This window comes from Athene noctua, chromosome 5 (assembly GCF_965140245.1).
Source record: "Athene noctua chromosome 5, bAthNoc1.hap1.1, whole genome shotgun sequence".
Taxonomy (NCBI): domain Eukaryota; kingdom Metazoa; phylum Chordata; class Aves; order Strigiformes; family Strigidae; genus Athene; species Athene noctua.
The window spans coordinates 13678465-14255180 of NC_134041.1; the positions used below are offsets into that span (position 1 = coordinate 13678465).

At 37.7% G+C, this 576716-nt stretch overlaps 9 protein-coding genes across 47 annotated transcripts; 6 read left to right on the forward strand and 3 right to left on the reverse strand.

Annotated features, from left to right (window-relative positions):
• The first annotated feature begins 4363 nt into the window (after positions 1 to 4363).
• AK5 (adenylate kinase 5) lies at positions 4364 to 104129 on the forward strand. 2 transcript variants are annotated; one of them, XM_074906414.1, is made up of 15 exons: positions 4364 to 4852; positions 6718 to 6904; positions 7870 to 8037; positions 14172 to 14341; positions 14462 to 14575; positions 28270 to 28461; positions 54666 to 54756; positions 61232 to 61308; positions 74761 to 74803; positions 75912 to 75956; positions 85853 to 86016; positions 87046 to 87162; positions 90993 to 91181; positions 100979 to 101091; positions 101311 to 104129. In XM_074906414.1, exons 1-14 carry the CDS (start codon positions 4793 to 4795, stop codon positions 101045 to 101047), a joined length of 1686 nt encoding a protein of 561 aa, XP_074762515.1. In that variant the 5' UTR covers positions 4364 to 4792; the 3' UTR covers positions 101048 to 101091; positions 101311 to 104129. The 2 variants fall into 2 exon arrangements, with proteins under 2 accessions (XP_074762515.1, XP_074762514.1); XM_074906413.1 differs by having other exon boundaries at positions 4365 to 4852; positions 100979 to 104129.
• A 117-nt stretch (positions 104130 to 104246) lies between these two features.
• ZZZ3 (zinc finger ZZ-type containing 3) lies at positions 104247 to 165975 on the reverse strand. Of its 2 annotated transcripts, none has more exons than XM_074906411.1 (13): positions 165825 to 165975; positions 139293 to 139443; positions 135273 to 136834; positions 120086 to 120224; positions 118528 to 118675; positions 118331 to 118449; positions 117968 to 118039; positions 117686 to 117787; positions 116267 to 116362; positions 112257 to 112409; positions 108673 to 108807; positions 105948 to 106048; positions 104247 to 105587 (listed from the first exon to the last, which is right to left on the reverse strand). In XM_074906411.1, exons 3-13 carry the CDS (start codon positions 136781 to 136783, stop codon positions 105443 to 105445), a joined length of 2721 nt encoding a protein of 906 aa, XP_074762512.1. In that variant the 5' UTR covers positions 136784 to 136834; positions 139293 to 139443; positions 165825 to 165975; the 3' UTR covers positions 104247 to 105442. The 2 variants fall into 2 exon arrangements, with proteins under 2 accessions (XP_074762512.1, XP_074762513.1); XM_074906412.1 differs by lacking the exon at positions 165825 to 165975 and adding an exon at positions 165347 to 165422.
• Positions 165976 to 178258: 12283 nt separating this feature from the next.
• Positions 178259 to 223176, reverse strand: USP33 (ubiquitin specific peptidase 33). Of its 2 annotated transcripts, none has more exons than XM_074906415.1 (25): positions 222907 to 223176; positions 217837 to 217907; positions 217177 to 217314; positions 216110 to 216163; positions 213998 to 214060; positions 211123 to 211275; positions 208795 to 208894; positions 206221 to 206290; positions 204793 to 204906; positions 203976 to 204054; positions 201411 to 201828; positions 200864 to 201004; positions 197967 to 198079; positions 196485 to 196657; positions 196279 to 196373; positions 195675 to 195708; positions 194812 to 194857; positions 193902 to 194082; positions 192591 to 192717; positions 190535 to 190704; positions 189092 to 189173; positions 185594 to 185702; positions 183593 to 183695; positions 182750 to 182818; positions 178259 to 179462 (listed from the first exon to the last, which is right to left on the reverse strand). In XM_074906415.1, the coding sequence occupies exons 3-25, from the start codon at positions 217255 to 217257 to the stop codon at positions 179305 to 179307; spliced, it is 2733 nt and encodes a 910-aa protein (XP_074762516.1). In that variant the 5' UTR covers positions 217258 to 217314; positions 217837 to 217907; positions 222907 to 223176; the 3' UTR covers positions 178259 to 179304. The 2 variants fall into 2 exon arrangements, with proteins under 2 accessions (XP_074762516.1, XP_074762517.1); XM_074906416.1 differs by having other exon boundaries at positions 196279 to 196349; positions 222907 to 223175.
• Positions 223177 to 223343: 167 nt separating this feature from the next.
• On the forward strand, positions 223344 to 268203 carry MIGA1 (mitoguardin 1). Of its 3 annotated transcripts, none has more exons than XM_074906417.1 (16): positions 223344 to 223486; positions 224336 to 224506; positions 229126 to 229303; positions 229837 to 229973; positions 230194 to 230320; positions 230790 to 230926; positions 231648 to 231771; positions 249520 to 249620; positions 259831 to 259949; positions 260128 to 260200; positions 260531 to 260617; positions 260739 to 260837; positions 261169 to 261303; positions 262748 to 262801; positions 264467 to 264583; positions 264920 to 268203. In XM_074906417.1, exons 2-16 carry the CDS (start codon positions 224408 to 224410, stop codon positions 265136 to 265138), a joined length of 1806 nt encoding a protein of 601 aa, XP_074762518.1. In that variant the 5' UTR covers positions 223344 to 223486; positions 224336 to 224407; the 3' UTR covers positions 265139 to 268203. The 3 variants fall into 3 exon arrangements, with proteins under 3 accessions (XP_074762518.1, XP_074762520.1, XP_074762521.1); XM_074906419.1 differs by having other exon boundaries at positions 224336 to 224464; XM_074906420.1 differs by lacking the exon at positions 223344 to 223486 and having other exon boundaries at positions 224353 to 224422.
• Positions 268204 to 269502: 1299 nt separating this feature from the next.
• NEXN (nexilin F-actin binding protein) lies at positions 269503 to 293378 on the forward strand. 15 transcript variants are annotated; one of them, XM_074906431.1, is made up of 14 exons: positions 269503 to 269570; positions 277303 to 277384; positions 278535 to 278726; positions 278861 to 278942; positions 279028 to 279176; positions 280491 to 280532; positions 281667 to 281861; positions 281954 to 282124; positions 284440 to 284625; positions 288574 to 288774; positions 290157 to 290378; positions 291458 to 291643; positions 292090 to 292450; positions 292557 to 293378. In XM_074906431.1, the coding sequence occupies exons 2-14, from the start codon at positions 277358 to 277360 to the stop codon at positions 292568 to 292570; spliced, it is 2028 nt and encodes a 675-aa protein (XP_074762532.1). In that variant the 5' UTR covers positions 269503 to 269570; positions 277303 to 277357; the 3' UTR covers positions 292571 to 293378. The 15 variants fall into 15 exon arrangements, with proteins under 15 accessions (XP_074762532.1, XP_074762533.1, XP_074762535.1 ...); XM_074906432.1 differs by having other exon boundaries at positions 269516 to 269570; positions 277307 to 277384; XM_074906421.1 differs by lacking the exon at positions 269503 to 269570 and adding an exon at positions 269908 to 270125 and having other exon boundaries at positions 277307 to 277384.
• FUBP1 (far upstream element binding protein 1) lies at positions 282573 to 319903 on the reverse strand. 16 transcript variants are annotated; one of them, XR_012633674.1, is made up of 23 exons: positions 319692 to 319903; positions 318467 to 318557; positions 317415 to 317477; positions 316530 to 316568; positions 316146 to 316185; positions 315287 to 315336; positions 315127 to 315198; positions 314787 to 314844; positions 313228 to 313390; positions 313053 to 313151; positions 312868 to 312969; positions 312110 to 312212; positions 311925 to 312025; positions 311166 to 311307; positions 309824 to 309984; positions 308844 to 308998; positions 308677 to 308756; positions 305697 to 305825; positions 304962 to 305036; positions 298944 to 299089; positions 297300 to 297397; positions 296389 to 296436; positions 293877 to 295486 (listed from the first exon to the last, which is right to left on the reverse strand). XR_012633674.1 is itself a non-coding variant. In XM_074906438.1 (22 exons), the coding sequence occupies exons 1-22, from the start codon at positions 319803 to 319805 to the stop codon at positions 283897 to 283899; spliced, it is 2049 nt and encodes a 682-aa protein (XP_074762539.1). In that variant the 5' UTR covers positions 319806 to 319903; the 3' UTR covers positions 282573 to 283896. The 16 variants fall into 16 exon arrangements, 12 of the variants coding, with proteins under 12 accessions (XP_074762539.1, XP_074762543.1, XP_074762542.1 ...); XM_074906438.1 differs by lacking the exons at positions 293877 to 295486; positions 297300 to 297397 and adding an exon at positions 282573 to 283914; XR_012633675.1 differs by having other exon boundaries at positions 293877 to 296436; positions 297300 to 297392.
• A 281-nt stretch (positions 319904 to 320184) lies between these two features.
• Positions 320185 to 351511, forward strand: DNAJB4 (DnaJ heat shock protein family (Hsp40) member B4). Of its 3 annotated transcripts, none has more exons than XM_074906452.1 (4): positions 320185 to 320293; positions 340078 to 340363; positions 342847 to 343421; positions 345051 to 351511. In XM_074906452.1, the coding sequence occupies exons 2-4, from the start codon at positions 340153 to 340155 to the stop codon at positions 345282 to 345284; spliced, it is 1020 nt and encodes a 339-aa protein (XP_074762553.1). In that variant the 5' UTR covers positions 320185 to 320293; positions 340078 to 340152; the 3' UTR covers positions 345285 to 351511. The 3 variants fall into 3 exon arrangements, with proteins under 3 accessions (XP_074762553.1, XP_074762552.1, XP_074762554.1); XM_074906451.1 differs by having other exon boundaries at positions 320201 to 320329; XM_074906453.1 differs by lacking the exon at positions 320185 to 320293 and adding an exon at positions 339871 to 339971.
• Positions 351512 to 355740: 4229 nt separating this feature from the next.
• Positions 355741 to 449967, forward strand: GIPC2 (GIPC PDZ domain containing family member 2). Of its 2 annotated transcripts, XM_074908161.1 has the most exons (7): positions 355741 to 356033; positions 363856 to 364041; positions 367572 to 367752; positions 373567 to 373676; positions 374415 to 374496; positions 415386 to 415451; positions 449913 to 449967. In XM_074908161.1, the coding sequence occupies exons 1-6, from the start codon at positions 355788 to 355790 to the stop codon at positions 415421 to 415423; spliced, it is 843 nt and encodes a 280-aa protein (XP_074764262.1). In that variant the 5' UTR covers positions 355741 to 355787; the 3' UTR covers positions 415424 to 415451; positions 449913 to 449967. The 2 variants fall into 2 exon arrangements, with proteins under 2 accessions (XP_074764262.1, XP_074764261.1); XM_074908160.1 differs by lacking the exons at positions 415386 to 415451; positions 449913 to 449967 and adding an exon at positions 382798 to 384492.
• A 38764-nt stretch (positions 449968 to 488731) lies between these two features.
• Positions 488732 to 511334, forward strand: PTGFR (prostaglandin F receptor). 2 transcript variants are annotated; one of them, XM_074908163.1, is made up of 3 exons: positions 488732 to 488789; positions 490346 to 491193; positions 509143 to 511334. In XM_074908163.1, the coding sequence occupies exons 2-3, from the start codon at positions 490405 to 490407 to the stop codon at positions 509446 to 509448; spliced, it is 1095 nt and encodes a 364-aa protein (XP_074764264.1). In that variant the 5' UTR covers positions 488732 to 488789; positions 490346 to 490404; the 3' UTR covers positions 509449 to 511334. The 2 variants fall into 2 exon arrangements, with proteins under 2 accessions (XP_074764264.1, XP_074764265.1); XM_074908164.1 differs by having other exon boundaries at positions 490346 to 490872.
• Positions 511335 to 576716: the final 65382 nt, after the last annotated feature.

The window sequence follows — 576716 nt, forward strand, 5'->3', positions numbered from 1 at the left end:
AAGTGAATTTCTGGTTTGGTTCCATGGAAACTGTGTTTTGGCCATGTGCTGTGTAACAGTTTTTTTGATAACAGAACAAAACAAAACAAAAATCACTGGTACCACTGGCATATAACAAAGGGAATAACAATAACTAAATAATATATACTATATATATAATAATAATATAATAAATAAATAATATAACTAGGGAAGTGATAACGTACAAAGGGGACAGCTCATCGGTACTGAGCACACTGATTGCCTGGTAAATTTGCTGCAGGTAAATCTATGGAGTTATATAGCAAAGAATAAGGAGCAGATGTGGATCCTAGAGTGGAGGAATCTATGTGAGAAAACAGAGTGGAAAGCAGAGCTGCTGGGAGTCTGCTATAGATAACCAGCTGAAGGTAAATGAACCCCATTGCAACACCAGGGCCAGTGCACAAATTCAGTCCATCGGCATGAAAACAACAGAATGAGGCCTGTGAGGCTGTTACAGGCAGGCTGAATCACATCAGTACCTGGCACTGGCGTGACCATTTCTGGAACAGTGCGTCCTGTTTGATGCCTTTGCTGAAGATGCCTGTTAATAAATTGGAAAGAGTTCAGGGAAGGGTTACAAGAATAATTACACTGTAATTAGAAAATAAAAGCTACAGCTATTTAGTTTATCAAAACAAAGGTTGAAGACTGACTTGATCATAGCTTTTTAATTATTTTTTTTTTCTCAGCGGATTGAAATATGCATCCTCAGACTTATAAGTAGCACAATCTTACTTCTTCCCTACCAGGTTTTATTCATCTTGGTGTCCCCAAAAGTTACATAAAATGGCAGTTCTGGAACTCAGTGAAAATTAGATCCAGAGCTAAGATTTTTGTAGGTAGATTTTTCACTACCTTTCAATTAGTAATTTAATTCAGTTAAGTAATGTTTAGGTATCAGTAAAAAAGAAAAAGCAGTTTAGCAAAGTGGAAAAGAAAGGGAGGGGGGAAACAACTGTTTTTAAAAAAACTTTAACACCACGGTAGCAAAAGAGTTCAGAAACAGGTTTCTCATTAAAATGAAAAGATTGTTTTAGCACTCTTAGATTAATTTACACCATACTAGGCACAATAGGGAACTGCAAATAAGTTTTGCATTTACATTACAATGCAATTATTTCTAGATCAGAAGCATATAATTTAGCATATTCTATTTAAAAGGCTACACATAATTTTTTTAGTTACAGAGTCTACAAATTTAAATTGTCCACATATGTTGCACCAGCCTGTATAAGCACAATCCAAGGACATTGGTTCTGATTTAATAAAGACATCTAGCAGAGCAGTAGCTTATGTGAAAAATGCCAGCCACTAGTGCTTGAACAGGCACCAGACAGAAAATGAAAAGACTCTTACAAAATACTGGGAGATTCTAAAGTTATTTTTGAAAACATAGAACCTAATTAAGCTTTGACTGAAGGCTATGGGTGTTAGATAATTGGTTTAACCAAAAGGAGAAGACCCAGAACAGCATATTTCAGTTGATCCCATGCTAATTTCACGTTAGTTCAGCTTTGTGTAGTTAATGCAGGAACCAAGAAGACTGAGAACGGAATCAGCTTAATGATAGGATCCATAAGTAGTTTTGAAGATTAATTTCCAGAAGCGTTATCATTTTGATAGCAGAATTTTGTTCTTTCTACTGTAGCTTCTTCCCCTCCAGAAGAGGTAGGAAGCGGCAGAAGTATAACCAAAGTGATCCTTCAGCCTCACCCCAGTACCATGAAGAGGTGCCCATCCATACTTTCAGGAATGGGCAGTGCTTTGGAGTTCAAATCCATGTTCTCATTTCTGTGAACTTTTTTGCATCCTGTGTTATTTTCTAAGGCAGTAAGACCACTTCATTGTCATCTATGCTCTTGATCTGACACTGTTAAACGACAAAGATCTAACCTTCTAACAGCTGCCTTTACATTACCTATATACCTGAGATGACAAATAACTCAGCTCTGTATGCCCATTTAGTTAATATATTCTTAATCTTTTGCTGCTGATGTTCTTCGGAGCCTTTGAGAAGCATCCACCTGTGACCCTGTTTCAATATGGGGATTTTGCCAAAGGCAAATGCATAACAAATTACTTCTAGAAGGAGGTACCACATTATTAGATCAAAAAAAATCCTTTCCAGATACATTTCCCACATTCAGTCTGATGGATTTCCTAAACGGCCAAATTTTTTCTGAGGTGGTAATTTCTGCAACACAGAATTTGATTTTGTGCAACAAAAATCAGATTAGCTCAAATTTTTTTGACCAATAATTTAGATGTGCATAATGATAATAGTTTTATGGCAGAAGTCAGATTTTTTTTTTCTGTTAGCATTATCTAACTGAGCAAAATGCCTGTGAGCCTACAGTTAAAAACAAACATCTCAGGTGAGACTTTACCAAAAAAAATGTCAGATTCCTGAAGAAGATGCCATGGAAAGCATGTGAAAGGAAAGATTTTTCTATATCAATCCAGGACACTGGATGAGATACTAATTTACCCATAAGTGTTGAATATATAAAGATATATATGCTGAAAGCCTATAAATGGAATTTGTATGAGACAATGATAATACAGCTGATTTTTTTTTTTTTGTTTGTATAAACTAAAAAGAAAAACCCACAAAATGCCAAAACCACAGCTGTGTCTTCCTCAGTAGAATGGCATCTTCCATTAGCACTCCTTGGGACAGATCTTATTTTAAGAAAATGTCTATTTAATTCAATTCTGTCTTCCTCTTGTCAAGCTTCATTTAAGGTCTTTTAAAAGCAATTATATTTCCTATTTTTTGATTAGGACATTGAAGCCTACTCTATTTTTCACTCAATCCAAATTAAAAGACTGTGCTTTTCAATGAATTTACATTTGAAAGTATTAAAATCTTAGCAAGAGAAAGTAGGGTTAAAACCACATGCAGAGTTCATGGGAGGATGAGAAAGACTGCAGATGAATGCTGATTAAACTCTCCAGCAAAGGCTAAGGTCTTCCTTAAACATATGAAAAGTGCCAATTCAGTGACATTACTGCAGCTTCCCTAAGTGTACACCACTGGATTCATGGGAAATGGAGCTGGAAGGATCTTAAACTGTCTAATCCAAACTACTTTCCAGCGATACCTCAGCTGAAGTGGAGAACAGTCCATCCATTAGTCGACTGCTGTGAAGGGAAGTTAGTGGCTGCCCTTCAAGTGGAAGCTGCTGAGAGTAACTGGGTAACGTACAAAACCTTCCAGTCCTGTTTGTCAGTAGAAGATCATGGCACTGCTCCTGGGGCAGTGTTTAGCAGCTGGAGAATGAATGAGAACTGGAAGCCTCTCCAAAAGAAAGGAAAGTGTCTACATAAAAAGCTGGAGGCAGGGCAGAGGAAAAGGAGGGCAGCTTAACTGTAGAAGCAGCAAAACAAGGAACATGGCTGCAGCTGAGAGGGAGAAACTTGTAAAACTGATACTGACCCACAAATTACACACAAGGGAGAGAAGCTTCTTAAAAGACGCCTAAGAAGACCTATCCCATGTCTGAAAAATACTGAGATACAGAAAGCAGTTGCTCATGGTTGTTCATAAGCTTCCACTTATGTAACCTCTTTCAGTTGGGGTATGCATCAGTGAAACTACATGGGTGTTGTGCTTGGAAAGATAATCAACAAAATTAAAATCTAATTGGAACATCAGACTTGATATAGGACAATTAAGGGATGGAAATTATCTACTCTGACTTCCAGTATGCTATAGAATATCACAGAAGCTACCCCCTACCTAGCACTCCTCAGAACGCATCTAGAAAAATGTATCCTGTTTGGGGGACCCCAGTAATAGAGAGATGTTGATAAACTGGAGTGCGCTGAGTGGACATCCACGAAGATGGGCAGGGAGGAAAGCACTTGCCCTTGAGGAGAGTAGAGGGAACTGGGCTTGTTCAGCCTGTGGCAGGCTTAGAGGGGACATAATAGCAGCTCTCCAGTGCTCCCACGAAGATGGAGCCAGGCTCTGCACAATGGTGTGATGGTGGGCAAGCAGACAAATTAGGACAAGGGAGGCACTAACTGAATAGAAGAAAGCCCTCTCCCACCACGAGGCCAGCCAAGCGCAGGTTGCCCGGGGAGGCTATGCAGTCGCCATCCTTGGAGGTTTTGTGAGATGAGCCAAGAAAAAGCCCTGAACAACCTGCCCTTGCTCTGAGTGGGAGGTTGGTCCCGAGATGCGTTCAGGTCTGTCTCTGTGACCTGGGGATCACAGATCACGGGTGCTCACAGCCCACGGCGTATGGAACGCCTCGCCCTTCAAAACGGCGAAAAAAACGACGCCAAGGGCAGAGACCTCGGTATACCGGGAGGCTTCCACCACCTCAGCGCTCCACCCGCGCACAGCCCTCCCCGCGGCCCCGCCACGGCCCTCCCAGCCTGCGGGGCGCGCCTGAGGACGGGCAGAGCGGACGGCGCCTCCCGGGGAGCCGGGCTCGGCTCTCCCCCGGGGCACCCTGCCCGCGGCTCCCGGCCAGGCACAGCCCCGCCCCGCCCCGCCCGGGGGCTCGCCGCACGCACCCCCCGAAACTTTCCCCGGCAGCGTGCGCACGCTCGTCCTCCCCGCCGGGGACAGCGTGCTCTCGCTCCCTCCGTGCAGCGGGGACGGGGAGGCGGGCAGCCTGCCGCCTGCTCCTGCCTCCCTCCTCCCCCCCGCCCGCGGAAGCCTCGCCGAGGCTCCCGCATTGCACCGCCGTGCCGTGCGCGGGGCTCGGCGCTGCCCACCCGCGCCCCGCCGGCGCCCCCGTCCCCGGCTGGCGGTATGAGCGCCGGCGAGGCCAAGGAGTATCTGGCCCGCAGGGAGATCCCGCAGCTTTTCGAGGTAGGCGAGGCGGAGCGGGGCGGGGAGGGGGAGCGTTTTCCGCCCCGTCGGGGGCTGCTCCGCGCTGGGACCCCGCGGCGGGCAGCGGGCTGAAGGTGGCTGGAAGGACGGAGCGGGCAGAGGCTGCGGCCCGCGCACCTTGCGCGGGGAGCCGCGCCGCGGAGGGCTGGCCCCGGGCCGGGGGGTGCTGCCGGGCGACCGCGGCTGGCGGGGCCGCCCGGCAGCGGGCAGGGGTGGGGGCTGCCGGCCGCGGAGCCGGCGGTGGAGCCGCTGCCCACCTGCCGTGAGGCTCCGCGGGCGCGCAGGCGGCCGCGCCCCTCCGCGGCGCTGCGGACGGCCGCGCCTGCCCTCCTTCAGGCGGCTGGGAGGGAGCGAACTTGTGTGTCCGCAGGGCAGAGGACCCCCGGGGCCGCTCTGCCGAGGAATTCAGGCGGGGTTATCCTCCAGGTTTTCTCCAGGTTCTCATCGGTCTGGGAGAAGGAAAACCCCGCAACTGCTTAGTGAGGTTTTGTTTGGCTCCTACAACTTACCTGCTACTAATGGTTGATAATTACTTCTCTGTGCCGTGTGGATTTATTTTTTTTTTTTTTCTTGAATCAGGCATCCTGCCATCTATATAAAACACACACAGACGCGTATTTTCCCTGGTCTGTTCTGAAGCTAGTAATTTCTTGTGTATTTGAAAATTACAGGACATAGACCGTGCTAATGTTTTACTAACACGTTTAGAATGTGAATGGTCTAACAAGAGACGCAGGCAAAACTGTTTTTCTGTAGAGGCTCAAAGCTTGAGCTAGCAATTTTTAAAAATTGGTGCATATCTTCTGCAAAAATACGTGTCTAGTTGCTGTGATCCGTAAAGTAGTATAAGGGCACAGATGCATATCCTATTTGGATGTCCGTATATGATATCCTATGTTATAAATTCAAATGTGTGTAAATAACAATTATTGTATAAACTGTAAATAATAAATAACTGAGCAAATCCTGAATTGGCACTGTTTATTACTGATACCAGCTGTGATCCTCAAGTTTATTTGCACAAAAAATAGGAAAAGCACAAAGGAGTAGAAATTATCCTGAAAGACATTTATTGTTAAGAGAAGGTTGGATGCAGTTGTCTTGTGGAGAGGTGAGATGATGACTTATGTTCCACTTTGTCAAGGAAAATCAATTACTGTGCGTCAGAGGAGGGCCTGGCATTCCTTCTTCCACGCTCCCAATAATGCTCATAAGTACGATGGGTGCAGAATTAATACTGTAGGCAGGAGCTTTCTAATGGCTGGGAAATGCTGGTCAGTTAAATCTGCACGCACCTATGAACTTTGGGTTTGGGGTTTATTTCCGATATTGATCAAGGTGATCTTTTGAGTGTTTCTCACGATTTTTAAAAATCCTTTTTTCATTAGTAAGCGTTCATTCAGTAAGCGTTGACTCAGGAAAATGGATAAGATGCCTGTGGGTGCACTGGTCTTTAAAGAAAAGATACATTTTAGTGATCTAATAGGTGACTCAGAATATGTAGCTTTTGGGGCTAGCTAGCGCGTTGTTCTGCATGTATTTGCCAGTGGTAGTTCTCAGAAAAATGTGAGGAACTTTTTTTTACTATTTTCAGTTTTTATTACAGTGCAAACAGACAAAAAGACAAAGCCAGAAGCTTCCTGTTCTGAATCATTTTTGTGACATTGGCAAACCAAAATAATATGATTTTTGCAGGCCTCACTCTCACGCGTTGCCTTGAAGTGGAGGGTCTGAATATAAAAGGAATATGGGGTTTCTCTGTGTAAAGTAAAATTCAAAGTAAAAGTGCTTGTTTTTTCCTGCCATCTATCATTATAGTGTGTATTTCTGATCTTACATTGCAGAGTCTGTTGAATGGATTAATGTGTTACAAACCCGATGACCCAATTGAATATTTGGAAAGCTGTTTGCAGAAAGTGAAAGAGCTTGGAGGTTCAGAAAAAGTGAAATGGGACACTTTTGTCAGCCCAGAAAAGAAGACCCTGCCTCCACTCAATGGAGGACAATCCAGGAGGTCTTTTTTCAGGAATGGTAACGTATTAAGTATAAAAACGGTTGTCTTTCTTGTACTGTAGGTGGTTTTACATCCACTACTGAATTGTTTTAATACTTAAGTCAATAGCAGATCATGCCTCATTTGGATTTTCCTTAGCAAAGGACTCTAGGATTCTGTTTCCTTGTGTTTTGGCATTTGTTTTTCTCCTCGCATAATGGATGCTATGCAGGAGAAGAAGTTGTGATCATTTTGCAGCCTAATGATGGATGTTTGCTGTGTAAATGTTTAACACATTAGTGAAGAGATTTCTCATATCCTTCCTAAAACATTTGCAAAGATAGGGGTAAAGTTGACACAGCGCGCTTGGCTTATATTTTTAGTTGGTCCTTATGGATGACGTACATAGTAACTTCAATGCAGTTACACTTGTTTTTCTAGTTTATATTGGAGCTATATGCTAATTTACTAAATACAGTGTAAATAATAAGCTCTCAGAAAAAGGTACGTCTCATAAAATCTAAGCATATGTCATACCAATACCTGTAATTATTTTATTTGTAATGTTAACAAAGAGTAATTAGCTCTTCAGTTGCCATAGTTATTTTTCCTTGCCATCCAGCATTTCATGAAACTAATTAGCAAGAATACTATCTATGTCTCTGTGTACAACATGTATCACCAAAAGAGTTCTGTTTAACAGTACAACACAAGGCTTTTCTTCTCTGAGGCCAGTGCCAAACTCTGGGTGCTATGAGCAGCTTTTCACAGAAAAGCTGATGTGCTTGGAAAGAAACACCAAGGAAAACTGACTCCTGGTGGTTCCAATTCAATACATCAGCTAAATGGAGGCAAGGAATATATAACATTGTAAGAGCAAGCGCATTGTAAAATCAGGAGACATTTATACTTCATTTATTATACTTATTTAAATCTGTGTACATGATAGATTTTGAGTTTCTGTGTATTTCCACAATTCTCAGTTTATCTCACTATTTTACAGTGATGCCTGATAATTCTAACTTCCCATACCGACGGTATGACCGACTGCCTCCAATCCAACAGTTTTCAATAGAAAGCGACACTGACCTCTCTGAAACTGCTGAGCTAATTGAGGAGTACGATGTATTTGATCCTGCAAGACCTCGACCAAAAATTATCCTTGTCATAGGTATGAAGGCAGAGTCATTTTGACAGGATTTTATCTTTGTTACTTTGCCTTTTTATTTGTACTGCAAATACACTGAATGCTTATACGTATTTAAATACAGTTTTTCCATCTGCCATAGCAAGTGGTGCAGTCCAGTTAGAGTATATCAGAAAGTGCAATTGTTAGTGCTGAGCATATAGGATCCCAACTGTAAGTGTTTTAGGGGCTACAGTGAGCACCTGTGGTCGTGTTCTGTAGACTAGATGCCTGTTAGCAGCTGGAGAGCTCATGGTTTGCTTATGGAGCACATCTGCCGGTTTGATTTAATCTAAAATCCAGCTCATGCATTTCGAGACAGCTCCACTATGTGAACCGAAGTGCTCTTCCAAAGCATGCTCTGGATCTGAACTAAAACACTATTGTAGATGTACTCAAAGCTGCTCACAGAAAAAAGATATTTAAAAATATTGGATAAGCAAGCTCAAAGAGGTGATAGGTGACTATTGTTCTCTATATTTAGAACCTTGAAAACTGATCAGTACGTCCAGCTGGAGTAAGCGTACATGTTCACTAGTCCACTGAACTGTTAAATGAATCCCTGCATCTATTTGGCAAGTGAATCCTGTGCCAACCTCCGGGAGAGCGAGCAATCAGTTAGCATTACTTAATTGTGCTCTCTCCCCAAGTTCTCAGTTGTGTGCTGTTCAGTGTCCTTTCTAAGTAACTCATACTTTCCAGCTTCAGACAAGCATACTGTTTATTAAGAAATAGCTGCAGTTTAAGTCTAAATCAGTGTTTTATCCTGGTTCTGAATAGAAGTTCTTTGAACTGGTTTCCTTTTCACCTGGGATAGTTGTCTTTCGAAATTTTACTGCCAGGCCTAATTCTTTGGACAGTTTAAATAGTTACAGGACAGGTGCCAGGTGATGGAGAATCACATTTTTAGTCTATAAAGCCTTATTCATATTAAAGAGAGACATTGTTTCCATAACAGAATATATAGTATAGTAAAAGAGAATAGAAATGTCTTCTCTGTATTATAGAGTGGGATCTCCAAGAACAGCATGTCCTCTAGGCTTTGCATCCAGCAGTTCTTAGAAGTGTGATACTGGAATATATTGAAAACAGAAAACCATTAATTTTTCTAGATATTTGTGGTATGCCAGAAGAATTGCTTAGGCATTTGAATTTTCTTAATGTTTTGTTTCAAAATTAAAAATCTCAACATGCAAATCTCGCCATGCACCGTTGAACTATAAAGTTTGCATTAGATGGAGAAATAACACGTGCCTTTTCTTCATCTTAATTAAGTAGCTAGCCTTTCCTTTCATAAAGGAGAAAACTGGCTCATTTTCAGTGACCACAGAAGGCTCTTAATGCGTTGAAATCCATGTAGCTTTATTGCAGTAGAGTGATGAATGAAGGTTTGATCTAGGTGAGATAAAGAGAGATTGGCTTTCACCTCTGGAACTGAGTGCAGGTGTATTTGAAGTGAAATCCTTGAATGCCAGGATATGCTGGACAGACCATGGATTTTACAGAGCTTTTCACCCATTTATATAGGGAATATTGTAAACATTCCACAAAACCTATTTCAGTTTTTTTTTCCAACTGAGTTTCTCTGAATCTGTCTATTGTAGTGTGATCTGACACAAACTGACAATACTATATGTAACTTAGCAGCTATTGTCCAATTTTGTACAATCTCAAGAAAATTTCTCACAAATTCAACTTTCTATTGATATAGCACATAAAAACACATACTGGAAAGAACAAAAGAATAATATACTGAAGGAAAGAAAGAAAATGGAAAAAAGTGTATTGTTAATTTCAAGAGACAAATATCGTACACAATTTTTCAGTTTGCATATATTTCAGTTTGCATAAAATGCTGGCAAAAACTTCCATTAAGCATATTTATGTCTAACTAGTGACAACTAACCATACTGCCTAGCTCAGATAGTACTGGTCCCATTCATTGTCAGGGACCGAAATGAGTAGAAGCTAAAGACCTGTCTTCTGCTTTGCAAATTAGGTGAACTTTTCTTTAATAATACATTAGCCCAAGATCTTTTTAATGCTTCCATAAAGGTTTTTACAACTTCTTTGCTTTATGAAATCTATCATGCTTATAATGAACCAGGTAGCTCCAAGGCAAAAGAGAACTCGCTTATAAAGGTGAGGGTTTTGTTCTTTTTCCGTGTTTGCAGAAAAGTCTTCTGGTGAAGTGTAAAGCTATAAAGCTGCAAAGTGAGTATGTGACTGGATTTTAGAAAAATTGGTTGGAACCAGCCAGGATGGCAGACATGTGAATCACTGGAAAATTAAGTTTCTAAGGCATTATAACACTAGGAAACTAGATTGTGTTTAAAAATGTGCTTCCTAACATATTTTGACAAACACATTTTTACTGTTGATACTGCCTGAATACAAGGATCTTAAAAAATTAATTACGCGGTGTCATTAGACTCATAGTTCAGTATGATTTTAAACTGCATTTAACTAAAAATATTAGTTAATAATAAAATAATACATTTTCCTTTTATAATCAAACTTTAAAGGATAGATCAAAGATAGCGCTGTCAGCAGGGGGCTGGCCCATTGATTTGTTAAATCCAGTCCACAGCTAGCTTTTAAAATCAAAAGTCTGTTCAGAAATCTTATTGTTACGTGAATTTATTTTGAATTTGCAACAATATAAGCAAAATTGGAATTTTGAACTTCCATTGATGAACTGGATTAAAACAACTGCTTTAGTAAAACTTTTTGGGCATATAAATCTTCACTTGAAACTGGTTGCAAACATAATTTTAGATGTAACAAATGTTCCCTAGTCTAGACATCTTCTAAGAAATATGTAAAATAATCACGCATTTCTTGAATAATGTATAATCTCAGAATAAGTGAAAAGAATGAAAAACAAAAGTGATTTGATTTTCCTTTCTTGTGAACGGTTTGTCAGTATGATTTATCGAAGAGTCAGGAATGGATACATAGTTCAATAAATTACAATGATTTGCTGTGGGAAGTAATTTTGTCCTATCACTTTTCTCTTTATTACCTGAATGTTTCCCCTTAGACTGTAAATGGGTAATCTCATCTTGCTATAAAGGGATATTTTTAGATTGAGAAAACAAAATATATGAGAAGTTTGTGCACATTAAAGCAAATACTTTATTACTTTTTCCTGCTTACAATTCAAATTGAAAGAACAGAAGTGCCAAACTATTTTTTTTTTTTTTCTGCTTCTCTTTAATGGCAAAGCAAAGTTCTGCCTAGCAGGACTGTAAAGTCTGTCTACTTGGTTTCAAAAAGGTTTTTTTCAGCTATTTTACATTTTTACAGAGACTGATGTTTCTTGAAGTAACAGTTCTGTTTTTCTGGCATCTTTTGTGTCTGTGGTGGAATGTGGATACTGTTTTCCTTAGTGTCAGATTTTCTGTTTCTACATGTTACTTATATATGCTTTGTATCTTTATTGTTTCTGGGGTGCAACACAGTCTCTTTCAAACTTGTCCTGAGTCTCCAGGGAAATAAACTGAATTTCCTTCCTTGGAGGTTTTGTATCTGCAGGAATTAAGCAGAGCATTGGCTCCAGTGTGTTTTATAAACCCTTCACTTCGAAGCACAGTCACAACCTACTGCTCCTGTTTCCAGTAGCTAGGATTACTGTCAGTAAATAAAGCCACGTAAATTCATAGTAGAAAATGTTATACATGTGTATGAAAACACACACATATAAGATACAGTATTTATGTTATGCTCATTAGATTGCAATATGTGGCTTTATACATAGAGAGAGGGTTGCTTACGGAAATTTTTACACAGAGTTAATAGACATTCCAGTAACCAGTAATAATCCTATTCATTCATCTGGCAGAATCTGCTCCATACAAACTGGCAGCAATCACTGAACAATTAGCTGCACTTCCTTGTGCTGTTGTTTTCATCTATGTAAGAAAAAAGACACTGGGAATCAGTTACTCCAAACCTGCTATTCCAGATTACCAAGAGCCTGTAATAAACTAGAATTATCGTGTTTGAACACTTGTATCAGGTATGATTTTTGATACAGGAGCGAAACACAGCGTAATGTTTGGTGAAATGCATTTGTCGTGGGGAGGGCTGAGCGTGCCGTCGAAGGGAGGGGGAAGGGCCAAACCAGAACTGCTTTGTAGCTGCTTCAGTGGAGAAGGTGATTCCTAGTAGATCAGGTGCTTGCATATCTACAAAAGGGAAACATGTTTTATTCTAATGAAAATAATAGCTAAACTGCCTATGAAAGAAAGAGTTCAAGCTGAAAAACTAAACCCATTTGGATCACCTAGAAGATCTGAAATGGAAGAATAGCTGTAAAACCTAGCATAATCTGCCAAAAGAAGAGAGAAAGTGTGTGCCTTTTTAGGAAACAGCAAGCAAACTGAATGAGGGAAAAATATTTTTCAGTTGTAACCTGACTGTACAGAGATAAGATACAGTTTTTCTTCCATTGCTTTGCTTGTGTGTTTTATGAACATCCATAGCTGTATTGACTCACTGAATGTTATGGATAAATGCTTGTATTTGCATTTATCTTAACCTGTCTTGATGTAAGCATTATTTAAACTAATTGGATAATGATAAAGCCTTTCTCTCCCCAAAGGTATAACTAAACTGTGGGCAGGGTATAGGAACACCTTAACAATGCCCAAGTAGCCCTGTGCATTCCCTTCCAGTGGGTCCCAGTGTGAGTTACAAAGGCCAGGTGGAGAGTTACCATGACAGTTTCAGGGGTACAGGAGTTCCTAGTTCCTACTGGTGACACTGAAAGCTCCCTGACATGTAATATTGGGCACAGGTTTGGACATGGTTACGCAGAGAGTGTCATAACCTCATATAAAGAAGTACTCTAAAGCTTATCCTGCAGTCATATCTGTACTAATTACATAAATGCCTAAAAGCTATTTATGGGAATAGTACAGATAATCTACGAAAGAGTTGTATGATTATTAACAGGAAGCTCATTGTATTACTATTTACTTTCATTGCATTGCTGTATTTTTTAAAGTCCATAGAAAGCGTATACTGTCTTTTTAATAAATCTTAATTCTTTGTCTGTTGAAATAAAAGTCAGCGTTTTTACACACAATTCCCCAAAACATACCTAATTAATGTTGGGATTTAGTATCAAAACATTTGTTTTTGATTACTAATTACTACTTTTTAATTACAATTACTACTTTTCTATATGCAAACATTTATTTCTGTCAAAACAATTCCCTATTTTTCCATACCCAATTCCAGTTTTTCTTTTCTTCGTATCATGATGTGTCTTTTTAGTTCAGACACAGTCTGATTTATTTTTTTTTTTGTTGTTTTACGTGCATTCTTGTTTCTGCTGTCCAGCTGACCTTCACTTCAGCATTCCCTGCTCTGTAATGTAGCTGTTTTCTGTGATTTTTATACCTATTCTGCCTATGCTATATTGAAGGGTCTCTTTATTCTTCAAGTTGTCCAGCAAGCTGAACCTAACTAATTGTTTCTCTATCAGATCCTTCAAGCCTCAATACGAGAAGTATGTGTGGTTCAATAAAAGTCTTTGTACCAAATCGCTATGGAAACATCTCAGCTGATTAGTTAATATTTTTCTGTATTTTAAAATTAGAAAACCTCAGAAACTCATGCAAACGTATTTAGAAGCACATTTTATTTGTTCCATTTCATGACTAGTCCATTGATCTGACTGGCTTATTTAACCAAGTATGATTGTTTCTGACATGAATCTGCTTCAGACTATCTGACTCTATCTTTGGATTCACAGAGTTCAAGAAGGAACAGGTTCATTTGTCTGCTCCTCTACTACAAATCAAGAAAAATTCCTTTCCAGGAACAGGTTTAGAATGAAGTCAAGTCTAAAAGAGCGTGCTTATTTCTAAATCACAAGTAGATTTGGTTTTGGTATTGTTTTGTTGGGGTTTTTTTTACTTAATTTTACATACTGTTACCTTTATGATCAGGTAAATGAGACTTATTTCTAATGTCTAGTAACAAGTAACTAGCTGCAAGATTTACTCTATTAATGGTTGGAAAACTGGTGCTGATAGCAAAGATTTCACATGTGATTGGGTACTTCAGATGAAAGGTTAATTTGATGTTTTGCTTATAATTAACAATAGGTGGCCCAGGAAGTGGTAAAGGAACACAGAGTTTGAAAATAGCAGAACGTTATGGATTTAACTACATATCAGTTGGTGAACTGTTAAGGAAGAAGATCCACAGCACAAGCAGCAATAGAAAATGGAGTCTAATTGCCAAAATAATTACTACTGGAGAACTGGCCCCTCAGGTACAGCGTGTCCTGTGTTAGTGTTTACTTTTAAAGGATTTGTACATGATGTATTAATGTGCACCATCAAAAAAACCTCCCTTACAATATTAAATAAATAACTTCTTTTCTCTGTGAAAGGAAACAACCATAACTGAGATAAAGCAGAGATTAATGCAGATCCCTGATGAAGAGGGTATAGTGATTGATGGATTTCCCAGAGATGTTGCCCAGGCAATCTCCTTTGAGGACCAAGTAAGAGACTGTTTTTATTCTTAAAATAACTTACATATCTCTACAACAGTTAAGCTTCTTGAAACTGTCAGTCAGATTCCGAGAAAGACTAGATGTTATTTCTGACTGAGCACTGCTCTTTAAATCTTTGCAAGTACATAATTACAGGTTGACGAGAGGTTATTCTTTTGGTTTACGTTGTATTATGTCCCGCCTGAAAACAGAATATTTTATAAAAAGACAGTGTGATAATATAGCCAATATTCCAAGCCTCTTATATCAGTAATGAAAATCCTTTCAAGATAAAGAAGAAAATCAAATCTAACAATTAAATTTTTTTTATATCTTAGTGATTTAGAAAGGGGGAAGACATATTTCTATATTTATTTGTTCAATTTAATCTGTTTAACAGAAACATACTTAAACCAATGCATACCTTCACAATGCTTTTAATCTCAAGTTTGTTACAGTGCATTGAAGATACTGGAATAAAATAAGGGTTAAAATTGCCCACATTTTGCAAGTAATTTTGTAAACCAAAAAACCAAAAAATCTTTTTTTTAGAAATTTAGATAATTTTGGTTATTCTAAACTACAATTCTAAGGTTTAGTCAGCTAAAACTGTATTCCCGAGTGCTATTCACATGTTGTTTTCATGTGTGTATTTTAAACTAATCTAAAAATACCTAAATTCAGTGGAAAAACAGCATGTGTCATTTTCTGATCAGGCGCTGTTAGCATAACAGTTATGGTCACAAGTAAAGGTTGCAGTTGCAGTGCTGAAATTTTAGAGTGCCCTTCATGAAGAGCATCTCAAAGTCCTTCACAATTGCTGCTGTACTACCATTTTGGTACTTTGCATTCTAAGTAGCATTGCCAAGACAGAGTAACAAAAGAAAGCAGCTAATGAGGCATTTCATTAGTGTGCTTTTATAAGGTATTATTCTGGACAAAATTTAGAAGACCGAATTGAAAGGAAACAGGCAAAATAGTTATTACAGAAGATTGCCAATGACTGCCAGCTATATCTCCGTATAATTAACAAAAGAGACGATTGACTATTTTATAAATGAAACAGGAGAAATTGAGGCTTAATGGTAATTTCCTTGCCTCATTTTTTTGTCCAGTATATTGTGTGGCAGTGTGACTTGAGTGTGTTTCTTAGTTCTATAATTTTGTGCTGATGATGTGTCTGATGAAAGAATGGGGGATGTGAAACTTGTAGAACTGACAGGAGTTAAATTGTTTTGAGTTATCCTATGGTCAGATTCTCCTTCTACAAATGAAGACCAGTTAAACAACACTTCAACACCCATTAGTAATGCCACTAAGAAGTGGAGTCCAGGAGGTAAGAAAAAGGAGGTAGAAAAGGTGCAGGCAGTACTGTGTTGTAAACGCTATGTTTCATGTAAGTTTGCATCTAGAGGGACCTGCAGAGGTGGGCCCGTGCAAACCTGATGAAGTTCAGCAAGGCCAAGGGCAAGGTCCTGAACATGGGCTGAGGTGATCCTAAGCACAAATACAGGCTGAGCAATGAGTGGATTGAGAGCAGCCCTGATGAGAAGGACTTGGGGATATTAGTGGATGGAGAACTGACTGTGAGCCAGCAATGTGTGCTCACAGCCCAGAAAGCCAACCTCATCCTGGGCTGCATCAAGAGAAGTGTGACCAGCAGGTTGAGGGAGGGGATTCTCCCCCTCTGCTCCGTTCTCATGAGACCCCACCTGCAGTGCTGTGTCCAGCTCTGGGGCCCCAAACATAAGAAGGACACGACCTGCTTGAGTGGGTCCAGAGGAGGTCACAAAGATGATCATGGGGCTGGAGCATCTCCCCTGTGAGGACAGGCTGAGAGAGTTGGGGTTGTTCAGCCTGGAGAAGAGAAGGCTCTGGGGAGACCTTATAGCGGCCTTCTAGTACCTAAAGGGAGCTACGGAAAAGATGGGGAGGGACTCTTTATCAGGGAGTGTAGGGATAGGATGAAGGGTCATGGTTTTAAACTGAGAGAGGGTAGATTTAGATTAGATATAAGGAAGAAATTCTTTATTGTGCAGGCGGTGAGACACTGGATGAGGTTGCCCAGAGAAGCTGTGGCTGCCCCCTCCCTGGCAGTGTTCAAGGCCAGGTTGGACGGGGCTTTGGGCAACCTGGGCTAGTGGAAGGTGTCCCTGCCCATGGCAGGGGGGTTGGAACTAGGTGATCTTTAAGGTCCCTTCCTACCCAAACCATTCTAGGATTCTGTGAACATTCCCTTTGCACCATTCTAATATGCTTTTATATTATTTCCTCATTTCAATATTCCCCTCCACCAGCCTGGTTAGCTCTTGTTGACTACAGAAAACTACATGGAAAAAGGACTGATAGAACGACAGATGATAGAACTCCTAACTTTGGCTCCTTTTTTGGTATGTGCTATTGCCTCAAGGGTGCTGTAGATCGGTCTTTTATTTTTTTAGAGAAGAGAGGATGGATTTAGTAATTTTAGACCTGACTATATTCTCAGAGAGTTCCTTCATTTTCAGTCTAATGGGATTTGCTAAATCATATTCCTCAAGGCCTATTTCTGACTGAAAGATGGATGGCTATCTGAGCCTCTAAAAAAATCCCAGAGTACTTCACATAGGGCCACCTTTCAATCTTAGCTGTTCTAAAATAAATATTGAAAAGGAAAGAAGGAATCATAGAGCTTTTATAGGAGCATAGGAGAGAAAATTCGGTCTGTTTAGGCTCCCCCTTTTTCAACTTTCTTTGCAGCTGACCTCTTATGTGAGCATGTCTAAGGCCATGGAAATAAATGTACAAGGGATGTATATATTTCAACATACAACATCTGTTTAATCCAGTGGGATATATTCAGTGTTTTATCTTGGATTTGTATTTTAAAGAAATAAAATGTGCTTGTTGTTTCTTTAAAATTGTCAGTTTAGTAAGCCATAATGCTACACATGTGAGTACCAAGGTCTTATGGTGAGGAAAGGGGACTGTTAGCAGTTGTGGTACCCATCTTCCTTCACAGGGTGAGGCTGATAGTAATTTGTAGCATGTCAGGTTATTTACAGTAAATTTGCTAAGATTTTTAAGACACTCAGATATCCCTCAATGGGAAGTGCAGTTGACTTGTGGAGAATTTAATAATTAACTGTTGTGATAATTTGTGTAGGTCTGCAGTTGGAGATGCTACAGGTGTTTTCCACAGCTTAGAAAAGTTATAGTTTTCTTGCCAGCAGCGTGTAGAAGAACAGAACAGAATTGTTGTCATTAGCCAAAAATGACAAGATGAGAAATAATTAGCTGAAATTTCAGCAAATAAAGTTTTCATTAAATAGTAAGACATTTTATAATTAGAAGATCAATTAAGTGATGGAACATCCTCTGAAGAAAATGGTGAAGTCCCACAAAATGCAAATAGTCAAATCACATTATTTTTTAATACATATGCCTCGTTCTTACAAAGACATCCCCTGTAGAACACTCAGATCTGTTGATAAAAAGTTCTGAATGAGAACTAGTTCTTACTGTTACCATGAATTTTGTCATGGGTGAATACTTATTCTTACAGATGGTCCCTTTAAGACCACTGCATGCTTATGTACCTGAAAACAGCAGAAAAGGTTGTATGACACAAGCCGTTTTAAAGGTTAAATTTAGGGGAACTGCCAAACGATACATGAAGTAGGAGTTACTATTTATTTAACTCTTTTCCCTCATTCATGATCCCTTCACAGCTGTTAATGGTTTTGATTACAAGGGTTCTAAAATGCAATTGTGTGCTTTTGAACAGTGACTTTACATTATTATTTGTTCCATAAAGCAGCTAGAACACTTTGGGGTTTACAGTGTAAATTAAAATAATGATGGTAGGTTTGTCTAAGGGTAAATAGTGTATGCTGGCTGCCTTAGTTCTTTCAGCCATGTAGGATATAGAGTAGATGCCAGTGGGATGAATAGCAGAAGGGACAAGGATGACTGTTCATTTATCCTTCGTCATTTGAATATGTCGGGATGCGTGTTCATCTGTAATCCCATAGAAGCTTGACATAAGCAAAGAAGCATTCATTTTAAAAGTCATTTTCCACTGTATAGCCAGCCTTTCTCCTTTGCCATTGTTTACACAGACAGAGAAACAAACTCCAAAAACATATGTAGTAATAGCTAAAATAAATTGGGGGGGGAGAATGTGAAGGTCAAATAACTAAGCTGAATGGAAATAGAGGTGAATAATACAAGATATTGAGAGACTAGGTAAGGCTGGAACAGAGACTGAACAAGTGTGAGGAAAATAGGGGATCTATAAACAAAATAGGCTACAAAACCCTAGTAGTTCAATAAAGCATGTCTGGTCTTTATTGATTATAAGAAGTCTATATTGTCTATATACCCATATATTGTTCCTCTTTGTGAGGTATGATGCAGTGGAATCAAGAAAGTATCTACAGCCAATGTCACATAAAGGGGCAGGAAATCAAAACTTGACCTAGATGTGAGCTGGCCACAGTGGTCAGTGGAAGGTGGACCAGGACAGAGCCTATATGGTTTTTGGTCTAAGTCACATCACCTCCCCTTTCTCCACTAGCGCATGTTGTGGACAGTAGGTGATGAACAACTGAGAGGCAAGGCACAAAGGGCATAAAATGTGTCCTGCTCCCAAATACTAACATTATAATTCTCTGAATGCTGTTTACTGAACCTTTTTGTGTTTATTATTACATGGCCTTCACTAGAAAGAACTGTGCTGAGTTACTGTAAAGATAAGCTAATTTATATTGGAAATGATTTACCATATTAGTAGTGGAAAAGGAGAAGGTCAGCTCAGGTCCCTGGTTTCTCTTGCAAGCACATGTAAAATCTAACTGCTGTGTTTGCACACATCTTTAATGTAACACATTTATGCTAAAATAATTCCTTCGGTTTTATGGCTCAGCTGTTGCTGAGGCTTGACACTATTTAAACTTTCTTAATCTCATCATTTTGTGAAAAAATCAGATGGATACATAGACGTCTGAACTCCAGTTACAGTACTTGTCCTGCATAAAGTTCTAGTGTAGAAATACATACACAATGATAATGAATTATTTTTTAACTTTGCTTGTAATTGCTCTTGGTACTGCCAGAACATTTTTATCTCTTTGACTAATCCAGAAGCTGAACTTTTCTCTGGGAAAAAGTGTTATTTTTAGTAAACGAGTCAAAGCAAACCAACTCATGCTAACATTCCCAAACATAGGTATAGCTAAAAGATGACAATTTCTTCCTTATTACGTTGCCAGACTGATGTGGACAGTAAGTTCTCAACATGTTGCTAGGCAGGATTGTATGAAAACACATTGCATTTCCATGACTCAGGCACCTAAGATAAAGCAGTCATTTGCAGCAATCACAGTTTTTCTCTTTTAACTCAGATCTAGAAAGCGGAATTAACAAACACTGCTTCCAAGCAATAATCACAGAATTGTCTAGGTTGGAAAAGACCTTGAAGATCATCCAGTCCAACCATTAACCTAACACTGACAGTTCCCAACTACACCAGATCCCTCAGTGCTATGTCGGCCCGACTCTTAAACACCTCCAGGGATGGGGACACCACCATAATGTCAATCTAGAATAAGTGGACTAAAATGCTTTTTACATGTCTGAGGGATTTTACATTTGAATTAAAGCTTTTTTCCCTTTTCTCTTTCTCTTCTACTGAGTTTTGTTAATATGAGTTTTCAGCAGTGCTTGCCAGCCAGCAGCAACTCTGCCATTCTGGTCGTTTACACCAGCTTCATTTCTTAATGGTCAGCTACTCATTGCAGCCTGTGAGAACTCATAGCCATGAGAACTGCGGTTTTCTCGGAGTTTCGGTTTTCTTTGAACTCTTGTCTTAGTTGAAATAAGGTTTGTATTTTTCTCTTTCAAAACTGAATACATGACATATAAAATTCTCTCGCTGGAAGTCTTGGATTGCTGCCAGATCCTGATTCCCGTTTCATAATTCCGGAGAGCAGAGTCAGTACTGCCAACACGTTAGATAGGTGTACTTTTAATAAAGACCTGAAGTCATGTGACTATGAATCTCATCTCCCACTTTAAAACAAAGTTCCAAGCAGTTGTGGTTGTGGAAAAAAAATGAAAGCATGAAATTTAATGTCTTAAGAGCAAATAAAACTTATAAAACTTCCAGTTTATGTATTTGTTTTAAATATATGATGATTTCTGGACTTTGATCACTTTGAAATCCTTATGCATAGTAGCACAGATTTAATACTGATTTATTCAGCCTTTCAGTTTGTGCCTAGGCATAAAGCTATCCTGAACCACAGATTTCTAAGGTATCCATGATCTCTGCTGAGTGCAAATAGTAGAAAGGTGTTTAGATTCCAAGCACACATTTGAAAATGCCAAGGAGAAAATGGTTTATTTACCATTAATCTGTCAGCTTGAAATTCAGCAAGTCACCTCCAGTACCAGCATGCTCGAGCATGCTAAATATCTTCTTCTCCAGTAACACTGTAATGGAAATGCCTCTGACTAGTGTATTGAACTCAAATGACTTCTGAAGAAGAAACTGCACTTTGTCTTTCAGTGTAATCTCTCACATGGCGATAAGTTTTTACGTTTCCCAGGAGAAACAGTTCCTCACTTCAGTATTTTCCAGTTAATTTCAGCTACTGCTCTGGTTTGTTTTGGGTTTTTTTTCCCACTTTCAGTCGTTCATGCATAACGTTCGCTCCGATTTCAGTAATTCCTTCAACATTAGCCTTGATAGTTTCAATAGACTGAGTAGAGATGAAGTTTACATAAAATATATTAATTGTAAGTTTGTTAATAGTGAAATGAAACATGGAGCAGGTATTAGAATTAATGAAGATTCATTATGAATGTAATTTAATTCCTTGATAAAAGAGAAAGACTGTTTTTGTAGAAATTATCTTAAAACTATTTTTGTGTTATATGGCCTGGGTGACAAGACTATATTCGAAGAAGTAAAATCTTAATTTAAATAATAAACAGGGGCAGTAAATTTTATCTGATTCTTTGTTTGAAATGTCCTTAAGAATATTCGTAAGTGCACTACACCTACAAAGAATAACTAGTTCATCTTGGCTGTGATTTGAGTTAACTTTTTAACTGCCAAATATATTTCTTATGAAAATTACTATGGGAATTAATTGTGCTAAAGTAGAACAAACTATGGAGATGGCACAACATAGGATGCTGGGAAAAACTGACTCATCCTCACAGGCTAAGGACAGCAGTACTGTTCCTCCAAGTCCAATACTTAAACCTCCAAGCAGAAATCACAGAATCACAGAATCATCTAGGTTGGAAAGGACCTTGAAGATCATCTAGTCCAACTGTTAACCTAGCACTGACAGTTCCCAACTACACCAGATCCCTAAGCACTATTTCAACCCGACTCTTAAACACCCCCAGGGATATCTGATGATATCTGCAGTTCCTTAACATTTGACATAGGTGTTTGTGGCCAGCTGACCTATGGTGGTCCGACTGCCAAGCTCTTGCTCTGCAAAGAGCTTCTCATAGAAAACCTCCTCTGTCACCAGCCAAGAGTTGTGGGCTCCAGAAAACTAGGAAAATGAATGCAATCTTTCTTCGAATCTTAAGGGGAAAGGATCTGTTCATTGCAATAGGTTTTTGTTCTGGTAAAGGTATTTTTTCTGTATCATGGTCTATAGGTCTTCTTCATTTCATTCTCTCCTCATTTTCTATCTCCCTTCTCCCAAATCTCCACTTCATTGTTCCAGGCTGATGAGCCTCGGATACAGTCCTCTACTGGATCTATGTACCCAGTCGTCTGTATGAGGAGTGGGAGGGCTGGCATGTCAGGACTCTGCATCGCTGTGGTTCCTCTCATTCATTCTACGTTACTTTCTTAAAGCCAAGCCTGAGCAGGAAGCCTGTGGAATGGTTTTATCATTGTCTGTCTTCTCTCCTGGAAACCAGAGTGCTCTCATGGGCAAGGCAAGCAGTGGTTCAATTTTCTGCTGGTTAAGAGACCTTAGACCTCAGGTTTCCTATTTTTCTGGCCAAGGGCTCTTCTCTGCTAGCCAGACTAGCCAAAGGAGAACTCCTCATCCATTGCTGGTCCTTAACCCTCAGGATAGGACCTGATGTTCTGAATTCAGACTGGGTGGGGGTGCCTGCTGAGCACTTCTGAACCAGAGGTCTGCTTAGACCTTCCTTTGTAGATTAGTGTTTGCAAATAGGGATTCCTATTGACTAGCTGCCCTACACAGGTGAAAATCTGAATCAGTTCTCCCTAAAGACACCTGGCTTTCTCAATCAATTATTAGGAGACCTAATTATGTAGTCTGGGCAATTTGCTGGAAGCTTGTTTCTTGGTCAGTGTGAATATGGTTCAAAAGCAGTTACCAGAAAAAAATTCTACCAGCAGGATTTGTTCTTTGACAACATGATTCATGATTTTGCTTTTCTAAAACAAGAAAAAACTATGCAAACAGTCTAGTAACCCAGCAAGATGGAACTATAAAAAGAAAATCACTAATTACAAGGGAGAGCACCCATACAATGAACATAAACTAGCTTGTTAGTAACCTTGACCAATTAGGATAAAACACACTATTAAGTTAATGACAATTGTTCATGAGCTGTCAGTTAAGTTTCCTCAGGAGTGTCTAGTAGAACATACCAGGAATTAAGAAACAGAGCATTTTCGTCTTTTGCCTAATGAGGAATAATGAGAGTGTAATCATGTAATGTCTAGCAAACAACCACACTACTCTCACTAACAAGAGGAGATGTAGAAAATATTCCTAGAGAGAAGATAGCATCTTTCCCCTTACACTGCTTTATGTCAGTAAAACCACCAACTTGCATAGAATTACTCTCAATTTACTCCTTGTTCCAGTGTAGGAAGGAGATTCAGACCCAAAGAGAGTAGGATTTACTTACTAGTAAATACTATTCTAAAAAATGCGAGGATGTACCCACCAGTTTTATTCTGAGTTGATGCCATACGCTCTTTGTCTTATTTAAAATTCAGGAGGTTGTGAATAACACAGACACAGAAACCTGTCTGTTCCCATAGGCAAAGATTCTCCCTTCTGCTGAGTTCCAGTTAGTAAAGTAGTCAAATTCGCTTCCCTGAGCCTCACAGTCCTTCCTCACATGCATTTCTGGACACAAGTAATACCCTCTGCCTTTACCATAAGTTGAGTGTGTTACGGGAAATCAGCATTAAGGAATCCAGTTCTTCTGTCTGTGCTGGTTCTGTACACCTTTTCTACAACCTGAGTCTCAAAAACTATTCCCTAGTCATAAAACTCAAAAACTGTTAGTTCTGAATTTAAAAAATAGGTTTGTTTTCAAATGAGTCACAAACCCCCCTTATCCTTTGTTAGAAAAATTTTCACTTATCTTTACGTAGGAGAACTAGATATGTTTCTAGAGGAGATGTCCATATAATCCCACTAGCCTGTTAGATTCCAACTTAAAGTATTTATAAGCGAGTCTTGCAGGCAGGTGCAGTTGAGATAAGTGGAAGCAGAGTGGTTCATCAAAACAGGAATGAAATATCAATAGCATTTCAAGGGTTGAACCCTGAAGGTTGTAAATGCATGTAGGAGAAATATATTAAGTGCTATTAGGTCTGTATACCTATGGATATAGAAGAGGTGTTACCTTTTTGTGCATCTAAAACCAGGCAGAGGCTTGTGTTTAATGAATGCTTTTCAGCTACTTTCTGGTGATAGATGCGTATTCTGCAGGTAAAAGATGAATTCATAGAGGCATCCCATAATCAGAATCTGATTTGTATTCCTACCTCAAATATGCTTGATTTGCTTTTTTTTTCCACTTCAAAAAACATTTTAGACAATACTTCATTTGAAACTAGGCTTCCTGAACTAAAAATTTTAAACCGTTGTTTTCAATGACATTTTATTTCTGTGAGTGAAATGTATTTCAAATTACAAAAGCCAGTGTCAGAAAAAACAGGTTTAGTTCCTGGGATTCTGATACTGTCTTTTGTACTGTTGTTGTTACTAGTCAAAAAACTAAGAACCATAACAGTACTCAGCTCCTATAGAGAACATTCCATTTTAAAAATCAGTAGGAAATAATTAAAACCTAATTAATTAATTTTCCACAGTAATTACTGTGTTGTACCTAATTATTATCCTCATTTTATAATTAGGAAAAAAAGAAAATTAGGCCTAGGGAGTGCTTTCCCATTTTCTTAAAAAGGATCTGACCTCTAATGCCAGGGCAGTTTATGGGAACCAAGCAGACGAGAACCTGCGCACGTGATGGCGTCACGGTGGCATTCACATCCTTCCCTTGCTATGGGGCTGCACTTACTCAGCCATGGTTTCTTTAAAGAACTGAGATTGACTGTGGAAAGCTGTACTGTCATGTTTGTATGAAACAGAAGGAGACCTTCTGCCTGCCTCCTTCTTCTTTCTCCTTTAGGGCTAATTTCATGAGCAATCTATTTATTCTGTGTACCCTCTGTAAAATTTGATGCTATATGTGAAATTACGTGATACGCAAAAGCTGAAGTCCTACCCTTGAGGAAGTCTGCTGTGACTTCACAGAACTGCTAGTCCTGAAGGTGTTCGTGAGTGAGCGTTGAAAGTAAGAAAGCCAGCCACAGCTTGGAGCATCTAAAGATTTCTTACCATCTTTTTTCACTGTTATTAGGATGCACAGAAATGGAAATACTAAATAAGACTACTCACTCATATAAACTCCTTTTGTCCTTCACTTCACTAGATCCCTGATTTGCAATTATAATTTCTGAGTCCCTGTGTAATGTATGTTAAGAAGCTGCAGTCAGCTGGATATCCATATCGGGACTTCAGGTGTCTCTGCGCTGAGTCCGCTGCAACATGCATCAGCCATTCCCTTTCAGGAAATAGTATTCTGTGACCTAAAAGGCTTTGAAATTTTTCAGAATCTGTGTCATAATTTAGATTTCTTTACTACAGTGCGCTCTTTAAATTCCCAAATTCCTCATTATGCTTCTGCTACTAATGAAGCCATCTTTTAATGATGAAAACAGAGCTACTTTTAATAATGTGCATATCGCATGAAAGTCTAACACAGAAACTTACTTTCATAGTTTTTCATGTGAATAATTATGTGCCTTAAAGATATTATGTGGTAGTAAAATTAACTGTCATAATTAATTCATCCCATGAAAGGACAGAGTAACTCTGTCAATTATGTATTTAGAATAGTCTGAAAAGGGGAGGAAAGTTGACATTGTGGTACATGTGTTAGAGGTAGGAGAATGCTTCTCTCCCACAGTTACTTAAGAAAACATAGATTACAAGGTTAATTGTTTCAAAATCTAATAGATACTCATTAAAAATTACCAGAATTAGTACTTTTGGAGTTTGATTTACAGTTTTTGTCCTCATGTCTCCAATCATCTACAATGTACGTAAGAAAGAATTTTATTTTCTTTAGTACCCTATTTAATTTTCTGTAATGATAAAGAGGCCATCAACCTGTTTGCTGGTGCTGCTGTGCTTGCTGACTGTCCTTTATTGTTTGAAAATGGCTCTGGATTTTAGCTACTTTCTACTCCTCATCTCCATATCCCACTCTGTCAGTGACCTCCTTTGTGAAGGCTTATGACCATCGCCTCAGTTTCAAAAATTTGTTTCTTTTTGTTTCAAAAAAAATTTTGTTTCTTTTGCCTTCAGAAGAACTTTTTTTTTTTTTTTGCTCAGATGTCCAGGAGAAAAGGCCAGTCTGTACTTCAGGTTGTATTCCCTCAAATGACAGAAATGCAGCTAGACAGGATTTATTTTTTTTAAACTTGGTTATTAATTTTACAGATCATCCACCTGTGAAGTCTTGACTATTCAGTCTGGTATATGGTTGCCTTTAGGTAATTTAACATCCCTGGATAGAAGGACCTAGATGTAGAGATTATTCAGAAGCATATTTGGCTTGTTCTGTCCCTCAATAATGTGTAATGAACATAAAGGTATAATCAGTTCATTCTCTACCAAGTAGTAGTTAGAATACATGTAGATGTTTTGGTGATGCTTTTGTATAGCTTGAATTTGGCTATCAAATTTACATAGTAATCAAGCTGAACAAAGACAAAATTATTCTGTAGATAGGAAACATCATGAGAAAGTTGTTTATTTAGCATTATTGATCATCCACCATCATTTGTAACATAACTAGATGATGACATTTCTAGAATAGTGAGATTTTTTTTTTTGCTAATATTAGTTAAAAATGAAGTATGAGCTTTTTTGTTCAGGTAAATAAAGACAGCAGAAATGACTTTGTGCTTGTATGTGAGAACAAATAAACCCTTTCTAATCTGTAATTGGATAAAAACTTGCACTGTACAATAGGCTTTGGTTTTACCTCAAATCTTTCTTACAGAGAATTCTAATATGTTTAAAAGGCAACACTAAGCTAGTGAAAAAAAGGATTTTTAGGTGAATCTTTAAAAGAGGTAAATTTCTTTATAACAACCAGGTAGAGGAAAGAACAAAATTAGATCTTATTAATACGGTTAATGTACACTTGTAGCCTCATTTTTAAAATCCCGTGAATTCAGATGTCTGAGCTACTTTAGGATGAGAAGGAGCGGCCTCAGGTTTAGGAAAAATTTCTTCACAGAAGGGATTACCAAACATTGGAACAGCTGCCCAGGAAAGTGGTTGAGTCACCATCCCTGGAGGTAATTAAAAGACTGTAGATGTGGCACTTAGGGCCATGGTTTAGTGGTGGAAGTGGCAATGTTAGGTTTGTGGTTGGACCCGATGATCTTACAGGTCTTTTCCATCCTAAATGATTCTGTGATTCTGACTTCTGTTTTTTTCCACCACATCTACTAATAAGTGGTGACCTCCAAAGATTGCCTGTGAACATGTAGCAGCATTCCTAAGAAAGTGGGGCTATCATTGCTTTCTCTGCCTCACACACCAGAGGTATCTCTTCTATAACTGTTTGATAGCATGGGTAACCAAAATTATGAAGAACACTGAAAGCCATAAGGACTACTTGAATTTAACTAGGAAAGAGCCAAACTTCCAAGAAAATTTTTTCTTATTGCCATAAGGTTGTAGTTTCTGACCTTTAGTACGGGGATGGGTGCGACATAAAACAGTGTCACCACACACACCAAAAGGATAGGAGAAATTAAAATCCTCTTAGCTATCACACCCAACCTCTTGAAGAGTGCATTGAAGCTTGGGTGAGATACAGAGAAACAGAGAAAGTGTTACAAGAAACTGTGGATCTTGGAACAGATCTCTTTTCACCTGGTCCTAGGCATCAGTGAGCTTCATAGTGGCTGCTTGCTTTTAAATAACACCTTTAAGGCTTTTTAGATGGAAATGATACAATCAATTTTCTGAAGAAATGAGACGTTTATATTTTGGGTTTTTTTTTTCAATTTTAATTCTAGCTAGGGAAACCTGCTAATACAAATGATGAATGTAGTCTAAAGAGGGTTTCTGGGGTGAGGTAAACATTTTTCATTAAACTTTTTCCTTAACATTTCAGGTGAAACAAACTGACTAACATTCACATAAGACAAAAAAGCCCCTCCTTAAGCCTACAAATTTCCCTTAAAAAAACCCAGAAAATGAATGACTTCATCAGGTTCCAGCTTAGAAAAATGTAGTATATCTAAGTCTCACATAATAATGGAATTGATGAATCTTGTAGTGCTGGGTAGTCAACTTAATCACAAACTTCTCGAATTGCTCTTTCCGCAGATCTGTACCCCAGATTTGGTGGTGTTTCTAGCATGTTCCAGTCAAAGGCTGAAAGAAAGGTTACTGAAGCGTGCTGAACAACAAGGGAGACCTGATGATAACCTGAAAGCCACTCAAAGAAGACTAATGAATTTCAAGCAGAATGCCGTCCCATTGGTTAAATATTTCCAGGAAAAAGGGCTAATCATCACAGTAAGTCCTTTAGCATATGCCTCTGAAACCTTAATTGTTGTTGTGGTTATACTTGGCTTCTTGGTTGCTTTAAGATAAGCTCGATAAGTCAAATTATGTTTTAGGTATATGCCATGGTTAATGAAAGCAAGCTTTCAGTTTGCTGAGAGTATTTTCTGCAAAATGCAGTAACAAAGAGCAAATTTCTTGTGCATGTAGATGACATGGTAAGCACCATGTCAATTTATGCTGCAAGCTTAGATTGCTTCAACAACTAGTCGCAAACCCTTTGCACAGACATTACTTGCATGAACAAAGAGCTTGCTTTGAAACCCTGATTGGTATTCCAGTGCCAGCAATTTCATCCCTTGCAAATAGTCATGTACTTTTTGGATGACTGTATTGAAAGGGGAGGAGAGCAGAAAAACATTACATTCTAACAGAAAGTGTATCTTGAGTTGGATTAAATCAATACAGATTCTCCCAGGAATAAATATATCTGGCTGCTGACTGACTCCAGTAAATAAAAAGTCCTTAGATTATCTTATCATGGTTTAAATATGCCCTATAATGTGGTCTCCTACAAACATTAATGTTTCAGATAAGAATTTTCATGACAAGAAAATTGCAATGTAAATAGACTGCTTGGACACCAGTAAGAGTACTGATTCCTGCAATATCTGGGCCAAGAGGAGCTATAAACACAGAACATACCAAAAGCTGTGTTCATAAATGAAGCCAGGAGTACTTCATGAAAGTAATGCTAGCAAGTACTGCTGAAGTATATTAACTGCTTAATGATGACGAAGTCAATGAGCAGTTGACACCGGTTCAATTATTTACATGTTCTAAATTACAGACTGTGTAATAGCACACAGTGCTTGGTACCACATATGGTACCATGAGAGCACAGATGGCCTATTTTGTTTCTTTTGATAGCCTAAATAACCTAGGTGGTTCACAATGGTAAGTTCTCATCGCAGCAAATATGCTAAACTAATTCTATGTGCTGGTCAGATTCATGATGGGCCAAAGCATCCTTAATTGCAAAGTCATGTAGTGATCTTCGTAGCCTTAATAATGCACTTCAGCGTCTTTCTGAATTTCAAAATGAAAATCCCAGGAAATCATTACATTGTTTTCTCCAGAGAGTGTCTGTTCAGTTTGAGGATTTTGATTAACTCTGGAAAGATGAGAGGACTGGAATTCTTGGAAGTTGCTCTTTATTACTGAGGAAGTGTGTATTTTGTGACATTTCTATAGCCTTCACAAGTGGTCCTCCTATAGAAAGCATACTTAGCTTCTTCAGGGAGAACATGCCTTTGTAGATAAAGCATGTGGGGCATCTGGATAGAATTCCTTTTCTCTGATGAAACCTGTAAAACAGAAGATGTTTTTCCTGTTGATGTTTCATATTCTGCTTTTTAGCTCTGTTTCTTGAGAGTTCTAAAGATAATTTAACTTGCAAAGTTCACCTTAGATATGTTTTTGATGGATATGGAAATGGTAACATGGTTTGTGAACATTGTATTACTGTCCACTATATAGGACAAGGAAACAACATGGGTAGAAACTGCTGACTTGGCAACATGTCAAAGAAGACTTTAATATGAAAAAAATCTGTAATACTTGAATTTATACCTTAACTATATGGTATCTACTCAAAGTGTGTTAATATAATTTCACAGAGATCTAGAAATTACTCTAGATTTACATTAGTCTAGAAGTGAAGAGAATTAAGGGAAACTCTCTTGTTCACATGTCATTAGAGCTGCTGCAGTGCAGTTGCATTTCCCTTGTTGCAAAGCAAGGATGCGTTAGTAAAGCCAAGCCCTGAGAGTTAGATGCATGAGTAATTTCATGGCCAGTGGATAAAAGGATCCCTTTCTATAGATGATATAGAGAACATATATGGCAGACCTAATTTTCACAGCATTTCATTGCATATAAAATGAAATTTTTGCAGTTACCTAAGGCAGTTAAATTGGTGGGGGATAAATGAGAAAAAGGAGTAGCTGGGAAGAGAATAATCAAAAGAGATTAAGCGTGCATACTCCACTGAAAATTTCTACAAAAAGGCATTTTTTAAAACCACATGGTCTTGAAACTGAGGAAACATATGCTAAGTCCACATGGAAAACTACATACTATTACAGCATGTTGTAAATTTTAAAACAATGTTTTTATAAAATGGTTATTTTGTCACCATTTGTTCCTTTTCTTAGTGTTCAATTTATAGATCAGCATTATCTATAGTTTTGAGATTCTTCTGACAATGTAATTTCTTTTCACATGCTCATTTTGTGGAAATTCACGTGTCCAATAGGAAATCTAAGTATGTTTCTGCCAATTTCATGTCCTATTCCTTTAAGTAAACAGAAGTGGAGATAACAGATGTTTTCTTACACCACATGGCTTTGATTCCATTGTCTTCTTCACTGATGAGCTTTATTTTTTTGGTTTTGGAAAATAAATAAATCATACAATTTTTCATAGCCTTCTATCAGTGGGAAAGACAGAGTTTTCTTAGAAAGCCATAGGATCCAAGAATCATTGCTGCCTTCATCACCACCTTCTCCTGTTGGAAGCCTTGGATCTTCAACTTGCCTTTACTAGTATGTATCTGTATAATACGGATGTAATATTAACACTTCCACATACATTTGATGCACTTGTGTGTGCTACTTCCTTACAGAAGCAGGAAGCAAGAGAGAAAATTGCATTCATCCTGCTGATTATGATATTGAACCTGGAAGGCACTGAAATATTACACAGATGAGAGCAGTGTGAGAACTAGAACTGCATAAAATAGAATTACGCTACCCTAATTCCTAGCGGAGTGAATTCTTGCAGCAAAGTCAGGCAAGGTCAGTGTTGACCAGGAGGAAAAAGAAAAATTTACATTTTTCTTAAATCTCTACCTGCACCTTGTCACTGCTGTTAAAAGCTCTAAATCTCAGACATTTTTTCTACCTAGCATCAGAATTCTACTCAGGGAAAAGAAACAAACCCATTTGTCTTATGTACAGTTATAATTTTAGAATCAAAACTCAGATTTTAAACACCTACTTAAATGTGTTGTTCTTCATCGATAAACAGGCCAAAAGAGAAAAGAAAAATTCACTGAAATATAACTAAATATGGTTAATGAGCAGACATTTGATATAATTATATCTACTGTTAGACACTGTATGAGCAAGAAAATAAAAATCCAAATTCCCAAAGAATATTGCTTTTCCTGCTCTAACAGTTATTCCGTACTGGTTTTAACAAATTGTCATTAATAGAATTAAAAAACATGTTCTTCATTTCAGATCTTATTGGTTAGGTTGCTCAGGTGTAATTCTTTCCCTTCCATCTTTTTTTTTTTTTGTCTTTTGATCTTTGGTAATTTGATACAGTACATAGCTTGCACTTGTTTGCTGCTCTGTGTGCCTTGTGTTTTCAGTCTGTGCACGGTATCCCTGCTCCCAGTCTGATCCTGGTTTCTGTTTTCAAGGAAGAAAGTGAGGACCCCACCTACAGTACTTCTAAGAAACAGGAAGATGTAACTCTATCCTTTCTGAAAAACTCCTTCTTTACAATAATTAAGTCGGAATATCCAAGAGTTTGGATTATTGTTCAAATCAAACAGAATTGGAAACTTCGTTGTAATTAAAAAAGAGAAGTAAATATCTGATATTTTAATGGACACACAGTCTGTTTAAAATTCCTTTTAGCAATCTGTCAGTAGGTCTAACAAATCAAAACCTGACTTTACTTAAGTCCAATATGATTTCAGAAGGTATCGAGACAATATAATAGATATCACAATGTTGGACATGGAGTATATAAATAGATGTATATGCTGACATTTATTGTATCAGTAACTTTTAAAAAATCTTAGAACATTATGTATTGTTTATCTAGACAGTATCTAAGGCACAAATTACTGGGGGGTAAGGTGTTAGATTAAATTATAAAAGGGAGAAAATGTAAATGCCTAGATGATCTGCAAGTACTCTAATGTTTAGCAGAGGACCAGTTCTGAACGCAGTTTAATCCATTCCCATGTCCTTCCTGCCATCTAGCAATTATTTAGGTGAATATATTAGAATATTATTATATTTAGTCTCAGGTGCTGACATGATAATTGGTATGTGTACACAGCCATGCCCAATAAGCCAAGGCTACTACTGAGGTGTGGTCATGAGTAGAGAACTTCAAAATGAAAGAGTCTGTGTATAAAAACTTCTAGACAGTGCTCGCTGTTCAATTAAAAATACTTACGTGGTTCGTATCATTCACCTATGAGAATCATTGTTAGGTACTTTGTTCTTTTGTCTACAGTACTCCTAGAGATATAGTATGGTATCATTTCACTTTCTAACAGTGATTTATAAGGATTTACCTCTTTTTTTAATTAGATCATAATGAAAAAGTAAGGCAAAGAAAGAAAAAACCCCTAATCCCTATGTAAGTAATGTGCTTTAAGCTTTTAATGTGTTTGCTGTCCTGAAAGAGATCTAGCTTGCTCTGACAAAATGTGCTGTGAATTACAAATAATAAAAAATTAATCTTTGTCCCTACCCCCACCCCTGGCACCCCAGCCTAGATAAACTGTGTCTCAGGAAGAAAACTGGTTACCTGAAGGTCTAGTCTATCACATTTTTGTTGTCTGGTGAGACCTTGCTGTTAAAGAGAATTACTATTAAAGAGTTCCTTAAGAATCATCTGGAAAATTCAAGTGAAAACTGTTTTATTGTTTTGTTAATTTTAAGATACGTTTCTCTTTTGGATATTATACTGATGTTTCATTATTATTAGACCTGCTGCTATGAATGACCCAGCCCTTAAGAACTGTAGGATAAAGCTCAAGGAAATCACATTCATTGACCTTTGAGTAAATTACTACAGTGTAAAATTATTCTAAGTAGGAAAATTTTTCATTTACATCCCATCAGATGTAATTCATCCTACTGCAGAGAAGTTTAGAGAACACAACAGCATGGTAGACCATAATGAACAAGCTGTTGTATCATGATGTCCCTAACTCTAAGTCATAAACAAAATCTTCCACAGAAAGCAGCCTCTTTGCCTACAAGAAATGTGGTTTTTTTTTCTGCTCAACTGTCTTGGTTAAGTTGTTCTCAGTCATAGGGACAAGTGATATTCTGGAGAGAAAGCGATGAGAATTCAGAGGATAGTAGATGGTGCCCACACAGTGTAAAATACCAGAGTTGTACTTACTTTACTAATTCACAGAGGAATATGCAAGAAAAAATTATGGCTACTCATTTTTATAAAATGAAGCCCTTGTTGTCAATCAGCCATATTCTGTAAAGTAAAAATTTTGACCATGCTTTGGTTGTTGCTGCTATGTTTTTAACAGAGGAAAAAGTTACCAGAGGTGAGGATGGCAAGATAATATTCAGAATTTGTATCTCCAGATAATCTGTATTTCAGAAACTAGTTATTTGTATCAAACCAAAACTAGTTGTGGGAAGATGGTAGGACAGAGGAGGAGTTGGGTAGAGAGAAGAAACAATTAAACTGCAGGTCGCTGCTCTGCCTTGTTCAGATGAATTTTTTAAATCTTTGCTATTCCTACTATAGTGATACCCGTCACTCAGCTATTGGTTATTTTGAAAGGGGTCTCTAAATCTCCACTTTATCTGGACTGTAATCTGGTATATTAATAGATATTGGTATAGTCATTGGGGAGGAGATCAATGGGTTACAAAAATCTGTCACAGTTTTTAAAGCTGTTCTCAGAGATCTTAACTGTTCTTTGTAAAACATATCTGTGGTCTAGACAAAAAATTTACAGAGCTCATCGTTGTAGGAGTGGAGGTTTCTCTCACTGGAGACAGGATTAGGCAGTCTGCCTTATTTATAATAATTCTATGGTGTCAACCTTGTTATGTTAGTAAGTCTGTGTGTATTAAAAAAAGAGGCTGCTATTATTGAGACACAAATGCTAAACATTTGAAGAAGGTTCTGGACCTTATTTAAACAGCCAGAATGGGACAGCATCCTCTGGCATAAAATGCTGATTTCACTGATATGTTCATTATCTCACTTGTCCTTTTAGGGAATTTACCATGCCTATGCAAAATATTAAAATGACATTCAGATTAGTCAGAGAAGTAAAGAAAACCCAGAAAAAGCAGCTGAAGCTGGAAATGGATTTTGAGCACAAATTTAGAAGTTAAATAGTTGCTAGTGAGGGAAATAGCTTATGTAGCTGTCTGCCCTCATTAGCATCAAACAAGCCTAATGGCTGTCAACTGTCACAGAAAAATTCCCCACAGAACTGGGTTACATAAAATTTTCTCTTGATTTGGTTAAAAAAGGGGTTTTGCTATAGCATTGCACACTGACATGAACTTTAGCTACAGGCTGTGACATACCAATACACTGACAGAAATATCAGTTATAATCCATTTCTAAAGTTTAGTGCTATCATAGCAAACCGTTACACAAAGGCATGATCTGAACCTTCAGCCTGCTTCCAGGTCCTGATGGCAGCCACTGCCAGGCACCTCTCTCAAACCAGAATGCAGCTCCAAGAATCTTCACCCAGTGGTGGAACATGCATCTGGTTTGGCAGAATGCAGAATGACTAGCTGCTCTTGATTTTATGGTGGTGATACTTGCTCTCATCCATGCAGTTTCGTACTAAACAAGTCTTAAAAAGAAAAAAAAATATATATATCCCCCCCCCCCCCTTTCCCTGAAGTAATGCTAGGAATAGAGACTGTTAGCCACCACCTCCCCCGCACGCTCTCACTTCTCCACTGCAGGCTCAGGATCTCATTTACATGTCATCTGATGCCTTGGATCTTGCATTTTTGGCTGCAAAGTGATACAGACTTGTCAGGAATGGTTCACTCGAACTCAGCCTCGCTTGTATCTGAGCGTAGCCTTTCTCCCCATAAGTCATAGATGTGGGTTTGAACTTGCTTTGCTTTGTAGACAGTACTGAACTGACATCTCCCATGGATTGGCTCAGTGCCACCAATGTATTTTCAAATGCCTCTCAGTTGTTTTAAAAATACAGCAGACATGAGCACAGTCTTGTAGGATCATGTTAGATGTGCTTTTAACAAGACTTCTACCCCCCTGGCTCTTCAGGGGGCTTGTTTCTTGGTCATGACCAAGGGGGGGTGCAAAGAAGAACCCAGATAGATTTGAATGTCAGCTGGAGAAAAACTTCAGTGTTTCAGAAACTTTTCAAATCAAACGAGGCATGTAGGCAGCTGTTTGTAGGAACCTGGAGACCAGAGGTTTTGTTTGAGATTCAAGAGTCTTCTGTTTTGCTGCATGGTTCCTAAATCTTTATCTGGCTCCATGAATGTATATGCTTATATAATAATGAAAAAAATTACTGAGAAAATGAGATGTGGGATGGGAAGTAATTACTATTACTTTTCAGTTTTTCAGTTTTTGGTGATTCAAAGCAATGAAAGGTAAGTTGAAGCTTAGAACAGGTAACTAGATCTCAGCAGGCTCAGAAAGTGAGCTAGCTGTCATTGCAAATTAAAGGTCTCTGTGTCTCCTACGTTTGATAGATCTTTGGCAGAAAAACTGGGATATGAGAAAGAACCTGGACCTGTTTCCTGTAGAACTGCTGAACTAGAGAAAGTTTATACATACTCTCATCACTGCTAGGTTTTACACTGTGTCTCAACATTTTTTATGTGTTACTGCTTTGTGAGATATTTTGAAGAACTACAAAAGAAAGTATATAAATGAAATTTATGTAGAAATGTGTCTAAACAAACTGTTTGTAAATATATTCACATTTTATATGGGATAGATGAGTAATTTGTGCATATGTAGAAGTATGTGCACTATATACACACTTTCCAAGCCTCAAAATATTTTCAGCCTCTGATTATATGATTTATGTCAACAAGTTAAGTATATCAGAAATACTGATTTACTGCCAGAGAGTGACCAGTCTGCCAGAGATGACCAAGCTTGGAAACTTGCCATCTGTGTACATGCAAGCATACAGAGAAACCTTGAGGGTGGAAATTTTTTGCCGAGGTCAGTAGTAAAATTGGTGCAACACCATGTTCTTTTCTAACTTTGGAAGCATTATGATTTAAATAAATACCAGCTTTTTCTGCCCTGACCCCTGTACACCCAGTAGCTTGAATCAAGTAGACTTTGAAAAAATAAACAAGCTTTGACAATTGTGGCTATAGAATTAGCCATTGATGAGTGCATGGGACAAGATGATTTAGAACTCCAGAAAGAGAGGGAATGCTGTTTCTGACAGCCGTACTATCCCAGATTTTATCCATTTCTGGCACTGTGAAAGCTGATACATGTTTAAAATTAACAGAGGTTTTTTTACAGAACTGAAGCTAAAGCTGAGATAAGTAATTAAGCCAAGTTATCATGCAGAGAAATGAACTGTAAGAGATATTTAAAATAACATGCCCTACATATTCTTCAAGTTAATTTAAACAGTTCATTTCAAGGTAATTAAGCTGTGTCCTTTGGATGAATATTACCTTCTAATTTCCTTTTTATAGTTAAAGTGAGGCTTAAAGAAGATCAATTCTTCTTATTTAGAGGAGACATATTAAGAAACCAGCTTGGAAAAAATACCTCTTCTCTGGGAAGTCCTTTTGTATTGAGTATGGCATTCATAAGCAACCTTTCCTTTCCTAAACCACACATGATTTTGTGAACATCCAGCAGAAGAACTAAAACTGCATTTCAGCCATGCTTTGCTGTAAATGTTAAAATACCACTTTCTTACCAAAAGTTCCATTAGTGATTTCCAGCTCTGACTACCACTGGTGGATCTTTCCTGTGAAAGGTTTATAGTCAGTGACTTCCCAGTTTTACAGCAAAACCATTTTGCTGCCATTTGGTTGAAATATTTTGGATATCAACTCATGCAAGTTGCTACATCAGTAGAAATAGAATGGTCTTTCAGCTCTCACTCTCACAGTCCTATTAAAATGTTACTACATCTAGTGGCTCATGTCCTACAATTCTAGTATTTAACATCCTTATTTCCTGAATCTTATGTTCATATCATTAGCTGTTGTTAAATATTTCTACTTCCTTACACACATGGCAACTGAATGTTTGTTCTGATATCAACCATACTCAACTGAATCAAATGGGTGAAATGAGTCTGAGTGGACTGGCCTCTAGTCATGCAATCTAGTATCATCCTGTAATTATTTAAGCATTTGCTCCTGTTCTTCCTTTGCTGTATGAAAGAGAGGGGAGACATAAAAGATTACACTAAATTGATTCACATTTGTGGACACTCAGTTATTGTAATGTTGGAATCCATTTAAGTGTCAAAATGGAGAAGAGATGCTCAGACTGTCGACAGTAAGTCTGATGCAGTTAATCTTCTGGACCTGGTTCTGGCATTTTTTCTCCAGCCTTCTGGAGTCTTATTTCAGCATTTAGGCTCAACAAGACAGGGTTAAATGCAGCTACAGTGTTGGTGGAGAACTGAGAAAGCTGCATGGCTACTAATGTGTTGTGTGACTCAGGGAACACACCACACTACAGTACACAGTACTAAAATGAGAACTGTAAGCCTTCCCTTGGTACATCTTCCCCTTTGCAGAATATCCTTTTGAATGTTCCTGGTAGCTCTTTGGAGGATTTTTTCTAACACAACTAAAGAATATCTACCAAACAGTATTTTGAAGAACTGTATGAAATACTTCAGAATTAGGAAAGACAGCTATTGTGTTAATTCAGGACTTCACTGAAGTAATATATCCTTGTGTCTTAAATTCACTGATAATTACACATCAGGTAGCCACTAATATGGCTATTTTTTTTTCCTTGTAACTCTGGTACATCATTTAGTGTTAGCACAAACATCTCTGCACAGCGTAGCCTCGTATCACATAGACATAACCTAAAATTCTTGGCAAAGACTCTCTTGTGAATCCTCTGCAGTTCATCTTTATTATAACCAAGCATGTTTTCTTTATCCTCTTGCACAATTATCATTCTTCCTACTCCTAGGGTTAACATTTGTACCTTTCCATCTGATACAGGACTGCAGTTTGCTTCATTAATGGCCAGTGAATATAACTATCTGTTCATTTTGTTGTCACCATATCATGTTCTACAATAGTAGTCCACTTAAATAATAAAACGGGGAAAGAAACCTTACCAGACATGATTACAACACTGAAATCACAATTGCCATTATAATTTTCTGTGACGGGAGAACCGTGGTCTCCTTTCTCAATGGTCAATCTATTTTTATACCAACAACATGGTCATTCATGCCAGTCACAGTATAGCATATAGAGGACTTGATGTGTAAAATGTGGCATCTTTTCAGTGTAACTTGTTATGATCAGTTATTTATATATTTAGGATTGTTCATAAATATATTACTCCTTGATCCATTTTGTTAAAAATATAATTGCTAAAATTATGTTGGGTTTAGGCAAATCTTAACATTTTTTTCATTATGTCCTCCACTGGATTTCTCCTCCTGTCTTTTAAACATAATGTCAAATTGAAGCTTCACATTCACATTTCATTACCAGTACTTCAAAATTCTCTGCTCTGTCTAGCATGTCAGGTCTTGTCTTTTCTTGCATTCTACCATCCATTGTGTTTTGGTAATAATACAGTTTTTGTAATGCCAAGGTCATTTCCCTCGCCTACCACTGCAAGATGCCAATTAGGCAATTTAAAAATACACTTTTCACTAGTTTCCTACTGTTTCCTGCCTTCTGTGCTGTTTTGGTCTGCTCTACTGAAAAGAACAGACTTCTGTGTAAATGCAGAGTCCTTACTAAAAGGGAACCTAGAATGCGGGTGATACAGTTTTTAGTCAAGTTGCTTATAAAATTCTTCAGTCCTCAATACACTGAGAAAAATGGCAGTAATCCTCTTTGTATCTTCACCTATTGCAAGAATTTAACTATATAGATTCTACGTAATACAGATTCGCACAAACTCAAGGCAGCTCATTTCTGTTTCTTTTACAGGGACATTATTTCTTCTGTCCTTCAGGCTATGTATGTCACCTCAGTCTGCTGTAATAGCCATTAAAGGTTTTGTGGGTACTTTAGCTTTCATCTCTGACCTTGTTCATGGGGTGCAAGACACAAATGAGCTCAATTCCAGTACCATGAACAGATGGGACTTGAAGGAAGCTTTTCTTCATTTATGCAATCCATGTTCTCTCATATCTCTTGAACTTTAGAAAACGGGTCAGGAGCCATGTGAATTCTGAAATAAGTTTGGTTTTAAGAACTATTCATTACATCCTTGAACTACAGTCAGGAGACCACTGCTCAGAAAAATCACTAGATTTAGTGAGTGTAATACGCAGTAAACTAAACATATCTAGATATTTCATAGGTTAGGTTAGGACTTGTTAACAGAAATCATGTCCGTGTTTCTTTGGAAGATGTCTCTACTAAAACCCTTAGCTTAACAACCAGTTGTTAGAGAAAAACTTTCAACAGAATTTATTTGATAGCTTCTTGTTAAGGCTGCACAACAATTTATTATAACTCTATTCTGATAACATACCTTGTAATAAATTATTCTTTAAGTTAAAGGTTACAGTCGCTCTTTCACATTGAGCAAGTTCAGACAAAATTGCAAAATTCTTTTTTTCCCCATGAATTGCATAAGCATGGTGAACTTTGCTGATGAAAACAAAAAAAAAAAAGCCCTGAAAAAAGATTTACTAGAAAATGATTGACACTTGAGGCATGAAACAAGACCTGAATGTAACCTTTTTCAAGTGCATGATTTGGCTTAAGGATGAAAAAGGACAAATAGAAAAGTCTTAAGCAGGGATAGAAGCTTGTGATAATTTATTCACTAGAGTAGGGATGGAACGTAAGTATGTAGAGAGAGTCACTCTACCTCAGTGACTGTTGATGTATTTACAACAGTTGTACAGCTCAGAGAAGCAAACCTTTTGCAAATGAAATCACAGGCAAGTACCCAGAATTTTCATTACATGAGGTACAAGAGTGTTGAGGTCACATCAGGGAATCAGTTAAAAATTAGCTGGTGTGCAAAATCTTTTTTGCATGTATAAATAAGAGCCAGCATGTATAAATGGTCTCTCTGTAGACTCTTGCCTTCCCCACTGGAGGAAGGAGGACGTCAACAACATCCTAAGACCCAATGGAGGGCTTTTAATGGAAATGGGGTCTAGTTTGTTCAGTGTAGACTGGTCCATATGAACTTTTGTTTGTTGGGATATTTGTATTTAGTCAGCTCACCTACTCCCTTGGCATAATTTTAATACAGAGTAAGTTTTACAAATAATTAGAATCTGACTCTAAATTATTTTTCTTCTTTTATTACTCTCAAAACTAATAGAATCAAATAAGAGATGTTTGAAGTTTGGACAGTGACTTCCAAAAGTTTCTGGGAGCTAGAAGACTCGAGTTCAAGCTAAAAGGAAATTTTCCTTCCCTCCTTAGCAATAATGACTGTATGGAATTCAGTCACTGTTTCAACTTAAGATTTTGCAAAGTAGTTTTAAGAACTAGCATGTCTGAACTGTCTTGAAAACTCTGCAAATCTTGTCTTTGTTCTATAAATTATCACAAGTCTGAGTATTTGTATTTCCTGCACAATACATTGGTTGTGCTCAATGGAGAAGACTGTGTCCCTTAGCATGAGAAAAATAATCTATCTTTGATGTAATATTCCATAAGAGTTAGAAGATTTAATAAAATTTTTAATATGCACAAGGAAGGAATTGGAATTGTATTAATGATTAGTAGTTAGGATATGCTTGATGGGGCACACAAACTGAATTTGACTATCTGCGTAGTACAATGCCATACCTTGTATTACTTAAAAATGGGACAGGTAGCCAAAGCATGCCAGAAAACTGAGTTAAATATAACAGGTTCAGGCTTAAGATTATCTGAAATTATTTCTTCTTTAAAATTATTTTTACTGTCATATGAACCAAGTCATTGTATTCAGGATTAAAACAAAAAATTATAGAAAGAGAAAGGAATATTTTAAATAATTTGTGTTCTATCTTACTACAGCTTAAACCAAGTTAAAGGAGAACAGGAACCTAAAATCCTCCCCCAATTCCTTTTGTAAGAAAAAAAAATTGGGATGTATTCACGCTTTTTTTTCCCATTTTAAGTAATTTCACTGCAAAGGTAAAGAAATCTTCAGTTTCTTGAATGTCTTTTGTTTAAGTAGAATCTTAAACAGAAAAAAATGCAGTAAAAGATACCTTTAAGCCTCGTATCAAATGAACTGAAGCTAAACGTCACAAAACTTAATGATGAATTTGTTCTACCCGTATAAATTGCATCTTAACACTTCATTCATTTACTGAGTAAAAATAAAGTTGCTTATACTCATTCACATTGCAACTTTTCAGAGTATCATGACCAATAGAGATAATTTTAGAATTTGTCATATATATCTCATTTCTTACATGTTTGTGTCTTAGAAGCATGCAAGAGTACCCATTTACACAGAGCTGCTTTTAGCAGTGCTTCCATAAGCTTATACTGAAGTAATTTGCAGTTGCTAACATAAGCTTGCATTAATTCTTAGTCATAATTGTATAGCTGTTTCTTAACTGTTGAGAAGCAGAAAATACAATCAAATCAATGTTTTCTCCTAAAGCCTGTCCTGAATCCAAACCAAACCTGTTTTCCAGGGTCTGTAAGTGTGTCAGAGCCCATGCTATCCACTCTGTCTGTATAATGTGAATGGTTTTAATAATAATTTTATCAATAGTAAAATTTTAATAATACAGGCAAACAAATTGAACATCTGTTATATTAAGGTAAATAAAAAACAATGGATAATCCTTAAATTATAGCTAAATAGCTATTATTTCCAGCCACCACTTGAGTTCTAGTCAGTACTACGACAGTGGTGAAGGTGTACTACTTTTTTTCAACCTTATGTATACTTTGAGCTGACTTACATTACAAAAAGCAGACAATTTTTAAAAAACCCAAACCAATTAATTTTGTAATTTGCTGCCTATGTTTTGCCAGGATCCCAGTAGAAATTAGTATCGCTGTACAGCTGTAAGATTGAGATTATTCTGCTAAAATAATCAAGGGTTGAAACAATCAGAAAAAAACCCAAACAAACCATGCTGGCACCAGGCAGGAAATGGAAGGGTAGAATCTGCAGAGAAACCTACTTGTATGCCGTTCCACAAAGTGACATTGAAAACAGCCATGGTGTGAGAAGTGCCATGATGTAGTCTTATCCAAGAGAAAAATATAGCAACAATGATGGGAGCTGTGGTGGTGGAGAATAGCCAGAAGCTACTTTAATACAGAGAAAACCCCCAGTTTATAAAATAATTACTGTTTAGTAAGTGTAAACTAGTGGATTCTCCTTTATATTAGAAGTTCCAATTTTCTGTCTAAATTGAAGCAATGGCCAGTTATAGCAGTTTTTATAGAAAATGTTGTATAGATACTCCATATAGGTTGTTTGGCTTGTTTTTGCAATAAATTACTGATATCTCAACAATGTATTAACACTGTGGTGTTAGACCTCAAGTGTTAGAATATCAGGTATTCTGTAATTCAGTTAGCTCAGACAAACAGGTAGTGGACAGCCAAAGGTAAAGTCATGAAATCATATTAAAGATTATGGAGGCTTCACTTTGATCTTTCTGCTGCAACACACACTACTGTCACATTACATGCATTTCTTGACACTTCCTTCTCAGACTTCATTTTCCTAGTCAGAGTAGGTGAGCTACTCTAATTATCTGATTTTTGCTTTCTGTTTCCTTGGTCAATATACTGGGCATTCTCTGTACTACTTGTTGACAACACATCCCTTACATCCCTTGGACATTTCTCATGCTTTTTTTTTTTTTTTAATAAACCTATTACATTATTTAGTGCTTCCCTAAAATTATGTTTCATTTAATAGCTTCTGGGTAGAAATATTGTCAAAAGCTTTTGAAAGTTAAATAAATTATGTCAATCAGTTCCACTTCATCCACTTTTTTGTTATGATATCTAAAAAATGCTTTCATCCTACATAATCACATGGGATTTTGTCCTACATTTGTTTTCAAAAAATACATGCTAGATGTAAGAACGTCATATTCTGTGATGACTAAAGCAATAGTTTTTGTCAGTATCTTCTTAGCTTGCCAGCTTTCATTTATAAATCAAATAGTCTCCTTTGTGCTCTGAAACAACACGCTCCAGTAATTTAGACAGCTAAATGGAACTTTCTGGTACAGAAATTAAAATAGCAGTACTCTCACTTCTTGCTGCAGGAAACAAATTCGTGTCCTTCCTGAGGCAGCGAAATTGGAATTTGGTGTTAGGAATCCATCCTGAAATCAAACTGACATTTGCTGGATATTATCTTGAGTTTGGCATGAGTCATGCTTCTAGAGATAAATAATTCATTGAAATTTAGCACTGTTCAGCTCAAGATGATCAAGAAGGGCTTATTATTAAGGATTCCAATGCCATTTATGAGATTTATTGATATAGAAACCACCACTGGAAACACTGCTTATCCTGGGTCAGAATTAATGTAAATACACGGCAACTGTTTAGCTGGGAAGTAAAGTTTTTCTTCCAAGGAAAGTAGAAAAACTAATAATTTTCAAATGTCCTAGTACTTACAGTCTGAAATTCCACTTCAAAGAATTACAACTATTTCAGATGAAACCACCTATATTGCCGAGGTGTTAGACACCTACAAATGTTAAATTATTTACTGAATTAAATTTAGATTTAGCATATTAAAACCCCACAGCAGCTAATGTTTAAGCCTATGGTATACCCTATGCTTTTTCTTGCATCTGAGTCATTAGTTCTCGTGCTTAAGTAGCTAAATTTGCAGTTGAAATTAATGCAGCACTTCTCTTGTTGACTTTCAGTTGGTAGCATTCTTCCTTAGAAAAATGTGATGATACAAAGGCAAAAATCATATTTTTTGTACCAGTTGTTACAACATCATCTAATGGTAAAAGACCTACAATATTTTAGTATTTTTCATTCAGAATTTCTGCCACAAAAGCCAACAGGAGAAATGCTATTGATCTTGAAAGGGAAATATTAGGTGTATTTGGGAGCAGTGTCAATTCTTTTAATTGAAGCAAAGTGCAAACTATCACTGGAGGAAAATAATATTTATAGGAAGAAATGTCTTTTATTTCCGAGTTCTTCTAAAATTTGTTTTAGTTGCCTTATTTGAATCACAGTTGCTGCTTGTATGGACCTTTTCTGGGAAACCAGTGTTGCTATGTATTTATTTTGGATGCCTCTCTGCAATCTGTATGTACTGTGGGAGCTGATGCTAGAAAACGATTTCGTTTTGTTTTAAACAAAAGGGACAGTGACACAGGAGCTCCAGGAGCACATAAGCAGAGGAAAACACATGTTTTAAACTTCATTCAGGAAAAGTCTCTCTACACACAAACATACTGGTTAATGTCTTGTAGCTTTAGGGATCATTCCTTCTGAAAAGTACTGTTGCATTCAATATTAAAAATTAAAGGTATTGAGGAAAGCATTTATTTGAACATACTAGTAATCAGACCCGTTTCACTGAACTGGGTGCTCTGGGAATGGGAACATTCCAATACTCATCTCATGTGGTACTGGAGGAAGTAGGGGAGTTACATTGTAGAAACTGGCCCTTAACTGGTTTATTCCCAAAGAGTCTCTTGGTTTATATGAAATAGGATGAGCTCCCATGAACTTTTAAAGAACAAGGACACATCCAAGCCCTATCAGAAATCTTCCCAGATAAAGATGGAACAAAAACTACTGGAGGACAAGCATTATTGCTGTGGAATGAAAAAACAAAGGCATATGGGAAAGAGTTGGGTAATTCTAGACCTTCCTGTAATGTCACTGAGCTGTGTATAGCAAACTGAAAAATACAGCTGTTATTGGCTGAGTTTCATGCAACTTGTTTGTACTGCTCTGCCCTTTGTCTATGTTTCAAAACACTGAATTTTACATTAATGCTTCACGATTTGCAGCATCACTGTGAGCTCCAGTAATGTAAGAGGAAAGAAAAGATATTGCAACCTAAGACACAGAGGGCTGTTAAAGCTGTATGAAGATTTGGACAGCATCCAGTCATACCTGGCTGTAATCAGTAATGTCTTTCCCCTTCCTTTAGGGTTAGGTGCATTAAAGTAAAAATCAAATAATTTATTCTAGACCCAGTGGAGGTGAGAATAAGATGATCTCTCCCTCAGGCTGAATTTTTTCCTGGGTTCTACAGGAACAGAGTAACAAATAAATCATGGAGCATCTCCTAACTCAGACTGTAATTCAGTTTTCCATTCAGGCTCTTCAGTAGTGATCTGTCTTGATGCTTGACACCACTGTTCTCGTTCTTCGTAATACCATTTGCCTCTTTAAAGGCAATTTCCTTCAAAAAGTAAATGCATAGTGCAAATTACTCTAACAGTGGAATGCGTATTTTTTAAAATGAGAAAAAGTGTTTGTGCTTTCAAGGTAGAAAAGGTCTCTGTGCATTTGCTAAAGCATCTCTTTGTCTTTAATTAATCTTCAAAAATAATTAATATAGTTGACTTTGCTGTAGAGGCTGGTGGACAGATGTAATATGTGTCAGGGTGCAAGTTCTCAATCATTGACAAAGTGAATATGCTTAGAGAGTTGATATGTAGAGATGGTAGCTGTATTTATAGCTTGAAAAGTTACTTGACATCGACAAGTCAGATAAACCAAAACACACACATGCAAATCATGTCCCTTAAATACTATGTGAACTAATGCATATGCCACCTAATTCAGTTCTGATTCCTGACGACAACTTTAGAGACAAATAGAATATTTATTGTAGGAGTCATAGTAGTGTAGAGAAATGGCTGAAATATTTTGAATTGTTTATTACTATGTTAAATTGACTTCAGCTTAAAAAAGTTAGAGAGATACAAATACAGTGGAGGACCATGCCGACTGGAAGCTCAGAGCCCCTCTGAGGAAATGGAAAACATGATGCAAAAGTGATTTTAGAAATAAAACAGCAATATATTTGCTTTCCACGTAACAGTCACCAGCCATCCAGATGAATATCCTTATTGGGAAGAAAAAAACCAGTGAGTGCTCTTAAGTGTCTGCTCAGACAGAAAGGCTTTGCATCTTAGTGTTACGGAAAATATGTATGTTCCACCTGTGGCACCACTCTCACTCCATCAGCTTCCCTACCAAACAAGTAATTGCCTTCTGCCCCCCTGCTCCCATTCATTAATTTTCTACCTACCATGCCACCAAATTATTGGTTTCTCCCCTCACCCCCAATCAAATCTAGCTCTCCTTCAATTTGCCCATTTTCTGGTCTACAAGGGCCCATAATTGCATGGTGACTTTCCCATCAACTCTGAACACCACGTTGCCCAAGGCGCTCATTTTTAACAGCTGAAAACTGATGTAAGTCAGGGTGTTGCTCAACATGATCACAGCATAAAGATAGAACTTCTCCCTCTTTCTGCCTATCAAAAGCTATTATTCCACATAAACCTACAAAGACAGGCTATTACTTCTGCTTACTGTTAATTGTTTCTTCAGATAAGACATACCATTTACTTGGTGTCATACTGTTCCATATTACAAGTATGGATGCTGGTTTAACAGTTTTACTGTGAAAGGAATTAAACTGTCAAAACATTTCCACACTTGTGTGCCATAGCACTAAGTTCTTGAGTTTAGCATGAAATAACAGAAAATGACTTTAAGAACAAAAAAACCCCAAAGCCTCTCCTTTGTAGTAACTGCATTATTTATATACTGCCAAATTAATAGAAAAGGGAAGTGATTAGCAATCCAACTGCAAGTGTCCCAAGATATCCTTTTTTGTACTACCGTGGAAATGGGCCAGATTCTGGCATTTTTGCATTTCCTATCAGATGTAACAAAATCCCTAAATCTATTCCAGGTCCATCTCTTTGTTTCTAGATGAGCAGAGCAGGTTTGATCTGTCTGTGTGCATGGGTGTGAATGTTCATATTTTCACATTTTGTCGTATAAGGCAGTTAAATTAGCTGTTAAGTTTCCATTATAACCGTGTATTTTACTTTTTGAGGGTCATTTCAGTTCTCACTAATGTTACTGGAAGATGTTATTTGAATCTGATGGTTTAATTTTAATTATTTCTTATCATACTAGTTTTCTTCTGTGCACCTAATGTGTTCAAAAATTACGTAGTTAGTGGTTTCACATTGCACCTATTTTGAGTAAATGAATTTGGGACATAAAAAAGTTAGCAGCAGCCCCTACAGAACTGTCAGCTCCACTCAGGGCTGGTGAACATTCACCTTCATGCTTGTTTACAAGTAGCACTCATAGCAGTAGACACTTGCATGACAAGTGGAACTTGAGAAATTTTAGTGATAGAAGTATGGGGACTCTGCGGTAATTTATGAATCCTCTGTAGAACTCCTGAGGTAAAAAAAAAAAATAAGGTGTTAAGTGGTTTATTTTAGAAAACCCGCAGTATTTCTTAGGATTTTAATAATGGTGGTAAAATCTCCAATTCAGTTTTTTTTCTAAATTTCTGTCTTATACCAATTTATTACCACTGCTAACTGCATAATTTTTTATAAATCACTGGTGAGCTCTAATGTAATTTCAGTTGTAATTTTTTCTTTTGTGATACAGTATCATATAAACAGTCTGAGATTTCAGAGTATTTGATATAAAAGTAAGATAATATTAGAACTAGAGAATGGATTACAGAGAAATCTCTCTCCCCTATGTCCTCTCCCCTTCATTTTATGTTTGAAGGTTTTTTTGTTTGTGGGGTTTTTTTTGAAAGAGGATCGTTAAAAGTAGTTTATAATAGGGAAATATTCCCTGAGCTCCCAGTCTGCATATTCTAGCTCCATTCTTCTGTTCCTCTGCTTATTGTATTTCCTGTACAAGGCTTCAATTTTTTTCTTGTCCTCCCCTCCCAGTGGTTATAATCCTACCTTATATGTTTTACCTCACATATTTCTTTACTGTTTTCCCACGTTGCTGATTTTTTTTCTTTTGCATTTTCCACAGTTCTCTAGAAGTAACTGCACAAGTCAGTTAGCTTGTAATTACTAAGAAAAGCAAACTAGAAATGAAAAAATAAAGGGATTTCTGTGTGGGTGTCCGAAAATCATAAAGCTGCACCTACACATTCAAAGTGAGTGTCTCACTTCAACTTTTAGTATCACCAAGGGTAAAATAAAACTAGTCTTACTTGTTTTCAGTCCTTCAGGAGCAAACCCATGCCTAAACCAGTTTGAATAAAAATAGTGAGTTGTTCTTGTCACAGTTGTAGCTACTGTCACCTGAAAATCATTGTAACTTGCTTAATCTTATGAATCTCTTCATGTTACTATCTAAAGGATTGTCAACTTTTCAACCGAAAAATACCAACGCTTCAAGAAGAATGGTACAATCTGACTTCTAAACTAGGTATCTCTTAAAAGCATGGGATAACTGTGATACCAGAAGCCATGATTTCTTTTCTGTGGCTTACCATGCTTTTTTTTTTTTTTAATTTAAAAAGAAATTCTTCTGTTGCAGGTGGTAATATATGGATGATTTTTCCACTTCCTAAACAATTGTGTTTCACTTCCATGTATAGCTGGTTAATATAGATTATAAAGCCTGAAGTGACAGCTATGGCTATGTAGAGCAATTTTTAGATTGCAGACTTTCTTGAGTTAATTCCTTTTTGAATTTATTACTCTTTTTCTTTTTAGGAACAATCTTTAAAACATTCAAATCATAGGGAATCCACTGCCAATTATGATTAATTAAGCAGAAAATAAACTGGCAGCAGAATAAATTTTGCTGCTTGCTTCAGTTCTGAATTTGTCTCACTTGCATCTTACAAGTTTGTCTGCTGGGTATAACAACTTTTTCTAAAATTTCTCTTTCCTATGGAAAGGTACAGGGAACAAGCCTTTGATTTCAGCCCTAATTCTTCACTTATTAGACATGGTAGTCAAGTAATCATTCTCAGAGCCCATCTGGAATTCCCTCCAGTTCATCAGCTGTGGATATTAGCACTGCACTGAGCATCCAGGAGCTATCACCCCTGCGCCAAACACCGCAATGTTATCAGTTGGCTTACATTCAGCATTCCTGCTGATACATCTAATTAGACCCTCTGACTAAGCAGCACAACCAAACTCCTGTTCACTTAATTGTTCACTATAAATCTCCCTTCGGAAATTGCTTTATCTGCAAAAAAAAATCCCCTATCCTATTTATGACTGGAGGTCTGATAGCCTATTTTCCACAGCCAGAAATTAGTCAAACATCACAGAAGGGTCTGTACCTGAGGATGTGACTTAAAAGAACAACTCAAAGCAATTTTTTTCCTGACCAGCACTGACTGCAATGGTCAGAGGCTCAGCACACTGTACTCACTTCTGCTCTTGAAGACCAGTGACGAATAACTTCCTACTGAGACAAGACCAAGAGATCCAAAGAGCACATATGAATACCATCTTACTTGCAGCATGTGGGTCTGATAATCAGATTGCCTGTACCTTTGAAAGTACAGTATTTTGGGCATTTCTTCAAGTGACATGTTTCAGCGACAGAGAAAGCACTCAGACATCTATGAATTGCAGATATTGTTGAAGTTTTTGCCTGCAAAGAGAACAAATAGAGCATTCATCATCCAGTGCCCGTAATCCTGTTTGATTTTGAGGTGCGTGGGAATATTGCCATAGAGCAATTAGCCCAGTGTTGTTATTTTAATTTGGACATGGCTTATTTTGTTTTCACTGACATCCATCACGTTCTAAAATAGAGGACATTTTCATCCACTGTTGCAAATGCTGTTTAACACCATCTATTTGCTTGGGATTTATTTATGCTTTCTCCATTTCTAACTTTATTTCAAAAGTGCACAGACAAGAATTCCTTGTGAATCCGCTGCAACCAGATTTATTTCTAGTTTTCCTGTACTCCAATTTAAAAGGCTAATATGATCCCCTATTTTGAGGCTGTTATTTTGGACAAATCACCTGCAAAGAGCAGCAGTGTCACTGGGGTAAGTCTGTGGGAGGCGGTGCGAGGCTGAATGACTTCACTCTCACCCAAAATTATAATTAACTTCAGTTTTCTTAATGCTTGATAAAGATAAACTTGAGGAGAGAGCTGTGCACTTTTTTCTTTAACTCAATATGTGGTATTACCAAACATCCATTTATCATCATTGACCAGGGAAATTTGCAGTGTTCAACAACTTGGACAGTTTTTCTGTGAAGCTGTTGGCTAGGATTTGTTGGCTACTTATTCAGAAACACTAATGATTTTCTCCCTGAGAGCAGCAAGTATATCCTGCTTTCCATAGAACAATAATTTACAATGCAGAAGATCTAGATCATTTTTATATATAGCACTGTGCCAGCATCAAATCCTCCCATTCAACAATGTTCATGTGAAACTGGAATAAACTTTCCAGAAAATTCATTGTTACGCCAGTCATCATTGATTTAAAAAAATAATAAAATCAGTCTATACTGAGGTACATGACTTGTAATTTCTTTACTAAATCATAGTGTCAGAGCAAAGCAAAACTATCTGAAGCTCAAGTAAAAGAAATCTTGGAGACTTCAGGGATCTGTTTGTGGCCCTGCTTTAATCCTTGGGATGCGTTCCCCCAAATCAGGTGGGAGCAGCAGAGCGTGTGGTGTAACTACAGTATGTGAGTGTGGTAAATTCAAATCCTCCCAAGTGATGCTTATTATCTCTTCCTCCTGCAGAAACACCATTATTAACTGACAGGAGAAAGAAGGTAGAAAAACCCTCTCGTACTTTCTTTTGTCACAGGGAGATAAATCTTGGAAGCAGGACCACTCATAGAAGTGATGTGGAGATTGCTGCCCTGCAGCTTTCACATGTATATGTTGGGCAGGAAAAGGACTTACGGATTTTTACCAAGCGTAGCCCCCAAAAGTGCTTCAGAAAGGTCCGTGAAACCTTTCTTGGCTCAGAGATTTAGGCTGGTTTCTTAAAGAAATGTGATTCTCTTGCCCTCAGAGGTCCTCCCTCATCTTTTCCTGCCCCAACAAAACAGAGATGCCAAGTACAAAAAAAACCATTTAGTGCCTCATTAAGGGAAACACTGTAGAGTGAGTTCAGACCTCAGAAGCTACTGACTTCACAGGGAAGAAATACTTTGCTTCTTCCTAGATCACTGATAAAGATTATGTCAATTTGGATAACAATACAGTTAACCTGATCTATGTATTGCAGATGCTTTCAGTGGCATGTTTAATAAAATTATGTTTCTATAAAACATATGCCTTGACTATAATTAAATTGAGCCATCCATAAAGATACCAGTAGATAATTTAGTTGCAAAGAGCTATGTTTTGAAGCAAGTAGGCATTTGTTTTCAGTGGGGAAAGCAACCAATTGATTGAGACATGTTCTGCTAAAAGTACGAGTTTTACTGTTTGTTCCCTGTGAATAGGTTTCTTTGAGTACCTTTTATGTTTTATTCAAGCCTCCAATAATTACCAAAGGATTTAATTTAAAAATGTTTAGCAATTGAGTGAGGTACAGAACTCACATGGTTACTTTCAAAAATAATTTCTCTGTGAAAACTACCTTGCCTTCCTGTAGCTCAGGGTATTACAATTCTCATTCAGTGCGTGGAAAACTGAGTCTGTGTGCAAGCTTCAAATAATTGGTCTTCTTTGGGTGACAACATAGGCTTTCATTACAAAGCCCAGATTTTTCAGAGTACTGAAGCACAGCTGGTGTTCTTTGAATGGAGGAAGTTGATGTTTCAAATCCTTGGAACCTTCAGAACATTTTGAGATTGATCATGTGTTTTTTCATGGTAAACTGGATTATTCAGAGGAATGCTACTAATGAGAAAGTAAGCCTGTCATCTCTCCAAGTGTGGTGTGACCTACACAGTAACAATCAGACATGTCCTGGTTACAATTTACTGGTTTTTATGCATACACATACCCGCAAATATTATATGATATGTCCTCCCTAGCATATCTAATGAAGCGCGTACTTTTTTTGCTGAGAAGTGACAGAAGAAAAGCATATCCCCACACTTCCTTAGAGACACACATTCCAAAGCTGCTCTTTTTTCATGGATAATAAATTGTCCAACAGTAGTGCAACAGCTTCATTTAAGACCTGTTCTTCCACAAGCCTCAGTTTTGACACAAGTTAAAATGTAATCCTTCTAATAGATAAACACAAATTTCTGATTTATAAATAAAAAATAATGATTTGAGTTTTGGTTAACGCTGAATGGCAAAAGAACTCCTTAAGAATAGAAAAATTTCTGCCCAGACAGATGGACAATGGTGCTGCATCACAGAATGAATCTGAGTGGTCCTCAGGTCAGAGCCAGAAACTGCATTTCAAGAACCAGTGAGAAACCTCTGTGTATTGATAGTTATAGTAGGCTCGTCTGGGATGGAAATGAAGTCTAGAGCTGAGCTAAGCATAAAGCTAAATATTAAGACCTTAGAGAATTAAATCAGGACTAAATCAATTAGGATTTGAACACTCAGACAGGTGTTGAGAGTTGAGCTTGTTGGCAAGAAACTTTCTACAGTGGTTGCCTCTCTCTAGTATACTCTGGCCTTCCACAAGCTTCCATTTTCTATAGTTCACACAGACTCAGTTTGTAGAATCATTCTTTGTCTCTTTGATGTTCTTTCCCTATTTTTGAACAATTTCTGACATTTGCCACTCTAAATAATTATTTTAGGGATGATATTTCCCTCTGAGTTTTCCTTGAGGTGATAAAACAAAATTCCATAAGAAAGTGAATTTCATTACCAGCGACTGAACAGCTTAAGTAATATAGATAATGCATAAGTCATCATAAGGCATAATGAAGAGAGTGATACTGATTTTGCAGTGATGGGTATTAGACAAGGAATTCAGTATCTCTCTAAAATTAACTCACTGTCATGCTATAGTCTTGAGATAGATAGATATTCCAAAACAATTTCATCTCTATAAATGTTAGCTTCTGCAGCAATGTTCTAGTAGAGTTTCAACTTCTTTCTCCACGGCAAAAATAATAGGTAGGGAAAAGCCTTGAGACAGGCAGGTGTTGGCGAGACATCTGAAAAGGTGCTTAACAGTCTTGGAAGAAAGAGCCCACTGAAGTTCATGAGCTTGCAATCACTAGTGTATTGCTTTTTGCCCTGGGATTCATTCTGCATCTTAAAACATTACACTGAAGATACAGAATGATTGAAAATAGTGACTGTTATACAGAGTGGCATGCACTGAACGACAGCCATATGATGTGACCGTTGTTTGCTTGCTCCTGTAACTTGAGGTTACAGTATTTCCTTTTTCCATAGTAACATACCTGGCCTCAATTCAAGGAATAAGAAAAAGTCCAGAGCAACCGTAATAAAATGTCTCAGTCTTTTTCCAAAGGAGGCCTCAATAAGTGATGGTCTAAATGAATGAAGCTTGATAAACGTGATGAGATAAAACACAAAGGTACTGTCAAGCATGTCACCTGGCCATAAAACAAACCTGTCAGAGCTGAGAAAAAACTTGGGAGAATCAGTATCAGAATTCAGGCAAAAGATAGACTAAATGAAAAAAGTTTAAAATGTTAATAAAGTAATTATTTGAATTTTAAAGGACAGTGCTTTCCTGATTTTATTAATTTATGACTGAGCTAATACATTTTCTGCTAGTGCGAGAGCAAGGAAAGCTGCCTTTTCTATATAATAGGGGACTTTCAGAAAGCCCTTTTTCCTTAGAATTTTGCTCAACTACTTGAAGAAATTGTACACACATACGTGTCACAAAAATTGGTTTCAGACAATTCAGAAATTGCTGAAAAATTTTCACTTGCGAATTAAATGGCTAATGATGCTCATCTCTGAAAAGAAGTGACAATAAAGTAATCACATTTCTGCTGTCTATGCTGTTGTGGTTTTTTCCACCATCCAATAGTTGAAAAAGTAACATGCATTAGTAGTTTTACTTTCTGCTTTGAAACTTCATTCTCTGAGAGTAGGTCAATTTTACTGTAGCTTCTGTTTCTGACAAGCTATTAAAAATAGGAAAAGTCATTTACAAAATTAGTTTAGTTCTCAGTCAAAATTAAAATGATTCATACCTAAAGCAGTGGAAAGCACACAGAAAAATAGAAAGATTCCTATCAAGAAGGCTTGGGGTGAGAAATCATGTTACATGTTGATGTTCAGCCAAGCAGTAAGTGTGTCTTTTTTTTTTTTTTTTTTTTAGTTTGATGCAGACAGAGATGAAGAAGAAGTGTTCTTTGACATAAGTTCAGCAGTTGACAATAAACTATTTGCAAACAAAGAGGCCGCAGCAGGTGAGTTAATGTGAAATTTAGAGAACTACATTTTTTATACTGCCTTTGACGTTGGTGGGATGCCTTTCTCATATTCCTCAAGTATGGACATATGTACTGTAGCAAAGTCTTGACCAACCTCAAACATTTGCCCAAGAACAAGGGCAAAAAAATTGCTTTACAGTTGGAAACTTCATACAAACCACCTAACATCTTGTTTGTCTACAAGCACACCTTAAAATACTATGGCTAGTCCACTAAACAACTATATTATTAATACAAAAACTTTATAAGTTGATTGATTCTACTTGTCAACTGTCTGCTTCAGTTCCAGATGATACCTCAGTGTTCAACAGAAAACCAGTCCTATGAGATTAATGATCACAGTTCCTCCTTAATAATTGGTACTAATTCTGAAACTGTGTGTGAATATAAGTCAGGCATTTGGGGGATTTATTTATTTATATATTTATTATTTGTGCTTACTGAGGCTTGAATGTCTTCAAAGAAAAAGCCTTTGAGGGACAAAGAACTGGAAAAGAATTGAAGCTAAAAAAATTAAAGCACTGAAAATCCATAACATCTGTCAGAAATATTTTGCTTGAAAACAGGAAAATGTTCCTTGGTAACTTCACAACTTTTTTTTTTTACAGATGGCATCCCTGGCTGCCTTCCAAATAGACCATGAGGGTTATATAGGTAGATGAGGTCATAAATGTCTTGTGAAGCAGCACACAAAAAGAAAATTCTAGGTGAAATATTTTCCTGTAAAAGGTACTAGTTTTATTAAAACAAAGATTATATATATATATATATATATATATATAGTAGAGAAGATCGTGTATCTGATCTCTCCTCTGTTTTATGGAAAACTCATCTACCATCAATTGTCAGACAGCATAGCTTCAGTCATCTGGGGGCTGCCAAGGCAGAAGAAATTGATGAAGCACGGTGAAGTCTAGTAGTAGCTATACATCTATTATCTCTTTTTGACAAAGGGGATATTACTTTTTTCTACTAGCACGACATTTGCAAAGAGCAGTACTTCAGGGAGAAAGGTTAGGTCATATTTTGAAGATCTGAAAGGGAGTTCCCAAGCTAGCTAGCCTACAAACCCCACCCATAAGGCTATTTTGGTAATGTTCAAAATGAGATAAAGATGAATGATCAAGGTGTGAGGGGGGGGTGGGCGGTCTTTGGTGTCAGGGGTAGGGGGTTTGAGAATGATAAAAAGTGCATTAGCTAAAAAAGCAGGTTTCTAGTGGTCAGCCTCAAGGTAAGATGCACACAAGAATAAAGACTACTAGCTTTCTCTGTTAAGTTGTACTCTTACCTCTTTTGTGCTTAGCTGTATTCCTAGAGGCAAGAGATTGATTCCAAAACTAAAATGTTATTCCCACTGCATAGCATTGTATTGATAATTACCTGTGGATACCCTAATTAAATGAGCTAAGTACTGAATAGCAAGACGACAAAAGAAGTGACATAAAGGTGCTGACTGATTGACAAAAGCTGAACAATTTGCAGAAATTGGTTGCAGTTCTGGATGACTTCCAGTCAGTTCCTTAGAAGACTGATCTACTTAATAAATCCCTAACCAAAATAATTGGAGAGCTATGAGCTTTATCAGAAGCCATGCCACCATCATCTAATTGGTGCTTGAGTACCAATAATAGTAACGAGACTGAAAGTAGGGTTTCTAGAGATCCTGTGAGACCAGATATTTAATTTCTGGAGGTCACAATTCCAGCATTGCCTTGATCTCACTTTTTGTGTTTTAATCCTGTTAGTGATATTGCAGTATATTTTGGTTCCTGGTAGCAAACATAAACATAGTATTTCTAATATTTTCATGCCTTCATATCAATCTAATTCATATGTTACACCTGTAAAATGCAGTTGTAATCAGCTGTGTAGCAATATGTGCTTGAAGAAAACAACTGAGTATTTTTATAGATTAAAATACAGTTTTCTCACTGCCTTCTACGACGTATTAAGACTGTTGCCAAGAGCAACAACCTGTCATGAAGCTCAACAGTGTAAGGTTGCAATGAAATAAAAAAATTCTCTTCTAAGCATTTGTTTTGCCCAAATGCTTATGTATGCTATGCAACATGTATTGAGTTATTCAGCAGTGCTTCAGAGCATGTTCCGTAACATAAAAAGACATTTTTATTTTACTGATCTTAAACACGCTATTAAAAGAAGCACCATGTTTCACATGATAATCTGAGATTACTTTTATGACAGTCGGTGTTAAACGGTGCAAATACTATAGTTGTTAAAATATGAGTATAGGCATATTTGAGCCAGTGAACCATACTGAATAGAATTGCTACCAGGATTTGAAATAAGTAATGGCTTTAAGCAAGTGTTGGACATATATTAGCTGATTTGCCGAAACACAAATGGTCCAAGGAGCAGACTTAATTAACTCACATGATGGGGTATAGCTACCTTGTAATGGGAAGTTAAATCAACTACAGATCAGTACAATTTAGTTTTATTGTATAAATTATTTTAGTGAATTGTGGAAAAGCAATGCTTGACATTTACATTCATGAAAACACTTGCAGAGAAAGTGACATGCACCCAGGCTCAGAACACTGAAGGGTTTTATAGGACCAGAGACATTTACAGCCCTGATGCCCCTGGTTCTGCGGTGCATTTCTGTGGTAGGAATCATACACCTGCATGTAACAGCCATACCCTCTCAGCTTTCCATGACCAATCCTCTGCAATTCAGCTTAGGAGCAACAGAGAATATGTAAGATGCAGCATAAAATTTAAAAGTACAGCCTCATGGTGAAGGAAGTGGCTGAGCACAGCCCTGCACCCCTCTGTGCATTTTCCCCGACTGTCAGACCTGGCAGTGGTAGCTCTTGTACAAGGGTGTGCTGACAACTGCAACCACCCGTTAATTCAACTTGTCCCTCAGTGCTGTGTCATTGGATCCTCCTGGGTTCCTGGCAAGACAAATCTTTATGAATGATGCCTTTAGTGTCAAGATACAAAGCCTAGCGAAACCAGGAATGCATTCTAGCTGATCTGCTGTTCCTTTTTTCAGCAGCCTGCTCCCCGCCCCCCGAGAGCTGATTATTCAGTTGACGGGGATTTAATAAAAACTTCAACTGATTTATTTTTTAATTGTGCAGTACTGTACCTAATAAAATCCTCTCTGCTTTCTCCCTAAGGAAAACAGGGCACATGAAAATAACCAGGTTTCCCTTACCTCAACTTTATGCATGCACTGAAATAGAGGAAGCATATTTTAAGTCATGAGAGTACCTTTTTCTCCATGGCAGTAGAGTTTTGATGCATTTTCTTAATTTTTTTTTTTAAACTGTATTAATTTCAAAAGGGGAAGCTCAACAGTTTCTCAGATTGTTTGCAACAGGTTCCTACAAGCACACAAAGGGTCTAAGTTAATAAAGAGCTGAGATTATCTGGTGGAATGGAGCATCCTTTAGAAAGAAATTAGGACAGTTCAGACTGTAAAATCTTAGCCTAATAGTAAACAAGTATTAATTTTTTTTTATACCCTAGTTCTCAGTGTACCAACTTATCAAAAGATAAACAACATAACTTACTCAAAAAAGGCAATGAAACTTACTCATGATCAGTGGTTTTGTTGTCAGAACATGAGATGTGCAGCCTGCAGACCCATTGAAAGCAGCAGGGCATGTTTGCTTCCAAACGCTTTAACTAATCCTCCTCTTTTCCTTAAGCCAACATTTTGTGTTTGTCTTTTGATAGCTGAACATTGCCACAAGTTTTACATAAAATGTTTCATTGAAATTTGGGCTTAGAAAACCTGAGCTGAGTTTTGAATTATCCACTTTCTCACACTCTCCCCTTGGCTTTAGCCTGTCAGTAGCTTTGCTTACCACCAAGATTACTGACTCCCAGTACCTTGCTGCATGGCTGTCTGTTATGCTTCTGCTGCCACGTTTACTAGTGATTAGCTAGCAAGACTGTTCTCCTCCCCTAGAAGACCTGTTTTGGCAAGATTCGGTCCAAACTCAGCAAAATATGCTCCCTCCATCAACAACTAAGCTGGAGGATAGCAAACTACTCATGCTTATTCATACTGCACCAGAAATATCACAAGTACACTTGTATGTCCCCTCATTACTTTATCTTGTCCTGGGAGTAGTCATTTGTTTCAATTAGTTTCTGGTAGGTTTGTCTTTAGGCAATTTGAGAAAGGTAGAGAAGTCTGTATACTGTTCAGTGATAGATGGTTATGGGTTTTGTTAGTTTTCATGAAACCAAGAAAGACACATATTTTCAGTTTTCCTGACCTTCCTGGAACATACCCTAGAAAGGAGCTATGCTCCCCTAAGCAAACTGGTGCCCTAGTTCAAGAAAAAAGGCCATAAGATGCTTGACCATATTATAATAATATAACCATTATGGCTTTTATCACTTAAGATACATTATGCATGAATGTTCATTTTCAGCCTGACCTTTACATTCAAGTTTGCAGCACCATATTTCATATTAACGTTTCTAGTTAAGAATACATACTGCTCTTGGTAGTTAAGTGACAGTTAATCAAATAGTTGCATGCAAGCGCCTTTAAAAGTGATTGATGTGTCAAGGTAGGCCAATGCTGGTGACAACTAAGGCTCAGTTAAATTATATTACCAACAATGACACAGTGTTAAGAGTGAGATGTCAGCTGTGTAAAATAAATCAAAAAATTAGGATTGTCTCAGCAGTTATAAATCTGTTTGGTTGTGTATATCTTTTACAGACAGGTATTTTCAAAAGACCATAAAGTGTATATGCCAGAGAGCATGCTGCATATACACATGACATTCTACAGTAGCAAGAGTAGAATCCCTGATTTTTTTTTTTTATAGCAATCTGATAAAGTATACACAAACATTAGGGGGAGGGGGGAGAAAAAAAATACCCAGCAGATGGTAGACCCAGGTCTTTCCCTGGTATCTCTTACGTAGTCCAAAGAGTTGCATTGAAGATGAATTTAGCAGTAATTGTAATATGGATTGCAAACTAAGACATCCTGGAATCATCATCTCTACCAAGCAGTTATGGTTTTAGTCATCATGACATTCAGTTCCTCTCCTCTGTTCTTAGTGATGTTTAGCTCACCACGCACATACATTATTACTATGTAAACTTTAAAAGCAAACAAAAGCAGATAATACATAAATGCATCTGGCAGAAATTGAACTGCAAAATCTGTTGCTGATAGTGCTTGTTACAAAGAGCCACCCATACAAACATCTCTGATGGTGAGAAAACAACTCCAGGTCAGCAATAGTCTTAAAACTATGTATCCTCAATGCCAGTGCTTGCAGGAACATCACACCAGGTAGAGACACCTGTAACCCAGGAGGGAGGGAGTTATATTCTTCCTCATCAGTGATCTTGTCTGGCTGGGGACATGAGAGCACAAAACAGACCGCATCTCTTATACTTCCCCTGGTTTACCTGTTGCTCCCCACATGAAGACAGTGATTGGACTCACCTGTGGCTACTGGCTGGTTATATTGTTTAGATCTCTGTGTTATTACAGTGGTTTTGTTATTCTCGTATTACTAATGCTCTGAAAAATACTCCTGTAGTCAGATGCCTTTGACATTTTAACATATGTTGAATACATGCAGGATTTGGTTTAGGCCTGCATCATCTGGAGGGCACAGGACGCTATTTTCTTCCTCACTGCCCAGGAGTAAAATAATCTGAATGGGTTGATGATGTCAGAATATGATATCCATGCTGCACCCTTCCTCTGTTTATATAGAAAGGTGATTAGTGGTTTATCCTCCCATTCTGGTTTAGCAGTGATTACCCCCCCCCGCACAACTTGTTGAAATACCAAGCCCAGTTTCTGTTAGCCTGTACCTTCAGTTCAGCTGAAGCTAAACTGTAAAGCTCAGCCAGGTCAAGGCTTCTCAGCGACTGAATTTTGTCATCCCCAAGTGCAAGAGGCTGCATGGCTTGCTGATCCTGTCACAGGAAGATGATGGGGAGAAGGGGCAGAGCCACACCACCACCTTAGAAAGGGGTAGGGTAGGAATGGGACTGTTGCTGCTGGAAGTATGGCTGCTTTTGCTTCCCCATCAGCATCACTCCAGGATGCTTATCTGCTAATCCCCAGTTAGTCAGTATTTTTTTGCTTTCCTAAACATGGTTTGTATTCTCTCCTGAGTCAAGATCCCTGTTACATTTTTACAATTGCAAGTCATGGCATGCAAAACACCGTGCCCAATAAGTCTGCAGTCTAGCTGGAACAATTCACCTTTTAGTATAACCATTCCTTATTATTTTTTGTGGTAGTTTTTATGGATGCTTTCAAGGCTTTATTAGTGGCATACCATTCACCTGGGTACTCTAGGACATCTGAATGGTTCCTTGGATCACAGTTTTTGCATACATACTGACAACTGGAAATATTAGTGTTCCATCACAAAGTGAAAATTTCCAATTCATTTCCGAAGTCTAATTTTCTTTCCCGTTTTAGGGACAAATGAACTTGACTGCAGTCTGATAATGGATTCTGGAGATACTGTTTATACAGAATTTGACTTTGAAGACCAGGTAATTTTATGTATTTATGGTCTCTCTGTAGACGGTTTTCTAGTTTATGTACATACTGTGCTTTACAGTTTGTCTGAACAAGGTGGTGGAACTTTAAGGATACCTAAGCCAAAGTGCCATATAAGTAAATTTGTGATACACAGAGGTTGCTTTCTGGTTATGAGAAAAGAGTGATTATTACTGTGGTATTCAGTCCCTATCTTCCATTGCTATACATTGCTGAGTTTCCTCCACAAATTTTAAAATGCTGGCAAATGTGGCAAATAGAATTGTTGGAACGCGCTGTAAGTCTACTGTGTATTTAAGAAAGAGGAGTAAAACAGTTTTCAAAGAAGAGGGATGTAAGTACAAAAAAGTGTGAAATGTAACAAACCAAATCAAACATTCTCCCCTCAAAAAAGAAGAGTGTTTTTAAGAATAAACCAACAAATGCTTACAGTGTGTTGTAACAAGCTTTTCTACTGATCCCATTCTATCCACATCTAAAAACTAAATTTTGATAATGTTTTCCATGTACATAGGAAGAAAGGAGGCTAGAAAGGGTTTCCTCTAATCTTCACCTCAGCACTGGTAAGACTAACATCTGGAGCGCTGTGTCCAGTTCGAGGCTCACTGGTACAACGTATGGAGCTACTTAAGAGAGTCCAGTGAAGGGCCACTAAGGTGATTAAGGGACTGGGCCATCTCTTCTATGAGGAAAGGCTGAGAGAGCTGGGAGTATTCAACCTGGAAAAGGGCTCAGGGGTGAATCTCATCAGTGTCTACAGAAATCTGAAGGGGAGGGTTCAAAGATGGAGTCAGGGTCTTTTTAGTGGTGTCCAGTGACCAGACGAGGCAATGGGCACAAACTGAAACACAGGAGGTTCCGTGGCTTGAATACTGTGCTAAGGATAAGCGTTGTTATTCTTGTTACTGCACTGTGGACAAGCATTAAAAGAATGACTTAGAAAACCCAACATTTTAAAGCCATCTGCCTATCACATTGCTATACTTAAGGGTGGTGTTTTTGTATGTTTTGTTTTCTGCCTTTCACTTTTGCACAACTCTGCATTTTCTTCACAAATAGCACAAACACTTCTCTAGATTTGTAAGCAGCAGCTTGGCAAAGAATGTTATTTTGTGTTTCTGTTATCATTCAACTAAATGCAGTTGTGAATGTTCTCACCTCTTCCCTCATTATTCGCAGAAGATATCTTTTCTTGTGAAATTTTAAAGCTAGTGACAAAATCAGGACCAACAGAACTGAATTTTCATTCAGTGTCATCTGTTCATTCATTGGGTTTCTTTCACAGTACTCAATGCAACACTTTATCCTCACCTGCAACATGTTATATATTCCAGCCCTACTCATTTCTGTTAATTCATGATCCTTTTACTGTTCTTTTTAGCCAAGTTATTTCAGTTTGGCTCTTTTCAAGCAGACAGCTCACCTCTGTCTCCAAATCCCATTTTAAATCCCATTCTTTCATAAATATTACTTAAAACATTGTCTACCTCAGGAAACTCTCTTAAATTTCTCATCATCTGTGTCTTGACTGTACTACTTCTTTATTGCAGGGTTTAGGCCTTTATGCCTTACAAAGCAGAATGTATATTTAAATCATGTTTGGGTTATGTTGATGTTAAATTTTGCATTTTAGTGACATTCTAAATACGTTCTTTTGGCAGAATATGAACACTAAATAAATTATACTCTTGGTTCATAATGTTTGAAATGCTCTTCAAATAATAAGCACAAGTTTTATAGTTACAAAATAAAATTACCGGAAAAAATATATGAAAATGATAGTAATTTATAATTTCTAACTATATGGTTCACTGATGATATATTGCACAGTCCATATAAAAGCACTGACTGTAGTTTTGAATGAAGTTGCCTGTGGTTCTTATGTGAGACTAAACAGGACAACTATGATATGACCTGATTGTCAACAGCAAATATTCTTTCTGCTAGATGTGGTGGTTAGTTTTTCTCATTATTTTGCCAGACCAACACATTGCCATTCAGGCAAGGGTGCAATACTGCTATCAAACAGTGGAGAAATGAAGTAAAAACAGCGCTAAAAACCCTTCAGTCAAAAGAGAGATATATAAATATGAAGCAGGTGACACTGATTTCCCTTCAGCTGCAAGCTGATATCTTTATTAGCGACATTTTAAATAATGTATATATTTCTATTACTTATAAATATTTTATATATCCAGTTCATATGAGATGCCTTATACAAATATAAAGGAGAAAGCAATTGCAACCAAAAGCCACTACCATCTAAATTTTGAAAGGGTGCGAGCAAGTATTATATACAGAAGCAAAGAAGGGAATGGAGATTACCATAAAATCATAATACCATTTAGCTACCCAGTCAGAAAAACAAAATTAGAAATTACTCTCAGGAAAAAATGATCAATAACTAAACTCAGGAGTGAGAAACTGCTTGCATTCGAAACTTGAGCTCATTTTGACTGTGGCAGTGATTTAATACTCCAGTGATTTATCACATGGGGTTTATGAATTGCACAAAGCACCAACAACCTTTACTTACAGAATCTCAAGTGGAAAAGGAACGCGTGTCTGGATACAAATGTGTCATGCAGTGATGTTACTGCATAGGAAATCTGTCATGAGAATGTGGGGGATAAGAAGGCTGGTTTCTAAGCAACCTTACACAGCTGAGCTGCTAAAAATGGCTGAATTTTAGCAGAACATCTTAGTAGTCACTGAACAAGAGGAGTTGGGGGTTAGAGCAGAACACAACACATACTGAAGACAAAGCCACAGCTGGGGATGAGTATCACTTGGCACAACTGAAACGGACGTACACAGATACCTTTGCATTTTCTCAGTCTTGGAATGAGCCAGGAAAATCTCCAGTGTAAACTAAGCCAGCAAAGAAGTATCCGAGTTCTTCAGATGTACACTACTTCTTCCAGAATAACCTCTTACTGGCGGGCAGGACTAAGAAAAATGAGTGGTGTGGTTCCAACTGCTGATATAGTCATCAGCTCATCTAGGAGTGCTGCAAAATACAGCAAAGTGCTTCAGGAAACACTTGGTACCTGTTGTTGAAACAGTGCAAAGCAACACTAACGTAAGCTAAGATCTGAATTTTCTGGAGGAGTACACAGGAGAAATTGTATAAAAAATAACTCAGAAAAAGCTTTAGCTTTATACTGTACATTTTATATATGAATGTTCAGTTAAATTCATGTAACTAAATTAAAAGCAAGGTGATTGTTTCCTACTCGCTATGCATAGATGTTTCAAGAACTAGAGCACTTCTAATCACTAAGTCCTTACAGCACTGAAAGACAGGAGGGAAATACCTTCTTAAAAAAACCCCAGAAACAAACCCCAAAACCCCACCCTGTTTTCTCCAAATCACTACTAACTATTTTTCTTTTCTCAGATCTGTAGCTGTCAGATCCTGTATTACAGAAGGAATAATCTAGGCTTTTAGAATGACAGCCCAAAATTTATTCTTCCAAAAAATAAAAGCAGACAGTACCTCTCATTGGGAATGCCTTGTGGAAGAACCAGTCAAATTTTTGTGTGGTAGCAATCTCTACAGCCTTTTCTGGAGTAATGGATTACACTACTCATAACTTGATTGAAAAACATTAAAGCAGTAAACTGATAAGGTTCAGGTATTGTCACCCATGTTAAGACATCAGGAATATGTTTTGAGCCACTCATTTTTGGGTGCAACAGCATAGCTTCTAATGAGGGAAGACTTGTGCTTTATAGAAAATCCTCAATTTGCAGAACTCACTGTCGTGACTAGTGTCGGGTTTAGTAAGGATTGTCTTTTGCTGCTGGAATGTTCTTAGGTGTGATACAGGTTTTCACTGCTCACTGTTCATTTATACTTGTGATTCAATTTCTCAACTTTGCTGGAGAGGCTATCAATATAATGGCACTTGTTTCCAGGGATCAGACAAGTTTATCTTTAAGAACTGGATTTTTAATTAGAAACCTACCATTTGGCTTATTTCAAGTGCATTCAGGTCAAAAGGGAGTATTGAAAAATTGGCATCAGTGAATCCTATCAAAGACTTCCAGAAGAAAAAGTATCCAATTATTTTCTTGGGAGAAAAAGATTTTCAAGACAACCTTAGCTTAGTTAGTCTGAGGAATATTTAGACGACTTAGAGAAAAAGTTAAAACAAAGTCAGACAACTGTTAGAGTGAATACACTCCTGAACAAGTGCTTATAGAATTGATAACTGTAAAATTTGGGAAATACGAAAATCAAGTAATCTTCAAGTAAAAACCTTAAAAATATTCTTAGCATCTTCTAGTATTTGGGTCAGGGGAAATATATTTCACATTCACAAAACACGGACATGCATTTTTATGCCTCAGAGGAAGTTACCAGTCCATAACTGAGGCATTTCCATGTCCTTCCAGTGTCAGACTGCATTTACTTGTGCAATTAGGTAAATGCAATGGCACTTGCAAAGGATAGATTGCCTTCCCCCCCCCCCTCAAGTGTGTAAAAGACCTAGGAAAAGTAAATGTAAAAAAGTCTGGAAGATAATAAAAGGTTTTCTGTTCAGCAGTGACAGGCAATCTATTGAATTAAGAAAATTGCATAACCCAATCTTTGCTGCAAGTATAGAATGTTTTATAATTAGAAAATGTGACAGATCACTTGAAAAGCAACAAGCAAAACCAAAATGAAGTGGAGGAAAAAAGCCCTCAAAGAGACTTGCTCTCATTCTAAGGAGAGGAAACAAGCTCTTGATTAAAAGTTGTTGCCATGTAGTGACAATTCTTCTTACAGCTTGCTGTCATTTCCCACCCTGAGCACATATGAACCCAGGCTTTAGGGGAGCAGGAGGAAGGCTTTAGGTGAACTGATGAAAAACAGACTCCATTGCTACCGAGACTATAACAACATTTTCGGCCTGACTGATTATCATAGCTTGAATCTTAAATATTCAAGAGAGAAAATGAAAAGGCCCTGAAAGTTTTTTTCAGTGCAGGACACAAATAATCCTAAAACTGGGCAACAGCAGACTGAAAGCCTGATTTAACTAAAGCTCTGTGGATTAAATCAAAGATCGTTTTCCTTCATTTACTGTGTTTCATATAAGTTATCACTGTGTTTTGACTCCATTTTCTCTACATCAAAGATTCAATCCAGTAATTTATTTAACCCTTAAGACCCAGTACTCCAGTACATTATAATACGACAAAGAGCAAACTGCACATCTCCATTAGCAAGAGAAATTTTGATTTAGACTCCTAAAGCTACCTTTCAAAATCAGATAAACATTAATGAAATTATTTAAGGGATCACGTCTAGAATGTACTATATTAATTGTATGCTTTCTCTTTATTTGAGAACATAAGGAACTTCTGGTATAACAGTTTTATTCATATATGCTGTGCAGCTTTAATCGTTACAGGTCTTAGTCAAACAACGAAGAGTATCCAGAAGCCATTTGGGCTTTTAATGCTGAACAGTTCTGCGGTGTCCATTTCTCTTCCACTGATAGTCTGCGGTATCAATTTGAATTACAGATTCTGACTCTACAGGGAAATGGATTAAAACAGGAGTACGCCATAGAAAAGAAAATGGACTCTGGGAAACTCAGAGAATGACTGTAAAACTCTGTTCCCTCAACATTTGTTTTTATTAAAGAGCACAGAAAGGTGGAGTCCAATCTAGTTTAAGGATATCTGCAAAAAGAGATAATGAACAAGCATCCAAAGAGATGAAAGAGCTGGAGAGGCAGGCCTAACTACAGAGAAAAGATGTTTAATAGAAATGTACTGAAGTCAATGAACAATCTGTTCAGTTCAAGTTGCCATGGAAACTATCCTATTAAATGCTTAAAAAAAAAAATCAGTTCTAGAAACAAAGTACTATGGTTTGCCTGTTACAAAGTGCTCCCTTAATAAGCTCAAACCAATTGTATTTTGGTGCTTCTATATAATTTTGTAAGATTGAAGAATTATTTTTCTCTTTCAAAATCACCATTGTACACTGCAGTAAAGGCATGCAAAAGAAAGCCTACTGCTCTATTTTCCCCCATGCAAACCATAGTGAAATGGGAAAAAAAATTGCTAAAGACTCAGTCTGCATTTTTTTCTTTGGAATGCCAGAAACAGTTGTTTGCTTCTCCTTTCACAGACATTATTTTGATTTACTTTCTGGTGATACATATAGTAGGGCAGGCTGAACTGCCAATGTTAGTTGAAGTCTTTGCACCCCATTTCTTTTCTGATTTTGAACCAGAAATTGTTGCCGTACAGGGCGCAAGGATTTGGTTACAAGGATGGTGAGCTCATCTGAGTTACTGGAGATTTAAACAACAGTGACAGCATAATTCTTCAAGATGTGCTGCATTTATGCTTCACTGAATACTTTTGCAGTAATTTAGGAGGCTCTTCTCTGTGGCTTGTGGAAGGTGTCTGTAGAAAAAGTGTTACAATTTACAGTATCTCACCCTCATTTTTCTAGGCAATAGCACTAGGATAATGTACCTCCTTTCCTCACACCAGCTTGCCCTTCAGCTGGCAAACTGAGGACTTATCCTTTCATGCACAAAATATAACTTCACAGCTAAATTTATGAGTTCTGCATTTTACATGTCTACCTTTACAGCCCAGAGAAACAGCATAATTCTTGGGGAATATCAGGCATCTCACACAGTTGAGACAAATAGGATCCACATCAGAACATTTTATATTGAACCTAAAGCTGATAAAAAAAGGCAAAGGTGTATTTTAAATCCCTCCCCTGCCTCCCTGCCTCCTAGATTTAGATACCTTATTCAGAGCTATGGACCAGTTCTCTTTACATGGCCCAGCATACCTAAAGACAGCTACCAAAGCCCTTCCTTAAAAATATTTATAGCAACAATTCCTATATTTTAAAGCACTGAAGAAGAATCGGCTTTTTATAAAACATACTAATATTTCTTAATCACTGTCAAAGTAAATACTATAGATTTTCACACTAACACAGTAATTAAAACTGCAATGATTGCAAGGATGCTGTTTTGCTATATGGGATACAAACTGCCCTTTAAATAACTTATTTGTATTGTGTTGAAGCAGAAGAGTGGCTTCTCTGGGTACACTGGAAAAAAAATCCTCTATGTATTTTCAGGAAGCCATATGTTTCCTATTTGGTGTCTTTTTACTCTTTATGTATCCCGTGACTGTGCAGTCAACTTTAGTCAATCTGGGCTTAAATACCAGTCATAAGGAGTGAGCAGTGGCCTAGTTTTAGAATTCCTTCACAATAGTGCATCTCAGATCAGCTGTCTGTTTCTTCCTACAGTTAAATTCCTTCTTGATAAAGAAGTTCTTTATAAATACTGTAAAAGTTCCTTATTGAAAGTTATAAAACTACCTAATAAAACATAAATAAGTGTTTTAGTAAACCTAGAATATGCTTGGCCAAACATTAAGCAGAGGTGGTCTTTGAGATGTAAAATTTGAGCACAGCTGTCAACTTTTATTAGCAGCACATCATGAGATCTGAGACCACATGCTGGTCTTATTTGTACAACACCCTATTCTTGTCCTTCTCTGTGCCAAGATTGTTTTCTTTTTGGAAATTGAATTGAGACTGGCCTGCAGAAAAGCCTTTTTCATCTAAAGTTAAAAAACCCAAACAACCAATCACCCAAACAAAAAAAACAACCCACCGCACTGAAATCCAGGTCTCAGAAGGCAAAGGAACAGTTCAGGACAGAGGGACTCTGCATATAGTGCCAATGGTGTATGATTTGAGGGATCCATTCATTCAGGTTGTCATGAGCAGTCCAAGAAAAGGAGCTAAGCAGCTCTGAGTTTGTGGTTCAAATGCACTCGAGGTTCCCTGCTGCAGTAGCTTGATGCAACAAAAAGTCCCTGGGAGAATTTATACCAAATAGCATAAATACATAGAGAAGAATCATTTAAGGAGTGATGGTGATTTACTGAAAAGAAGAACAATAAAGGAAAAGCAGCAATAAGTTCTGGGAAGAATTTTGAAGGCACTGGGAACTTTCTGTAAATACAGATCTACTGAAAAGTAACAACACTGTATGTGACAAGTATTTTAAAATGAGCAATAGATAATAACTGTGCACAGACAATATGAGTGTCAAATGTCTTCAAAACTCAAAGATATTTAAAAATCAAGTCCCAGTTGTTCTCCAAGTTAGAAACAACGTTGTCCCCTCTAGTTCAGTCTTTTAAACCTAATATAAAAATTGCAGATGAAGCGTTTGGTTTACTAGAACGCTCTTAGGCTGCTCCGATCATGCAAAATGCTGTTACCCTGCTGGAAGGGGTGCTCTTATTGCATACCTTGGTTGGTAAGTTTGCCCTTAAAAGTTAGTTTCTTTCAAATTCTTTCCAGTTTTCCAGTGTCTGGAAATCAGTATGAAACTAAATAAATTTTGCTTTCATTTTCACACTTAATCATCACATGCATTTCTTGTCATTAAAAAAACCTACAGAAGTTACCAAAAACCCAACCTTCACACACTATAGCAAACAGACTGTGATTTTCCCCCTCTAAAGTACTGATAGGTATTATTCTATATGCTATAGAAGAACAAGAATGAAAAATCTGAAAAAAAAATCTTGCCTATCTTTAAAAGCTAGATAACTTGATCTTAGTTTACAAGTGTTAAAAATTAGTTAATCTCTACCTCTGTATAGATATAAATTTGTTTTATTTTCAGAACTGATAATTAGGTTCATTTTAAAAGAATCATGTCAGAAATTCTTGTCTTTGCTAGAAACCCAGAAGTAAAAGGGTATCACAGTGATCTAAAAATCTGTCAGCATTTTGTAGATGCTATTATAAACACTGATATTTTTTTTGCATTTTCCAGTTGTATGTACTCCCAACAAACAACGATCACCCAAAATAACATTAGTACTGTTCTCTCTTATTAATTACTGCTAGTCCTTTTTGACACAAATAACTCTTCTAGGAAAAAAAAAGCTTTGAAGTCTGAATGTATTTTATCTTAGTTACTTTTTTAATGTATTTTATCTTAGTTACTTATTTACTTTTATCTTATTTACTGTTTTATCTTATTCATTAGTTGTGGACCAGAGGAGGTCAGAGCACAGCCACCCCTGCTTTCCAGAGGCAGACTTTAACACTCAGCTTGCAGAAAGCAGCTCAGCCTCAAAAAGCGATTTGAATGATGAATTTAATAGCAAGCAACTGTATGGCTCATATGATCCATTCCCAAGGAACAATTGCCCATACATATGCTCATACCCAGCGTATCTCATAAAAACCAAACATTCACTTTTACAGGAAGAAAACATGAATTTAGAAGACGAATTCCACAGCTCAGCTCTGACTAGCCCCAGTTTCTTCCGATGCTTAACTTTGCCTATACAGAGCTTGCTCGTGGTCTTCACATTTTGCAAAATATATAATGACGCCACTTAGTGATAACTACATTTTTATAAACAGAGGCTGTATACATATAATCTGAAAGACTATCCTTTGTGATTAGGTGTATGCCTATTAAATCCAGCTGCAAAGACATGTCAAACTCCAGAACCACAGAAGTTGTGACAGACTGGACTGTGCTGAAGCAGACAAATTGTATACCCAGACAGTGCTCAACAGACATCTCATACTACTTTCTGATTCCTTAAACTATTCTTAATCAGGGAGAGCTAAAGCAGATTTTAAGGGTACTAGATGTAGAAGCATCATCTGCAAACATTTGAGATTTCATTTATTATTACTTTATTAAGGACTAGAATTTGAAGTAAATATACTATAGGCTAAAGATGTGAAAGTGGAAATCGAAGTCCTAAATCTAGTTTTGCTTCCATATGTAACTCTGTTTACATTGACAAGTCACCTAATATCTCTGCTAAAATGGAAATAATGCCCTTGCTTCTATTCCCAAAGGAAGTACAGGGAAGATTTATGTGGAACTGCAGTGTTCTTTGAAGAAATAAAATGCTACAGGAGTACATAAGTGTTTTGCATACCTAGCAACAAAGGGAAAATTATATAACTACAGTGTGCTGAGAAATTGGTAGATATATACCTACATTCCCAAAGGAATGCTGATGGGATCGCCATGATAAAACTACAGTCAGTTCTTGCCTGTACTTTCTACTGTATACATTATGTCATTCTGTATTACAGTTATGCTTGTCTATGCTGCTTTTTTTCTTACATATTAAGTTCGAGTCTCAATATTTTTAGGCAGAGAAACATGTAGTTTTTATTTTAGTAATTTGTGCCTTTGTGACATGTTCCTTTGTATATTTACATTCTCAAATTCAGTCTTGAAAATTGAGCATAATTTTAGGCAGCAATCATGCTGTATTTTAAAAGATGCTCTACTGCATCTTTTCTCCTTAATCCATGATTAGTTATCCTCTTCAGTAAATTTCTAGGAGGAACTCTTGTTATATCTGTTAGAAATCTGAATAAAATGTAGCAGTCACTTTTCACCACTATTTTCAGGAAACATTCATGTAACAACAAGGTGATAAGAGAACTTTTTTCCATGTTACAAAAACAAAACAAAACCAAACCAAAACCAAGGACTGGAGCAGAGGTTATTAATGGGTAACAGAAAAGTTTTTGCTTTTCATCAGGTAACAAACATTCACAACAGTTGTCATTAAATCCTATTGAAGAAAATGTCACATCCTTAAAAAAATATACTGCTTTCTTTAAAGTTATATGACTTAAGAGTCCTAGTTCTTTGCAGCAAAACTCAAAGATCTGGAGAATTCTGTATCATTTCCTTATTCTTTGCTGTGACTTACTGTCAGGTTTTTTTAATTATGGAAATTACTTCACAGCCTAGCATTCCTGATGCAGGAATACAACCTGTATTCCTGATGGCAATGTTTTGTAAAATACTATTAGCAATCTCTAGTAGTTGGTGGGACTTTTCCTTATGTGATCATTTGCTAAATCCAAGTTATTTTCCAAAGCACTTTGGTAACCTGCCATTCACCATTTAGAGACCTACTTGATAGAAAGACACAATCAGAAGTAGGTATTGTCAAACATAAGTATGAGGGGACTGGCATTAACCAGCATGCCAGTCTCTGCCGCTCTCTCAAGGCACTAGAAACCCTAGTCCCTTGAGCAAGTCTAGCTGCTCACCAAGATCAGCAAAAAACCTATTGCACTTTTGAGGAGATTGGGAGGAAAGGGGTGAAGGGAAATGGTTCTAAGTTGAATTGAAGTATGGAATAGTGAAAACTGTGTAGAAATACCTTGTCATCAAAGCCAAATTAATTGTAGCCCAACAGTTCTGATTTGTTCCTCCTGACTTCTTACAGCTCCTTTAGAGACTAGGCTTTCAGGACCTCTTTCCACCCCAGCTGGGTGCTGTTCAATTCTGTCTGAAAAAAATGTTTTTATGGAATAACTTATTCTCTGAAATACAGGGAAGCTTCTTTTTTCATGGAAGTTCAGCAGGGCTGTTTGTCGCACTTATCAAGCTGTGCGCTGAGTCGCCTTACAGAATCATGAAACAGAAACTTTGAAAAGAAAATATGGCCAAAAAAAGCGCAATTCACTTGAAAACAGTATTTCTGCACCTGAAAAGTGAGCAGTTACAGATCTAAGCAGAATTCATTATTTTGATGTTCCGGGTTCTGGTCAATGTCACTGTCACACTTCCTATTTACTTGCTTCTGAGTAGTGATTAGAATTCACTTTAATGGCTTTTGATAGCAGTTGTTCCTTGTGCAAACATGGCTTGTTGGTTAGCTAACATGTTGTTCTATTAAAGCAGATATGGTTGGTCAAATAAAAGCAGCTGATAGCTTATTTAACTTCAGTTCTGTGTCTAGTTTTTACATATCTTAGCTCTAAAAAATCAGAGCTGTTCCTGACTTAAATTGACCTTTATTATCAGCTGCTGCTCTGAGCATCCCACCAGGGTTACAGAGTCAGTTTTGTTCTGCAATTATAGGGGAGAACAAAGAGCAGTACTTGAAAGAAGTAATGCCTCTTTCATTTGATTGTAAACTTGTGTGATCTTGATTTTTAAAGAAACTTAACTCTAAACTCTGTGCCTAAAATTATTTTGATCCATAAACCTTCAAAGGCATGATAAGAAGTTGAATCTAAAACCAGGCCTTTTATATGTAATAAAACCTTTGCAGGGTAAAAGATTTTATTGTATTATTACATCAAAGAAAAAAGCACGTAGGCTTAATACTGTCACTTGAATTGTAGGAAAGAGATTAATGTCTTATTTAAAAAAAAATAAAATTCCTGAAGTACTCTCCTGCAAGCTTAGTGTGTCCAGTTGTTTTTTCTAATTTTGCCCCCCCTTTTTTTTTTTTTTAAGATGGCAGTTCTCCTGCTGCAGTGTAATAGGCTGAGAATTGCTGTGAATCAAAAAAAGAAAATGCTCTATGTAGCCAATGTAATGGTACTTCAGCCTAATGAAGAGTACTTCTGTTCCAGTGATAAGGGGGACACAAGGAGAATGCTGCAAGGGTCGTGCAAGAGCCTTGCAAATTACAGTGGCCAGTAGTTTACCAGTTCTATTCACCTTGCTATTTGTTTCGCTTCATCTATCCATGCAGCTATACAAATTTCGAACAGCGGCTATTTCTGACAGCATGCTGAGGCAGAACGTTAAGAGACTACAGCTTGATAACCCTGTGCTATTTTGAGAGGACTAGCATAGTGTATTCTGTGTTGATACTACACACCAGTGATGTAATATGAGCATGTTACTGTTGGTGCTATTATTGACATTTTATAGACTAAAGAACTGATGGTATGAGTATATTGACACTATATAACCCAGACTGTCCTGCATATATATAATTCTGATTTATAAGAACAATAAAGAATTCCCACTCTGACACTCTTGCTGGCCAGTATTTGTAATTCCTCATTGGTTGTACTATACCACACGTGACAAAATAATTCAAAATACCCAAGTATCAGGGAAGTATCAGGCCAAGTTCCGCATTTGCCTGGTGTAATCCCTCTTTGAGGTTCAGCAGCCTTTTTAACAACTTGTAGTTTGTGTTGCATTCTGAAGGTAAACACATTCAAGTTGTTTTAGACCAAAGACTAATTTAATCTTTATGCTGTGGCTCACTTCTAGAACTTACTCCAATATTGCCTTTCCACTACTAACAGCTTATCATACCATATTTAGTTTGGAAGCAATTCAGCACGCACATTGGTTTTAAATATCATGCTGTAATGGTGCAGTTGGACACTGAAAAAGCTGTTCCTTGCAAAAATAATATGGGCCAGTTAATCATCTCAAGTTATCTTGAGTTCTTCATGCTCATGTTCTATCAGTGCTACCAGCATTTCTGTGACATTGTTAACCATTTCTCAACATAGATTAAAAATCAAGAGGTTAAAACATAGAGAAGATGTTAAGATACACATAAGCAGATATAGGAAGAAATGCAAACTGTGCAGAATATCCATTTCAATTTGTCAATTACTTAATTCACAGGAGGAGGATCAGTCAAGCTTTTCTGGTTATGAGAGCACAGGAGGTGAGTCTTTTTTTCAGTGTCATTTTCCATTTAATTTTGAAATCTTTGATTTCCCCTTGTATGTAAATAGTTACTTAGAAGGTAAAGTGAATTCAGGTTTGTATTGTGAAAGTCATGCCTCAAATAATTTATTATCTTCATTCTGTTTGAATGCAAATTAAAGCTTACAAAAGATATTCTATGCTCTCTAAGCCAGTAGTTGAAAATTATGAGAAAATATTACTGTTAATCTGTGCATCAAATCTCATCGGTGTTTTCAGAAATCAGTGGTTACAAAAAGCTTGCTGGAAAGTCTGGGCTGCTAAGAGTCTAAGAGGAATGAAAGGATTAATCAAAACCTTTTATGGCTAATGGCGTTAGGTAATAAGAGATGTACACATCAATAAAAAAACCCAAAATTATGTGCGGTAAATTAATGTGTCTTGTAGGTGATTAAGTCAAAGCATAATAAAATTCCAGCAGGCTTAGATGATGCAAGGTTGCCTTCGGTACTGGTATAATCAGGCTAATGACTGGGACTCAGACTAGAAGGAACTGCTTTTTTAAAACATACAATTTCAGTAAAAGGCAAAGCTGTAGTACACAGAGTAGTTTTGGTGCTAAAGTGACAGTAATACCTGGATTTCTGTTAAGATTATTATTACTTGGCTGAATTTGAGGCTCAGGGGGAATTTAAGACTACATCTCAGTAGTGCACCAAATAAAATCTGAATGGGATGTGAACAATCTTCCATAGCAATTATAATGTAATAATGTAGTCAGGTAAAAATGCAATGGCTCAGGAGGCACATTATTACATCAAGACGCATCTGCTTCTCTTCTTTTCCCCCTCCCACCTCTTTCTCTTTTTTTTAAAAGAACTGATGTGTATGTGCAAAGTCTAATTTTCAGGTAAAATATTTTTATCATATCTGCAGTGAGAACTACGAAACTGGGAGATAAACAGGTTTGTGAATAATAGCTCCTTTTGGAATGCAGAGCATTATAGTAGAAAGTAAATCTAGTAAAATGAGATCACCTTGCATTAATATTACACAGTTCAGTGTAGAAAGTAGCTAAGATTAAAATTAGTAGCTCTTGAAAACTAAAGACTTTATTTTCATTTTAGACTTTTCAGAAGATCTGAAGAAATCAAACATAATTTTTGTTGTCGGTAAGTAGGATTCCTAATTTAGCTGCTACATTTGTAAATCTCCATGTTATTTAGTTTTGATTATATGATTTCTTTTAAAATTTAGCAGAACAGTTTGGTTAAGAGTATTTCCACTACAGTGGTGGTTTTAGTCTTTTGAAAGGGAGTTAGGATTCCATATCATGTTATTAACCTGGTCATGCTAACAACAGTTGTGTACAGCTCAGAGCAGGCATTATATTTAGGTGTGAACATATTCAAAATCACCTTAGCTCTTGTGTAGTTACTGTAGTGTTGCATGATCTCCCACAGCAAAGCTGCCTCACCAGCATTAGTTAAAATATTACCAGATTGGATTTATAATTCAGAATTTTAAGGTTTACAAAAAGGTTGAAATTGAGATTTAAAAAAAAATAAATGAAGTCTCTTCACCTCTTCATTTGTGAAACAACTTTTGTAAATACAGGTTGCAATTCTGCATGTGCAGTTAAAAAGTCAATGGATTAGTCACCATTCATGATACTTAGCATGCACTGAGGTTTTGAAGGTTCAAGGTTTACTTTATATTTGCTTTCTGGAAATCCACAGAGGAAAAGCACCATGTTAATGGCCAATATTATGTAAGTGTGACTAACATAATTAGCATAAACTTTGAACAGCCTTTTAGAACAAATTATAACCAGAAGATTTACAAGCTTCAGTTTAAAGTCAGTACTGGTAACTTGGAAAGAATAATTGGGTTTGTATCAAGCAGAGTTTTTCAGAACTGCTTTATGATACAGAGCAGGAACAACACATTTTCAGGTACCAAGTACCTAATGATAGATACTTTAACGTAAAATTACCCATGTTTGGGTAAGTCACTCTGTATTCTTTTTCTTAAAGGAAAAAAAAAATTACTTCTGAAATCAGGTATAAATGAGTGGAAGTTTCATTCAGAATTCAGGAGGCATCTAAAAATACCAGCAGGTTGAGGGAGGTGAACCTCCCTATTTAGCACTGGCAAGGCTGCATCTGGAGTACTGTGTCCAGTTTGGGCTCCCCAGTACAAGAAAGATAATGACTTACTGGAGTGAGTGCAGTGCAGGACCACAAAGATGTTTAAGGGACAGAAGGATCTTTCATATGAGGGGAGGCTGAAAGACCTGGGATTCTTCAGCCTGGAGAAGGCTCAGGGGATCTTACCAATATGTGTAAATACCTGATGGGAGGGAATGAAGATGAGGGAGCCAGAATCTTCTAAGTAGTGCCCAGTGACAGAACAAGAGAAAATGGGGACAACTTAAAATACATTAAATTCCATCTGAACACAAGAAAAAACTTTTTTACTACGAAGGTTGTCAAACACTGGAACAGGTTGCCCAGAGAGACTGTAGAGTCTCCTTTCCTAGAGATGCTCAACACCCAGCTGGACACAGTCCTGAACAACCCACTCTAGCTGACCCTGGTGTAACATTGTTGTTGGACTAGATAATCCCAAGAGGTTCCTTCCAACCTAAAGGATTTGGTGGAAAGATAGCATGTTTGTGTGTTGTACTTTTATCTCACCCTATTTTACACCAAATACAAGTTTAGTCAATTTATTGAAAGCCTATGGTGAATGTTATGTATTTGAAAAGTAAAATTAGGTTACTGAAGAGTTCGTTGGATACTTTGCTTAAGGGGAAGTAGCATAACAATTTTCAGTCTTTAAGAAAACTGTAATTTCATGCTTACTGAAGTATATCTTCCTGCTGCTTGCTACAGTGACAAATTTTCATTCTCTCTGCCTCGCATATCTTATTGGAAAATTATGTTTGGGCTTGTACAAACACAGATTTTTTTAAAAAAGTGAATACACTCAAGGAATTTTTCTTCTGAAATTGTCCATGGTAAGGCATAACTTTCATTTACCTCTAGACTGCTTTTTCTTTTGCAAAGAGAGGTTTTTAAATTTTTCATTTATTATTTTTTATAGACTGCCTACTAGACATCTTACAGCTTAAAACCAAAACCACACCTTTTCCCTATTTATGCCTACTCTTATATCCATCTCAGGCTTTCTAGTAAATGCTTTCTAGGAACAGAGGAAAATTCTGCTTAATCGAAAGTCTTAAGTTTTCTTTGGTGAAAATGTTCTAATGAAAAAGTTTGACTAAGTCCAATAATGAGTTACTTCTCAACAAATTACATAGAATAATTTATACTTTTCCCCAAAATACCCCCATCCGCACTCCCCATCCTCCCACTCCTGAAAAGCTTCTTGAATCTGATGTGAAGAGTGAGGGTATATTTTTTTCTGTGGGGTTCTTCTGGTTTGTTTGGGGGGTTTTTTTGTGACCAGCATGAGATCTTCGCAGTTGGCTGCAAAATCTTGATTTTACTCCATCTAAGTAGTGAGGGTAAATGGTATTTTCCAGAGAGACACATTTCTTGCTGGTGCTAGGTTGGAGCGGCCACAAACTCTTTTTCCTTATGGTCTTTTCAGGCAGGTAAGTCTGCTTGAGCCACTTGTTGACCCACATGCACCCCAGGTTTAACATTATACACACTAGCCAAATGCATACCATTTGCCTAGGCAGTAAGGCTGTCTCACATGTCAGTCGAACTGAATCTGATCACTGAATTGTGCAAGGACAAAAGAAAACTTTGAAGAAGCCTCACAGGAGCAGAACAAAACTGTGGCGGGGGAAGAAAAAAAAGCAGCACCACACATTCTCAGTGGCTAAGTATGCCGTTGCAGTGGACAGCACTAGAAACGTTCAGCCCATGCTACCTTGACTAGACAGAAAGCAGAGAAGTTGGGTTGGAGCATGCTGCTGTAGATACTTGAACAGGAAAAACTCTCTTGGGCTCAGGTGTCATTAGGAATGTTTATTCATTACATAAATGTATTTATGAGGAAATAAAAAGATGCTTATAAAGATATTTTAAAACTAGAGTTCTAAAGATGTGCATCTGAAGTAGTTTACAAACTAATTGAAATAAATACACCATCTGCCATACATGAGGAGATACTGTTTATAAAACAAAGGGAAAAAAAGCAGACAGTCCTCTCCCCCACTACTTTCCCTTGAAAATTGTCCAAAAAGGGAAAGAAAAAAAAAATCTAATTAGCAAAGATTTACATTAGAGCTAATGTAGGAATTAATTGGAATAACAGTCAACTTGGATTAATTAAACAACAATGTCAATGTTCTATCCAGACAGCAAAGTGGAGACGTAGAACCAGCAAGTCAAAAATATGGGAGATAAGAGCAGGTTAATAAAAGAGGCAAAACCAAGTTAAATTTGGCCTAAGAAGTTACAGAGAAAAATAAAAAATTAAACAGGTGCAAAGATAAATTTGGGGGATGTTCTAATACTCAAAACTTAGATAATTATTGCCAGTCACTATAAAAAAAAAAACACCCACAAAAAATCCCCACCAACCAAAAAAACCCCTTTTTAATCAGAGCAACACAAAAGTAAAATCTCAATCACAACGTATGATTTTATCATTCTTAACTAATGCAATACTCTGTATCACATCCAGAGAATTGTCATACATAACAAAGTTACTGGGAGCATTATTCCACCCTATCCTCTAAAACATAGCCACTCTTGGCTTTTGTTGAGGCTGAAACTGAAGCAGAAAGTTTTTGAGACCCTTTCTGCACTTTGGATCAGAGACAAACTCCCCACTTAATCTTAAATGTGGTGTTTAAAGTTTAGTCAGTGTAACCAATTTCCTCTGCAGAATCCTTGTCTTAGTCTGGCTGATGTACCAAAGCTGATAATGGTTTAAGCTTAATGTAAACAAGACCAGCTTTACAACTGACACTCTGAAGATATTATTACCACCTACACTTACAGATAAAACATTATCAGCTACAGACACTAGCTTCTTCTGCATACAAAAAACCCACCCCAAACTACATCACAAAACCCCAAACTCTTTATTTGTTCAAGGTATGTCAGACATTGAACGACTTGATCTAACTTTGAATTTAGCCCTGCTCTAAGTAGCGGGCTTTATCATACGAGATCCCTTTCAACTTCAATTATGCTGCAATACCTGTATTACATATTGCTCTTTCTACACTCAGATAGACCTAGGATGAGCAGTGCTGATATTAAAAAACCCAGTCAGTCCAAGCACTAACTCTAAAGCTGATCACAGAATCAGCTAGGTTGGAAAGGACCTTGAAGATAATCCAGTCCAACTGTTAACCTCGCACTGACAGTTCCCAACTACACCAGATCCCCCAGCGCTGTCAACCCAACTCTTAAACCCTCCAGGGATGGGGACTCCACCACCTCCCTGGGCAGCCCATTCCAACGCCTAACAACCCATTCTGTAATGAAATGCTTCCTGATATCCAGTCTAAACTTTCCCTGGTACAACTTGAGGCCATTCCCTCTTGTCCTGTCGCTTGTTCCTTGGTTAAAGAGACTCATCCCCAGCTCTCTGCACCCTCCTTTCAGGGAGCTGTAGAGGGCGATGAGGTCTCCCCTCAGCCTCCTCTTCTCCAGACTAAACCCCCCCAGTTCCCTCAGCCACTCCTCGTACGACCTGTGCTCCAGACCCTGCACCAGCTTCGTTGCCCTTCTCTGGACACGCTCGAGTCATTCAATGTCCTTTTTGTAGTGAGGGGCCCAAAACTGAACACAGGAATTGAGGGGCGGCCTCACCAGTGCCGAGTACAGGGGTGAGATCCCTTCCCTGTCCCTGCTGGCCACGCTATTGCTGACACAAGGCTGCTTTCTCTGACTTTCTATGAAATGAACTCCATGTTTTCTTTAAGAGGGACAAAAACTCAGTGATGTCCCAGAACATCACATCACTCTGCCAACACGTGTTCCAGGTTGTTTTCTGACTAAAATAATGTTTCAGGGAAAAAAAAAGCATTGAGGGTATTTTGTTGTTGTGTTTAAATAACAGCATCATTCCTATATGGTTTCACTCAGACTAAAGTCATATGGTGAGGTGCTACTGAGAAGCGTTCAAATGCCATATTCTGAAGCTAAGGCTTATTTTTAGATATATACATCATCCAAGTAGCATTGATAGGATTGCCAAATTGATCAGAGCCCCCAAAATCATAGCTTGAATATAAGAATAGCTTGACTGGGGTTATTTGGATTTCAGTTCTGACTTCTGAGGTTCCATTGTGCAGCTAAGTTTCACCTGCAAGCACTTTTCCATGATACAGGAATGATACTCATTATGAAAATAAGGTCTAGAAATTGAAACATATTAAAATGAATGGTGTGACTCTGTTGTAAATCCTGCTGCTGGCATTTTATGTAAATGCTCATGGTATTTTGGTGTATGATAAGATTTGGCAAGTTTAAAATAGAGACATCCCAGTCTGTCTGTATGACACTTCTGCTTTATTAATATTTCTGGCAGCAAAGCTGGTTCATGAACTGCTCATATTGCTTGTTCCTGTCCCTGCTCGCTCGCTGCGGCAGCCCTAGCTCCCTCTAGCATCATTAATTCATCTGCTTGTGATGATGTGCTCTAGGCCAGATGGGTACATTTGAATCACATGCCTAGGCTTGTGGTCTTTCATAGTCAGGGAGGGACAGGGGCATGAGGGAGAGCAGGTGTAAGAGACTCCATTTCTTAAACTAAGATCTTTCACTGATCTGAGTCAAGCTGCAGTTAAACATTCAGAAGTGCTGCTTGGGCAGCTGTCTTTTTTCCCACCCATGGAGGCCACCCCTTTTCTCATCTTTAAGCGCTCTGTGAAGCATTTCTGCAGTCAATAATTAAAGAGGGAAAGGTAAGCACCTAAGTCAGCAGTGCTGCCAGAAAGTTATTTACCAGAAGATCCCCTTACACAGTTTCACAGGCAGCTGGATCACTGTAATGGAGGGGTAGATGTGCTGAGGGAGTGCATAGACCTTTCAATCCAGCCTTGTCTACAGAAACACAATATACAGAACTGCATTTGATTTCTGTGCTCTGTTTAGTACCCTGGTTCCAGATGCTTTCAGATACTTGCTTCCTGTTCGTGTCAGGAAGCACAAAGGGACACACAAAGGATTCAGTTTCCAAGAATAATCTCACTAACTGATACAACATTCTTAATTTCTTAGTCTGCAATTTGTTATTAAGTTAATGAATGAGCTTTAGAGGAAGATGTACTGCACTTAGCAATACTAGCATAATACAAAAGCGTGCTAACATTGAAGAACTGCTGGTAGTTCAACATTCTCCTACAGGTTACAGCACACTCATAATTCCTGTGGCCATTTTCTAGGCTTTAACGCTTTACCTTCATGTCATACGTGAAAATCACAAGACAATACGATTAATCTCAACAGCAGGTTACTGTAAGTCTGTCACTGGTTAACACAATCTTTTTTTCCAAAATAAATGTAGGCAGAATAAACGATGACAGCATACAGAAAAAATGACAAATGTTCACAAAGAATCTTACGCCTTCACAACCAAAGTGGGGACATATTTTCCTCCTCTTCACAACTGAGCCATTGGGAAAACTTCACTACCTTTCTCAATGTCTCAAGTTTTTTCTGTTTGAAGAACAGCATAGCAAATTGCAGTGAAGGCTTCTTAACTGAAAATGTATTTGTGCTAGCTTTTGTTACCTTTTACGTGCAGCTGTTGTACCTTACAAACTTTGCCAAGTAGATTATTTCTCATTTTTTAAAGATCTTTTTAGAGTTCATAAATGAGACTCTAAAAGAAATAAATACAGGTTTTGCAACACTACAAATTTATAGTAAGCCTCATGACTACAGGGTTAATTTGTTGTTAAAAATGCTTACATAGCAGTCCTATAACTATATACCCTGAGCAGGAAGGAAGTATCTAATTAGTAAGGAAATGTACTTTCACATTTTTTCCCAGCTAAATGGCTCTTTTTCAGTCACATTAAATACTGGCCTTCAGAGGGAGACAAGACATTAACTAATACTTGAACTTCAGGCATGTAAATTAATACTGGCATAAATGCTGAGTATGTGTTTGGCCCTCAATGCTGAGTTTCCCAGAGTCGTTCAGCCTCCTCACAGATCAGGCCAAGCAAGAACTGCAGTCTCATTCATTTGTAAGAAACCACAGGACTTGATAAAGTGGGTCATATGCATTTGTCAAGCAGGAGGATGCTTTGCTACTCCATCAAGTGATACTAAATTAATAGCAGTGGCCAGAAAAATTACTGTTCTCAACACATAACTTATTTAATTATGTCTTTTCCTCTTTAAATTTTAATCTCAGCTTTGTTGGAACTCTTCTATGCGAAATAAACATGGTCAATTTTCATTAAAGTTTTGAAGGCACAGTAATTCTCATGGTGTATGCCCTCCATATTGCATCATTCTGACAGCGTTCTCTTTTAGAATACCAGCAGATGAAGGTATTATAGAAACACATCGACTTTTCTGATTATTTGTCTGCTAAACAACTAAAAATTATCCTTGTTATTTCTAAAAGGTTTTATTTAGCATATGAAGGGACATTATGAAATTTCTGTTTTGGCTCTAATTTCAGAAGAGAAAAAGTTATATAAGAAACAGAATAAAGTAATCTTTATAGCTGTTTTTTTTCTAATACTGTGTCTATACATCAAATAGGATGAAATTACTGCACTTCTAATATATTCAAGGCCAGGAGGCTGAATGTATAAACAAGCACGTGCACACACAAACTCACTCATCCAAAAAACCAAAACAGACCAGAAATAAAATTAATTGCCACTACAAATATTTAATGGTCTCATTATAGATAATTTGCCTATAATTTCTCTGCATCTATTTCTCTGTAGCCACTCTTATTTATTCCTTGTTTTCTTTCCATTGGTGCTTTTACAAAAGAAAAATGTTTTATTAAAGCAATAGAAAAACAACATGCAACCCACATTGGCAAGAAAATGAGACTGTGGCAAAGATATTTCTAGCTAAAATTGTAGCACAAGTGTGATTCTCACACCGTAGGCTGATAATTGTCTTTGTGAAGCTGAAATAAAAGACTGTGGGTTACAGTAGACAAAACCATTCCTTTAATGCTACTGCCTTATGACCCAATTTTTATTCTCAGCTACAGCACAGCAACTTTTCAGAAAGTTATATGCTCTGAGCAATTATTTCTTAAATTAAATTCAGAAGTTAAAAGAAAGTTCAAATCAGGAGGAGATGGTGTCAAATTCATTCTGTTGTGAACTTGTTATTCCAATATTTGCTCAGAAAGGTAAACAAAAAGAAAAATCACATTTTCTAGCATCTTAAATCCACATAATAGAGCTGTGTAAATCCCAACAATTGATAAATACAGAAGTCACATGCTTAAAAACCTTTATTGTAAAAAGGTTGGGTTTTTTATCTTGGCCTTGCCTCTTCTTTTGATTTTTCAACACTGTCTCCCTACAGGGGTGTAATTACCTCCTACTGCAGTAGATCTTCTCAACAGATCCATCAAAGACTGTGAAAATGCTGCTACACACCTTGAAATTTCTCCCCAAACCCTGATATTGTCAGAACAAACCTTTGCTTTCCTGGTTTCGCCCACCCCTGGCACCAACATGGCCCCTCAGCCCTCCCAGGGTGCTCACCTCAGCCCCGCCAGCAGCTCTAGGAGTCACAGCCATGGGAGCAGGATCCCTGAGAAGCAGCTTCCAGCAGTTTCTGTGGCCTGCCCACCTCTTCATCTGGGCTGGGGTGGCAGCTGCCCCTCAGCAAGGAGCTGAAGAGACACTTGGTGTTTCACATGGTCGGCCCTCAGGGTGAGGAAGGGAAAGCAGCCACCGCCACTGAGGAGGTGGGAGAGGGAACCTGCAGAGCAAGGAGGTGTCCAGAACCCCCAAGACAACCCCAGAAAAAGGGTGCTTGCCAGAGAGGCATCCAAGAGAGGCAGAGCTTTGGGACTCTGGAGGTGGCGGCAGCTCTCCTGTCAAAGGAGAGAGGGAAGCTTGAGGTGCCATTTCTGACAGGAGGACACCTGCAGCACTTGCCTGAGTTGCCATCTCTGTCTCCCCACAGACACTCAGGGAATGTGGGCACCCAGCCTCCAGCTGTGGTGAGCTGAGGGGCCAGCTGCCAGTGCCTTCTCTTCAGCCTGGGGAAAAAATCCCTTGAACAGCTTCACCCGAGCACCCTGTGGGCTGAAACTGCCCTTCACCCTTCTGGTTGTTTGACTCTCAGCCTGATTCAGAGGTGTTTTTCCAGCTGAGTACAGTTGTGGATGCAGAAGAGCGGGTGGTGACAAGGTCTCCCTGTGCCCTTTGTTGCTGAGCACTTTCCTCTTGCACTGCCCTGCAGCGCATGTGAAGAGCAAGGCAGTACCACAGCTGCAGGGAATAGCATGGCTGAGCCTGCCTCAGCGTTCAGCAGCTTCAACACCTGGCTCTCAGTTATCAGCAGGCATACCATCATGTGAGCTTTCCATCTCAAAGGGAAAGGGTGCAAGTACAGTGAAATTTTGTTCTTACATTTACCACAGTGCAGGAGGGTTTAGTTACTGGTACACCTACATGCATCCCACATAACAGAGGCAGGTTTCACTGTCTCTTTGCATTTCCCTTCTATTCCGTAAATAGGGGCAAAATATTTCCCTCGCAAGGATGCAGAGAACATTAGTTCGCTAATATTTGTTGCAGCTATCAAGCCGAATGTATACTGAAGGAACACCCTTCCCCACTGGCTGTCTGTTTTGTGTTTTTCCTTTACACAGTAGTGGTGTTTTAGGAACAGGTTCTCTTCTGCAAGAAATTTCACACTGTTGTGGCTCCTTCGACTTCAGTATGCATTTTTGAGTCAGTGGTGTAGTGTCTAAGAAGGGAAATTATAACTTTTTCTACTGTATAGAGTGTCTTTGCAAATAAAAAAAAAAAGCAGTCGCATCAATTTCCTCCCATTTTCTTGGTTGCTATAGTTTGAGAAAAGGTAGATACTTCTTCTTTTCTAATTCTAGATATTTTTCCCTCACAAAGGTGGGCCTGGCTCTGGCAAAGGTAGCCAATGTGAACAGTTAGCCAAGAAATACGGATTTACTCACCTGTCCACTGGTGACCTTCTCCAAAATGAGTTATTGTCGTTATCGGAGAGAAGTAAATTGATCAAAGACATCATGGAATGTGGTGAACCTGTGCCTGGCGTAAGCAATGGTTTTATTTGGGGTCCTAATGGTCAAACAAGGCAGTGGTAGGTAGATTGTGTAAAAGGGTGAAAATAATAGCCTAGAACTGATGATTCCCATTTAAGTAAAACCAATCTGCAGCTCGAGGGAGAAGTTTCCTCCTTACCAGATCTGTGGCACTTTTCCCTTTCTATGCCAGTATTTCTTTACATTTCAGACTCACATAGGCAACAAATTAGTCATGAAATCCAGTGAGACAGATGCTGTGTTATGCATTGCAAAGTGTAAGAATAAGTATGGGAAACAGAAACTTTATGTCCATTTTATAGCTTCACATTTCAGATTCAGAGCTGATCTTCCTGGCAGCTATTCTGATTTACAATACCTGCAGCAGTTCCCTGCAGATCTGGCTGACATCCCAGAGTAGCTGGACTAAAGTTTAATGGAGACTATGAAGACAGAGTTTGTTGTTCTCAGCTGGACTTGGCTTTTACATGGCAGGTCTGCAGCCCCAACTCTTGGCAGGTCTTCAGCAAGTGCAGCTAGATCGTAGGGTGTGTTTGTTAATGAAAAATACTGGGAAGTGCTGCTCAGGGGAAACTAAAAGCTGTGCGGAGGCTTGATTGTGATTGCTTTGTTCTTCGGTGTGTTTGGTCAGATGGTGTCTCTTATCACTTTCCATGTAATATAATTATATCAATGACATAGCAAAATGCAGTAGATTGGAAAATGCTGCAGCGGTACTCCAAAGTTTCACAGGTATTCACATTAATTTTGAAACTGTGAAATATTCCCAGCTATCTAGAGATCACTTCGGGAACTTCAGATAGGTTGCAACACTAGATTTGTGTAGCATAGCTGGTCCCAAGAGGAGAAAAAGTAGAGAATGCCCAGCTACCTGCAGGACAGGAAGAACACCTGCAATCACAGGACAGGACCTGCTTTTAGCAAAACTAGTTCTCAAGGGCATAGGACTAAAGTCAGTGTAACAAACAAAGGCATCAATCTTTCTTATTAAGCAAGTAACTCCCTTTCTTTCCAATGCAGGGTATTGTCCTAGAGCTACTGAAGGAAGCCATGGTTTCCAAGTTAGGGGACACAAAAGGATTCCTGATCGATGGGTATCCCCGGGAGCTGAAGGAAGCAGAAGAGTTTGAGAACAAGGTGACCATATAACTGTAATGCTGTTTTAACTCCTATTAAGATACGACTGTACTTCTCATGCTGCTTGCGTCCTCATCTTTAGCTGATTGCAATGGGGATGTGTAAGGAGCCAATTCAAGAGTGTTGTGCTGTTGATCACCGAAACTTTGGCACCCCATCGTTGTAGCAACTCCAGGTTTTGCCTTCACCTACACAGACTCTGTAATACCAGAAGTAAAGGCTGATTTTACCCAAATTTAATGTAAACCAGGAACAATTCACATTTAGTGGAATGGACCATTTTTAGAATCCATTTTCTAATTTTAGTGGATGGCTGCTGTATTCTCATGAAATCTCATCAAGCGCTATTTGATGTAGGTTCATGAAAACATGTACCTTTGCAGTTAATATCTCTTACTATTGAGCTGGCTCTGCTAAAGCTTGCTGCCAGTTAGAAACAGCAAAACACAGATTTAATTTTTGTGATGAGTAACAGGTGGTGTTGCCATGAAAAGAGCGTTTTGCAAGTGACTGCGTGGCAGTTCAGAGAGTTATTGATTTCCGCAGCATGTGCTAAGACCTACTGAGAAGTCTCAGCTGTACATTTCTCAATCTGCAGAAAATACTCCATATAATAAGGGCTATGAATGAATTTGCCAGGGTTTAGGAGAAAAGAAGTGGTGAACTAGGGGAAATAGTTAAGTATATATTCTATCATATTACACTCCACAAATGCCCTATACAAGTTTGAAAGGCAATAAAAACTTTAATGAATCATCTGTTTTTCTCCCTGAATCTTTAGCTGCTTTATTTAGTTGATTACCACAAAAGCCTAGCAAGATTTAGGCATCAGAAGATGGACAAAGTAGTGGGCAATGGGATTTGCTATAGAAGCCATTAACAGAAATGTTGATTTGTTAGTTCCTTTACTAAAGTGCAACAGACTATTAAGAAGACATTGGAGATTTGTTTCCTTTTGTGTGGAAGGAAGAACTATTTCAGCAGTGCTGCTTTTCTGGCAGGCATACATGTCCTGTCCTGTCCTGGTGTATGCTATGAAGTAGGACTTGGAGATTGGAGTGTCCTGGACTGAGGCATTGCCAAGCAAACAAGTCTTGATGCATACAGTGCAAAAGCAGAGCCCCTTTCAGTTCCTGTAAACTCTGCAGCAGCAAAAGATCCTGTAGTCCTGAGCTGCCTTCCACATTTGGAGTATGTGGAAGCTGATAATTTTGAATGTGCTGTCATCCCTGTTGTATCCATGTATCCACTTCAGTTTTTGCAGGATGAACTTAGCTGACTGTGAGCTACTTGGTAAGTCTGTGAAGTTTTTTTAAATGAGTCATTATTGAGATAATGCTTTGCAGTTCTTTCTAAAGGGTGGTGAGAAGTTCTTCCTACATTATAATTGAATGAAAAGAGGTGAACATCAGGGTTTATTAATTAATGTCAGCAAAGTGCAAATGAATAATGCTACGTATCTACATGATGTGTAAAAAGCATTATAATTGTTAACAAAGAGCTGTTCTGTTTAGAAGACATCAGGAATAGTGCTCATACTTGAAAGCTTGACAGCCCTCAATAGAATCAGCTATGTAAAACCAGCTTATTCTCCAGCCAGTTTTGCCCAATTCCTTTCTATTACATAATTGTACTTTTATCTAGCTGTAATTCTAAAGAAGCACATGTCTCTGTTCCCTCCTTGGTCTTTCTGCTATGTGAGAAGTAGAAAACAATATTAAATTGTAAGTTCCACTTCACCAGGTGGAAGATACCCAATAAGACAGAGTAAAGACCCAGTACACTAGGGTCGTTTGGCTTGCTGCAGCTGTGCTGGAATATCTGATAGGGGCATTACATTTACTTTCTGCAGTTTTTAAGTGACATTTCTGTAACATTTTGAATTCCAGAGAATAGCAACATTGAAACTTTAAAGGGAACCGTATATATTTTTCAAAAGCAAATCAGATCTGGTCTGTCAAACAGGATACTATTATCTGATTCTACCACTTAGTAGACTCCTTCATATCCTCATTGTAAGGTGATGATATGGCTATAACTGATGAAAGGAGTCATTCCTCGTTTATTCTGTTGCAATTTAGAACAGATCATAGAATTCCTCATGTGGAGCTTGGAGGAAATAACTTCTTACCATCCTAGTCTGATTATACAAAAGGACAATTGTTTAAATCATTGATTAAGCCCACATCTTTTTAAACTTTTCTATCTAAGTCTGTTAAAACTGCCTTGTTGGCTTTTTAATCCCCAAACCCAATACTGCTGCTTCTAATAGCATTAGTGTTTTCTGAGCTGAGTGGAAAAAATGGGTGGATGGATAAAAGCCTGTCATTGAACTGTCTGACATAATCCCTTTGCTTCAGCTGTCTCTTAGAAAGTCATTAAGGTAGTAGAAAGGTCAACCTAATCCAGACAACCTCAGTCAAATGCAGAAGGCTTAACATAAAATATTTACCTTTAGAATATTTCTTCCTTTAAGAGCTGTCAACAGAGGTAGCAATGGCAATTTTCATATATCAGTCCTTTAGACTTTCTTTGCTGTAGCCATGGTAAAAGAGTGAATTTCTAATGGTCACTAGTGTGAAGAACAGTTGTCTTTTCTCAGGACTTCTCACTCTTTCCTAAAAGGTGTTCTCCAGATCCTTTCTGGAAAGGTAAAGAATGAGAAAAAGCCCAAGAGCATCACTGAAGGATTTAATATATGGAAAAACTGGCACATTACTTTTCTCTGATCCTTTAACACCTTTATTTTACTTGATAGAGTGGAGTTTATCCCTTTAGACTCAGCCCAACAGTCATTGCTCAGATAAAACCTTGTGTCAGAGAGAGCTGTGCCTGAGCAGAGTGCATGACAGAGTGTATTGCAAGATTTATGCTAAATGACACACATATTTTTCAGCATCTTGGGGAAAGAACGATGGGGATTTTTGTTTAAAACTTCTGTCTCTCTTCTAAAGCATAAGGAACATTTTGCTCTTTCTTGCCAGTTCTTTTTCACCCATAAAGTGCTGCAATATCTACAGTCAAATGTAGATAGAGACAATTATTTACTATATTTTCCAAGGCCTGGGAATAAAAATAAATAAATCCATATTTATTTTCTTTATAGAAAAGGGCAGACTCTCCCTTATGACTAGTTTGGCACTAGTCAAAAAGCACTAAATGGTGGGTTTCTCATAGAATTTGGGAATTACCAACTTGAAAATAAATTGATCGCATCCTTCCTTTATACCACGTGTAGTAATGTTGTAGAGCTACACTGAAAATATTGACATAAAATAGTGTGTGATGTGAAGTAATTCACAGGATGTATTCCTGTGACTATGTCTAGTAAGAAGCATTTGATGGTGTTCCTGAGCCTGTTTGTTGCTATTCACTTCTGTTTCAAGTGGGCACACTTTAATTTTGACATTTCCTTCTATTGCCTTTTGAAATTCTAAGCTGTAGTTTACCACTCCCTGAATGAAAATTTACTTTTTACAGATTGAACAAAGCAAAAGCTAGAAAAATAACTGTAAAGCATGTCATGAGTCCAGTGCTGTTTGCATCAAGCTTTTGGCAGACAGTTGCAAATAATGAACAAACTGATGATCTTCAGTCCAAGTAGCTGGTATTTTTCAGATCGTATCTCTTTTTCTCTGTATGTGTAGAGCCCAATCGATGATCCTGAATATTGGGATTGTCTGTGCTGCATAGATTCTGCACAGACAAAGTAATCAGCTAATAAATTCCTTGATTACTCTTTTGGTAGCTTTTCTTTTTAAAATTTTCCAAACCAAATCAGTTTTACTGGGCCAGTGGTTTGAATACTTACTGTTTTTCTTTGTCTGTAGATTGGGGAACCAAAACTTGTGTTCTGCTTGGACTGCTCTGCAGAAACCATGAGCAGTCGCCTTCTGATGAGAAATCGGAGCAGTCAGCACTCTGATAATGCTGAAACCATCAGGGAAGGGATCGAAAGCTATTACCAAGCATCAAGACCTGTGATTGCATACTATGAAAGGAAGACACAGTTATGCAAGGTAAATTGCTTGACCTTTTTAATGAAATTATTGCTTTTTAGTTCCATTATATGAGCAATATTTAGAAAATACTGACACAACACCATTTATGAACTGTATTAGTTTCTGCACTTTACAGTTCCTATCTTACGCTTCCCTGGTTTGTTTGCAGCTTCTACAAACTTCTGAGTTCCACAGTACAATTTGAAAGAACAGAACCACAGGTTTATCCTGAGTCTGAGAACATATCCTGAATCACTACCTCATCTGTATAGAATCTCTTATTAAACGTTAATGCTGGAAAGCTTTTCTTTAAGTATTAGGATTTATTCCTCTATAAGGGCTTTCAGAATTAGGATGAAAGATTATGTTAATCCAAAAACCGTTAGTTAAATTTACAAAACTGACAGTATATATCCTGAAATAAAACAGATCTGCACACAGGAAGGATCTTTCTGCTGGAATAAATGGCATAGTTAGATGGATTTCAGTGAATTACCTCAGTTTGCACCTGCTCAGGAAGTGATATTTAAAGCATTCTTTTTATTCTCTAATCAATACTTTACAGAGAAGTAAGAAAAATTCTATCAATGCAGTTAACTGATGTATGTGTTGGCACATCTGTAAATCCATTTACATGGGTTGTTTATATTTCTTTTGATATATTTCTCTTCTCTGTCATGGCAAACTGTCCCTTATGTTCAGCTACAGGAAATATCTAGTCCTACTGATCCTTCTTGTCCTAAAAGGGAAATAATCCAATAATAGTTGCTGGAAATATTATGGGAGCTTTTTTCTAGAGGCTGTAACAAACATGAAAATCACATATCTCAAACCCGTCTCCTCTGCAAAGTTCCCAAAAGAGATACATGCAGATAATTTATGCACCCATGTCCTGACCTGAGAATAGATGTAGCCCTGAGAAAACTGATACTCAAAGGGAGAGTCCTGATTTGTGTCCTTTGCTAACCCCACAATAAGTGCACAGAAGGCAAACTCTAGAGTGGCTGAAAAAAAAATCCCCAATTACTTTTCTTATTTAAGCTTAAGAACGATTATCTGGTTTTATTTGTATTTTCTTTTAAAACCTACCTTGCCAACATTGCAATCTGCATCTAAGATGCATCTAACTAAGAATTCAGTACAATACACCAGCACAGTGTGATGCAGAGGGAAATGGAGCATTCTGTGTCTCTTAAGATCTTATTCCAGTGAGCTGTGCCTACCATGGTGTTTCCCTTTTTGAAGCATCAAGCAAGTGACAGCCCTGGGGAGAATTAAACTATACTAAATAATTTCACAAAGTTTTTGCGTTCATGGTCTACCTTATTTCACCTGACATGGAGTCTCCTTGCCCTTCCTTATGTTACCGTAAATTCAGTCACAAAAGAACCCTCAAAGGCTTAGTTTGAAGCTTTGGAAGGCAGACATTCTTTATTGCAGTGCTGGATGCACAGGGGATCATCCCACCTAATGTGCACACACTGAAACAAAAGTTCATCCTTTATATACCTTGAAGATATAAATATTCATACATTTTTCAAGAAGTCTCCACCTTGCTGCCTATCTATTACATTTACATAATGCTGGTGTTGCAAAACTACACTATGCATACACAGGGGTCTCGGGTGGTCATTTGGGGAGTTAGCCCCCTACTCCTTATTCCCTTTTATGGTCACAAGTCTTTTGAGGACAATTTCTTCTCCGTGGATATTTCCCAACTCTGTCATCTGGCCAAGACGCTGTTTCTTAGCCACCTTGTTTGAGCATTTCTGCCAGGATATATCTATTCTCAAAGTTAGGATATTTTCTCTGTATATTTTAATCACTCAGGCCTTGTTAAATACAAAGTTATACATTGTTTGGTATATTAATTTCTTAATATTTAAGGTATAATGGATCACTTTATTGTTACAGGCCTCAACTTGCAGGCACCAACTGCTTGCAGGCATCACTTAATACTTCTGTTGTGTTTCTGCTCCATCTCCTATGCAATCTATGCAATGGCAAAACATGCAGTCTTCCCTTGAAAGCTTATAGCTCATTAGCTCCTTAAGGGACTTGTCTAGTCTATGGATCAGAACTGGATGTGTGCTTTGCACTCTTTTATCACTAGTTTTGGGGGAAACTGACATTGTGTGTTTGCAGGTTAGAAAATATTCGTGCCTTGCTTGAACAGTGCTTACACTGTTTTTCTTACAATGTCTGTACATTGTACTTCCTTCTGACGAATGTAGGTGTTCAATGTACTTCCATCTTCTGGGTGGAACTATTGGGTATGAAAGGTCTGTAAAATCAGCTTTATAAACATTATCCTCTAAAATCTCCTTTTGAGGTTGAAAAATGCGTCCTATTTTTCCTAAACACAGGTTCTCTGTATTGAAATGTCTACCTCATCTGCTTTTTACTAAACTGATAAAATACACATCTACTGTCAAAGATGTGATTCCATTCTGGATTTAAGTAGGGAGATGCCCCCCCCCAACCCTTATGATGTAGACAAGTACATGTCCAGTTATTTTATTTATCAGCATTTAGAGAACGCTGCCAAAATACTCAGCAGAGGTAGGCTTTTAAAATTAATGCTCCCAAGGCTATCCTTGTCGCTCTCAGCCAGCCTCGGGTACAAGTCTGCAGCCCTGCTACCTGTACAGCAAGGAGCAGAACAAATGTAGTTTTCATACAAGAAGCATGTTAATGTTTTATTGTTCATGGGTGAGAGAAGTGATTTTTTTGACCAAGCGTTGTTGAACAGTTGTGGGAATCTATTTTAAAGTTTACTTCGCACCTACAGTGAAAGTCGAAAAGTAGGTCTGAACACTTCTTTGCACAGGGCAATTGACTTCAATAACTATTCTGATCCAGATATTCCCTATCAGTCCTGCAGTGGACAGTTCTGTAATAAAAAACATTTTGTTTTGGAAATACAACAAATACTGCGAAACAAAGTAATTAATTTTCTGGAAGGTATGTTTGTGTAGGAAATTTTTATAGTCAGATTTCCTGGATAAGTGACCTCAATGAGTTTAATCATACAGTCTGATGTGGTCAATGACACAGCCAAAACATAGTGCCTGGCATAGTGACATCCTTCCCGTGCCCAGTCCTGCTTTGTACAGGAGATTGGATTAGATGACCCATTGAGGTCCCTTCCAACCTGTATTATTATCCTGTAAATACACATCTTACGAACACATTATTTGGCTCAACAATTTGAAGAATAAAGACAAAGACAAAACAGGTTAAGACTTGGTCAACAGCTGTTTTGAAACAAAGAGAACTAGATAACACAAAATGTGTAACAGCTACATGGGAAATTAAGAGAAAATAGACATTTAGGTTTACAGTTTTAAAACTATTTCAGCGGTGAATGTGTTTAAGCTGCATGTGTTGAAGAAAGCAGAGTAAAGGGGAAATTTGCAATTCCTAGGATGCGGGGTTAGTTTCTTACTTATAGCAACCTATTTTACAGACTGTTAAGCATTGACATTAGCAGCCACTCTGATGTTATCTCAATGAATAAAGGAAATTCAGATGGAAAACAGAAAAACTTATTAGTGATACTTCCGACTGCATTTTTTTTCATGTGGGCTAGGCTAAAATAGTTGTTGGTTTTTGTTATTTGTAGTATCATATATATACACAGAAGACTGAGACTTTACCTAGAGGCAGTTTAACATGTTTAATTTTTCTTCCTGATTTTAATTATAACACCACATGTTTTCAGTTTTGGAAATCTGTTCATTCCTAAGTGGGTTTTATTACCCTCCAGCATTGACCAGTGCTGGTTGAAGATGTTAATGGTCCATTAAGATGCTGCCGCCTCTATAATTCTGCTTACTGAAAGAACTGTCTATGTGTTTCCTAATTCATTTTAGGCAAAGCCACCAAAGGTAGTAACTACAGACCAGAGGCTTTTGCACTCTTATTCTCAGTCAAAGCTGGTGGGATCCAATAGCTTCAGGGAAGTGATATCTTACCCAAAGGTGCTGTTTACAGATCCAGATCAGTCTGTGATCCCAGGATAAGCGATGGCCAAAGCATCTGAAGAGAAACTATTTAAGTGAGGAAGAGAAGGTTCTAAGTGATGAAGAGAAGGTTCTAAAAGAATCTTTAGTTGCCACCTTCTGGAAAGTTATTCCTGCCCAGGCTTGTTTTTTCAACAGAAGCAGCTCTTCACTGGAAGGCCCATGTGAACTTTATGTCCCTTGAGATTCCAGCCATGCACTTTCTTAAGAATTCAGAGGAGTGGATTTGGGAATTTAAGAGGAATATTAGAGTCTAAACCCCACCTGTCATGAAGATTGAGCAGTAACCTTTTCTAGGCAGCTTACTACAGTGGTGTGACTAAGCACCTCTAATAATTGTAGGTGAAACCGTGCTTAGTTGTATAAGTGATCATGTCTTGTAGAGTGTAGCAGTAGCACGCAGTCCCTGCCTTGCCACAGAAAAGAAAATCAGAATTGTTAAATAGACAACAAGGAAATAGGGTTGCCATGTTGGTATTATTTGATTTCTCCATTCTAAGTCTATGGCTGGGCAAAGTTTTTCACAAATTTGGAACCGCACATGGCAATGGTGGTATGTGTTTAACTTTTCCTATCAAGCCTAGAAGTTTTCAGTCCTGAAACAGGCAGATTAAATATGCAAAGTTAAATTCAGTCCTGGGCATAAGGCCAGCAAAAAGTCTGGTGTGGGAATTAGATGTTGGATGAGCTCTCAGTGGAGGAGGAACTGACCTGTCATGCCATATCAAGGTGTACTTGAGACTACATTGTCAAATTAACGTTCTTATTCTCTGGACTGGAACGAGTGTTACGTCATGGAGGGTAGGAGCCTAATAAACACAGTAGAGACAGAAAAACTCAAGTCTGACCTTGCTTCCTCTGCAGTCATTAGGAATTCTCTCTTTGCTTTACTTGCACAGAAGAGACAAAGGTGTATGGTTGTAACAGCATTCCCATTTTAATCAGTGAGAATTTTATGACCTTCTCTAAACCTCGAGTTACTGTGCGCAAATGCATTCATAAATAACTAATATGCTATTTGGAAATGGAACATTTTTCCATTCCACTGACTTCTAAACAAGAACAGTGACCTGATGAAGCTGCCAAAAGATCAGGACTCTGAAATTTCACTTTGACCAAGTAATCTGTCAGTGTTTCTGCTCAGCGGTGGAAGCATGAGGCATGCACAAAAGGTGGAGACTTTGGGTGCTGATGAAACATCTGTGAACCTGACAGGAATAAATAATAGTGATCTTTCCAGCCACCTGGCTGAGATGAAGAACTGCGATGTAACTCAGGGGATGTATTTACAAGGGAAGTTAAACTGACTGAAGAATGAAGGGCAAAGAATGACAGCGTCCTCCACTCACTTTCCTACTAAGGCATTGAGTTTCTAGAGTGTGTTCTGGAAGGTAAAGTAGGTGTAACAGTAAGTTAGAAATTTTCCAATTAATTTTTAAAAAATCGTGTTCTGGGGATATAGTTTAACATTCCGAATTTCTTTCACATTCAGATACAGAACACCCACCTGCCTCTAAGGACAGCAAGCGGGTGCTTTTTAACAAAGACCTCATACTGGAAATGCAACGACTGAAAGCGCTACTCACACAGCCAGCAGTTGCAAGCTGCCTGATTCTGTGGGAATCGGGTATTTCACATGAATGAAATGGAATGAAATGAAATGAAATGCGTTATGGTAGCTGTAGTAAGCAGGTAGATACTGTTGTTTTTAAATTTCTCAGTGATTTCCAAGGCACCTGGACAGAAAAGTGTATCTGAAAATTTAATAGACACCTACTTGTATATTAGCGTGGGGAAATGTAAATACCTTTGAATATATGGCCCTCTGACAATTAAGAAAGGGAGGAAAAAACCCGATTGTTTTTAATATCTGACTCATCCTTTAAAGCTTTTTTCAAGTGACAGAATGTAGGAGGGTAATAAGTAATAGAGAAGAGCAATACATTGATAGTCAAGCAAGACAAAACTGATCCTATCTAGGTGATATAAAGCACCTAGTAGGTGTCTTAAATATAAGTTCCCTATTCAAAGTCATCTGAGGAAAAGGGGCATGAGTATAAAAAATAAGGCAGGCAGTCCTGAGCAGAGGATTTTCAAGGATGTCCAAAACCCTTCACTATTTCAGATCACATGCCTTAGAAGCTAGCCTACAAAGTTCAACCAAAATGCATTTTTCTTCTTTTTCTTTTTCTTCTTTTTTCACAGTGTTCTACTGTTTCTTTCTAAAATCAGTTGAAATCACATGATGGGTAAGCAGTAGTTATTAGATTCTTATCACAAACATTTTCAATAACCATTATGAAAGAACAAGTGACTGTCCACCCTCTCACGATCTTCCACTTCTGAGATGTCTCATGCTGATCCCCCGTTAGAAGTGCCTCTGGGGAGGGACAAATGTGTGCTTTTCCCTTTAGAGAAGGGATAATCAATGGTAATAGTGATAGCAGGTATGTAATCTGCTTCTGTCTTTTGAAAGGTTGTCAGAGAATCATTAACCCTGGTAGGTAAGTAGGTGGGGAACAAAGGAACAAGTGTTTCTGTGTCACCACCCTTGGTGGCTTGTGACCCATTAGATGAGACTAGAAAGATACATCAGAATCAGTAGCAGGGGGATTATAGATAAAACACAGCAGTAAATTCATGCCAAATGTGAATAGGTATTGAGCCAGCATGTTTCCACCAGATTTCCAGGCAGCTTGATCCATTGTTCTGGGAACCAAGTACTACACTGTCTCAGAGAGGTTTCTAACACTCCTTTTGATGTCAAAGATACAAATGTTAGTGACAACTGACGTTCGATATGAAGCTTCTAACTAGTGAGTTTATTCCAGAGTCTCTGTCTGTCTTTCTGAAAATGGTGGTCCTCAGCCATCCTCTCTAGAGACAGTCACGTTTTTCTCAGTGGCAGTGTGCATTTAGGGTTCTAAATCCCCAAACCTACAACAAATGGAGATTTGATGACAGAAAATTTAGTTGGCTGATTTTAACGCCAAAAGGAGCAACATTTTACTATGGAGATGATTACTCCAGTCATTTTTCATGAGCTCATTAAATTTCTCTGTATTTGAAGTTACCTAAAGCCGTAGTGGCATTTCAAAGCTGCAAGTGCTATGAAAAACTGTATCTGGGTCTTGCTTTTATGAAAAGACAGTAGCCTTGAATAACCTTGGAAACAGTCCTCATTTATGGGGTTCGTTATAATCTGAGAAAGAGAAATACGCAGTTTTCTCTCCTGGAGCTGCAGAGAGTGTCACTGAATTACTGTGGTACTAGCTGTGAATTATTGTCACATTAAGTTAGTTTTGTGCCACGACTTGAAGTTAGTTTTATGAATTGGACCTTTGTCATTTAGGAGGCCAGCATGGGAAGCACTGGGGCTGTCATTAGTCACGCTCATCCATATTTTACTGTGACTGTTAGGAAGTCAGCGTTCCAGCCATTCATAAAGGGGCAGCAATTTCCATGCTCACAAACCTAATTCTTCATCATCACAAGTGCCTAGATCTAGACCCGAGTATCGGTGCCAGTTCTAGAAGAGGTTGCTGAAAAGCCAGTGGCAATCAGCTATGCTTATTAGGTTAGATTGGTTAGCCAGTGCAGAGGTATTTATGGAATAAAGTGATAATTAAAATACATATTAAGACAAGAGAGCTTTAAAATGGCCGTGGCCTTCACCCTGTGGGACATGTATTTCCTGGGGGATAGTCATGTTAAAATAGGTGTCTTGGCAGCTGAGACACACAAAACAAGCTGCTTTATAGCAGCTGAGATGCACGTTGCTAGCTTTATTGTAACTGTGGAAGGTAGGCATTTGGTCCAGAATCGTTCACCATTCCCCTTTTCTCTTTGCTACTACTAAGTAAACCCTCCTAAACCCTTTTGTTTCTGTGGCATATAAAACTTCTGAAAGACATGCAGCCCTTGTTTGGGAACGGACCTTTTTAAGGCACCACCTGCTGCTTCGCAAACTATTGCAGCACATGAGTGCTTCAGGATTACATAAATACAGCAGTGTCAGCAAACACCAAGATGACAGAGAGCACGGGAAGCAAGAGAACTGTGCTTCTGAGAGCTTCACAGGAGGGGAGAGGGTAGTTCCGCTCAGACTGTAAGCTACCCTGGCAGTGAGTCAAGGGCGCTGGGCTGGCTGCTTAAAGGTTGGCCGGGCTGGTTGTTTCCAGTGCTGGAACTGCTGTGTGTGGAGGTGGGCCGGCTGGATGTGCCAGCACTTCTGACAGGATGCAACAAGGGACCAAACGTGGCAACATCTGGAGACGCCACCAAGAGCGAAACCAAGCTGCGGAGCGTGAATGCGATCCCTTGCTGGATCTCTGCAAGGAGCAGCTGCTGACTCCCACACAAGACTTAGCACAGAGGGACGTAAATGTACATTGAGTGCAGTCAGACTGTACAGGAGCTGTCTGCAAGCCAGCACCATATCTGAGGAGAATTTCATGGCCTAATTCAAAAATACATTTTTTTGGAGTTTGAAACTCCTTTTATTCTCCTGCAAAGTAAAGAGGTGGCAGAAAGTATGATGGTCAGGAATGTCCTCAAACATTACAGTTGTCTGGCATCCTGGTCAGCAACTTGGAGATGAAAATGCAGCACAAAGTTCAGGAAAAGAGGCTTTAGCAACGTTGTCATGGGTCCATTTAAATGTGGGCAAACTCCAGTGGCATGCATGCATGAAAGACTAAGCATGGAGAAGCAGAGAGGAAGCTTGCTTTTGAGTAGAGAATCAAGGCTGTCACCAGGCATTTGAGAGGAACTGAATAATCATCGGATGCAGTCTGCGTGGTGTACACAGCCGTCATGAAAGCTTCCTCTGTCACTACTGTGAAGGCAAAGGACAGCTCTCCTTCCTCAGGGAATGACCTGCATTACACTCACTGCATGGGATGGACATGAAACTCATCACTCAGAAAAGCTCGGTGCTACATTATGTTTTCTAGGGAACACATTACTGGCTACAAACATCCTTCCTCTTTGCTAAAGTGCCGTGCTCTCTTCTTCAGCATAGGAGAATAAATTGGTCTTGTTTTTCTTGAAGTCCAGTTATGAAAAATAACTTGAACAGCTGGGACAACCTCTGGCCAGAACAGAATCTTTGGGGTGTTAAAGAAAAAAATTCTTCAATGAAAGTGAGTTCTTGTACAACAAAACCAGTGCCGCTATAAAACCTGTGTTGCCCAAAGGTTGTTGTAACACCAGAGCCAATCCACCAAGCTTGCACATACCAGTGCACAGAAACACACAACCTTGCTCAGTTACTGCTGTTTGAAGAGTTTTAGGTCAGTCTCGGCATTACATACCCTGACACTTCAGATGATAAGAAACAAATTAAGTCAGTGTTATTCATCTCATTAAAATGATATTAATGAGTTTGATATTAAAAATAATGAGTATGATATTAAAAGTTATTCTGTTAGGTTTCCTCTGGAGGGTATTACATGTTAAAATAGTTCATAAATATCTCTGGAAACTGTTCTGTATATCAAATGTGTAATTTTACTTTAAAACATGAGTACTTAGGAGAAAGAGCATAAGCTCCCTCCTTTGATTAATGTACTTTGCTCCAGATGATGGAGCCTACAGAACCTTCTCATATAAATCTGTGGAAACACAGTGAATAATTTGGTTTATGGAAGCTGCTCCTCTATGTTAGAATGCTTATAACATGAAACAGAACAACTTCTATTTTATATTGGACCAGTTTTTTGTACCAGTGTTTAGATTCTGATAAACCTTTGTAACAATCAAAACTAATGTTTTTTGCCTGTTTCACAGATTGATGCAGAAGGAACACAGGAGGATGTATTTCTGGAAGTCTGCAAGACAATTGACTCTTTTCTGTAAAAGGAAGAGGCAGCATTTTCTTTCTCAACAGAAACGCAGTAACGGTGTGTAGAGAGCCTCGCCTCACATGCACTTGACAGTCATGGTTAAAATGCTGTTCAAAGCAATACTGCTTTCTTGAGAGGTATCTGGAATTTGTGCATGTGGTATGTTATTTTAGATGCAATCTTTTTTCTCTGTTCTGACAATACACTCGATAGAAAGTGGTCTGTATGCTAACTCTAAGAACCGTATCTTGTTTATTGGTTGTTTGCTCTTCACAGGTTAAAGGCGACACAGTCAACAGCAGCTCTGGTTTGTATTTCATGATCTCACACATTTGATGGGAAATCAAACAGTGCCTGGCCAGCAGTGAGCTCTTCAACCACACCATTCACCATTTAGCTTAGTAACTTTAAGATTACTGTGTAAAAGTTCCCCACTGGTTATTATTTTATTTTAATTAACAATAGTAATTTTTGCAGTATCACTTACATTGTTCTTGGGCTTTAGTGACCAAAATCTGTTACATGCAGCTGCAAAGCAGCTGGGATTAGTGAAGTTAGAAGTTAAAACTTTTCACACGTCCCCAGAACACTATTACAAGAAGCAGAAAAATGAACTGAAGGAGAAGATACGGTTGAATGTTGTGGAAGTCTGTCAATCCATTATTGTGGAGCAGACACCGTTTTTGAGACAGCCTTGACTTCTGCTGGGAATTGTAGGATATTATAAATGATGACTTCCCAGTTTTGGGAGCTGAGGTGAAAATAATGATTGTATTGTATAGTTAAATGTGCAATCCATTAATTTTCCACATTAACAGCAGTTTTACTGTATTAATTAAAGGCTATGTATAAAGTTGACTGTAAGCCAGAATGTATGAAGATGTCTTTTAATCATACTTCAGAAGTATTTCAAATGCAAAATTCAGATCATCATCTGTTGGCTTGTACCGGCATTGCCAAAACTGGGGGGGGGGGGAGGGGGAAGAGAAGGAAAATGTCAAGGATTATTTGATTCATATTGCTTTCATCTCTAGTAAGCCATTATCCATAATATCTGCAGAAAAGTCTGTAAAAATCATACCGTATTTCTGTTAGGTTAACCAAAATATTGTGGAGTTTCTTTGGTATTCTGATAGCTAAGTAAAAGCTTGTTTGACATTCCTGTAATGTAATTGCATCCTCTTACTGGAACTACTGGATGAATTCACAGTTGAAGGTTGCATGATTGCTCTTACTGTCAAAGTTGTACTTTATGCGTCAGATTTGGATTTTTAAAATTACCTTTCTTGTAATGAAGACATAATAGAAATAAAACATGTACAATAAATGAGGAGTAATGACTTCTGTTACAGTATATGTGGGTTTAATCCTTTTTAAAGCACAGTACATGACTTGAAAATATAGCTTAAATCAGCATGCTTACAGAACATGTCCTTTTTCCATTCAGGGCAGATTCTTCTGTTTTCTTTTTCTTCCTTGGCATTTGCCCTATAAATGCTAATTCAGTTACCTTTAAGGGACTGTTTTAGTTATGTTCTTATCCTTCATATCCTGGCTGTTCCTTCTTTCCTGGGTCCTTTCATAGCCTATATTTTACCTCTGATGCTCTAGGAAGTGCTGTTCCAGCTCCAGCCCAGTGCCATTAAGTGACCAGTAACATCTGCAGTACAACAGCTTTAAGCAAGAGACTTTCAGAATGCAGCAGCTTGAGAAGGCAGGTTTTGCTAAACCAAGCCTTGAAGCACTAGCAGCTGTCTGGTGTGGTATTTTCCCCCCAAAGTTAAATATTCTGAAGTTACCATGAAGTTGCAAATTCATCTGGGTAGGTTTCATGGAGTATTTTTTATTACTCCTAATTACAATATAAGTTAAAAAGTACGGAGTATCATACTTGTGCAGGTGGGAACAAAGGCAACAATCAGCTGCTGATTTTTTTTTTAAATTACAAAAATTATTTAACATACAGTTTCAGTTTTTCTTTCTGCTTCTTCTGGTCTTTTCTGTGGAACAAAACAAAAAAAATTCCCATGCTTGATTCAGTGTATGTGCATTAGATATCACTTTGCGTATGTTCATAATGTATGCAAGAGAAAGAGCTGTATATGCATGCATATGGAAATATAATATTTATACATATTCAATAAAAAGAGGACTTATCCAAGACACTTCTTTCTTGGGTGATTCAGACTTGAGATTCTCCTTCTGCTTCCAAACACATTCAAATTATACCTTGGCTTTTTGTTCCTCCCAAGCTATCCTGAATCAATGACTGAATATTTTCACTAATGTATTTTTGTTATGTTCTTCCAAGAAGTTTTTCAGGATACCAACAGGAAACAAATATTACCACAGATTCTCTCCCTGATAATACACCTTCACCAACTCTAGCTTCCTACAAACAGCATGAATGATGTGGAAAGCACTTTTTTTATGGTCTTGGAGAGCCTCTCAGAGCAGTATCTTTTCCAATTAAAAACTAAAATACGCAATGTGAATTTTTGTGTTGTATTTTTTTAAGGTTTAATAAATTTATCTAAGTATACTAGATATGTGAGATGTTTACATATGAGACTTGCTCAGTGTTTTAATAACTGTACTGTATTACCTTCTAAATAGATTAAATGCTTTTTTTTTCCTGAAGCAAAAAATAACTACACCTAAAGTTATTGCAAAACTTAATACTGATCAGTTTATAATTAAAATCATTAGGTGCAGCCAGCCAATTACCCTTCTTATTGCCATCTTTTTAAGCCAATTAGTTTCTTTTCTAGCTAATTATCCCGAGTATTCAAGTTTCAAAGCAACTGGAAGTCTGTTACAGTTATAAAATAATCAAGTGTTTCTGAATCACAAGCTGTACATTTTCAATAGAAAATATATTAACTAAAATATGTCACAATAATTACAAAATTTCTCAGACAATGGTATACAGTGTACCAAGGCTACTAAAATCTGAATTTTCTGCAATCTGAGAAGAACAGTCTGTGAGTAAGATATGAGAAAACTAAAATGCTAATCCTGCAAAAGGCAAAGCATGTTTTAGTAGGCGCAGAGCACCATCAGTTCCCATTGAAATGAACAGCAGAGGAAGGCGCTGGGCATCTTGCAGGTCTGCATAGTGAATATCTGTATGACGTATTAAAATGTCCTTTTAATGTTTTCCATCTCAGTTAAAAAGGCAGAACTACACAGAAAGGAAGTCACAGCAAGCATTCTATATATAAACAGACTGTATCCACATAGTTTATTTCTCACAGTTCTCCTGACAATTGAACATTATTTAAGAACATACTGTATACACAGATAAGAAGAAACATACAAAATGTTTTAAATGATGCACAACAAAATCCAGCAGTATAAAAGAATGCATGTGAACCCTTGCTCACTGCTCAGGCTAAATTTAATCACTGTTTAAATAGTAATAAAAATACAATCTTTCATGGATCTTGTGCAGACTACAAAAGAGGAAAAATTATTACCATATATATGATTTATATTAGGCAGTTTTCTTTGATGAGTTGCACTAACAACTCCAAATACAGAGGCAGAAGGCTGTGTATTTTATTTTAAAGGAGTTAATGTTGAGTATTAGAGACTTTACACAGTTACTACCACTGGCACTTTTCACCATATTTTGTACACATCACATGATCATCTTATATAACATTACATTTAAAAAATATATCTGAGTGACAATTTTATAACATTCACACACCATGAGCTGGTTAAGGAAGCAATGCCACAGTTGCCCCCTGTAGTGCTTCACTGTTGGTAAATAGAGTTCCTTGTGGTTTAAAAAAAAATTTAAAAAAATTAAAGAAATTGAAAGTCAATGTGATTAAGCAGCTCCAATTTAATAAAGGCCTGTAACCAACCCTTGCTGAGACAGTATTTTTTAGAGTATGTCCTAGAAGCAAACACTGTCATTGGTTAAAACCTTGCCTAAAGAAGTCAGTTACTGTGCTGAAAACTATTTCACAACAAAACTGCAAGCTACTAAACTGTTTTTATATAAATACTTCATCTCCTCTGGATCTCATCATAACCAAGTTCTTCAAAGCCTTTGGAATTTACTCTATCTTTAATGTGTGCTCTCATTTCTGGCTCACCCTTTTGTATGTTTTGCTTTTGTGTTTAGATTCACCACCTAAAAATGACTAATGTGGTGAAAGAAAAGTCTCACAGTGAAACCTTCTGCACACTAGGAATGTTCAGCTGCTGTTCAGTGATCTAGAACCATGACAGCTCAAAGCTGTAGTTTGACAAGTACACCCAGGAAGCTGTCATGCTGTGAGCGACATTTCAGGGAAAGCAGAGTCTTTCCAAAATGTGCACAGAATTAACAATGGTGCCATTGTTATTTTTCAAAGAGGATAGTAAGCCCAAGATGGTAGATCTGCTTCCCATGTCATCTATTTGCTGGAAAGTAGTTTGGGTCAAGATAATTGTAACTGGTGCCCTGGGACATGCAGTAGTCTCTGTCTAAAAATGTCTCTGCTCTGTAAATAGGTTCTAACTGATGATCTTCCTTATGAATCTCTGTTTCATGCAGACTGCAAGGGAAAGAAAAAGATAACAGTTTAAAAGTCAAGTATTTTCCTTATTTTTAACTTTCAGAAACAGCGATCATATTAACAGATTCATACCAAATTTGATACCAATTAATTAATCATTTCCCCTGCTATTTAACAGTACCAAACCTATGTGTCCACTGTATTAAGAAGAAAAATTCTATACATCCAGAACACGCTTACAAAATAAGTCTCCTACAAATATACACTAAAGTATCTTCCACTTTAACCAGCACAGGATGCGTGTCCTATGCTGGAGCAGATTTCCAACACACACAGCAATTAAGCTACATAGAGATTCAAGCTAATTACAAGTAACAAGTAGAAGCGTATGCTGCTCACCAGTCAGAACAAGAATCACAGAAATCCAAGGACATTTCTTGGGGGCAGTCTTGGCAGTGCCACCGAACACCCTGGATAGGTTCAATTCCGCAGTTATCACACTGTGAAGCAGATGGAAGAGCACTGAAAAAACAGCAACTATAACCACTTACGTTACTAACGGTATATACCAATATCCCATATAGAAAGACAGATATGTAGGTTGATTACTGCTAGCCCACAGCTGAATTCTTCTCACCACAGACCATAATGTATTCATGGATAAAGAAGTCATAAAGGAGAGGCCCTCCAGAGCCCTGAGGATTGACAAATCTTTCCCTCACTTTGCTTCGTACTCCTCAAATGGTCCATGTTGACATTATCCTCCTGCCCAACAAAAGCATACCTAGTCCTGCCTGCAGTCACTGCTCATCCTCACGTGGCTACAAGAACTGCTGCGACACAAGCTACAGAAACATCACGTTCATGTATTAAGTCCAACCACGTGAAATGCCTAAATAGAGATCCACTTCCCATGGCAGAAGAAAGCAGTAAGACTAGAACAGTAGAGCTTGTTGGGAGGCTGTTGATGGGCTGCGGCTCAGGACATGACAGGTCAGACAGATGCACTTTCAAACTCAGGAAATACAGTAACAGATTATAGGTGGGCTGGAACTAAAAGCCACCTGGCTGGGAAGGAAGTGGGACAACAATTTCAGGGAAGTGAACAGAAGTCTAAAACTCAGGCTGAGCAAGACGACAAGAACTAATCCCATGACAGGAATCAGGGACAACACAACAGCAGGTAAGTACAATAAGAGTGTGGCATGAAGAGGAGGAAACAAAGTACAAAGAAAACATCAAGACTGGGTGAAAAATTGATGATGGTAGAGAAGGGGGGCAGAAGTGTAAAAAAAAGGAAACCTAGGAAATGGAGAACTTTCAAAAATGAGATAAGGAGAACTTTTCAAAAATCTAAACTGTGAAGAGTACTGCAGAGAAAAAATTGAAAAGGGAAAAAATGTGGGAAACAAGCCTATGCTCCCATAGCTCATCCTCCTTCAGAACCTCAAGTTCTCTCACAGCATCTGTGAAACCCACTCACACAGCAACACATTCCTGGCCACAACTAATCCACTGGAGGGTTACAAACACCTTACACCTTTGCAAACAGATTTGCCACAGCTGTATCCCTTCCTTCCACAGATGGCTTTCAGGGTTTGAGGGCTGGTGAGGAGGGACTAAGCATACTCAGAGCTGTTCTCTGAAAAGATCAAGTTCAAAATAACGCTAAATACTTAAAAATTATAAATTGGTTCCAGTTATCTCAATTTGAGAACCAAGATAGTAGAAACTCTTGACCTTAATTTCTGTGCTCCAGCTTCCCTCTCCCCTGTGAAACAGAAATAATACCATCCCTTTCATTTCCTAAGAAAAAAAGTATTTGCAAAGTGCTCTGATATTATAGCAATGAAAGCCATAAAAAGTCCAAAAGGGATTAAATAATTCAATATTCAAAGTACAGTTTGAATAATGTGTAGTAAATGAGGCTGAAGGCCATGCAGAACCAAAAGGGATCTGAATGGTTGCTTATTAGGTGAGCTCCGTCCAGCCCATGCACTGAGTGAGGCAGTACTCCTGAGAGAAAATAGTATATAATCATGTAATTTCATAGCTTACTATAATGCATAATAAAATCAAATTCATATTGCAAAGAAACTTTTAAACTTCAGATGCTTGACACTGCATAATGCTAATTTACTCTTTATTTTATGTAGAAAAAGCAACTAGTTTGTTACCTAGAAGTCTGGTCTGACTGTCTGATCAAAGTTTTAAGAAATTACTAACTTAAGAAAACAAACAAAAAACCACAAACCAAAAACACCATGCTAACTTTAAAAAAGTAGCAAAAAAGTGCCTTGGTGGTCTAACAACATACTAAGTCTGTCAATGTCAACTGTCAAGGCTGTCTTAATTTTCCAGTCATTTTGAACTGAACTTTAAAACTAACTATCTTTGCATTTACATAAATGGGTATTAGAAAATAAATTAGCCGCATAACACTAAACAAGGTGAAGAAACTGTTCCAACATAGCAACTAGTTACACAGAAAATGCCTTGCAAACCAGAAAATGTAATTGAGAAAATGCCTTTTATGTTGACTATTAATGGATGATACTGGGACAACACATTAGTTTAACTTAATGTTTATTTTCTTCATTTCATGTAACTATTGTTTTGTGTCCTTGCTTCAACTTCTGCAAGTTATTACTTAATAGGATTGTGAAGTTGCTACTAAACAAAAAAAATTATTAATCTATTACTGTGTTCTCATTCAAAACCTTTGTGCCTTCTTTGGCCCCAGGTGGAAGCCAAATGACTCCAAATTCATAAGCAGAGAACTATCATCAATGAACCACTGCCAAAACATAGTGTAGTGTCAAATGGAATTCTACAGGGATTTAACAAGTCTCTAGAGCTGTATTTTCATAATGTGAATGAGGAAAAGACTATGCTTATTAATTTTCATACAAGATCAGTACTCAGTAAAATCCGAACTATTGGAAAGAGTGAATTACTTGGGTTGTTTTCATTAAGGAAGATGAGGGAAAGCAGACACAGTGAACAAGAACTATGGAACCAAACTTGCTACATTAAACAAAGCCTTTTTAGGAAATCCAAACCATATTATCTTTGAAAACTTCTACAATCCACTGAGTAACAGAAAAAGATCTCTTAAATTCACCTTGAATCCCACATGCTGCACAAATCCACTCTCTGCATGCATCTGCTGGAGTTTCTGCTTCTTCAATTTTTTAAATTCTAACAGTTCTTTGTATTCAGGTAACTCTCGATATGTTATTGGAATACTCTCTTCATCCTGTTCATGGTTAAAAAAAGAAAGAGAGAGACATTCTTTACTTTAGGAATAGAATAACTACTAAGACATATTCCATACATCACAATGTATGATTAATAACCTTTGAGAAAATTCTGGCAATATATTCTAACTATAAAACATATTGGGAAATTGGTTTTAAAAACACAGCACAAAATGGCATACAGAGCTAACTTATATTTTATTTTCTATTATTTATACTTTACTATTTGCATTAAAACAAAAAACACATTAACCTACCAACAAGTTTCTTCTGGTGAAAAGCTTAGCTGTACTATAAAGCAGAAAGCAGTACCTAACTTTAATTCCTAGGTTTTGTCTCATTTTAGATGCCTAACTGCAATTTGCATATAATCCACTTGTCCATATGCTGTGACCAAAATGGCAGCTGCAGTAGAAGACTTAGCTTTTCTTTAAGGCAAACCTCATTTATTTTTGTTTTAAATACTTGGCAACTGCTATTCAAGTCAGTTTCCTCAAATTAGTTGATCTTTCTCTTTACTATTCTGTGGAATGGCATGGAATAATACTATTCTAAGGATAGTTACAATCACTGTTCTGAAGTAATACCAAAGCTGTGAAATTAATAAAAACAAATTACATCCAAAACCTTTTTACAGTTCTAAGAATTTTTGCACAAATGCAGATTTTTAAAAGGTCCATAAATCAAGACAGTACCAAGCTTCCACTAAATGTATTTTTTATTTGAAGACAGTGAATCTTAACAGTATGAACTTCTCACCTTTACCTGTAAGAATAAAAAGTAATGAGAAGCATCATTACATGACTGGTACAGTAGACGTTTCAGAGTTATCCAACTCCTTCATCCTTTTACTTCATGCTGTCTATTAATAGCTTAAGAAAATAGATTGCTATTTTTCCTAAATTATGAAAAAGTTTGTCTCCCTATATGCTGGTGCATACCACTTTAAGAGAGATTTAGAACAAATGTTTTTCCTCTTTTTAAAGAAACACACCATTTCTCGTTTTTCTCATCTGATTTTCTTCAACAAAAACTGAGGACCTCTATGTTATGAGAAGACAGAAGCTCTCATTCTAATTCAGATGCCTGTTTCAAGATGGCTATTTAACTGTAGCAGCTGTACTGGGTAGATGTCAGCTGTTTTCAAAGATGGCATGTCTTTACTGATACAGAGCAGTTTTCAGATCCTGTACTGATAGGAACATTCAGTTATGAAAAATAACTACAAGATAATATTCAAAATTATTGTAAGGTAGCATACATAATTTCAATTTCTTTTTATGAACCCATGAAGATTAATGAATCTGTATTATTTAGTAAGTTTAATAAAGCAATTGAGGGAAAGAGGCTTGTTTTTCAGTATTAAATTTCTAAAGGCCTTATCAATTATTTAACTGTAATTATGAATCTACATAAAGGACTACACTGCAAAAAGTCAAGGTTAAATGATTAAATTGTGGTGAAAAGCTACATTTTCTTAACATAAAAAAAAGGATTCACCTTCTGTGCAAATGTCAAAAAATTTTGTGCCTGGCACAAAATAACTGTATCTTGACTAAACTATTCTATAATAGCTCCCTCTGTGGACACTTCATTCTGGAACAGTAAGTAGTTGTGTTCTAGAATAATTAGACTACTCACAAAATGAAGTAATCATAACTGAAAAGTAAATTCACTCTGTTGGGAAAAACTCATTAATAGTAAAATTATTTTTCAGGAATGTTATGCCAGTCAAGTTGACTGATAATATCCAGGCAAAACCTTTAGTCTTTACAAGGGAAGAGCACCTCGTCCTTGCATTGTAAAGAAGTCAAAGAAACCTTTCCTATAATTTTCTTGCTACACTGAATCTCTTCACCAAAGAGCAAAGCATTCTTCTCCAAGACTGTGTCACTAAGACACCTGACTTTTAACATTTGAACAGAATCCTGTACATTCATTTTGAATATAGTTCATGATCTTTTTTTTTCTTCCAAATTGCTTCTATTTTGCACTGATAATGGGGATCTTCTTGGTAACTGAGCTCACCTGTGTCTTTCTACATTACTGCAAGCCAGAAATATATCCATCTGGAAATGATGCACTAGCGAAGAAAGAAAAGATTTAAGCCAAATTAAAAAAAAAAACCCAAAGAAACACCAAGGGAGGGGGCACAAGTCCACCATTATCACTGCAAAAATGTAAACCAGCAACTTCTATCCAAATTAATAAATCCCAGTTAATTTATGGTGCCCACGTTTATTAGTTAGGACACCATGGCAAAAGCAAAATGTTTCAGGAAAATATTCACATCAGTTAGAAAATATGTATGGAAAGAATATGGAAAAAATACAGAACAAAAGAATGTTTGCCCAAAACCAGTTCCACCATTGAGATAAATAACAGTAATCTGCATCTCTTCTAATACACATTTTTCTTTCCAGGCCTTTTAAGGCTTTTATTTTAATATGCAAAGTTATCAGGAATGTCTGTAGATGAACCAAAAGACCAGAGAGAGAATACAGAACATGAGTGAAGATGGGATTTAAGACTGTGTAATAGATGAGCAAATTTAGTAATTTAAGGAAGATTATGCAGTGCATATGAAAAAGTCAATAAAGAAAATGAATAGACATACTATGTGGCCTTAATACTTCTGTTATGTAACAAGCTTTTCACACACAAGATGTCACTAGGCCCACAAAAAAAAAAAAAAATTAACAAGTCAGGTTTTTCAGTCTAAGCACAGTAAAGCCACAGTGATTCACACCAGCTGTGAAACTTGTCCAGAATCCTAGCAGTAGGATACAGTCCTTCTATGATTCTATATGGGAGTGGGAAAGACATGTCTAAATTCTTCCAGTATTATTGCATATGATAAGATGTGATAATAAGTTAAGAAAGTGGAACACTGCTTGATGTAATAATACATTGGGTTAAGATGTCTACTACAATTTGACTCTAAAAAACACATAAATTTGCCTGTTGGACAACTCAGCCTGTTCATGCTTTAAAGTGGATTTTCAAAAAATCCATAATTAACTCAGCCAGTGAAGGAAGACAAAAGCAATAATGCCAACAGCATTCAAATTTTACCAGAGTTCTATGTAACTTTTCTAAAACACATCTTTAACCAGAATCATAACTATATAGTTTATATCATTTTCAAACTCATGTCATCACTTTTTTAAAATATGCAACTAAAACCGTTTTAATGCTTTTTCAAGAGAAAACTGTTTATTACTTCTCTTACATACGTACCATCCTGATCTGGTCAAAATTTTCTGCAATTAGAGGCCTTTATATTAATGATGGTTTATAATTCAAAATGGCTCATGAATCTTACCACAATTCAATTTACTTGATGATACTTATTTTATGGCAAAGATACTGTATTCTCATATTATTCATTAAACAAGGTTAAAATGACAGTAAGCAAGACATTCTCTGACTGATTTAAATGACATACCGATACTTCCTCTTCTGCTGCAGTATCCATATGGCTGTGAAAACTGGATCTGTCATCATCTTCATCCATATAAACTGGAGGTTCATGAGATGTCATGAAAGTTGAAGGTTTGAAAAGATGTTTATTTAAAGGATGCTGCCGTCTACTTGATGACTACAGTGAAAAAATGATATATTTTTAAAAACATTCCTTGGCTATTATTTAAGTAATCCTCACCAATAAAACCTTGGCCGAAATTTGCTCTTTTGCACTAAAGAGTCTATCATCTTTCCAATTATTTTTACTTAAATCTCTACATCAGTCTCATACAGTTGGGAGTTTTTCTCCCCTACAACAAATGAATCAGATGAACAGTGCAACACTTCTTTGGTAAGAATGTGTAAGAAAGAGCCCTTACAATAAAACCCCTACCACCTAAATAGATCAGACTGACAACAGAAGAACAGAAAACAAAGCTGTTACAATTTTGAGGACTGAGAACTGAAGTGCAGAGATACTAAAAGACTTCCAAGAGTCATGAATGGTGTGAGGCTAAATAAAGAAGTAGTTTTGCACCGGTCCAACATCCAAGAGACCAGTCCATGCTTCATGCTTATCAACTTCTTGTATTAATTTGTGCCTTAGAAAATTTAAGTCTAAGCTAATTGTCCAGATACCTTTCCTTGTCCAGAGAGAGAAAAGGCAATTCATTACAACGTAAGAGGTTTCTAAGAATTAGAAAGAATTGCTCTCTGAAGGTTCTTTTTCATTGCCACTGACTGGAAAAGGAACCTAAAAAATGTTAGATGAGATAAATTACTCCATTAGTATGTATCTAAAACCTTTCAACTTTAATGCTGTCTGAAGGTGTAGAATACGTGGCAGTTTTAAAATAGACTTACTTAAAGGCACTCAGCCCCTATTACTTATTCCCCATGGAAGAATATTAAATACCAAAAAGGAAGAATTTAGGGTGAATGAAACTGACTCAACTTTTTACTTAGCTACTTTCCAAACCAGCATTCTGACATCTTAAATGTCAAATATTACATTCCTCAATTTAAAGAAAACAGTGTGAATCAAAAACCAGAAGTATGAAAGTGGTTTTTCAAATAATCGTAAGAGACGATTGTCTTACGCTGTGTCTAGCTTCTGCCATACAGATAAAGCATAAGGAATATTTACATATATAGTTCATAATTGTTTCTTTTTATGCAAGACTTAATGCCAAAGATTCCTATATCGGTTACAAACCTGTAATAATATAACCATTTATTTCTAAAGAGGGATTCAATGTCTAAAGAGGGATCTAGCATTATTTTACAGTTGTGCACAGTTTAAAAAGTAAAGGCAAAGATCACAGAAATTATATGGAATGCAGCTATGCAGATAGAAGTATAACAAGAAGTGAGACTAGCTTCATTCAACCTTGAGGGAAGTCTGTAGTAATGATTAGAAGCTGGTACCTCAGATCTGCAGAACTACAGTGCACAAAATAAAAATGAACATTTTGATCTATGACTAATGTACTATCCACTGCACTGAATTTTTCCACCTTCTACCTTACGATCAATGACTTCCCATGTTTTGCTGCTTTTCTCATTTTCTTTAAGATTTCAACCCCCCAAAATACTTCCATTTATAAGGTTAGACAGTATTTCATCTTGAACTGACACAGTGATTTAAATTTTCTGTTAACAGAAAACAGATCCGCATTCAGTATTAGATCTGGAAACCAGGAAAGGAAAACTATGTCTACGCTTAAATAATAGCACTGCTGTGCATACAGTTATGACCTAGGAATTTAACTGAGGATTTCAATTCTCTTTTTAACATGATTCTACTTCTGGTGAAGAATGAATTAAAACAATACATAAAAGCATACCCTTAAAAAAATCGTTTTTCCTGTGGGAAATGTATCCATTAGATTAAGCTTAAAAGCAGGTGCACTAATGATATTATATAAGCATTACATTGAAAATGATAAGCCATAATTGAAGAACTGAATTCTAAGCAGTGTTAAATCTCTTATTCAGTTTTATTTTCACCAGTAGTAGATAATGGTTATACAGGAAAATAAACTGATGCATCCTGTTTCATTTCCTGTATTTCTTATCAGAAGAGACATTATGTCATATGAGGACACAGTAACTTCAACAAGATGTTCAAGAATGGAATAGGCTTCTCACCTCCCCAGTAACCATTTAAGAAAAGCATCCTGGGCAATCCCCATGGAGAAAGGCAGTTATCTTCTTGTGAAGCATCCCTTTTGACACAATCATTTACATTAAATATATCTATGCTTTTTATTCTCCCATTGATATGTGCTTTAGGTCAGCATCCAATTTTCATACTTCTATTGTTGGCAATAAAGCAGATACTGCAGTTTACAGCATATGTGCATGCTCAATATCAAAATGAGAACAAGTACAGCATAAGCACAACCCAGGCTTCCAATAATCCTTGCATCTCCTTTCTGCCACATGATGTTATCTCTGTTGGGAGACTTGGGAATAACTACAGCCTGGTACAGTGTTGTCAATCTGTACTCTAAGTAGACAGCTATATTAACAGACCGAGAACTCAATTCCCCCGCATATGCTATTTGTTTGATTTTTTTCATCTGCTGTATTTCTTATGTGGAACACAAATATAAAATGGAGACACTACCTTAATACAAACCAGGGCACGATGACCCTACTCCTATGACCTTGTAATAAGCACATCAATCATACTGTGAAAGCAGACTTAAGTATTAGATTTGTTCTACATAGGAGCTTAAGAAAAATCTGTAGGATGGTAGCATTACCACTGCAGCATGAGAATGTTAAGTACTTTATAACAAAGTACGCTTCACTCTTGGTTATACTGTGTACACAGAGCACTGTTCAAATTAGTGAAAAATACGGTTAAAAATGTCACACATACTGATTAAGTATTCTCACTAGTTATCAAATACAGTAATCTGCTGGTGGAAGCATTGATCACATTCTGTAGTAAGTCTTTCCAAATATATGAGAAAAAAAGAAAACACATGTGACTAAGGTCATTTAAAATGGTAAGGTGACAAAGAACTCAAAGCATTGTAATTTTCTGAATTTTCAACCCCACAGTATGGCAAACCGAGTTCTGACAGATGAATCTCGCCACAGTATTTGACGTAACAATGTTTCCAGCTGGTTTTTTTGGTTCTACTGCCAGAAAGCACTTTTCCAATAGACAAGGCGTCAGACAGAGTCATGTCTGCACCTTCCCTGCCTCTGTTTATAGAGCAGAATAGTAGACTAAAATACTGGTGAAAGTAAAATGGCATTACCATGATGGATGGCAAACTGGAAAGCCTCTGATAGGAGCACTTAACGTTTGCAGTAACTTTCTTTTGCGAATTAAGAAGATTTCTCAGAATTATATTCTTTTCTCATCCATTCCAAGATCAGGAAAAGCACCATATTTTAATGGTCATTTATATGATCATTCTATTTTAATCATCAGATATGTTGCAAATAATTAAACATGTCATTTCAGTTCTAAGCCTATGCTCGTGCTAGATCAATATGCTCAATTATAAATATTTTTCTATTTTTTTGTTAATTAGAAGATGACTGTACAATATGAATTATAAGGCTCCTTATCTTCTTCCAACCAGGCTCTCGTTATCCTCTTCTAGATCAACTACAGTAAACCTACAAATGAGGAGAAAGTATCCCAAGACCAATCATTCAACCCTGTTAGTTCAGCCTGCAATCTGACTGCTATGTTCTCTTTTCTGACTCTTCATGTCTCCAAGATTATCTGATAGAGATGCAACTAACAGATGTTGATGTGAAACTAACATTCAATTCAGTCTACAGCACTAGTGGCAAAAGAAAAATATTACTTTATTATAAAGTAAGAAATACATGCAAGGTAGAGCTAGTTAGTAAGAAAGCACTAATCAAGACTTAAATCTATTGAAAATATTAATGATTGAGACTCAATTTACACATATATGCAAACAGAAATACAGAATTTCTCCTGTAATATTGTCTCACCTTTTTGGAATATAAATATAAGTTTGGAGTTCTTCCTGGAACTGGAATACCAGCTTTAGTCAGTTTAATAAAATATTTTTGCACTCTACTGGCAACCTAGGAAAAACAACACGTAACCGTTAAATGTCAAATGAAATGTAACAGGCCTTCACTTCAAAGTTTTCTCAGCATTGCTACATTGGTTCAGGACAAGAAATATTCATTTTCTATTTTGCAACAACTACTCTAACCATTACCTATCTTGCAATGATGCACTGTAGTATTTCCAGACACTTCAAAGGCTTTCAGATAAAAACCACTACCATTGTTTAAATGTACACAGCAAATCTAGCAAAAATTGTGATAGAAAGGAAAAAATTTTAGTAGTCTGTGACCTGCTGAAGCTAAACTTACTCTTTCTTAATAATGACATATAAATTATGCATAGTTAGCATACAGAAAGTACTTATACATTTTATTTATGAAATAAGTAAGCACATGTTTTAATTTTTTTCAGGTATGGAGAACTATACCTATAAGTATACCTATGACCACAGATGATGTAATCTTGTATATTGAAATAATTAATTATACTTTTACCAGAAAGCACACAACTGAAATAGGAGAAAATACTGTAAACAGAACATCAGCATTTTTACTTCTGGTCAAAATGGAGAAATGGTGTCATTTTAGGGGAAAAATCCCAACAAGTCAGATGCAGAAATACTCAGTGTCTCCACATCTTTGCCCTTTTGTGGATCTCAGCCCCCGTATAGAACTAGTTCTTCTGTCTGTGAGTGTCTGCCCATTCTACAGTACTGAGGTGCAGGAAATTCAGCACTCCAGTCTGAGAACTGTTGGTGTTGCTATGCTTGCTATATAGAATTAAATGCAGGCTGTCAAAATCTAATTAGCAACTAGGTCTGGCAGCTTTATCACGGGCCCTGAGGCACACTTAAAATCCTATATTTGAGGTCAAGAATAACAGCTGTATTGTTATTAGTGAAATGCAAGTCCTGCTGTTACATTCTTAAGGAAAAGTGATAACTGAAAGCATACAGGATTTTATTTATTGATCCTTCAAAAAATAAATCTTCAACATCTACAAAAATCTTCTGTGAATCTTTATCAACTGCTAGGATGCAGTCACTACTACCACAGCATAAGCACTCAAACAGTGCCATCAAATTTCTTTTCTAGCAAAATTAATTTTATTGCTTTAATTATGAACATTATAGAAAACAAACCCTCTTTTTTAATCCCTCAGTTTATGAATTGGTTGGGTTTTTTTTTACAGAAAACCTCCTCAGATTAGAAAGAAATTACTTAAGTGTTGAAGGGAAACTTGCATACAATCTCTTATTAGTGCTTCCTAAAAAGCTTAAAATAAAAAAAAAAGTCAAGGAAAGGGATTACTTCACAATGTGTTTTACTTGTTACCTGCTTTGCTGTTCTATTTCCCAGTTCATCAGCTATCTTCTGCCACCGTCGGGACTCTACTTCCTCTGGTGGATACTTCAAAAGCAATTGCTCAAGTTTTTTCTAAATCAACAGGGGAAAAAAAATAAATCCATCTTTCCTAGTAGAGGTATGAGCTGTCAAAAGATAAGTATCTACATACATGTGACTTTGAACTTCTAAATGCTTTAAACATTATCACACAATTTGCTTTTGTTCTCATGTATCTTACCACAGCTACAAAATGGAAGAGTTTCCCATTACCTGTTCCTCTACAGTCCACAGCTGGTTAAAAGTTTCAGGTTTGGTCTCATCACAAAGTCGCCCTCTTATCATCTGCTCAAACATAGTACATAAAATGGAATACACGTTTAGAAAAAGTACAGTTAGGATTAGGATTTTTAATGTTTTTCCTACCTAAAATCAAACCAAAGAAATTCATGAAAATTTGAAGTAAAATTTGCCTAAACCAAAAATAAGTTCCCTGATTTCAGTACATGAATGACATGTCATCACCAACACTAACAGCTGAAGCAACAGTTAAGATTGTCCACATACCCATATTAATAAAGAAAAAACCCTCATTACTATTTTGTAAAATTTGATCTTTCCTTTTGTAAAAACTACCTGTGGGCGACTGTTTGTAGAACCTTCTGGACCATCACTTAAAGGCAAGACAGAGTACGAAACAGACTCTCCGTCCTTCTTGGGATCCAAAGGACTTTTTGGTCTTGCAGGTATACCTACTGTAAGCAAAAAAGGAATTATTAAACCTCCACACTGGTCACTTCTTTCTTGTAACATATGCCCACTTTTCCTTTTACCTTTGTCAAAAATCAGCTTCACTCTCCTACTGTTACGTTTTCGGTTTTTGAATTCTCTCTCAAAGTTTCCAAGGCTAGTGGTGTATTGGTCCCAGGCAATCTCAGGGAGCTGAACAACTCTCTGAGGATACGGAAGACCCATATCAACCTGAAAAAAAACAGGAATGAAAAGTGAAAAGCAGTATTTAATGCAATTACTGTATATCCAAACAAAAAAATCACAAATCCTAAAAAGTTATGAAAACCTGATACTGCTTTTTAGCTAACAGCAGAATTAAGTCAGAGTTTCTGAAGTGCCATGCAGCACACAGTCTTTTTAAGGTAAGATATCTTTCAAGAATAATACACAACAGTGCATTTAAAATATGCAGCGGCACGGTCAATGATGGCTTATTGAGTGTAAAACTTTAAAGCGTGTACTCTGCAGCTGAAATCAGGTGTTTCTGACTTCAATACTCTGTTACTGTCTATCTGTCTTATTTCATTTAAACATGCCGTTTCCCCAAGATCTGTACCCTTTCTTAACACAGGAAACTAAAAGATTCAGTTTTATCATCTGATAAACCTAAACGCCTCCCAAAGAGATCAAAGTATATTTTGCACTGATTTTGCTGTCCTCTACCTAGAACACAACTGTTACAAAGCTGGCCACTTCATTTAAAGGTCAACCTTAAGAGTATCATTCCCTTGGTTTGGAGACAAAATTACATCAGATACTTCCAACTATCGTTAGTATTTCCCTATACAAAGATTATTAAATGCAACACTATTGCATGCTGTTAATTCATCCGAAAATTTAATGGAAAGACAACAACTGAAACCAATGGGCTTACACCAGACCTCTCTCTAATCCGAGGTCTCTACAAACCCAGGAAAAGAGCACCATAAAATACCTACTTAATTCTTCACTGAAATACGTGTTCCTACCAGACTAGAAGGTCAAGTGTTTGCCACTGGTAGACGTGGCAGCAATAAAATATTCAAGCTTCAAACATTTTTTCAGTATGTCTGTTACTACAATTTTTTTTTTTAAGCTTGAAAAGAAAATGTTTCCTTATCAAAATTAATTCTCCTCCATTGACAGTATTCTAATGATGTTATCCAGAACTCAGGTGTATTTGCTAGTGTTCATTTTGGGTTTAGGCTATGAATTACAATTCCTGCTCTTTAAAAAGTACCCTACCAAATTCAGTCACAGCACAGAATTTTGTTTCTCTAGTGAATAAAGTTATGAATTCTTGATCTGATGCCTTACTATGAATTACTTTCAGCCACCTGTAGATTTCAGGTTGTCTTAAAATACAATTACAATGAGAAATTTAAAGATTACATTTCTACATACCAAAAAAAGGAAAGAAAGCATATCAAATAAAATCATTGAAGACCTATGTCTTACAGATTTAATAACAAAGGGCCAGTTTAGCTCAGCAGATAAAGGATTTTAAACGCATAATGTTCATACAAGTACATATATAATTATCTGATTTCTACAGACGATGAATTACTAGTTATTTTTTAAAAATTGCAAGTAACACTTAAGAAAAGCCCATTGAAATACCTTCTTCTGGAGTCTTTCCACAAATCCAATAGGATCTTTCAGTGCTTCTCTCTGGTGTCTGCCTAAACTTTCAAGGTCTTGAACTGCTTGAGTACGTTGAGCCTCGAGTACAGCAATCGTCTGTAACAGTCTCTGATAACTACAGAGACAAAGGAAGACATCTCACTAAATTTGTCTTTAAAAGTGGCCCCCCCAATCTAAACACTAGCCATGTTTATCTATTAGTATCTACCAGATTTCATAGCTTATCTGAAACAGTTCATAGGCATTTTTGCTGCATTATATATAAAAAAAAATGTATCATATCTAAGTAGTAGATGAATTTATATAAACCCATTAAAAAAAATTAATCCCCCCAGTGATTTCTTTTAAATGTAAATTCTATACTAGCTAAAACAGTATGGTATCAGGGACAACCTATTTGTATTCTCAATAGCTATGACCAACAAGTTTTGCTTACAAAGTTAAAAAACCAAACAAAATGACCTAATTTCTCTTCCACTTCAAAATGAGTTTCATTCTACCCCAATACAAATGATTCTACCACAGAACTTAAACATTTTGCTCAACCACTCACAAGGTGGACTGGAATGGCTTAGAAACTGTATCTAAATATTTCACAGAAGCCTCACCTCATAGCAGAATATGGGAATTGCTTATGAAATGTAACAATAAACCAAGGAATAAGTAATTTACAAAGCAAGTACATACAAAAGAGATTCCTCTAAGAATGCAGAAGTTGAATGAAAATTGTCGGCATTCCCTCAAACTTGCAGTCCCAGATTCACATACAATTTTGACTATTTAACAAATACATTTGAGAGTCACTGATGTGACTATCATGCCTGTACCCAATAATGTATACTTCCCAAACTGTTATCTATATAGCTAACTCAGAGTCAGGAAATCATACAATACTGTGACACAGCCTTTAAAAAAATGGGTAACTACTTTTAAAACCTTTATTAACTTTAAAGTTACAGCTGTCCACTTCAGTGTCTGAATCATGCAGTTACCCATGGTAGCTGTTGTTGCAAATTGTTATGTATCAACTTCACTTTTTTCATGAAAATATTTTCTGACATTTAATATTACAACTGTATCTTAGGTCAGCACAAAAGGCAACATAATGTATATTAAAATCAGGTAAGATCTATTCACTACCGCAGTATTTCAGAAAATTTTCTTTATATTCCCTTATTGCTAAAACAATGACAAGCCTAACACAATGAATTCCACATTTATTACAGAAAAAAATCCAGATGTTACTGAGCTAATATAAGTTTTTCAATTGACTTCACTGGTAATTGGATAAGGCTTTAAGTGGAGAAGTAAACAGCCTCAAGGCAAAATACAGCCTTTGTACCATCAAACATTTAAGTTTCTACCTAGACATTTAACTACTGCCTCCCCATGAAAAAGGGCAATTTTCCTTAGACTCAGATGTAATACTTGAAAACATAAAATACAGCCATACATTCTGAAGTTTGAAACTAAAATACTAAGCTTATTTAAAAACAGTAGGATACAATTCTGTTATGAATTTATTTCAATCCGTCTGCACATATTCAGGTTTATATGCAACCCAAGACCTAAAATACTTGTTAAATAGGCCATTGATACTGGAACAGTAGTGGAGTATTTTCACTAATGGAAATGCGCTCCAATTTCTTCTAAACAAAATAACTTTGCATATAGCAAGACAATTAATGGGGCTATTCTTGAAGAGGTGAAAAACGAACTTCAGAAAAAACTTACGAAAGTAGTGACAGCAAAATCAGAATTGGCCTGAGACAATATCGCAGTTCAGATTGTTACAGTAATCATCATATGTGGAATTAAGATCTTTACTTAGTTTTTACAAATAGCATCTGATTATTGCCAGCTTTGCACTGGGCAACGCCTGTCCACGCTCAGGTGGACTGACAGCACTTCTTATGCAGAAGTCTACCCTGCATGCTCCAGAGAAATGAAACATAGGCAGGCTGCTAACATGTTTGATGTAGATGCAGCTGTAACACCACAGAAGATCTTAATGACATCTGTGGAGAGGATTTAACCCAGACAACAGAAAGCCTTTTTCTATCAGCAGGTGCCAAAACTTCTACACAAGACTCTGGAGTTAACTCCACATCACAATAACAGAGGCTCAGTAGTGTGCACAAAAATTTGCATCTAAGATGATGTTTAGTAAATACCTGCCTTTATTTCCTGAGCCATTTTACCTCATTTATTCAAATGGTATTTAAGTGATTGCTTTTCCAAATGAAATTGAAAGCAAATACTAATCTTATTTAAAACATTTACATACATAGAAGAAAAAAGGTAACCAAATGTTGGAGATTTAGATGAAGTCCTAATTTAATGATGATTCACATATGTAAAGTGGGGGAAGAAACCATGTTAATGAGGTGGACTTACATAATTAAGTCTGAATGGAAAGAGAAAAAATTACATTTGGGGAAAAAGAAAAAACAAGGACATTAAACTCCAATTACTTCCCTTGTTAAAGCATTCATCTGACCTCACTAAAGTGATCACGGAATTGAAAAGAAATAGTTCAGAAATGATACCTCTGGTCTTCATGGAAATATGTTAAATATTACAAGCATGTCAGGATCATTCAAAAATATGTCATGCGATGTTGATCTGTGGCTATACAGCACTATTATAATGAAATAATTCATAAGAGAAAAAGGGAGTTTTGTGCAAACTGTTTAGACAAAAAGGTTTCTGGTACATTTTTTTGTACCTCTGCTAAAGAAATGTATTAGCTCGGAGGTATTTATTCTAACCTCCATATTCAGTTTTTATGAGTGAATATATTCTAAAGTCCAGGAAGAACGTTGCAATTTTATCAAGTGAGTATCAGAAGTATTGAACTGCACAAAAAAGTGCATTTTAGGGTCTTTCAGTGTAAAGAAAAAATTGAAAAAACTAATCCTGAAATACAGTTTGCATAGTCCATATTCAGGTACTTCCCATTTGCTGCAGTACTGCATTCTCTCCAAAACACTGCACGTTCTTTCAAATTTCTACATGACTTTATAACTAACTGTATTATAATATGTCTGCATATGTTCTTTCAAGTTTTGAACCACTGATATTTTCACAGGTTTGTACAAGACTTAGTTCTCTGGCCCTACATGAGTGTAACAAAGCCAAGTATTTCTCTGAAAAAGCAGTAAGCCAAGTAACAACACACACGTTGAGCACTTTCTCAAAGTCTCTGTTCTGGCTTCTTAGTCTCAAACAGTAACATAATACTTCTGCCTCATTAAGCAAAAGACAACTGTGCATAATTTCAAGGACTATTAAAAAAAGGAAAAAAGTGGCTAACCATTTTATCATCCCTCTTCCAATGTTTTTTGTAAATAAGCACAACAATCATGATTCAAACTACCTCCTGCAGTTGTGCTAACATTCTCCAAAACTGAAAAAGCCTTATGAAGGTAAAGAGAAAGTAACTGGAACCTCGCTCACTATGCTGCAAAACTGGCTCCATCCTTCAATGAGCCAATCAAAGAACAACCATCTCAAAATTATCCAGCTACAGTTACATAATTTTCTCTATAAGATCTGTGGGGAATTACCATGGGAAGTTCTCACATCCTCTGCCAAAACAAAACAAACTCCTACAACTAAAATTTGAGAAACTAAAATTTGAGAAACTCATAGTCAGTCATACCTCTTGCACTGACTGAAGTTACACTTTTCTCAGTTCTAACTACTAAATTGTTAGCACATACAAAACCCAAAGTAGTTTTCTTTTCAGGAAAATTTTCATTCTATAGGAAGTTTTTCCTTGTTTCTACAGTCCCAGTATTGCAATTTCTTGCAATTTCTTAAATCATCTTAATTGTCAGGAATCTTCCAGAAGAATACTTGAATAATTCAGTACAGTATGGAAACAGTTTCAGTATCTCTATGCTGAAAAACTTTCATTAATATGGATTTCTGAGGGGCCAATATTTAAAAAAGGAAAGCCACTTTTTAAAGATTGATACTGATCAGCAGGGATTCCTGCTGATTCAGTTCTTCTGCTGCAGTGATAACTATTCCACTCTTTTGGATTGCTCCATAAAATAATTATCACATAGCAGAGTTGTATTTCTGAAGTCCTGCCATAAGCAATTATTTATTACACTATTCATGAACCTTGTTCTAATAGTGATTAGGGACACAGCAGCCTCCTCTCTTGTCAGTGATAAAGTTTGAAAACTGCACAGCTAGTACCTTAATGAGACCCATTTCCGTTTTGATCCAGTTTTCTGATATCTACTTTCAAGATGCTTTTTTCCCACCTCAATCTTTCTGTCCTAACACTATTTACAACACTAAGTATACAGTTACATCACAGGTTTTATGTTCTTTGAATCAGGAACTAAGCACAAGCTTTAGAAAGTGATATAAGTATATACACACACACACACATATATATGGAGTCAATCTAACTTAAGAATAGCATGTTTCTTAAATTTGCTCTTATTTTTTTAGATTAACGACTTAACACTATCCTGTACAAAGAGGCCATGTCATTCAGCATTTTAAAATAAATTAATCTCAATATTACAGTAAGACTGATTCAGTCACAGAGGTTGGTCCCTCTGTGGTTTCTGAGGTTTCTTCTCCCTTCGAAAGAACAATGTACTGTACTTTGAACCTTAATGAGTGAAGTGCGAAACATACTACAAAATGAAGATTTTAATTTTTGGGTAGCTAATTTTATTCCATCCACTGATTTGAATAAGTGAAGCTTTTCAGTTAAATTCTGGTAAATAAATATGAAGCATCAGTTTTGTCCTGTTGAACAATGTAAAGAGCAGACATATAAGTGGCTGTTGGTAACATTAACCAAACACCACAAAAATGCCAAGCCTCCTCTAAAGATAAGCCCCCTACAAAGTCTTAATGCTCAAATATTTAGAAACACACGAGAAAATTTTCTGCCACTGGTCTTATCCATAAAAAAGAAGAATTTTCATCTAAGTGTCTTTATCCAAAGTACATTTACACACAAACTTGAAATTAACAAGAGGTATCTCAAAACAGTACTGGGCACTATTTGTTGGACTTTCCTTATCTAACATTCCAACATAATTATAATGCATTTTCTCACCTTTGAAGCAGTATCACTTCATCTCTCTCCTCAAATGAAAATAAATGGAAGGAGGCCCTTGCCAGTCAAAAAATTTAGTCCTTATATATTTTTCAAACTTACATAAACACCTCTGAAGTAATGATATAATGAAAATTTTCACATATATAAAAACTCATGCAACTTTGCCTCAAATTTTCACAGTATTCAATCTTACAGACACAGAGCTTAACATTTATTATTTGCTTTTAACATGAATCATATACACATCTAAAACACTTGCATTGCTATCACAATGACAATTTTTCTCCTTATTTAAATATTCATCATTGCTAGATCACTAATGCAACTCTATTCAGTATTTTGTAAAAGTTAGGAATACATAAAATAGTTTATAAAGCGAGCAGGTGACAGACGTGACACTGATTAACAATGGAAAACTAGAAAGAATTTATTTGCAATTTACGTAATAAAATCAACATAGAGAGTTCCCTGTAATTGTCTGGATGCTCACAGAAATTACTTGAAATAAGTTAATTTGTCAACTATACTTGCCTTACAATGATCATTTAGTACCTTGCAAAAACATGTACTTTAGTGCCTAATTAAAAAGAAACTTACCATCTCAACTGATAAAATGCTGTGTAGCTGGTGACCATCACTTTCTACTACCAAAACTAACTGCACATCTACAGTTCTATAGATTACAATATGATAAAAAGTATAGTACATCAATTTGGGGGATTAGAAGGTAAAAACCTGTGTACTATAATTTAATTTTGTATTTCAAATACTGATTATTTCTTGAGCAGGTAGGATTTAAGTGAAGGAGTATACACTTCTCATAACAAAATACGGCTAAGATATATGTAGGAAAAAAAATATCTACTTTATAAAAAAAAGCTGGTTTTTGTATTTCTAAGAGCTGTGACACAAAATCGGTATGTATCAGTAATCGTGAGGATTTGAGCAAGTCTTTGTTTTATTGCCATCTACTGGCACTCTAGCAAAGTACAGATTAAAACCTGCTCTCAAGTCATCACTCCGGATTTCGGTCTACTAACAGCAACTCAAAAAACCTCCCTTTATTAGATGCTAAGCTAAGAAAGTATTGGATAGTAAACATGCTACGATATAAGAGTGCAAATTGCTGTAGGAAAAGGGAAACATTAATTGCACTTAGAATTTCCAAGTCAATCCAAGGCAGCTGTAGTAAGACACTGGCTTCCTGGAGAAATCTTTAAAATCAGATCAAACACAATCTTCTCATTTAAAATTGGCGTTTTGTTTTGTTTGTGGTTTTGTTTCAGTTCATAAATACCAGATAATGCTTCCAGCTTTTAAGCTTGGCCTGAAATCTTTGCCAGTGTCATGATATAGTAATTTTGACACTGTAGAGTTTCTCTCAAAGTACTCTAATGTGCATCTGAGATTTTAAAAAAATCTGTTACTGCACTAGGGAAGAGCAGCCCTTTTTTGATTTCCCTTCAGAAACAGAAAAGAATTTAAGGGCATATATCAGCTCCTGTCAGGACTTACAAAACACCTCTGCCTGAAGAAAGCAGCATATGGTAGGATTTTACTTACCTAATGCTTAGATACTATGACCAAGGTAATCTACTTATAGCCAATTCTGCAACTCATTACGAAATTGTTTTCCATTCTAGCTTAACCTCTACAATAATTTACTGCACTTTATCCATATTTAATACTCATATTTCAGACCTTTGAAAAGACTTCTGAGATACTAATTAAACTGCATTTCCATTTTATACATGAAACAACTAAAGTATACATTAAGTGACTTCTCCAGTGAACAAAAATAGCTATTTCTGAATGCCTGCCTCAGGCTATAATACATAAATATTTTAAACAAAGCACAATTAAGCCAAAAAGTGGTGTTTTTTGTTTGTTTGTTTTTTAAAAGGACATCTTAAAAACCCAACAAATGCTAAACCAAAACAGAAAACCCTACTAGTCTTTTACATTGATGCAAGAGCCATTTTTCACTCTAATTTCACCTTCCTTCTAACTTTCACAGCTCCAGACTATATTTCAAGCATCTAAACAATATTTTATTTATGAACTTGTGATCTCCCTTTCTTTCCTAATTCCTTAACTGCCCCAGAAACAGAATGCCCACTCGTGTGTTTCTATAGGCTTCATTCTTGTCAAGAGCTGTCCACCACACTTCAACAGGATTTAATATTAGCATGCAAAAGCATCTTTATCAAATATCCACATTTCCAGCAAGTTTTCAAAATTTTTAGTAGCAATTACATCTCTGTGCCTCTAAACAAACATGTAACTTGCTTCAGTCCTGTCAACATGAAAGGTTAAATCATAATCCATCAATCCTCTCCCAGTTAACACATTTTAATATAGTCTTTTGATCTTCCTTTAACAGCACATTCTAAAGTATTTGCCTGCAGGACAGTGACATTTAGTAAGGAAGAAGATATAGGTCCCTGCCATTCTTCTATTTTCAAGGCCTGGAGTGACACGAGGAAACGGCAGTAAAATTGTTTTCCTCAGAAAGGGCACAGAAAGACTGACAGTACATCCCCAACTCTTTCTCCTCCCTTCTCATCATCTCTAATGAGAATGGTCCCAACTCCTTTACTGAGAGAAAATGCCACAAAGATACCTCCAAGTATCTCTACTTAGATATTCTTCTCTAAAAAGATGTTGGGTAAAGCAACCATTCAGAAGGAGCTTTCTTTCAGAAATACAGGGGCAACCCCTGTTACCATAAAACTGACCCAACTGTACAGAAATCCTGTGAACAGAAAAATCAGAGAAAGTTAGCAACACTGACTACTGGGCTCCTTTGACTCACTCTATGTTAGTTTATACAGGTTTTCATTAAAACCCAAGGAAGAAGCCACCTGATTATTCAGGTGTATATTCTTGCTGTAGGAGCAAATTAACATATTCCCTCAAGTATTCTGTTATAGTAATATCGAAGACTATAACTGAATTACAAGAACATGATATGCAGTTATGAGAAGCTGAATGTTCTAACAGCAATACAAAGAATTATTCAATCTTTTTTTGGCTAGAGAAGGGGAAGGTAAGTTAGAAATACAGCAGAAAAAATAGTAAAATGTTTATTTTCACATTAGTACTTACTATGATAATATAACATGGACACACAAAGTTGATCCTTAGCTTAGAAAGCATAAAACTTTCAAAAGCTATTATACAGAACAGCACATCTTCACCTTGGACCATGCCAAACAAAATAAAGACATGTAATAATGAAAAATTATTCCTACCAAGAACAAAAAGCAAAGTAAACCAAAATTAGGATATTTCCTCCTCTCAAAAAAGCATGTAATTACTTTCTAGTACCAAAGAAACATCTATCTTGATTAGAACTGATTGCTGAGACTAAAACAAGCATTAATACATAAAGCTCATGCAATTCCTTTCTAAAAGATACTGTCAGGGAGTTTTGTAGTTCATGATGCTGTGAAAAGTTCATGTAAGATAAGAACAAATACTTAAGGACTGGTAATGGTTTTATTTTGAGCTAGGTTAGTTAGAACTGAAGAGCAGAGATACCCGCACTCTCACAGCATGTGCCAGTCACTATGTCCTTCTTTTCTTGGTGGCATCATTATGCTTACTAATATATTAGTGAACTACTTGTATCTCCCTACCAAGCAGGTAATTCTGGTAATAAGATTTGTTCCCTGTCCCACCAGACATACTTTACATTGGTATAACTACACTTCACTACTACTGCTTTTGTTAAGCGTCCCCTGTGTGCATAGCCAAAAACACAGCCAGAGCACTACTCTCCACACAACTGTGTTGGCTGAATACATTACTTTTCTTGGTTTTTCTTCTTCTTTGTTTTTAATCTGGACCATGAACTTCCTATGGCTTTTTTTTTTTTCAACTGATATTTCCTACACTTCAAAATGATTTTTATTATTTACTAATACTTAATTTTCCCGTTTAGATGAATTTACTAACGAGGATCCTTAGAAATAATACGCATTTCCAAATGAATGGGTGGGAAAATAAGTTTCTACCTTTTTCTGTATTAAAGTAGTAAGTTTGCAATTATTATTATCATTGTTAAATTTGTGCATTTCTCCCCCATGATTTCTGATCCATGCTGATAAGTTGGAAAGGTAAGTTGAGTTCCTGTATGTTTTCTAGAAACAGGCAGCTTGGAAAGGGGAAGACACCCTAACTACTGTCTCCACAAGAGAAAGGCAAGCAGAATTGAACTGTTACTCTTCACATTCTCCAGACAATCCATGAGCACACATATCCACATGTACTACCAAGCCAGCCAGCAGGGAAGCAGCTCTGTGCTGGAGAGCTCACACTCTCTTCCAGGACAAGATGCTTCAACAGAGGACTCTTGGAGGTGAGAGCACAGGCAGAAAAAGAAAAGTAGGTATCAGGTAAATCAGGAGAGAAGAGAATTCCAGGAGCAAAGGACACAAATCCGAAAGAAATCAAGCTTCCTTTTCCACAGGATGCATTCTTTAAATGAGGATTTCACTACGTTTGACAGTGCTGTTCGCTAGGATTGTACTGCGGTTGACAGCAAGATAACTATGTTCAGAGAAAGAAAAACGAATTTGACAAATGTACTTGACATTTAATGGCTCTTAGAGTAAGACTATTACCAGACAGAAAAAAGCAGATGCAGCACATGCCCAAGGCATTCTCTCTTGAAAATTAAGAACTCTATTATTTAGTGTTTACTGAAGAGTTCATGTAATTAAAACCTTAATCTTTACTGCCACAATAATTTTGTTTCACTTAAAACTTTTCCATTGAGAAGTATTTACAGATAGAAATGATCTTATGAAACATGATAAAATAATAATGCTGGCAGTAAAAAATTCTCAAAATTCTCAAAATACTTATTTTAAGCTGGTGTAAAATATAACAAGGATTTCATTAATAAATGTGGTTGTATGTCCATTACACTATTATGTATGTTTTAGAAACACAATTATCTGCAGTACCAAACTGCAGTTGATCAGAAACTCATATTAGAAGTTCCTGATTTCCATTATATTTGTTTTGCAGATTAACTAATTGCAGCATTCAACTCCTAGAACAAATGAGAATTTTACTTAAAGTAGACTTAATTTTGTTACTTACTAAGAACACAGACCAATCTACTAGACAGTAGAAACTACTATTTGAAAAATTACCAATTTTCCATATCTTTAAGTTTTATATTAGTAGATAGTTTAAGAAAAATATCACTGTATACCACACCACTCCTGTGTGGAATAAAGGATTAATTAAAACAACTGTAATCTAATATATAAGGCATATATCCATTTTTTAAAAATTATTAACTTCTATTATTCTTGAACACTAAAAATGCATACTTTATCAATTCTTTTATGTTAATGATATATTCTGTAAAGTACTCAGAGGTTACATGCTTAGTTGCTGTCTCTAGCATTCTTGACCCCAATATGGATTAAAACTGCTACTACAAAAAGTAACTTAATTTACTTGATTTATACCATTCCCTTTATTTTATAAGGTAAAACAACATAACAATCAAAGCCTTCTCAGACTAAAATTGTATGTCTCATAGGAAAAACAAAGAGAAAGGTGTCCTTAAAAATAATACAGGAGAATAATTTGTTATACAGTATTAGCTACTCATAGCTACATGACACCAGTACAAAAGAATGTTAGATTATCTGACTTATCTGTACATTAAAATAAATCTATGCTGTGTGATAAATGTGACCTTAATTCTGAGACATATATCTGACTAAAAAGGGGATAAATTACAAAACTGATGTAGTATTTTTATTCTTACCCAATACATATGAAGATAGACATGGAGATTTTATCTTATATTAATGAAAAGCAGTTTAATTTTTAATACTAGTTGTCATCCAGTTAAGGAAAAAACATGGTGCAGGTAAAAATAGAAGTTCACCTTAGTGAAAAAGACTCCTACAGGATTATGTTGTTACAATTTAAGATTCTGTTTAAGGCAGTTCTCAAATAATTGGTATAACAAGGTACACCAGACCTGATTGTAACAAGTCAAGAGAAGATGAACTTTTATAAAGAACTGTTTTAATCTGATTCATTAGACAGAAACATTTGTGACTGAATAAATCTCTACCAAAGGTAATGCCACAGATGCTTCTTTTCTTTCTCACATTCATTTAATATTAAAAGTGCATCCAAAGACATTATGAATTGTCAATTATATATTACACCTGATTGTATGATCCTACACAGCCCTCTATCTTTCCAAGGTCTCTGCAACAACACAACTCATCGTAGGTAAGAATCCACAAGACTGGGTTTTCACAGATGTATCACAATATTTCATTTTAATGTCTTCACTTTAAATGTCAGTACAGCTATTATGATTTTAAATATTATAAAGTAATAAATGAAGCCAAAGATATATTAAAATATCTATTTGCTGAACAAATGTAAGGTCCTAACTTGCAGCTGGATGCCTACAGGCAAGTGCTCATATATAATTCTTATATTTCACTGAGCTTTCCTACAGGCCTAAGTGTTTCCTATAAAGTTAACCACAGTTTACAGGATCCTAAAAACACACTGTATAATGCATTATATGCACATCAAAACTCAATTCCTCAATTGCATTTTCATCTAGAACTCAGAGCTAAGTGTTAAACAAAAGTTTAACGTGCAACCTAGTACCTGCCAAACATCGCAAATCTCTGAAGACAGTAAGTAGAGAGGAAGAACAACACAAGAAAAAAGTGCACTAAATGAAACACTGGGCAAAGGGGAAAATGTACTGAGAATAAAATATTGCATGAGATAGAAAATTCAAGTAAGCTACTGCACTATAAGAAAGAATTAAACTATAAAATGGTACAACAAAGAGATATATGAGACACTCCTGAGGAAAGACATATGCAAAACACTAAGCACAGCATATAAAATTACACAGTGTAAGAAGATTTAAATTAACAAGTTCAGTTTTGATGAAAATCTCTAAAGAGAAAAAGCAAAGGTTTCTGAGCTAGAACAGAGAAGCGAATTTCTGAAATATGCACCAAACCATATTTTTGAGAGGAATTGTAATACACAAAAATTCAAATTGTGTAATAACAGAAAAATTAATATTAACAATACAATTATGCAACCCCCTAGATCAGTCTGTTAGTATCTACATGAATGTCTATGTTGCAATAAACCTTCTGTTTAGAGATCTTAGATCTGTCTTTGTAGGAAAGATCTATTTTATGAAAGAGGTTGTGGAATATCCATCATTTCAGCCTTCTCTCTGAATAATATTCTGTCATTTGCTTTCTGTGATGATTATTATATCATCCAGTTTTCCCAGAAATATGTGAACATGACAACATTCTAAAAGCATTAAAATTAATACAAAAATACCACAACATACATCTAGTTGTTTTTCTTACAGCAAGTCTTATCAACAGCTGTTGAAGATTTTGGTATATTCATATTTTATCAATGTTATAATTTTTTGGAGAGTGAAAATCAGCTGTATAAATGTCTCTGTCATCAAGCTATGTAATGTAAGAAGAAATAACATAAGTTTACAGACATATCAAATTGCTTCTACAATGCAGAAGAAAATAGCTTTTTTTCTTTTTCCACTGTGGAACATCCAAAGAATAATATAAATGCCTTCTTGGAGATATCTGCCTCCTCACCCTAGCCAAGATGCTAACATTTCTCTGAATTTGCTTTTAAAAGATAATAGAAATATAAACCAAAGAAAAAATCATCCACAAGTTTAATCACAAACTGATGAAGGACAGAAAAACAAAGCTGCCTATCGTTTGAAGATCTGATAAGGAGAAGACCAGCATACTGTGCTTAGCCAGAAATATCACAGGCAAAGTGAATAGCCTTTACCTGACAGTATGAGAACCCTGGATTTCTTCGCATCTGACTCATCAGGGAAAACATTTCTGCTAAAAACATTTTTTTTAGTTTAACACTTTAGAAAATAAGCGCCAAATGAGATTAAACAAGGGTATAATTAAGACACTATTCAAGACTTGTAACACATGAATTAGGTGTATCATCTCATGAGCTTTGGTATTTTTAAAATTTGAAAAAGGATGTAGTGCACCTTATTTGATTAACTCTTGAACTACAAAGTTCCAGTTAAAGGACAAATGCACTCAAATATCAAACCATAGACATAAGTTCTTTAGAAAGATCCTGTTACCATGAGGAACCACCAGAATACTACATTTATTTTCTTGCAAATATAAACAACAAGACTGCCTATAATTTTCCAATTATATCCACATTTTTTTAAAGGTAAAAAAAAAAAGGTCCAGCTAACACTACCTTCTGTAGCATGCTTCCCTTCTGAAAAGTAGAAATTATTCTTTCTTGAGCTAGAAGAGAATTCTAGCTTTTACCTTGCCACCAAATATCAGTGAAATATAAGATAGGATAAAAATAACAGCAATTTATTTTGGAATTCTGCATTCAGGCAGTAAGTTGCAATTTCAAAAGCTCCCCCAACAAGCTCTCACAATCAGGCCACCAATCTGAACAAGTTAGTTGTATCTTCAGAGCAATTGTATATATTCAGAAGCCAACACTAGGGCACGTTCCCAGAATTCTTCAAGAACAACTTACATCTGTGTTTAATTGTAAGAACAGAAAAACCTACGGTTATTTTTACAGCATTTATATTCAATTGCAGATTTTGATTTTGAAATACTGTGCATTTCGGACGCATTTAGTTTGAAAAGCAAAAATTGAGGCTACATCTAAAAATGTGATGTTATCTTTTCCTAATAAATACCAAAAAGATATATTGCTACTGAATCTTTGTACAAACATACCTACTGAAGTCACTCTACATACATATATGAAAAGATCTAAAAAAATGTCAAAACACAACAGTCCCATTTATAATTTAGGAAACAGCAATCTTCTATCTACCAGGAAAAGTGTCCATACACTTTGGGCTGATGGCTAAAGCTGCAGATATTTGAGCATTATTTTGAAATCATAGTTTGTCTGAACTATGCTCTAATTCACTGTTTTCTCTGATTAAAGTAATTTATTCATATCCAATACTGAACAAGATCTCATTATAAAAATAATGCAACCCTAATATGAAAAAACTCAGTCAAACTTCTGCTGGCTTAATCATCCGTGCTTTGTGCCCCATATTCATAATAATTGCACTGTGATCATTTACAGAAACTACTAGCAATGGTTTAACTCTTCATATGAAGCAACCTGAAGATCATCTCCACTTGGCCTTTCAGTACTCACAACAAAACGTAGAACATTTAATAAACAGCAAAACTCAGAAGTTGAAACAATGTTACAAAGACCGTGCAATAAAAACTCTGGCCCAATCTATCACCTGAAGACAAATTTTCTCCAGATAAACTTTCTCCACTGAAAAAATTGCCCTTTTCTTTCAAGAAACTCTTTCAGAGTTACCACAAATGTATGACTACCGCAGTTCTACTTACAGACATTCAGATGAGAAATATGAAAATAAGATAGTGCTCTTTTCTAACAATAATTAGAACATATATATTTACATTTAATGAACATAAACAGCAATGTAGATATAATTTACTCTGGAAAAAGTTCTCAAATTGCTGCATTTAATCAATTTATCTTAACTACAAAATGATACATCTTTCCCATGACACTCTCAAAATACGTATCCAAGCTTAAATTCTACAACAGAATGCTCGTTTCATAAGCTGTATGTGCCGTGCCTACTGGATATGCTGATAAGTAACTGAACTCTGATTAAAGGTTGTAATTCCTTTGGATTTGTTTTCAGCTATTTTTTTAGATAAAATAACAGATGTGGGTTTTTTTAAAAAAAACAAGTTCTGGCTAAAGAATTCACATTGCTAGAAATGTATAAACCACATTGCTGTACCATACTGCATATTAAATAGAGTTTAATTTTGTCTGAGGTAGAAACAAGGAAGAAAAATGAAGACTGAAGAGTATGAAAATTATAAAGCACTTAGATTTTTGTCAAAGTACTTTAAATACGTATTAATTCTTATATTTTTGGTAAGAAACAAAAGCAGAATTCATGGTTACCATAGTTACACATACTCTTTGTTGTGTTTCAATGCCACATGATCTGATTCAAAGTAATACACATCAGGCTCTTCCTCATCATCCTCTGCAGTGTGGATGTTGGCACTCTCTTTGGCAGATGGTACATATCCAGCAACAAGCCTAGCCTCAGAAAGTGGCTTTCTTAATCCATCACTCCCATGATCTCCCGTATTACAATTTCTCTCTTTTTCATTCTGTTTAATTTCTTCAGACTTTTTGGGAGATCCATTGATATTATTAATACCTACAGGTACATTCTTTTCAGTGGGACTAAGATTATTTTCATCAACCTGTCCGTTTTCTCTACAAGGAGAGTTATTTTTAGTAGGGCTACTTCTGGCAGGGGCAGCCCTCCGTGGTGAAGTTCTCAATGTATATCTGTGCTCTTGAAGTTCCGACATAGATGTCATTTGAGCCGAAACACAGTCCAGCACTGAAGAATGTGATTCAGGTTCACCTGAGATTGATGCACTGTCATGATGAGTATTCGGGTTGCTATTGGTGTTTTCAGCACACTGTTCCTTAGAGGCACTACTATCTCCTACAACATCTACCTCCTCCTCCGAATCCCTTAACAAAGATGACTGGATTTCAGAAAAGGACCTTGTAGCTGGCTCATATGCCTGACTAGCATGCTCCTCAGGCAAGCAGTCATTTATTATTTTGTGGTCCTCTAGCTTTACCTGTTCTTGGGAGTTTGTGCAAGGCACATAATGGTCTACAACACTGTCCTCCTTGCTGCTATTAAGCAACAACGAAGAATGGGCAAATGAGTTTCCATTTTCTGCTACTGTTTTGTCCTTGGGCATGCAGGAACCAGCACTGTTTTGCTTAGTGTTCCCATCAAGCTGACAGTCATCACAGTTAAGAGAATTTGAGTCTCTCTCACCAACTCCATTGACAGTCTGATAGCCCGCAATCTCGTCAACGATTGCAGAATTATTAAATCCTTCTGCACAGACATTCACCTTTTTAACTTCCCTTTTGTCACAATCATCCAATATAAGACATCGACAAGCTCGCTTAGTCCCTGTGGAGACTGCATCATTGTCCGACACTAAGCTTTTATGCTCCAATGACTCCTTCTCTGTTTTAGTAGGCAAGTCTTCTTCTGAACTGTTGGGTGCCTCTGAACGCAGACAGCGCTTAATTCTTTTCAAGACTGGTGAAACAGGTTCTGCTTGTTTTTTTTCACAATTTTCCACAGTTTGTTTATCAACATTATCTTTTTCTGAAGCAGACAGCCCTCTCTTTCTAGGGCTCACCCATGATTCCCGAGCACTCTGTTGTTTCAAATCAGTAGTTCTTCCACCGCTACTTCCCTTCTGAGTTTGCACAGACTCTGGCCTCTTCTTTGGTGACCTTGATCGTATTTGAGGATGGGGTGAAACTTCCTCCGGATGAGCAATACTACGGTTTCTTAATGTTCTACCACAAAAGTTTTCATCCAAACCGTTTAAACCCACTGTAGATCTTGTAACACGAGTAGATCGAGAAGCAGCCATACTATGGCAAGTCCCTAAAGTATGTTCATCATGATCCACTCATTGGGAAACCTAAAAAAAAAAACCCAGTAAACAAAACAATCAGAAAAAAATATTTAAAATACACCTACAGACACAACAAATCTGAAGAATATATTGTCAAAAGTGTATCTAATGTAAAATCAAATATGCCTATGCAATGTATTAGTATCACTTCTTTCTGTGGTATTCTTTTAGGGCATCAAAAAAGTTTTCCGTCTAAGCTACAAAGTAGCTGACTTGATATTTGCAGTTGTTCTGGCTTTAGTACTTGTGTGTAAATGCTGTTCATATTTATGCCTTATGTAAGGCTGGAATGTTCCAGTTAGGCTCCAGTTACTAAAATACACAACTTTTTATGTATTGTACATATGATACAATACACTGGTATTATTATTTAAGTTTGGCTGGTCAAATGAGAGGTATCAAATCACATTCATAATGTCCGAGTTTCCAGTTACATGGTTTCACATACTAAGAAGGAAACCATTAAAACTGTATTTGCTTGCTCACTTATTGCTTAAAATAAACCCAAATTGCTCATAAATAAGAAAACAGGATTGCAATTCTAATTTAACAGGAGATTAAAAATATAAATCACACCAGGCAAAAATTAGTTACAGTCATTAATAGTAAAAATTAAATAAGACAAAATGCCTGAATGAGAATCATAAAATCATCCAAGTTGGAAAGGACTTTGGGAGGCAGGCAATCTAGTCCAACCTCCTGCTCTAATGAACATCAAGACTAAATTCAGATTTAGTTACACAGGACACTGTCCAGCTGGGTCCTGAAAACCTCCAAGTGCAGATATTCTACAACTTCTCTAGGCAACCTGCTTAAATACCCAGCTGGGGCTGCCCCTATTTCTGCATCATTTACATCAACAAAAAGCCTGGCTCTGTCTTTTCAGTAATCTCTTCTGTGGTACTAGAAGGCTGTTTCCCAAGACTTCTTCATTTTTATACTTTTCATACAGTTGGGTGAGATGAATCATCACCTACATGGGATTTAAGTAAATTCAGACTCAAAGCTAAGTTTGAAACATCCAGTTTGAGAATGTCTGTAGTTCAGACTTCAGGTTGAAATGTAAGAGTACTCGCTTACTGAATCTCAAAATAACATTTTTAATAGAAATCAGTTCCATCTTATCCTTCTATTCCTTTCATCTTTAAACAGTCAGTGTGTCAAACTGCGCATCACCACAAACCTGTCATAATACCCATGATAATGAATAGATTCACATTTGTACGTAATGGCATACCTTCCCTTTTCCATCTACCCAGACTCCAGATTATACGAACCTGTTCAAGTGACATGTGATGTGAAGACTTAAAATTTTAAATATGGAATCAAATCTTTTACATGTTATTTAGAAAGGCTGAAAATGACAAATGGTGGAAAATTGTTTCAATAGGGTGTTTTCATCTTCAGCAAAGGAGAGGGGGGAAAAAAAAAAGGAGCATAAATTCTCACAAATGTACTATTTAGGTGTCAGATGGTCCTAGAGCAGAAGAGAGAGAATGGGACAAGACCAGTACACCTCTTAAGTAATACAATTCTATTTGACAGTTAACAGTAATTATGATATTGTCTGTTTAGGTATTCATAATACAAGTACTATTTCTTAACTAAAGTAATATATCCTAAAAGTACTGCTTGATATAGTTCTAGATACAACTGCATAAGAAAGCACATCATTTTATGTAACTGTGGTATAGCTCTAGATACAACTGTATGAGCCACAACATCATTCTGTGTAACAAAGAAAAGACAATTACAAAGTGGAAGTTTCAAATGTTCTCAAAAGTGTTGTGTTTGTGCTGCTACAACTCTCCTGCTTGTTAGCTATTCCCACTGCCTTACATGAATGACTGGAAAGGTGCACTGTTGGTATTCCTGGAGATAGAGGTAAGGAACTGCTATTGTACTAACTTCCATTCTATCCATTTAAAAGTAACAATGCAGGACAAAGTGTGAGGTGTCCAGTGAACTCTGTCTTAAAAGAAAATATAAATAATACAACAAACAGCAAATGAACAAACATCAGTAATTGAGTTGGAGAGAAAAAATACATGTAACTGTGTTGTCTGTAATGGCTGTTTATACCTATTTTCCACATGGATAAACTCGCCTGTATATTCTCCCCTTTTACACAGAAGCTCAATACCTTCTGAAATGCGATCTCATTTGGAGTTGAACCCAAACATGAAAAACAGGGTCATTTAGATATTCCATTTCACCTAGGTTGTTCTAATTAAGGCTAGCACACATTAAAGATGAGTAACTGACACTTCAAATGGATACCAATAAAATAAACAAAATTTCAATATACACTTGAGTGAGTAATTACTGCTGAACTCAACAGACATAAGAATTAATAAATCAGACAAATATTTACTGATTTGCTGGTACGTTACTTTCTAAAGAAATACACCATACACAAGTTAAAGTGCTAATATTTACTTAGTACAAAATGTAAAAAACTTACCATTGCAAAACTAGAAGAAATATGAACTTCTGACATTTCATACAGCAGCTCTTACTGTGCCACTCAAATAATATCAATCACCATTGCTGATATCCATGATGTAATCCAAATGCCTTTTTACTATGCCATCACATTAACAAGATTTTGAAAACTGTGGAGAAAGAGACAAAGACATCAATAAAACATCTAAATTGTTTCATTAAAAACTGAGAAGAATGCAACAGGACATATAAAGAGTAACAGGGTTTTTTAAGAAACAATTATTAATTTTACAAGTCTCCTACATAAAGAACGGTATGAAATTAGTATGAGAAATGTTAATTTAGGTTTTAAATGTATAATATCTTTCTTGGTTATTTTTAAGTGATTCACTGTATCACACTGAAGATATGCAAGCAAATAAATTCATAGCAGAGTCATGTGTTAGGGTGTTCAAACCTTAGAATCATAGAATACCATGCTGCAGGGGACCTCAAGGATCATCTGGTCCAACCTTTCTGGCAAAAGTACAGTTGAGACAAGATGCCCCAGCATCCTGTCCACCTGAATCTTGGAATTGTCCAGTATTGGGGAATCCACCACTTCCCTGTGGAGATTATTCCAGTGGTTGATTGTTCTCATTGTGAAAAATTTTCCTCTCGCGTCTAATTCAGATCTTTCCAGGAGTAACTTTACCTATGTCCCATCGTCTCTTCCATAAGACTCCTTGTAAAAAGGGAGTCTCCATGTGCTTTGTAGGCACCCTTTAAATACAGGAACATAGTGACAAGGTTTCCCCTTAGCCTTCTCTTCTTAAGGCTGAACAAACCCAATTGTCTCAGCCTTTGCTCATCTGGCAGGCTTCCCAGCCCCCTGAACATCTTTCTGGTCCTCCTCTGGACCCTCTCCAGCCTGTCCACATTTTTTTGTGTAGTGGGGACCAAAACTGAACACAATATTCCAGGTCTGGCCTGACAAGCACTGAGTGGGATAATGACTTCAAGATATTTGAAGTGACACAAGAAAAGATACTACTACAACTAATCAATTATGTAATGCACTGTCAAATATATTTTAGAATTAGATACATAGTGAAAAACAATTAGTTCTGTTATTTAATTTTAATCAACAGAGCAAAACTTACAATGGCTCCAAATCCCTGAATAATCTTCGTCTACACAATAGGAGTGAAATGCTTTCAAGAGTTCACATTAAACCTATTCTTCACCCAAGGAAAACAATTTGTTTACTGCCTTGTTTATAGTGGAGGTGAACCAATTTTATATTGAAAGACAGAAATAAATCTATGGATCCAAGCCACACAATGCCTTCAGTTGTCTTCAGAGTTTGGGCATCAGTGCCAATTCCCAACAGCTATTACTTGAAAAAACATACCAGGAATCGCATTTAATTTAAGAATATCTAGTACTAGGGAGGCACCAAAAATCACTACAGAATAACGATTACTGAATCTTTCTTCATATTCTGTTGACTTCACAAGTGTGAACTTATTTTCGTATTGACAATTCAGAAACTTCACAATGCAGAACACAAGCTGACGGGTTTTGCCACATTTTTCCTTATACACAGTTATTGTAGTTAGATTATGTATGTCCAAAGCCTTTGGAAATTGTCTTCTTCACTTTCAACCTACTTATGATTTCATACTGGTAAGAGCAGAAAACAAATTCCCCATTAAGTTGACAATTCAAAATATAAACTGAGCCAAATAGGAGAAGAGATTAATTATGTCTAGTTACAGTGACAATCAATAATGAAAAATGTTTCTACAATGATGTTACATAAAGTATCATAAATTCTATTATATGGATAACTAAATCAAATTAGACTTCAATTATTCTGTGGAATTTCTTAATTTAACAAACAGCAGAGAACTGTCATAACAGTAGACAAATAAAGAATGGAAAACAAGAAGGCAAGGAAAAACACTTGAAAATGCAAGAGGTAAATGACTGAAAGGAATTAGCAAAAAGGAACAGTTGCTAGTCAGCCACACCAGGAATGGAACCAGAAACAGTGAGAGATGAACTCCATAAAGAGCTCCAATATCAAGTGACTTCAGCCTGTGTCTGCCTGTCTGCCCCACCAGCAAGTTTCCTCTGTTTTAAATATTCTGGTACCGTCTCAGTTACTTAAACCTATATTGTTGGCTTTCCTATAGATCCCTTTCACTGACAGGAAAGACACATATGTAGACATCAAAAGTAAAGAGATTTTGACAGATTTTTCCAAAACTGAAACTACACGCCCCAACAAAAATCCCGTAACACAGTAACTTTGGTAAAATACAAAAATACAGAAGAAAGCCTGAAACAAAATATAACAGTGAGTCAATCAGAAGGAGGCCTAATGTCTATTTTTTTAAATTACTTTACCAGTCCATAAGTAAAAGAGCATTTGCACAAGTTGTTTCAAGAACAACTGAAATAGTAATATTGGTCTTTCCTCAGATTTGTACACTTTATTTCCCCTAATTTTATTTTCCAAAAGAGCCCTATTTTACACACAGCTGGAAAGACACAACCCCTGCTGTGCCTAGTCAGCTTTGGGGAAAGCAAGAGCATTTTAGAATGTGTACATATCACAAGAGGAAAAAACAAGGTTGGGGAAAAAATTCTGCCCTGGTCAGGAGGGTTATTTTTAAGAAAAGAAAGAAATGGCTGCACCTTAATTACTGCTTAAAAAATAGAAAACAACATTCACAAGAGCTTACTAAATGAACAATTAAATAATTTCTCCCAGAAGTTTCCTTGGAAAAATTGATTTAAAAAAAGACTATCCTTTTTTTACATTTCATAACCAATTAGAACAACTTTTTTCACCTAGAAGAACCACATCTTCCATGGCAGTGAAATTCAGTGGAAGAGTAATATAATGTTTTGGACACCACTCCTTTTAGAAGATATTTATGAGTTGGAATAAGAAGTGCAAGGGAAACTGCATATGCTTTAAGTCTAAGTCATTCTTCAGGGAACCACATCAACATTTAAGAAAGAGAATACTGCAATAAAGACCCAAAGCCTAAAGAGAAAGCATCAACTAAGAAACAACATGGTCCAGTCTGCAAACCCCACTAAAAATAATGAAGTTACAGGTGAAAGTAGAATGTAATGCAGACAGAGACAAAGCTTTTAAGTAAGAAAGGGAATCTGGATTTGTCTCTTGTGGGTGCATGAGAAGTCAGCGAGTAAGTGCTGATGCTGAAACCTTACAGGGAATGGCCATACATTAATCGGTATGAAACTTCTTTAGAATGAGACTGAAGTTCAGCTGCTTACAGAAATTGTCCGTACATCTTACATACAATCAAAAATCTGACAACAACATAGGATGGAGTTTCAGAGTATGCATTTTAGCACTTGAGAACTCTTAAAGTGTTACATAGCTTTAGGCGGACTCTACTGATACACACCACAGCCAGATAACTACACTTGAATTTTAATTTTTCTTAACCAGAAGTCTATTTAGCAAAGCTAGCAGATGTTGAACTATGTGTGTTATACGTGTGAACTATGTGTGTATATGTGAAAACTTCCAACAACAGAGAAAACAAATTTATATAGAGATGGAAACCAACAGTTAAAGACAGCAGGATGAGGAAACTCCTTCCTAAATACACAGATAACCAATTTCTTCACTGGGTTAGGCCGATGCTGGCTACCTGGGAAGCAAGTACAAGTTGATGGTTTATAGGAACCCCAAGAATTAAGAAACATGTACATAGATAAAAGTATGTTCAATATGGCCCTAAGCTAGAAAAGAAATAGTAAAGAGGTCAATATATATGAATACACTGGGCATATCACCAAACAGAATCTGAAAGCAGCAAAGCAACGGAAGCCTCCACTGCAACTGTGTGGCGGTGCCTTTTATATATATGGTACTTACAATGGATATATTAACATTACATACAACATTAAACAAACAAAATTATGTGGAAGGGAGAGGGGAGAACAGTCTTGCAACAGGAAAAAAATCTCCAATAGTTATTTGATGTCACTATTTTATGAAAATGGACAACAGCTACAGCCTTCCACAGTATTTCAGGCCTAGAAGACAGAATAGTTTGTTCATCACATCTAGAGTATAATGAATCATCATCTTATTGAAGAAAAATTATCTGTTCTCTTTCTGTTGTTCTGAGCCTCATCTAACAATCAGTTTCCATTCATGCTCAATGATAATACTGCATGGTGATAAAGATTAAAACTTTTTCCAGTGTTCAGATATTGCAACTGTGGACACCTGATAGCAGCACTCTCCAGTCCCGCACTGCAGAAAATTCCAAAATTACTTCAGAAACAGTATCCATTATTGGTGTAGTTACCATTTACAAGAGCAAATGTGACACATCTAATTGCTCCTTCCATTTCATTTTTATTCTGCTCTAAGATCCGTGGGACCTTGCCTGCCTCTGGCTGAAAGGAATATTGCAGAATGTTTTATTTCAGTCACATTGCTCTTTGACAGATCTTACTTCTGTCACCAGAACTTGAAAGTCCTTAATGTATATTCCTTTTTAAAAAATTTGTATTTTATTCTTTTAAAAAATCTGCGTCAGATTTTACATTATCTTTTTCAAACGATAACATTTCAGAAGAAACATCACTTTTAGACACATCTTTCTAATACTAAATAGCAGAACATTTTCTGGGAAAGAAAACAAATCAAAACATATCTGTATCAATGACAGTAATAGGGTGTGATTTCAGACTGTAAAACTGTGCATAAATTAGCTAGGTTGAAACAGCGTACACTCAGTTATTCTATACCTCATCCCAAACTATTTCTTTAATTTTGAAAACCTGCTTCCATTGACCTAAGGATTTTCTAGACTGCTATTACAATGGAGGTAATATAACTCTATTAAAATAACTGTGACTTTTGCATAAGAATATAGCAAAGTCCACCATATTTCTGAACCTATAATTGCTGTCTGTTTCTCTCAGAACCTCTCAGAAATCACCTGAGCCACTGGCCACTATTTACATTTTAGAAAACAGTAGTTTACTGGGAACTTACTACTGGTCTATCTCAGTGCAGATACAAAAGCAATGGCCAAAACTGGCTTTTCTCAAGCCTCTTTCTAAATTCCACTTCTCTTAAGTCAGAGTTGACAAAACCTGAGTCTGACCTGACCCTGTATCTGTAACTCAGTCTTCTACATTAAAGTGGTTTAACAAAGAAAAAGCATAACATTTATGATGAAACTCCTATTTGTCATTACCTTCTGTTATGAGCATGTAATAAATTTTTAACCCATTACTGCATCCGTAGACTAAGCATGCACACAAGCAATCTTTAATTGTTAGCAGGGCCCAGTATATGCTTCATGCTATGGCCCCTGGCAGGTGGGCACAAAATTACATCTTCTGGTTTTGCATTTTCCATGGAGAATTACACCAAAGGTATCTTGAATAAGCTTTTGTGTTCTGATTGCCTAGAGACATCCTGATCGTTACACCATTATCTTTCTTCTTATCAGCTATACACGACAGACCACATTATTGCAGTGACAAAAAAAAATTAGACTTTATACATTTTAAGCATACATAGTAGTGCTTAAGTGTGTATCTCAAAAGAATATGCATAGATGACAAATTAATAAATAAAATTGGTGTATCTGTGGTGTAAAATAGCAATTCCTAAATTCTCTGCAGAGCAGTAGCATGTTATTTACAACAGTATGGTTTTTGAAATTGAAAGTTTATTGTATAAAATGAAGACTGCAGAAGCTGTTAATGTAAACAGAATCTAATATATTACAACAGTATTTGCCAAAGACAAAAAAAAATAGCATCTCTGAACAGAAGAAAACCTGCACAGATATCAGTTTATCATGACTCTCGTTTATCTCCACATATAAATCATATCATTTCCTAGCAAAGTGGTATTACTAAATTAGGGATGAATTCCATTTAACAAATTATATTCACCAGTCTATCACATCTAGAGTATGCCAGCATCTCTTCCCACACATACAGATCTTAGCATAACTACATTAACAAGAAATTAGTTTTCTGGAGAAGGCACTATATTTTTCTGATTTTACATTACATCAAAATAAGCAATACTTTCAAATTATAAAAATAACTTCCACCAAATGATATTACAAAGACTTTATTTGAATTAATATGTAACAATAAGCAGCTTAAAGCTATAACAAAAGTTTAAATGCAATAAAAGTAAAAATAAATAAATGAGGCTTCATGGTCTGGAAATACATGGGAGATTTCAGCTATCTCTGACACAGTAAGATTATATTACATACAGTCAAAATACAGTTTGTCAGAATGGGACTACTTATATTTACTTTATCTTATATATAAGACAGCAAGATGAACTTTAGAATAGTAGGAAAAAATTATCATCAGGTTTTAAAAGCTATCAAACTAGCAAGGGACAAGCTTTACCAAAAACTAAAACTGGTGAAGCAATGGAACAGATAGTTCAATATGCTCATTTTCTTCCTTAAAATAGATGGGTTCACCAGGCCAGACAAAACTATTCTTACATAAAAGAGGAAAAAAAAATCTTTAGAAAGATTCCTCCTATAGAAAAAATTATTCTACCTCTTTCTGAGGGGGGGGGGGGAAGGTAACAGACAAGTAAGCAAGTAAGCTGAATCTGGTACTTAATAGAATGTGTGAAAACAAAAGCTTAACCTCCTCCTCTTCATCACTGCCTTACACTGACTCCTCTTTCTCTAAAACCACAAAATTAAGGAAAAGTTCAAACCAGCGAGTTTGACAATGACTAGCAATGTACATCTGTTCCTTTGTATCCCTTACAGTCAGCAGCAGGTTATCAAAACAGCTGACTGCACTGGTATTTCTCACTTCTGCGCTACCTACATGAGGAAATGTATCAGGAGGATGGGTACGATAGACACATCACACTCCCTTCCCACCCAAGATAAGGTAAGGAAAGCAGCTACATTAGCAAAAGGGATGGATGCTTACTGGAGAAGAGACAGACTGGAAATCCTGAAGAACTGCTAGAAGACGGAAAGATCACAACTGTGAAAGAGGGAAACAGGAACTGGGAGTAATTTGAAGCAGCAGACAGGCAGAATTTGGGACCACACCTAGTCACAACAACTCTATACACATCAATGCAGCACCCACCCAATTATCTGTCACAAATACTCTGTCAACACAAATATTTGTGGAACTATGCGACAAAATGAATCTACAACTAGGTCTGAGACAAAAACATCACCTCTTCTGTTTTTCTTTTCAGATGGGTCCAGCTGGATCTTTTTTTTTTTTTCCTGTGGGTCAGATTAAAGGACAGTGTGCTGCAGTACAAGAGTGTGGCCAGAACCAAAGGTGAAGATGTGAACTTTGTAAGATGGTACCACAGCCCTAAGAACAATTAACTACATTTCACACTTCAGCACACCACCTAGTACTGCTTCATCTTATTAGAAAAATGAAAAAAAGGATCAGTTACTGTGACATCATTTAATACAAACTGCATTTAGCAGGAATAAAGACAGTAGCCTTAACTAAACGTCCTTACTGAACTTACTAATCAGTCAATAAAGTAACTGTTGTCTAATAAAATTTAACTTACCAAGAAAACTAAAAACAGACTACACAAATTCCATGACCCACTTCAAAAAATCATGATTAAACTCACTTATCGGCCATCACTCTATATCCTTCTCTACCTACCTGCTCACTTCACTGTATCATCCTAGGTGAAAATCCCACTCTAAATTATGCTTTTTTCATGTGAAACCATTCAGCTGCTAAATAGCTCTGCTGTTATCCAAAGAACATCTCCTGTGCAGGATTACCAAAACATGTAACTAACATCTTTGAGATACATTAAATTACACAGGTTCTTGAAAAGCTCATTATAAAATTAATTACACTAACTTGATTACAGTAACCATTTATCAAAATGTTATTTGAGCAGAACACACTCCTATAGTATTTAATCTCTTAACCACAGCTAGAACATAGCTTTACACCAGTAAACAGGAAAAATATTATTTACTTCTTAATGAAGTTATTATTGCAATATGCAGAAAATATCAAGCATAAAAAGACATTTCTCCCACAGGTAGGCTGCAACTGTAAGGGGTCATCAAGTGCTTAATAACCCTGCTAACAGCTTACAGATGAAAAGGAAGTTGATAAAGAAAAACAGCACTCCTTTAGCTTCTTAAAAGCCCTAAAATAAACTTGTCTGTTCAATTTTGTAGAATACTACACTGGAAGTATCTACTCTGTCTGATTTAATTTCAGAACAGTGACTGCAAACATGCTACCCTATGATGTATACTGTAATGGGCATATTGTATGAAATACTGTATAGAATGTATTTTCATCCCAGATAATTTTCAGTCAAGGGCATGCATTTGAAATACACCAATTAATATACTTCTTTATATGCAAAATTACAGCATCAGCTACATAAGCTTCAGAAGACTATCATAATGACAAACATAGATGTACAAGATGGAGCAGTACTACATACACACAACCAGTAAGTATTATGCATGGGCTGTACTTAGAACTGCTGTTGGCACGGGTACTAAGTACCAAAAAAGAGAGTTTGGAAAATGGGAGCATGAGGCAGGCAATTGTTCCTGTAAAATATTTTGAGTGCTGTATCAGAATTAAAATGGTTTTGTTCTCAATTTTTCATCAAAATTTAAAATATCCCTCTGTCCATCCCCCCCCCCAAAAAACCCAAACCAAATAAAACTTAGAAGGAAGGATGTTTTTCCAGTTATCTCCATTTGTGTAAAATGTTTTAACCACCTGAAGATACTTTTGACTCAATCTAGGAGATAAGCATATTATTCTGTAAGCAGACTGGCAAAAGTGCTATCTCATGAGCTGACTTTTTGTAGTCCTAAATGCAACCCAGTTCCGACAGATATACCACCTCATCTCTAACATTTTGAAAAACTTCATGTTCGTCCCTCTGGCCACCTCCAAAACTCCAGGATGGTGTGGCCAATTCCCATCTACACGTGCACTGACTAGATTGCTAGCAAAGCATGTACAGCAGGCAACTGCTGGGCTCAAACTGCAATCCTTACAAAGGGACTCCAACTTTCATGAAATCTGCAAACTTTTTACACTTCTGAGATCTTCACTCTCAGTTAAATTTAGGAGGATTGCCAAATTGGCCAAGGGGTTGAAATGTTATATGGTAACGGTAAACAAACAGAGGGACACCTTTTTGCCTAAACTAAAGGGTTGACCTAAATTATGCCTTTAAATACTTAAAACACATTCTGGACCGACTAGGGGCAGGGAGGGAATCCAGAATTATCCTGGCATCTAAGAACAAAAGAAATGAAGCTTGTCACAGTTATACTGTGGCCCTGCTGTGTCTTCTGACCAGATGCATTTTCATGCTCCCAGAATTACAGGCATCCCTTGCCACATGAGCTGATACTGAATGTGTAATTGCAGCACCACTCACCATGTAACCAAACAGATGTGTTCTCACATGCTATGGGGCTCTAGAAAGTAATGGACTAGCTTATAAAACAAACTATGTTTTAACCTTGAATTTAAATACTGTAGTAGCCTGCTACCATAGAAACACAGAATCATTTAGGTTGGAAAAGACCCTTAAGATCATCAAGTCTAACCATAAATTACTTGCCTTTTTGATTGGCAGTTATTTTTAAAAGCCCTAACTCTTTTAAATGCTCATGTGGCTGTGTTATGACTGACTTTGATATATTAATAAAACTGTATAGCACAACTGACTTTGTTGTATGGAGTCATGTCTCTGGCAAACAGCCAGCAGAGAAACATCTATTTTCTGCAGAAAAGTCTGAGATACTACAGCTGTTGAAAACGTTTCACTGATACATCTCTATGCTAGAACCTTAACATTGTTGAAGTTCTCAAAATAAGTGATCTGTGGCAAAAAGACCGATCCCTACTTTTTGTTCCAGCCTTCCATACAAATACTGGTTATTTTCATTCTCTCTTTTTGCTGTTTGGTCTAATACACAGCTGGTATTAGACCAACTGGTAGCTACGTTTAGCCATACATGATAGTTTTCCCACTGCAGATAGTCTTTCAAAGCAGTTTTGAGCACATTCCTGCTCTGTGAGCTGGATGTCAGCATCATCTACACTTCCCAGGAGTACTTAAAGCAGACAGAAATTTTCTCTCAGTGCTTGGGCATCCTGACAAACCGCAGATATCAGCACTTACAAACAATTTATTCTTAGATTCTTTCCAAATTCTGCTTTGCAACTGACATGGGGCTTGTTAAGCAGAGAGGTTTCATATCCCTCTATAGCTTCACGTTCTCACTCTTTGTTCAGTCTGTATTTAAGTGTTCTGAGTAAGAAGACCATTATGCATATTTCAGTCTACTTGCCAGCTGAAACTTCAGGAATCCAAGTACTGAAGCTGTTTTAAGTGCATTAGCAACTACATTTTTTAAAAGCTCTTAAAGTAACAGTGACCAGCCACTTTCTGTTTTATTGCTGTCCTGCCTCCAGTCTCAAAAAACAAAACTTTCAGTACGAGGATTATCGCACACCTTTTCCTTTTAATTACATTATGCCTACTGGTAATAAAGGCCTTGATATTAAAAACCCCCAAACTTTACTGTAAAAGTGGTCCCAATTCAAGTAGTATATTACTTTTTCTAGTTGCTTCTGTCTATATCCAACTACTTCCAGATAGGATAACTGGCCAGAATTTCCTTGACTTAACAGTACAATGGTAGTCTATTTTCCTTTTTTATTTGAATATATACAATTCAAATAGGACTCTGTGTCATGTATAATTTTGTTTTGCTTGATTGCTATTTTGCTTTCTTCTCTTGCTCTGCCCAGGAAGTCTTTGTAGGCCAGTACACTCACTAATAAACAATACGCTGCATTTGATTTCCTTGGTTTTCCATGTTCTCCCTTGCCTATGCTTACAGTACTAACTGGAAATACAAAGAAAGTTCTGTTTGGCCTGCATTTACATTTAAAATCTCACCCTTCCAGTTGCTGCTTACTTTCTCAATATGAACATTTTTTTCATTTGAACACTTTGGCATAAAATGCCATTATCATCTTGCCAAAAAAAAAACCAAAAAAAACCCAAAAAAAAAACCCAGAAGAGGTTTTTTTTCTACCATAACTACAGGTCTTTGCTTTTCTTGTGATCATTGATAAATGATCTTTAGGCTCATTTCACATACATTTTTCATTTAGACACAGGCCTGATCATCAGTTTTGCAGTTTCTGCAGCTCCTTGCACAGACCAGCCTGATTCACACTTTCTTAATCTTTCAAAGTCACAAATGAATTACCTTGAAAGATTCAGCCAAACTTTTCACACAGTACAACTATGCATCAACTGTTTCTTCTCCAGGTATCTTATTAACTTGTTGAATATACGTATTTTATAGATTTAAAATGCGTTTTGAAGAATTTCTGAGATTTTACACTGCTACCCTAAACCTACCATTAACCTGTCAACACACTGCTGAAATACAATTACAGTTTACCCTCTGTATGTTTCTCTTTTTACCTCCTTTACTTAACTCTGCGATATAAGTAACACCCAGCTATTCTGCTTTGATTATTAATGTTCTTCAGGGTTATTCTGTTTTGCAATACTCAGTTTATGATTTCCTGTACTTACAGGAGACAATTCATTTTCAAAACTACGCTGTTTCAAACATAAAATGAAAGACTGCCTACAAAGTGAAAAGCTCATTCTGATTGTATTATCCCTCCTCACTCGCTGAATACTGTATCAAGCACTTTAAATGTTTCATGCTCCAGATACTGAGATGCTGCACATTTACAGAGCAAAAGGTACTTCCCTACTACCACCTAAGCACATCAATGTGTCACCTATGCACACATGCACGCAATTCCCTTTGTAAGTTAACTGTTCTCAAAACTTCTTTCTCATTAACTTTAACAGCAAATTAATTTTTTTAAACTAGATCAGACCTCTTTTCTCACACTGACAAAAGGTCTATTCAGTCAGTACTTTGTCTCCAACAGCAGCCATAAGCACATGGCTATGGAAGAGCTGCTGTATACAATACCTTCCCAGCTTCCAACTACTTTTAGCTCAAGGTCCTAAGTCTTATGTGATTTGTATTTACTAAACTTCAGTGGATTTCTCTTCCATTAATTTTCCCTGTCATCCCTTGAGCTTCCCACTGATGTGTTTGTAAAAGAGAATTGAAAATTTTCATTTTTACAAATGGGTATAAAGACCCATAGCCCAGCAAAAAGGAAAGGCTGCAAGGTTAGACACCCAATGCAACTCTCACAGCAACTTCTCAAAAGAGTTTTTACTCTTTCTCCTTACTGCTTTTAACTGTATTTTTTTTTTTACTGGCAGAATAAAAAAAACATCCATGGTACTATCAATGATGGAAAGCTACTGCATAAAGAAAGTATGCTTTTTTAATTACATCATAGATGTTTCAAACCGATACACTTGGTACTAGTAACCTAGGTATATGTTTGCAGTTTTATCTACCCTAATAAAACATACGAGACTTGAAGGTTTTAAATAGCATCTTGCCTTTTCTCATTTTAATTTTCTGAAACTGAAGTAATTTCTGACAGTTCTGACTTTCACCCTTTGTCTCAAGATGGTACAACTCATGACTACACTAGTATTTCACTGATTTTTATACTTCATCAGGTATTAATTCAGTAACAAGGCAAACTGCGAACACGTTTTAATACATAACAGCATTTAACCTTTTATGTAAAAATGTCTGGCTACAGTATCTAAAATTCTTAATAATATCTATTTCCAAAAATAAAAAGGGAGATGCTCATCCTACCATTCCTCACAATTACCCTGTAATAGCAGGTAAAAGGAATGAAGAAACATTAAAAGGCTATTCAAGTTTCAGGTTCAGCCACTAGAGAAATCCTCAAAGCACAAGAACAAAGGAAAAGAGAGCTACCATTTACCTTCATATTTTACCACAGATTCAGGCAACAGGAAGGAGCTGCCAGAAGCTGGGTCAGAGTGTGAATTATATAGTTTCCACACCTACCCTAAGCAAACATGAGCAGATTGCCGGAGTTCAGACAGTTTCCTAAATGGCTAACCCACCACAGCAGTACAAAATCTGCACTTCCAGTTAAGTTCTTGCTCTCCACAAGCATGGGTCTTGCCTCTGAAATGCACACCAGATTGTCCATGCTGTATCAAGTGACAACACATCAAAAAACTTCTAATTTGAAGATATGAGATAACTTAGCCATTTAGACTGAGGTTTATTTCCTATGGAGTTACATATTGACTTACACAAATAAATAGATTTTTTTCTGATTTTTTATCCCTCTGAAACATTTGGTTATAGAGATTTCATTACTCCAAATGCTTATTTCTTACAAAACCAAAAAATTTGACCAGTAGCTTTCCGAGTTTGCCACACATACAGTTTGGAATCTTTACAGTATGAATTTGAAAATAATACAAGCAGTTACAAAGTTAGACATTACATTAATTCACTCTGTCATATGCACACTTGCATTTATAAAGATATCAAGCAGAAGACTCTACACAGCTTTTTTTAATAGTAAATCACTTACTGTTTGCAAGTTATGTCCTAAGAAAAAGCCTTACTGACCCTTTCTAAGGCAGTTTTTTCAAACTGTTCTAAGGAATTTAACAGTGCTATGTCAAGCCAAGTGCTATGCTTATTGCTTCCTTAGGAATAACTCCTCTGAAGAGCTGACATCAAGTATTAAGTAAGGATTAACTTGACAAATGTAATTTACATGCATCCATAAAACTGCTTAACCTTCTTTAAAATATTATTTTAAAATAACCGATTATCAGCTCTCTTAGAGAACATCTAAAATTTGTATTAAAATATGAAATTATTCTTCCATGAACTGTATTATCCACAGCATAATGCTGTAGCCATAAAAGAAGAATACATACAGTAAGAATATAGCCCCTAAACAGCCTTTGCTGTATCTTGAATATACAAAGCCCTCATAACTCAATGATATATTATCTGTCCTAGGGCAGTAAGCAATTAAACACATTCTTTTCTTGATAACAGGAGAAAAAAAAGAATATTTACAACCTCCATACCTTTAAAAATTAGTTTGACTGTATCTAGAAACAAAAAAAAGGACTGAAATACAGTGACTATGTATGGCATGACAGACCTGAGAACATAACTTTGCTGTACACTCCCAGAATTAATGGATATTTTATTTGGCTTATCTCCTTGGTGTTCTGCATAGAGAAGCAATCCCAAACCTTTGATTATTCTTGTTGCCTTTTTCTGTACTAAGTCTAGCAGACAGATCAGTGAGGGATAATCATATTCAAAGCATGGTCTATGTGTGTCATGGATTTTTACCACAGAATAGTAATGTTTTATGTTATGACCCCTTTCTAATAATACTTAACACTATTTACTTTTTCTGACAGCTAGTGAAAACTGAGTTGATGTTTTTATAGAAATGTCTATCAGACACTCTCCTGAACAGTAATAGTTGATTTAAAGTCAGCATTGGTGGCTTTTTGCATAAAGTTATTTTATTCTTATACATTACTTCACATTTCTGAAAATTGGGTTTTGCTTCTATTTTATCACCCATCTGCTCAGTTCTGTGAGATTCTTCTACAACTCTGACTCAAGACAGTAGTGAAATCAAGAGTCTTCAGATTTGTATCATCTCTAAACTATTATCAGAGTAGAGGGGTTTTTTTCTGCCATCACTGAAACAATTTTATTAAAATATCACTACTCTAAATATTTGATTGAAATTAACTCTGAACATCTTCTAACATTTAAAACACCTGTCTATTTTGACTGAAAATCTCCCTCTTAAATCATGTGGCAGCTAAAGTGGGCACTACTTTTCTGGAATTCTGCATGCACACAGTTTGGATTATTGTTGCTCAGTTAAGGAAAACATTAAAAACTGTTTTTTATTCACTCTTAGTGATGAGAAAGAGCAACTCTACAATGTCCGTGTATTTAAACAGCCACTAAGGAAATAAAACTGTAAATCCATGTGTGAGCTAACAGAATCATAATTAATAGTACATTGTGCCAGTCCAGGAGTCTATGTTTAATGTTACACATTCATTGACAATGAAGGTTATGAAGATCCAATGGCAAACACCTTTTTAAGCAATTGAACACTCTTTCAGCAGTTGGCTTGATTTATGAAGTTTTCCACTGTTACCCCAAGGAGGTAACTCTCATGAGGATCTTGTCATTTTGCATCCTAATTACCACATTGCTCTTTTCTCTACCCCTGCTCCACTTATATCCATTTAGAGCATTATCCAAAGAGCATTTCCATAGTTTATTGCTTTGTCCAAGGCACGACTTTCCCCGTATCTTTCTAAAAGGGCAAAGCAAGCCACACCCATCTATTATCTTACTAACAGGGTTGATTCACACTCTGGTTAGCCTTCAATCATTCTCTCTTTAATTTTGCAACAAGACTTCCCAGGTGAGGTTTCATTTTACAGTTAAGTGATTTAATCTACAAAAAGGAGCAATCCCACTCCCTTGTAACTCTCGGGTGCATCATCCCGATTTTTCCCATGCATTTGCTTTAGTGTTCAATCCAACCTCACAATGAGCTGATTTAGAAAATACAAACCCCTACAAAAGAGCCATTATTTTCCTGCTGGTTTAGCTCCCTACACAGGCTTACTGTAATACTCAAATAAGTACAGGTGCCAGTGGAAAGCAGGGGTCACAACTATGTATTTTGGTGACAGATACCCACTGGATCAGGTTAGCTGTAATGCGAAGCCTTACTCTCAGGCTCTCGCTTATGCTCTGTAAGCATAAGAAGCACAGTTACTTGTTTTAATTTGGAACTCTAATCTTCTACGATGAGGATAAAAATATCTTATAACTCATGCACAAGAAATAATTCAACCATCTTACTGTTTGTTTCCATCTGCATTACCCAGTTAAAACCTATATTACACTAGAATTGTGAACTCCTTGGGGGAAACATTTTGCTTCTGCAAAACAGGGGTCATAGCACCATGTTTTACTTTATTTTCATTCTGGTTTACTGTTCACTCAAATATAAAACTGTTAAAATTCTACTGAAAATTTAACTGAAATCCAGTTGAAGCAAGTCTTCACTGACAGAATCTGAAGCACAAAAAAGGCATCAGAGAAAAAAAATAAGACTTTCTATATCCTTATTTATTACTGATTCAAACCCTTGGGCTCTCTTTGACATCTTCTCATTATGGAAAATATAGTCAGTGAAAGTCAAAAAGAAACAGTCGTCCAGATTTCAACAAAACTTAATTTCTAAGTATAAGAAAAGCAGACTTTTGTTTCAAAGTGTCCTGGGTTTGGCTGGGATAGAGTTAATGTTCACAAGAACCTGGGAGGGGGCATGGCCAGGATAGCTGACCTGAACTAGCCAGGGGGGACATTCCATACCATGTAACACCATGCTCAGTACATAACTGGGGGAGCTGACTGGGGGTAGGAGGGATCACAGTTGAGGCTAAGCATCAGGTTCTGGGTGGTGGGCAATTGCACTGCATCACTTACTTTATACATTATTTTATTAATATTATTATTACTACTTCTCTCCTTGTCCTACTAAACTGTCCTTATCTTAACAACGAGGTTTCACCCTTTTCTTCTGATTCTCCTCCCCATCCCACTGGGGGGTGGGGGTGTGCAGGAGGCATGAGCAAACGGCCACACAGTGCTCAGTTGCCAATTGGGCTTAAGCCATGACACAAAGCAGTAGCAAGAGCTAACCAACTAGGGAAGCTGTAACTATAGCCCAGGAGTGGTAAAGCACACATTTAAGGGAGGATAAGCAAACAGAACTTTTAAGGGAGGATATGCAAACAGATTCTAGCTCATGCCACTTCTGCAAATCAAGCCTACTGACAGAATATATAGGATGAGAAGAAACATCCACATGATTATTTGGTACAAGTCATATAACAAAACTACAGTGACACATGAATCAAAACTGAAAATGGTACCAAGAACACATTAAGCCTCTCCACAGCTCTCCTGTTTCTCATGGACAACTTCCTGACCTTTGTTTGGAGTGGTTTATTGGGGAGAATTTATTGGATCAAGTAAATACAGGCATAGAAAAATCTAACAAGAGTTTTTTTAAAAGGCAGCTGATCTAACTGCAACTAAAGTCAATTATGAGCTATACCTAAAAAGCAGGACACCAACAGTTTGATTACCAGAGTTACCTCTCAAGTAGAAAATCAATGAGACATGAGTCACACTGGACAGAATGACACTAACCGGCCTGCCTTTACCTCCATATACCTGCAGAAGATTCCCTCTCTACATTCAGAATTCTGATAAGAGAAAAAGACATAACCCTTCACTGCAGCACAGTAAGTTTGAATAAAATCAATTCTGGGCTGTAATTAACAAGGGATATTTTCAGATCATGAGTGACATAACTGAAATTCACAAATATTGAAAAGAAATGAATTACCTATGCTGTCGGTGTGGTGTTTTTCTGAGGGCTAGTCATAAAACAACAGCAACAAAAGGACTGTCTAGATACTAACATCAAGAAATCTGTTCCTTTACACTTACACGCCTGGATTATTTGAATGGTTCTGACAGCAAACTGTACTCCATAAAGCAATGCATTGGTTCAACAGCTAAGACCTCCAAATACCTGTCAAGAACCCCACTGAGGTAAGACTTAGGATCTAAAAAGGCTTAAAACGAACTGTAAAGTAAGAAAGGAAAACTGAAAAAGACAGATTTCACTTTGGGGTGGGGAGGAGTAGGAAGCTTTCTTTGCACTAGGACATCATACAAAGAGTAAATGTTTCTCGTTGGCCTTTTCAGCACTGGCTGTGAGATGGCACCTATGTGAAGAACCTTCCTGATCTGAAGTATCTTAGGAATCCTCTTAACAAAAGATCAGTGGATTCCCGACTATATGATCCAGAGAAATTCTCAGCTGATCACACTGAAATGAGGTAACTACACTTCATTTTGTCAGAAACCACTTCCTCACAGATGGATTTAAAACTATGCAAGCATATATGTGTTTTGCCAATTATCAGGCCTAGCATAAAGGACACAGCCAGCATAAAGATGAACCAATAACCAAGTTGTATTTGATGCAAAAGGGTCAGTACATGGGTGAGCGCTGGGGGTACAAACAAGTCATAATAATACATAATCGACACCAATCCCACTGACCCCAACAACGACACCGCATGACCAACAACGGGTGGAATAAATGGTGACATGCAGCCTCTCACAGAAGGGACAGGAGACAACCGAGTCAACAAGCCAAACACATAAGACCAGGGAAGCCACACACTGAATCTCTGCACAGCCCACGTTTACAAAAGCCAGACCTGACTGGAGCCCAGTCCCAGGGAGGCTGGAGAGCCTCCCCCAACAGGAAAATCTGCACAGGGCATCCACCTCGCACACAGACACTGCCCCTCCTGCAAGTGGTCCCAGCTTTTATCCCTCAGTGGGACACCTGACCCTTGTTTACTGAATGCAGACACCTGGGGCTCGTTTGCCCAATGGCTCTGTCTGCAAGGCCGGCTGCACCCTGGAGGGAAGCCTAAAGGCAAACTCACCCCCCCTTTGTGAAGGGCTGTGGGAATCACCCAATTGTCAACCTTAATTTGGGGCTTGGGGTTGAAACCCCAGCATTTCAATATGAAAAATAATTACACTACTGCAGCCTTCACAACAATACTGTGAATAATGTTTTTTTCAGCCTTGCTGCATTTTTTGCAATGCACTGCATACAGCAGAATTTCCAGAGACTGATGCAATAAACACCATGATTCTGCTAAAAATAGAAAACTAGTTAAAAAAAAATTGTAAGCTTTAGTGGCTTTTTATTTTGCCTGTTTTTCCTGGACAATTAAAAAAAAAAAAAAAAAAAAGTAAAGTTGCAGCAGAAGGGATTGAAAAGAACTAAGGACATCTGGTTAGGTTCCTTTTTACTGAAGCCGAGTTTTTCAGGAATCACCCAAAGAACAGCACTGGCAGTACAGCAAAGAACAGAAACACTGTCGGATATTTTCCAAGTGACAATTTAGAGTAGTTACTAACAAAAGCAATATAATCATGTATACCTAACCAATAAAACTCACTGCTACTTCGACTTTCAGAGACATGTACAGAGAAAGCGCAAGTAAATGAAAAGAAGGTAGTGGTGGAAAACATATACCAATATATTCTAACTTCAGAATGATTAATAAAATACAATTTTTAAAATTGCCAAAAGACTTTATACACTTGGAAACAGAAAGCAACCAAGCAAACAAACCCCAGCATCTGTTGTAATGCTAAGAGATTCCCACTCTTTCAGTCAGTCACTGCCTATACACTCCCTCAGTTCACTCTGCAAGCAATGCTTCTCCAACTCCAGATTAAAACAGCCTTTTTCAGACAGTTCTGTCTGACAATTTATTCTCAGTTACAGCTCTTCAGGTGGAGCTTAGGGAATAGGTGCATCTGTCTCTGTCTAAGACTTAAGCCTTTGTGCCCTTACTGCATGAGACACTGTGACCCCTTTATAATACTGTACAAAAAAGCCTCTGTACTGCAGTGAAACATAGAAGGAAAATCCCTGGAAGACTTAAAATATTTGAGGAAAAGAACAAATTCCTTTTCTGACATCACTCTAATGTAGTGAAGTGTTTCCATTCTTCCTTTATCAATTTTTAGAAATACGATTCTCATTAACAAGTTTGAGATCACATTTATTTAACTGAAAGTTAAATAAAAGTTTACTGAAATAAACTGTTAGAATTAACTTCCACCATGGAATGTAGACAGTTGACTTTGAATAGAAAAAGTCCAGAATAACTCAAAAGACAGTTTTGTTCAATTGCCCAGTAGTTTTAACCCTGAAAAGCTTTAACAAATCATTTGTGTCAAGGTTAGTTCTTCCAATTCAATAAAATATTTTTATATCACCTAAAACAATCTCAAAGGAGAAATTTTCTTTAAAACTAGTATATGTAGTAGAAAGGATACATTTCTATTCAGGTTGTTTCATATTGTGACTATTAGACAGTGATGGACATGAAAGAACGAAATCTGGTTTTAATTCATGAAACACAAACCAAGTCTAAGTAACATCATATTTATACAATAAACTCTTCAGGAACCTGAAGATACTTTATAAGTGATGATTCTCCCTCCTCAAAATACATCCACATAATACCTGTTCTCTCTATTTTACAGAAATAAGGTGAAATTGAATGATTTGTTCTGTTCCAGATCCTGAAATGCACCTGATTCCACGGCTCCACAGACTTAATTTTTTGAACTTTGTTTCTCTTTGATGAAGTCTTCTTAAAGACTTCAACTCTAGCTAAAGGTTAAGTCAACGATATTAAATCTACAATTAGTACTCTATTATTATTTCAATATTAAATTACATAAGGCTTTAATAAATGCTTTATAAAAGAGCCTTTAATTAATATATTTGATGATTATTTTTTTAAATGAATCTTACAAACTGCCATATCATTAATTTTTTTTAGCTCAACCATGAGGTTTGGGGGTTTTTGTAAATCATGACCAGCAAAATTACAAAAGTCATAAAAATGTGCAGAGATGTAATGTTGGCAAGTCATCCTACTTCCCGTGCCATGGACAGACCAACTATACTAACTAAAACACCTCTAAAAGGAGGTTATTTAACCTTTTCTAGAGCACTTTCAGCAATAGATATCCCATGATCTCCCTCAGATATTTATCCCTGTGATCATCTATCTACAGAGCAGTAAAGTTTTTCCTAACATCAAAATCTCCTTTCATGCTCTTTAGGACCATTATTTCTTATTCTACCTATAGAGGACAGTTTAGTAAATTCTTCTCTGTAGCAATCTTTACCATACTCAAAGCCTATTATTACCTCTCCCCATCGCTGCTATAGACTAAATAAGTGCAATTCTTCCAGTCCTTCCTCGAAGGTCATTATTGCAACTCTTCTCTAAACACCCTTCAGTTGATCCAAATCTGTTTGAAGTAGAGTAACACAAATGGAGACAGTACATCTTCTGTATCTAACACACAAAACCAATTCTGTCCATATATCCCAGTATGACTAGCTTTTTTATAGAACTCTTGTGATTGCTCTATGTTCATTTTGTCACACAGCTGCTTATTTGCAGCACTGTCACCCAGACAGTTGTTTCTTATGTTTAAGATTACTGTTGCTACCTAAATGTATTATTTTTTGTTTCTCTTTACTGAACTGCATCCCATATAGTTCAGGTCATTTATCCAATTTGTCAAGACCATTTCCCGCTCTAATGCTTGTATTCCCTCCCAGATTTGTACCGTCCAGACAGTTAGTAAATCTGCTTTGTTCTATCATCCAGGTCACAAAGTGAAAGACTAAACAGGATTAAATTCAGAAAATACACCTGCACAATTCTACTCAATGCATGCCTTCAATCTGAAGTATCCTTAAAGCATTTAATTAATAAGTAACTAACCAGCATGGTAAATCTTCTCTAACAGTATCTATTTTTGGTGTTTCTAGATTCTTTAGCCGTGGAGATAAAATTCCTAACTTCAACACTACTGTACAGGCAGAGTATCTTTCAAAAACAAATATACAGGGGAGGCTTTGCCACTCTCCTCCTCCTTTAATGTATTTGTATGTGGCACAGTAACCCAGTTGCATAGCTCCTCCAATTTTTAATTTGGGCTATATCCCTGTTTTTCTTTCCTACACTAGAGATACTAAAGAGACACTTCAATTCACAAAAAACCCCCACTACCTCTGAAAAATTCAGATCTTACGTACATATATATATGCCAATAAAACAAAAACAACAAAAAAAGCCCAGGGTGTTACCACTTATGTGCCAACAGGCAAACTCTCAAGAACACTCATTTCCTTTCTGACTTTTACATTTTCTACATAAGTGTTTTAAAGTTCAAATCGCTACATTTTAGGGACACAAATCAGGCATTTCTCATGGCAAAGCTGTAAGAGACTGACAAAACTGCTCTACTACTGACCTATTCTCTGAAAAGAAAGCTTTTACACTTCTTACCTCTGGTTTGTCTGGCACACGTGCACCACTAATCAAAACAAGTATTTGTGTTTACATATACTGTATTTAAATATGAACTAGTAAAAACATGTTTAAAGTTGTGGACAATCAAATTGCCTGTCTTGCCAACATTCATATTCCTATGTCCTACGATGATGTTTAATACACCGGAAAAATTGGGAGAGCAGCTAATGGCAATCTCATAGATAAAACATTGCTACAAGGAGAATCAACCGTTTTCTGAGGCAACGAGACACAAAGCAATCAGCCTAATGCAAAGCAAAAATATTTAAATTGAGTATCAGGTAAAACTTTAACCAAACAAAGGGGAACTTTGTCAGCAGAGGGAATGATCTCAGTACACCTCCAAAGGGCAGAGGATTGGCCTAGCTGACCTTTCTGTATTTCTACATTTAACTGAATTAATTATAAGCATTAAAGTAACTTTAAAGAACAGTTATTGTAAATTAAGCTACTAAGCTTTTACTCCAAAAATACAAAAAACCTCTTGTATGACAAACTGTATAAGAGAAAGTAGATGCAAACTGTTAAAACAATACCCAAATTTTGAACACAAACTGTGCAAATTATCAACCTACCATGCTACAAAACCAAGTATTTGATTACAAAGCTGCACTTAACCAGAGAATCTTTTTAAACCTTTCGTTTGAAAAACACTGTTCAGTAAGAGAACCCACTATTTAATGTTCAGCTCTGCATTTCTTAAGTGTGTTTTACAAGTTACTCAAACTGGAAGTTTTCACAAAACCAAAATAAACTCGCATGATGGTTCTTCTACAACCAAGGCAGTTTTTGAAGCAGAAATCATATTTACAATGTTCTTAAGACTAGAACAATATACCCTTAAGTGTTAGAGTGTAAGTTTACCAAAAGCAAGTTCTTATAATCAGTAGCCTCATTTCCAGCAAAGAACACTTAATTTGGAAACTAAAAATAAAAAAACAAACCCAAAAACCTTCCTCACTACAGAAGTGAGAAAGTTTCTCACTTTCTGCAACTTCACTCACGCCTACAGAGGTGGCAGAATTTTTCTTGTTCAAGGTTTTTAAGGACAAGTTCTACAAATATCTGTCTGGAATAATCTAAGTGCATTTAAACCAACCCTAAAGAAAGGGAGCAATAGGTCTTACAGTACTGCATTTCTATAACTGTGTGTGCAGTGTAAATATATGTATATAAGCAAGTGCTGAATGCTTGAAAAATAAGTTATCTCTTGCAAATATGATTCTTTATGACCAGAGAAACCTGTACCATCAGTTCCCACACAATGCAAAGACTTCCATTTTGGGGAAAACCAAGACAAAGCAAACCACAATAGTGGCTCGAAAGACAAATGTGAAAGACTAATTTAAAAAACAAGAAGAATCCCATAATTGGCAGTAGGGCAGACTGTAAAAACTTTTGTTCCAACTTCCTGAGTACTTTTAGAAACATGAAGAAAAATTTTCTTATTCCTTTCTCCAACAAGGTGGTAAAAGAGCAGAGTGAAACTCTTTCCACCTTGTATCAACCAGACAACTCCTACTGATCAGAAGTCAACTTAATCAAAGTATCTAGAATGATCTCGGAAGAACCAAAACTAAAAAAATTCTTTTAAGTCTCTTGGAAATACTGGGAGAGTAAAGCCTTCATTCCGAACGAGACTATGACAGCAGACTGGAATCTCACTACATAACTATGTTAGAAACACTGATAAGTATCAGAACAGTCACGTGCTGTTCAGCTGTAGAATAGAAGCCCAAATTTTGTGAAACAGAGATCTAGTTATTTCTGCACATTAGATCTGTAATAACGCTAAGCTCAAAAAATCCTATTTGATATTTCTCTTTTTCAAGAAGTGTTAAAAATTATGAGACAAAACATACGATTGAACTTCATTACTAAATAGGTTAGTAACTAAGCTATTTAATACAGCCTATCTCCTTAGTAAATACACACTTGATGCAATGCAAAGGAAAAATTGTTTCAGATTAACAGTGGCACAGCTGAGAATTGCAAGAACTACCTATACTGGACTAAATAACTAGACACATAAATTATCAGCAGTATTTCAATTTAAGGTCATAATTGCTGCTCCTTACTGACACACATGGTCATACTGTGTAGCAGTCCTTCACAAAAAGCCTTACTGTAAATTCAAGACATAGAATGGTTGTTTTTATGAAGCAACTATGACAGTGCTGGGGTTAATCTGCAACCACAGTTGTTCATGTTCTGAATGACTTGCTAGAAGTCACATGTTAAAGTAAATTACTAACTGCTAATCCCTTCTAAGGCAATGGGAACTTCATGAGTGACTTCAACTAGGTGAAAATTTCACCCAATACCTACTTGTTTGAACATTTTACCACATACTCTTTATTTTGAAAGAACTGCATTTTTCTCTCCTACTGTTTAACACACACCACCTTTTTTTTCCACTTCCGATTAAGTAAACGCTAATATTATTCATTCAAAAGACAATACCGTAAGATTAAAAGATACTTGAAAACAAATAAGATGACAGTAACTTGTCATCTTATTTTCTGACAAGCTATACTGGCTTCTGTAAAGAATCAAATTTTGCTAACCCCAAACCTACCAGTCCCTAAGTCAATCACCAGTCCTTGTAGCAGCTAGGAAGGGGGGAGAAGAATAATATCTAACCATCGGTTAGAAATACACCCAAAAAGCGTATTGTCAAAAGGTTGTACAATTTAATATTTATATGAAATATAGACTACACCTAGAGCTTCACGTTAAAAGCCTCCAGTAAATGATCACTATGTTATCGGTACAGTAATAGCGGCAGTATCAGTGGAAAACATGCAAATATATGTACAACCACTGAAGAGCTACTACAATTTGTTTAATAATAACCGCAAACATATTTCCAAAATAAAGCTTGCAACTTCAAAGCCCAAAGAACATATTCTTTTATAAAAAATTTAGTATCAGTTATGTGGCAGCCTAAAAACCAGGTTAGTAAAATGCAAAGTTATACTCCAGGTCTACAAAAACTGCCAGCTTTCCTGGATAATCAGGGATGGAAGACACCATAAGGAAGAAACAGAACCATATGCTCTCCCTTAAGAGAGATCAGGACTAGGAGACAAAGAGGATATTGTCGAGATGGGATGCTTGGATACTATTGAAATTATTTTTCCAAATACTAGAGAAAACAGAAACGTACAGCAGAAATTTGGGATATAATGGTTCATGTATCATAGCCCCAAGAGAGATCAGATTTGTGATGTTAAATCTCCCTCTTTTTGGACCTCTGCATCCTTAAAACATTAGCGTTTCTACAGGGTAGGAGCTGTTTGGGTTCAACAGCAGAAACCTAAACGAGTACAGAAGGAACAGCATGGGACAGGTGTGAAACGCAAGCCGAGACAGCAAAAACACCAGCAGGTGCTTGTCAGGGGCAAGGGTATGGCCCAAGACTGCACGCTGCTGGAGGAAGGGCCAAAGGACCTCTGGACGTTAACGCAGACTGGAAGCTGTGCGAGCAGCACTGGAGCCCTCAGAGGCGCAGCCAAGTTCGCGCTGTGGAGCTGGGCGCCCTGTCAAGCAGGTGATACGGCAGGACTGCGGGGAACAACCAAGGGGCACGCCGCCCACCCCGGGTCGGCGCCAGGAGCACAGCCCGCAAGCCCGGCACCTGCGGCGGGAGGGCCCCGGCCGCAAGGGCAGCGGCGGCTGCGAGGGGAGAGGCGCGGAGCAGGCGGCGGGACGGGGCGCGGGCCAGGGCGCTGCAGCCGGCGCTCCTCTGGAGAGCCAGGGGAGGGCGGGGGGGGCTGCCGCGGCGCGGCCCGGGCACTGCGAGGGGCAGGCGAGAGGTGATCTGAGGTGAGGCGGGGCAGGGCCGGGGCGGGGGGGAGGAGGGAGCGGAGCGGAGCCAGTCGCGCTTCCCCGGGGCGCCCAACCCCGCCCCGCTCCCCGTGTGGCCCGGGGCACGATGGCGGGGAGGAGGCTGGTCCCAGGGTCCCCGCCCCCCGGGCCCCCGTTACCATTACCCAGCACGCCCAGCGCTGCGCCGCCATCCCGCAGCCGGCCCGCTCCCGCAGGGACCGCGCGACCTCGCGAGATTTCCGCCCCCCGCCCCGCCCCGCCCCGCCCCGCGACCCGGCCCGGCCCCGCGCGCGCGCACGCGCACCGCCCGCGCTCAGCTCGGACCCAATATGGCGGCCGCGGCGCCGCGCACGTGCGTCCAGCCGCGCCGCGTCAGGGCGGGCGCGCGCACGGACACCCCCGCGCACACGTAACGCGGGGGGCGGGGAGGCGGGGCCGCCGCGCACGCGCGCGAGGGGCCGCTGCGGGCCAGCTGATTCGAACAGGGCGCGCGAGCCGCCACCTCCTCCCCGCACGCGCTGGTCACGTGGGGGCTTCCCCCCTCGCCTTCCCTCCTCCTCCTCCTTCCCCCTCCCCTCGCGGGTTCCGAACTCGGCACCATCCGGGTCCCCCCTTCCCCCGGGGCCGGGCCCGCGCCCTCACCTGCCGCCCGCTCCTCGGCGCGGCCGGCCCGCGCAGCCCCGTGCGCCGCTCGCTCCCTCCGTGCTGCCCGCACCAGGCGGCGGCGGCGGCGGCGGCAGCGGCTCCGCACAGCGCCTGCTCCCCTCGGCGCGGCGGCGGCTCCTTCCGCTTCCTTCCCCTCCCCCTCCAGCCGCTGCGGCGGGGACCCGCTCCCTGCAGCTCCGCCTGCTGGCAGAGGGCGGAGGCGGCCGGCCCGGCTGCCCGCCGCCAGCGGCCGGGGACGGCCCCGCTGCCCCCCCGGGCGGGGCTGGAGGTGGCGGGCGGGGGGGCCGGGCGGCGCCGCGCTCCGGCATGACCCGGGGGGGGGGGGGGCGGCCCTGCGAGGCGGCCGGGGGAGGGGACGCGCCCCCCCCCGCGCTGGGGCAGGTGTCTGGCCGGGCGCCCTGAGCCGCGGGGACGGCGCTCCGCGGGCCCGCCCCGGGCGGGCGGCCCAGGCGGGCGGAGGAAGGCGGCGGCGCGGCCCCGAGCGGCGCCCGCGGGTGCTCCCCGCCGCGCCGGCCAGCGCCGCGGCCGTCCCGCCCGCCGCCCCCTCCGGCGGGCTGCTCTGGCGCCGAGCCGCGGCGCAGCAGCCGGCCAGCGCCGGGTGACTTGCAGGTTTGCTGCGGTTGGGAAGGGGAAGGGGGAGCGCGGGTGCAGGGCAGCGCTGGCATTGCTGCCTCCCCGCCCGTACGAAACGGCGCCTGCCTCTGCAAGTCCCCGCGCCTGCCGCCACAGCCGCTTCTGCGCCCCAAAAGCGGAGCTGGTTCGTTCACGGCTCCTGAACAATTGCCAGCGCTCGCTCCTGGCGCGCTCGCTTCAAGCAGCGCCTCGGAACAGGCACCGTGGGGTAGTCCAGCCCTCTGGGTTATGACTAAAAATTAACCAATCGCGCTTTCAAATTTATCATTTTTGGTGCCGCCTGGTTCTCTGCCGACATGTATGCGATCACCAACAGTTACTATTTACTGCACGCAGCCTGCTGAAATAGATTATTTACCTCTACTACAGAGAGAGAGCAACTATGTTATCTGTCATCCTTGTAACCTCTCATTGTTTTTTTCCTGCTGTACCACAGTTATAATGCATTCGGAAGACCTTCATGTAGCCAAGAAACACAAAAGTCTTCTGTTAAAGGTTTAGGAAATTCTTCAGTTAAGAACAATTTACAACTTTTCCAAATTGCTAGAAAATCCTAAGCTAAAACATTTTCTGTAACAGAAGACAAAGTACTGAAGAATATATTCAATTGCTTTTAAAAGTAGTTACCGTATGGTAATTTAGCTGATTGATACTTTTGCAAAGAAAGCAGATTTAATAAAATCCTAATTGCCCAAATTGTGCATACAGACCCTTGTTCTGCAATGCCAGACTCTGCAGAAAAACCTCAGTAGCTTTTCCACTTTCCCAAGCAGTTCTTACTTTTCCCTGCGTCTTCCTGACTTGGAAGTCTTCTCCGGTGATCAGATTCAAAACAACTGAAATCCCACAAGAGAGGGAAGGAAATTTTTTTCTTGAATCTATGCCACTTTCTCATGCAGTCAGTTAAGTCTTCTGTCAGTGCCCGAAGCTGAAAGAAGAATGGTGCTTTTTCTGTTTATTGCAGGAGCACCTGTAAGCACTAAAATGTTGTGAGTTGCAATCCATTTAGAAATACGTTCACTTAGATAAACAGCTGCAGTGGCTGAAGATATTATTGCATTTCAGAAAAAGTGTTTAAGTAGAACCGAGGGTTCTTCTCAGCTGCTTCAGTGCAAAATCGATGGGGTTATTTTTTTTCCAATTCTCATGGCCGTTTAAAGGTGCAGCTGAGCAATAGCTGACATAATGTGAGGGCCTGCTGACACACAAGGTAGCACTCTTGCCCCATCTTCCCTGCCCCCCAGTCTTTCCTGCTGCCCATTCTGGTGCTCATCTATACACACAGTAAACCAGTCATACTTCCTAAACCACTAAGAAACTGTTCCTCTTTCTGGTGTGTTAGTTTTCAGCCAGAAAATATGCTGCATTGGCTCACCGTGGAGACCGTTGAGAGCCAGCATGCGAGATGGGGGCGAGGGAGTGTTGCCAGTAGAGGGGAGGAACAAGACAATCCTCTTTTGGCAGCTGTAACTTTTTGGCAACGGGATTAAACCTGTCAAACTGTATTGTCTAACCACACCCTACACCAGGATTTGCTTTGAATTCACAGAGAAGGACTTAAATATTATGTTCTGCCATCTTGCCTAAGAAGCAATAATGTCTGGTGATGGGATGATAACAAAGACCCAACTGTTGCGACTGGTGTGATGTTTCAGGTAATGGTTCCTACTAATGAAAGGGATACTCCCCAGGCTCCTACCCACCTCTGCATGCCCCCTGCTTTTCCCTGGATTTAATCCAGCCATTGTGTATCTACAGCATAGTCTGGCTCAGCTAGCCTTCCAGAGGAAAATTAACACTATGCAAAGAAGAAAAAAGCAGTCCATGTGTAGTAAACCTACTTCATCTCAGTCCTTACTAGAGACCTCCACCCAAGAGAATTTACATTTAAACCTGGAGAAACCTGCTTTGTTTGAAGCTGGCTGGGGCTCTACATCCACTCTGTTGTTCCCACAATTCAAAATCTTTAGTCATTCACTCATGCTATCCTGCAGCCCCTTCCCCACAGTATCCTAAAGCAGCTTTTAAATAATTCCTATGTATAAAGGAATATGGTCCAGCCTAGCAGCACCACACTGCTTTCTCCAATACATATTCATTTCCAGTCAGTCTCTCTTGCTCCTCATATATCCTACCCAAACCATATCACATTCCTAAGTCTTGTGGCTGCAGTTTTTTCTGTGCTACAGCATCTGTCTTGTACTAATAATTGGTAGTTGCATTTATTATGGGCAGCCTTGAGTATTACTCATAATAACAATTTCTCTAGCCTCATCACTGTTGGTAGCAAAAAACCCCACCCCAAACAACCCACTAGTCTGATGAAGGGAAAACAGTGTTAATGACAGCTTTTCAGCATGTTACAATGGGACAAGCTAAAAAAAAAAAAAGTCAGCCCCCCTCCCCCTAATCAGTACTTTCTATAAAATCAGCAGCTGAGATGCTTTATATCCCACCATGTCACTGAAACCTCAGCTAATGTTTGCGCACAAAGAACTGCCTAAGACCACACAGTCCAGCTTTGATGAAAGTTCACTCTTTACAACTCGGCACAATTGAGAAGTTGATCCTAAGGACACCTAGGTTAGTTCTGTGACAGCAACTCTGGTATCTTTACACCATGCCCCAAGAACAGCATTAGCCACCCAACACCACAGTTAAAACAGGGCTTATGTTCTTGGCTACAGCTCTGGATTTACCCTAGCTCTTAAAAAGGGCATGTAGGATGAGGAAGATTATAGCTGAATTCATGTCCTGAGTTCAGCTCAGGCTTATTTGTTCTGACTCAAGGGAGGTCACACTGGACTGGCTGTTATGTGGAATTACTTGGGTGGCTGCACAGTAAGCCCTGGACAAGAACACTCTTCTAAAGCCAGCTTCGGTTCAGTAGGGTCAACTTCCACAGTACAGTCCAAATCTAATAAACCTTCCTGGACTGGACACAAGTTGGCTCAGCACAACACTCTGAAGTATCTGCACTAATTACTTTAACGTCTTGATAATTCTGTTTGTAGGTACTTTACAGGTGGCATTTTGGATTTTGTAATTACATATTTCTAAAAGAAAAAAAAGCATTTGCATTCTTGAGAATTCCAACAATACATAGTTACAGAAAATAACTTATAAGTTAAAAAAGGGAAGTTTTTGTTGAGCTAAAAACCCCCAAACCACTTTTAACAGTGTTAAGACCATTTTCTGCTTAAATGTGCATCCTTACACAGAATCACTTCATATTTTGTTATAGGTCCTCTGGCTGCTCACCTCTGCCCACTGTATTCCATGGAGAGCCCTAAATTCTCTTGTTTTTTTTTTTTCCCCATTCATGCTACCATATGTAAAGAACAAATATGAGAAAGGCTAGATTTCCCTTAAGATCATCATCAAAACCAAAGCATTTTCAGTGGTTTTACCTGAAGCAAAATGCTTTAGATAAACAAAATTGGTTTGTGCCTAAACTTTAAAGAAGAAAATTCTGCCCGAAGGCATACTCTACTGACTCATTTAGGTGTGGCTTCAGTAGCCAGTTTACATCAGAGACTGTACAGGCTTTCAGCCACTTGTATTAAAATTTACACTATTACCAATTCAGTAACATAGTAACAAAATGCATGGCTTTAATAATATTTCCACTACTTCAAATACTAGTTGGACAAAGACTTTACGGTAGTTATGAAAGTCAACATTTTAAAAATAATAAAATTGACTAAAGTCACAATTGAAAAAAAGATACACAATTCTGGTAAATTGCACACGATTGCAAGTGGTCATCTGGTCTAAAACCTACTCCACTTCAGCCATAAATTCAGAATGCCTGTTTTTACAACACAGGGAAATCAAAATTGCAGCTCTTTGTGAAACAGAATGATCACCAGTCATTGATAAAGGATATGTACATCAGACAGTTTCAGAGTTTTACAAGCTACACAGACTACTGCAGAGTTGACACTGGTTACTGAAAGATGTCATATTTCATGTTGAAAAAGCAAGTTGCTAATTACAAAAGCTAAATGCATTTAGGAGGTTGTTAGTTCATTTCCATTTTATGCCTGTATATTTAAAGTAAGGGCAATCTAATCCAAATTGGTCTTAAAAGTTGAAGTTAAGAAAATATTATACTTATTTTCAATAATTTATTAGACTATATTCAGTACAATGTGTAACCACTTGCACATGAGGTATCCCCATTTAAATGGCTTTTTCTAATTTCAGTAGATATGAAATGAGAGCTAGACTGTAGCGCATTATTTTAAAAATATTCCAGATTGGAACTCATTAAACATAAAAGCAGTATACTAAGAAGGAAGCTCCTTGTTTTTCAGAATGTATTCTACTTCCTAGTTTTTAATACTCAAGGGTGAAATTTTATACTTCAAAACTGAAATATTGGTGTCTGAAATATTTCAATCAACTGTATTTTGTAATTTGCTTTATTTCAGGTATTTTGAACATATTATTCTAGTGTCTAAACTTTGACTCAGACTTCAAGAAAACAACTGTCCAGAGACTTCCAGGTCTGGGAGATTTCATGTATGTGAGACAGGGAAGTTTTGACTAAATGGGATTAGAATGGGAGCTGGACCTATATGGGCTGTACAGGTGTTTTTGCCTAAGGCTACTGAAAAACTGAAGTTCATATTGTTACCTTACTGGAATGTTCACATCAGCACTGTCTTTAAGAATTAGTCAGCTTACTCTAAGAGTTTTATCCTTTACAGATGTTACAAATTTGTATCCAAACAATCACTTTTATCTTCCCCTCTCCTTTAGAGACTTCCCTTTATTACATTTATGGAGCACTCTCAGGTATTAGTGGTTCTGCATTAATACTTTGAATTATGTACAAGCTACAGAAAGATGTGTGAGGTCATGGAATATCCCTATTACTGTTTTGACTATCTTGCATATTCCTTCAGGTCCCAGACCACAATAAAGGGCTCTATTGTTACTCAAACTGAACAGCATATAGTATGTTCAATGTAAACCAAAAAACCATAAAGTTTAAGTAAGATGTAGGTGTCTAAATCACAAAGAAAAAAAGACATGGCACATTTCTGCCTAGCCTTTAGGCAAGTTTTTCCAAACAGAAAAGTTTTTTAAAGACAAGCCTTGCTTGTGATTAGCTTGTGATCTCATACAGGATGTGAATGATTGAAGTTTTATTTAAACCTAATCGCCATCCCATCAGAGTAGCCACCAGCACCACTGGCAGTTTAAGGAGAGATCCCTGTTCAGGGCTCAAATCCAGAGTAGAGAGTAGGCATTTTTCAGATTTAGGTTAACAGTGTGACCAGGAAACTTAACATCTTCTGGAGGAAGCTTGCAGAGCAGAAACCCAGCAAGTACCTCCATTACCTATAACTTTTTCAGCATCTACAGGAAGATCCCAGGAAGACTAGCCTCTGCACTTGAGTGTGCAAAGTCAAGGTTACTCATAAAGTACAGATTGCTACTGGTCTACTTTAAGAGACAAATTACCTCCACTTACTCTGGTTGATTAGAAAGAGGATTAATTACACTACAAACAAGCTAAGAGAGAGTACATTTCTCTTACTAAAAATTATTTAGAAGATGAGACACCAAGGAAGAGTTCATAGCTAAATAAATGCCTTATTTCTTGCTTCTACAGTTAAATTGTAAAGTCAGTCTAAATATAAAAACCTCAGTACTGGACTAGGAATTTAATTGAAAAGCTTGTCTAACTGAATTAATAGCCACCAATCGATTAACATTTTCACATGCATGAGTGCATTTCTTTTGTTATAGCTGAAAATCTCAAAGTAATCTTACTTCTGGCCCTAAAGAGAAGGTGTGTGCATTGGTGGGAACAAACAAGCATTCACAGCATGAGCAAGTGCTGCATCTCTGTTCATTTGGGTTTGGCATTTTAACAGACACCCGGGGGAAGGGGAGGGGGGGGGGGGGGGGGGGGGGGGGAAAGCAGTGTATCACCATGGTAACCAGGACATCTTGTTTTAGCATGTACATTAAAAAACACACTGGACAGAACAAAATTAGTTGCATAGAAAAATATTCATTCTGGGCAAAACTATTCACAAACAATGAAAATTAAAAGGTCTTGGCACTGCCCTGTGAGACAAAGATAGCTATTTTACATTTTTGACAGCTGACAATTTATTTTGTGCAAAGTTTATTTCCTTACTTGTAAGAATCAAATGTTTCCTCTCCTCTGCCCTTTTTATTCTTCTCAAAGTACTTTAAGATTTACTTTCTCATGTGGTAAGTTATTCCAAAAATGGATCTCACTGATGTTCTTAAGGTATAATAAATTCTTTGTGAGTTCCATGTGAGAAAGGAGGAACATATCTGGAAATGATATCTTCTCAACTTCATTTATGTTATGAAAACTTTTTGTAGATGGTGACTGCTTTATTTTTGCACCTCCCATGCTGCTGAACAAATAACTAGTAAGAAAAATAAGTTATTTGAAATTCACTAGCATTGAACAAAGGTGTATCAAAACTGCATAAATAACCAGTGTATTCCTACTGTTCCAATTTTATTTTTTTACTGATGGTTCATTTTGTAATGGTATATGATCAATAAGTCAAGAGTCCAGTGTATTTCCTCGGGTCCACTCACTTTAACAACTAGAACCTGCATTTTACCCTGTTACCTAATCAACTCGAACAAGTCAGAAAATGAAATTTCTTGCTTATTCACCTTACAAACATCCTATTTGAGTGACCAAGTTCCTACTGCATTTTCTTAAGTACACACATATACCCATCTACAACCCTTATAAGGAAACATCATCAAGTTACCTGGCATGTAGCATCATTAACAACCCATAAAACCTATCACAGTGTCAGGTGCCTCAGCTGACACACAATTAGAAGACACAAGTTTTGTGATACAGTAAATAATAACCAGCTTTCTGTGAAAAACATGACTCTGCTATTGTAAGCAAACATAGAGAATATTAAATGTATTATAAACAGACGACATTTTATCTTGTTGTCTGGCAGTGTTCAAACTGGTTTTTATGGAGAAACAGCCTTGTCACCTTGTTAAATGGCTGAAAACTAGGCTGAAGCCATTCTTAAGTCACATGTTTTAAACAGCTATATATATTATATAATAAATATATTTAAGAAAACAAGTTATACTTTTCACTGTTAGAATAGCAGTTTTAAAATTTTTTACTGAACAGGCTATTTTCTAATCTGCTAAAATTTTGATGGCTAATATAAACAAAGTTTGTTTGCAACCAGGTAATTTCTGTGAAATAATGCTGAAAGTGATTTGTCTTTCTTTGTGACACTTCAGAAATCTAGAACTCTTATTTTGCTTCCTGCTACTAATTGTAAGCTCTGGATGGCTTAAGTATAGAGGGAAGCCAGAAAAGCCATCTGTTTGGAAGAATGAAAAAGCCTAGTTGTTTTACTCATTTCCTGGGCAAAATGAAGAGCTGAAAGGTTTTCAGTGAGAAAACTGCTTAGACTGCACTAAGCCAGATGTATATGGGGAATTCAAGAGGAATAAATGGAACAGATTTTTCTTAGTTCAGTATAAAATAGTTGTATAGCAAATATGAAGAAACCACTTGCCCCCTTAAGCAGATAATCTGTAGATTTTCCTGTAAATTTTCCAAATCTCAGGTTTGCTTTTCCAAATGAATTTACAGGATGAACAATTATTGGATAATCTATCAATCAAGGAAAAGAAAAAAAAATAATGTTAGCAGTATAATTATAAATAAATGTCTATAATACTAACTTGAAAGAAATTTCTTGGCTTTAGTCCTTTTAGGAAAACCTAGGACATCTTGTGTTAGAAAAAGACAATCACTATATTGAGAAGCAGGATTCTTAGATAATGCAATATAGCACAGCACATCAAATTACACCAGATTTCATAAGAAAAATTCAGGTCTAGATAGGCATATTTAATTTTTACTCCACAAATGAAAACTGCTTCATCCACGTAATATATTTTATAGCCAAGCATATTGCTAACACCTTATGCTGATATCCCACTGTCAGTGAGACATACCTCTAACTCAACAGATAAATGAAACAACCCTGCTCTGGGGCTCTCTTTACCAAGATACAGGACCATACAAATTTACAAAAGGCTCTAAATATAAATTTTCAGATGTCACTGAGTGTTGCACTCTGCTGGAAGGAATTATCATCTAGCCTCCAGAATAGGGACTAAAGCACTATTACTTGTTAGCTCCAATCTTCTGACATCTCTCTACTTGGATAGCTCTGTCAACAGAACACTAAGCATTCTCACATGACTATGTGATTTCCAAGCAAAGCTAAACAGACTTTCACATCAAATATGATATCATCAAGGAAAAGGAACAGTTTAATTAAATTAAAAAATCCTAAATAAATTAGCTTCCATTGACTCAGCTGCACACAGTAGGTTTGCAAATCACAGTACAATATCTAGACAGAGTTGTAAAATTCAAATGCAAGATCTCTTTACTACTGTCAGGGACATGTAGCAACAATGGATGTGGCCATTCTCCCTTAAATTCAGATTTGGCAGGTTTACAGTGTCTTGCCACAGAGCTTACAACACAGCAGTTTTTGTCAAATAGATATTAGAAGATACCTTAAAAACATATTTTTTCTGCATTCAGGCAGCTCAACAGCTGACAATGACAGCATTCAAGTAAAATATGCAGAGTTATCAAAATGGTTCCGAGTTTGTCTGATATTAATAAAAATAGCTATTGCCCTTTTTCATCTTATCTTGATACAGCTTTTGAACAGTGCATGAAGACTTTTAGCTTCCCTAGCAACCTTTCAGGCCATTACTGATGGGAAGACTGACAGCCATTACAGCAGTCAATTGAGTGTCATTTCTTTATTTGAAAAGAAAAAAACACCTTTATCAGATGTACCTAATCAAGATCACTACTCCAACATAGAACCAAAAATAATTACTGTAGTGCCTCCAGCCACAGTTCAGTTAAGAGACTGGAGAAATAGATTATGTGCATTTATATCTACCTCTATATATATCTATCCCTAGACACTGGACTAATTTAGATTATACTTGCAGAAACAGCTTTCTGGACTACTCAAGCTAAATAATGAATTTGCATCACAGAATTGAACTTCCTTCATTTCCTAATGTTCCAGCCACACAAAAGGAAGAAACTGGCCTTTAAGTCAGTAAAAGTATAACACGGGATAATTTTACAGCTAACAAGCAGGTCATTTGTATTTGCGTTATTAAACAGAGAGACTACTTAGCTCTCACCTCTGAAGCATACTATGAAAGTGCATTATTTTACTACTCAGTAATTCAATAGCTCTTCTGCTAATCTTTTTCCCTCCAGTTGTACTGTTCAGCTACATCACACAGTATCTGAAGCACTCTCCTCAATGGTGGGGGTTTAGATGAACAATTAGCTATACTACTAGCAAAAAAAAATCCTAAGTTTAGAGAAATCAACCTTTGAACTGGTAAGTTCCCCACACCACCCACAGTTTTCTCCAGATGAGAGGATTAAAGTTACCAGACTGAACAGCAGGCTTTTAACAGCTCAAATCTAGATTCCCAGGCCTAAAACAAGGGCTCCAATGGATTTTTTTCCTTCTTGAAATGACAGCTTCCCTGGCACCCAAACACATTGCTGTGTTTCCTCAACTAGAAACAAATGAACAAAGAATCCAAATAGTCTGGTGAAAGGCTTATGGAAAAAAATTATTTCCACAGTTCCTTCTTGAGATGCATTCTTTCTTTGCTGCGAATCAGACAGCTCTTCACAGTACAGGCTTCTCCTTTACCTACTCTCTAAATTGTTGCCTTCCCTCCAGCATACACAAACCATCCATCTGGAGTTCTCCCACACTCTTACTTAAAAAGGCTACTTCCATTTCTGTGGCATGAAATCTCTTGTAGAGCTCTCAAAGGGCTAAAAGCAAGACAGTCATCCCTTTGGAACACAAACACATCTATTTCATCTCTGCAAACTTAGCTTTTTTTCTTTTTTTTTTTTTTTTTTTAAGCATGACAAACAGTTGTAGTGTGAAGATGCCTTTTGCTGCAGTGACAGAAGCATTTCACAAACTCTGCTAGTTCAAAGCACCTCATTCCTGGTCTGTGTGCATCACAGTTTAAGATTATGTTTGACTATGGATGCCCAGGTTTCTAACAGGCTACCTAAGCCCAGCACAGGTCACCATTGCTAAAGCTGAGGCAAGTATCCCTATTCATCTAGGAAAAACTGTTCATTATTATCCAGCAGGTATTTCCATAGTGGAACTCTTGCACCTTCAGCATTCTTTTAAGCAACGGAACAACTTCATTTTCAACATCAAGTCTTGTTGCTCTTCTCTGAAATAACCTCTCCTCAACTTCTATTTTATCATCACATAGCATTCAAAATTGGTAACAGTACAGATGAGATCTTGCAACAAGCACAGCGCCAAGTAGAGCAGAATAATTACCTCCTGTGCCTCACATCTGATGCTTTTGTTACTATTACCCAGAACAGGTTTTGTTTTGGTATCCCTGGATTTTAACTCTTAGTCTGACCTGCTATAATACCCAGAACACTTAGCACAGAACTGCTTCATTCCCCTGACAAGCCGATGTCCCTAACACTCAATGCATTCTTCTCTTGCTAGTTTTACAGGGGCAGGGTGCTCCATCATCCAGATTATTAATGATAATACTGAATAAACTGGTAAATCTGATCACCATACAGTGCTTTAACCAAGAAAACATTTCTCAAGTTTCCAACTGAGAATATAATGTAGGAAAAATTACTCCTAAAGTATGCAGACCTATTTGTTGTTATTTAGCTTTAGTATGTTAGAGAACCTTACAAATGGCTTAAATGAGACAAAATCTTTGGGGAAAAAAAAAAAAACCAACCCACATAACAAAACAACCCCCCCCAGAAAAACAGTATAAATCCAGCTTAGTTTAATCACCCTAATATGAAAAAAAAAGGACAAACAATGGAGGTTGGAAGTTAGAACAGCCTTCCACAGGCCAAGGTCAGCATGTTACTATTGACTGTAAGAAATTATCAGTAAGACAAGTCTGTAGTAGTAACTAATGTATTTACCTTACATACAGAGATAACTTGATATTGACTTCAAGTTGCCTTATCTGCTAATATAAAATTGTCCAAATGCATTGTCAAATACTTAAAGTCTCTGCTCAGTGTTTCCTTACATTAACACCTATACACATGCAAGACTTCTCAGCTGCTGATGTCCCACAACCTCCCCTGGAATTTAAACTTACGTAAAAGTTCAGAAACAACAGGCTGGCCAGAGTTACCCGTGATACAGTTTAAAATTGAAAAATGTTTTCCATATGTACCAGCCACATAATTATTAGCTTCATATTGCTGTCCATTTACCTCTCTTACTCGCACTGCTGTGCTTTTAGCTCTAGTTCTTCTCAGGTAGGCTGAGGAAAATACTGGGATTTACATTCAGACAGAACTGACTCCTCCCACACAGCACATTAGCAAGTACTTATGGTTGGAGGACACTTTTTCTAGGGCTCTTATAGGTGGCTTTTTAACCAGAAGGGCTTTTAAGTGCTTTACAGAGTTCAAAACCAGTTTAATTTTATGCTAGATATAAAATTACCCAGAAGAATGTTATGTCAGCATTTTCTTACTTTGGAGCTAGAACTGTCAGCACCATTGCCTAAACATAAAGTGGTCAAGAAATACAGTTATATGGGTGTGAGAGCAGTACCAAAGCATTACCTCAGAAGTTTTTGTATTGATGTAATAAATGAAAAGCGTTTAAGAAAGCTTCCCCCCCCCCCCCCCCTTTCCACATTTTTATTTTTTTTTTTAAATGATCCAGGCTTGAATAGGGCTGCTTATTTGGTAACAGTATCAGGCAAAACCAAGAGCAAGTGCCATTCTGCATTCCAATATGAATCATTCAGTGAAGTTTTGCAATATATACATTTTATCCAGCTTCTGACATTATAGGTCATCATGCCAATGAAAATTTTTAACAATAAAATCCTTCAAATGGAACTGTTTATGAATGTAATTCAAGAGACCAGACAATTTAATTTCTGAAATTTATATCACTCATGTCCATAATCATTTTACATTTCACACTTCATGCTCTCAAACGTTACCCTAGAGAAGACTAAATCTTTTTGTCACATATACTATTAAAGACACTAGCCAGGTTTATAGAGTTACAGAAGACTATAATAAGATGTAAAATTTAGTAGGTAATAAGTTATGACATTTGCTGACTAAAACAATATTCAATCTACACTAATGTTTGATCCATTCAAATACAGTAAGTATTTGGATGTTATATACTACCCATTTCATATACTTACAGTGCAAAATAAGTGAGATTTTTTTCCTGAGAATTTAGGAAACGAAAATCCTTTTTCTTTATCGATTGCAATCCATTTAAAATATACTCCCCATATGCCTAGCCTTGTCAAGACTGTACAGTGAAGACAAGCAAAAGTTTGTAGATATCAGAAGCCCAATTCAGAATCAGAAGGGTTATTGAACATCTCTAAAATTTGTCCCCATTTTTCAAGTCTAAGGATATAACAGGATTTTGACCAAATATACCAAAAACTTCAGAAATTACTTCTTTTTTTCCATTGACCAAACACTCAAAATGTACAAACCACATGCCTTCCAAAACAGAGAAACAGCCTCTATTTAAACAAATTGTAATACATATTTCAACTTACTATTCTGTAGTTAATGTAATGCCCAGTGAGTTGTGCCTCCAACAGACATAAGAGAATAAAATTTTTAGGAATGTGTTTTGGGCATTTTGTAAGGAAAAGTGGATTCCTTACAAGTTCATCTTTTTCTCAATAGCTACAGACCATGGGTTTCTAATTCAATCTTCTCCTCTGTTTGCAAGATATCAGGTTCTACTGGAGGAACAGGTGGTCTGAGTATAATCTCTGGACCTCCACCATAGATTGACTGAAGAAAATTCCATGTTCCTTCAGATATTTGTCCAGAATCTGCACCTGAAAACATTTTTAAAATTTTAATTACTATTTAGAATAATTCTTTCATGATTTCTTTGAAGTCCATAACAAAGACAAAAAGAAGAATATAGATTCAAATTTAAAACTCTAAGCTGAATTTGTACTTTATCTAGCACCAACTGCCAAACCCAATGATATACTCTGTTACTTTTATACTTCTAGATCCTTACAACTACCTGCTTTAAATTATCCAGTAGTTAACAAACATCAAGCATAAAACACATGAAGCTTCTGCGATAAACACCTTATCTGATATTTATGAATCCAGCTGACAACTAGTAGCTTTTGGTACACAGGAAACAATGATTCATATTAATATAAGAACATGCAGTCCTGTCAAATACACAGTAAAGTTCAAGGACTCAAGATTCTTGTTTCACCAAAGAAATTAATATTGATTGGAAAGAATAAGAGAGAACCACAGTGAAAGTCTCAGAACGCCAGAGAGAAACCACTATTAAGACATTAACAGCCCCACTAATGCTCCTTGTATATAGCACTGATGGGTCTGCCTGACTTTTTAGTTCACAGATTACAATCTTTACTTATGGTTCCATTCCTTTGGCTAGATGTCCTTCTCGTGTCTCAAGTCCACATCCAACAATCATTTCTGATTTTCTGTAACCTTTTATAGTGGCAAAGGGCGAGGGACCATCGACACATCACCCCTTCTACACAAGGATCCTGTCTGATACAGTTGAAGTGACTTCTTTACACTAACCTAGGCAGAGAAGACAAATTTCGTACTCTACTAGAATAAATCCCCTCTTCTTTAAGCAACTCATGAAAAATCTGCCCCACAGCAAGTTTCCAATACCCTTATTAGATACTATTCTTCTCACACTACTGCCTATACTTTTCTGTCCTCACCACCTGCTTCAATAGGACTACTACTGTACTTGATGTATAAAAATTTTCCGAATAGGAAGGATACAAAGAGCTGCACATTTGTTTAGCTGCGCTAATTCAATCATGCAAAGCTTCATCTGGAAGTCATGAAACACATCCCAGTTTTTCCCACATGCCAGGACTAATGACATTATGCCTCAGTTTTACTCATTTAGGTCCAGGTTCTCAAAATAACATCTCCATCTCTGTAGGCCCAGGACTAGATGCTTATCCAGATTCCAGCTCTTCTAACAGTCAGGTTTAAGTGAACAGGCACAGTGAACAGGCACAGTGAACTAAGGCACTGGGATCAGGACACTGGATCACAGAAATATGTATTACTCTACCCTATTTAGTGGCGCTCTCACCTCTTCTCTCATGACTTAAAAGACAAATTTTCCACAGCCTATTTGTCTTCATTTTTATCCAAGTTCTAATTTGAATCAATATAGCTGAAGGTAAGTCAACAAGTGGCTAATTTGCTATCAATTATTGATTGTAAAATGATTTTTTTTTTCTGGCTACATGTCAGTCAGATGCTTTATACCTTGTATTTAAATTCTACTTTAGGACCTAAATCATTAAAAGGTACTGTAAAACTCATGAGTGCAAGAACTCATTCTTTTTAAATACACTCTTGATATTTTACAACTGGTGAGGTTTATGCAGGGCCTAGTGGCCTCCAGTGAACTGACACTGGTAGGTCCACTGTATGCTGAGGCATTGAGTTAAACTGGGAAAAAAAACAGTTAAATAAATCTTAATGCTGCTTTTTTTTTTTTTTTAAAACTGAGCTACAATTAATTTATTTATTCATAGGAATTCTAAAGTCTTCATAAAGCAGGCCATATTAAATTTTTTTTCTCCATATCTACAAATTTCAAATAAATGGTATTATGCATCTGACTGAAGAATAAATAAAAGAAATATTTATCTTTGCATGCTAGAGAAGTTTTGCAATGTACAGTGGCAAGTAACTAGCAGAAAAAACAGAATCATAGAACGGTTTAGGTTGGAAGGGACCTTAAAGATCACCTAGTTCCAACCCCCCTGCCATGGGCAGGGACACCTTCCACTAGCCCAGGCTGCTCAAAGCCCCGTCCAACCTGGCCTTGAACACTGCCAGGGAGGGGGCAGCCACAGCTTCTCTGGGCAACCTCATCCAGTGTCTCGCCACCCTCACAGTGAAGAATTCCTTCCTTATATCTAATCTAAATCTGCCTTCTTGCAGTTTAAAATTGTTACCCCTCATCCTATCCCTACACTCCCTGATAAAGTGTCCCTCCCCATCTTCCCTGTAGCCCCCCTTAGGTACTAGAAGGCCGCTATAAGGTCTCCCCAGAGCCTTCTCTTCTCCAGGCTGAACAATCCCAACTCTCTCAGCCTGTCCTCACAGGGGAGGTGCTCCAGCCCCATGATCATCTTCGTGGCCTCCTCTGGACCCACTTGAGCAGGTCCATGTCCTTGTGTTGGGAGCCCCAGAGCTGGACACAGCACTGCAGGTGGGGTCTCATGAGAACGGAGCAGAGGGGGAGAATCCCCTCCCTCAACCTGCTGGTCACACTTCTCTTGATGCAGCCCAGGATGAGGTTGGCTTTCTGGGCTGTGAGCACACATTGCTGGCTCACAGTCAGTTTTTCATTCACTAATACCCCCAAGTCCTTCTCCTCAGGGCTGCTCTCAACCCACTCTTGCTCAGCCTGTATTAGTGCTTGGGATCACCTCAGCCCATGTTCAGGACCTTGCACTTAGCCTTGTTGAACTTCATGAGGTTCACACAGGCCTGCCTGTCCAGGTCCCTCTGGATGGCATCCCTGCCCTCCAGCATGTCAACCACACCACACAGCTTGGTGGTGTCAACAAACTCACTGAGGGTGCACTCAGTCCCACTGTCCATGTCACCCACAAAGATGTTAAACAATGCCGGTCTCAATATCAACCCCAAGGAATGCCACTGAGCAACAGCATTTACTTACTGTGGTTTGTTTCCCTCTGAGAAGTAGCTCTCAATTCAAATTAAGTTTAAAGATTCAAATAACTGCATACAGATACATGGCAGTCTAAAAGCCAATCATCTCCCAATTTACATTAAGAAACCCTAAATCAAACCTAGCAATTCAAAGGAAAAGCATACTTTCACCATTTTAAAGTTACTCTGCACCTCATTCTACACTCTCATCTGTATTTGGATTAGTTTATTAGAGATAGTAATTCTTTATTTTAAGAATAAACTAGTCCCCCCACAAGGAGCACAACACAGACTCACCAGGAATTTGCACTTTACAGTAGCAGTTAAAAAAATAATTCATAATAATTTTTTGAAACTTCAGCAAATAGATCATAAGGAGCCCAAAATTGCAGCAATATTGGACACCTACCTTGTCTTAGCACAGCATTTCCACATTTTGTTACTGCAATCTTAGCGTTATCAATAGGACCAGGAGGATCTAGTGTGACAGAGAGATGATTAAAATCAGGAGAGCTGAAAACAAACAACAGGTTGGAAGCTCTATTTTCAAATGGAAGCAGAAATAGCTCATTTGTTTACTGCTTGTTCTTGTACTGCTTAACAGTATGTTCTAAGTTGTTAAAAGCTAATCAGAATTTCAATTAAGAGCAAGGTTTTCAAAGCATTCATGATTACAGTAAGTCTTCAAGCAAGGTAAAACACAAATTAATCCTAATTCTTACCACTAGCAAAGTTGTCCTGGAGAAGACTCAGACAAGACTGTAGAACATTTTATGAGTGTTTTCATTTCAAAACTTTAGAGGCACATAAAAGTAGGCTAAAGTGATATTATTATAGTTGTTACTCAGTCCTCTATGAGTTCAGGTTGTGACAGTGAGGTCACCTTTACTCCAGAAGCTGTAGCATTATTGATCAATTTGCACAGCAAAATCCATTCCCCTCTTGTACTCTGATCCAATTTTCCTCCTGCTGCTAACAGCAGAATCCCTGCAAACAAGCAACATTCTTTCCACAACTATCCCATTCATTATACATTCTTGTGAATTATTTGACTATGGTCTGTAATTTGGTTTCTGGTAAATTTTTAACTTATAAAACCTATTTTACATGCTTGTTTTAAGAGCTTTTGCCACCTTCTCTATCTGTTCTTCCTACAGTCTTCTACCAAAGCAGAAACGATTTACTTAAAACAGTATACATGAGGAGAAAAAGGAAAAAATTGCCCATATTTTGAAATGGGAGCGCAACTTACCACTGTCTTTACCCTTTACAAATCCTTCCCATTCTCTGAACCACTGCATACTGATGCAGTAAAATGTTGACGGAGATCCTTTTTCTCGGAATGCTCTATTAAGCTGAAAGGAAAAGGAATCCATGTTTTTCTGTGTTTTTTACTTTAAACTACTGAATTCTTTTAGGCACTGTATAATATTACAGCATAATATTAAACTGCTACAGAACACTGTAAAGAACTACTGGCCATCAGAACAGTAAACACCTGGTGAATTCCCAAGGTGCGATTCTGATGTAGTTATAGCCTTCATATTAAAAGATGATTTATTCTTTACTTGAGATTTTTTTTTTTCCTGAAAACAGCAACAAGTTCTTCTTAAGTATAATACAAGTGCTTACCTACCAAATACTACTGGGTAATTACTATGAAGGCTGAACTTTCAAGTAGCAAAAGTAAGCAGAAAACTTATTTTTGTAAAATAAAATAAAAGTGTTTTGAAATATTTGCGCCATAATTTTATGGAATGTTGTGTGATGAACTGTCTATTTTTGTTTTCCCCATAATATTTTGAACAGATGCCAATATGATCCCAAGCAAGGGATGGTGAACTAATGCAATGGGACTTTTCATGACTTTTGTTTGCATCAGTTTAAAAAAAACATTAAATATTGTTTGTTTCTACTATTTTAGAATTAAACAACAAAAAAAATTATATCCTGTTTTTTCTGAGTTTCTGTTGCAAGACAATGTGAATGACTGTATAAATTACAAAAACAACTAAGTAAAGAGTTTCAGTTGCATTTAGCTAAATTTGTTTCTATCAAAAAATATTTTTTTTTCTAATTCCGATTTTAGGAAATTTAACATTTTATTCTTTTTCAGAGGCTACAGATGTTTTCATAATGTTATTAAGAAATATGCAAAAAGTCACTTAAACCTTTAAAACCATTATATATCTTAGCTCTGTAATAATGTAGCTATATTTCCCCCTTGAAGCCATGAACCTAAAGCATCAACACAATTTCTTAAAAGTTTCAGATAGAGTAAGTTTTGCAATCATTCCCTAAAGCAATCTTTACAGATTTCTGTCTGCTAACCAGTAACAATACTTGCACAACAGTGCACATATAATCATTGTTTATACTGGAAAGATGCTGATAGCTAAAGTAACTGAAGTTGACTCAATGTTGTTAATAATAATTACTGTTCAGTGGTAACCCAAACTAAAGAAAAAAAAAAAATTACTAAAAAACTCAAATCCAGTTAAAACATGGAAAAGCTGACACCACCTCTGAAGTGTGATTAAAGCACAGACAGAACTAAAACCACAGCTGCAATTCTGTTTTACTCCCTTCTCATGAATTAAGATTGCAGAAACGGGACTCCAATAGTTCTGCATTTATTTTCACTGAAAGCTTCAAAACAGATTTCTGGTTTAAGAACTATAAAGTCATTACTACTAGTTATTTTACAACTCGTGTGCATAATTTCTAATTCATGGCAAATAGAGTAGCTGCTTGATATTAGTATTATAGAACTACTACAATACTAAGGTATTTACTTCACATAGAATTATTTATTTATGTCTCTAATGTTATTTTTAACATAAGAACTAGAGATAAAGACGACGATTAAATTTTTGATGGCATAGTATTACTGCACTTAAATCTTATTAATTGCACAGATCAGATCACTGGCACTGGATAAAGAACAACTGCCCATGTGGCTGCACTCTTTTATAGTACAGAAACTTCTATAGTTTCCATACTATAAAAAAGCCATTTAAGAAACATATTACATATTTTCTTTAAGTACATTTCCATATACAGAGTTATCTGGGATATCACAAGTCTATTACTGTTGCCTACAGGAAAGAAGGGATTCTATATAGGCATACAGATATTTAATAAAGTCCGTTGGTTACAGGAATCACCTACGCACTTCTGGTAATCCCTTGGGTCAACTCATGAGTGTCAGGTGATGTCAAAAAGCAGAATGAATAAGTGTTTACTTTTTTACCCGAATAAACATTTCCAATTCGTTTTTCCTTCTTTTTTCAATTCTTTCAGACTCTATTTGGCAGGTGTGACAAACATACAAATGGTTAACAGCTGGTCCTCCTCCATACCTGCAGTAAAGTAAAAAAAACATTAACCTTTTGGAAAATACCATGTAAAAAGATCATGCACCTGTAGGCATCACAAGTGTCACCTTCTCATAATATGTAACAGAAGTCGGATACATGTGTGGCGGTGCAATTCTTATCCCTCCCTGCCCCTCCTTGTTGGGCTGCTTGGTGCTAGGTGTGATTCCATCCACATCCCCCCGAGCTATGCATACACCAATCTGTGGAGATAAGGACTTGATAACGTTGAGGAGCCTGGCTCCTGCCCCCCTCTGATTGCTCCGAAACGGTTGTAATGGCCCATCATCTCCTGATGGCCTGGCACACCTGTGCCTGGGATGTGGTCAGACGGAACAGTAACAGGGTTGCACGTTCATCAGATTCTCGTGCAACTGCCGGAAGGCACCAGATAGCATTTGACAAAAGTCAGTTATCTTGGACCCTATAAACTGCGACCACCAGAGAGACCCTTTGAGCTCCTCTGGATCGCAGCGGGCCTGTGACCAGCATCTCCCCTGAGCTGGGAGCCTCTGAGGTACCAAAACCCTTAAGGTGTCGTCTGCTCCAGCCGGAAGGCCGGGGCCAAGTCCCCCCGCTCGAGTCTCAGTTATCGCCCGTTGAGGAATGCCAAGGCATTGGGAGTATTTGCTCTAAACTCGAGAGGGAAATTGTCTTTGAGCTAGCTTCTATTTCACCCGTTCTTCCCCTGTTTATTGGGGTGTGTGTGGGTACGTACCCTTGCCCTTATTCCTCTGTGTGTTTGTCCCTTTTATGTTCATTTTACTGAATCTAAACACCTTTGTTTCTGTATGTATACGTCCGTTTTGTGTATGCACATGTATATATGTATAAATTAAGGTACCGTTAAGTTAGAGTGAATCCTGTCATTTTTAGAATCTGTGAATAAGTCGCTTCTCTTTCTGAATTATTTTGTAATGATAAATTGTTGTTAGTTATTAATAAATCTAGATTATTTTTACTGACTCACTACCGTGTCAATACTTTCATCCGCGACATGCCAGTCACACAGATCCACAAACGCCGTAATTTATTTTCCTAGTAATATTTTGTACTCCATCCTAAAGACATAATCATCTTCCAAGTTCTGCTTGCCTACAGCCAGCGTAAATGATCTCAAACTCTGCTGTATCACATACTTCAAAAGGTGTCACTATGGGAAGAACATGTCAGCGAGCAAATATTCTGAAATTAAAGTCCTCTAAGAAACAGCTTATGGAAATGTTCCAGACATTTCTATCTTAAACATGTTGCTCCATTCCACTGCAGACTCATCAGCTTGCTACTTCCCTGACACAAGCCTCTAAACTTGTTTATTGTTTTGTTCTTAAAAAGTTGTTCTCCATGACACTCCTCTCCATATCTTCCTTGTGTGAAACTACATAGATGAAGTATTCAGGGGCGCTGTTACTGAGAAACACAGAAGATACCCCCCTCTCTCTGTGTATATGCATGTGCATGTATCATTATGAATATGGGCAGCATTTGCTAGCCTGGAAGCTAGAAGCCTGACAAAATGTTCTTGAATAACTAGCAGCCTTAAGAGATGCATTTACTACAACAGAAAGGTTAAAATTAAAATATGCACTGAGATAAGGATATTCCAGGTTCTACTTTATAGCTGAATAATTATTTTTGTCAGAGCTGTGTTCTCGTCCAATTTTCTCTTCTAAAACTTCAGATTTATTCCAAGAATCTTACATTAAATGACATAAAAGAGAGCTCTTAAGTATAGCAACGTGAATTACAAGTTCAAAATATGCACTCTTAAGCAAGAGTGAAAAATAACTTTGTTTACTTAGTGAATAAAACTTTAAAATCTGCCATGGAAGGCATTGCTTCTTTTTCCCCTTTTAGACTGGTATGTTTGTCGGTCCATAAAAATAATTTGGGGTAGAATTTTTCTTCCTCCAACACAGAAGTATTGTGTTTTAACTGAAAATGAAAGCATTATTTCAGTACAACAGCACTTGTCCATAAAAGTTTTTCTGTATATACTCAATCATCCCAACATAACAAAGACACGTGTTTTAAAATGGTCACCCACCACTTAAATTGCACCTCTGAAGATCAGTTCATGAGTTTTTAACTGAAATGAGTCAAGTATGGATCTTCTTGAAGCAGCTCTGACCCCGAAGTATTTGCAATTGAATAGGAGTAGTGCCACATGAGCAGCAAAGTATGTTCATGGATGGTCAATTGGCACCCTAGATGAGTATCTCCTTTTCCTTAATACTATTCTCAGTAAAAGTCAATTTCCACCATAATTGGCTTCCTCACCCTAAATTCTCACCCACTGCAGCCATGGTATTCTCACATAATTCTGAGATAACACCAAGACAAAAAGCAAAACATGATTGCCTCAGAGCTACTCTGTGCTGAAGGGTGCGTGCACCAGCCAGGAAGCCAGACAGAACAGACAAATGTTTAGCAATAACAATTTATGCCTCCTTTCTACCTAGCAGATTACTCTCAAAATCTGGAGGACCTTATCTCTGGCACTCTATCTTTCTATTAAAAGATTGAAGCTTAACATCTTGTTTAAAAGGTTTACAGAAAAAGGAAATTAATGAGAAGCTTAAAAACATTTTCCTTCAGAGTTAACAGATATTTCTGCCTACAGAAAATGGGTAACGCCTTTGCTGGTTGAAAGAAAAATTCAATACATCTATGAAAGTGGAAAAAGGCTGAAAACAGTGTTGTTCCTATTTTTCACTTGTGTCCACTGAAACCTTAAAACATAGCTATAGTGCTCAGATGGCAGGAAATTAACAGCAAAAAATACTTAATGCAAGTGCAATACAGCGTTCTTAAGGTGACAGCAAAACTCTTCTGCAGCTTTTTGTTACTTTAAAAGGAGACCCATCTTGTAAGAATCCCTCCTTTATAAGCAAGCACTTAAAGCTGACCTACCTTAAGAAGTGTGGAGTAGTTCTAGGGAAAGATTAGATGCAAGTTATTTTGAAGCAGTACTGGCAACTGAGGCTATGGATTCAAAGCCAACATAAAACAAAAGCTGTCTCCAGCCGACAAGAGAACAGGAAGCTGATACAGAGAACTCTTTCAAAATACCTCTTGCAAAGCATACTTTTGTGGACCTACTTTGTGTCATTTTGTACATACCATACATGTTTATTGATTTAATAGTATTACCAAGTATTATCCCAGCAACACATTACTTTATGTGGTCTTTTAGCATTACTTTGCACACTAAATTATATAAATTGGCCATTTGCAATTTTTTCCACTTTGCTTTGTGCCTAGAGTATATATGAGCCGCTAATTCTGAAGTCTGGTCTGGTGTTGCTGCTTGGCACGTACTTGGTCTCAAGCCGTATCAAGTGGATTTTTTCCAGTTACAGTACAAAACTTACCTGCTATACAGATTATCCCATATATTTTGAGGTAGCATTACAACTAGGTCCTCTATGAAGTTAGCTTTGTGTGGAGGAACACCTGCAGAAGCAACAAAACCAAACAAAACCAACAAAAAAAAGAGACTTGCAGGTTTCTGGGGGGGAGACTATGTTAGTGGTCTCTAACTTTCTTTAAATCTTTCAATGAATTCAGAGAAATCATGTGAAACAAGTCTGACCACAGTATAATCTATTACTGTATTTAAAGAGACCACTCTGATTTTAGTCTTTTATGAGGCTGAACAGTTTATAAATAGCAGAAGCAAGCTACATGAAAGATGAAAATCAAAGGGCTAGAATACTTTTTAGATACTGATTGTGAAATGCTTCTTAAGGTATACGATTAAAATATTAAATATTTTGTTTATGCATGTAAACACATTAACAAACTGTCTATTCAAAATCCACTTATTTGCTGTAGACCTTTTTGAATTACTTCAAACAATACGAATGCTTGAATGTAGTGAAATTTGGAGGGAGCCAGAAATAGAGGGGCTTGCATAATAAGAAGCCTTGAGTTGAAGCACATAGTAAGCACTAACAAGCTATCCAAGAATTCTTTAGAATAGGGAAAATCTAGTAGTTTGGGCTCTCATACAGGAGTCATCTCTGTAACCCTACAAAAGGGAAGCCAGAGCCACATATACACCTTCTGCAAAGTGCTACAGGGGCACAATATTCCTATGTTAAAAGTTTAGTTCAGCAACAGAGGCAGCACCTCTAACTGCTAATCTAATATAGATGTATTTTTTATTAGAAAGTAGGTGTAACACCACCACAATGGTTTTTTGGAATGTCAGCACTCAAATATGGATATTGCCCCAAATATGTTTTGCTTAATGTAATTCTCTCATTATTATTAACATTTATCACAAAGTAAAATTTTTTACACTCCTATACAAAATATACAGAATTATTACTCTGTTTTCACACTGCTATGCACTAGATACTCCGCATCAGATCAATTTCTTGTTCTGCAGCTTTCAAACCTTCTTGTTGCTTATAGCACATAGCTAAGAAAAAGATTTAGATTGACAGACCAAAGTATTAAGGATGATGATAAAGTGACAGGATTTTTAAAAATGGGAATATACATGTTTAGGAAGCAACTGATAAGCCAAACTGTTTATCTTCAAGAATCAAAAAAGCTTATAAACAAAATTAAGTGTTCAGAGATAAGAAAAAAATCAGAACTTCACACAGTATCATTTCCAACCAGTCAGCTACTAAAATGAGAGAAATAATTTACCTAGAAGTTATAGTTCTAATTTACCTAAGAAGTTATAGAAGTTAGAGTATGAACTTACTATATTCAGATTCCTTTAATTAAAACAAGTGTACATCCCTGTATAGCTACAAGTTAACAGACAAATTCTTTTTAAATGATACTCAGTGTCTCACCTCCATGCACACAGAGAAAGTCATTATTTGAAATTGGTCCTGGCTCTGCAAAAGTCTTGAATTTATTTAACCACTGTCTGGAAACATAGAACTGCAGAAGGCTTGGTTCCATCATATTCAGTAGACCTGATATCCTCCGTCTCTCTCTCTGTGCTTCTTCACTGCTCTTTCTATTACACAAATAGAAATCATTAAATAAATATACACACCTTTGTGTACAGCACAGGTAAATTCACTTTGTGAAAAGAAAACTGTACTTTCAAGTAAATTACCTGGGCCGTATCTATGGCATGAAGTAGTTGACTTAGCATATTAAAAAAATTTGTACCTTCTATGCACAGCCAAAGCCACCATCTAACGTGTGGCAGGAACCTAGACTGTCACGTTACAGAACCATGTGTTACAGGAGTCAGGACAGAGTGGGAAGGGCGGCAAAAAGACCTTGCTCTGTTAAACCTATCCTTGTCCTTAGTTGTGACAAGCAATGGCACAGGTGGTATCATACTGACAAGAAAACTTTTGCCTGCTTAGTTCAACAACTCAGAGACTCCTGAGAGTTCCCATTCAACCTACCAGCCTGAGAAAGAAAACAGCCGGACTGCAACAGAGACAGCAGACTATACTGCAGAGGTGATTACTACCACAGGAGATAAGGCTCTGCCCATCTGCCTATTTCCTCTAAGCACCATTTGAGCTTTGCAAGCTGTACTCCTGGGGCAGATGTTCATTATGTACCTTCAGTAGTAAGGTTGAACAGTAAGCAGATGGGCTAATTCCCCTATTTTTCCTGTATCCCCTTAACTTTTCTCATTGAGGCTGTTGCTGCTGTCCAACTGGAAATATCTCTGCTCTCCTGTTTTTAGACTGAATAGAATCTCTCTTCTCGGAAAGCAGGTTTGAACCATTCATTTCGTTCTCCAGAATTCTGACCTGAAACTTGACTCAGCATCACACAAAAGCTGAGCCACCTCAGTTCATTTACAGAGTGGAAGTTGACTCAAATAGCTGACAGAAAAGCTTTAGGTAGACCTAACTGCTATAGCAACATGGTTATTTATAGCGTAGCAAAATACGACTAAAAGAATAGGAAAAAAAAAAATCAAACACTATGAATCCAATTAAAATACATTACCTGTTTAAATTTAGATCAAAATTATTTAACAAAAACCTTTAAAGTCTGCAAATGAAATTAAGGAGGTTGCAGAGAGCTGGGGATGAGTCTCTTTAGCCAAGGAAGAAGCGATAGGACAAGAGGGAACGGCCTCAAGTTGCGCCAGGGAAGGTTTAGACTGGATATTAGGCAGCATTTCTTTCCAGAAGGGGTTGTTGGGTGTTGGAATGGGCTGCCCAGGGAGGTGGTGGAGTCCCCATCCCTGGAGGGGTTTAGGAGTAGAGCTGACATAGTGCTTAGGGATATGGTATAGTTGGGAACTGTCAAGTGTTGGGTTAATGGTTGGACTGGATGATCTTCAAGGCCTTTTCCAACCTAGACAACTCTGATTCTGTGAAATTTACGATTTAAGAATTGAGTTAAATTGTTTTTATTATTTCAAGTACAAAGAATCCATAGACTGAAGACAATAACATGACCTCTTGCCTTTCGTTTGAACTTTCAGGAAAAAAACAGCCTATAAATAACCTGAAATTAAATTACAACACAGTAAAACCATCTCCCAAAGACTTTCCACAATTCCCTTTAGAGCTCTAACAGTTAAGACTCTGTGTGCAAAACCCACCTTGTGCAGAATTCCTTTCCTCCAGTTGAAAATGCGGTAATTGGTGACTAGTTCTAACAGTTGCTTAAAGTTATCTTTCTAGTCATCTTACTATGCTTTATTTATGCTTTACTTAATTTTCATTTTAAGTTCCACACATATTTTAGCAGTAACAGAGCAAGTGTTAAGGACAAAACTGAAGAATTAAATCTCTCTCCAGAACAGGCTTTTTTCCATTATAATTCTTGTGGGGCAGCTGATTTCTAAAAGCTGCCCAACTCCTTAAAAAGTTATTTACATATCTGACTTAGATGAGTATGATTGTACTTTTGATTTCTTACCTGTAGAAGAGAACATATGCTTCTGCATTTTGCACTGTGGATTCTGATACTTCTGTGACACTTTGGTCATCAAATTCATACCACAAATTATTTAAGTTGTTGCGACAATAAGCTATATAATGTCCACCTAGAGTGTTAGAAGTGAGAGTTATTAAAATGTGCCCAGAGCTGCTCATATCACTCTTCAATACATGAAAAGGAAGTTAGCAGACACAACCTGGATACTAACTTCCCACAAACTCAGGAGCATCTTTTTTTTTTAAATTTCTACCAGCTAGTGGAAAGTTGGACACTGCTTTCAGCATATTCTTGAACTCTTCAAGCAGCTTGTTGTCTAAGGCAATTCTGAACCATAATATTCAAATCAGAGTAAGACTGAACAATTTACCCATAGCAGCTTCCACAATGAACGCTTCTCAAACCTCTGTAGGCTTTATAATAGAAATCAACATAGATGTGTATCAAGACCATACTTAACCGTGTTTTGAAGACTATTCATAATATATTTTAAATTATTACTATTTTTAAACACGTATTCAACTGCCAGTAATTAAATAATCAAATATCTACAAAACTGATTATGAGAAGCATCCTTCAGCAAGCACTAAGTGGAAGATGAAAAAGCATCCAGAAAAATTGGGAACAATCTAAACAAATGGAGAGTATGAAGGGGTGGGTAACTTCTATAAAAATCTATAAAGTTTCTGGCTTAAAATTTTTCTTTCTCCTATTTTGCCAATCTTATAAATACTGAAAAGCACCTATGCAGAAACAAGCTTAACATACAGCAGTAAGATGTTTATTCAGCTACTCAACACTACCCATAAATAGCAGTTACGGCCTGTTTTGTGGTTAATAGCCAGCAATCATCCAAGAGAACATACTCTTTTAAAAATACTGCCATTGTTGTGGTGCGTTGTGAACTCTGTCCAAAAAAGTAAGGCATACAAATGCATCAAAACTCTAGACAAACAGCAGCTCTGCAGAAGAGTCAATCAATGAGTCGTCGGCTGGCATGTAACAATATTTGTACATTTATACTGTTCACTTTCAATAGTGCATATGGTTTTTTCACTTAGTATTCCAGGATCTGTTAATTTTTTTCCACCTATGGTTTTATTTAGGTGTGCCATACAGTTTCCAAGATGTGCCACCTCTTTAACAGCAAGCCATCTTATGGTTCAAGGTAAAAATCACAACATTTATCTTTCACGTTATAATTACCAATGCTCATCTATTTACCGTTCAGTGTATGGGTAGTGCTGATGTGAGTATCAACTGCAAAGACAAAACAATTAATCTTATACTTACTGCTGGCAGTTCCATGATGGCAGATGACAGATAGAAGATCATAAGTCACTATTTGAGCTGGACTGTCCTTTGCCAGGAAAGGCTGAAGATCAAGGCCTTCCAAGGGAAAGGACACATGGGTCCCAATTTTTGTGGAAAACATAAGTTCATGTCTAAATCTTTTGAGATGTATGCACAGTATCTGTAAGAAGGATCGACAGATTCACTCAAGAACCATACGTGCTACTATCTGATATTTAATAACTACACTGGGCATATCATCTTTTCCTTTTTTCATCCCAAAAGGATCACTTTTCTCTGTGGCCTGAGGCAACTATCACAATCTTTGTGTTCCACAGATTTATTTATTTTTAAATCAACTGCAGCTCAAGGAGTTAGAAATGAATTTGTAATTATTGAAAACTTCTTTTACTGACAGTATAAAAAAACCCAGTCCTGAACAGTTACTGACACTGATGCAGAAATGAACAACATACCTTTTCTCTTCCACAATGCATCTATTGCACAATCTTGTCACAAGGGACATTAATTCCTCCTGATTATTGGAGCCATCAACTCAAAATATGAGGTGTAAGATTGGATTACTTTTAAAACGTGAAGTTACAGGCATGACTAACAGAAAAGATTTCCAGTCTGGCTATGGTATTTAATTCTATGACATACAGTATAAATAAGTTCTGCAGGCTGACAACAATACAGAAAAACTCCATTCTTCCACTTCACTTTTCATGTACAAGGTTCACTTTCTTACAGGGTGAATAATCAAATGTTGCTGACATTATTAAATGCCAATATGAAGATACTCTTTCATCATGTAACATAAACACAATTTACTCCATGCAACTCATTAGTCTTACCACATTCCTAATCATGCAGAAAAAGTGCTTTAAAGTGCATGTAGTAACAGTACCTCAGGAAATTTTTGCACTTTGCAGAATTTCACTCCATTTCTTAACCTAAGGAAAGAAAAAAAACAAACCAAAACATAACAACCAATACTTAGATCTGAAAAGGTTTTATTTTCTTGAGCTACATCAGCAAAAGTCTAAGCTAAACATTACATTAGAAAACCCCAAATGTTTCTGGAATGTAGGCTAGACAGAGTAGCCAAAATGATATAAACAATGACACTTCAGAAGAAAAAAACATGTATACTGGTGAAAAATTCAGAACAGCAAGTGAATATCATCAAGGTCCATCTAGCTAACAGTTTCTCTTAGCAGAAAGAAAAGAACTTTGTTTCATGAAAGCTGATTATTCAGCAAAGAGAAAAAAGAAAACAATTAAGTTTATTTTTAAGAAACTAGCTACAGCAGATCACCAGTTATATAACAAGGAATAACACTCCCTTTCCATAAAGGTCTTTGAGCAGTCTTCAGATCACTTCTGTTTCTTGGTTCTTTAGTATTTAAAGCCATAGTTTGTTTATTTTTAACACACTGAAGTGACCTATTGCATATCAATTGAAACCTGCAAGTAATATAGAGGGCTAAAAGCTCTTATTTTATCCATCAAAAAAATTTAGAAAGTCTAAAATTGTAAGGAACATGAAAAAGAGTTAAGCACATTTGGTTTGCAATATGGTACGGTGAATCAGTGCTTCCTGACTCCTGCACCTTTGTAATACTTAATTTCTGACAGCCAGAACACAAGGTAGTATCAAAAGATTAATAGTACTGTGACATATTCAACAGAAAGAAATGCCCTTTGAGTAACAGAAGTATTAAAGCACTCAAATTAGACAAATTAAAACAAAGGTAAAAGCCAGCTTACTTTTTACACCTTCCACAGCTATACATGTTATCACCTGCAAATATCAAGAAGAAAACCAGCCATTATTCTCTAAATCCAACTAGTTATTCTTCAAGCACATATTTGACAGATGAAAGTTTCAAGGGAATACAGGTTTCATTCAATATTTAAGTCGTAAGAGTGTTGATATAGCAACTAAACAGAAAGGTTCTTAGGTTTTATGCTTTCAACTATGAAGCAGTACAGCATAATCTGAGAGATGATGCTATGTAATTGAAAAGGGAAATAATTAACTAAATCTAAATTAAGGTTGTGAAAATGAGTATTAATATAGCAGGTTTTGAAATTTTTATGAACTTTCAGTTAATACCATTTCATTAAACCAAAGTCAGATTTACTTGACAGTTCTAAAGCTGCTTTCATGGTTATTTCTTGCCTCAAATATTCAGTTGAGTGAGAAGCTTACCTTTTTGAAATGAATAATCCTGTAAGAGCAAGGAGTGACTGTATTACAGTAACAGGTGGCCTTTGCTTAATTGTGTGAAGCTAAGAAGATATTAATCATCTTATTGCGACAGGAGGAAAAAAAAACCCAGAAGAGATGTTCATGTAATTAACCTCTTACCCTTGAGCTCATCTCTGGCGAAAAAGGCAGCAAGACAATCTTGTAAGGTTACAACTGGACCCCAAAACCAGCTAGGAACACATGAGACAACAAACCTGAAACATCATTGACAGAAAAGAAAGAAAACCAACAAATGTTCTGCCAGAGGAGCAGAAACTGTAATTTCAGGATAGATAAGTAAATAAAACAAGGTAAATATTAGTTACCTTTTGAAATATTCCATAAAAAAAGCTATCCATCCCTGGGGGGCATATGCTTCTCCACATGACCCTGCCTTGACTAGAGATGTCTGATGACTTGCAGAATGGAGTTTAGCAAGATCTTCCTTACCTGGAATAGGCAAGGACAGATCCTGAAAGGTCTCCAGGGTTACAGACAGCTAAAGAAGAAAACAAATGAAACAAAATTAAGAGTTAAGCTTTAAGAGAAACAGCGATTAAAATGAATTCTGTAAAGTTCACCCATAACTACTAACTCACTCCGTAGCTGAAAATTCTACTAGGTAGTAAAATAACTATGAATAAGGAAATGTAAGAATTCATTTTCTAAAAAAAGAGAAAAAAAATTTAGAGAGAAGTTGCAGATTGTTATCACTAAAACTTTTGTTATCAATTAATTGTCTTCTACTAGTCATACAAAGCACTATGATTTTTGCCTCAGGCTCCTGTTATACAAACTAGTTTCAGAAAGCTTCAGCCCATTGTTTTGTCAGTATTTGACATTATCTTGACCTGATGTAACTGGAGCTGCCCTAAAAGAAACCCAACTGGGCATATTCTTTCTCCCATGCTGGATTTAGTGATCACAGCTGCAGAGTAAAACATCAAGCAAACTTTACAAATTCTTATTTGTTTTTTAAACTTGCTCACCAGATTACCCTGAGGTCTCTGTATTCTTACATCTAAACCAAGAGAATCAATAAGGGCATGTAATTGCATCAGAGTTAGGTTTAAACCTTACATTAAGGAACTTGTCCCCAGTGCAAAGATTTGGATATTTTGCTTTGATACTGAAGCTTTGAAACTGAGGTGGTCCGACGAGAGATATTTAGATAATTGACTTTTTTTAAATGATCATGTGTGCTGTTCTAAGTAATTTTATGAGCAAATAGTAGAGAGAAAAAAAAAAAAATCAACTGTTCTATGTTGTACCATATCTTGCAGTAGAGGACAACTTAAGAAAGCAGGTAATGATTCATATCACCTGTAAAAGTGTCTTTACTTGGATTTTCTGAAAGACATGAGTTTTCTTATTCTTAATCTATCTAATAAGACTGTTATATGAGTAGACTACTATCTTTTACTTTTCTTTGTAACATTGCGTACCTGAGAACTTACAAAAGGAGGTATGCATTAGGATATTCAGAACATTACTAAAAACTAATCATATTTAAGTGAAGTTGAACACAAGCCTCTTTCTCCATCCTTGCTGTAAACCAATTCTCAAAATGTTATTTTTCAGCTCCGAGTAAATATACAGCTCAGTGAATGCAAGCTAGTCTAAACACAATGTGCTGGTAGTATCTGCTATTATTATTTAAGTAAACAAGTATGAAACAACCTGCCACCAAAGAATAAAGTTACCAGAGTATCACTGTATTCAAAAAGCTGTTAGTATTTGTACTGTGGGTGAATGAAAAAAAAAATAAATAAAAAAATCAAAAGCTAGAACTTCCCCTCCTTACTTACCCGATCACAAGTCAAGCACTGTACTGAGCTTATTATAGTCCCATCAAATATATCAGAGATAACACTCCTGTACTTCTTGCGCTTCTTCCTTTTTGGTGATGATACTGTTGAAACTATAAAGTGACAAAAATAAAATGCTGAAAGTGAATTAAGATACAGTGGATTCAAATTCCCTTCAGCTTTGCATAATATAATTGGAGATCATACATATTTAGGATCAAATTATGAGCTAAGCCCTGTTTTCTATTTATTAAGTATTTCTTAGAAATTACACAACCAGATCACTGCTAGTACCAGGCAATTCACATAGGTTCCTCAAGCAGTTTATGAGGGCCAAACACTAGAAACTTTTGCCTCTGTTAAGTAAAACTCAAACTGCCAGTCTTGAAATCTACAGCCTACCGCTACAAGATTCATCTTGGCAGGAATCCCCAAAGGTATAAACTTAAAAAGGCACCTTCTATCTAGCATTTAATTTGATTACATCTTTTCAGGAAGTTCTAACCATGTTGGGCTGAAGAGCTCATACAAAAGAGCACTGATGACAGTTGGCTGAAGTAGACTAAACGTACTACTAGAGTCCAGGCTAGCAGCGGCTTCTTAAAAAAAATCTGAAGCCCCAAGCCAGTAACATGCGCTCCCCACCCAAACCCACTACTAATTAGGTAAACACCCCAGAGCAGTCTCTCCAGCTCTGTAGATTTCTGGAACGGTAGGCTGAAATGAAGACCACAAAACCTCTTCTGGAGTCAGTATATCACCCAAAAGATGAGTCAAAAGTATTGTAGGAGTCAAAGGCAAACTCTGCCAAAATGCTGACAGCCGGTAATGAGATAGGCAGTGAAACATGGAAATAATTATAGTGAGAAGGAAACTGAATTACTCCAATAAATCTGTCACACAGAACACAACCTCCTTTGAACACAGAGTTTGCCCATAACCAGTACTCCTGTCTTTTTACCATCCAGTCGTGTTACATTGTCTCTGTATCATCCCATACCTAGAGATGTCTAAAATAATAAAAAAAGTCTGAATTCCAAAGTATCTCTAGCAGAAAGAATGGCCACTAGAAGTGATCTGAAAAACCCTCTTTTTCGCAATGCATCAGATATATTTTTTTTTATCATGGATGAAAACTGCATCATAGAGCCTCTTGCCCAGAATTCTCCAAGGTTCCTTTCAATCACTTGTTTTGTCACTAAACTGCTTTAAAGTGGTTCTGAAGTCTTTATTGACCAGTGATGTGGAGGATGTGCTGTGTTTATCCACACTAACAAACAGCAGGAAGAAATGGAAGATACTGACAAGCAGGGGCATCTTAAAGTTGTGGCACTCAACATACTCCATGTGCTTTCAACAAGGGGGAAATAAAAGAGAAGGCAATAGGTGTGTTGTAATTAGGTATCAGTCCCCAGACACAAGTCTTAACACACTAGGGAATTACCCTAGTATTACAGGGAATTAAAAAAACAACTTGAGAGCTTGCAAATGGCTGCCACACTATTCCCCTTGTCAGTTCTACTGCATACCTATCTGTTTCCTCAATACTCAATAAAGATGACCAAAGTTAAATTATTAAGAAGTGACAAAAGTCAGTAATCTAGATAGGAAGAGACCTTTGGATATTATCTGGTACAGTCTGTTCAAAGCTGTACTAGTTGAACTTTGGAATATACATCTCCAAGAATCTCAGGGTACCTCTGGGCTTCTATCCCTGTTCCAGTATTCAGCCACACATTGGAAAGATTTTTTTTCCTTCCATTTAATAGAAATTTTCCTTTGTGCAAGTTGCTTCCATTTCTATTTGCTGCAAAGCTTCAAGCAAAGTCTGGCTCTGCCTTCTCTATAACCACCCACAATATGCTGATGACAGCAACAGTCTTCTAGCCTTTCATTCTCCAGACTGAACCAACCCAGCTCCCTCAGCCTCTCCTTGTACATGACAGGCTCCAGCCACCTAATACCACTTCTGATAGACTCGCTTCAGCTTGTCTAAACCCCTCCTGTAATAGTGAAGCCAAAACTGGAGACAGAGTACAGATGCAGTGTCAAAACTGCTGAACAAATGAACCAAGGAGATCAGTGATTTAAGTCTTTTAAATCATTGTCATTTGACATCGGTGCTAAAGCCTTAAAAGGATAACATTAACGTTTTCAGAACTTATCCCGGACAGCCTGTTGAATAAAAAAAGAGGATCACAATATTAAAGTTGTGGGAGTTTTTTGCTTTGGTATAATGCTAGCCTTAAATACATGTTCCACAAAACAAGCTTTTATTAAAATAATCTACTGTTACAAAAATAAGGGAAAAAAACATTTATATATTGTTCCCTGTGCCCTGAAGCTGCACTGTCTGACATCTATAGTCAGTAAAAGTCTAAATACTCTGGATGCTGATAAACACATTCTGTAGAAAGCACAAAAAAAATACTCTATCCTACAGACAGCATCCAACATTTACAAGTCTATCTACAGCACAGGTCCACATGGCTCCTTAAACCTTAACAGACTAAAACGTGGACTTACTGAACTTCTGCTGAAGATTCAATGTGCTTGTTCTCTGGGAAGCATTACCTTTCAGGGGGGCACTAAGTTCTCACATGTTTCCCCTCTCACCAAACCAGTGCAGTTGAGAAAGCTGCCTAAAAATGTTATTCCATCCTCCCAAAGCAGAGGCAAATCCTATTCATGCTTCAAAAGAATCAGAATTTTACAGAAGGGAGTCTTACCATATGTCCAGCTTACATAATGCTCACTGTCCCAACTAGGGATAGGAGATAAAAAAACCCCAAACCTTAAGAACAACACTGCATTGCTGCGCAAGACACAAGAAACACTATTAAAACTGTAATGCAGAGCAATTCAGTACCAGGAGGAAGAAAACAAAGGTCCTATACCTTTTTTGTGGACTGGTGCCATTGAAGAGCATGATGAGAATGATTTTGGAGGACTGTTTGATAAGCGTGTGTTCATCCCTTCATTTGATGATGGGGTTTGGGCTGCAGATATATCATTCATGTGGACATCACTGATGTACTCTGTAATGAATATCTGCATTATTTCATAACTTCTACCAAAAAAAATTTACTGCCAAATGAACAGACACAATGTTTATGTTATTTATTTAACCACACTGTCAGGTCACTGAACATCTAGGAATGAAGCACCATTTCAAATCCCATAGCTTTTAAGTTAAGAATAAAACCAAAAAAACCCTCTCTTCTTGGGTTATTTGAAACCTTACCCACTACAAATCTTTAGCTTTTCAAACTAATTCAAACTGAATTCAGAACACCTAAACTGAGAAGGTGCATTGTTCATAAGTAAATCCACCTACGCTACTCAACCTGTATCTCTTTACTGTATTCTACAACTCATTTGAATTCACACAGATATTCTGGTTAAGAATTTGACTATTTCAAATGCACATTAGTAATGTATTACCTGAGAATCTGCTGTGTATCTGTACTTTGACAGTTCCTTGATTATTTAAAAAATCAGTAGTCTCTGAAGTAGTGTTTGTGTCTTTTTCCAAATCTTCCACAGAATTTGCTCGTTTAAGCTTGTTGTTTAATATTTTTTCTTTCTGCCAGTCTCTGGATGTGATCGAGTTATCATCATCCTGAATTAACATGGTTGTCTCCGCAGGATCCTCTAAGACAGGTTTGAAAATAGCATCATTTTCTGTTTTATCACAGGTACCACAGGATTCACAGGGCTGAAAGCCTACATCTGACTGACTCTTGTCATCTTCCATACTCTCTTCAACACTCATAGGCTGGGCATCTTCCAGTTCTACAACTGGTTCTTTAAGTTCTTCATGAAGCAAATCCATAAGACAACGCAAAAATTCTTGTGCATCCTAGAATTTTAAACAAGTTTTACAATATTATTCCATTCTATTTAGAAGACACTAAAATCGTATCAGGAAAAGATACAGATAACTAAAGCAAAAGCTACAGCTGGCTGTTAAAGAAGAATAAGGTAAGCTCCTCTGTCCCAGGTCCAATGTTCAAAAGAAATTTCATTTCCATACCACATATTTGTTTCCTGCATCCATTTCTTGCATGTCACAAGTAATGTTATCATACAAGTTTCATCCAAAACACTTTGAATCCTAAAAAGTTTATATCAACACTTTGAACAAAAATACTGCCATAGCTTACACAAATAATAAAAGTAGCTCAAGCAACTACCAACAGTATGGTCAGACTCCAGCTTTGCTGATAACAGAATGTTTTAGGGATGTTTTTTTTTAAAACCTTATGCAGCATCTTCCTCAAAGCAACCAGAGCCTTGCTTTCACTGGGTATGGAAGTACTTTATTAAAAAATATTATGATGTACTTAGCCCATCTTTCCTATTGCATCATACTGTCAACAAGATTTTAATCCTTCTTCTCAAGCCCAGACAAGATTCCTCAAATATCAGTGTTCCCACAAAGAGCTGTCAAGTATTACTACAAGTCTAATCCACGTTTGGAAGTATCTTAAAAGCTACTAAATTTCAGCGATCCACACAGTAGCTTTAGAGAGTTAGAGAATATATAATAAAGCAAGCATGAGAGAAAACAATAGCCTCTTCTTGGCAACTACTACTGTTTCTATTTTCTTCTATTTTTCTTTTTGTATTTTGGTTGTTCATAATAGTAATTTTTGCTGCTCAACATTCCCATCCATCATAGCAATTACTTACTAAGCTCACAACTGCTGACTAGAAAACACTCTTTCTTAAAATCTACAACTATTGCATTTGAGGTTTGGGTAATGAAAAAAAATCTTAATATGCCTATTTGTTGGTATTCCTTTTACAAAAAAAAGGAAGATGTAAACCTTGAGACACAGATTAACTCATAAATATTCTTCACTGAGCAAAAGAATTCCTTTTTCTCCCTGAAGATTGAACATGGCTGCCCAACTTGTGAGACTGGGCAATAGGAGAGTGTTGGTTATGAAAGACCTGCTTTGTTTTAATTGTTGCCATGAAAACTACTAAACATACAACTGAAGTGTGATCCAGGAAGAACCTAAAAAGGTTTTCATTAAGTGTTGCTCTGCATGGAAAAAGACATTCTCATCAGTGTTCAAAGCTGTGAGAAGCAAGTTTCCATACAGTTTCTTTTTGGTTATCAAGACTGATTTTCTACTTTTCCAGAAATTCACGTGGCTCTTCAGAAATTCATGAGTAAATTAAAAAACACTGAGATTAATATTTAAACATTTACTTTACAGCTCATACAGCATTTGAACATTAAATCATGTGTTCTAATCCTCCACACCACAAATATGAAAGATGTTAACCGAAGCAGCAAAATTCCTTTGAATAACACCAGATTCCTGGAAGATATTAGTAAGCTTTTCTAATTACAGGGTTAAGATTTTTTCCTCCAGCCCAAAAGCTTTTAATAAATTACTGCAAACTGTATGAATGCAGCAAGATCCTGTATGAAGGATCAACTGAAGAATGCCTTTACTATATAATAATCCATGCTTATTTAACAAATTACCAACTTACAGTTCCCACAACATCACTTATGAAACACATGGCAGTGGGGTTCTTTTTCAAAGACACCAAATGAAAATTGGATACTGCATATTTAATTTTTTAAAAAACTTAATGGTGGATGAATATTAAAAAAAAATCTATTACATTCCTTTTTATCTTTGAACATCTTCATTTTGTTTTCTGGGACCGCTCAAATATTAGCAACCTTATTTGACAGAAAGGAAAAGTTTTAGACATGTATTATTTTAATTTTCCTGAAAAAAGGTAAAAGGAGTTAGTCTCAGAAGTTGAAGGCCTTTCAAGTATTTGATACAAACAAACATAAAACCTGAATTAACTGTTAATGGCTCCATTTCAGATGATCTACATTTGAAGCATATAAACTAAAGTTTATATTGCATTTGCTTCAAACAAATATAGGAAGCATGGTATCTTAAGCATTAGATTTAAAAATGAGATGACTTTATGGCTTAGGCAGATTTAAAAGACATCAGAAGGTTTTACCTGTTGAGAGTAGCCTCGAAATGTTGGATTAACAGTTTTAATTCCTTGAAATAAACCCGTAGGAACAACAGAACCAGGCCTAAAGAAAAAAGTTTTAAATATATAACTACGCATAAAAAAGCAAGCACTTAAGTGGAATTTTCTATCTTTACTAGGATCATAATTTTACCTGCAACTGAGCTTTAACACATCTAACACCAATAATATTAATCTTAACCAAACATAATATTGCTATTGAATTATTAGCTATATAATTTTTTAAAAGATCTGTTATCCAACAGAAACAGAGACTGTATCAGGCCTTTTATGCCACATTTCTCGTCAGAGAATCAGACATTCTCTTGGCACTGTGCACAATTACAGTTTCTTTACCTTTGTACTTATATTTTGAAGTATTTTCTTAGACAGAGGTAACAAATTCCTTATAAGGAAGTAAGAGAAACTTACAAAAAATTGATACAGACTGAAGGACACAGAGAGGATAAAGTAGTTAAACATTTTAGATTTATTTCTAGCAGATAGAAAACTTATTTTTAAAAGCTTAAACCTTATACAAAGTAGCATTATAATCTATTTCTTGTCAGATCTTCCTTACTACAATTTACATCAATTATTTTTCCTATCTTTGGTAGATATGGAAAAAGAACAGCTTATAAGGAGTGTTTAAATCCTGTACATTAGACTTTTCTTCCTTATTTTTAAGAGTAATTCTGTGATACACACAAAATAAAAATTAGAAACCTAGGACAGATTAATGCATCCCTTCATGACTCTGGAGTTTATTTATGATCATTTTATCACCAAAAGTATGCAATACCTGCTTTTGTGCCAGAGTTCTGTCATCAGCTTGAGGTAACTTTTACAAATTGCCGGTTTCTTATCTGTTCGGGCTAGGCCTCCACAGTCAAGAAAAAAGTGCGTCAAAGGTGGGCTGATTAAAAAGAAAATTGTATTTTTTCAGACTGTTAAAATACAAGAGGAAACCCGGTTTCATACAAGATTATTTTTAAAAATAGCATTTCTATGATGAAATCGAACAATTCCATTTCCTACACCCTTAAGTGCTGCAATCAAACATTTCCTCGTAGGACAACTTCAGCAGTACAGCAACACTGCTCCTCAAACATATCCTGACATTTGTTAAAGCACCACCATTGTCTGATGGGATTAAAATTTAAGGCAACTGCTACAACCCATCACAGAAGTACTCATGTACCCCTACAGCAACAATCACCAGAAGCCTAGTCCTTAAGTAGCATCTTAGGTCTTCTTTTCTCTAGAATCCAATAGTGCCACATGATGTTTATTGATAAATAATTTATACTTGTATGATTATCTGTTTACTTCATGCAGTGTTGTCAACTCATATGCTCTTTCACTTCTCTTCCTTCAACCTCCCTTTGAAGACACAATCCTTCATATGGACTGGACCTATTTTCACCCAAGAAAGCAGACATCCCAGCATAAGTGCAAAATTTGGCATTTCTCAACAGAATCATTTCCTCATGATTAGATGCTTTGTCCACTTCCTTACCTTCTAGAGAGATTTGCCTCAGTTCTCCTCTCCCTCAACAAAGGATCTCAGTGAGTTCTATTCAGCCCTGTATCCTGTCTTGGATTGCAGCCCAAAGCAGATGTATACAGCAAACATATACAATACATACTCAAGTATTGTCCCCACCTAACCATTTCTAGTGCAAGAAACTTTAGAATTGGATAGTGGTTTTCTCTCTTCAACTTCTGTAGGTTTCTCCTTCATGAAGTTGTCTGGTATCCCCATGTGAAAATAAGATTTTCTATTCTATCCATTCCTAGGATGATTTAGCATAGAACATCCCAGATGCATTGTTTGTAAGGACTGAATTTGGACCTTCTGATTTTAACATGTCTCTTTTTTTAATTAGAGCTTATTTTTATTCGTTTCCTTTGATTTCTTCTGTAGCAGAGAAAAAAGCAACCCACAAATTTAATAGTTTTATCAGACTTTTCTTCTAATTCCTAGAACTGCCTATATTTTTATTTAGGACAGTGAGGAATCAGAATGAAATAGGGAAAAACCTGAGTAGCCTATATACCATAATACTTTTTCTTTCCCTATCAGTGACACAATTGTAGTATATAAGACAGATTTAACAAATACATGTCGTCTTCCATGGTAGCGCAGCCCAACAAAATCCTCAAGTCCATCTTGAGAAAATACATGTATAAGCAAATAAAAAATAACATTTACAATCATTTTCCTTACCAGTTGGAAAGAGCTTGTAAAGCTGCATTCATGTAACAAGTGTTTCCAATATTTTTTAATCCTGTTAGACCTGAAAAACAGAATTAATAGTCTGTTATGCCAATGGTCTATTAATCCAATACAAGACATATTAAGGAAAATACTTTGTAGAAACTATGTACTAGTTAAAATACTTATGTAACACTTCTGATGCCATTTATAATGCAGAGTTGTAACTAAAAGAAACATAGGATTCCTAAAGGAATACTAATCCAACTAGAAGTGGTAATTAAATGTTTTGATTTTGGCTGACTAAAACACTTGAAATAGTAAGATAAAATACAATCTACTTAACTTTTGATGTTTTATGACAGCTGCAGATTATAATTTTTAAAATTATTATCAATATTTAAGTTTTATTTGAGCTTAGAGATTTACCTGTTCACTTAAACTGTTGCTACACTGTGTTCGCAACCGTTAATATTACCAAAAGATTCTCAAGGAAGATTTTATTCTTCTGTCTCAAGTTCATGCTAGTAGTCAGATTATGGTGAACATTCAAAAACTACTCAGCATGTGATTATCCCAGAATCAGAATTATGATTACCTACGATCAGTCTAAGTCAATTATATGCCCTTATTTTTATGGAAAGACCACGCAGTTTAGACTTCCCCACAGAATTTATTTTGAAGCCCAGATTGTTTACTAGCTTTGTAAATATCCACATATAGTTTTTCCACACGCATAAAAGTTACAATTAACATATATTCTTTCAGAAATTATGGAGTTATGAAAAACAGTCTCTAAATATTTGAGGAGAGGCTATTTAAACAAGTAGTAATTATCATAGTATACCAATTTAAAATAAAAAAGAAACATTTGTTATTCTTAAAGTGTTAAATTAATGAAGTAATTAATTTCAATATAAAATTGCTTTTGTATGAGAAAATCAGTAACATTTATAAGCAAACAATCAAGAAGACCAGAAAACTTTAAATACTCATAAATCAACACCATTAGCTCTATGCAATCCTTGAAGTATAAGAACTACACTGATCATTTTAGTCTGTAGCAGAAAAATAAAAATTCTTAAGAGCATCCTTTTACTTCTAAAAAAGTTTGTTTACTTCAGTTGAATTTTCTAATACGCAGAAATTTATTTTTAACAGGTTCTTCTATCTCTCTGAAAGGAAATACAGTTCTGCTTCCCACATCTGAACCTCCACTTCTGCCCTTCCAATTTCTGCTACAGAAAAGGACAATCATTCTTACTGAAATTGGAATGTAAGAACAGTCATAGATTTTTTTTTTTTTTTAACAGCAGAAAATATATCAGGAAGATACTTTCACTGCACTTTTCCAGCCTGCAGTGTTGCAAATGAAGTTTCTGAATAGACTTCTTTTCTTGCAAAGATATATTGTAATGTTTACTTCATCAAAAGCATTTCAGAAGAAATTTTAAGAACAAAGTTAAAAGGGAGCTAAAGAAGTTTTTCCTTCAACTTTGAGAAGCATATTAACAGAGTCACAACAATATTACTGGAAACTTTAATGCAATTCTATTTGTATATTACTTCTGTACAAGTTACATTCGCAAAAATATTAATAGGCCAAGAAGATATACAAATGCACACATTGGTAGGAGAAACTAACTGGGAATAAAACACATGGTTTAATGATTTAAGGGCAGATGGAAAATTAGTGGGGTGGTGACATATCCAGAAAGACCATGCCAGACAACAGAAGGGGCAAAGTAGGTTTTTTGGCCAATGCCAGCAGACTTAGGAGAGGGAAAGCTGGTAGTAGATGATTAAAGGAGAAACAGGAGATCCATAAATTAGAACAACTCTTTTATAATCACTGATGGAAAACTAACTGCCTTGGCATATGCACTGGCATCTCAAAAACAATAGGTTATCAATCTGCTAGTCAGGTTTTTCTAAGAAAATGGTAGTTAGAAATATTTTCTTTACTAACAAATACACATATCCTTTTTAAAATGATCAATACTAGTTTGAGACTTTTAAGAAATAATAGTCATTATGTTCTCTCATGAAATGAAAAATTAAGGCTTTGCTGTTTGTGGTTTCATACATTCTCATTTTCGTCTTCACAATAGTTTAATACTAGGGTAGGGTAACTTTTTATACCAGAAAGTTTGGCAGTGCATGAAATCTATTACTGAAAAGAAGAAAACAAAAAACTAAAACCCCATACTACAGGCTCAGAAAAGGGTTACCCAAAATGCAGGAAAGCATTCAAATCAGGAACCTTTTAGGACAGAAGTAAACACTGGAACAGATTTTAGAAAAAAAACTACTTTTACCAGAGTGGCTATAACACCAGCTAGATTAAACAGTACTCCAGTGCGCTTTCTTATTTCTGTTGCTGCTTGCATGGGTGCAGTACATTTATCACCACAGCCTCTGCTCTAAAGGGAAATAAAGATTGCTGCAATAACGGTGGAATTAAAAATAAAGGTCTTAGTTGGAGCAGAATAGGAAACAGTTCCACTTAGTAGAGATCTACTATATAGCTGGAGAACAGACTTGGAGACATACACATGCGATAAAGGGCAATATTGCTTTTATTACCTCTAGTCTTTAACTCATCTTCTTCCACTTCTATATCTAAGTCATCAAATACAGCTGCTAGAGGAATCTTCAGCGTGGGATTACTAGGTATTTTAAAATCCTTATAAGAATAAAAAGAAAAACAATATTTACTTGTATTTATCAAGTTTCCTCTTAATTAACTTATGTATAATTTCTCCAACAAATCTAGGAACTGAAGATTATATGAACACATTTTGAAATCTCACTGGACAGAAATTAAGGATAATAGGATTCCACAGCTACCCTGATGAAGTTTACTGAGAAAAATCCCATGTTTTTGCTTTCAGATTAGCAGTGAAAACAGTGCATTATTTTATGACAACAGCTGAAGAATCAAAAAAGGCAAGTTATAGTATTTATTTCCCTTGGATAACAAACACTAAGCCATCACTGAAAAGTTAACACAGTAGTCAACACATAAAAGTTAGTGTACATGTTTTTGATATGCCACCAGATGGCTCACTACATTTAACAAAGACAAATTAAACTGCTGGAAGCAAGATGTACAGAGAAACAAAGTATTAGCAGGCAGACATTTATTGTATGACAAGCTCTTTTTGTGAGTGCATAAATAAAAATTCTAACCAAAATGTCTGACAGACTTCACAAATTCTACTGATTTTTCTGTATATTATACCCATTTTCTTGGAAGATTAAAACAGGTTAAAAGTATAATAGAACAGAAGTTCAGAAGTCTGAACCCAGCTTTGTATGTTTTTTAAAAAAATATTCCAAGGGTACTATTCCAACTGAGCTGCTGGCATTTTATGAGAAAACTATCAGATTACATTCATATTAAACTTTTATGTGAACATACTAAAGAATATTTCCTCTCTATGTACATTGAAAAACTGACCATCTTTCTGCCCAACCTGTGCATTATGCTATCTCTTCCATAGCTCTATGCCACAAGCAAAGCAATTTTAGAAATACTGTACTTGTGTCAGTTTTACTTGAGTTACTTGTCATTTTTATATAAGTACATTAAATATGCAATAAATAACACTTTTTAAGATACATGCATGATGCCAATTATACTTAAGAAATTACAATATAACTTTCTCCAAGACAACACTTATCTAGAAAAGAGATTATCAGAGTGAATAGTATTGATGCCAGTAAAGACTAATGTAACCAGAGGATAACAAAACAACAATCCAAACCTAAAGAAACCTTGTTGAAATTGAAGGACAAGAAAATAGCATATTTCAAAATTCCCTGTATAACATCTGCTTTGCTCATTTTTTCCTCTAACTTGTCTCCAATATGAGCTAATGCTTAATTCATTATCTTACTCTTCAGCTACTATGTTAATTATTAATAAATGTGGAGTTAAGAAGCTAAGCACTTTTATGAAGTCTTGTCGTTGACATCGTAGTTATACAAAACACTACAATCTTAAGCCTGTGTTTTACTCGACCGATATCAGCCTTCCAGATACTGGCCATATTTTCACTCCTTGGCATATTTATACTCCTTGGCAATGCTAACTGCCATAGAACACTAATAGCATTCTCCTGATTTCTTGTTTCATACATATTTTTCCACATGCATCTAACACAGTACGTTTGTCATTCTACACCAAAATTACATATATAGAATATACATGGGTTACTACTGCCTTCTTAGCAAATTCTTCCGTAGTAGTTAAATTCTTAACTATCCAGAAGTGTTTGTGTGTATACCACTCCACTGGAAAAATTTTCCCACACACACATACATACACAAATGCCATGCTTTTCAGGCATTTATCAATACTTAAAACCACACATGCTTAAACCTCAGAAACTAAGTTACAGAATCCCTTTAAGTGTCTTATATTACTAGCTCAATGAGGTTAACAACTAGCATGTATTTCTCTAAAAGTACTGTGCTTGTATGAAAAAATCTCGGGCAAGTATCCATAAACATATGCTAAGGCATTCTGCACCTCCCTGAAAGTTAGCCAGCAATTACTGTAATGAGCTTTGTAAATAACATTTTCAAGAGGTGACGGAATGGGGAAGCACAGGTGAACTATTCCAATCTTGCAACCTCAAATTTAACCCTGTGCTTTTTCTGTACCTTAGAGTTTATTGTAGATTACAAACAAGACAACAAGATGAAAAGAGCATTCTTCAGAAGCATGCAGTACACAGAGAGAACACAGAAGCTAGGCACTGTCTTTTTAAAGAAATTTTATAAATCTAGAAATTAATAGAAAGTTCAGCCACAAGAAAGAAGGAAAAGTCAGTCTCTCACTTGAGAGAAGATACAATGTTTACTCCAAAGCTACAGCTGCATTTGTTTCATTAGGTTAAAAAATACCTGAACACTATTATCTTGTGCTTGGTGAGACAGTCTTGCATTTGGTAGTGGAGAATGAGATCTTAATTTTCTATCCAGGAACACTTCCTTACTACAGGCGTAACACCAAACACGGAGTGTAGTAAGGTTGACAGTTAGACAGTGTTTTGTCTCCTAAAACAGAACAAAAAACAAAACAGCAATTCAGAAATTTCAGAATAATTAAATACGGTTAAATGCAAGCTAGAACAGAAGTATTAAAATTTTAGCTCTTTCAATAATGAAACAAATATGTATGTTAGAATATTACAAAACAGCAATTCAATCACTGAAATTTTAGCACAAACTATCCAACACTCATTTTTAGTACAAGTCACTCAAATTAGCAACAAGGTACAATAAGAATTTAAGCCACTGCCATATCTGATATGCCTCTGTGTAATTACAAAGATAAGAAAGCCCATCACCAGGCGTGTTACAATTCACAACAAAACTATTTTCCAGGAATGTCTGCTATAGGTCATAATGGCAGCTGCCTCCTCTTACAGTAAGGCCAGTGTCTATTTCTACTGGTTTACTGTAGGAAATTCAAGATATTTAACAATCAAACAGAAGAGTAAGATAAGATTTTTAGTTCAGTTAACAGTTAGAGGTGCTCAGATCAAAACAAACATTCCAGACTCAATTAGTTCTTTTGTTGACAGCTTCATACCATATAGCAATATAAAAATTTGACAGATGGAAAATATTTTTACTGTTCTAATCTTCATCTTTCTTTTTTTAACCTCTTTTCTTACTGTAAGATTGTGTACACAGTTGCTATCACCCTCCAAATATTTCCATCAATCCTTCTTGTATTTCTTCCTGATATGTCAGCACCAGTCAGGTTTATAGACAATGAGGGATTTGCTACAAATTAGGAAAAAAATACAACTGCTGCAGGAGGCCTAAATTCCTCTTCCCCTCATTTACTAAGGCCTTGTACAAGTACAATGTTTTTTAATATAAGCTGTAGCCTACCATTTCATTAAACCCTCCCCCTACTAAAAAACATCAGATGATGTAAGTATCTCAGACAATTTTAATCATGAGCATATACTTGTTTCTGCAGTTTGAGCTGCATAAATAATTACAAGTCTCCAGAGCAACAGCTTATTAATTTTCTTGAAGTGGACACAATGAACATCATTATTTGCAGTACAGGGAACCTTGTGGGTAGAAACTGAAGTGAGCAGAAATAAACTGATTCATGTCAACTTCTCTCATTTTAGTGAGTTTGAGATTTTTACTGAAAAAAAAAAAAACCCAAACGCAGAAGAGGGCTTACTATCCAGAAATCAAAATTATGTAACAAGAGAATCAAGACAAGGATGTCACTGACACCAAGCAAACTATCTATTCCCTTTCTTTTACCTGGCAAGTACATAACATGGCTAAAACAGCATGTAAAGCAGGAATAAACTACCACAGAAAGCCAAGAGGTATAAAATTGTAGACAACAAATTTAGGGACCATCTGTTCCCCAGTTGCACTACAAGCCGCCCATTTGTGTATCTATTGTAAAGGCTTTAGAACTGTGATACAGCTTAAAGAGCTGGCAAAACCCCCCAGTATTTATATAATTCATATTAAATCACTATTGATTTGTAGAAATAAGAACTCTTCATGGCTCTGCTTCCAGGAAAAAAAAAAAAAAATTAGGAGTGGTGGTGCTTCTTGTAAAACCCTAGTATATACTATTTTTTCATTTTAATATTCACCAGGGGTTTTTTTAGTATTTTTAGGGACCAAAAATTGCTCAGCGGGAAACCTTAGGTGTTATTTTCTGGCAGATGAACTGTGAATTGGTACCAAGAACATCATTTAACCGTGAAGTCAGCAATTCTGAAATACGTTAATAAAACTGCCATCCCTCTGTCCTCCATATATTTGGTAAGAGAGAATGATGTATCTCATTTGCTTCGTTTTGGCAATCATTCCACTTGCACATGCATGTGCACAGACAGTGAGTTCAAGACCCAAACAGATGCACTCAAGCCGTCCAACCTTGCAAAAAACTTAGCCTGCTGGAGAACACAGTGCACACACTCCACTGCTCCTACCAAGCTGGATCCAAAATCAGGACATCACAGGAAAGGATACACTCAGGTCAGTCTACAGGTTCTTCATCTGTAGCCACTGAACAGGGAGCATAATGCATAAAAAAAGCACCTGTTTCTGGTTATTGATACTTCCCATCTTACACCTGTTCAGCTCTTATCTTCATTAATCCAACTTCCCTCCTCTTATCCATCAAGCAGCCACAGTCCTAAATTAAACTGAAGTAGTGAAGCACTACATATCAGCTGAAGTACTCAAGAAATCTTTTGTCCATGCATTTTGAAAACCATCATACCCATTGTTCTTTTTTTAATTCTCACCATGTTCTTTTAAGGAGCACAATAATGTCAGAATTACAGAAGTAATTATGCACCTGCATAAAGACTGTAAACTCACATACTCCTAACTTAATGAGACTTGCTTCTATAGATGAAAACCAACCATAGTTAATCAAATTTCCAAACAGTTATGCTAACACAGTTTACTGACGTTTAGACTAGATATTAGGAAGCCTATTTTTACAGAATGGGTTGTTAGGCATTGGAATGGGCTGCCCAGGGAGGTGGTGGAGTCCCCATCCCTGGAGGTGTTTAGGAGTAGAGCTGACATAGTGCTTAGGGATATGGTGTAGTTGGGAACTGTCAGTGTTGTGTTAATGGTTGGACTGGATGATCTTCAAGGTCTTTTCCAATCTAGATGATTCTGTGATTCTGTGACTTCACTTAAATCAGTAAAAAATGTTCTCTAACTCTACTTCACTGCTTCAAGTAACTGTATTACTAGCAAATACACATACCTGGGAATGGGTGGTACTGTGATCAACATGGGATTCACCACAGCCAACATATGTACATCTGTTCTGTTGAGCAAGATATGAAGAACAGAATTATACAGAATTAAGAAGTAGTGTCAAACAGGTTTACAGAATAAGAATATACTACAAATCCCTTTAAAATTCAGTCAAAATTTCAAACTTGCAGAGTCCTTCACAAGAGACATGCATGGTATGTGTTAAAATAAATATCACCTAAAGCAAATAAGAATGCTGCGAGATTTAACTCAACTCCTCTCACTGGTGGGCAGTGTTAAGACTTTTAATGTGTTCAGAATATAATTTTTTGGTGATTTTGATATAATCGTTCAGATTAAAGTATTTTTTATAAAATAAATAGAAGATAGCCCAGTGTCTAAAATACTGAATTGCAACAACCTCAGATCATGACACATTTTGACAAAAATGCCTGGATACCCCTATCTGCAGTGCCTATTTATCAAAGTATTACTTCACAAGAGCTTCCAGCACTCTATGGTTAAGTACTTACCACATTATAGTTAACATGCAAAATAATTTGGATTTTAGTTGTGCTAATTGCAAAACATATTTGGCTGAGTTGAGTGTGGAATCTTGCAGCTGCCAATCTTCAAGCAATTTTCATTAATTCCTCATTTGCATGAGTCAAGACAATCACAGAAAAGGGTACAGCATGTTATCTGTATAACTCTCTAAGCACGTTAATTTATACAATCAAATAGCAGCTGAACACAGTCAATTTTCTATATTAAATAATCACAGATATTTGTTAAGTTACAGGTAGTCAACATGCTGGGATCTCACCATGTTTTTCTACTGAAAAAGGTGAAGGCAAGATGCCAATTCATCCAAAGGGAGATACATCACAGCATGATGCTAAGTGTCCTACTGCAATTACAATATTCTCCTATGGAAATGTTGGTATGACATTGAGTTTTTCAGTAACAGTTTAAGAGCTTCAAGTGAGAAATAAAAACCATGTTTTAAGCTTCACAGCATTTCCCCACCTGCCAGACTGATGCATCCCTGAACACCTCTTCCTACTCCCAAGAGGGTTTTTATATATAATTAAACTCCAAGCCATCTAACAAAAAGACATTCAAGACTGTCTCTTTCCCCCTTCATTTCTATCTCGTATTGATAGAAGGAGCAAAATAATCTGATCGCTTAACTGTTACCGTAATTCACTTAGAACTAACTACTGAAGTAGATTTTTAAAAATACTCATACATACACCTAAAAGTTGGTATCTCAGCCTAGATATCTTCCTGACAGGACTTAGACAAAATTTGCCAAGAAATTAATTCAAGCCTACAGAGTAACATTTCAATCTCTGGAAACAGCTGTATGTCTGAAGAACTCCCAAGATGTTTTAAAAACTGAATTAGCTACATACTTTCCTGTTGGTATCACAGATCAATGAGAAACAACATTTTCAGAGTCTTTTTTTTTCTTAAAAATACACTAAAAATTACGTTTTTTGTAGACAGCAAGAAGAGTAAGGCAAAAGCATATTTAAGGAAGAACTATCACCAAGGTAAAGAATGTACAAAAGTTGTACAAAGTTTGAAGAATGTTTATATAAGCTTTTACAAGTTTCAAAATAAGCATTCTTCTTTGTTTTGCTTAAGAATAAAAAAGTCAGAGTATGCATTTTTATGCTGTAAAAAGTCATAATCTACTGCTAGATGTTATTAGTACAAATGCTAAGAGAGGCTTATAAAAAGTAATTTAATTCAGGAATAATATTATTTTGCATATCTACAGACCCGGGGAACAGATTTTTAAAAAATCTTGAGCTAAAAGATATCATAACTCAAGAAGAAACCTCAATATGCCAGCTTCTTATAAAAAAAAAAAAAAAAATCTCATTTTAAACACATTATTCCTAAATTACAAGAAATATGTACCTGATAAATGGTAAATCATTTAAAAAATAGAAAAACTGCACATGAGATTTTGCTTTTAAATAATAACTTGAGGAAACTAACTTAAAGAGCTTCATTCTAGTTGTTTCGTCAAAAAAAAAACCAACTACCAACTTTATCTACAAATTACTAGAAAAGGCCCCTGCTATGGAACAACAGAACAACTTACCTCTAAGCATGCCCAAAGGTTGGGTCCTCTGACTTTACAGTCCTGACAAGTGCCCTATTAAACACACAAGCAAAGTATTATTTCATTTACTTTGACCAGTAAACCACAAATTTGAGACAAAATGGGAAAAAATACTGTAATCTGTATCAACTGAATAGTTCTAAGACAAAAAAAAAGTATGCATTCATAACCAACCCACTTTTAATCAGAATATTTTTCTTAGTAAAACCCTGAATCTCTCTCCAAGTTTTTTCTTAAACCAAAAATTGTTCTACTAAATAAAACATAAACATGTATCATATCACACTGTTATAAAAATCCTCAAAACTGGACTTTCTTTTTATGTTAAATTTATAGGAAATGAAAGTGACAGAACTTGTAATAACTACAAATTCCTATTTGTGAACAGGCAACACTACCTGCAAAGGTTTACAAAAAAGATGTAACATCAGAGAAACGTTCAGCAGCAAATTAACAGTTACACTTTTCAGCTAAAGAAATTTAGCACCATGGACAGAAGAGGGTTGGCTTTTCATCACCTTCCAGCTACTAAAATGTGTTACAACATCCTTCTTTGTTCTATATATTAATGGTAGCTGGAAACCAAGAGTTCAGGTAGGGGCAGTTTCTCAAACAGTGGCTCCTCCATCAAAAAGTGAACTGTTACGCGAGAAAAACTTAAAGATAAATTTCTTTGTTAGTTTCTACTTGAAGTCAGTTATACTATATTACACTAACGTTCCAAATAACTGCTACAATGGCAGTGTCTGAAAAGTTCAAGCTTGGTGTTATGTGAACTCTTAACTAATATTTCCATCAAAACATCGCTTGCTTTGGAAAACACTGCTGGGAAAGGCACACTAAGTGTTAAGTACTGAAAAATAGTTTTTCAGTTTTATCAAGTCCACAATTCTTCCCAAACCTTGTTTAAACCTTACTATTCCACTACAGAAGATTTTACCCAGGCTTAACACTTAAATGCATCTTATAACTTATACATGACATGTAGCTAAAATAAGTGACCAGAGTTAACTGTGATAGGAAGAAAGTAAGCTGCAGCAACTTACATGAGATTTCTGTATCAATTCCTCTTTTGTTATTTCACCGACCGATTCCAAGTGTGGGCAATTGCTGCTGGGCGAGGACATTTCCGAAGCTGTATTTTCTGAGATCCTGTAGCCAGGATCTTCAAGACCAGGGAATCACTTGTCAACAGAAGAAAGAATGAGTAAAATCCAATTCCTTACAGCTGGCAGCAATATTAGATATCTAATATACAACTTTTAAAAGTATGTGCCTTTTAAAAGTAAGTTAGTATAAATAACTTAATTATTAACAGTAAAGAGAATCCAGTAGTCCAAATTAAACACAGCTGACTTCTAAAAAGAAATCTTCTGACTTTTAGGGCATAAACTAACAAAATGCTGTGGAGCAAAGATGGTTTGGATTAACTATTTTCCTGGCCTCTACCATGGCACCCCAATGACCTAAGAATTACAATTTTCAAGCCTACACAGAACTGATGGTGTGTCTGACTGTATATTCTGAAAAGGGATCTTATGCAACACTGCCGAAGCGTGCTGAAGCTGTGAAGGATAAAATGCAGGAGCACACAACTTGTTTGTCAAAGGAGAAGGAAACTTTATCTTGGTTTTATTTATTTACAATGACACTTTCTAGATTGAGGCATATTATATATCAACGGCAAACTGAAACTTGTAACTCACATGTAGTACTGAACACTCAGCAAGCTTTTCTCTTGTTTGAGTTCTCTCTGTCCATCCAAGGTCTCTTGAAACTTAACAGAAATAAAGAACGCTAAATAGAGTCACTTTGGCATTATTATTTTGATGGTTGCACAGAAAGCTATGATGTTCTACAGAAGGAAAATAAACAAAATGAACTCAGTAACATTCTTTTTATACAATCCTCCAACTGACTCATGCAGATAAGAACCAAGAACTTTGCTCCTCTGCTACGGTTTTGTCACTTAAGACAATTACTATTGATGCCTCGATCTCTCCAAAGACCAAGAAATTTTAAGCTTTCTTTGCCCAACCATTATCTGTCCAATCTAGCATTCCCTTATCAAGGCTTGCAACTAAGCTTCCATCCTAACTCAGTGACACACACTCCTTGATCTGTTTGCAGCCTTTAGCACTGTTATCAGCATCTCTTTCCGCTTTCCCTGTTGGCTTTGGCAGCTTTAGGTTTGTTTCTTCCACCATATGACCTATCACTCCTTTGAATATTAAGTAACGTAGGGCTTCGACAGCATGGGGGAAAACAAGCCTTGCCTAGTAGGCATCTCGGACACAACTCCTAGTAAACTTCCAGTTTGTTACCTTTGACTTAGTCTTTACTTCCACTGCCTTGCAATAAGATCCCTTTGAATAAAGAGTCATTTCAGTTCCCTTTGGTTATCAAAGGGGTTTTATACGCGTGTGTGCACGCGCATGTGTATAAATAGTCTATATTATTCCTATAAACATTCCTATACAAATAATGTTATTAAAGTATTATTTGTATAGGAATACTACTTTATATAATTTTTAACATGCACGCATGTATGTACCTGCACATACATACTTAGATGTACTTTATATATAAACAATTATTTATAAATAATACACAAGATATTTCTATATACATAACATGCATGCATATACTTATGTGCATCTATCAGTCTTTTTGAATGTCATGTTAACAGCTGTTCAATAAAATATTTAAGAACTTATCTCAAGACTGGAAATACTACAGTAAATTAATAATTCAGGACTTTTTTCAAGATGAGGTGTAAATTCTCTTCCTACATCAATGGCATGACATTTAAAAAGCATTACTCTCAAACATAAGCTGCATCTGGAGAAGTACGTCCTCAGTTCAGTGTCTATTTGTAATTATTGAAAGACACTTCAAATATAAAAATGATTCTTCTTCAGGCCAAACCTCAATTTCAGTCATGTGAGCAATTCTGCTTTGAACTGTAAAGTTCCTTTTCAGAACAGAAATGGAAATGTGAATGTATGTTTCATCTTGCACATTTTGCAAGGTCTGTTAAAGCATTAAAAAGTCAAGTGAGTTTCAAATAAAGCCTGAACAACCTTAAAAAAAAATTCAGTGTGATTAATGCTGATTTAACACAAATGCTTTAGAAAGACAGGTATAATGGATTAGTAAAGCTTTAGGCTTATTTTTTTTAATTGAAGCAGCTTTCTGAATGCATTATTCCAACTAATACAAAGCAATGAATGGAGACTTCACCTCACCCTACCAGATTTGTATTTAATAGCTACTTTTCACACCTGGAACTGCACAAATCCAAACCTGCAGTCCTGAACAAACCCAACCCGGTAGTTCTGCTCATGTCAGATTCTGTTTCTTGGTGCAAACTGCATCTTCTCATAACAATCATCAAAAAGACCAAAGCATGTTGAAGCTTGTGTACCTATGGATGTGACTCCTATTCCTACAATGCGTGCATTCCATTCGGACAGAAGTCTAGGTAATGTTAGAAATTATTATGTTATTACATGGGCAAAGCCAAATGGCCTTTCACCTTTTGTTAACAAAATTCTTATACACCTCCTTCCATTCTGTAGCAACCATGATAACTCACTGCACTACCATAACCTTGGTAGCTTAATATACTTAGCTGCAGTAACACATTTTGTAAAATGTTATGTTAAAGTCTAAAACTGTAAAATTAATTTCAAAACCATGATTCATCCTTCATCTAAGTCCTAGCAAGCCCAGGGTAGCCTCTCCTTCACTCACTGCCCTTCCTCTATGTCACCGCTTCCTACTCTATCTGGAAAGATTGCTTATCTTTCTCTACTAACATATCTCAGTTACACATCTGCTTTTTCACAAGCTTCTGCATTGTGTTGACCTCATTCAAAAGCCAATTCTTCACATTTTCAGTAATTACACACACCCCACCCCCCTTTTGTAGCTTCACTTACATTCTATTGTATACTTCTGTTCCAAAGCTGGAGTATCTCTCTACTTAATGCCCCCAGTGATATGTGATAGTTTGTACTGGGAAAGTACCTAAATAACCTCATATGAACAGCTCACAGGAACCAAAAGTTTATATATTAGATAAACACCAAAAGGCTCTGGAAAGGATCTGGATCTGTATCAGCCTTCCTCATGTTGCAGAACTCTAAAAAAATTATTACTGAGACAGGAATTCTTAGACAGCAATCATGTCCAGTGGTAACAAGACTATTTTTGTCATAGTCATTTCACGGGAACCTTAGAAATATCACAAGCTGAAAACCATGGACCTCCATATACAGAATACAAGAAGTATCTCTGTTTCACTATGAGGTTAAAAATGAAATAAAACTTAATCGGGAGTACAACTCAAGTTTTCACACTATTTGTTCCTGATCATAGTGATGCAATAAGATTCTCATCAAATGCTCCCTATATATTTGGGAGAGAATGTTGCAGTTTACTGCTAGCCGTTTCCGTTGTTTCCACTAAAAGGTTTGTTTCAGCCCACCTATCTCAATGCATCATACTACATCATTCAACTAAGTGAACCATGTATTGTTCAAAAGAACTTAGTACATTTTTGCTTAGTGCATGCATAGTGTGTCATGCTTCAAAGAAAAAAAAGAAGCCCATAACACTTATCTTGAATTCGCAGTCTTTTTTTCTGTTCCTGTTTATTCTTTGTATTCACTAAAAAAACCCCATGTGAGCCATCAGAGAAATGTGAACCATAATTTAAAGCATCATGACTAGCAACCTATTTATTATTCAGCACAATTCCTTGGCATCACAGTCTTGTGTGATGCCTACCATGGAAGATCTATCTACACACACAGAAAAATCCCAAACGCTAAGAAAATTCCAACTGATCCTGAAAATTATCTTAAGCTCATGCAGGGAGCCTAATGTTTCCTAAAGAAATATCATAGATTTTACATTCACTCAAAAAGGTTTTGAATTAATGTTTTAATCTGCCTAGTTATAGTAGTTAACACTTCAACAGGTGTTGAAGTAAACAAATACACATCTTCTTCCACTGATGTCCTGAAATATGAAGCCATTTTATCAGATCATTTTACAGGGTTCAGTAAGGGAATAATGGTAGAAGATTTTAAGAATAAAAAGGATTATTCTGAAGACAGCAATTACCTAAACCAGTAATTGTATCTTCATTACTGGCTTTTATTATTTTACCTGTATAACTTCTGAGTAACAGCATATCAAATCAGTAAGGTCTAAGTTCAGGATTCTTACTTGCACTCAGAGTTATTTTACTAGTGATGCACTGGACCAATAGCATTTAACATTTATTTTATGGCAACAAAGTAAGGGTGACACAGGGGTGCAATTTTGTATCTGAACATTTAATTACTTAGAATACTAAAGATCTCTGGAACTTCCATAATTATTTGCCATATAGATATTTTTCACGCTTCAGAAAAAAATCCACCAACACTTGCTCCAAACTATACATGCCCTAGACATATGTATTTAGATTTTTAAGATGTATATTTTTTAATCCATTTTCTAAAGAACTGTGTTGCTCTTTTAAAACTTTACTGGATACTTTTGAAAATTGATTACAGAAATTACTTTAGCATAACAATGTATGTGAATAACACTGTTACTAAATTTGAGAATAGTCTTCTTAGGTTAAGAAATAAGTAAAATTAACCTTCACACCCTAAATTCCTTTATATTCTGTTAGTCAGTAGGTGGTTTTGATCTTCATCTCCCACCCCTCCCTTTTTCTAATCTATCAACTCTAAACAAGAGTATCCCATTTTCTTGAAAAAAATGACACCACCAGTTCTAACTCTGGTAGAAAACCTACTTTATCTCCTTAGGATAAAACCTGGTATTTTCCCAGTAACTGACAAAAGAAGGCTCCGTAAGCTGATGAAAGGTATCTATCTGGTCCTTCTCTTCAGGCACCAAGAGCTATCCACTCAAGCAAGGCATAATTTTTTTAAGCCACTTTCGTTAGACTTTTTTCTGTCATGAAGCATCGTTTCCAAAGAGAAAGGGCATTAAAAAAATGCCTGAGTTGAGGGAATATCCTCTTACAGGGTTAAATATTTTTCATTTTACAATTGCCTCTTAGGGCATATAGACTGTCCATTCATTTCTTTCTTCCACCACTTTAAATCCTGAAACTCTGAAACCCATCAGCTGACCTTTATGCTGCTAAGAGGATTTTCCTAACTCTGGCTTTGCCTGCGCACAGCAGCCGACAGTGATTTTCCACTGGGTGCTACACCAGCCTTTTTCCTCCAGCTTATTTCATCCCTCGTACAGGGTGATCTAAGCGTGTGAATACCTCAGGGAACGAACAGCGTAACTTACAGGCATTATTTTTAGGAATTGTATCTACAGCACCGTCGCCGCATGGCTTCAACTTTGGCAGGTATTTGCGGAGATCGACTCAACGCTCCTCGGCCGCTCCCGGCGGGCAGGCCGGCAGGCAAGCAGGCAGGCCGGCGCGCCTACCCCGCCTGCCGACCGCCCCGCACGGCGACCCGCTGGCTCGGAGCCGGCGGCCCGGGCACCGCCGCCGCACCGCCCCGCAGCTCGGCCCGGCGGGGGAGGCAGGCAGGCCGCGCACCGCCGCCGGCCCCCGCCCAGCCCCCCGGGAGCGCGGCGGCCATCACCGTGCCAACACGTCCAGCGGGCCGAGCCGCCCTGGACTTTGAGACCGGCCGGAGACACCGCCCGCCGCGCTGCTCTCCCCGCTCGGGGACGCCGGGCCCTACCCGCCTTCCCCGCCGCCGGCGCGACTCTCCCCTTCTTACCGGAGCAGCCGGGAGGATGCACCGGGCGCGGAGCCCGGAGCTAAGCCGCGCCGCGGCCAGCCCCGCAACTTACACCGATGGCGAACCGCAGCCTCCGCGGACAGCGACCCCGGCGGGCGAGCGGGCAGCGCTGCCCCGCCCGGGACGCAGCGGTGCAGAAAGCCGCCGTGGCGAAGACGCGCGCCCAGGCCGCGGCCCCGCCAGCGGCTCGGCTCACGGACAGACGCCCACCGGCCGCGGCTGCGGCACCGCCGGCCGTGCGACGCGCCCCGCACAAAGATGGCCGCGCGAAGCGTCTCCGCCGCTCACGTGAGCGCCGCCCCACACAAAGATGGCGGCGCCAGGCTCTCACCTTGCCCAGCCGTCCGCGGCAGGCGGCTGCCCTCTGTAAAGATGGCTCACGCGGACTCCTAACGGAGCGGGTCACCCTCACGTGGCCGTGACAGGGGCTGCCTCCCGGGCGACCCCGGCCGCTTCTCGCTGTCCCGGAAGCAGATCCCCTGCCGGTCTCCGAGCAGCCGCCGGCGCGGGGAGGGAGCCGCCCGCAAGGGGTCGTGGCCGCTGCCGCGGCGTTCGGCAGGTAACCGGGGGCGGCAGCCGTAGGGCCACCGGGCAGCGGGACCCGGCGGGGGCGCGCTGGGGACTGTCTCGCTTGGGGAGGGCTGGGCAGTGCCGGGCGGAGGCGGCTTCTGTCCCTACCGGGGCCGGTGACAGGGGTGGGGCTCGCTGTCCCTCCGGAGCCGGCCGGGCCCCGCGCCGCGTCCCGCGGCGGGCAGAAGCTCCTGCCCTGAGGAAACGTCTCCGGCGCAGCCCAGCCCGGCCGGAGGCGTCGGCGGAGGGAAACCGGCGGGTGGGGAAAGCTGACCGCTCCCTCGGCCTGTGGGCCCGCCCTTTTCTAGCACCTCGGTCCTGGATGTCACACACTTGGCCTTGGGTTCAGCGTCCGAGAGTGAGGGGGCTGTCCCTTTTTCATGGGAGAGATTACATCAGGCTGTAGTATTTCCTCATCATGTGTCTGCAAAAAAAATGAAGCTCTGAATGAGATAAACTTTTTTCTGGCTGCCTTCAAATCTTTTAACTCTTTTAGCTGTCAAATGTGTTCCTCCAGCAGTACTGATGTCAGAAATAGGGTTGTTGCCATGTATGATTTGGAGGATATAATAAGTGAACTGCCAGCTAATGAAAGCAGACTGAGTCCTCTGCAGATCCTTTGTACACACACAGGTCCCTGCACAGAGCACTTGGAAGAAACGGGCCCTAAGCTGAGCCAGCAAATTTACTGTCTTCTCGTTTAAGCACAAGTCTTATCTCTACGCAGAAACATCAGTCAAACAAGTCCTGTACTTGTTATGTAAAAGCTTCGAGCTTGTAGAGGAAAGCTGTCCTGGACTTCAATTGCATGATTTAGTGTGTATCCTTCATTTGACAGAGTATTCCAGAGACCATCTGTGACTGTTTTCAAGGTAGTTCCACTTTATGAGGTTATGGGAGAGAAGGAGCCATGTCAGAAGAAGCTGTTACTGAGGCACGATTTTCTCTGAAGACAGTAGCTTTACGGGTATTTAATCTTCCCCTTTCTTGGTATTATTCTCTAAACCAGGTAATATATACATTATCTAAATATTGTCACTTTTTATATACATTGAGAAATTTAATGGCAATGTTGTACTTCCAAGCTTAATGTGAATTAAACATACAGAATACCTTGATTTTTAGTGCATTTAGAACACTGAACTAAAATAAGTGGGATCTTTTTCTGCTAATAAATGCTTAGTATATCATCATATACCTGACTGAGGAGATTGCTTTGTCTGCAATGTCTGTATGTCTTCATTTTGCAACAGCCCAGTGATTCTCATCAAATCAAATATCAGAATCCTCAAGTTGTCTTTTTTTTTTGTAGAATGTTTTAGGTATTTAAAAACTAAACGTAACTGTCATTAAATTTAAATAATAGTGTTGTGTGTGGTCTGAAATACTTTCTAGATTGCCAGTACCATTCACCAAATTAACCTGAGTGACAATTCATTAATGGAAATCAAAAATCTGTGTTCTAGTTTTCAAGTCACTTGTGTTTAAGTGGCACATAGCTAAAACAATGCAGTGATTCTTTAAAAGCAGGCTGTTTTTTAAACCTGTTCATTTTTTTTTGCTGGCTTTATTTGTTTTACTTGTGGAAAGACCTTCAAATAAAATCTTAAGGTTTTATTCGTCACGGTATTTCCTTTTACAGATGGCCCTGGAGTCATTTATTTTTATTTTCTTTCACTGATACTGTAGGTTAGTTTTCACTATCAGCATGAATAGCAGCCACTCAGATCTGGCTGGAGAGTACATTATGATCTTAGTTTTCAGGCTGACAAAAGCTGGTAGTATTATGAAGCCGATACTACCTATCTGCAGGGAACTATAAAATTTGTCCCTAGAGCACCTTCATGACAAAGACAGGGAGGAGGAGCTGTAATTGTGTTGTAGAGATTCAGAGAAAGAGGTGTTAGTTGCTGATAGCTACATATGTGATAAATGATAGAGTGAAATAAATCAGAATGACTGGAGAAAATATTAAGGCTTCAGTTGTATCCTTCAGAGAACAGATTTCTTGAAGAGTGAGCCACATTCTGATGTCATAATACAGAGGAGAAAAAAAGTTCCTAGTTGGCCATACAAAATATGGTCCAGTAGATTTTTTTCATTCTGTGTATGCTGAATCATTGACAAGGATAACTAAAAGAAAAAAAATGTGTAAAATTAGGAATGTCAACAATAATTTTTTTAAAAATAGATATCAGGTCCTAATAAAGTTCTGCTTTTAAAACCCATGTCTTTAATATGACTATTTTATTTTTAGTGAAATAGATGCTTGTAATGCTATGTCATTTTTCATATTTGCATGTAAATACTTTTCAATTTTTTACTGCATACAAACCACAATGAGATATTCTCAGTCTAGCTGCCTCTGATTATTTTACCTTTTTTTTTTTGTATTTAACATACTTTAAAATTTGTGCTGCAAGATCACTGATATATTTTTTACGTTGCAGCATGTTCATATCCTTTTTAAATACCGTGTGCAACTCTATTATGTGCATCTATTAACTTTCCTTAGAGGTTTTCATTTCACTGTTAATTTATTTATGACCAATGTTTGTAGGCACAGACAAATTTTTAAAACCCACTTACAGATCTTTGAAGCTTTAGTTATAGCATTTAATTCTGTAAGCTTCAAGGTTTTCATCCCAGTTATTTGGTTATTAACTTTTCTGTGAAATACAATAGTCTTTTGTAAGAATGTGTTTGTGCTGTTTCAGGGATTTCGTTTTCCTCACAGACTACAGTGCTAGGCTTTCGGCCTCGGTCAAGAGACAGTACTACTTCAAGATACAGTACCACTAAGGACAGGGTTCTCAAGTCGGAAGTTGTTGATTACAAACTCAGTGCAGAGCAGAGATTTCAATGCTTCTTTAAATTATACAGCTCTGATGATATGAACCCATAGCACAGCAACCAGGGACTGCCAGAGTGCCGTGGTACTATGTGTGGGCAGCTGTCTCTTGTATGAGGAAGCATGTTACAGAAACACTGTATTATCCCTAAGGACTGCAGATCTGGTTTTCTCCCAGCAGTCTGTTTCTCAAGCAGCATAGATTTCCTCAAGATTTCACGAATGTGGACTCTAGTTAAATAGCTCTTTTCTTCTTTGTATACCTTGTCACTTTGCATTTTTATGAACTATGTTAATGGTTTTTAATTCCAGTTGCTTGTATATGTGGTGTTAGGAAAGCTAAAGCCCTGATAGAATTAAATCTGGCTAGGGATGTCAAGGGCAACAAGGAAAGCTTCTGTAGGTATGTTGGTGATAAAAGGAAGACTAGGCTAAATGTGGGCCCTCTCCAGAAGGAAACGAGAGACTTGGTGTTTACCCAAGATATGGAGAAGGCCAAAGTACGCAACAACTTTTTTGCCTCAGTCTTCACCAGCAAATGCTCCAGCCACACCACCCAAGTCACAGAAGGCAAAGGCAGGGACTGGGAGAATGAAGAACCTCCCACTGTAGGAGAAGATCAGGTTTGAGACCATCTTAGGAACCTCAAGGTGCACAAGTCCATGGGACCTGATGAGATGCATCCACGGGTCGTGAGGGAAGTAGCGGATGAAGTGTCTAAGCCACTATCCATCATATTTGAGAAGCTGTGGCAGTCCAGTGAAAGGGGAAACATAACCCTCATTTTTAAAAAGGGAAAAAAGGAAAACCTGGGGAACTACAGGCCAGTCAGTCTCACCTCTGTGCCTGTCAAGATCATGGAGTGGATCCTCCTGGAAACTAATGGTAGGGCACATGGGAAATAAGAAGGTGATTGATGACAGCCAACATGGCTTCACTAAGAGCAAATAGTGGCTGACGAATTTGGTGGCCTTTTACAATGGGATTACAGTGTTGGTGAATAAGGGAAGAGCAGCTGACGTCATAAACCTGGAATTGTGAAAAACGTTTGACACTGTCGTGCATGACGTCCTTGACTCTAAATTGGGGACACATGATTTAATGGATGGGTGGACCACTCAGTGGATAAGGAATTGGCTGAATGGTCCCACTCAAAGAGTTGCAGTCAATGGCTCGATGTCCAAGTGGAGAACAGTGATGAGTGGTGTTCCTCAGGCGTCGGTGTTGGGACCAGTGCTGTTTAACATCTTTGTCAGAGACATGGACAGTGGGATCAGAGCACTTTTGTCAAGTTCACTGATGACACCAAGCTGTGTGGTGCGGTCGACATGCTGGAGGGAAGGGATGACCTATCCAGAGGGACTCAGACAGGCTTGAGAGGTGAGCCTGTGCAAACCTCATGAAGTTCAACAACACTAAGTGCAAGGTCCTGAACATGAGCCGAGGCAATCCCATGCACAAATACAGACTGGGCAATGAGTGGATTGAGAGCAGCCCTGAGGAGACCAGCTTGGGGGTATTAGTGGATGGAAAACTGACTGTGAGCCAGCAATGTGTGCTTACACCCCAGAGAGCCAACCTCATCCTGGGCTGCATCAAGAGAAGTGTGGTCAAGACACGTGATTCTCCTACTTCAGTCTCATGAGACCCCACCTGCAGTGTGCTGTGTCCAGCTCTGGAGTCCCCAACACAAGAAGGACACAGACCTGTTGGGGCGAGTCCAGAGGAGGCCACAAAGATGATCGGGGGCCAGAGCACCTCCCCTGTGAGGACAGGCTGAGAGAGTTGGGATTGTTCAGCCTGGAGAAGAGAAGGCTCCAGGGAGACCTTATAGTGGCCTTCTAGTACTTAAAGGGGGCTACAGGAAAGACAGGGAGGGACTCCTTATCAGGGAGTGTAGGGATAGGATGGAGAGTCATGGTTTGAACTGAAAGAGAGAAGATTTAGATAAGACCTAAGAAAGAAATTCTTTACTGTGAGGGTGGTGAGACACTGGATGAGGTTGCCCAGAGCAGCTGTGGCTGCCCCCTCCCTGGCAGTGTTCAAGGCCAGGTTGGACGGGGCTTTGAGCAGCCTGGGCTAGTGGAAGGTGTCCCTGCCCATGGCAGGGGGGTTGGAACTAAATGATCTTTAAAGTCCCTTCCAACCCAAACTGTTCTGTGATTCTATGAATTTTTGCTAATTTAAATGTCTGTAAGCCTATGACTGATGAGTATCCAAAATAAAATGTAACAATAAAAAAAAAAAAGTTTTATTTAGAGAAATATGTTTAAATGCATGTTCTTCACAAATCGAAACACCGTGCGATTATTAGCTTTTGGATCCTTCTCTCACAGTGCATGAAATAGTCTAGTTGTGAAGGGTGAGTTTCTTCTCAGTACTTTTTTTGCTGTTAGAAGAATCAGTTGAAGTCCTATATTGTCCTGGCATTAAAAAGAAGTTTGTCTGGAAGTAATTTCCTTAGATCCCAGTAGTTCATCGATTTGCAATATACCTTCTGGTTCTTGGTGCTGCAATATTCCTCTCAGTGCAGCCACTCACTTTGTTGCACCAACCCCTTTGTAAACTCTCTCACCTACTGGTCATTGCAAATTTTGAGAATAGGTTAGTCTATGTCCTTACTCAGAGTTGGTTGTTTCTCAGGCTGTGAGAGCAGCATCTCTGATCTCCCTCAGATAAGCTATAGCCTAGGTTGAACACACCAAAAGGAGGATAGGAGGAAAGGTGGGAGTTAAGGAGTGTATATTTCCAATGAAGTCATACTCTTTTATTTTCAGATAAAGCTTTCCCCTGGGTTAAAGAAGCTTTTCACGGTAACAGCAGTGAGTGCAATATCTGTTATTTTTCTGGCCCGTCACTTTAAAAGAAGACGTGGAAAGAAAAACAATAAAGTGCCACCATGGGAACCAAGTCATCTAGTATTAGAGTGTACCAAAGCAGCTGCATCAGAAAAAGGTATGTGAAAGAACCCCCAAGCTCTCTTTTTTTGTTTCGTTACAGGAGAGGAAGAGGGTTGTGAGGGGATGAGTGTGCAGTAGTAAAACAAATTATTTTCCTTTAATGCTGAGTAGGTTTGAATTATTAAAGTAAAATCTTCAAATTAGGAACAAAATTACATTGTCTTTATAAATAAACTGGTCTTGATCTCAAAGGTGAAGCTTTAATCATGAATTTGGATTTAAACTTTTTTAATCAATAGTGTATTAACAATGGGGTTTCCTGTTCTTGTGGACATGTCAGTAGTGAGAAAAGCAGAGTTAATTTTTTATTGGATGGGAAAATATGCTCAAATGTATGTTTATTGTTATAGATAATGACCGTTCTAATTTGTAGCTTCTCATGTAGAACTGTAAAAAAAAAAAAAAAATTGTTGTTGCTTCTAAACTGGATTTTATTGAAAACAGTAAGTATAATTCTGGATAGATCTTGCTAAGGAAAGATACAATGTTTTGAGTTTGCAGCAGCTTTAAAATCACCATATCTCTTAGGTTCTAGCTGTTCCAGTAGTCGTCAAAACTTGACTCTTTCTCTGAGCTCTGCCAAGGAAAAAGGATCTCAGTCTTGTATCTATGCAAATGGAGGACTTTTCAGTAAATACTCCGGTTCAGTTCAAAGCCTGGCCTCGGTATGTAAAAGTGTTTTAAGGCTCTTGAATGTCTGTTAACTTGCACTGAATATGCAACTGATGGGTTTCACTGAGCTGAAACAGCTTTTCTGAACAAACTGCACAGAAGGTGATGCTGAGAAGGTACTTACTGTAATAAAAAGAGTTCCTAGGCAGATGGCTTGGGTGTTTTAAGGATACTCTGTATGATAACACTTCAGAATTTGTTCATTTTTTTAAGGTTCAGAGTGCCACCTCTTGTCACAGTTGTGCTTGTGCCAATTCTAATTCCTGGGACAAAGCAGATGAAGATGATATGAAACTTGTCAATATTCCAGTGACCACACCTGAAAATTTATATTTGATGGGTAAGTTATAATAAGAATATTCAGCATCTACCAAAAATGAATGTAAATAATTTCTTGTTTTTATGGCAAAGTGACACTCGCACAATATTACTGTGGTATTCTTTCAGTGTCCTGTTGGCATGTGTCTAAGAACTTTTCCATAGAACAATGAAATCTTGATGTAGAGTTAGTTTTTCAAAATACGTATTTTTTTTAATTCCTTTATTTGTTGTAGTAATCCATAAAAATATTTTTTAAAGTAAATAGGAAAAATACATTGAACATTATTGCTTTAATCATATTCTGAACTTTATCTTATTAAAAAGGCAGATATCTTTTTTTGTTAGACTGGGAATTACTGTTGTTTTAAAAACTTGTATCTCTGCTATAATCATGCTTATTAGCTACATAGTTTCCTGTGACTCTAAATGGTGAATACATATAGAAGCTGTGTGTTGGATGGAATGGAGGTATTCCTGATCTCCCCTAGGTATGGAGCTTTTTGAAGAAGCACTGCGTCGATGGGAGCAGGCACTGACTTTCCGTAACAGGCAAGTTGAAGATGAAGCAAGTTGTGGTTCCATTAAGCTGGGAGCAGGAGATGCAATTGCAGAAGAAAGTGTAGAAGTGAGTATATTCAATCTGTAATCTACTGTTGCTGCCCTGACAATTCATAGCATTTTGTTACCTGAATCTTTTTAACTTCTAATTCAATTACCGAAACTGAGAATGAATTCAAATTTCCAATTTAGTATTATGGAATTTAAAGGACACCTAACTTTGTTCCTTTTGGGTTTTTTGGTTGGTTATTTGGAGGAGGGGGAGGGAAGGGAATTAGCTCTATTTTTTTCTTTATTGCTGTTGCATCTGGATGGTATTATCAAGATACCAAGTATACTAGTTTTCTGCACAAAATCCCTTGGGTCTTCCCTTTCTTTTATGACTATATGAGAGAATATCTGCTTAGCAAAGATAAAGCGCTTGGGAAAGATGATTGATTTATGAATATTCACAAATAATGTGCTTGAACTTTATTTGTATTCCTTTGTTCTTATGAACTAAATTTTGAAATAAACATAAACCTGTGTGGCTTTCATTATTTCTAGTTCAGTAAACATCACGGATCATTCAAAAGTATTTTAAAATTTAGATTTTATTTTTATTACGCTAAATAAAATATGTGTGTATACGTTGGATGTTGAAGTATTAATCTGACAGTGTCATGCGGTTTGTAGGAAATTAATGTGGCATGGTTTGCTCTTTGAAGGCTTAATATTCTTAGATTTTACAAAGGAACCTTACAGACTGTAAACAAATAGAAAATCTTCTAACGTCTATCTTCTTGCAGGATATCATTAGTGCTGAATTCATTCATAAGCTCGAATCCCTTCTTCAAAGAGCTTATCGTCTTCAAGAGGAGTTTGAAGCCACCCTTGGGGCCTCTGATGCTGCTTCTCTAGCTAATGATATTGGTGAGTACTCCTATTTTACATTTTTATTGCTTGTAATAATGACTCCTGGGCCGTGGAAGTCACTGAAATATCCACTGAGCCAAAATACATTTATCAGTGAATAAACAAAAAACCCCAAACCAGGTTCTTTACATTATTTAATGTTTGATGTAATGCTTGTATTTTAGATAAGAATGGACTGAGAAGAAATTTTTTCTTTGTGTCTTGTCAGTATACTTGAGAATTTTCATAATACTTCTCAGCATCCTAAAGTTTATATTTACTTGGGTATTTAAATATTTATGCAGTAAGAATATATGACCCTTTTTATAGCATGGGTATATTAAACGTTTCACAAGACATATGTCTTTTTTGAACTGTCAAACTGTATGCGTGTACTTTTTCTTTTTTTGGTTTGTCATAATTTTTTATAAAAAAACAAAACTAAACCAGAATGACTGAGTTTGAAATAGATATGTGTTACCAAAGCTCTTCTCCCTGGTGACTGAAATTTTTCCACAGTTATGAGTGACTAAAACCAGGATGTTAAAATGGCAAATACAATGAGTAGCTGCTGCCAGACGTGTTGATTAAGTACAGATAGCTTGACTATTTAATGAATTGGTTTAAGATGTTCTTAAAGGCTGATACTACTATGCTCTTTCCCAATTCAAGATCAAGCATCTGATCTCAGCTGTTAGACTTTAAAGGCGGAACATGTTTTGGGATTAGTTTTAGTCAGTAGTCTTGTTTGTTAGGCTTCAGCTTGACTGACACGAGGTGGCAGTACTCTCATCTCTTAGCCCTCATGTTATCCTGCAGCTACTAAATACAGCTTTGAGTGAGGTGGGAATTAAATTTAGGTCAGAGTTGGCTTTCTGACATATCTGCACGCACCTGTTAATGTAATTCTTAAAGCAGAAAAGAGTTTGAATGTTTTGTTTTGGTGTCTGAAACCATAAGCCCTAAATAAAGTTGCACTGTATATCCATTATTAAATTACAAGTTTATTTATAATTTCTGTCTTCAGGCAAAATTAATAAAATGGTATTCAAAGGACTCAATGTGATGTTCATTGTGTTTAATTATTGTTTTTCTTGGTTACCCTGGAAAACTGATATTTGATTTTTTAAGATGTGATAACTGGATTCATGTTTATCACGAATGTTATGAGAATTGAATTCCTTCCAAGCATTCTTTGTAGAAAGCATTTGTGATCTCTTGAGTAGATGTCTGTTACTTTATTATGAATTTTATTTGTGCTGGCCCAGATGAGTGAGGAAAACAAATAAGGAAGTGGTTTAGTGAGTAGTGTTTTCACTGTTCAGGATTTGGGGCTTTTTCCCCATTATCTTGGATTTGTGGCTTGAACAGCAAGTAATATATTAAAGAATGTTCCACTTTTCAGAATGTTTCAGAACAAAACCAGAAGAACATCATCTGCTTCCAAGCACTGTGGTGCTTGGAGGATTTAATACAGAGGATGGTTTTGTTTAATACTCGATATAAAAGCATTTGTTCACTCAAAATTTCTTAGATATTTTACTTTCCTGTAGGATATGATACTGAGTGTAGTGTATGAATGTTTGAAGTAGGATGTTTTTGAGATTGACAGTTTTTTGGTAACTTTCCTGGAAGAGACAGAAAAGTATGTTTGGGAGAATCCTAGATGCAATCTTATGGGTTTATTTCCTCCTCTTTTTTTTTTTTTTTTAATTTGGTAATCTAGTGAAAGAAAATGAAAGCTGCTGTCAATAGACTTTCCTTTACTACACAAAAATGTGCATGTTAACATGTAATACTTATTTTGTTTCACTTCTATTCAAAGCTTTGTATTACTCTTGTAGGAAGTAGTGTAGTGTAAACATTGATCACTTCCTTTTTATGTGTGTGTATGTGTGTACGCATGTATTAACAACAACAGGGATGTAAGGGTTCAAGAGCCACAAGAAAAAGCAAGTCCAAGAAAATTATGAGATCCCAGTGAAGATAGTACAGTATTCTTTACACTACTAAGAATAATATTCTACTGCAGAATACAAATGACAGTTCTAAACAGAAACAGAAATGAAGGTGCTTCTGCTCTGTAGTAGGAATGTGTATCATTTATGTCAAAAGAGGCAACATCTGAATCAGTAGTCCTGGACAATTTATTTCCAAAATTTCTTAAAGAAGCTAGATAACGAAAGCACCCTAATCCATCATTTACTATTCACTAATCTTGGAAAGTGCAAAATATTCCAAATGATTGGGACATCGCCAATTTAGTTCCAAATCTTAAAAAGCAATCCACTCTAGAGCTCCAACACTCAAGTTAAGCAACATGCCTGTGAAATAGAGCTGGAGTTCTGTTACCACAGACAACATAATAAAAGGTGTAATTAGTGCCAGCTGGTATGGTTTCAGGGTAGGTAGTTTTTCTTGGACTGTAGATTTTTAAGAGATCTGCAATTTGGGGGATTGATGCAGCACACATTAGATGATAACAGCTCACCAACATGAACGTTTGTTTATACTTCTGTCCACTGTTAAGGGAAAGGTTTTTAGCGAAGATGTTTGGTCAAACATTGTAATTTTATCAACTACATAGTTGATAAAATAATTTGTAGGGCTGGAAATTGATTAAAAATATCATTTAAGACATTGAAAGCATTGAATTAATGAAAAGGATAATACTGATCTGAATTATTTGTTTAAATGGCTACAATCTAACAATTTTAATCCAGGCGAGTATGGATTGTACATACATGTGAGAGATTTTAAAAGAAAAATAATAGAGAAACGCTCTTGGAATGCATTAGGAAAATTATGCATCACAGTCAGTGTAAGTTCTTAGCACAGTGCTGTAGAAAAAACACCACTGCTAATCTTTGGCTGTTTGAAAAGGACAGCATCAGCATAGAGACAGAGATACAATCTTGGTTTTCTATGTTTTTAGAATACTGTGTCCAGTTCTGTTGTTCATATTTCAGAAGATATGGAAATACTAGACAGCTCAAAACAAGCCATAAAAATGATCCATGTTTTGGAAAAGCAAGCTAATATGTGGTTTAAGTTGCATATGTCCAGCTCCTTATTGAAGAAAATAGAGAGGTGACTTACTTGTTCTGAATAGCTACTTACACATGGAAAAGGTATGTGGTGCAGGGAGTTTTGTAGACCTTGTTGTCAAAGTCATAACCAGATCCAATTTCTGGTTGTTCAAAAGAAACAAGTTAACTTCTGAAGTAAGTTGCCTTTGTAGCATATTGAGGGTATTTCAGTGTTTTAGACAAAGATTTTTTTTTTTTTTTTGGATGCTGTTTTGAGGGATGTTTTTATTTCTCTTTGAGACGAAGAGATGGACTTGGGGGTAAATGGTCATTGTGGTCTTTCTGTCATTTAAGCATTTCCCCTTACTACTGCTATTTTTTCTTCTTTTGTGGGCCTTGGAGTGAGCAAGAAAAAACCTTTGTTGCCCTTAATAGGGTCATAACACTTATAGCTGCTTGTTAGAATGCTTATAACCAGCTTTTAAGCTTCAGGGTTTCAACTGTTGATTCACAACAGTAATCAGAAATTTATTTTTTTTTTTTTCTCTGATACACGTGAAAGCTAGATATAGTTTGTTGATTTTTCTTCCATTTTCTGCATCTGAAACATTTGTGATTAGCCACAGCTGGAGACAGGGCTCTGACAGTTGGACGAATGCTATCAAGTGTTATCAAAAGACTTGCTACACAAATATCTGACTAGCACTTCTTATTCAGAAACCCTGGGTTATAATGAACTCCAAATTTGGTCAGGAAGGAAACTTTCAAAGGTAAAAAATTCCATCAATTTCTGGTTTTCAGCTTTCTCTCTAAAATCTTATGTCAAACTTCTGGGGCTCCTGAAACCACACTCTCCCCTACTTGTCTGCTAGTCACAGATGTTGCTCCTTCCCAGAACTTTTAAATGTATTGCTTCCCAGGCCGTCATTTCCATCTCCCTAATCAAATTAAGATCTTGGTGCTGCCATTGTTCAGTCATACCACAGACTTGCTTTTCATTTTGTGACCTCACTGGTTGAAGTTGGTTGACATGATAAACAATTTGCCAACCAGCTTTGAGAAACAGCCTTCTGGAGGAGACTATGGTAACATGCTACATGGGAGGCTCTGCTGGAATACAACAGCTTGTCACTGCAACCACTGTCTTTCATGCTGTGGCTGGAAGTGCTTCTCTTCTGTCTATGACAGGTAAAAGGTAGCTTGTCAGAGCCAGCAATCATCACTTGAAGTGGCTGCATGCTGTTCTTGTGTAAATGAGCACCTCCAAGTGTTTCTTTTGTTTCTTAGTGATATGTAAATTAAATATTTTCTCTTCCAGATATTTCTGCATATTTAACTTTCAGCAGTGCAGAAGATCCGGGTATAAATAAATAGCTTTTCTCCTTGAGGGTAGAATTCTATTAATAGTAATAATAAAAGTAATTGCAAGTAATAATTTTCAACTCTGTAAGCTATTGTTGAGTTATAAACAATAAATATAGCCCTGGAAAAGACTTGCATTTTAAATAGACAAAATAATGGAATGCAATTATGTTCATTTTTGTTGCATTCTCCACTGGACTTCCAGCATTATCATATAAAACAGCAAGCTAAAATACGATTTCTATAGCAGAAATATTTCTGGACATGAAATTACAACAAATATGTAGGGCTGAACTGCTGCTGGTTTTGTGCTGATCCTCTTAGGACTGTGAAACAACATGGGAAGCCTAGAAACAGGCTTTCCTGAGGCAGGCTCTAAGCTGCACTGAATCAAGAATGAGGCAATTGGCAGAAAACTGTGAAACAAAATATTCGTCTTGTTATTTCCAAGGGGTGAAAGTGAGGGGCTAGAGGGTTAAAAGCTTACAATACTTCCTGCAGTCTGTCCTTGAAGAAAGTTCTTTTTTTCTTTTTTTTCCTTTAGATCTTTTCTAGCAGACTGAAATGTTAGTTGAGCTAACTTGGGAGGAATGCAAAGAGTTAGGAGAGAAACAATAGCTTTACTTACTAACAGAATTGCAGGTCAGAGGGGAAAATTGTAGGGCTCCTTGTCAGTACTGAATTCATAATACTTCATACTACTAATTTGATTTCTACTGTAAAAAGAAATGCTGGCACTCAAACTAATGGTGACTTCTGTACTCTGGCCCTTAAACTTTTTGATAATAACATTAATACCTATGCATTGGCTACTTTATTTTTAAAAACATTTACTTTTTGTATTAATTATACAATTTAAAACAAATTAATTGTTTGAGCTACTGCAGTAAAAGATCTCACAAAGGTCTGTGTTGTTGGATGATTTTGTTGGAAGGTTTGTCTGTTTCTTTTTTTAATTTTCTTCTCACACTCAAAGATATGCTTGGCATTTTGGAGAGAATAAGCACAGCCTTTAACCTAGTGACAAAACTGTTTGGAGAACATATTTGCATATTAGAAACCTTTTCTCCAGCTGCTCTTAAAACAAAACAATCTTTGCATAATCAGTGAATCTGTTGAAAGCTCATTTTTATATATTTTATTAATACAGACTTCTACAATGTTTTACTGTCCATGGATGAATATATAGGGCCTGTATTTTCTTTCCTGCCTCTGAAATGTTAATGGAAAAATTTGTTTGAGAATATTATGTTTTATATGCACAAGAAATGTTTCTAATTCTCAGGCTCCAATGAGGGACTGAGCAATTCGTAATAATTCACATAGGTGTGGTCTAGTAGTACATACTGTAAAATAATTTCAAAGCAGCATAACTTTTTATGATAGTTTGAAAATGTTTGCTTGCTTTGTGTTCCTTGAAGATAATTTTACATTAAATGATATCTTAATTTCTTGGAGAAGGATAAGACATCTTTCTTGGGGCTGAAAGAGAATTGAAATCAAAACAAAAGGAAACAATAGCTTTTTCTTTAAGTGTGGAAATATATTCAACCCAAGAAATGCTCTTAGAAAGAAAATTATTATTAGGTCTGAGGAAAAGCCCAGAAAAGTTATTCAAAACTGTTAAAAAAAAAAAAAATCATATTTGGAATGTAATTTTGTTATTAGAGTTTATGGAAGTTCAGTAACTGCTGAAACTTACTGCGTTTCCCTATGAGGTCTCTTGTATTGCAACTTACTGCTGCAACTCCTTATTTCTGACTCACAATAGATACTTAAAGGGCAGATGTTTGAATTGGATAGTATGTCTTCTGCTATGAGTAAGTATTTAGGACTTTCATTTAAAGGCATATTTGCCCAATATAAATTGTGCTTCCTTTCTAAGTTGCCTTCAGCAAAATTCTTTACCAGAAAGCACCTAAGCACAATGTTGAGTAGTAGAGTAAGATTAGTAGTTAAAAGTTCAACTTAAAACTGTAAACAAAAATATTTCTCCAAATGTGTCTATGAAAAGATTATAATGCTTGGCTTTCTCAGTTACTCTTAGTTTTGGCAATACTAAAAACTCAAAATAGCTTTGAATAGACCTGCAGTGAAGTTACTGGTACTGAAAAAACTTAGTATTTGATAATCTGTATGTTTATGTTGGTATTTGATAACCTGGAGTGTATGTTTGTGTTTATCTTAAAGGCTGAGGTTTCATTGCATAGTGAAACAGATTAGCTGAAGTCTTTTGAGCAGCATCTCAAGATAATGTTTTACTGTACACTGAACCAACATTGGAGAATTCAAGGTCACTTACTGTATGTTAGCTTGGGGGGTGATACACAGAAATTTCCAAAAACACTTCCAATAAGATCAGAAAGAGTCCATTTCTCATTTTTGAGGGCCCTTGTTACCATTTGCCCAGCAGCTTTGCTCTTAAATCCAACCATGCAGGCTATTTATACACTTATATACATTCCTTAAATGGCATCCCTGAAACCTGTCTTCTTTCTCTCCACACTAAAACTCCTGTTGAAGCCCTTGTCTCTCTCACTTCTTGACTCCTGACACGTTCTCATGTCTTGCCTTGTCCGTTTAAAACTTGCTTCTCTCACATGGACTTAACTGTTGTTTATAAAAATCACCTTTACTCATTTTTCTGACCAGATTATTTCTTTTGCTTAAGCTGTCTCCCTCAGGAGCTTCTCTTCAAATGAAACACAAGCTATTCCTCCTTTTAGCTCTAAAGGCTGCTTATGATTGAGCCACAGTCCAACTACCTGATTTAGTTCCGCAGTCTTTGTTCTGTTAGCTGTTCCTGTGCTTCCCTGCTCAGTCCTCCTAACACAAAATCCATCTGCTGTTTCTCAACTCTTTCTGCTTGTTCCTTACAATGTTTGAGCAGCTGCAGTCATCTCTTTGCCCAGATCTTTAGCATGGGCTTCCTCGTTCCACATAATTAGAGTTTGCCTGGGTAACTACCTTCTTCTTTTGCCTTTCTTCTCTGCCCATCAATTTTAAATCCCTGATAAAAAGGGGGAAATAGAATGAAGCTGTTAAAGTTCTGTACATGAGTAAGGAACACTTGTACAGCAGTTTATGCAGTTAACACCCCACAGTGTTACTCAAGTAGGACTAGTTTTAAGGCATGTTGTGTTATCTCTGTGTTTATAACCTACCCCACAACAGCACACACATATGACTAACACTACTTTAAAGGCATATTTTTTTGAGCATTCTTTTTGCATCTTTTTTGTTGGCCATTCTAGTGCTTAGTTTCAGTCAGTAGCTTCTCCTGTTGTTTTTTTTTTTTTTCCAAATCTTATAAAAAAGTACACATATTTACCTTCTTTTTGTGTAAAGAAAACTGATCATTTTCCCCACACATCAGGGCTTGATTTAATAACCACTTGTCTTCAGTTTGAACACTTCTGAAAAGTGGTGTGTAGAATAAGTGAAAACAGTCTTCCAAAGGCAGAAAGTTACTTCTTTTTTTTTTTTTTTTTTTTAATTCCTCTCACATGTTCTTATGGTATGTTCTTAACAAGTTATAGTTTATAAATTCTTTTTTGTACTAAAAAGGATGTATATGCACTTAACTTTTATGTGTTTATATACACTGTGAATATAAATGTTCCAGAGGCAGGAAAAATCATACCAGACAGATGGCAAGTAGTGAGGACAGGATAAGTGTTTATTTTTCTGGCTGGAGTATCACAGTGTGAGGTTATATAAACTGATGATCAAGAACATGTTTTGGCCCATAGGGCTAATTCCTGTTTTAGAACTTCTACTAAAACAATTTATTCTTGCATTAAAGTCTGTTTTTAAGAGAGGCTTGTCTGAAACTTTTTTGGGCAAAATGAAGGAAAGAGAGCCAGGACGGGGTGGGGGAGATATAGACAGTGATAGCTTAGAGTTTGAAAAAACTTCAGAAGTAATCAGCTCTCTTAGCTTCGTAGCTTAATCTTGAAAGTGCAGAAACAACATTTTGAGCATTTCTGATTGCTTTTGAGCACAATATCAAAATAGAATATTGACAATTGTATAAAATCAGCAAGTGTAGCTCTCTACACTGTAGTTCCTTTACTAATTAATTAGTTCAGTTAGGGCTAAAATAGATACAGCTCTGTCTGTAATTTATTTTCAAGGTCTTAAAATGAAAATGTGTCTGTGTGCACACATGCAAAAGCTAACAACTTTTCTTAACTGATGTGTCTACGATGTTTAAATCTTGCTGCTGTTTAAGTCAAAGTCTCTGACCATCAGCCTGGCATAAATGGTTGTAGCATATCCACATAGCAGTCTTCAGTAAGTGTTGTTTACTAGGCTTGTTATTTAGTACTAGACATACCCCATTGCTAAAACAATATGCATTCATTTACGTAAGTTTACCCTATAATGTATGGGAGGCACAAGTAACTTATGTAAGTATCATTCCTAAAGGCCTTTTTATATCTTAGAATTTTCTTAAACTTTTGTTTCAGCTTGAAATGTTTCCAAGATTAACCTATATGTGGGAGTAAATCCATTTTTGTGGAAAGTTATAGCAAAAGTTTCTGTGAACAATAACAAGGAAGTAAAATTTTATTATTTATGTGTAATTTTTCTCTTATGCATGTATGTATGCAGTTAATTACTAAAACTTACAAAAACTTAAGATGTGTTTTAAATGAAAAATTGAGATGTGTTTTATTTCCCTTTTGACAGTACTGTCAGTTCTCTAATTCTTTGTGGGGTATCTGGTCTGTGCAGTATGTCCCACCGTACCTCATAATCCTGTTCGTAGCAAAGTGCTGTAGCGTAGCTGATTCAAGAGCACATGTCTGTCACACCAGGCTTTATTCTCTACTGCTATTTAAAGCTGCCCTTGTTCTACATGCAGATATGCTGCAAGTATTTAAAGGTAAACAAATACATATTTCCAGATAGCCTAAATTATGCACATTTTTTATTATTCAAGCTTTTCTTTATTTTACTTTAGTTTACCACAGATAACCAATATATTGACTAGATAGCAGCTTTAACTACATCTGTGTGAGTAGCTGCTAATCAGTGTCAAGCTATATTCTAGAGTCAGGTTGTGCTAATCTTTATTTACATTATAATTGAAGTATTAATATGTTGTTACTAATACATTTAGCAACCTTATAGTATTGTGTTTTTTTTTTTTTTTTAATTTGAGTTTTGTAACTGGTAGTTAGTAAACTAAAGGTCCAGAGGAAGAACTCTTCATCCAGTACAATTTTTTTGAGGATTCTTACCTCATTCTTTCCTACTCTCTGGAGCAAGTGGAATGCAAGCAGGCCCCAATCAGTTGGGCACTTAAAATATTCTTTAAGCTTTGTTGTTTAAAGTTAAGCATGTGTCTCGCCAATTTAGGTTCTTAAACTGTATGGTGTGTGCAGCTGGGTTTGCAGAAGCCAGTCACATTCCCGAGCAGTTTCACTGCAGAATTTTGGAAGACAGTTCTGCCCTGAAATTCAAGTGAAGACTAGGGTTATAGTGCTCTCCCTGCAGAGTTTGCCTGTGTCAGATATGCTAGAGTCTTCATTCTGAATCCAGAATCCAAATGTTAGTCCAAATCCTATATATATATATTTGCATCTTTTGATGCTTATTTCACTGAGGATCCCAATTAGATAGTTGGCTCTGTCTTTCTATTTTTCTGTTAATTCTGGGGATAGAAAGGTAGCCGTCTTTCTTTTCTGATACTGTCTTTATACATGTAAGTGGAATTGCCAACTGCTAGACAATATATTTTTCTTTTAACAAAAGAACGAATGAATATGTGGGTTCCTTTTGTCAGTCTGGCTCACTTGCTTTGAAATGTCAACATCCCTGAAGCCTAATATACTGGCTAAAGAAAAACCTTTCCAGCAATCTTGTGTTTAAAATCTGACTTTTAAGAGAACATGTTAGATGGTCCCTGTGGTTGGTTGGATAGCCCTGTGCAGTGTCCAGCAAAATAGTCTATATGCTAGCATACTAAACTAGTTAACTCTTTTTTATGTATAGCAAATTAGGAAACTTTATAAAGCAACAGGTTTCAGGAGCTGAGCAGCAGTTGCTGGTTATTCTTGTCGTTTTTAATCCCCAGGTGTGCTACTGTCTGCTCTTCTGTGAAGAGATCCATGGTAGGAAAGCCAGGAAGGTAATAGTGAACAACTACCTTGTAAAGAAGCAAGGGTTACTGCTAGTAATATGCTTGTGTAAACATTATGCTTTAAGTACCCACTGATTTTAGTAGATTTGCACAGGTGTAGTAGAACTGAGGGTAAAAGGGTAGTAAGTTCACTTACTTGTGAGACTCCTCTCTCAAGTCTGGTGAGAAGACTTTTCTACCTAACTTGGGCCTCTAGTGTAGGAAGGGTATTAAAGGAGCCAATTGGAGATGTGTAAGCCTTCAAGTTAACCTTGTACTTCCTTCTGGAAATATAACATTGCATTTTGAATCTGGTCTGCATCACAATGAGTTAACATACTATCACACTGAATGTGGTTGAACAGACCATTCCATTGTCACTAGAAAGTGTCTGTGCAAAAATAGCGGTACGTTGTGCTTGTTTTTAGAATGTGAAGAACTAAGAAAAGGCAGTGACGCTCAAATCTGATGACTAAGGTATCTGGCAGTCTTCACAGTGCTGTGCTATAAATCCCCAGTGGACAGCCTACATCTTAAAATTAGCAGCCCTGGAATTCAAACTAGACTTTGCTGTGGACAAAATAGATGTGATGTTTTTTGAACTACAGGAGAATGAGTATGCCACTGAAGAGGAAACAGTGACAACTTTGTGTTGCATATCTATCTATATAGACTCTGTCCAGATTAGACATCTCAGCAAACTTGATTACCAGATCTTCTCTATCAAATCAAGTGCAAGTACAGAAACAGTTGTCTAAAGTATTAGACTTGAAAATGGGAGGGTGATCAGAAATCAAATTCTTCTGTGAGAGATTTAAACCTTAAAATCAGGGAAGATCCACTGATTTTTAGCTTCAGGGTAAAGAAAATAAGTTGCAGAAAACTGTAACCCTGTGTGAATGTAGAAACTTGTAATGTGCAGTTACGAATAATCAAAGTTTAGATTTTCAAAGAAACGAAAAGCTGTATGACAGGGAGAGATCTAACAGTGACACATAGTTTACACAGGATATAAATCTCAAATCTGTTTCAGGATCATATGTCTATGTCATGCAGAGAGCCAGAGAAGTAGACCAGAGAAGTGAACATATGCATACATTTATTTTGTGTTTACTAAGCTGATTTCTCAGCTGTCAGCACATATGATGTGTTAGTTCAGGTTATAAAATACACATTAGATGATGCTTTATTTTCTTAAAATTCAGATTTCGGCAATCTAGCACCATATGTGTTTATTCTGCTTCTTCCTTGAGTTTTGAATTGCAGAGTTCCTCATGGTGAGGTCTTTCTATTTTGAGATTTTGGTTTTACAATAAAGCATGCCATGATGATTCAGGGACAGCTTTCATAGGTCACATTCTCTATAACACAATGATATTTCTAGCCCTTTGATAATTTCTTTGCTTAAAAAAATTTTTGCAACCATCAGAAAGTTTTCCAGTTCAGTTATCAAATTTATGGAAAAGTTGCTCAGCAGATTTAAATCTTGGAAGAAGATTTATCACCATTCCAGAATATCAAAGCTATATAATATTTCCTAATACTCTTGAGTTATTTAATGTACCCGTGTCTATGGATTACAGGAAATAAATTATACTTAAATTCCTTTCTTAGGCATATTTGATTTTTACTTGGAGAAGCTAAAATGATTACTTACGCCCAAGCATTTTGTGCTGTCTTTGCTGGATGAGAGCATTCAAGGTGATTGGTTTTGCTGTTTTATAATATAAGAGCAGTAGCCATATTGTTTTGGTTTATACATCATTAAACCTATGGTACTCAGCAGATAAAATAACTTTATAAACAAAGTCAGTATCTTGAAGGTCTGAAAATAACCAAATTATTATAAACTTTCCAGAAATTGCTATTATTTCTTTCCAAAGTATGTGGAAAATCTCTTGAGGATGATAAGGTTATTTTGGGCAAGTTCACCTTTTTCCAGATGACAAATATTGCAAATCAGTACATCTCAGTTTTCAGGTGGATTTTATTGCTTGTGTATATAAATTTAATGGATTGTACTATTCAATTTTTATATGCATTCTCTACTCATTTATATTTAAGCATGAAGACTCTATTATTGTCATCTGTGCACATTCAGCTTTTAATTAGCTGGACTCCTTTTGTCTTAAGAATAACATCAGAGTAATAAATACAGAACACAGAGTGAATGAAGACCATCTTGTATTTTGCATAATGATGATCAGGTGAGCATCCAGTATCTTTGAAAATGGGTCTTTGTATGCCTGTGTGAGAGTATTGTAGTAGAATACTTTTATGTGGACCTTGAAGATTATAGCTGCACTTGGAAACAATTATGAAAGCTCTGCTGAGTCAACTTTTACTGAGGAAGTATGATTTGGCCTTCTATTTGCACAAAACCAGAAGATTATTCTCTGAGTGAAAACTACTAAGCTTTTTGTTAAGGATGTAATTGAAGGCTCAACAGTTAGCTCAGCCAAATCTTACCTTGAAATAGGTCTGTGAGTACTAGGAGGAGGGTGAAATTGCAAATACTAAGTCATTGGTGCTGTCCTATACTCCCATTTTCCTCAGTTGTTCCTTTCCGTTAGACTACTGCTTCAGTTGGTGAGTTTCCTAGTGCAGTACTGGTGAGCAAAAGCTGTGTGTTCACAATGGGGGCCTACTTGAGGTGTGAGCACATACTGACAGCCAGGCTGGATGATCATACAGCACTGGAGTATCTTTTGGTGGGTTTGGTGGGAGTGGGAGGAGTGTTGTTTTATTTTTTTTAAAGGAATCTGTTGCTTCAGTTTGCATCAGAGTGGTCCCAACAAAGAATCATGAGACATGCTTAACTCATGATACATGCTAACATACTGGTAGAGTACAAGATTTGATTGGATATTTTAAAAAAACCCGGACCTGAAATATATTTTTATGCTGAAGTCAGTAACAGCTTTGTTTATATGCAGTGAGGTGAGATTCCTCCAGCTATAGGCACTTTCTTGAACCCAGATATTTTTGTTACTGGGGAATGTAAACACATAATTTAACAACAGTTGTTAAATTCAGAATGGTCTGTGTGGATACCCTGCTCCATTACTAACTTGCCTTTTTTTAACCTGTAGCTGTATGACCCAGTCATCAGAAGGTGCTATCTGAAGGTTGGGATTGTTTTCTTTTTATAAAAACACCACATAAAGTAAAACTCACTGCTTTCTAGGTGCATCCTGTAAGACTTCATGTGATACATTAGTAGCTACTTGGTAGGACTGATGATTTTTTTTAATGAATATTCAGTCAACACTCTGAGTTATGACTATTTCTAAATGTAAATAAAGCTGCTTTTGGATGCTTCAGTAAGTGGTGACAAACCACTGTGCCTCTTGTGACTAACTAGAAGACTGTGACACATTCTCTTGAAACTGAATTATGTAGTAATTCATGTTTCTGTCCTCTCTGAACTTGATTATTGTAATTCCTTTCTCTAGGCATGAAGCCACACATCTAGGGGCCCTGACTAGCACACAACACAGTGACTGACTGTGTGGTAGCCTGGCAGAACACTGGGACCCTGCTACTCTTGGGGTACACTGACTTTTTATAAGTGGATTCCTTTACAAGGTTTTTTCCTCTTCAGAATCTATCAAGTCTCTCCTTTCTCACCTGTCTTCCTGCTTGTGGTATATTACTGCACTGATGTTTCACTGAAGTGGGAGGGCTGGGGAGAATAGGAAGCCATAGCTAAACCATGGAACTAAATTCCTTAACTCCCAGTGGGTTCTTTGACAGTGGGTAAGTGCTTTCCTTTTTTAACCTCTGCACGTAAGTTCCAAACACACTTAAGAACTCATGCCATGTTTCATTCAGGGTTGGAGGGAAGATAACATGTAAACAGTTTTCGGAATTTTAAAACATTATGTGAAGGTGACTATTTCCCAACTGAATGCTAAAAAGTTAGTTTATGTGCAGTTCCATCTCAAAGGTCAGATTTTTCTCTGAGAGTTTAGAGGGTTAGTTTTGTGGTCAGTCTTACCACATGGACCTACCAGACTAAAGACAAATAAATATTCTAGATTAGTACTCTGTGAATAGATGTGGAAGTAGCTTTGCTCTGGTTTGGGTTTTTTTTTAGCTTGCTTAGTTTCAAATAGATACTTGTTTGCAAAATCTTGGAAAGCTAGGATTTTGTTTTAATATCCTTAATCTAACTTTAGAACCATGTATGCATTTTTAAGGCACTACAACCAAGAGTCTTATGGCAGTTACTGTTGTCAGTATCATGTCTGAAACTCTATTTCATCCTCTTTACAAATATAAATGAACCCAAAATAACTCCCTGGCTTCTCACATAAGTAAAATATATTTGAAGTTCACATACTCGCTAGTATTCCTTTCCTGAAGGTATTAGACTGCGTAAGAACCAGGGATGACTGCATGAGCAGTTGCAGCCGCTGGTGGGTGAGTTCCTCCTGCAGCTGTTCATTCCAGGAGTCTCTTTGTGCTGCTGTCTCTTCTTTTTTTCATGTTCTCGTGTCTAATAATGTTCTCCTGGTACTTGCATGGTATGTACTTCAGCTGTAACTTAATTTCCACTCTAGCGTTTTCAGAATCGTGTGCTCTCTGCACAGTGTGGGTATTGATAAGCACCTGCTTGGCTAAGGGTATTTTAGGGTCTTGGGGTGGTGGTGGCCAGAAAGTTGGAAATAGCTGACAAGGCGGTTTTGTTTTCTTTGGGGAGGCTGTGCTTTGTATGCACATATCACTTGCCAAAGGTATTATTTCACTCAGCATTAGCAGCCTTTTTTCTATCTTTTTTTCTTTGTCATAACATGCCAATTTTGTGCCTTTTTTTGTAGTAGTGAGAATTCTCTTTGAGTGAAAGCGGAGATATTCCATATTCAACTGACATGTTAGGTGACAGTTTTAGGCCCATATTAGAAGACTTGGAATTATGACTTCTTCAGCAAATATAGAGGTATTCAAAATCTTATTATCTTTAGAGCTTCATGTAATCTGTATCAGGCTGAATGCAAAGTTTACAGAAGAACCTTTGATTCTGTAGTATTCTGGGCTGGAAATTCTATGGTTCCTTCATTTACACCAATTATTTTTTTACATATATTTAGAACAAATTTTAGTTAAATATCATTATTTCTATTTATATGTAATCAGTGACATAGCCCAGTGTTAAATACTTCAGTGTCAATTTGGGGATATATTGTCATTGAGCTATAAACTCATATATAACACCAACAGCACAGAAATTATCAGATAGTATCCAAAGACTTTGAGTCTTCAGTCCATGGTATAGTTGGGACTTTCCTGTGAGGGTGGTGGAGACCTTCTTGGATTGTGACTATCTTGAGATATGAGACTACTTGACAGCTGCATTTTGAGTACATAAGCATTGGGTCCTTACCTTAACATCTTCATTAAAGCCATCAGCAAGATCTTCATAAGTATGGCCTACACTTTACTCTTGTAGGAGTTTGTAATTTGCATTGCTACTTGTGAATATAGCTGTTTACTTCTCATGAAGTAAGTGTTGCACGTGCCTACAGACTGGGAGGATCAGGAAATGGCACTTGAACCAGGTGCTGGAGGCCTTTTCTGGCTGTGAGATGTAGAAACTTTTGTTTTAATTGCAAATTTATTATGGAAAACAGCCAAAAGGAGAGGTTCAGTGGAAAAATCTGCAACCAGGCTATACATCCTTGTACATCCTATGTTTAACAGTACTATTGCAGATTCAGCAACTGCTTCTGTGAAAAAGTTATATTAGAAAAGCGTTTCATGTAATATTAGAAGGGGATTAATGCAAATTATGAGCTTGAAATAAGGAAACATCACGCTACCCATCTGCTCTTACCAGACCAAGCAAATGCTTTACAAACCACAGTTTGGTTTTCTGTTCCAGCTCTTCAGATTCCAGTATGTGATTGTTTCTCAACCAGCTTGGATGCTGCTGTACTTTTCCTCTTGGTTTTAAGAGGTCAAAAGAAAGAACAGACTATTAAGAATGATTGAAAAAAATCAGAGATGCTAATACGAGTATTGGTGTTGTGATTACAAGTAGGAATCTGCATAACTCAATCTAGTAAAATCTTTTTCCAAACTAATAATTTTTTCCTCTCAGTTGATAGTCTCAAAGACAGAAATTTATTGTTATGTGCAATTTTTGAACTATCATTCCAAGTCCATAACTAATAAAACCATAACAACCACTGCAATAATAGTAAAGTTATGTGGATTTGTAGCATTTCAATTGATGAGTAAACCATTCCAGTATATTGGCGTTTGGCCATTTTGCTATGTAACAGTGTTTATGAAGTATTGCCGTAGCAACAGATCTGGATGACATTGGGTAGCTGGTTGCTGGTGACTATTGGAAGTAAAACAGACTTTTAGAAACACATGTGTAATGTCTGAAGGTAAAGTAACCCAAAATAAATGCCTGTGCTCTACTGAGAGTGTAGTATGGGGCACATAAAGCCAAAGTCTGACTTACTGACTTGTGAATTTAATCCTTCTGTGAAAGTGTTTCTGTATGGTGAAAACGAAGCCATGCATGCTAGTAATATGTGCAACAGTTGAAATCAGAATAAAATAAAGGAAAACTGAGAAAAACTGTATTGCAGATTATTTTAAGCAAAAAATATCGGCTACTTTAAATGCTTTAAGAATTCTAGTACTATAGGAAATACTTCAGGTTGTGTTATTTCAGTGGAAGAGCTTTTTGGGGAAAGAGGATACAGTGAAGATTAAAAACTTCATTTGTTCTCCTGAAGAACCAGCCAATGAAAAAAGGCATGAGAAGTAGAAGATGAAATTCATTCAAGTGAAGCTGAAACCTGTTTTTTATTAATGGACTTTTATTTAGAAAAGTATTTCTTGGTTACTAAAGCACTGAGCATTAGTTATATAACATAGCCAAGTTAAAAACTTAACAGAGAGTTTAGATCAATATAGCAAAGTAATATCTTTAGATAGATCTTCAGAAGTCTATCAAAGAAAAGGCCAAACCCCTGGGGAAATATTTTTTTCTTCTCTCTATTCATTGCAGATAATGCTTGTAAGTCCACTTTAAGGACAGAAAAAACATTTATATATGTTAGTGGGTCATAGGAGAATTTACTCTCATAGTAGTACAATGTTGTACCTTCCAACTGAAGTACTACATTGAAGTATACATGAAATGCACTTTCAAAACTTAAATGGAATTTTCTGATAGTCTAATAATCAGTTTTTTGGTTGTTGTTTTTTAATTTTATTTTAAAGATAAAAATACAGACATTACCGTAAAGGATAATACTGATGATTTCTGCCTTCGAGATACATTAAGCATTGCATCAACAGACTCCTTTGTTTCCACAGCTGAGGTAAGAAAGATTGCTTCTTTAAAGATTCATTGATCTATTTGAACAGTGAACAGAAGAACCTTATTTTTTGTTTAATTATTGTAAGCAGAGTGTATTTCTCTTATGCGGAAAAAAAGGCGCTTTCCTTGCATAGTTGTAACCAGCTTCCTAGGAGTTCAAGTAATTTTATATTTTTTTTGTGCATTGGCAGAATGTTTCCCCAACTCCTTCTAAAAAGAAGTTGCTTTTGAAAAATATATCAGATTTTCATGAGTGAAGAATCACTATCAGTTGAGACTATAGTAGTTCCTTTCACCATGAATTGCATATTTATTTTTTTTTTTTCCTATTCCCTTACTGTACTATAAAGATGTATGAAGAAGACTGTCATTTTTGGAGCTGGACTTTTTTGGAGAGGAAATTATTAGAAATTGACAGCGACCTATTGTAGCATATCCCATGCACAATATAATACACTTCATCTAACTTTCCCTAATCTTCTTGGATAAGACCACAAAGATTACATAAAGAAATAATCTTTTGACAACAGGGCATTGTCTATTAGCTGAAATCTGCTACAGTTCCCCTGAAGTATTTGCAAAAATTTTATAAATAGCAACACCCTTATTTGAGTGAGGAGTATCTCCTTTAACAGTCTCTCAGGAGCTGAAGTGATGTTGAATAGTACTCTTCTCCAAATTACAGGAAAGGCAATTGGTCTCAATAGATACATTCTGTGTTAGATATTGCTATCACATATGTACTACAATTGAGCTACTAAACTCATAGTTGTAAAAAGAGAATTGCCTACACATTCTTTGCAATGATCATTTTGACTGTCTATTGTTCAGTTTCTTTTCCATAACACAATTGCATTGATTTAGTAATTCACATTAAGTTGTGATGGTATGCCTAGCATTGTTACTTTCCTGTAAATGAGACAAGACCAAAATTCAGGCTTGCTTCTACTCTCACCAGCTCTGAAGAGGAGCTGTAAACCATTATAGTATGTATGCTTCATTTTTTTTCTTCTCACCAATGAACTTTCCTAGTGTTTTCGAAAATATGTGAAGATGGGAATAGTCCATTATGCTCATCTGTGTTGCTTGGCTTAATGAAAAAAAAAAAAAAGACACCAAAAAGCCACAATGTATCACCTCAGTGGAATAACCAACCTATCCGTAAGCCAAGTTGTCTCAGTATTTGTGAAAGAAATATTTGAGTCAAAATTGGCAACAGAATTGTCTTTACATATCCTGAAAATATTCACATTTTGATACCTCAAAGCCACTTCTGTCAAATCTTCTTTCCAGAACAAATTTATGAAGACCTTCTCTTTCCAGTTGTTCTAGCCAATAGAACAAGGTCTCCTCTCTCCTTTCTCAGATTTAATGAAGAATCTATTAAAATTCTCAGTTGATAGGAGTCTTGAAGATTAACAAAGCCATAAATAACTTGAAGTTTGGTGTTCAAACTGGAACACCATCAAAATTCTGGATTAAACATGTGCCACTAGGCTTAAACTACAGGGTCAGTTAGCTCTCTTCTAATAGCTACTGGGGCATCACTGTGTGGCGCAAGTAAAATAAAACTCTGAATTACTCTTCTCTTATGAATAGTGTTACCCTGATGTAAGGTTTTGTTCATCCTCTGGGGGAAAAATGCTTTAAATTTGTACTGCAAATAACGGTGGTAATGAGGAGGAGTAATAACTATTTTCCAGTGTATTTCGGCTATTAGTATAAAATAGTAACGCTTCAACGTAACTGGATTAGAACTGACATATCAGATTTTTTATTCTAGATATGATGATGTCAGGAAGCTGCTTCTTGCTTGCCTACTTCTTTCATTTATTTTTTTTTTAATTCTTGCACTTGTGAAAAAGTGGAATGTTTTAGGCCAAGAAGTCCGAGGCTTTTCCAGCTTTGGATTTGTTTCAGCTAATGGGCAAACAGGCAGTTGTTCTTTCATCCTTTGCTACCCGATTGCAGTTACAATTTCAGTAACTATCCTAAACTCTGTGTGCTGATAGAAATGTTTAGGAAAGTTTTTAAATCTGAAATTCATATATGTGTGTATCCTGCTGTGTGATTTTTATTCCCTGTGCCCCTCCACTGGAATCATTAGTAATTTTACCTTCCAGGAATTTACAAAGTAGCAATATTTTTTTGTGGTCATATCTTGCTACGAACTGTATGTTGACAGTTATTCATCTTTCTTCTACATTGCATCCTGTCCCAAGGAGCAGGACTAAGTATTTTGTGTGACACTAGTTTCAGAGACTGGAAGCTATTTTCATGTTTTAGTGCTGACACACAGTCAGGTCAAATTTAGTTCACTACCCTTAGGAGAGACAACAGCAAAGATAGAGGGAATTCTGAAATAGGACATAGATGTTTTGATGGAAATTGATAGGGGTACTGCTTAGGGGCAACAAAGATGTTGTGTATTATATTAGGACAAAGCATAGGAAGATGGCTTTCAAGAAAAGAACTGTACAAAACTGGGACAGTTGGCAGAGTTCAAATCACATGCCTTTTTGATGAGCTCTACAGGATAGCAGTAGGGTATGCCAGAACTTCATCTTGGCTATGGCTAATAATCAAGAGGATGCTGAGGATCATGCATTTGACAACTTCTCATACAGGATTGTGCCAGTCTGGACACCTACAATACACAGGTGCTTGGATCCTTATGAAGATGATTTAGACAGACAGTTGCCATCCCCAAGCCCAGACAGACTTCTGTTCCTAAACACACATAGGCTTCCAGAAGCATTGCAGAAGGGATGGTAAGCACAACCATTTGACTTAAGTTAATGATAGTGTATATTGTGATAAATAATGGTATTTTCTTCCCCATTTGAGACTGTCTGTCATCAACTAGTGTTTAGTATCCTTTTCATATTCTTGCTATCTCACCTACTGAATGATTAAAATAGCTACCACTTTTGGCAAGAACACAGCAGTGAGCGTGCCAGATAATGGTCTCCACCCTCTCTTTCCTGGCTTCTTTTCCATCTTTCCAATAGAAGCTCTTTCCTGCTCTCCCTGACAGTACGATTCATTGCTGCCTCTCTGTTGTCAGTGCACATGCATTTATCATGTTTTATTTTCATATCTTGACTAGAACTGAATCCGTAGTTCTATTATCAAATACACTTTGCTTGCTTTATTAAAATGTTGACTCAGTCCAAAGCTTAGGAGATGTTTTTACACTTGTGAATAAAGCCTTAGCTGCTCTTTTTAAATAAGTAATTTCTGTACTAAGGTTGTCTTTTTCTCAGTTCAAATCTATGACAACAAAGCAGTGCAGGAAGGAGCAGGCTTTGACAACAGGGAAAGAACACCAGTTTCTGTATGCCTGTAATTATTTGTACATGGCACCCAAACCTTCAAAGTGACCGAAATTGAGTTTTAGATTGAGAAAATGCTCAAAAAGAGCCCTGTCACTGAAAGGTAGAGTTACCTTTTTCCTGATTTCCGGATAGATATTTTATTCCTTTCCCGAAATAGGGAATACCAGAGGGAATAATGTTGACAAGTAATAGTAAGGTGTATTCCTATAGCATTTAAAAGTGGGATGTTAGGTTTGGGGTTTTTGCTGTTTCAGCACAAAAATCAGAGAGGGGCCCTCCTGTGTTCCAACTGCCTTCAGACATGTGACGATAATCACTAATCTGATCTTCTCGGGCCATATTGTACTCATCCTGGTTACTTCACTCATGTTTATGTCATCAGTCCAGTTTGATGTAGACTATTGTCTTACCTCAAAAACAAATGTAGTACACCAGTCCTGCAGACTAGCATGCCCTAGGTAGCAAATTATGAGCTCCCTATTCTGACAACTTTAATGTGTGCCTCATATTTATAGTCTTAAAACATGGAGAAAGAGAGGAAAGAATTAATGGATGAAGTCTTTCATTCAGCTAACAGTAATACAGGTTCTTCAAAGAAATAGTGTCTGAAGTACCACTAACCACTGCTTACTACTTTGGGCAAACTAAGAAGATTTCATGATGTCCAGTGAAGCACAATATCCAGTAATAAAACTTGTCTATTCATATCACCATCAGAAGCTTTCCACCTCTCAATAAATGTCAGTGGTGTTGTAGGCAATGGGAAAGTTCTGTTCCACTTTGAAACACTTCCTGTTCCTATGTCTTTTCTAATAAATTCCTCAAACTTCATGCTTCATTTGTGTTGGGTTTTTTGTGGGTTTTCTTTCCATTATTTGCCTTACACATCCTAGTAGATGTAGCCCCATTTAAAAAAATTGTATTGTGGGGAAAAGTTTTCCATGTGGCAATGAAGAGTAGTCAATGGGAGCCAGATTCCGTTGATTCCTTCCAAGGACAACTGTGGTTGGTTACTGTGTGGCTATGAATAGGAAAACTTAGGCCAACAAGTCATTAAATGGTGCTCTAAAATCTTTAAGAACAGTAATAAAATTTTAAAATCTGGAGTTGATCCTTGTCCTCTAACAGAAACCTTAGCTATGTATGATATTTACATAGAATATTAAATGTTTTCACTTCTAGGACAAGGAGGAGTCATCTAATAGCCAGTGTGTTCCTATATTCTGACTGCTAATATTATACAGTTTTTAATTCTTAGGAAATATATGTAAGATTTGTTACAAATCTCTTATTAGCACTGAACTAATTTTTGTATCATAATACCTCCATGTAGGTATTATATATGCAAAAACATATATACCAGACACAGCATGTAGCCTTGGGATTATTCGGCCTGGCGAGGAGTAGTACTACCACCCATGCACACAACATAGTGCGTTCACATTCGTCATTATGCTTAAAATTAATAAAGCTGCAACAATTATTCCAATAAAATAATATTCTGTGTGTTTTCTTCAAATAAAATGTATCAGGCATTTTATAATATATACGAGTAAGTATAGAAGGAGATCCTGAAAATACATTAATTTCTTTCCTGTTTTATTCCTGATATTAGGAAGAACGTACCATTTTATCATTTCAGTTTGTTAAAGTATCATCTCAAATGTTTTAGTTAGTAATCACCATCACATCTTCTGACTCCCAAAACATCTTTCATGCTCATCCTGCAGCTACTTACATTTTTTAAAAAATATATTTTAAAAGATAAAGATATCCAGAGAAAGAGATCATCATCAGCCTTTTTAATATAGGATAAGCACAGTTTATCAGAATTTACTGCGCCAGTAAATTGACCTTTTTATTAGGGGAAGCAAGCAAGAATTCCTAAGAGTTCTAGCATTTTTAATTTTTGTTACATTCATGCAGGTGATTATTTTGGTAGTCAACAAGGTCTTGTTGCACAGTTGAGAATTTTTTCTATCTATTAAAAACCAACTTGGTGGTGGCAAATAAGAGTACTGAGTCAGTTCATTAGACTGAAGCGGTCAGGGAATCCCAGGCTTAAAAACTACTGCAAGTTCCAGATGTTTGATGCTTTACAACAACAGTTTCAGCATCTCTTTACTAGCAGATGCAGCCTTAAAGTCGAACTGTGTAGAGAAAACTGATGAGCATCTGAACAAAAATAATCCATGGTGTAATCTTCAGAGGCTGCTTTGCAGCACTGTGTGTAGAAACACCAGTTATCACTACAAGCTTTGGAGTTTTGAAGGCATATATGTTATTTCAGCATAATGATGTTCGGTATCCAGTGCAGGTCATCATAATTGTCCAGTGCAGTGGTCACCAACAACGATGGATCGAAGTAAAGCATTACAGGATTAGATTGCTGCTATAGGGTGATTCATCTTTTTATCTCTTCTTCATCTGCATTTTCATATTCTTCATGTAACTCCACATGACACTGAGGAAATAGCAGACATTTAGGGCTGGCATGTCAGGTCCATCATCACAAGCCTCTGCATTACAACTGGCAGCACTTTTGGTAGCTGTGCATGGAGCACTTTTTCATCCTCAGTGGTCTGTTAAGAGTTTCATAATCACAGAATGACAGAATTGTCTAGGTTGGAAAAGACCTTGAAGATCATCCAGTCCAACCATTAACCTAATACTGACCATTCTCAAGTCCACCATATCCCTGAGCGCTATGTTGACCCGACTCTTAAACACCTCCAGGGATGGGGACTCCACCACCTCCCTGGGCAGCCCGTTCCAACACCCAACAACCCCTTCTGGAAAGAAATGCTTCCTAATATCTAGTCTAAACCTTCCCTGGTACAACTTGAGACCACTACCTCTTGTCCTGTCGCTTACTACTTGGTTAAAGAGACTCATCCCCAGCTCTCTGCACCCTCCTTTCAGGGAGCTGTGGAGGGCAATGAGGTCTCCCCTCAGCCTCCTCTTCTCCAGACTAAACCCCCCCAGTTCCCTCAGCCGCTCCTCATCAGACCTGTGCTCCAGACCCTGCACCAGCTCCGTTGCCCTTCTCTGGACACGCTCGAGTCATTCAATGTCCTTTTTGTAGTGAGGGGCCCAAAACTGAACACAGGAATCGAGGTGCGGCCTCACCAGTGCCGAGTACAGGGGTCAGATCCCTTCCCTGTCCCTGCTGGCCACGCTATTGCTGACACAAGCCAGGATGCCATTGGCCTTCTTGGCCACCTGGGCACACTGCTGGCTCCTGTTCATCGGGCTGTCAATCAACACCCCCAGGTTCCTGTCTGGCAGCTCTCCAGCCACTCCTCCCCAAAATGGCAGTGGCTATGCAAAAAGTGTTCATATGGAGTGGCAAGAAAGGACTTGAGCTTTCAACTTGTGATGACAAGATGTGGGGTGCTGGGGCCTTCTGCTAACTTCTGATAAATACCGAACCCCCGTTGAGGAAAGATACATGGTGCATAGGGGTACTTAGTGGGGTAAAAAGCAGGTGTAGTTGAATACATATCATAAATGTATGCCAATCACATAAGGTAGTTATAGTGAACCATCTCAAACTAACCTTTCTCTCTGCTTTTTTCCTCAAAGGTAACAAGTCTTTGGACTTTTACAACAAAAAATTAATTTTCCTTTTGATGTCAGCCTGAGTTCTTATCTAGAAAATGTTCTATACTCTGCATGTTAAATATTGTATATGATTTGTCCATTTTCCTAATAGCTGAACTCTGCTGTGTTAGAAATGTGGATGTGTATTCAGAGCATCTTCACCTAATTTTATTTCGAACCAGGATGTTTATATAGGCAAACTTGCGCTTATTTAATCTCAAAAAGAATGGCCATTACTGAATCTTTGCAAGACCGTTTAAAATATAATACTGTATGTTACATATATATATATACATATTTGTATTTACATCTACATCTACATATAAACTATTTATATATAAATATATTTTTAAATACTAGAAAGCATCAAAAGAAAATCCATTACTCCAGGAACATTACGATGCAGCTTCAGAGCTTGTCTGGAAATCACCTTTTCTAGTTAAACTTAGAGGTCATTTTAGTGTCTGGTTTTCAGTTTGTTTTGGTTTTTTTTTCCTCTCCTCTTTTTGCATGCTAAGAGAAGTCAGTGATAGAGGAATTTGCACCCCCTTCCCAGATGTTGTTGGTTGGAACTGACTCCAATCTGTAATCAAAACCATCTTCTCAGCAGAAGAATACCCTTCTCTCCTGTTTAGTAGCTGGTTGATTTAACTGCTTTCTTCATTTGAGTTCAATAACATGCATTACAACAGCAACACAGCAATTTCATTTCATCTGCTAGCATGAGAGGAAGTTTTTAAAAAAAAAAGGGCTTAATATTATCAAGGGCCTCACCCAGCTCCCAGATTCGATGCTAATTTTTTCTGTATCAGATTCTATGCTAATCTGTAACCACAAAGGCTGTGATCTGGCATCTTCACGTGTTAAAGCTATTACCGTCTCGGGCTTGCTGGCAGCAGATGGAGATTACCTGCATCCAACTGTAGAAATCACATGAGTTCTAATTCACATGAGTCAGCCAGTTTGCCTAAGTATCTGAAGAAAGTGATTTGCCTGAAGTTCACTAGAGAAAACTAATATAATCCCTTTTACCACAGAAATTATAACCTCCAGGAGAGGGGTTGCTGTTTACAAAGTGCATATGTGTTCACAACCCATTTCTTCTCATGCTTTGCAAATGAAATAAAGTAAATGGAATGTTTTATGGCTTCAGTAATAGCTGGATCAGGTAAGAAATAAACTGGTATACTTATCTGTGTTCTGTTTTGGTCATTATTTTGGAAAATGTATATATTGTTCTACAGCTAATACTTTCTTAATCAAAACATAGAAAACCAAATTCTGGAGTAAAGATTTTTCACTTTTTCTTGTGCATACCTGTTCTAACTATTACACTGTATATACATGTGCATGTATATATATATGTGTGTGTGTGTGTGTGTCTGTATGTGTATTGATTTCTTTCAGATGTAAGAAATAAATATATTCCTGTTTCTTCCAGTTGGTTGTATTATTCCTTCTTATATATTTTCAATTCAAAGCTCTGTGGCTTCCTTTGTTTAATAAGAACGCAAATTTTTAGGTGAATTGTCAGATACAAAACACAGTTTGGTGCTATGATTAATACTGTTAAATTTTGGTCTTAATAGCTGTAAATCTTTTTTTAGGAAGTCAGATTATTCTACTCTGTTCTTCCAAGCAAAACAGCTGATAAACAAATACATACTTTTAAAATGGAAATACTTTCAAGCTAGATGAATTCTGAAAGTGTACCTTACTCACAACATTTTGTTGACGATAAAACTTTTATTCCTTTACTTTTTCCCTATTGTGATGTCATTTAAGTCTCAGTTTGAGAACTCTATAGAAATCTGTATAGGAATAGAGATCTTTTGGTTTTTTACCCAAACAAATAAATTTAAAATGGAACCTGACAATTTCATGAAATTAATTATACGTATTTGCTTACAGTTAAAGGATGCTGGTATGAGTGCTTCAAATCATCAGTGTAAGTTCCAACAAATATATACTATCAGAATGTATTGTCAGAACACCAACCCCATACTGAAATCTCTTATTGATCAACTTATTGATGTGCTTAAATGTTTACATGAACAAAAATAGGTATTGGCATATGATAATATTCTTCCCTTTAGCAGACAAATCTTCTTGGCCAAACTATGGTTGCTGTAATTGGCTGAACTAAAGTCTGTGGAGAAGACACAGTGGAAGCATAGTTCTTAATGTTGTTATGAGGTCTCATACCAGCACTTGCCTGTATGTCCTTCAGTGGCAGGAAAAACTTTTCAGCACATATTTATTTAAAAATTTGAACGGAAGTTTAACATAAAGTTATATTTTAATATTATTTTTTTAAATCTGTCTAAGATATAGGGTAACTAATTTTATATAGTTAAATTACTGGGAGAATTCTTTTCTGAAGATGTTTCTAGGCTCTGTTTTTATAGCCTAGAAGCACATGTTTGTTTCCCCCATGCAAGATATTAAAAAAAAAGAAAAAAATGATTGAAAAAGAGTTACATTTTCTGGTTGTTAACTAAACCGAAGGACAGGTAACCCTCTGATTTTTTTTTTTTGATCATTAATAATAATATGATGTAATGTTTGCAGTGGAAATTGTAGCTAGCCATTGTTTTGTGGATAAAATATGATACCCTGTAAACAAGAGTTTTCTGCGTTATTCATGTGCTTTGATTTCTTAATCTGTTGTTGTTTTTTTTCCTCTAAAAATGTCTATAAGTTCACGTTAATTTATGTAATAACCACAAAATTAAAACTGCAGATAATTAAATTTTTTGGGAGCTGGTAGTAAAGTGCTGGATGCTCATACTTCATATAATATGCTTTGGTAACGAGCAGACATTTACCAGCAAAACAAAAACAAGGGTGGGAGGATGTTACTATTTCCAGCTTCCTAAAGATTTGCATGATGCAATCATTCTGTGCTCTGTATCCTGACTTTTCTTTTTAACAGCTTTGAGACCCTTTAGATTTAACTAGGCAAATTAAAAAACTTAACTAGGCAAATTAAAAACAAAACTAAGCTGCCTCCATTGCATTAATTAAATTTTTGAAACTTGAAACCTGAAACTGTAGCTTTCAGATTTTAAAAGCTAGAAAGTAAGTCTTGTTAATAGTGTGGTGTTTCTCTTCTGATTACGAGTTGAGTGTTGCGCCTTTGTTTTAACGAGATGCAGAAAAGGATGCATCTTTCAGTAGAACATGAGGAAAACTGCTTTAATTTGTTTTACCTTTACAAAAATTATGTTAGCGAGCTCTTTGATTAACTTTAGAAAAATTATTTTTCAGCTTACGGAGCACAGAGAGGTTCGTAATACGTATGGTCTAGATTCCCTTTGCCATTGCCCATTGTATGAAGAAGCTATGCACCTAGCAGAAGAAGGCAAAATTTATTCACGAGTGTTAAGGTACTGGTTTATGTCTACTTAATTATTTCCAAGTAAAACAAGAATTGAAGTTAAAAATTCTACATAGAACTGTTTTTTAGAAGTTACTTGTACTAGTTGTTTTTTCTAGGAATTAGACTTAGGTGAATTTTCTTGTGCTTTTTTTAATGGTCTTTGAAAACTTTTCTGTTTTACATAGGACTGAAATGTTTGAATGCCTAGGAGACAGTGACTTCCTTGCTAAGCTTCATTGTATTCGACAAGCTTTTCAGGTAAATAGTAAGGAGAGTGATTGCCTGATTAAGCCTAAAGTATGTGTCATTGAAACTATCAATGCACTACCTGTGCAAGCATTTTTTATAGCATATTCTGTAATTAAATATTTTCTTGTTGCTTTTACATTTCTGTAATTTGAAAATGGGACATATTTACAGAGGAGTCCCAATTTTGTGATTAGCTTTGGAACCTCTGCACTGAAAGCTGATTAGGAACTTGCCTTCTATACTAGTGGTTATAATTATGTTAAATTTGATTGAAGTGTTTAAGGTAACTTAGTATAATCTGTGAATGAATATGTCTATATTTTCTGAAACCTTTTCTAGGTAATTCTTTCAGAAACAGCAAACAGAGTATTTCTTGCTGAAAGTGGAAGAAAAATTTTGTCTGCTTTAATTGTGAGAGCACGAAAGGTAAAAGCCTTTTTTAACTAATGTTTTACTGTTAATGTAACTTCTGCCAGAATTCACTTTGCACTGTAAAAAAAAATATCTCTTGTTATGTTGCTTGATACTCATTGCTTTTACTTTACAGAATCCAAAGAAATTTGAAGATGTCTTTGATGAAATGATATATTTTTTGGAACAAACCGATCACTGGGATAATACTGAAATGGAACTTGCTGCTAGAGGAGTGAGTCTGAATTTCTGAAAACTGCTTTTACCCTTAATTATGCAAACTGTAGCATCTAAAAATAAATTTTTACAGTTCAGAACTGTGGGAAAGGCAACTCTTTTTTTGTTTACACTGCTGATTTAGAGAAATGGCATCCACCACTGCAGTTTAGTACCAGAAAGCACATAATATTTTTTTTAACTTCTGCTTTACTGACGAAGTGTCTTTAATAGTCATTAAAAACAATTACACATCTGCATGTTAATACAGAGTTAGAATATGGTGCATGCTGAATTCCACTGCTGAAAGAGAAACTAGGTTACTTAGATCATGTTCTGATTTAATATAGGTGAAAAACCTGAATTTTTATGATGTTGTTCTGGACTTCATATTAATGGATTCATTTGAAGATTTAGAAAATCCACCAATATCTATACAGAATGTAGTAAATAACCGCTGGCTAAATTCTTCTTTTAAAGAAACAGTAAGTATTTCTGTGTAATTTTCATAATCATCATTCTGTAGTACATACAGTAAGTAAATATAACATTGCTGTGAGCATTCTGATATAAAACTTCTGTATATGCTGAAACTGTTCTTCCAGCGATCTGTGCTTTATATTTTTAAAACACAATATAAAACCAAGAATAAATCAAACTGCAGGATAAAGACAGTGTGTATTTCCTTGATAACAGCATTAATTTTGAAGCAAAGAAACTACACCGTCCTTCATGGTAAAACCTAACTCAGCTCCCAGTACAACTGAATATGTACCTGAAATATTCCTCAGAAAACATAAACAAGATTTTATTACCAGGTTTTTCAAGATAGCAATTACAAAAGCTACAAGCCTGAGTCCAAAATATATGGAGTGATTGAGTGTATTGGAGAAACTACTTTAACTTGTCCTGCAAAAATGAGTTTTCTCCGAGGAAGTGGAATTTTAGAAGGGAAGTTCCTGTTAGGCACATCTTAGGTATTAGATACAGGTTTTGGTTCATATACCACAGTTTTAGCAATAAGGCACAAAGTTGCAAGCAAACAAAAGTAAGTAAATACAATACAGGGATTCAAATGTTGATAATATTTCAGCTTTTTCAGATGTGCCTGTTTATTTGTGAAATAGATCTCATCCCTCTGCTATAGACATACAGGCTACTGCCCTGGTCAGCTGGTAGAGATACTACTGTCATTTCTTTCATTTTTATCTATAAACTGCCAGTTTCCCTTTTATTTTTTTGTCTTTCAATTGAAATATTCCCTCTAGAGGGGGGAAAAAAAAAAAGGTAACCTGCACGTATTTATTTTTGTAGTTGTGTGATAACATTCTGTTTTGTGAATTGTAAATGATCTTGCAGTGCTGAAGGAGAATTAGATGGGGTTAGTTACAGGCTATGAGGGGAAAAAGCCTAGTACTGATATTGGTATATTGTATTTCACAGGTCCATATTTGGACAAAACTCCTTAGCTGAATCTGAAGCTATTGCAGGAATGTTTTTGCTAAAATGAAAAAGGACATTTCAATGTGTTCACACACTACTTAATATCTAAAATAGTTACTTATGTCTGAGCACACACTTTGGTATATAAGAGTGGTCCTCAGTTAAACCCAGTGAATGTTGCTAACTGTTGCAACTGTAACATCAGTCAAGGATGCCAAATCACATTTGAATTAAACTAAAGAAAATGTTGCCAAGTTAGATCTGAAAATAACAAATATTAATTACATATAAAACTATTTATTTGTATCAGCTGATGTTTTATAGTCTTAAATGTTGTGTTATCACATTGAGACTGAAGAAAATATATATCCCCAAAATACAGAAATACAGTATTCCACAGATCACTTCCTTTGAGATGAAAACTAATTTCTCTTATAGTGAAGTTACAGAGGATTTGGGGCTTTTTTTTTTTCTTTTTACATTTAGGCTGTGGTGTCAAGCTGTTGGTCAGTACTGAAGCAGAAAAGACAGCAAATGAAGGTAAGTTGCCTAAGTTTCCTTGCAAATTATGTGGACCAAAATTACAGATCAGCTCCTAAGAATTTGAAGTTCTGTTTGTAGGTTTGGCAAAATAAAATAAAATAAAAATAAAATAAAATAAAATAAATCATGTTCGTTTAGGCAAGAGGCTGCTAATTGTAGAATTTTAGCTCATGGGGCAAAAAGTCTTAGCTGAAAGGTTTTTCAACCAAGTTTAGGTCCCATCAGCAGTGGTGGCAGTAATTTCTCTGACTTATGGCCCCACACATGTACCTTGGATTTTTGCAGACCAAGGTCATTAATCTTGTATCTCACCTGCTTACGCTACGTCTCCCTGCATCATCTCCACAGCTAAATAAAATTCAGTCCTGTTCCTTTACCTACCTGAAGTACCATCTTCCTTGCCAGTGGCAGGAACTCTATTGCAGCCTCCCTCAGCCCCCTGCCGCATCCTGAGCTCTCAGTGAAGGAACTCTGCAGATTTCGAAGTAGAAGTCATTAGAAGTCCCTAGTCATTAGAAGTGGTTTTGCAAACTGCAGGTGAGGAACCTCCGCTCAAGTGATTGGCTCTGACACCTTTCTCTGATTCTAAGAAAAGCTATTTACGTGACTCCTAGCTGATAAAGACATATTTAATCATAAAAAAAGTAGCTTCCAGTGGCAGTTGGTATTTTGTAAAAGGTCCTCAGCTACCATTATGTCTTAAGATATGAGATGTTGCATCCCTTTATGTGTGTGTATATCTATATTATATTTTATATGAATAGATCTTTTCTACACTAGTTTTATATAAAGGAATTATACCTCCAAAATAGATGTCATAGTAACCTATTATTTTCATCACTATTGCAATGCACGACTAACTGCCTTACTCTGTACTTCCTTTGTGTACCAAAGTCTCAATATTTTAAGTTTGTAAATGTGTGAGTAACTTTACTCCTTGGGCCTAGTTCATCAGTGCTGCTGGAGTCATTCAGAAGGGGATAAAGTTAAGCACCATGGAAGTCTTTGAAAGGGAGAGAACTTAAATTTACTTACAGACAGTTCTTTATCTGGTGTTTTATGTTTTAATTTATGATTAATTTCTATTTTTATTATTTTATAAATTAGCTGATGTAAAATGATTAAGTGTAGGTTTATGAGTATATAAAATAAACTGTACATTCATATATGACATAAATTTATACTATATTATATTTTATGAGTGCCTCTAGGTTGTAAAAGTAACAGGATGGACATTCACAGATACTTCATGTTCTTCTTTAGACTTAAACATGGATTCTTGTAAGGTGTAATTTTTTCCAGTCAGAACTGCAGTTTGCTTATCTGCAAGGTTTCAACTATACATAGTGTATAGGGGCTTAAACAGGAATAACTGAATAAAATTATCTCATCTGTTGTACGGGAGTCAGAGTAGATTGTTCATGATCTTTTGGGGTTTGCGCCTATTAATCTTAAAATATTTGAAATACGAAGTACCACTGAAGTAAAAACTTTTTCTAAAAAAATCATGACACTTGGTTGCCCTATAACTTAAAGGAGTTGAAGTTACTACAGCCCTGAAATAGTAGGTGTTTTAGGCTTTTCTGAAGACTCAGTTTTATGAAATAGAGATTTATACTAAATTGAGTGTGTAACTTTTGTCTACAATTTTTACATCGCTAGGTGCCTGATGGATTTTTTGCACATTTCTATGCCATATGTGAACATATCAGCCCTGTTTTGGCGTGGGGCTTCTTGGGGCCTAGAAATTCCCTTTATGACCTATGCTGCTTCTTCAAGGTTTGCAACTTTTTTTTTTAATTACCACTTATCTTCATTTAAAAAAAAAATCTTCCAGATGAAAAGAAATTGGGATCTTATTTATAGGCATATATTTGCATTTTCCTAAGTTTAAGACTAGCAATAAGAAACCGTGAAAAGAAATATTTTCATATAAAAATTTTTTTAAAGCCTAGAACTGTTTTGCAAAGTCTATTTTAGTGCACTTTTACCTTAGTACCTAAAGAATGCCTAAATGTATGTTTTTAGGAAACATGTAAAAGAGATAGCTAACATTGCATACTTTTTTTCTTCTTGTAAGTGAATAAAGGTTTTTTCTTTTTTTTTTCCTGCTAGGATCAAGTGCTTTTCTTCCTCAAAGACATTTTTGATTTTGAAAAGGTGAGATACTCAACTATGGAGAGTTTGGCTGAAGATCTTATGCAACTATTAATCCGACACACTGAACTTTTAATGGCCTATCTTGGAGCAGATTCACTGAGACATGCCAGTGCTTGTGTAAGTGGTCATGGGCATGTCATGACCAGTGGGCTTTTAGAAGCAAAAGTACAGTAAACTTGAAATCCATGACAAATGAGATGGGAGTGCACTTTGACGTACTCCTTCACACCTATTTCTCTAACGCCGAAGCTATCATTGCTGTTACTGAGCAAGCATCTGAAAATATATCATGTTGCTAAGTATGGAAGAGGACTCAGGGAGGTTAAATGTACATCTGTGAGAAGAACTGGTGAGCATATTACTGTATTTACCTAAATTAATTTTGCAGCTCAGCTGTCACTGTATTTATACTTAATGTATCCCAAAGCTTTTTTCCGTAATATATGGGTAAAGTTTATTTATGAAATACTGTACTTTTGCACAGATAATTTGTAAGTGAAGCTGATGGAGTTGTTTCCTTTAAAGGCTTATAGTACAGAATGTTCATTACAGAGTCTCCAAATCATTGTGTGTCTAGATCTAGAAGGTGTTTTGACTGGGTATATGCAGTGAACATGCATATTCATGTGAACATGCAATAAAGTAACCACACTCACAAAAGTGAACATGTTGCCACTGCCATGAAATTACATTTGTGTGGGTGTAAGCAGTCACTTTGTACTACAGTGTAAAAAAGCAATGCGGGAAATGCAGGCACCTTCTGGGCAGGAATGACTTCCAGTATGTATTTTTTACTTTATTTTGTTTTAAAATGTCTAAACATCATCAAGGTGGTTGAAAGCATTTACTTATATCCAAAAAGCTATGCTAGCTTCACCAGTTGATTTAAAACTTTTCCTTTTTCTCAATCTCTTACTACTTTATATAGTGGTGGTAAAGAAACCAATACCATTCTCAGTTCATATGTAGCATTTCAAAATATATTTTTACATAAAGATGTATGATGAGATTTGTTAATCATGAAACAGAAATGAGGTGGTGTTTTACAATTTAAAAGCATTTCTGTCTTCCCCCCTTCCTTGTAGGAAGTCAGGTGTCTAAGAGGAAATTTAAGCAATTGTGGCTATCTGTGTGCAATGCAAAACCATGGCTCAGGATATGGAATCCTGAGCTTTAGACAGGAGCACAGAACAGTAAGAGGGCATGAGGGAATTTGCAGTGATGTTTTTTTCTGTGCTAGAAGTAATCAGTGAGGATGATGGATAATCTTTGAATGTGTGTAAACTGAAGCAATGTTTCATAGTGAGCTTAGGCTCTTAAACTACATTTATATATGCTTTGCCACCCAAAGCCTGCCCACGGGAATCTATCCTGTGTCAAGTAATACAGAGTAAGTAAGGATGGAGTAGTTCGAAATAGTCGTATACTTGAGAAGCATGCTGTTCAAATCTAGCATATTGAAACAAACTTCAATTAGAAACGTTTCAACTTTTGTTGCAAACACAACCCAAAATGATGGTATTAGAAAAGGAGTGCCTGTGTAATTCCGTAGATTTTACTGAAGCTGACATTTTTCTCCTTTGTTGTACTCATTTGATAAATATAAAAATTATGAAAATGTGTCATATGACTTCTGTGAAAAGCCAACTGATTATAGGTTATTAAAATAAGTATACTTCTACGTGTAACAGAAGAGAAATTCCAAATGCTTCTGTTGGCCTATTTCCACCATTCAAGTCACTGGACTTGGCACCATGCTCCATGCGCAAAGTGTATCCTCAGTGCTGGAATGTGACATTTTTTTCACCCATCTTGCTTAGCTTAAACATACTTATCTGCTCAAAAGTATCTGTATTTTGGCAGCTTTTTGCAAGTCTATGAATGAAATTATGTGGAACAGTAAGGTGTCTTGTTGGGTTCAGAATCAATAGGAATAGCTGGAAATAGAAGTAACAGAGTAAATGGCATATCCACAGCAGAGGAGATTGCAGTGTGTGAAAGGAAACCGTCTGCTGTGGTTTGTCTGGTCTAATAAAATGACATAAGAAAATCATACCTTAACATTCATCACAGAAAGGCAGAAATGTACTTTTTCACAGAAGTGTATATTGAAGTGAGCCATTTTCATATTATTTATAAAAAGCTTCTGAAGAAAGTGCAACAGCATTGCACATGAGATGATAAATACTTCCAGATAATTTAAAAGTTGGTCTTCTGTCAAAACAGAAAGGATTTTTTAAAACAGAAGAATGAAAAAGGTCTAATGAAGCATCAGTATGTTTAGAAGGTGGGTAAGAACCTGATAATATCTGGCTTAAACAAACGTATCCCTTTAAATCAGGAGCACTTCCATGCACTTGTAGAGCTCTCAAAAGTCCATAAAATTGGGTTGGCAATTGAACTGATGTATTTCCCATCCAAAATAAGAATTTCAGTATCTTGTAGTGTAAGATGCCACCAACAAATATTTGATTCAGAAACAGTTAAAAAAGGAAGAAAGAGAGAGAGAGAGGGAGGAAGAAAGGGAGAAAAAGAGAGAGGAAGAGGGAAATGTGCAGGTTCATGTGGGTAGGCTTTTGATCACCTCTGGGTCTTTTTGGACCTCTTCCCAAAAAGCATTCGTATGTTCTTCCTTCCTAACTCCAGAGACAGAACTATAAATTTAAATGGGAGATAGCTGTCTCCCTGTAACACAGAACTGCAATCAGTTCTTTCATAACCTAAGGTTTATACACCTTAGTTAGAAGTCATATAAGGAGTATCTGTTGATAACCAGCCGTATGGCTTAAGAACGTCAAAGATCCACCGTCTTTAAAAACATGAGTGCCAGAGCTGCACCAGAGCACTGACAGTATGATGCAATTGTACTTCAGTGAATTCATAATCAAAATCAGAATTTAGTTTATAATCTCCAAATTTTAAAACAGTTTGGAATGCCACTTTCCATGCTAATAAGACCAAGCTAAATTTAAAAGCCATCCTCTGCTGCCATAACTGTACTCCTGAAATTGGAAATGTTGAATGTGTAGGGATTATGCAAGATTCAAATATTTATATCATTTGTAATTTAGTTGGAATAATAATCTCATTTTTAATGTGTTCTTAATGATTATTATACTTCACTTTTGTAGTCTTTGGTTTATATCAAACTAAATGTGTCAAATCAAGTGTCAGAGTAAGTGTATTTGTGAACTTTTTATTGCCTAAATAAACTGCAGCTGTGTATATTAAATAAAATATTTCAGTGAAACAACTGTTGGTCATATAACTGTATTGAAATCTTGGATTTGCACAACTCTTGAAATCTAATGCAAAATTATTTAATATGGCAGGAGTTTTGAGACCAGTTAGTCATCTTGAAGTTGGAAGTTGCTCCCTGAAATCCAACAGAAGACAGCTATTACAAAATTTGTTATATACATGGGGAAAAAAATGAAATGGGAACATCTTTTGAACTGTCTACTTTAAAGTGATTTTGTCAGCCTGTTTAATTTTGCTTCTATTAAATGGTCCGCAGCATTGATAGATTGTCAACTCATAGGCCAGTGATCCACCAAAAAGCCAGATATTGCTGTTTCTAGTCTTGGAAGTCACAAAGTGATTTGGCTGGACACCTTAACAAATGAAGAAACCCCCAACCGGGGGCTGGCTGTCGTGGCTTGCAGGCAGTGTGCGGGTGGTGTGACACGGGCCGTGGTGGGGCAGCGGGCCCCATCCCTGCTGATGGTTCTCACCAGAATGGTTCAGTTGCATTCATCTCTCTGTGCCTGTGGCCTCTTTTCTCGCTTTTAGGAGATGAGTTTTTTCGGGGTTATTTCCAAACCAAACTGCTCCAGTGAGGTCCAGTTGTGGAATAAGACTTCCTCTGTGGGGTAATATAAATAATGAAACAGAGAATGTAAAGTGTCTAATCCTTACTGCTGTAGAAGGGCAGTGTATATATGCTTTGATCTGCCCGAATTTGGTTATGTATGTGTTATGTATGCGTTCATCTGCTGAAAACTGTTATTTTACTGAGAGCCGAAAGCTGAAATCTTGTGCCTTTGCTTCAGAAACATGAGTGCAGTGCTTTTGAGGGGGGTACTAGGGCAACGCTCTGCGCCGACCTTCAACAAACAGATTTTATGTTTTGACTTTGCTGGCCGTTGCTCGGATTTGCAAAGCCTAAGGTCATGTGCTTATCGTCCTAATATTGATAATCCAGCTGGAAGTTGGGCTCCAGTGTGGCGGACACAGTTGGGGTGAGATAGGAAGGAGAGAGTCCTGCACTGGAGACCTTGCAGTGGAACGTGCAGGAAACCAGTCATCTTTAGGCAGGAAAAGGAATGTATTCAGATGTCATAAAGTCATGTTTCTGCCTCTGCTTTGTAGAGTTTCCAGAGAAAGGCGCTGCTGTGAGCGCAGCGCACGCTCCGTCTCGCAGGTCCGGCACCAGCGGGATTCCTCCCCGCTGCCCCGGCGGGCTGTCACGCTGCTATTCTTAGCCGGTGGCTCTCCCTGGGCCGTAACCCGCCGGCCGCGGCTATAAAGCCTCCCCGGGGGCCGGGCACGGCCCAGCGGCTGCCGGCGGCGCCGGTGCGGGCCGGGCGGGAGCGCGGAGGCTGCGGTAGGTGCGCGGTGGCCCTTGGCCGCCGGGGGGGCGGCTCCCGGCCGTTTCGGCAGGCGCTGGGCTCCGGGGATGTGGCCGCGGAGGAGCCGCCGCGGCGCCGCCGCCTGAGCTCAAGGGCGGGCGGCGGGTCCCCGGCCCCTCCGCGGAGCCCTCGCCCGCCGCTGGCGCGGTGCCCTGCGGCCGGGACGGCGCGGCCGAGGGGCTGCCTCCCTCCCCCGGTTATTTATAGCTCCGTGGCGCTTCCAGCCCAAAATAAGCCTCTTGGCCCGGGCGGCTGTCCGGGGCGGGGGGGTGCGGGTGCCTGTCGGCGCGGCCGGGCTTGCGCCCCCCGCCGCGGCGAGGGGCCGGGCATGGCGGGCCGGGGCCGGGGCCGGGACAGCTGCCGCGGCGCGGGGCTCGCCTGGAATGCGGGCGCCGGCCGCGCGTCGCGACTTTTATGGAAACTCGGCGCGGCGGGGCGGCGGGCGCAGCCAAGGGGCGCTCCGCTCCGCGCCGCTCCGCTCCCGCCCGCCGGCACCGCGCCCAGCCGCAGCGCCGGGGCAGCGCTCGCAGGTAAGAGCGGCTCCGCCGCCGCGGGAGGGACGGAGCCTCGGGCGGGCTCCCCCGCCGCGCACAGCCCGGCCCGCCCCGCTGCCCCGCTCCGCTGCCCCGCTCCCCCGCCGTGCGGCGGGGCCCGGGCTGCACCCCCCACGGCCCCCCCGCACCCCCCGCCGCTCGGCGGGACCCGCCGCGACCGCGGCGCCTCCGTCCGCCGCCGCGGAGCCCGGTTGCCCCCCGGAGGCCCCTCGGGAGAATCGGCCCCCTGGCACCGGGGGGGGCGCGGGCCGCCGCCGAGGCGCCCCCGGGCGGGGGGTGGCGGCCGAGGGGCCGCGCGGGGCAGAGGCGGCGGGATGCGCCGGGCGAGGCTGGCGGGGGCTCCCCCGGGGGCGCGGCGTCCCCGCACGGCCGGGGCTCGGCGGCTGGTGGCCCCCGGGACGGCGGCTGCGGCTCGTAGCCGAGTTTAAATGCGATCGCGGCAGGGAGGGAGAGCTTGTGCCCGCCGGGGAATCCCGCCGGGGAGCCGGGGCCGCCGTCGGGCAGCCTGTGCCGGGCGGGCTCCCTTGGAAGGCTGCCTCCTCTCAGGGGCGGGCGTTTAATGAAAGTTGTTTGAAAATCGCTCCTCTTCATAAACCACATGTCTCTACGTAAAGAGGAGTTCGGCTTTGCTGGTGCGGTCTTCAGCAGCGAGGGCGTACTGTGTGTGTGTGTGCGTTTGTAGGTTCTGCTTCAGCCTGAAGCGATGACTCTGACGGCCCTGGCTGGGAAGAAAATATTGGGCTTCCGTGACAGCTTACGAGTGATTTGCTATCAAGTTTGTTTTAGGTAAATAAGAGCTTCTGCTCGCGCAATGAGCATCTGCGAAAAAAAAGCATGTTTAATGAAACCTAGTAGTATTTTGAAAATTAATCAGCAAGTAGCTGCATGCTAGAAGATAGTACTCAATCTTAGATCTCAGGTCTTAAGAGACCCAAGAGCTCCTCGAAAAATGAAGAGCTCCAACGAAATGAAATTGTAAAATAATAATTAGCCTTATAAGAGGGCCAAGTGCATTAAGGAACCTACAGAAGTACGAGGGTATGTCTAGTATACGTAGAAGGCACAGTCTGGTGAAATGCAAGAACCGGGTGGATGGTTTAAGACGTGTCTAAGAAATACCTTCTCTAACTGCCTCCAGAATATTTTAAATTAGTAGTTTCCTCAGTGAAAGGAGTCAGACAATCTGTCATTTACCATACTTGGACATTCAGCTTTGAAACTCCTTTAACAAGGAGCAGTGCCATGTGAGCCCTGGGGAAGCTCGCTGTGGGAAAACGGAGGTTTACGACGGGGAAGAGCAGTTCGGGCAGCAATAGGAGCGACCCTTTGCCGTGTGCTGAAGGCAGCTGCACCCGCTCACATGAAGGTATTACACGCTATCCATTTTTTACTGGCACCAGTACTACCAGCAGAGCAGCTCTGGTCAAGTGGAAACAGCAGCTTATCTCCTGGAAGGCAGGAGACCTCTCCTCTGAGGCAGAGGCATAGCACGGGCACAGTGACCACCACTGTGGTCAGCCTGAGTTGACCGTGAGGATTTCAGAGGAGAGGCAGATAGGCTCTGTCCTGTCATCGGAGAAGGGAAGAAGCAAACTGCAGTAGTGCTTCATGTCCAGTATTTTGTCGCACATTTCAGTACCTGGCTCTCTAAAGTCTTGTCAGTGAAGTCAACCGGAGTTGAGCTCAAACCATACTGTTTCTCTTCTGCTGTGACACAGCGGGAATTGGAAGACCTGTGGCATGGGGCAAAATATGCTGATTATTCCCTTGCGAACCTCGGTTCACAATTTACTGCCACTCCTGATTAGGATCAGCAGATATCTTGGAACATGAAATCATGGGCCAGAAGATCTCAGCAGGGCTTCCCCCATAGCAGAGCAGCCTCTCAGCCCCCACTACGTCTGCTCTCAAGCCTATGTACCCCATAATAGTACCTGAAGAGAGCAAGGAATTAACAGACAGATCTTTTCTACAGAGAAGGGTGATTTTATTTTTTTAACACAGCAGTTGGACTCCATGGCACTGTCACATTAAGAGCATTTATGGTTATATAAACAGACATAGACAAAATCCTTTATAATAAATATTTTTATTAATAACATCGTATCTGCAAGGACTATTCTACCCTAATATGAGACTCTCAATAGATGATGAAGTGCAATAAACTCAAAGACTGAGGGAAAGATTGTGTATAAAATTGAATTATCTGGGTCAGTTGTTGGTAAGCATTCTAGTCTTTCATTATGAAGACTTAATGAAGGAAATACAAGCAAGTGGGAGTAGTTTTGTATTTTACAAAATGTGGAGTTTAGACTGCTGGTGTTAATTGTCATAGCTCATTGGCTTCAGTGACGCTCATGGTTTATGCCAGTTCAGAATCTTCCCCTATGCACGATAATTTTAGTAGCTGCTTTAGTATCTGTAATTTAGTACAACAACTGGCAGTGTCATTCCAGACGAATTACAGTAAGGACATAAATGCTGAACATTGCTCTCTTTCTCCTCCTCTTTCCAGTTCTATTTAGTATTTCATTAAGTATTTTGACACTGTGGACTGTGTTTTCCTCTTCTGAGTGCTTTGGCTGCAAGTAGTGAGTTTCCAACTCTCACAATATGGTTTTCTTATATAATGGAGTCTTCCCTGCAAGTAGATCACAAAGAAGAGACAGATGGTAAACGTAACTTAGACTGTGCCGTGAAGGGCTTATTTATAACTCACAGTAGCCGTAGGACAGCAGGGGGGCCTCCCGAAAGGAGGAATCACAGAGGAAATAGACTTTTTTTAAAGTCCTGGCTTTGTACTCCTACTGTAAAGAGTAGTATTTAGTTCAGGAACATGCTGGTGTTTTCCTGTGTCTCATGTGAGGATGTTAATCATGCCACTGAAAATCAAGAACTTCTATGTTTTCTAATGAAGGGAAATATTATTTATGGGAGGGTTTTTATCTGGTTAAAGCTGGACAACACTTTTTGATCAATTGAGAACTCTGACCTCCTTCCAGAAATTGAAATTAACTGAACTTAAGGAGATGGATTTTGGGATTTGTGAGCCATCAAAACTTCTGTGTCCCCTTAATGGTTTTCTTTGTTCACTTTGATTATTTTGCTAAAGTAAGGTTTTAGGAAATCTGTGTGAAAAGTTGAAAAAGTGCTATGATCATAACAAATCAAAACATGTCAGAGGTGATAGCTTACCCATTTACAGCAAACAAGATGTTTGAAAACAGTTGATTTTTTTTTTATAGCATGTTTCTAATCTATTGCCTAGTTGCCTACACATTATTGGTTTTGTATTACATTTTCACTCAAAACTTCTTTGAGATCACTCTCAGCATTACAGCCAGTCAATTTATTCTAGGAATGGCATTTTCTCTTCCATTCAGTTCCAGAGGTAGTAATACTAATCAAAGCATGGAGGTTAAATTTCACTTCTAGGAAAAATCTCAAGGTAGACCTCCTTTGAATGTGGAACTGCGGTCCATTACTTTCTGTATAAACATTATAACACCAGACTAACATTTCCTGAGATACTTTTTTAATCGTAAGAAGGTAAAAATGTGGAGAGAAAAAAAAATAGAGTAGTGTCAAGTGAATGCTAAAGTGATGAGACTGGATAGGCAAAGAAAAGCCTGGTAACAAGATGAATTCATTTTTCGATCATGGCTGTGTTTGACATTATAATCTGGTATTTTTCTGAGTGGGAAGCTTCAATGAGGAGCTCTTACAGCTTTTCATGAGATAAGTTGATCTCAGGAAATAAAAGATGACACTGAATATTATGATTGGTCAGCTTCATAATAGAACAAATCTCTTCTGAGGTAAGTGCATATACCAGGTAGACTCTTGTTGCCTCAAAGAATAAACATTACTTGTATTGGATGAACTCTGTGGGAAAATTCATACTACAAAACAAGAATATATATATATATATACACACAACTTAAAAATATAACTAGTTCATTCCCTAAAAAGACAATTAGTAGGTCAAAGTTTCTTGGGTTGGGAAATTTATCACTGCATACTTTGCGCGAAGCTCTCGACAGATGATGAAGGCACTGTTCTTCTGTGATTTGTAGGTGTCAGGACTTCTTTGGCTTACCTGCTTCTGTTTTCTCAGCAACGATACATTGTGTGTATCCTCTCCTAACGATAAGGCAGGTACAAAGGAGTTTCAATTTGTTGTTGTTCTGAAGCAGTGGTCACCGCCTCATAGACTGAAGCCAAAACTCAAGGAGTGCTTTTTGGTTTTTTTTCTTAAAGATTCTGGATTGTCTTTATTGGAAATTACTCATCTGCCTTGAGGGGTGCCTGAGGCAGGGTCCTGCTGCTGTTCCTGCTCGAGGTTTAACTGCCATGGGGAAGGATGAAAGTGCAAACATGGGTGGTATCATGTTTAGTAATGCCCTACTGCTTTATATCCATATCTTTTACCATCAAAGGTGGAGGTAGGATGACTTGCAGATGCAAAATGTCTTAGAGCCAGCTGGCTAACCTTCAAGCATATTAAGAGTTAGTGATGCCAAAGAACTGAAAGGTAGCCTAAAGTAATAGCAGATATGGCAGTATTCCAAATGGCAGAAACTTATCTCCCATCTTGAAGGCCCACAACCTGTTGGACTGGCACATTTTTAGAAGTTCAGACAGCAGGAATTTGCAAAGGAAATTTCTTCCAACATTTTCACTTTTCAAGAAAATTTCAGACTTGTTATTTGAAGGTAGGTCTCACTGCTGTCAGCAATCTTAGTGACACTGTCAGGGGGTTCAGGTAATTGGAACTATCAGAAAGGTTCAAGACAAAGTTGATCTGAAAGCTCAAAAGCTGAAGTGTGTTCCCAGACTTGTAAACATAATCTTCCTACAATTAATTGCACATAAGCAAATCAGGCTTTAGAATAGTCAGTTTTCAAAGGACTTTGAGATGAAGCCATCTAGATGAGGGTATGTTGGTGTAGTGAAGGTTAGTAGTAGCCTTCACTTGAGGTGTTTAGGTGAAGTGGAATTCCTTGTGAAAGTTTATCTGTGGGCCTTACTTTCCTTACTTAACTTTTGGGCCTTACATGTTACATACTAGCCCTGTATGAAGGCTAGAAGGTCTCTACATCCCAGGCTACTTCAGTGCATGAATTGTACCAGTGTATGACACTCCTTTGTCTTCTGATGGGTTCACGTAGTAGACCCTTTATTCAGCTTCTGTATTTGAAGTACAAGGCTAAAGGCTATCAGCCACAAGTAGGGAAGAAGAAAATAAAAAAACAGAGTAGCAAAAGAAGAGAACAGATAAGAACTTGTCTAAGAGCTCCTTAGAAAAATGAGGAAATCAGAAGATTTTAACTAGTTTTAAGGTTATACTGATCACAAAGTAGATTTCACTTAAGTGCATGAAGCTAAAGCTTACCAAGTGCAAACCCAGCTGCAGAATATACACATGCATATTAAAGTATATAGGGACCTTGACGCCACAAGAATGCTGGTGAAATTATCTGCCTTTCTAGACACAACAGAATTTTAACATGCTACTGCTAATCTGAAACAGTCTAAATAGGAACTAGCACTTAGTAATTTTATGTTCATGTGTTCGCAAGTGACAAACGCTTTAGATTTCTGTCAGTCTGCAAACGAGGTATTTGTCAACTTTGATTCGGAGGGGAATGACTTTCCATACTCACTTGTTGAAAAGGAACATCTAAATGTTCTCCAGAACATCTCTGTTAAAGCTGAAGAGTTTGGCATTTGTAAATCTGGGCAGGGATTGGTAGCTAAATGGTCTTGTTTCTTATGTTGTGACTGCTTTCATTGGGAAAAACATCCCAAGACATCTAAGAATCGCACTCCATCTGTATAGCTACAGCAGCACCAGTGAGTATTGATGATGTTGGTGTATTTTTGAAAAGCTTATAGGAAAATAACACTTAATGTTCTTTATTTTTAGCACCACATAAAAATTCCCATGTTTATTATGTTTATAATTAAGAATTAGAGAACTTAAAGGCTAAGACCAGTAAACTTAGCTTTCTGAATCATGAAATGCCCTGACTTCAGTTCCTCTAAACCACAAATGACAAGTCCCTTCCAGGAGTAAGCTACTTTTCCAGCCTTTTTACTTTGAGCCTTTAAGTCAGTTTGTTTGCACCGTTTAGCACACTGAGCTTTTAGGCTCGCCTGGGACTCAGGGCATTGGTACAGTACAGACAGCAGTGGTGCTGGAGTCATGTCGTGATTTCCTTTCTCCCACAACTTCTGATAGACCCGATGATTTAAAAAAAAAAAAAAGGAAAAAAAAAAAAGAAAAAGGAAAAAGGCTTGCCCTGAACTTGAAGTGCCTTCAGTTAGGTTCCTAATAAATATAGTATAACTTAAAATTTGTAATGCTTTTCTCTTAAAAAATGCAGTGCAATTTCCAGCCCACAATTAAAGGATATAAATACTTTCTCTTAAGGTATGTATGTGGCTTATCTAACTCATTTCATAGTTTCTAGAACTGGTTTTTCCTAGAATAGTCCTAGGAGAAAGGAAAGCATTATTTTGTATTCACGTATTGGATGAAGAGCTGAGAGAGGTGCCCGCCCGGCTGAGACTCAGGCAAGTGCCTTCACCTGGGCAGATCCAGCTGCGTCCCTGACGCGCAGGTGGGTTCCGCCAGCCACCAGGCCCTTTCCCCCGCCAGCAGCGGCTCCAGGAGCCTGTGGGGTTTTGGCCTGAGCACTCCACAAACCTCACTCAGCCTGAGCTCGCTGGCTCACACCGAAGGCTGAAGCCGAGCAGCAGAGGTGCAGAGCACGTTCCTTTCTGCTAGCATGAGTATTGAGAAAAACAGTTTCGCAACACACCAGCCAGGGCAGCCAGAGCTTGGCTCCAAGGTTTTGTGTTTTAGGTTTTTTGTTGTGGGTTTTTTGTTTTTTTTTTTTTTAATGGAAATTAAAAACCAGTATCAAGGACTATATAGAGGAGTTACGAGCATGAATAGTGAATCATAAGCTTGTTCTTTTAATTGGTGTTGCATACTTAGAACCTATTGATGTCTTCAAAAGCCTCAAAGGACCAAATGAAATTGTGATACATCGATTTCAGCCTATGCAAACTTATTTACAGGAAGATGGTTAAAGCATCATTTAAAAGGAAAAGAAAGGAATATAACTACAACTGTTTCTTTCAGGTAGAAACTGAAAGCAATCTTAAACATACCAGGTGCAGAGCACAATACAGTAGCCATGAATGACATTGCACAGAAAACCGAGGTATGTACCAATTTTAAAGTAATCGAAGTAATGTAGTCATTTACAACTGTTGCTTGCAAAAAGAGTAATTACAAACCATTGTAAAAGACAAACAAAAAAGTCTGCTGGTATTGCTGTTACTTTAAGACAATGGAAGGGCACTTGAAAGTAGCTTAAGGAAACTATCTGGTTTGATGGAATTTGTGAAATATGTTATAGCTGTTATTAAAAAAATATGAAAGAGGAGGGTAGAATAAAGATAATAAGATACAAAGAAACTTAAAATATGGGGGGGGAAATCAGGGCAGCATTCACATCTAATTCTAAAATGTAAATATTAGGCTACTTCAAATAGTTCTACATAGACTCAGTGAGCAACAGGAACAAAAACTATTGGCTTAGGTGGAAAATATGAAACATGGAATGTTTTTAGCCAGTTTTTTTCAGCATTACTGTATTAAAAGCATTCCTGTAGTCTTTACAGTAAAAAGAGAGAAAACTTCACAGTAGTTCTGATAAGTGGGAACTTCTCTTACTGTTTGGACACTCACACAGTAAGCATTGGCAAAGAAGTGTCTGTCAGCTGTATCAGAGTCCTGTAAGTCCAATGAACTTGGCACTTCATATAATGAAATCACCAGACTTCCGAGCTTCTCTAAATATTAAAACATAAGTATATAATGAATTGGAAGTTTTAAGTGAACAAATAATACTATTTGTTTTAAAACCATATATGGCTGTTGAAGTGTTCCAAAAGAAATACATATTGTATTATATGTCTATGTCTTTATATCTATTTTAAATGTTAGGGGTAGAGAGGCTCTTTGGTGACTGCTTATGATTGAAAGCAACAATACAAATCTAGATCTCATTTTTAAAGCCATAGTTACTGAAAATGTACGTTCATATACTTAGGTATGTAGCTATTCCTTACAATCACTTATAGTCTGTGTAATACAATGCTAAATGTTTTTGATATTTTAGTATTTATTAGTATTTGTGAACAAATACAATGATGCTTAATCGATGATGGCTAGTGGCACAAAGTTCATAACCCCAAATGCATTTCTGCTTTATGTTCTTACATTCTTTCTAATCCAATCAGAATATTTCTGTCCATCTGTTTCAACCTTATTTTTCTTATCTTCATTTCTTCTCTGTCTTCACCAAGATTCTGCTTTCTTCATCTAAACCCATCCAAAAATCCTATGTGCCCAAACTTCACAAGGGTGATGTAAAGGATAAATTTGAAGCTATGCAGAAAGCAAGGGAAGAAAGGAATCAAAGGAGATCTAGAGATGAAAAGCAAAGAAGAAAAGAACAATACGTTAGAGAGAGAGAATGGAACAGGAGAAAGCAGGAGGTTATTTTCTTTGCAAATATTTTGTATTATTTTAATATTCAATTTAATATGTGAAAATCTTTTCACATTAAGACAATAATATTGGAATTTTATTTAAGGTATAAAAACAGTTTACTTTGTGTTTCATCAACTAGATGAAAGAACTGCTTGGATCTGATGAAGATGATGACACAAAATCATCTAAAATAGAAAAAGGTTATGTTCCAAAACTAATAGGTAAGATAGGCCCGACTTTAAAGGCCACATAATTCACTGGGTAAGTATTAGATGTAACTACTGAACTGTGTGTTTATATTCACAGGAACTGTGAAAGGCAAGTTTGCAGAAATGGAGAAGCAAAGGCAAGAAGAAGAAAGAAAAAGAATGGAAGAAGAAAGAAAGCGCAGAATTGAACAAGATATGATTGAGAAAAGAAAAATTCAGAGAGAATTAGCAAAAAAAGCACAGGAGGTATGTTCATCTGATCACAGTAGTCAGGATGTAATTGTAAATAATCGACACAAAAAAGTTTTGTATTGATCAGAAAGATTTGATCTTAAGATTTCTGAAAGTAGTGATTTACAAGTGGGGAATAATGTTCAGAGAATCCTCATTTCTTTACAGTACCGGTTTTTTTAAGCACTAAACTTTGAGTTACAGATGAAACCAGGTAGGCATAAACCTGGTAGGAATGTGAGTCAGGCAGAAATTTTGGTGTCATATGCATACAAGAGTTTATAGACTTTACTAATTTGAAAATGTTTCTTACATTTTATCAACCCTTCAGACAATTTTTACTTATATGTTAGTGAATACATTTCAGTGACAGATGAACTAAGGCAAGCAAGGAGAAATAAGAAAATGCCACTGGCAGGCAAAACTAAGAAGATACTAATGCAGTAAAAAACATTAATCATGAAGATCGAGGTCATGTTTTATTCCTTTGCCACTTTGCGAATTTTTACTGCATATATATATATATATGAATGGATTCTAGCTTCTGTTCATGCCAATAAAGCAAATACTGTCTTCTGCAGGATTTTGCATTGGCATATCTTATTTAATTCCTTTTGTAAGTTTTCTTCAGTGCTGCAAATATTTCAGTGAGAGTGAATGTCTAAATGATGGACTAGAACCATCAGGAAATTTTTATATAACCTTAATTTAGGTTTGTTTTTGTTGTAAGAAAGGAAAAACAGTGCTATAGGAGGAGTCAGTTTTCAACAAGGACTTGGATGGTATTTTCTACTAAGAATTTTAACGCTGTTAAAACTGTAGTTTTAACTGGAAATATATCTAGCATATGTTTAATCTACTCTGAAAGGCAGAAGTACATATGATGTAGAATTGTAGAAAGTATGTTAGACAGTAACATGTAAACACACCATATGAAGCAAGTACAGCAATAGGCTTTTTTCAGGAGTTCAGGGAAAGACAATGTCACTTGAATCGAGTAATAATCAATGAGCTTGCTTTAGCTTTTGTTTTTTGGGGTTTTTTTACACAATTCTGGAATGCTTAAATGAAGAATACTCTTCTCAGTTCATCACTGAAGTGTCAAGAATGCTTTAGTGTACTTTCTGTATGATGTTTTATGTCATGTTCCCTCCTCCTCAACAAGCTAACCTATCTGAAGTATTCCAACAAAGGTTCAATCATTACCACCTCTGTGAATTTAAGTGCTACATGTGTATCACTGATACAAAAAGAATTTCCAGTTCTGTGTTTGCAAATCTAAGGCAAAGAGCCGAAGTAATGTAATCATATGAAATTCTCATTTAATAGATTGATGACTTTAACAATACGGGAACTGAATCAGCAGCTGAGGTAATCAGATTTTTTTAAAGAAATGCTCACTTACATTTTTATTCACTTTGTTTTATAATTGTAATTTGGGCTGGGAAGACTTAGAAAATGTCACACAAATAGTTAATTAAAATTCAACCAAGGAGCTAACAGATTTTTAAAGTATATGGAACTATATGTCTGTACTTTAGGTCAGTTTATTTAAGTTTGAAATAAGAGTCTGCACTGTGAATACTTTGTGGTTATTTAAAAACATCTAAAATATATATACTCAAAGCCACCAGCATGATTTGAGGAATAGTGGTAATGATACTGTAAGTCCTCTGGCTTTAGAAAGTATAATCTTAAAAGCTCTTTGCCTTAAACTTGAAATTAAAAGGGGATTCTGTCAATATACAGACGTTTAAACACCTCACTTGGCCCTTTTTTTTTAATTGACTAATTTACAGTATGGGTTTGGATTTGAAATATTGCAAATAAATGTTTAATTTCAAAGAACTAGGTCCAAAGGTCCTATTGTCTTTCACTAACACAAGAAAATCACATTCCTACTACAGTTTTGGAAAGAAGAAAAAAACACTCAACCCAAAACCCATTAGTTTTAAGTTATTTGACAGTATCCCTGTTAATCATGGTATTTTGTGGGAAAAAAAAAAACAAACGGGTAAAATGTATTTTGGCAAGTAAGTTGTGAAAATAGCTTTGAAGCAGCAACATTCTTCAAAAAAATTACTCTGCCTGACAAATGAAATATTGCTCTCTAGAACTACTAGCTTATTCCAACTGCAGTATATCCTTTATGTAGTAAATACAAGAGTGGAAGCAGTGTGGCTACAACTGCTATGTATTCAAAATTTCACCTGTTTTTTTCCAAACCATGAATATTTACAACTAACAGTTAATGAAAATATGTAAAGAAATTAAGGAGTTTATCAGTAGTTATGTTTAAAATATAATAATTCAGTCTTGATGCTCTTCAGATATGAGAAAACTAGTGACTGCCATAGGCAGATGGGTTTATTCTTGTGGTTAATATTCAATGCAAGTAATTCTTTTGGAAGCTTTTGTGCACGCAGGTGAAAACAGCAGTTTCATTAAGAAATTACTCTATTTAGAAGTCAAGCATTATGAAAATATAATTATCTTTTTGGACAGGAAGGGGATGATTCACTGCTAGTTACAGTAGTGCCCGTAAAACCCACCAAAACAACTGGGAAGATGAAAATAAACTTTGAGAACACAGAAAAAGAGAGAGCAGAACAACGAGAGAGACATGATGAAAAATTGAAGCTAAAATATGAGGAACAAAACCAATCCCTTAAGGAAACCAAGTGCCTTTCGTTTGTCATGGTAAACCACTCATCTAAAAAAAAAAAACAAACCCAAACTAAGAAATAAATATCTATTATTTAAGATATGACTATTTCATTTTTCTGACACAGGGTGAAAATGAAGACAATGAACAAGAGCCACTGTCTCCTGGTAAGCTGAAAGTAACATTTGAAGAACTTGAAAGACAAAGACAGGAAAATCAAAGGCGGCAAACGGAGGAGGAAGCAAGACAGCGTTTAGAAGAGGAGAGACGTGCCTTTGAAGAAGCTAGACAGCAAATGGTAGATACATGTTTTGTTCATGTCGTTACAGAATTTTCACATAGGATGTGATTTTACATTCTTTCCTGTATCTGATCCTTCTTTTCTCTTATTCCTTTCACTATATTTCAAGCTGTTAAGTGTCTGAAAATTAATTTTTGAAAGATGTATTTTTAACCTTAGGTCTAACTCAGTAAACACCGTGGCATAATGCTTTAGACATTCTTTTAGTAAAACCAGGAAATTTGTGTGTTTTAAATTCATCAGCAATCTTAACAGGTTTTAGATCTACACTCTGTAGTACCTTAAAGCCGTAAGTCCTCAATAAGATAATTAGTTGTCTGTTTTGTTCTTAAATAGTGCTTCAAGATGTTTCAGTTACCAGTTTTTGATTAAAACATTCTGTAGTTACAGAATGCTATTTCTTATTCTCATATTTATTTATAAATATGATAAATACATCAGTTACAACTTTTGTCTTATGAAAAAAGACAGGTCATCTCTCTTGTATGTATTGACATAAACAACAATATACTAGAAATTACTAGATTAAGCCCCAAATTTTTTGAAATGTAGCTCACCGTTCCTTTTTTATATTACTTGCAAAACTGCCTCCATGTGTTCTTTATCATAAGCCAGACTTATTTTAGATCAACTATAAGCAGACCTCACTATAGTTTGTTCTTTGATCATGCTAAAGGAATCATACACTTAGTATTAACATAGATATACCAGATAGCTTAGTTCTATATTTCCTCACTTTACCATACTCCATTTCCAAAAGCATTTTTAAAGTTCTGTATTTAAGTATCTTTCCCCTGTACAATCATGATCATTATGATTGTTAATTCACATACAAAGAAGATTAATGAGAAATGAGTTTTTAATCTTCCATGAAATCTTCAAAAATATATTTCTAGGAATTTACTAACTTAAACAGAGTATAATTATGAATGAACATTCTTGGACAAACAGATCAGGATCACTATATTGCCTATATTTCAAAAACATGCAAGAAGTTTATATTCTCTAGGAAAAAAAACCCTACCACAGAACCTCCAGAAAGCTGAAACACTGAAATTCCCAACTGCTCCAAAGTGAGAAGGTTCCAGGTTTAGGCAGACGCCCAAATTGTGGTTTACTTCTCCACCCCCACCTTCAACAAATCACTTAACCTTTCTACACCAATCACCTTGACATTATATCAGTAATGCACTTTTTTCTTTTTATTTGGGGTTGGGCAGGGAATACCAGTGAAGGAGAAAAGGGAACAAAATGAAGGAGAGAGAACTTAATGGAGTTACCAGTCATTCTAACTGAAGTTTTGTTCACGTCTCCCACCCTTACATATATGCATTTATTAACCAAGTAATATAATTTACAAATTCTCTACCTCAAAAGAAATTTTCTAACATGCAGTTTTATCTGATATCAGTGGTTGTCAAAATTTAAAGTCAAAAGTTTTCTTAAAGGAAGACTTCAGCAGTCATTTTCCTTCGATTCTTTTTTCCCTGTAAATTCCAAAAAAAGATTTCTGTAATTCCCTTAACTGGCTACTCCACATACCAGTCCCAGGGCTGCTTGCAGTATACAGAAATCTGGATTAGCAATACTCTGACAGCTCTCAGTCCAGTTCCTCCATTAACAAGTAAAGCACTCTGAGATGTCTTCTGAGGATGGTTCGTTCTTTTGTTCTTGATTGCAGTTTGCAAACCACAGGCTTCTCTTAGCAGGTAAGTGTTCACTAGAGACAAGCAATACTGAATAGATCAGAGTATCTCAATTCCCATTCTTCAGTGATGATTAAATGTCTACAAAGAAAAGAAACAAGAATCTCAGTCTGGAGTAATAGCAAAATGATAATTGATTTAGTTTTGCTATAAAACTCTACAGCATTTTTTTAACTGGTGTGTGCATTGGTGAAAACAATTTATATGCAAACAAAAAGACTTGATGGTATAAAGGTCTATGAAAGTGATGTAAAGAAAGTGAATAGGGAGCGATTTACAGTAAATGATCCAACCTGAGACCATAAAATATGTTCAGCTGTTCCCTGATAACACATTGTTCTTTAAATTACACTTAACAGGTTTTTTAAAATTACAGAAGCTATATATAGGATACTGAATATGTTTCTTTTCTCCCTCCCCTGGGTAAAGCCAAGACTAAAATGTTTCTTAAGGGAACAAAACTCTTGATTTATTTTTCCCACAGGAGAAAAGAACACGAATAAAAGATCAGAAAGAAATTAATGGAGTTTTTGTTTATTTATTATAGAGAATATTTTTATGTTTGGATAAGTCCTTTCTATTTTTTCCTCTCCCTATTCTCTGAAGATAAATGAAGGTGGCGACGAAGAATCTGAAAATTCTGTTAAAGAATTCCGTCCTGGTAAACTCAGACTCAGTTTTGAGGAAATAGAAAGACACAGGAGAGAAGAGGAAAAGAAGAAAGCAGAAGAAGATGCAAGACGACGCATAGAAGAGGAAAAAAGAGCGTTTGCTGAAGCAAGGAAGAACATGGTATGGCATTTTTGTTTAGTATATAGTTGAATTTTTACCTAAGTCTGAAATGAACAGGAAAGCAGCTCTGGGAATACATTCTTCAAGTCCTTTGTTAATTAGTTCACCTCACTACTTACTAGAAGGTAGTAATCAAGTTCATTTACCAAAAATCATCACAGAACAATCCCTCCTCACAGCAAGCCTAGAAAGGATTTCAAATAGACTAGTAAAAACCAGATATTGTGTCCAATGGGTATTAATAGGCTAGATACAACAAACCTGGAAAGCAAAAAAATTTCGCTAATTCCTTTTACTCCTCCAAGTTTATCTTCCTACCTTTACAGGGTGTCCACCACTCGGCTCTTACTAGCTAAAACAGCATTAATGGCATAACAGAAAAGTAAGTGCTCACTGCAAGTACAAATTTTAGTCATCTGTGGCCCTTTAAGAAGGAAAAATTAAGGAAGCCAAACTCTGCTAACTGATGTTTTCATTGTGTTTCATTGCTTGTTCAGAAAAACAGAAAAGTAACTTGTGACATTTACCATTAGAAAAATTTGTAATACAGAATCTCCTTAGAGAAATACAGATTTCTGTGATATGCAATGACTTCCAAAATTTGAGTGAAGATTATACTGAAGATAAATTTTCAGGGACCTAGGATTGACATACTGACACTACCTGAAAGCAGAGAAAGATGCCCAATTTCAGAGGGTGGCAACAACATTGTTTGCAGAAAATAACTAGCATGGAGCTTTTCACTGTAATCTTCATGCTCATTCCATTAGCTTCAAGATTCATCAGGCTTTTGGGTATGTCAGATACTTATTGGCGGATGTTAGGAAATACAATATTAAAATACACAAATACCAACTAAAACTAAGTATTGTTCATTTCAAAAGAAGGACGAGACATGCTATACAGAACTGTGGAATAACCCCTCAACTAGCAGCGTCTTCCTGTTCCCCTCTGTGCTTTTATTGGGGAGATCCACGGCATACGCCTAATAAAATTCTCCTCACCATTCAAAGCACTGCTTGTGAGACAAATTAAAACTTTGTATGACTACTAATATTGCTAGCAGTGCTCCCTCTGCCTGAAAACTGGGCCAAAGACCTCTACACTGAAAGACTACCTAGTGAAACTACAATGTAAATGCATACTGCAACTGGTAAGCAATTATGGAAAGTAATGTCTGTCCATACCTCCAAAGTGAGAAAAACAAGCTAAAGCCACTAGAAGAAAAAATAAATGAGTGCTACTGGACTTCTGCAATTACAATTTTTATGAAAAGTCAGCAGACAAATAAGGGAAAGCAAAGAAAGTAGGTTCTGTCTTCTGCTTTTTCCTGCTTTCTTAAGAATTGCTTTCTTCTGCCTTAACGTAGCAAGAACCTAAACTCTAGTGTCCAGGCAAGAAAAATCTCACAGATTAAACAGGGTTTAATCCATTAGATGCAGTAGGGAGTCTGTGATTGCACTGTAACTGCAGACAGTGAAGATGCTCAGTAATTAAAAAAAAACTAACTGAAAATGTATTTTCAGCATATACATACTTGAAAGTTTTCTGTTCATTAGCATCCTGAATATGAACACCACATTTTCCATTATAACAGAAAATATAAGCCTGTGCTTCCTCTACTTTCCGCAGCTACACAATGTAGATGTGCTTTTAAACATTTTAAGAACATTAGTCATCTTTCAAAAGCAGTAAAACCTCACATTCAGTTTATAATTTAAGCATTAAGTAGTTATTTTAGAACCTTTTTCATGTTTACTAATTTTAATTTAGTTTTCAAATTATACAGACGCGGAAGTAGTAATATTGTTGCTGGAAAACACAAATGTCACCTCCTTTTGGAAGGATCTCCCTATTTCATTTACTTGTGCTACATTTATACTTCCATGCTTCCCGTCATCAGTGTGATTGCTTTCAGACTGAAGCATTCATCTTTCAGTCCTGACAGTCTCTTTCCATTGGAGAATGCATAAAGAACCTGTCTTAGCATGGGCAAAAAAAAATCTTCTACTTTGTATCAGTCATTGCCCACTGAAAACTGATTGACTGTGCTGCAAACTATGGTTTTTACAGGACTGTTTCTCACTACCATCTGTTCCCACTCTGCAGAAAAAAAAAGTATGGTCTCACTTCACAAAATAGGCTAAAATATTTACTGAACTAACCACAAGGGTTTTGTGCATCCCACACTTCACCTCAATTTTTTCCTGTGTTTTTTAACCAGGAATAACTTGGCTTACTGTCTTTTCATAATTTAGATTCAAAAATACAGAATAGACAGCTGCTAGTTTGCTCACATAGACAGCTTTTTAATGTTTGTACATGCATGCATTGGTAAATTTTGAATTAATGCTTCTCCTATTCACTTAGGTTCTGTATCTTTTTGAAGTGATAAGCATATGAACTAATGCATCACAAGCAAGAGACTTTCACATTTCTTTGCTAATTCAGCTGTAGCTAGCCTCTGAAAACCATGTGGCTATGCATTGTTTTCATTACAGGAAATAAGTCTACAGCTTTGTTTCAACAAATATGCTCATATTATGTAAAACGAATGAAGAATGGAAGGAATGGTGGGGCAAGTCCAACTGTAAGCTTACTCGGAGGGAAAACCTGAAGGGCATCTATAGTGAATAGCAGTATTTGAGTGGGATTGGGCAAAAAAAACTATTGAAAGAGCAGTCATAAATAAAAAGGATATAGGCAAAGTAAATCAAGACAGTGTTACAAACTAAGACAGCACAAACAGCAGTAAGTGAATGAAAAGGGAGTGCCAAAAAATCTTTTAAAAAATATGTTTATTTTCTGCTTCTTTATATAGTTAGTCAAAACACTTTCTCAGTTTTGCTTCTCTAATCCTTTCTTAGCACTTGACCAATTACTACTTCACGAATGCCTACACAGTCTAAGGCACATTGGGCTCTCCCATGTTTGCCACAAGGCTTTTCAAACATGCCCCACTTAAACAGTACGAAAAGCCACATCACCACACAGTTCTAGATCAGTATCTGAGCTCAACTCACATTTATCTACAGAACATTCCTGCTGAAACAACCTCTGTTAATAAATTTACATAGTTACATGCACAAACATACATTTATATAGGTTTTATCAAAAAGTTATTTTAAAATCTTCCTGCATAACTCAGACTGTCATGCTACGTGGCCATTCTCGTATCATACGGTTTCATATTTTAGTCATGCTTTGCTTCAGCAAATTCAGTCTGACAAAAACGTTTGTTCTTACACTCCCTGCTTTTAGATGTAATTTGCCTTTCCTAGGCCCTACCATCTTCTGTGAATTAGTCTACAGAATAAGCAAACTGTTCATGAATGACCAAAGCCCAACCCTTCTGTGAAGCCTGAGGACTGGGAGAGGAGGAAGCCCTTGCTTTGGGGTTGTACGAAGTAATGAACTGGCAACATAACCTAGCATAACTGATTTGTGCAGAAGGAAAGTTTCCTGCAGAAAGTTCTGTTCAGTTATCCTTACTGGGAATACTAACATTGCTTAATAACAGGAATATAATTCAATTTGCTTCAAAAAAGATTACAGATATATATATGTACTTCATTGTTAAGAGCAATGGAAGTTAAAACACAAGTACTTTTTCTAATGATATTCTGTGAAATAAACAGGAATGAACTGTTTCAGGTCCCCAGACTGCATTTAGAGGACATCATCTCCATCATCTTGCAAAGAAAGACTGCATTTTAATTAACATAATCTTCATTATGAAAGTTTAGGATTGCAATAATAAAGAGCAAAAGTCAAACAAACGCACCAAACACAATCCCTCCCAAAAATCAGAAGAATACCCACACGTCATATTGCATCTTACTATATTGTGGCAGATGCGGCAAAATACTTGGTTATCTTTGTCTGAGCAATGCTGAGATTTCATCACAGGTACCTTCAGAATGTATCATTAATGCTCTGAATTCCCAGCAGGTGCTGGATGATGAATCACCAGAAATGTTTAAAACAGTTTCTCAAGAATCCCTCATACCTGGTAAACTGGAAATAAATTTTGAGGAGTTGCTGAGACAAAAAATGGAAGAAGAAAAGAGACGCACAGAAGAAGAGCGTAGGCAAAAGTTGGAAATGGAAAAACAAGAATTTCAACAGTTAAGACAAGAAATGGGAGAGGTCTGTATATATAAGGATATGCTAAGCGTGTTCTGAATAAAAAATAACAGATAGATCATTTCAGTTAATTACTAAAATCTCAAAGTTTAAGACCGTAACTGAAGATCCTTCAAAAGGAATTTTAAATCAGTATTATGTGAAAAGAATGAAAAATAGAAAAAAATATTTTAAAAACATAAGATTGTGTCTAATAAGATACATTTTCATCACTAATCTACCACTAAAATGCTTTTATCCATTGCCACCCTTAAGGTAAAAACACAATTTCAAATTTTTAATTTTAGTCACTTCTGAAAATTCTACAGTATTACTAAAATGATTATGTAATATTTATAATACTGGGACGACAGAAACACCTAGTTCCCAAGTGAAAATACAAAAATGAATGTAGAAGAGAGCAAAATTCTTGCTTTTCCTCAAGGGAATGCTGTGTTAACTAATTAGGAAAGAGTTACAGTGGCCTCAACTTATTTCTAATTAGTGTATCAAGGGTTTGAAGACTGTCACAGCTGATTTTAAAAATCACACACAAAATTTGCTTTGCATACCAGACATCTAAAACATGTTTGTGAACTTCACACTTCAATTTGATCTGACTGTGGGTGGCAATTCTTTATTATTCCCTTTTGAATGTTAGAGGATTACATTTATTTACTTTCATAATTGGTTTATATATGTGTAATTTATTTTCATTATTTATATATATATTTATTTTTGTTAAGCAAAGCTGGAGTGAGTAGTAAAGGCTCTAGCTTTTAACCTGACAAGTAAATTTTGTATTACACATCCTGGGGAAGAAGGGAGAGATGGGGACGTCCAGCTAAAATGCACATACATCTTTGCTGTCAGAGGTCATAAAAAGAGGGAGTAAAGTATCAACAGTTACAGCTTCGGATGTGGTTTGACTACAGGATTCAGAACTGCCATTTCTCTTCCAGCCATGATATCCTGGAATCTCACTTGCTTTTTACTGAATTTAAAAAAGTAATAATTTTCTGTTTAACAAAGTAGCTGTTACTTTAGAAAATTATTTCATATCATATTGTAAGTAAAGCAGAGAGGTAAATTACAGATCCAGGGTAAGTATTTTGTTTTGCTAGGTGCCTGGTTTTTTGAGTTTGTGGTTTATTGACAGCAATACTTAAACATAAGGGTACATTCAAGCAAGATATTTTGAAATCAGTACCTAGTTAAGATGCAATACAAACACAGTAATCCTGAGAATGAGGAAAAAAAAAAAAATTAGAGGAAAAAGGTCTCTGCTAATTTCAAATAGCTAAGAGATCTTCAAGTGTATTAAGTTACACCTATCTGTGGGAAGAACGGGTGATAAAAATAACTAGGGCATTTTCCATCTTACACATTCTGTAATTTCTGAACAGCTGGAAGAAGAGTCTGAAACTTTTGAGCTAAGCAAAGAATATGAAGAATTAATAAAGCTAAAAAGAAGTGGTTCTATTCAGGCAAAGAACTTAAAAAGCAAGTTTGAAAAAATAGGACAACTGTCTCAAGAAGAAATACAGAAGAAGATTGAAGAAGAGCGAGCTAAGAGAAGAGCAATGGATGAAGAAATAAGAGAAAGAGAAGCTGAAAAATTTCAAGAGGTAGGTTGCATTCTGTGTGTGTTAATGATATACCCAACTAGCACAGTAATGATCCAGGAGGGGACAATGCTGCTGCTTTCACCAAAGGCTGCTGTATTTTCAAAATTATTTTTTCCCTTCTTTCCTGTTCCCTCTTTTGGATGCATGAGGAGGTCCCACCTCAGCATCCCTAAAGGAAACAGCACCAGTTTATTATCAGTCATCTGGTCGAGCAGAAATCTGTTTTTCTGTTCAAAGTTCTCAATTCAGCATGGTAACAAGCTGAAACCTACCAGCCTGTGGGTTTGAAATATTCACGTGTGAGAATTAAGCATCACATGAATTGCTTCTCCTCCCAAACTCTAACTCATTCCACTGTATGAATTAAGGGAAAAAAAAAATCCAAACAAAACAGTTTGAAAATAGAGTCTTTTTGTTATCTTCACTAATTTCTCAGGGTAGAGCAGAGGAGAATGTCTACTTATCTATGCTTCAGACTGGAACATGTCACATTTTTTCAGAGGGGAAAAACAAGAAATGAAGCTGAATCAGTCTAACCAGTAAATCAACGCTGTGTTCTATGACCCAAAACACTGATGTGAGCTTTCATGACATAATCATGTAGTAGTGCCAGTCAGTAAGCCTGATCTGAGTCTCATTCTAAGGTTGTTATCCACAGTAGTCAGTCACTTCTGTACCAGCTCAAAGCCTGTCCTTTGTTTTTGAGCTTTTAATGACTGACACTGCAATTATGTTTTCGTAAGGTCAACCTGCATTGAGTTGAAACTACTATAATATCATTGCATGAAAGTCAAGTCACTAAGGTTTTACCATTGACACAAGACAGTACTCAACTTCTGTATGAAAATAAATTTTCAGAAGTATTTTTCTACGTAACTTTTTTGAAATTACTTCTGCAAGTATTTTGCCCTCTCCCTGTGATAAATTGTTACGAGACTTAAACCCTAGCTTAAACAAACTTCTGAGAAAAACAGGACTGGGTGGCTTTGCTCAGTTAAGAATTACTGCTCTGCAATATTAGTTTTATTATCATACACATTTAAAAGGTAGTAAGTACTATAATTTTTTTTTTCCCCAAGGATGAGGAGGTAGATGTGAGACCAGCCAAGAAATCCGAGGCTCCATTTACTCATAAAGTAAACATGAAAGCCCGTTTTGAGCAAATGGCAAGAGCCAGGGAAGAAGAGGAGCAGAGGAGAATTGAAGAACAGAAACTACTACGCATGCAGTTTGAACAAAAGGAAATTGATGCTGCGTTACAGAAGGTATAAATTAGAAAGTACCTTTTCTTCAGTCCTAAGTGTCCTTTAACTTAGCATCTGATTACCACTGCTGGCAACACTGCCAGGGGGATAAAAGGAACATTATACTTAACAGCTGCTGTGAATTGCTGCAATAATGTAAAATTGCTTTTGGTGTTTTCACATATTCTTGAAGAGTATGAGAGAAATACTGCAAAGAAAGGTCCTTTTGAATAGTCTGAAAATGGAATCTGCATTCATGCCTGTATTCTACCCCGAGGTTCTGGCCTCATTAAAATCCATTTTACTGTCCGTTTCATATCCAGATTCAGTGCATTATGTTATCTAGTGAGGACAGGTGTAGCATTTCCCCTGATTACAGAAACCATGTTTCTGAGAAAATACCTATCGCTAGCAGTCATACTGCTATTGCCACTTTCAATGTTCTAAATCAACTTATTTTAAAACAGAAAAGGGAAGAGGAAGAAGAAGAAGAGGGAAGTATTATTAATGGTTCTACTTGCGAAGATGAGGAGGATCAAGCTCGATCTGGAGCTCCCTGGTTTAAGAAGTCACTGAAAAACACATCTGTTGTTGATGGCGAGCCAGTGAGATTTACAGTTAAAATTACTGGAGAACCAAAACCTGAAGTTACATGGTGGTTTGAGGGGGAAATGTTGCAGGACTCTGAGGACTATCAATACATTGAAAGAGGAGAAACCTATTGCCTTTACTTGCCAGAAACCTTCCCAGAAGATGAAGGGGAATATATGTGTAAAGCAGTCAACAACAGAGGCACATCTGCTAGCACCTGTATTCTCACCATTGAAAGTAAGAGTTAGCGTTTTAGTTTGCTTAATTCTCAAATATTCTTCTTGCATCTTTCCTATTCCAAAAAATCTAATTATCTGTTTCTCTTAACCCTTTTATTTTCTAGCTGATGACTACTAATGCTCTACTTTAGCTGGAATCTTTCTTCCCCTCAAAACTTTCTTACTGCATCATCTCTTTCTCTGATGGGGCCAACTAAAGAAAGCAAGGATATGCATTGATTTGTCATTCCTGCATCAGATAAGAATAACCTTCAAATTGTGGGTGTACAGGTTTCTTGCTCAATACAAAGATTGGTATTGAAGGCTAAAAAGAAGGAATCAATGTATGAAAGATCAACTAAAGGAAAAAGATGAATTATAATAATGTTCCCACATCTGAAGACCAACAGTTGTGTAACCGTATAAAGCTAAATACACAATCTGGAAACTGGTGTAGTAGTATAAATCTATTGGTATATTTTGCATGACCACTGAATATTTAAGCTGTTTTACTTTATCCCAGAGGCACTGAACTGGCAAAAGGAAATACTTATAGACAATTTTAAAAAACCCCAGTGTACTATTTTTAAAGAATAAAAGATTATGTAACTGCTCACTTTTGTTGTTTTGTTTCAAAGAGCATTAGTTCTTTTGTTTTAAAATGGGCTTGCCTTTAAACTGTTACGCTTTTTATCAATCTATGCAGTTGATAATCCAAAAGTAAAAACAACCTCAGCAAGGCTTGTAATAGTCTTTTATAGTACAAACATTTGCTTGTAAAACTTATAAATTTTTCACTGCTTAAATGATACGGGAATAGTTGGTGACAAAATATGAGCCTATCACAGCTAAGTTGGTAGGAAGCAAGAAAAATGTTTTCAGAAAGTGCCTGACTTCTCAATCTCTGTTCTTTCTTAATGCAATAAATTTACTGCTGCATCTCTGAACATTGTCTTCTTAAGGCTATTTACTATTTTTCTCTAAGACCTCTTGGTATCAACACTAATGCCATTGTGCTAACACCATCTGAATTGTGTGGCTTAAGCTTCTGTAGGAGTAATTTTACAAACAACAGTCACAATTTAAAAAGAACATGTATAAGCCTTAACATAAAGACAAGGTAAGCTGCAGCAAATTAGATTGATGCAGTGATTTCAAAAAGAAGTCTTCCTGTGGTTGCATCTGATGACTACTTTTTGTACAGTTACCTATTGGAAGTCACTCTTTTGCCTCAATAAAATAGTTAATTCAGAAGCATCTTGGAAAAAATGGTAATAAGCTGCATGATGTTTTGAATTAATATTTATCCTAATAACCATATAAATACATTTTGCTTCATTCATGTGGGTGATGTTCATTCACAGAAGTACTAGTTGCTGCAATATCTTTCCTCTGAAACTAACAAAGGCAGAGATAGGAGCATAAAAAAGACAAAAACATTGCTATTATTATCCATCAGTTTACATTTATTGAGAAAAAACCATACAAAAAACATTATACAGTTAACGTGTACCCATATTACATACAATGTCAATGCAAGCTCAAAAACCACATTTTTGTAAAGCATTCAATTTACCTCAAGTCCAAGCTGCATCTCCCTAAGACACTGTTCCCATCACAGTTGCCTTTTAAAGCCAATCTTCTTTTTACACACGGGTAGTTTCTGCAGAGAACACTTTTCTCAGGACGAAAAGGCATTTCACATGCACGCAAGAGAAATATTTGTGCATACATAAGAATTTCATAAGCTATTGCTAGGGAAGAGGGAATCCTGTCAACTGTATGCTTTTCTGAAAAGCCCAGTCCTCCCTTCCTCCCCCCACTTCCAGAAGAAAGCAAATTAAAAAGCTTTTAGCATGCAATGGAAAACTTAAAAATTACTTTGGAAGAGAACAGGGGAGAGACAGTTTCTATCACCCAATAAAATATAACTAGTAAAAAGATGAGATATTTCAAGATAGGCTGTGCAAGTAATGATCCTGTCTACCTGGACAACTGAAATAGATGACTCTCAATCACACCAGACTGGAGATTATCTACCTGACATTTCATTTCATGTCCTGTTAAAGTATAGGCTGCAGAAAGGGACACAAAAATGCTTTTCCTATTTCAAACATTATGCTTTCTTTTTAAACTTCTTGTACTCTTCACATTCTACTTAAATCTGTGGCACTCTAAGGGGGAGGGGAAAAAAGCAGGGAACACCTTTGGGGAAAGTTCATTACATTTCTTTCTAAGGAAGTCCAGTTATCTTTTTGGATCAGGGTAAGACCAATAATCTATTTTCTGTTCTCCTAAGAACTATGAGTTTGGAGACAGAGTTGAAAAAATAAACACAAAATAGCATGCCTGTAAGCCCAGCAATGAGAAAGCTGGAAGTCAGCACACCTCAAATGCTACACACAAGAACATCTCATCTTCCACACACTAGCAACATTCCAATAGATTGGCTATCTCCTCCCACTGACTAAATTTACAGTTGAAAGACTGTTCAAGATATTTTAGGAACAACAGTTGAAAAAAGTATCATCATGTAAAAGGTAGTGAACAAATGACTCACCCCAACACTAAATTCACAGTATCAAAATCCAAATGGTACACCCCTAACCTTTTCTTAGGTCAAAAATGAAGTTACATATTAAACTACAGATGACATATTAAGTGGCTTGAGAAACTGAAGCACAACTATTTAGTTCAAAAAATCAATATATCTAAGCCTGGCTGTTTAAAAAAATATAAATTAAAATAGATGGTTTATATTATTAAATCACAGTTTAAAAAACTTAACATTATGGAACATTTATGGTCAAACAAATAATACTTTAAAGAATGAAAAGTGATCAAAACAAAAAATATACCCTACACCATTATGTATGGGATACATTTCAAATCTGTTATGTTTTTGCCAATTTTACCTTCTACATGGAGCCCTTCTATGGTCCATGCTCATCGGCTCACCAATGGCATACACTCAAAGGATTCCTCTTTACTGGTAGTAACTATCTCAGGACCTGATTCTATGAGCTATGATTTGGTGCTTGCAGCATCTTCAGCACTGTGTGTGAAAATGAAGGCAGTATTTTTGAATATTTTTCTTTGATGTACAGATAAGCAGGACTTTTGAAAGAGGAGCAGCACATTTTAGAAACAGAATAAATCAACAAAAACCAAATAGATGCTGCTTTACTTTAAGCTAAAAAAACAAACCCAACAAAAACCAGAAAGAAAAACCTGTACCAGACCATCTATAAGACATACAAACATTTTAAACTATCAAAAGATAGAGCAATTCAGTTAAGGTATCAAGAAACAGGATACACTGACTGCTAGATAGATAAAATTATTTGCTGTACTGTTAACATTTAACTGGTGCACATGCTTTTTCAGTTAAAACATACTAATCTCTGAAACTCCAGCATCTGTTTTCCTACCATGTCAAAGTATGAAAAGCAAACTAAGTTATCCAAAAATTCCACTAACACACTATAACTGTAAGACAAGTTATCAAATTCAGTGATAACAACATGAAGTCATATTCTTTATACTAAGGTCTTACGTGTTTGAGTAGGAATAGTGCCCTATTATAAAAAACATTTGTGAAGGCTGTTGACGTTTCTAACCAAAGTAATTCCTGCATATTTTAAAGGTTTTGATTCTTTAATTGCAACAATTAGCTATTTGAGGAAAAATAACAGAAATTACTTATTCTGATCAAGTTTAATTACTGCAATCTACTTGTCTTTCCTAAAAAAAAAATATATATATACATATTTACCTAGAAATATAAACAGTTGTTTAAAAACTTAAAAAGACTTTCCACTGAAATGGAACCGTGAGTAACAATGCATTTGGGGAAGCAGCAGATTGCTTTTCAATACACAACCACAAAGATCTCACAGGGACAACATTAATGTACTGAAATATATTAATTTATATACTTCCTTAGGTTGTGCTTACCTGTTGCTTTTTTGCAGCAGAACCTAAGGTGGAAGGTCTGGGAAGGCACTGTGAAGTATAAATAATTGCACTGTTTGCAATTAATAAAGATTTTATACCTTAAATGAATCAAAATCAACAGCCTCCATTTTGTGAATGATAAAGAATCCAGTGAATTTAATTTTGCTCAGTTTAGTACATAATAAATGCACCATTCTATAAGGTTATCTACAAAATACCATGCAAAATACCTCAACTATTAAACTTTATACCCTACACTAAAGATAGCAAATACTGTCCTAGCCTTTAAGCTACCAGAATAATTCCTAATTTTAAGAGGGATAAAAATAATTCCTTCTATTGCTACAGCACAATACATACATTGCTAATTACGTGAATAATAAACTACTTCAATTTTCAAGCCTTGACTTTTTTCTCTGTGCAGCCACCCTAAAAAAATTTATTCTCAAAGCAACATGGTGTTCCAAAAGATAAAGCAAGTAACAGTTACAGAATTATTTAAAACATACCTACATCACTACATATCTGCTAACTATCTGAAGACAAAAGAACTTCTGTCTAACAAGTGGTTCCATAGACTTCAATGTTACGATATGCATACGTTAAAACACTGAATGATACAGCTGTCTTAGGAGTACTAATGAAAAAAAACTATTACTCAAACAGAAACATGATTTTCTTTAGCTATTGCTAAACGTTTCAGGAATACTTACCCACCAAACTCATATTATGTGTATGTATATATATATATGCAAACCTATGTTTCTGAATTAAGAAGCAATTATGATTTCCTAAGATATCAGCACTGTATTCCAACATAATAGTCACACAAGTATGGCATTTTCATTATGTGGAACATTGACAAAAAGATACTGTTGCAGTTCATCAATTTGTCATTCTGATGTACTTACAGTGCAATGCTCCTTGAAGGAACAATCAAGGATGATACACAGCACAGTCCTCCTCACCCCTATAGAGCTAGTTCTATACTGGCTGGATCAAACCTGCACTTCAACAGACAATGGCAAGACAGACTGTATTGCATGTAGTCTAATATATGCAAAGAGCCAATAAATATGCAAAGAGCAAACATAGGATTTCAAGAGAATCAAATTTTTAGTATGAGCATTAGAGCAACAAGAAGTTTCAAGTATATATAAAAAAATAATCAATTGATTCAAATACTTGAATATTTACAAAACCAGAAGTTATCTGCTCTGCAGGAAGTTCTCAACCACTCCCCATCACTCAAACAAAACAGCGTTTTAAGGACAGATGCAATTTTTGTAACTACTATGCACACCACATTGACTTTTCTACACTGAATTTTGAAGTGGACTACTTTAAACTGAAGGCTTAAGCATATTACACTTAAAATAAATTTTATAACTAGTCTGAAAAAATCCATAAAATAGTTATATGCAGGAACAGTTTTGAAGTATTCAATTAAGAACAAAAGTTATCTGTTACAACAGCTGCACAGGTCTGAAACAGTGGTCATGTATAAAAGGAAATTTCACTGTTAATGCAATGGAAGTATGCCAAAAGATCACCTTCTTAAACACATGCAGTTTTAATCAAATAGAAAGAAAATTAAGGTATCAAGATTACTGGTGCTAGGCAGCAAAATACAATGAATGAAAGAAATCCTCCATCTATAACTATTCTGCAAGAGGGGAAAAACATGCTAACAACAAGTTTTTTAACTCAACAAGGTTTCATGGGGGAAAAAAAAAAAAAATCTCATTTGTGTACAGGTACCTTGATTCAGCGTTGCAAATCAATCCTATAGTTCTTTATATACCCACATATCCAACTTACCGACACAGGAGGTTTCATATTATTTATTGTAAAGCACAAAACAGGCATTTTAAAAGTGATAAAGTATACATTGAAAAAGTACATTTATATCACAAAGCATTGACCACGTAATTGCAAATACATTTGCTGGAATGTGTACATCTACACTAATACTAAAAACAAACCATTTTTCATTTCTACACAGAAATATTACCTCCTATCAGTAGTGATAGATATTTTTTTACATTTTTCAAAAACACTATTTTTTTTAACCAAACAAAATTAAGATCTTCATCAAGGCGTCTGCATCCATACATTTAACAAAGGTTTTTTCCCCCACACAATGAAGCAAATACTGTATTGTCCACTTCTTATTATTGGCCCTGTGCAGAAGAGATACATAAGAGATACACAAAAAGTTAAAGAAAATCCTTTTAATCGAGCTAACGCAGGAGTGAAGCCTTTAAGAAAGAAAAATTGGTTAATGTAAATGGTGGTGGCTTCTTGCATGGTTTTCAAAACCCTGGGAGGAGAAAGTTTTTCTTTTTTCTTAAAAAAAAAAAACAATCACCAAACATATGGATAGATACAGAACTGAAGTTATCAGGTAAACAAAGTCATCTATTAATTATTCTGATAGTTATTTCGCTAGAAAAAAAGATGCATACTCCAAAGGTAACAAAGCAGGAGACATGCAAAAAGATATCTATAACCACTGAAACAGAAGGCAGCCAAAAAACACTTAAACTTTATACCTGCGGTGCTGGAGGATGCTGTGGCATTCCCTGTGGACTTGTCTGGGCATAGTATGCTGCCTGCTGCCTGTAGTACTCAGCCCATGCTGCACTGTAATCCGGCTGACCACCTGGCGGAGCCCCAGCAGGGGCGGGAACTGCTTGACCTGCAAGTAATTAAAATTATATAGCTTTGTTGCTGCAGTAGAAATGAGAACATTTCAAAATCTCACTGCCCAAGAAACGTCACCTAGCTTCTTGCAGTATTCCTCCAAGGCTTTTAAATAATTCTGTGGCTGCTATTCTTTTTACTTAATCACTCATCCTATTTACTATTTTAATGTAATAATTTCCATGTAACGCAAAATTGAGCAACCCTAAGGACAGTTTTTTTCCCCATCTCTTCAATCATGTTCCAGAGCAAGAGTATTTAAAGGCTGCTGACCTAAACTGATCTGAACAACTGGTAGCATTTAAATTAAAGTACAGGTCAACAGGAAAGATTCCTTTTTGTAATCCACCTAGACTGACTTTATCTGATTGTACAGACTGCATTAATTAATTCACCAGATGACAATTCACTCAGCCCTCCATATTTGGCCTCCTTAATCCAATTGCTAAATTACTGCAGATTGCATTTTTTCAAAAAGAGCATTCATTTTTGTAAACATTTACTCCACCACAGAATATAGTCCTGAAACTTGTTCCAATCTTTGCTTAAATTTCAATCCTCTACAAATAACGGTGTGTACACACATACATGTACACACACACGCTCTCCCAAACTTACAGCTGAGAACTACCCGTCCTTCCAAAAAAATCAACTTGAAGCATGGAAACTCTATATAGGCAATAGATTAATACACAAGGCCTCTAGTGTATTAAAAAAAAAAAAAGTTACAGCCAACTATTTAGGTCCTCCATTATGCTGTCCTTCCAAGGAAGTTTTGTCATAAACATGTTTACTTCCTTTTTCTTTTCTCTTATTCCAGGAAGATAAAACACACTCCACTTATTACCACTATCTGCTTTACAATTTTTTATCTCAAACGAGCTTTTACAGTTAATACTGCAAAATGTTGCTGACTATAAGGAGAACACCACAGTCTATCCTCTATTGAGTCATCTGTCCTCACACTTGCATGTATCCAGACAGAAGGGTTTCATATGGAGTGCTTCATTTTAAGTTTCTCGAACTTCCAAAACAGAACTACTACTACTGTGACATGACATTTTTGTGATCTATATTCTGAAAGGGTTATTTTTACAATCAGAATTAGGATACTACTGAAAAGCTACCATCTCCCCAAGTTTTTTCTAGGATACTAGGGAATTAAAAAAAAAAAAAAAAAAAAAAATCAACACAGAACATCACATCCAACCGTCTAACACCAAATAAATACTAACAAAATGCAAGCCCGCACCCTGTACATTTCCATGTTCACCTAATCTTGTGTTCTCCTTTCAAGAAAAAAGTGCAGTTTCCACAAGGGCTCAAAGTTTGTCAATCCTACAAGACCACTGAACAACCTTCTGGGGAAGACAAGTATCAAAGATTCTAACGAACTGTCTTCTAGGGGATCAGATAGAAGGTTGAGATGTTTTGTTTTAAAAATACCATTACACAGAAAATTCACATGAAGAATACCAGCTATCCACATTCCCCCAATCCTCTCAACAGCTTTAAGTGTGAACAGTACATCTGAACATTTGGCAAACCACTATCCTGAATGTCTTCAGAATACACACTTCCGCTTTCCAACCCTCTATACAACTTACATAGTTTTTCCACTTGCACTGTAGATACGTTAAAAAACCACCTTCATCACTTTTTGGGTTGTACAGTAAAGCAATTGTTTTCCTAGAAAAGCTTAATGTCCTCAAATCTTAAGAGCTCAAACCACATTTTTACAATTTATACTTGCAATTTACCACAACTTACACTGTTGCTCAATTATTTTAACCGAAGTGATCTTTAATGTGGTTACAAATTATCCCAGAATATAGTTTTTGCAAGTTCCTTATTATCATGGTTTAAACCTGGCCAGCAGCCAAACACTATGCAGCTGCTTGCTCACCCTCCCCCACCCCAGGGAATGGGGGAGCGTTGGAGAGGTAAGGGTAAGACGACTCATAAGGTTGAGATAAAAGCAATTAATTATAATGAAAATAGTAATAATAGAAAATACAAACAAGTAATGCATGATGTGATTGCTCACCACCTGGCTGACTGATGTCCAGCCTGTTCCCGGCTAGCGATCCCAGAAAAGAGAACCCTGAAACCACAGTCCTGGAAGCCTGAGTGAGGTTCCCGGTCAACACTTATCTATATACTAGGCAAGACGTTGTATGATATGGAATCATTGGCCAATTTGGGTCCGTTGCTCTGGTTGCGCTGCCTCTGTGCGTGGGCAGGACATGGGAAGTTGAAGAGTCCTTGATTTCTTAGCAAGAACTAAAAGCATCTGTGTATTACCAACATTTTTCTCAAATCAAATCCCATACTGAATCTGAAACACAGAACTACTCTAGCTACTAGGGAGGACAAAAAATTAGCTCTAGCTCAGCCAAAACCAAGAGAACTATTAATTAATGACATAATAATTCTACTTACAAATTATTTAGTTATGTCATAGCTGTCATCACAGCTGAATGTCAAAGCTAAGGCATTTTTTTGTGCATGATGACCCAAGAATGTTCTGACATTCACCCAGCTATCCCAAGGCAGTATTGAAATTGAAATAAAAATGAAAATATAGGAAGGTTAACTCAAAGATGTCAAACTGGACTTCTGTCTTGAAATGGCTTATTAAAAGTGTATTTTAGCTGCATCATTCCCCTACTAAGTACTCCAAGTAATTCTGAACCTACACATGGAATCCAGCAGTTCAGTCAAAATTTCCTTTCAGTGTACAGAACTGCACTGCAACAGTACACACTCATTAATACTCAGTCTCAACTGGAACACAAACAAACGAGACTGATAAACTACATACAGAGAAATACAAGAAACAGAGAATACCTCCCCCATTAAGCAAGGCTAAGAAAGAAAATGCCCGATGATTCTACAGTTCTTCCACTATTCAAGTCATCATGGGTGATTCTAGTAAGAGAAAGCTGTTCTTTGTCCTCTTTCCTGCTGCAGTGGTGAGGAAATCATTAAAGACCGGTTCCACTATTTTATTACGGAATCCCTCTACTATAGATCAAGCCCACAATATATTAGAATGACTTTAAATGATAAATTTACAGACTCCTTTGGTGACATATAGATCAATTACTAAAATATGACTTCATGTTTAGAGGGAACTCTTATCCTTGGGAGATTTTTTAGGGCCCAATTACACAAATATTTAATTCAGCTCTTGTAGGGCAAAATAAAAATACTATGTCTCAAGATAACAGAGTCTACATATTTTCAAAAGCTAAACTACTGTCTTGTTACCTGGTAATACTCAAGGGAAATTTAAAACAAGTTTTCTGAATTTATGAAGTAGGGTACCAAATAGATGGTCTGGCTTACCTGCAAGATTTATGTACAGTGGCTTACCAGTGTGCATGAGTAATTTTGCTAGCTTATCAGTCTTATTAGTAATTGTATTTGCTACTCAGAGCAACAGTCCCTGACTAAAACAACGAGTCTGAAAAAGGAAATGAGACTTTGCCACTGCATTTGTGAGTTGGAGAAGTTATTTTCAAGTCACTGTTCCATATGCTTAAAAAAATTGGAAGTATACTCTGTGATGAGCCAAGTCCTACTGCGCCAGTAGGAAGCCACTCTGGAAAACAGTATTATGGCTTCGATGGGAATATTCAGGAGTGCTTTAGAGTTCTCAGATCACTTGTACTTAAAGCATGGGAAAATCCAGAGTACCAATTGCAGTACCACATCCAACTTGTTCAGCTCAGTACTGTCACTCTTGCCATGTGGATTATCAAAGTAATTTTCTTCAGCAGCAAAAGTAAAACTGCTCGGGCTCAGCAAGTCCCAAGTTTCAGTTCATTTCTGCAAAAGAGCTGTTTGTGTAATTAAATGTACTGCAATAAAATCTAAAAGAAGAGTCAGAGAGAGAGTGACTAATGCCTGCCTTCCCCCTTCCACAGAGGTTGATGGGGACAAAAGCATTACAGTACTGTAGGAATCACAAGCAGTAGCAGCTGTACCTAAGAGCCTGGAGATCACAGGAACTTGCTTATGGACAGTCTTCCTGTTTGTCGTCTTAACATTGTTAAGGAGGCAGGGAAAAACACTTCCATTTAGTACTAAAATCAACTCTATGTTAATTCTCTGCCCTTCACTTGGTCAGTTCTTTCTCTTTTATAAGTGGATCTTATAAAAAGCTATCTTCCATATAAAAAGTTTTAACATGCTGAAGAAACAAAAAGTTCTCATGATTTACACATTCAAGTTACACAGGTCCAGATTCCAAAGTATTCTTTCAGGCAAAGAACTCAACTTGAACTAGAAAAAGAAATAAGAGATCAGAACTCCCCTTCTGTTTTTCCTCTTATTTGACTCTTGTCTTGGGATTTTTTCATTTTGTATTGTAAGAGCAATTCTTTCCATCTTCCAGTGTCTTATCTTTTTTGGGTTCACACTCCTCTTTGGAGTCACTCCCACAAACTCTATCCCAACACCTGAAACTACCTGTTATTTAATTAGAGTAAATTCAAGACTAGTGTAACTAGAAGACTTTGCCTTCTAGAGACAGAAAAATCAAAAGATGGCAGTTCAGACAAATTACATTATTCTTAAAAAGGCAGTGAAAAAAATAAGCAGTGAAAACACCCACAACTTTGCACTGAGTAATGTGAGCTGAACTAACAGACAGTAAATTGAAAAGTAGTTAAATGAAACATGAAGAGGAAAAATGGAAAGGCCCATCACATCTTAAAAATCACGTGTCTGGGAATTCTGTTGCAATTTTCTTAGTCTGATACACAACTCTTGAAGTAAATAATCCTTATATATTTTCTGTTTCATTTAATCACTTATGCTATGCCAAAATAAAAAATAAAGGTAGTTATGTCTCGTCAAATAATGTGAGATCAACCTGATAGAAGGTTTAGTAGGAATTAAACACAATATTAATCTTAACTCCAAATGCTTTTTAATATTCCAGGAGAAAACAGTGCAGTTGAAAGAGTGCAAAAATCTCAAAACCTCCCACCCAAACAGAAATATCCAAATTAGATGCTGCTGTACATGTGGTCAGAGGCATCAGGGAAGCACTGGCACTCATAAGCCCACTAGTCCTCAGTACACAAACCTACATCAACTGCAATATCCATGTGACAACACTGTGGACAAAACACTGACCTGCAAGATATTCCCATGATTTAAAAGATAACAACACCTTCTGTCAATGCATCAAGACCACATACTCCTTCCTTATTCAGCAAATGATGAAATCATCAACTTAAACAAATACATTTCAGTTTTATAAGCCAGATCAAGCAAAGTATTTTGAAAAAGCAACATATAACCTGCAGTTTAAACAGAGCTCTTAAGCGCTGCAAATCAAGTACTATTTTAAAAAAGGGCACGGTATAAATGAAAGCTAGTTACGATGATTTAATAACCTGGAACAGAGAAAACAAGTTACAAGAAAAAAAAAAAAAAATCTGTAATCTTAAGAGCATCAGGAAACAAATACCAAACAATGCAAACAGCAGCTTCATAAAGTAAATCAAAGTTGAACTCCAATACTTAAGAAATGCACTTTTAAAATATACTTAAGAATACTCAGCATGAAGTATTTAAAAGATGTTGTTTCCCAGTGATCAACTGTGGACATCACATTAGGTATGAAGTATTTCTACAAAGCTAACTATTAGCAGAAGTACCAGTAAATGCCTTAAAATACAACATGAATTTTCAAGTCTGCTGTTCTGCAGGGTTCAAGGCTCCTAGCAGGATATGTTTCCTAACACGACTGTGCATTTTCATTTTTTGGGGGTAAAAAACGCAATCTCAAATGAGATAGCAAGTCTCCTAGAACATTCTACTATGCAACAGAAAAACACATGCACACATACCCATTTTTTTGTAGTACTCCTCCCAGGCCTTCGTATAGTCAACCTGCCCTGCTGGTGCTGGATTTGGCTGATCTCCTGAATTACATTAAAAAAAGTCAAAACTGCTGGGTTTTGTTTCATACATAGAACAATTTACAAATTATCAGTTGGAATTTTTCAGTAACAATCCCAAGTAACATCACTGAAATCTGACGCTATAAACCTACGTGGTACAAGCTACTACCAATATAAGCAATTAGTAAAAGACCCCCCAAAGAAACAGAGTTCTTTAAAGTGTTCAGCATGTTTTCAAGATTCAGGAAACACACACCACTCACAGTACAAAACACTACCTTAAATTTAAGTGGTAAGCCTCATCCAGACACAACAATTACACAAATACAACTAAATGCTACAACCATAATTGTTCTAAAACCACTGGAAGTGATGCAACTGTTTAAGCAAATGACAGCAGTTTGGCTCATTCCAGATTTACTTATGACTGACTGCACTATGCAGGCGTAATTGAGTCAACTCCAGTTGCAGCAAAATTCTCTTTGGAGTATATTACAACATAAATACATTACCCTCATTACTGCTGAAATGTAAAAAAGCTATGTTGAAGGCCATTAGCACGTTTTCCAAGAAAACCAGCTACCTTACAATAAAATTACCCAATATATGAAGACAACAATAAAAAATGAGGCATCTACACCACCAGCAATGAAAAATAAATCCATTTTATTAAACAGCTACCTTGTCCATTAGTTTGGGTTGTAGCTGGTCCACCAGGAGGGGCTGCAGGTGGTGGCTGTGCTTGCTGCTGATAGTAGTGAGCATAATAAGCTGCCCATGCTGCAGAGTTGGGATCTGTTCCTGGCTTACCTATGAAAACAAACCAAGCACTTATAAAAGTAGTATGAACAGAATGCTGTTCCCTAAGTTAACCCTGTCCTAAGCACTTACATTTTCCTCCATCTGACATATAACCATGTACACATCCTGTAAGTACCTTTTCTTTCTAGCACAAACTTTTGGTCAGGTTTCAGACAAGTGCATTGTACAAAGTAGTCTTTCAGAGAGAAACCTCACTACTACAATGTCATTTATTAAGCTTTATATATGATGAACAGAAGCGGATTTTCAAGTTAACAGTCATGTAACTAAATGGTAGCAACAACGAATGATTCTAGAACCAAACATCAGTGGTTTTACTTTTGTACAATCTCACACCAATGACACTGGCACAGGTGGAGGAGGCATGCCAAATACATATTTCTGAAACAGAAGAACACAAATCTTACTAGGTGTTTGCAATGCTTGTCAATTAAACTTTAAGGTAAAATACAGAAACACACAGTGCTCTATAAACATGAAACCCAGCATATGGCTATAAAGCTTCACTATCTACTTACAGCTTTTTAGAATAGCAAATACTAGCAACATTTACATCTTCAGCAGCTATCTCCATAATTCCCTTATTTTTAACTACATCTAGGCAGGCAAACAATGCTGCTTCCTAGAGCCTTATCTCTGTTTTTCACATATAGTCTTTAGGAATGGCTTATTTGTCCTCAATCACAGTGATTTATTACATTACCAGATTGGCAATCCACAAAACCTGCAAATTTAATGTTAGGGAACGTAATGTTCCGTAACACAATCAGCGTCCTTTGACATGATCTGCATCCTTAAAAAATAAAAATATCTCCAAATAAATGCAGTCAACTGAGGAGAGAACTTCACATAAGGACATAGACACAACTAATATTTTAGAATAACTACACATGGGAATGGAAGTATATTTCCCCCCCAACACAAAATAGGGAAGGTAGTGAGCGACTAATGGAAGAGAAAGAATACCGGAAAACGCATTCAGAGAGAAGAAATCCACAACACAACAAATTTCTTGCAGTATTTCATTTAGCATTAAAGTCAGATGGAACCACTTGAAATGTACACAGTAGTATCAGCATACAGTCAACAACGTAAACATGCTGCTTCATTTTAAAATTACACTGCTTCCACCAACAGTGGATTTAAACTAACATGTACTATATTCTAAGGTTACCTTCAAATATCAAATAAGCCACTGCTCGGTTTCCCCCCTCATTCCCATAAGTAGCTACTTCTCTAGAACAGAACACCACAGAGCAGGATTCATTAAGTTTCAAAAAATATCTGACTGTAGTAACTAGCTCCAGTCTCACGTGACAAGAGGCAAGCATGGTTCTGGAGAAAGCATCCCTGAAAAAAAATACTAAAATAACCCATTTGTTACACTAAAATGAGCAACTAAGTGGAAAACTGTACAAAACTCCTCCAAATAAATGCTAATCGGAAGAAACACAAATTTCCAACTGCGTGTAGGAAAACTTAGATTTTTAAGAGAAGTATTTATCAAAAAATGGTTATAAAACCATTAAAAACCAATCATCAAGATGACATCAAGGCACTTGCCATTTTTCTTACAGATCTTTATGTAGATAAATTACTTTATAAAAAAAGGTGGTATGCAAAAAGCTGTAACATTTCAGCAGTGGTTCTGGATTAAGTGACACTTTTTAGTATGCTGAGACTTTAAGTCAAGTCCCTTTGAAACATTTTACTTTTAAATAATAGGCATTTTAAAAATATTAAACTGAATGCACGCAGAACTACCTTCTATAAAAGTTTCAGAACTGAAACCAGAGATGGCTCTTGGCCAAGAAAGGATATATTAAAGACTTGAACATTAACAGAACTCTGTAGATTCTAACATCCTCCAAAGCCCTCCCCTATTTCACCAACAGAACTTGCGTCAGGACCAGTGGATATCAGAAAATATTTATTCTGTTTATAAACAACAATGAAATTGAGATCTTTTGGCTGAAGTTCTCAAGAAGCTCTACCTCAAACAAATGAGGTACAAGTGACTCAAGCATCTAGCCTTACCATGCCGCCTTTGACTGCAGTTCCGTTTCCCCATATGCTCTAGTCCAACCAAAGGATGTAATTTAAAGAAAAGCAGGATACTACAACTTTGGGAAGTCGTAATTAAGTAAAAACTTCCGGTCTTGACAAAGATGAACAGAAACAGAAGAAACAGATTCTACAAAGATGGGTTTCAGAAGAAAATACAGAACTATTACAAGCAAAGGCTCAAAATCCACAATCCTAATTAGCTTTACTGTATTAACAGCATTCAACAGAAATTTTATCCCTCAAAAAGGACTGAACAAAATCTATTTGTATCAAGATGCTGAGAACCAATCCTCATGTAGGTCAACAAAAGCTAGAAATATATAGCATAAGCTAGCTAGAAATATACAGCATAAACTGTGCAAAGTCAGGATCAGTGAGATTGTAAGGGGCACTTCTTAAAATAAAATACAAAGTCACTGCCTATTACAGAACGAAAACACATCCTCATTGAAGAAATTTATGTAAAAACATCTGTTGTAAGAAAAATGAACTGATTTGCATGCAATCAGTTAACGAAGAGTCTTGCAAAAATTATAATAAATTGGGATGCAGTATCAATAACATTTAGTAAAGAGTATATTCCAACTGTAACAACTAAATTTCAATATCTCACAAGCCACATGTGGGAAGCACAAAACATACGTAAGCCAACAATCAGTAAGGAAAAGCCTGAATAGGAGCTCTATTAGATTTACCAGTGCAACACACATGAACTGTCAAAGTGTGTACTTGTAAGGACAAAATAGATGTACTCAACTGTGACATTTCTTACCTGGATCTGGTGGATTTGGTGGCTGCCAGTGTGGATAAGCATTTCCCCATCCCTGTGGAGCATATGGAGCTGGAGGACCACTACAAAAGATCAAGTCATGCATTTACAGTGAAAGCCAGTTTCAGGGCCACCCTACAAAAAAGGAAGGTAGCTGAAGCAGTACTTACTGAGGTGCAGGGCCAGGAGGCCCTGGATTATAAGGAGCTGGGTTATATGGTCCCATGGGAGCACCAGGACCTGGTGGCCCAGGAGGTCCATGTGGGCCAGGAACAACACCATGGGGTCCATGGGGAACAGGTGGACCCAGTGGATTTACTGGACCCTGTAATAAGAGTAGCACACAGACAAAAATAAATCTTGAAGTTCCCCATTTTCCAGCAGTTCAGAAGTATAAATCTGAACATTTTAAGAGTATCGTCTAAAAGGTTTGTTTTTAAAGACAGACATTTCCCCGGAGAGAACAGGCCGTTTTTTTAAAAGATTCATATGCTTATGGCTAGTTAAAGATGAGAGCTAAAAGCAGCCACAGTAACAGCAGTATATACAGCAACTATAAAGCTGTATTTATTTCAGCTCTTTCTTGAAGAATTAAGAATTACACAAGCAAAAATGGATTTTTTCCACAAGTTGCATTAAAAAAACCCCCACAAACTAAACCAAGACTATCAGTGTTTTAAAATAAACCGATACAGCTAACTAAATCTGTCTGTACAATATCAGGTACAAAAAACAGGCAGCGAATTTGATTACATGCATAAACATGCAAACAAAACACAAGAGTATAAACTTGGATTAAAAGTCTACTTAAACATACTAAGACTGAAAAACTAAACAGTTTAGGAGCTTTAAGAATATCAAGGATATCTTTGAAATTATAAAATTTTTCATTACAGAGAAAGTGGGCATCTTCAAGAACATATCACTAAAAAATACACTTTATTACACTGAAGAGAGCAACCATTTCTTTCCATTTCAAGTTTTTGCTTCTTTTTGTGCACATTTGTATTACTTTAAATTCAGATTACCATTTACTATTATCAATTTATTATACACTGAAGTAATTCATAAGTGAAATGGAAGAAAAGTCGCCACAAAGGAGACTCGCTTCCTATTCTAGAAGTAAACCAAGTAACAGTTATACACTCACTCCTATCTTCTCTTCTATAAGTTGTCGTGCATAATCTATTTGCTGGGGTGTTCCACGGATAGTAAACATCTTCATGTTTGGATCTGCGTTAGGTGGAGGATTCCGTTGAAGTTCTATCCTAGCACCAGACTGCTGGCTTATACTTTTAATAGTTTCACCACCTACAATGCAACATACAGCTTTTATGACACGCAATAAAGCAAAAATACTAAGATTCAAATCAGAGAAAGTCAACTGCATGGAAGCTGAAGATAAAGAAGTGGAGAAATACCTATCCTTATGAGCCATACAAGAACATTCTAACAACAAGTAAAAAAAAGTCTCTTTGGCACAGTATAGAGCTTTGATTGTGATAAACTAGTAAAAATATTTTTTAAAGACCACAATGTCATCACTCAGAAAGAACAGCAAAGAATTTCTACAACAGTCGTGTTTTTTTCCATTTATGTAAAGATGTAAGATTAGACATGAATAACAACAGATAACCACAGTTAACAGTAAATGCAGCCTTAAAGCATAACCTCCCTATGAAGCAGCAGGCAAGCACAGATGACAAAAACCACCACCCAGAAACAGACCAGATGGTAAAGTCCACATTTTTTTGCAGTACATTAAAACCAGAAAGTTAAACCCCCTAAACTACTTCCTCTTCTTATAGGATCCTGAGAAGTTACTTATATCGTTAGCAGGCACAAAGTTTTCAAAATATGGATCATTTGGCATTTAAAAAACCCAAACAAAATATATCAATCCAGGTTCAAGAACTGAACTATGTCAGTCTATTTGTTGTGTCTGAAAAACACATTACAAACAAAAGATTAAGGTGTTTCATTTAGAGGCATACAGTAAATTATTTGTAAAACAAAATTCTTTGAAAAGTAATTATTTTAATAAACACACACAGAAGAAAATGTTACAGGATTCCACTGTAAAAGATCTTTGCTGGAATATGTGAAAATTAGTTTTAAGAGTGAGTTACAGATGCAGTAACACTAGGCTAACCAAGCAGTATCAAATGCAAGTTAATGATAAGATACATTCTCTAAGAATTTACCAAACACTACCAATGTAACTCAGTACTTATTACTTTTAAAAAAAAAATGGGTTCAATAAACTGATTGGTTCTTGACTCAAACTACTGGGGTATGTGTTTTGGTAAGGAAAATCTGAAAAGAATATTAGGAGTGTTACGATTTAGCAGTATTATGGTGCTCTACCATACATGAAAGCATTTGCAAAGGCTTCCCTTGAAACATCTCTCTAGTATGGCTATTTGTACAAATAGAAAAGCTAAGAGTTTTTTTAACTACATATAGATACACATATATATAAGATATATTGCCTTTGCCAATGATTAATCCAGTTTTGCCAGTGGGAACAATAAAATTGAATTCCTGTAATCCACCAGGAGGCCCCATGTTCCAGTTGCCTTGGCCTCTACCCCTTCCTCGACCACCAGGTCCTGGTCCACCAGGGTTACCAGCCTACAACGAAAAAGCAAACAATTAGCATGTTCTACAGAGATAACTGCAAACAACTAATGCCATCTGGTTACATCACATAACTTGTTAAGAAAAAAACTGATTTACTACTCGAATAGTTTTGATAGTTTTAAGTAGTATCTTTTCCAGAAGACCTAAATTACATTTTAGAAGATCTTCTGTACAACTCTGCATATGAACGATGAAGAAAGAAAGTATACAGAAGAAAGCAGGAAGTTTCACATGCACAAAGATATAATTTCTGTCTGCCTTCTGTAAATGCAGTGGGGGGGCTCATCTAACAAGAAGCATTTGAACCATCTTTTCAACATCCATTACAACACAAAATGACAATGTATCAGCTATTAATACAAGGCAACAGAAGCAGCATCTCAAACCAGCCAGATCAAGAACTGCCATGACTTTGAATCGGTATTATCATGATCATCCTTAAAACTTGCAAAACTGTAACTGTAAAAGCAAAACCATTCATATTCCAGACTGAACTCTGAAGTAGATTCAAATGGCAGCAATATTTTCTTTTGTTACACATTCATTTTTTAAAGTCTTTCCAAAAGTCAGGCAGGAGATTTTAAATGGTAAACAACATAGTACCCAACCTGAACACTTCGAAGGAGATCTGTAATAATTTCTGCAGCATGCTGACATCTGTCAGGAGGCCCTGTGATTTGGGCTATTCTATCTGGAGTTGTTCCATCATCTGGAATAAAAATGAACTATTCCAGTATATGTAATCAAGTAAATTTACACTCAATTCACAGTAACTTATGGACATATCACCTACCTGGCTTAAATTGGATCCTAACACCTGCGTCATTCTGTATCTTTTTTATCATCTCTCCATTTCTTCCAATTACAATACCTACAGCAAATCGTGGTATTGGAACCTTAAAGAGAAACAAAAAATTCAAGGTGTTGAGGATGCAAGTATTTCTATCAAATTCGCACAATTAAAGGGTCACATATTAGAATGGTAAACTAGGGCCAGTCCTATGCCACTACAGGCTTTCTGAAGTGTGAATTTTTTAATATCAAGTCACAAGCCTAACAAGTACTGGATGAAAGTATCAAAAAGAAAGACATCCTATGCACTAGAAGTTCTCATAGTGGCAGCAATTTCAGTGGATATTATGCCTCTCAATTAAAGAACAAAAGTGTAACAGGCCTAAAATGTGGGTTGTAGCAGATGAAACTTCCAGCCTCACCTATAAACAGTTACAAGCTCATGACTTGCATAATAGGTGGACTTAAATATCCTTCTCCAAACTCCAATTTCTATAATGACATTATATACTTAGCCATAAAACTTACTTGCTTATTTGATAAAAATTTCCAGCTAGCTGAAACTGTTCAGAACTGCTGGTAATGTAAAGTGAATGCTGCACACCATTTGAAGTCGTAATTTCAGCAACGAACAAGTAATACTTACAAGCCACAACCACTTTTGGAATCTGGTTACGAGCTTTCAGTGGTATAATCCAGTTTAACAATTTAATGTGAACATCTCAAAATACAGTGAACAAGTTTTTCAACCATGCTTACGTCTATCCCTTCATTTCCTCCTATTCTTGACCCATATTCGTTGCGCACCTCTCTAAAGCCACCTTGATCACGAATTAACTCCAGCACCATTTCCTTGGCTTGCTAAAAGAAGAATACAAGTTCATTTAGATACTGCAATATCAGAACGGATCTAAAATTCCTCTCAATTATGAAGGACTCCTTACTTGAACTTTATAAGGATCTCCAGTTATCCTAAGGGGCTTGTCTGCACCAGTGTTCTGTGGACCATCTTGAATCATGACCATTTTGACACCTGCCCGCTCCTATTTGACGAAAGGGAGGTCAATACCCACTCAAATCCAGATTCAGTATTACAACGTTTAAAAGATACACGTATACCTGTAATTGTTTAATTGTCTCTCCACCTTTTCCAATAACTAATCCCGCTTTACTTGCTGGAATCATAATTTCTTGGACTGCATTTCCAGGTCCATCACCATGATGAAAGCCAGGTGCAGGTCTTCCCTTTTCAACTATCTGATCAAGTAATCTTTTTGCTGATCTGTGAAGGAACATATACATTCCTAAGTACACTTATTCCTACAAGTATCATTTGCCCATATCTATTCTGCTTGGAATTTTTTTTTTTTTAATTTGAAAAGCTTCTGCAGAGGAAATATAATTAATATCACTACGAAACATGAAGCAAACTCAGTAAAACTCTAACAGTAACTTAAGAAAATAATTGTAAGTAGATGGTTTTAGGTAGACCTAAATGTCAGAATACAAGAAGTGTTTCTTTACCAAACACACAAAAGCAAAAATTACCTCCTCAAACATGACAATCACCCCTGACTACAGTTACACTGATCAGACCTTAATTCAGAACAAAAGATAGGAACCTTGTCCTTTAAGATATCAAAACACAAAAACCCCCAAACTGTGTTCATTAGAAGTTTTGAAATTGTTACAATTTACCTCTTCTAATGCATTTATGAAAAAAAATTCAGAGAAAGCTTTTCTAACTTTGCTTAATTCCAGTAGTAATTCAGGTAACCTCTCATTTGACAGTAATTTTTCTTCAATCTACGAACAGCCAATCTTAAGGTTGATCTATTTTATGTTGTTTTATGAAAAGGCAAAAAACCCCAGACTGTAAAATAAACCTAGCTTAACACCAAGTACCATGGTATCTGCTGCATGATTCAGCATGCAAAGTAAGGACATCTGTACTTCTAACCATTACTAGAATAGCGGACAAAATAAGTATGTATTCACCACACATGTAAGTCAGCTGCAATCAGAGTAAAATCATGATTACAGTACTAACAACAGTTAAAAACTCTTCCCTCTAATATGTAAGCAGAATAAACTATAATTAGAAAGAAAATTCCCATAAAGGAACAACTTCATGAACAGCAGCTTGCTTGGCTGCAACCTAAGAGGAGAATGCCATGCTACCTTCCCAAAGGAAAACATGTAGCTGCAGGCCTTACCTGCAAACATGAAGCGGGAGCAGCTAACATAAATGAGAGAATACCGAACATACTACTGCACTTAAGATGGGCTTAGCATAACTCCTACTCTTGTACAGTACTGATTTTCACATTTTCCCTGTGATCTTCCTATTTATGGTTACCAGTTTGTTCTCAGCATATATTTCTTTTTAGTACACATTCCCACACCTCATTCTCAAGCTGCAATCAGTGCATCATTAGAGAAGTATTATTTACAACAAGGTTTGGACTTGAAAAAGTTCAAGTTCCATATTTTTGTCTTGGAAAATTTCAAGTATGCTGAGGGATCTACATACATTTGTCACCAGAATACATCTTCAGTAGAGGAAAACCATAGTATTATAAACATACTGTCTAGATATTATATTTAGATCTTAAAAAAAAAAATAATGAAGTGTATTGCACAGTTATATATGAACACATGGAATTTGTTTTACTTACTGAACAGACTCTGGTGTTCCAGTTAGCATACATGATCTTTCAGGCAGGCCTCCACTATCTACGGTCATAAACCAAAACCAATTTAGCAGTAATGTTAAGTCAGAGAGAGATTATGAAATTAAACATAATATGCAAATTACTGGAATTTCACTGAAATAGAATAATGTGTATCACAACATTTTCCATTTCTTTAGACTGCGATAATTGCAATTAGCACAAAACATTAAAATAGACCTTAAATGAAGGCTTGGGCAATTAGAAGCAATAATTAGCCTTCTGAACTGTCTACCAAAAAAACCCCATCAAACTAAACAAACTAAAAAATCCCACAAAGAGTTACCTGGTGCAATCTGTATTTTACAGCCAGACTCTTGTTGTATGCGTGAGATCTGCTCTCCACCTCTACCAATTACTTCAAGAAAGAAAATACAGAAAGATTATTTGCATGAACAGCATCTGCTAACATCCCTCACTCTCAACACCACATCCATACTACTTACTGAATCCAACCATCCCATCTGGAACTTTGTACTCCTCTGTCATCACAGACCTACAGAGAATGTTAAATCAAACAAAAGACAATGACCATTCAGAGACCAAATTGGCATTAAATTCATATACATATCCTTCCACTAAACTAAAGAAAGCTAGTGCCCCCACTACCATGCTGGCTTACTTGCCTCCCATTAACTTTTGAAGTCATTATGCAAGCTCAGCACTAAGTAAACTGACAATATACAAAAGTGACCACAGGTTCATGTATCATATGATTTAATGTAAGTTTTCCTTCATCCTCTTTACTATGAAGAGACACAGCCAGTGTAGCATTTTAAGTTTCACCTGTATATTGATCAAAGTATGCTGAAAATACACAAATTCCAGAATCTCATCAACCAAAACCAGACAAAGCATAATAGTTGGATGTGGTTGTTTAGGGAGGAAACGAGCAGAGAAAACGACTGTTAAGGCAAATACAGCTGAGTAATACGCTGTGTTAAATCTAATTTTTTTTTAAATTATTCATTTTCTTTTTTGTTTACAAGATAGTGTCAACCTTTCCCCCTTCAGATCTGCTAACTTCTCGTTATGCTACCTACACTCAAGTAGTAAAAAGAGCAATGCATTTTCCTTTTACTAAGCCTGATGCACAGCCTAGGCTGCAAAAACGAAGAGAGAGACAGCAATGGAGATGCATTTTAAATGTTTGGCTTGGGACTTGCTGAAGCTAAATTTCAACACATCACACAAATACAAAACAATTGCTTTATGCAAGGATAACACTTTTTCAGAAAAATTTATTGAAACTGCTTTCTTTCAGTAAAAAGGAAAACTCTACTGAAGATGTAATGTAACTCCTACCTTTGCTGTTGATGCATCGGTGGTAGCTGGTTTCCAAAAGCTATAAACAAATAGTTAAAATTAAATTCAAAACAAGTAGTATAATTTACAACTAAGCTTCTCCTTTGATAATAAAACTTAATTATATCCTTAATTTTTTCCAAGTTGAAGTTTAAAGTGTTATCAAGAGGTTTAAGAACAGCTAAAAAGACTCTCAACTGTTGCTAACAACATTGCTTAAAAAGCAGACACACAGTGCTTCAAGGAAGTAAAACATAACCCTCCAGCCATTCTTTTGATCTTACTGATTCAAATATCACCTACCAGAACACTGTTTCAAATTCTTGTTCTGATAATGTTACACTTGTTTAGGGTTTTTTTGGCAACAAAATAAAAATTACTTACAGTCATTCTGAGGAGCAACTTTCTTAGCATCTGGTTGATCTGCAAAATTAAGAGTTTTTTAATTTTTTTGCCAAGAAATTCAAGAAGTGTTTACACCTTTTAGTGTGAACTGTAACTTTCCAGTGTATTTTAGTCCCCCTTTTCCTTTTTTTTTTTTTCTTTTCTTTCTTTTTTTTTTCCTCCATTTTCAGGGAGTTGATCATCTGAATAAAAGAAAGAATCTCACGAACACTCAGCACTTGGTTAGTATAGCTGAAAAGATGTTAGGTTTTTCCATATATCTATTCAGTAGTTTAACAAAAGGCAGTTTTCAGAACACACCGTAGATTGCTCATAGATACCCAGTCACTGAAACTTAACTAAGACAAGGAACAAAGTTTAGCTCTGTTGGTTGCTCAAGCTAATGATGCTTCTATAGTAAAAAAAAAAGAAAAAAAATCAAATCCATACAAAAATCAACAATAATTTAAAGAAAAAAAATTCTGACAATGACCACAAATCTAGATCAAACATCTGAAAATACAACAGTATCACATGGCAATGCAATCTCAATCTGAATGTTGGTATGAAATTCCTATCCAAATATCAAGCATTTCATAGCATAAAACTTCAAAAAAAAGCAGAGTCAAAGCAACTACATCACTACCATCCAAATCCTCTCTGTACAGTAAAAGAATAAAAGGCATAATTCACCTCTATCTGAGAAGATAAGACTCCAGATGCTTCCTTCCCACCCCAAAATAAAGGTTATATGAACCACCATAATTTATGTGCAGCAAAAACTCAAGACACATATTCCAAGAAATATTTGTGTCAATCCAGAAAGATCCACTAGTTTATGTCATGTTTACATACTAAACACAGGTAATAAATAAAAATTCCTGCCTTTAAAAGGAGAGGGCATTCCCTCCCAGTGTGTTGTACTGCTCGGACTTGTCCAAGAGCCATCTACACATAAAATAAAAAGAATACATTACATATATCATCTGAAGCATCATTAGCTCATTTTTGTATATTAAAAACCTCACCGTTAATAGGAAAAAAAAAACTTTATTACAGGACACAAGAACTCCTGATATAAAGCCTTAGTTACATTCTGTAGACTGAGTTTCAATCCTCTTAAAGAAAAAAAGGGCATTGCTCTTTTGTGAGACCTATGAGAACATTTCAACAAGCTCAGAGACTTCTTTCCACAATTTAGCCAGGATTTTGTGTGTATATTAAACATATCAAACCCTGTTAAGTTCAAACTGGCTGCTTAGTAAGAGACAGAAGATGACACACACACATTTCAGGAGAAAACTTTACTGCAGTATAAGGCAAATCCAAAAAGCTGCAAGAAGTTAGAAGATTTAAGTATGATCTTATCAGGGTTCACACATGCTACAGACTTAAATATCACACACACTAAGCAAAAGTGTCTACAAGGTAGAAAATTTACTTTCCTTTTTTTAAAGTCCTATGCTTTTACAATGAAATGCATTAATACTTTTATTTGAAACTGTGCAGTAATAAAGTATATGAAACAATCGAATTTAAGGAGTGAGCACTTCCCACCCTAATTGTAATTTACAAACTGTAATCGGTCCTACTCAACAAGAGGCTTAAATGACATACCTGTGTAAGCGTTTCTCAACCACGAAATTTATCTGCCCCCCTCCCCGGCATACATTTTCCTCTTCACAGCACTTAAACCACATTTAAAATATTTTAAAACAGACTTACATTCAGTTCAGGTTAGAGGACAATGGTTTAAAACAATTACCTCATTAAACTGAAAATGAAAACGCATGTCATGATCTATAAAAGGGAACAAAAAGTTTTTATGCTGTGCTATGGAAAACAAAAACAACCCACGAACAAAAAAAACACTTGCAATCTTTCTGTCACCGTGGCCATACATAACAAAAATAAATGCAACAGTAATGAGTGCATACCTCCATCCTCAAGAGGTCTTTTTTGTCCTCCGTAACCGTAGTCGTTTGAATTCATTGATGTGCCAGCATCGCCTCCAATTTTTGCTGCAATCTAAACAAAAGGCAAGTAAAGGTATGTAGAAATTCACAAAAATTCACTCAGCCATCATTTACTCCAGGTCTTCCGAACGATTTTGAACCATTTAGATCATACATATTAAAGTGACCTCAAATAAGTAAAGAGAAAACTGCTGCTAGAAACAGTTCTGCTCGCAAAAAATTTATTTTTTAATGTCTTCAAGTAGACGTGCTCATCCTGCAACAGCAAAACTTACTATGTTTTCTTCATCCGTTTAAAAAACGCCCTGGCCTTCAAACACCAGAAAGTTTTTTCTAAAAAGGGCTTTTCCTTTTCTACCGATTCTTCACGAAACACTGCGGTATCACACAGAGGGACTGACCGCTAAAACTATTTCAAACCTTAGTAGTCCCGACTCCAAATATTGCTGAACCCGCGACTGGTTATTACCAGACAAGCCGAAAAATTTGCCCGAGAAATAATGAAAACATCGCCCGTGGTACAAAAGCTGCAAATAAAACTTCTGGATAAAGAACTTCCGAGCAGACAGCCCTCACTCCGCAGGCCGCAGCGCCAACCGGTCCGAACAGGTTAGCGGGCACCGAAGGCGCCTCGGGGAACACAATACGGGCGGCGCGGCGGAGCCGCCCTCCCTCCCTCCCTCCCGAGCGGCCCGCCGAAGCGCCGGGCTCCCGATAAGACGGCGCGCCGCTAGTCGCCGGCCGAGATTCTGCCTCCTCGCAGGCCGGCAGCAGGGACCCGGCAGCAGGGACCCACAGCGCCGCTCCCCTCGCCCCCCGCCGCCATGGCGCGGACCGCTTCGGGCCGAGCCGAGGCCCTGCAGGAGCCCAACCCGCAATGGCGGCTCGGAGGGAGCTGGGGCCAGGCCAGGAAAACCTCTCGCCGCCAAAGGAAGGCGGGCGGGCGGCGCGGGCGCTCGCCACGGCGCGCGCGGAGGGGTTGAGGGGATGGGACAAAGCTCCCCTCAGCCGCTCCACCGACACGCACCGGCGGAGGGACCCCCTCCTCAGGTCTCCCCAGAGCCGAGCATCGTCAGGGCGCAGCCCGCTCACTCCTCCCGCGGCTCCGGCACCGCGGCCTGGTCAGCAGTTGCCTCCGGGACCCGAGGGCCCATTGATTCGGCAGAGCCACGCTACACACACACACCTGCCTAGCTCTCTGCAGCGCGTCTTTAAAGGCATCGTTCACTCCTCCACCTCCGCCGCCGCCTCCCCCGGGCGCGCCCGAAGCAGGAGGGGGCACCGTGGAATAGTCCGCCATGCTCGCTCAGCCACCGCTTCCTGCCCCACTCGCTGCCTGCCAAGAAAGAAAGAAAATGGCGGCGGGCGGGAGCCTTTCACATTCCTGCGCGGCATCGTGCTCGGGAGGGGGGAGGGAGCGCGGCGTAACCTCGCGAGACCTCGCGCGAGATTTGATAGGGGAGACGGAGAACGACCAAGAAACCTCGCGGCGTTTCGCCCGGGCCCGCTACCCCCCCCCCCGCCGCCTCTTCCTGAGCAACGGGGTCTCCGGGGGCGCCCCTCAGCGGGGGGCGGGCGGGGCACAGGCAGCTCGCGATGTTTCCGCCGCGGCACGAGGGCTCGGAGGCAGCCGCCGATAGGGCGGGGGGCGTCACGTGGCCCGGGGCAGGGCGGGGAGCGGGGGCGCCGCGCCCGAGGCGCTGCCGGTGGATCTCGCGTGATCTGGGGTCGGACCGTGGGTGCGCGAGTGGGAGCCGCTCCTGGGGCGCGGGGGCTGCCGGGAGCGAGGTTAGCCCGGGGGGCGTCTGAGGCGGCGTCGGGCGGGTGAGTGCGGTCGGGGAAGGGGGCCCGAGGGCAGAGGCAGCGCTGCGGCTTGGCCGCCTGCCCGCGTCAGACTGCGCCTGGGGAGGCGTTTGGCGCTCCGGTGGCTCTGCTCCCAACCGACTGGTTCCTGGGCTGGCGGAGGCGCGGTGGGGTAACAGCGGCCTTGTCCGAACCGCTGAGCGGAGGGGGGAGCCGGGACTTTCCCCCGTCTCAGCGCGGCCGTGCCCCGCGGAGGGGCTGCTCGTAGTGCCGTGCCGCGGCCGCCGCCGGTGTGCCCGCCGTGTGCCGCGGGACGGCTGGGGAAAGTAGCACAGGCTCCGCTTGGGGGGGGGGGAGGCACCTTGGCGCTTGGTGGTGCAGGCTTGACGGTAGCGGGAGAGGCTTGGGGCACCTCGTTGGGCTTGTTCCCGAGCCCCGCGGAGAGGCAGAGCTTTGAGCCGAGGGGGCTGGGCCGGCGCCCGGGACAGCGAGGTGGGGCGCCGGCCTGTCCCCCTCCCCCCCCGCCGCACTCCGCGCAGCGCTCTGCCTGCCGGGTCCCTTGAGGCGCGGCCCGTCGCCGGTTTTTAACGGCTCTTGGGCTTTGCCACCGCCCCGCGGAACGGGGCAGGCCGTCACCTGCCAGCCCGCTCCACTTGCCGCCTGCTGCAGCGTCCACGGTTATTTGTTAGTTGAAAACGGTCACTGTTACCGTGCAGTTTTTACAGTTGGGATTTTTTTTTCTTGGTTGCGCAAGCACAAGCTTTAATGAAAAATTGGAGCTGGTAACGCTTTAATCAGGGCCCTGTTTAGGTTCTGTGACCTGATAGGGATGAACTGTCACGCTGAATAGGGATGACAGTGCTGCAAAGGCTTCACATCTAGATAAGGTCATAGAATATCTACTTAGCTGTCATAGCAGTAGAGACTAGATAATACTGAAGGGAAACTAAGCTGTACAGCTGCTTTCCGTACTGTTCTGAGAGGATGCTTTGCAATTTTTAATAAATTACATGCATCAAACTGTAGCTTCTTCACGGGCTTCTGGGTTATGTAAATATCATGGGGGCTGTTTAAACGTGTGGTTTTAAACTGAAGTGTGGGAGGTCTCTTCCAACCTAAATGAGTCTTTGTTGCTCTTTTGTCAGTACTTTTAATAAAGAAACTGTTGTTTTGGACTTTGCCTAATTTGGGGCTAAATGCAGAGAGGGAGCAACTGCATTGAAGTCAAAATGTATCTTGCTGTCTTCTTTTTTGGCTAGCCTTGTAGTTCTGTGCTGCCTTAAGAAGTTCCTGGTTTCTCATTGGCCTCTTCAGTTCTGACTGTTTATAAATGGAATAATTTTAGTGGACTTTTAAGATGCAGTACTGCTGCTGAAGTCAAATTATCTTGCATCTCTAGTCCAGATAACTCCATATTCTGAAGCTGAAAAATATGTGTTAGTTTTTTTTTTCCTTTTATACAACTTTTGAAGTTGCATAATGCAAAAGGGTTTAAGATAAATATATTCCGCAAAACTGCAACTCCTGCATGCTTCTAGGCAGATTACAGTGTACAATTAGAGCTAGGTGAAACTTGCTGCTAAAGTATTTCGGCTGAAAAAGCCTGTTCAGAAGAATTAGCATATACTTTTCATTAATATAGCAGTGTTGGCTACATTAATGGGGTGTGGGGGGAAACCAAAAATAGGTTTGGAAAGTGGGAACTTCGTTTTTATGCTTGACTTCTTGCTATTTCTAAACAATAATTTGACCTTGAACTATTTTTTCATTTCCTTTGTTACTGAGAATTGGCCTATGTATACTAGCCAGGCTATGCAAATAGGTAAATTGAGCAATAGTAGTAGACTAATGCATGGAAGTTATTACTGGCTACTGGCTATGTCTTTTATGACTCTTCACTTACTAGAAGATGTGGAGCATGTACTTTGCTTTTCATTGTTAACGAGATGGGCTAATGATTCTTTGCTCAGCTCTGTGAGACACAAGGCAGTAGCTGTATAATGCTGGTGATATTTTTAAGCAGTTACAATGCCTTGGGCTAACGAAAACACTCCTGTTAGGTATTCTAAGTGTTCTAGTTACATTCATAAACAACTGATGATAAGTGAATGTTAATTCTGGTATTTTTATCAGCTTTTTACTGCTGTTTGATGTGGCACTTCATTTGAAAGCTGAGAGATACTTAGTATATGTATGATTTCTCAGTCTTGCAATTCTTGAAGTCACTGTATTTCTTAGGCCTTTCAGATAGCTAGAACATGAAATTTAGCAAATGTACAGAGGAGTAAGATCTTAAATATTGTATACTTTATAAATATTATGGCCTTATTTTCACTGTTCTTAAGCTGATCTAATGACCTTTATCAATAGTTGAGTTGCTTCCATCTGTATTTCCCATGATGGCACTCAGAACCTATCTCATAGAAACCCATGTCTCTTAAGCACTTTATCTCCATTTCCCTTTATTAAATGATACTTCTGTTAGGAAAATCATCCTATGAGATTAATTCCTTCTCTTTAATCTCTTAATGGAGTGGGGTGAGGATATAACCCCTTAACAGCAGTAACTGCAATATTCTTTCAGGTGCTCTGCTGACTTGTTACAACAGCATACACCAGGTTGTTCTGCTTTCTCACTTGCAAAACTTACTCATTGCCTGTTTCCTTAAATCTGCCTTCTAAGAAACTAAATGTAGTTGATTAGTAAGCAAATATTAGTACTATACTGCTAGAGCATGAGAACTTTTTTTGCTGTGTAAAATAAACCTTACATCTATAGTAATACTAAAGGATGCATAGTAGAGAAATTTACCACTTATCTTTCAGAATTTTAATAATTCTATAGTAGATAGCATAAGGGGCAAAAGAGAATATGAAGTTTTAAAATGTCTTTCAGTATTTCTTTTGGAGATTGGAGGAAGGTGTATCCCTTAACTAAGCTCGTTAGATAATGACATATCTCATGGTTTTCAGGCCATAGTTGTTTTTTTCAATAATCATCAGACTAGAACATTCTGGTGGATGTAATTACAGAGAAATTGCTAGTTTAAATGAAAAATCTGACAAGCCAGAAAACTTTGTGTAGTATGGATTGTAACACATTTAAGTAATGGGGAAAAAACCCACACTTTTTTTAAAAAAAATCAAATATTAAGCATATGAAGGAATCTACTTTTGCCAAAAGCCACTTGACGTATTTATAAATTATCTAGTTCAGGTATTGTAAAAGCATAGATGTAGAAGTGTGGAACTGGCCCACATCCTCTGCATAAGCTATGACACTTCAGTGCATGCTTGCGTTGAGTTCTGTTCTGTTGTTGAGTGGTTTGGGTTTTTTCCCCTTTAGCAGTTGACTTCTACTTTGATCTGTGGTGACTAGACAAAAGGGTAAGGCAGTCCTGAAAGAAGTGGTTTGCTAGTACAGGTAAGGAAACCTCTGCCAAGGCCATAAATCAGAGGATTACATTCCTTACAAAAATGTCTCTGCAACTCTCTGCATAGTGTATTTTATTTAGTTTTGCTTCAGTCCATTAAAAATGTATATAGGAAAAGCGATTACGGTTTCTATCAGAGGAGGATAACCATTGTGCTAGCTTTACATCTGCCTGCTTTGCTTTCTGCAAGTCAGTGCTGGTGTGGGGAAATTTGCAGTTGGTTTCTGATGATTTCATCACTTTGGGAGATTTAAATCAACTGATTCAGATCCTAACTGTCAGCTGGTGCTGACAAAGGGTGTCCAGGATCTGCCACATTATCAGTAGAAAACTCCCTTAAGTAGTTAATGAGAGAAGATTCAGCATGTGCTCTATATCCAAACAACTGTTGATCTGTCATGAGCTTTCAGATTTACTACCTGTGCACTGAAGTATAATTACAAGTTTCAGATCCACAATTTGGATCTGAAAGAAAATGCATTGGTAGAAAAAAAATTTAATATGACTGTCTACATAAATTCTTGTTTGAGAGAGATGAGGGTCAAGATAAACAGTTATTAGCACAGATTACTGTGCAGAATTAATCTACCCAGGATGATCCAAGTGATGGATGGCCAGCTGTGTCTTCCTGGTCAGCAATTATTCCTGTTATGCTTCATTCCAGACAAATGCAGACTCATGGGTTGCTACTGAGGAATTGGGAGGGTGTAGGAAAAAGTATTTGTGGGAGAGAATGGGAATGTTGAAGAGGAAGGGCAGCCTGCTCTGCTGCAGCTGCTGTCATATCTGCCTTCACTCAGTAATGATAACACAGCTTTCCTCTTGGCATCTGGGGAAGGGCAAGACTGAATTTGCTCCCTAAGCCCCTGTCTGGTCCCCTGTGTATCAACTTTTATGCTCCCAAAACCCCAAACCTTTGGGGTGTTTGGCTTGCATTTAGCCACTGCTTTTCTTAGGGAAAAAAAAAAAAAAAGTTTTACTATATTAAGTATTGGAAGAAAAGATGTGTAGATACTGTAGGTTCTTTAGACTACTTGTCTTGCATGTTTTATGAATCTTATTTGGTATGTATTTGATTCAAATCTAGAAGTGGGTTGAAGCTGCTGAAAGGAAATTTAATAGTAAAACTTAAAAAGGAAGAAAGGGTCTTTGCCCCAAGTTTTCTGTTGAGGTCTACCAGCAAATTTGATTCTGGGCTTCAGAACAGTTTAGTAAAATATGACCTAACCTCTAAAATTTTGACTAGTGTACAGAAAGCTATGAAATTGCATTAGATCACTGTTGTGTTAGATGTGTCACAAATACAGAAGGATAATTCAGAGAACATGCGCTTCTTCCTTAAATACATCTGAAGTATGCAGTGAGACAGTGCGGATCACCATATAGGAAGAATGTAGTTCAAAAAGGCAGCTGGATAATATTAGTCAGCGTGATAATGTGGTCATCAGTTTTCAGCGTCGGACTTGTTCAAGGGGATTAGATGTTTTTGAGTGGATGTCATGGGAAGGAAAGCTTTGAGAGCCCAGAGAATTTGTTTGCTGTTAACATCTGCAAAACTCCCAGATGGAGAAGAAAATGTGTGAAAGATCTTGCTTAAAATAAATTGGTGGATGGAGCTCGGCAGGGAAGTTGCATATGAATGGGGATTAAGAAGAGCAGAAATTAGGACTGAGGGACTTTGGGAGGGAGAACAAATAATCCAATAGTAGCTGTAGAGGATAGAAGTACCTACTGTATCACTCTATCAGCAGAGCACTGAAGAATGTGCATTCAAGTCCTGTTAATAAGTGTGTAAATGCATATTTTGTTGAATTAAGGCAGTAATGTTTGGAATTCTCATCTCGAAGTGTAAAAAGCTTGATTACTTTAAAGAGATTGGTATACTTCTCTATTATATAGGCCTGATCCCTAGTAGTATTCTTTCTGATACTGTTTAATTACAGTTAACAACCATATTTCTTAATCTGTGAGTCAGAGCACCTTATTTTTAACCAAATTGTGCATGTATCTAGTTTCAGCTAAAAAACTAACATAGGTAAATCTCTTCTGAGGGTGAGGAAGGAACAATTGAAGAGGTGTTTTAGAAGCTCTAAATGACTAATCCCTTTAGTCTAGAAAACCATGATTATGACAAGCTTATCTAAACTGAAAATCCTCTTAAAGTTTATTGTAAGGGTTACATGCATGTTTTGGCAAAAATGTTTGCAGTGAAGTTTGTGAATGTGTAAGGGTATTTTTTCTTTAATAAACCAATATTAAAAGGCACCTTAGAGAAGGATGTAGTTTAACTGCCCCTTTAGTATCGGTGGTTAAAAGTGTTTTGGTGTAATCATCAAAATCCCAATTGTATTTAAAATGAGCTGCATAGACTTGAAAAGGTATGAATATTGCTGGATTAATCTCAGATATCACACAAAAAAAATCAGTGATGTGGGTGTCATGATATGACTTGATGTGAAGAGCGAGAAAACAGGAGATTCCCTAAGTTTAGCTTAAACATAAAACCATACAGCTGTGAACCTTTTGACTATGGATTGGTATCTTCTGCAGAGAATGTGAAGAGGAGAGGATTTACTTCCTTTGTACAGGTTGTTGTCTGTTAGGATTATGTCCTATGAGTGAACTGATTCTGTGTAATGTTTTCATTAAATATCATGTAAATGATAACATTTATTTGCAGGTGTCCTCTAATTCATCACTGTTATTTGTATTGCATTTTTTCAGAAGGGGCAGAGAAAAGGTTAAAAAGAAAATATGTTAACTTCTACAGTCAAGTGTCTTCCTAGGACTTGCTGCCATACGAAGTTTGAACTTCTGTGAAAATTTTCCCCCAAACTCATAATAGAACTATAGAATTTCTTTAGTCTGTTAGTAGAAGAGATGCTAAAATTTGCTATTGCTCTAAAGCATTATTGCTTTAGAACACCTAGACATTTTTCTGCTTAATTGTTCATCTTTCCATGTTGTACATTCTTTACCTCTTAGCTAGGCATGCACTATTTACTCTAAAGGAATAAAGTAATTTAAGATACTAACTTTAGAGTAGGTCTATTAAACTCCCCCCTTCCATCTTTTCCTGAAACTCTTCTAGGTTGACTACGGGGGAAAAAAACAACTAAGAAACCTGATTTGGGCTATGGGATGTGGTTGAAACATTTGAAAGACTAATGAGCAACTATTTTGTCTTCTGTTATAGCAGATGCTGATAAATACAGCTAGGGCTGCTTGTATTTATGTCTTCTGTAGGTGAACAGAACTACATTCTTATTGACCTGTGCTCTCAGGCTAAACATTTGTTCTGACACCTCCTTTTCAAATTCCTGTCTTTATACAACAGTTCAGTGTGTGTGTTTTCAGCGTTACATGTAAAGCTAGCTGTGTGAATCAGAGCAGCTGGGTGGGATTTTGACGAGTGCACTCTGGAAAAAACATCTAGTGTGACCATCTCTGTTTGCTTATGTAAGAACAGTGTGATCACATGTCCACAGCAAAAATGTGTGCAGTTCCTTATTTGGTAATACATTAATAACCTTCATCTTGTTGGAGTATAATGGCAATTAAAAACAATACATGTAGCTGAGTTGCTTTTCCAAGCGGATTTCTTTGTTTTGCAGTGCCTCTCTGCATCAAGACTGAGAAAATAGTTTATTTTCTGTTGGAAACTATTAATTTCTGTCATTATTACAGGAAAAAAAATAACCAAGGAAAAAAAAAAAACAATCAAGTAGAGAGTGGAGAGGGGTTGTGCAAGCATCTTCCACCTACCTTTCACCCCCCTCTTACATGTGACCCATAACTATGGGTTTTTCTCTCAGCTGTTCTGTTTATAGATAGGTTTTTAATTATGTCAGAAAAAATATAATACTTTTGCAAGAAGAAAAAATAACTTGCAGATATGACTTCTTTCTGTTCCTTAGTGATGGAACATGACTGAAGTAGTGATAAAACTCTAGATGAGCCTATCAGTCTTCACTATAAACTTGTAGAGTATCTTCACTGTTAGAAAAATAATTCTATAATGTGTTATTTTTCACTAATGAAGATTCCAAACTGACAGTGTGTTGGGGTTGGTTTTGTTTGTTTGCTTGTTCGTTTTTAAATAGAATGAATCCATAATACTTAGTGGTGGAGATGGGCTAAGCACCATCGAAAAGAAAGATTTCAGGTTCAGATTGGGTCAGATCTGAGTCATGCCAGTGCCAGCTTCCCAGAGATTTTTAGTAAGAGCTAACTTGTAAGAATTCTTTATTCTACAGGTGCCCTGAATTATTTTCTGCTGCCTCTTTGCTGAGGCAACAGGTTAAGTATATTGTTTGGTGGAAGAAACCCCTTAGGATTCCTTTGCTGTGAATGAAGGAATTGCTACCATAGTTAAGGTAAACACCAATAAATCGTTATAGATGGCAGATACCCTCCCTTTTCTACAGGAGAAAGGCTAAAAAGGGAGCTGTTGTACACTGCTTCCATTGAAATAGGTATTAAATGAAACAGTTTGCCCATCCTAATGTTTCCTGGGTGATAAGGTACTTGTGATAACTATGTAGGATATTGAAATAAATGCTTTTTAAAAAAATCTTTTTCGGTTTCTTGAAGGAAAGTCAGCAAGGGTTATTGTGGAAACTAGCACTGTTTTTCCATTGTCCTTTTCCTGTTAATCAGTACATAGCACTACTATTAGGTCACAGAAGTTCTCCTACACCAGGATTCATTTGGTGGAAGAACTGGTAGCGAGCCAGTTACGGTTCCCAGGGTCTGAGTTGGCTGGCCTTGTGTCCAGTCTCAGCTAGCCCAGAGCAAATGTTACTTTGGTTTGTGCCAGCTGGCCCTGTTCTGTGGGGCGGAGAATGGTGAACTGCAGGAGTAGCATATGAACTGGCTATTCTGTCTCTATACTTGTAGGGAGATCTCTGCTCCTTCTGTGCTGCAAGAATGAGGCTGAATCCATAGAATGTTCATGTTGAGTTAACCTGTGCTCTTACCGAAAACAGGAATAATAGAAACATCTTTACAATTTTTTCCAAATACCTGTTTTTTAAAAAGTCTGTTTATTGTAAACAACACCCCTCTTCATTTCACTTAGTTGGAAAACAATACCGATATACTTAATATTCATTGCTTGTTTTTCCAAGGTTTCTATAATAAACAGATTGGCAGGTAGAAAAATGAGAGGTCTACACATCTCTTCAGTTAATTTTTTTGAGGGGGAGGTGTGTTGGTGAATTGTATGAGAGTTTATAGGGAACTGATACTTTCGTTCATAGGAACAGATGGAGAGGTGGCAGAGAGAAAAGAGGAGGCAGCATGGTTGCAAGTGGTACCCTGGACTGTAATTTCAAGTTAGTTTTAAGTGAACATGCCTCTAATGTATGTACATTTTAAAAATTCCCAAACCCAACAACCAACAAAACACCAACCTCTGAAAAACCCAAACTGAAAAAAACTCCCATCAACTCTCCTTGGCAGTACTAATAAATGAGTTGTATATGGTTTCAAAAAAACACTCAAAACAGTACTCCAGTTACATGACAAGGAATAAAGAGTACTCAGACACTTTTCTTCTTGTATGTTAGTTGGAGCACTTGGCTCAACCCATCATTTGGACAGCATTGTGTCACTGAGGTTGATTACATAGTGCCAGTGCTGACATTTTAAACTTCTGTGTTAGAAAGTGTTCATTCTGCATGGACATGGACATATATTGATATTTTGATGAATCTGAGGGTGCTCATCTAGAGAATGTTGAACTGGTTTCTCCATTAAGTGGTCTATTTAACCTAGTAATTTGCATTCGAAAGTGGCCAGAAGTAGATGCTTCAGGGAATGTTAGAATAAAGCAAACACCTGGTCATCTTTTCCACCTTCCTAATTTCCAGATAACTGCAACTCACGGAATTCTTGCTCTGGCTTCTCTGTCGAGAAAGTTGCAGTGAATCTCTTCTATAGGATTTTTTCAGTGTCCCACTAAAATCATCTTGGAGTTTCCAGTGTCCTTTGGCAGGGAATTCTATCACTTGTAGAACATTAATTTTATTGTTGAAACTGGCTTCTGCTTGTTTGATGTAATGGTTTTGGCTAGAGGTGAGTAGAACAGTTCATGCCACCTTCTCCTTTCTCCATCATTTGTAGACCTTGTAGACCTCTGTGACTTCTGTCTTTTTTACAGATTGAAGAACTCTAAGCCTCAGTTGTTTCTCACGTGGAAGCATTTGCGTGTCTTTGATCATCTTCTATGGTCCTTCTCTGAACATTTAAATTATATATACTTGGCTTTGGGGAGTTGAGGGGATCAGAACTGCACAGTGTTATGGTGTAGTTGGTACTGTACATATGATATTGGCTTTCTGTTATTTATATTATAGAATGTTTTCTGTTTATATATGTATAACATAACAGATACTTGCTTTATATATCTATGTATAGATATACTAATGCTTTGTTTATGTATAATATTCTGTTTATATATATAACATATATATAACAGATACTTGCTTTCTGTTATCTATATTCTCTTATATATATTATATAGATATAATAATGCTTTCTGGTCTGTTCTCTATTCCTTTGCTATTTACCTCCTAACACTTCATTTGCTTTCTCTCCTGGCTGCGTGTGGCGGTGCAATTCTTATCCCTCCCTGCCCCTCCTTGTTGGGCTGCTTGGTGCTAGGTGTGATTCCATCCACATCCCCCCGAGCTATGCATACACCAATCTGTGGAGATAAGGACTTGATAACGTTGAGGAGCCTGGCTCCTGCCCCCCTCTGATTGCTCCGAAACGGTTGTAATGGCCCATCATCTCCTCATGGCCTGGCACACCTGTGCCTGGGATGTGGTCAGACGGAACAGTAACAGGGTTGCACGTTCATCAGATTCTCGTGCAACTGCCGGAAGGCACCAGATAGCATTTGACAAAAGTCAGTTATCTTGGACCCTATAAACTGCGACCACCAGAGAGACCCTTTGAGCTCCTCTGGATCGCAGCGGGCCTGTGACCAGCATCTCCCCTGAGCTGGGAGCCTCTGAGGTACCAAAACCCTTAAGGTGTCGTCTGCTCCAGCCGGAAGGCCGGGGCCAAGTCCCCCCGCTCGAGTCTCAGTTATCGCCCGTTGAGGAATGCCAAGGCATTGGGAGTATTTGCTCTAAACTCGAGAGGGAAATTGTCTTTGAGCTAGCTTCTATTTCACCCGTTCTTCCCCTGTTTATTGGAGTGTGTGTGGGTACGTACCCTTGCCCTTATTCCTCTGTGTGTTTGTCCCTTTTATGTTCATTTTACTGAATCTAAACACCTTTGTTTCTCTATGTATACGTCCGTTTTGTGTATGCACATGTATATATGTATAAATTAAGGTACCGTTAAGTAAGTTAGAGTGAATCCTGTCATTTTTAGAATCTGTGAATAAGTCGCTTCTTTTTCTGAATTATTTTGTAATGATAAATTGTTGCTAGTTATTAATAAATCTAGATTATTTTTACTGACTCACTACCGTGTCAATACTTTCATCCGCAACACTGCGAAGCAATCTTGTGTTCTTTTCGACACTGATCAGAACTAATTATTACTTTTTTTACCCTTTATAAACAGTATCTACTATTCATGCTGAGAAAACTGTAACATGAAAGCATGTGGCATGTGTGAAGTGTAGATACAACCAATAAAATACTCCTGTGTGACAATACTGAAAACATACTTAGGGTTGAGTATGTTAGCACTTGAGAATCTGAGCCTTGTATTGCAGTAGTATGTTGTTTCTCAAAACAATTGCCATAAAGGGTATAAAACGTAATACAATCAAATAATAAGCAGCTAGTATTAAAAGGAAATGCTGAGCAATTATGAAGCCCTAAACTGTTCATCATATTGAATATCTTTACTTGTTATATAATCACTGTGGGAAGGTTGGTGGCATGAGAGTCAGAAACCTGACTGGTACAGTGTGAAAAATTGTGATTAAGTCTAATTCTTAATTTGCATATGGGCTGTTTCAGGACAGAATTTCTTGAGCCATGGATAAGTTTCTGCGTGATGGCAATCAGAGCCAGAAGTAAAGACAAAAATCCAGGCTTACTATATGTAAAATTGAAAGGGGGAATTTTCACTACTGTATTTTTCTGCTTTCTTTGCCCCAGACTGGTAACTTAATAGTAAATTGTGTAGAACTTGTCAAAATAGAAAAATTTCTTGGAGGAAACAGAACTTCAGCTTCCTTATGATTTTTTTTTTTTTTTTTTTTTTTTGCTAACAACAGTGAGAAGATATTTCTCCTTACAACACAGTACACTTCTTCATATAGATGTTTACAAAAGTATGTGTGGCAACAATGTCGTTAACTTACTTGAGGTTTGAAATAGTGAGTGTGAGTCAGTATTGTGAGGAACCTGTTAAATGTTTTGCATGATTGGCGTTTTTCCTGGTTGACCAGGAAACTTGTTTTGAAGAATCCTTTTACAGAAATTTATGTGGGTGGGAGTTGAAATGGACACTAAGTCTAAGTAAGGAATTAAAAAGCACTTGTGGAATCTATTCTTTCAGAAGAGAGAAGCCTTAATCTGCGGATGAAAATACTTCGTGTATGTGTTACTGTGTGACCATACCTTGGATGTTTTCTTTTGTTTTTCTAAATGCAATCTGATACTTGACTAAAGTGGTTGTTTGCACCATTGTGAAATAAGGGGGAGTTAGCTGCGTTTTCATCAATTGCAGTACGTCAAAGCTGAGTCCTGAGAACTTTGCCTACTTCAATAAGATGTTCATTTCCTCTCAGCTGTGGAAAGTTATATTTGGAAAATTCTTCCAAGTGTTTTTTTGTTCTTCATCTGTAGTAGAGATTGTGACTTAGTAGACAGAAATCAGGTATGAGAAAACAGTTCTTTATGTTGATATGTTTGCTATGTTGTGGTGAAGGATCAGTATGCGTGTGTTACTAGTGTCCTAGTCGTGTTTTTGAAGATAAGTGTAACCACGTTTAATATAAAATCTACTTGAGATTTAGATCAGTTTATTTTCTTTTTTTCTAGTATTGTATGTACATCTCCATAGGCCATAATATATATATAGTGGGAATAATAATTTTCTGAAGAACCCAACCCTCTAACTTAATATATAATAAACAATAGTAAGTTTTAACGTGAAAATATGATGGACATTTTCAGTTGTCCATAGCACTTCTAGCTTTTGGTCTTTTGTTACAAAAGTAACAAAAATAAAAGGAATTTTTTAAAAAAATTGCTGCTGTCTTCTCATGTAGACTTTCCTAATAAAATTGAAGGCTGCATGAATCACAGGCTTAAAAATTAATTTTGAAAGTGCAGAAGTGGTAACAGTATATCTCTGAGTTATAACTGTATGCATTTTGAGATTTAACATTTGAACTTGAACTGTAAATTCATGTTGACTCTGGAATGTATTAGTTAAAGTAAGCTTTCCCACAGAAGACCTTAAAAATATGTCCTTTGGCCTATTGGCAGGAGTATATATTCCAGTAATATTATAAACACTGTTCTGAAACAGATACTGCCAATATAAAATAGATAATATTTTTGTTGATACTAGGGCTGGTGTAACTTAAATATAAAGAATTTAATTGTCTTGGATAACTTCGTATTTTGCAGTTCTGTTTAATATCTCTTCTTGAACCAAAAATAATCAGACCAGATCTTTCTGGTTAATACTATCGACTTTTAAATATAGAAAGTAGAGTAGGTATGTGTCCTATGAAGTACAGTTTCACAGTGACTTATCTGTCTTCCATTAGACATATATCTATTTTTGTAAAGAATGACTGTACCTATTCCATTACATTTCTTCCTTTTTAATCTGTGAAGAAATCAAAAGTCAACAAGTCTTTTTAATGTAAGCTTCAATTGTCAGTGAGTTGCATTAAATTGCGCAGTTGCATGTGCCTCAGGAAAGAAATTATGATGTTTGTAACCTGGTAAATACTTTGGGGTGCATTTCAATTTGAATCTTTTATGAGTGTCTCAAAGAGACAATGTATGCAATATAAAAATACAAAATAAGTGTGCATAGTCGCTCAGGTATGCTGTTTAACAGCGTTAGCATCACTGTCTATTGTAACTTTTTTTTTCAGTTTGTCTGTGGTATTTCACTTCATGATTATTTACTTAGATGTAAAATCAGCCCCAGAACCCTTACTTGCAGTGGACTGCATGTTTCTGCAGAGAGCTGAAGTAAACCTTTGATAAATTTGGGTGGTTACTTAGATATGAAGTGCATGACTAAATGAAGCTTTTTTTTTTTTTTTTAGGGCCATTGGCTGATTAGAAAGAACTGTTATGCTCTGCAGATTTCACTTTGAATTTTCTGTTAGATATATTAAAAAATTTCAACTATATTTGTTGTTTGTATTGTAAACTCTAAAATTTATTTCTGTATATGAGACCAGCTATTGAGTAGTTCTGTAGTGAAACTAATGAATTAATGAATGGTGTTTGCATGTACAAGTTCTTATTCACAGTCCAAAAGTATAAACTTAGCTCAGTTAACAACTACATACAGTTAAAGATGTGAGGTGAAAAGTCATCATCAAAATTTTTTTCTCTGGGAAAGTAATGGATGATCTTACAGGAAATTTTGTTGCATATGGATGTGCTTTCTTCAAACCATTGTCAACGAATGTCAATTTATTCATTAATGTGGGTTTCCAAATACTATGATAGTTAATTGTGAAAGAGCTTTTTCTGGAGAGGGATTTGGCTCCTCTGCCTTGACATTTACACGCACATGTGTATTTATAGTTGTGATCTGTCTGGAATTTGCCTTTGTGGTTTTGTTTGCTCTTTAACTTGTTCGGTGATCTAGTCCTGTCTTTCAGTTTTGTTTCTGAGGTTTAATAGGTGAGGAATGCAGAAGAAACAGTTTAATTTAAAGGCCATTTAATGAGCTTTTTTATTCAACTTCAGATACTTCAGGGAATGACACTGTTCTGTCATTCCCTGAAGTATCTGTTTCTTTCCTTAAAAGAAACTTATACTGGTGCTAATTTATGATTAAACTAGAATTTGAGTTCAGTGTACCTATTATTGTGAATGCTTCCTTAATTTATTTTAGTTGTTCTTACGAAGGCTTCTTTAAAGAAAGCAAATAATTCAAAGTTAGTATTATCAGTGCATCTGTTATCTGGAAGTGGTATGACCTTGCTCCCACTGTTCTGCCAAACTTCTGATGTGTAGCACTTATTCATATGTATGTGAGTTAAGCTATGGTTGTTCAGGGACAATAATGGGAAGGATATTTTAAAGCAACAATTATTTATCTGGAATACTAACTTAAGTGGAATGCTGCATATGAGTAGTCAAACTCGGTCTCCAAAGTGAAGGTGAACTGTTGAAGGAACAACTTGCAGCTTTCTAGTGTGTATTTTATAAATGTTTTTATATTAAAAAAGGAAATCTTGTATTAAAAAAGTGAATGTCACTTGTTTTTGATCAAAGATCATGGAAAATCCTCTGGTGATAAGAGTGTGCTTATATTAGACAAGTTCAGTATGGCTTCAAAATTTTATTCAGTCTTCTTGAGAATTAATAAGATTTTTTAATAAATTGTCTATTCAGCTTTTTAGTAATTTGTTACAGTTAAAGATGTACCAATTTCTTTCCCCATTCAACTTCAAAAAGCTTGAACTGAAATTCCCATTTCTGTATTTGTTTTTTAATTCAGACTATAACAAGTAACACTGATGTAAAGAAGTGCTGAACAAATACAGGCTGCTAACTTTCTCAGTGCATAATAAGAATACCAGATAGTAGCTTATAAGAACAGGAGAACACGTCTGAGACTGCCTAATTGGACAGAAAATTGGTTTACAGGGTCAACTATAACCAAAAGCTTCATAGACACCATATTGATGCTACAGTGATAATAAAAACTTTTTTCTCTGTATGCCTGAAATGGAATGCAGCTGTTGTATTTGAAGACTGTGTAGAACTGATGATATAGATGGTTAATTTATTCATAATGTGAAATATCAGTCAGAAATGTTGATGTGGTAGAATGAAGAAGAAAGGTATCTAATTGATGGTGGGTTTTTTCTATCCATCTATTGGTTTTTATGTGGCATCACAACCAAGTGCATTACTGGCTTTGTCTGTATGAGAAGTTGCTTAGCACTCATTCAGGAACATTCTTAATCAAAGTCTTAGTTTATGACCTTACTAATTTTACAGATACGTAATTTAGTGGCTTGCTCTTGAGAGGTTTGAGTGAAGTTGCAGGATGCACTACTGCAGCCTTGTCCCAGCTGAGGCCAGCCTTGGCTACATAGAATCTGTTGGGTTATGTGCTGTTAATGCTCCTGAAGCAAATCAAATCACACCAACAGCTCTTCCTTTAAGTAAAAAGGTAAAAGTCAAAATAGAGGGTGAGCATGCATCCCAGTATGCTGCAGTTAGTGCAGTGTGTGAGCAGGTATGTATACAGTGCAGATGCCTCGTGGTACTTGGACAGAAGGTATTAATCTCTGAAGTAAGAGGTGACTGAAATGCAAGGACTCCTGGAAGTGGGCTTACAGGTGAAATGCTCTGTGGTGTTTCTAAGTCCTACTACAAAAGAAGACAACCTTGAGGTAGAAATGCAGAAACTGGTAAAGAAGAAAATAATACCATAGACTAGTTCATCTGTCGCACACCAGGTGATGACCCTATCTTGTTTTTCTAGGGGACACTTACTCAGGCATTTGAACAAAAAATAATAATCTTACTTAAACATATTAAAAGTGGAATCTTTTCATAGTCTAGAAGAGTTTTTAAAAATACTTCCACTTTTAGGTGTATATGGCAACAGGGAAGATAGGACTATAGCAGTAACACTAAATACTTTGTTTTCTGTTTAACTGTGCTTATTTGAAGGGACTGCAGTGCCACAAGTCCTTGTTGCAGAGAGTGCATGGATTTTCCTTTCTTTTGTTAATGTTCTGAAGAGGAATGTGGGATAAAATAACAAAATTAACAAGAATCGCAAAGATCATATTTCAGAGTTCTAAAAATCTATCAGCCATTATTTATTATCTGTCCTTGAAACTGCTCTGATACTCGATCAGAAGTTGTTAAAACTTACCATGGTTACCAGATGGGTTTTACTGTCTGAAGAAGTGCTGGCATGATCGGATGTACCCAAATGATCATTAGCATGATCACTAGATATTAATCTTGCACACACTAGTCTTTTATTACTATTATTAAAAACTTTTTCTCTAAATCTGAGAGTCATGTCTCTCAATCTATTAGACTGTTTAAAGAACTCAATAAGCATGTGAGGAACTGCAGTATTTCCAAAAGATTTCTGATTATATGGTAAAAGGAAGGTCTAAGCATGGAGAAATAGAAGGAACATGCTTTCTGGAAGGAGAAGCTCCAGTTATCAACTCTCTGAAGATATGGAATGCCAGACTGGAAATTCATTCTGACATGAAGATTTTGTGCAGGGCAGGAAGTAGAAGTAATGTAGTCGTTGCTGTACATCTTGCTCAGAATCTTAAGTAATTTAATTTTTAGGGAATAACTTACCTAATTAGGGTATAACTTGGCACTTACGCCAGAATAGCCTGTTCCCCTCTGTAGGGAGAGAACGGATGCCTGAACACTTACTCACTGTGATTGTCAGCAAAATGTCCCAGGGTAACTTTTGTTGTTACCAGAATTTGTTCTGTAAGCTTTGATATTTGGAGGTAAAAAACTTTTGATTTAGGAAGAAACCCTGACTATTGGGTGTTTTATTGAAACCTGGGAAATTAGTATGTTTTACAAAATGGAGACGGGGGGGGGGAGTGCGAAGCCTTGCTAATTGCAGCTCCTTGAGTATTCTTTTGGTATTCAGAGGGACGGATAAGTGTTTAATATAATATTCTCATAGAGAATGATATCTTATACCTTGTTTTTTAAACTAGCATACTCACCCTCTGCCACTTCGATTGACCAGAGGTTTTGGAAAATGTAATGAAAAATACAGTTCAGAAACTAGTCTGAGCTATTGCTGTTCTATTATATTACAACACAGTGACACAAATATCATAGGGTCCTTCTCAGACACTCATGGGTGGGAATACTTCCAGTGACTTAAGTTATGACCCCACCAGAGGTTGCTCAAAACATACCATAGGAGCACAGCTGAGTGTTACTCCTTGTACGGCTAGTTTTGCAAGAGAATTTAAGGCTGCTCTGAGTCTTATTCTGTCAATAGTGATGAAGTTTGTCTGCTGTTATAGTTCAGAGTATCATCACTGCTGGGTTTGAATGGTGATTTGTCCTATTTGCAACCATTTCTTGAGCGTAGTAAGGTTAAAACTGCCCACTAAAACATATATAAGTAAAGCAGGTTCTTAGGGAGTGGTATTATATTTTACATGAAATCAATTGAAATCTTGTTTTAATTCAAACTATTGTACCTACTGCTTTCAGAACTCCCTAGTGGAAAAAGTGCTGAATTTAGGATACAGGTCTACAAGAATTTCTCTGAAATACTAATCGTAAATTAACAAAAGTAGAACGTTTTAAAGAAAGAGAAAAAGAAGTGTGTGGTTAGTAAAAGACTAGTTTTACTCCATGTGGAGCTCAGCAACTGCTTCCTGCTTCAGCTGTAAAGGTAATGGATCTACAAGGTTAAAGAATCAAAGTGTTCCCAAAATGCAAGTAAGTCCTGAAAAATTTGGTGTCAAGGGGGGCTGATTCCTCCTTTCAGTACTCTTTGATCTCTGTTACATTTTAAATAGTAACTACAGGCCTGCAAAAGTTCTTGCTTTCCTACCCCTATTCCAAGGGGAATGTGTTAAAAAAAAAAAAAAAAAAAAAAAAATCCTGGATACATTGACAAAATCTAGTCAATTCTATTGCAGAAATTGGAAAAGAATAGATATGATGTGAAGAATAGGGGGGTGACACATTTTTAAAAAAAAAAAAAGGCCCCAAATCTTTTTCCAGTATTCTCTGGTTAAGGAGAAATTTTCTGTCTCTTCTGATTAGCCCCCTTTTAAGTTAGAGCAGGGTCTGGAAAGCAGCTTCAAATATAATGCTCCCTGAATCAGAAGGTTAGTGTTCTTCACTTGAGTTTAATGGTCCCTTGGCTACTGTATGCTGCCTTTCTTAAACTCTTTACCATTAGAAGGAAGGCAGTTGAGCCTAATTGTCTTCATACAAGTAACTTCATAATTGAGCCTAGAAATGTATTCATACAGGTAGCTTCTAGATATGACCAAAACTGGTGTTATTTAATACTTTGTTCCAGGGAGGAGTTATTTTTCAAGCTATGCAGTCTTGAAGCTTTTTGCCGTACTGACAAGTAGAGGTAATTTCTTGATCTATAGCTCTTAACCAAGATCCAAAAGAAATCTTGCAGGCTGAAACTTCATACTATTCCCTCTGCAGTGCATGAGAAATACTTTAGTAAAATTTGCACTTTGTAAAACAGATGTGTAGGAACCAGGTATTTTTGTTACTAACATCTCATCATATGAAAGGTATTTGTTTGATATATTCTCTACTTGTATAATAGTCTTGATATTGCCTCTTGTGTAGAAGAAGACCGGGGCAGGGGGTAACACTTTTGGTCTGCTTTGAGTGGCTTGAGATGTGGTAAAGTGAGTGGTACTTTTTGCTCAGATTTGATTTCTTAATAGCTTAGTAGTACATGGCTGCAGTCAACTGTGGTTGATGGTGGGTTAATTTAATTTTCAAAGCAATGAATGTGTGATTTTATTTTTTTTTTTTTTTTAAGCTTTGTAGTTAACTTGGGTCTAAAATACTTTGTAGTCTCTGCTGGAAAGGGTACAAATCCATGTTGATATATTTAGAAAACAGTTACATGTACAGCTGTCTCTATAGAAACTGTGAAGTAAAATGCTGTAATTATTTTATATGGGCGACTGCATTTCTGTTGGGGCACTTATGTCTTTAGAGCTGACTGGATTTAGCCCTGGTGGTGAAAGGCACTATATCATGCTATTAAACCTTTAAACTTTCTGGTTGCTTGAGAAGGGAGGAAATAGAAATTCAGCATTTTGTGTGTGTGTGTATATGTGCGTGCGCGCATGCGTGTGTGTGAGAGAGAGTGAAAGCTGTGCAGGCTGTTCAGCTGGGGCAGTCGGGGAAGTGACGTCCTGTATTATTTGTCGTTCTAGAAAGAGCGGAGACACGTACTGTAGATGGGAGGACTTTAAAGAGGGCTGTGTCTCGTCCAGTGTTTATAATTATTTATAAATGAGCAACAGAGGAAGGAATGAAGTACGGAGAAGCTGTCTGGTGTTTCTTTAGTGTATTGGAGACTTTGTTGATTTGTAACAGTTGTTTGTTTCAAATCCAAATTTGATTTTTATTTTTCCTTCTCTAGCATCTCTACATTGCTGAGGCACTGGACACTGCTTTCTTTAGAGCAAGGGAGATCTGAATTCCTCCAGCACTCAGGATGGGGAAAGATTATTATTCTATCCTGGGAATTGAAAAAGGGGCTTCTGAAGAGGATATCAAAAAGGCTTACAGAAAACAAGCACTTAAATGGCATCCAGATAAGAACAAATCTCCCCACGCAGAGGAAAAATTCAAAGAGATTGCAGAAGCTTATGAAGTGCTGAGTGATCCCAAAAAGAGAGACATTTATGATCAGTTTGGGGAGGAAGGTATGTATGTCTCTATTATACTGTGATCGGTCACTTTCACTATGTTTAATGAAGCAGAATAAACCTAGATGATTCATGAAAACAACATGATATGTGTTGATTTTTAGGCAATGTATTTGTACTGCTTGGAAATTTGACTCAATGGCTTTTTTAATGTAAACTGTATTGCAGAGTTTTAATGTTGATCTAGTTTTAATTTCTTATTTTAATGTGTTTTCATGTTTTTTAAAAATCCCAAATACTTGACAGGCAAAAAGTTACTGAATTGAAAAAGTATGTATGACCCATAAATAACTTTCTGGAATCTCTTACTGATGTCTTCCCTTGCCATAGCACTTTTCTGAGGGCCAGTTGAAAAGAGATGTATTCTTTCGTAAATTTTTGCTGAAGGGCAGTCTGCTTGATCTAGGCAGGGCAGTCCTTCTGAGCAGAAGCCCAGGTGTCCAGTCCATAGTTGTCCTTGGCTTCTTGCCTGGAGAGGAAAGAATTTGGCTGATGTCATGAAATACCAGAACAATTTTTTAGCTTTAATTGTAAACAGTGATAACATGCCAAGAGAATGAGACCTCAGAAATGTCATATTTATCCTAAAATGGTTATCTGGAGAGGATGACTTTTTATTTTTGACCAATATGACTTTCAGTCTTATGATTGAGCAACAGAGGAAGTCATTAACATCCCTCCCCTTAAATGTATGGTATCAGAAATTCCAGAAGAAATAATTACTTCTGTTGTGATAAGTAGGTCCACTTATTCATTGTCATTCACTCAGGGCCATGTTTTTTACTAATATAAAGGAGGATACTTAAATAGCAGTACTTTAGAGGAAATTGTGTTGCTATGCATAATAAAATTTGGTCCTTTGTCATCCATAGGACTTAGTACAATTGCTAACGTCCATAAATTCATGTAAAAGACCTTCAGCTTCTACAAAGGATGCAGGTTTTTTGGTCTTTTGTTTCAAAGTGTTCAAAGCTTTAGTGGTGTTACTGAAACATTCTAGGAAAAAAGTGTTTATGTAGATACCACAGGCCTTTGTTGCCTCTTGGGTCTTTTGCCTTCTTGCACTTCTTCCTTCTCACCCCCTGCCTCCTTTCTGTATATCATTATAAACCTATTTACTCTGTGGGTTCATTTGCATTTTAGATTCCTGTGTGGCAGCTCATCCTAACTACTTTCCCAAAATACCATTTTAGTCACTTCTACCGAAGAGCTTGAAGTAAAGCATGTTAAAGCAGTGCAGCCTTTGGCATCCTAGTACTGCATACTTGGACAGGGGTTCAAAATGTAGATTTCTGTTTATTTGGGCATAACATGAAACCAAAGTATGAACTTTTTGAATGGTGAATCTGGAAATACCTCCTGATTCCTCAATTGCTATCTGAGCTAGTAGTCGTAGGGGGAAGGCTTGGGCGGTGGGGGAGGAAACCTCAGTGTATCTACAGCCAGGAACTTGATGTACCTTCAATAACTTTTGGCTAGTTCTTCGTGGAGGTGTCTTTCTACTATCACAGATTGAATCCACTGATCTGCTTGTTTGACATTAACAGTTCTGTGACAGAAAGATGAACTACATGTTGCTAAGAACTTTTAATATGATCTGGTATTGAGATGGGGAACGCAGTTTCATTCTAATGTTTTACTTGGTTACTGTATGTATTAAGCTTATGCATAGGAGGTCTAAAACTCTGAGCCTAAAAACCTGCAAAAACAAAACACAGTAAAACCCCTCTTTCAAATTTAGGGAGTGTATGCTTCATTAATGTAAGCCTTCACATTTTTATGGCTATGGAGGTAGGATAGCAGCTGTACTGGTATCTCTTTTTACCCAAATGGATCTCAGGAACTTCCGAGCTATTTTTTGTGGCTGCATTGAAAAGAGTTCCCAGATTTCTTACCTATTTTATATCATAGGAACACCAGCTGTGATAAGTTTGGGATTCTAAAATAAACATTAAGGAAGCATATGGCTGCTTGACTACTGGCATGTTACATTTTACTCAAACTGAATTGCAGGAAAACAGAGGTCAGGCTAATTAACACTGCATTAAAGCTGAGCTATGGAGACTATAGAAAATGTTGCATGTGATACTGCATAATTTTCCCTAGAAGTGATCTTGAAGAGAGGGATGCAGCTCCCAACAGAGTTTGGAGAACAAGAGGAAAACTAAGTCAGGCAGGCCTGTCTTCTGTTTTAAGATGCTAGTTCTTTGAATCACTGGCTTCAGTCGTATGAAATAAAATTGGCACTGTCAGAATACTTGTTCTTCTGAAGCCAAAGTCATTCTAGAACTTAAACTTTGTTGCTGTTCAAGCTATTGAATTACTAGTTGGTACTACAGAGTCTGATGGTGAGTTCTCATAGAAAAGGCAACCTTTCACTACTGCAAAGACCTTTTCAACTCATATCATTGCACTCTGCAATAGGAAAGCTTATATTAATGTTTGATTTATTTTTAATTTTGCTTATTTGTCTTATTTAGGTCTGAAAGGAGGAGCTGGAGGACCTGATGGACAGGGTGGTACCTTCCGGTACTCTTTCCATGGCGACCCACATGCTACATTTGCAGCTTTTTTTGGTGGCACAAATCCTTTTGAGATCTTCTTTGGAAGGAGGATGCCTGGTGGCAGAGACACTGAAGACATGGAGGTGGATGGTGATCCATTTGGATCCTTCACTAGTTTTAGTATGAATGGTTTTCCAAGGGAAAGGAATACAGTTGGTAGCCAATTACGTCGTAAACAAGATCCCCCTGTAATCCATGAACTTAAAGTGTCTTTGGAAGAGATCTATCATGGCTGCACAAAAAGGATGAGGATTTCACGTAAAAGGCTTAACCCAGATGGTAGAAGTGTCCGAACAGAGGACAAAATTCTTACGATTGAGATAAAAAGAGGATGGAAAGAAGGCACCAAAATCACTTTTCCAAAAGAAGGTGATGAAACACCCAACACCATTCCAGCTGATATTGTTTTTATCATTAAAGATAAACCTCACTCTCACTTCAAGAGAGATGGATCAAATATTATCTATCCTGTTAAGATCAGTTTAAGGGAGGTAAGTTTCTCTTTTGGTAGAACTCTAAATGTTTAAACCTGTTACAATATAATGCAATGACTATGCTGCATGAACTGTATGGCAGCAGTCAAGTTTTGGTGTTGGTTTTTTGGGTTTTTTTTAGAAAAGTTTCACTTGTAAAGTTGGCTGCAGAACACAGTTATTTACAGAACAATAGCTGTTTTGATAAAAATTGAATATTATTTCAATCTGTTTAGTATAGAGGTGGGAGAGAATGAGGATGGAAGGGTAAGAATAAATGTTGATATGTCTTTAAATCTTCATACTCTGTCTTTCTAGCTAAATATATATTAGTCTGAACTAAGAAACAAAATACAGTTAACAAATACATCTAATATAGTATGCTCCTTACTGCTGGGATATAATTACTTACTTCTGTAGGACAGAGTAGAAATGTCTTAAATATTTTGACTGCCAACAAATTCTAAGTCTGCCTTTTTATGTCATAAGTTATTTCAGTATGATTTCAAAGTACATAGAGATTGATTTCATGAGGATAAGTTATAGTGAACAGGTGTTATAGGAGCTATATATAACAACAAAAATGGTACAGCTTTTAAAAATTCCATTCCAAGTCAAAACACACTGGCTTTCAAAATGAAAAATCAGAACAACTGAGTAGAGTTCTTAAGGGTCTGAAGCCATGACGTGGTCATAATTTAAAAGATAATGTATCTGAGTGTCATGTGATTTTTTTTTTTTTCTTAATTAGCATAAGGTGGAGAAATAAACTCTTGCTTGCATTATAAGTTCTTTGTGTACATCATGAGCTCACTCCTTCAAGGATTCTTAACTGAAAAACTAAAAATGCATCTGAAGTGAGCTGAAGTGCATAAAATAGGATGAGGGAGGGAGAAAAGACAGTATTTAATGTTGATGTGAGTAATATAGTTCCTTCATAGATAAAAGCCAATTTAGACTCATTGCATTGTTATGTAAATTGGGCATTATCAGTGTAGAGTAAGTGTGCTGGATGAGGTGAAGCTGGAGGAATCAAAATGTTATTGTCAGAGATCCTAGTAATGAAAGCAAACTATTGGATAAAGCAGGAAAAAGTCTGTGATGTTTTAATTTTGGTGCACCAAAATAGTTGTTTGCTCTTCTTTGAGCATCACAGTGCTCACCTAAGATGGGTGCGTAATTTGGTACAACTCTGTTTATAGACACTTATATGTTGTTTGGCAATTTGATGTAATATAGGTTGATAGTGTATTATAGTAAACTCCTGTGCAATGTACACAAACAAAAAATGGAACAGGACTCAATTTCCAACGCAAACTGAGAAGCTGGACATCTCTAGAGAAGTATGAGTGAAGAGTTCTCTCTGTGCTCAACTACCCTATTATTTGGTAAAGTATTTGCAGGCTATATAAGTACAGTTACCCTGCAGTGGCCATTGTGTAAGATTGGTAAATTCTGTGATATTTAATGACAAATTGGAGCCTTCATTTTTTAAGAGAGGAACACTGTATTTGAATTTTTGACATCTTAGTGCACAGTGAAAATACTGTTTAGAATGCTAGTCTTTTCTAAATAATCCAATTTCATTTGTAGGTATAAATAAAGTTCTGACCAATTTCTTTTTCTCATGATATGATCTTTCTTTAGGCTTTGTGTGGCAGCTCGATCAATGTGCCAACGATAGAAGGAAGAACCATACCCATGACCGTAAACGAAGTTGTAAAGCCTGGGATGAGAAGAAGAATTATAGGATATGGTTTGCCATTTCCCAAAAATCCTGACCAACGTGGAGACTTAATTATAGAGTTTGAAGTAATTTTCCCAGATAACATTTCTCCAGCATCAAAAGAAGTACTTAGGCGAAATCTTCCAGTTTCATAAAATGAAGACTGTCTATGTCAACTGTTTAAATAGGACACTGGAAATGCAGAAGACTGGCAAGTCTGTGCTTTAAAAGTGCAATCTGTAACAACTAGTGGAATATTTGTTGGTTTTTTTTTTTTGTTTTGTGGGATGGGTGGGGGGGAAATAATGCTGCATGAGAAGAAAAGGGTTAAGTACAAGTCATACAAGTGACTTCTGCAGTAAAATTTACAGAGCAAACCACTCATTTTATTTTACATCTTCCTAATCAGAAAAGTTTATTCATTATTTTGCCTAATGTAAAATGTAGTCAGTTTTTACAAGTTAGCACATATTTCTGGTACAGTACTTGAGCCTTCAAGTACTTTATTTCTTATATCCCTACCCTATCTATAATGTTACCCATTTATACAGAAATTGGAAATAGTAGTAGAAATATACAAATATATAAATATTTTGAAGAGCAAAACATTAAAGTTATCATTTTGGTATGTTGCCTTCCACTGCTCAAAGCATAGATTGGGAAAATCAGCTTGGACTCTTGAACCACCCCCAGTGAAATGAAAGCATTTTCTTTATTGCCCCAGAATGTGTGAGGACTGCACTGTGAGTCTAGCAAAGGGCATGTGGTTTGAGGAGCAAGAGTAGCTGTTTGCTGTAGGACAGCCTTCAGGCAGAACAGCAAGAAGTGATTCTATAAGTACATAAACAGCAAATGGTGGGCCTGCTGTCAAATGGGGCGGGGAAGCTGGTGGCAAATGTCCTGGAGAAGGGCTGAGGTACTTAGTGCCTTCTTTACATCAGTCTCTACCAGTAAAACAAGCCTTGAGGAATTCAAGGCCCCTGAAATCAGAGGGAAGGTCTAGAACCTCTGTGGTGGAGGACCAGATTAGGGTGCACTTAAACTTGAAGTCTGTGAGCCTGACAGATTGCACCCCAAAGTGTTGAGGGAGCTAGCTGATGCCATTGCAAGACTACTCTTAATTATCTTGAATGGTCCTGGAGATTGGGAGATATTCTGGTAGACTGTAAAAGAGCAAATATCCCTTGTACCTTCAAGAAAACCAAGAAGGAGGATTTGGGGAGCTACAGCTTCACCTCAGTCCTTGGGAAGGTGATGGAGAAAATCCTCCTAGAAAGCATTGCCAAACACATGAAAGAGAAGGTGATCAGGAGTAGTTGGCATACATTTACAAAGGGGAAATTGTGCTTGACCAACCTCATTGCCTTCTACAGTGAGATAACTAGCTTTGTGGATGACAGAACAGTCCATGTTGTTTACCTTGACTTTAGTAGACAGACTGATAAAGTACAGGTTAAATAAGTGGAAAGTGAGGTGGATTAAAAAACTTGCCGAATGAGTGGGCATAGGAAGGTATGATCAGTGGCACAAAGTCCAACTGGAGGCAAGTCAGTGGTATACCCTATGGCTCAATACTGGGGCCAAAATTATTCAACATCTTGACCTGGGTTATGGGATGGAGTGCATCCTCAGCAGGTTTACAAATCATATAAAACTGGGAGGAGTAGCTGGTAACACCAGATGATGTACTGCCTTTCAAAGGGACCTCAGCAGGTTGGAGAACTGGACAGAGGATTCTCACAAAGTTCCAACAAAGGGGAATGCAAAGTCTTGCTCCCTGAGGAATAACTCAAGGCACTAGTACACCCTGGGAGCTGACTGGCTGGAAAGCAGCTTTGCACCCCCAACACCTTGGGGTCCTTATGGACAAACTGACGGTGAGCCAGCAATGCACCCTTGTGGCAACAAAGGCCAAAGCTTTGCTAGCAGGCTGGGAGGGATGATCCTTCTTCTCTACCCTCAGCACTGATGAGGATGCATCTGGAGTACTGTGTCCAGTTCTAGGCTCCCCAGTGCAGGAAAGATACAAATTTGCTGGAGTGGGTCTAGCACAGGGCAATGTATGAGGGTCTGAGAGAGTTGGAGCTCTTGGGTCTGGGGAAGAAAAGGCTTAAGGTGGGATCTTACCACTGCATTATCACCTGATGGGAATGAGTGAAGATGGGAGAGCCAGCCTATTCCCAGTGGCTCTCAGTGGCAGGACTAAAAGGCAGTGGACACAAGTTAAAAGACAAGGGATTCCATTTGAACACAAGGAAACACCTTTTTATTGTGAGGGTGGTCAGGCTCTGGAACTGGTTGCTCAGAGAGGTTGAGGAGTCACTATTCCTGGAGATACTCAAAACCTGGGCGTGGCCTCGGACAACCTGCTCTAGCTGACTGTGCTTGAGCAGGGGTCTTGGACTACATGATCCCAAGACATTCCTTCCAACCTAAATGATTCTGTGAACTTGGACTTAGTACTTTTCACTAGATGCTGGTATGGGCCATGTTCTGCAAATGTGGCTTAACCCAAAGATGGGTGGTACTGATGTGACAGTTTGAATCCCTGGGGAGTAGGTCTATGCTTGAGTGGAAAGATGCACACTGAAAGCATTTGGCTAGTACAAGTATTTATAGATCATGCTGATCTCAAGTATTCATTTTCAAAGGCTGAACCATACTCCCATGAAGAAGAAGGAAAAGCCCAGGTCCTAGCTAAAGGAAAGTTTGCTTAAGACACAAAGTGGGATGGGGGTTGCCCATGAACTTTCGTATGCTTGAGTTGAGTCTTTTTTAAATACAAATATGACTGACTTGTCTTTGGAGTCACAAGGTGCATAGCAAAATGGAGAGCCCTCTGTAATAGTCTAGTTTTATAATACAGTAATAGGGCTGGTTCCCTTGATTGTGGCATGATTTTGGTGAAAGAAATGCCTTGTGGGTGTGCTTTATTACTTGAGTTTAAAACCATATTACAGTGCTTTAACAACACTTTCAAAGGGGTTTTTTGATTTGGGTTTTTTTTTTTTTCTTCATAAGAAAATACATAAGATTTGCTGCCAGCTTTTTGCCTGTGGAAATTTAGTAGTTACCTGCCCTGTTAGGTAACTTAAATAGCAGTGTTATCTTCATATATGTGATTTTCTGCAGGAAAGTAAATCATATAGAAGTTGGGATTTAATTTACAATAACTTTGTAATGAGCACAAGAATCCCATTTTCTGTTACTCAAAGGAATAGAACTTTAGGAGATACTGTTCGAGTCAATTTTTCAACTGCACATCTCTTCATACAGTGTCAGTTGTAGTCCTAAATCTACAAGGAGCTTAACAATTGCTAGAGCAGTATCACAAAGGGATAAAATTTGCTGCTTAGTGCTTATGCATATTGTTAACACTATATATTACTGTTTGTTCAAAGAATTCCCATTTCAATATGTTCCGCGTTGCATTTCTTATGTGGTTTTTAAGTAAAAAGTGTAAAGTTGGTTTTTAACTTTCGCTTATCTTTTGTTATGATGGCAGATGCTATAAGCTACATAACTTCAAAAGCATATCATCCTAAAATACCTGTTTGTCAGTTTAAAAGTTAATGGATTTAGCATTTTGTAATCCAGGATCTTGTAACCATAGTCCAACTTGTAAAAAAAAAAAAAAAAACAACCAAAAAAACCCAGCAACTAGAACTATTTTTTTGTAACCATATTCAGGTAAGAGGAGTAGTGTTAAATTGAGGAATTGCAGTATATTGTGTATTTAGAGGTGTATATATATATGTATAGCAAACTAAACTTTTCCAACTGTTTTCATGCTCAAAATACAGAACTTTAGGACTGGTATGAAATGCTTGTATTTCTTTTCTTATGGAAAGGTAACAAACTATATGTTTCTGAAAATAGCATGTGGAATTACTTCAAAATATGAGAAGGAGCATTAATATCTACCTAGGATTCACAAAAAATTAATATTTTTCTAATCAAAAATGTGCTTAAAAAGCTATGTTTTAAAAAACACTTTATTTAATAAAGACTGCTTGGGAGAAGGAAGCAAATACTCAAGTCACCTACTATATAACTACTGAAATACATGGAAATAAAATGGACATTCATGAAGTTGGGATGAGAAGGATGTTTTGATCTTCTGAAGGTTGTTTAAATGCCATAGAAAGTAAAAGTCATCTGACTACTTTGGAGTTCATTCAATAAGTCTATGTTAACCTCTACTTCTAAAGAACACTTTTTTTTAATCTCCCCAACATCATGCTTTAGAATAACCTCAAGCTGTTGGAAGAGAAGGGCAAGCTACATTACAACCATTTCTCCTTTATGCCATGCAGTGGTACTCTGCTCCAGAGCAGGCTTTCTGATGTCATGAGGATATTAGTATTCCACTCTGCCACTGCACCTTTCTTTTATTATCTATGCTGGAAACTTGTTGAAGCCTGTTTGTGGTGTGTTGAACAAATGCGGTTTTGGGTTGGTTTTGAGTTCTGACCTGTTTACTTTGTTATGGAAGTATCAGACTGTTGAACTGGGGTTGAGTCTCCACTGTTGTTCTTACCACCATCTTCTTGTAACTTTATATGTACTCACTTCCATTTGCCTTTTCATAGGGTGGAAGCTTTCTCTTCATTTGTATGACCTCTTCTAGTATTCACCCCTATTATTTTCACTGTGACCTTCAGTCCCAACCTCACAAACAGTGCTGAAGATGAGCAGTATGTATCACGATGATGAGTCAGATAAGATTATCAGTGTTCTAATTCTCAGATGTGATAGTTTTAGTAAATGCTCAAAACAGTATCCATGTCTGACTCTCAACAGTCCAAGCATAGGGAGGAGGCATCCATCAGGCTGATGCATGGTGCTGTAAATGAATCAAGCTCTTGGACCAGTTGTACCTTCAATGCTAAGAGCCAAAGCATGGGTGAAGAAAGTCTATAGCTGGCTTGTTTAAGACCCTGAGTAAGCTGTGTACGGGTATCAGTGTGCCATGAAATTCTTGACCTTGCATAGATTTGCTTGGAGACTGGAGGAGACCATTGTCTTGACTGGATAATTTGCTATTAGTTGTGGATTTATTTTTTTTTTTTGAGGGCCTGTTCCAGAATAAATCAGCAGCCTAGAAAGGGAGTTGTATTTGGCTAAGAATCAGTTCTACTTTCTGGTAGGTGCCGCTAGCTGTGTGCTTGCATAAACTAAACTTCCCCTGTTAATAAGTCATGCTTTGTGTTAATAATTTTTTTTTTTTTTGAGATGTACTTGGTGCAACTGGCTGGCATTTAGTTTTTGCTGAGAGAGGAAGACAATAATGGTTTCCAAACCTTATTTTTCTTGGCTTTTAGTTAAGGCTGTATGATCCTAGACATATTTACAGCTTTTTTTTTTTATTATTTTTACACTATAACCCTTGAGTCTTTCAAAGTATTTTAGTCTTGGAAAACCTCAGATCTCTAAGCCCTTATGATGCTTTTGCCACTCCTCAATGACTTGGTCTCACTAATGTGATGATGCAGGCCTAAAATGTGGCTCTAGGAACTGTATATCGGGTGCTACTGAGCTAAAGGAGTAAAGTTTGTAGCCTTTCTAAGGGCTTTGCTCTGTTCATGGACAACTGACTGATTCTAAAAAGTGCTAGACTGGTTAATAATCTGTCTCATCCTGTTGTGACAGACTGTTACTATGCTGCTTTAGGTACTTGCATACTTGGTGATAACGTGTGTGTCTGGCTGACAGGATTATCCAGTAGGAAGTACTTCTTAGACAGGGGTTTGAGAGAATGATGTTCGTGACTGAATGGTATCTGTAGTATCAGATGGCAGAAGGAATGGAGGGCACTGTGGAAGGGAAAGACACTATGCTCAGATGATTGTGGAGAAGAACAGAAGTATGGTCAGTCTTGCATTTGAAAAGCACGCTCTGCTGGAGAAGCACTCCCTTGTCAGATCTAGTCACCTTCCCTGACTACAACAGTATCAGTCCCGTAGGGATCCACTTACAGAGCTCCAAGTCACAGTGGTTATGGCAGCTCTTGTGCTGACACCTGGCCCCCTTTATTAATTTATATAGTTGATGAAGCTTCTAAGAAGTTCTGGAGGTCACTAGACAACTTGACAAACTTAAATGCAATCTATTCCTTTCTAGTATGTGCATCTTATGTGCTAGTCTGACTCGCTGATGACATACTTTGGGGGGTAGAATAGCTTTTACCCCTATGATTCAGGGTAAAACTGTGCACTTGAATTCATATGCTAGAACTAAAAAATATAAGACATGGACATGCTACTGTAAATAACATTAAGAAACAATTTTTCCAGTCAGTAAATGCTAGTCCTCCTTTGCAGCTGACATTTAATAGTTCTTAATATAGTGCTTACTGAACAAATCCTATAGAACCAGGATATTTGTATATTCACTTAGTTTGGCATGCAGATGGGGCAAATGGCACTACTAATCTCCTCACAAAATACAGAATCTCAGCTTTTCATTTGTCAAATTGCTCAGCAATGAACTATTGGCATGATTTGTTTCCTTCAGGCTCCTCCAATTGTTTTATTATTTAAAGAGTGAAAGGAGAGGTCTGCTGTTGCTCCCCTTGGGTCTAGAAGGTGTAACTGTCCTGTGCTTCTTTTGTTCCCCTGGAATTACTGGCTACCCAGGGGAGGAGCTATACAGTAACTATCTTGTTAGTCATTCTTGATTGCTTCATCAAGGACAAATTACCATCTTCACACTTGTGCTACCCTATGTAATTAAAAATACAACAATCCGTACCCAGCCAGCTCCTGAAATACTGTATAGCATTTCCCTGCATAAGTACTTTATGGCATGTTCAAAAAAAGTGTCTCAACTGCTTGTATTTGTATCCAAAGAAAGGTTGATAAACCAGGTTCAGTGAGAAGCAGCCCTTGCCAGAAAAGCTGTGGCCAAGTGTAATAAGGACCTGCAACCACTTCTTAGAGCAATCCAGGAACACCATGTATTTTTATTTTCCTCATATACCAACAAACTGATTTTAAAAGTAATGGGAAGTAGGATAAAAATCTCTGGGATCCCCTTCTGCTCCCTATCGAGTCACAACTGCGACATTGAAGTCAGCATGCAAAGTGAGTTTATTGCGGCTGTATGGACTTTCAGAAGATGGTTTTACTAGTTGATGGTTTTTATGTGTCAAAGCCAAAATATGCATACTTACTGTAGTAACAAACTCTCAGAAGATCAGTAAGTTTTGGTAATGGAGTTTGGGCCCCTCCTGTCACATCACAGGCAGCCCTGAAGAAATGCAATCTCATTGAAAGGCCTTGTTTTGCGGTATCCTCTGATGGTTTTAAAAATATTTTTTAACATTAATAATGAGTAGGAAACATCAACTTTAGTTTTATCAACATTCTCATGTTTAGATAATTTCTATCAGTGTAATGCTACCATAGATATTTATAAACACCAGCTATATTTTTTCTCAGTCTTATTCTCGCTAGATTAAACAAGACACGGTCCTGAAATATCTTACAAAAGCTCTTCATTTTGTGGTCACACCTCTAATTCTTTTAAACAGTTGCTTCATTTGGAACATGAATGACCAGAAAGATATAATATGCTGCAGGTAAGATCTTCACAGATACATATATATATATATATATATATATATATGTGTGTGTGTGTGTGTAGTTAAACAGTTTTATATACTGATAGTTTTCAGTATAGCACTGTGGCATTTCATATCCAGTAAATACGGCTGTGTTCTATTTCACATACTTTCTCTACAAACTTTATGGATGTTGCATGCCATGTTTCTCACATCCTAAATAATATGGCTGAGAAAGTGAAGAATGATAAGCTGCAGTGAGCAATATAATAGGATAAAAGGACTGAAACGCATTTTTCCATTCTTTTTCTTAGTACATGGTTTATTTTTCCTTCTAAAACCAAGGCTAGTAATGGATTATTAACACTTCTATTTAAATGTTTAATTCTCTGACAATGTTACTTACAAAAAGTGAAATTTAAGTAATTTTTGGATCCTAGATATCCTGAATTGCTGGAGGCTTCTTTGGATTCATGACCTAGTTTTAATTTGTGTTAATGTTGGCAGATGTTTCCCCAGTGGGTGCACATTCAAGGAAGCCTGAGAGCAGGACTGGTTGTAGTTGGAGAAGATGTCTCTGTCCATTATAGGTTTCTGTTTTTTAAGGTTCTCAGCTGCGTGACTCATTTCTAGCTCTGCAGATCACTCAGTCAACACAACTGCGTTATGCTTACTAAATCTAAATGGTTGAAGCTGCTAATCCATGATCAGAGCAATATTAATAAATATCATTTGCATCTTAATAAAATTTAAGTACATGTAGCAGTAGTGGACAGATAAAACTGAGTGTTGAACACTTCTTTACAGTTTCTTGCCAAAGCTGGGGGCTGCTATCACAGTTTCATGTAGATGCTGCTCTAGGTTTGGCTTTCAAGAATAATTTAGCATATTTGCAATCTTCCTCTGACTTAAACAACAAAAAAGTTTAATATCACCTGTTACACCATGTAAGTAATGATGGCATATACATGCTCCATACTGTTTGTATTAAACAGTACGATGTGATCTTCAGTTTATTCAGTCAGCTCTGTTGGTCTCATCATTTTTTCTTTTGCCGTTAAAAACCGATGCTGTTGTTTCAAGCTCTAAGTAGGATCAGCATAGTTCTTATACAACTTCAGCTGTCTTTCTTCATCCATCTCCATATGAGACATGGAAATAACACCACACTGAAGAAAGTTTTGCAACAGATATCTAAATGTAGGGCTATGTCAATGTCCATGAGTTTTTAAAATAAATCAAATCTGCACAACCAATGTATGTTGCTATATGGAAACATGACTGTTTTAATTTACATTAACTAAATTGTTAACATCAGTAATGACCATAAACAGTATTTACTGTTTTCTGAGACTCATAAAATTATCTTTTTGGAAGATAAGGATTGAGTTGTTTCTGCCAACATTGCTCTCTACCAAGACCTAAATACTTGTTGATGTCGCCAATTCCTTTGTAATACATTTCAGTAAATGGAAAAAGGCATGTTTTAAAAGAAATTCCCCATTTAAAATTGCAGAACAGCAGAAAACCCTAAATATGTGAATGAACATGAGCAGTTTGTTACTGTTATTTATCCCATTTCACCTCACTGCAATCTCATCCATTCTATGCCAACATGCTGTCTGAATTGCGTTCCAGTAATGGGAAAAAGTACACGCAGTTCTCAAAGTTCAGATAAATCTTCAGTTCAAGTTTTCCGGTTTCAAACTGGACTGTCAAGTTAGCTATTGAAGTGTGATGGTAAGTTTATTCTGTAATGTGTTTTTTATTAGTGGAAATGACTAGAAAATGAATAACAATCTTTAATCAAATCATCTTTGATTAGACTTGGATAAAGGCATTTTTGAGTATTCAGTTAAATCTTACCATGTGCTAGCTGCAAAGACTGAAATCCAGCTGTCTTCAAACCTACTTTTCCCCACAATACGAACAGTTTAAAAGTTGTATTTTCTCAAATGCTCTAGGTACTCTGGCCTCTGGCTGTGCTAAGAACTTTTGACTCTGGGCTGCCTCCTAATAATTCACTTCTCTGTGCCTACCTGGTCTGGACTCAATGTGCCAGAATATTTATTTTTTTTTTTTTTTACTTTCAAAAATGGTTTGTCTCTTATTCTGCGAGTCAGAAGATGTGGTAAGGCAATGCTGCTTCTCTCTACAGCTTTATAGCAGATTGCTTTGGAAGTGCTGGATGTTGCCTCATGAAATTTACACTCTGCATGTCTTGAGTAGGTTCCGTACACCAGTGAAAATGGAGTAATTCCACTGAGGTGAGTGTAGTTACATTGGAGCACAGATGTCTTCTGTAACATGAATATCTCAGTCTATAAAATACATATCTCTATTCCATGGTGGAGAAGGAAACATTTTAATTCTACAAAGTGTTAGAAAATACCCGCTTCAAATACATATATGTTAAATCTCAGTATTACAAAGCTTTTGTCCAGTTCAGTAGGAAGCCTCTTAAACTTTGCTTATGTGGTTGTTGTTTTATTCATCCTTAGAGGATATAAACCTATTCTGAGCAATATTTAGTACTTGCTTATTAGTAGAAATTTCGGAACTAGTGAGTGGAAAGATGGTAAACTTTTAATGGTCTGGATTTGTGTACAATTTAGGGAAGGACATTGAACTTACGTAAGTACACTTTACAGTACACACTTTACACAATGAACAACCAGAAAAAAGCGCAGGAGCTGTCTTTGGCCGACTCGTCGTTCTTGGCGCAGCCCCGTTGGCTGTCGCGGGCAGGAAGGGTTATTTGTAGCAGTAGCTCCTGTCCCACGCCCGTGTGCCGCCTCCGCTCTAGTTCTGGCTTATAACTGTGGCTTCCACGGTGGGCAGAGGGGGGAGGCGGTGGGGGTGCCGCTCGGGCCGAGGCTGGCGCGGTGGGGGCGCGGGGAGGGCAGAGCGCCGGTGCCCCCGACCTGCCGGGCAGCTGCCGCGCCGAGCGCCTCCCGCCGGGCCCGGGGCGGGGCGGGGCGGGGCGGCCGCCGGGCCCGGGCCTCACCTGCCGGCGGCATGGCCGGGGCGGCGCCGGGGGCAGAGTCCAGCGCGGGGGGCCGGCGGCGGCAGGAGCCCGTTACAGGCGCGGAAGATGCCGCTGGGGCTGCGGGGCAAGAAGAAGGACAAGTCCAAGGAGACCCTCAAGCTGGTGGAGAGCGAGGCCCCCGCGGCGGCCCCCGCGGCGGCCCCCGCGGCGGCCCCGGCCCCGGCCGCGTCGCGGCTGCAGTTCCACACGCAGCTGGCGCACGGCAGCCCCACGGGCCGCGTGGAGGGCTTCGGCAGCGCCGGCCAGCTCTACGCCAGGATCGCCGAGGCCTTCCACATCCACCCCGCCGAGGTAGGGCCGGGGGGCCGCGGCGCCCACCGAGGGACTCGGGGGCGGTTCTGCGCTGCGCCTGCCGGTGGGAGTTGCCTTTGCAAATTTTTCGCGGACGTGGGTATTTTCCGTTTTGGGAGCGGGGGGGTGTGTGGAATCCCTTTTTCTATTTACAAGGGAGCGTTAACCATACGGGAAAGAATATAGGCACAACTCTATTTAACGGAAACACAGTGGCCGTTTTAACCAGTCTATCTCTAGTGTCTTGGTTAACCTGCTGCCAGCCTGCTCTTTAACACAGCTTTCCCGCACTGGGTCAAACCATCTCTTATCGCAGCTGGGCGGATTAGTTATTTCCAGCGCAGGAATTACTGACTGTAGCGATTCATTCCAGTTCAAAAAAACCCCAACCACAACACTAGATCCATAAGGGTCGATGCCCAGAATGAAGGCAGTGGGGGAGAGGGGGATATAAATGTTTTAAATCTGTCTACACGTTAAAATTCCAACTGAATGTGATGTTTGAAAAGTTTTCTGGTTTGCCAGGTAATTACTTTTAAAAGCCCACTCTTTAAGTGAGGTTATTTAAATCAGTAACAGGATATTTTTTAACCTTGCTGACTTTTTGATCTTTTCTTCTGAGCCAAGTTTTAAACATTTGTTTGGATAATGATTCATTTGTGTTTGTAAATGTGTTGTTTTCTCTTAGTTAAAAGATAGTGGCCATATCAAGTTCTTCCTAGGTGGTTCTATGAACCTTAACCTCTGAGTGGCAAATTGAAACTAGGTGCTAGCCTTTCATTGTGGCTGCATGGGGCTATACAGCTTGTTTTCTTATTTGTAGCTGGCTCTTTTAAAGTAGTAAAGACTACTACTACAGACTTTGTTCAGGGAGTTTGCTGCGGCTTGACCTAGCAGCATTTCAATCAGTAAATTGTAAAAGAAAAGTGGCAGTAGCAGTGAATACAGTTTAACCAGTCACTGGTGCATAAAGTAATTAAGTACCAGTACCATTGCCAGCCAGTGCACCTAGTTCCAGAACTTCCCAGCTGCCTTCTGACCTTCTGCTTCTCTGTTTTCTTTCCGTACTGAGCTGCTGTTCCCCTTTTGTTCTGTTCCATCTCTAGTTATACCTTTTACTCTCAAGTTCTCATAATTGTCAGAATATCTTCTATTTTAGTTTTCTTTTTTCCACTGTTGAACTTTTGTTACTGATCTTTGGCTTCACCAACTTGAGAAAGAACAGTGTTCACCAGGAAATTCAATTTTGTATGAATGGTGTGCTCCCACTTCTCCTGCTAGATGTATAATCTGACACCCCCAAAGGTTTTAGAGGAAGCACCACGTGTTTCATGGGCAGTCACCAGCCTTGTCCTAAACCAGACAAGTATCTTCTTTTTTTCTCTATTGTCACATTCTTAATTGTTTTTTGTTTGTTTGCTTGTTTGGTTTTATTTTTTTCTAAACGTAGTTTATTGGTAAAAATAGATGGAGAACTGAAGGCACTGAACTTAAAATCTTTTACTGAAGAAATTCAGTTGACTTTAGGAATCTAAGTTGTATGAAGTGAAAATAGGGATCAAAAATACTTCCTGGTGTAAAGGTGTCACAGCAGGGTGAAGAACCTGGACCAGAGAGTCTTGCCAGAAAATTTTCGATTGATAAGATAATATAGGATAGATCAGTGAATAGCAAGGGGTACCATGAAATGTGAATTTATTAGCATCTGTTGAACTTGCTGAAAGTAAAGAAAAACTGGATATTTTAAATGGTATTATCTATGTATCAAAGCTGCTTTTGGTGTAAAGAATAACGTCAGAAGCTACACCTCATCAAACTGAAAGACGCTGAGGTACTCAAATGCTGTTTGTAGGTGTTACCTGTCTAGGAAAGTTTCTGTGACCTAGCTATGCTGAAGCTTATGGGCAGTGTGATACCTGAATGCCTTTGGAAACAAGTATTATCAGAGAGATCTCTGTTCTGTAGTGACGGAAAATAGGGGGGGGGGGGGGGGGCGCGGGGTGAGGGGAAGAGCTCAGCATAGAGAGCATTTGGATAACTGTTGCAGAAATACATATATTCCATAGGATATGTGAGTTTACTGCAGTGTAGGCAACGGTATGGATTCTTGTACTTAAGTGTTTTAGTATGGTTCAGGATGAGCTATGCTTGTCATCTGTCACTTCTTTCGACTCTGCATGGTTACAGCACCTCATTTCCTCTTTGTATCACATCTCACAGGACCAGATGAGTTTAGCTTCTGCTGGAGAATCCTTTCCAGGATTTGTGATTGACTGCCAACAGTGACAGAGAGAAGCTTGTATAAAACACAGGATTTATTGAACAGACACTGACAAAACCTTCTGTGCAGAGCTGGATCATAAGTAGGGTAGGAAGGGGACAGAACAATACAGGTATAGCTTCAGAGGTGACACTCCTCCACTCCTATGATGTTTGCTAGGCGTCGGTGAAGGAGTGAGCCATAACAGCAGCTTTCTGAGGCTTTTCCTGTACTTGCCTTTTCTTGTCTAGGTACTTCATTCTTCATCCATCTTCCTAGGTGAAAATATATATCAGTTATACCTTTTGAACCTGACACTCAGCCTGCATCTCTGCCTACCTCTCTGACTTCTACCATGACCAGCATTTTTTCTTTTCCTGGTTCAACGTGAATGTTCTTTCCACAGGGAGAAGGAGTGAAGATAGTTTCTAGCAATGGATGCCTGTATTATTGAGTGCTGTTTGAGGTAGATCCTATTGGTCTTGACATTTAACTTTATTTCTTCAACAGGTTTTCAAGAGGGAAGCACAGAGCTAAAAAAATAAGATGCAATTCTTAACTAAAACCACAACCCATCCACAGTTATGTGTATGTTTCTACTTGCATAAATATACAAATATCTCCCTGATTTTTTCTATAGAGGATGAAGTAGGAAAAGTAGTTGGAAAAAGTATTAATATATGGTCTTGGCCATTTAGGATTACTCCACAGTGACTATTGGGAAATGTAGCTTGGACTGTTATGTTCCCTGTAAGAGTGAAAATGCTAAGTGGAGCCTGTATGATAAATGAATGAGCACCAACCAAAGGACAGTGTGGGTCTGTTAAAGTGTGTGGTGGTGGTGGTGTGGTCCTGTGGGAGCACATGGTAGGGCTTTAAAGAGTTTGAAGTAGCTAATCGGGCACTAGGAACGTGAATATTGAAAGTCCAACTATATTTCTTGTTCAGATGAGAAGGAAATGGTAAACCATGGAAGCTATATGGACTTTTGGTTTGTTTACTCATAATTTGCACTTTTTGATTATTTTGTTTGCTTTGGAAGGTGAGGTATGGTGGGGCTGGTGAGGTAGGTTGAATGCTCAGTGGGTGTGTCTGTCAAGAGCCCATGGAGGTTGGGGTTTAATTTCACGGTGGAAGGAATTTTGTTTCATAAGGGGAATACAGGAAAAGGGAGACTTCCCAGTAGCATTGATAGCAGAAATGCTGCTCCCTCTCTGTCTTCCAGTAACAAGAGTTCAGCTGCTGAGCTTGTGTCTGGGCTATTGCACCATGGGTCTTGTCTCATGCTAAAGAGTTAAGTATAATGTGAGGCTGTGCCACATTAAACTTTCATAGAAGTATTTGATTGAAACCTGTTCAATTTAAACTTTTATGAAAGAGTACTGAAAAATAAGCCACTGCTGAAACTTGGGTTTCTGAATAAAAGTGACTTTGTAACAAGAAAAAATCCGAAGTGTATTTTAGGAGGTTAGAGAAAAGGGTCAGCTTGTGAAATCCTCATCGCCAAAATGTTCCAATTTTTAAGGTATATGCTTATCTGTCAAAACAAATTGTTCACAATTTTGCCTACAGATTGAAGCCTTTAAATGAACAACTTAACACTCCCTACAGACCACCTCCTTCCAACCCTATGGCAACAATTGTTTGCTTGCTGTTCCCCTAAGCAGTGTTTAAATTTCACAACCGTATTACATGTGATGCTTGCTTTGATAATGATCTGTTTTTGAAATACTTCTAAGCTGTGTGGAAGAATTTACACTGTAATTCTTCTGTGTTCTGAGTTTAAAAAAAGAACAATAAAACATTGAATGCTTATTTTATAGTGCTTTGAATGTATTGGGTAGGCAAAGTTGCATACCTGATAGAGTACCAAAAGCACACTAAAACTTGGAGGACTTGGTTACTCTCCCTGTTGCTGCAGCTAGTCAAGGTTCCCGCATTTTCCTCAGGGAGGATAAAGTGAGTAAGGTACCTAGAAAATGCGTTGGTGATTCCTTAGTACAATGATGCCTATGTATATAGGGATATCAGTGGGTGTTACATCTTGCTCAGAAGTAGCATTACCATTTCCCCATCTCTTAAATACAGAAAGTGATTATGATCTCCTCTGTAAAGTTATCTGAGATATATTGATTTTAAAAGCACTTTTAATAGCTTCAGAGGATGCCATCTATCAGTCAACTTACTTTTGAGTTCTTCTCAAGGTGTAGGCTTAATATGGAAGGTGAAAATGTAATATATAGCACATACAATATGGTACTGCATATATACTTTATATAACACATAATGTAACCCTCTTTTTCTTAGCTAATACAGTTCATTTATATAACACAGAGTGTAACCCCGTTTTTATTGGCTAATGTAGTCTTTTCCTATTGAAAATAGGGAATAATTTGTCAGTAATCTTATCTGACAAATCTGTTTTACAAGGTTGTGCATAAGCCCCAGTCCTTGCCAGCTGAATGGAATTTCCTTGTTCTGTGTGCTGCACAAGAGAACTCTCTCAGCTGAAGGAGGTATCCTAGATACTTCGTGACTGATGTAACAGTTATGATTTATAATATCTTGCTAAAGTTGGTATGAAATGTCACAGCACTGGTATGTGGAGTTAAAATCCATATGAAGGTTGAGGGTAGGAAGAGAGAGAAAAGGCTTAACAATAAAAATTGCACATTGATTTTTTGTTTTTTCCTGCTTCGTTTCTGGGCAAGAAAATTATTATTAAAAATATACCAAGCTTTCAGTGAATGGAAGGTGTACTATAGTATAGATGTTGTTTAGGTATTTAAGTGTATAATCTATTATTAGGTACTTATATTAAACTTAAGTAAAATCAATGAAAAAATACAGGTTTTTTAATTGACACGTTTCAGTCGTACAAATAAAGCTGTGCTGTAACTGATAGATGGTGTAACTGTATATTATCCTGGGTAGATACCTCTTTAGCACATTACTCTCTGCATATATCTGTTCTGAGAAAAAAGCAGTTGTTCACTAGAGAGGATAAAGAATGATTTAAGTTTTATTTTTGACTGGCTGATGCTCTCTCAACCTTGTGGTTAGCACAGAACTGACTCACAGAAAATTCTGCAGACTTATAGGCTGTAGTAGGAATGCCATCCAGATGAAGGTCTAAAAGGAGAAACTCTGGATCGGGTTTCTAAATATCACATTTCTGCTCTGTTGCCAATTTTATCTATTCAAAAGTGTGACAGTAGTTACTAGATGATTGTCTGTTTGACAAGGTCAGATGAAGGATGCTAATGTCTAAAATGTAAAGATACAGTGCTTGTTCATTGTAAGAACAAGAACTGAGTTGCAGTTGTGAACTGGACAAGTTATGTATGAGACCACGCTGAAAATGTATCTGTGAACTTTATATAGTCTGTTCCAATTGAACCTTCTTGGTTAAAAAAAAAAAAAGCTGATTATTAGAGATGATTATTTATAAATTAAAATTTAATTTTCTACTTAAAGCCAGCTGAATTCCTCTAGATGATATTACTACTTATCAGTTAGCTGAAAAACTTTGCATTAGCTGAGAAAATAAAACAAATGTCTGTTAAGGCTGTGCTATTGTGACTCTAATTGTTAAATTGTTAGATCACAGTCAAAGTTTGAGGGGTTGTACGAGACAAGCAATTAGGCTTTGGAGTAGAGCTGTTTGGGTTGCTTGGTTTTTTTAAACCAATAACTAAACAAGCCCCCCCTCTCATCAAGAAACACCATCTCACTAACAAAACTTCCAGTGTTTAAAACCAAACCCCCCAATAGTTATAGAATCTAAGTTCTAGAAAGCTTCAGAAACTTAAATGCCCTTGGCAAAATACATAAGGAAAAGTATTCGCCCCTCATTTGACCTGAAAGCGATTTGAATAGGTCGGTGACTTTCATTTCAATTTTTCTGCTGTTGTCCAGTGTGCCGGAAGGAAAGTAAAGGTAGTTTAAGTGTTCTGGTGCAGAAAACCTTGTAACTCTTCCAAGTGTAGTGGGGGAAGGCAGGAAGGCAGGAGACCCCCGGTTTCCAGTGAAGCAGCGGTAGGTTTGGCAGGCTGTGGGCAGAGGTCTGTGCCTGGGTTTTGGGGCAGCTGGCCTCGCCCACTGCTCCCCAGGGACTGCCACTGGAGTGGTAGCAAACATAAAGGTCACAGAGCGACGTCTTCCTGCTGTTTTTCTCAAATGCTAGGCTGGTTTCCCACTGTGTTCTTTTCATGTGTTGGCATTGCTTTTTATACTTCTTAATTTGAGCTGTGTGGGCAGTGGGCTGCAAGGGAATCCACGGTGCGCTCTGAAGGAAAATAATGTCCAGCAGATATAGGCAGGGGGTAGAAGAGTATCTACTTTTATCTCCTGTCCTGTCAGAGCCATGTGCATACTGCTGGCAGCAGAGCCTTTGTCCGGTGGTTTGCAGCTGTGGCTTTGACACCTGTGCTGGCTGGCCAAATGGGGTGGCAAGTCTCCTCTTCCCTGTTTCCAGCTGCAAGTGAAAGATGGTCTTTAGGGGCTCTCTTTGCCTCAGTGAAGTAGATTTTAGGGATTCTCTAAGTTTCTTTTGGAGCTCAGTTTCTCCATTTTGGGTGCTGCCCAGGAGGAGGCTGTGGGGGGCTTCCCTCCTCCCCAGCTACAGCCTGGAAAGGAGTTGGGGAGGGGTAGTTACTCTAGCTGTGAGGGGGAGCATTGGGTTGGGTTGTTTCTTTTTTGGCTAGGCTGTTCAGTACAGCCTGTACCTGAAAAGCAGAAAGCCCAGGCCTGCCCAGACTGGCCACCTTCCACCATGCAGCGCCATGTGGCAAAAGCATCATCTGTGTCCCAGAGACTAACCCTAAAATAAAGAACCACTAGTATACATGTAGAGAGAAAAAGGGGTGCCTAACACCCAGTGCTGAAGGGAAATCCCTCAGAAAGGCTGATTTATAACGAACCAATTTGCCTTTTGTCCTAAGCCTTGCTTTTACTAAGCTGGAACAGAGATGACCCCCATTTATGCTGGAGAAGGGGTAGGAAACTAAGCAAACCCATCAGAGACGAGCTCCAAGCTTAGTGGGGGAACACATGGAGCAATATAAAACATTTCATGCTCTTTCATTACCCTTTTGTTTTGATAGGCTCTTCCCCCCCCCCCCCCCTACAATTGCTTTAAAGCAGTCCCTAGTGGTGATGATTGGAATTTGAGGTGGGTGAACGATGAAGCAAAAGATGGTGGTGACTCTTCAGTTTGCTCACTGTAACCTCTGGAACAAGCTGTTCTGCTGTAGCTCAAGATGCCAATGTCAGAGTTGGTGTGCTGAGACAGGCCGTGAGAGGCTGCTCACACAGATATATGTCTTTCCTTTGCTTCCTGCCAGCTCTTGTCTGCAGAGTCTGAACTATTGATGCTTCCTGTCATATGCATGGATGGAGACTGTTACCTCTTCTGGGTCAGCTGGAGAAGGAGAGTTATCATCATTTCAGCTATGGATCTGTCAGAGAGGCCAGAACTATGCTCTCCTTTTTATCTTCTTATCAAGCTCACCAAACCTAATATACTGTTAAAGATAATGTATTTGCTTTCCTCACGCACAGATTATGTTTTGCACTTTGAACACTCATAAAGTTGATATGGACAAGCTCTTAGGTGCACAAATTGGCCTTGAAGATTTCATATTTGCCCACATAAAAGGACAACGAAAAGAAGTGGAAGTTCTTAAAACTGATGATGTACTTGGGCTTACCATTACAGACAATGGAACAGGCTGTCCGTTTATAAAGGTAAATGTGTTTACCAGTGGAATACTTTGTTCTATAGAAGCTTCTGTTACTATAACAGGTTAATTGTTGGTTTAATGATCCTTTAGAACTATAAAATCTTTTATTATATATATGGTAAGTAAAAAATAAAGTTGCTTTTATTTAGGTACGTAATCCAAAATCAGTTCAGCTATTTCTGTACTTCATGTCATTCAAAATTAGTTCATTTGTTCATTGCTTCTGTAATGTGTTATCAGCTTTACAATGTGGCCATTGTATTTTCTGACCTACCCTGAAGTGTAGATGTTAGATACTGCTTGCATCTGCCCCCTCCTTTTTTTAAGCGATTTTCTGATGTCATCGATTAGGTGCTTATAGAACTTCTGTCACTCATGTGATAATGAGATCATGTTCTTTCAGACTTTATGACTGTTCACAGGGCAGAAGTCTTTGTGCTCTATAAGAATAGGTGCAAGTATAGTGCTTTTTTGGCTTTCCAGTATCATTGCCTTAGGTAGGGTGAAATCAAAGATGCTAAGGATATGGATTAACACAATTTACCACAATTAATTTGAGTTGCAACTATGGGCAGTAATGTGTACAATATATTGATCATAATTGCTTTCCTCCTTGTCTTCTATATGACCTCCAGATAGTATGTTTTGAGACAAGTAGAGGTTGAGGAAATGATGCTGCCCTTCTTGCTGGACTAGGTATTAGGACCCTTAATCACATTTTCTGCCTTTTTTTAGATGCTCTGCTCTAACCTACTCCAATTAACCATTATTAGTGAGGCACTGGCAGTTAACCTTCGATTACTGGTGTCCCAATCACTGTTCTCATTGCTATTATAAACAGAGCTTCTTGTATCGAGAGGCTGTATTCTTAATTCATTCCTTAGCTACTATGGTATAAAACAAGATGTGGTTCAGAAATAGGTTTGCTTGTCTTTGTTGTGGAAAAATGTGATTGAGACCATGCTTCAGAAAGCTGAGATGCAGTGAAGGTTTCAGTAAGCATTTTGGAAAAACCATAGCCTCATTTTTTAATGTTTACAGACGCATAACTCTGAATTTCAAGTGGTAGCATCCATGCATCCTGTAACATTCAGTCACGCTGCTGCTTATGTGGCATTTTAAAAGAAGGTGTTGAAAGCAGTGCTTCAGTGATTAAAGTTCACATGTGCAGCAGTGTACAGAGGGTTACTCTATCTGTGCTTGATATGGAGAGAGAGAGAACAGCCATCACATAGACCACTGCATAATTGGAGCAGACTGGAAAACCCTCATCACATTATCAAGACAAGCTGTAATTTCTAGTAAATCGTATAAAACTTGTCTGAACAAATAGATCATTGTCCTTGTACTGGTCTAATAATAAGCAGTATAATGAAAACGGTGCAGTCTTTGTGGGAATGCATCAGTTTAAAGGAGGTTTCTAGGAGTTTACTTTGTTGCTGTTGTCTATTTAGCTAATGGATTTTTTTAAAATAGCATAGAAAATAAATATGCAAAAGTAAAAGCTGGATCTTTTTTATTACTAGGTAAATGTTTCTACTTCCAAGTTTGATATAATTCTTGTTTATATATTTATCTTCCTTGAAAAATTGTTATTATGTTCCATTAACAATTAATATTAAATTTACTTATCTGTGGGTTGTTAAAAGCTGTTATGGGCTGTAGTCATTTTATTGTAGTTTGAGTAACAGGGCAGTTCCTAGGCTTGGTATATAATTTGGCCTGTTTTTAAACCTGACACTTGGAACTATATGTTCTTTTCCTATGAAATCTAATGTTGTTTTGCCTCACTAAGAACAGAACTTGGTATCATTCTACTTTCACAAATTTGTTTTCTGGGTACATGGCCAGATGGGAAGATGTATTATGGAATCAAATTAGCCATTCAAAGAATAACAGTAGAACTTCAAGCATGACTGACTGGTGTATAAGGAGACATTATAGAATGGAGCGGTGTAATTAATTTTAGGCATTGCATAGGAAATGCAGATCCTAGCTTCTAAACGGACTTTAGAGCACTTGAAATACAGGCAATTTCAATTGCATCTTAATTACTGTGACAATGTAGCTTGGTTGTCTCTAGACAGTTAACTTGGAGTGATGATAAAAACTAAGTCATATGAAAAAAATGTTTGATATGATACAAATAACATAGCCAGTGAATGTTACTTAAATAGTTGTGGTGTTAGGATCCAAGTGAAGCAGAAAAACTAAATAAAAATTAATTCAACACATAGAATAAACTTTAATTGAAGTCTCATAGGCATGCGTTTGAATCCTGGCACCTGGGAAGAGACTTTGGGACTGAGTTTCTGGTGTTTGTACGATACCTACCCCTTCATTCAGCATGAGGCTTCTTTTTGGTTTTAATCTAGGTTAAAGAAAAAAGTGTTAGAAAGAGTTAAACTCAGCCTGAAGCTAAAAATTGTTGCAACATATTATAGGACACTGAGCACTATCACACTTCCCACTGACTCTCTCAGATGGAGGCATGTATGTGGGCTCAGACATGCGCACAGAAACTAGAGGCAGGTTTCTGAGATGGTTATGCAGCTAGGCTAGGTGTTATAGCAGTAGGTGGTAATATGTTTATCTTCCTTGTCCCACTGTTACTGCACTCCAACTGAGCAAGATCAGTCTTTATTGAAAAGTATGTTATTTGGGAAGGTACTAGAAAGAAATTAATCTCTACAAAATTGAAGATATTCTACTATGTCATAGCTTTTCTAGTAAATAGCCATGGGATAACGGCTTACATGACTTAAGCACATGATAAAAAAAGATGACAGCATATAACAACAATAAGCAGAATCACTGAAATTTTAAGTGTCCTTTAGTTGATACATCATAGAGATCTTTTAAAGGTTTTTTTTCTCGCTTTTTAAATTCCACTTCACAAAAACTATGAACACTAACTTCTGTTATGTTTTATGACCTTTAGACCATTTGTATTTGTATTCCATGAGGTGGCATCTAGAAGAATTTCTTTATTGTTACTTCAGTGGAAATACTTTAACATGCAGCTGTATAGCTTGATAAGGAAAACAGAAGTTTTATCAGTATAGATGGGTCTTATTAAGACTAGCCCTTTATTGTATGTAATTTTTTAGCCTATCACACACATTTTCATATGTCCTTGGACCAAACCTGAGAAAAGTTCTGTTCCTATTCTTGTCAGGCTATTAAAATAAAAACCCAAACCTCAATTAAACATTCACATTACTGACATGTCTGAGTTCACTTTTAAGGCACAAAAATATTAGCTTATTCAGAAGCTGTAATTTCTAAAGTATGATTGTATTTTTTTTCCTATTGATTTTATAGTCAATGCTTATTAAAATAGCTTGAAAAAGAATGCTTTCCAAAGTATGTTTTATGAAAATCTTATCAACAGAATGCACTGCCAATATAATAAGCTCAATGGTAATGTTGTTAACTGAAATTCTTGAAACTCTCTGGTGTCACTCTTTACCTTTTAAAGAAATAATTGTAATTATGGTGTGTGGTTTTGTTTTTTTTTTCTTTAAACAATAGCGGATCAAAGAAGGTAGCCTCATGGACCAAATCAAAGTGATCTGCGTGGGTGATCACATAGAGACTATAAATGGAAGAAATGTGTCAGATTGTCGGCATTATGAAGTTGCCAAAATGCTAAAGGATCTGGAGAAAGGTCATATGTTTAAGCTGGAGTTGATAGAGCCTATGAAGGCATTTGGTGAGTGACCTGACTGTCCGCCTTGTTCATTGGATATTGAAATCCCAACATTGCATTGCACTGCAAGTTTGCTTTCAGATTGCAGCCAGGTGTCCATTGTAGCCAGGTGTCCACCCAAGGTAACATAACTGCTACAAGAAAATACATTTGTTTTTTTTCTTTGAAGTGGAAAATCTATGAATGGATTTTCTTCCATTTTGCTTTCTCGAGCAGTCATCCTAGTGTGGGCTTGCTCAGCCTGAGTCTCAGTTTCTCAATTCCTTTGCCACTACACGATCATGCAAAACAAGTACAGGAATTGTGCTTATATAGATACAGTTTTAAAGCATGGATCACTAATGTACTGATCCTCAAACCTCCTCTTTTCCTTTATTGATACATAATCCCTGTTCATTTGTGTGTCAGATTTTTCTATTTCTGTATTTACTGAGGACTGAGCTCTCTAATGCAGAAGGATGCTGCAGAAAAGAGTTTGTGATTCCCTAGAGCACCTCAGAATAACAGAATCATCTAGGTTGGAAAGGACCCTGGAGATCATCTAGTCCAACCGTTCGCCTAGCACAGTTCCTACCTACAGCATATCCTTAAGCTCTAAATCGACCCTACTCTTGAACACCTCCAGGGATGGGGACTCCACCACCTCCCTGGGCAGCCCATTCCAATGTCTAACAACCCCTTCTGGAAAGAAATGCTGCCTAATATCTAGTCTGAACTTTCCCTGGCGCAACTTGAGGCCATTCCCTCTTGTCCTGTCGCTTTCTACTAGGCTAAAGAGGCTCATCCCCAGCTCTCTGCAGCCTCCTTTCAGGTAGCTGTAGAGGGTGATGAGGTCTCCCCTCAGCCTCCTCTTCTCCAGACTAAACCCCCCCAGTTCCCTCAGCCGCTCCCCGTACGACCTGTGCTCCAGACCCTGCACCAGCTCCGTTGCCCTTCTCTGGACACGCTCGAGTCATTCAATGTCCTTTTTGTAGTGAGGGGCCCAAAACTGAACACAGGAATCGAGGTGCGGCCTCACCAGTGCCGAGTACAGGGGTGAGATCCCTTCCCTGTCCCTGCTGGCCACGCTATTGCTGACACAAGCCAGGATGCCATTGGCCTTCTTGGCCACCTGGGCACACTGCTGGCTCCTGTTCATCGGGCTGTCAATCAACCCCCCCAGGTCCCTCTCTGACTGGCAGCTCTCCAGCCACTCCTCCCCAAGCCTGTAGCGCTGCTGGGGGTTGTTGTGGCCCAAGGGCAGCCCCCGGCATTTGGCCTTAGTGAAACTCCTCCAGTTGGCCTCATCCCATGGCTCCAGCCTGTCCAGGTCTCTCTGCAGAGCCTCCCTACCCTCGAGCAGATCAACACTCCCACCCAACTGGGTGTCATCTGCAAACTGACTGAGGGTGCACTCGATCCCCTCGTCTAGATCATCAATAAAGATGTTAAACAGGAGTGGCCCCAACACCCAGCCCTGGGGGACACCACTTGTGACCAGCTGCCAGCTGGATTTAACTCCGTTCACCACAACTCTCTGGGCCCGGTCGTCCAGCCAGTTTTTAACCCAGCGAAGTGTGCGATTGTCCAAGCCTCGAGCAGTCATTTTTGCCAGGAGAATGCTGTGGGAAACAGTGTCAAAAGCCTTGCTAAAGTCAAGGTAAATTACATCCACAGCCTTTCCCTCATCCAATAAGCAGGTCACCCTGTCATAGAAGGAGATCAGGTTTGTCAAGCAGGACTTGCCTTTCATAAACCCGTGCTGACTGGGCCTGAGCATCTGGTTGTCCATCATGTGTTGCATGACGGTGTTTAGGATGTGCTGCTCCATCAGCTTCCTGGGCACCGAAGTCAAGCTGACAGGCCTGTAATTTCCCGGATCATCCTTCCAACCCTTCTTACAGATGGGCGTCACATTGGCCAATTTCCAATCATTCGGGACCTCCCCGGTCAGCCAGGACTGCTGGTAAATGATGGAAAGTGGCCTGGCGAGCACCCCAGCCAGCTCCTTCAGCACTCTTGTGTGTATCCCATCTGGTCCCATAGACTTGTGTGTGTCTATGTGATGCAGTAGGTCACTGACTGTCTCCTGGATTGCAGGGGAGTCGTTCTCCCAGTCTCTGTATTCTGGCTGTGAAGGCTGGATTTCATCAATACAACTAACTTTGCTATTAAAGACTGAGGCAAAGAAGGCATTAAGCACCTCAGCCTTTTCCTCATCACTTGTTACCATGTTTCCTCCTGCATCTAGCAGGGGATGGAGACTCTCCCTGGACTTTCTTTTGCTACTGACATACTTATAGAAACTTTTCTTGTTGTCCTTGATTGCAGAGGCCAAATTAATTTCCAGTTGGGATTTAGCCCTTCTGATTTCACCCTGCATATCCTCACAGCCTCTTTGTAATCACTGTGAGTGGCTAGCCCCTTCTTCCAAAGGCTGTAAACTCTCCTTTTCTCCCTGAGTTGCAGCCAAAGCTCCCTGTTCAGCCAGGGTGGCCTTCTCTGGCGTCGGCTTCTCTTAGAGCACCTGGGGAGTGCCTGCTCCTGTGCCATTAACACTTTCTTCTTAAAGAGTGCCCAGCCCTCCTGGGCCCCTGTACCCTTCAGGAGAGTCTCCCAGGGGATCCTTTCAAGCAGGTGCCTAAACAAGACAAAGTCAGCCCTTCTGAAGTCCAGGTTGTCGGTCCTGCTTAGCTGTCTCCTGACCATTCTCTTCTTAGAGAACTCTGTTATTTCGTGATCACTGTGCCCTAGTCAACCTCCAACCTTCACGTCGTCCACCAGCCCTTCTCTGCTCACAAAGAAGAGATCCAGCAGGGCACCTTCTCTGGTTGGTTTACTCACCAGCTGCGTCAGGAAGTTGTCTCCCACACATTCTAGGAATCTCTGGGACTGGTCTCGTTCTGCCATGTTGTATTTCCAGCAGATGTCTGAGAAGTTAAAGTCGCCCACAAGAACAAGTGCAAGCGATCGTGAGATTTCACCTAAGTGCCTATAAAATATCTCATCCACCTCTCTGTCCTGGTTGGGTGGCCTATAGTAGACTCCTACTACAACATCTGCCCTGTTGGCCTTCCCCTTGATTCTAATGCAAAGACACTCCACCCTGTCTTCACTACACCTGTGCTCGAAGCAATCATAACAGTCCTTAACACACAGAGCTACTCCACCACCTCTCCTTCTCTGTCTGTCCCTCCTAAAGAGCTTGTACCCTCCTTTGCTGCATGCCTGCCAGCTCTCCCTCTCCCCAACTTTTTTGTGGATCTCTAATCATACAGCAGGAATACTCAGAATTGGAAGGAAGCAGTATGGCAAAGCTCTGTCTCTACCTACCACCTGCATGCTATGAGAAAGTGATACATAGGAGGAATGCATACCTAATCCTTAGGTGTATTAATTTTATAAATGTGATAAAACCAAGTAGGTTTAGCTCAGGGAGTCACAATAGAGACTGAGTTTTAATTTGTATTCCCCAAACTATGTAGCATTTTTCTGTAATAAAAATTTCACAATACTACTAAATTATAAGTGTGTAGGAGTCCTTGTGCATACTTGCACTAACAGCAAGTTCAAAATCACCATCTTCACCACAACAGCAAAAATTTGAAATGTTTATTTTTCAAATCTTTTTACTTAGTAGTTTACAACTGCTGTCATACACCGGTCTTGACACTTGGTGTCAGAATAGCAGCAGAAATTGAAAATGAGAGAAATGTAAAGATTTCTTTTTGCTTTTGGTGCTTCTGTGAAGAATGAGGGCTATGAGTTAATCTCTAACGTGTTTGGATATAAGTTGATATTCCTGTTAAGTAACTGTGCATGTTACACCTTACACTAAAGTCGTATTACATATGTAATTAGTAATTGCAGTTAGCATTGCAATTAGTAATATAGGAATACCTTTTTAATATGGGTCTATAATTTGTATTCAATGCTAAATGTGTTACATATTCTGATTGTAAAGACCAGGGTAAATCAGCATTTGATTGTTGACTTCAGTCATTATTTAATAGTAATTACTTCAGTCAGATGATTAAGATACCTTTCAGTCTGCCTGTGGTGTAGAGAAGGAAACCTCCTAATTCCATGGCAGTACCTTTTATCTGAAAATTAAGAGGCAATCAGAGATTTTTGGACAGATTTTTGAAAGATGCATGTTATTTTTCACCCTACAGAATTTATTACAGTTTGCAGTGCCCAATGGATTAGAATATTCCTCCTCTAGCCTTAGGTGCACTTAGGCTTCAGGCACATATTTATTCAAGCTGTAGTATGCTGAGAATAGCCCCAAAGGAGATGACAAATAAGATCCAGATCCTGCTGGACAAGTAGGTGCTGAATTCCTGTTAGTTTCAACAAAAGTTTGTGAGGGAATGGAAATAAGAGACAAACCTCTGTGTGAAATTACTAACTTTTATTTTTCTTCTTCTCAGCAGAATGTGAAAAAAGTATAATTTACTGGTTGGATATCTTTCTACCATGTGTACACAGGCTGCCTCAGCCACTCTAGATAAGGCTTGTAGCACAGAATTAAAGACCTGTCTGAATAAGAATGGTCCTTACCAGTCACAAGCTGTCACTCTATGAATTGGTGAAAAATTAATAGAAACAAAGTAAAGGCAGGATAACACAAACACTATATTTAAATTATATGAATATTAAAAATAGTTTCTGTGATGGCCAGAGAGCTTTGGTCTGAAGTATTACAGATAAAGGTTCTGTCAAATCAAGAGTTTTAAGTTGTTAATGATAGCAGAACTAGAAAAATATTTATGTTGTATCAGGAATGACTTTTTCAAATAAGTCTAGCAGAAATGATGACAATCTTAAGGATGTTTTAAACTGCCCTTGAAGCAATAAAAGGATTAAGGAAAAGTGTTGATCCTAAGTATATATGTAAGATACTGTGCCATATCTATTTGTTAAAGTAAAAGCAATTAAAATTTACTTTTCAAGATTTTGCCAGCAGAATAATCTGTATTTTTGACTACTTTATACAAGAATGATGAATGGAATCTACCTGGGCAAAATTAATATTGCATGTTAAAGTCTTGCCTTCAAGGAGAGTTTATTAGAAAGGTCTGCTGTTAAAAGGATGAATAATCTGGTAGAGAAAATAGCACAGTTAAAAACAGTTTTAGGAAATTATTTCCTCTCTTCTAGCACTTTCCAGATTAATTATGTAAATCCCCAAAATTTTGGGTGAACCCAGATATTCTTGATAGAGATTTATCAGGCGTAAATCCATGACCTTGGTGAAGCCAGTGGAAGAGCTCCTGCAGATCACTTATGGATGTTTCAGCTGTGTGACTGTTAGCAAATTGTTAGCTCAACGTGGCTCATTATGATCTGTTTAGCAGTAGTGCTTGCACCGTTTCAGCATTAAGTAAAGATGGAAGTGTTGCAGTGCTAAAACCTGCATCATAGTCTGCCTGTAAAGACCAGGATAAATGAGCATTTAGCTGATGACTTCAGCCATTATCTAATAGTAAATAATAAATACTTTTACTTTTCTGTAGAATAGGGAAATAAAATTACACAGAGTGCACATACCAAGTTGAATGCAATAGGCCTGCATAGAAAGATTGGTCATTGGAAGTTCTAGCTTCAGGCCTTCAAGCAGATATCAAAGTCTAAAGACAAGAACTATTAGCAAAGCTATACTTATAAAACAGTTAATTTATAATTAATTTTATATATATGTCTAGGTATTAGTTAGAAAAAAAAGTGAGGGTAATGTAATAGTCAAAGCAGGATACATCATATTCTGACATACCATATACTTAGTTTTGTTTGGTATTATTTTCTTTTTGTTGTTGTTGTTTGTTTTGTCTTTAGAAAAGCTGGAACCAAGGTCCAAAGGTGTAACTCTGCCAGAGGCTAAAATCTCCAGAGGGAGAGAAACACTTCGGCTGAGGACCAAAGGCCCTGCTACTGTGGAGGAAATGGTATAGTTATTTTGGGGTGTTTCAGTAGTTTAATCATCTGATACCTGATTTATTCTTCCCTAAGCTTGATAAGGTAAAGTAGGAAGGAAAAATATGGATGCTACAAAGCTTGTGGGACTTAAGAAGACTGCCTTCTGCAGGAAGAAATGCTTATAAAAGGTTGAAGACTAGCAGGGTAGTCTAGCAGACTAGGGCTGAGGAATCTGGAAACAGAGAGCCTATATTTAGATGTTATGGATTACATCGATGAATTTAAGGTAGATGAGACCAACTGTCCCCCTGCCTTTCCCCCCCCCCCCCCCCTACTTTCCTCTTTTCAATTATCCTTGAAGAATTCATTCTGTGTCTGACACTGCAAAGTGTACTGGACTGGTTGCTGTTAGGAGAGCCTAATAATGTAAGTTGATATGAATATGTGTAAAACCAGGATTAGGAGGAAGAAATGTTGTTTATTCTGGGTTCGTCTAAAGCTGATGAGGATTTGATGAAAATCTGTATTGGCAGGAGATGTAAGGTCCCTGTTTAGTTTGAATGTGAGAGCTGTGTGGCTTGATGTTAGGAGGAAGGTTCAGGTTTGTGAGAATAGGGAGAGAGAGCGGAATAATGTGGTTTACTTATAGGTTTTGTAAGTCTAGGTGTCTAGGATGGGAGGATAATCAGTGGCTAATTGCTGGTTATTTTGAAATCTACATGGATATATCATGCTTGTGCTCTTCTTCTCCCTTTATTTCAACAAAGCCAACTGAAGTTGAAGAAAAAGCAATTAAAAAAGTGGATGAGCTTCTTGAAACATACATGGGGATAAGAGATATTGAATTAGGTGAGTTTTTAACAGGTACATTACTACAAGATTAAATAATATCTCATTTTATGTAGTCTACAGTTTGAGTACTTTAGTCTCTGGATGTAAGCGAAGCAATATTTGTCCAGCATGCAGTCTCAAAAACTTGCCTGTGTTTCTGCAAATGTGTGTGTCTGATAAATGAAAGAATCTCTCGCGACAAGTGTTACAATGTAATTAATTAATCCTCTATTTTTCCTGCACATTATCTATATACTATTGCATGAATTATTTTGATGTTTGCCATTAAGTGTCATCACTGTATTCTTTCTGGCATATATTTTTCTAGTGGAGCTTGAGTGTACAACGTTTAAGGATTGTTAAGGCTAAGCATGTCTATTTGCTTTTTTTCTCTTTTGCCCCTTGGCTTCGAGATGTCATAGTTGATCACTAAAGTTTCAATCTGAGATCGTCAGTGAAAGGGCAAGTATTTAGCAAGGGAACTGATGAGTAATTGCACAAATTTATCAAATTGTCTAAAGCCTGTGCTCTGAAGAACTTGGAAAATTTTCCAGAATATTTACTAGCTATCACAATCATCAGTTTATAATGAAAGAAACTATCCAACCCCAGTGACATAAGTTCCTTAAAACTGCACCAGACTTGTCCTTGCAGCTGTTGCTTCTCACTGTTAGTCTGACAACAACTAAATAGGAACTTCTGTCTGTACGGGAAGAAGCTGCCGTCTAGCTGAATAAGTGCCACTGTAGCCAGCTGTGGCTTTTGTAGTCCTCATACGGTCTTGTGGAACTGAGACAAAGGTGTTTATCATTATGGTAATATCTGAAAAAGTCAGCCAAGGATTAGTAAAGGATAAGCTAAAAGGAAAGCCAACTTGAAAAGAAAGCTTTTCTGAGAGGGAAGTGGGGGAGTCAAAGCAGAAGAGAAAATAGGTCTGGCATGAAGCTAAGGGCAAAGCAGGAGGGTTGGACAGGCGGCAGTTAGCACAGAGGAACGAGAACAATAGGTGACTATCTGAATAGCCAAAAGTCCTTTGTTGGCTGCTTCTACCAGCAAGTATATGACTGGCAGCTTCCACTAGTTTTCTTGGGGTAGGCTTCAAGGCATAGAAGAGAGAGTGGAGCTGCTCAAAACTAGTGAATTCTGTTCTGTAGGTATCTAAACTTTCCAATTTCCAGAAAACTAAAAATTCTCGGAAATTCTGTTCCCAGCAGCTCTCAATATGTGATGCCCCTGCCATGTAATATGCTCATGGGAGCCCTTTGTGGTGCTGACCCTCTGGTTAGGTTAAGGAGGATCCCATGTCCTGTTGCTTTCCTGCAGGCTCTGCTGCTCAGTCTGTCTCTGGCTTGGGCTTCAAAGCTCCGAGTCTTGTGCCAGCCATCCCTCTGGGAGCTGTTTTTGTCCTGCAGCTGTTGCAGTCCTGGCTCAAGCCGTACTTCTGGAGGCTTCTGTCCGTGCAGGTTACCTCCCAGGCTCCTGGCTCTACAGGAATAAGCTGCTATAGATCTTTCGGGTGTGGTGTCCATAGCCCAGAACCCTGAGATCCTAGACTAGAGCATCGTTTCTTGAGATGTTGAGGTGTGCTATGCTCTGCTCTGGGACAGGGAAATAAGTACCCATGGGAACTGTTGTTCCCTGTGGTTTTGGCTCTCAGTACTGTAACGGGATGGCTCTCATACAGTAGTCTGAGGAGTTCAGCTTTCAGCACATGTGGCTGAGCTGATTGCCAAGCACCTGGTAGAGTTTTCCCATGAATTCCTTGATGTCCTTCATCTTTCAGTGTGTAGTTTGGAAGGTTTCAAAGGCTGCCTTAAAAAAATACTCAAAGAAGGAAGATTTATCCTCAGAGACACTCTTCTTCCCAACCAGGTTGTTTTGCCCTTCACCTCTTCCTTCTCTTCCTCCCCAAAAGGCAGTGAAACAAAGAGAAACTGTCAGGAATCAAAGACTATAGGGTTCATGTAGCTTTAGTTTGCACCTTTGAAGCCATTTCCTAAAGCTGAAATCTTAGAGTCAAGGACCAGTGGTGATGACAAAAAAAAAGTTTTATCATTTTTAAACAATTAAACAGCTCTAGGACTCTTTAGGAAAGAAGAACTAATCACCTGTCACAAATCTGTTCAATTAACACATGTCAGTTTTTCATATACTGGCTGTGATCAGTCACCCATGAAAATGAAATATGAGGAAAGGATTCATTCAGAGAATGCCAGTCACCACTCAGCTAGAAATTTCACTCATTACTCAAGCCAGATTAGTTGAAAATGCAAGTCATCACAATGCGACAGCCGACAAGTGATTAAGATCTCAATCATTGCTCACTCCCATGCAATTCTGTTTGTCAGAAGATTTGGATGTCAGTTAATATTGCTCTTTCATCTCCATTAAAATGACACTTCCATGGTGTGATTGAATTCTAAAACAGTGCCCCAGTTTTAAGCCAGAAGTTAGAAAGAAAGGAAAGAAAAAATAATGTAAAATTACAGACAGAATTAAAGGCGAGATAAAGCCCTTAATTTTTGCATAGTTAAGTATCTTGACAGTTTCAAGAATGGCTGACTAAATCTTACACACAAATCCCTAAGTTGGAGCAAAATGCTTGGAAATCATTTAGTGGAAATGCGTACACTTTTTTTTTTTGGCACGCTTTTTTATTTTCAGAGATCTAAATGCTGTTGAGATTTACATACCTGGCTTTTGAATGCACTTTTATCTTTTTACCTCTTTACTCTGTTTTACTGAAAACCGACTTAATCAGCAAAAGGGACACTTGGTTCTGGAAACGTTTTACGGGCACATTAGAAACTGGGCTGAGGCTTGACTTCAGCCTTCTTTAAAACATAAATGCACCATTAAGAGATAATTCAGGTTATTTTAAATCCTGTCAGTGCTTTCTGGTAAAGGAATGTGAACAGTTGATTAGTAAGAGGGACTCAGGAAGCAGTGTTAGTAAAAAATACAGGTGGTGTTTATTTTTTAAATCAGTGAGGCTTGAATTGTTATAGACTGTATTTGATCCCAAAGATTCTGGGTGGGAGGAAGCCTGGATCTGTGGGATCCAATCCCAGAATGCTACTGATGGAAAAATGATGTCCAAAAGGGCTTCCTGTCCAACTTTTTTCTTTCAGCATCTTTTGCCCAGCTTTTCATCCACTGGTATTTTGTCCTATTTTGTTCTATTTTTACACTTTTGGATTATTTCCTTTTTGTTGTTCCCTATAATATTGTCAGACGTTACATATCTTGACATATTCTCCATCTCTATTTAGAAGAATGTCAATTCTACTTCTCCACTCTTTACTTTATTTTTCAAACTTGCTCTCTAGTCAGAATGTCCTAGCAGGTTTAAACTTTTTGTCATCCAAGCTTCTTCTCTTGGGTCACTAATCCAACCCAGCAATATTGGATAGATGTTTTTATCTTTAAATGCTTTGGCTAAAGTGATATTCTCCCTGAATCTGTTGTTTTCTGCTCCTTTTGTCACCAGACTTCCTTTCCCAAAGGATTTTATTGTGTATATATATATATATGCTGGGGTATATTGTTTATGACCATTTATTTACTCAGAGAATAATGGGAGTTTGGTGAAGAAGGGAAAGGTAGCAAGTCTCATTAAACAAGAAAACTTCTCCACTTCAAGAAGAATTAGTACTTGATAAAAAGAAACAAGAAGAAATGTTATTTCTAATGGTTCCTTGAGTTCTAGGTCTGACAATGTTCAACATGAAACTAAAACCAAGTCATGTTAAACATTGAGAACTACAATGACACGTTTCATTTTCTGTCATGTCATAAGGAATCTGAATGTGAATTTTAGCTCTTTTAAAGTATCAGGCCAGAATAATAATATTTGCTACCTTTTGATGAAGGCAAAGCTTCTGATAGCATTACAGCTAAACAAATACTGAAATTTGTTAAGATTTATGAAATAATTCTTTTTAGAAGTTACAGGATTGGATATAGGTAGCAAAACCACTGTGTAAGGTAGATAACGGTGGCAGGTGGATTGTAGCTTTCATGGCTTGTGCCTCATGTGTCTATCAAAAGTCAAAATAAGGATTTTGTGAAACATGTCTGAAGTTATTTTAAAGGGACTAGGTTTAAAAAGCCAAGATACTTCTTTGTTCACATTCTGTGAAGCCAAGCCTGATATTGAGCTTCTCAGTTAAATTTGAGAAGATTTCTAATTCCTTTCATCACTCCTAAGTGTACTGAACTTTTCACGTTTTATGTAAAAAATTTCTCAGGTATGAGCATGGACTAAAGTGAGATTTAAAAAAAAAAAACCCAACAAACTATGAAAAGAATTGGGGCTGTACGGCATGTGGAAAGATGTTCTGTTAGAGTAAAATTGTTGTAATTACTTATTGTGCAGCTGTTACAAGAGGCAGTGGGGAAAAGGGAGGGGAGTGGAGGCAATTTGGCACGGAGCTGTCACCCTCTGAGAACCAGTAAAGTTTTCTTCAAGTTGGCAAATATCTCCTAAATGCCTTGGCAATCAGTAGTCTTTGATTTGCCTTGGGAATTACGCATTGCAAATGTCACTGTGTAAACGTGCATGTTCTGCACAGCTGTGCAGCCCAGGGGGATGCCATCCCATGGCTGTGTTAACTGCCTGCGGAAATAAGAATGTGTACACTGGGTGATGGAGAAGACTCGTCAGCTTTAGTGTGGTTGTATGTATGAAAGTAGTGAAGGAGAGTTCACATTTTCACATTTGTATATGTCGGTGGTACGATTTGTGAGAGATAATCAAGAAGGAATGGCTTGCATCTTGCATCAGGATTTGCTGTGCGGTAATACAACCCTGCTGACACTAGAGGTCAGCGCGAAGCTATCGAAAACGTACACGGCAGCAGTGACAATCCTGCGATCTCTCCACAGAAGCTTGTTTCATTACATCGGGTGAATCTGGTAAGGGGAGTGTGCTTTAATAAATGTAGTGCATTAAATGTACCCTGGAAGTGCTGATTACAGTTGCCCAGTACAGATGAAAACACTTTTATTTGAGGCTGCTGCTTTTGCACGGCTGTGACATTCTGACTCCTGCTTGGCTGGGATGAAAGCTGTCTTGATTAAGTTTACTGGATTTTGTTTTCAAATTTGGTAAATCTATAATAAACTGGTTTGGGGGTTCTACTTCATAATTTGAGAAGCTCAATCTTTAAAGAAATTTGTGTTTGAAGTAACATTTTATGTTGATGATGGAGTTTATTACTGTGTAATTCTGAAGTTGCAACTAGGGTGGTTAGACTGTAATATAATGCTGTGTTGTCTTGTTTTATCACTGCAGTCTGTGTCATATGGCTTTTTCATATATCTTGACTAATTTGTCTTAAAACTGGATACATTCCTTGCTCCCACTCTTTCTGCTGGAACACTTGTCTAGGTCCTTACTCTCTTGATGGCAACTTTTTTTTAATATCTTAAGTAACTAGATACATTTGCTCTTGTGTCACTTTGCACAGTTCTTCTCCCTTCAACCCTCTCCCAGTGTCTATGTAGAGTAACTTCATATCCCGGCTCATATCCAGAAATCTGTGAAGTTTAAATTACACCCTTCACCTCATTACCTCCAGAGTTGCTCCTCTCTAAGTACCTTCTGCCATGGTGTCAGGGCATATAGGGTGGTGTTGACAGGACAGATATTTGTCTTCTGCTTGTCAGGAACAAGAGGTTCCCACTTTAATGTCTGTTTCCCATCCATATTCCTCTAAGTCAGTGTCCCAGGAACTTCACAGGGACACAGAAAGAATCAATGCAACAGGGACAGGGTTTCTTCTGGCAGGGAAACAGGTCTTAAGAGTCTTTGAGAACCACTAGTGGTGCCTGGGAAGCTGGGTTACACTTGGACTGTCTCAATCACAACAGTTGATTTGTCAAGATCTATGTAAATTTTCCTTGGACTGCTTTGTGTCATTTGGCACACTGTGATTCTGTTTGGAGCCTCATGTCTGAACGTAGATAAAATTCAAACATCAAATTTCTTCAGAATTACTGTTGCTGATGTCCATGGTGGAATATGGCTCAGGTTTGCTCACAGCTTGTTAGAAGTTTGCATAACAGCAAACGCTGTTTGCCGGAAGTTCATAACTGTTAATAAACTTGGGCTGAGTTTCAGGTCAACAAAATAATATTAAATACCTTTAATAAAACTTCAGAGCAGGAAGTTTCTTTTGCTTTTTTATCAGAGAGATTTTGCCATGTCGATACAACACAGTGCCTGCAGTAGAACGCAGACTGTCCCTGTCGAGATGGTCTTCTGTGGCTTCAGAATTTCCTTCCCTTTCTCAGGTGCTGTGATATGTTTTCCACTCGGATATCCCTATGAGAAAAGGCTAGAAGGTATCAAACCCTTCAGTGTGACACTTGAGTTTGATAGGCTCAAGACGACAGTGGTGGTTACTTGATGTATAACAAAAGATGGAGGACATCTTGCAGTTTAAGGCAGGTGTCTAATCACAAAATGAAGCAGACTTTGAGGGTTTCATCTGTTGTACAATACCATCATTTCTTGTCAATATGAACAGAGACTGTGGAGCAGATACGCAGCTCAGAAAACAAACTGCACTCAGCAGTGCTGTCTGTGCCGAGTCTGTTTTACAGCATCTTCTGCATCCCTAAAACCATGATAGTCTGCTGCCAGTAATTTTTCTTGCCTAGCTTAACCAGGAGATACTCCTGTGCTGACACACTTTGTCCTTCAGGGAGGTGCAGGTGTCATGACTGAGAGAGGTTTGAGCCCTCAGAGTTTTCTTTTGCTCTAATGTCCCTGGCTTGCCAGCATCCATAGTTGCTTGTGATAGACATGTAATTTGTCCCAGAATCTGAGAAACTGTGCAGCAGCTAAAGGTGAGGGATGAGCACAGTAGCTAAGAACGGAGTCCTAAGCAGCAACCCCAGTGTAGTGTAGCCATTTCCAAACTAAAGTCTAAAACTGGATAAATTCTGATACCCAGTGTTAAGAGCAAATGCTGGACAGCATGGGTATACAAGATATCACAGTCAACTTCTGTCGTAACAGACCTCTCTGCTTTAACTTCCTGGATACCAAGATGTTCCTAGTCTTTGGTGGCTCCAGTTTATCATGCACAGCAACAAGGCCTTTCCCTTGCTTTTGCACAGTTTGAACCACCTGGCTGAGGCTTCCAGGAATAACTGATCTTTTTCACTTCTTAGTTGCATAAGCACAAACCTACTCAGCCTTGGGGGTGCTGGAAATTAAAGATTTGCTTTTCAGAGCTGGAGGTAATAATTACTGAAGCAAACTCATGCACTGAAATTAGTTACTCTTTAGTTTGGATGGTATGGAAAAAAATGTAGAACCAAGCAGAAGAATAATATGGCTCACAATAAATGCCTCAGTCTCTTTACTGACCGGAGGTGGGTTTAGGGTTAAAAAATTAAGCTTAAATTAAATAAAATTAAGATGGAAAATTTAGCAAATCTGATTGAGGTCATGTGGTAGTTTCTTGAGAGCACAACTTCTTTCAGGCAATTGCAAGTATACTGTGTCCAGTACCTAACAAACTAGATTTTCATTTTCTCTGTATTTCACAGAACGCATTAGTTGAGCCTACTATTTGAATTCTTGTTTCCTGAGGTAGGGTATTCAAGTGTTTTCTCTAGGCCCATTTATCATTACTCCTTTCTAAATGCAGGTCATGCTCAACATTTAAACTCCTAAAACATGGGTTGTTGCTAGCAAACCCATACTAGCTTGGTTGTGTGTATCTATTATGCTGACTGTATGCTGTTTTCCATGTTCAAACCCTGGTTGGCTTTCTGTGAAAAACTTGACCAGTTTAAACTCTGATTTATTGAGAACTTTTCTTCTTTCTTTAGAGGAGAGAAACACCCAGGTTTGTCTTTTGATCTTCTGATTTAGATCAGCAAGCTCATATCAAACTCACTGAAGTTGATGATGAACTGGCATGGATTTTGTTACTGCAGAAGAGTGGTGCTTAACCTTGGTTTTAGATCCATGCTTCATGTGCCTTCAGTAATGAATACAGACTATAATTTAATAAGATTAGAATGAAGGTTTGTTGAATTAAAAATTAAACCTCTGCCAAACAAACAGAAGAATATGTAATGAGTGCTCCAAGGAAGCGCTCCTGTTTAACAGAGCAGAATGTGGCTAGTATGGGGGGATTTAAGCATGTAATTCCTATTGAATCCGAATTTTAGTAGGTAAGCTTTAAACCTCCCTAAGATGACATTACCTGGTTTTGAAAATAGACATTAAAAAACTATCTTGGCCATATATAGTAGCTGTCACTTTCATGATAATTGCATTATTTTGTTACTTTTTAGCTGCAACAATGGTGGAAGCTGGAAGAGACAAGAAAAACCCAGATGAATTTGCAGTGGCATTGGATGAAACTCTCGGAGACTTTGCATTTCCGGATGAGTTTGTCTTTGATGTGTGGGGAGCAATAGGTGATGCTAAGCAAGGACGGCTGGAATGAGAACTGTGCAGTTTATCAATACCTATTTGAAAATAGAAAATGATTTGCATGTTAATACTTTTACTGATATGAATCCAGGGTGCTCTGTATAAGTATTCTTATCTGAGACTTTCTTTTGCAAAGAAAGGTTTGTAATAGAAATATGAAGATAAACCCAAAGTTCTGACAACTGCACATTTAAAACAAACATTTAATTTAAATGTAGAAATCACTGAGGAGATATATTTATACAGACATTTTATGAAAATTAGGATTTTTTAAATTGTCAGTACACTTTATCAATATTCTGAGGAATGTTAGACATATGCAACAAAGAGTCTGGATTATTTTATCTCTTCTTGTAGAAAGATTTTATAAACTTGTTGAAAAACTACCTAGCTACAGACTGCAGTCCTGTGGTCTTCTGTTGTCCTTATGTGTTCACATACACAAACTGCTGTGGAAAACATAAAACCTTAGGTTTTCTTACAGTTTGGTCTGGGTATAGTCTTTACTGTAGACAGAGCTGGAAAGAAGCTACCCTATTTCTGAAGAACCTGAGTTCAGGAAAAAAAATATATTCCTCTGAAACATGAGAACTAAGATCTTTGAATTAAAAAGGCTTGCTTTCATTTGACTCATACATGCTGTCTGGGTATTACTGAGAGGAGTAGTAGTAGAAATGCTTAAACCAGGATCTGCTGCTTTTATTCAGATGCCATCTTATTGCAATAGGAACTGCACAAGAAGAAAGAAGTGTTAATTTTGATTGCTATTCATATATTTGTATAATATCTGTGATCTGGCACTGGAGACTATAGTGTATGACTAAGTGCTTATTTGATTTTTGCATATGCTAAATGATTTGCTGAGATCCTAGAGTTTCCCCTCTTGTCTGCTTTTTTCAACATGGCAACATAGGAGAGACACTGGTGTTCAAACCTGGAAGATATTATTGTAAAGTTACAAACAATCACAGTTTGGATGAAAATGCATGCCTAAACCCTGAAAAATACATTAAACAAATTTTAGACGTTAGGATTTGCAATTATATTGTACATAAACATTTATTTTAACTGATAATATTTTACTAATAAATCTCAGATTATTAAAAGTTTTAATACATCTGCTATGGCTGCCTTTATCCTCCTGTTCACTTTGTATTTAGTGAAAAGCAATGCAGTAATTTCTGGTTTTGCTCATAACTAGATTCTTTATCAGTTTTTACTGTGCTTGGTTTTAATCAAGACAGGTATTTGCTCTTTGTTTAGAAAAAGCTACTTACAAGTGATTATTATAGCCAAATAACACATCATGAGTGTCCTTGAAAATGAAATTTAACAAGAATGTGGGGCCTGACCTGGGAAGGTGTTCTTTGCATCAGCATGTAAAATAATAGGTATTACAAAAGTTTTTTCTTAATCACTACCTATTTACTTTTCTTCTGAGGAAAATGTCTTTTACTGTCTTGGAGAGCTCTCTTCTAAAAATAAAGACTATGCCAATAATTTTACACGTTCTATGTCAATGAATTTTTTGGTCTAAAACCATGACGCTGAGATAACAGGTCCTTATTCTCCTTACTTGTTATTTAAGAAGGCTCCTAAACTCCACTTCAGTCTTTTGCACATGTTACAATAAATGATTTTTTTTTTTCTAGTTATGAAATATTGCATGAAGTCTTATTTATACTGTTCAGTGGTCTTTCAATGGGGATAATGTCAATTTTATAAATGCTGTTGTGAATATTTTGCTCTTACATCTTTGATTTAAGGACAAGCTTTTACATAATATAAATATTTCATTTTATGAAATGAGTAGTACAGAGCAGCGTGGAGGTCATACATTTCATTGTATTTAAGAAGTTCAAAGGTGTCAGAATTTCTCTTAATTGTACTAGTGTCTCATATCACCAGTGTGGGATGAAATCTATTATCTTCAAACAGGTGTGATCATTTTTAATTTCTATGTGTCAGAATACATAGAGATACAAAACTTTAGGCTATTTTCAAGTTACGAGAAGTAAAAATACACAATCTTACAAGAAAATCTGAATTCTAGTAAAACTTGAAAATAAAAGAAACTTTGTAAGAACGTGGTTAAATTTTATACATCCCATTGCTCAGTTAGGGTCATGAGGATGTGTTATTTTGAAAAAGGAGTGTAATTTTAGGGCAGAGAGTACAAATTGGATAGTGTTTCTCCGTATTTAATAATTGCAAATTTTTGCACACAATCTTCTGTTGCAGTTGAGCACACTCTGTCTTGCACAGGGCTACTTTAACTAATGTACTCTTGGTAATGAAGAGTTCAAGTATTGTGGGCCATAGAATTTATTCTTTAAACTCCTTTTAGGTGAAAAGGAAAAATTAAAAGTCAAGAATTCCCTGTTCATTTTAAATTGTTTTATATCAAACTCAAATGTCAAACTTTGTGGAAATGCTTCTGTACACGAATTGATTTTATAATCAGTGGCATGTTGGTTACTAACATTAAAGTTAAGAATTACTGCTTAAACAGGGAAAAAAAAAAAAGTACTATGGAGTAGCTGTATATAAAATAATATATGAAATGTTACCTGTAGCAGATAGCCAAAACACATGAAAGGTTGTTCACTTTATTTTGAGATATTAATGTTGTTCAATTAGTTTATCCTTGGAGGATAATTTGTCTCACACTGATAAAATAGCAAGATAAAAATAATCTCCAGAGCTCTAATTCTGCATAAAGCTGTCTCTTGTCATAGTGGCCTATCAATGTGGAGTTTATTTCACAACTAAGATTTAAATAGTGATGTAATTTTACTAGCATTTACTGCAATAAAGTATGTTGATATGTCTTAATAATTTTTCTGAGTTCTCATTTATACATATGCTATTTCCAGCACATAAGACATAATGGTACCACTACCCAATTTAGTAGATTATTTGCATTTTCCAGCTATGCATGAATAAACTGTCACATGCAAATTGCACCACCTTATAAAGTATGATAAATACTTGTGTAGTGGGATTAATCTAGTAAATTAATGTTGTTTTACTAATGAAATACAGCCTGCAGATCCCTTTAAAACCTAGTCAGTAATGACACTAAAGCCTTTGCATGCTTTGTAGGGTGAAAATGTCATTAACTACAAAAATCTCCCAAATGCATTTGAAGTACTAGTTCTAATTAATATAAGTGCTGATCAGAGTAGGACTATAAACTTCTTGCTAGCGTGTGTTGCAGGTGGAGGTGAATGCCGGTGAATAGTCCTCTCTAATTGGAGGTGGAATGAGAGAAGGTAGTAACTCAGCCTGAATGCTGTTCTAAAAGTAACTGATTCCTTATTCTTATAATTTGGTGCACAATTTGCAGGCAGATATATGCAATTGTTTGTGCCTTTACTTCCAGACTTACTGCTAAATTGAAGATGATGAAAAATACACCACTATTTTTCTCCATAAGCAATAGTCTTTAGATGCAACAAGGGGATTTAATGAAATCTGGTGTTCAAGTTCTGAGCTCATAATCTTAAAAATATGATGAGTGATGAATATTTTACACTTTTAAAGGAACTAATTTTGCAAATTACAGATATGTCTTCTGCAATGCCTCTAGTGTGCCAGATGTTGCTTCAGTTAAATTTGATTTTGTGTAACCCTATTCATAATACAGTTGTTATTCAAATAGCTATTAATATAATCAGAGTATTTGGGAAAATCTCATCTGCTATTCAGATTTGCACCTTGATTTGAATAATGGATATATTCTTCTGTATATGATTTCATTCACAATTTGTCTATTTTCTTTTTATTATTTTTTTAGATAAACGTAATATAAAGCTTTGAAAATCTTGGGGTTTGTATTTGAGGGTGAAATATTAAAGTTAAGCTATCTTTAAAATATTTTAACAAAAAGTTATCAGGCAAGATGTAAAGCAGGGTATAAAGTTTTTAAAGTGCTGTCTGTGATGACAAAAAATAAAATTGTAGATTATTTTTTCCCTGCTTTTTAATGTGAACTTCTGCTACTTTTCAAGTGACATATTGTTGTTCATGAAAACAGCTCTGAGAATTTCTGTTCCAAACTCTGAGTATTGTAGGAAAATGATATATTACTTTCTGCCAGGAGATCTTTTAGAACAATTAGAAGTCGGGGTGTTGACTGTTTGCCCTTTTGAAATCAAATGCATGTTTGCCATGAATTTAAGAAGTCAACTCTAGAAATAAGAGCTTAATCTGAAATTTATATTCAGTATTGTTTTCTTTTCCAGTTCTCTGACTCCCTACATTTGTAAGGCATTTTGCCTTACAAATTGACAGGCTTGGAAGTCAAAGATGGGGAAAATCCTCAGCATTTGTGGAAGATACTTGTAAATAGCAACAGTCTTTCATTAAGAAGTACGCAGCTGTAATACAGACTTTATCCTCAGAGAAGATATATTCAGTGTGTGAGATTCAGGGAATGACAACTAGAAAGAAGGAAAAGATTGAGACAGCATAAATGTAGGGAAAACATATCCCTTTTTTTTATCGAAACTGGCTTTAAATAGAACAACACAAGGTCTGTATATTGAACAGAACCAACCCCCTGAAGTATTTAGGCTGCCCTGTCTCTCAACTCTTGCTGCTTGTAAACAGAAGGTTGTGAACACCTTTTACAGTTTTCTTTAAATAATGTCAGTCCTTACCTAAATCTCTATTGCCATGTCAGAGCTCTTTCAGAAATATGAGACTGTTGGGTTTGTATCTGAATCATTAGTCTGTGGGGTTCTCCCAGTTCCCTGAGAACTAACACAGATTTTCAAGTTGCTGTAAACTTATTTTTACTATATAGTGTTTGAAAGAGGTAAAAATCAAGGAGAAATAAATGTCTACTTTTTCTCTGAAATTAAAGGGTATCTGACAGTTCCACTTTTTAGTCATTACTGCAGTACTTCTGCTGCAGTGACCAGTATGTAGGATGCTGAAGAGTAACAGGGAAGATGATACTAGTTAGACCTTTTGTCTGAAAATCATGCCAAAACAGTCACCATGTAGTAAGAATGCTTTGTAAATTATTAGGAAATCATCACTGTGGAAAAAAGAGTAACTGATATTAAAAAACTCAAAGGGTAACCCCAGCTTGTGGCATAAGGTAGAAGTTTTCCAAGAGCTCAGGTGAACTTGGCTGACAATGGGAATAAATCCAAACCTCCCCAAATCTTTGTTTCACTTACTTTAATCTTTCTGTCGTAGTTGTATTTGCTGAGTGTGGTCTCTGGAAATTTATACATAAAACTGTGTGCAAAGCAGAGGATTTCACAGCAAGGCAGGGTATTGGATCACAAAAGGGAATTGAGCTTCTTTGCATAGGATCAAGTGCTATGCCATTGCAGTTATGAGAATAATTGTTGGTACATGTAAGGAACTGGTCCTATCTTCCTTCTCGCCAGTTTCCTAACATACCCACCAGGCTGGGTGGGGTATAAATGAAGGAGTACAGATGGGAGAGCACTGGCTGGATAGTGTAGTTTCTAACCTTTCCAGCTCCTAAGGGGAGGTTGAGTCTTATGGGTCAGACTAGAACTAGTTCAGAGCAAATCCCTGACACAGGATTAGTGTGGATGTAGGGTCCTTGGCCCCAGCAGTTTTGCTCAGCAGACCTGCTTCTATGGTTCCTTGTGCTTGCCAAGGTGCACCCACTATCCTACCCTGTTAATGTATACTAGGAGTGTGGGCTCGTGAATGTAGCATATAAATTAATGGGCAATGAGTTTTGTAAGCCTGGGTGTTTTATTTTGGAAATTAACTGTAATTTTATTTTCTTTGGAGTGAAATAGGTTTGTCTGAACCTAAAGGTTACAGACAACGATCCCCAAAGCTTTTCTGTTGTGTTTCTCTAGCCATTGCATGTCTGAAATTTTTCACAGAGAGATTGAAAACAAGATTCAATATAATATTCAAATTTTTATTACTAATTATGCTTTATATTGATTTGGCTTTTCCTGCTTCTTTTGGGATGAACAGTTAAATATTTTATTATTAATGTTTCTTTTTGGAACATGAACTACATTAATTAACTACATAAAAGAAATAAGATACTTGAATTTCAAATGAGCTCTAATTGGAGAAACATATTGCACCACAATACTTGGCAACATCTAAGAATGCAAGTTTCTGCTTACTAAAAAAATTGTTTTATTGAGTATTCCCAAATCTTTTTCTTTGTCTTTTTAATAAGGAAATAAGTTTACAGAATGGTGAAAAGCCAGGGGGGAAAACTTTTAGTTTAGTGGAAAAAACTTTTAATGACAGACTTACGGTTACAAGTTGTGCTTGTAACACAGATGATCTAACAACTATTTGTCTAATTCTTTCACTTGACAACTCTTCCAGTAAAGGCACCAATTTGTACTTCATACCTATAAACTCTCTCTGGCTTGAAACGGGAAAGCAAGCATGGTAAATCCATTGCAAGTCATATTCTCCAGGCATTCATAATATTGGAATCTCTACCAAAACCCTCCACGCATCTTTTTGAAACATCCTTATTTTCAACGTGGATTTTGTTTCCAGTGAGTATTTTTAGTGATAATTTTAATTGCTGAGCTTAAGTTTTGAAACCAGTAAGCCTTTTCTGCAGTAGCTCTAGGTAAGCTAAATTTGTAATTATCAGATACAGAAACTGATCAACAGAGTGACGTAAATTTCAGCTCTGTTGATAAGAATACCTGCAGTGTCCAACGGATGTTTCTAATTAGCATGAAGAATCTTGGCACTGAACAAGTTCTCACTGTAATACTACAAAAGTAGAGGTTGACCCTGTCCTTTCTATGTTAAGAAAACAGAATGTTGTTTCATGGTTGATATGTTTTCATTATCTATAAAGTGAACCAGGTTAGAAAGGGACCAACTACCGTCAAAACAAATGTTATGAAGTTATAAGAATAACCTCTTTCCAGGACCAGAAGCATTGTGAATTGAGGTGAAGTTCTAGATAAGCATGATACCAGTACAAATGCTTTCTCATTTGGTAAAGAATAAGGTAATACTTACCTTTCAATATCACAGATAAGTGAATATAAGTTTAATGTTACTTATCTGTTCAAACATAGTGAACTGTGTACTATCTGCTGAATGTGCAACTTTCTTGGCAAGGTTCTTAGCTGGAGTGAATTGTCACTAAGGAAAGATTCATGAAACACAGTTCAGATTTGTGGTTTGATCCATAAAATCTAAGGCAGTTAAAGCATTGCCTGAGAGGGAAACAACTATTCTGTTGAGTTGTGCTAATCGTCAAACTATTGAGCTAGAGAGTTTACCAGAAGACTTTCTCAAGAATTGATCTTGGGACTGATTTAATTCTTTTGAAGAAAAAAAAAAAAAAAATCATGGTACAAAGAATAAGTTTAGGTTAATGAGGTTGCTGATGACACAAACTGGGAAAGATGACAGGACTAAAAAGAATAGTGGAATATTGTCCAAGAAGATGGCCTTTAAAACTTGACTAATAGAATTTTAATTGTTTAAAATGAAAGGTCATAAATTCAGGGACCAGTAACTGAGAGTTCTTCATTTGAGATGATGGATGAAAAATACCTTGTTGCACTTAAGTCATTCATACAATGACTGTAATCCACCAGAGGGCTGCGTCTGAGGAAAAAAAATGACTGGGGTGTGCATCACAGGGAGGAAATCCAGGAGAAGCTGGAAGGTAATGTTGTTATTCAGGTTAATGGTAAGATTTTTATTTGCAACAATGTGCTCAGTATGGGCTTTCCCCATTTGTTTAAACATTGGACAAGTTTAGAAAAAAGGCCGAATGAGGTGATCACAAGAATCAAACTGAAGAACCTGCATTCTTTGGAACAGTAAAAATAGTGTAGTGTGTTAGTATGTAGAAAATCTTGGAGGGAAGGGTTCTTCAAGCTAAACAACTGCATTGCCAGAACTAGAGGTGCATATTGTGTGGCCATGAACTGCATTCAGTCTGGAAACACTGAGGAGGATTTCTAACCACAAATGGAACAGCACAACGGAAGAGTATGGGTACGAAAACCAGCTCAGTTTTACGGCAGGGCTATATGATATAGTTGCTGGAGTACCAGCAAACCAGATGTGATCCCCCAGTATGTTCCTTCCAGTCCCAAGAATTGCTTTGGCTGTGTTAAATTACCAGGTGTTTTGAACTTTCCCAGGCTCATTTAAATGTGGACAGATTTGGAAAAAGTAGGTAGGATTATAGTGTTGCTTAAGACTGGAGTGAAGGAACTTTCATTTTTGAAGTGCAGTGCTAAAGTCCACGAGGTCTCTCACCAGGGTAGGTGATTTTGGTGCTCCAAAGGTATGGAAGGAGATGTTTAAGTCAAGGCTTTTCTATTGTGTGCCAGAATGGGAGCAGTGTCAAGGAAGGGAAGGATATGTTTCTGGAGTGTTGAGCTTGCTACTTCTGCAGGAGCTTGGGATGAATCATTTCCATCAGTAGCTACTGGGCCTATTGACTTTTCCTTCAGTGTTAGCAGCCAATCCTGATTTTTGTATGGATTTGGTGTACTACAGTAATTTTGCTGTGCTGGACCTATGCTTAAAGACAGCACTACAACTTTTGAAGGCAGAGGAGGAGTCTGCCATGGTTTCATCCTATCCCTGGGAACAGCTAGGAGAAGTTCTGGTCTTCAGCAATATTCAGGTGTAGGCACTGAATTGCCCAGGTCATATGAGGGGGAAGAGCTAAGTTCTGCTTAGCTTCTAGCTATGATTGTATGAAGAAAGGGTGTAGACAACGCAGCATCCATTGGTTATGCTGCACACTGCTTGGAACGCTATTTTCTCCGTAGTCTAGATTTCTATTCCTTAGTAAACACAAAAATGTCTCAGTTTTGTACCCTACTAAACTCACTACAATATTCTCTTCCCTTGTATTTCTGGCCTTTCAGATTTGTGGTTAGTCTCTTGAATGATCAGGGGAAAAGGAATTACTAAACAGCTTTGGCTGTAATCTGTATTCAGCTCTGTGTTGAACATCCATTATTTTTATGGCTATAATAAAATGAATAGCAGTGTAACAGCTGCCTTGGGTTTTCAATTAAATGCATTAATACATATGCAAGAAAATAGCCTGTCTCAATAGTATTTATAGGGAAGAGAATATTTTTCAAGATTTGTTGCAAATGATTATTATGTCTTATTTATATGGCATTTGGAAATGTGAGAGTAGAGTTGCAGGCATACTGCTTTATTACTTGCAGGTGGAATGTGTGATAATCAGCCTGACCACTTTGCAGTATTTCTTAATGACGACAGTTTTCATTGCATGAAAATATGGCTTTATAAGCTTGATGAACAAGCCTGTAGTCAGTGCTGGTTTTAGTAAGAAGTTGGTTAATGTTCGTAGAAGGGCCTGAATGCGTATTTACAGCTTTGCTGCATTATTTTGAAAAGAAATGGTGATGGCATGAGTGAAGTGTGTAAATTCCTGGTTTGTTTCAATGGTTGAGGGTGGGGGGTAGTTGCTTTGCTCATTGTTTCCAAAGTGCTTTCTCCAACATGCTTTATTTTGTTCATCTTTGCTCCGTGTCAGAATCACGCCCTTGACAGTTTCATTTGCTTACAGCTTTCATTCTTCTCCTTTGTGCCTCTAAGCTTGCCAAACAACTCTGAACAATAAGGGGGTCGCTTATTCCACCCAGTTTAGCTTTTGTCAGACTTTGCATTACAGCTCATTTTTTTATTCTTTCCAGCCGTATCTTGTATTTGGGGCCTCGCTGTTCCTGCCAATGAGTCTGAAAGAATGGTCTTATCACACTATTTTTACAGATGGTGTTCCTTGTGTGCAAATGATAGACTGCCTACTATCTGTTAATATTTCTACCATAACAAACGCAACAGCAAAAGTCATCTCAATATTGGAGCATGGAAGTTGGCTGATTTAAAAAAGTAATAATTTCCATCCTGCTATACTATCTGCTCCAGTTCTAAGGCAAGTAGGAGTTTTGGAAGTTTTATTAAATCTTCATTCCCATATCCAGGATAAGTAAAAAGTCCTAATAGCCAAAAAGCCAGCTAGGATTACTGTGAGTCAGGTAGTGATATATGCGTAATTCTGCTATTTTATTCTTAGCACTAAACTCCTTTTATTGAATTGTTTTACTGCAGAAAGAATTGAATCTTCTGTTACTGAGAACGCTTGAATAAATGAATAAATAAAATAATGAATACCCTTGAACCATTTGGACTGTGAACTTGATAGCAGGATTGCAATCTTCTTTCTCCCCAGTGCCCCTCCTTCTCCCATGATCTCACATCCAAGATCCCTTGGCTTTCCTGTTTGCCAAATTGGTGTTTGCTAGTTTACATAGAAATGGAGGTGGGTAACAGAAATTTGTTTATTATAATTAATCAGGATTTCGTAGTGTTTCTTTATGCATCTTCTGAAATTATCTTCTTAAATCTCATCATGTAGAAAAAATTATCAATAAATTAAGCTTGACTGGAGTGTTGAATTTTTGTAAGAGATCCTCATTTGTCATAAATAGTTCTCAAAACATTACCCTCAAAAATCATCACAGGAAGTACTTTAGAATCCATGGCAACTGGCTCAAAAGCATTAAAAAGCAAACTGAAATTATTTATACATGATACTGTCACTGTGCAGATAGAAAACAGGTCCTGTGATACATTTAGGTGGACAGACAATGTAGATTTTTTTGAATTTGAGCAGTTTATTTCCTACAGCCCATCATCATGAATTATTTATAAGGGGGTGATGATTGATGACAGGATTAAGTAAGAAAAAAAAATCAATTTATGAAACAGGAATGTATTTACTTTTTCTGGCAAAAGAATTTTTCTCTATTGTTTGTAGTGTAGTAAACCTGGATTTTCATATCAGGTTTCCACTGTCTGAGGCAGTACATAAATCTGCTCTCAAATCCTGAGAGCATATAATCTAAAGCAAGACTAGCTATGTATAGACAAAAGCATAATACAATAATTTGGGAACTAAAAATTAGAGATTAACGGTAGAGTTTTTCCAAATGCCTCAGGGAAGGAGGATTTTCAACATTTTGCTGGTGTCTCACAGAACATGTTGGACAGAGCAAGCTGCATGACTTGGATCAGCGTTCACCCTGAGTGGTTTTTCCCCTAAACTGTTTTTCCTCAGTTCTGTATGATCAACTCTTAGTCAGTAAGATTTACAAGGAACAAAAAAAAAAAGTGTTACATTTGCTTACAAACATATGGGAACAAAGAAATGAGCTCTGCTTTGTCAGAGTTCATGGAGATGCAGGTAAGATAGTTTCTTCTGGAAAATGTGGAATGATATTTTGTTCTCTGTCAAGATTAAAATAACCTTTTCATCAGTTTCTGCTTCGTGCCTCTTCCCTCAGATTACTTCCAGCCAGCTTCTTGTAATTATCTCCTCATTATATTCATGTGGGATGGGAGTTTAAAAGATGACATCACTCAGCCACATATTGTGATATGTATGAGTAATCAGTAGTTAACAATGCAACAATTAATTCCTCTGTGGCATTTTATTTGCCACTTAAAAATATTCCTTTGACTCAGGGAGTAACTCATACCCTGCAGGAAAAAAGTCTCAGCTCATTAGAGCTGATCTGCAGTTATCACTTGGCTAATATCTCCACTGAGGTAGCTGGGCCTCATTTATTTTAACCTCTATCTGGTATCTCACCTCTCTTTTTTAAGTGTCTTTTTTTGTTTGTTTGTTTTTACAGCTCTGCTTCCAGGCAGAGCAGAGGAGTAAAACAACATTATTAAAAGCAAATAAATAATAATTAAAAAGAAGGTCTTTTTTTCAAGAAGCCTGTATGGCAAAGTACAAAAATGGCTAAAATAAGGTATGGCACTGTATGAATGTTCCTGTGAGCTTTAGTCTCAATGCAAGAGGCATCTGTGTCTTCCAGTGTCCTGATTTGCACTTTTCTTTCTTTTTTGCACTTGCCTTTCCTGGAGATACCAGTCCTGCTTCTAGTTTCTTCATGAGTTTATGCATTTCTTTAAGAGTTCATGCTCCCAAGAGTAAAACTTTTCTACCTCTTTGCCTGAATCTATTTTAAATAAGGCTGATGAAACTGAAAAACCAGTAACATCTGTTTTTCTGGAGGGGGGAAAAAAGAAATCTCAAGTCTTTATACTAGGTTGATCTGCACAGTAGAGATCTTTTGGAGTACTTTCTTATTTGTTTGACAAGCAAACTCCCAAATGGCATGGTTTCAGCTTTCACATGGCCTCAAAATCATGAGGTAGCATTATAAGGTCTTGTTCAGAGCTCCTGAGAGATGCTGTCATGCAGGTGGGGTATATGTACCGCAGCATTCAGAAGTTTTTCAGTGACTCCTATGCTTTGGTCAAATCAAGCAGTCTCTCTTGCAAGGATCTTAGAGTAGTGGCAAGGAGGGCCAGCTTCTGATAAAAATATTTAATGTATTTGGTTCTCCTTGATGTTTTTGAGTGAAAATGTTAATGTGGCAAAACCAGGGTGAATGTTGGGCTTTTGCATCTGTGTGGGGCTTCTGCCTAGGATTCCTACTTGGAGCATGGCACAGGACAAAGGACCATGCAGTGAGTCTATTGCGTCTGGGAAGTGAAAGCCAGCTGGGAAGGCAGTCAGGTTGTGGGATGGTAGAGAGGAGGCTTGTGTCCTGCTTACTATTCACTAGCACGAGCAAGCTGTACATCAGGTGTGCAAACAGGGATGAGGCAGCTAAGGAGCAGTTGATGTGAAAAGACACGCTGTGAGCCTGGGGATTGACCGCCTCAGTGCCGTGGTGGTGATGGGGACCTCCGGGAGATGAGGTGGCACCTTGTGCCACTGGCCTGACCAACTTGCACACCTTGCACTTGCTCCTGAGGAGGGCAGGGCTATGGAGAGTGCCTGCAGATGGAGGATGCAGGAAAGACTGAGGTACTCCCTGTCTTCTTTGTGTTTGGTTTGTTTTGTGGGTTTTTTTTTTTTTTGTTTGTTTGTTTGTTTGTTTGTTTTTTTGTTTTTTTTTCTGGAGCAGACTGCTCTCTAGCAATGTCTCATGGCACTAGAGGAGCAGTATTTTTCAACTCAAGTTCAAAAAACCATTTTTTTTGTTGTGGTGAGGAATGCTTTCTCATTCATGTCTCTTATCATTGAATGAATGCAGTACGAATCAAATATTTTACATGCTGTATACAAAAGCATAATTTAACACAGAGTTATGTAAATTCATACTTCATACAATTTGCCCTCTAAAATGTTTTCTCTATTAAATCTTAGTCTTTTTCTGTAGTAAATCTTGGTATATGCTATCATTATTCTACACATCATGCAGCTGAGGCATTGATGGAGTAAATGGCCTACTAACAGTCTCACAGAGGCAATCAGAGTGAATCAGAGGCAAAGCCGCTTTTATTCTATGCAGGAAAAACATGAATTTTTACTGCCAAATTATTAATATATTGCTAGAAATAGCAAAAAAATAATTATAGATGGATTATAAATGTGAAGGCAGCAAAATATATAAAATGCATGCAGATAACTTATGTGTACTGTAAGTGAAATTCCCCATAATCTTAAGTGGCAATACCTATTTAGAAAGATATGTGAAACATGCTTAAGTGCTGCAGTACACCCTATCTGAAATGATAATGGTTGAGAAGGTTACAGGTAAGCTAGATCTATTCTTTTGATAAATCTGGTCTGATAGACCTTTTGGTTTTTTAAGTTGAAAAAATCTGATATGTCAAAATCAAAACTTTTTCTAAAATCATTTAATTCAGTTTGATAGTTGAAGGTATTCTGTTTATACAGGGAATTATGCACTCCTTCAGCTAGAGAACAGCCAATCACTTTGCAAGGTGCACAGTCAAGCTGATGAAACCAATATTTTATTACTTGTAAAAACCAGAATAGCTCAATCTACGTAGAAAGCCTAATGACTTAAGATGTGCACTTAATCAAAGTGGAAAAATAAGGTTCAGTTTCCTAATCATAATCATGGAAAAGAGTCTAGAGGCAGGCTGGTCATATCCCTGGCAAATACACCCCAAAAGTTGGTAGAATATGTGATTGTCTCCCTTATAAGATTTTGGGGTTGTTTCAATTTAGAGTTGAAATACTATTAAAATTTTTATTTTCTTTCTCTTTTTTTTGGACATATTTTCATACCCAGCTCTTGTTACAAAGCTATGTAAGCAGACTATGTGGGCAAAAGCCCAGGAATACATCAGGATATCTTCCGAGAAACATCTTTGGGAACATGCTACAGCCAGAGGCTGGGACCCAAACCGTTGACAAAGGGAAAGGAAAATAGGAGAAAGATTAGAAAGATATGAAGCATCAAAAGCACAAAGGAAAATTAGAAAAATATGGTCTGGGAAAAGGACAATCTGCCAAATGTGTGAAAGTGAACCGCATACAAATGTAATGACATGGCTGGATGAATTGAACTGCCATACAGAGTAATCTGTATTAGCCTCTGAGAGAGAAATATGTGTAAAAAGGTGTGTTTTTTATTAGAGCAGAGAGCTTGCCAAAATGTAAAGAAAAAAGAAATGAAAAAACTGTCCATTTTTCCAATTCAGTTCATTGAAGGTGCCAGCATAACAGAAATACTATCAAGGATCCAGTCAGAGCAATAAAATGACTTTCAATCACTTTTGAAAGTTGGGCAATTCCAGCCTCTTGCATAACACCTTAGTACTGATCTGATAATTCCCGCATCCATCTCATAATTTGTGTCTGAACTTTTAGCATGTCTTTGAAATGTGTGGATAGTGATATAAAGGGCTTCAGAAGATGAAGGATCTACTATGTTGACAGGTAAGGCTCTTTAATGGGTGAATTATCTTCAGTTTAAAAAATAACATCAAACAACAAAAATGCTGTTTCTTGACCTAGTCATAAGCTTCCTTGTGGCTCTTTCTATTATGAGAAATGTCTTTCCCTGTTTGATCTTCTTATGTAACTGGTGTAAGTCTCATGATTTAAAAGTAATAGCACTTTTCTTTTGGGGCCTTACATTTGTGTATACCTGTTCCTGTATCCCAGAAGTATAACTACAACTGTTTTCAACAGAACATGTGAATCGAATGTTTCTAACTACATCTGTGATGTTTATTTTATGCCTTTGTTCTTGGCCTTGTTTAAATAAAACAAGATCAGATGTACTACACAAAACAATCCAAATCTAAATAAAAAATCAGAAGGAAAACAGCCAAGTGATTCTCAGAGGAACCTCTTGATTCAGGCATAGCTGCTAAACAGCAGTTTACCTTGAATAAATTCAGATCCTCTGTTTATAGTCATTAGTCAATGCATTTCTCTGGTAAAATGGGGTTTATGTCTCTGAAGAGTTAAAGTGAATGGACCTCATCTTCTCTTGTGCTGACTGTGAGATTATACTCAGGAAAAATGACTGATGCTCATGGTGAGCGTTTCCTTTTATCCCTCCCTGGCACTGAGGAAAGCAGGAGGGCCAAAATGGTGCCCTGCCTCTGACGGATGCTCACCAGTAAGGCTGGAGAGCAGCATACTTGAATACAGTGTTGCTTAACTATTGAGCAGCCTCCTTGTGATATGGAGACTTTTTTGCTGGAGGATATATGTCCTGATGTACATTTTCATGTGGTCGTTTCTAGGCCACAGCTGCTCTGTTTACTATGGATATGAACCACCCTCCCTGTCCTCACAAGAAATAACAACAGATATGAATATCCCAATTTTTATTATTTTTTCCCAAGACTATATATGTAAAAGCTGGAAATTATTTGAAAGTCTAAATATTTTAAATATTTTAAATATTTTCTCTCAGAATCAACACTTAAAAACCCCACCCAAACATTAAAAATATTAGAGCTGTATTTCTGTTCCACAGAAGGATTTCCATTACTTATGAGTGGTTTAGGTTACAGTATTTGTCAGGCCCTAAAATTATGTTGTGGATATCTACAACACAATGAATATGCATAAAAGCTAAATGAAATGGTAGTAGAGAGTGAGAGTCTTTTCATATTCCAGGCATTTTAATCTGCAGAAATTTCTGATTACTTCTTAAGCCCATCTTATATATCCCTCCTTTACGTTTAAAGACAATAAATCTTGTGTTTTCTATTTCAGTCTTTTTTCTCTTCTTTTTTAAAGATATGTTACTAGACAAAACTATATATAAATATATTAACCTGCAATGCAGCTTTACCTTTAACAGTGAGTATATACTGACCATTAATTAAAGGGGACAACTGAGTATTTAGCTATTTCATAAATACATCACGACTAAGTTCTTTGTGCTAGTTCATTAATCAGAACACATTTGAAACTCTGAAATAAGTTGAGATTTAGTAATTAACAAAAATGCCAGCACAGTATGTACTGCAGATACTTCATTTTCTTTCCAAATTCTTCCTCTCACCCCCTGCCTAAATTTTCCTGTATTTGCAGGAATGTGTTTCAGTTGACTCCTATATTTTAAAGATTGTAATTGTGAAGACAAAGCTTGGTGAGCTCATGCTTTAGTTAATTATTTGTTTTGGCTTTATCTTTAGTAAATGCTTTGCAGCTGTTTCCAAATCATCTTGTATCAGTACAACATTGTCAGGACAATAAATTCCAATTAGGAAGCCTTGTATAAGATACAAGAATTGTATAAGATACTGTTTCCAGTCATGAATTAACACTCACACTCCTCAGATTGATTTCCAACCTTCTGAACTTTCCCTTCTGCTGGGGTTACACCAAAGCGTTAGGGAGAGAACTGGGAGAAGTGTGTTTTCCACAGCCATAACATGTGAAAGCCTGCTGCCTTCCCTGCTCCCTCCTGATCCCCTGCCTCGCTCCCCTGGAGCTACTCTCTTCTCCCGAGCATGCTGCTGGGCCCCTGGGAGCTGCAGGTCTGACCTGGAGGGGGATCAGCAAACAGAAGACATGCTTCTCAAGTAATTTTTGGTGTATTCCTTGCTTTTTTCTTGTGCAGCAGATTTACATCTTTCAATCTCATCAAGGGAGAGCTGATGTAATACAGTCGAGCACAGCACAGACTGGGAGAACAGCTGGCGCGCTGCTCTCAGAGTGTGCTTGGTTACTGCCAGCAAGTGGCTGCATGAGTCCAAAGATGTTTCTTAGTCCTCGGTTCTCACATTTCAGGAGTTGTTAAGTAGAAAACATAATAATGATAATGAACAGAGGTTACACAAAGATTGAAAGTACGGTGAATACCAAAGAGGCGGGTGTTTGGGATAACGTGGACGGTTTGATGACATGGTTTCATCCTTGCATGGCTTCCCTGAGCAGCTTTTCCACTGCACAGTGTGACGTGTGCTCCCAGATAAAACGTGTATATGGCTGTACAGCTGGGCCTACTGCTACCTCACAGCCACATAGAGATTGCGTTTTGCCCTGGGTATAGCCAAACAGTATGTGTTTTAATATGGTTAGAGCTAAAATTGTGGTGCTGGAAACAAAACAGGGAAGTGCTTTTTCTGTGAGGAAGGGCCATCTTGGGAAGCAGTGACTGAGAAAAGGACTAAGAGAGAGCTCCCAGTGCAACATTATAAAGGTGATTTTTTTTTTTTTTCCATTCTGAATAGAGAAATAGGAAATTGTTCAACCTGTAATTACCCTCAGTACAATGGTTACTGGAATATCACATGCAGGTCTGGAAGTTTATTAGTCAGGGAGGTCTAAGAGAGGAACTCCAAGATTTGAAAACCTGTCTTTGCAGTCTGATCCAGCAAAGTTTATTAAGGAGAAGATAAAGGAGCAGCTTGACCGTATGTGAAGCAGAGATTTGATAACAGCAGCTCTCTTGTCTGGCTGGCAGAGGTATAATGAGATCCATGCAATTAAATTTAAGTCTAGGTGATTTAGATTCCAAGCAGGCACATCTTAAACAGTGTAGGTGATTTGCCAGTGGAATGATTTAATAAGGATTGTAATAAATTCCCCCTTACTGGACATTTTAAAATCTGAACTGGATGCTTTTCTGAAGGAAATACTCCAGTCTAAACAAGATGAATACATAAAAGTCTTATGGCCCAATTTATTCAGGAGGTCAGGCTGGAAGATTATAACAATCCACTCTATCCTTCTATTGTGCAAAAAAATGCTCAGTGGTTGGTCTGTGCACTTTCATTATGCAAAGGGATTATTTCTTCAGCAGACCCGAAGGAGATCAATTTAAGAGAGCTCTCAAGTCCTCTTTCGTGTACTAAAAGAAATAGCGGTCTTAACTCTTTCATTTTTATTGCATTGAATTGGTTAATACGGCTAACAACTGCTAATGTGTTTAATGTTGCTCATGTATCTTGAGCCAGTATGAGACAATACTGAAAAAGGCAATTGCTAGATTCATTTTGCAATTTTAAAAATCCACGTCAGTGGGATTATTGCGCTTTTGACTTGAGGCGATACAAACGTGACTTCATACAGCTCATTTCTGAGCAACGGTAACCGCTGGTCTGTGAGCTCTTCCTGCGCAAGCCACCTCCAGAAACTGCTAAATAATAGGGAAAGCATAGGTCACTGCTGTGGGTTAGCTAGCAGAATGCAAATGGATGTGGAATTTCAGGCCTTGTTAATGCTTTGCTGCTCCTCTCTGCTTGGTGTCTTTGTTCTTCTATTGGAATACAAAAACTAGATTGCTGCTATAAATAAGCTATGCTGTTGCGGAGTTCAAATGAAGATGATATTAAGAGAAACTTCTGCAAAACTGAGAAAACCATGACAAATTTGGAAAAGAGACAGCTATGATAAATAATTGTTAAAAACTATTTAATTGGAGAAATGTCATTTAGAACAGGTTAATTAACAGTTAAAAATACACATAGTTTAGTTACTTGAAATGTCTTCCATTTGATACTCCAAGCACAGTATAATGTAATTCCTAAAGATCAGCGTTATCCCGTGTGGCTTTAAGAACTAATATTTAATCTTAGTGACTCTTACTTATTTGCATATTCCTAGATGTTCTCAATTACACGTTTCAGCATGCAGGAGACATCGCTGCCAGGCATTCCACGACTAGAGGGAATTCTTTTCATTTCTCCCCCAAGAAAACTGCTGCCTTCCTGCTCACTGCTTTACTTTTAGTACCAGAAGTCTTGTTTTCTCTGCAGTCTTGAATTCCTTCAGATGAAGATTACTTTTCTCTGCAACTGCTGGAAATGCTGCTGGTTTCTGTTTTACTGCAACTAGACGCCCTGTTTCTTTATTCCTGACTACAAACTTTGTCCTTGATTAGGTACATTCCTTACCTACCCCTTTTCTTTTGTAACATTTATTTAGACCTAAACATAAACATCTTGTAAAGAATATAGGCATAATCCAGATGTGAGTACATAACAGTCCAGCTATTCTGTGCCTGCCCCCTGTGGGGTCATTGGCTTGACTGTCCAGCTTTACATAGCTAATTTTGGTACACGCCAAAACTTGGAGCCTGTAGTCCCTAAATAAAAAGGAAGACAGCTAACCCTGAGTGCTGACATACCTAGAGCAGATTGTCTGACTGTACTCTTCATTAACTTTTCATGCAGTGTCTCTTAGTTTCACTTTCTTGAACTGGGTTGAAAGATCAGTCCTAGTGTTCGCTGAGGTCAGGTCTGGTTTAACATTGAAACTGCCTAGTTCGTCTGGGATGTCCTCTGTCAGTGCTTGACTACACATGTGCCCCTTAAATTTTGTCTTAGTTAAGCAGCAGACACGATTGCTATGTATATTGGAATCACACAAAAAAATATGATCTTGATCTGGTTGTTTCCATTTTATCTGATATGAAATGCACACAGATTTCTTAAATTGTTGCTATACTAGTTGCTTGTAAATCCATGACATACAAAGGCTAGACTGTGATTGCTTGAAGAGATATGTTTGTCATGAGTTTAGGATAACGCTGCCTGTCTAACTGTTCATGTTACTACCATAAGCTCACAGGTTTTCTGAGCCAAATGCATACACGTGCTGGAGGTCTGCAATATTTGCAATTGCTGGCAATGAGAAGTTTTTCATTGAATAATTTATTTCTATTTAAGTAATCTTTAGCTCCTTTTGAAAAGAAATATTAAATTATTCATGGACTGCATGTTTACTTTTCTCAGTACTTTAGAGATTGTCAAATATCTGAGAAGAGAGAGCCTGTCTTCCATTACTGTTTAAAAGGTTTAGAAACTCCTACTCAGCAGATCAAAGAGGAAATGAAGACCCTTTAATTTGATCACAAAGAAAACAGATTTGCTAGTCTAAGTTTGATAAAACACACATAAAAGTTTTTAATGGGAGAAGAATAAAGTTAATCAAAGTCAATTCAAATTCAAATAAAAATGTATCTCAGCAGTTTTGTGGTTAATTAACCATTTATGACAAAAAATATGGTGGATTCTTCTTTCTACATTTTAAAATCAAGACTGGATTTTAAAACTAATATTTTAAAAGAGTTTTTCTGGGTCAAAGAAGAATAAGTGCAGAGACATCTTCTTGTCCCTTTATAGAGATTGCTTTGCAACTGGTCTCTGGTAGTTCTTATGAAGTAGTTCATTTAGCAGCCATAAGGTATATAAATTTTAATATAGCTCTTTTGAACATTCTTTAAACTGTGCCTTTAGTTTCCATAATGAAAAGCAGCAGGAATCCTAACTTAGATTTCTAGAAATATATTCAGGTTTTTTTAGTTGTGGTTCATGTGAATTAGTTAATAAATCTGATGGATAATAATATTTTTTAATGTTGCATATACATCTTAAGGCAATTATGTGGCAGTAAGAAGAAGCAATTCCTGACCTCTTTTAGCAAGTTTTATAGTCAATAAAAATGATTGTATGACTCCTTATTGAGTTGAGGCAATCTGAAACATGAATTGAACATCACTAATTTTAGAAAGCAAAATGTTCTGAAGTTAGACTGGATCAGCATGTCTGAATCTCTGTTTTAATGACACCAGACTGTAGGATCTGTCGTTTGGCCCTTTGCTTCAGAAATGTGACTCTCATAAATGTAGTTTGGTTAGAAATATTTAATATTTGCTGATTTCATTGAACTAGCTATGAGTGAAAACAAATGCTATCATGAAAAGCACAGCAGTTAGAGGTGAATTTAATAATAGCTGTTAGACATTAAAACAAACGAAAACACGGGGAGGTAGAAGAGTTCAGTAAAATTGTTCTCAGTTAATTTGTTCACACATTGTCAAGGAATGTTACATTTCATTTATGTTTCTTATAGATAATTTTTTCTTAACTGGACATTTAATTTGAGAAATTTGAGGCTTGCTTGTTTTTTTCTAGATGGAGCAGGCCAGATAGCAACAATATTTAATTTCTGCATATTGATCCTTTTCAGACTTCATATCTGTGATAGAACAATTATTTGAAGAAAATTACATTATATTCATTGCAGATTTATACAGTACTGAAAAAATTATTTCAATCTGTAATCAGGTAACGTCCAGAACTGAAAAGATCAGTTTGAAATCTTTAGTTATTGTTGCTTGTGCTGGAGCTGCAGTTATTCAGATTTTTATTTCTGGTTCACTAAGGGAGGTGGCATGGCCATGCAAACTCTGTCTTTTGCAGGGAACTTTGACATGAACAAACTGTTAGAGGCTCTGAGGGGTGAATGTGTCCTGGGTATGTATGTTCTTTTGGGGGAGTGGAGCAGCAGCCAACATCTGACTGGAATTCTTTAAATGGTATTCCCTATAGAGGTTGGGTCCGTCCGTCCCGTCCCGTCCCGCCCCCCCCCCCCCCCCTTTAGAAAATTTCATTTTTCATCAACTAGATTTGAAGATAATTAATGGGAATAATGTTTATTATAGCATTTCTGTAGGTTATTTCTGGGTACACTCAGGACAGAGAGACACTGAACAATGTGGTTAGTTAATCACAAGCTCAAATAAAAGTCTTGAAAATGGGTTAAAGTTTTTATGTACTAGTAGATGGAATCGGTCAGTAAATAAACAGTATTTATTTACCGGATCAGACAAATACCATAATTTACCCTGTATTTGTTTTTTAAAAGCTATGCATAACGTTTGTACAAGAAACCAATAACGAACAACAGGTGACTGGTTTGGGGCAGGGCTGGGGGGAAGTCAGGGATATTCTTCTGATCCTCTGTCAATTAGTGGTGACTCATCTGTGCTTTGCATCTGAGTCTCAGTGCCACTGACATGAAAGAACTTCTTTCATTATTTTCATTGCAATTTGAACAAGATGTAAGGGATTGTTATCTCTTCTGTTTTCCATCCTGTCTTATATACTCTCTGTTCCTGTGCTCTTAATAAACATCTATTCTTTCTGGGCCTTATTAAGACCCATTTCAAACAGTGAACTGACTTAGACGACCTGATCTTCTAGTTTGAGCAACCCAGTTTAGACACTAGAAGACAATGCCTCTTAATATTTCACATAGTGCTGTGTATAATGAATATAAAGGGTTTATATAACAAGTAAGAGTCCTGGCTTATCTCCTAGGGCTCTTTATAAATTTTAAGTCGGACATCCAGTAGATAAAGTAATAATTAGAAAATATCCAAGCAGATTCAGAGGAAATATATCATGAACCAACCACTCCTGCTGTTGAGATTTTTTCTGACACCAGGCTGAACAATTTTTGCTCTGCTGAGCAGAAGCAGAAACAGTCTCAGGGTGAGTTCCACAATTCTTACATCTGTAGAAGTGTTTCCTTAAAAGTAGTCCTCTACCAGCTGTTAGCCTGTCTCTTCTGAGTAACAAACAGCCTTTCCTTCCCTCTGAACAACAGCCTATTCTCTTGCAGAGCAAGAGAGGTTTTTTTATAGTTTGTTGTTATTCCATTATGTCAGGGTCTCAGAGGTTTTGTGTTAAGGACATGTGCTCCCCTAAGTGGTTACAGCTGACAGACCCTGCACCCTCCACGCTCTTTTGAAATGGAGTTCTCTTAGGTGGTGTTAAATTCTGTGTCCTGTGCTTTGCCATGTCTTTGAGTGCCAATGCATTGCACATTATGGAAAAAATACCAGGAAACCACATGGCCTTGTTTAGATTTTCCATTCTTTCCATTTCAAGGTAAGTAGGAATTATGTTTTGAAATGGGTGATTCACAGGCATAATCATTTCAATTTGGCAGTGATATTGAATCATAGTGTCATATCCTTTAAATACTGCACAAAATTTTCTAGTGTAAAGAAAATGGCCTTGCTTATATCTCTGAGACTTCCTTGGTCTTATTATAGCTTTTCTTTTCTTAACTTTCCTCTTCTAATGTTACCATATATTCATGTAGTGACAAAGTCAGTAAATCAGACCTTCCTATTTAGTCAGGTGTGCAAATAGAATTTATTTACCTGAAGAGCAAAGAAAAGAATTATTTATAACATAAATAATTGAAGTGACACAGAGAGGTTCATAGGCTGACTCATTACAATTAGCAGGAACAGCATTTCTAAATGGAGGGATATAAAATTTTATTTTATAGGTCTGTGAGGCCCTCTTGCCCTCACTGGATGGGCTTTACTTCAACAGGATTTTTATCGGTGGGTTTCTTACTTTTTAGCTGAGACTTGGCAAAAAGCCTCATTATTTTTGTTCATTGCTTCAGCAGTTTTTAATTATTGTTGTTACCAGAAAAAATGGAAAGCATTGTCTTTGCACTGGCGGTTATCATCTCATTTTTATGTAGATATGGTTTTGAAACTTTTCCAAGGCCATGTAAATCCCCAACTTGCTACTCAGGTAATATCTCATTGCTAATTAGCCAAGCTAAATGACTGTCACATTTAGCCCTCTAAACAGTATGAACGGGCAAGCAACGTTGTCTGTGTAATTGTGACTTGGCAGGCTATTTTTTTCATATCTGTCCATACACATACAGATACAGTAAGAAGTCATTATCATGAGATTAACTCATTTACTTGGAAGAGCCAGGTTCTCCATTTGGCTGTCTTTATGATACTTCTGTGTTTTGCTCCGGGAGCATCCTGGAGGAGCTGCTGCTGCTGCAGGAGGCCCCAGGGTGCAGCATCGCACACTCACCCTGACGGCTCCCCGTCTTCAGGGGCCTCTGTGGGGGTGGAGGGGGGCCACCAATGGGATGTATTACCCTCCAGGAATTATTTTCTAGCTCTTCAGCGTGAGGCAGTTGAGAGACATTGCAGAATTTGTTGCTGAAATTGAGAAGGTGTAGAGTGTGTTTGTATGGACGGGGAGGAGATCTGCAGAACGAAAGCTGGGATAGCCTTTCTTTTTGCCGTGGTGCTTAGTAGTACAGTTGGGTTGAAGGAGAAGATCTTACTTTCCTATCACTTGTATATGGCAGTCTTGAGAAAAAAGAGTGACTGCCATCCAGGCTGGTCATAGTCCAGATAAAAACTCTCGGTAGCTTGATAGAAATGGTGGGATCTGCATGCTTTGAGAATGCTTTGTAAAACAGCCGTTTAATATCCCCCAGCCTTAGTGGATCTTTTTGCTTCTCTCTGGAGCTGTGGTCATTACAACCCACCACACTTCAGACCCTAGAAAAAGTTGTCAATAGCCTGCTGTTCTGCCCTGTGACCTCTTGACTGAAAAGCACATTTCTTGCCACGTGCAAGCACAGTGCTGCAACCTCCTTCTAGCCCCATTTGGCTCTCATTTACAGTCAGTGGACTGATCAGTCAATAGCAGATCAGTAACCAATGGAGCTGCTGACTGTTTAGAACAGAAGACGACATTTTTCTTGTTTTTTTTGCCATGCATGCAGTACTGCAATGGCAGAACTACCTCTGTTTTTATTCCTACAAGAGCAGAGCATGCACACAAATTATTGTCTGATGTGCTTCTAAGTTATAATTTTGCCACTTACGTTTTCTTGCTTTACCCCATTCCCTTGATTTATTGATAAGATACAAAGATTGTAGAACTGAAGACAAAAATTCTGATATGGTAACCTTGGGAGCCTCTACTGCGGAAGGCATATGAGCATGAACACCAACATCTTATGTTGCTTCACCTTGGATGACCAGTGAAAAGATCAGAATTTGGCAGGTGGCATAACTTTCTGAAGGCTTATTTTTTCACTGTAAACGCTTAACATAGTAGTATTTAATTGCTTCTGCTAAGTTTTTTTAGGTGAAAAGTAAGATGGATCTAAAATGATGGATAGAGACTGGATCTAATGTGATTTTTCAGGAGAGAAATTCATTGCTGCTGTGTCCTCGCTCACTCTGGCTCCACTTTCTGCAGCGTTTGATCAGATGGGCTGTTCTCAACCAGAAGCAGTAGTTCAACAAATGGCTAATACTGGCTCCCTTCTTGCCTCATCAGGCTTTGTCTTTAAAGGCTACAGAGATTTAAATGTTGAAGGTAGAAAGCATTGTTCAAAATATGGCTATGTTTGACCGCTGGAAAAAGAAAGAGGAAATTCAAAATCTCTACTAAAAAGCAGCATACTTTCTATTCTGTCACACGGCCATTTGGTCTGCCTGAAAAACACCTGTTAAACTTGCCTGATACTTCAGACCTGTTACTTTTCTGACAAAACAGAGGGGAAGTACCCCTCAGAAACAGTCCACAGAAAAAACTAACGATGTTACTCCTGTGCACTGTAACGTACTGGGAGGGCAGCTCTTATACATCTCTTTTAAAAACAGGAAAAAGTGGTTTCTCTTCCAGAAATGTGCTAGAATAAATCACCTTAGGTAATTTTTTAAAAATTAACTTTAATTTTGAAGTCCCAAATACTCTGTTTTGTTGGGGGTTTTTTTTGATTTTTTTTTTTTTTTAAAATAAGTAACCTCTTAATTTAATTTTGAGTTGTCTACTTTCTTAAATTCCTATTTATTTAAATGAATGAAATAACTCTGTGGGTCTGGCTTTTGCTGTTTAATCTTTTTGCTTTTCTTTCTTAATGTGACTGTCATTGTAAAATGACATCTCTTTTTAGAGTGCAGTAAATGTTATTTCATGAATCAATTGAAGGCCTTACAATCAAGTAAAGTCATGAGGTAAGATGTTGGAAAAAATATGTATAAAACATAATAGTGAAGAAATTCCAACAGAAGAGCTATCCATCCTGTGCAGTGCATGACGTCTGGAAAAAAAAATGCAATTACACAGTCAAAGCTTGTATCATAATACAGAAGTTGCATTAGGCAACCTTAAATCTGGTATTTCTTAACTTTTGAGAGTTTGGCTTTGCCACCTAATGTTGTTTTTTCTCTTGTGTGTAGCTCATCTACTATTGTCACATAACAAGGAAGATAATTATGGTACAACAAATGTTTATCCTGAATGAAGTTCAGAGGTTTTTCCAGTAGACTAACTGAAGAACTAAGTTACAATAACATCAAACATAAAATGCTTGTGTCTTCTTCCACATCTTTACTTTGTGTTTGCTGATTTTGTTCCGATGCTCTCTGCTAATTTCTCTCTTGATGTTTCTGTCAACAAACATGTTCTGAAGATTAAATGCAAACTAATATGTTTGAGTTCTCAGTTGGATAAATTGTTATGTGTCCATTTTTAAGTTAAGATTGCGTGAATATCAGTGGAGAATCTGCATGATATTTGAAACTTTCAGACCTTGCCATTGCCTAATCCAAAGAAAACATTTGGGTACTGTCTTGCCCGAGTTGTTTGATAGCTGTATTAGTCATGTCATACACGGAAGTACGGGTAGGGGAAACAGGCTAGGGCAAGGGATGGGATTGACCTGTGTCATGCAAGACTGTTTCCAGAGACAAAAGTCTGTTCAACACATCACTGTGATTGAGGTGTTTGTGAAAGCAAGTGGCTTCACGAAGACCATATCCCAGAACTTCTGCACAGTTTTATTAATCTGCACTTTTGTAATATGGACTAAGATTTCTCACTTATTTCTGAAATTACTCATTTGTTTCTGAAATACCATAAATTAGTGTGTTAAGAAGAATAGTTTCATTTTTCTTCAATAAAATACACTGAGCGAAAGCTTTTTCTTAATCTGCCTACAATTGAAAAACAAAACTAAACCAAAACTCCTAGCCTGCACTGGTAGTCCTATGAGAAAATGACTTGGACAGGTTTATAAACTCTAGCATTCTTGGTACAGAAAGAACAGTTTCCCTAAGTCTGTTTAGGCTGTTCTTTCTCTAATTCCCCAGGCATTTTTCTCCTGCTATTTTAGAGCCTCCAGACTCCAAATAAATTCCAGTTTATCTGTTTCTTTTCTTTAATTACAGACAGCTTTTTGTTCTGACTTGGAAGTCTACTTAGTACAACCATGTGATTTGTACTCATCTATTTTTCTTTTCCACTTGCTTACAAACTGTGGAAGAGAAGTCCAGGGTCAAGTTAAATTGACTAAAGTGAGTGGAGCCTTTATTGGCTTTAAAGGATTTGGATTTGACCATTGTAGTTTAAAAAGATGAAGCTAATTTTGTGCGTATGCACTTAAATGTGGCTATATCCTTTTGAGGAAGAACAATGACTCGTTTTAGCTGTGTAACTTATTAGGTGTCTACCACTGTAACCAAATGCTTCTAGTAGCGTGTTAAAAGAAATGGCTAAGCTGTTGCATAGTTTTTTCTTTCTCTCTTGCCACCCCCTTGAGGGATAATATCTGTAGCTTTGCAATATAGTTTTGCTGGGTATTTTTTATAGAATGTGAGTTGAAAATGTATATTTTGTACTAGAGTGAGGGATGGTGAGGTTTGTGACAGCTTTTGGTTCGAGTTACAGACTGGCCTCAGGAAAGGGACATTTATTTCTAATATCTTAAAATGAGGAGATGAAGTAACAGTTTTCAAATATCTTTTCTGAGATGTTCAGTGATTTTTTTTTATTTTTTTTAATTTTTTTTTTTTTTAAATGCTATTTTGGGAAAGCCAGTGTCTGGACCCTGTCTAGTAGAAGAGCTCAGGTCTAGAATTTGTTTCTGTTCCATGACAAATGAGTGTAGATTGTGAAGAATATGTTGCTATTGCTTCAGTTGTTGAGGAGACCAGCTGCAGTGTCCGGTAGTAGCTAGAGTTTGCAAACAGTGATGGCTTTATGCTCAAGTAAATTGCATTGTTTTAATCCATTTAGGATGTGACTAAGGGACTTAGTCTTGGTCATAATTCATAAAGATGGGATAGTTGTGTTAGCCCTGCCAAAAGGGTGAATGCTATTGAGAAAGACAAAAATAAGGGTACAGATGCGGCTGCAGTTGGAAGCAAGGTGTGAATTTAATATGCAGAGATAATGTGTTCAAAGATAATGCGACAGTCTCTTTTTCACAGAATTACTTCTGCAGCTCAGTTTCATTTTGCAGCACATTTCCATCCCCAATTACAAATGTATCTCTGGACTTCCAATTTTTTTCAGCCTGGACTCTAGGCTGATTTATAGGTCAGGGACCACACTCTGTTGAGAGATTAAACACTGCTCAGAGGAAATAGTAGCATCATCCCTTAGTTTGCTTTGAGTTGTTCTTTCTAAACACATAATCTTTTTCTCCTAACCCTAACCTTAAGTTCATCTATAGGAATAGCATAGTGATTCCAGCTCTTCCCCAGAACACAGGAAAAAGTGGCATGTTAATGTGCACATCTGATGGTTCTCAAATAAATCTGCTAAACTAAAGGTAAAATATAGTAAAGATATGACTTATGGTCTAGAAGGTACCTAAGACAACTACTGATATGTTTCTGTTATTTTAATGCGTGTTTCAAAACTATTTTTGAATGCCAAGAGAAGTAGAAAGCTATAAAAGATATATGAGAGCACTAATATTATGAAAGAAGAACTGGTTGTTCTTTAGTATAGGGATAATAAAAACAGGAAGAAATTTAATAGAACAAAGCAAAAGTTTGTGTACTTGCATGTCCTCTATAAAGTGAGAATAGCCGGACACACTCATGGCAGAGGAAAAGGAAAACTTGACTGTTCCTCACTCACAAAGTTACTCAACCAAGAATGTAACACAGCCATGAAAAAACACAAGTTGTTCCTTGGGAAAGTATTACTGATGAAGGCAAGGAAATATTCAAGTTGTACATGCCAGTTAATACATAATAATGGTATCTGCTGCTTTAATAATAGTTGCTTAAGAAAGATTCATTCAAACTGGGACTGGATTACAGGAAAAGAGGTAATATTCGATCAGTTATACTAGAAGACTTCAAGTTGTTCAGATAGTAAGTGAGGATGAAATGGGGATATGACTGCTCTGTTCAAGTGTTTCAGAACAGTTTCAATTCCAGGGTGGGAGAACAGCTGAAACAAAACTGTAAAAATCCATGCAAGAAGAGATGGCTGAAACCTGCCCCTGGGCACAGGCATGGTGGGAGGTAGATAATCAGCAATAAGGCATTGACTGAGGTTCCAGAGAAGGAATATGGGTACCAGCTGTAGAGACAGTTTGAATTTATGAATAGGATTATGTTATGTGATTATCTGTTTACTGCAAGTACCACAGAGGCTCTGTCAGTAGGACTGAAGAAAATGAAAACAATCCAGAAATAAACTTAACTTTCCTATGAGTTAGAAGTAAAATGTGTTTTTAATTATTGGAAGAAACTTAATTTTGTATTAATTTTATCCACTGAGCTTGTTTTTGAGGCATGAAACTAGGTTTCTAGCTGTGCCAATTATATCCCATTTGATAACCTATATGGTGCCTATTTCTCTGCCACTTAGGAATAACTGTGAAATGAAACTATATTCTTATTTTTAAATGCTCGCACATCTTGAGGAATGTCTTATAAATACTGGGTATTATCATTATTATTAATCCTGACTTTTAGGGAATTTCTTCTGTCTGTGGTATTTTTGCAGCTTGTTGACTGATCTGTATTTTCAGTCCTAGTCCGAAATACACCTTATATTTTAACATATTATTGTAAACATGTTTATTCTGTCTCACATACACAGTCTCTTGCTCTCTAAAAGCAATGGAAATTTTATTGAGGTCATTAAGTTGTTTTTCAGCTGTTTATATATGCACAAGTTTGATAGACAATATTGTCCATGTCAAAAACTGGGGGGATCTTAATTCAGTGAGTTTGGAAGAGTTGATATGGTGGTTGGATGCCTAGGAAGAAAGTTTTGCTTTGCACGGCATACTAGTTCACAGCTGCAGCACAGGTCAGACAGCAGCTCTAACTTTGCTGTATGGAAATCATGCCCTGTATTGTGGAGGAATCAGGTAGTCTGTACTCACAGCTAAAAGTACTGTACTATACATAATGGCCAATCTGTTATTAGAGAAGGTGAAGAAGCATCATTATTAAGGCATTAAAACCATAGCAACAAAGACATGACATTTTTAGCAGTGGTGGAGATTAATTTTTTTCTTTCTATTGTTTGCTATGCTTCACTGCTTGCAAAGCTGTTTGAGTGTGATATAATTTACAGCTGGGTGAAGCCTGGAAAGATCGGTTTCTACCACAGCATCTTGTTTGCTTCACAAGTAGTAGAAAAAAATGAATCTCGAGGATTTGCCTAGCATCTCTGGTTTGAGGGAAAAACACAACTTTTCTGAAGTTCCATCCTTTCTTCACATGCTCTCTTGACTGACACCTGTTCATCTTTACAATGACAGCAAAAAACCTGTGCAAACAACAAATACCAAAGTGCAAATTCTTACACTGTGCCATCGAGAAGACCTTGTTGTTGTGCTTTCTCCTGCTGCTTTGTGCCTGAGACTGGAGGAAAAGAGAAGTGGTCTAATGTTTTGAGAGTAAAGTTATATTTGGTGAGATTTTTTCAATAGACAATCTACTGAGTGTGCAGTGTATTTCTGGACACAGTGAAAACAATGGATAAGGCCAAACAGGAAGAATGGATTGTGGAAGATGACCTGAAGATGCTTAAGAGAGCCTGAGCCATGTTAGATGGCTTGTATCAGAGGAGAAGTTGCTTTGTTTTGCAGCTATTTTTACAGAAAAGTGGTCTGGAATTTGAAAATATTATTTAAAAGATGGCCAGATTTATGTCAATAAGGCATTAATGCAAGCCTACTGTAAAGTGGACATTCATCAGCAAAGCAAAGGAAAAGTCCTATCAATTATATCTGAAAAGATACACGCAATTCTAGTGGATACTGTGCGCTACTGCAAGGTTTACAGCTAAATAAATAATTGTATAACTAGATTGAATTTATTTCAAAAGCTGTCTGGTATTCTAAATATGTTTTTAAAGGCCAATTTGTTAGTTTTCCACAAAGCCTCCTATTTACCTTGAGAAGGCTCACTCCAAGCACCTTAAGCAGAGATTCCCATACAATTAATGAAAATGCATTTGTCTTTTGTTATGAAACATGGCAGGTTCCAAGTTGTTTCGTTAGATTGTCTGAATATTTCTAAAATAAATATATCTGCTCTGGAGGAAGGCACAAATGTCAGAATCACCTGTGGAAGATGACTGGTTTTGGACAAAATAATTTTCAGATTAAAATTGAGGGCACAACTATTCTGCATGCAGATAAAGACTAGATTATTCCTTTGTTCTTCATTTCAAGAGGCAAACATCATCATCACTGTTCACTATTACAGAAAGGAGGGCAGAAGAATGAGCAAAACTGAGAAAGGGTGAGTCCTCCAGATGATTGAAGAGGTAAAGGAGGGAAAGGGAGAATTGATGGAGAGAAGGTAATGGTCCTTTCAGTAGGTAGGGGAAACAAGCTATTTTGCTCAATGGAGAGGTTCTAATCCTATTTTTAGCTGATATAAATCAATATACACAATCAATGTCTTGCACTTCTCCTCTAAGGTCTCAAAAAAATCTGTTTTATGGATGGATAACTGAAGCTGTCAAGTTTTCATTATCTGCCAAAGACTAAACTGATGTTAAGGTGTAGTGTCTTGGTTTCCTGGCTATAAGCTGAATCTCCTCTCTAATGAATTATTCCAATTGGGAAAGATCTCTACAAGACAGATGCTAAAAATAGAGTGTCTGAAGATAGTTCCTGAGATAAAAAGAAACTAGATTGTATTCCCTTAGGAAAAGGTCAGTAGGTGGAAATCAAATATGAAGTCACAGAATTATTTCACACTTTAGCATATAAAAATATTATTTTCCTTTCCACTTAGGTTATGGATTTTTTTTTTTTTTTTGCCAGTGCTTTGCTATAACATCTAAATTTACCTGGCAGCTCCTGACAAAAATTTCCTCAGTTTGAAGCACTTGGTTTTCGAAGTGTTATGAAAATGCTAAAAGATGTATTTGCTTGATTTCTACCTCTAGAAAACCTTTGTCTATTTGTAATCAAGTGAAGAAACTTATTTATGTAATCAAGAACTCAGTGAAAGAGATTTGAAGATGATAACCGTTGCTAATTAATTTAATTTTAACTTGTTCTTTGAATTTTTTCTCCTCTCTAGCTTTCATACAATAGTATTCTGTTTATTCCTGTTATGTTAAATCTCTAAAGTATTCTCTCTCAAATGAAATAAAAGATTGTTCAAATGAAACAAAAAATATAAGATGAGCTCCTGCTGCCTTTAGGGTAAAACTGTAGAGGTTTTTTGGTTCCGTTTCGCTTGCTTTTTGCTTTGGAGTTAAGAGATGTCTGATCTACATCTACCTACAGGTTCCGGTGCACTGTATTCTGCGTCTGCGCTCAGCTGAGAGAAAAGCCCATCTTGTGCCATCTGAGGTATTCGCTCTTATGACTCTTTTAGTTGTATTTGAGTTTTGACTTTGCATTTGGCAAAAACTAGCTCTGGAAGTTTATTTTGACATTGAATTTTCTAATGTTTTTTATTTCATATCTTTACAAACTTCCAAGTTGCTTGTGGTTTTGTGGGCTGTTTTACTTTCCAACAATGTTATTGTGCAGCAACTTTTAATTCTTGCTAGAGCTCCAAGTATTTCAATTTTTAGCATAATATATGTGTTCTGCCACACAAGACTGATCAATAACTATCTTGTCAATAAAAAGATAGGCCAGCTTTGGAAAGACTTCACATAAACTTCAACTTGGTTAAAATAGTTGGGATGTTTTTAACCACAGTTTATAGGCACTATGATCAAATACTTTCATAATTAGAAAGCCAATTAGGAAAATGGATACATTGGTAAAGGACATTCTGCTTAAAAAAGAAAAAAAAAAAAAAAGAAAAAAAGGGGGGAAAAAAAGGAGCAAATGGAAAAAAGGAAAGAAATGTTTCTTCTTTTAGGCTGCTTAGGTTTGATACGGGCACTTATTCAAAAGGAATCATGAAACATCTGTCCAGTTGACTTGAGTGCCCCTAGTTCTGAAATCTGAAACATCCATCCTTGTCTAAAATGTCATAGCAGTGGAGGAGTACTGGCATTGCTTTGTGGCTGTGTTACCATGATCTCATGCTGCAATAATTCTTCCTTCTCATACTGGGAAAAGCACAGTTGTGATGACTGAGAGTGGAATACTATGAGTGTGAGGGTGGAAACAAGCTGGGGAGGTCCTCGTATGGGATTGATAGAGCTCTACCATGACAGTAATGTCAGGATCATGTGAGTCATGTAATTAAAACACTAACAGAGCCAGCTGGGGTGTGTGTGTCTGTGTGTGATAGTCTTTCCAGTACTAAGCACGATTGCATGCTTGTTTTAGATAGGAAAATAATATATTTGCAAGATGAAAATTAGCAACAATTAATGTATTGCTCATTAAATACCCTGGAGGATGCTGAATGAGCTATGGTTGTCCAGCAACATACCTATAATACACAAAACTTCTCTACTATTCACAGCTCTTCAACTATTCACTTTTTTTTTTTTAAAAAAAAACAACTTCAAGAGTAATGTGAAGAATTCTTATAAACTAGTTATTTACTCTGTTTCCCACATACCCTTCTTCTGGAAGAGATCAAGTGAATACAGTGGGTCCTTGCTTCTCCAGTAAGATCACTTTATAAATCTGTTAACTGTTTTCTATTATGACCTAAGTTTTGATACGTACCATTCTCTCCCTTTTCCTCATTCTTAAATAGTCTTCAGAACTAAATCTGACTTGTCAGTGCTGTGTCCTAGGATGTTCAGTATTTAACTGACTCTTAGGTAGGTCTGTGACTAGCTCATGGTAGTAAGTCAATGAAGCGGTATTGAGATTTTCAAGATGATGATGATGTGGAGAGTCCGTCCTTATTCTTGCTTTGGCAGTAGTTGATGCACTAGATGTCAACTGAGTTAGTAAGGCAAAGACAAATATGGTTAAAAGCACTTTTATGAAAAGTACATTCCCAGACTGAATTCAGTGACAGAAGTATTCCTGTTTGGAAATGGAATCATGCTGTATTTAGTTATTGATAATTTTTTTAAAAAAACCTCCAAACCAAACACAACAAATCCAAAAAAACCCTCTCATTAGGAGTGTGGAACCTCTTGTTGCGATTCTTAAGATGAGATTTTTTAGTGGTGTTATCCTGGAGGTTCAATGGATTCAGGTTTTACAGGAGCAGGCTGCTTACTAAGATTGTAACATTTTCTATTTTGAAGTTATGGTTTGCTGAACTGACTTATCTGTACTTGCATTTTTATTTTAAAAGATGATGCTGTATGCATTTACATTGTCTTTTCATAGTACTAGCAACAAAATGGACGCTGGACAATATTAATGGGAAGAGCTGATAAAAGCTTAGATGTGAGTCTGGATCTGCTGACTCCATTACACCATGTGAAGGTGTAATAGAACATTTCTAAGAGTAGGATTTGGCTGCATCTAGACAAGGTGGCCAATGTAATTTGTCAGATTTATAATCTTAAATTGGTAATACGAAACATAATATATAGCATAGAAAAAAACTATTTTGGCAAATGAACTTTTTAAAAAAATTTATCTGCTTCAGGAAGAGAGACCCAGTGAATCATTTAATTATTGCACAAAACTAGTCATCATGTAGTCTATAGAGAAACTGGCTTTATTGCAGTCTTCATTCATATTGAAAAATATCTAACGTGACTGCAGTCATATTGAAAATACGAACACATGACTTCAAGTAACATTATTATCCACATGATAGTGGTGGTCATAGAATCAGGAACATGACACAGTAGAATGGTTGTATTGAAAGTTGAAGGAGACAAAATACCAGATAGAGTTGCTTTGTTTTGTCCCCTATTTCCTCTTAGAAAATGTAATTCAAAAAAACTATGTGAAACTTTTTTCTAAACCCACCTTCTATGTCAGTGAGAGGTGTTATTAATTACAAGTACTTCAGCTCAATTTTTAAAAAGCCACAGGCAATCACAGATTTTTTTTTTTTTCTGTTCCATGACTTTAGAATCACATAAGTTTTCTTAGCCTTGAAGAAATATTAACTGTTTTTCATACAACACACATGCATTAATAACTTGAATGAAAAGTAGGAATTTTCTGGCTAGCACTGAACATGGGACACTCAAACTGGCATGACAAATGCTTTCATATAGCTTCTGCTCTGTGGTGTGCTGCGTTCCTGGGGAAGAAGTTGAGCTTTGACTAAAAGGAGAGATAAATGATCTCGGCAAAAGGGTGGAAAAAGGTTACTCAGTGCCAATAAAATCCAATCAAAGATGAAGTGGTAGAAGAGAGAGTTAGAGACTGTCAAAGGTATTTTCTTTCTCTGAATTATATAGCATACACTAGAGAGAAGGAGGTTTCTTCAGAATATAGGCTGCTTGCCATGCTTGTGAAGTTTTCAATTACATACTGATTACAAGGAAGAAATTCTAGACGTTGTCTGTTTATGGTTTACCTCAAACTGTTTCTTCCTTTCAAATTATTGTTATCTTTTTAACATGAAAGGGTCATTTCATTTATGCAAAGAGTGACTCTGCAAAAATGATTCTGTATTTCTTGCTCTTATTTGCATAAGAGCATAAACAGTGTCAGTAAGTTTAAATTTTAAAAGGACAGTTATGTCAAATTAGGTATGGCTTTTTTTGAATGAGACCCAATTGCCAATTTTTATCATGGTTCTGATCCATACAACTGAACACAATTAGTTTGCACAGAATCTGTGCTAATGGTTACAAATTTACACATACCTAAAATACAGGACAATTCTAGAATGGTTTTAAGAATAAATTCTTACCCTTTTTATTTAAATCATCAGGGTAATGGTATATGTCAACACATGTGTTTGATTTGGGTACGTTTTCTGTTCTGGACCACCTCATATTCTTTCTTAAGAGCCAAAAGTGAGTGATCTCATACTATGGCTTTCCAAATGGTGCTAATTAAGGACTTCTCCTGCCAGGTGCCCAGCATGCTCTGCCTCTATTGCTTTCAGTTGTGGTTGAGGGCATGCTGCATTCTCTGGGATACAACCCTATTGTTTATGAGTTTAAGTTAGCATTGCCAAAAGGAATACAATGTTAGAAAATGAACAGCACTGAGGTTTACTGTGAGGATCCCCTGAATTATCTGTTTTTTTCCTTTTTCCGTAAGAATATCAAAGTCTACATCTGGAAAATATCAGTGTGACACATAAATACTGACCACTAGTCTCACAGAATAGTCTTTATATACAGCTTGTGGGAAATCAGTTTTATGTTAAAGGAATAAGGATCTGAAGCCTCCTACTGACTTAAGAGCTCTCTGGAGCAGTAACTCTGCTTTCCTTCTTGTAACATGACACAACTTCTGTTTCAAAACTCAGTGTTGTGGCTAATTAATTATCATGTAGTTTCCTGATAAAGCCTCAAATAGGTTAATCCTTGGCTATAATACCCTGCATGGTTGTTACTGATAGCTTTCTTTGTCCCTGAAAGCCACAGTATGTGCCTTTTACTTTCTTTTAAGAAAAAAGAGATCAGAAATGTGAAATGTAGTAGATTGTTGATTTTTTTCATTAAATTGTGTATGTGAGGCATCTGGGGATGAAGAAAGGGGCATGTTTTCAGCTTCAAATTTTTCAGCAAGATAACTTGCAGAAAGTGTAATCACAAGGGAAAATCTTTCCTCTTATCATCTGGGGACCTAGTCTGCATACAGAGAACCAAGTCTCTTGTAGGACAGAGATAGGTAAGAGAGAGGAGAGATGAAGGCTTTCTAGTATTCATGCTCAGGTGTGCCAGAATCCAGCATTTAGGAAATGTCCTCCCTAGGGCTGTGGGTTAACCAGCAGGAGTGGAAAAGAGATCAACAGAGCTAAGGGCTATGGTGAAGTCAGTGCTGCAGCTTCATACGTGGATTAATCCTTTAATTCTCTGGTATCTCTGTAGGGAAGAGAATTTTTATATATTTAGTGAACCCTGAAAGATAGATAGAGCTCTTCTTTTTCCCCAGTCATGGAAAAAAATAACTTGTTCTTGAAGAAAAATAGAGTAGAAAAGCAGATATTCTGCCACATCTGATTTCTTATATATTCTTGTTGGGTTTTACATTTAGGATTCAGTTTTGGCATTTCCAAATCATCATGAGAGGAGGTACCTATTTCAAAGGCAGCATATGATAGCTGGCAAAAGCTAATGAGTGTTGACATACCACTGATAAGAAAGGGAAATTATTTTTTTTTTACAGTGAAGGGTTTTTTTGTTTTGTTTTGGGTTTTTTTGTGTGTGTCTCTTTAAACAGAAAACAATGTCTGCATTTCAGAGGGAGAAGAAAGCAAAACTTGTTCACCCCTTAGTGAGTGGTTAGCACTGCAAAGCTGCTGTGCAAAACACGTATTTGGGTTTCCATCTGGTTTTGTAAGTGCCAGTCCTCTGTGGTTCAACAGTTTGAATTTCTTTGGAGTGATGCTGTTAAACATGGTGGGGTGCAACTAGTACAGAAAAAAAAGCAGATCTCTTAAAAGATTTCTCTTCTGGTGTCCATGTGAAACTGAATCTACTTAATCAGATGATTTTGAACAGAGCATCTACAAATCTACAAAGCATCTACTAATCCTTGAGGACTTTAGCCTTTTCTAAGGATTTTTGTTTTATCCTTTTGCCATGAACTGTGATTAAGCCAAAGCTCACAAATTAAATGGTCTTGAGGTGAAATGAAATGCTTTGAAGAATGGTCGTGCAAGAAGTGATATTTCCTGTGGTGTAAACAGCAGCCTTGCTTTATTTTGTACAGTTGGGTTGCTATAGCAGAAGGATATTAGGAAGTGCAGGACTGCTTGAGAGCCTATTGTTCTGGCTCAGATGTAGAACAGCAAAATCCTTGGACAAAAGATTTCATTAAGGATCTGATGATGCTCCTGAAACATAATGGTGCCAGTCCTTCATCTCCAGTGATTTAAGGCAGACATCCGTAAAATTACTAAAGAGAAACTAATATTCTATATTCAAAATGCAAGCTATATTTACAAAAACATGTCTATATGCTTATCTTTTGCTTTAGCCCAGTGAATGTTAGCTACGTTATACCTATCCTACAGGAATGTGCAAATTCAGATATTGATAAATAGCAGGTTGTTATGGTATAAACCCAGCCAGCAGCCAAACACCATACAGCCATCCGCTCATCCTCCCCCTGCCCCAGGGGCTGGGGAAGAGAATTGGAGGGATAAAGCTAAGGACACTTGTAGGTTGAGATAAAAGCAATTTAATAATTGAAATAAAATAAAAATAATAATTATAATACTAATGGTAATAACAGAATATACAAACAAGTGGTGCACAATGTGATTGCTCACCACCCACTGACCAATGCCCAGCCCGTTCCTGGCTGATGATTCCAGAGGAGGGAAGAATTCCAAAACTGCTGTCCTGGAAGAGAGAGCAAGCTTCCTGGCCAGACTACATCTATATACCGAGCATGATGTTACATAATATGAAATATTCCATTGGCCAACTTGGGTTTGTTGTTTTGCCTCTGCTCCCTCCCAACTTCTTGTGTACCTACACACTAGCAGAACATGGGAAGTTGAAAAGTCCTTGATTTCTTATCAAGAGCTAAAGCCATCAGTGTATTATCAGCATTCTCATAGCAAATCCCATACTGAATCCTAAACACAGAACTACGCTATCTGCTAGGAAGAAAAATTAGCTCTATCCCAGCACAAACCAGGACACAGATCTATGCTATTTTCTTGCAACTCGATTGAGGATTTTGCTAAGAAGGTTTTTCTATGACTTGCAGTGTTTCAAATACAAAGCTTCTTCACTCATTATCCTGTGGAGCCATGACTGGTGCTGTAAAAAAGGTAATTGAATTTGCAGCCTTGTTTAACCCAGGCTAGAGTGACAATGCTCTGCAGTTCAATGTAGTCTGGTCTGAGCCTTGGCTACTGCAGTCCTTGTTAATAAGTCCTTGTTAGACCAACCCAATGGGGAAAAACATTGGTTTATTTGTGTAACAATAGCTTAAGATGATCTTTTTATGTCTTACTATACTGTGCCTCTTCTTAAGAGATTTGTCCCGTTGCTCCAAGTCATTCCCATTTTTTATAGTTAAAAAATGTGTTATCCAAAGAATTGACTCAACTTCTTAGATTTCAAGCTGTCATTAGGTGAGCATGATAATGGCTTTGTGGATGTCCTAATAAAATATGAAAAGTAAGTTCATGTTAAATGCTCAGACTGAAACATAACTGTGTATTGAAAATGACAGAGTAGTCATGCTGCAGACTTACAGAATCATAGAATCATCTAAGTTGGAAAAGACCTTGAAGATCATCCAGTCCAACCATTAACCTAATACTGACCATTCTCAAGTCCACCATATCCCTGAGCGCTATGTTGACCCGACTCTTAAACCCCTCCAGGGATGAGGACTCCACCACCTCCCTGGGCAGCCCGTTCCAACACCCAACAACCCCTTCTGGAAAGAAATGCTTCCTAATATCTAGTCTAAACCTTCCCTGGTACAACTTGAGACCACTACCTCTTGTCCTGTCGCTTACTACTTGGTTAAAGAGACTCATCCCCAGCTCTCTGCACCCTCCTTTCAGGGAGCTGTGGAGGGCAATGAGGTCTCCCCTCAGCCTCCTCTTCTCCAGACTAAATCCCCCCAGTTCCCTCAGCCGCTCCTCGTATGACCTGTGCTCCAGACCCTGCACCAGCTCCGTTGCCCTTCTTTGGACACGCTCGAGTCATTCAATGTCCTTTTTGCAGTGAGGGGCCCAAAACTGAACACAGGAATCGAGGTGCGGCCTCACCAGTGCCGAGTACAGGGGTGAGATCCCTTCCCTGTCCCTGCTGGCCACGCTATTGCTGACACAAGCCAGGATGCCATTGGCCTTCTTGGCCACCTGGGCACACTGCTGGCTCCTGTTCATCGGGCTGTCAATCACCCCCCCAGGTCTGTCTCTGACTGGCAGCTCTCCAGCCACTCCTCCCCAAGCCTGTAGCGCTGCTGGGGGTTGTTGTGGCCCAAGGGCAGCCCCCGGCATTTGGCCTTATTGAAGCTCATGCAGTTGGCCTCAGCCCATGGCTCCAGCCTGTCCAGGTCTCTCTGCAGAGCCTCCCTACCCTCGAGCAGATCAACACTCCCACCCAACTGGGTGTCATCTGCAAACTGACTGGGGGTGCACTCGTCTAGGTCATCAATAAAACAATCAGAAAAATAAAAGAATATTTGTAGTGGCTTTCTGTTGCTGCATTACAGGAACAGTTAAATACCATTTTCATGTCATTAAGTAGTAAGCTTCACACAACAAAGGAGTTACAACAGAGGTGACCTCTCTGTCAGTACCTCTGAGCAAGGCAGATTATTAAAATTACTGTGATGAGAATTTTTCTTTTTTTTTTTTCTTCCAGATCTTAGCTAAAAAATTTAGTAAAACCTGCTACCCCTCGAATTGGGTTTTAGTGCATTGCTTATTTAATATTAACGTCTTCTTTGGAAAGAATGTACATTGCTAAATGAAGGTAGACAAATTATTCTTGGTATGTAGCTTTTTCAGAACAACCTCTGCATTTAAAAAATTATTTTAAATTAATAATTAAAATAAATTCCTGGATTTACACCCTGAAGCCAGCATGGAGGACTTCAATGATCAAGAAGGGGTTTCTATCAGCTGTGACCTCAGTGATGTTGCAACATTTCTGCTGTAAAACCCAGATGCTATCATAGGTGATAAATACACCTGAGTGGTAGGGAAAGTTTAAAGTTGTCTGAGGAAGAGCGTCTTACCCAAAATGCTGAGGAATTGAATGGGGCAACCCCTGAATTTCTGGAATGAGGTATAGTGATGCATTTTCTTAGCCACCATATTGTAATCTGAGCAGCTCAGTGCTGCTGGAATTTGATCTAGTCTAAGAGCTATTGTGTGAGGAAGAGTGCTGCAGCGGTCTGCTGCCTGAGAGAACCTGGGTTTAGCTCCAAGAAGCAGTTACTGGGCCATATTGAAAGTACTGTTTATGTTTGAACATGAGAATTTTAAGTTTCAGTAAAGCATTTCTGAAAAGTTTTCCTCTAGAGCCTTTCAGTTTAAAATACTGTTTTATGATCATGATTCCACTTTCTTTGAGATGAACAATAGTATTTCTGGTAATTTCATGGCCTGTTGGACACCACTCCCAAGTTAGCATGCATGTTGTCCTGCTGCAGTACAGATTATATCTAAGCTTGGCTGAAAGAAAATGTATAAACCCAGTGTTTTTATAAAGTACTGTTTAGGATGAAGAAATATGATGATGTTGTGTCAAATACCTAATATTTTCACACATCTGGACAAGGCTCATGTGCTACCTGTGTCTGCAGTGCACTGATTTGGAGGGAAGACTCTGCACAAATGTGTTCAGCGTTTTCATGCTGCCAGATGAGGATGGCTGGCTTTTGTCTGGGAGAAGCTTCACTGAACATTCCTACTGAGCCAGCTGGTGCTGGGGAATATCATGTGTATTTTATGATCTGTTAGGGAATACAGATGAGTCCCCACAGAGGTTTGTCTTCCTAAAATGGGACTGAAGTAGAATCTAGGTGCCTACTTCAGAACCCTTCAGATGTTTATATCTGCATCTTTTAATTTTCTCTTTTCACAAGTTTATCAGACAGGAGGCAGTGGCCTCTCTGTACTAGATCCATTTCTGGTGACCATCATTTCTGGAAGCTATTTGTTTGATTAGCCACAGATAAAGTAGCACTGTTTCTTTTCCAGGATACAAAACTCGATAGATAACATGTGGAGTAACTTTAGGGCATGATTCCAAGGGACCTTGGCTGCATCAAGTGCAGGACATTACTGATGTGTCCTGGAATCTGATTTAGGGCAGCTTCTGGGAGAATTTACCAAATCTGATGTCTGATAGAAAACTGAGTCTGTGTAAAAGGAGTATGTACCTCATGTGCTGTTCACAGACCAGCAGTCACCTCTGCCTTCACCTGCTGCCCTTTCTGTTCCTCTCATCCTCCTCAGTATGCAACAGTCTGCTTTCTCAACACAATTTATTCCTTCGTGGCCACTGCCCGCACCGAGCCCTGAAACAGCCCTCCTGGTTTTACCTTGTCCTCAGCATCAGTTGGAGGAGGGATAGGGGTGTTCTGAAAAGACATGAATCTGTCTGTATCTCCTTTTTCTGTTTTCTAAAGGTCTGAGTCTTTGAGCTCTTCATACCATCAGTTCCTATGAATTCCTTTCCTTTGAATGGATTTTATTATCCAGTCCACGTGTGGGAAGGTTTTTCTGGAGGCTCTTTCCTGGAACTCCTCCTGGCTACACAAGAAGCCAGTTTCACAGTTTGCTGGCTGTTTTGGATCCACTCTGATGGGCCTCATTCTTTCCATGATTGTGGAAAGAGCTCTGTCAGATAACTTCAGATAACTTGGGGGACAGTATCCCAAAGTCTTGTTTTCTGTGTTATGAAGTTGATTCAGCAAAGCATCATGAGTACGTTTGACTGTGTCTTAAAATGAATATGTACTTGCTGCTTTGATGGAGGAAGGCCCATGAAAGCACATATTAGCTATGGTTAGACCTGGTTTGGTCCTTCATCTGTTGTGTTTATTTATTTCCTGGGCTTGGGTGGGCATCATTTTGTTGTCTCTGCCCCTGCGTTGAGGGACGTTCTGCACTCACATCCATCCATCCAACGCTTCTGTAGCCACAGAAAGACATCTTGAGTATCACAGGTGCTGAGTATGAAATGATGACAGCCCCACAATATTGGGATGGGCAGCAAGATGTCAGAGGTGCAACTGCTATCAGCAAGAGTATTAGTCATTAGTTTTTATTTATGAAATAATTGAGAAACTGGGAAACATGAATCTTGGCTATATGGTTGAGTAGGAAAAAAGTTAGCCTATGTTTAATACAAATTAAGCAGTATTATTACTAGCATTATTAAATATTACCAGACCCCAGTTTTTTGAACTTAAATTCTGTAAAGGAGATTCAGTGATACAGTTATTACTGCAGTGATTAATTGCATACTTCTGGATGGATCAAGCCTGCACTTGTGGTCTGTATATTCTGGAAGTTTTAATTCAACTCCATTGAGGAGAAATATTTTTTTCAAAATATTTAGTTTCTTTTCAACAACAAAGGAGAAATGCATGTTTCCTATTTTTCTACTGTATTCTACTTTTACTACTATACTGCTGTTTACTAGCTGCAGCTATGTTATCAGTATTAAAAAATGTACTGAATTTTACTTGCTTTCTCCTTAGCTTTTGTCTCACTCTCCCTACCCCTTCATCATGTCCAGTAAATCTCCATCTGGTATTGCAGATGGGAGGAGGGGAATGATGCTGAAAGAACTCTGTTTCTTATAAATGTAATTGAACTATTCAGTTCTGAGAAAGAACTTTCTTTAATAAAAGTTCATTTGTTCTTGAAAAAGCCCAGAGATTATTAGTGATGCCTTTGTTTATCAAGGGTTTCCATTTCAGTAATATTGATTTTTCACTGGTGTGCATAAAAACAAATATTTGAAGATGGAGCTATTCCAGGCAACTTTGAATTCATGCTGTGAAGAGTGGCAGGTGTCAGTAATAGGGCTTCAGTTGTGCTTTCCAGCTTCACATCTTAAAATATCATTACTCTGATTCATTGTGATACAGAAGCTAGGGAATCTGAAAATGCCTTGCTAAAGTCACAGGTGATACCAGCAAGGGACATAAATATTTCTGAGATTTGGACTAGCTTCTAGGCTTCCTTGAAGAAAGGTTTGTGGGTCAGCTCCCCAACATCTCCACTCTCAGCCCTGGGGTTCACCTGGGATTCAAGGCTTTTTAATTCAGCTCAGCTGTGTGAACTCTGATCAGTTAGAATGGGAAAATTCTTGTTAAGGAGGGAGAAAGTGCTTGAGATAAAGCCATTCAAACTAAGAAAAGTAAAAATTTGTAAGTATAATTTTGGAGATTTCATAGATAGCAGGTCAAGGGTTCAAGAGGAAAAGATCTGACATGAAAAGGCAATAAACCTTATTTTTAAGAGGAAAGGAAGAATTCTCTGCTTTCTTCCTTTTCAGGATAAGAACAATGATTCTGTAAACCAGAGGACCCGGCCTGTCTTAAGGAAAGTCAGTACCCTGTCCTTCCCCACCTAGCAGTGTTTGCTGAACAGTGACCCTAATATTGTCTTATTTGAGACAGTGTACATACCAATACCTATTTATACCTAGTTTTGTATCTAGCTATGCTAGCTATGGATTCAGTACATTAGCCAATATGTCGTTATTTTTGGGCTGCTTTGTACTGTTACAGTGTAGAATGACTTTTTGCAACAATTATGTGTGAAGCTTAAAATCTGTTGAAGTAAGTGACCTGAAGAAGCAGGACTGCTGCAGCAAGAGCTGAATGTGGAATAGATGGTCAGCCTAAGCTATCTAACTTCCTTGGCTTTACTGAAGTGTGCTTTGTGTGAGCACTGCTTGTCTGGCAGATATTCAGCGGAGATGATGAACTCCAAGAGAAGGAGATTAATGGCTGAAGAAGAGGTAGGGTGGTATCTTGAAGCACTTGCTGGATTTTCTGTTCTCAACATCATCACTGACTTACATGTTTGTAATTGTTCTCCTTAAAAACTTTTACTAGATTAATGTATTCAGTTATTATTTATAAATTTTCTTATTTTGGGCTAAGTACTATCTGATTCTATAATAATTTAATATCTGAATGTACTAAACTGGACTACGACTGGAAAAGGTTAATCTGAACTAAATGTTTGTCTGCAGAGGTGCAGTGGGAAAATAGAATGTATAAATTATAACTGCTGTAGTTACAATATTTTGTTGTATGTTTGAAAAGGGGAACTACAAAAAACAATTGCTTAGAAACATCTGCCATGGTATAAACAGCCAGATGGAGATCACCACACTTACTAACTGGACCTCGGCAAGGGTATCGTGTGAAAGCTTCTCACCTGTTACTGTGCAAATTTAGTTGGCTTTGCTTCAATTTCCTTTCATCAGCCTTTAAAGTTCAGCTGAAGGTGGTTTAAGCTGTGGTGTCTTTGCAGGGAAGCAGGTAAGAAATGCTCACCCAACCTGCTATAGCAGATCAGGAGGTGCTAGGTGGGAGACTAGCTTTGGAAAATATCCTCAATTATTTTAAATAGCTCTGTAGATAGATATTTGACTGGTGGTGGCTTGGGTTTTTTTGGTTAAGCATTGACTACAGAAGTATGTTTTAATTGTAGCTATACTTGTGTAATGTATGTGTCTATACAAAGCTATCAGATATTTAATTTTAAAATACCTTTTATTCATTTGTGGACTTAGGTACTGTGTATATTGTTTCACAACGGTTTGTGATGAACGTGTCTTCACATGCGAGTTGTATCCATTTAATGTAATTGATTGATTAAAGGTTTGCTCGTGGTAAGTAATGAGAATGAGAGCATGAATTTTACAGCTCAAATATTGGGTGATTATAATGGAGTTCAAATGTAATTTTGGGCATTCATAACTAGACTGAGAAGATGTTATTTGTCTCAGCTGGAGCAGATGGTTTGGATAGGTCACCATTTAAAAACTGAATTTGCAAAGTATTTATTAAGTCCTTGAAGAATTCAGTAATTCTTTCCACTGGTACTTCTGAAATGTCCCAGGAGAAAAATTCTGCATCCATCAAACTGCAGCTCCATAGAAAAATTAAAAGATAAAAAATTACTTGCTGGTAACATGGTCTAATAGCTAAATGTTTTTGGTTTTATGTTGTAGACATTTTGGTGAGGTAAGAATCTTTTATTTTTAAAAAACATGGGAATGGAAAAGAAGTGAGAGCAAATTCTCATCTGTAGCAGTTGAAGCTTTATGATGTAGATCTAGAATGTCAAGCCCATGCTCTTAAAAATGAGATTGTTGTCTCATAAAATGATAGTGGGGATTATCATCTCTTATTTCAAATAAGCAAGCCATTATCTAGAATGTTCCATTTCACCTTGTTAAAACTAATTTTTCCCTGAGTGTTAAAACAATTTTTATAGTTATCCAGTGGTTCTCTAAATCCCTAATCCTGTGAATGTTTTGGATGTGTTTGACCTTGGGCATATAAGGAACTGATTTTAATAGCTTGAAGATAAGCAAGTTTGTGAACTCTTTTACAGCTTTTTTCCATGGGGATTTTGATGAAAAAATGGGAAAGACTTCAGTAACAAAAACGACTTGTTGAAGCAGATAAAGTATCATGGTTTCATGACACCAAGATCCTGTAAGACTCAGGTGCTGCACATTGGACATTTCATCCAAGATATGCCTTGAAGACTTAGGGACGACTTTGCAATCTTTTTATTCTCTTTGGCAGTGACTGAACTGTTCTTGAAACTTTCATTTCATGTACCTTGTTAAAGTACTGGTGTGCCTTATCTCTTTATATTTATGATGCCTTACAGAGGTTAGTTACACAAGATAATTGTGTCATGTGTAAAACAAAAGTTGGCGCTCATTTTGAGGTTAGGTTATATTATAATCAGACAAAGCCAATTTTGATAAAAATATACAATTTTATTTGGGTTCAATCGATTTGGGGTGGGAAGCAATAGGCAAAGCAGCGCTGGGTGCGCGGAGAACCGCAACTCTGCCACATGCACACCAAGTTCAAAAAACAGCGTCTTTTTATACTTCTGTGCCACCGTCTTTAACCGATCTTCTCTCGTCAGATGACTGTCCTGCTCTTTCTCCATTGGGCCCTTTGAGATGCTTGGGTCTTTGTCCTCCTCCTGTGGGGTCTTTTCAAAGTCTCGAAGCCTTGGTCTCTTGGCGCGCTTTTCTCCTTTTGGATCTTTTAAAAGCCTCATGATCTCATCTTTTGGCGGGCTTTTCTTCAAGCAGCAGTTACATGTTATGTCTAGGTGGGGGGGTTCCGAGAAGCGGTGACATGTTATCTCTAGGTGAGAAGCGATTGCATACCAGCTCTAGGTGGGGTTTCTGAGAAGCGATTACATTATTTCAAGTGAATAGCACACTTTGAATATCTATGGATAAAATATAAACATTCATCATAATTGTAATATAGGTTATAGTGATCACAAATCATTTCAGATCCACACAGAGTACCTTATTCTATTTTTACAATATTTTAGACAGCAGGATATTATGGTTTTACATTTACAAATCATTCAAGCGTAACGTACCCGCCTTGCTTAACTTAGCAAATTAGTTACAACAGTTTATTACAGGTTATGAGTAGGCAAGTTAGAGGTGGATTCTCTGCATTACGTATCTCAATCACCTTGTTTTACACTTGTGGGATTTTTCTCTTTTGCTTTTTCTTTAACATACTCATAAATGTCAGTCCCCTAGTTTCATATCTATATGTGTTGAATCAAGAGGCAATTGTCACCTTTCATCGCTTGAATTTATTATTGATTGCAGTTATATAGCTTTGGGTTTACCCAGGTTTGTGGCAATGGTTCAATCTTGGAGAAAACATGGAGAGGTCAGCAAGATATCAGAGAATTCTATTTAATTTGTTAGGTTTCCTCGGTATTCAATAGAAAAGTAGTGCCAGGCATCTAGGTTTCATTTTGCTGCTTTGTGTCAAGATTAGGAATTTAGAATAAAATTATTAACGGCAAATTATTGAGCTGCCTTGTCCATTTGCAGTCTTAAGACTCTAGTGATTCAAGAGTGAATCTCTTGAAGATTGAGCCATAAAGGAAGAAGAGAGGCAACATGCAGGGCAATTGTCTGTCTGTATTAAAGTGGTAATGCTACCACAACTGTTGGAGTGAGTGGGTAAAGAGCAATGTAAATAACTGTACTCTTTAGGATAGAAACACAATAACAGTGTTAGTCATCAGTGGAGTTGCCTGTGAATCGAAAAAATAAAAGTAGTGAGGAGAGTGCCCCTTTCTGTAGATTCCCTTAGCCATGCATGGCAAATGTTTTGCTTTTCATAGTCTGCGCAACTTAAAAAACTTGAAATTTCCAGCACGGAGACTGAAAGAAGCACAGCTGCCTAGTCTGGGCATGAGGTGGAATCTGCTGCACGCTATGTTGGGGCAGGAGCTTAAAGTAGGTGTGAATGTGTAACTGCCTTATAGTTATTTCTCTACTTCTGGCACGGCTTGATAACAGTCACTTTCCTCAAAATATGGATGGAAACCTTTGCTTTGCCTCCATCTGGCAATAAAGAGTTGGGTTATCTGAGGCTATTGGGCCATGTGGCTGTCTGGGTTATAGAGCTGGAGAAGTGTCCCAGCACCGACTGCTTGGTGTCCCTGCACTCTCACTCCAGCAGCCTGGAATCTGCAGAAATACTCAATTTACCTTTTTCAGGGCCAAATTTATTTTAAAGCTCTGCTTCAGGGGAATGTCCTCACATTACCTTAACAGCACTTGAATTCAAATGTGAGTCCTTATTTTAAAATACTACTTAGACTGGGGAATAAAAGGTTTCTGAGGCTGTTTTTATTCTTCCATCTTCACTTAATTAGTCATTATGGCCTTCATTTTGCTAAGTCCTTATGTAAACTGTGCAAAGAGAATAAAAAAAGTAACTTGAAGCTTTCAAAACAATTCTGTGTAAGGATTTTGTTGGTACCTTGAAATTACTAAATAATTTCTTCTTGCTTTCCCAACGAGCTTTTCGAAAATATGTACTCAATTTGTTCCAGTACTTCAGGTTCTTCCCTAGAGAATGTTTCCACTGATTTAAGTGGCAATTTTGCTTGAGAAGAAAAAATATGCTTTGCTTTATTTTGCTACTCTTAGTGATTATAGTGGTTTGAAATCTTGATCTTTTTTGTAGTTCTTGTGAAATTAATTGGTCGCTACCTTCTGTATCTTGTTCAAAAACTCTTGTTCCTTGCTTGCATAAGTTTTATGACCACAATGTTGTTGTTATTCTTTGAGAGAGGTAGTATTTTAATCTACCTTTACTGCTGTCTAGATTTCCAGTCTGTGGTAATAAATATATTCTGTCAATATTCCATGTGCAATATGATATTTCACTTTAATCTGCTTCTGGCTTAATTTAAGGCTATTACATCATGCATGATAAACTAGCTATATAGGTGAAGTTCTCACCTGATGTCAGCTAGCATAATTTCTGAGGCTTTCTTAATAACGGTCTTTGAAAATATCCTGCATGAAAGGTGGTGCAGGATCACAACAAAGTGTTGTTCTGTAATGCCAGCTATAAAAACAGTATGCAAGTGTTGTTTGAATTACTGACTTGCATCTTCTGAGCATGTATAGTGCATTCTGCTACTGCTGATACTGAAAACGTACTTTATTACAGCACCAAACAGCTAATAAAAAAAATAAGAATCCTAGACATTTAGTTCTTTCTCTCGACTAAAGGAAATTGAACCAAAAACTTCCTGCGAGGAGTTCTAAGAAAGTGCATTTTTCTATAAAGATGAGACATTTTCTGGAGAAAAAAAAAGATTCATGTAGCAAAGAAGCACAAATTACAGTTTAGTGATGAAGTTAGCACCTGTAGTGGGAGACATGGGCACAGATCACTGCTCCTAAAAATTTCTCTACTTCCTTCTCTCTTAAATTCTCCACTGTTAATAATTTCGGTATATATTTGTTTTAAAATGACATACTATTTGAAAAATTGCAGAGCTTAATTGTGACTTAAACACAAGACAAAGAGACACTTTGGACAGAATTAAATATTTTGAATTACCTAAAAATAATTTGTTTTTACAATCAGACTGATTCTGAAAAATAGCATTTTTCTCTTTGCTTTAGCCAGTGAACCAAAAAAAAATCAGTTATGTTCATAACTTTGTTTTTTCATAGTATTGCTAAATTTGAAACCTTGATAATTCTCTATTAGTATAGTGTAAATTTACAAACTCAGTTTGATAATTGTGTGTTGCTAAATAATTAATGGTTAGTTTTGTTAAATGTCCATTGCTGTGCATTTCTGTTTAAATGTATTTCTCTGCTGTTTAGAAGAAGGCAGTCTTATTACAGTTACTTTTCCTAGCAAATTTTTCACAATAATACCACGTTAAAATAATTCTATGATATATGGTTGGTGAACTTAAAAAATTACGTGTAAAGGAATGCTCTGAGGTGGGCATGGAAATAACTGGGCCAACTAGAGAGGATTAAAAGCCAGGGAAATCCATATTTTAATAATTTTCTACAAAAATATATAAAATAGATCTTAATGTCTGTGTTTTTTCTTGTAATGGCTGATTGCAAATTCAGAGCCATCCCTTGTATATCAAAGTCTTTGCAATAGTATATTTCTCTTTAAATTTAGTTCAATTTCATATAAAATATATAAAACAAGCTCATCTCATATGAGGGGAGCTGTTGAGCCTTCTGATTATGTATGCCCTTTTTGACTTAAGATATCCTCATTAATATTGAAAAATTTTAAATAATGTATTAATGACAGATATAATCAAATGAGATGAAGTTATTTCCAGCACTTTATTTTATTTGTATTTCAGTAGTACAGAAAACAAAATTGAACCCTCGCAGCTGAATCTCTTCACACCGAGTACGAGATTTAGTTCCAGGTATCATACCTCTCTTTATTTCAGTGATGTTTTCCAATGACCTTGACTTCATAGATTGTTTTTTGATTTGTGCTTGGTGGGATCAAGCATAAATATGTTACATATGAAGAAAATATATGCATATGTGAGTGTATAGGCATGTAGATGTACATAAAAAGTATAATAACCTGAGTCAAACATAGAAATTGGGAAATCCTGGACATTGACAGAGTTGCAAGCAATGGAAAGTATTAGACAAATCAAATAAGATGGCTCTGCCATTAAAACATTGAACCAGAAATTAGGAGATCATTAACATGGAGGGTTATCCTGCTTCTTTTTAAATAATTCTGAGCTTTCTGTATTTAAGTTAAACTAGGAGAGTTTATCCTAATGATCTCTTGGTCTGTGTATGTATCTTACCATGACAGAATCTTTCCAAGGAGGAAAATCAGGCCATTCTCTGAGGTCAGTTGAAGTGGCACAGATCGTGTCATGTGTTTAATTTGACTTCCTTCTCAAAACAGGGTGGCAGTATCTAAGCTGCGTGTCAGGAGTGGTCCCTGACGTGGGCTGTGGCTGGTCCTGCACTTAAGCACTGTCTGGGAAGGTATTAATTTTTGAAGATCAAAACTCTGCCAGGGGACATGCCAGGAGTTCAACAGTATGAGTGTTTGTGGGTGAGGGCTTAATCCTCTTCCCTGACCTGTTCTATTTATTGATATTGAAGTAGTCGAAGAGCTCTGCCAAAATTGAAGTTTCAAAGCAAGTATTAATACAACTGAGAAGGCTCTGTGCTTTCATCTTAATATGATGCTGGTCTTCATTTTCTAGTCTAAGTCAGTTTTCCAACAGCTCACAGAAAAAAGTAGTCTTTATAAAGAAAAATAAAGATGTGTAATACATTATACTTTTATTATTTATAATGATAAAAAAATTATTAGTACCCGTGTTATCATACAGAAGATATTAGAATTTCTTTTATTATTCATCCACTGCATTTATTGTGGTATGACAATGTTATTGTGAATAACAAATATGGTGTGCATAGTCAAATTGTTGTGTTAAGATCCTTGTGGCTATGGTTTTATCTTAGCTAAGCACTTATCTTAAAAATAGGCAATATATTGTTATTATAATTAAAATGCACTGATTTAGTCTTAAAAACTGGGAAGAAAGCCAGCTGAAACCTCTTAATGGCTTTTAATTATATTCTTAACATTAGTGTGTCTCCTAGTTGCTTTATGTTGCTGTTAGCGTAGAACTGGGGTGGGGGTGGAACAGGAGGCACAAAGAGAAGATACCAGTTTGGCATTTGAATGATTTTCTAAGATTTTAAATCAAAAGGATCTGAAACTGGAAAGATCTGTGGAAAGAGGAACTGATGGAACAAAAGGAAGAGCAGAAACAGGAGATCAAGCTATGAAATACAAGTGGTGACAAGCCTTCCATGAAGGATTTTTTCTCTTACCCACAGCACCAAAGGTGTCAAGGAGGGGGAAATGTAGTGTCTAAAACTTGCATAGAATGAGACATTTTGGAGAAGAGGGGAAAGGATGCAATTCAAGGAGAGACACAGAAATAGTTGTTGAATCAATAATGAACTTGATGGCAAAATGAAGCAGTAGGAAGTTGTGAGAGACAGTAAGAGACCACACTTAGCTTTCATGGGGAATACTTTAGACAGTGATGAGGTATATTTTGAGTATGGCTTCAAGGAGCCATTATATTTAGAAAAAAAAATTAAAAAGTTATTGCCATATGCAGTAATTCAAATATGAATCATAACCCAGAAGAGGCTAAGCACTTCCCTTGCTATGTGGGGAAAAGGAAGGGACTGAGGGAGAAATAAGGATAAGCCTTCAGGAATTACTTAGGAAACCTGGCATACAGTATTTCCAATAGTCATGTAGGATCCATTCATTGAAATAATGGCAGGAGTGATCCACTGACAACAGGAAATGGAGATTTGGAACTTCCGTGGTCTGAGAAAGAAAACAGCTATTTGAAAACTTTCCGTAGAGTCCCCACAGCTTCTGTCCTCTGTCTGTCAGAATCCAGATCTGTAAACTCTTTTTTTCTTTTTACTGTTTTTTCTCATTGGAATTTCGGGTGGAAATGCGTGGCTACAGGATATGATCTACACTGAGGGAGTTTCAGTAGACACAAACAGCATGCTTATAAAAATGCTGACAACTGGCGAACAGTAGAAGTACTCAGTACAACTTAATTACAAAGACTTTACAACATAATGTATTTTAATCCATTAGGAATGTAGAGATTTTGGTTGGAGACTTTAATGCTGGCTTGAATGTCTAATATGCCATGAGTATACTATTTATATTTCAGTATGAACGACTCTGTCAAAATGTTTTTAATGAATAAAGGTGGTGGATTTTTTTTTAAAAAAAGTATTTCCAAAGTCAGATGACAATTGTTGAAAGATCTTCTAGGTTTACAAAATAAGGAAGTGAATCTGGACCCAGTTTCGAATTACTTAGGGTTTGCTATGTATAGATCTAAACTCTGTACAGCTCACTAAAGCTGTGTAGTAACTTGCAGTTTGATCTGGTGTCCTTATGTTGTCATTTCAAACCTCTGTATTGAAAGTTGCACTTCTGAAATGTGAATTTATGTTACCTACTGCCTAACTTACCCTGGGAAACAGAAAAATTGTACCTCTGAAAAGGAACACCACCAGTTTTCATCCACTGGTATGAGGAAAGACATTGAAATGGTGCCAAGTCAGCTGACCGGACCATTTAAGTTATCATTAACATTTTGTCAGAGACAAAAGAAAGAAAATCTGAGGACAGCAAGAATCAATGTCCTGTTGCTATAGCGGGTACGAATTTTTGCAGACAAAGTATTGCAGAGCTCTGCTGTATAAGACTAGAAGTAGAAAGCGTGTGGACTCCATAACTTTTCATCTACTCTGAAAAGTATCTGTGTGGAAAGGATGCATGATTTTTCTACTTGTTGTGAGCCTTCCCAGTCACAGATGTTTATTTCAATGAGCAAGTGATGTTTTTAGTGTGTATAACCTTTATCAGCCTTACAGAACCTATCCCACCTTGGGTTGTGGAACAACTCCCATAGAAAAGAACTGATTCATTGTCAAAATGACAATGAAAAGACTTACTCATTGATTTCTGGACCCTACAGTGATTGCACTGACTTTATATTGTTCCACATGTAGTATTGAGTTATTGTACTGGGGAGTTCCACAGATCTCGGAGTTGGACCCAAGGTCCAGACAAACCAATAGCTACAGTCTTGTTAAATTCAGTAAGCTCTAGATATTTACACTATTAAATCTCTAATAAGGTGATGATGTATGGGCTAAAGCACGCAGCTGCTTTTCAAGGATGTGGCTGAGTTGACACATCTTTCAATTCACTGACCAAAGAGCTGATAGTGATGGGCTACAAGTAATCAGCCACATGCCTGAGCAAAAGGAAGCCAAGGAGCTGATTTGAGTCATAGGCACATCTCTGAGTCACAGTGTCTCCCAGGGTGATGGCTGGGATCGTGCTGAAAGTTTATGACCTTAAGCAAGCATTATTTTTCTGAAACTCATTGACCTAGTAGCTGCAGAAGTTAATATCTGCTATTTTCTAAGTGTCAGTTTTGCCGCGTTTCCTTTCAGTCAACAACTTCATCTTTGTTGGGAAAAGGTTGGCACTGTGTTATATGACATGAATTTTAGGCATAAAAAAGGCAGATGTTTCTCTAAAAGTTTTAAATGATGTAAGAAATATTTGTGCTTTTGGATTAGAGATGAATACTTTCCTTTGGATAGGGGATGGGAACCTAATGTGGAAGTGAGTTGTAATCTGATTTGTACCTGGATGGGTAAATTGTCCAAAGATTAAAAGAATCAATTGCAAAGGTCAGGAAAAAAATAGGAAATGCTGAATGGTATTGATAGAAAGCTGAAGTATCTAATATTTCATGTTACTCTGACAGTGTTTCTCAGTTGCTGAATTCGCTCCACAGTTTATATGTAACTCCATTTGTTAATAAAGCTATCTGGATGTTAGGGCCCATTCCAGAAACCAGTGCAGTGCCTCTTAAGGATGCCTGCATTGGTAGCTGTTGAGCTGTTAGTGGACTTCATGGAACATATATTAGCCTAGTGATTGCCATCCCATCATTGTCCTTCTGTTATAGGAGGTGGCATCTGTGCGAAGCAAATGTCTCTATTATCATCCTTCTCCCAGAGACATTATAAAGTGGTAAAACTACACCTGTTCCACTTCCAGAATACCATTTGCAGGTGGAAGCTGAATCTGTTACTTAAAAGACTTGTTAATATAACCAAAATACAGTGTGTGAAATCCTTTATTTTTTTGTTGTCTTCATGCCAAGCATTGTGAAATTGTCCAGAAGGACAAAGCTGCTCTGATCAGATGGTTCTGGTTGGGGTCTGCAAACATCTTTGATTTGCTGGCATCCACAGCTTGTGCATAAAATAAAATAGTGACATCTCATGTTTGGATCAGGCAATTCTCTTTTTTTACAACCAAAATAGAGCCAACAAGTACTTGTTGAGATACAACAGTAAACAACTTAGTAATTTTCCACTGTCCTTATTAATCACGCAGATGCTGTCCTCCTTGTGGTTGTTAGCAGGGGCAAAGTAGTATACATGGGATCTGTTACAGGCAAAAAGGAAGGAGTACCTGATGGTGTGACTGTTTCGGGCAGTGTAGCTGCCGATAATCACTCTGACCAGCTGTCTACCCTGTAAAACCCAGTGAGGTAAAAAGGCTTTGTATACACAAAGTTTCATCTAATCAGCATCGCTTACAACATAAGAGCAGAGATGTGGTAACCCATGTTTTGCCACATGTCAATATGAATTCAATACTCTTGGAGATCTTTGTATTGTCTAAGAGTTGTCAGCATATGTTGATGTCTGTGGCTACATCTTCAGGGATGTGACAGATTAAGCAATGCTAAACAAGTCAGCTCTGTTTTTCTGAGTAGTGATGAAGCCGATAGAATGGTTTGAATTTTTTTATATGATGTTATGATCTATTGTGGTTTGTTCCTGTGATTTCACATGGCTTGAATTCTATGTCATTGCCATGTGGGTTTTATGTGAATATTTTGGAACGATTGTGTGATGCCCATTTTTGCTATAATGTGCGATTGAAGAACGAGTCAGTGACTTTTTTCCATAATTGTCATAGCATTTCATCTTGTTTCTTCCATTTTGAAATTGCTTAAACCTATGTTAATGACTTAAAGTTCCAAGCAAAGACAAGACAATCACTTGCCATCATAAAAGGTACTTAACTGAATTAAGAGGGTTATGCTTTTGTGATCTGAGGCACTAGGCCAAAACCCATGTGATCCCTAGTCCTAGACTCACCGTGAACACCTGACAGGCAGGGACAGTGCAATTTTCTACTGCTCTGACCATGGACGAACTTTGAAATAGTAAAACAAACTGTACTCTCCTGCTCCAAACAAACAGCTCTGTCTACTCTTGACACCAGTGTGGGATTCTAGCCACAAAAGGCAGGACAGACAAACAGAAAGGGGTTGTTCTTCTCTTATGTATGTTTTAGTGAGAAAGAAAAGATTTCTCTGCTGACACTGATACGAGGAATTGGTCCTGAATCATTATTTCAGGTCCACGGTATTATTTGCTTTTTGGAAGTTTCCTTTGCAACCACAGGCTTGGGCAGTTGTTTGTAATGCTGTCACTCATGGTACAAAAGTCTCCCAGACATTGTTCCTTTTGCACACAATACCTGTTCTTTGCTTCTACTAAAAATGTGTAGTTATTACTCTGATTACCCTCATTCTTAGCAAAGAATAAATAAGATTAATTACTTTTACAGTTCTTGAAAATATGGCCTACCTCCAAGCTTTGTTTTAAATGCATATCAATTCCTGCTGTATGTCCTGCCTAAATTTCTTTCTACATCCAGTTTTTTCTCATACCCAGTCCCTTCTGTGAATAGTTGCTGCTTTCATTTGTTCTCTCATGGTGAATTCAATTAGTTTAGTATATTCCCTTTTTTAATACATTTTAAGGTTGAGGAAAAAGGATTTTAAAAAGCAAAGTGCTAAGTCTGTATTTCCCTTCGTAACAGCAATACTTTTTTTGTCTTGCATTTGCTATTTTCAACCATTCTTTCATATTTAAAGTTTGTTTTGCTCTGTGGGACAGGGCTACAGAACACAGTGCTGCTACCAACTCAGTGGTAGGCTAGTAATATATTAGAGAGCTATTTATAAAAATAAAATTAATATGGTTAATAAAAATAAATTATTATTTACCATACAACATTATTTGAAAGTTGGCCAAAAAGACATTTTTAAAAAGGGCTTTTTATGATAAAAAAGTGTTATCAAAATAATAACTGCACACACATAAATATTTGTAATATATTTACATATATTATAAATACATTTATATATGGTTGGGTTGTCCATTACTACTTCACTCATTCCATATTTGTCACAGGCAGTAAAAATGTAATTTCTAAGGCTGACACATCCTCGTCTGCTTGTTGAATCCTAGTTCTCCTTGTGGTACATGTACAGCATGCATCCACTTCAGGCAGTGGATTTCAGACTTCAGTCTGAATAGCCATAAAGTTGTAAATGTTAAGTTTAAATGAGATTTATGATCTAAGTCAAAAGGAACAATGCTGAAGGGATCAAAGGCATCTCTACTCCTGCATAAGACAATCTTCTTAATCCAGCTGTGCCAATGAAAGAACACTCTGGACCCTAACTCTTCCTTCTTGGTTTGACTTCTCTGCTAGTTGAGCAGGTAATGTACTTGCTCCCTTATCTTATTAAAGCAAACATGCCAAGATGATAACTTTAACCACTGCTGATTTTGCTTGACGCTAATCAAGGAGCACCTGGAGGCAAGCTTCTCCCACCACTGCAGAACCCAGTGCCCCAACAGGCAGCTGAAGTAGTTATGTCATACTGGCCCAGCTGAGTCTGAAATAAAGTATAAGCCCACTTTTAGCTTCTTCACAAGGTTGATTCTATACTGGTTTGATGCAGCCCCAACTATGCTGCTCAGCCCTCTGCATTTGCATTGGTTTTCTCCCTGGGCATGATTAGGAGTAGCATGAGTTGATGCAAGTGAAGAAATTTATGTCTAAACTTTGCTTAGCCCATTTGGGTTGAATTTATGCCTTTCTGGTAAAACTGGTCTGAGCACTTGGTGAAATATCGCAGGTCCTATAGTCCAGCACTGAAAGCTAGGCAAGATCGTATCTCAACTCAGGAAATAAAAAGTCAAGCCCCTGAAATACAGTTGCTAAAATTGTGTTCAGAAAGATTCTGTAGAAGCTGATAACTTAATTGAAAATATTCTCTCCAAGTGAAATGATGCCATAAGTACAGAATACAGTATGAACTAATTTTCATTAGCAAGCACCCTGTCATTTACCCAGCTGTACTCAAAGCTGTTAGAGCACACTACAGAAATCTACTCTGTCCAAAGCTGATTAGAAGAATGAATCTGAAGTTGTCTTCTCCTCCTGACAATCCCACTTTTAATGCAAAATGATTGATGCCTTGTCATTTAGAAATACATCAGAAGCTAAGAAGCTTTAACGAATCAAGATGGGACACGTGCATTTTTAAGCTAGGAAATGATTTCTGTCCATCTTGTGGTTTTGTTTGCTTTCCTTGTGTTCAGTGTTACTCATGAAAACACTGTTTTAAATCATCTATTCCTGCAGAGAATTACTGCATGCAGCATAGTGTGGATAGCCAAGAAATCTGTAATTGTTCATCCTGCATAGGCTCTGGATTTAATTCCTTTCTAAAGTCTGCCCAAATTGAAATGTTTGTCTGAGAGTTGCTACTTGTGAAAAAGTCCTCGCAGACTGAGAGTGGCCGGCAGTGCAGTAGAATGCTGTAGACATGCTGTCAGATATACCGTACTGGTCCTAGCAGTACCGGGAGCTGGGAGCCACAGGATGCTGTTAGTACGGGTCCTCCTCTAGACCCTCAGCTGGAGATTTATTCTTTTCTGCATGTAACTATTTTTGCAGGTGTCTCAGGTATATTCAGCTTGTCTGTGTCTAGTTCTCCGGCCACTGTAGTAGTCAGCGCTGTTTACTGTACGCACTTGTGCCAAGGTAGTGCCAGAGTTTGGAGAAGCAGCCCTGAGGAAGGGCTTGGTGGTGGGAGCAGCAGCTGTCGGTGGGAGCGCTGGTGCACACTGATCTTTAAGAGCAACCTGGATACTGCGACATAGGGGTGGAAGGTTAGCACAAAAAGCAAAGCTTGGTCCCTTTCTTCTAACAGAAGCGTGTTTGGGGGGATGCCTGCTGTATGCTGAAGGAGCCTTTTAATCAGATAGAAAAAAGGCTTAATCAATAACCACCAAGCATGAGAAAGAGCAAGATGTGCTGACTGGCTGGAGAGGGTGCTCCAGGGCAGCTGGAGAGGGTGCAGAGCAGCTGGCCTTCATAGCCTGGATTGCTAGAGTTGAAGATGGAATTTTTCCATTAAAGGGAAACTTACCTTATAATTTAGAGACATCTTTTCATTATTACTGCAGATAGTAATGACTTGTGTGTTTAAACTGAAATAATAATGAAAAATGAAGCAGAGGATGGACAACAGTATCACAGTGTTATTTGTAACCTTTACTGCCAGGGAATGGTAATACAGAAGATTGCCCTTTATTATAAATTCGTCTGACTGAATTAGAAATTTACAGAGAAGCCTCAGGTTTTTAATTAATATTTTTAATTTTAATACATTTTTTAAGTGCCTTTTTCATTGCTTTCTTAGTTGTCTTTATTATCTCAGTTACCAGGGAACCAGCTTCAGGCAAACTTCATAAATATCCTTGCAGCAACTTTTCATGCTTATTTGGCTTTTATTTGCAGGTATCTAAATAGGTGCTGCAGAACAGTCTTATAGAAGGATATATAACTTTACTTACTGTTTCTTTCTAATACTAGATACTCTTCCCAGATAGCACAGTACTTGTATTATAAAGGCTGATGATACACTGTTGAAATTTTTGTCTGAGTTCTGTTTGGCAACATTTGAATTGTTGCTACACTACCTGTTTTCTCACTATTCTTCTTTAAGAACATGTAACAAGGGCTAATGTTTTTTTAATGACTCGATTTCACAATCAGATACTGCCAATGCTAATCGACTTAGCTTCTGTGCAGTTAAGTGGCCATACACTGCATACTCATGTTGACTGAAAGTCAAGTGATTTTAAAGATGGTCTGAATAAATCAAGTGGAAATGTGACCTTGTATTACTTTTTTTTTTTTTTTTTATATATCTGCTACTCTATTTTGTTTGTTGAGGTTGTGTTTTAGGTGATCTGGCACCTTCAGATCAATAGTATTAAAGATAAGGAAGAATTACAACCTCCTAAAAATGCTTTCCTTCACATTATGAAGCTGTCCATCAAGGTTTTAATGTGTTACTATGTCAAACTTGATGACTTTTCATATTAAAGCGAAGCAAAGGACCATAATTTTGAAATTACTCAGGGATTTTAAAAAATTAAAAATTAAGCTTTCTAAGCAATTTAAAGTGACATTCTATAACAACACAATATCTTACATAAAATACTAAAATTCTACGAATAAACCACTTCCAGCAACGTATGCTTAAATTTTTTTATTTGTCCACTAATGATTAAAATATAAACAGACTGTTTATATTAATTTTTTTCCATTTAAATACCCTTCCTTTAAATTCCTTTTAAAAAAAAAATCTTATATAATCCATCATAATGTATGCTTGCAAATTACACACTGAGATACCTTTCAGGGTGGCTGGATGGATATCATAGGTGCTACAGCACAAACCACTAACTAACCTAGTCAGTAGTAATTCATTTCTGAGTGGATCCATAGATCATGAGTTGAATACAGAGAGTGAATGCAGAAAGGGCTGAACCTGCTTTTATCGTTTACATAACACAAATAATATTTGGTGTTGACATGTAATAGAGTGCTCAGGACTCGGTAATAAAGAATAAGAGCACAACAGTTAAGAGAACACTGAGTGTAGAGGGCTCTGTAATGGACACACAGTGTTTAGAAGATGCACAATATAACAAACTAATTATGTTTCAGTACAAACAGTGCCTGAACAGAAGATGTGGTCTGAGCCAAGCTCTTGGTACATGTGCCTCACACAGCCCAATTTACATCACGCTTTTTCAGTGAGTAATTGGGCACTCTACCATAGAGCTGCATAGCTCTTTGATCATTTCCATGTACAGTTACTATACATATGCATTCCCAGAAACCGCATACTCTATTCAGAGGTGCAGATAATGAGGTATTCTTGAATTTATTTACACATAATTAAAAATCCAGTGACACTCACAGTTTGAAATGTAGCTGCTTGCTACTTTTTCAATTTTTTGAAATGGAAATTCTGAATTTGTTTTTGTCATTTAATATAGAATTTGTTACCAAGTATAAATAGATGAAAATGAAACTGAAAATTTTAGATCAATCTAAAACATTAAATATTGTTTTGCAAAATAGTATTGTTTTGCCTTGCTCTCTTTTCTTAGGATACTTTATCATGTTTCACATGATTGGAAAACTACGTTTCTGACCAATCATTTGTTTATCTTCACAAATTGGCATAAAAGTCTTATCTTGTCTGACCTTTGCAAATTTTTCACCAAGAAACTGCCCATTTGAAAAAGCTTCATTTGAAGGTTCACCTCAGATCAGTAAGAGCTGCCAACTGTCTTCAGGCTCTTGAGGATATCTGGTTTTTTTTAGTGATGTCTCATTACATTAACTTCCCTGTCTGTGCCTTTGGTTGAGTTCACTTATAAGCATGTGCGGCTGCAGTTCTGTCCTTTACTATGCATTAACTTCTGTCAGGTACTGGTGTGTTTTGTATTTTTAAATTATTTTTTTTCCCCTTCTTATTTGGTATGCTATATAAGAAATTACTCCAGAAACCAGGGAATTAAAATTGCCAAAATGTGGTTCCTCTGAATGTAATTAAACAACTGAATGAAAACACATTCTTACATGACAGTAAAGAAAAATTTTTCCAAACTCCTGGAACAGGATATATGATTTACTAGAGGTTTGGCATATTTTAACATGCACAGGAAGTTCTTTTCTCAAAGTATAAAATTTACTTTGTGATGTTTGTAATAGATTTCCTTAACCTGAACTTGAAACTGAATGGACAATAAGTTTTGAATTGTTGGTTTGAGTCACCTACTACTATTTTTTTAGGTTACTGAAGACTACACAGAATCACTTGTTTCAATTTTTATGTTACTCTGTATATAATAGAATGTGATATAGTTCTGAAACTATAGTAACAATAGATAAATTTAAATTGCAGTGTCTGTAATTTTCTTCTGTGCACTATGGTGTTTTTATACTCAAAATATGATGTAAAAACAGTCAAGAAAAAATTCAAGGTGTATTCAAGAGAAGAAAAATGACACTCCAGCAAATAATATATAATCTATCAGATTTCTTCTGAATTTTGCTAGTGGCTTCAAATACAAGAGAATTCAGTCTTCCTTCTGTTGTAAAGGGCAAAGCATGAGCATAGCTTAAACTTCTATTGCAAGATTGCCTTTAAATTTAGTTGTGAATTGTGACCATGAATTGTGGTCAGAAAGCTTCCTGGCCAGTTGTTGTCTGGTCCAAAGTATCAGGCATATTTTGGGCATATGTCTCAGTTAGGAAGCATTGAGTCATTGCTGAAAGGCTGCAAAGAAAATGGCTGTGTAAATTCTTGCCTGTAGCTTGAACTGAAGGTGATGGTTGACTTTGTGGGAGCACAGAGGGCAGTTCTTGCAGAAAGAGGTCTGGATGAGAGGTCATCGATGAAGTAATTCCTTACTGCTACTCAGATATTAGGTGTTCATCCTCTGTCTCTGTTGATCCATTCACCACGTGTGAGGATGCCGAGGATGGCTGGCTCTTTTTGGATCCTATTTTCATGGTAGGTTTCCAAGGCTGATCTTAAACCTTACTACAGCTGTGTTGTACGGGTTACCAGTGTGAATGGCTAGCAGCAAGGCACAGCTGTGATGAGCTGCATGTGCCCAGGCACAGTCCTCTGGTAGGATCATCTAAAGTGCTTGGATTTTGAGGATAATGTTCCCTTGGAGCACTACAGAGGCTGAAGGAGATGATGAATTGATCATTTCGAAATGGTCAGATTCTGCAGAAGGACCCTAAGCATGTTTGATTACTTTTTTTTTTTTTTTTTTTTTACTGGAGGTAGGAGTGGTTTACAGCCCCTTCAGCCTGAGAGATAATAGATGAGAGAGCAGCAGAAATGAGAATATTCTAGAGATTTTGTGTCTGCACAGCTCCTTAATGAACTTTGAAACTGGTTGATGAGGTAGAACCAATCCATTCATCCCCCTGTGAACTGGATCCCCAGGTGCAGAGAAGCCCTTGAACTGTGTTGGTCACTGCTGATCCTAGCTGCAAGCACCCGGATAGGAAAAAGGAGTTGGTGTATGGAAATATGCAGAGGAATAGTGCTCTGCTGTGTGTAAAAAGGGAATGCTGTTATAGTTGGTGGGAATCATTAAGGAAAATGTAACTTATTCTTTGTTTACGTATTTGATATTTGTACATATATATATGATATGATACATATCATGTTTGTATACATACATATGTTACCACACGTTCTAACTTGTTCCTTAGACAACCTTTGGAGTGCAGGGACATGGAGTGGTTGCATATTTAGCAAAGAAATCTGAGAATTTTTTCCCTCCCATCTCCCTTGATGGAAGTTTGAATGGCTTAATTTTTTGCCATACTGACAAAGCTTTTCTTGCTGACGTTACTCATCAGGCATTAGGGTCATAGTGGTATCCCTTGCTTTGATGTACTCTCTATGTATTGTTTTACCTTCATGTGAGACACATTGATGAAATGATGGAAGAGACTGTACAATGTAACTGTATTCTTGAGAAATCTCTATTTCTCATGTCCTTGCCTAATAGTTTGTTACATAAAAATTTATTTCCAACCAGTTATCCCTATATTGCCTTTAGGACCAACAGATAGGGTGACAGTTGCTTCAGGTGATAGTAAATTTTGTGTGCTAACGTAATTAAATACAGACAGAAGCCATTGTTAAAACAAATCAATCCTACAACTAGGGCCCTGTACTCCCCTCTGTGTAAGAAGTTAAACAATGATGTATTCATGGGGCAACAGAAATTAGAGATTTATTGCAGCTATCTGTCAATGCAGTCCCTTTCCAAATTGCTGCCATTTCTTCACAGGAATTTCAGAGCTCCTCCAGCTGTGATTTTTCTAGATGTCCTTTTAAAGGTCTTAACCAAGATAACCAGAATAACCCTTTGGCTCTTAGATTTTTGTAATAAATTATACGAGAGTGGGGGCTATGCTGTTTAAAGCACAGAAGAAAGGAGAAAAGAAAGTTAAAAGAAAAAATGTAAAAAATTCCTGTTGTGAATCTCACAGGATTCTTTCTTTTGCTGTTGAAATTTTGGTTTTGCTCAATGGTTCTAAATAGTTGCTTGATTTCCAGGCTTCAAAGTCACAGAGACTAGTCAGTAAGATTTCTTGCATTTTCTATGTGGGGAATCATTACTTGCATGTACAGCCTTTCCAATGGCCTCATATTTGTGGGTTGTCAGTGTCTCTTCTGAAGACTGGATGACTTTATGTCCAAATTTTTTGAGTATCCTCCAGTCTAGAGCATATTGAGTTTTTTAATGTGTGTATGTGTGATTAACTGGGATATCCATTGACATCTTTGAATGTAATACTTATGAATTTCCATTAAACTCAGCAGGATTGAGAAGTTCTGGAAACACAAATATTCATGCAGAGCATTCCAAAAGTCAGATACCCCAAGTATGTGAGATACTGAAAGTTGGTGAGATTATTAGGTTTCAGACTTGCTAGAAGCAAGAACTATTAGAAATGTTGTAAAGGTTCTGTCTGGACAAGGGGATCGAGTGCACCCTCAGTAAGTTTGCAGATAATGCCAAGCTGGATGGGAATGCCGATCTGCTTGAGGGTAGGAAGCCTCTACAGAGGGATCTAGACAGGCTGGATCAATGGGCCCAGGCCAGCTATATGAGGTTCAACAAGGCTAAGTGCTGGGTTCTGCACTTGGGTCACAACAGCCCCATGCAACTCTACAGGCTTGGAGAAGAGTGGTTGGAAAGCTGCATGGTGGAAAAGGCCCTGGGGGTGTTGATTGACAGCTGGCTGAATATGAGCCAGCAGTATGCCCAGGTGGCCAAGAAGGCCAATGGCATCCTGGCTTGTGTCAGCAATAGCGTGGCCAGCAGGGACAGGGAAGGGATCTGACCCCTGTACTCGGCACTGGTGAGGCCGCCCCTCGATTCCTGTGTTCAGTTTTGGGCCCCTCACTACAAGAAAGACATTGAGGTGCTGGAGCATATCCAGAGAAGGGCAACAAAGCTGCTGAAGGGTCTAGAGCACAAGTCTCATGAGGATCTGCTGAGGGAACTGGGGTTGTTTAGCCTTGAGAAAAGGAGGCTCAGGGGAGATCTTGGTGCTCTCTACAGCTACCTTGAAAGGAGATTGTAGAGAGGTGGGTGTTGGTCTTCTCTCCCAAGTAACAAGCAATAGGCCAAGAGCAAATGGCCTCAAGTTGCACCAGAGGAGGATTATATTGGAAATTCTTCACTGAAAAGGTTGTCAAGCATTGGAACAGGCTGCCCAGGGAAGGGGTTAAGTCACCATCCCTGGAGGTATTTAAAAGATATGTAGGTATGGCACTTAAGGATATAGTTTGGTGGTTGACTTGGAAGTGTTAGGTTAATGGTTGGACTCAATGATCTTAAAGGTCTTTTCTGACCTAAACGTTTCTATGATTCAGTGATTCCTTCTGTTCTTTTCTGCCTCTGTTTTGCAGATACTTACCATGTTTTGTTAAAGACATCTCTACCCTGAAGTATATATCTCAACTGATTTGAAATCTGAAGGCTGAGAAGCTTAAATCCAACAAATACAAATTAGTAAGATGTTAAATTGGGAAAAAGTCCTGAAATCCCTTCCTGGTATAGTGTGTTGACTTTTTTTAGTAAGTAAAACGTTCTCTACACGGTTTTCTTTGTTTATGTAGGAGAGAAGCATTGCCAAAGGAAATGCAGAAGGATTTGTTTAGAGAAAAAGCAGATCTCTACTTGCATAATCATGTGAATGACTAAATGTAGAACAGGATTATCTGGTGAAAGGTAAATGCATTGGAAATCACTGTCTGAAAACTCCATTTCCATTAAAATACATGTGGACGACACACCTAGAAACAAAAGAAACTAGAAACTGGCTTTGATGTAAAAGAGGTAGCTGATAACATGACAGCATTTGGAGCTATGTTACCAACAAATCCCATACATTTTGTCCAGCTCTTGCTTTCTACTTATCTGCAAGGCTGAGCTCTCAGCTCTGCATAGTCACTGACTTCATCCAGAATCTCAAACAATGGGAAAGCCAGGAAAAATTCAGCAACTTACTGCAACTGCCAGAGTGACAGCAGCAGGAGGAAAAAACAAAGCAAAGCAAAAAAAGCTGTGCTAACAACAATGACATCTAACAACCATCTGACATAGTCTAGAGCCTGAGCTGTACTTCTCTGCCTGCCAGTATATTGATTTTAAACCCTGCATGGCACCCAGATGCTACAGTGATGGGCAATAAATAAATAACATTGTTTTGTTCACAATGAAGATGACTCAGGATGCTCAAGAGACAGGGAATGATTCATATGCAGCCTTCAGACCTCCATCAGCTGTAAGCTATTTTGCTTGCCCTCAGGAATTCAGTAAGGGGGACAGGGAAACAGATAGTGTGTTACTGCTGTGCTTGGCTACTATATGTTAATTTGCAATTGTTTCATGTTCGAGTAAGTGGTTAGTTATGCCTCAGGTGGCTGCAGTGAGGATATTGTAAGAAATTGCATGTACTAGAAAGTGTGCCTGGTGGAATGAACTCTTCTGCCGTTACAAGCCATGGAAGTGAGTAGTGCAAGGCAAAGCAAATGATCTGTAGTCTAGCTTCTCCTCTGCTACAGAAGAAACTTCGCCATGTTCTTTTTCAGTCCTGCACCTGATATTTGAATGACCTTTATACAACTTTTTCCTCTTTTTTTTTTTTTTCCTTCCTAGAGGGTGGCAGAGTGGCAATGTCCTAAGATACATTCATTCTTTCATTGCAAGAGATGCACAAAGAAAAAGTATAGCTCAGTTTGAAATAATAATTTCCATTTTATGGGTCTGTGCTGCTTCATGGCCATTGGAAGGGCTCACACAAATGAATTTCTCATTAAGACTAAACTGTGATGCATGACAGTTTTGCTTGTGTTTGTTTTCCAAGGACTCCTCAACTGTTTTCCTGAGGCCTCTTTGTCTATCTAGACAAAAGTAAAATGCTCCCCATGTAACTCGCTGATAGCAGACTCAAAGCCTTCAGTGGGCTCTTGGGCAAATTAAGATAAGGGGAACTTGAACAAAAGGACAGAGAGATACAATCTGAGGAGGATGATCTCGCTGATCTAGGAAGAAGATACCTGGACTTACTTCACAGCAGAAAGAGCTGACACCATGAAGAGGATCACATACTTCTTCCATCCACCACAGAAGACCCTCACTCTATTTTTACTACGCATGCTTGAACTATGTAAATGAATTCTGGGAACTCATTATCATAAGACACCCCTTTCCAGGAAATCTAATGAATACGTATGATTTGTGTGTATGTAAACTGATGTCCCTTGCTAGTCCAGGGGAGCCCTGGTGGTGGAGAATCCCCAGGGCGACCCCTGCGTTGCTAATAAAGAATTCCTGCTTAACAGTTATATTGGATTCTGACTGAGTGAATTTCTTTGTTTCACCATGAAAGAGCTCCATTTACTGCTGTATCCTGTTCTTGCTGGGTATGGATAGAGCTTGTTGCTCTTCTGCCTCTTCTCTGTTGTTGAAGTCTAACTCTCTAAACTTTTCAGAACATGAGAACACAAAGCTAAAGAAACCCATGAGAACTCTCACAAAATTATGTGAGAATGATCAGCTTGGGGAATGGAGGCACAAATTAAAAAATACTTGCATGGTAGAGAAATTACATAATTGATTATTCTGAGAGGCAGCTAGAAAGTCTAGGTGTCCTGGTTCCTTTTCCTTACCTGATAAGATTTCAGGGTAAGGTTGTAGAAGTAAAAAAATTTGTACACAGCTGTAATACATTGTTTAAAAGCTGTTATTTTTCTCTTTATATTACAGCTTGACAATTGTTATTAGAAGCAAATGTCTAATTGGAGAAGGACAATTCAGGAATACAATTGCTGTCTGGTGCTGCCTTCTGTTCTGCACAAACCTACACAACCATGAACATCCAGCCACCCAGCTTCAGTTTTATGCAGCATGGGATCCAGATGGATGTTTTTCCTGAGTCTGGGCTTTTGTTTACAAATGCTTCCATTAAAAAAAAAAAAAATTAAATCCCCACATAAAGTTAGTATAAACCATTAAAAAAATACATCTGAATATTATATGTATTTAATACATGTCCTAAAGGTAGAGATGCTGAATTTTCCTGCTAGGTTTTGACTCCATTTTAACCTTTTCAGTTCCTTGGTTTTATTTGTCCTTTGAATATGGGTTTTGACTATGCTGTCTAAATGACTTTTTTTTTTTTTTTTAGCTGAAATTTTTTTTCATATTTCCTAATGAAGAGTCTCCTTCTGCTTCACCAGTTTAATTTGTGCATTATACCAAAGCACTGCAGGAGGATTACATTTATCAAACAAAGTTAAAACATATTTAAAGGACAGATAATCTTTCCAAACACTAATTGGGGTTCTTTGCCTAGGTCTACAATACGAGTTTTTAACCACGGCAGAACCTCAGTAAAACTCTCTGGAAGTCGGGCAATATAGTAACGCCCTGTACTTTTTTATTGCCTTCCAGTTCAACTGTTATTACCATCAGCCAGTGTGCCTTTAGGAGCTCCTTCACAGGGAGTCCCAGTGTGTACCATCAGCTCCAACTTATAAAGCTACCAACGTTATTTCTTCACACCCATTACCACCTTCAGAAAGTCTTGGCCCCCAGGTTTCTGAGCAGTGTAGCCAGCAGCAGGTGGCTTCTCTGCAAGCAGACGTGGTGCCCAGTAAGATCCATAGATACACTGTCACTGCCCGCAGCAAACATTGGCTCTGCTCTGACTTCTTCAGTGCTCTGTAGGCTCCTGGAATAAAATTTGTGATACAGAAGACAGAAGATATTTCCAGATGTTTAAGCCTTGTAGCATGCTTTTGCTTAAACTTTAGATAGAAGCTATTTGCTCTCTTTATTCAGGATGATGCTCAGGATGGTATGTCAGGAAATGAGGGTAATTTCAGTTGCGTACAGGTGAGTATTTACAGGGAAAAAGTATTCTCTAGCATCTACCAATGTATCTGATGTTTTGCTATCTTTATGACTTACATCCAGTAGCCATAAATGGCTGTTAAAAGTTTCTTTTAACTTCTTTTTAGATACATTTAGATTTGACCTTTCTGTTTTTTATTTAATCTCATAATTTTTTCTAATTTTTCATCCTGCAATTTGGAACAACCATTTTCTTCATTGTCCATGAAAAGATTTAGAAAGCTCTATGGGTTTATACTCTTCTTGAGACAAGCATGTCAATCAAATTCTGAATAAAACATGTGTTCTACTTTAATGTGGTTCAGACTACCAAGTAATATCCAAAATGCGGAAATATCATTTTTCTTTCATTATGTCTGCTAGAAATACTACATCTGAGCATGGGGTATGCTAAAATCTCTAGCAGCAACCCAGAATTAAACAGGTCTATTGGAAAACGTTGAAATGACCTGGAAATATACTTAGGAACAGTTTGAAACACCTCAATTATTACTCAATATGAACTGTTGTAATTGATCGAGGACTGTGAACAGCTGTCAAGAAGACAGTCTCTTTACTTGACATAATAGTGCAATTGAGAATCATTATAATTCTTCTGTCAGTATTGCTGCCTATACAAAAAATGTAGGAAAGTGCATCTGAATATGATGCAAGGCCCTAACTTGATATAAATTTTACTTGAATAGAGTCACACATTTAAGGTCTTTGACTGAGACCTAAAGACCTGACTTGTAGTGCAAAGCTTTCTCAGGAAAGATTGATTTATCTGAAAGGTTAATTCTAAAATGTACTGAAAATTTTTTATTCCTTTTCAAGTTGCATTTGGATGAGGTGTTTACTGTCTTACAAGTGACACAAGTGATGCAAGACTTTAAAACACAGGAGGAGCATAGAAAAAAGAAATTAGAGGCTGGTTAGTGGTGAATATAAGTAAAAAACATAATTATATTGAATATTAATTATATGGAGAATCTTAAAAGTGAAAGGAAAGGTGGTTGGGAAAGGGGAAAGTATTTGAGACTGAGACATGCAGAAGAGAATAGGTGTTAAAGTAACTACCTTACATCTGGATACTGGTCAATCTGAACTGATGCACGATGACTTCGAAATGGATATTTTAAAGCATATGAACATTTGTTTTCTCCACCTCTTCCTTTTCTTCACGCATCTCCAATGAGTCTGACCAACTTTGTGTATTGGCTGTTTTATGTGGGATTTCGCTACCGTTCGCTAATGATATTTCTGCAGGATGTATACCCACATTTCTGCTTGAAGAGTACGTCCAAGGGTGTGTTGGAGAAACCCCAATATACTTCTTAAATGGCAAGTATTTTGGCTAAATGTGATTCTGTTTCTCATGCACTGAGAGATTTACAAGTAGATTGAGTGAACCTAATGCAATGCTTCTGTTCCAATTTTTGTTAGCAAACAAATGAGAAATGATTCTTGATATAAAGCAGAGTCTGCCTGAGGTCTAATTTTACATTACAGCTATAAATATGACTCTTGCCAAGTCCCATTCATTTCCTAGAGTGGTCACCTGGTTTGCAGTTCTGTATTTATGCTTATGCTGAAGGATTTTGCTGTATGTTTTGTGATCAGTCTCCTGCACTTTCATCATCAGACTCCTTAAAGGTAACTTTCACTTTGGAAAGCAGTGCCCTTACAGTAAGAAGATAATTATCTATTGCCACAATTATCACAACAAGTTAATTACCTATTGTACACAAATAAACAGTTATCAAATTCACTAGGTAGGTACATGTTCAGTAACATTCTGTATGCTGTAAGACAAATGTTTATCCAATGTTTATTTATTTCTCCTATGTCTCTTCAACACATATTTTTGAAATATTTGTACTTGCAAGTTCTTCACGGTTATTTCGTGTGCAAACTGTGATTTGAGTTACAGTGTTTGCAGTTAGTTGATATTAGATTTCTGTACACCATGTTCCTAGAAGACTTTTGTAATTCTGTAGGATAGTGCACACTTCCTTAACTGGCTGTTGGCAGTACTTAGTGAAATCTGCATAGGCAAGTCTCCTGGTTAAAAGGTGTGTTCTGTGTTGGTTGGCTGATCCAACTTACTGACCTGTGTAAATAGAGGCAGCCTCTCCACAAAGCCAGCTACGTTCATTCTTTGGTCAAGACTTGGAGAAAGTGTTTAGTACAGACATTATATATCTATGCCTGTTGATTTTTTGGGAATGTATGAGTACCTTCTTGCTTTGGTAGTAGTTACTAGTGAGTGACTTCCTAATTTAAATGTATTTGGATTTTGTTTTCCATTGATGTCTGGTTGTTCAGTTACAAAGTTGGTCAGTACATCACGTGTCTACAGCTTGCCCTGACTTTGGACTCCATTTGCGCTTTGATAGACCACAACAGCATCACTAGTCCTTCTGGATCCTTGATACGTTATGGCATTACATTAAGGAGTTGGGGAAACATTTCATGTATCTAGATGTAAATGACTGTCTTTTTTATTCTGCCTTCAGGGAAAGTGATGAAGAAATGGTTGTATCTCACAGAGAATGAGAGAAGTTTTGCAGAAAATGGCTGGAGAAAGGTCAAATTTGTGACTATTGTATGTTGTGAAATGTACATTGTGGAACTAATGAAAAACTTATGAAATTGGTTTCTACTGAGTAGAGGAAAGGCAGAATCTGGCCCATAGGGAGAAGCAGTAAGTATGGAATAGGAACAGTACAATAGATTTATTTACATAAAGACTTAGTAAAACAAGCTGTGTTATTTTAGCTGAGTCTGACCGATTTACTATCCAAACACAATACTAAATGATACATAATTGGCATCTGATCAGTACCACAGAAGTGAAATGTTGTTGTGCAATGTTCTGTCTTTGGAGCAGTTTCCTTTCTCGGTGCATTACCGGTAAGGTCTGCTACACACTGTGAAAGGGCTGCATGCTGTGCTCACTCGCACTCTTAGGGTTTCATTCCTATTTTTTCTGACATAACTGGTTTACCGAGGTTGGCAGGCCCTCATCTTCTAAAGGATGGAGGATTGAAAAAAAAGATAATTGCTTGGTGGATGTAGGTGTAATTCAGCTCACAACTGCAATTCTGCTTTTATAGCTCAATAATTCAGTCAAAAATATCTTAGAATTAGCAAGCTCAGAACTAATTAGGTCATGACTGGAATACCTTTAGCAAGCAGCTGTCTGTTCCAGGATGTGCTAGGAAAGCATTCCTAGATGAGACACACCACTCCAGTCACAATGGAGCTCGTGCACAGGGTGAAGGTGTGGATGGCTCTTGTGATCCTCCCAAGTTCTGTTTCCTGTCATTTTTCTCTTAATGGAGACCAGACATATTTCAGGAGGATGTAGAACTGAGGTTTTTCTTGTATTTTCAAGAGTTAAAGATGTTTTGATGTTCCTCCCCTCTTTTCCTCCCCAACCCTTATATTTGGAGGTGTTTGCTTTAATGTCAGAGAAATTTGACTGTTGTTTCTTACACAATTCTGTAAGTACATATGCATAACACTGCTGTCACCAGGAAGAAATGTGGGTTTTCACTTGTGGTCAGAAAGAGCTCTGAACTCCGTATAATGCTTTTTGTTCCTAGACAATTTTTTATTCCTAGACCAGTGTATATCACTGTGATTTCACAGCATGGCACAAATCACTTTGCTGATGCTTGTGGTTTACTCTTAGTAAATCAGAAGAAAAAGTCTCATATAGGAAAACATTTCCACAAAAACTAAGTACTCTGAGGGACATAGGTGGAGTAATTTCCATTTTTCTTTTTATTCTTGGCCACCAACGAACATGAACAGTTTTGTTCTGCAGCTGTACACTGTTGCAAGTTGGATTTGATTCTGAAGCTGCTTATTTGTCTCAGGTCAGTAGGAAAGAATAAAACTGAAAGAAACCAGCTCCAGTATCCCAAGCTACAAAGAGTCAAACCTCGCTCTTACTTTGAATTTCCTTTATCTAAGAAGAGATTTTCTACCAAGAACTCAAACTTTACAGGTTTAAATGCCCTTTGCAAGAGAATTTCTCAAATGAAATACATATAACTGATGTACACTTGTATTTTCTCTGTTAGAAATGCAGGCAAATGATCCTGGAGAGGATTTAAAAAAAAAAAAAAAAATCATCAAGGACATTTGTGAATTCTAGATGTAGAGGGAAGAAAGTAGATGGGGAAGGAGCTGAACTAGTGCTTGTGTATCAACTAAGCAGTTTATATTAGATCAGTCACTGGCAGGAGAACCATGAGTAGTGGTAGACTAAAAAACACTCTCTACTTGCAGGACTGCACTTGTGTCTAGATGTTTATTTTTGGTCAAGCTGATATCAATGTGAAGGATAATGTTGTGTATTTGTATGTTTTTCTTTGCTTTTTTCTTCTTTTTTTTTTTGTTAATTTTATTTTATAAAGTCCTGAGATGTGCTTGGGAGCCCCAATCCAGCCCTTTAGTACCACTGATGTCTGGAAATTTGACAGGTCCTCTCAGCTGGGGTGACAGGTAGTTAACACAGTAGTAACAAAAGTAGTTTGCCCAAACCATGTTTTTCCTCATCTAGGTCTGGGATTGGTGGACAAGGGAGAGGAATGCGGCCACTACTTCAAATCAGGCTGTAGACCACATTAAAGATTTGAGAGCTGCAAATGACACTTTTGTTTTCCCCATTTTATCCGAAGCTGTGTTCAACATTTCCTGAAGCTGTGCATGTGGCCAATTTTTTTTCCTCAGCAATAATGCCAGTTCATCAGTGTCAGCTTGCTTGAAACAAAGTGGTTAAGCCTGCTGTGTTCGGAGATGTACCACAAAGCCATCTCAGTGACTGATTATAAACCTACAAAGAGATGTTGTAGGCAACACTTGAACAGTCTGAAGTAAATTGTATTATGAACTATTTAATTTCTATTACTCACCATACATCAAGCTCATTTTGCTGAAGGCACAGCCCATTGCATCCGTTGTGGCCAGCGTGAGCCTGGCGGGTGTGTACTATGAGGAAATCCACAACACAGTCTGGTAAATACACACACACCCTTATATTAAAGCAAATATAATCTCTGCAGTGCTGGCTGAGTAACACTTTAAATAATACTTTAAATTAAGGGCCACTTTGATACCAGAAGGCCCCTTCTGTTTTCTATGAAAATCCATAGAAGTCTTTCCTGGAACCTTGAAATTAAAGAGGAAAATCACGATTAAAGCATTCATTCCTTATTGAGAGAAATTCAACTTGTCCTTCTTTAAATTTGAAGTTAATAGCAAGTCTGCTTTCTGCTCTTTGAATGTGGTGCTCTGTAATAACATACCACAGCCTGACAGCAAGTGTAGGCTGTTTATTCCTTTGTGAAGTCACAAGGCGCTCTATCAACCTTCTGTTCTTTCACTGGTAGAACTCTTTTCAACTATATAAAGCACAGTTATACCCTGAGAAGTGGCACTGAAATCTCCACTGCAGATTATTTCATTTCCTTGATCGTTACACAACATGTTTTGCCCAGTTCAAAAGGGTAACAATGTTATTTTCTAAGAGCTGGTGTCTACTGGGCACAGACATCTGGATCTGGAATTCAGGTCTGTTAGTGTGGCATCAACAACCACCTTGGTCTGGCTGGGCATGTTGCATGTATGCTTGGTGCACCATCGAATGGGTGAGGTAGATTATGTATTTTAAATACATGAGTTTATATACACTGAAATAAATACAACTAACATATTATAGAACTATAATATATATTGCAAATATTTTCCTTCTGTGTTTTCCTAAAGACATGCTGGCATTTTCTGTGCAACACCTATCCCTGAGTGCGTTCTGTATCTCCACACAGGTTGGGATAAGCAGTGCTTTGTATCTAGAGTCATATATGAAAGCCTGCTTCTTACTAAATTTGTGGGATATTTAAAGATCTTTTGCTGTATTTAACTTTATTACTAGAGAAAGTAATTACCTGGAAAGAAACATATTTTCTGAGCCTTGAAATTAAATGTCAGTTTTGGGAAAGCTTCCAGATAGATGGAAGAGAATTAATTGGTGATGGAGAAGATTCTTTATGCCTGTGCAAAATACTCTGCCTCTTACGCTAATTCCTCCAGGTCATCCTCTGTACCTTTTGTTCCTGTCCTGGTTTTGGCTGGGGTACAGCTAATTTTCTTCCTAGTAGCTAGTACAGTGCTATGTTTTGTATTTAGTGTGAGAGTAATATTGATAACACACTGATGTTTTAGTTGTTGCTGAGTAGTGCTTATCCTAAGTTAAGGATTTTTCAGTCTCCCATGCTCTGCCAGGGAGCAGGTGTAGAAGAAGCTGGGAGGGAGCAAGGCCAGGACAGCTGACCCAAACTAGCCAAAGGGATATTCCATCCCACAGAACATCATGCTCAGTGTATAAACTGGGGGGAGTTGGCTGGGAGGGCGGATCACTGCTTGGGCATCAGTTGGCAGATGATGAACAATTGCACTGTGCATCACTTTTACTTTCTTGGGTCTTATTTATCTTTCTTTGTTATATTCCTTTTCATTACAATTATTGTAATAACTATAACAAAAATACTTATATTTTAGTTGAGTTATTAAACTGTTATTATCTCAATACACAAATATATTTTTTTTTCTGATTCTCCTCCCCATCCCACTGGGAGGGGGCACAAGTGAGCAAACAGCTGCATGGTGCTTAGTTGCTGGCTGGGTTTGAACTACGACAGCTCCTTTTGTCATCCAAAGGCTGTTCCACAGCTATGACAATTTTCTTTGTGCTTGTGTACCATTGCCTGTAGCAGTGTTTGCCATTTCTGACACAGTGTGTCCAACAGTGACATAAGGGTTTAGTTAATATACTGAATTTTATAACTTCATGAATGAAATAAAAACATTCTGATCAAACGGACTGTAAACTTGGCAGAATATAGGTAACCTCCACTACCAAACTGAAGCATCTCCACTACTGATTAATTAGTACCTCTGAGCACTAACTTAACATATATATTTAATAATATTTAATAAAACTAATTCCATTATATTCCAGGCACACTAAAAAAGTAGCTTTGAAATGCTTTTGGCATTGATCAGTTCTTTTGAACTGCCCCATAATGATATAAATGGTTTTATACACTGAATGATGTTAATGTACTTGTCCTTCTGCTGATTTTGGATGCAAAAGTTATATCAGGTGGCCACATGTGCCTACATTTAACTGCGGTCAATGTTATCTTAGCTAGCTAACTAGGATATAGGTACCACATACACATATCTTTCTAAGTGAATCAGAGCTACCTGCTGGGTGCATGGTGGACTATATATTCCTAAAGGCTGAGTGGAATATATTCTGCACCTTGAGCATGAAAAGACACTTTCTATTCCTATATTGTGAAATTCCAGCTGCAGATAGTGTGGACTAGAGGAATTATCACAGAATCTCGAGAAGTCACAGCTATGTTGCAATAATTTCTTTTTTTATCTCTTCTGCTGTTTATCAAAGGACTGTCAGGAAGTAGGGTGCTCTCATTGTGATTTCTCACTGAAATTAATAGAAGTCGTTTTGTGAATGTCTTCCTGAATGCTTTCTGAAACACTCCAGCTGGCGGGGGAATTTGTGAGCTATAGTCATTCAGCTGCTAAATTGTTTGTAAACTGTATTCCTTGCATCGTTTGTGTTCTGGTCTCCTAAATGAAACAGCTGTGGATGTATTTACAATCTGAGAAAGCTGGACCAGTGATGGAAGCTTGCAGTTTTAGTCATTGCTCATCGGCTGACGTAAAGGCAAATCCAATGGGGAGCACGTGCTTGCTATCTCTATAGTCTCTAACTCTGCCCATGTGTTGCCATTTAACTTGGATAGATCAGAGAAGTCAGAATTCAAAGCATCTGATAATCCAGCTCTGCGAGGGCATATTAAGTTCCAAACATCATAAGGACAAATTGATAAAGACTTCAGAAAATACAACTATATTTCATGGAAGTAGTGAAATATAAAATAGTGTTACAAAGCCAAGAATGAAACACAAAAACAAGGATCACAAGTTATCTAGTGATGAGTCTGTAATTAAAGAAATCTAAAATCTACTGTTTGTTCTCAAGTGTCCTGAAATTCTGTTGTCTCAAGCAAACCTCCCTATAGATCTTTGTATAAATACACTAAAGTTGTTTCTGAAACTTCAGTGACTACAGAGAAAATACTTCTGGATTTGTATTTATTTAGAGAATTCCCTTTATTACAACAAACTCATAAATGTCTTGAGAATACTTTATTCCTGTGTTTGATTTAGAAAACAACCTCTAATTGCGGGCAATTATCATAGAGTGTAACCAAAAGATGGCAGCAGTCCAATCATTTTTTTCTACCAAATAGCACTTGGTAGAAAGAGACTGAGTTTATTTACTGTTTTGTGAGCTCTACTGTGTTATTGGAAAGAAAGAATGCTATGGATGCTATTTCCTATTGGAAAGGAAGTGATTAAAACAATTTGAGAGGTAAAAAATGCTTTACAGTTTTTGTGTAAACATAACTGTAAACATACTTTTATTAAATTGCTATTAATTGGACACTGCCTCTAGGATGTGACAAAGCAGAGAGTAAACCACATCGAGAGAAGGCACTTGTCAGACTAAGTAGAAGTGTGTTTGTTTAAACACTTTCATGCTGGAAAATTCCCAGATGGGGAAAACACCCAGCCAGACCCCAAAAAAAGAATTAGCTTCCCAAATCATGAGGAACTGGAGAGAGGATCAGAAAGACTGACAGGGGCATGTTTCCTTAACTCTTTAACAGTGAACCTGTAATTAGTTCTAGTGTGCAATATTAATACCTGTGTGCTTCAACTTTCCCGGTGACGTTCACAAGGGAAATTACTAAATTAGTGAAATGATCTTCACAGGCCTTCCCAAGGCCTTGTGAGGTCAGTGAAAAGGTCCCCAGTGACTTAATTTGTTTTCAAATCAGCTGCAGTCTGGTGGCATCCCAAAAGTGCCTGAAATTGTGCAATGCACAAATACGCAGTTTATGCTTGGTTTTAGATTATCAGTGCAGTCCAGGAGACCATAACAAAACAAAAGCTACCTCTCTTTAGGGGATAAAAAAAAGTAAGGAAATAACTGTTTAATGGGCTTACTGTGTAGAAAAATTCACAAACAACAAACCAAAATAACCAAGCACTAAAAAAAAAAAAAAAAAAAAAGCCTTTACCCTCATCCCCAAACCTTTTCAAGTTTGAACACCTCACAAATCAAAGCACATAACATCTTCCAAAACACAGAAAATCCCTTAGGAAAAGGTTTCTCATAATCACAAATTTCCTTACAGGAGATTGCTCAACGAGTCTTAAGCAACATTTCCATTATATGCAAAGCAAAATCAAAAGCATGTAGTGTTCCAGTGTGCATTCACTCGCTGCTGTAACTGAGAGTCTGTTCTTCATCTGCTTTACTCTCAGATCCTTTGTAAGGTGAATATGAATTAGGAACATAATCCTGGTAACTATCTTCACAGTTGCAAAGTGACATTATCATCTTGTTAATGTTTTTCATATATTTCAGGAGGATTGATGCTTGATATTCAACTAGTGTGGTGCACTTGCAGAGTTGAAGGCTGTCCTGATCGGGGAACACTTAGTAATTTGTTTTAAGTTATGAAAATCCCACTAGCCTTTTCCTTTGACTTAGTATTTCTTTTCGGTAGTTCAAGGTCTGAGGCTGAAGATAGACATGGGGAATAAATAAAAGAAACAAGTACAATGTGCAATTCATATACTTTTGGCTTCAGAACAGAAGCAGTTTGTCTAGAGGAAGCAGGGTGAGTAGGACTTGCTTTTTCCTACATAAGGTTTTAAGAAAAAAGCTACAGGAGAATGGGGTCACAAAGACTGATAGGTGAAACATGATAAAAAATTTGCCTGCCTCTTTTACAATGGTCACCTTTTTTTGTGCCTTTTGACTTACCCTGATATTGGATAATTCAAATTATACGACTCTGAATTGCTACCAAATTTTATTTCAGAAGGAGAAAAATTCATTTATTCAATGTACCAGCAAAAGAATGTTTAACCTCCTGCAGAATTTCTAGTTCTTTCCTTCATCTCCCCGCTGTTATTTTTTCGGCAGCTGCTATCTGTGGCTGTGAAGGCATATCGTGTTTTATTCACAGGCCTGCAGCCTCAAAATCCTCCTCTCAACTACGGCAGTGCAGTTAGTGTCGAGCCAAATGTACAAGCCAGGAGAGTTTCACATCAGCTGGGAGCAGTCTCGGAAAGGAGTGTACAACATGTCTCCAGAAGAGGCACATGCACTCCTCAAGATCTTTGTTAAATAAACAAAATGTTGATGTTTGTGGTGATTTAAACATCTGCATTTCACTTTGAGTGTTAAGTGAACTCTGAAAATGCAATTTCCCCTGTTTTTATTAAATTCAACAGTTTGACTAAACTTGGCTGTCAGAAGTACTTCTAAAAGGAATGAACAATAAAAAAATAGTGTCTTTTATTGTGTTGAAAAAACAGATGTAATAACCTTTTTCCTTTTTTTGGTGACTCACATGGACACTTTGTGTGAATGGTGGTTCCATTACCGGTCTCACTAACTTGCGTTTACTTTTTGTCTGTGTGGTCATTAATATATGTTAAAATTCAAGGCTTTTCTTCTCACAAAAAGGTTGTATAGGAATAGAAAAAAGGAAGATCAGTCTCACAGTTATACTTAAGCTCAAAGATTGTTTTACTTTATTTTTTCAGGGGGAGTTTCAACATGGATCATCCAATTTTGTTTTCGAAAAAAGCAAAAGCATGAAATTATTTAGAAATTTAAATATCTTCTAAAAAACACTTGAGTAACCTCAGACTATCCCATTAGTTTACATTAAACCCCAGCAAAATTAAAGATGTGTGTGATTTTTTTTTTTAAATATCTTTGATTAACTTTGGGGTTTTTTTGGTGAACAAATTACTTCTTAAAATGTACTTTTTCAGACAATACAAGATGACAAAAAATACACCCCAGGAAACTATTGTAATACTTCCAAAAAACACTTGATACCTGAATTTTATTAATGAAGAGATTTGGATGCCATTCATAAAGCTGAGGTCTGCTGAAGAGTGTTTGATCTCAAGATGTTCTGGTCTACTGCTCTGGTCTACTCATGGGATGAAGACCTAGAGTGAAATTTCTTCTTGATGTGGAGAGGGCAGTCAGTATTAATGCTCAAGTAACACATATTTTGAATGATTTTCCAACAGAAAAAGGTGAAATTTGTCGTTGTGAGCCATGTTCCTTATTTCATGTAATCAAGGAGCAAAAAGCGGTAACTTAAATGCTGAGGAGAGGAAACTCGGAAAGAAGTTCACAGGCAAGAGCTGACAACAGTTCCCTGTCCCATGTCACTGATCCAGGCAAGCAGAGTAGGCCACAGCCATCTCCTTTCTTCTAGAGAAGGGTTCAGAGGACACAGCCAGCACGTTCCCACAAAAGCCAGCCCTGTTCCCTCACACACCCAAGCCTGGCCTGGGAGTGGTCCCTGGACCACCTGCAAGTCATCTGCAATCCAAGAGCAACAGGATCACCACCTTTGGTACACAGGGTCAGGGACATGAAGTGTTTCTTTTTTTTTCTTGATTGCTTTCTGACTGGTTTACTGGCACTTTTAAGTATGTCAGATTTGCTTCTGCTTGAATGAAATGTTTTGTTTAATCTCAAATGATCTGTCTTAATTGGCTGAGTGTGTGGAAACATTTCAGTTGGGATGGATCCAAAACAACAACCACTAACTTTTTTTTTCTGTTGGCTACCAAACAACAAAAAAAATTCAGTTATTTACAGTTTCTGTTTTAGCATCAGCTGCAGAGGAACTTGGTAGGATTATGCATTTTCTTGAACCTGAAAATCAATGTAAAATGTGAAGCTATGGATCAAAATCTAAGCAAGCTCGGAAAAGAAACCAAGATAGAGAAGAGAGGGTATTTTGCTGCTTTAGACATATTTCTTTCTTTCTGATACACTTGAATTCAACCTGAAATCTTACTTGAGTCTCTTAAAAGCTGATTCCATTTGGGATTCAGGGTTTCCTTTGATTGTGTGCAGAAATAGAGCTAGAAGATCAGTTCTGGATATTGAATCTAGTCTGGTTTTAGCTGATGCACACATTCTGTTTCAGGATAATGTTCACTTGTCATTAAAAAATGTGAGCAGCAAGTTTAGATCAGAACATTATGAAAGGTTTTAAACTTGTTAATAGCAGTTTCTTGGACCAGGGCTTCATATTTTAAGACAGCATCAGAGTTATAATTTCTAGCCAGTATAAGCTTCAGAGTCTTCAGCTGTGATTTCCAGCTCAGGTACAACTCTAGTGAAGGTAAAATATATTGTGGAGAAGGAGACAGGATGAAAGACAGACAAATAATTTTTCATGCTTATCTCACAATAACGTAGTAGTGAATAGGAATGGAAGCAGCACTGTTAGAAACTATCAGCACAAATATGATTTAGGGAGATGAACGAGAGCATTGGCTGTATCTTGTTGCAGATAGGAGTCAGGTGTGTGATGGAAAACCCATGTCACCATTCCCATAGAGCCAAGCAGAGGCTGTGGTTTCTTCTGCCCCTTATGGTGCATTTACTTCTGACGTGGTTGGTTCTCAGATGGCAAAAAAAAAATGTATTAAAGGAATATTAAAGGAATTTAAAAATCCATTCTTTTTTCTCCAAGCACAAATTAAAACCTGCAATTCGCTTTATCTGCTGTGGTATTGGAGAGATGGAAATATCTTGATAAGGCACCAGTTATGAATGCAGTCACTCCCCATTCTTTCTCCTCCTCTTTAAGTCCTCCGCTACATCAAGCTGTCACTTGATATGTTGGCAACAAAATTAAATGCATACCAATACTGTTGCTTTGCAGTGTAGTCACAGGAACAATGTTTAAGCAGTTACCCGGTAAATTCAGCTTAGATTAAGCAGAACATCTCTGTCAAGACTAGCTCATATGAAGAATGCAGTAAAGAATATGAAGTAAAGTAAGAAGGTGATGTTTTGGGTAGGCTAGATACGTCATTAGGGTCAGTCCAGGGGTCATTTTTAATAAATGGTCAATATTGTTACTTTTATAGGGTTTACTTAATTTTTAAATTTTTAGTATACAGGAATTACAGCCGATAGTCATAAATGGATGTTGCATATCTTTGAAAAGGCTACACTGAAAAATTTAACAGCCTGAATTATACTTCTGAAGCACTGCAAAATATAATATAGACTTCCCAGCAGACTGACTTCTGTCCATCTTCAAGTTCAGAGTGTCAGATCACACTCAGGTTTACTTAACAGCAAGGAGGGTTTGGAATGTGATTGAAAGAAAACAAAACCTGATGCACAAGTTATGTGGAAATCAGTGAGTGAGTCAGTAGACATGCTTTCTGGGAAACCTTTCAGAAAAAAAAAAGAATTAGCTGAGAAAATCTTATACTGTAGAGAAATGAAATTTCCCTAAACAAGGGACGCTTTATGGTGCTGATTTGATCATGATAATGAATTATTTGGAGGCACTGCTAGTGGCCAATATTTGCTCCCAGTGCTGGACTATGTCCTAATGCCCTGCACTGGCTGTGCTGATGGGTTTGCTCATCTGTGTACAGAGATGAAACGCTTTTACAAGCATTGGTTTCACAGCATTAACTCCAGCTTTGTATATACTTCTTAGACTGTAAGATGTGAGGTCCTGACACAGTATTATGCACTTCCTATCTGCCTTCCCTTTCCCATACTTAGGTTACAAAGTGGTGCTGCAACAATTATACTGGACATGCAGAGAGAAGTAACTGCAACTTCTTTTTCTCCTCTGAAACTGCCTGCAAAGTAATCCCCACTTAAACTTTTTACTGCAAGCTATTTATTACAGAGAAAGGGTTGTCTTAAGGGCTTGGGTTGATATTTTTTCTCCAAGTTTTTCTGTTAGCCTCCCCTGTAAAAACAGTTTTATTAAAAAAAAAGAAAATAAAGACAGAAAGACTAGCTCAACCAAATGTCACATACCCCACTCTACATATATGACTGTCTTGTTTTCAGCTGGGATAGAGTTAATTTTTCTTCATAGGAGCTAGAATAGTGCTGTGTTTTGGATTCAGTATGGGATTTGGTATGAGAAGAATGTTGATAATACACTGATGTTTTCAGTTGCTAAGAGATCAAGGACCTTCCAACTTCCCATGTCCTGCCCATGCGCAGGTGTACAAGAAGCTGGGAGGGAGCACAGCTAAAGCACTGGACCCCAATCGACCAATGAAATATTCCATTTTATGTAGTGTCCTGCTCAGTATATAAAGGAATGTTGTCTGGGAATGAGGGGGTTCTCTCTTTCTTCCAGGACTGTGATTGCGGGATCTTGGTATTTTGGGATGACTAGCTGGGAGTGAGCTGGGTATCAGCTGGCAGGTAGTGAGCAATCGCATTGTGCGTTACCTTTTGTGCTTTCTCTTAATGTTATTGTTTTATTCTATTTCAATTATTAAACTGGTTTTATCTCAACTTATGAGTCTCCCTTTACTGCTCCAACTTTCCCCAATCCCTTCCCCCATCCCTTGGGTAGGGCAGGGTGAGTGAGCGGCTGTGTGGTGTATGGCTGCTGACTGGGTTTAAACCACGACTATATAGATGACTTTCTCTAGTTCTTGGTAGATAAAATATCACCATGTAAGGAGAATCAAAGAAAAGAAATAGTTGGGGAAAAGTTGGGTCAGTTATTTATGAAATTGTGGGTTTTTTCCCCTCCTGTCCATAGTTAAATTATTTTTATAATGATAATGCCAACAACAGTTGGGATATGAGTGAGACATATTGGCCTCCATTTGATTAGTGTACTCTGGTTTTCAGCTGGCAATAATCTTTACTAGTATTAGTTGTGCCTAATACCTTTATTGTTATTTTTAGAAAAGATAGCAAGGATTGGACTGAGCTCCCTTCTCTAGAGATGATCAGATCAGGATTAGAATACACTTGCAGGGCAATGTGGTAATACCAACTCATCATCTTTTACTTGGTTATGATTTACCCAGCCCTAATTCCAAAACTTTCTACCCTCAAACTAAATTACATGATTAATTTATATATTTTTTTTCCTAGTCGTGCTACTGTGACCCAATGAAGTCTATCAGTCTCTGCTTTGTTTCCTGTTTTCACTGTTAAAAAAAAGTGAAACATGACTAGGAGGCCAAATGTGATGCAGTGGGAAAAAATATATGGGATTTTTTTTTTCAGTATACTTGCAGTATGTTTTCTTTAAGTGCACCAGTACTATTTTTCATCAAAAGTCAAGAGAATACTTTGACTATTCTATCATAATTTTTCCATCTTGTCAGTGGATTTTATTCTCAGTGCACAGAAAACAAAATAAATTTCTAACTTCATAGTTCATCTAACTGTTGTCTAGTTTGGATAGTTTCCTTTAAAAACTTTCCCTCCTGAAGCAAACTTTTAATCCTGTACTAAAGTAGAAACTGAGTATAAATGTTGCTTTGAGTAGAATAATGTGGAAGCAAATATAAGCCTCCTGCCTACTACAGTGAGCTGTGCAAAATATGCACAGCAGGATTTCAGTCAGGAAATTGAGAGATTAAGAGTAGAATCAATGTTTCTTTGCAGAGGGAATAATCAGAGACTTTTTTGTGTGTGACACTCCAGGTAAGGCAACTGAAGTTGTTCTTTTTCATATTGATTCAATGAAACAACTTGATTTAGGTTTTTGGGGGTTTTTTTTGGATGGCTTTGCATGCTGAACTGCATTTACCAAAAAAGGGTGAGTGATGATGTCCAATAGATTAATACCTATGACTTCAGAATGGAAATACAGAATTATTATATATGTCATTCCTATGGAAAAGGTAACAGGAAAACTCAATGTACCCTTATATAGAGTGCAGGCAAATAAGAATGGTAATACTGTAACAGACTCCCGGTAAGCTGTGTTTATTTATATTCACACCTCTAAACATAACTGTTGAAACTCTGGAAGGCATTATCCTTAAGCTTTCCCTGGATTTTTCTCATTAAGAATATACTGTAAAAATAACGTTATCATCCTGAGACAAAGAGTTGAAATAGGATTGTTAGAAATATTAACCATTGGTCTGAGTCACCACTTTCCACTATAATTGTGAATTCCATTGGCAGTAACTGTATGTACAGTCTTTGCTACATACTTGGCCAACAGATTCAACCGATACAATGACTCTGAAACTGGGATTAGGAATGTAAAAAACACCCCCAAAACTAGTCATACAGGCACATGGATCCAAGTCTAGAATAGAACAAAATACGTATCTCTTGACTCCGGATTTCCATTTGCTTTTTACAAAATAGGTGTTGGAGAATCTGTGGTTTATTTCCATAGTAACTTCAGACTGAAAGTACCTGAGTTTATAAATAATAGCGGTACATTTGATTACGTAAACTTTTTTTTTTTTTTTTTAATCAACAATCTTGTTTTCAGTAGTTTGAATTAGCAAAGCTCCTTTGATTTCTCTCAAGGAATACTTTTGAAAGTGTTAATTATTCTGGATCTTTCTTTCATCTTCTCTCAGTGTTGACACTTTATATGAATTCTTCTTATATTATTAAATGTCCTATATTTATTAATAGCATATATATGGTTAATAGTGTTTAAAAGAAATCACTCTAAAGTGCAGGTTCTGTGGTTTACATTTTATCATGGCACATTGTGAGCTGCAGATTTCTAAGTACTCTGTCCAGGGCTGTCTCTTGAAAGAACACCCTGGTCCAAGCATCCAGGATGAAATGTGCATTAGAATTTATGAGAGTGGTTTAAAGGGTTTAATTTTGTCTTATATATGTTATAGTTTCCAGAAGCTTAAGAAGAACAGAGTGAATAATTTGCATTTATTGAACTATAAAATTGCTTGGTTTTGTACCTGAAAACAGGTGTCAGTGATGGGTGCTGCGTCAGGGATGAAAGAAGACACATGCAACAGGCGGGGATAAGGCAGTCAAGGATGTATAGAGGATAGAGGAAAGACAGGAAAAGATTACTGGGGTGAATAAAGGTCAGGAAAGGCATTTGTCAAATGGTCTGTTCATACAAGCAAACTGTAGAGGGGAGGTGGCAGCACAAGCAAATCCACAGTCTGAATAAGAATGGCTCAACTGGGCTGACAGGCATTGAGTTCTTTTCAGTGGTGTTTCATTTGCCTTCATCTGTTAACCAGGAAGCAGGCATCATTTTGTTTTATGCATGGAGATCAGAGGCAGAGAAAGATTTATTTAAGGTCATTCAGGAAGTCTACAGCAAAACAGGGAACTAAACCAGGAATTTCTGAGTTCCAGACCAGTACACTAACCTTGGGACAGCTCATTTCCTCTCTAGGGGAGTTTCTGCTGCCAAATTGCATTAGATGAGAGCAAGTCTCTCTTGTTTACATTTCTTTAAAACAAACCTTCATTAGGACTGGATTCAATACATCACAAATACATTATCAAGATTACCATGAAATGTTTAATAAATTTCTAAATCCCAGTGGTAGGAATGGCTGGTGATGTAAATGAAAATGAGATCACAAGATTCATGAAAAAAAGAGTTGTCTGAGGAGAAAAATAATGTTTTTTTCTGATGCAAGGAAAAAGAATTGAACAAAGTCTGAGAATTTTTTCTGAATTAGGAAAAACTTGTTTGTGTGATTGAATATGCCAGAATAATTTAAAAGCTAATTTATTATGAAATAAAATCTGCTTATTTGAATACTGTGTCTCAACAAATCCCCTGAGGCTGTTTACATAAAGGAAAATAATCTGTCAATCTTAAAAATTTTGCTCACTTCCCTCATTTCCCACTTCTTTCTTAAGAAAAAAAATAAAATTCTGTGGAATTAAACTTGTGGACATCACACTGTCGCAAGAACCAACTGTTGCCTAGCTGCTATCCCCACAAAGGATGTTGCTCAAGTCATTAACTGGAAAAAAACTGTATTTAAAACCAAAGAAAAGAAAACTATTTATGCTGAGCATTATGGATCCTTACTAGATTATAACTATTGCTTAACACCTTCAATACATTGTAGTGATGATAATTTTTAGGGAGAAAATGCATTTTGTACCTCAGCCCCAGGACAAACAGCTCTGTGTTCATGTTCCTGGGCATATGGTTTTGGTATGGTAACTATACAGAGACACTCGGTCTGTCTTCTATCTCCTTTTTTTCCCTAGGTACTTATATACTCCAGTTATCATATCCCTTTCAAAATGTTTTCTGCCATTTTCCTCATTTTTAATGAAGGATTTTCTAGTTGCACTAAATATAAGTCTACATATTTCCAGTATTATTCCATCCATGGCTCTTGCTCTAATGACAGACATGCAGCCTGGTCTGTATTTTGACTGAGTGAACAGCCATTCATTTCCTTGGCTGAGTGCAGTCCTGGCCCTGCTGAAGTTGATGGGGGTTCTCTCTTTGACTTTTATGAGGTTTGACTTTCAGACTGTGCCTCAAATGAGTGTCAGAAAGATCCCCAAGACAACAGGCAAGGCCTAGGTATTTGGCTTGATGTCTTTGCAAAGCTGGCATCACTGGTAATGCAGCCAGCTCTGCTTATGTGTCGAGATGGGAATATGTCTTGTGGATGTCCAATGGTGATCACATATGCATGTGTCCAAATATGGGATTTATTCATAAATTGACTACAGTGAAAGGTAATACTCTTTATGTAAGCATTTTACAAATTTTTTTGTTCAGTTTTTTGTATTATTTAGGACTAGTATTCAGCAGCCAAAATTTAGGTAGAGAGAAATGTGTGCAAATACTTCACCTTGGCCTTTTCTGCTATCTCATAGTCATGAAAGAGTATGTCTCTTATAAAATAAATGTCTGAATTTCTCTTGCTTCCCAAAAGAACATTAAATATTTATTTAATGTCTATCAGGGAAATACAAATATACAACTTCTTTTACACATGCACACATTCCTTCCTACCCTACACTGGAACTTATCTTGCTATCGTAAGTCTGTATTAAGGAGAGGGAAATATGGGGTTTGTAAGCATCTTCAGGGGTAGACAGCTTGCATAGTGGTGAAGCTGTAGTAAGCCCCCCACAATAGTCTGCTTTACTGCCTCTGCCCCCAGGCCAGGACCACCCTAATGGTGGTTTGCTGGTCCCTGTGCTAACCAGACTGTAGTCGGCTTCCCAATTGCTCCTCTGTAGACATACTGCTTTTCAGAATTTATCTGAAGCTTTCTATCCGCTTCCAGTTGCTCAGTAACTCATACAAGGTTATTAGTGTAAATGTCTTCTCATTAGCTCAGTTGTTTCTAATTGATTTTCTTTTGTGGCACCATGGACTGATACCTGGATTTCCCAAAGAAGCAATTGCCTTCCTTGACTTTTCCTCTCATGTATTGACTGTGCTGTTTGGTTACTGCCTTTACATTCCTCTCACCAAAATATTTCTGTATGGTTCCTGGTCTCTGTTACTCTTCAATTAAACACCAGGTGCTTCCCTCCTATCCTATTAGTGCATCCACTTGTTCTCTTAACACCCTCTTCTGATTTTTTTGGTAATGATTTCCTTTTCTTTGCCAGGCTTTTGGGTCCATAGACTTTTTTTTTTTTTTTTTTTGGTATTTTAACAGGACATATTGTAGGGGACCAGTATCTTAAAGCTATTCTCACAAATCCTTTGGGGAAAGCAGGATGATGGGCCAAGGAATACACTGTTTTGTCTTCTGGCAGGTAAGTGGTGATTATTCTAGGCTAGCTCTTTTCCCGTTTCCAAGTTTTGCTACTTGCACAGTTTCTCTCAGCCCTTCAACAAAGACTCTAAGAATTCTGGACATGTATCATCAATCGCCAAGACTAAAATAGGCTCCAATACCAGAACATTATTTCTCGATTTTATCCATCATCTTGTTTTATATCAGTCTTCCCAATAATTTACAACGCTGATGCATCTGTCAGGATGATTCTTCTGCTGTGTTTAAAGGTGATAATTCTAATATCTGCATGGAAATGGTATGCCTTTGTCTGGGGGAAAAAAAACCCACAAAAACAACCACAAAATAAACCAAAAACCAAAACCAAAACTAGAGTCCATTCTCAATCCTTTTTCTTAGATCTTTCTCTGTATTGTTGATAAGGGCAAAACTGGTGCTCATTACAAAGATTAATTATCAACCAGGATACTGATGTAACAGATAGTCTGTTCTCAGTTGTGGTAGGAAACCTCAGCTCATACAAGAGTTCAGCTGTATGGCAGGAAAACCAGTAAAGCAATGCTGCCTGCAAACAGGTTGGGCTGGAACTGGAAAGCAGAAGAGACAGAACCAGACCTGCAGTTCCATTGGTAGAATCTGAAGCAACACATAAGAACTGTCGATGTTTATTGATGAAAGGTGCTGACCCCAGATTTGAAGAAGCCCAAAGGCAATCACTGAGCATCTTTAATTTCTCTACTTTCAGAACCATCTCTTTCACACTTCTGGGATAAATCTGTGCTTGAACTAAGCTTAGTTAAAACTGTGAGACTGAACACGAGTCATTTTTGCATTTAGGTTTTTGTGAAGGGACCTAGATCTGTCCCGTACCTGAGAAAATCAAACATTTACAATTGAGTGGTGCAGGAACATTGGTCACTCATGTAGCAGACATTCAGTTTAAAAAAAATAGTCTTGTCTGTTTTCATGATCGAGACAGCAAAACCTACAGCCTGCCAAGTTGTGAACCCCCATGAAGGTTAATTTTATTATCAATACAGAACACCAAAGATCATGCACTTTATGACAATTAATCAAAATTTAGGTAAATAGGATGCGATGTAGATGATCGCTGCTCAAACCTGTTGGAATTCCTTTTTTCCAAATTCATTAATGACTGTTGAGTGCCTGATCCAAAACATACTGAATGTGATTCAAATGTTTTGGTTCTTTGCAGTCTATGGATAAGGTTTTGTGTGAAGTAAGAGAAAACAAGGAACATGAAATATAAATGTCAGCTGTAACAGTGGCTGGTTGCAGCAAAATTAAGACTGTTAGAATTTTAATTGCTTCCTTCCTGAGCAAATTACTTAAATTCAGGCCCACTGGAAATAAAGGCAGAAATTCAATTTCTGATGGAGATATGATCCTGTCAACATTATACACATGGGACAAATATGTAGTGGCATGAATATGAGCTTGAGTTAACTGTATTTCAGCATAATTGCAAATAGTATGAGCTTATTTAGATATAATATCTCATGACAAATTACCACTTACAGTTTACTAAAGCAAGTAATATATCTTCCCCCTCTAATTTTTGGATCAATTTTCTAGCCAGAGGAGGGGTTTTGGTGTATTGCTTGGTATAAGTGATTTAATTTTTTTTTCTTCTGATTTTCAAGCTTGAAGTCTTACAAAAATGAAAAACAAATAGTATTATAATTGTCCCAAGACCTGGTAGCTTGCACTTTCACTTTGTCTAAATGGTCACCAGGAGAACTTGAACAATGACATAAGTGGTATTTAAGAGTGCATGACTTTAAGAACTATAGGAACAGAGGTAGTTCTGCTTTACAGCTAAATGTAACCTAGATGGTCTATACACTGACTCTGCGTAGAAACCTGTTTTGCTGCAGGCAGTCAAATCAAGCAGCAGGGTGTGATCTCCATGCTTGTATTGCTCCTGGTTTTCTATTCCTGAACTCTCCTGCCTTAAGGAACGTTTCTAAATACTCTTATGCTGCAAAGCAGGTAAAGAAGTTTTATTTTTCTGATCCTAAAAGAGTGCATTTAACAAATGAGAGTCAGAACTAGTTATAGAGCCAGTGGTATTGAATTAGTACCATTCAAAATACCGAGTGAAACCTACCTGATGCTGGGAGACACATTGGCTGAGACTGGATGTAAGCCAAGGGAAGAGTCATTTGAATTGCACAGCTGGAACACTATCCTTGGGGAAATCCTGGTCCTAAATCTAGTCAAAAAAGCTGATATTCTCCAATCCTGTAGTTTATCAGAGCACTGAAATATAGCCACCTCATTGTGGTTATGCATGAAAGTGTAAAAAACTGTGACAAAGTATTTGCTCTGCTACAGAATAATTTCCATTAGCCAAAATCCATTAGCTTGGAGTAGCATTTTTCTAGAGGATAGCTGATTAAGTTCTTAAACCTTGTACATTAAATATGCCAAGCAATCGTTTTCTTAAAAAATAAAGTAAAATGGAACTTTTAAATCCAAAATTATGGGCATGTAGATGCATTTTATGTAACCCGTAATACTTTTTTTTTTTTTTTTTTTTTTTTTTTTTATGATTCACTGCTTAATCTAAATTACCTGGTGTTAGAAAGCTGTCGTTGATGTCCTGTATTGTTAAATAAAATTATTTCTGTAGACCTTGTTTTATTGACGATAACCACACCAGAAATTTAATAGCATGGCTGACTTTCTTTGCTAGTGTTTCAGTGAAGCAACTTTTAGCTATTATTTCTCTCTTTTGCCTTCTGCACCAGCAAGATTCTTGGGTATAGCTTGTCCCCAAACATTCTGGTGAAACGTACCATGATTTTCCTTTATTTTAGTGAGAACTGAACTGTGGAATGGTAAATAATTGCTCAGTTAGCAAAACCTAAATCAACAGTGATACTGTTGCACTGTTATGTTCCATGTTCCAAGCTGTAACTCATTTTCACTCTGAATCAGAAAGCCACTAATTCTAAGGAAAATGATTCTTTAACAGATTTTAATATTTTAATTTTTTTTTCCTATTAGCACGTCTAACACTGCTGTGGTTAACCTGAAAACCTGAGTCAGCAATGTGACAGTGTGACAGTTTGTGAACGAGAGGGTTGTGCCAAGCACAAAACAAGCCCCCCAAAGGCCTCAGCATCAATGCAGGGCCCAGTTGTGGACACTGTTTATAGAAAGTATAGGCTAATTCGCTGTTTGCTTGAGATGATGAAGGAGGAGAGCAAAAAGATGTTTTGGATCATTAGTTTTTTCTTAAATTTAACTTTTTTCTATCTGAATTTTTAAAAAGGTTGTCCCATAACCTGTTACTGGTTTTGTTTTGTGGTTTTTTAATGTTGGTTCAGTTAGAAAAACTTTTATCTCTTTTTTTGATTCAGCTACATTTAATATATTCCCCCAAAAGATAAAATACATCTTAAGGATATATTAACAGCTCATGGATATTGATGCATTCCATCCACAGGTAATTCTGAATATAGCTAAATCACTACATAGCTAGTTAGGTCCTCAGCAATTTATCTCCAGTTTATTATTCTAGCAAATATAAGGACAGAGACCTTAAGCAAAACATTAAATATAACTTGCTGTACACAGCTGACGAAAAATACCAGATCACACTGAATTTTGTCAAAGAGTAGATTCTGGCAAAGAAAGGATACTCTGAGTCACTATGACCTATTTTTTTTTTTAATACTGTATGCTGCTAATGATATATGCTCCTCTGCCTGTGACATTTACTGCGGTTACTGGGGTTGCTGGCATATACTGTTTTCACATTCACATTATGAAAAAAAAATGTCAGAGAAACATGGAAACATGAAGTATGAAAACAATAACTTCTCCTGGCCTTCTGACTCTGAAGGTGAAAGAGACAGTGATTTCATGCAGCCACAAGTTCCTAATTTTCTTTTTTTTCGTTCAAGTATAGAATTTTAAAAAGTTATTATTGAACATTGATCTGTATCAAGTATGATATTATCATGGCACGTACAGTCCCAGGTTAACTCGGGACTTAATGCAGTAAAAATAAAACCCCATAATTTCATTCATTCTGGTCAATCAATACATCTGGAAGGTGTAGCTGCTAAGGAAAAATATTAGATAGACAATTTAAAATTGATTCTCACAGAAAAAAATACAAGTTCTGTAATCAGTCTAAAAGTGCAATATCATTATTGTTGATTTCTATATTCCTAACTGAGCTCTATGTTTGTGCATGCTATTTTACATTTAGGATGTAGCTGTTATGATTTAAGATGCAGGACTTTAAAAAGCTGATGGTGTTTATTATTAAAAAGTGGGAAATATTAAGTAAAAATATTTTTTTAAACACTGAAATTTCTTTCCTTGTTTTTCACAGCTTGCTAGTATCTTTCCAAAAAACCCAGTGGCCTGTGTTATCACCATGAACCACGCTGTCTTTCTGTAAATGTTACATTTCCAGACTCATAGGAAAAAAAAATCTACTCACGTAAATCTTGCCTTCAATGATTCACCATCTTTCTTCTGGTCTTTAGGATAAAAATAATCACATAATGGCAAAACAAAGCAAAATAAAAACCCCCAACACTTCAAATGTAAAAATATAATAGATAAATTAAAAACTCCACTGAATAAAATAAAATAAAATTAAATTAAATTTATGTGGTTGAACCAGGCTGTCAGGTTTGGCTATCCTGTTCCGGGTTGCACCAGCACCCTTACCAGAACACTTCACAATCACCCACCTCTCACCTTTAGTACATTCTTCTGATACTTTCCATTGCCCAATCTAGTCTGGCTAGCACTAGTTTTGTTTCCTTTGGCTTCACCCTGAACAGTTCCTTTTCTTCTTTTTTTGTTTTTCATATTTATGCTCGTGTAGAAGGTAATCATATCTCCTGTTTAATTTCTGTTCAGCCAGCCTGTGTTGATTTATTTACAGTATTTCCTCAAAACTCACATTTGTCATTCTAACCCCTTAAGCCTTCCACCTATTTAATTCATTCCAAACTCATCGTCATCTATGGTAGCAAGGTTGAGCAATCTAAATTTTTCTAGCCATGAGGAACAGTAACATATTTTCCTAGCTAATTTCTCTGACAGTCAGCTTTTATCAGACATCATGGAGATCTTCAGAGGACATCAGAAAGAGCGGATAATTAGCTATGAATGCTAAGAAAAAGTAGTGGGAAAGACTGATCATCTAGAAAAGTAAATCAGAGGGCTAGGAGCCATTCAAAATGAAAACATGGAAATTCACTTGCAGCTTTTAGTCCTTAAGTACAGCTCAAGTGCACTAGGACCTGAAGTGATAAGAGTTCAATGTTTGTACTTCATCCTAAGGGATAATTCTCAGAAGGAAATAAATCTGACTTCATACTGGCCAATTACTTAATGTTAGAAGAATCAAAGCTGTTACTCAGGGTGAGATAAAATGTCCTCTTATAAATGTCCTGATATTTGATTAGTTAGTCAAATTCCAGCAGAAATTGTACTTTTCCAGCAGCCTTACAGACTAACCCCTGTTTAGCACTTTTCTAACCCAAATCAGGCTACTCAAAGGATCTCTTGTTTTCACTGCAGTGCTAAATAGTGCTGGTATTACGGATTAATTTGGTACCTTTTTTTTTCCCCATTTCCCTAATTTTTCATGTGTTTTACTTCGACTAAGTAAACAGCTCTAGGCCTACTCCAGTTTCCTAAGCTAGAAACTAGAAGTCTGATACATAATTTCTGTGTTTATTATTAACTAGCTATGACCTCAGGCAATCAGAATGTTAAAAAGCTACTAATTGATTTGTTACTAATTAAAGATTTTTTTAAAAAACCCTTATCATGTTTTTACAACCTTGTAGCATTATAAATGGACTCAAGCTGCTGAAGAAAGCCGAGTTTTCCATTCTTTAAACATCAGAAGTCAGATTCACTCTGTGCTTGCACTCACCTATACGTGTGATCTAATACACAAATGAGTGTGACTGCCCTCTAAGAACCTTTATGACACTTCTGAACATGCTTCTGTTTTGAGTATGTAAAGCTCAACTTTCTCATCAAGCATCAGTACCTGGAGAGTGTGGCTGCAAAACTACTAATTCACAGTTGTTTTGTCTCTGCTGCTGTATCTTTGGACACGTTACTAAATGTCTATCTTTAAACGGGTTACTAAATCCTTGCATCTGAGATTTACTTGGTCAATCCAGTCATGCAGAGGTCCATTCCCAAACTTGAACACTCTATTTGTCCTAGAAATCCAATCCTCTGCCCTCCAGAAACCAAAGTCAAAGAAAAGCAGTGGGTTGACATGCACCAGATGTGAATTTCTTTTTGCTCTCTTCCTTCATAATATGTTTGAAGGCTTTGACGGTCTAGTTCCTCTCTGAACAACTTCTTGTTCTCTTTTCTCTCCAGTGAAACTCCACTAATGCTGTTACTGGAAATATCGTTATCTTTCATTAGTCCACTGTTTATCAAATCCTATTATTTATCAAGAGCAACTGGTTTATTGAGATTTCTGAAGTAAATTGTCTGCTTGGCTTAAGGCTATATCTACAGACTGTATTAATTTAGTAAGAGCTGAATGGTTACATGGCTGTCTATCACTCTGAAAATGAAATTTCTTCTAATTAAGGATATAAACTTGTTTACCACCTTTCCTTAGCCCAGATATTAGTTGAGGTAAGACAACACTATGAGAATTATTTATTAAAAGAAATTAGATCATTCTTAATTAAATATCTCAACAGAGAAACTTATCCACATCATAAATGAGTGCTTTTTCTTTACATTAAGATGAATTTATTTCTTCATCAGAAATTATCTTCTGCCAGGAAATCCAAATACTTTTACTCGGTTGGAAGCCTTGAAGATGAATTCCTGCTTCTGGTTGTGGTTTGATGTTGAGTCTAAAATTTAAAGATCACACTTTGCTTTAAGATACTAGCAATGTTAGGGAAAAAAACCTGTTGTGAAAACATGAGGCTTTTTCTAAAATTAGATTTGCTTGCATAAGCTGTTGCCTTATTCTAATTTAATTTAGATTACTTTGGTGTATAGTAAACGACATTTCTTTCTCACATCTGGATGATAAGATATGAAGATAACTTTTTATGATTTATCTGCAGCAATAACATATTTCTGCATCTCTGTCAATCTCTAGCTATGGTGGCATGGCTCAGGGATGGAATTGTATCTCTGAAATAAAATAGTTGGCTATTCTAGGGCTGCTTTTTCTGCTAATCAGCTGGCATATATATTGTTTGTAACCCAAAGCCCCCTGATAACTGAAATCTTCCTATTGCTTTTTAATGGACTTTGGATTTGTATCTTATGATATAATTTAAAATAACACTGAAGTATTTTTACTGTTTTACTATTATTCAGAATAGACTATTTCAGTTGTAAGGAACCTACAATGATCATCTAGTCCAAATGCCTCACCACTTCAAGGCTGAGCAAGTTAAAGAATGTTATTAAGGGCATTGTTCAAATGTCTCTTAAACACTGACAGGCTTGGGGCATTGACCCCCTCTCTAGGAAGCCTGTTCCAGTGTTTGACCACCCTCTCAGTAAAGAAATGCTTTATGTTCTTGTTTGGGGAAATTTCACTGATAATTAGAAGCTCCTTTTAAAGATTTTGTGATTTGTAGTGAAATGCATTCTTCACTGTTACAAGAGAGCAAAAGGGTTCTGAATATGCCACTACGTGGCTAACATTAAATACCAGTATTCTGACTCTACTGAGTTTCTTTCATAATTGAAGGGATTATGTTAACATCTTTAATAAAAATCCACAAAAATACTACTGCATAGTTCAGTGAAAATTGTCTTGGTGAGAACTTGCATGAGTTAAGAAACAATATTTTTCTGTTATTAACATCTTTCTACTTTTTTAAGGAAAGTAAGTTGTCGAAGTCTCTTTGACTGAAGCTTGCAAAAACTGCAGAGTTCTGCCAAGCATATGCTGCCAGAAAGCTCAGTGTTGTGCACTGTAAAACAGATGGGTAATAATTATCTCGATAGAACCTTTTTTCCCATTATTAAAATATAAATAATTCTTCCACCATTCCAAATAGCTGTTAAATTTGCATTTTGGAAGGAAGAGGATAAAATAATTTAGCTAATGGTATAAAAATGTAAAGGTTACAATGCTGATTGAATCCAAATTAATCTCTTCCATCATTTCCACTGACTTTTATAGGAATTTTCCAGTTATGACCACAATTTTATTTTCTGTATTTGGAAAGTGACTTTACAACTGGATGACCATTTTCAGAAATGTTTGTTTCATGCTGATTTTTTTTAACCCATTATATAATCCCCCAAACAATTATAAAAGAGAAGTATATTTAATTGGCAATGTTAGATTTGGAACTGTCAGCTTTCCATTATGTCTCAGAAAGGAGAACCTATTAATCAATGTATTCACAATTACAAGTATTCTTTAATTTTCTTCCACATTTGATGTATTAAATGGAATTTCTGTCAAAAGTTTGACTTTGATGTGGAAGAAATGCTAACAAATTTCTAGAGCATAAATTCAAAGCCTTTGAATACAGGATATAGGATTCCAGGATTGCAGATAGCAGACATAAAAGTTGGAAAATCTTCACAGACTACGAAATGCATGGTTAGAAAGCTCTTATGATAAGTGATGAAATTATTAGCCCAAAGAACTCCATCAGTTTGTCTGCTTTCTCATTTGCAAATGCAAAAGGGTTCTATGTTAAAAAGACACTTTTGGTTTTGTTCTTATATGTAGCTGTGTTTTGTTTCCTGATACTTTTGCTAATCAGGAACAACTAAGATTACTCTGACTGTGATTTTGTAACCAAACTTGTATATGGAAAAGCACGCATGTTTTATTATACAAACAATTAATTACAGGTTATTAAAGAGACAGGAAGAATTTCACTCAGTCATGGCTTTGATTGTCCTATTAGTATTTGCTCAGAAGAAACAACAACATTTTTCATTTCTTCAGTGAGTTATCAGTCTCAAATGTCTTTTTGTTTGTGTATGAATTGGAATAGATGAATCTGAAACTGAAAGCATCATATTTCATCTTAATGACCTTACATAAATGTTTGTCAGGACCCAGCATGGCATATTGGAAGATGACACTTGACCAGGGTTGCTTTATGTTTCTGGGGAGAAGAATGCTTCAGCTTCTTCTATCTATTTATTTATGGAGATTGTAAACCCTTCAGGGCAGGGTCAGTCCTGTGGCTGTTCATACCATCCTGGCTGGGACCTGGCTGTGAAATACCATCGCAGTGCTGACAAGCTTTCTCCTGTTACCTGCATCCCTCCCCTATCTCCTGCCCCAAACCCTTCAGCTTCCCTGCAGTAGCAATGAGTGATGAACTTCAGACTGAGTACTATATAGGCTGTAATATGTAAACCACTTCACATGCAAGTAGGTGTGGGGCATGATCATAGCTCTTGAGGAGTTGTACAAGCCTCTTATGACCTTCAGCTGTGCCTCCTGTAGGGTTGAGGCTGCTAAAACCTCTGTGAAATGTCTCCAGGCCACCGAACCTGCCTAGCAATAAATTGTTAGATTTTCCTTCCACCCTTCTGCCAAAGTTAATGGTTTAGAATGGATTAGAATTCCCCCTTTTAAAGAAGAACACATAAAATAGTATTTTAAATGTGATTTGCCTCTCAATTAACTTCTTAATTAGAAGAATCCTGGATTAGTAACTAATTTGGTGAGTTACCTTTCTCAGTAACATCACCCTTTACTATATTTCTTAAGTGAAAAATATTTTCATTTAAGAGCATTTTACCCTTCTTCTGAGCCACAATTAAAAGTAATACATAGACCACACCTCCCAAACAAATGAATTCAAAATCACACAATTAAAAATGAAATGAAAAGTGTCTGCTCAAAACCAGTGCATTAATTGTTTGGTGTTTTAACTACTTATTGATGTTTGAGAGAATATGATTTTTTTTGTTTGTTTGTTTGTGAAACTGATGAATTCTGAAGAGATAGTTCTCTACCTGTCAGCTAGATAAGAAACTAGGTGGTAAGGTAATATGGCATGACTACTAGAACTTGCATTGAACCCAGTGAACTAGGGGGCATTGATTTTAATTAAATTATTTATTTGAAGTCACTGTGGAAATTCTGTTCGCAACCAATAGAATAACATGCTCCTTTAGTTTCAAAATATCCTTTAGAAGTGCTTAATCTAGCAAAACTTCACATATTAAATCCTTAAACCTGTGTACAAGCAAAGAAACCAAATAAATAACATCATAGAAGTTGAAGGCATAGAGCGGGCACATCGTTAATGAGAATTATTCGTGTAATAGACTTATTTCTGCCATTATGTCACATGGCATAAATATAATAGGTTAGGACAATTTGAAGGAAATGATTTCTTTATTTAATTTGACTTGAGTAGAAGGATTGAAGGGAATACTTGATGAAAGATTTCTTCTGATTTGGTTTTGCAGTGTCTCCATTCTGGAGAATGGAAGAGAAAAGGAGTTAATATGGCTCAGCATTTAGTATCACTTTGTAGATTGTTTGTTCTCATGTGTCAGAATATTAAAGAGGTGAGTCATAAGACAGAACATTTTGTCCTACATATTTAAAATGAACAAAAGAAAATTACACTGTTATTGTTATGGGTAGAACAGTACTTCCAGTCTTGATTAAGCCCACTCACTACAAATTATCCCCACCTGACCAGGCAAGATTCATGTTAGTAGTGGTGATATGTGGTTCCTTTGGCCATTTGAAGATTTGTGTCTATTTGTAGCACAAAAATGGGTACTTTATACAATTGTAAAGGAGATAACCCTTGATTCTTAAACATCATATTGAACTTTAAAAAATATGTTTCTGATTGTTAAATCTACTCTTTATTAAATTCTTGAAGGGAATGCTTGCAAATTTGTGGATTTATAGGAAAAACATCCTCAGATTATTTCGTAGTCAATATTTACGGAGTAGTTAAAAGATGTTTCAGAGACACATCTGCTACTATTCTGTTCCTCTTCCCTCATTTCTAAGGGGTATACTTGTACGAGGTAGTGCATAAATCTGTATATAAGAAAGAATCAAACTACACGCAGAAGGATCCTAACCATCTCCTGTGTATTCCTTGTAGTGACATAACAGGAAAAAAAAGGTATTGAGAAATTACTGGATACACAAGGTTTGCAAGTGAAGAGGAAAGAAAGGGAATTACTGTCCTCCAGTTCTTTATTATAACTAAGTTAGGCACTGTATGTAGTAATCAAATAATTTTAAAGTAACAGTATGTGACTAAAATGAAAGTGTATCTCTAATTAGGAACAAATGCAAATCAATAAACTGATGTAATGAAAGACTTCAGTAGCCACTTCTAATATTTAGCATTGGTTGGCATGATCTGTTAGTGAATCATTTGATAAGCAGCATCTTCATTTTTATGTTTATGCAAACATTGCTATGAATAAGACAGTAAAGAATAATTTTGTTTTGTTGTTGTATTGCATGTCCTGGTGTATTGCAAATATTCTGACTTAGACTGGAAACTTCTAGGTTTAGTAACTTTTTCCACTTGAAGTTTTGTCTGCGTATTTGATAGCTGGATGATGGATGCTTGAGCTCTCTCCTCTGCTAACGTGGTTTGGCCACAATGACTAGGTCAAATTCAGTTGTTTCAGAAGTTTAGCTGATTTTTTTGGTCTGCTCATCAAGGAATTGCTTTTCAGGTCTGATAGTATCTCCGAAACAATCTGTTTATTTGGTACCAATAAGGCCATCAGCCATTACAGCAAAATTCCTTGGCTAAAGGAATGCCTCTGAATGGACTTCTTGGACTCTTCTTGTGACAGGCTCAAGACCTATATTAAAACAGAGAATCTGTCTTTGCTCTTGCTAGTGAAAAGAGCTACAATGCAAATATGAGCATCAGAAATTCTAGCAAAACTTTTCATCCCCCCTTCACCTTCAAACTTCATAGGCAAACAGTGAATATTTTGCCTTTGTGCTGTCTACAGCAACTCTTACCTCATCTGCCAGGAGGCATGTCTGATTATCGAGAAGCAAAGAATTGAACTTCCTTGCTGATAGGGATGTTTAGAAAATAAAACACCGTTATCCACAGCCGTACTTCCAGTAAGAGCAAACAGTCCATTTTTAGATATCAGCAGGTGGAAATCTCAGCAGAAGGATGAATGTTTGTTGTTATGATTCCTGATGACCTTTCTTGTTTTTATTCCACTCTGATAGTGAAAGCCTAGTGGCATGTTGGTGTTTTTAACCTCCTGAACTGATTTGGGGCTTGTTACAAAACACCATTAATTTATGTTTAACTACCTAGGAATTTCCTCCTTTAGCTGCATTGGCCAGTGTCCCAATTCAGGCAGTACTTATGCCAGAATTTGTGACTGCTTTATGAACTACTCCATGGTGAGGCATGAAGGTCAGAGTGGCAGTTATCTGAATGACAATGCCATGGATGAGCTGTTCAGTATATTCTGCTGAACCATAGGTTTTTAATCAGAGAACGGTTTCAATATATTTTAAAATGAGTACTTTGAATATGACAGGATACTGAAAGTTTGTATTTTATCCACCCTCCTCCGGAATCAAGAAACCCAGAATCCTGAGACCAGATCTTTGAGGAGACATATTGCAACTTCCATTGCTTGCTTCAGGTACCTACACTGTCTAACTGCACACCAATACGATAGTGCGTGTGTTCTTATAAAATGTCTATGTTCTAGCTTGGGCAGAAACTTACACAGTTTTTCTTAATGCTATCAAGGCATCAGAAACTATGCCTGAGTTTGAAAGAGGACACAACAGTCATGTAGTGCTTTTAAGAAAGCTTTATTTTTTTAATTTACATGAGCCTTCAAATGCTTAAGAATTGGTGACATCCTTTATTGTGCACTTATTTGCTTTTAATGAAAATTTTCTTTTAATGAAAATTTATGAAATTTTCTGCCTGCGTTTTCCAGACATGAGGTGCAACTAATTTCTAAAGCAAAATGAGCCTTGATCAGTATTAACTGTTTCATGAAATGATATTTCGAATTGTCCTTCACTTATATGTGATTTAAAATCACAGTCTCTTCAAAAATCTGCTGTAAAACCAAGTTAACAACCTCCAAATAGACATGTAAATTATTCTTCATTTTCTAATAATGGGAATACTGAATAATGCCACTAAAAATACAAGAAGAATTAGTAATGCTGGTGTTCTTAAGGAGTGAGTCAGACTTTCAGGAGTAATTTTTCATTTCCATGTTTCTGCAGTCTGCCTATTGCTAGCTTCAGAACAGAGCAAGCCTCCGCCCAACTCACCTCTCTGTATTGTTTATTGGCCTCTTGAAGCTCATAATTAGCATTAATTTTTATTTTTTTTTTCTCAGTCATACAATATTTAGAATGGTATGTATGCATCAAAAATGTACAATATTGCCTGATGTAAATCCCATCTACTCTAAAACTCCTCTCTTCATCTGAATATGTGCTCTTTCATTTGAATACCTCATTCATCCTGTATAGTTGGATCTTTGATAGAAGTTGTTCCATGGGGTTGCCAGGGATAACGCTAATTCCAGAGGAGAAGGAAGTCCTGAAGGACTGCTAATTTTGAAGAAGTGGAAGACAGTAACTCTAACCCTTCATGGCAGTGGGTGCTGTAAGACTCTCTGTCAATGTCTGTGACCTCAGAAGTCTTGTCTTGAACAATGACGGGCTGAACAATGTGACATTTAACTGAAGAATTTTCACTGACAGTTTTATTTGACTGAGGTGCCCCAAATCTGATCCTATTTTATTAATTTCCATATATAGTTATTTTGATTTACTACTTTTGTCTCTTAAATCTAAAGACTATTACATCACTGATATTTTACTAACTGCGGTTAGTTGGAAAGATGACATTTACTGTTGTCATGTACAAAGAAAAAAAGGTTTTCAATGTTTTGCAGCAAGAACTGTGAATAATGTAAAAGTATATAGTAAGTCAAAGGCTGCAGAAGAGATTTAAGAGAAGATGAAAAAAGAGGAAGAGATACTGTTTATATTTGCATTCTACCACCTTGATATTGCTACTGAAATGTTTGCTTGTTTATTTACAGCAAGGTTGTCTGGAGTTGGTCTTTAGTGAAAAATTAGTGCAACACTTGAGTATACTTCTGGACGTGTAGCAGGAAGCTTTGCGGATTTGATTACTGTACACTTCATTTGCCAACCAGCAAGGTGCTTTCCCATCCAGAAGAGATTTTACATTTTCCTTCCACTGTTTGGAGTTTGGTAACCAATGGGTAGATTGCAATTATCACAGTACATGGTGATGTAGACTGTGTTTTTATCTCTGCATATGTATTATACCAATGCTTCTGAATTTAAACCCATTGAACGTGAGCAGGAAATGCTGATTCCTTCATTCAGGTTGAAACTTGGGGCAAAAAGAGAGTTTATCTTTTGATTCTTGGAGTCCAGGATTTTACAACAAACACAAGCTCCAAAGCACACTCAGAAATGCTGAAGCCAGTGAGATAAGCCAATGCCACAACTTCAGTTCTTCATTCTTTGAACAGCCAGAGCAACACAACCTCTAAGAAATGCTCCCATGTGACTCCTGCACCTATAGCTTTTGTTTTCTGTCATGTAAGGGACTCTATCAAGCCCAGCTCCATATTGGTTGATTGGCAAACTGTTGAGGAGAGGAAGAGCTACGGACCTGATGAAGATGACGTTAATCCTTCCTCTTCCTTCCCGCAGTTCTGGTTCTGGTGTATGATGTGTGAAGAGACTGCTCCGCACTGAGAAAGCAGTGGCTCCCCAGCCAGGATCCACAGCAAAGGCTGATGGGACAATTTTGGTCACTCCTTTTTTCATTAGTAATAGGAAATGAAAAGAGCTGACCATGGGTCACTATGAAACACTTGGTTATGTTTGTGTCATTGCCAGCTGTTACTCCTCCAACACCTCTGAAGTCACCATCCTACTTAGCCATAAAACCACAAAATCATCTAGTTCTAGAGTAGCCATTATTTCAGTTCTTCTTGTAGCAGGAGCACAGAAATGTGTTCAGGGCTGAGCTGCAGACATATCTGTCCTGCGTATGTCGATGCTTAACATGCCTACTGCTTTGCTAACAGTACAAAACTGATGTGGCACTTTGTGTAGCTGTACAGGTGCAGGAGCACTTTTCTACTACTGTTGTCTGAAAAGAGAGGTGGAAGTTTATATATTTACCTTCCTAACACCATTTCTTGCTCTCCTTTCCCCACCTCTGCAGCAATTGAAATGTCACTCTCCCTCCTTTTAGTAGACCACTGCTTTTCTCAGGATGCATTCTATAAGCATGCGTTTTCCTTCTTTAACTACATTTTTATAAGCACATTAAACCATCTGTCTTGAGGTTTTTAGGTTCTTTTCTTTGGCTTGATCTACCTGATAATGGCATTTTAGCTTCTACCTCCCAGACTTCAGGGTCTTTAAGTACCAGCCTCATTGCTTCTTTTCAAACAGAATTGCCCCCTATTGCAGGAGGAATGGGTGAAGAAATCTGGCTAGGAAAGGGCACAGTGCAAGCTGTTTGTAGTTTGGGATCTCCATCACCATTTGTTTCTGGGCAGGGAAACGTAAAATAAACTCTTTTCCTCTGAACTTTAATGGGCAATAATATATTTTGAGAGGTTTTTATATTTTATTGTTGTCTTAAAAAGAATTCCTGGGCATTTATAGGTCCCAATCAGACCAAATTGGCCGGTTTTGCTCATTGTATGATAAGATGCCAAAATCTGAGAGCGCTTTGAGGAAGCATGGTGCTTTTAACTGTGTATGTAACTTGAGATACTATTTGAAAGAATGGATTTAACTGGCCTGTATTACCTCACTGGTGGATTAGGGAGAGGCAAATTATATCCACAGTATTCAAGATATGAAGGTAAGCAAAAGCTGTAACAGGTTTGAGAATTTTAATTTTTCAATAATTGCCTCGTGGAGCTGGGAGTAGTACAACGCAAGGCTGTGTCAATGGAAACAAATGCAAGCTCTCCATCATTCTTGCCCATGATAAATTCTGTAACACTTTACAGTTTGATATTTTGACCTTGATTTTATATTTTGGTTTATTTCTGTAGTAAGAGTTTTTAATAAAAATTCCCATCCAGGCCTGCTTGGTAGTCCTGAACATCGATGGATGAAAGCACTTAGAAGTTTTCTTCAAGTTGTATCAGCCTGAGTATGTGATGGGAAACGAAGAACCTTTGGATGTGGAGCCTTACCGGTAGTATCATTAACTCCTTCTCTGGCCTCTTGCCGTGCTGCTCCGGTGGGGAAAGGGGCCAAGGCGCACGGTCCCTCTGCACGGTCCGCGGGTGCAAGGGGCGTGTGTGGCGTGACGCGCACAGCTGCCCGCCGGCAGCGCCCTGGGGACAGCCCGTCCCGAGCTCCGCGGGCGCTGGCGGCGAGGCCGGTCGGGCAGGGGCACACGGACAGTGCAGGGGCGAGGCTGCGGCCGCGGCCGGCTGCGGTCTCCCGGTTGCCCCGTGAGTGCTACTGCTGTGGCTGCAGCGCCGTGGGGCAAGAACTCATCCTGCCCGGCTGCGGTGGCCTCGTCGCCCGGCGCCGCGATGTGACACGGCGGCCCGGCCCCCCCGCCGGAGCCACCTCTGGGCACCCGGCACAGCGGGGCAGGCGGCTCCGCGCTGGCGTGCGAGGGGCGAGCTCCCGGCGCCGCAACCTGCTCCCGAGGCGGGGGGCGGCCTGCGCGCTGCTCCTCCGCCTCCCGGGGACCACGCCGGGCGCCCGCGGGGCTGCCCCACTCGCCCCGCGGCCCCCTCCAGAAGGGCCGGAGGGGGCAGGTGCCGCGTTCCCGGGCGCCCTCGGAGCCCCCCGATCCCGCTGCGCAGCGCGGGGGGCGGCAGCGACCGCCGCGGCGCGACGGCCCGGCCCTCCGGGGGCACGGGGACGGGCAGCGCGGCGGCCCCGGCGCTGGGGTTGGCCGGGCGCGGGTCGGGGGCGGCCGGCGGGGAGGGAGGGCGGGAGGCCGGGAGGGGAGGCGGAGGGAGGGCGGGAGGCGGGCGGCGCCGGGGGGTGGGGGGGCTGCGGCGGGCCGGGCGGTGGCGGCCGGCGGGGCACCGCGCTGCGGGGCTGCGCCTCTCCCGGGCGCCGCGGAGCGAAGCGGAGGTGAGCGGCGGCGGGACGGGGCCGGGGCCGAGAGGGAGCGGTGCGCGCCAGCGGGGCTGGACGGCAGGAGCGCTGCGGGGCCGCGGGTCGGGGCCGGTGCCAGTGCCAGTGCCAGTACCAGTACCAGTGCCAGTGCCAGTACCAGTACCAGTGCCAGTACCAGTGCCAGTGCCAGTACCAGTACCGGCCGGTGGCACTCAGGGGCGCTGCCGGCGGCGGTCGGGAGCCCCGTGGGCTCGGGCGCGCTCCCCCGGTGCTTCCCACGTGCGCGCGGCCGCGGGGTCCGCTCTGAGCGCGGCCGCTGCGCTGCGGGGAGGCGGGAGGGCAGGGACAGGGGCAGGGGCAGGGCAGGGCAGGGGCAGGGCAGGGCAGGGGCAGGGACTGGGGCAGGACAGGGCAGGGGCAGGGGCAGGGGCAGGGCAGGGCAGGGGCAGGGCAGGACAGGGCAGGGCAGGGGCAGGGGCAGGGCAGGGCAGGGGCAGGGGCAGGGCAGGGCAGGGGCAGGGACTGGGGCAGGACAGGGCAGGGGCAGGGGCAGGGGCAGGGCAGGGCAGGGGCAGGGGCAGGGCAGGACAGGGCAGGGCAGGGGCAGGGGCAGGGCAGGGCAGGGGCAGGGGCAGGGCAGGGCAGGGGCAGGGACTGGGGCAGGACAGGGCAGGGGCAGGGCAGGGGCAGGGGCAGGGCAGGGCGCGCCGTGCCGTGCCGTGCCGGGACTTTGCCGGCTTCGCTCCCCTTTTGCCGTCCTGAAGGATGGAGGTACCGGTTGGTTCCGCCGTAGCCGTGTCTGATGTAGCTCAGTGATTGAGAGGCTTCGGCGGCTCTTTCTAACACGCGTTATTAAAGCTGCTCCTCCTTCTGCACGGGAAGTTTTTGCCGGCAGGAGTGTCCTGAGAGTATAGACGGGAGATAAAAGTGCAAAGGACTTGTAGAACTGGCTTCTTGAATAAGGGAGCGTCTGAAATTCAAGTTTGTGCTTCAGAGAGGGAGCTGGGAAGTTGGAGACTTCAGTGTTGGTTAGGTTAAAGCTTTAAAACATTGAATTGTGTGAGAGAAAAATTACTTGGAAGATGTTAGGACATTGTTTTGAAAATAAATTCTTAACAGTGAGAAGAAAAACGGAGTGTGATTATAATCTCAAAACATTCCAGTTAGAGTATTTCACTTTTGACTGTGGTTGGGCTGATGAATACTTTAATTCTAGGAGTATGTTGCAAAAGCGTTTGTTTATATATGTAGTTTAACCACCAGAATGTTTTGCAGGGTTTCTCTGATTATATGTACATAAGCGTTATATATTTTATACATAGTTTTGTATATCTTATGTATGCAGAGACTGTAAAGATACTGTATGCTATATCTGCATTGTATAATGCATGCAGGTAATTGTTTTATCCTGTGACTGATGCGCTTAAAATATGACGCCATATCATATCACTCAGAAAAAAGGGAAATTAGATTTGTACCACAGACTAATATTATGGAATTTCTTCTTCAAATGTCATTTGAACAGTGGTATGCCTTTTACAGTGTGTGTATATTTGTTTTTAATATTGCAGATGCCTTTTGATTGCAAGACTGCTGAAATGTTTTGAGGGCTGCCTCTCCTTTCCTAACCATGAACAGTTCAAAATCACCAGGGCTGGCTGGATTGGGAATCTTGAAAAACACAACCTGCCACACGGAGAAGAAGATTTCAGTTTTCTTTTCAATAATCTTCATGACGGTGGGAATTTTGTCCAACAGTCTTGCCATAGCAATTCTCATGAAGGCATATCAGAGATTTAGACAGAAATCAAAAGCCTCCTTTTTGCTCCTTGCTAGTGGTTTGGTCGTCACAGATCTCTTCGGCCATCTCATCAACGGAGCCATTGCAGTGTTTGTGTATGCATCGGATAAAGACTGGATTCGATTTAACCAGTCCAACATTCTTTGCAGTGTTTTTGGCATCTGCATGGTTTTCTTTGGTTTGTGCCCGCTCTTCCTGGGCAGTGTGATGGCTGTTGAACGGTGCATTGGAGTCACTAAGCCAATATTTCACTCTACAAAAATGACTTCTAAACATGTGAAAATGATGTTGACTATGGTATGTCTGTTTGCTGTTCTTATAGCTTTGCTGCCTATTCTTAGGTTTAGAGCCTATCAAATTCAAGCATCGAGGACCTGGTGCTTCTATAAAACAGAACATGTTGAGGACTGGGAAGACAGATTTTATCTCTTACTTTTTTCTTGCCTTGGGTTACTGGCCCTTGCTATTTCATTCTTGTGCAATGCTGTCACAGGAATTACCCTCTTAAGAGTCAAATTTAAAAGTCAACAAAGACAAGGCAGATCTCATCATTTTGAAATGATCATTCAGCTCTTGGCTATAATGTGTGTTTCTTGCATTTGCTGGAGTCCATTCCTGGTAAGAGCCTAATGTGTTTGCCAATTTTTAATGCACATCACTGTATAAAAGTAATACTTTTTTATCTCCAGGTTTTAAGGTGCTTTAGCTGTGATAACAGCTCCATTCACTCTTCTGTGTATTAATTTTACAGCATAGTGCCCAGAATATATACCTGTGCATCTATAACAAAAATGGTAATTATTCTCCACTTCTAATCAGAGGCAAAATACGTTGAGTAGGCTAAATATATAGGGACTGTGAGGACTGTATTTCCCGTGCTGTGAAGCAGACAGTGATAGCAGAATGGTGGCTAGAATAAATCAGAGCAAATACTGAGCTTGTTCAAAAGTTCAGTGAAATCTTGGAGTGGCAAGTCTGTTCAGTCCGTACTGTGGTTCATGTAATTTTTTATTTATGGTATTCTGTTCATTGTCATTATTACGGTTTACTGCTACTTGTGAACTGTGTTATGGAAGATAACAGTTAAGAACATAAAAATCCTCTGCTCCATTAGCAGGTTATTAAGGTTTTAGAGTCATATTAAAAACCATGGTTGGCAGTGGGTTAAAATAAAAATTTGGTTTAGATCTAACCAAGCTGGGTTTGTAATCTGGACAGATACTAGCAAAGCTGCTGCGTGCAGTTGGTGGACTCTCTCAGCTGTCCTGGCTGTAACTTGGGGCAGCTTGCTGGTAACTGCTGTGACTCTTCCAAAGCGGTAAGTGTTGCTCCTGTTAGCGTGTGCTCTGCCAGTGAGCAGGGTCAAAGGAAGCGGGATTATGATAGGGGAAGGGTTTTGACAGCTCCTGTTGTATGATGGTGTTATAAAGCTGATAATAACTGTGAATCTTTTTACTGTAGTAAACCTGACTGAAGAAAATCTTATTTTTTTCCTAGGGTGAGATGAAGAAAAGTTTATTAGGGTGAGAGAGCTTAAGTTGCAAATAATATGAGATCTTAAGTTCTTTCCTAGAAACAAGGTCCCATAGTTTTCCACTGATATGAATGAGGAGAAATTTGGGGTTGAGCTTACAAATACAGAAATTTAAATATGAGATCTGAATCAGATCCAGCTATATCTAATCTACTCACTGCCTATGGTATAGTATGGAGTTGCCTGAACTAGTTCAAAATTGGACACTGATATTAGCTGCAGCAGTTGGGTCTATCTGGCAGGTAGCATTTAAATGATAGGCATCAAGGAGAGAGTCTGGATACAAATCTCTGCTTCACTGAAATGCACAAAAACTCTTTTACTTCAACACACACACAGTTTTTTGAGTCTTGCTATGCAGCATAGTTTAAATTCATGTTGGCTTTTGACAGTGTCATGGCTGTAGTGTATAGAGTATAAACAAAGTCATCAGAACAAGAACTTCCAGACACCTCCTGAGATTTGTCTGGGGCAAGCCACAGAATGGTTTTCAAGAAAAGCAACTGTGGCTTTACTTTTCATGAACAAACGGTATATTACCCTCCGGTGATGTTTATTTTCAGATAAAGTAACTGTCTTTAAAGGTTGGAATTACTGTGATTTTTAAAAAGCCCTTGGGTGTCAAAAGAGCTATAGACTTTTTTAATTCGAGAGATACTTCATTTATTCAACAGGGGAACGAACACTAAATTGCAACTACTGTGGTTGTTTTTTCAGTGTTGATAATTTTGTTATGCTTTCAGTTTTTATTATTTATAAAAACATAATTAAAAAATCTTTAGTGAAATCATAGCACTACTCTTGTTAAAGTATTTAACTTCATCTAAGTTGTAGCTGATGATGAATTATTATTTCAGCAGCAAATTTTTTTTCAGAGCATTTTCAGTTTGATGTTTTCATCAGCTGGTGATGCAGACCACTGAATGACTTCTTGCTTAATTTTATACTTGGTAGTCTTTGGGACTCTGTTGCAGAGGGAGGTGATAGACAAGCAATTCTGGTTCATTGGGTGGCAAATCTGTCAGTGCTCTCTGCGTGTTCTGGGCTTGTGACACTGTGCTTCTGGATCTCTTTTGAAATGAGAACAGCCAAACTATCACCAAAATTAGCCTGGCAGTACGGAAAATAGTTCTGCAATATGGACAAATTTGTGTTAGAAATGAGAGGTTAAAAAAAATAAAATTAGCGAAAGGTAGGATTTAGTTCTTGCAACAAAGCTTCAGGGAAGTGAACAACTAGTGTTTAAGCCAGAGAGTTTGATAGTCTGGGAAGTGCAGTAGGACAGGATCCTTTTGGTAGGCATTACCTTTCTTAGCTATTACGTTTGCAGAGTTTCCATCAAAGTTAAATCTTTGAGTTACTTAATCTTTGTTTTGATACTCTGTTCACTGAATACAGGCAGAATTATAAGTGCAGTGTTAATTGATCAAGCTTTACTGGACTGTGGTGGAACATACAGATGCAGTGGAATAAAGCTTTGCCAGGAACGTACTGCTAAAGTGCTACAATAAAGAGATCCAGAGTTTATCAAGGCGTGTGATGTACGATGAACTGCCAATCCAAATCTACTTGTCCGATTTATCTGAAACCTCTCAGGGCTTTTAATCTGTGAAACAAATGGTTTACTTTCTATAATATAATCAGCATACACCAAAATAAGTATTTTTTGAAATAAATATGAGCAGGTGTTCATAGAGTGAAATTATTTGGCAAAGTAGCTAAATACATGCTTATTTTGAAGTCATTTGCTTGTTTAATTTTTTCTTGAAGTTAAATCTAGAAGTCAGTGTCAATCTTTGAATTGTGAATTTTACTCATGTTCTTTATCCCAAAGAGTATACAGAACAAAATGTTACTTGAGAGTGAATAAAGCAATTAGAAACCAAACAAACCTTTGGAAGCGAAAGCAAGAGGAAGACGATGCAGTTTATGCCAAACATAGTTTGCAGATACAAGAGTCTGGATTTATTTGATGTGATTCTCCATCTGATGGGGGGTTTGCTTTGATTATTTTTCTTCTGTTTTTAATCTAGTCTGGTGTTATGTCAATTGTCATATGTAGCAAAATATGACAATTTACTTCAGATTTACTTCACTATTAGACTTTTTCCCCCCCCAAGTGGAATAATATATTCAGTCACTGTCCTGTGCTAAAATCACCTTTAGTTGACATTAGAAGCACAAGGCCCTGGATTGATTGTCTTTTATGGTGTCTGGTGGGGAACTGACTTCGGCACCTGCTCAGTGGTAGTGAACTTGTTTTGGTGCCTTTATATATATATATATATATATATGTATAAATTTATATATATCTAACATTTAATACATATAATAATAATAATATATAATATTATAATCAATCACCACCTCTATTTTAAGACTCCTGAAGATCTGGAGCGTTTTTCAGAAGCAGAGCCCATGGCATGTCTCATGTGGAGCTTTGCCTGGGGCTGTCGGACAGGGACTTCCTTCTGGTTTCTTTTCCTCCTGATTTCTTTTCCTCCTTCTGATTTCTTTCCTGAAGCTCCGTCTCATCTGTTCAGCGTTTTCAAGTTTTCTGCCATGGTGTGGGAATCTTTCCTTAATGAAGTACGTGAATGAGGAGTACTCCCTGCTTCTTCCCTTATGGGGGAACATTTATCTCCTTTTGAAGGAAGAGTTGAGAGCAGGAGGGAATTCACAAAAAAAGCAACACGTGAAATTGATGAGTTTTCCAGTAATCTAAGTAGTCAATGATTTGCAGAGGCATATTTGTTATGACAGTCCAAATAATTTTGCTTTGTGATGGGTAATTGCAGGAAAATATGTTCCAAAGGTAGTAGCATCAATTTCTCTGTGTAGTGAGACACCTTTTTTCATCCTTGCTAAAGTCTTAGCCCTTTGCTAGGGATATGTGAATTTTGTTGGATAAATTTGGTGCCTAGGGGTTGGATTCCCAAAGCAAATAGTTGTGCTGGAGCATTTTGTGATAAGTATCTCTGATGAAATAGATTGTTATATAAAGCTGGTTTTTGGCTGTGACTTGACATCTGGCCTCTCATGAAACAGCTTGTATTTGGAGCTGTGTTCTTATGAGCAAATTCTGATCAGTACGTCAAATTCTATGGGGCTCAAGGGATAAACATATTTTAAATTTTGTTTTTGGACTAGCAAAGTGAACTCCCTCTAATTATGGACAGGAGGAGTTTATTTCAGAGTTAATTTATCTATGGGAACAAATTATGATATGGAGAAATGTCTAATTTTTTTCATGTGTGGAACACAGTATTAGCCTGAGAAAAATACTTCTACATTCAAATTATTCTTGTTAAGATCTTTTTCCATGCAGTTATCTGATTACTTTCGTTCTAGTTTTACCTCCCCTCTACTGCAGAAAATAGCCACTCCTGGTATTTTTTTGACAGACCTCAGCTCTTTATTTTGTATGATTAAATCAGCTCTTATTTAGTTGCTTTTTTTTACTGCCTAGATTAATTTCTAGCAGTCTCTTCTCATGTAATCTCTTCCCTTTCCATTTTGTTATGCTCATTGTATCTCTCTGAACTTGCTCTGCCTTCTTCTTGTCCTCAGATTGTCTCATGCAACGAGGCTTCATGGTTGGTTTTTGTGCACTTAGGGCTGCATTTAGCTTACAAATTGTTGAATCACTCCAGCCTAGAAGCTGCTGGAGCTGGTCTGAGTGGTCCTTTCAGTGAATATGCTGCCAGAAAAGATGAGAAGGGCAGCGGTGCGTTAACAGGATAGCTCTCGGTAGAGTAACCCCATTCCATGTCACCCTGGTTGCTCCACCAGGTATTTTGGGTGCCGAGACAGACTTATGGTTGGTATGTGCTGAAGAAGGTCAGTAAATTGCAGGTTTTACACTAACTAAATTCTAGGCCACATAGTTGCATACAGTATAAGGTGCTGCATTGTAGAAGGCAATCCTCTGTGCATCTCATTTTGGTGTTTTTGTATGTGCAGTCATGTATCTGCATGCACAGTGACACTTGGCCGGGAGTTCATACCTGTGCTAAAGCACCTCCCTCCAATCCTGTTTTGTGTATTCTTGATTAAGTTGGCAGTTTAAATTTCTGTTATGCTACCTTATGCTTACATGTGCAATGGGCATCATGTATATGAGCTCGTTGTTTTATTAATGCTGTTTCTATGCCTTCAAATATTTCTAGTTGTATTGTCCCTACAACAAAATAGTTAAAAATTTGTCCCTTCTCTTGTGCTCTCATGACTGGTGATTTTCATAATCAGAAAATGCAGCTGAGGAGAAGCAAATACAAAACGTCCCAAGGTGCAGGTCCGTGCTTTGCCAGTGAGGCCCTTGTCACCATGCACAGTACAGCCACCCCAGATCTCATGGGTGGCTGCTCTGCACAAGCGTATTCTCTTACACTATCAAAACATGTTAGTTAAAGCTGCAGCCTCTGTGAGCTCATTGTGCCTGCCAGCACAGGCACTATCAACAAGGAAAGTGAGCTTTCTTGTTGAAAAAGAATAAATTAGGCTTTCAATTTCCAGTCGTCTGTTTCTGAAGACTGAGGGAGGTACTCTTAGACATGTTGAGTGAACCTTGCAGCTTTGAATGGTGTTGTAAAAGTTACTTTCACAGGGAAAAACACACTTTGTCTTTTTCACGATTCAAATTTTAAAGAAGATAATCAATGATTATGTTTGTGCTGGCTTTTGTCACTGAATTCTTGTCATGTTTTGCTAGAACAGTTGTCTGTTGACACCATACAAAGGTGGGCTGTGTTGTCAGAGTACAGAAGATGTAGTTCGAGTTGGGTCTGGGCTACGCTTCACACCCTGCCTGTGGCAAACTGACTGCTACAAGGAGAGGTGACCTGCTGCAGGACCTCCATGCAAATACCTGTTGGATGTCGAATCTCCTGAGTCAGGTGCAAACCCATCTCAGGAGCCCATTTCTGCCACAATGCTTTTAATAAATGAACCAGTTTCATAGGAAAAGGAAAAAAGCTTTTTGCTAGCAAGCTTCTAGATACATCTCTTTATCTTTAGTCCGAAGCAACAATACAGTAATGGTTATTGTCAACTGCAAGTTGTTAACTTCTCTTCCAGTCCTTGCTGTGTCAGAAGAGGTCAGATCAGGAGCAGCTGTTTGACTGAATAGAGTACTCCCTGAGTTTCTCTGGAAACTTAAAAAAAAAAAATCTCGTATGAGTTTGCTTGTCTTTCAAGCTACACTAGAAAAAGGGCTCTCACTCTTCCTCATATCATGACCTTTTAATTGCTTTCCGAGTTTCTCAATACGTCTCTTAACACTGTGCAAATTCAATAACTATTCTTGCTTAAGTTCTTCTGAATGAGATTCTGATATTCAAGGTTAAATTGCTGACATGTTACTGTTATTCCCAATATTATGGCCCAAAAGATATTTTAGAATAAATAGCTGATTTTAGGGGTTAAGAGAAAAGAGAATACACATTTTGATTGACGTTTTTGTTAGTCTCAAGACAGAAATGTCTTTTTAGCTTAGTTTCCTGTGGAATAAGGTTTAAGCAGCAACTCAGACAATTTGAGCATGCTTTTGTATGCCACCATGAAAATACTCCATGGAAAGAAATTGCAGGTATTTGCAGAGAGAGAATAACAATGTTTAATACAATGCATTTAAAAATGAAATCTGCCTATACAGATGTGTATATATGATACTAGAAACCCTTGGATAAGATGTTCATGCCTTGTTTTAGTGTTGGTTGTAGCGATCGTTCTTTTATTTTGGATTCTTAAGAGGCAAAGCTGGCAAATTTCCACCAGGTTAGATGAAAAATGGAATGAGCATTGGTTTAGATTATACCCACCTAAAATTATATTGAATTTCAAAGGTACTGCTTCTGTGTTCAGAATCAGTCTGTTCCTATTTTCATCTTTTACAGCTTGTAGAGATCTTACAGGCCTTAGCCTTTCTGAGAAATATGAATCATTTTTAAAAAATGTTTTTAAGTGTGGGCCAGGGCGTAGTTTATCATAGAGTGCTTAGAAACACTATATTAATTGTGGCTATATTTGTAATTCAAGTGTTTACCTTCCTGTCACAGAAGTCAGGAGTTGAGCAGCTGAGATACTCTCTTAACGGGAAAGAAGTTCTGGAGAAGAAATGGACGATGCTCAGCATACTGTCCTGCAGTAACGATATGAACCAGGGAAGGAAAAAGAGCTGAGATTGACAGAGTCCTTTACCAAAGGCTTTTGGGGAAACATAATTATAGTTTTTGTTATCTATGTTTACTTGTGCTGTTTGGAAAAACTTATGTAAAGCCTTCTTCTGAAAATGCAGTGCCATCAGAATGCAGTGGGATTGGTTTGTTTTTGAGAGAAAAAGTAAGGAAGGCTCTCCAGTCATGTGGGAACATTGCATTTTCAAAGCAACGTGGCCCTGTGTTTACTTACAAAATTGCTTGCTGCTTGATTTTTAAATTTATATTATATATAAGAATTAAACCATAAAGATCTATAAATTGAAACAGAATATTTCTTTCCAAATAGATGTCAGTGACTTTCACAGAAAATATTTTTTTTTTTCAATTTTGAAGTTGCCATCGTAAAAAATCAAATTCTGAAAACTTCAGCCAAATAAATTTGCCATTCATAACGTCCCCTTATTTATTCAATTGGTAAAGTTTTTGGATTCTGTGCTTGATATTAGAAAGTGAGTCAATTTGACATACATTCCAGTTTTGTTTGAAATGAGAGAATTCTTCCTATTTCCTAGATATTACACTTATTTAGGCCTTTCTTGCTTGAAAATATCATACACTGCATAACCATTTTTAGAAAATTATACATGGCATAACCATGTTGGGATGGTTATTTTAGGAAAGCTCTCTTTCCTGACTGTCTAAAGACTTTAAATGGTAAACTTGTTGCTGAGAAGTCTCTGGGACAATTACACTCACATGGAACAACTCCAGGAAGTCCTTCATCCTCACCAGGTTTAACATGGCAGACATCAGGGTGCGATATACATTCGTATATTCTATGAGATATTTATTATGTTGTTAATTCACAATTATAAGTTTTTTATGGTGGTTATGTATGCTTTCTAGCGGAAGTTACTTGTCTCAGTAGTAGTGTAGAATCAGTTCATGCCTAAAGAACACATTATTTGGATCCTCTTCTGGGAAATACGCTGTTTAGATTTAAAACAGAGCAATAATTCTTATTTCATATGCTCTTAAGACTTAAATTTGACATGAAAATATTCAGAAGTTGCGCAAATGCAGCTTGGATTACAAGCTCTTTGAGGAAGGTGCCTGTTTACTCTGTGTGTGCACAGCGCCCAGCAGGGCAGGAGCACAGTTCTGTCGTGTGTTCTGTGTATGTGCTTTTACAAATAGTAACAGTCATGTAGCAGAACACTACAGAAAGGGTTTACACCAGGAATTACAGTAAAGTTTTAGTAATTGCGACTCATTCTTTTGGATTAATTCTCATATCAGATGGGGTGAAATAGCTAGCGTCTGAATGATCCTGAGCTGCATTGTAGATGATACAGTCTCTTGCTGAAGGATTGCTCTTACCTACTCCAGACAGAGCAGGGAGTGGAGAGCAGCTTATAAACTTGCCTTTAGCTCCTCTTTTTAATGAGCCCTGTGAAGACCTTATTTAGAGACATGTGCTAAGGGCGGGTTTGAAGGGCATTGGAGTTCTTTCTGCAAGATTTCCTAAAGAAGTCTGAAGATGAGCATTTGCATAAGAAATGTCCTGAAGTGAGGTTTGTAAGACAATTAGGTCTCAATAGTAAACTCACAGAAACCAAAGTTTTCTTTGTTGTTGGAGAAATGAAAGTTAGTGACTGATCTCCAGCTGGTCCCCTCCTTGCTGTCCCAGACCTGTGTGCTGCTAGCTGCCTCAGGGGGCTTGAGCCCTGGCATAATGTGGCTGTGCCTGGGTGTGTGGCCACCCCGGTGTTACGGGAGATGCAAAGCATGTTGTGAATCTGCCTGTGAGCAACTCGTCACCCATGTTATGACAGACATCAGGACATGTGGACGTGGGGAGGAAGACTTATGCTGGCAGGGATGTGGCCAGCTGTGTTCTCTTCTGCCTTACTGCATGGAAAGGTGTTAAAACAGAAGGTGAAGCAGGAAGGATGTGGGGATCCATGTAAGCGGTAGCAATTTGTCTTAGGATTTACAGTTCATTAGTGAGTTGGAAATAAAATTGAATCCACATTTTACCAGGAGCATGCATTTGCGGAAGTACATCACTCTTAAATGGAGATTTGATTTTTCTCTTCCCTCCTCCACCTAAAAGGTGGTCCAGCTGCACATAAGTCCCTTTTAATTTATTTGCCAACATTAAAAAAAAATAAATTGCAAATTATATATATCAGCTTGATAAATATATTGCTCATTCATTAGCTTTGATATTTCTGTTCATAGCTTCTTAGTGTACTTCTTCATAATGATATATAGAATAAGTCACTTTATTAAAGGTGTTTTTTTAAAAAATAACATGAAAGGAACACACCACATCTTCCTTTGCCCCCAGGCAGATCTGAAGATACTGCAAGATAGCACCAAGTCATTAGGTGACTATGACTGCAATCCATCTTTAAAAAGATTTTGTTTCCTCTACTGTGTATGTTACATACATGGTAAGCATAAATATACATAAAATAGAATTACAAATTAATAAATCTTTTTTTTCCTCCTTATTTTCCCCTTACACCCATGTAATAAACACCATAATTTCTCAGATAATTCAACTGAAGTTCTGACTCCACTGGTAGACAGTAGGGTAGGTTTTTTACTTTAGACTTGTTGTTACTTGGTCTTGCAGGCTCCTCACACATCAAAGCTGTCTGCATTCCTGAATTCTAGAAGAGGTGAAAAGGCTGCTATATATCATCACTGACTCACTGTGAAATTCTTCTCCCTTCTTTTAACGTTTCTAATATGTATGGATACCTCTGGATTCAGTGATATTTGCCCTGAAAGCCTGCACATATGTGCTGTTCTCTGAAATCAGGGAGTGACCTGTCCAGGGAACCCTTAGAGAATTCAGCCTAATTCTTAAGACAAAACTAACAAATCTGGGAGAATTAAAAAATGGCCAGGTGAGAATTGGCAGATTCTGCATTCCCTGTAGAAGAACATTTTCTTGCTCTTAAAGATCTAAGTGGAGGATTTGCCTGTGGTAGCTGAAGCTATGTTGTATCTCTCCTCAGACATGTAAATACAGTGGAGGATGTCTTTAGTAATGGAGCAGCGTGAACGTGGTGATATTTGAAAAGACAGTTTGCCTCTAAGCTGTTGATTTGATCCTGGGCATAATAGTAATTAATACTGAATTTGTTACTATAATTACGGACTTTTGCAGCTCCTTCTTGCTCCAGGTAGTCTGTGTATTGCCTCTTTTTTTTTTTCTGTATTCAGACAGTTCTCTTCCTGGCCAGTATTATGTGTATTATGTGTTATTTTTCACTCTTTCTTTGGGTATTTGTAGGGTATTGGTGAGAGAAGTGGTGTTGGTCCTATATAATGAGAATATTTATTTAACCAATAAAATTGTGTTTGTTTTCAAAATGAGTGTGAAAACCTGAAAAAGCAGAGCAAGAAAAGAGACATAATAGGCTATTCGCAGGGTTTGAAGCTTTCCAGGGTCCCAACTGACCATAATGGAGGAATAAATGGATCCTGAATATGTATAGTCCTTACATCCCTAAATACTTATTTATTTGATTTGTTTGTGCTTCTCAGGATGGTCCTTATTATGGAGTATTATATAGAAATACTGATTGTTTTCTGGTCCCAAGAGGTCTAGCAGTTGTCCTGTAAAGTTTCTCTCAGCATTTCTGGGTAAAGAATATTTTAATTTTATCTGTAAAATTAATTTTTTTGTACCAGAGATTTCTGTTGTAGGCCTTGTTGTTAAGCAGCAATACGTTCCTTGCTCAATGGAAGCAGGCTTTCTTGTAACTTTAAAACATGTTGCTCAGGAAACAGGTTGTTTATTTGGCTTTGATACGGACACTATGTCTTTTCATTATGAAGTGAGTCATCTACTGTTTTCAGTGCTAAAATCTTCTCTATCCATATCCATTTTGATTTCCTTTCAAATGAGTTAATCAGTTAAGCTGTGAGAGTAATTACATTGCCAGCTAGTGGAACCAAATAATTTCTAATTTTGTCATGGAGGAGAGGAAAGAAAGAAAAAACTCAGTCCAAGCTAGAATTATCTGGATTTTTTTTTTTGGAGGAACAAAAGTGAGGTGACCTGGAATGCCTCATTCAAGTCCAACTTGAATTTATGTTATAGCAAAACAGATACAAATAGGTAATGTCTAAGGGGAATAATAGAATGGTTTGAGTTGGAAGGGACCTTAAAGATCACCTAGTTCCAACCCCCCTGCCATGGGCAGGGACACCTTCCACTAGTCCAGGTTGCTCAAAGCCCCGTCCAACCTGGCCTTGAACACTGCCAGGGAGGGGGCAGCCACAGACTCTCTGGAAAGTTGATAGAAAATAAAAGCTTCACTTTCAGTTAATGTTTGCAAGTTTATGCACACAAAAAAATCCTTCTGTTTATGAGGTTTACTTCATAATTTTATTCCTGCCTTATGCAGACCATGGTAATGCCAAAGGCATTTAATAAAATACAAATAGTGAGTATAATGTTGTGGCACTTTACATTTTTTTTCCAGTAATTTTGACAAATTCTTGCATACATAAAAATCTCATTTCAAATGACATTTCCAAATGTTTGTTCAGAAAGTGTATTGCCATCCATAAATACTTTGCATAAAGCTGTAAAACCACAGATGGTGAAAATGTCACACTTGACTCTAATGGCACAGTAATGGAGTGCAATAGACTGTGAGTCCTCTACATGAGTCTGCAGGAGGAGAGCAGAAAGCTCAGAAGAACTGAACAGCCTCAGCGAGGAGGGATCATTCAGCAAGGTCAGACAGAGCTGAGCTACTGGGTGGCAAACACCCACAGAGCCTTAATTTAATGTCATGGCTGCAGCGTTGTATACATGCTGCTACAATGCAGTCCTTTCTTTGGTGTTCAGTTGATGTGAGAGCTGCCCTACCAATTCAGAGGGGTGCTTGGACACTCTGTTTCAAGGCTTTGATCTTGCCAACATGAGACAAGGCACATGAATCCTAAATGGTACCATGTTCATTAAGCACCATCATCGCCTGGTGGAAATTGCCTGGTCACAGAATCTACTGTGTGAGAAATATATATTAGAAACTCTTCATTTGCCTTGTGGAAAATGTTGTGTTTTCCTGGTTTGTCTATACTTTTTTGACCTTTATCACAGCAGTAGTGCTTTGGGAACACCTCTGGGCACCTTTACTTCAGCTTTACAGTACCTCCAAAAGGTTTATGCAGCTCCGTTTTAAGGAGGGTAAAGATGGAGCACATGGAAGCTAAATAAACTTCTACAAAATGTTTTTGCAACCTCAGCTACCTCTGGTCATCTGAATCTTTTCTGTCTGTTTCTCATTTGGGTTCTGTGTTTTTTGAGAGAGAACATGACCCTGATAGGGGAAAGGTCTTTCTCAAACTAGTTGCCTTTAACAGGGTAACAAGTAAACTTGCATGTTTAGGAATGCATATCATGGCAGGTGGTAGTTATCAGCCTTGATTTACCTGTTTTGGACTAGAAGTTGATTTCTGGAGATAGATGCAGATTTTTCCCCAACTGAATAGTGAGCCAGTGGATTAATTGTTAATTTTTAGTGACATTATTATTTCTTCACAGAAGCGAGAAGAGGGCACTCCCTTATTCTGTTGCTACTTGTGAAGAGCTGATCCTGCAAAACTTCACACATGGAAATGTTACATATCCTCGTAAAAGTACCCTCTGGACTTTAATGTGGAGGAAAACTTGCTAAAGCATTTTGTCTTCTCAAATTCCTTTTTAAATACACAGTTTTTATAAAATCTCTATACTCACTTAAAATTTACTTGCTAGGCCAAATGATCATTTGGTATATAAAAGCTGAAGATATGGTTCATGCTTCTTTTAAAAAGGGAAATGAAAACATATGGGGAAGAACATGTTGCAGATCTAGAACACAATAAGCATTATGTGGCATAAGTAGTACAGTGTGTATACTAACATTTTGATGTCAGAAGTGGTGTGCTACGTATTTTTCTTGGAAGCTCTTGGTTTTAAACTGACTTATATAGAATCACATAAAAAATAAAATGAAGCATACTCAGCTTTGTTGCAACAAATGCTTAGTTTATATACTGCAATATCTATATAGCAATGATATAGGCAATTTGCTGTCTATTTCTTTTGTAATAGCTGTTCTTAGGAGACATAAAATGGTACATAAAATGTGAAGATAAATACATTTGGATTTCTCTCTCCCTCTCTTTTGCAATTTTTTTTTCTTAAAGTTTGTGTTTATAGCCTGCTACTAAGTATCATCTTCTATCAGCTCTTGCCTGTAGCAGACTACAGCTCCTTTGTAGCATGTATAAATGAGAGAAGTTCCAAAACCTGCTGGAAATTCAAAATAGTTATGTATTTTTTGTTTCAATGGAATGGGACATAATCAGTGGAATACTGTGAGATTCCACTGTGAGAAGGGGGTATGCACCTCTGGATTCAACATAGGTCTCAGTGATAAAATATAAGTACTCTGCCAATACTAAAAAAACCCATGGACTTTCTTCCACTAATGGAAATTCTCAGTACTGCTTGTAATGAAATCCAAAGGAAGAGGAAGAGGTTTGGGAGAGTCTGCAGTGTTCCCACAAGGAAGAGGAGCCTGAAGGCTGAGCTACAGAGGAAGAGAATTTTTGGTATTTGTCTGCTCTGCTTTCCATGTCAGTCTCTTGATAACTTTTTTATCCAGTTTCCTGAAGTCAAGGATAGAACCTGGATTTAGAGCCTATGTGGTGAAATGCATCAAAGTACCATTACAGTTTGTCTTATTTCCTAACTAGCTGTAAAGTCTGCTTTTTGTTTTGACTAGCTGTCCTTGAGAACTAACAGGAATGCGACTAAGCAGCGCTGCTTATTAGTTGTTCTCATATAATTGGGATCCAATGGAAGGGAAATTAAAGTGATGCTGTTTATATTTGGAGAGTGGTGTGAAGCTTTGGAGCAATTATTTTTCAGTTTGTTGCAGTGAGCTTTGTCTCTGGGGGACAGATGCTGTCTGCTAGATGCAAAATTGTAGAAGTCACCAATTTCAAAATGTTTTTAAAACCTTTCCATCAAAGTTTCTGGACCTTGCAAAGCGAGCTTTGGTTTTAGCGAAGCCTAAAATTGAACAAAAAGAATGGAGAAGTTTAATGTATTGTGTCAAGTCCTTGCTTGTCGCAAATTTGTTTTCTCTGTAATTTTTTTAGGGACAGGGAATTCTCAGGTTTTTACTTAAACCACCAAGGATTGAGTCAGAGTAACTTTATATCTTAAAAGTAGGCAGCCTTGGTTTAAAATATAGCTTTTAAATTTATGCTTTTATAGTTACTTTCCTAAAGAAAGTTTGGATTGTATTTGTTACATCATGTGATACTTTTATTTTTTTGCAAACCAAGGACATGTACTGCACCTGTGTTAATATATAAACATAGTATAATTCAGCAAAATTCTACTTGGATTTTTACATTTCTAAATATGTTAGAAAATGTCACGAGTTGCGTTTATTATTTACCAGATGGGGATTAATTTTTCAAGTCATACTGCTGAATCTACATGAATATTAAAATCAGTTGTGGAGATCAGAGGCAACTAGGTATGATGCAATCATGTTGCCTCTTCCTTACTTGTGTACTGCTGGCTACAGAGGACAGAATTCCTTCATTATAGTCACTTGGTGGATCTACAGGGATGAAATAAAAGTCGGTCTTTGAATTGGTTCCTTGACTTTCAACTAATTATTGAACAGTATTAGTCAAATAAGAAGAAAAGAAGTGTCCTTTCTGTGCCTGCAGCGGAGGTCCTGCTCCCAGAAGTCAGCTTAGCACTGAGCAAGCTCTGGTTGCAGTTTCTGAGATGTTGACTTGTGTTCTGTGACTCGACTTTCTTGCACCTAGGGAGTGAATACAGACTGTCTGTTTTTCTTCAAACAAATCCATTATTAAACAGCTGGTAGCATATTAGGCCTTTTTGTCGCTTACAATTCCAAATCGACTTTGGAATAGTTTTTTAAGATTTTAAATTTAAATTAAAATTTGACCATCAAAATTTAATAGAAATAATAATTTATATTGGCCTTACTCCATTCTACCCTTCTTCAGCTGGAGTTTAGGCTCTTGTTCTAGAAATCATGAGATGACTTTAGAAAGGCTCCAGTAGCCAGGGCATGGCCTCCCCTTTGCCCTGACTTCATGAAGTTAGCTTTGGTTGCTTGCTGTTTTCTTACGTTTTCTCAGAAGACATGGAAGAGGTCCCAGTACAGTGCAGGCTCTGTGGAGGAATGAGAAGCTATCTCACTTCATACTTAGACACAATGTGACGCTAACATGACTATCACTACTGCTGCTCTGCCACAAGTGTTTAGGATAAAATTGCTCATGCTTAGGGTTGGACTGAGATTCTCTGTCTTAGTCCAGGTCTATACAGAAATCTCAGCCTCTCAGACCTTCAAAAAGTTGGGATATTGTTTTATGTTGGTTTTAGTCATACAAAAGGAAGCATTTTTTAATTTCGGCGTAGCACTCCCAAATGAATTAAGTAATATGGCTAGAAAATTCTTATTTTCTGAAACAAAATTTGTAGATAATTTAGATTTTATTACTTTGAATACAGGGATTCACAGCTGAGTTGCTTAAGCATTTAACTATGTACATAAACTCTACTTGTTACTTGTGAGTTCAGATAAATTAATTTTTGTATATCCATTATTCAGAAGAGGTAACAATATGTTCTGGATAAAGCTTATCCAAGTATCAGAATCCATAAAATTGTGTACCATATTTCCTTGTTGTCCTGATGTACTTTATGTAAATCCATACTCAAAACAGAGGTACTTTATGGTGAGCCAGCAAGTTGAACAGCAAATGAATGGATTCACTTAGATGTGATTACTACTAAATGGAAAGGCATCTCACAATTTTGCTAGGTAACACGTGAGAAGATAATACAGTTTTACAAAATCTGGATGGATTTACTTTTCCTAGATGGTGACATCTACTGTTTCCTTTTCCGGGCATGGAATTGCATTGGATTTGGCATTTATTAACTTTGCAGAATGCGAGAGAAGGACAACAAATGGAATTTTGAAGTACATCAAGAAGCAGATTAGGAAACTGTATCTCTGTATTGTCAAGCATGTGGTATATCAGATAAGAATGTTGGTCTGTGAGCTCTGTTGTGCTGTCATTTGCTGCCCAGTTCTACTTGCATGAGTGAAGAGTATTCTGCCTGAGTTTTACTTGTGGTATTGGACATCTAATAAATAAAATTTAGGACTGTCCTGAGAAAACATCCTGTGCAGAAGCCAAAGGAGTTGTCCAAGTTTGGGTGGGCTGCTGATGTCAGAGAGGAATGCGCTCAACATTTCTGGGGTAAAATGCAGATTCAGGGAACTGACTTGTAAGTATTTGAGTTGGCTTGATGCTCAGACATTCTTCCTCCTCCTCACACCAGTTCCCAGCTGTGCTTCTGCCAGTCTTACCAGCTTCCTTAGGAATGTTCCTAGGGGCTCTCTTCGCAGCTCCCATAGATGTCCATACAGAAATGCTTCATCAAACGCTTAATCAAGCAAGTACAGTCTCCTTTTATGTGTTCACTTTGTTCCACTCAAGTTTATACTCAGATGTGGTGTCCTGCACCAAGCTATAGGTAGGGCCTAGAAATACAGAGAAATGTTTAAAAAGGAGTAATCTGGAATCTTGAGCAGTAATTTTCTCTCTCCATTCATTATTATTTTTTAGTGTTTTTTTTTTTTTTTTTTTTTTTACGATGTGTCTTTTTGAAAATACAACCCTCTGCACTCGGACAGACTGGCCCTGCCTCTCATCGCCCAATAAATCAGCGTACTCATAGCATCACTTGTAAAATATCCTGTTTCTTAGTTATCACTTTAAAGGCTTTGGAACTGAAAGCCTTACAGTGTTTCATCTTTCTACCAAAAAAGTCTTCATGTGCTTTTAACATTAATAATGGAGAGAGATAATTTACCACTCTCTGGCAGATTCCTGGCTTTGCAGAGTCAGGCTTTCTTCACACAGGAACTCAGGTTACAAAACCTCAGTGGCAGAAAGCCTGTAAAGGAGGGCAGGAGCCCCAGGGCATGTGTTTCACTAGGGCTGGTGTTTCAAAGCCTAGGCTGTAGCTCTGCAAAGCGGAGAGGCCAGCCACAGCTTACAGGGCTGGTGTAGCTCTTGGGTATCCTCTGTCAGAAGCAGTCCTGCTGAGCTATGCTGGAAGACTAATGCCCCCATCCATGTGAAACTTGGCTCTAGCAGTGTTATTGCTGGTCTGTCCATGTGCAGCTCGACACAGGTGAATAAAACTCTGTGTCTCCATTGGCAAGAGGAGGGGTTTCAGTGGCCTTTGTCACCATGGCTTAGATTTTCCTAGAAATTGCTAAACCCTCTGGTGTCAATAAATTGTGTTCTGTTGCAGCTTAAAACATGTGAATCTTCTTGATGAAATCAAGGGGCTGGTATTCCTTATGCAGACTTTAATCGAAAATACCTACCTTAAAAATGTTCTGATCTACCAGTAGCCTATATACTTGAAAAAATAAATCCTTGGAACAGTCTTGGCATTCTTTGTTAGCTTAAATTCTGGCTAAATTTCATTCCTGGCTCAAATCAGTCCCTGTTTTTGGAGGGTATTCTCTGGCTGGTTGCCATCCGCTGCTCAAGGTTCAGCAGAAGTATTCCAGCAAAGGCACATGCACGTCCTGTGTGAAACGTAGAGGATTTCTAGAATTGTAAATGTGCATGAAAGTATTTACTTTGCAATCGGGATGCACTGATGCTGTCAACATGTGAAGGTTAGAGATAGTGTTGAAACGATTTCATTCATTTTACATGCTCTCTTGGTGTATCTTTTCGATGTATAATTTTAAAATGTTCCATTTTCAGGTGACAATGGCCAGAATTGGGATAAATGAGAGTCGTTCAAAGGAGACCTGTGAAACAATACTTTTCGCTCTCCGAATGGCAACATGGAACCAGATCTTAGATCCCTGGGTATACATTCTTCTCCGGAAAGCTGTACTTAAAAACCTGTACAAGATCACAAGGGGATGTTGTGGTGTACACATCATAAACTTACACATGTGGGAACTCAGTTCCATCAAGAATTCTTTGAAGGTTGCAGCAATATCTGAGTCACCAGTAAGTTCCAAACAAATAAACCTACAGCCACTCAGCTCTGTGGGGCAATAAAGTTAAACACAGTGTATGAAGAGATGAGGAAGGCAACGCTCATACACGGGCAGTACCTTAAAATGAATTCCAAGGCTCAGCGGTTTGGCATTTGTTTTAAATTGTGAGTGGTTTGCTCTTGTTGCTTACTGGTTTGATAGTGATACTCCAAAAGATGCACTTGAACGTTTTAATTCCCTTTAGAATACATCCCTTCCAAAACTGATAGTAGAATGATAAATCATCCTGTATTTCTGCCTTCCAAGTACTAAAGTGGACAGGGTTCCTTAGAGTATGCCACACTAAATCCTTTACCTTAGCAGGCTTCTTAAGAACATATGCAGATGTGAAAGTGATCTCCAAGGTGATTATTAAAAGAAGCAGGTCTTATGTACCAGTGATACCCCCAAATCCTTTGCAGAGTCACTGTTTCCTAGGGTAAAATCCACCATCTTTTCCATAAGGATATTCTTTGCTTCTAGGTATTGAATTTTCCAATTGGATATATAAATGACATTTAGCTTGTGTCCAGCTTATTAAATGATCCGGTTTGCTTGGTTCATTGACTTCTTAATTATCTGCTGTTCCATGAATTCTTGGGAGAGCTGCAGACTTAATCAGTGTAAGCATTCCTTTGAAATCACTGACAAAACATGAGGTTCCCTGTGGGAACACAGAAGCAGATCAACTCAGCTTGCTTATAGTTACATTTTCAGAGCCGTTGGTGAGTTTTTACTCCTTTCAACAAATCTTGTGAAAGTAACCAGCATAAAACTGTTGTCAGTCTGTAAAAAGAGTAGGTTTCTTTTTTTTCCTCCCAAACTGAAGGAAGTTTCTTGAGGTGTTCCATTAATGCATATACTGAAATGCTCATGAGGTATTTGTAAAAGCTCACATGCGTCTCATGAAAAATGTGGGTGACCAAATGTGCACCTCTGCAGGGAACTGCACTGGGAGCACGGTTTGTTTGTGAAAACAAACTGCACACTCAGATTTTGCAGGGTCTGTGTCTGAAGAGCTGAGGACATTCAGTATATTTGAAGGTACTTGAAAGTTTCCAGGACTTTATAAGGAGGCCCTTCACCTTTAATGCTGCTAAAAGAAGCTTTGGTTTTTGTGACTGTATTGTATTCAGAAGCAAAAATGAGAGTGTTAGAGACTTTGTAGCAGACAGATTAAGATAGAAGTGTCTATGCTATTTTTACGTACTTAACTTCAAATAACTACATTAGTGAATTGTTATATTTGGACAAAGTAGTTAAAAACTGATTCACCAAGAAGACAGTCTGAGGGATCAAAACTATTTGCAAGCTAAAAATTCATGTTGTGTGTGAGAATAGTTTAAGTCAGAAAATAAAAAAACCAAAAGGTTTAAATTTTTTAAAATTTTTTTGCTTTAAAAGCTATTTCCTTTTTGCTTTAAAAAGGTTGAAAAAGAAGTGGGTTAAATAACCCTGTAATTAAATGAAATGGTTTAATTTAAAGAATTTCTGTATGTGATTTATTTTCTCAGTCGCAGAGCTGATAAACTGTGGACAGATTTGATGCTGGTATAAGCTCCGTACTGTTTCTTCATGTTGGTTCTGCTGAAATCTGGAAGCGTTCAGTCAGTGCTTGGTTCGACTTTTTAATTTCATAGAATGTGATGCCAGTGTATTTGTTGACATAAATTATTTGTTCATTGTGGAACATTGTTGTTTTAGCAGCTGCAAAAAAATGTTGTTTTGTAAATTGTTGAGATATTTGAACGGTGAATGAAGCTTGTCAATGATCCATTTTGTTATGTGAATAAATGTAGCTTGTGTTGTTCATACTGGTTGACTTGTAAAACAAACAAAGAGAAGTTTATGTGTATATGTGATTTCTTATATTTTGTGTAATAATACATGTCGAGTGTAAATTACAAAGCCTCATTAAAGTTATCAAACTGTATCTTGAGAGTGATGATATTTTTGCATAACAGAAGAGATCTGAAGTGGTTAAAAATAATCCAAGAAACCTCACACTGGATTCAAGCCAGCCACTGCCATTCACATGTGTGATAACAGTTGTGAAGGTAGAGAGTAGGACAGCAAGAATTTGATAGGAAGTGTGTGTTCATAAACTTCATTGTCACATGAGCAGCCCAGTGCAGCTCGTGGTCTAAGGCAGACAAAGTCAAGTTCTGATGATCCATGCTTAGAAAATGAAAATAAAAATGGAGCTGAGGGAGTTTGGTGTCTGGAATGAAAGTGTTTTTATCCAAGTATCTGCCAACATGATTACACAGACTCATTAGTTTCACATACGCTATTAATCCTGAAAAAAAAGTAAGTTTTGCTGTTAATATTTTTTCTTGTCCAGTGACACGGTAGCCTGCAGTGGTAGCTCAGGATACAGTCACCCAAGGATCTGTTACTACTGAAAGTGGTTCGATTATCCTTGTGTTTCACCTCACAGGAGAGCCAGCAATATGCTGTGTTGTATGATTAGCAAATTATATGTTTTATAGAATATGAGATTATAAAAAAAAATAAATTGGGATAGCTTCACACTAGGATATTGTCCAGGCAGGGAGAAAAGGGCAGTCTGCTTAGCAGTGTGGTGATGATGTCTTTAGAGATTGGCTAATGATGTGAGCAGTCACGAGCTGCCTATTTACTATTAGGCAGTAATTAGTGTCGCCAGAGCAGACAGGGGCAATAAGCATTCTGGTGGGAAGAAAGTGAATCTCATTTCTGACTAATGACCAAGGAAATCCTCAGGATGGGAGAATATTTTAGTCTAATTGGGATCTTAAGCAGTGGCAGGCTATATAAGGAAGCACTGAGGCCCTAGCCTGGGCTGAATCAACCTGCTGAAGCAAAGCATCAGTAAGATGTTGCTCATCATGGGGATTAGACAAGTATCTCTAGTTTGCTACCCAGATACAAAGATGGAGAGCAAAGTTCAAGGTCTTTTTGATCTGATTCTTGCGGCAAAGTGTCTACTTTGTGTGTTTATTTTCAGATATTTGTATTTAAGTGTTTTTTTACTTTAGCTGAATGTGTTAGGAATGATTTCAGGAATATATGTACCAGTTCTCTAGCTGTGATAACCCTTTAGGACAAGGTGTTGGAACTGTTCATACACGCCTTGCCTGCTGGTATGTTCCCCCAGGATGTTACTGGTGGCACAGCACACTGCTGATTAACTGCATAGATTGGCATGAGATTTAATTCTCAGTACTTGAGTTCTGGGAAAAGCACTCAAATCCCAAGGAATTTATAACATTTGTTGCTTCCTAAAAAAACCCCCAGATGCTTTTCAATTTAAAATTCTGTGATCTCCATCATTAAAAATGGGAAATCTGGTCTTTGATTTCAGTAAACAATGACTTTCAGTTCAGTCTTGCTGCATTGTACTGAGGAAGGGGTTTACTCCTTGAACAGTCAAAGTTTTCCTGCTGGATGTGAGCTAATTTTAATACTTACTAGGAAATCTTAAATACTAGCAGTGCAATGCTGTTCCAAAGATGAGATAAAAGAGGAGCTGTTTAATATAAGCAGTTGTATTTCGTGTTCTTGAGATAACCCTGAGTTTACTGCTTTGTGATGAGGAATAGCTGCAAGGAAAAAAAACAGTTATGAGTTCCAGTGCCCACTGGCCATATGATAGTATTGAGTGTGTATCTTAGAAAATATTTCACATTAGTGCTGTGTTGTTTGGTTCAGTAACAACATGCTTTTTATTCTCGTATAAATGACTTTTCAAAGGTGGGTTTCTCCTGACCAGTGGATGCAGCAATGTGGGGAGCAGTGGTGTACTGTGTGTCTCCTCTCAGACCCTGGAGCTGGGTAAACAATGAGAAAAATATCACGTTTGATTCTCTACATGGAACAACCACTATCATGGCTCATTTTCCCATAACCATTAGTACATCCAGTTGGATGCTTTGGAAGGAGACCTTTTTCTGTTGTAAATATAATAATTCAGACTGTCAAGTAAACAATCCCCTCTACACCAAAATGTTCACTAGGCTGCTGTTACATCAGCTTTTTGGGCTTCTGGGGTGCTTTTGGAATGAGCTGGCTGAACCACATCTGGGAGGACAAGGTGTCTGGCCACATTCTCTTGCTGCTGCCTTTGCACCAGTTTTGGCATTTGAATGCACCATGAGTTGACTGAACTTGCAAAAATTACAAAAAAAAATGAGTGCAGGAAAAGAGGGAGTAGCTGTTTACAGGTGTAATGAGTTGAATTGATCTAGTTGCAGTGCCAGAAATTTTGCAAGTGTGAAGTGAAGGGAGAATGAGGGGAAGTGCATCAGCAAAGGGAAGGGCAATGAGACCTCCCTTGCCCAGGAGCTGTAATTTTACCCAGCTGTTTTGTGAACTCATGCCCTTGGAGGAGATCAGCCTAGTGAGCAGGACCTACACTTGCCTGTCGTTATAGGATTCTTAAATGTAACTCAAAGATTCATTAACTCATATCTTCTTCAGGCTTTTCCAAGCTTTCCTGGTTATTTAAACTAATTAGTTCACTTTTTTTTTTTTTTTTTTGTGAAGGCTGAAAAAGGCAATGACTGTTGCAGTTTTTTCTTTATCATCTGTTATTTGTTCTTCTCTGGTAAGTAGTAATCCATACTTTTCTCATTTTTGTTTCACTTTAATAGTCTGACAAATCAAAAAGATTTGCAGTCTGACCCTTATGTAGCTGATGCTCTGCTTTTATGCAGATAGATACAATATACATCTGTGACCCACAGTTTCTGGATCAAGTATCTTAAACCCTATGGCTAAGTACAGATTCTTATCATTAGGCTTCCCTTTCTGAGTTAGGAAGTGTGCAGGAAGGATTCAACCCTAGCAGAACAGGAGAAGTTAGGTGTGAATATTTCCAGGTCTGTTCTCTGTGCTTCTTCCAGTACCAAATGAAAGGTCTTCCTTTTCCATCTAACTTTTTTTTTTTTTTTTCTTTTAAAGGAGAAAAATACCATAGGAAAATGTCCTATCCAGCTCTGGAGAAATGTAGTAGTGTGATGACTTTTTAGAGGTGATTTACGTTTAGAAGGGGTAGGCAATGCAATTGAGGAATATATCTATTTGTGGAAACCTAGGGATTTGATCAGAGAGCCTGAAAATTGTGCAAAACCTAAAACATAAGGTCTTAATCAGTACAACTTATTTATAAGAAACAAGAAAACAAACAAGCATAGTATTTGCAGCAAGTTATAGGAAGAATTAGTAACACGAAATACCAGATGTGTAGTCAATCACAACTGTTTGCCGTAACAGATCTGACCCTCCTCGTGTGGGGAAAAAGGCTTCCTGTGAACATTTCAGCAATTCCCAATGATGATACTTTGAAAACAAATCTATTTGCTTCACTTGTCCCTTTTTTCTACTGCCTCCTGTAAACGTGATGATGTTTGGATTGGACAATGTTTAAATATTAATTACAAATGCAATTTAAAAAATATTTATAATTAGGATAAGTTAAAGAGTGACATAGACATACTAAGGATTTTGTTTCTTAGCAACATGTTCATGGAGTCTTAAAAAAAAAAGTCCTGTGGTTGCAGAAATATAAACATGTATCTATCTAGCTGTTTAATTTCAGCACCATGGTTGCAAAATAAATACATGCTACAAAAGTTTGCAAAGATAAATCCACTTCACTTTTTTTTTTTTTTTCTAAATCTACTGCCAGTAGGAAGTTGACAAGTTAGAATACTTGAGGCAAAAAAATGTTATCAGTAAAACATTGCTACCAAGTAGCTACCATTCTCAGCAAAATATGTGTGTATGTGTATTTTTTCTGAAGCTGGCAGAGGAAAAATGCTTTAAATTCCATTATCAGTTATAAATTCAGATATTTGTAATCTGAAACAGTTTCTTCACTGGATTACATGTTTCAGTCATATTTTTGTTTCACACACACTGAAGGCAGAGCTGTGTGGAAGTGAGGGCTCCGGGAGGAGAACTTGCAATAGTTCATGCCAAAACAGCCTGGTAGCTTAAAGATAAACTTTTGCAATGACACGGACAAGTGATAAAGTCTAAATTCCATTTCAGGGTTATTTTTTTTTATTTTTGTAAATCCTGATGAGCAGCGACTTCTAGTAATTTGGTGGGTGCATTAATTTTCATCCATTAAGTTCCCCAGGTACCTGAAACACCACATGCTATCTGCTGCTCCTTGTAGTCTGTGTAACACAGTCATGAGAGGAAGATGAAGAAGGCGGAACTTTAATCCATGATTGCCTGAAGCAATTCAACCCCACTTCCTAAAACAGTAATTTGACATCCGTCATCTGTGTTGAAGATACTCTGTTTTGCAAAAACCAGGGTGCCTGACCCCCCAGCAGGGAACGAGCATGACTCTGCAATGCATGTTTGGAGTGCTACTCCTCAACAGAAAACGGCGCTGAGCCCTGGGGTCCAATTATTGCTTAACTCATGACAAACAAATCCCTTTATGAGTATGAGACCTTGACCTTGATGCATTCATCTGGTGTGTGGGTGATGTGACCTTCCCATTTCCTTTCTCTGGTATTTTTCTACTGTAGTGGTGACAATATCTAAGGCCCTTGGCTGTTCATCTTGGCTGTTAGCAGCCCCTCTACCGTCGGCAAGATTTCTTTCCATGGTGACAAACTGCAGGAAGCTGCACCATCAAGTTTCAAAAGCACAAGGTCATACCCATCTTCAAGGCTTGCCTTGCTCTGAACAGGGTAGGGCATGATGACCTGCAGGATCACTTCCAACTTAAATTATTTCATGTTTCTTGCACAATTCTCAGCCATGTGTCCCAAGTCAGGCTTGTCATCAGTACAGCTTATTCTCTTATTGGTATTTGTTGCTGATGAAGCAGGATTTCTGGCTGCTGAGTTTATTCTGTCAGCAAACTTGTGCCTTCTGAGAAAATCTTTGGTGCACTCTACACTTCTGATATTGGAAGTTCTTTGTAGTTACCCTTCTTCCAGCCCATGTTGCCTGCTATTGTGGGAGATCAGCAGTGATCCCCTTTAATTTCAGCTTTAAGCAATCCAAACAAAATACTCTCTTTACATCCTGGCTCTTAAAATTTAACAGAACACATTAAAAATTGCTTGTTTATGTTTTTACATAATCTCCCAGAAGAGAAAGGGTGATTTTTAAGAGAATGTGATGGCAGTATAAAATTTTACACAATGTAAAATAAAATATCTCCTTCAGATATATCTCCTCCAAATGCACCTACGTATTATATGATTCTCTGAAAATACATTTAATGAGGAGATAGTTTTTACTGCTGTACTACAGTCCATAGAATCAGAAATTCGCATATGGAAGGGTGGTGGTAAATGTTTTCTGGGAAGAACCTGGAATAAAAAAACCCCAACACTTTCTTCTTACTATGAGCTTTAGAAAATAACCATAAAAATTCCTCTGTCACTTTAGTTAAGAAGTCTAAGGTGTCTGAATCTGACAAGATAGAAATAACCCCTTACTATTTCAGTGATCCTCTGCCTCCTGCTTTTGCCCCACCGTTATGCAAGGCCTCACATTATGGAAATGGCAAGGATTCTTGGGAAATGGAGAAAAATCCCCAAGAAAGAAATGCAGTCACTTTTAAAGTAAAATTATTTAATTAAAAAAAACCAAACTCTAAAATGAACGGCATAATAGAAATCACAACTCATCATTCTCTACTGCTGTTTGTTTGAAGACTGCCAAATCAAAGCATCATAGCTGCAGCCCAGGGCTATGCTTTGTGTGTTGTACCAACATCTCCTCTGCACTTACTCTTTGGGTGACCCATGTATTGCATGAGTAGGAGCTGGCGGCCAGAATGAAGGATAGTGGTTTGAATGATTTAACCTTCAATGCTGAATAAACTATTCTCATATATGTAAGAAGTGTTTATATTTTTATACAGAAATTTCAGTCTTTGTACGTATCTTTTCAGTAATCTTCTCTTCCAAGAAATTAATCCACTTTAGTAAGAGACTATAATTCTTGCTGTGGTGTTTTATTGGTTCAGTACAACAGACCAGTAAACTGATCTTTAAAGTGTTTGTGATGTTTAATATTACATTTTATTTGGTATGCTTAGTGCAAGCCTGCTCCTCTTGAATTCACTGGCGGACTTCACATTGACTTTGATGGAACAGTTTTCAGTTCTAGAAGATCTGACAGAGTTATAGTAAATCATTCAGTGCTTGAAGAAATACTGATATATTTTTAAATTACTTCCTTCCATGAAATAACTTGCAACTTGACACAAGTTAATCCCACAACATATCACTCACCGATTCATTTCACTCCCAAATAAATGTTTACATTTCACCATGTTTGGCTGGTGTATTTCTGCTCACATGAGTGTCTTCTTGGGAAGTAGTTTATTTTTTATATGCTTTCAGTGACCTGAAAGGAATGCACTAGGTGATTTGCATATATAGGAGGACCAGGTTTCTCCCCTGAACTTCTGTAAACTATTTCAAATATTTCTATTTTCAAACAAAGGAAAAACAATTGTCAAGTGAAAGCATCAGTCATATATAAAAAATTCCTTTTTAAAACACTTTAGGTCACCAAGTAGGAACTATGAGTTTTGCTGTAATTAAGCAGGGATGATTCTTCCAACTTGTGTGTCTCTTCTTTATTAAGAATTATCCAACACCCTGTAACTAATCTAAGAGGATGATATTTTGATAAAAAGAAAAAAAAAGCCCAAATGAATTATTGTAATACTGATATCCCAGTAATGGGATATCACCTACTATGTCAATAAACCACTTATTTTTGTTCAGCAGTTTGTGCTGCGTATAGCCCCGTCAGTGTTAAAATGTGAGTAGTTCATGAAAATGGACTGAGTTTAGAGTGCTAATGTGTAGAAAAATAACAAGCTGAATCAAATCCTTCTTAAGATTACATGTGAGTGCTGGTGGCTCCTGCCAGTGTAGTAATTAGTGTTGCACAGTCATACATACTGCCACGTTTTGATTAGTTCATTTTGCTTTCTCAGCTATGAAAATTAAAAATGCCTCTTTAATTTCAGAACTGTGGAGTGAATAACAGGGGACTCAACCCAGGATGTATGTATGTGTCAATGCACCACATGTTTTCCATAGAAATACAGAATTACAATAATTTTGCAGTGTAAATGTTCAGCATTGAAGTACAATAAAGCAGTAATTTAAGAAAGATTATTAGGAGTTGCTGATGATATTCACAGTTGTTATTTGGATGCATTTTTTACTTTCTTCCATAGAAAAGGATTGGGAGATGTAAATAAAAAGAAATAAAATCGAGAACTATGTTACACTATTGAATGTACGTGTCTGAGTCTGATCTCAGTGCTAGTGTCAGACTTGGATCTTAGATATGTTAATTATAAGTGAGATCACAAAACATCTGGAAAAATCCTGAATGACAAAACTGAGCCAGTATAACTTCATAAAATGTAAAAATCTCATGTGTGATGTTGTCTGGTATACTTATTTTCAGGGAAATTATGCAAAGCACAGATGGAGAAAATTACAGATGTAGCCTTCTTGGATTTCAAAATAGCTTTTGACATAGTCCAGTACCATGGCCTGAATGGATAAGCTTAGTCCATATTTCTGTATCTTAATCCATATCTCCAAACAAGGAAAAAACTTGGCTGGAGACAAGGAAAAGTGTATAAAGTGGGTTAAATGATAGTGTCATATACATGCCAACAGAATCCCAGCCAGCAGAGTCATTCTTTGTGATCGTGCTCTCGCCAGGAGGCAAGATGCTGTGGCAGTGTTTCCCTGTCTGTTTTACTCTGCAGATCGCTCCAGAAAGACCCCAGATAAATCCCACTTGTCAGAGCTCCCCCCCTTCTGGGTGGCACTCCTAAGACTGGGATGTGATGCTCCAGCAGTATCAGCAAGTGGCCTGTGGAAGCCCTTTGGAGTGAGGGGCCCCTGGGAGGTGGGGTGGAGCAGCCAAAGACCCTGCGAGCCGCCGCATCGGCACATCCACTGCGCAGTTTCTGAGGCAGGTGAAATCTCTCATTTATACTCTGGCCAGTACAAAAAAGGTTGGTTTGAAGCCGGGATGGTGAGATGAATATGGATTATTTTCATTATGAAAAAGGAGAAAAAAAATCAGTTGTGTAGTAGATTATTTTTTAATAGTAAAACTTTTCACTTGAAATACAGATCTGTGAGAACATGCTACTCGGAGGGCAGCTCCGATAAAGCACTCGGGATCCTGATTTCTCAGGGAGATTGAGGTCACATGAGAGCAGTAACATAAATTTTCCCTCTTACCTCAGGCCTTGCTGACTATGTGCAGTCAGAACAAGGAAATTTCTCAACCAAGACTGTGGGGTAGGTACAGCTCTCAGGAGCAGAACAGGAATTCTTCATTTGCTTGAGACACTTGGGTTTCCTGCCCTGGGTGACTTAATAAAATCAGCCTGCAATGTGGTAGTAATTCCATGTCAAGGGATTCACCTATTGTGTAGCAGTCTCAGAGGGAGGTGAGGACATAGGATTAAAAAGTTTAAATGTGTTCAAGGGATATTAGCATTTTGCGTGGAAAGTAATACTGCTGCTTTTGTGAAATGGAAATCAAAGCAGGGCTGGGTGAATTTTGCTGATATTTCTGATGTTATGTTCCACTACCCAATATGGGAGAAACTTTGTTTTTCATTTCATTTGGTATGAAAGTGGGACTGCCCTTTCAAATGCAGATTTATTAAGTTCAAGTGGTGCCCACATTGAGACTGAATCTATTATTTTTATTCACATGGAAAAATAGTTTAATCTGTAATCCTAGTCTACTACAGAAGGAACTATTAGGAAACAAACCAATAGAGAGGGGAAAAGCTACTTCTAGTGCTTTATTCAGGACTCTTATTGCCAAAACCTCTTGTAATTTCTGGTTTTCATCTTTCCTCTAGTTTTTCTGCCTCTTTCTTCCCCTTTCTAATTGCTTTGTATTTTCTGTCTCGGTGGTGGGGTTTTATGGTAGAAGTAATGAGATTTTACACTGTTACAATTCTGGTATGGTCTTATTTCACAGTTCCTTCCCCCAGCTGTCCATCTCTACTGCTTATCTTTGAGACTAGGAAATGCTCATCTCCTCCACTGTTTTGTTCATAAGTAGTTAGCAGCAAAATCAATGTATAATATCTTTCAGAACAAGAAGCGATGCAAAAATACTGAGTTCCAACAGAATAAATCAACTGAGAACCACTGTCAGTCAAATGCATGTGGCAGAGGACTGAGGAGAATGCAGTACACTTGGTTAGTACTGCAAATTCACAGTTGCCATCCTCTCAGCCTTTCTGTGGTGCAAACCAGTGAGTAAGGACAGGCATTGTAACTGTCACCTTTTTAAGAAAATTTCTGATTGGAGGGCACATGCTGAACAGAATTAACTCTCTGAGGGCCACAAACAGCACCTGTAGCCCCCATCCTCTCACCAGGAGGGTCTGCTTGGCCCAGGGAATAAGATCAGCTTTGCTGCATCTTACATGCATTCTCTGCAAGGAATAACAGTGAGAACATGAGGGGAACTTAGGACTGTGTTACTCATTTCATGACTTCTATATGATTTGCTTGCTAAATTCCACCCCCACCGCCCCCCCCACGCCCCAGTATTAACAAACATTTCTTACTGCTTGCAGAGAAAATGAGAAATGATAGTGGTCACTCTCAAAAAGTCAATTTTACCATATATTTTCAAACTGCCATAAATTCTGCTGCCAGTTCAGAGTGTCTTGCTCTGATGTGGGGATGAGTTACACTTACTGTGAGCTGCAGTGAATGATTCTACTCCTTCTAAGCAGTAATGATTCACATTGCAGTTTTTCATGAGTGCAATGTATCTGTTAGTCCTACTCTAAGTAAACATGACAGTCCACAACCACATGGCCTGCCTAAGATAATAATAGATGTGTGAGTAGGGTTAAAACAACGATGCTCAGTAATGGCACTTGTGCTGAAGACAGTATGTTCAAGTTGTGCCATCAGGAGGAAAGGAGGGTCTGGGTGACGACTTCAACTTGCATGAGAGGGACTCATCCTTACTAGTTGGGACTTCATTCCATCTATGGTTATAAGGAAAGTTTCTACTTATCTGGGGAAGATAAATAAATAGATCCCTCCCTTAACAACCCCCACACCCCCGATATATTAATTTATGCAAAACTTGTTCACTCTTAGCTAATAACACTGCATGTGTGAGGCAACATGCCACTATTTAACAAACTGTTTAGCAAAACAATGCAGGGGTTGCAGTAAAAATGTCATAGCGCACAGGCTCCATACTTCTCTGGCTGTTTCTTCATGTGCTATTAAAAATGTACATTTGCAGTTTGAAGCTCTGCCCCTTTGAATCTGCCCAGTTTGTTTGACTGGATAGAAGTGAATTTATTTATATTTAACATTTATATTTAAAAATTCCCTGTAGCCACAAAGGCCTGACAAATATTTACCAAAATCTTTACAGTTAATCTAAATTTATTAATATGTAAACAAGATTCCATATGCATTAATGGACTAACCTGACAAATGTCTTCTTGAGACATCATGACAAAACATTAAAGTAGCTACTTGGTTTTATAAAAATATCCCAAGACTATAAATTAACCCACCAGAAGGCTTTATTGTCTTTCACTCAACAAAGAAACACAGATTCCGCCCTCAGTGTCAAAACCAGATGTTGTTATGCCAGCATCCAAAGCTTCCAGCCAGCTTAATTTCTCCAGACTGCCTACCTTTCCGATTTATTCAAAACTCTTTGCGTGATAAATATAACTAAATCATTCTAGTTAAAAGTGTTATGGCACTCTAAACAGAGGGAAAAGCTGGAATGTGGAGTGGATAGAAAAAACGGAATGAAGATTTTTTAGGCAGCCTTAAGAGAATTTGAAAAATAATGAAAATGAACATTTTTACTGAAAAACAAGCTCTGGTTATCTTTGAAATATTAGTAGTGGGCATAAATTGTTATTCAGTCACAATTGAGTAGTACATAATAAGTTTCTGTGTTCACTAGTAAGCTTAAAAGGTTTCATTTATTGTGGTTTTAATGGTCATATAACCTGTTCATTGCATCACTGTAGCACTTGTGGGAAAATGCCAAGTGCAGGACGTTCCCTAACTATCCATGTTGTTTTTTCCTTGTGGCATCTTGGGATTCTCAGTAGATGTAGAGTGAGACACAGAGTTTAGAAGGCTCTAGTGAGAATTCCTTTGAACAATTTCATTTTACTAACACCTAGTTCTCTAGGTGTTAGTAAAATAATTAGTATTATATTTTAATAGAAAAAAGTTTGCTGAAATAATCTGAAAGGTGTGATAAAGTTTTACGTGAAGTTCAACTTTCTGTTACATTACACTTCAGAAGTCAAAGAGGGCTGAAATACAGTTTATTTTATTTTTCCATTTATTATTTGGTGTGGAAATTCAAGTGCTGTCTGTATTTATGCCATGCTCTTTTTTTTTTTTTTTTCCTCCCCCCCATTTTTTTTTTCTAATCTGCAAAGAAACAGGACTTTTGATTCTCTTGAATGTTCAGGAATATATTTGGGCACTGAAGCCATGGAGATCTTTTTTTAATGATGATCACCTCAGCTTAATGTCATTATTCTTGGTGAGAAGATAAAGCGATTTGCTTTCAGTTATATGTCAGTAAACCCACTTATGATAGTCTACAGATGTTTAATGGTACAGCAGTAAAAATAGAGAAAGAGGCTCACATGGTTTTCATTTTTTAAATATGATTCAAACTCAGCCACAAAAAGCCCTATGAGCTTTTATAGATGAAATGCAAAAGCCCTCAGAGAATGTAGGGCTGTACTTTTAAGGCTCCAAAGGCCAGATAGCTTCTTTGACATCCAACTTTCATCAAAGTAAGCTACCCTCCTTGTTACCATCACAAACTGTGGAAGTTGTGTGCTACACAGCAAGTACGTTTGGTGAATAGAGTGATATTTATTTCTCATGCCTTGATGGTAAATCTTTTGAATATATTTCAGGGCTGTATCTTCATTGCTTAAGTTGTGGTTTCTTGGGAGGAAGAGCCTAGTTTGTGTAACAGCAGTTATAGAAGTTCAGAGTTCAAATTGTGAAAACCTTAAGGAGCTAAAAGAGAATCCCTATCTGGATGTCATTAGCAAAATGCTCTCTGACTGCTGCCAGCAGTGTACATACACCTCAGCCACAGCTGTGCTTTCTAAAGCATTGACTTGTACTTTTTTCATCTGCTTTGAAATAATTTGTTGAAGGCAAGAAATTACTTAATTTGAGCTGGTACAATAAAGATAGGTATGTAGATAGGTATTAATATGCTTTTAAATTGCAATTAAAACAAGGGAAACATGATTAAATCTGCAGAAAGATTCATTCTTGGATTTGATTCTATTCTCACAGTGATGGAAATAAAAAGCATGTAACGGAAAAAGAAAACTACCTCAAACAATTTAAGGATACGCCAATGCTTCATGCTCCAGCGTGCAGTGGAGCGATACCTTATCTAACTCAAATAATGTAGCAGGAATGTCAGAAATAGTGTGCAACATGAACCTTTGCAAGACAGGTATGCATGCTGTAATGGAATCCAAGAGATGGCCTTGCATTCATTCAGGAAATTGGCTCTTCATAAATGCGCATGGTTCAAATAAAAATGAAAGAAATAAGTATGCAATCAAATTGGCCAGTTTGGGTCTATATTCTAGTGGAATTAAAGTGCTGGAGTTATGTGTAATCACACGTCATAGTTGTATCATACAAATGATGCTCAGTTTTAAGTAATCTTAATAGTAGATAAAATAATTGCAAGAGAGAGAAGGTTTGCTTGTGAGTCCTTTTCATGTAATCCAATAGACACCTCTTGTTAGGCTATGTTACATGGGGCAGGAATTTAAATCATGTTCCTAGCTCAAGTGCCTGAAGAAACCTGCCTGTCTTTGGTTATGAGTTTGCTATGGCTATGAAACAGTAGTATAATATTGAATGCTCGACCTGGAAGGAAAGAGCAAGCAGAAATACAGATTATAAAATAATGGCAGCCAGGCTTGCTGAGCATATACATGTATTCTGTCTTGAGATCCGACGGGAAACGGGACACTGTGGGATAGGTCAGCACAACTGAATGGGGATTCATAGCACCTGAGGCAGATCTCAGAATGGGCAGGTAGGGTTATAGTCATTCAAGGTGGTGTCATGAGCAGCTGCATGGCTCAGGGTCATGCAATGTGATCTCATTCCTGAAATAACTTTGTGGCTTAAGCGTAATGTTCATAATGACCTATTCATTCCTTTCCTGCTCCTTGTATGGCAGGGAAGGGTAGGTGAGTTGGGCAACAGATGAACCCTTTTCTTTTCTAGTGAATTCCGTGTCCTTGAATCCTCCAGAAGATGTTCATTGTCTATATACATGTTTGCAAAGAGGTGGCAATCTTGTCCATGGGACTATCTGTGAGACTCCATGAGAACTCAAAGTATGACCGGTTACATTTATTGAATTTTGAAACATTAACCTTTTGCTTGAAAAAGACATGTTGGGTGGCTTCCTGAAGGGAGTCTTTTTGGGAAAAATTCAACTGAAGCAGTTCAGCTGTCTGTGGAGATGTGGCTAGGGAATGATATGTTACTTGGCTCAAAGCCGGTGGGAAAAACAGCTAAGGATTGTTCTGTGGTGCATATGTACATACAGTGTAAACTTTGGCTGCAAAGCAGACACTAATTTAGGCATTTTCTAACTCTCAAGTGCTTAACTTTGGAACCTTCATATCTTTAATGAAGGTTTTTATAAATTCTATATGTGATAGAGAAGCTTGCTTTCATAAAAACCTTGATAAATATAAAATCCCATCAGAAATAAATTGAGAAGGTGTTCACCATCCAGAAAGTAGATAGTCTTTCTTTGGGCTGTATCCATTCTGAATTCCTCCAGAATTTCAACATATTCCTGCCTTTGATGAAGAGAATGATATATGAAGTTCCCATGAAAGGGACAGGTTGTGTGAGAAAGCACAAAGGTTTCATGTGGGAAATGAGATGATGTGGAGCACATGTTAAAGAGCTGCACACAGATCCTGGTCCCTCAAGTGCTACTTGCAGGAAGCCTGAACTTCCAGACTGGTGTAAAATACCTTTTCTTACAGCACTGAAAACTGATAGCAGCTAACAGGAGAGCCTCCATCACTGAGTTGCTCTACAGATGCAGTTACAATGAAGAGGTAAGTCGGTTTCTATCTTTTAGGACAAAAAGTTTTTCAGTCAAAAGTGCAAATTTTTTTGGGAATAAAACTTACTTTTGAGAACAAAAGACTATGAAAACATCATAAAATTTCTAGTATTTTTTCTTGTAGAGGAAATGCTTATTAGCTCTTAAAAAGTAACACGTTTTCCTGATTCCTCTGTTTCCTACTTCTACAGAATACAAATTTAGTTAGATTATATGTATACAAAATTTTAAGAATATATAGAAAACTTTAATTTTAGAAATAACAATATGATTTCAAGCTAAAAAACCCCATAACTTCTTATGCTTTCACGTAAGATGCTCGTCTCGTAACTGCTAATAAGCTAAGCCTATCTGTTTAAGTATTTGTAGATGTTCGTATTTTTATCACAGAAATATATACTTGCTTGGGATCATACACCAAATAATAATAACAAATATGCAATGTGAAAACATAACAGCAATATTGAAGTAATGGAGTCAAATTATTTGAACATTACTTTTCTGCTAGGAGTATGTCTGTACATAAACAGATGTGCACCCACACATATGTAGTATAACACAGCGTAAAGGTCTTAATTTATAAGAATTGAAGAAAGCTCCAAACCTTGCACTTCCCTTTATAATTATTAAAAAGGCTTGTATATCAAGAGAAGGAACAAATTTTGTGTGCAACAATTAATTATGTGAAAATAGTCTGTGTAAATAAAATACATCTATTTAATATAAAAGTCACATTGGTACTCTTATTGGTGCAGAGGGAAGAATAAACCATTTCTATCCTCTGTAGAAAGGATCATTATTTTCATAATTTTAGCCTGGCATATAATTATTCTAATCTGCAATATTTTCTTACTTATATTGTAACTTCATCTTGGAATGTTGTTTTAACTCTGCATGAATTTCAGTTTACCTAACTCATCATTTAATTGTGTGCAATATTGACCATCACCTTATTCAGCTTTAATTAGCAAACCACATGGGAAAAGGTGATACTTTCACTTGTCACTGTCACACTAAAATTGTTGCCCATAGTGCTGCAAGGCATTGAAGTGTTCTAAGTCAGTTTAAATATACAGGAAAATGTGATCATCGAATCATAGAATGGTTTGGGTTTGGAAGGAACCTTAAAGATCATCTAGTTCCCCCTGCCATGCCATGCACTCCGATCTTTATTAATTTTGTTATGGCTATTTCTAAATGTAGTTGTTTGTTTCCCATTTTGCTGTTTACTATCAAAAAACCCACCAAACCCTGAACCTTAAAATGCTGCAACCAAAAACACCATGCATTTGTCTTATTGGAATTTTTATTCATTTTGAATCATTGCATGTAACTGTGTAATTCTTTCAGATAAACATTCTTTTACAGGTAAGCCTATATACAAGTAACTTGCACTAGGGATTGTGTTTGAAGGTGTGTTGCCTATTTTTGACACAGGAGGGATCATGATTTCAGCTTGTTTTTTTCTGAAAAAAAGATTTTATTAAAATTATTGCTTTTTTCTCTTTTTTTTTCTTTCTGAATCAATATTTTCTAATCTGATAGATTTCTAGCTACCTCCAATCAGATGGCATTGGTTTGCCATTAAAGTTGTGAGAGGTGCCTTCAGACAATGGGACCAACAATCAGGGCACTCTGCTGCAGGATCCTGAAGGACCTTGAAGGGAGTTCACTTGTTAAGGTCAGAGATTGTACTCAGCCCATCCCTCCTTTAAGCACAGGTGCTTTCCACAGCAGGAATAAGAGAAAAGGGACTTTTCTTCTGCCAGGCCACTCTCTGGAATATTGATGCTCCCATCTTTATCCAGACTTTTGAGCAAAGATACTCTTCTAAAATGCAGTGGGAGAAAAGATGGACCTGCCTTCAAGCTACGCAATATGTTACTATGTTAGACTGTAATTGTTAAATTGTTGAGAGCTTTCTTTCAGATATGGAGGAACTAGAACTCATTCTGTGCTTTGTTTGAGAGGTTCCCAATTCAATTCCTCCACCTTCCTGAAGAGCACCCATATCACCAGGAAAAATGTCTGGGACTGGTCAAACAGAGAAGGGCATGAATATGGGTTTCCCTCCCCTTAGGTGAAAAAAAAAGCGCTACATAGAGGATCAGATAGGGACATGAGTAGAAAAATGCCTGATCTTTGAAACATGATCAGCTTCATCCATCAGCTGGAGGCCAAAGAGATCTTTCTGCCAAAGTTGAGATGCTTCTGAGTGTCCTTGGAGTAATAAGGTACTTGTGAAATGAAGGGGTTTTCAGTATTGCAACACTGGATTTGTATGACTGAAATCCATTTTTGGATCTCTGCGTAGTCTTTCAGGAGACTCCTGAAAGTCTTTGACTCCCTTTAAGGACAAATATGACAATTTCTGAGAGCAGACAGATGCAATTCTTGGCCAGGATTGTACCACGTTGGGCAACAGAAAGCAGAGGTGTATAAAACTACTGGCAAAACCCACTCTATTTTCTATCTGTGCCATTAAGTTCATGGGCCATACTGATGTTACACAGGCCAGTATTCAGTCTGTGTCCATGGGGCACAGTAAAATGCTTCTCAGAAATATGCAGGTACTCTGCAGAGAGCCTATGTGCTGGGTTCCCTTCCTGTTCTGCTCCAATAAAAGGATCCCTGTTCCCATACTGTTTATGCTGCAGAGGAGAGCTTTAAACCTAAGTTGCTGTTCTTCTTCCTCTCTCTATGTACCTGGGGCTTTCGGGACTTGGTGTATAATCAAGATCACCAGACACGACACTTTGCATCAGACACTTTCGCTTATGTGATGGGCTATGTAAGTTTTATTAGTGCTACACTGAAAAATGTATTACAAAGTACGTTCTTGAAATGTACTTCATGTTGTGACTGAAACTGGTTTACGCTCATAAAGGTATAGAATTATTAATGATTTTCAATAGCAGTTTTATTAGAGTTTCTAAAATTATTAGACTCAATCAGTTATTTAGGGGATTTAGTCAGATCTATTAACGTATTTTTAAATTCTGGCTGAGTGAGAAAGTGGGGATGGAATTCCTATGAGCTAGACATTAACTAAGCTGTTTTAGTAATGGACTTGTCATACTAATAATTACTTTTCTTTCATCAATGTCAGAACTTTGTTCGTGCAATCTAAATGATTTTGTCTAAAGACATCATGAAGCACAGAAAAAAATTACTTAGCGCATACATTTATGAGAGATGATATCTTGTAGTTTGTTACTATATATTTGTTATAGCTTTCATCCACTGATGGCTTACACTATTTTCCCTTTCAAATTTTATACCACAGGACTATCATAAGTGGATTATCTCTTTAGATTTAGTTGACCTAGATGGCAATAATTCTGCTATGTCTGTTTGCTCTGGGCTTTTCTATTTGTGTTTTTTTGTTGTTTTGTATTTCAGCTTCCAGGAGATTGTACAGATGAAAAAACCCAACCCAACCCCCCAAACAATTAAGTGTAATTTTCTTTCCCATCTGCATTTACAATCCTGGCAGGAAGAAGTTCATAGATGAACAGATGGAGTCAGTACAAGCTAATCACTACATCTGTTAGATTTTGAAATTATGACAGGGTGCTTAAAACCCTGTACAAGGAAGACACAAAGGCTTATGAAGCCAGAGCCCAATGGATAACTGTAGAGAGGGGGTAGAAACTTGTTACCCATGAAGAAAGATGGAATCACTAATTGCTGCTCTTGTGGGGCCATCAGTTCGTCTCGTTCATTTTGCTTCAGTGGTAAAATTCCTCATGTGGAGAGGAGCAGCTGAAGTCTGCCCAGGTGATGCCAGGAACAGCTGGAGATGTGCTCTGTGTCTCAGATATCTAAAAAGAGAAAATCAGCTTCTTTTTCTGAAGTCCTGAAAGGGTCTAGAGCAGAACAAGAAAGCAAGCTGTTGGTCATACTTTCCATTTGATCCACAGGTTTAATATGTAAAACAGGAAAATCCCTCTTTGAGGAATTATCCTCAAGTGTGCCTTAAGAACCTCATAATTTTTAGGATGGCTGAAAAGTTCTGAATTAAATAAAACGAACCAACCACATGTTTATGTAAAAGAAAACAGAAAAAAATATTTAGGTCTGGTTAATGATCAAGAATATTTTACTGGACGCTGTGTCAACAGGTCAAATGAGGGAAGGTTTGGAAACTTGACATAATATGTAAACAGAGCTGAACCAGGGCAGCTGTAAGGAAATACTTTCTTCCTTTTTGAAATAGAACGGGAAAATCCAATGTGAAATATCTTTGACCTAATTTATTGGGGGGGGGGGGGATTATTTTGCATAGTCTGGAAACTATGTATCCAATATAATGTTGTCTTTGTATAGTATCTGTATGATAATGTTCCTGACAAATGCAAAGTAGGTAGGGTGTGGGGAGTCATGTAATACCTAAAACTGTGCTGACTATATACCTCTTCAAGCTTGACATTTTAGAGGATAATTCCTGTCACAAATATTATTGAGCAAATCTGACCAGGAAATGTCAAATGCCTTTTCTTATTTTTGTTTCTGTTGTCTCTAATTTCTTGTATGTGTTTGTTCTCTGTAGTATGTGAAGTACAGGTGTGTTGGTCCAAAAGCAAGACATTTGGAAATGGTCTGCAGCTGAATGTCAATGTAATCTCTATAATAATTTGTAAATAAAGTATAAAAAGTTCCTATTTGAAGTATATTCAGGTATCACCTAATAATTGCATATGCAACAGCACATGGAAAATTTTATCATCTGGGAGATACATGCTTGATTTTGTTCACAAACTAGGTAGTTTACATTTCTAAGAATGAGTTTAGAGGTCAAGGAACATATTAGTAGGTGTATTAGAGAATATTGGGCCACTGTGGTCCATTACACTGTACATATAATGCTGTACAAATAGCTTTTCATCTCCTAACTTATTATGAATCTATAAATGAGCAACTCCAATTGTTGATGTTCTTAAAAGAAACAGTTTTATCATGGATTTTTAACATAAGATTGTAAAGGAGGAGAAGAGGGAGGAAAAGTTTGATTTCTTTTTTTTTTACTAGCAGAGAAAAAACAATAAAAACTGTGATTAAAATTAATTTCTACCTTAAACCCAATACCTTCTAATGATCAAGTTTCACATATAGTAGCTTTAATTCACTTAAGGAAAATGAAGAACCAGAATGAAAGGTAAACATGAAACAAAGCAAAGAATTGTGATCTCCATGGATTCCTGTATAATTCGTGTGGTAAGGGGTCTAACATTTGTGCGTATTGGCAATAGGAGTTAAGAAAGACCATGTACTGTTAATGTCTTTCAGCATTTTTTTCCTCTTTTAAGGATAACAAGGTCCGTAAGTAGGTGAGATGTGCGATATATATTTGTAAGGCCAATAGTTCACCACAAGCAAAGACAGAAAATTTTCTAGCTTGAAGAATACGAAGCAAATGCTGAAATATTTTACTTGGAACTCCCAAGTGTACTTTTACCCTTCTAAACAATTTGTGAATTTAAAGAAGCTCCATGGCATTCAAAATAATAGTTTCAGACTTTTGTTTCTTTTTTTCAAGTGGTATTCATTTTTCTTGCAGATGTTATGAGTAAAAATTCTTCATAGAAGTAAATGTTTTAGAAATTTAATTTATTTTCCTCTCTTGCACCTTTTCTAATGACTAATGCTGGTGTGTGGTGCTCAGTAGTAACTCACAAAGAGTATGCACTTGCACTGGTTTTGTGCTTTTGCCGGTACGCATGTTTTCCTACCATAGCCCTCCCCACAGCTCCTCACCAGCAGTTCTTTAAAGGAGTGATTCTTCACATCTTTGGTTTCTAGGTATGCATAATGCTAGCAACAGTTAAAGGCAAAATTTCCATTTCTTACAAGCGCTCCATTACCTAAATTACCAGTTAATGTACTGTTATGGTCTGTGATGCCTTGCCTCGTGGGAGGAACTGTGATGTTCTGAAAACAGCCTCAGAGCTGTCAGGAGAAGATAAATCCCCTAGTTCTCCTGTTCAGTTTTTTAAGTACGCGGTATGTTTGTTCTCATTTGAGATCACCACCTCCAAATCAGTATGCATTCCTTCCTTCTTTCTCAGTTCTGGGAATAAAACTAATTTTGATCTACTTGTGTCTATCTGGACCTTATGCTACCATCTGCATCGACAGTGTTTGCTAGAGTATATCCAGTACGGTATTATTAGCTTACAGTGCAGACCCCATTCATTTAGACTTTATTGTTGTGTTCCTTTTCCTCTGTATCTGCATTTTCTCAGTAATGCGACCAGACTTCTCAAACAGTGCACTCTGGTTTTAAGTTTTCAGTTAAATAAGACTTTAGCCAATGACATCGTTTGTTTTAGGACAAAGCTTTGTAGTTTTTTACAGTTTGTAAAGCTGTGTGCTTTAGCATGTTAGTAAGGATGGTTCATCTAATTCTGTCAGAGAACTGGAGTAACACATGTCTCAAATCATACTTTGCTGAAAACCGCTTAAATCCATGTTGCTACATGATAGTGTGCTATCAGATTTGGAAAGTACTTCATTGTAGTGTTTCTAGGTTTGAATCTGTTTTTAACTGAGGCTTTACAGTGTTTTGAAAAACCATCTGCTAGAATGCATCAGTGGACAACTTAATTATTTATATTTATCGTGCAGGAAAATATTATGAATTCCGTAAAACCAGAGGTGGTAGAAATGGGCAAAGGTCAGCCATGATATGGAAACTTTTTGACACTTTGGCTTGAACATTTGAGTCCACTTACTGTGAAGCCAAGAATGTATGCTTTTAAATTTAAATGTTGTACTGCCTTTCAGATGTAGTCCATTTATCTTCTGCTGTAATATTTGCCAGTTCTCTGAAAAATTCCTTGGAGTTACTGTTACTCTTTTTATCCTTTATGTTTACGCTGTGAAAACTCTGTTGATATTCCCAAATTCTTGCAAAGTGATAGAATCCTTTGAAGTTTTTTCATCTTTTCCCAAATACAGGGGTTTGTTTAGTGATATTTTACCCTTCTGTTTTGTTTTGCAGTCTTGAAGACAGAAGTTCACATTTCAGTCTTTATCTCCCCCATTATTTTGAATTTTTCCTTGTCCTTGGTGTCAGGATACCATTCAGCCTTCAAACTTGACTACCTTTTGCTTGCCAGCATGTAATTACTGTTTTCTAGTCCTTCTGAATGTTCTATGGTAGATCTGAACTGTAATACAGCCTGAAAGACCTCAGCTTTACTGAGACTAATTCTTTACTTTTAAAATAGTCACAGACTCTACTCCCTTTTTATACTTTGTTTAAATGTCTCTTATCATTTTTAGGGTGGTATATGTCATATGTCAGTATACAGTACTGTAATTATTTCTCTGTCTAACCAGATCAAGGCCTACTGAAAAATATTTCAGAACTAGCAATATCCAGAAATAAAACTATCTTCTGCTTGTCTTCCTTTTTGCTCACTCCCATTGCCTGCTGATACAATCTTTGCTTTTGCTGTCCCTCTATTTCCTTATATGTTAGTGCTGCTGGGATTTTTTTTTTTTTAAAAAGTCTTAGCTTGCTGTTGTCTACTGTGATATGTTTTTGCATAGTTTCACACAGGTCTGATGGAGGTTTGTTTAAAGGCTCTTTAAGTTCCTGTATCACTTGAGCAATGGCATCTTCTTTCTAACCGGTCCCAGCTGTCTCATGCCACTTTCTCTTATCAGTCTTTACTTAGTAAGTTCTCTGAACAGAAGTTGAACATCTGGCTCATCCCTTTAGCAAGATGACATGCCATTCTCAAATCTCCTGAATGGTGCCTGATGTAGACATAGTCTCTTGATTATATTAATTTTCCAGTATTTATCTAAATAAATTATAATGGTCATTCTGCAGGAAAAGTTAGTTCTCAATTCCCTTCTTACTGAAGTTTTATGTGAAAGAATTAAAATATTGTATTCTAGTTGCAAACTCTGATAACAAATACATACTGTATGGTAATCCAGTCAGATGGATCACAAGCTGTCCTTTATTTTTATGAAAAATATGCACTTTAAACTGTAAGAAACTAGGAAATGCTCTTCTGACATGTTTGCTGAGGTCATGGTAAGATGAGATTCAGTTGCCTGGTGGTCTAGCAGGGACAGAAGGTGGAGTTTAGTCGTAACTCTGTTTCCAAATCACTGTCCCATCTAAGAAGTGAACTTACAACTTCCCTTTCATTTCATTGAACTTCTGTGGCTCTGTGAATGATAAGCCATTATTATTGCTTTCTCAGACTTCTGCTGCTTTCTTCTTCTGTTTTGTTTTCTGCCTGTGCTTTTGATTTCGTTCGGTGTGCAGAGGAGATGGGGTTACACGGGTTGACAGATGGGGAGAGAAGTTGGCCTTTAAGATACAAATTTATACCAATCTTGATGTCTGTGAGTGCTTCATGCCAAAAGGAGAAAACATTCACACCGAGCAAGCCATCCTCAGCACAAGTAATTTGCTGTTGAGAAAAGGCATACAATAGAACTAGAGGAGGTTGTCAGACACATCTGTGAAAGTGTTTACATGACAAAATAAATTAGTAAAACCATAACAAGGCAAGCCCAACAGGAAATTACTGAGTCTGTATTTACTTCTTGTCTCCTTCTGAGGTTAGAGGAGAAAGGTGGCCTCTAACAGCAATAGCAATGGCACGGAACTCAAATTACAAATTTGTGCCATATGTTTTCTAATGCATGAATATAACACTAACACATTTGGGTGTGGAGGTTTTACTGCTTAATGAAAGGCTGTCAGGGAGATCATCAGGTTTCTAACAAAATTGAATCACAAGGGTGTGATCAGCAAATTGATGAGCAGAAGCAGGTGTTTGGAACAATTGCCCTTTGCTTGCTTTGTTATGGTGATAGGATTTATATTTTGTGCAAACACTTTCATAGTTCTCTCCTGAGAGCTTTTCTATGCCAGTAGTTTCACTGTGTGCCTTTCCTCAAAGGCAAATTTCATGTGTTTGGTGTGGCTGGTTCAGTAAGCATATTTGCTCCTCTTTGTAAACTAAAACTGACTAATACTTCTTCCAATCAGCTGTGAACATGCTATCCCCCCTCTTCCTCTCCACAGCTAGCATCTCTCTCATTTATGCTAGAGACCAGAATGAAATGAAACTTCAGTGATAAAATCATCAAGACAAACCATTTTTGTCTCTCCATTTAATTTTATCTCTTCTCTTATTCTCTCCTTTGTCCTCTTTCATATTGTGTCTCTCTCACCTCTTCCTTGCTTCATTTTTATTTCCCCTTCCTAGGTGTTACAGTAGAAGGTATGAAGACATTGTTCTTCAGGACCAAAGGATAGCCACAGAAGAAGGAAGAAAAAGATGCTATAACTTTTATATATATATATATATATATAAATATTTTTTAAATTTTTCACTTTTTTAATTCTCTTCCTCAGGATCAGAGCAGGAGAAAAGAAAAAATATATATTATATAGATACAGAAGATAGTCTTTCAGTAGTTTGATACCAGAAGTTTGTGTTTAATACATGTGCTCACTGGGCAGATACTGTCTTCCTCATTGTAAAGGTGGGAGCTTGATGGTCACTTCTTGCTCTCACTCTGCTCTGATCCAGGTTCATGCATTTCCCTGGGTATTAATGCACACTCTGGATCTTAGTGTTCACAACAGTTGCTTCTTACTTTAGTGGTATGCAGCTTTCATTTCTTCATGTTATTTGGGAATAATTCCTATGTGTTATGTCTTCTAATTAATAATATATTGACTATAATTAATTAGTTACTGGTATATTTGTTATTTCTAATAGACATGATAGATAGTTATAATGTTTATGGTAATTCTGTAAGAGATAATATGGGGCAATATGGTGCTGTGCTGAAATAATGTCCTGAAACAATGCAAACAAACACCTGCTCCCTTCTAATTATTAAAAAAGCATGAGTTATTTTGGTTTTTAATCTTTGATTTCAATGCTCTGGCCTGGCAGTGATTTGATATGTTATAGCAGATGCTTCTAAAATGTGTGAAAGTTGCTTCAGAACATCTCCAAGAGCATAGAGTGATCTTTTCTTTTTGCTATGAATTAACAGGAATTTGAAGAAATTCAGGATTACATAGACAAAAAAATTGTTTGGACAAAATTTCCAGGACTGTTATCGGTATACTTGAACTGCCTGTAGAATAAGTAGGCAGCAAAAACAAGAAACAGTCTAGGGCTTCTGGTGTCTAACTGTTGTAGTAATGAAAAATAGAGTAAAATATGAGAACTTATTAATTGCTGAGAACCAGGAGCATCAAAGGACCCAGTATAAATACAGTTGTGTGCTTTCACCTTGCCAGCTAGTTCTGTCCTTACCAAGTATGAGTTGAGGCAGGAGGAAGGACTAGAGAAGCGAAGAAAGCCACGTCAAGGCTGTGCTGGGAGGGCAAAGATCAAGAGGTGCTCTGGCTCCTGTGGTGGCTGTGTGCTGACTGATGTGGGGAGGTGGACAAAGCAAAAGCATTAGAAGGAAGCACAGCATTTATTTGGAATTGAAAAATGACTCTTGGCCCTGGCTGCTGTACCATCATTTGAATATCTCTTGCTTACTTAGAATTGAAGGAATAGCCTATTTCTCACACACAAATCCCTGTACATATAATCTCAAGATGAATAGAAATTAAATTCTATCTCTTGTTCCTTGGTCTCTGACAAACTATATCTTAACACCATATGTGATGCCCACTTAAAAATAGCAAGTAATGAATTGTTTCAGAAAGGACATTCAGTGGGAGGATACAATTTTTCACTTTTTATATTCTCTTCCTCAGGCTCAGAGCAGGACAGAAAATTAGTTTGAAATAATTTTGGAAAAAAGAAACTATTAATTTATTAACAAAATAACAGTTTATGTAGCTGACAGGTTTTTTTCTATTACACGTTGGGAAGCAAATTCCTATATCTTTGCAAAACATTGATTTGAGATCATTTATGCAGGAGGAACATTTTAAAATAATAGAGTTTAAAGAATTATTCAAAGGACTGTAAAGAAACTAGGCTCATTTATTGAATTCTGTGCTTTATTACTGGCTTGAAAAATAGAAGATAGGATTTATTATGTCTGGAGACGCCTATGCTCTGCCAATGAATTGAGATAACAAGGTTCACACATCTCACCTCTGAAAGAACTAGATGCAGATTAAATTAGGCTTCCTGGTACTTCACACTGTATTTGTGAAGCCTGTGTTATACAGCCTTACATACATGCTTTAAATGTCTGTAAGAAAACACTTTTTTGTATTATGAATAATACAAAATTTTTTGTATTATGAATAATACAAAAAAAATGGAAATTAATCTCACAGAAGTGATCCATTAGTGATCTATCCATTAGGATAAACCAATTTGACACATCAAAACCTAATGAGCAAGAAGAACAAACCAATTATTCTATCATTAATTAATAAGGTTTAGACTAAGAGGTGATAAAGTGCTTTTCACCTGCTTAATTACAATTCCCTTTGCAAGTCAGCATCCCTGATCCACAGAGAGAGGCTGATGTGCTAAAGGTCAGTAATAGTAAATGGGAAATAGGACACGGTTCTACTGGGGCCCAGTCCTGTGCCCTGTGCAGAAATAGCCCAATTACACTGAGATGGCTGACCTTTTCTGGAAACGTTATGGAAGCTAATGTCATGTATTACTACTGAAAAACATTTTGACTTAATATAAAATTCCATTTTGAAATATTTTTTTACAATCAATAATATTTTGTTTCCAATTACTGTAAAATTACTCCTCAGCCTTGGTCAGAATATCGAGCAGTGGAAAAATGATCTTTCATTTATTTCAGAATAGTTACAAGATGTCATGAGTTGACATGGGAAACCCAGATGTTTCTAATTCTGAAAATTGAGAAATAGATTTTGAACAGGAAAGCTATCTTGTTTGATGTGCATCCTCAGGAAGGAGGATAACAGAACATTCCCCTGCTGTCACTTACATAAAAAGATGGAGTGGAAATGGTTTCTGGGTATCTGTGCAGAGCCTTAGGAAGATCTTGAAGGAATCAAAAGAAAACCACTAACCTCTACAACCCTTGCATCTTCATCAGCTATTAAATCCCCTATCAAACCCCTCAGAGTAAATCTGATAATTTGTATTCCTCTTATTGTTTCTTAAATACACCTAAGGGGAACTAAACCCACAGTTTATCAAAACATGATCGTAAAAATTAACGCAGTAGTCAGGAAATGCTAACTTTAATTTCTGCAATAATATCTTAATTTTTTTTTTTTTTTTAACACAACTACGTGTGCTGTGACATACTTGCATGTCATGCTCAGCAAGCAACATGGTAGGATTTTCACACAAGTGTTAAGAAGAGCACTAAAGCTTCAGTTTTGGTGGTAGCTGACTTAATGGTCCATGCAGAATCTGAAGCAGAGAACTTCTTTGGAGGACAGGTTGTGTATTGCACCATCTCTCAGTTCTGAAGTCAGCATGAGCCACTGTGGAATGCGGGACACAGGGAGAGCTCTCTCCTGCTCTGATGTGTCTGTTCTTCCAAAAAATACCTGTTTATGAAGGAATTACATTGGTTTTTTTCTGACTACTTAATTCAAACAAGGTATGTGACATTTGTCTCATAAATTGGAATGGGAATCTGCTGTTTATAAACATAGCTGAATGCATGTGTAATTTTTAAGGAAAGAATGTTAATCTCATTTATGGGTCACACACTATGAGCAGGCACAGATATCTTCTCTCCTGCTCTCTTGGTTACTTCTTTATATATTCTGTTCAGTAACTGGGCCCAATGTCTAACATATTTTTCAGTGAGTTGACTCCTCTCTGTACTTCACACAGAGCGGCAGTCTGTAAGTACAGATTCAGCTATGGGTAACGCCAAAGACTGTGCCTACAGATTCCATCTCTCTCATTTGTGTAAAGTCCCTTAGGAGTAAGGTGGAAAAAATAATCAGTATGGTACTGGGATTGCCTGTTATGCTGCTGAAGGGCTTGGAATACTCCCTGCAATGGAACCAGGGAAATGCCATAGTTCATAGGTTGTGTTCAGGAGCTGGTAGCAAGCTGTGGCAAAATGTGTAAGGGACCAAGAGTAAGCAAATGTGTTGCCATGGACTCTGACCTTAGGATCTTGATGGAATGGGTTTGATCCGTATTGGCTGTGGGGACATGCTCTCTTGGGTGATGTTGTCACCAAATGATCTTTAGAAATGGCATATGTAATTTTCTTGCTTTCTAACATCTGAATGTCTAGTGAACTCATAAGCCAGTGCAGTGTCTTTTGTTACTTGGGCAGATAATTCCTTTTTAACCTGAAAATGTTTTTATAAATCTGCTTGAAGTGCATGATTAGAAGTGGTGGCATTGTAGTATCAGATGATCATTTCATTTCACAGTGATATTTTTCTCCTTAGTCAAGAGAAGGCCTTTTGAATTTTTTTCAGTGTTCTGTTTTTTTCATTCTGAAGGCCTCTAGTGTCATGTCAAAGTCATAATGGATGGCTGTAACTTTCTATATTTAAGCAGGTATAAGAACTGATTTATATTCACTGGGCAGATAGTTGATGTGACTTGAGATGTTACTGTTCCTCACTCCAAGTGAACAAACAGAGAATATGTCTGAGCTCTGGACAGGTTGGTATCTGGTATCCAAGTTCAAATCCAAGTTTATCAGGAGTTTCAGCTAGTAAGGTGTGATTGGGAGTGAAGGGAGAGAGGGGTTTTTTTGGCTCGCTCTAAAGTCAGGGGTGCATGCAAGGGGGCTGCAGAAGTGGGGAGCACCTCTCTTCCTCACACCGGTGAGTATGGATCTGCTGTGAGACTGCCCTCCCTTGTGGGGAAAATCCAAGGCACAAATCTTGTCCTTGTTTCTGTGTGTTTCATTTTCCATTTCAGTCATGGTTGTTACTGTAACCAAAAGTCAAGGAGTTTTTCCCTTTTGGTTGTGATTGCTACTTCATATTAGGTATAGCTGAGGCTTTTACTGTTTCTGGTTCTGCTGCTCGGGTACTTCAGTGGTGGTTTTCTGGAGCTTGAGAAAGCAAGGTGCTGTTGACATCTCTTCTGGACTTTGTTTTGGCAGCGCTATGTGATTAGTTTCTAAACTTAGCTGTGAGCATTTCCAAACCACAGGATGTTTCAAACATTTATTGAACGTATTAACCATCTGCCTTCTTTGATTGCAATAATAGTGTTACTATGAATCCTTATTGCTATATCTATTTATTTACAATGAATTGTAACTAAGTTACCTTTTTTCCTCTCCTCTCCTCTCCTCTCCTCTCCTCTCCTCTCCTCTCCTCTCCTCTCCTCTCCTCTCCTCTCCTCTCCTCTCCTCTCCTCTCCTCTCCTCTCCTCTCCTCTCCTCTCCTCTCCTCTCCTCTCCTCTCCTCTCCTCTCCTCTCCTCTCCTCTCCTCTCCTCTCCTCTCCTCTCCTCTCCTCTCCTCTCCTCTCCTCTCCTCTCCTCTCCTCTCCTCTCCTCTCCTCCCCTCCCCTCCCCTCCCCTCCCCTCCCCTCCCCTCCCCTCCCCTCTCCTCTCCTCCCCTCCCCTCCCCTCCCCTCCCCTCCCCTCTCCTCTCCTCTCCTCCCCTCCCCTCCCCTCCCCTCCCCTCCCCTCCCCTCTCCCTCTCCCTCTCCCTCTCCCTCTCCCTCTCCCTCTCCCTCTCCCTCTCCCCTCCCCTCTCTCTTTTCTGCCAGTGTTATTTTGTTGTGTTAATTTGGAACTGTGCTGTTAGTCTTTCCAGAAGAGTAATTTATCTCAAAGGTCATTTTAGGTGAGGTCATCTGTTATATTTTTCTGTCTTCTTAGTTTCTTGTTTACTGATTTATTTCATGTGCTGGTGTTCATTCTGTTCCAAATGGCTTTTTACCTGAAAGTGCCAGTCTCATAATGACTCTGACTGTTGTTAGGCTCAGGCTGATATTTCAGAAATGTAGTACAGCACAGAAAAAGAATGAGGTCAATAAACATTCATGTTTATTGTCATTCAGTGACTGTAGTTTACATCTAATACAAGTTAGACTCTTTGGCCTGTCCTTCAATGTGAGTTCATAAGATCAATGTATTCTTTTTTTCCTCTTTCTCAAACACTGGTGATGTATGTCTAATAGATGGCAAGGTTTGGCCTTGCAAGTGACATGAGTCCTGTTCATAATCCCATTCCCTCCTACTGTGGCTGAGACAACAGCTTTTGCAGGAAGGAGTGGTGATAAGGTGTTCTTAGTTCAAATATATCGGGAGTTGTGACTTTGAATATACTAACATGCCCTGGGAGAGACTTATTTCTCAGAAAACAGAAAAAATTAGGGTGTTGGAGTTAAAACTCTTGTGTTCTCTTGTTTTACTCAGCTAATAGAGAGGTGAAAGAGCTCTGTTTAAAGGACATGACTTTGAAAGATATTTGTAATATTCTTTTCACTGGTGCAACCATAGTGCTTTCCAGGTGCAAGTCAAATAGTAGAGAAGAAGATGGTTCAGACAATTGATGCAGTGCTATCTCTAGCCTTTTAGCTTTTTCACCTCAATGTCCTCTTGCCTTGTACTGTACAAGCAAACTGATCTGCTGCCCTTAGTCTTGCTAGGGATCAAAAGTCTGAAAATATTTCTCGACAGTAAACATCCATCACAGTGTTCAGGAAACTGTGCAAATGTGAAATAGTTGCAAATGAAAGAAAATTTTGAAGGCTGAATCCAGCTTTCATACATCTCAAGTGTTTTAACCTTTGCTTCTCTTGCCTTGGTAACTGCACTGGGATCAGTGTCTTAACATCAAATGTCAGTGACACAGAATGGAGCATGGAAAAAGTAACCAATTTAAACCTTCTAATGAGCCAAGAAACCACTTTGACACAAAAGAGCAACAGTAGCTTGCCAAAAAAGAAAGGTGAAAGTAAAGTTCTTCTCTCTTTCATCTTATTTTCTCAGTTCAAGATTTTTTGTTCCAGAAGAGCTGGATTTCTATAGAAAAATCCAATTTCCAGCCTGTCTCTGTAATCAGAACTTCCACAATACAATTTAATTTCCCAATTAACTGCTAATTGTTTTCTTTAAGTTCACATCTAAGTTTTCAATAGATTTTTTTTTTTTAAATAAGTAAAAATTTTCACTGGCAACCCCTGAAAAAATGTTGGTCTTATACTGACAGGTAAAGTTATGCTTAATTATGTGCTTTAGAGCTCCATATTTCATGCCAGTAACCATTTTCATGTTTCCTGTTTTAAGGCTTGCAGGTGTTGCCCGGGGATGAAGTGCATTTTATGGTATTGCTGTTTGCTGTACTTGATGTTGAAAGTGCCAAGTCTGACACATTTGAACCAGAAGTTTCCATGCACTTTCCTTACCAGTCCCTTGTAAATTCTGGATTTTCAGTTCAGACCTTGAATTGTTGCACACATCCTAGTGCTCAGCTAAGAGTGAGAGGTATTTAGTGTGTCGTGGTGCTTTCAACTCCACCTGAGTTCAAAGTGTTTGTGACATACCCTTTAGATGTTTTGCTGTTTGATTAAAACAAAAAAAAAAGGAAAAAAGTTAACTCATTCTGGCAATCTGAGCAGTTCTTTTCCTCATATCTGTGGAAAGGGAAAAAGTAGCACATTCAAACAGTTGTTTTAAAATGATGGAGAAGGAAGGGGATTTATGTCTAAAAAGCCTGTGTTATCATGTGCCTTGAAAGGCTCACTTGACCATTTAAGTAACTGTTGAGTAACTCTTGAACAAAATATTCTTCAGCTGTTATTTCTTTCTCTTCATTTCAGAATCTTGTTTCTAGCGATATTATTCAACAATTCTGTTGTAGTTGCTGTGAAAACCTCTTATATTCTGCTTTGCAGTTTTTCATTTTACCTACTGATTTTTTTTTTTCCAGAGAATCACAAAATAATTTAGGTAGGAAGAGACCTCAGGAGTTCATCTGATATAAACCACCAGTCTAAGTAGGTCTAACTTTAGATCAGGTTGCTTAGGACCTTACACAGTCAAATTTGATTATCGTCAAGGATGGGAATTTTAACGTCACTGTTAAAATGCTGTTTGATTTCTGTGGTGCAGAACTTGGGCCTAATATATTTTAGCCTAAACACTTTAATACTCAACATTCAGATAGTCACCAAAGTTGGTATTTCTGTGATGAATCTGTGGCTTAAGACAGCCCTCAGAAAAGATCTGGATTTTCATAGCTGTGAAGCTTCAAATGGCATGATGAGAAAGTAGTACTCAGGACTCAAATAAGGGATGTTTTCCTGTAAAGGAATAATCAAAATTGAATCAGTTCATCACTAATAAATAGTTTACCAGTACTGCTGCTGTGTAGTCCACTACTACCAGATTATTGTGAAAAGCCAGTTTTGAAGTACTTCTCAATACAACCATACATTCTTTTTCATGTGTGAACTTTAGTGACTTCAGTTTCAAAGGGATCTTGTTATAACTTTGATTCATTGAAGAACATTCTAATATCTCTGTCTTTTTTGCTGGCAGAAATTAACCTCATAAATAAGGTTAAATGGACTGAATAGTCGGACACTGCCATATAATACTTTAAAAATAAAATCCACTAGGATGTGATTTTTTTTTTTTCCCGCTGAATAATATATACTGTTAGTGCACACGTCTGTAAAGATTTCAGTGCAGTTAATTTAATTCCTGAAAAAAAGAGTCTAGCCCTGCTGAACAATCTCTTCAGAGCTTATTTCTGCTGGCTAAATTTACACATCTAAAATTGCTTTGACACGCATTTTAGCTATATAAGTACTTGTGTATATGGAAACTGTGTATAGTGTATTTGGATTAAATATGCCTATTTCTACTAAGTTACAGCAGATTTGCATTAATGCATACAGTTCTCCTAAAATAAGCTATGATAATACACCTCTTATAGAGGCAAATGATTATACCTTATACCTAAATGATTATACCTTGATACACTGCTTCTGTGTTGCCATAAAGGAAAAGATGACAGAACAACTTCAGACATAGAACTTAATTTTAAAAAAATGTTAATGATTTTTTTTTTTGGTGATATCTATATTCTTTCAAATTTATAGGATATATCTGAGTAAAAAATAAAAGATGTGAATTTCAAAGGTAAAACACGTATTTTCTCATGTCTGTTTTGGTTCCTTGGTTTTAGATACTCTTTTTAGCAGTGGGCAGGGTTCTGTGAAAACAATCTTGTTTCTCCACATTTTTTGTCCTGGGAGGCCTTTACATCATCAGGGTGCAGTGAGGAATGGGACTCAGCATCTAATATCAGGAAACTCATTTAATTTTACTGTGACCTGTATTGTGGGAAATATGTAGTCTCATTGCTTTCCTAATTTTTTTCATGCTGGCTCTTTCCCAGACAAGATTTAGGAAGAGCAGATTAATCTGGAAATGTAGTTTTTGTGTTGTTCTTGTTTTTGCCAAATTTTCAATTAAAAACATTCAGCAAGATCAGTCCATCCCCCGTCATCCCCCCCGTCCCGTCCCCGTCCCCCCCCCCCCCCCTTTTTTTTTTTCAAGTTTTTACCATTTGGAATATTTTCGTACTTGTATAGCCTCAAATATTTGAGAATATTTTTCCATGCAAAAGCTTGATAGGATGTTGTGGTTCAATCCCACCCAGCAATAAATCACCACGCAGCTGCTTGCTCACTCCCCCCACCCTCAGTGGGATGGGGGAGAATCAGAAAAAAAAAAAAAAAGTAAAACTCAAGGGTTGAGATAAAGACAGTTTAATAGGACAGAAAAGGGAAAATAATAATAATAATAATAATAGAATATACAAGACAAGTGATGCACAATACAATTACTCACCACCTGCTGATTGATGCCCAGCCAATCCCTGAGCTGCGGTGCCCCTCAGTCAGCTCCCCCCAGTTTAAATACTGGGCATGGCGTCCTATAGTATGGAATACCCCTTGAGCCAGTTCGGGTCATCCGTCCTTGCTGTGTCCCCTCCCGGGTTCTTGTGCCCCTGAGCCTCCACTGGCAGGGCAGTATGAGAAGCTGAAAAGTCCTTGACTTGTTACTAAGCAGAGTTTATGCTAAAACATCACTGTGTTATCAACATTATTCTCATCCTAAATCCAAAAGGCAACACTATACTAGCTACTAGGGAGAAAATTAACTGTATTCAGCCAAAACCAGGACATAGGAATAGTCCATAATTTTTAGAGAGCAAGGAGTTGCCGAAGTCTCTCTAATGGGGACACCGATGTAGTCTATGAAAGAATGACATTCCAGTCCTAAAGAGCAGAGCAGGCCCTTAAATGTGGATCTCTTCCACTCTATATGAACAAATTACCACACAGATTATACAAATCTGTTTTATAAGGGAACTCTCCCTTTTAAGGGATTTAATAGCAATAAATGCCAAAACCTTAAAATCCATAGGGAATGATGTTCTTGTCATTCTTGTCTTGCAAGCTGTATTTTTTTTTTTCTTTTTTTTCCTCCCACAATTTGTTTGGTACTTCCTAGGAAAATGGGTAAGCTTTTTGAGGCAGAGTTCAGTTTCACAGTATTAAGAGCACTGCTTAAACCTAAAGCATGTAATAGCAGCCTCAGTAACAACCTGGGACTGGTGACTTTCTCTGTTAAATGAACAAAGAAAAATGGGATTTTTCACACACAAAAGAAAGCTGCCTAAGTTAGATCCTGTCTGGTAAAAGACTCAGTTTGATCACTGAAAATCTATTCAGGTATTCTATGATAACTTACTTGTTAGTTTTCGAGGTAGAATTAAGTCGTATGAGCCATTGTGCTTCCTGTAGCAACCAGAGCATTTCTAAAGAAAAAGACCTTAATGCGAATGTGACCTATGGTCCTCCTTAAAATGTTTAAATGAGAAAAAAGAAAAAAGAAACCATAAACTCCCCTGTCATCTCGAAAATGTTTGGGGCTGAGATGTGCTCATGAAACACTTCCTCTCTGCACCTTGAGAAGAAAGGGTGAATGGACTTGGTATTATCCCTGAGCGAGAATTTAATACAGTGCTAAAATGTATACTGAGCAGGGGGAAGGGATGATTTCCCCACATGTGTGATGGGCGATGCATTAGTCAACATCATGGAACTCACCATAAAAAAATACAACTAGGAAAATGAAGGTAAAGAGGAAAACCAGCTTGCTGGGACAGGCCCTGTAGCACTCACTGTTCAGTGCACAAAGGAAACGCAATGCCTAAAACACCCCATGCAAATGAGGAACTGAAGAGAATAAACTAAAACCATCCACCCAGAATTAGACAAAGTTTCATTTTATGCTATGAATTAAACTGTTGAATTGCCCATGCTGCCAGAAAACAAACAGCTTCTGCAAAACATGTTGCTACATCTTACAGAGTTTCAGTAGGTGGTAAAAGCAATGTTGGCCCTGGAAGCAAGATGCCAGCTAGATTGCTCTGGCATCTGACATTGCTATGGGTAAATGTGTAGGTCACACAGTTCAGTTTCACACAGTTTAGTTTATGGGCTTAAGACCTCTGTGTTTAAATAAGTCTATACAATTGTCTCTTGTTCTTGGTAATAGTTGGATGAATGTCTTGTCCAAAGTTCCTGTGAGCTCTTGGTAGGGAAATGCCCTAAAAACTGACTTCTGTTCTGAAGACTCCTGTTTTCTGTCACTAGAAAATCCACAAATCCTTGAGGAGGTGAGGAGGAATCAGGTCCAAGGCTACAGGCTAGCTAGACTATCCTTTATAAAAAGGTTTCCAACTAGGTAGTTTAGGAAGTTCAGGAAGGAATCTGTGAAATTAGCATTTAGTGATATAAATGAAAGCACTGAGAAGAGACTTTGAGAACCTACAACATTCTGAAATTCTTCATTCCATAAGATATCTGGAAAGTATGTGTTTTTGAAAGCAGTGATTAAATAGATGTGATAATGATCTTTCTTGGGTAGCTGTTTAGCTGTGAAGAATGGTACTGCATATACTGAAAAAGTGAGCCAGAAGCAGAGACATACACTTCTCCAAATATTGACCCCAAATCATTTTGCTTTAAAACTCTGGTCTCTAACAATAAGGAAGTCAGAACTGGAAATAGCAACTGCATGTTTCAAGCTATTGGATCTTCAAAGTGCTTTTTGTTTTCTGGCATAGTTAAGTCATATTACTGAACAAGCGAGAAGATTCCTTTCTAAAGAGGTATCATACAGTAATGTGCACAGCACTTTACTGTAAATACTGGATCCTGTAAATACTGGACCCAAAGTAAAACATAACAGTTCTTGGATATCCTCTAAGCTTTCCTAATACAGTTAATAATATTATGTTCCTTTTTTTGATTTTTAGTATTCTGTGACAATCTGTGACAATGTCTTGTTCAAGTTCGGTTTCTTTCAGTCTTCTTGACTATGAATTTATCGAACAGAATAAAAAGCAGACTGAAACTGAACCTCATGTTTGGCAAGGGGAATAATTTTTCCATTAATCTTTCCTCAATTCCTGTCAATTAATCTTTACCTTCAGTCTTCAGAGGTGAGCAAATAGTGCCTTCTTATATAGATAGGTCCCAGGGACCTCACAGGACCACATAAACCAGATGTAACACTAGAAATGATTTTCAAGCATCATGGCCACAGCCCCACTGTTTTATCTGCACCAATTCGAGGTATCCAAGAGGTCACTCTGAGCCCACTTTTGGCATGTTTTGTTCACTGCTGAAATTGGGCTGGTACAATACTGGCAATCAAAATTGCATGGCGATATGCAGGGATATTTTGATTCTCTCAACCACAATGAAGAAATGCTTAGAATGCCCTAGGAAGACCTGCTGTGATGAAGTAGAGTATGTTGTCCTTGAACTCTGAGCTCTACAGCGTTTTACTCTCACCTTTCCTGAAGTGCTTGGCAAAGGAGATTGCCCAAGAAGATTGTTGAATCGAATATTCACAAAAAAACCGGTGTCTTATCTAATCACTGTCTAGGAGGGTCTAAATAGGTTAATGAGAGAACCCTGAAGGTTAGTCTGGAAAGTGAGTACTGACATTTATTGCAATTTATGAAGTATATCTTTGAAATGTTGAAAGCAGAGGGTTCACTGCCTCCCATATTTGATCCATGTTAAAGCCTAATTTCAATCTCAAATGTGTTTCAGGGGTCAATTCAAATTATGTGCCAGCAACTAAAGACAAACATTTTCAGTATATAAATGAAAAGATTTTTTTTTCCTGTAAGTGCTTGCAAATTAATTTTTGGTCCTAGAAGTCAAATCATGTTCTTTACTTCTGTTTCATTACCAGTAATAAGTGGTCAGCATGTCAAATTATGCTCCCAGAAAAGTGTGTAATCTGCTCTGATGGCTTGGTAGCATTAAAGCAGGCGCAAAACTGGTCTGTCACCTGGCAGCATCTCTGATAGCATTGCAGAGGAATAGATTTGCTAGAGCAGCAAAAAGCTAATACTCAGTGAAACAGAAAATGGTGTTAGGTCTATAGTGAAGTTGTATGGCTATATTTTTAAGGCACAGATTAGGAAAATAACTGATGACTATAGATGCTGTAGGAATATTGAAAAAGAAGATATTTTTCATAGACAGATGCAGATATCTGCAAGTTTTTAATTTTGACTCTTCATATGCCATAACCTCACAGTTAGCGCAAGCTTTTTTGCACTATTATTGTTAATATGTGATAGTCAAAGGCTCCTGACTGGCAGCTCTGAGGAATGGCTGTCCCAAAAGGACATTTCTGCTGGGCAAGAAGGACATTTCTGCTGGAAGGTGCTCTGTGTGCTCTGCACCCATCCCTTTCTTTCATAGCATGTTTCCCCCTGCCCTCCTCTGAGCACCACCTTTCTGGGGCTTAGTGGAGCAAATTATTTTAACAAACACAAATTCTGTCCCCGATTTTGTTCAAAACCCTCAAATCTGAGTCGAAGGTACCCCAGCAGTGCCTAAGCTTTGCTTGCTTGTGCTACAGGTTCTGAGGGGGCTCTTATGGTCCCTGCAGAGGGAGTGTGTAAATCATGTAACTGCTACTGTTGGCTGCTTCCCACACCTGTGCCAAGTACAGGAGCAGAGTACCGGAAAGCTGCCCCGGTTTATTTGTTCACAGCATCAAGAAGGATTTCTGTGATGGATGTTGCAGGAATGAATGCAAGTGTTAATTTCAATGGACACAAGCCACAAAGGACCCTGATACAAACCCAGAATATGGGGACGTGTATACAAATATATATACACATGCATGTGAGTATATATTTTATACATATATATGTATATATATAACATTTATCCAGATAAGTGAATATGGGAACAACAGTGCAAATAATTTTCAAGGAGGATTCTGTGAAGAGCTAGCCATTCTACAAGACCTGGCCTTAAAGACGGTCACAAAGAAGTATTGTTTCAAACTGGCCAATTGGACAAGTAAAATTATGAAGGTGTAGATTTTTAAAAGGCAGACTTTAATTTTAACACGTTTCAGTGTTTATGAAAAGCTGTGATGTTTTTCTCAGAAAAACTCAATAATCACAGCAGAACAAGGCAATAGTAATTGATGTTATAGAGTATTTGATAGGCTCCACTTAAGATTCAGTCAAGTTACTCAATTTTCATTCTGATTTTTACCAAGTTGGTAGTGCTAGTTTTTGTTTATGTACTTTTATTAATTTTAGTGGCATTACTCTCAGTTTGTATTGTCATAAGAGTAAGGAGAGAGAGTGTATTAAGAATAACGGATTACTCAAAAAGTGTTTTCATTTAATTCATTGATCGAGGATGAGAAGGTACCATACTATGCCCTAGTTTCTCCCTATTGACCTGTACTCTGATGCAGGGTTTACATTCAGGACATTCTCCAGCCTCTCTCCTCTCCAAATCTCCCTTGTAGTGTGTTTTTCTGTTGGTATAGAGAGATTCTGTGTTGATACATATTCTTCTGTCAATAAAAGACCCGTGATAAAAACATCAGCATTAAGAGAAATAGTCTGCAAAATACTGATGTGTGCAATATGATACAGTGTCTTGGATCATTCATCATGAAAAGACATGAATTTTGCTAGCTTCAAGGAAATGCTAGCTTTAGCTGTCAGTATTAGACGATCATTTTGGATAACTCATGGTGTTATTTCAGCAGCTGTGGGATCTAGAATGCCGAAAGCTGCTAGCAGTGGCAGAGGTTGTCCTAAAGATTTCTGGGTTTTGTTGGTTTTTTTGTTTTTTTTTTTTTTTTTTTTTTTGTTTTTTTTTTTTTTCAGTCAACGTTCCTGGGAATGGAATTTTATTTGTGACTGAAACTCATGTCTTAAACAGGCTGAAAATCATGTAATAGTTTCCCTAAACAATTTGTTCTTTCAGGTCATCCACTTTCCCATTGAAAACTGAATCTCACCTTGGATAGAGGTTTGAAATTATCTTTTATTTTAAAGAAAAACAATGGATTTTAAAGAAGAAATAATAGATTTTAAAGAACAGGTGTTTATTTCCTGATACTGGTACCTTTGTGAATACTAGTCTCAAAAAAGCCTGCAGTGATTTAATTGTATCTTTTCTTTCTAAAGCCATGAAAAAGTTATATGGCACCAGTTTTTAGTTTTACCCAATATTATGCTTTTCTGTGGCCTTCTTTGGTTTATTGTCCAGTTTGAGCAATATAGTTCACAGAGATAGTGAGACTTATGCTTATATTACTTTTGGTTAAGTACTTTTATATAAAATAATCTTCCCATCCTTATTGCTTAATTTTGCACGCAGAGACTGAGCCCGTTTATTTTGTCTCTTAGCAGATGCCTGGGAAATCATGAAGAGCAAATAAAGCCAAAGTTCCATCTTTTACACACCTGCCTCTGCAGCCAAGCAGCAGAGGCAGCGCAGTGACATCAATTGGTCTGGATATATTTCACAGGGACTTATTGTGCATAAGAGCAGCGTGGAAGGGCACATCAGGCAGAAGTTTTTTTTCAGTGACATCCAGGCTCCTCTTCTGTGTTACGGAGACTGCACTGACATCAAAAGAAAAAAACAAAACACGATTTCTGCATCCAGTGTATCAATTTGTTTGTGTATCAAAATGTTTGAAGAGTGGAAATCTCTTCCCATGAAGACTTTCATGCCTTTCAGTCTCATTTCTTTGGTCCTGTTATGGGCAGAGGTGATACAATCTGCTATAAGGTTCTTTTTTCATGAAATTTTTCAGCATGATGGATGGTTCCCTGGAAAAACTTCTAAGTGTTCATTTCTCTCAGGAGAAAGAACAGCTAATATGAGTCTTAAAGCTGCTGGCCACTCTTTATCTCCTTTCTCCTCCTATCCCACCTGGGCTGCCAGAAGCAGTAGGGCCACTTCTGCCCAGGTGCTTTATAGTGTGTTGGCTCCTTGTATGTTACTGTGCAAGGGCTCTCGCTATTCATACCTAAAGCTTTTTCCTCTGTGATACCTGTTTTCAAGCTTATATGAAACACCAAAGAGTTTGCTTAGCAGTTAGTTCTAAAGAAATCACATAGAGAGCAATGTTAAAAATATTTTATATATCTGTAACTACAAATTACATAAAGCCCATAGAACTTCACAGTAAAGAAAACTTCATCCTGCTCAAGAGGGTCCACCTTCAAGAGGGTGAAGGAAAAGTAAGAGGGGAGTCAAATTTAGAGAAAAATTAATTTAGGGAAGAGGAACAGAATGGTGTGTGGGATATAGAAAAAAGACGATTAGAGGGAGCAGTGTGGAAGTGTCATCAATACATTTTCTTTGCAGTAGTGAATGAGCTCAGTTCAGATCTGGATCCAGACATATTTTGCTGACACTGGAATGAACCAGTGAAGCACAACTTCTGTAGGGATTTGCTGAGATGTTTTTGCTTTGAATTTTGCCCCTCCGTGGTTTGCATTTAGATGGACCTAAAAGCTCAGACTCATCCTCTGCCAAACTGAAGACATGAAGACAGGTTACTGATTGTAAGCATGTGAGGGTGCTGCATTTCAGTGTAGTTGGTGTTCATGCGCTCATGGAGCTTGACTCACTGTGTCTTACAAATCCATGCAAGGACTTCAAGAACATTTTTTAAAAGAAAAACAATTTAACCCCCCTTGATTTGTTATGAAGTCAAGGGAAATTTCTTTTAGATCCAGATTTCCCAGGAGATTTTGCACTTTATAAATCAATGCCCATCCTCTGCTTAGGGCTGTGGAAGCACGCTACTGATGTGTATGTGTTAACTAATTATGGTAAGAGAAATACACAGTGTTTCGTTTCAGTACTGGAAGAGTTCAGTAGATCCAGCAGCAGCAGTAATAGTGCTGGGAGAGAACTGCAGAAGAGGATGCTTCCTCCCTTTTTTCACCCTTTACTGGGTAGTCACTAACTCAGGGACAATACAGAGCTAAACTGACTTCGGTCTGATATATGGCTGTTGTTTAATTCTTGTGCTTCTTTTGGTATTGCAAACTCTTTTATAGGTCAGAAATTTAAGAGCTGATATGCCATGCAAACATCATAGATTGGTTCTTCAAAGCTGTACAAATGATTTTTTTTTTTTTCTTAGAGAAGGAGAGAATTGAATTTCACAGCAACTCTTAATTTGCATTATTGGCATCAGTTAGCATCTTCAGCAGTTTAAAGGGGATGTAAAAGTACACTGATTGCATTAAATGATAGCTGTGCTATTTAGCTATAATTGGTTTTGGCAGGTTATCTACATATGAAGAATTATTTCTGGTTTTACAGATCCAAAAGTTATTGCTGTTTAATGGAATACAGTGTTTTCCTTTTGTATTCAAATCATGTGTTGGGATGATAATCAAGAAATAATTGTTTCAGTGTATCTTCAATATTTCTGCAAAGTTTTCTGGAACTGCTCAGGGATGCATCTTTGATCCTTTAAAGAACTGTCTTATTATTGGGTCTTTTCTAATACCTCACATAAGCTTTTAATTGTACTGAATGATGTATGATCAGTAATCAGCTACACAGATGTTGCTAACAAATATATTGCTTGAGACTAGCATTGCTGACTGAGTTATCTGCATTTTAGCCATTTTAGCTTGCATGCACAGTTTAGAGGTGAGTGACAGACTGAAGTTGGAGAGTGTGAAGCTGGCAAATTTGCCATCCCCAAAACCTCAGTTCCTTTCCACTGTTAAGCCCTATACACCTAGAAAGGATGGAAAGACTTTCAGCTTATTTTCTTGCCACGGGAAACAGAGAAGTCCTAAAGTTTGCCCCACAGTGTGGAATTAGAAACAACAATACATTCTCAATGGAAATTTGTAATGATTTTTTTAAAAAAATTGTACTTTTCACCATTTTGGAGCACTGGAATAAAATGGGAAATAGGCATACCTAACTAATATTTGGAGCATAAATTATTGCTGCTCTTTTATTCAAGAGATACGTTTGAACTGTGAGTGGTACCCCATTCTGTTCTGGAATAGGCTCATGCTTTACCAAATCAGCATCACAGTATCAGAAAACAACTCAATTTTTTCATGATTTTAGAAAGCTTCTCAGCTGGGCAGAGTTGGGGTTGTCCTTTCTCCTGCTGCCACTCCTTGTTGTAGCACTTCCGTTTTAAAATTTTGAACACATTCAGACAGGAAACGAGAAGATTTCTACGCAGAAGACTATATAGGTCTTTAATTCCTTGATCTGCTTTGAATCATCTTGAGGCAAACATTCAAGAAGTGCTCTTATGAAATTCCCTAATTCTAGATTGGCATCAGCCTTAAAAGAGAGACACCTGAGCCCTGTCACTTCAGCTAAGGCTTGCAGAGGGTCCAGTGTGAGCCAGAGACTGAAACAAACAATTTAGTTTCCTTGCTTGATGTCACTGTGCCTGATCATACGGCTATTGTGGGAAAACCACAGGAAATGAAACAATGCCAGGTTGAATATGCCTGCAGAAGGAATACCAAGAATCCTTGAGAAAACAATGACAAGCAGGAGATGCAAAACATCACCATGGGAGAGCAAGGAGGACCTCTGTTCTCTTGGCATCTGACCTGGCAGCAGCCAGCCCTTGTGATAGGGAAAAGACCTTTCTCCAGATACACAAAACTGACTCTTTCACAGTAGCCGTAGGTGTGCAAAAGTTATGATGTGGGATGTGTGTCCATGAGGAGGCTGCGCGGCTGTGCTTGGGCCAGTGGGTGCTCCTCCAGAGCCTGTGAATTATACTGACAGATTCAGCATTTCTGCTTTGTCTTCTGCTAACAAAAGGTAAAAGAGCACAAATAGACTTTATATATATTAAAAAAAAATAAAGTGAAGACAGAATATTACAAGCTATGCATCATAAACAAGGCAAGGATGCTGTATACAACAGCACAGACAACATTCTATGAGGGCCATCTTGTGGACAGAGAAATTTTATTCTCTGTGAGCATAGGAAAAAAAAAATCCCAGAAATGTATACCTGAGGATACTAGATTGTAATTCTTAGAAATCAGTTCTGATCTGCTGTACAGCGTGGAGCTGCTATTAATCTAGTCATTAATACTCATGTGACTGACAGCAGGGTTAGCTGTGATGCTGTGGAAATAACAAAATAATGTGTGCCATGGGTTGGGAAGGCTGTTGCAGACAAATAACAAGTCAGTTTTCCCCCGATGAATATTTTATGGCTATTTGCTTTGGAAATTTCTTTCATCCTCTATATTGTAGAAAAGCTCTTTGAAATCCATGGATTAAATACCATCACAGTGCTAGAGTTAAGAACACTATTAGTATTGTCAAGTAACAGTTCAAACCAAGAATCAACATCCTTTTCATGATTATCATCCGACTAACCCACTCTGTGCACAGTAGGTTTCTCAGCTGCACAGTTCTTTAGCTCTATATGCCCGTGTTCTGGGTGAAAGACTAAAAATATTGAATTAAAAGTAAAGCCTGCCCATTCAAATCAAATGTATTCTCCATCACAGACATGCAAGGTTGAATATGATCTTTTCTGTATCACCTGATCCACAGTCAAAATCACTCCATTTCCCTTTTTTTGTGTGTGCTTCCCAGTGAATGCAGATGCCTCTCGAAGAAACCAGGATCTTTTCTCTAATTCTTCCCCAATGGGAAATGTCAGCCAACAGTGCTGGACAGGCACAACTTTGCTTAGTTTATAGGACCATGATCCATGGTCGATTAATCGGGCTTTTTTGGTTCTAGAAGAGGTGTGTTTACAAAAAACCAACCCCACCATCTGGTACCATTGGCTGTAGATCAGTCACAGTGAACAAATATTGTTCTCATTTGTCAGCCAGCCTTTGTCCACACACAACTGACTTTTCTAATAACATTAAGTGTTCCTTATTGCGCCATTTTACTGCTTCTTATGGATTATTTAATTCTTTTAATGGCTCTGCAATGGTTCATTTGCTTTCTAAAATTATTCTTTAAAGTACTTGTGCAGAGGGAGAAAGACAGGGCTGATTCCTCCTGCAAGGAGCTGTTGATAGATTCAGAGATGCTGGCTGCTGAGCACTGCTGTAAATATTCACTATCTCAGCTCTGCAGGCTTAGCCACTTTGTAGGGTGTTTGGGAATATCTGATAGTGCAGAATATAAAAGAAGAGCAGGGAAGAGCTGCCTTCAGCTTCCAAATGAAAATGACTGACTATAAAACTCATGTTTTAATGGCATTGTCTCTCCCAGGGATCTTTTGAAAGTTAAGTCACAAACAGACTTTATGGACCAGGCATATCCATCAGTTGTACAGTCATGCGTCATTCACTGGTAGTGTGTGTACTGATTCCCAGAGTCATGAATTTATAGCTCTCTATCCATCTTCTCAGCAGTGCTACCAGCTGCAGAGTCTGGAGAGATGAGCTGTCTACACTAGTCATGAACCAGCACATGAGAGATTTCACTTGGAAGGAGGTTTCATTGACAACAGCTATTCAGTAAAGATTCAGTTGGCCTTGTGTTTAGAAGCATAGTGTGATAATCCAGACTGCCTCCTGGATGCCTGCTCAGAGGGGGAACCACTGTCACCTTTCCAGGAGGGGAAATGAGAGAAGCAACAGGAAAGGAGGCACCCATGCCCCTTGTGGGGATGTCCCTTCTCCCTTTCCAGCTCTTTCTGTGCAGGACTGTAGCATATGGTACTTTCACGGTGCCCTCTGCTGCAGACACATGATTTGAATCACAGCAGAACTCTCCATCTGCTATAGTCAGTTGGGAAAGTGTTTCTCAATAGGTCAGTCCCCAACACTGAAGTATGTCTATGTGCAAAGAAATCGTTGGTACAGTAAAAGGGATTGTGAGCTGAGTGAGTTCTGGCATTAAAGTTTATTTAATAATTTCTATTTTTTAAAAACAAAAAGATTTCATATCTCCATCTGTCAGAGTATACAAATATAATCCTTAATAAAGATATTGGTGAGTTTTCTTGTGACACAAAAACTGAAGCACTCTGTTAGAGATGGAATACACAGTCTGGAAGCAATCATACGAGACATACATATGTAAGTAGTGTACACAGCACCCTTTCTTACATTCTTGAATGGTCTAGTAAGAAATAAAATGGTCTAGTAAGAAATAAAAAAAACCCCCAAACCTTAGGAAATTCAGATTAGAATAGATTCAAATAAATCAGACTCTTTTCAAATGAAAGCACACACACGCACAAATATATATGCATGTATGCATATATGCAAAGTGCTATAAATTTCCTGCTTTCCACCTGAAACAATCAAGATCCTTGAACCGCAAAACACCTGAGTCCAAACTTGCTTGGGACTCTGTCAGCATAGGTGTCTGTAAGAACTTGAGGGGTCATTCTGACATACTTCTGTAGTTTTTGGAGGGGTAAAGATACTTGAGTACAAGCTCAGTTGGCAGGACTTGGCTTCACGATGACTTTTGTCTGTCTAGTTGGACCTTTCTCTGGCAGATGGAGGAAACCTGATTTCATTTTTCTCAGGGAATCTGCACAAAGGAATGCAGGAATTAGTGACCCAGTGTAGGGGAGCAGCCACCTCTGAAACGCTTTAGGTATGGAGGGACCTTGGTGTGAATGGGCCATGCTGCTAAGTTTTCTGTCTTGGCTAGGAGAGAGGCAAGGCAAAAGGCTGAGTCCCCTTTCTGACTGCACCAACAGGATTATTTGCTTTCTTCTACTTTTTCATTTGCTGGAGGGGTGGCAGGATTTAAGTATTTCTCCCACTTGTTCGTTTCCATTTTGGTTAGCATTTGTAGTAAGTGGCGAGTGCACAAAATTATAGCTCTTTAGTGGGTGAGAAAGCTGCTTGCTGCAATCGAAATGAGACAATTAGACACTTGACAACAGACTTTGGTTCTTTCATAGAAGAACAGAATAAATGAGACATGTCAGTTATGATTCTGATGCTGTACTCAAAACTTTGGGTGTGTCTTGCCAGAGCTCAGGCCAGATATTTAACCCTCCCATCTTCTTATGGCATTGCCACTTGTTAATAAAATGTCACCACTGAAAGAAAAAACAAGATTTTCCCATCTGTGACTGCTAAATGCTGTGTCCTGTGCTGAGACATTTCAGAGGATTTAGTCTGTTCTTTGGCGGGATTGTAGCTTCATTGCCTTCCTCCTTGTAGGGAATAATCACCCATTTGCAAAAAAATACAGTCAACATCTATCTACTACACTGTCTAATGAAATCCTCAGCATATTTTTGCATTAATAACAAAGAACATTGAGTATTGACATGTTCCTTAGTATTAAAATGTCAGCAAAGATATGAAAAATGAACACTGTCCAATTCATGAACCAGGACTTATCAAAGTCATTGTTAAAATCTAGTTAATACTCATTGATATTTTTGACTGTGCCACAGCTGGCTTGTAATTTACATTAAGGGTATGATCACATATAGTTCAGAAATGTTAATACAATTGATTAATTATTAATAGATGCTTTGATAAAAGCAGGCTATCGTGTTATTTATTATTGTATTTAAATAACATAGAGACCAGCAAATTGGTATCAATGGTATATATCTGTATTTAGTGTTTTCTACTGATTTACTTTTAGCTCTCTGGAACGTAGAAGTATTTATATGTAAAATATGCTCTTAACATTTTAATTATTTAGTGTATCTAAACCAGTAATATAAAGCGGGACCCTGTGGCACTGGTGCTCTCTGGTTTATTATCGTCCTACTATGTTTTTGGCAAACAATGCACAAATTTCACACTTTAAGAGCTCCCCTTGGATTTACTAAGGAGCAAAAGAAAGAGAAAAGAGAAAGGATGTAGAATAAGAATGCTATGTTTGCAACTTGTGCTCGCTTTCTATCCCCTGTGACAGTATAGGTTTGATGTAATATTTAAATACAAGCAAAGAAAAGTCATTGATACAATTTCTTTCTTGTGCCATGATCTATTTAGGCTGAATTCTGTTGACAGCTGAATAACACTGTTACCTGCCAGTATGATTACAGCAGTGTCCGCCTTCATTTTCAAATCCAATTTGCATTTAATAAAATGAAAGATGAAAGCAACCTGGCTGAAAGTGCATCATCAGCACCGGCTTGCTGAATAATGGATTTGAAAGACTGTAAAGAAGTCGCCCAACTAGTTACAATGTTGGAGTGAATCTAGGGCAGGGAAACTTCAGCATGACTTATTGCAAGCTGATGACATAAATCATCCAGGAGAGGCCAGTGAAGACCAGCTACTGAGCTTATTTATTGTAGAAGAGATTGGCATTAATGAGCTGGAGGAGCAGAACACATTCATCTGGGATCAAAATATCAGTGTGTCCTTCAAAGTAACGGAGACTATCCAGAAAATGCTATAGCCAAAGTGTCCAGAAAGACCCCTCGCTCCAAAAGGTGGAAGTGTTTCCTGCTGTCTGCAATGGCATACCAACATGTTACATTGCCCATCTGTGCAGCACCAGGAAACACAAGAGCCAGCCCCGATAGCATGGGCCAATCCACTGCACTGGCAAGGTCAACGGGCCTCTTTGGGGAACGGGAATGGGAGGATGAATGCTATAGCTGTTGCTGCTTTTGGAGCTTGGCTTTCCTGGGTTCAGCTGACATTACCTACTTTATCCTAGCTCTGACTGCATTTCTGTAGTGCTGCTGAAGGGGTGAGAGTTGTGGGGGGAAGCTTTCAGCAGTATTACTTACAGATAGTAGTAAACCAAAAATCAATCCTTAGTGAAAAATGCTGGGTATCTCTTACCGTGATTCATCTTTTGGGGCATGGGCAGAGAAAATATTTCAGCTTCGGTTCATACGGGTTGAATTATTGTTGTTTGCTGCCTTTGAGCAGAGACCATTGAAAGTTTGTGGTTTGGGGATTAGTCTTCATTAAGGCCTTTTTTCTGCTCTGGGGTATAAGTATTCAGTACTCAGTTGGACTGGGATATTTTCCAGTGCAGTTTTGTTTTCAGCTGTGATTACCATTTAGCTTCCATTTCTAAATCAAAAACCTTTACAAAGATAATTCTGGATGCAAAAAATGGAATTAGTTGTGTTGGATTGTGTGGGATTGAATGTAACTCATTTTCCCTGATGACATATATATGTTTTCCTATATTTTTCCTTTATATTTTCTTTCCTTTCCTTTATCTGCTTTACTTGTAAGGTCTGTTACCTAACTGTCATTTTCCTGGCTGGATTTCCTGTTTTGTGTTCTTGTCCCGGGGTATTTATTTCTTTTCTGTCTACACCTGGTGCTCGTAAGTGTCTTAATTTTGCTTTTGCTTGACATGTTCCTGTGATGTTTTACTTTATGAAGGAGGACACCTGGCAGGGAAGCCTTGTTTAGCTCATCAGTTCTCAAGAGTATTTATCGAATCAAAGAACTTCCTGATGTTTCTGAAGGCGTAAATGAGTTTGGCTACATCTAACATTCAGAGTTGTAAGTTATTTTCGTGGTCGTCTTTTGCAGGAAATTGTAATTATACAACAGTCATTTCTTTCACGTTTTAGTATTACATGGATTGCAAGGCATGGGGGAAACTCTTTGGTTTCAAAAATCTATGTATCTTAAAAGCCATATGACTTTGGGTATTAATGCCAGCAAGGTCGCTATAATGCTTGTCATTTTAACAAGCTGAAGCAAATATCTAAAAGTTAAGCTATATAAAACATGCTTCTGAAGCAAGGAAGGAGGACTTGAATATACCTAACCAGTAAAGATGAGCAGAAAAACTGTATAAATCTTATTCTGGGAGCTGATGCAACTGGAACCAGGATGTCAGAATTTTTAAGGGCCTGACAGCTATCAGCAGGACCTTAAGTGAGGGGAAGCTTTTGTTCAGTGGAGCTGATGAACAGCTCGCTAATGTTAATAGGATATTTTCCATGTACTTCAAATTTTTGGACTTTGAATCAGGTCTAACATTCTCACTGAATGTGTGATATTGCACTCCCTCTGTTGTCATAAGAATGACACCTTCTTCAGTGGAGATTATTTTCTTTCGGAAAGGGAGGGACCCTAGAAGGAAATAATTGATAGTCTTAAATCCTGTACTTTGAAAATTCAAGTTCTTTTTTATAATCCTCACAGAACAGGAAAAAGGACTAGCAACTTCACAATACTTAAAGCACACCTGATAATGGAGTAATTATTTTACACAAGAGCACATTCTTTATTGCAAAGATGAGCATTTAGTTCTATCTATACACAGCTTTGTAATAAAGGTAATAATTTCCACCAGAACATGTATGATTAACTGAGCAACTCAATATAGAGTTGTCAATCCTGAATGTTCTGGTAGCAAGGAAAGAACAAGGACACCTTGTCTCTGATTATTGTTATTGTGGTGGGGGTGGGCAGAAAGATGTTATGAATAGTGTCTCAACTCACCTTAGATGTATCCTTTATATCCACAAAATACTGAATATAACTGAATATAACTGAGAATGGGGGGTAAGGGGAATAAAGGAGCTAAAATGACTGCCTGCTTGTTGCTGAACAAAGCTGTTCCTTGGAAAAATCAACCTTCAAGTAGAAACAAAAGATGGGGGAAATGCATGATCTCTACTTGAGGAAAAAAATGTGGAAGTAGAGAAAGAAAAATTAACACAATTTGAAGTTTAGTAGAATAATGTTATCTAAACTAAAATTATAGTGCACTGAAGACAATAAAGGTATTTTAAACTATAATTTTCCCCATTTTGAATATATTTTTAAAAATTACTAAGAATCAGAATAGTTAAGTTCTAAGTCATTTTGTTAAAAGATGCAGGATATTATTCTTTCTAATGGTATATATGAGTGGATTAGTGTAACTTAAAAAAAAAGATTCTATTTTTTGCTGCTGCTTAAAATGATAATTACATTAGTGGTTCATAATCTATTAATGGCAATGTTACTTTCATGTATTTTAGGTAAAAGACATGCTCCAAAAAAGGAAAAAAAGCATTAGAGATGTGCAGCATAATCCTCAGTGTGCTGGGAAAATACTTGAATGGAACATGGTGGAAAATACAGCAAATTTTTAGGAACAAACATTTGTAATTTACAATTTATATCAGTGGTTATATCTTGGAGAGCTGTGTATCGCAGCAGGAGGATCTACTGTGGCTATTCAAACCACTAACCTGGTAACATCTTGGAAGGTGACCAATGCAATGAACTTTAGGGTAAGCAGTTATCTCGTGCCAAGCACTACACCTATCACCACAATACACAAAATAAAGAAAGATCATTTTCTCATCCCGGACATTTTACATTGCATGGTATGAATTATGATTAGCCTCTGCTTCCATGTTGTGTAAGCATTGGAACTATCTGCAGTATTTCAGTGGTTGATGTTGGGTAGCACTGAATTCCAGATGCATTTGAGTGAAGTGAGGGTTTTTTTTGGGATTTTGTTTCTTTTGTTTTGTTTTACTTCTGACTTTCCTGTTATTTCACACTTTGAAAATTAGTTTGGGAAGACAAAGAAATGTAATTTCTGCTCCCTGATCCTGTTACAAGTGTTGTTTTTTGAGAGCAAAGCACTGGCAGAGGACAAGGACGGGGATGTATTTGTTGGTTAGCACACAACTGTAGCAAAACAAGACCTGTGTGCAGTTTGAATCATAGAATCGATTAGGTTCAAAAAAACGTTTAAGATCATGGAGTCCATCCATTAACCTAACACTGCCAAGTCCCCCACTAAACTATGTCCCTAAATGCCACATCTACACGTCTTTTAAATACCTCCAGAGAGGGTTAAATGCCACCACTTCCCTGGGCAGCCTGTTCTAATGCGTGACAACCCTTTCAGTGAAGAAATTTTTCCTACTATTCAATCTAAACCTCCCCTGGCACAACTTGAGGCCATTCCTCTTGTCCTTTCACTTGTTACTTGGGAAACAGGTTGACATCACGACAACTTCCTTTCAGGTAGCTGTAGAGAGTGATAAAGTCTCCCCTCAGCCTCATTTTCTCCAGACTAAACAAGTCACATCAGTGTTTAATTTGCCCATTTGCTGATTTGCTCTTGTCCAGGTACTGTCCCCTTTGGTGGGAGAGATGGGGTCTGAATGGATGGGGCTTCTCTCTCTATCCTCCAATATGAGAACTTCTATAGATGCTCTATAGATGTGGAAAGGGATAGATTTCAATTTCATACTGGTTGAATCCTGTTACGAATACACAAGAATGGGCTCTGAACCTTTGAATTCTGTTGATTCCAAATCTACTTATATTTTTGAGTGTATATATATGGATAGAACTGGTGATTGGATCCTTAACATCACTGCTAGACCCTTTCAGTGATCTCAGGGAGGGTTTCTATATATCTTATTCTCTGATCACCTAAAATCTTACTGAAATCCCATCCTTTCTTCAGTGATAATTTTAAGAAGGGATGGGACATAATGAAGGTGATTTTTCTTTCACCTCCCAGTTTGCTCAGAATGGAAAAATATACTTCTTTAGATGCAAATATTGCATGAAGAAACATAATTTTCCAAAAACCCCTTAAAAGGAACATTGTCAAGAAACACACAATGAGGCCTATCAATGAGTGGCTGAATCCAATGCTTGTATTTATGAAACCATGTTTATAGAAGGTATTTACAGCACCTATCATGAGCCTGATGTGTTTCATTCTGAGCAGAGTTACTGACTTTTCCTTCATTCAAAATCCTATTTCTATAGAATTGTAGCAGTACTACCAAATGCATAAGTATACAGGAAGCTGCTTATTCTGCACTGCAACTGTTTACGAGAAACTATTGTTTTGTTTTCTGTTTTTGTTTTCTGTTTTGATTTGGTTTTCTTTGGTTTCTTTGTTTTGTTTTGCTGAGCTGTTGATCTTCTACAGTGAGATCACTAAAACTTCGTATAAATCTGTTTACTCATAAGGACTGAATAACAAGCATACCTAAAGATATTTGAAAATAATTTCCTTGGGTATTCAGGGAACAGGTTATAAATTTCACATAGTGTGCTGTGTCCACCAGAACATGTGGGTCCCTCTCGTTAAGCACAGGGCAGGACTGTACCAGTGATTACAGTGGTTGTGCCAAGCATCCCTAAGATATGGATATTTTCATTTATTTTGTTAAAATCTCAGCAAGGTGGTAAAAATGTTGCTTAGGAGGTTACTCAAATTAAGCTAAGGCAATGAGACTTTGAATACATGCCTAATTGAGCATTTCAGTGTGTGCCAAAGGCACTGAGGGGTGGTTAGTGGTAGCCGAGGGTTAGCCGAGTGGTGGCTGAGTGGTGGCTGAGTGAAGAAGCAGTCACCTTGATATTTACAGGATGAATTTCTTCTCCCAATATGAGAACTTCTGTTAACTTTAGTGGAGCCTATGTCCTTTCAGAGCAATCCTTTTTTTTTTTTTTTTTTTTTTCTTAGACTGTAACATGAAGAAATCTTCAACAAGCAGATCATACTACTTATCTGTTGGATTTGTCTGTAAATGCATTGAGTTCAATTTTTTCTCTTTATTACAGAATAATCATTCTCTATAAAAGTGCTCTTGGGGTAAGAATACATATATCGATACTTATAGCTCATTATCTGTCTTCTTATATATAAATACATATTTTATCACTAAATTATTTGGAAAAATAATTTGAAGGTTTAGTGTATAAATCCATTCTAATTGTGTGTCAGAAATCTCTTTCCTTTCTTCTGATGATAGCTTTATTGCATCAAAATTATAAGTGATCAGAAAATGGAAAGTAAAATTAGGTTATCTTTTTAACATGAATTTCTCAGCCACCTGACTCAGGCTTTGGAAATGACAGAAGTGTCAGAGATATTGAGCAGATTTTCAGTGCTATAAAAACATTGGGTTGGTTTCAGCTACTAACCAGAAGAAAATAACTTTATTTTCTGAATTCCTTCATTCAATGGCATCAACACTCAGAAGCTCCTATCAGGTAAGAAGTTCCTGGTCTAACACTCTCTAGTTAATATACTCAGAATTTCAAAAACATATTCCCAAGTTATAACTGTATGGCTGAGATGAGAATGTGTCTTTGGAAATGTTTATTCAGTTATGCATATGCCTCACTGTTAGTCCAGGTCCTGCTTGTCTGAGAGAACCACAGTGCTGAGATTTGGATGAAGTTAAGGCAATAATTCTGTGGGGAACGCCAGAGAGTGTGTAAACCACAGCCTTCTCTCTCCATCTGCAGGCGAGGTGCTGAACTTTCAAGTGACTGTAACGCAAGAAATTAAAACATTCCCTCAACAGAGATAATAATTCAGTCTTTGTTTCCAGGTGAAAGTGCAGCCAGTTCCTCTGCAACTGAAGTAATTTCAAACCAACAAGTGTTAGGGAGCACTCCATGGGCTATGGTGAGCTATGGATTTATTGCCTTTTGTATCTTTTCTATAATTTTTAATCTGCCTGGATTCAGACTACTCAGAAAATCTTGGAAAGATTCTTTTAAATTATCTGGGGCTGAGAGGACATAATGTTGTACATATTTGAGGCAGAGTATATGCATCGTGCCACGTGATTTTTTTTAAGCATCATTATCAATTGTTTTGGCTCATTACAGGTAGATGACCTAATGATTCAAAGACACCTTTTTAGTAATACAGAATAAGAAATGTGAAAACAGTCTGGCACACTAGTCAGGACTTCGCAGTCTGGACTAGGCATACCTAACCAAAAAAGGACACTAACCTTGTTTGCAGGCTGTTTTCGCATCTGGCTGAACAGCAAAGATTTACTCTGGCAAAGCTGTCAGTATGGAGAATGGCAAAGGGCACAAGCAGGGTGTGAGAGAAAAATAATTCAAACAAGAAAACCAACAGCTGGTTTGAGTTGAGTCAACCCAAATACCAGTTTATGACACCCATGTAAAAAGAAGAGAAGGCAAGTTGGCTAGGAAAATGCACAGATAAAATTGATGTGCTCTTTAAGGGATGCAATTTGCGCTGGAATTCCAGAACTCGAGGGGTTTTTGTAGACAATAAAAATGTCAGCAAAACAGTCTGCTCTATGATCAGTCTTTATAGAAACTGTTATTTAAATATATCTATAAAAATGTATAAGTAACGCAAAAGATTAGTGAGGACATGGATATAGTTTTGCTTGTTCAGGACTGATGCTTTTAGTCCAATGCTTTTTGATGGCCTTTACTATGCTTAATAGATTCAGAAAAACAGCCACTCCAAAGACAGCCAAGTCCACGAGATTGTACTGATTTATACTAGTTAAAGATTGTCTTCTTGTGCTTCTTTTCCTTTATCTGAAAAATGGAGGTAAAAACGATTTTCTTCTATTCTCGTCTTGTTTGTTCCAACTCTGGGCCTTGATGACAAGGACCATTATTTCTGTTTGGGCAGCTTGCTAACCTCAGTAGCTCTGACCTCAGGTTGGTATTTCCAAGCACCACAGTTAAAACTATAACATTAATGTGACCAGTAACAGGCATGGCATCTGACAAAGGAATATATCTGTAAACATATACATTTTTTTCACTTTCGGTTTCAAGAAAAAAAAAGTACCTCCAAATTACTGGGATGTAATTTTTTATCTCTTCTTTATGAGAGCAGTGTCCATGGTTACCTTGCTGCTGCCAGTCATGCCAAGTGTTATTATCAATGTCTGACTGTTGCAGTCATACATAATAAAAGTGATTGTGTTTATGGAGGTTTTATTAGTCAAAATTATATTTTGGCTAAAAGGTTTACTAAAGATGAAATGGAATTTCACTTTGCATTAAACAGGAAAGAGTATGAAGGAAAAAATCCTATTACAGTAACAGACAATGCACTGTATGCGAGTTTATAAATTTGACCCTAATTTTGGAAATGGATTTCTAATCTTGCTGTGCAAGCAATGCATGCCGTACAATAATAGCACAACCATAACATCAAGTTTTAAAAACTGCACATTCAGTGTGGCAGACTTCCTAGGAAATAATCTAACTTTTGTGGACTGTGAGTCAAAGGCAGGTTAATGTCAAAAAAAGACCTGTTTCTTGTGGAAACTGTGATGACCTACTTTTAATGTTGCACTACTATATCTCCTGGTTATTTGCAAGTGTCTGACATTTCCACCGAGGCAAATAGCATGGTAGTTAAACCTTGCAACAACTACTCATGACTAGTGTTAGGCAAGTGGCTTATCTTGAGAACTAGCTAAAGTAGAGTTGTGTTCTCCTAGAAGGTCATCTAGTTGTCTTTGATACTTGAATCTTAGGTACCTCTCCATCCTTATGAAATCTGAGTGACTTGCAGGTTTAAATGCACCTATGCATTTATAAATTTATCTTAATTTATCAGTTAGATAGGAAATTGCATGGCGTAAAACTGAGAGCTAATGTTCTAAGGAGATACAAGACATTTTATGCTTGGAGTCAAGCTGTCTAACTCTTAGATGCCCTGATACTATATAGGATCAGTAGGATTTAAGTGTAGGATTTATGAAAGCTGCTATGCTCAGAGCCACTTCAACAAGCCAGGGGGAAATGTCCTTTCCATCCAAGAGGCACTTAACTCCGGGCTATCGGCAGAAGTCTTTGTACACCAAAGGCTCTATCCAGGCGGGAGGAATGAGGCAGTGTCTCTTGAAAGCTTCCTGATCTTAGAGTGCTGTCCTGGAAATGCAGCTGTCCAGCAAATGTCATCCCCATTGTAGGAAAGGTGAGATGTGTTAATAAAGACAAGGGCAGATGAATTATAACATCTCACTATTCTTTGTCAAATCGTCTTTACTCTCAAGTCCTTGAGGATATTTCTTCTAAAATCCTTTAGGGTATTCATTCCTGGATAGGCTGGTTCTCAATTTTGCTTTCCTTTTTCTGCAAATAGTTTAAAATACTTGAAAGAGAGGGATGATGCCCCAATTAAATGGATGACTGCTGCAGTCATGGAACATCTTTGAAAATAAATGGGAAAGATTCCTGCTCCAGGTGCAGGCAGTACCATGGATACTAAGGACAGGTACAATCCCAATTTAGAAATGCATTATAATAGTGACAGTAGTAGTTACATGAATGTTAGTGACTATTATGTATAACTTCTCTCTGACCCAGGGAATGGTAAGGTTGTTTGTACCAAACTGCTTCAATAAAAGAGAAAAAAGTATGCCTGTACCGTATCATGTACAGAGACACATACCTCGTGGCATTCAAGCTGCTGCAGAACTGAAATAATATAGTTGCATCAGCACATTGCAAATAACGTCTGCCAAGTGGACTGGCATCATTATCTAACCTAGTGATTATGGAGCTTGGCCAAGAGTGATGTATTCTTGGTCCCACTCTCTATGTCCTTGATTATTTCTGGCTTGTATTTGTTTTTTAATCCAGATGCCATCTAATGTTAGATGTTTGAACATCCCACAGAGTAGAAACTGGGTCCCGATCTCTTCCACTTGGATCTAGGCTTGTGCTTCGCTGTAGGCTCTGCCTGGCCCAGTCCGTCCTGTGTTTTCCTGCAGGAGATGGAAGCCGTAGTGTCAGCCCTTGTCAGCAGGGAAAAGCCTGGAATCCAGGTCTACCACTTCCTAAGCAAATACTCTACTCGGGTATTATGCAAAGTGCTGTGGCTGTGAATGAAAACTTGGCATGCATTAAGATTGCTCAAAGCATACCAAATAAATCAGACTCTTCAGGAGGGACAGCTAGTTTGTAAATCCCAAACAGCCTTTGTTGACAGAGAAGTGCTTAGAATGTCAGCTCAGCTTGGATTTTTCAGAAATCTAGTGCAAAATCCCTTTGTGTCTCCGGTTTTCATTACCCCCTGAGCTGTGAGGCAGAGTATTCGTGTTCGGCATTCAGGATGATGTGCATTTCAGCTCTTTGCCTGTCCTGTGCACCTATAGCACCTAGGCCCTAGAGCCCCATTTCTGTAAAAGGTTTTGTGCCCAGAAAGCAGGAGTGGACTGAGAGCAGGAGTCACACTAGTACTGTTAGGAGGACACAAGCCTGGCAGTGTGCAGGACCCGGTGAATCAGGATTCAGCACGGGAGGCTGGTGAATGTTTCAACAGGGAAAGCACAAACAGATCCCTAGTCTGCTTGCACATCCAAAAGCTGCTTCTGAAACAGAAGGCAAAGAAAGGTTATAGATAAAATAAAGAAGTTAATTTTAAAAGAACTGTATGAACACAAATGGGTGGTTTGAACTCAGCTCTGAAAGGAAATAGCCTTTTAATACATACTTGAGCAGTTAAGGTCTGAACCTTACTAGTTTCCTGAAAAGTGATGCTTATTGCTTGCAAAATGAGTGCTCAGAGCAACTGTCCAGGGGCTGTGGCCCATACCTAAGCAGCCAGTAACTTAATAAAAGCAACAGCAAGTTCATTTGTGCAGCTATGCTGTACTTGTTTAACTGCTCAGGATGTCCTGGAAAATTATGTCTAATATCAACAGCATAGGTGAGACATTTGTGTCTTGGTTCTTGTTTCAGAAATGTGAAATTAGAAAGCTTGACATGGCTGTCCTGGGTACTGTTCACCTCATGCTACTAAGAAACTTCTTACTATGCTGGTATATCTTTTCCTGGACAGTATGTATTCTCCAGTTGAGCTACACAATGGCTTACATATGCTAAATCTATTTATGTGTTCACAGTATAAAGCTTGCCAGGCCTTATTTGCATTTGTGGTTTATAAAACCTGAACATGATTTCCTGAATGCATGACGGTGCCATATATCGTCTCCTGATATGCTCTGAAAACCAACCTCCTAATGACTTTTAGCCTATTCCTAAGGCTGCTTACATTATTGTAATGTTGTTGAGTTACCTCTAACAGAGCCAGCATCTCGCTATAGAGATTTCATTCCCTTATGAGATGGCAAAGCAACTCTTTCTCAGCTGCATTAGTTGTCTCACTGCAGATAACTCGGCCCAGATTTGCATAGGTGTTGACTGTCACAACTGCGTGTCCCAGTGGCTGCAAAAGGCACTGGGGAGTGCTCAGTGCTTTCTGAAAAATGAGACTATTCAGATTTCAAATTTACCACTGCAAATTAGAGTAGTGGAAAATATGAGGCAATGAAGGATGGGATTTATTTGCATTCTCCTGATTCCAGTGTACTGGTGTGACTACTAAATATATTTTGAGATCTCCTGAGTCTTTGAGAACATGTAATATTTTTGTCTTAACAAGGAAAAGAAGAAAATGATGGATGAAACTGGATCGTACAAATTTTATTTAAACATGCTGTCATTGATTTGCATTTGATTTCTTGGTCCAACTGGAGCAGGAAAATCCTGCTTTTTCAGCTCTGCAAGTTCTGTGATTACACGAGAACCCCCTAAAGAGCTGATAAAACAAGTGTGACAACTCAAGATAAATAATTGCTTCTGGCTAATTGTTTCCAAACTACAGATGCAGTCATATAGTCAAAAATCATCATGGCCAGCTCATGGAACAGCTGTTTCATATAGAAATGCTGTGATTCATTTTGTATTCCTGTCCATTATGTGCTTTTGGTGAATTTAGTGCAATTACATGTAGAAAAAGGTCATTGCTGTTTTTGAGGAAGGCATTGGAAGCTGCCATTTTTCAACAGTGTATTTCTGTGTTATATTATTCCCCCCTGACAAAAAGCAGTCAGAAAGGTGTGTCAGAAAGACAGATTATCTTCAAAAACACATGAAAGGTGGCAGTCTGGTTTCAACACAATTCTGTGTAATTTATATTTTTTTTTTTGTATCATGTTAACTGTTAATTGTCCTGTTTGGTAAAGGTGAATGTTAGTAGGAAAAAAATCCAAATGAGAAGCAACAGGACATTCTGAAGAAAATTGTTTGAGAGAAATTTTGCTGGGGTGTTCCTTCTATAGCAACAAATAAACAAAATACCACAACAACAGAAGAGATTCTGCCCAAATTTGGCTCCCTACCCATGGGAATAGATGTGGAACTGCAGCTGCAGTGATCCTGGCTGTTAATTTTTCTGGGTGTTTGCTCTGTTATCTCACTTTTCTCCCTGTAAAATGGGATATTAATCCTTCCTTCTTTCAGAGATTTAGTTAGGTTTTGTACAGTCCTTTGGCACTATTAATAAAGGATTTCGTCTGCAATTTAAGTTGCCTCTCTCCCTTTGCACAGATACTCCTGGCCACACCAGGAACCTTTCTCTGCAGAGTCAGATTCTCTGTTTTGCGTTAGGAGCTGATGAATGTAAAGCCGAGATTTTCCCGAAGAATCTGGAAGAGAAGCTGAAATCACTTCAGTGAAAAGTGAGCCAGCGTGGTGAGTTTTATATCCCTAAATTAGCACTGAAAAGAAGGAGAAAACTTAAGAAGTAATTTCACAGTAAAGCCTCAGTATGCTGTTGAGGAGGAAAATAAAATATTCTTCATCCCTGAATTATGCTCATGCCGAGGGAGGAGAGATAGATACTTATTGCTCCTGCCATTTACCCTCTAGCCAGCTGTCTGAAGAAGTGTCATGCACCTCTAGCCACATGTTGAAAGAATCTTCTCTGCTCTCTCAAGTTGTTATAATGGTTAGAACAGAGAGGAATTTTGAAGGACTTCATTATTCTCACCATTTAATTTTGCAGGATGCCCTTTAGTGCTTCTGCTCTGCAGTACAGCACAGTCATCCTGATAGATGTATACATCTGGTGGACACCAAAACAAGGCTACCACTACTAAGAAATACTGACTTTGATGTCATAAATTACAAAAAAGAAAAAACAAGGCACTCAGACCATTTTGGAAATATGAAGTAGCAATGCTTATTTATTTAGCAGCTATAGTACAGAAAGAGAATACCAAAAAGCAAATAAAAAAACCCTAAAGTATGGGAATCTAGTACTAGCAAGCACCATCTCAGTCTTATCTCCTATGGATACAGTTGGACGCAGCAGCAGGAGTGTTATTTTCTCCCTGCATGATATGAGTCACTTTCACAGGAGACAATATGCAATCCTAAGAGCTAAGCACTAGGTGTTTCATATTTGCTGAATCTCTTGCTTTGAGTCATTGATTTCTTCACATCGAATCTCATCTCTGGCCCAGTTAGTGAGCCATTAAGTGAGGAGTCTACTGTGTTGATGAAATAATAATTCTGTTTACAGAGCGCCTTCTCACCAAGGCACTGTAGGTGCAGCAGAGTATCTGCTTAATTCACACTCTTTAATAATTAAAGCTTTTCTACCTAATGCCTTTGTGAAAAACTGAATTCTCATGCTGTCTTCAACCAGAAGCAATTGCAGAGAGACTGCTTGGGGAGCAGTTCCTAGAAGGTTGCCCATTTGTTTGGCACTGGAACATCCTTTCCTATAGAATGAAGAAAACATTTCCTTCTTTTGAGGAAGCACATCAGCTGAGAAGCAGAATGCAGTGGTACTCTGTTTCTGCCGTAATGTTGTCCCATTAGGGACCACCATACTCTGAAAATTCATGTGACACTTCAAAGTCTTTTTTCCCCCTTCTAAAAATTTAAGATATGCTGAATTTATACATCTCCTTTAAAGAATAATCTGGCTCACGATAACAGAGAAAGATACCAGAAATGTAGGAAAAAATAAGAACTAGGATGACTTGCTGCATCCAGCCCAATGCAGAATGGTGGGAGTTTACCCACTCAGCTGAGAATTCCCCTAGAGGGAAGAAAATTTTCTTCATGTAGTTTCAGACAATCACCTTCTACAGCACTCACCTTTTCATTTTTATTCTCGTGTTTAAGTAGGGAAAGAAGGAGAAAGGAAGGAACTAAGGTGTGCTGGCTAAGCAGCCAATGTGCTGTCTCATCCCCTAATACTTGCACACTGCTGGCTTAACTATGAACAGTTCCTCTGTGCTCTGCTTAAGAATCCACAGGGGCACTTGCAAAATCTGTCCGGAGATTTGCTTCCCTGGTCCATCAGAGCACATTTCTGTATGCTTAGTGAATCAATTCAGGAGAGAATAAAGGTTAGTTACAAAAGCAAAAAAAATCCCTTTAACCGTAAAGGCTTGGTTCTCCTTTTTTTTCCCTCTGTGAACATCCACGAAATTTTTGTAAAGACACATTAGGGTTCTGTACATACTTTGTGTAGGCGTGAAAATGACAAAAAAAGGACGTAAAGGATCAGATGTCATAATCCTGAAGTGCCATCATCAGTGATACGCATCTGTAGATCTGCTCTAGGGCTAATACAACATAATTAATTAGTTATGTTGTCTGGATATACCTCTGAAGTGACCATCTGCAGTGAGATGTGAAAAATGGACCTGAGGAACCAGCTATGAAATGTGGTGACTCTCATACCTGGCTGACATTACTTCTCTTTACCTCTGGGAAGGGCTCTGGGAAGCTAGAGCTCTTGTAGCAGAGTTTAGGCTTTAGGTCACAGTACTGCTTGTGTTTGAAATGTGCTTTGAGCAGGAAGAAAGACTAGCAGGGCACAGATGGTACTCCATGTTGGCAGGAATGAATTAATTCACCTCTTGTGCCCATTTGAACACTGGCTTCCAGAAGAGGTGTCCATTCCCATTGCCATGGCATGTCCCTTGATTGCCATGTCATGGGACTGCCTGCTTACTCAAGACATTACATTGGTTAAGCTAAAACCGTGAAAGTGTCCAGCTTTCTCTTAACGTTTCTGTATTCCTGTGCCCTCCCTTCCTGTGTTTGAAGGGTCCGTGGCTAAGGAAGGCTGTAGAGATAGACAGTCATTTCAATTCACATTGCATCATCTCAAAGACTTTTTCTGAAGGTAATAGGCTGTAGTAATAGGTGAACAGTTCTGGTGGCATTAGCCCACTTCTGAGTATTCTCTTTCCTGAAAGCCGTTGTGTGTCATGGTGCCTGGGTGCTGACAGAGCCCTGGAGCTCATGGGGAAAGGTTCACCAGACCCCTGGGAGAGGTGGTGGCTGAGAGCAAACTGTCATTGGCTAAACTGCACCCAAGTGGCACTATTGCTGCTGTGAAGGCATGGGAACAACTACAACTTGCAATCTCCTCAAACAATGTCTTTGAAAATATTTTCCTAAGATTTTTGCTTTGCTTCTGTCACAAAAAGCGAGACTGGAAAATAGTTTGAGAGCTCTTTTAAGATAAATCCTTTTGTGCCTTTCCTACAGATGCAGGTAATTGCAGAGAGATTTGGGATCTGTCTAAGTCAGATCCTGCCCATTAAAAAATATATCTCAGGGTTGGATTTGACATGCAGTGTTGACATCCTTCTTTCTATAGTAAGGCAGATGATATGTTTAGCAGACAGCTACTTTGACAACTTCCCTTCTCAGGAGCTGAAGGAAAATGCTGAAAATTTCCTGTGGCTTTTGATATTTTATGTGCTTGCTGGGCTAATCTTTATAAAATCCTGATGCTGGGGGGGGTCACACTTACTGCTACCAGAGGCAGATGCAACTCCAGAGCCATCAGTGGAACTGCATCTCATTGCAGTTATGAAGCTGGACCTCCTTTTGAAGAAAAATATTGCCTTGCTTACATTAAGGGGAGAATGGACTTGCTAGATTCTGAGCTTTGATACCAATTCTGAAGGCTTATATGACTGCAGGATCTTTCCAAACCTGTAATTTCTTTCCATTAGGAAAATCACCTGCACAAACCTTTCAAGCAATTATCAAAAAATATTATTTCCTCTGCCTAGTTTGAATTACATCTTGAATTATTCCCCAGGCATTGTGTGTCTTTTTTACTTTCTTCCTTTCACTTTTTTACACTAGAAACTACCTTCTGTATACTAATGTTGAATAGCTAATGTTATTATGTGATAATATATAAATATATTATGTGATAGTGACTAACACCAGAAGCACCCTGAAGTCATTATAAAGAGCTATTGAATGATACTTGAACTGCCAAAATGCTCATTCAGAGTGAGGTGAAAGCCAGACAAGTGTCCTGTAGAGGGAGTCGGTCTAGATGTTTCCTTGTATCACCTCCTTCTTTAATTGGAGATTCCCAGAGTGGGATCTCAGCAGTTTTCTGGAAACCTTCTGACTGGTTACTGTGAATATATTTTTCAAAATAATTATTTTCCACAAGGTGAAATGTATCTAGTTTGTTTTCACTTGTATTGATTTGAATCATATCAAGATGTATACCAGATTTTTACTTGAATATTTGAGAAGACTGTTTGACCTGCATATTTATACAGTTTTTAGGGACATATGTAATGAAGTGGCAATGTGTTTGGCACAGTTGCAACTGTGAATACTTTTAGTGTGTTTGATATTAGTGTGTCTGGTAAAAGATATAATTACTGTATCTTTTCTGAAAGTACAATTAGACAAAGAGGCTTCTTCTAACACAATAAGCCGTAATTAAAATTAATTATATACTAATGTAGAGAGGTATTTCCTTTGTTAAATGGCCTGGTCACGTTTGCCCTCTAGTGGCAGCGAGTTTGCAAACGACGGACCCCCAGGAGCCAGACAAGAAAGGCCCTCTACAGAGAACATAGCTAATGGGTTTTTATTTAACTCTGTTGTTTGATTTATGGATCAGTCTATTTATGAGCCTCTACTGTGAGCATATAACTGTACAAGGAAGGCTTCTTCTCACCTAAAAGTCAGGGTGAAGCGTCAGTAAGCCTGCTTTCCCGCGGCTCCATTCCCGCGAAGGCAAGGCCCTAAAGGAGCTCACCAAGTCTCTTGCCTAGAAGATAATTGCAGCAGCAGCTGGTAGGGATGGAGGGGGCTCCAGTTAGATTTCCTGGGGGTTGCTGTAGGAATCTGCTCAGCTTGTTGAGACACACTTGATTATGTAGCACTTTCGTTACGACCCTGCTTTCTGCCTAAGAAGGGAAAAATAAGCCCTACAAACAGCATAATGACGTATTCAGTCAAAGAGAAGAACTTCAAGTAGGAAGGATCTTTTCATATGAAGGAAATCTTTTGGGGAAGGAAGGGGGTAATGAAAGCCAGTAGCTGTGAAATTGTTCTGTGATAACCAAGTAAGCAACCTCTCAGTCTGTCATTCAGAAAAAACATTGCAGTTTTCAGACTTGAGTCATTGGAATAGTATGGCAGACTATGACACGTGTTTTATTTCTCACATATCTTTTTAAAAGATCTACCAACATTTTTGCAGCACAAGAAACTTTGTTTTTTTTGCTAGAGTGAATGTGGATGTGGAAGGAAACGGAAGTTCAATGGTTTCAGTGTTATTAGTGCAGCTATTGAGGAAAAGGTTGAAATTCAAGGATGATGTAACGTGGAAATTATCAGGTATCTTCCTGAGGGGGCCAACCCTGGGTAATCCCACTTCATTTTGTATTCCAAACACCCACTGACTTGAGCTTGTTGGTTTAAAAAAAGTACTATTTTTTACCATCTTGATTGCCTTAGGATAAAGTTCTTGTAGAATGGTGGAAGTGTAATGACAGCCTTATTGGATGAAGGATTTTCTGTGTAAAATATGAGTTTTGGCAGCTTGGCTAAACATACAGTTACATCTAGCAGTGGTGAAAATCTCACATTGTCTACAGCACAGAAATTATTGGAGGTTATGCAAATGTAAGCTGTTGTGGTAGTGTAATGCTTATCTCGTGCTCAGTATAGAGCTGCAGTTAAAAAGGGACTCGATGTCTGGAACAATGGTGAAGGAGTGGACACGATTGCAGGAAATATTTATATTTCTGTTATACATGGAGCAGTTCAGGCATACAGTCTTGATCACCTAATCTCAAAACAAGTCAGCTGCATATATAATTCATTGAAAAAAATAATCTAAAATGAGACTTTTAAGGAAGGATGCTAATGATAAAACAAGAATTTAAAAGGAGCAAAACCTTATACATTTCAACCACTCCCGAAAAAGTGCAGCAGTTGAGTGAAGGTGACATTCAAATGTTTGTACCATAAAGAATTTAACCTTAGAATTGGTGGTAAAAGCTTTGAAAGATATGAGAAATCCTTCCTAATTGTATTTTTATTTATATTGACATGATATAAATCAATACTATAGTCTGAGCTATGACTCTGTCTTGGCCAGGCCAGGGTTCGCTCTGTAGGTGTTTGTTCATGTAAAGCTACAGATTTGGTAAGACTGAGTAGCACACAAAGCACAGAGCTTTGCCTGTGTAAGTAACCTAAACCTTGGCCTTTAATTCAGCTAGTCTGTGCCTACCCACCAAGAGAAAGTTGGAATAGGATGCCAAATGATGTACAAAAATTTAGTGCTTTGGGCTTCAGATTCTTTCAAAAATATAAATGGAATAACCTCATCGTAGCACACCTGAAAAGTTCCTCCATCCCCTGCACAAGCGAAGAAAATGAGGTAGAGAGCAGCCTGCATGCACTGCAAAAAGGAACTACGTCTCAGGGGAGTTTTGGGCTGTCACATTCTGTCTCACTCTGCACAAGAGGGAGGGGTCGGCATCCCAGCATTTCTCATGAGTGGAGCAATCCATTTTGTCGATCCACCAGCTGGCCAAAAGGTGGGGGGAGTGCCAGGTTCCCTGTCTGCCTGGTGCTAACCAGCTGGCCCTGGGCACGCTTAGGAGCCTGCAGAGCCAAGCCGAAGGCAGGAGGCAGCACGGGGGAGCTGGCTGGTTGCTGGACTTGGAGCTGGCAACCTTACCTGGCCCAGGAAGCTGTGTAATCTGTATGGCTGCAGCTGGGGATCTGAGGACTTGGCAAAGGGGGCAACCTGTCTGCCAGATTTATTCTGGTCTGTCAGGCAAGGTCACCAATTAATTTCTCTGGAGCATTTCAGTTTGGTTGCATCAGGATTTTCCAATGTGAAGCTATATCACTGTAGATACTGATGTCCAGCTTCACAGAGGAAAGTAAAAGACATAGATACAATGTAGGTGCTTATACTCAAGACTGAAATCCTTAATGCTCTCTTCTATGCCTTTAAATAGCAAAGTCTATTGGTGCCTAATTTTCACAATCTGTGCAGCTCTCCAGCAAT

What these genes read in the sequence shown, in the direction of transcription:
- AK5 (XM_074906414.1), top strand. Translation starts at nt 4,793, where the DNA reads ATGAGCGCCGGCGAGGCCAAGGAGTATCTGGCCCGCAGGGAGATCCCG. An exon ending in AAAAATTATCCTTGTCATAG is followed by an intron (nt 8,038 to 14,171) that starts GTATGAAGGCAG and finishes AATTAACAATAG; the next exon opens with GTGGCCCAGGAAGTGGTAAA. An exon ending in CAGAAGAGTTTGAGAACAAG is followed by an intron (nt 87,163 to 90,992) that starts GTGACCATATAA and finishes CTTTGTCTGTAG; the next exon opens with ATTGGGGAACCAAAACTTGT.
- ZZZ3 (XM_074906411.1), bottom strand. Translation starts at nt 136,783, where the DNA reads ATGGCTGCTTCTCGATCTACTCGTGTTACAAGATCTACAGTGGGTTTA. An exon ending in TGGAAAGACTCCAGAAGAAG is followed by an intron (nt 118,676 to 120,085) that starts GTATTTCAATGG and finishes GTTTTTTTTCAG; the next exon opens with GTTGATATGGGTCTTCCGTA. An exon ending in TGTGGACTGTAGAGGAACAG is followed by an intron (nt 117,788 to 117,967) that starts GTAATGGGAAAC and finishes CTGTTGATTTAG; the next exon opens with AAAAAACTTGAGCAATTGCT.
- USP33 (XM_074906415.1), bottom strand. Translation starts at nt 217,257, where the DNA reads ATGTCCTCGCCCAGCAGCAATTGCCCACACTTGGAATCGGTCGGTGAA. An exon ending in GATACACAGCAGATTCTCAG is followed by an intron (nt 201,005 to 201,410) that starts GTAATACATTAC and finishes TATTCATTACAG; the next exon opens with AGTACATCAGTGATGTCCAC. An exon ending in CGCCAGAGATGAGCTCAAGG is followed by an intron (nt 195,709 to 196,278) that starts GTAAGAGGTTAA and finishes TGATATTTGCAG; the next exon opens with GTGATAACATGTATAGCTGT.
- MIGA1 (XM_074906417.1), top strand. Translation starts at nt 224,408, where the DNA reads ATGTCAGAAGAAGCTGTTACTGAGGCACGATTTTCTCTGAAGACAGTA. An exon ending in CAGTTCAAAGCCTGGCCTCG is followed by an intron (nt 229,974 to 230,193) that starts GTATGTAAAAGT and finishes CATTTTTTTAAG; the next exon opens with GTTCAGAGTGCCACCTCTTG. An exon ending in ATTTATTCACGAGTGTTAAG is followed by an intron (nt 259,950 to 260,127) that starts GTACTGGTTTAT and finishes TGTTTTACATAG; the next exon opens with GACTGAAATGTTTGAATGCC.
- NEXN (XM_074906421.1), top strand. Translation starts at nt 269,979, where the DNA reads ATGCGGGCGCCGGCCGCGCGTCGCGACTTTTATGGAAACTCGGCGCGG. An exon ending in CGCCGGGGCAGCGCTCGCAG is followed by an intron (nt 270,126 to 277,306) that starts GTAAGAGCGGCT and finishes TCTTTCAGGTAG; the next exon opens with AAACTGAAAGCAATCTTAAA. An exon ending in TTGATGCTGCGTTACAGAAG is followed by an intron (nt 291,644 to 292,089) that starts GTATAAATTAGA and finishes ATTTTAAAACAG; the next exon opens with AAAAGGGAAGAGGAAGAAGA.
- FUBP1 (XM_074906437.1), bottom strand. Translation starts at nt 319,805, where the DNA reads ATGGCGGACTATTCCACGGTGCCCCCTCCTGCTTCGGGCGCGCCCGGG. An exon ending in AAGACCTCTTGAGGATGGAG is followed by an intron (nt 317,478 to 318,466) that starts GTATGCACTCAT and finishes TTTTATGTGTAG; the next exon opens with ATGGCTCTTGGACAAGTCCG. An exon ending in GGAGTACTACAAAAAAATGG is followed by an intron (nt 299,090 to 304,961) that starts GTATGTGTGCAT and finishes AATTACTTGCAG; the next exon opens with GTCAAGCAGTTCCCGCCCCT.
- DNAJB4 (XM_074906452.1), top strand. Translation starts at nt 340,153, where the DNA reads ATGGGGAAAGATTATTATTCTATCCTGGGAATTGAAAAAGGGGCTTCT. An exon ending in TGATCAGTTTGGGGAGGAAG is followed by an intron (nt 340,364 to 342,846) that starts GTATGTATGTCT and finishes TGTCTTATTTAG; the next exon opens with GTCTGAAAGGAGGAGCTGGA. An exon ending in TTAAGATCAGTTTAAGGGAG is followed by an intron (nt 343,422 to 345,050) that starts GTAAGTTTCTCT and finishes ATCTTTCTTTAG; the next exon opens with GCTTTGTGTGGCAGCTCGAT.
- GIPC2 (XM_074908160.1), top strand. Translation starts at nt 355,788, where the DNA reads ATGCCGCTGGGGCTGCGGGGCAAGAAGAAGGACAAGTCCAAGGAGACC. An exon ending in AGAGCCTATGAAGGCATTTG is followed by an intron (nt 367,753 to 373,566) that starts GTGAGTGACCTG and finishes TTTTGTCTTTAG; the next exon opens with AAAAGCTGGAACCAAGGTCC. An exon ending in CTGCTACTGTGGAGGAAATG is followed by an intron (nt 373,677 to 374,414) that starts GTATAGTTATTT and finishes ATTTCAACAAAG; the next exon opens with CCAACTGAAGTTGAAGAAAA.
- PTGFR (XM_074908163.1), top strand. Translation starts at nt 490,405, where the DNA reads ATGAACAGTTCAAAATCACCAGGGCTGGCTGGATTGGGAATCTTGAAA. An exon ending in TTTGCTGGAGTCCATTCCTG is followed by an intron (nt 491,194 to 509,142) that starts GTAAGAGCCTAA and finishes TTCCATTTTCAG; the next exon opens with GTGACAATGGCCAGAATTGG.